The sequence below is a fragment of the Balaenoptera ricei genome, chromosome 2 (genome assembly GCF_028023285.1).
Source record: "Balaenoptera ricei isolate mBalRic1 chromosome 2, mBalRic1.hap2, whole genome shotgun sequence".
NCBI lineage: Eukaryota > Metazoa > Chordata > Mammalia > Artiodactyla > Balaenopteridae > Balaenoptera > Balaenoptera ricei.
Genome location: NC_082640.1, coordinates 148,494,027 through 149,014,507, shown reverse-complemented (window position 1 = coordinate 149,014,507; position 520,481 = coordinate 148,494,027). Strand labels below are relative to the sequence as shown.

General features: G+C 38.9%; 4 protein-coding genes and 2 long non-coding RNA genes across 15 annotated transcripts; 1 reads left to right on the top strand and 5 right to left on the bottom strand.

Annotated features, from left to right (window-relative positions):
• Window positions 1-33,774: 33,774 nt before the first annotated feature.
• LOC132359776 (uncharacterized) lies at window positions 33,775-60,914 on the bottom strand. 2 transcript variants are annotated; one of them, XR_009500933.1, is made up of 7 exons: window positions 60,899-60,914; window positions 55,851-56,722; window positions 55,605-55,752; window positions 53,509-53,597; window positions 43,841-46,764; window positions 42,572-42,688; window positions 33,775-33,850 (listed from the first exon to the last, which is right to left on the bottom strand). It is a non-coding gene; the product is annotated as an uncharacterized LOC132359776 (long non-coding RNA). The 2 variants fall into 2 exon arrangements; XR_009500932.1 differs by having other exon boundaries at window positions 55,605-56,722.
• A 192-nt stretch (window positions 60,915-61,106) lies between these two features.
• SYT16 (synaptotagmin 16) lies at window positions 61,107-321,881 on the bottom strand. 9 transcript variants are annotated; one of them, XM_059914363.1, is made up of 9 exons: window positions 321,668-321,881; window positions 321,454-321,517; window positions 211,997-212,176; window positions 97,517-97,729; window positions 91,835-92,091; window positions 86,076-86,516; window positions 82,584-82,773; window positions 75,449-75,538; window positions 61,107-62,048 (listed from the first exon to the last, which is right to left on the bottom strand). In XM_059914363.1, exons 1-9 carry the CDS (start codon window positions 321,668-321,670, stop codon window positions 61,735-61,737), a joined length of 1,752 nt encoding a protein of 583 aa, XP_059770346.1. In that variant the 5' UTR covers window positions 321,671-321,881; the 3' UTR covers window positions 61,107-61,734. The 9 variants fall into 9 exon arrangements, 8 of the variants coding, with proteins under 8 accessions (XP_059770346.1, XP_059770349.1, XP_059770350.1 ...); XM_059914366.1 differs by lacking the exon at window positions 75,449-75,538; XM_059914367.1 differs by lacking the exon at window positions 97,517-97,729 and having other exon boundaries at window positions 321,668-321,877.
• An 8,310-nt stretch (window positions 321,882-330,191) lies between these two features.
• On the bottom strand, window positions 330,192-331,037 carry LOC132360659 (von Hippel-Lindau disease tumor suppressor-like). The gene has a single exon (XM_059915740.1). It carries the CDS (start codon window positions 330,968-330,970, stop codon window positions 330,356-330,358), a length of 615 nt encoding a protein of 204 aa, XP_059771723.1. The 5' UTR covers window positions 330,971-331,037; the 3' UTR covers window positions 330,192-330,355.
• Window positions 331,038-335,453: 4,416 nt separating this feature from the next.
• On the bottom strand, window positions 335,454-359,576 carry SNAPC1 (small nuclear RNA activating complex polypeptide 1). The gene is made up of 10 exons (XM_059915739.1): window positions 359,368-359,576; window positions 357,046-357,205; window positions 356,742-356,882; window positions 356,214-356,318; window positions 351,462-351,620; window positions 349,856-349,924; window positions 349,084-349,146; window positions 346,286-346,436; window positions 338,824-338,922; window positions 335,454-335,880 (listed from the first exon to the last, which is right to left on the bottom strand). Exons 1-10 carry the CDS (start codon window positions 359,493-359,495, stop codon window positions 335,828-335,830), a joined length of 1,128 nt encoding a protein of 375 aa, XP_059771722.1. The 5' UTR covers window positions 359,496-359,576; the 3' UTR covers window positions 335,454-335,827.
• Window positions 359,577-371,642: 12,066 nt separating this feature from the next.
• Window positions 371,643-406,445, top strand: LOC132359774 (uncharacterized). Its single transcript, XR_009500930.1, has 3 exons — window positions 371,643-371,854; window positions 390,359-390,413; window positions 406,254-406,445. It is a non-coding gene; the product is annotated as an uncharacterized LOC132359774 (long non-coding RNA).
• HIF1A (hypoxia inducible factor 1 subunit alpha) lies at window positions 374,836-416,441 on the bottom strand. The gene is made up of 15 exons (XM_059914359.1): window positions 416,090-416,441; window positions 396,430-396,620; window positions 395,776-395,921; window positions 395,605-395,689; window positions 391,762-391,874; window positions 390,615-390,817; window positions 386,086-386,192; window positions 384,795-384,942; window positions 382,802-383,022; window positions 381,896-382,182; window positions 380,306-380,428; window positions 379,769-380,193; window positions 377,332-377,440; window positions 376,649-376,775; window positions 374,836-376,160 (listed from the first exon to the last, which is right to left on the bottom strand). The coding sequence occupies exons 1-15, from the start codon at window positions 416,122-416,124 to the stop codon at window positions 376,009-376,011; spliced, it is 2,472 nt and encodes an 823-aa protein (XP_059770342.1). The 5' UTR covers window positions 416,125-416,441; the 3' UTR covers window positions 374,836-376,008.
• Window positions 416,442-520,481: the final 104,040 nt, after the last annotated feature.

Below are 520,481 nucleotides of genomic sequence, written 5' to 3'. Positions count from 1 at the left end.
TGGAAAAGAATCTTAAAAATTATATATATATACATATATATATATATATATATATCTGAATTGCTTTGCTGTATACCTAAAAATAACACAACATTATAAATCAACTATATTTCAATGAAAGTTTTTTTAAAAAGTGAATTGAAGAGCTTTTCATTTTTTTCTACATTGTATAACAGTTGATATGTGTCTTCAAAGCTTGGAATAATTCAAGTTGGTAAGAACATCTAAACCCACAGCTTTTTTGCTGTTGTCACTTGTTTGATAATTTAAAAAATTTTTTTCTTAGATATTTATATCTTCAACTTATCAATTCCATGTTATTCAGTTTTGGTTATTTGCAATTTTTCAGAAAATTATCCATTTTAATTAGAAAGTTGTACATACCTCATAATTTTTAAAGTTGCCCATTTATAGTGTTATAGCACTCTTTTTACTTCTGACATTTTGTCTATTTTTCTTAATCCAACTGGCAGTGATGTCTCTATTTTCTGGTTTTGTTTTTCTGAGAACTAACTCTTGAATTTACTTATTCATAACTTTATATATGTTATATATATTGCCCTCTTTATTTTAAAATAATCTGTACTTTTTCCTCTAATACAATCATTTGCTTTTATTATGTCAAGTTCATATTGGTTAATTCAGCCATAAAGTACCATGCTTTCAGATTTTATGTTGTCTTCCTTATTTTATAATGTGTACTGCCTAAGTGGAGTGTGTTTCCTTTGCTTTTACCTTCTTCAGGGTAATATTCCGAAGTCACCATAATCCCGATACCAAAACAGAAGAAAAAAGAACCATTTCACTATAAACAGAGAAACAAAATTCCTAAACAAGACCTCAACAAATCAAATTCAAAAGAGAGTTAAAAGAATAGGACTTTACAACTGATTAGCATTTATCTTACAAATGTTAAGAATTGTTCAGCATTAGGAAATCTATTAAATAGAAAGGTGAAACCAATCAAAGCATCTTGTCAACAGATACCAGAAATAATTTCAATAAAATTTTACACACTTCCTAATGAAAAGCAAACTGAAGAAAACTAACTTAATTTAACAAGAAAACTAAAGGAAATTGTAGACTTAGTTGTGTAATATTAAAAGTGTCTCTACAAGGAACAAGACAAGGAAGCCCATTAGAACTATTATTAGTCAACACTACATAGCAGGTCCAAGAAAAAAATCTGTAATTAAAACTTAAAATGACCAGAAAAAACGTGCTGAAACTACCATATTCAAAGATAGTCTTTTACCTAGGTAAGTGAGGTAAATAAAGTAGAAAACTATTAGAGTCAGTAAAGTGGCCAGATAAGATCAACAACAACAAAAAAATCAACAGATTTCCTATAACCCAACAATGATAGCTGAGCAAATTTAACTTTCAAAAAAGATCCAATTCTCTATAGCAACAAAGCCCATGAACTAATTAGGAATAAAACTAACATGGATGTGCAAAACCTTGGGTAATGAACTGTAAAACCCCACTGGATAACACAACATTGTAAATCAACTATACTTCAGTTAAAAAAAAAAAACCCACTGGAGGATATAAAAGAAAACTTGAATAAACAGAAAGACATAGTGTATCTGTCGGTTCACAATTGGCCCCCATACATGGAGGGCAAGGGGAGACCCTTCTGGATTGGCAGGTGGCTGGTTTAAGAAGCAGGGGAAATTACTTACATGTGAGGCTTGTCCTGGGTGGCCACAGATGAGTAGATCTCCACACCCACCTGCCAGAATCTTGAGTTTATACAGAGGCCTTAACTGGGTTCAGTCACATATTCAGACCAGATGGTCTCCACAACACTTTACTGTCTCAAGGCTGTGTCCTTGGAACAGCTCCTAGTGTGGGAATGGTGGGCAGAATGTACCTTCCAAGGACTGGGGAGAGGGTAAGGAGCGTATGATTGCCCAAGTGCAGCTCACTAGTCAAGTGACGCTCACGTCTTCTAGATCAGCGGTCCCCAAACTTTTTGGCACCAGGGACCGGTTTCGTGGAAGACAATTTTTCCACGGACGAGGGGGAGGGGTGGGGATGGTTCAGGCGGTAACTCGAGCGATGGGGAGTGGCAGATGAAGCTTTGCTCAGTTGCCCACCGCTCACCTCCTGCTGTGCGGCCAGGTTCCTAACAGGCCGAGGAATGGTACCTCGGGACTCCTGCTCTAGATGACCTCCCCCAACAGTGTCCCTGTATGGACAGATTTACTGTTGTAAAAATATAACTTCGCTCCAATTAGTCTACATTGATCACTGAACTTGCCAGCTGATTCCCAACTTTATGAACAAGAACGCTTAGAACTTTTTTTAATGTGAAAAACAACCGTAAGTGGTGACTTACCCTACAGGATATCAAAATTTTCATCAAAGCTATCATAAAATGGTGGAGCGATGGCACAAGAAAGGGAAAGAATATCAGTGGAACAGAGTAGAGATTTCAAGAACAGACCCTCATATACATGGGAATTTAATTCAAGGTAAAAGTTGTATTTCAAATGATAGGACAGAATGCCTTGGTGGACTTCTGGTGAAGATTACAGAGTAAGCAGATGAAGGAAAACTCGCCACTACTACACACCTGACTCTCAACAATTAGAATCGCCAGATTTTTTTTTTTTTTCGTTTTCTGCATAGCTTAGCTTAAAAGCAGAAGAGGAAATCTTCCAGTGCCAGAAATAAAGAAACTACTTTATTGAGTAGGAGGTGAAGCTATATGGCCCAGAGAAATAATTGGATTTGATACATGCTTAGGGATTTATACTTTAATATCTATACCTGCATTATGTTAAGAACCAGGAAAGGGTGGTCCTGTCAGGAAAATATTGCCTGACAACACAAGATTGCAGCCACAAAGCCTCATGGTTACTGGTGGAAACAGAGGGGCCACAGAAGCCCTTCCATCTGTAGCTTCTCATCACTGGCAAGGAAGACATATCAGAAACTAGGCCTGTGGACACTATACTCCTGGCAGTAAAATCACTGATGCCATTTTTGATAGGATTCAATAACTCTTACCAGAGTACAGGTCTGCAAGCTTCTTGGTTTTCCAGTTTGATGAATAGGTCTCATTCTGATATTAGTGATGATATCCATAATGATAAGAAGTCGTAGTAGGAATTCTCTGTTCCCTAGTCCCTCAGGTTCCCATAGAAGTAGTCAAGCCCTATCACTCCATCATTATCACCACCCTACAGCACTCTGATTCTGCCATTGCAGTGAATCAGACAGTTATCTATGAGATCAATTGAAACCTCAGTATTGAGTGCCCACGTGACACTAACCCTCACTGCATGAATGGGCTGAAAACCTTGTAGGCACTCTTCAGATTCCTTTGTTTCATTTCTTCCAATGGTGCTACCTGCCTTCCTGAGCTTATCCATGCCATATGGTCTCTCTATTTCTGGACTCAGATGAAATGACATGTCACAGGTATGGTAACTTAGATTCCCAAGTATTTACCTACAGGATAGTGAAGCACAGATGAGCCTTGGCCAATGGGAAACAGGGAATGGAAGGGAGCTGAGCAGATAAATTTTCTCTCCCTTCTCCCCTCCATGGACTATCCAAAGTGCAGCTCCTCTTTTCTGACCTTTCAGGCAATACCTGCATACAAGTAAATGCTGCTGTTCCATGCCAAGTCTCCTCTTACTCTTTGTGAAGCTATTAACCACTGCTTCATTTTGCCTCTTTCCTTGCTTCACTTCAGTTTTTTCCTTAATCTCACTATCCTTGGCTTGTGTTTCCCAAATACATGTCATTTTTCACATGACATGTGCCTCCCCTTAGCTTTTATACTCCATTGTCTTGAATGAGTCTTATTTCTGTTACCGATCCACAGTGATCCATGAAAATTATGTTTCTAAAACAATTTTTAAAGAATAATATAGAGCTTGAGTCTTTAACAGTATATACTTTCTCTTTAAGAATGATTTTTCTATCTTATCCAGTTTCATAGCCATATTTCTGACATTCATTTATCCTTACTTTTGTATTTAATGGATTTCAATGTTCACTGACAGTTTTTATACCACTTTCTCCATTCTTGATTTCTTAAGTGTGTATCAGCATTTCTTCAAGTAATTTTTTGTTAAGAATATGTTGAATTGATTGCAAAAATGCCCTCAATTTTTCACGCCCTCCCTGTGTCCAAGTCTCCTGCAATTTTACAGGTCTTCCCATTAAGAGGTAGAGTCTATCTTCCTACTCTTGTGGCCTTGTGACTTGCTCTGACCAAATCTATATGGTGCAAGTGATGTTGTGTCAGTCTGAGCCTAGGCCTCAGAAGATCTTGTGTACTTCCACCATTGGAACCCTAAAACCACCAGCTGAATAAGCCAGGGTAGCCTGCTGAATGATGAAATATATGTGGCTCCCTCACCACAATTGTCTTACCTGATAGCCAGACAATTGTCAGCCAGCTAGCCATCCTAGCCCTCAGCCAATGCATTAGCTGACTGCAGATGCATGAGCAAGCCTAACCAATCAGCTAAGACAAGCCCAGCTCCACAGAACTGCCCAGCTAAGTGGTAGAGTTATAAGGAAAAATTAACATTTGAGGATTTAGGGAACTAAATTTTAGGATGATTTATTGAACAGCAATCCCTAACTGATACAAAAGATAATTGGGTGGCATTTTCTAAGACTATGCACACCTAAGAATAATATATTTATGCCTCTTTATTACTTGACCATCAACCTCACATTTCAAATTGATTTAAAAATTCTTCTTGCTCTATTATTTTCTGGCACTATATTTTGCTATTTGTAGTCCTTCGTATGTGCTTGTACTTAATTTCTGATTCCTTTTATATTTTTATTTGTCTCTGTAATTGAAACATATTTCCATGATCTGGCATTTTGTCAACCTTTCCTCAAACATAGTGAGCCCTTTTAATCTGTATGATAAGTATCTTCTTCAGTGATATCTTTTAATGTCACTTCTGTATCAATTGTTTATTCCCCATAAATATCTGTGTTTTAAAGTTTTTCCCTCTGTTGTATGTCCTCTATAAATGCACTTTTTCATAATATTACAACTGTTTAACTGTTGCCTCTGCATTATGGGAGAAATCATTAAATTTGCCTTCATATTACTATTCCCATTATTAATTTTATATTGACATTCTGCTATGTTTTCAATATTGATTTTAATATACTTCGTGTTTTTAATTACTATGTAATCTTTTCTAACCCCACTCAACTCCATCTTTACTTTTAACTATAGTTCATCTGATCATCTTTTCTTTGCAACTTGTTCTCTTTTTATAGCTTTCTCTCCCTGTTTTATAGATGCCACATCGTTACATATGTTACTGTGGACACTAATTTTTTCTAAATGTTTTTCTTATTCCAGGGATTACTCATTTAAAGAGATTTCTATTTCTCTGAGTTATAAAACTTATGTAATATTTCTTTTATTCTGAAATAGTTTTACATGTTGAGCAACACGCCAGCTGTTGTTGAAGTCTGTTCTTGTTTTTCAGTTTACTCCTCATGGAATAAGGAAAAAACAGCCTAGACTCAATGTTTGCCAACACACAGAGATTGTGGCTTAGTTTTAGTACAGTGCATTGCAATTGGACGGCATAGTGATATACACAGCATCTAGCTCAATCTCCAGGGCTTGGAGATAGTCCTCTATTATGGCTTTGCTGGATTTCAGTGAAATAGTTAATCACCCCCTATTCCTGCCATTTGACTCTCTGATATTGTGAACATTGGAGAATTAGGGCTATTCTTGTTTTTGCCCACACCAACAGCCTTTTAATATTTTGGAACTATATCTCCAATAATACAAAGCAAAACTCTTTGCTACCTCTCCACCCAAATGCCCTTTTTTTTTGTCCCGTGGTTTTGTGGAAGTTTCAGTGCCCAAATTAATGTATAAAAACAAGTACTAATGAGGCAGGTGGAAATAGGAGGGGAGAGGAACAGTACTCAGATAGGAGAATAAAGTTCCAGTCAGAAGGCAACAGTGAGAGAGGGATGATGATGGTTTCATGGAGTTTCAGGTGGCAAAATAGATGTCAACAATCATTTCAGCTCCATTTGTCTTAGACAATAGAAAATATGACCAGAAGCTGGAAGCAGATAAGCTGCAGTTTAGTTTTAAAGGTATTCTGAGTTCTTGGTCTTGGTGTATGTGGCAAGGTTGAGGGGATTATAGGGAGAGGGTGCCTTTAGAGTGGACATTGTAGTGGAAAGTAGGAACTAAGTCAAAGAATTCTGGACATGTACACTTCAACCCTGAAGTTTTTATCCCCACACTGTTTCCTCGAAATTCAGTTTTATTATTCATATAGGCTTGTGTAAATCTGTTAAGAAATTGTTGAGATGACCCATTATCCAAAATCTCCTTAAGTTGACAATTGCTTGATGTACCCAAAGGGAAAATACAGATATATTCAACCTCAGCTGGTATCAGGTAGAAGAGGATGAAATGAGATTTAGCGTTTTAAACACACTTAAATACCATTAATTTATGTTGAAGTTACTGACACTACTCATATTTTATGAATAATATTAATCACTGCTAGTAGAACATTCCTGTTTCACCTGGGCTTACAAATATCAGCAGAAACCCAAGTCTGTCACAAATCAGTGTAATAAGATAATAGTTCTGAAATATTACCAGATGTAGTTTTCATCTTCAGAAATTCTTGCACCACACACTGGAGCTGAGGCATCCAGTGCTTCAGAAGAAAGATAGACACATCCAAGAACAACAAAGGAATTATCCAACATTGACTTTCAGAGCAAACTTTTTAAAAGAGTGCAAGTACAAACAATAATCTTTAGTTGCCAAAATGAGGCATTGGAGAGAGGAGTTCTCTGAATCCAAGTGTCTCTTTAAATACCCAGAATTAGTCCTGGCTGATGCTTTTCACCTCTGGCCTCAACTAGTTGGGTTTCCATCCCATGAGACAAAAGGAATCCTTACCAATATATTGGTTTTCTAAATATGCTAAACTCTAGCCTCAATAGCCAAGTGTACAATGTCACAGTCTACCTGTAAGGGCAGTGAGCTGAGCCCTGGGTTTGAAATTAAGAACCCCAAATTGTATATTTACTTACGACTGACTTTCAATGTAAGGTTGAGCAACCAATAATTTGCTGCTTCCAAGGAAGCACCTAAAACTTTTAATGGCTTGCACCTAAAACTCCATCTTTTATTTCTGAAGCCTTTCTAGGCTCTGGATAAATCATAGTCTTTTTTCCTTTTTTTTTTAACATCTTTATTGGAGTATAATTGCTTTACAATTGTGTGTTAGTTTCTACTGTATAATGAAGTGAATCAGCTATACATATACATATATCCCCATATCTCTTCCCTCTTGCATCTCCCTCCCACCCCTCTAGGTGGTCACAAAGCACCGAGCTTATCTCCCTGTGCTATGCGGCTGCTTCCCACTAACTACCTATTTTACATTTAGTAGTGTATATATGTCCAAAAAGCATAGTCTTAATCCTTATCTTTCCATCTATTAATATGATCTTTTGCAATGTATTTAAAAAGTAATATATAATACACTTACCTCCTTTACTCATTTAATTTTGGCGTGCTTTTATTTGCCTGTTTGAAGATATTCTGTTTGACCACAGTGCCACCAGCTGTTCTCCATGATGATGGCTACAGAGATTAGGAATTAGATCTGTTTACCTTGCCCTGAAAGCACCTTCCCTAGCAGCACATCCATTTGTCATCGTGTTCTACTTTAGCATCCACATTTATTTAGCACATCTTTTACTTGGTAGTTTCATTTGTTTGTTAGGTTTTCATTTGCAATATTGATTCTCCTGGATTGTAAACATCTAGTGAATAGGAATTGTGTGTTTTGCTCCAGGGACCTACTTTCACTATCAGAGCAAAAGACACTCTGTCTCCTGGGGACCTCAAAGTATAGAGAAGGAGACAGGCAAAAATCACTGATTACACAAATCATGCTTAATATAGAAGATAAACCCTTAAATTCTCTAGCACTTGTTAATAATAATGTTAACTGCATAGTAAAATAAGGCTAGAGAAAAAACTCTTCTACTAGTCCAAACTGTAACCTCTCAATAATGTACTTTTAAACAAACAGCTTTGAAGTTCCAATTCTCTGCCAATTTACCTAGCTGTGCTTATCTCCTCTCAAGATGAACTATGGGAGTGGGAATTAAAAATTGGACACATCATTGGTCACCATACCACGTTGCTGTGAATCAGACCAATAGCCATCTGGCTCGTGAGTGCGTTTGCATACACCGCCAAGCTTGGGGAAGGGCTGTTACTCAGGCTTCTGACCACAAGTATTGAGTCAGATTCTCTGGCTGATTAGAGTCCTTTGTTGGGAGAAGACTTTGTGCTTGGGAAGCCTGTAGTTGTGGTTTTGTGGTTGTGGACATCACTTAGCTCAGAAGAACATGGCTTGGAAAATACCCAATGGGGAATGTTGTAGTCATGCTTTACTCTTTGTCCCTGGCATCAGTTGCCCTCATTTCATCTGTGGTGTGTATGAGTATATATACCTTAGGTTTCTCCAGCATGTGTTTGGCAGGAAAGAAGGCCTCCTCTTATTTTGAAGCCCCCCATGCAGAGATAATTAATACATACACATTGGAGTAAAACAAAACATATTTTATAGAGAAAAATACCTCATGCTTCGAGAACTTTCCTGAGAAGTGTCAGAATTATTTTTGGGGAACCATGTTATCCCAGGCCCTTTTGGAGGGGAACCCAGGATAACTGGAAAACTAAAGATTTATTATTATTTCTGAATTAGTAACAGAAATTTACTTAATTGCGTTAATGGATTGGCATTTTTCTTGCATTGTTATTTATTTTACATGGCTAAAACTTTTTGAGTATAGAGCTTAAGTTGGGCATGGTAATAAATGTTGCACATGCATTAACTCATGTGATTTACATAATAAACCTCAGAGGTAACTGAAATCATTTCTCCTACTTTAGAGATAAGAAAACCAAAGTTTAAAGAAGCTTACAGAGGAACTCCAGAAAGTCCTACAGTTTTAGGTAGTGGAACTAAGACTTGAAATTGGGTCTGTCTGGCTCTGAAAATTATTTTCCTAAAAACTACCATATCTACCATACAACTACTGTCTCTCACATTGAAGTCTCTGGAGTGAGACCACAGGGATTCCAACTTTGGCTCCACCACTGATCAGCTAGATAGCACTGGATAAGATTCTTCAACCCTCTGTGCCTCCGTTTCCTCATCTATAAAATTGGGAAATAATAAAATGTAACCTATATGGTTGGTAAGAAGTATAAATATGTACAAAGCACTTAGTTCAGTGTCTGGAATCAGTAAATGCTCAACAAATGGTTGCTATCTTAATTTTTATTCATTCAGCACAGCACTTGTTGAATGAAAGCAAATTGAGCACTTCAGGGAAGATAAATATGTGATGTCTGTATTCAGGGACCATATAGTCTAGGGGAAAAGAGAGAGATGTAATTAAAAATTCAGTACAAGGCAGACAATGATTTGAAGTTGAAAGAGAGGGAGAGAATCTCGAAAAAAGAGAGTACATGCAGTTGGAGTAATCCAAGATACTTTAACGAAAGAAAAAACATTGGGTCAAAAATGTGTGGAACAGCTTCAATTGCTGGGTATAGTTCAAGATACTGAAATCAAAGGAGAAAAATCTCACAGTCTAGTGGTGTTTTATATCCACCAATCAGATTATAAGATCATGAAGAGCTTCTTTGTTTCCCCCTAAAACATACGTGGAGGGTTTTCTTAGTGTTAATACTCAGAATACCAAAACAAATTAATCTGGTCACAGATGTGGCAGCACCCTGCACCCTTGCCTCCCACTCCATCCCAAGTCTCCAGCACCTCATTAGTCAATTGCATCTATGGGTATTTGAAACTAAAGAGAAGTTTGTAAGGATAAAGGCCCATATAGAAGATCAAAGGGATCCATATATTTGATATGGATTCTTAAGAGGTATGCCAGCAAAACGATTTGTCATACAAATATTTGTCATAAAATATTTTTGAGTCATTATCAGTAGTTCTGGAAGATTTAGCAACTGTCTTTATTACTGCTTCTCCCATTCAGCCCTCTCTTAACTCCAGATTTATGTTTTCAGCTGGTTCACAGTTCGCTTTGATATTTCACTCTAAGCTAAAGTGTTAAAATCTGAGTTGGTGATTTCTCTCCCTCAACTAGTTCCTGCTCCTCCTTTCTATGCCCATTAATGGTCCACAATTGTCCTCGTTCTTTAGAGTCTAAACAACACTGCTAATAGAAATATAAGTGAGCCATACATGTAACAAAGTTTTCTAGTAGCCATTTTTTTAATTTTTAAAGAAATATGTTAAATTACTTTTTAAATATCATGTATAACCCAATACATTAAAAATATTATCATTTAACAGGTAAGCAATATAAAAATTAATGATATTTGCATTCTTTGATGAAAATGTCTTAGAAATCCAGTATATTTTACACTTACAGTACACCTCAATTTAGACCAGCCACGGTTCAAGTGCTTAATAGCTACATGTGGCCCGTGGCTACTGTATTGGATAATGCAGGTCTAGACCTTAGAGTTACCTTTCACTCTTTCTCTCTCACACTCCATATCCAAACATTTGCCATGTCTCTGCAATGTCTCTTATAACTATCTTGCCATTTCCATTCACCACATTATTTCCTTGTCTACTAAGCACCTTAAATACCACACAGGTCCCAGATCCATTGTGTTTTCTTGTTCTAATCCATCAGATACACTACTGTGAGGCTAACCTTCCCAGTGTGCTACCAAGAAACCATCAATGGCTCCCAATTACCTACCAAATGGCATTCAAATACCTCACCCTGGTGTTCAACACCCTTTACAAGATGTCCCTTAATCATTTCATAGCCTCCTTTTTCATGGATCCCCTCCAAAACTCTGTCCTTCAGAATCCAGACTACAGGTTGTTCCTCACTTACTCCTACATTCCCAACTCTCCCTTTGCTCACTGACCCCCCTTTCTGCCTATGAAAATATTACCCTTTCTTCAAAGTCGTTGTGGAACGCTACTTCTTCATTAACTCTTGACTGTTCTTCCTAACTAGATAGAATCTCTTCATCCTTTCATAGCACAGTCCTGTATTTCTCACGCAATTTAAGCAAATCTATTTTTTTAAATTATATATATATATATATTTTTTATACAGCAGGTTCTTATTAGTTATCTACTTTATACATATTAGTGTATATATGTCAATCCCAATCTCCCAGTTCATCCCACCACCACCATCCCCGCCCCCTGCTTTCCCCCCTTGGTGTCCATACATTTGTTCCCTACATCTGTTTCTCTATTTCTCCCTTGCAAACTGGTTCATCTGTATCATTTTTCTACATTCCACATATATGCGTTAATATATGATATTTTTCTCTTTCTTACTTACTTCACTCTGTATGACAGTCTCTAGGTCCATCCATGACTAAACAAATGACCCAATTTCATTCCTTTTTATGGCTGAGTAATATTCCATTATATATATGTGCCACATCTTCTTTATCCATTCGTCTGTTGATGGGCATTTAGGTTGCTTCCATAACCTGGCTATTGTAAATAGTGCTGCAATGAACATTGGGGTGCATGTGTCTTTTTGAATTATGGTTTTCTCTGGGTATATGCCCACTAGTGGGATTGCTGGGCCTAATGGTAATTCTATTTTTAGTTTTTTAAGGAATCTCCATACTGTTCTCCATAGTGGCTGTATCAATTTACATTCCTACCAACAGTGCAAGAGGGTTCCCTTTTCTCCACACCCTCTCCAGCATTTGTTGTTTGTGGATTTTCTGATGACGCCCATTCTAACTGGTGTGAGGTGATACCTCATTGTGGTTTTGATTTGCATTTCTCTAACAATTAGTGATGTTGAGCATCTTTTCATGTGTTTGTTAGCAGTCTGTATATCTTCTTTGGAGAAATATCTATTTAGGTGTTCTGCCCATTTTTGGATTGGGTTGTTTGATTTTTTAATATTGAGCTGCATGAGCAGTTTATATATTTTGGAGATTAATCCTTTCTCCATTGACTCATTTGAAAATATCTTCTCCCATTCTGAGGGCTGGCTTTTCATCTTGTTTATGGTTTCCTTTGCTGTGCAAAAGCTTTTAAGTTTCATTAGGTCCCATTTCTTTATTTTTGTTTTTATTTCCATTACTATAGGAGGTGGGTCTCTTGCTGTGATTTATGTCCAAGAGTGTTCTTCCTATATTTTTCTCTAAGAGTTTTATAGTGTCCAGTCTTACCTTTAGGTCTTTAATCTATTTTGAGTTTATTTTTGTGTATGGTGTTAGGGAGTGTTCTAATTTCATTCTTTTACATGTAACTGTCCAGTTTTCCCAGCACCACTTATTGAAGAGACTGTCTTTTCTCCATTGTATATCCTTGCCTCCTTTGTCATAGATTAGTTGATCATAGGTGCGTGGGTTTATCTCTGGGCTTTCTATCCTGTTCCATTGATCTATATTTCTGTTTTTGTGCCAGGACCATATTGTCTTGATTACTGTAGCTTTGTAGTATAGTCTGAAGTCAGGAAGTCTGATTCCTCCAGCTCTGTTTTTTTCCCTCCAGATTGCTTTGGCTATTCGGGGTCTTTTGTGTCTCCATACAAATTTTAAGATTTTTTGTTCTAGTTCTGTAAAAATGCCATTGGTAATTTGACAGTGATTGCATTGAATCTGTAGATTGCTTTGGGTAGTATAGTTATTTTCACAATATTGATTCTTCCAATCTTAGAACATGGTATATCTCTCCATCTGTTCGCGTCCTCTTTGATTTCTTTCATTGTGTCTTATAGTTTTCTGAGTACAGGTATTTTACCTCCTTAGGTAGGTTTATTCTTAGGTATTTTATTCTTTTTGTTGCAATGGTGCATGGGATTGTTTCCTTAATTTCTCTTTCTGATATTTCGTTGTTAGTGTATAGGAATGCAAGAGATTTCTGTGCATTAATTCTGTATCCTGCAACTTTACCAGATTCATTGATTAGCTCTAGTAGTTTCCTGGTGGCATCTTTAGGATTATCTATATATAGAATCATGTCATCTGGAAACAGTGACAGTTTTATTTCTTCTTTTCCAGTTTGTATTCCTTTTATTTCTTTTTCTTCTCTGATTGCCATGGCTAGGATTTCCAAAACTATGTTGAATAATAGTGGCAAGAATGGACATCCTTGTCTTGTTCCTGATCTTAGAGGAATTGCTTTCAGTTTTTCACCATGGAAAATGATGTTTGTTGTGGGTTTGTCATATATGGCCTTTATTATGTTGAGGTAGTTTCCCTCTGTGCCCACTTTCTGGAGAGTTTTTATCATAAACAGGTGTTGAATTTTGTCAAAAGCTTTTTCTGCATCTATTGAGATGATCATATGGTTTTTATTCTTCAGTTTGTTAATATGGTGTATCACATTGACTGACTTGTGCATGTTGAAGAATCCTTGCATCCCTGTGATAAATCCCACTTGAACATGGTGCATGATCCTTTACATGTGTTGTTGGATTCTGTTTGCTTGTATTTTGTTGAGAATTTTTGCATCTATATTCATCAGTGATATTGGTCTGTAATTTTCTTTTTCTGTAGTATCTTTGTCTGCTTTTGGTATCAGGGTGATGGTGGCCTCATAAAATGAGCTTGGGAGTGTTCCTTCCTCTGCAATTTTTTGGAAGAGTTTGAGAAGTATGGGTGTTAGCTCTTCTCTAAATGTTTGATAGAATTCAACTGTGAAGCTGTCTGGTCCTGGACTTCTGTTTGTTGGAAGATTTTTAGTCACACTTTCAATTTCATTACTTGTGATTGGTCTGTTCATATTTTCTATTTCTTCCTGGTTTAATCTTGGAAGGTTATACCCTTCTAAGAATTTGTCCATTTCTTCCAGGTTGTCCATTTTATTGACATAGAGTTGCTTGTAGTAGTCTCTTAAGACGCTTTGTATTTCTGCAGTGTCCCTTATAACTTCTCCTTTTTCATTTCCAATTTTATTGATTTGAGTCCTCTCCCTCTTTTTCTTAATGAGTCTGGCTAAAGGTTTATCAATTTTGTTTATCTTCTCAAAGAATGAGCTTTTAGTTTTATTGATCTTTGCTATTATTTTGTTTGTTTCTATTTCATTTATTTCTGCTCTGATATTTATGATTTCTTTCCTTCTACTAACTTTGGGTTTTGTTTGTTCTTCTTTCTCTACTTCCTTTAGGTGTAAGGTTAGATTGTTTATTTGAGATTTTTCTTGTTTCTTGAGGTAGGCTTGCATAGCTATAAACTTCCCTCTTAGAACTGCTTTTGCTGCATCACATAGGTTTTGGATCCTTGTGTTTTCGTTGTCATTTGTCTCTAGGTATTTTTTTATTTCCTCTTTGATGTCTTCAGTGATCTCTTGGTTATTTAGTAATGTATTGTTTAACCTCCATGTGTTTGTGCTTTTTATGTATTTTCCCCTGTAACTGATTTCTCATCTCATAGCATTGTGGTCAGAAAAGATGCTTGATATGGTTTCAATTTTCTTAAATTTACTGAGGCTTGATTTGTGACCCAAGATGTGATCTATCCTGGAGAATGTTCCATCTGCACTTGAGAAGAAAATGTAATCTGCTGGTTTTGGATGGAGTGTCCTATAAATATCAATTAAATCTATTTGGTCTATTATGTCATTTAAAGTGTGTTTTTCTTTATTAATTTTCTGCCTGGATGATCTGTCCATTGGTATAAGTGTGGTGTTGAAGTCCCCCAATATTACTGTGTCACTGTCGATTTCCTCTTTTATACTGTTAGCATTTGCCTTATGTATTGTGGTGTTACTACATTGGGTGCATATATATTTATAATTGTTATATCTTCTTCTTGGATTGATCCCTTGATCATTATGTAGTGTCCTTCTTGTCTCTTGTAACATTATTTTAAATTCTATTTTATCTGATATGAGTATTGCTACTCCAGCTTTCTTTTGATTTCCATTTGCATGGAATATCTTTTTCTATCCCCTCACTTTCAGTCTGTATGTGTCCCTAGGTCTGAAGTGGGTCTCTTGTGGACAGCATATATATGGGTCTTGTTTTTGTATCCATTTAGCAAGTCTGTGTCTTTTGGTTGGAGCATTTAATCCATTCACATTTAAGGTAATTATCGATATGTATGTTCTTATTACCATTTTCTTAATTGTTTTCAGGTTTGTTTTTATAGGTCCTTTTCTTCTCTTGTGTTTCCCACTTAAAGAAGTTCCTTTAGCATTTGTTGTAGAGCTGGTTTGGTCGTGCTGAATTCTCTTAGCTTTTGCTTGTCTGTAAAGCTTTTGATTTCTCTGTCTAATCTGAACGAGATCCTTGCCGGGTAGGGTAATCTTGGTTGTAGGTTCTTCCCTTTCATCACTTTAAATATATCATGCCACTCCCTTCTGGCTTGTAGAGTTCCTGCTGAGAAATCAGCTGTTAACCTTATGGGAGTTCCCTTGTATGTTATTTGTCATTTTTCCCTTGTTGCTTTTAATAATTTTTCTTTGCCTTTAATTTTTGTCAGTTTGATTACTATGTGTCTTGGTGTGTTTCTCCTTGGGTTTATCCTGCCTGTGACTCTCTGAACTTCCTGGACTTTGGTGGTTATTTCCTTTCCCACGTTAGAGAAGTTTTCAACTATAATCTCTTCAAATATTTTCTCGGGTCCTTTCTCTCTTCTCCTTCTGGGACCCCTATAATGCAAATGTTGGTATGTTTAATGTTGTCCCAGAGGTCTCTTAGGCTGTCTTCATTTCTTTTCATTCTTTTTTCTTTATTCTCTTCCACAGCAGTGAATTCCACCATTGTTTCTTCCAGGTCACTTATCAGTTCTTCTGCCTCAGTTATCCTGCTATTGATTCCATCTAGCATATTTTTCATTCAGTTATTGTATTGTTCATTTCTGTTTGTTTGTTCTTTAATTCTTCTAGGTCTTTGTTAAACATTTCTTGCATCTTCTCGATCTTTGCCTCCATTTTTTTCCCAAGGTCCTGGATCATCTTCACTATCATTATTCTGAATTCTTTTTCTGGAAGGTTGTCTATCTCCACTTCATTTAGTTGTTTTTCTGGGGTTTTATCTTGTTCCTTCATCTGGTACATAGGCCTCTGCCTTTTCATTTTTTCTATCTTTCTGTGAATGTGGTTTTTGTTCCACAGGCTGCAGGATTGTCATTCTTGCTTCTGCTCTCTGCCCTCCACAAATCTATTTCAATTTAGAATCTTATTATATTTTTCTCTGTGTCTGGTATTTTTGCCTTAAGAATCTTTGCCATAGACATCTTTGCCACAAGCACTTTTATCACAAATATTTTCTCTGCACGACTGATTGGTTCTAAGGTCATTTTGTCATAAAAGATAAAAAATAAAATAAAAGAGCAACATTAAAAATGATTTAATGAAAAATGAGAAGTGAATAACAAAATTAAAAATACCTTACTGAGAAATACAAAATATTGGAATATGTTTAAAATGTCTGTAAACTCATGGCAATACCATATAAATAACTGATTCTATTTTGTGGGTTTTACCCAAACACTTGTCTTCCACGTCTTTCTTTCATAGTATTTTATACTTTTATTTATTCATTTTTAATATTTTTGTATTTATGTATTTATTTATTTACTTGGATTATTGATTTGTCTCCTTGTTGGTATCACATTTTTTCTTTTTTGCTAAAATTTCTTCCTTCATTAAGAGAGGTATCAATTTCCAAATACTATTATGCATATTTGTAAACTAAATTTTGGACTGCATTGTGAAAGTCTTCTACACTCTTGTTTGTTCTTAATATATTGTAACATGTCCATTGACAGAAATTCCATAGTTCAATGGGAACTATATGTTCAACTCTGAGCCTTCGAGGCCCCCAGCATCAGCCTCTTTCTCCTCCAATGTAGTGTGTTTCAAAATAAGAAACCAACTCCTGGGCAAATCATCGTCATCTATCATGATTTTGTTTATGTCAAAACAAACTTCTAACCAATTATTTTGTCTTGTATGGCAAAATTGCCTTATGGACAGTTACTTATGCAGAGAAAATTTATGTTGCAAAAATGCTGCAGCAAAGATGTCTATGGCAAAGAAACTTACAGTGAAAGTAACTAGAACCAGTTTTTCTTATCCTTCCTACAGTGTAGCCTGTGGACCAGGATAGTATCTTTAAATTCCCACCATCCCAGGCAGCACTCAACTGGTTCCATGAACCTATAAATAGACAGCTAAAAGAAGTAAATCTCTGAGATCCATGGTGGGAGTAAGCAAAAGTGTAGGAAACAAAGTATTTTATTGAACTATAGTTGATTTACACTATTATATTAGTTTCAGGTGTACACCATAGTGATTCAATACTGATTTTTATAGATTATATTCCATTTAAACTTATTATAAATTATTGGTGATATGCCCTGTGCTGTACATTACATCTTTGTAGTAGTTTATTTATTTTATACATAGTAGCTTGTACCTCTTAATACCATACCCCTATCTTGCCTCATACTTCCTCCCACTCTCTGTTGGTAACTAATAGTTTGATCTCTATACCTGTGAGTCTCTTTCTACTTTGTTATATTCATTCATTTGTTTTATTTTTTAAATTCCACATATAAGTGATTACATACAATATTTATCTTTCTTGTCTGACTTATTTCCCTAAGACTGATATCCTCTAGGTCCATCTATATTGTTGCAAATGGCAAAATTTTGTTCTTTTTTATGGCTGAGTAGTATTCTATTGTATGTGTGTATATACATATATATATACATATATATATGTATATATACGTATATATATGTGTGTGTGTGTGTATACAAGAGGTGGTATATATATATATATGTGTGTGTATATATATATATATATATATATATATATGTGTGTGTGTGTATATATATATATATATATTTATTCACCACTTCTTTATCCATTCATGTGTTGATGGACACTAAGGTTGCATCCATATCTTAGCTGTTGTAAATAATGCTGCTATGAATATTGGGGTGCATGTATTTTTTTTGAATTTGTGTTTTTGTTTTCTTCAGACATATGCCCAAGAGTGGAATTGCTGGATCATATGGTAGTTCTATTTTTAGTTTTCTATAGAAAACAGTATGGAAACTCCATACTGTTTTCTATAGTGGCTGCATCAATTTACATTCCCACAACAGTCTACAAGGGTTCCCCTTTCTCCATATACTCACCAACATTGGTTATTTGTGGCCTTTTTGATGATAGCCATTCTGACGAGTGTGAGGTGATATCTCGTTGTGGTTTTGATTTGCATTTCTCTACTAATGAGCACCTTTTCATTTGCCTGTTGGCTATCTGTATATTTTCCTTGGAAAAAAATGTCTATTCTGGTCTTCTGCCCATTTTTAAATCAGGTTGTTTGTTTTTTGATATTGAGTTGTATGAGCTGTTTATATAGTGTGGATATTAACCCCTTATCAGTCATTTCACTCGCAAGTATTTTCTCCCATTCAGTAGGTTGTCTTTACATTATTTTGTCAATGGTTTCCTTTGCTGTGAAAAAGCTTTTAAGTTTTATTAGGTCCCATTTGTTTAATTTTACTTTTGTTTCCTTTGCCTTAGGAGACAGATCCTAAAAAAACTATTGCTACAATTTATGTCAGAGTGTTTTGCCTAAGTTTTCTTCTAGGAGTTTTATGGTTTCCAGTCTTACATTTAGGTCCTTAGCCCATTTTGAGTTTATTTTTGTATACAGTGTGAGAAAATTTTCTAATTTCATTCTTTTACATGTAGCTGTTCAGTTTACCCAGCAACACTTATTGAAGAGACTGTCTTTTCCCCATTGATTATTCTTGTCTCCTTTATCATAGATTGATTGACCATAAGTGCATGGGTTTATTTCTAGGCTCTCTATTCTGCTCCATTGATCTATGTGCCTGTTTCTGTGCCAGTACCATATAATTTTGATGACTGTAGCCTTTGTATATAGTCTGAAGTGAAGGACCATGATACCTCCAGCTCTGTTCTTCTTTCTCAAGATTGCTTTGGCTATTCAGGGTCTTCTGTGATTCCATACAAATTTTATGATTATTTCTTCTAGATCTGTGAAAAATGTCATGGATGTTTTGATAGGAATCGCATAAAATTTGCAGATTGCTTTAAGTAGTATAGGCTTTTTTTTTTCATGTAATAAAATGTGATATATTTATTTCTCAAACAGTTAGACAGTGATAAGGGACAAGGACGACAGAGTTCATTTGTAACTGCCGCTTTGTTTACAGTGGGTGAAAAAAAAAAATTGCTTCCCAAAGCAAGCTCAGTACTTTTTAAAACACGTACATTTAAATCTGTTTTTTAAGCAATATATTACTTGAAAGCATCATCAATCTAAAGCAGATATTGGATCTATATGAGAATCACTGAGAAAGAGGCTTGCTTTAAAATATTAAATATTACTATTGGAACTTTGCTGAATCTCATGGACAATTATAAATGTGCCATTAAATTGAAAAGGAAAGTAAACGTATATCTTACAACAGTAAGATATAAAGTAGAGCCCCAATGTTAGTTTTTATTAAGGTTAAAACATTTTTCCCACGAAATAGAAGATTGTTAAGAAGATTTTTAGGTAAGAAGTATAGACACTTTAACACTATTAATTCTTCCAATCCATGAACATGGGATATCTTTCCATTTATTTGTATCCTATTCAGTTTCCTTCATGAATGTCTTACAGGTTTCAGGGCACAAGTCTTTCACCCACTTGGTTAAATTTATTCCTAGGTATTTTATTCTATTCGATGCAATTGTAAATGGGATTGTTTCCTTGAATTCTCTTTCTGATAGTTCATTATTAGTGTACAGAAAAGCATCAGATTTCTGTGTATTAATCTTGTATCCTGCAACTTTATTGAATTATTTGTTAGTTCTAATCGTTTTTTGGTGGAGAATTTAGGGTTTTCTATATTTAGTATCAGGTCATCTGCAAATAGTGACAGTTTTAATACTTCCCTTCCAATTTGGATGCCTTTCTTTTTTTTTTTTTCTTGTCTGATTACTGTGGCTAGGACTTCCAATAGTATGTTAAGCAGAACTGTCAAGAATGAGCATTCTTATCTTGTTCCTGATTTTAGAGGAAGAGTTTTCAGCTTTTCATTGTTGAGTATGATGTTAGCAGGTTTGTTATAAATGACCTTTATTATTTTGAGATATGTTCCTTCTATACCAAGTTTGATGAGAGTTTTTACCATGAATGGATCTTGAATTTTGTCAAATGGTTTTCTGCATCTATTGAAATGATCATGTGATTTTTCTCCTTCCTTTTGTTAATGTGGTATATCACATTGAATGATTTGTGGATATTGAACCATTCTTGTATCCGTGGAATAAATCCCACTTGGTAATGGTGTATGACCCTCTTAACGTATTGTTGGATTCGGTTTGCTAGTATTTTATTTTGGATTTTTGCATCTATGTTCATCAGAGATACTGGCTTATAATTTTCTTTTTTTATGAAATCTTTGTCTGGTATGGGAATCAGGGTAATGGTGCCCTTGTAGGATGAATCTGCTAGTGTTCCCTTCTCTTCAATTTTGGAAGGACAGTTTGAGAAGGATAGATATTAGCTCTTCTTTATATGTTTGGAAGAATTTTCCTGTTAATCCATCTGGTCGTGGATTTTTCTTTGCTGGAAGTTGTTTTTGTTTTTGTTTTTGTTTTGCTTTTTACAAATTCAATTTCACTACTAGTGATTGGTCTGTTCAGTTTGTCTAGTTCTTCCTGCTTGAGTCTTGGAAGATTGCATCTTTCTAGAAATTTATCCATTTCTTCTAGGTTGTCCAATCTGTTGGCATAAAACTGTAACATTCTCTTATGATTTTTTAAATCTTTGTGATATTGATTGTTATTTCTCCTCTTTCATTTCTTATTTTGTTCATTGGATCCTCTCTCTTTTTTTCTTGTTGAGCCTGGTTAAAATTTTTGTTTATCTTTTGAAAAAAACAGCTCTTTGTTTTATTGATCTTTTTACTGTTATTTCTTTGGTCTCTATTTTATTTATTTTCTCTCTGATCTTTATTATTTCCTTCCTTCTGCTGACTTTGGGCTTTGTTTGTTCTTCTTTTTCTGATATCTTTAGATGGTAGGTTAGGTTGTTTATTTGAGATTTTTCTTGTTTCTTGAGGTAGAACTGTATTGCTATAAACTTCCTTCTTTGAACTGCTTTTGTTGCATCCCATAGATTTTGGAAAATTGTGTTTTTATTTTCATTTGTCTCATGGTATTTTCTGATTTCCTCTTTTATTTCTTCACTGACTCATTGGTTTTTTAATAGTATGTTGTTTAGTCTCCATGTGTTTGTGTTTTTCCCATTGTTCTTCCTGCAATTGATTACTAGTTTCATATTGTTGCATTTGGAAAAAATGGCTGGTATAATTTCTATCCTCTTAAATTTGTTGAGACTTGTTTTGGGGCCTAGCATGTAATCTATTCTGGAGAACATTCCATGTGCACTTGAAAAGAATGTGTGTCTGCTGTATTTGGATGGAATATCCTGTCGATATCTATTAAGTTCAACTGGTCTAATGTGTTACTTAAGACCGCTGTTTCCATACTGATTTTCTGTCTGGATGATCTGTCCATTGATGTAAGTGGGGTGTTAATATCTCTCATAATTATATTAAATGTCAATTTCTCCCTTTATGTCCATTAAAGTTTGCTTTATATATTTAGATACTCCTATATTAGGTACATATGTGTTAACAAGTGTTATATCCTTTTCTTGTATTTATCCCTTTATCACTATATAATGCCCTTCTCTGTCTGTTGTTATAGACTTTGTTTTAAAGACTATTTTATCTGAATGAGTATTGCTACCTCTCAGCTTTCTTGTCATTTCCACTTGCATAAAATATCTTTTTCCATCTCCTCACTTTCAGTGTGTATGTTTTTAGATTGAAGTGTCTTGTAAGCACCATATAGCTAGGTCTCTTTTTTAATCCAATCACCCTGTATCTTTTGACTAGAGCATTTCATTCATTGATATTTAAAGTGATTATTGATAGCTATGTATTGATACTTAGTGCCATTTTGTTACTTGTTTTCTGGTTGTTTTTGTAGTTCTTCTCTGTTTTTTTCTTCTTCTTTCAGTTTCTTCCCTTGTTGTTTGATGATTTTCTTTAGTGGTATGCTCGTGTTCCTTTTTCTCTAGTTTTTGTGTATCTATTGTAGGTTTTTGATTTGTGATTACCATGGGGCCCATATATGTTGACCTATAAATATATATTCTTGTTTTGAACTAAAAATCATTTAAGTTCAAACACATTCTAAAAGATCTACATTTGTTTACTCCCTTATCCCATGTTTTGTGTTTTTGATGTCATGTTTTACCTCTTCATGTTTATCCCTTCACTGTTTATTATAGTTATAGTTGATTTTACAATTTTTTTGTCTTTTAATCTTTGTACTAGCTTATTTAAGTGGTTGAGCCACAGTCTTTACTATATATTTGCCTTTACTAGTGGGATTTTTCCTTTCCTATGGATTCTTACTTCTTCTTGTAGCCTTTTCTTTTCTACTTAGAGAAGATCATTTAACATTTCTTTGAGGGTAGGTTTAGCATTGATGGACTTGTTTATTTTTTTGCTTGTCTAAGAAGTACTTTATCTCTCCTTCAATTCTAAATGAAGAGCTTGGCCAAGATGGCTGAGTAGGAAGACCCTGAGCTTAACTCCTCTCACGGGCAAACCAAAATTACAACTATTTACAGAGCAACTATTGATCAAAAAGACCAGAATGTAGCAGAAAAGACCTTCTACAATTAAAGACATAAAGAAGGAACCACAGTGAGACAGATAGGAGGGACAGAGTTGTGGTATAGTCAAGACCCATATCCCCAGGTGCATGATCAACAAACAGAAAAATAATAACAACTGCAGAGGTTTTCCACAAGGAGCAATGGGTCTGAGCCATACTCTGGACTCCCTGGTTTGGGGGTCCTATACCAAGAAGACGAGCCCCAGAACATTTGGCTTTGAGGGCCAGTGAGGCTTACTTTCAGGAGACCCAGAGGGCTGTGGGAAATAGAGATTCCATTCTTAAAGGGAGCACTCAAAATCTCACAGACTCTGGGACCAAGGGCAGAGGTAGTAATTTGAAAGGAATCTAGGTCAAACCTACCTGCTAATCTTGGAGAGTATCCTGGAGATGCAAGAAGCAACTGGAGCTCACCCTGGGGACATAAGACACTGATAGCAATCATTTTGCGGAGCTCATTCTACCACATGAACACCAGTTCTGGCAAATGCCATTTTGTAATATTCCCTCTAGCTCATTAGCACAGGGACCTGGCATCACCAACCAGCTTGTCAGCACCAGTACTGATGCCTCAGGCCAAGCAACTAGCCAGGCAGAGTCGCAGCCCCACCCACCAGCAGGTAGGCTGCCTTAAGACCTCCTGATCTCACAGCCACCCCAGGACATAGCCCTGTCCACCAGAGGGCCCACGATCTGGCCCCACACACCAGTACACAGGCACTAGCCCCAGGACTCCCAGGACCCTGCAGCCAGAGCCTCCAGTACACAACTCTGCCCTCCAGCGGGCAGGTACCAGCCTCAGGAGCCCCCTGAGGTCCTGAGGGGGACCCACCAGCCAACCCATACACCAACTCTGGGACTTCCAGGTCCCTGCAGCCAGAGACCCTGGGACCTGGCTCCACCCACCAGTGAGCCAGCAGTATTTCCAGGAAAAAGACTATAACAAGAGACAAAGAAGGATATTACCTAATGATCAAGGGATTGATCCAAGAAGAAGATATGCATGGGTCAGGGCATGGACTGTGGCAGACCCAGCCCCAGTCAGAGTTCCAGACCACTTTGAAGGTACCAGCAACGAAAGCAACTTTCTAAGAATAACTTTTCATTTTTCAGGCAACAAGAAATACCCAAAAGGCAAAATATGCAATGTGATAAGTTTTTCCAGTAAATTTTAACTGGGAAGTCAAGATTTAAAGTCAACACTTAGCCTACAAACTTTCTTTTGAGGATGTGTGTTATAAGTGGAGTTGTCTTGATAAGTACTGGATATTAGAGAAAGGGCTGGAACCATTACTGAAGTGTTGTCATGCTATAATTCAGATATAAAATGTAAGCTTCTTCACCATGTCTGAGAGCATTTTTCCAATACTGTAATTTTGATTATGGCTGAGGATATCACCTACATTCTCACAGGTAATGTCAAACTCTTATGGACCATTACTGAGTCTTTGTTCCAGAGTAATAGGACTCAAGTTTATAAAGCAGTGGGCCAGTAGTATGCAAAGAAATCTATGAGTTTCTTTAGATGAAACCCAACCCGTGAAAATAAACTAATTGTGAAGTATAGAAGTGAGAGTAGCAATCAGTTCAGCCATCTGTCTCATACCCGCAAAGCAAATTCAAAGAAGGAAAAACAACAACTCTAAGTCTTGGACCCATGCCCAGGGCCCTTTTCCTCTAAATATGGAAGTAGGTATTTAAGTCCCTGGTGCATTTGTACCCGTGGTCCAGGTTGTTTCTGTGGTTCTGCCTCCCACATGTGCCTGCTTCTTATGCCCAGGCAGAAAGCTCTCTCTGTGCTGACTGCATCGATTGAATTCCATTCACTTATGCAGGGATCCAGGAAAGTGGAAGTAATGCAAACCAGAGACAATGAACTACTTAGTGTTGGAGACTTTTCCCAGTTCCTAATGGCCTATCAACTATAGCAGAGTGAAGAGTTTTTAGAGTTGGCTTATTTTGAAAGCTAAATAGAGACAACAGTCGCTGGTTTATTTAGGTCTCCTGATTATTTAATATCAACAGTGAAAGTTTCCTTGGAGAGTTTGACATGAGGAGGAGTTAAGCCTACATGTGTTTTTAAAAAAATAGGGCAATCAGGATAAGGTTCCATTGTAAGGAGACATTTCCCTATTCACAGTAATCACAAGCAGTAAGGCCTAGCCCTGGCTGGTACCAGTTTCCATGGTGACACCTCAAGATTGACACTTGAGCCACTGCTGCCTCTGATGGCAAGATGATCTGCCTTAAGGGGTCCGCCGTTCTCATTTTGGGCTGAAGCTGGCTAGTGACCCATGGAAATGGCTCTCTGAAACACCTTGGTAAAGGCTTTCCCAGAAGAAAGACTGGACTTCCTGCCAATGAGGTCAAGTGAGGGTGAAGTCGTTTTAATTTGATAATTAAAAAATGGTGACCTAGTTTGCATCACAGATTGATTTTAAAAAAATGAGTATGAGACATACTGATAAAACTTCTGTGTTTGGCTCCCTCATAAACTATAGAAATGCTGTGATCATAATCAGTCAAAGTGAAGCTATATTCTACTTGTACATATGAACTAATAATTTATTTGATATATCTTCTTTTATCTTGAGAGGAGTAATGGTAATTCAACATAACTTGTGTTTACACAGCACTGTTTAAAAACATTTCTAATTATAAAATCCATGAGGCAACAGCAAAAATACCTTCCAGAGCAGTGAATGTTTGAGAGTGGCCCTCACACTGTGGAACATATTTAATTCAGCAGACTCATATCAAACAATTTTAAGGACACTGCTGCAGTATGAAGGAATGACTGTGATGATTTAACCAAGGCTTTATAAAGATCTGTCCTGGTAGAACTTGTTATGACTATTAATTTCACTGATAGCAATCAGGTCACAAATAGAGGGCCTGGCCAGTGCTGGGGTGGAATGAGGTGGGGAAGTAATGTCGGGGAAATGGGAACAAGGAAAAAATGATCATCAAATCCTTGTGTGTGTGTGTGTGTGTGTGTGTGTGTGTGTGTGGTGGGTCTTTTTTCAAGGTTAAAACTTGGTTGTCTTTACTACTATCAACTCAACAACACTACTGTATTTATGTTTCACAACGTGGCTTCAAATTCTTATGTAGATTCCAGTCTTCTGGAGAGAAGTACCCTAGCGTATCCACCCTTCCTTTACTTCTAATAATAATAGATTTTAAAAAGCTTATCCCGGGGTTTCCCTGGTGGCGCAGTGGTTGAGAATCTGTCTGCCAATGCAGGGGACACGGGTTCGAGCCCTGGTCTGGGAGGATCCCACATGCCGCGGAGCAACTGGGCCCGTGAGCCACAACTGCTGAGCCTGCGCGTCTGGAGCCTGTGCTCCGCAACAAAAGAGGCCGCGACAGTGAGAGGCCCGCGCACCGCTATGAAGAGTGGCCCCCGCTTGCCGCAACTGGAGAAAAGCCCTCGCACAGAAACGAAGACCCAACACAGCCAAATTAATTATTTTTAAAAAAGCCTATCCCCCTGTAACCTGTGATTTCTTGGTGTCTGTGTGCATGCGTGTGTGTGTGTGTGTGTGTGTGTGTGTGTGTGTGTGTGTGGGTTCCTTAAACCTTCGAATAGGAAAGAAAATCATAAACACCTGCTTTTGGGCTCAAAAATAGAGCACAAATGGAAAAAATGCATTTATTTACAAAAAGAAAAACTAAGAGTCACTTGGACAACAAGATTTATTACCACAAAATACATACTAGGCAGTGTCCAAGGCACTTATATAACATATAAGGTTGTTTTTTGTTTTTTGTTTTACTTCCAGAGGCCAATTGGCTCTTTATTTTACCATCTTAGGTGTGTTCATCCCTATGTGTTTAAGTTTCCACTAACACATACATGAAAGTCTCTGTAATTTATATGGGTTACTTGTCCCTGGATCGCTCAAGTAACTGTAAAATTAATCAAGATTTTGTCTTGCTGGATACACACAGAAAAATGTTGTTTATTTGGAAATACCTTATACTTGGGTATTGATGTCCCTCATAAGTCAATGGATTATAGGGGGTTTCATAATCACTGGCTTGCAAAATTGATAATAAACACCATTTCCTACTAGAAAGAGAAGGAATCTATCTTCCTGGTGTGAGCCACCTGCCCTTTGCCTAACAAATCTATGAAGGACCATTGAGTACATCTGCTGTTCTATGGGTAGAAAAATTATCTTTGACTCTGAGATTTATGATCTTATATTTGAACAAGACCTAAATTGAGTGAGTTCTGTCAAGTGTTCTCATGACTCATGCTACCTCAAAAACATTTCAGGGTCAATTTTAGTGAAAAAAAAATTCACCTAGAGATTGGAAATGTCTTCTAAATACTTCAGCAAAATTTGTGTTGAAAATAAACTATTGAAAGAAATAAAACCGTACGCCTTTAAAATGAGACCTCTGGAAGTGAGGGACATAAAGCAAATGCCAAAGTTCAGGATCCCCCCGCCCCTACTTAATAAAGGCACCTATATTTCACCAGAAATAAAATTTTATTAGTAACATGTCAAATGTGTTTTAAAATACAGTGACCTTTCTTCTTCCTCTCAGCTTAAAAAACAATCCAATAAAAACTCTAAATCATGACCCAAATATTTTTAAATGTGAAAAAGACACATTTTAGATTACGTAACAGATATACATTTTCCCAAATAAACGTTGTAGAACACCATCTGCTTGGTATTTGGGTGCGTTCCCACAAAACTAAATTCCTGCTTTTCTCCTTTCCTTAATGGTTTGTGACAAATTTATGGCACTATATTTCACAATAGCTATACCAATAACTTATGACCAAAGGAGAGCCTGACAAAAATCACTTGGCATGCTCAAATTAGACAATTTATGTGACTTCCTCATTTACACCAATCCTCCACCCCTCATTCAGACACCGACAACTAAAGAGAAACAGAAAGTCCAGAGCAAGGGAAGGATCTCTCATGGAATAAAGCTCAAGAAAGAGTTCAGGCAAGAAGACGAAATTCTAAGTACCATTTTTCAGCTCAAGTTTACCAAATTCTTCAGCCCATGCAGACACCCATAGGTCTGAATTTAATATAGAAGGTTTTTATAAGACTCTCTCAGATTTAGTCAAGCAAGAAATTGCCAAATTCATGTTAACTGTGAACAAAATTTCATCTTTAATGTTACCAAATGAAGCTCCCTTATCTGGGTATAATCAAGGGGGAAAAAAATCAGGAGAAGAAATTTACCATGTGTCACTCCCTGACTGATTAAGAATGGTACATGACTACATCCTTGATCCCTTTCTGCACTTGATGTAGATAAAATTTATAAATCATTTTCTAGATATTTTACTTTATAAAATATTGTAATATTTGTGACCAATTTGGAAAACCAGCTTATGATACTTACTTTTTGCTTTTCATTTCTTTAAAGAAAAAAATTGCTATGGAAAACAGACATGAATGCATATGCTTTGAACCAGTAGAAGATCAGCACCCATATCACCTAGGAAACTTGAGAAATGCAGACTCTCAGACCCCACCCCAGAACTACTAAAAAGGGTTTGTATTCTAACTTGATATCCAGTGACTTATATGCAAAAGAAGGTTTAAGAAGTGCTAATGTAGAGGAATGTTCTTTATCCACCCAACTATAGAATAATCCTTGTGGAAAGTTAGAAACTTTAATAGGGAAATATCATCCAAAGGGTTCAACCATGAATGTAACAACAACTTTCAGAAATGATCCATTTAATAAGAAAATAAAAATTCTGAGACATGTCACATTGCTGATGTATAGTAATGAAGTTTGAGAATGGGAAAAAAGAACATAAATTTAAGTTTCAAATATGATATAAATACTCATGAACTGCTTGAATTAATTACACATGATCTTCCATTGTTTCCAACCTAAGGTATTTTCTTTAGCAAAACGTAGAACTGATAACCTTTCACTGAACTCTAGAAACATAAAGATTACCTTAGTAGACAATTATTTAATGACTATGTAGAGTAGTTTTTAAAAGAATTGTATCAAGAAACTGTGATGAATTCTAGTTTGATACACTCTGGAAACCTTTCCCAAGGGAGTTCAACCAGTACTGCAAATTGTTGCTTTTTTCCAGGTACAATATTTTTGAGCAAATCAGTATCAATGACGGAAGAAAGGACAGGCAATAAAGAATTAGAACCATAACCTCCACTTTCAGCAAAGTGCAAAGACAGGGGCTGTGATTCAGAGAGGAAGCCAGTGGGAGAGAAGGAGCACAGCTCCAGTAGCTGACGTTAAGAAATATAGAGGCTCATTTTAGCAATTCAGCGACACAAGGCAAATTAAAGAAAGCTGCCCTTCTAACCTTGAGCACACTATATACAACTCTCAGGCTGTGATCTCCTGATCTTGCTTCTCCTTCAAGGATCTCCTTGACATTAATATTAACCTGATTTGCCCTGTAAAAGAACCTCATACCTAGAGAGGTCGGGGAGGAGAAATTGTTCTGTACTTGCACTTGTCTCCCTACCTCCTCTTATGCCCCAGGTGAAGCTAAGGCCAGTGACACTTCCCTTCTGCAGCGCTGGTTTTCCATCATGCTTCCAAGTATAAAATACACTGCAAAGCAGAATGTACTCTCCTTCTGCTCTAAAATCTAGGTCAGTAGACATTCCCTTCCCCTGTGCATCTTCTTAGCTGCAAACACCTTTGGAGATACACATCTGATAACCATCACACAGTTTGGAAAAGAGAAATTCAGGTGCTACTCCCAGTAAAGAATTCTTACATTTTAAAACAAAACCAAACATCTCCGAGTTCCTCCCTCATCAATGAACTGCTTGGACAAAAGAACTGTGCATCATTCACCTATGTATCCCCAACCCTGGCACAGTGCCCAGCTCATAGCAGTTGCTCAATAAACATTGGGGATATTAAATCTTGGGATGTACACTGAAATCTGATCATGTGTTTGAGCTTAATCACATGTACACAGGCTCACCATTTAGTTTTTCTTCCAACTTAATTTCTATTTTTTCTTTTCTCCTCTACCCAAGAAGTTCCATTTCAGGGATATTTCACAGTAGTACCACATTTCAAATAATACATATGCTGAAGAGAATCTAGTCTTATGCATCATTGGTGAATGTAAGAAAACATCAATACATTGTGGAAATTTGGATTTGGGATCTACAGCAGACACAGGAAAGAACAATTGAGTACAGCAAGCAAACACCCACCCCCGACAGGAAACAACTTTTGCTTTCACTTACTAATTCTTTTCCTTATTTCCCTATCCCCTCCTTTTTTCTTCCTTTTACCTTCATTTTCCCTCTCTGTTTCATTTTCTTATTCTTTATCAGGTCTTTAGGCTGTCTGGGCACCCAGAAGATTGATCAACATTACCAAAGGCACTCAGATTTCCTATTCTATCTTTCTTACATTAAGCATGGCTCTTGTCACCAAAGAAAGGATGTCCAGGTTCTAAAAAAGGTGTCACTGTTCTCTTACCTTTGCATCTCCCATAATAGATCATGCAGGATGGAGTCAGCAGAGCAGGTCTGAATAGGGTCTCCCTATATATCAGGTTGCCATGGTAAAATGACAGTAATCTTATTGGTTAACTCAGACAAGTTAACACAGTTTAAATACAAATTAGTATTTTTTTAATAAGTCAAGATGACATTAGTCAACTCCTTGTCTATGAATTGTTTATTGGAAAAGAAATTAAATGTTCTAAAAGATATTTTTTAAATAACCTGTTTTGAAATCAACACATATTTCTTAAAAAAAAAAAAAGCATATTCACAAATACCACTGGTTTCTAAGACAGTTCCTTCTCTACATATGAATGTAAGATTCAGAGAGTTCAGTTAATGATGTCACCAAATAAAACAGACTTTATGTCTGTTATGGGTTCATTGTCCAAGAGTTCCTGCTTTAACATTTCTAACATACAGTAAATATTACAATTTTACACTTTCTTGGAAACTTTTTCTCTCCCTCTCTTTTCTATCCCAAAGTATACACATTTCTGTCCTCAAACAATTTCAATATGTGGTATATTTGTAAGTCATACCTATTAGCACTGGCATGTTTTTCTTATAGACACTGTCCTAAACCAAGCCAAATGTTCCTTTTGGTAAAAAGTTTTAAACTATTAGAGAGCTAGTTCTATCTTTCAAAGTACATAATAATTATCCTATCAAATTTGGAGTATATTCAATTAATATTCCCATTGTTTAAGAAATCTACATTTTAATAAACACATTCTGAGAAATAAGGTGTGGTATAAGCAGTGAAATAAAGTTTTTGAACTTAGGTGACAAATTTTGCCCTTAAATTAATTTTTAAATATTTATATTTGTACAGCAAAGCTATCTCACCTTTCACACTAAATTGCCTTAAAAGTTAGCCTCCACTTCACTGGTGGCGCAGTGGTTAAGAATCCGCCTGCCAATACAGGCGACACGGGTTCGAGCCCTGGTGCAGGAAGATCCCACATGCCGCGGAGCAACTAAGCCCGTGCGCCACAACTACTGAGCCTGCGCTCTACAGCCCGTGAGCCACAACTACTGAGCCCATGTGCCACAGCTACTGAAGCCTGCATATCTAGAGCCCGTGCTCCGCAACAAGAGAAGCCACCGCAATGAGAAGCCTGCGCACCGCAACGAAGAATAGTCCCTGCGCCCCGCAACTAGCGAAAGCCCGCATGCACCAACACAGACTCAATGCAGCCAAAAATAAAAATAAATAAATAAATTTATAAAAAAAAATTACCCTCAATTATAATTTTCCAATTTGTTTAAAGCATTTTTTCCTATTCTGATTGAGCAATTAAATAGAAACCCAATATTTTATCAATTATATATCTATGTGGTCTTTAACAATGCATGCTAATTAGGGCACCAATATTCTTTATACCGAAAGCATCCATGTTGATCACCCCGATGATTCATTAGAGGGAGCAAGTAGTGAATCAAAACTAAAAACAAAATTCTCTTTAAGAGATAAAGGCCTTCTTGTTTACAAGATGGCATTCAATGAGGGAAGATACAATGTTGACAAGTCACCATATTTAGATTTGCAAAAACATATGATCACTGAAGGCCCAAGCGGTGCCCTTGACTATCATTATTATGTATGTATAAAGTGCTCGGAAAGCACACTAGTAAGCAAATCGTTCCAAATCTCTTTAACACTGTTCTTCTATGTCCTGTACAATCCTTATTTTAGATTCTTATCTTCATTATCATAGTCTCTCTAACACTCACCTTTGGGTCTTTGGTATTTTCTTGAATATAGCTTTGGCACCTAGTTTTCCAATCTGTTTTATCAGTTAATGACAATTCTTTAAATGATGTGTGCCATGGAACGTAAGTCTGGACATTGAAATCAGACATCTCACTCAAACCTCAAAGAACATCACGAACCATTTCAAACAATTTCAGGAATCTATGAAACTTGTTAAATAATTATCTTTCAAATTGCAAAATATAGGAACTTATCTAAACTTCACCACCAAAGGCATTCTGAAACATTTTGTCAAATAGTGAATGGTCGACTATTATACAAAAATCAGTGCAAAGTTTCATCCAGACAGCCTTAAATGAACTCTTAGATGAAGAAAAAACATCATGTAGAATTTTTGTTGTTCTCACCAGTTTTTGCAGATAAGATTTTTTAAATTACCTGCCTATTAAAATCAAATATTACCTGCCTACCCTTTTCCTGAGCTTCACAGCCTATAAAAATGACATCATAAATAAATTTAAACTCAACTAAAAGCCCACCACAAATTTTAACTGACCCCTAGAACTTAGATAAAAGCCCATCTGCAAGGCTATTTTATTAAATTTCACTTTGAAAGAGAAAACTCTATGAAGCCAAAAAAATAAATAAATAATAATGTAAAATGGATCGATGTGGAGTGTTCTGGTTGTTACATTCAGCAGTTAAATTGCAGTAGGTTTGCTACATCTTGAATTGCCACTAATGGTAAAAGGAGAATGGTGTCAATTATTTGGCACAATGCTTGACAAGCCAAAGCATTTCAGAAAGGATCTACCCTTCCTCTCATCATTTACAGAAAATTAAATTCGTTCCACCCTTAATCCTCAGGGACAAGACATTATTTGTTTAATCTGAATCTGTTACTTTTTGTTACTTTCCACTAAAAGTGGTAGAATTTGGAAATAGGGGGCTTGAAATGTTTAAATCTGTGTAAGAACTTAATACAGGTTCCTTCCTACACACATTATCTTAAAAAAAAAAAACTTTGCTTCTAAAGCACTTATTCTCCGCTTTATAATATGTGGACATATTTTCAATTTGGCTGGATGATAGTAAGGACTGCTGAATAATAACCAGGGTTCTCTCCAATCAGTTCAGCATGCATCTCATCTTTGATCTCAAGGGCACTGATAATTAGTGCCTTATGTTAACATCTTCACTATAAACAGTTCAGGCATTTAGAAACAAGGTATCAATGGACTTTAACAGTTACTTTAATTCATTTTATAAATAAGCAACTGAGAATTTTGCTCCAAGTGGCTGCTAGTGTAGCCCATTCCATAAATGGCATTCTCCGAAGCATAAGGCACAATATGATACGAATGCAGCTCTTCATAATAGAGAGACTGAGAACAGCATTCCTGTACCATAAACTTCAGCCGTTTTCTTGTATCAGAATAAGTAGTCTTATAACAGGGAGCTTCTTTAAAGTATTCATAGCTCTCTTTCTCCGTCTCTAGATGGATCTTCCTCAGCAAATTGTTAATTAACACAGACCTTCTTAAGTAGGTTTCTGGGTCTTCAAGAAATCTGAGCTTCTCTAGAGAAAGTTTGAGAATGCAAGTCCTGTCCTCAGGCAGTATCAGGTGCTGGAAAGCAAATACATCATTCAATCTACATTTTAGAAAAATGAGAACAAGAGCCTTTGCTATCGACAAGACTCTTAAAATTTTTTTAAAAAATAATAAATAAACCCTTACTTTTGGAAAATACCCATGGTAATCTTGATGTAAATCTTCTTCTTCTGCATATTTTCTCTTAAAGTAGGCTACTTTCGACGTTGTTAACGTATGTGTTAATACTTTTGTTGGATAAGCTATAGAAAATAAAATAATTGGAGAAAAGTCAGATATTACTGTAGCAAAAGAGTATTTTATAGCATAAGTTCTACTTGTGAAAAGAAACTGGTGACTCCAGAAATTAATATTCTCTCTTCATTTACTAAGCAACGCAGTGAAGCAGTCAGGGGCAATTGTCCTGTGGCTGAGAAGCCTGTTTGCAGGCACATGCCACTATTCAGACCCAAATTAGATGTTCTAGGTTGGAGAATTATATTTATTTCCTTATGCAGCCCCTCCGAAATAAAGTACATACTTACCAATCCTCTATTTAATTTCATGCCATTTAATGGCAAAACATACCCACATTTGAAGTTGATGCACAAAATGCAATGGAAAGAGATGTTATCATTCATCATTCTTTTAGTAAAACTGCCTCATTTACAGAAGGAATTTAATGTTGCTAGGTTAACCAAATTTGTGTAAAATGGTTGGTGACCCCATTACACTTTAAAGAAATAACTGCATGTCTATAGACAAACCCTATGTTATGGTCATGGTATAACCATCCTCATAACACCTGGCTTAACAGAGGCAAATCATAAGTAAATAAAAAGTTTAAATAGCACACTGACTTGAAAACTTGACCTTGGTAAAATTTCTGAAATTGAAAATTTTGTTCTCTCCTTTAACATACTATTGTTGAGAATTCTGACTTGTTTAAGAAAGGACAGTGTTCTGAAGGCAGATTTTCAGAAAGAGATGGTTTGGTTTAAAGGGAGTTTTTAGTATGTACGCTAGGTGGTGCTGATATCACGGAAAAGAGGCAAGTACAGCCTTGAAAGCTGAAGGTACATAAGGCGCTTCCTAGTGAAAGCCTTGAATGAATTTAGAATACTACAAATTGAGTCCCGTTCAGTACTCATTCAACCTCAGTGGACCAGATCAGAGAAAAAGTTTATACTTAAGCATCAACAATTTTACCCTTAAACACACCCTTGAATATTTTTAGGTGTTGACACCATTTGATTAACAAAATGAGTAGTTTATTAATGTGTTGGTTAAATAAATTCATGGTCAAGACATTTGATGTTTTCCTCTAATATCTTAAATGTTTTAAATATTAAATATTAAAAATGTGCTCTTTAAGAACATGCCTCTTCTAAGTTTTTCCTCCATTTGGTGGCATCTGTATAACATTTCTTGCAGCTTTTTGTAGCTGGGTGGTTTTCCTTAACAAGTAGGAAAAGCTACAAAAAAATCACACCTAAAGCTTTCCAATTTTTCACTGGCACCACTGTGGATTATAAACCCAAGAGAGCCTTAAATTAGAGTTGGCATGTTTTGTAAGGGAAATAAGAATTTTAAACCACTGGTGTGTCTGACCTAAAAAGAGACGAATGTGTAATAATCATTCACAATTGGAACAAAGTCAGTATACAATTTCTGAATTCAGTAAGCATGTCTCAATAAATATGGAGTTTTCACAGATTTCAGAAGTTAGAAAAAAGGAAAACAAAATTGTTTATAATGAAAACAAAGGAAGCATCACTGAACCCAGTTTTCTCAGGGGTTGTTTTTTAGTAGACATTTTCTTAGGTGTATTTTTAAAGGATTGAATCAAATAGGTGAAGCTTTGGGTTGTTCTGTGATGACAATTAATTACTGTTACTGATTTCTTTTTAAACTGCTTAACTAGTTGATGCCACCATGGTTCTCAAAAGTTAATGAACATTAGAATCATCTCTCCTACAAACACAAATTGCTACTTGTCCCACCCCCAGAGTTTTTAATTCAGTAGATCTGGGCTAGGAGCAGATAATTTCTATTTCTCACAAATTTCCAGGTGATGCTGATGAGGCAGGTCTGGGGACCGCATTTTGAGAGTCTCTATGTCATAGCATTAGGCAAATGTAGTAGAAGCACTACAACAGCAATTTGAAAAACAGAACATTCAGCCAATCAACTGATTGCTTAATCATGAGAATGCCAAGCAATCGGCTTGATGGATTTTTGTCATTGTTGCTATTGTTATTGTGACATTGGCTACATTGGCTTAGATGTTTTAGCTTTATGAGCAAAGCCAGACTCCACTTTAACTAATAGTGAAGAAAGAATCAAGTCACTTTTCAACATAAATTCCTGGGTTCACATTAAGAAGTATCAATGACTGACGGCTATTAGCATTATAGCTGGACAGGTCACTGATTTTTTTTTTTAACAAGGCTCAGTGAATTACTGTAGTGCAGGAAAGTATGAGGAAAGATTTGGAAATATATATGTGTATATATATTCATATATACATTTGGAGGTGTATATATATATTCATTTTATTTTATAAAGTAATGCAATGTCTACAGCATTTATGACCAATTAAAAACCTTTTAATGAATGACACAAGGGAGGGCAGGTGGCAGCTTGTAGAACCAAATATCAAATAAATCAAGTGATGATCTAGTAAAATATTTTTTATTTAACATCAAGACCAAAAAATTATACCAATGGCTCCGAGGTTCATAAAGATTCTGTCTGCTGTATTCAGGCAGTTATCCTAAGATAGAGAATGTATTAGACCCTGGAAACAGTAATTTCTCAGGGGTCTAGATTTGTGTCTCAGCTCCATGGGCAACACGCTTAGCCGCTTAGTTTATTGCTCTTAAAAAACACCCCCATGGGTTGTTGAAATGCTGAAAAGTTTTCACAGCTGCTATCTGTTTGACAATTACTTGCTTGCATGCTGTTTAGCTATTCACAATGTTTTCAGCATCAAATTTTGGAGGATGCTTTTAGCCACTTTGAGGCTAAAATAAGTTCCTACATCTATTTTCCTGGCTGGATGAGAACTCAAAAAATTCAGAGCTGGAAACTATTTATTGATCACGTGGTTCAGCCTACAAGATTTACAGATGAGGAAACTGGGGCCCAGAAGTGTTCAATGATTTCCAATTTGGTGTGTGGCTAAGAGTTTGGGTTTTGAAGTCAGATGCAAGTGGTCCAGCTCTACCACTTAGTTGTGTGACTTTGAGAAAATTACATAAACTCTTTACATATTTCATTTGTAAAGTGGGGATAGAAATAATACTGTCTCAAAGGATCACTGAAATAATTCGCGGAAAGTGACTGGCATTATGCCCAGCATATAGTAAGCACTCAATCAAATCCTAGCTCTTATTAGTGCCAATAAGCACAGATCTATCCTAGAAGCAAATCCCAGCCTGGCCTCCTAGCTCTGGCCCTAAGATTCTTTCCACCACTCTGCCTCCCACAGATATTCGATTATAATTAGAGAGTTAAAAGACTGCAAAAGAATATTTCAAATGGTCAAGTTGAAAATAGCACAAGTACTATAAAAGCTCCAAAAAAATGTTTCTGGATATATTGTCATTGGTCATACATTTTGAGTGAAGGAAATGTCACTGTTTTTAAAATATCCAGATAGTCATTTAGAGAATTAATTAAAGTTAGTCTGAAGTTCCAAATGTTTGCCTGTATGATCCAATAAACATATGTAAATCTATTTATATAATTCTCCCATAATGAAAAAGCCCAACTCAAACCCAGCCTGTTATTCAAATAAAGCTGATGAAACAGACAAGAAAAAGTAAAATGATCTTATGTCTTCATAGTCCGTGTCCTGAGCGCTGAGAACAGTATATAAATTATAAAACTGAATGAGGTTGAGCCTAAATTTATCTCTAAAAGTAAAATAGCTAATGCTGGCTTGAATAGTCAAATTGTTTTTAATGCTCTAAACTCTGGGCACATAAAATATCTGTGCCAGCCTCAATGCTTCAATGTATTTCCTAGTCTAAAACTTCAATAAACAGCAAGTTAAGAGTCACAGAACACAATGACCATCCCTGTCATTAGAGTTCTGACAGTACAATTTATACATATTTCTTTAAATAAACGTTTAAAATGTAATTACAAATGATTGCTCAAAGGCTCTTCCTTATTCTTCTGCTTCTGCCTCCAGACAACTGAAATCCTATTATTGTACAAAAGTGATTTCATCTGGTGCACGGCCCACAGGCAGCACATTAAAGAAAGATCATCAGCAAATTAATTTACAAACACTTTGAGAGTACAGACGATCATAAAAGAACAACTCCTGTCATAGTAAACCATTCTTTTTCCAAGACTGTGAAAAGCCTGAGAGATGGTAAGGAAGCAATGAGTTTAATGTATCTTAATTTTGGTAAGGTTTTCATTTTCTGCCTCACAACGCTTTAATCAACACTCTGCAAAAACAGAGTTCAGACCATCCTATTGGCCGTGTGCATCTGTAGCCCAAGACAAAGGAAGAGATTGATCAATGGGGAAAATAAGGTGCTTCTAGTCTCAGATCAACAACTGACCCGTGATGTGGACAAACCACGTGTCTCAGCTTCCAGTCTCTCAGTGATTTCTCTTTGTATAGTGTTAGCCTGGCATGAGCCTTTAAAAGCACATATCCCTACCTATCTAAATAATGCTTTGCTGGTGGCAAAGCTACCGAAATCTTTCCTTAAGGGCCACGGGCACTTTTGTTCAAAGAGCTACTCTACCTAACACTTCAGCACGATCTCCTGGGGCTATCCTACAGCACTGGTTCCAATCCCAGTGCCTCATTTTATTTTCTTAGTGACTTTGGACAAAGCATTTAATCTCAAAGAGCCTGAGTTTCCTCATCGATTAAGTGAGGCCAAATATCAAACTCATTGAGTTATGTGTGGATTAAATGAGATGATTAAAAAGCACTGACTTCATGCCTGTCATATACCCACATATTTTCTGCTCACTAAATATTAGGTATTATTATTGTAGTGGCCTCATTTTTGAGGTCATATATATATATATATGTATATAAATATGCTACTCAGCAGCACTATGTTGTATGGAGGACATCTGTCCTCTCTTGTTAAGCAGAGGGTGCATGAAATATCCGTGAGTGTATTCAGGAAGGCAGGCAGGTGCAACATTCAAAGCTGTAATGCTGCACCTTCTAGAGACCTTTAGCTTTGCTGATGTTTAGCAATATGCCATCAGTCTTCTCCCTCATAACCTCTTGCCTGGCACCCTTCTGGATAATATGCTCTAGAGGAGCAGAACTCAGTGCCAGTTTTTAGCTCTGAATCAATGGAGCAATCTGTCCCTTCAGATTTACCATCCACCCTAAGCACATGATTGACTCTACTGGCAGTTTAGAATTACCGACAAGTTGCAGCTCCTGGAAAACTTTCTTAGGAACTTCCAGGGGTACTGACAGCCAGAGAGTTAGAAATGTTTTTCAAGAAACCAGAAGCATTGAGGATAGCCCCAAGCACAGATGTGGAATATTAAATAAAAGACCACCAGTTCCACACGCCTACCTTGTTCCATTGGTGATGGTCTCTGAACCAAAGACAACATCATTAAATGGGATATGACCAGCCATGTTATCATGAAGTTACCTTAGATGCTGCACTGAAGCCTACCTAACTTCTGCCATGAGCTGGCCCTATTAATGAGAGAGACCAAGTGCAACAGGTTCCTTGGGGAAACTTTGTGATTTACCACCCCTCAGAAGTGCATCCCTTGTTTTGGAGGATGAGGCTCCCTTTCACTCTCCCTTTTACCTTGGAAAGTGGGAATGAATCAGAAAGAAAACTGGCAAAGCAATAACACTGACAGATGGAGGTTCCAAGAAATATCTTATGTCTAGGGAGATGCTCTAACTTCCTTAGGTACCCCAGTCTGTTGCTCAGAGAGAAGGGTTTTTAACCCCTGACATGTGCACAGCAGTGGTGTTTTGAAAAGTACCTCATCTGTATCACCCTCATTGTCTTCCACTTTGATACCAACATCAAGTTTGGGTATATCACTAAAAACACTTAGCCAGATATCCCGGAAGTGTTAAGGAAAAACATAAAACGGAACTAACCATTAACTTTACTCACTAATAATACACAGTCATCCCTCAGTATCAGGGCATTGGTTCCAGGGCCCCCACGGATACCCAAATCTGCAGATGCTCAAGTCTCTTATGTAAACTGGTGTAGTACAGTCGACTCTCCATATCCGTGGGTTCCACATCCGTGAAAATCGAGGACCGACTGTATGAGAATTTGCTCTGGAGTTGGTTAATTCTCTGCCCTCACTCATATGGTGCCTGCTTTGTGTCACCACCTGGAGTTGCTCTAGTGATGAAATGTTCTTCATTCACAGGGCACCTTTATTCTAAAGAGTGATAGGTGCTTCATTAAATTATTATATTGTGTTCCACTCAAGCATGCCACTTAGTAGATGGTCTTATCCCCCATATTAGACATGGAGAAACTGAGCCATAAAGCAATAAAACAGGTAGCACATGGAGACAGAACTGAGACTCCAGGCTCCTGAGTCCTGGTTCCCTTTGCAATATCCCCAATTTTTCTTGACGTATTACCACACACCCCCTTTTAATAAGCATTTTAAAAATAACACAAACTCTGATACACCCCTGCAGAGGGGTTTTCCCAGCTTCAAACCTCACCCCTTCTGATCATCACTGATATTTAGAAGACTCTTGTATCTCTACCTACCAAGAAGATTTTTTTGTTGCATTTTACTTTCTATAATTTATGAGAAAAGGTTTAAATTTTTTCTAAATATACTTATATTACAATATGAACATAACACTAGCAAACCCTTAGTACTTTTTAATACCCTCCTACCACCCCACTGAGAATTATTGCAGCAAACTAGATGACTCTGTTTTTAGCCTGTTAGATTTAATCAGGAAAAATTAAAAAATAATTGGTTAGGTTAAAAAGGGGAAACATTAAAGCAATGTACCAAGACTATTTAGACAGACCTTATTAAAAATAAGGTGAAGGGTGGGGAGGGTCGACAAGGATTACTTCCTCCCAACATCTAAAGGTGTACTTCTTCCTCGGTTTTAGTACTGCACAGTTAGGGTCAATTTGCCCCCCTGCTTCTGAAATCATTATTTTATTTCAGCTTTTTCTGGGTTTCTGAAACATATTGCTTTTACAGACACAACAATCTGAACTGGTTGTGCCTTGGCTTTAGAGCTATGGTTAGGATGTTGGTGTTTTGACAGCTAAAGCCAGCTGGCATGAGTTCTCAGTGGACAGCCCAGATGTAGAGGTAAGGGCCCCAGCATCTTAATCAAACCTTTCAACATTTCTCCATGTTTCAAAGCATCTTCTAAATCCCATGAAAGTAACGTGACATAAAACTGAACGTGGAATGTTCATAAACACCTAAAAGCTTCCAGATATAGTATTTGATGAAAAACTGAAATTAGACTTGATTTCAGTTTTAACTTGCTTAAACTCAGCCTTACCTAAGTCTTACAGCCCTAAGTACACCCCTTTTTATAATCCATGGTATGTACAAGTACAGCTGGCGTTCCCATTGACAAGAGTGACTAGATCCTTCATTACAGATTGGTGGAATATTTTTCATGCTCTAACTTAGGATCTACCAATGTCTCTAGAATTGAATGTTTACACTATAGTGATTTATTTGATTTAGTTTTATTTATTTAAACTAAGGACCATGATAATATTTTCTGATGAATGACTTCAAACAGATATGGACATTAAAATTGCACAGTAAAAATTCTGCACATTATACATTCATGATAGAATCAAAATTAAAATTTAAGAGCCCATTTCACTTGACCTTTTGATTGTGACAGTGATCTCAATGAAAGGGCAGACTCATTCACATATATTAAAGGGCACTGAATGATTTTAAACTTCTATGCATATTACATAGAGATAGGATGTGTATAAATTACTAATGTACAAGACTAATGCATATACATGAGCAAATACTTGTGGTTGCTTTACTCAAACTTTCCTCAGATTGATAGCATGACTAGAAATTTATACGCATCTCATGACAGATGACAGTAAATCTTACTGGTCTCTTTGGATTTGTATCTCACCATAAAATGTAGTAATTATAATGGAGGAAGGGAAAAGGGTGGGTGGTGCTAAAGGCTAATGAAACCAACATTTTTGATAGCTCAAACAATCATCTTTAATGCTTAAATTTATTAAACTACAGATATTTTACTAAGTGACTACATAGACCCGTACTTTTAAAATCTCATGATATCCCTAAAAACTATACAACCAGAACAGAGTAAATTTTCAAATAGGTTTCTGAATAAAATTGTTCAATTATTTATTTTTACAAAGGGAAGTAAGGAAAGGGAAGAAATGTGGCATGGTATACTTTCATGAATTTGATTGTAATTCGCTAGGTTGGCTACCCCTAGGAACTGCATACAGATAGCTCAGTACATGTGAAAGTTACACAATGCTGGAGGGCTGAACCCTCATTAAAATTTTTATACATAAAAAATAAGACTGTATTATATTCTGAAAATGAAGTTTAAAATGCTTAACATTCATGGGTTTCTATCACCGTGACCTTAATGCAAATTAAATTTTAAAAATCACCACAATCTCTTTTTGCAGAGAGAGCTCTCTTCATTGCCTTCATTTCGGACATGCACCAATGTGCTCACAGGGTTTCTGCTTCGTATGTTCCCCAAGCCAAGCTACCTAATTTGACCTCACCCTATTCACATGGGTCTTAGAGAGGAAAATCTGCCAGCCCACAAATGTCCTTTCTACAGAGAACCTCTATTGACTTCTACCCAGCAACCATCTATATAAACAACCCCTTATATTGATCTTGTAAGTTATGGTAATGCTACATTAGCATTTATTTCTCTGGATACATATTTAAACAGTAATTTCTTTTAAGCTAGTGATTACCTGGTAATGCTGAATCAATCTGAAAAGTGTATCTCTAGGACAGCTTCAGAAAATCTGGTGAGAGTTCCCCTCTGCACAGCGAGCATTTCTCAAAGCCTCGGGCTCATGAATGGCTACCTGAGATTTTGAAACAAGGAGCAAGACACAAATAACATTGGAAGAGTCAGAACTGCACTGACTTGAACTGGTTACCAAGTCAGGAGAAGGCATGCAGTAGGAGGACACTAAGATGTTTGAGGTGGAGTTGATCTGAACCAGAGAGATAAACCTTCAAACATACACAATTACTTCAGTGTTCTCCAGATTTAATTGTGAACATGAGGAATCTTAACTATCCTAAGAAATGTGGAAATAAGTGAACCACAGATCTCACCAACTATTTACTAGGAGATTATTTGGGGGACATTATCAGTAGGTTGATTTTTTTTAAAAAATCAGAGTCAGATATACTTGTTTTTAAATGCCAGATTTTGTATAATTTCAAGAAATATTCTCTCTAACGTAACAATTCAGCAGTTAACTCAAAACAGACTAACTCAATCGTTCACTGGAAGACACACTATTTCTCACAAGATTTGAAATAGCCAAATAGTACTTTTTCTTTGAAGACAGTTTTTCTTTAAAGGGCCATATTTAACTGCACCTTTTTTTTTTTTTTAACATGGATGTATGCTTACAGATCTCATCATCTTCTATATTTAGAGAGATGAGCTTTCCAAAGGAAGATAGGCAGCCAATGAGGAGGATCCCATCAAAAGAGAGGTGAGTTACTATGGTTACTTTTCAGGAGATTGAGTAACAGTGAACTGGCTGCTCCCGGCCAAATGGACCCTTTCCAGAGCAGGACCTAAAAAGAATGTTGCTCTCCGTACGTGTTGATTCAATTAGTCGAGACTACACTATCCTTTTCGCCTTAACCATAGGTTTTCTATGGGAGCTCACTGCTTCCAGCCCTCCTAGCTGCACGCAGTCAGCGAAGTCAAAGGGACAACAGGGAGGACTGAAAACTTCCGAGCACAAACCTAACAGCGACGGGCAGGAGAATCTGCAAGAACAACCCCAAGATTAAAAAAAATCAAATCATGTTATTTGGGACCACCAGCTAGCCACTTTTCAATGGCTGGGGGCGGGGTAGAATCCCAGAATACGTCCCTATCCACACCCTCAATGAAAGAGTCTTTTCTGAGTCTCAGAGGAGGGCACCTGGCTGGATGAGTCCAGACGTACCTTGCGATTTGGGTCCACTCACCAGGAGACAGGTGCACGCACCTGTTTCATAAAGGCGCCGGATCCGGTGCTCCCTCCCGTTTTGCGGCGCTGTCACTCTTCAGACGGGCGCTGACGGCGACAGCGACGGCGGCGGCGGCGCGACAGTGGCAGCACGGCAACTGCAGCTCGGCGGGCTGCCCTGGCTCCTGCAGGTCCGTCCCTCCAGTCTCTGAAGCTCCTCTCGCTCAGGGTTCGCAACGCGAGGCGGGCGCGCAGCTGTTCTCGGCTCGCATTGGACCAGAGGGAGCAGATGTTACCGGTTGCTAGGAGCGTTGCTAGGAGGCGATGACTCCCCTCCACAGCTAGAGAGCAACTTTCCTGCGGTTCGGGTGCGCTGGCGGCGGCTGCTGGGAGGAAGGTTTGAGAGCAGGAACCAGGAGTGAGGCGAACAAATAACCCCAAACAGGGGGTCCTGTGCTCGCCTGAGTTGGCTCCTGGAGAGCGGCCTGGGGAGCTCCGGTTGGCTGATCGCGCGGGGCTTCAGGCCCTGCTCCGCCGGCTTGGGCAGGTGATGGGGGCCGCGCCTCCCACGGCAAGGTCACTCGCTGTAGACCCTAGCTGGGTGTCCCGTGGAAGGATCGGGTTTGGGGACGCGAGTGGGTTGGCACTTCCAGCGGCTGCGAAGCAGGACTCGGTCAGTGCCTTGAGACCAGCTGGGATGGCCTTGGGGCAGGTCCTCAGCAAGGGGAGAGAGAGAGGGGTGTGTGACATGAGGTGAGGCACGTGGGATGAGGAGTAGGGGATCTTCCACCCTCTGGGACTCTTCTCCCCAGTGTTCCTGTTTGTGTATGCAGGTTCGAACAGTTGATAGATTTTGAAGAGGGAAAAAATAACTAACACATGAAAATCAGTCCAGAGTCTAATTCCTTTTGGCACTGTTCGTGGCTGCCTGCTGGTGGCAAAGGTTTCAGAAAAAAATGATCCTGTGGTCTAAAATACTTTATGCAGTTAGAAAGACTTCATTTTGATTCAGTGGCTAATTAAAACCTCAGGCTAATAGGCAAACTTCTTTAAAATAAAAATATGCAAAAGAGAATGTACTTTTCACAAGGGAGACTGGAGAAGGTATGCATGTTTCAGTCATTTACACTTTAGTATAAATTCACCCAAAGGCTTGTATTGTCTCTGTAGTGGATCACTCAGGCTATGTTTTTATTTTTTATCATTGCTTCTTCTTGCTGTTGTTCAATGGAGTGATTGTTCTTGGGTGAAGGGGGATGTTGAGAATGTCAAAGTGGGCAAATTTGTGTAGCCAGTGAACGATATTAAAGAAGGGAAGATGACAAAAGTAGCAGAGAAATTTTGCCCAGTGTTATTCTCAGAAAGGGAATCTCAATGAAGAAAGAGATACACAACTTCCCTATAGCGTCAGGCCAGGGCCTGGAAGGAAGAGGGCAGCGCTGGGAATCAACTAAAAAGAAAAGCTGCAGTCTTTGGAGCCAGGGCAGAGCTGCTGTACAGTGTCATGCTGACTCCTGTAATAGCAGACATTCTGCAAGGTTGAAGGGGCTACGGAAAGTGGCCCTACAAATCGCAGGGGCCCCTGCCCCCTCAGGCACCCAGTACCAACTCAACACCTATGACAAAACGTAGAGTTAAGAGTTTGTTAGCCCTAAGATTTAAAAGCTGATAACTTTGTGTTTATTATTAACCTTTTGTTAATAATAAACTCAGTTTTAGACATCCATTCACAATGTATATCAAATCATTATGTTGTACGCTTTAAATACCCTACAGTTTTGTCTGTTATACCTCAGTAAAGCTGGAGAAAAAAGCTGGTAACCTAACATCTAGCTGTCTGGAAGAAGTAATAAGTGGGTTGAAGATCTGATGATCACATTTCAGCTATCAGGTATGAAAGGGGGCTTTGAGACCAGCACACCTCAAATCTGGGCAATAGCCTCAGCCAGAATTGCACCACTGCTACTTCTTTCTTTTTCACTGTCAAGGAAGAAAGGAGCTGGTATCTCGGTCAGCCTTGCCTTCTTGGCTAGCCCATCTCAGGAGGCGCTCTCCTTTGCTGTTCACAATCCTTTTTTCAGTTTCCTTGAATACGGAAGGTTCTCATTTGTCTCAGGTATTTTGCACATGCTGTTTCTCCTTCCTTAATGTGCCTCCCTTTCACCTGGCTTACTCCTACTCAGCCTTCAAGTCTCAGCTGAACTACCACTTCCTCATGGTGGCTTTCCCTCGGAGCCTCCCACCAACTAGATTAGCCCCCTGATTACATTCCCAAATCATCCTACTGATCCCACTTCACAACAGTCATCACGCCAGGTTTTCAGCTTGTTCCACCTTAACACTGTACCCCCAGCTCCTAGCACACAGTGCCTGGTACATCAAAGGGAATCACAAGCACCTGTAAGTGGATGCAGCCACCCTGCCTGGTTCAAGACTTCTGTTTTCACCTTAGCTATGTAGCTATCAGTGAGCTTACATAAGCCATGAGGGCGGCCACTAGTTGCTGTACTTTTTAAGTGAAGGAGAGGAAAAAAGCCTTTCACACAGAAAACTGTTTCCTGCCCTTAGTGAGACATTGCATTGATATAGTAACTTCTTTTCCTTCTCAAACCATTTTATAAAGGTCACTATCTGTACACCGGAAACTAACATAACATTGTAAATCAACTATACTCCAATATAAAATAAAAATTAAAAAAAAGGAACACTCTGGCTGAGTTTGGTTGGAAAAAAACACAAAACATTAACTGATTTCTACAAAAAAAAAAAAAAAAAATAGTCACTATCTGGATTTTAATAGCGTTGGAAAATAACCTAAAAGTCCTTTATCTATTTTCCTAATTCTCTTCTTTCTGTGTCCTCCAGAGTAGGTGTGAGTCCTCTGAGCTGAACTGTTTCATCTTTCCTTAAAATTCTCCTCTACCTCAAGTAAAACGTAGCCTCCATCATCACATGCTGCATCTCTGTGGAGCGAAAAAAAAAAAAAAATCTGTTTAGAAGCAGCTAGCTAACTTGACCAAAACGAACAGCACTTTTAGTATACCTTATTAGAATAGACCAGGAAATTGCCTTCTCTGCTGTCAATATAACTCACCAAATAATTGCCAAATTCCCTCTTCATCTTGAGGGACCACCTCAAGAAAAATAACAGATTTTTGAAGACATGAAGGAAAAGGTCAAGGTAATCTCAAGATCGCAGAATTGCTTGGTGGCAAAGCCAGAAATAGAACAAGGATATAAGAGTTTAATCTTTACTGGACCCACTGTGTCTGCAGATATAATTTTATAAATTCTTCAATTCTTCTGGTGATTAGAGCAAACCCTTCACTAAACAATTTTGGATTTAAAAATTAAATATTAAAATACCGTACTAACCACCTTAGAATTCATCTAAATTCTAATCTTTTCACCATTGAATCTTGTTCCTCCTTGAGACAACCACAGAAGTAATGCTAATCCTGTCTCCTACTCCTTATCTGTTTGCTGAAAAGGATGAGATGTTGTATTATGTAGTAGAATGCACATTAAAATTCATCAGAGCTCTGAATTGTCACCCAAGTCCTCTTGAGCCATGTCTCTGAATCTCCCTAGAGAAACCCTAGAGAAACTGTAAAGAGACTATGAGGTTTACAAGACATATAATGTGATTTGATTCATCAATAAAGTGTTATTCAAGATGATTACAATTTTTTAATTGCTACAAAAGACTTTAAGAATCACAGTCATAGATGGCTGTCTCAATTATTTTAACATTTAAGGATGTTTAAGTCTCTGCTGAAGGAATGTCAGAAGACAGCAATCAAATTTGTCAAGTTTTTTGTTCTGCAGATGATTTACTTTAAAAATCTGTTCCCTTGGCAATTTTCTGCTTTTGCTCACAATTTTATATATTTTCTCTGGTTTTTAAAAAAATATCACATATGTATCAATATGTAGTGCACAGACACATGTAGAAATGCTCAACTGTACTCAGTCTGAGTGCTCAAACTCTGCCCTGTGGCTTTAGAAATGTGACCTCAAATGATCTTTATTTGCAACACCCCACCACCACTCTAAACAGTGTTAAGATGCTTTAAGATGACTAGGGTGAACAAGTAGGATTCTTAATCAGCGTGTAATGTTCTAGTGTCACCACAGGTTAGGAAGAACTTCAGCAACATAAGAAATGAGCTTGCAATTAGCAAGCTTTCCTTAAATAATCACCACTACCACAACATTTGAGATAATTTTTTTAAAGAGAAAAAAAATGTGTGCCAAATTCTGCCTAGAAGATTCTCACTAAACTGATTCATTTTTCCATATGCACAAATAAACAACAATTTCCAGCCTTCTTAAACGTAAGTGGAACCAAGTGACTAGTTCTGGCCAATGGACACACAGAAGGAGAAGTTGCCACCTCTTAGCCTGGCTCCTTAAAGAGATTCGATTCTCATGCCTTTCTTCCCCCTCTATTTGTATGACCAACTAAATATTCCTTTAGAGGCCCTAAGGATTCTGAGATGGGCTTCAATTCCTGAGATGCTAAGAAAGCAAGTTGCATGGGGAAGAACATCTTAGTGAAAATAGACCTTTCTTATACTAACTCACTGAGATTTAGGCTTGTTATATATAACATGTAGCATTCATTCCCTCAACTAATACAGTATGCAAAATGGTAAAAATAAATTTTCCCTGAAACATCTATAGTTTTTTTTTTTTCTCCATTTTCTTGTTTTTGTTTTGGCGATATTAGTTGTGTTTTTACTGCTGTGGAGGTGGCTGTTCATAATAGTTCTGCTCCCTCTACTACTAGCTTGCTGCATCGGAGCCTTGTAAACTTATCGGAACTGTCTATACGTAGCCGGGAGAGACCTCTGGATGAGAGCCTCTTGGATGAGTAATTACCCACACATTTGTACAGGAATGCCTACGTTTTGCCTTCTCAGAATCCTCCTCAGATGAAATTAAGTTATTTCAGGTGATCTTTACATTTATAGAGCTCCTTACTTACCCAATATTCTTTTTTTTTTTTATACAGCAGGTTCTTATTAGTCATCCATTTTATACACATCAGTGTATACATGTCAATCCCAATCGCCCAATTCATCACACCACCATCCCCACCCCACCCCCCACGGCTTTCCCCCTTTGGTGTCCATGCGTTTGTTCTCTACATCTGTGTCTCAACTTCTGCCCTGCAAACCAGTTCATCTGTACCATTTTTCTAGGTTCCACATACATGCGTTAATATACGATATTTGTTTTTCTCTTTCTGACTTACTTCACTCTGTATGACAGTCTCTAGGTCCATTCACGTCTCAACAAATGACCCAATTTTACTCAATATTCTTAATTTAAATTCAACACTTTAAGCTAGCTTTTGAGCTGATATACATTGATTTGTACCTGTGTTCCACATAAAAGCCTACAGCACCCTAAAACCAAAATAAATTATATGGGTCATAAATGTAATACTTATAGTTCTAATATATCTATGTCTGCAGTTGGTATGGTTTGAGAGTTAATGGTTTTTGTATATAATGAAATAAGTAATATCACTCAGGCCCATAAAATTTGCATGTTGATGCTGCAAAACTGTATCTTTTTTGACATACAAAAATTTCACATGTATACATATAAGCCATCTGCTTAGACTTTATTGATAAAACCAGTAGCAACAGTTTTACAAAATTGGAATGATTTTCAGTTTTGAACTAACGTGAGTTCAGTTGCAGCAGACATTTTGTACAAACTGGGGCTAATGCTTCTTCTATGTTTCTGTTTTAAACAAAAAGCAATTAGAACTTATCCTCATGCATTTAAATATCTAATACAGAAATAGTTTTTAGGCTGCATAAAATATGCCTCCAACATCATTGTGAGACTGAACAGCTGCTTTAAGGATTATTTGTACAAGAAAAACAGTATAATTCTTCCAATCACAAACTTATTCTTTATCACAGGTAAACAATTTTGTATTTTCTAACGTATTTTCAAAGGGTGTTTCTAACACAAGAGTATTAACATTGAATTGAGTATCGACATTGAATATTTCACTAGCTTGCCCAGTTAAAACACAAGACATAACAGTGCAAGAGTAATACGTTAAAACCATTGTTGTTGAAATCTTGAACATTACAAAAATAGAAAGGTATTCTAGTTTTTAAGTTGACCAGTTTAAAAAATTCCAAACTGTTTTCTATACACTATTCACTGATAGAATTTAGTAATTTTAGAAATGGGGTGGGTCATTACATTCTATAGCTGTTTGTTCTGGTAACAGCTAGAGATACATTCATGCTCCTTAAATAGGAGACACCATAAGTCAATAAGTCATACTGTGAGAAACACGAGGACACCTATTTGGAATGCTCTGAAGATTTTCAGAAGTTTCTAAAAGAGAGTTAAACCCTTTGGAAGAAAAAAGTACTTTTCGTTTTTCTCTTAAACCTCTGGGCCACCCAGAGATTGACTCTCTGCTAGAAAATTTGAGAAAATCTGACAGCAGCTGAGTCTGAAAAGGCCCATGAAGCAATGGGAGAGGTTTGGACAGCTCCTACCTTACAACCAGCAAGTCTGGCCCCTGCACGATGAATTTGCCCAGGAACGCCTGCTTGTGACAGAAATCTAAAGGAAGACCAGCTTTTATATTAAACCATGTCATACTAAACTATCCCTGTAAGTGAAATCCATAAAACTAATGACCAGCCTTCACAATCACCAAAAAGTCAGGGCAGTCTAGGACATATAAATAACTCATTAAAGTAAACAAGGGAAAGAAAAGGTGCAGGTTTACAATATTAATACATCTCCAGCATCCAGCTGTGGATAGAACAGAAATACAAAGCGCACTCCCTGCTAAGGACACTCCCTGCTCCATGCAGGGGAGCACAGTCTCCCCAAAATAGTTAAATATGTTCAAAATGAATGAATCATTCACATTTATATTTTTTTCATGCAAGTTCCTCAAGGACACCCATCAAAAGTTGAGATATAAAGGAAAACCAATAAAATATTTTAAAACAACAGAGTTGCACACAGTATGCATATGGTAAAACATAAATGTGTGAATGTGAACAACTGTTTCAGATGCCATATGAAGACCAAAAAAAAAAAAAAAAAAAATCAAGAGTCAGATTTATCTTGCACTGTGAATATAAAATATTGCTATGAAATCTTGGATGTACCTTAAAAATATTTCTTTTAATCTTTACTTTTTTCTGGGAGATAATAAATGCTATTTAGGAAGAAAATGATTATGTGGGTGAGGACAGTCACTTGAGAGCGGAGAGGTGGAGGAGACTGAGTCTTCAAAAGAAAAATAATAATGTAGATTGAAGGACCTTTTTTTGGTGGGGGAAGCATCTTTCCAAATACTGTATTTAAAATCCCATTTTGTAAAAAAAATGCTATTCAATTTAATACTTTCCTTGTGCTTGAAGTTAAAATGTTCTTAAAAAAAGGTCTGTGTTCAACTCCAAGATTGGCAAGCCTACTGAAAAGACGGATTTGTAATTTGTTCTGTGGTCAGGGTGTCTGAGCAAAAGAATTAGAAGATAATACTTTATTTTCATCTTCTCAGAGGGGGAATGGCTAAAAGACCATTCCAACTTTAACTTTTAGTCAAATTACTGACATTCTATGAATATATAGCTCAATGACTGGCAGAGATCTAAAAGTGTCAATTACTAGGATATAAGTAAGAATTGATTTACCTTAAAATAAAAATAATGAAACATCTCACAGTCTTCAGAAACTCTTAATTCTGCAAAGTATTTTTTCATCTGTTACTTAGGCCTATGGCCCTGGTACACAGCGGGGACCCAGAGTGTTTGTTATATTAATGAAGGGATGAATGAAACTTTTTCTTACAACAACCTGGCAAAAATAAGTAAAATGAGTATTACCCTTCCCATGTGACAGATGCAAAAACGAAGGCTTAGAGAACTTGTGACCTGACATTCATTTTAGAGCTCATTAGGGGAAGATTTGGTACCAGAGGCCTCATTAATTTTCATCTAATCCAGTATCCTTTCTACAACCACACCTTCATCCCTGAAATAATCAGTAATGCCCAGTTCCACAAGTTGCTGCAGCTACAAAGCAAAGGGTAATCAGTACACATATAAATAATGTCAAAATGTTCACCAGATATTGATCATCAGTCAAGCCTCCCCCTTCGCCCAGTGTGATTATCGGTGTTATCGCTCCATCACCCACCACTTGCTCAGTCAGCCTACGCATTATCAGGGCTCATCCTTCCATTCAGAATTCAGAGCTCCTGTATGATCCAGATGCTTACAAACCACCTTTAGCTAATTTGTACAATTGACTATGACAGGGCAAAATCACAAAGCTTCCTTTCTCTTGGCAGCAGTGGTAAATGTAAAGTCATATAAACTAGTAACAGAAGGTGGTTTTCTGTCATGAATCAGTAATAATGTAATTAGCACTTTTTATCAATGTATATTTAAATCACTGCTCAACAACAAAAACGCCACAGAGTATCTAAATTTGGGGATCACATCCCCCGAGTGTTCGAAACTTTCCCTGCCTAGATTCTAAAGGACGGGGGAAAGGGCTTAGATATGTTAACATAAATGATAAAATTACGTGATTATTTTCATGAATCTTCTCCTCAAATGAAAAATAAGCTCAGTATCATGTAGGTAAAATTGATTCCAGATTGGAGGTTGCTACATTTTATTTGATGAATCATATGAATTAATCCATCTATTTTTCTTGAGATCAGGCACATTAACAAAATGTAACATAGTAATTAAAACTGCAAATAAAATTAAACAGATAATAAACAAACCGGTACATCCAGACAATGGTATACTATTACTCAGAGTTAAAAAGCAATGACCTATCAAGACTTGAAAAGACACAGAGGAACCTATAATGCATATTACTAATGAAAGAAACCAGTCTGAAAAGATCACACACTGTATGATTCCAACCATATGACATTCTGGAAAAGGCAAAACTATGGAGACAGTAAAAAGATCACCAGTTGCCAAGAGTTAGCAGAGAGGGACGAATAAGCAAAACACAAAAGATTTTTAGGGTAGTGAAACACCTAGGAATAAACCCTAATGTAAACTACGGACTTTGGATGGCAAGAATGTGTCACGGCAGGTTCATCAATAGTACCGAATATACCTACCCTGGTGCGGGATGTTGATAGTGGGGCGGGATCATGGGGGTGGGGGGGGGGGAGGTGTAAGTGTGGCGGAAGGGAGTTACTTGCACTTTCTGCTCAATTCAGCTGTGAACTTAAAATCGCTAAAAAAATTGTTTATAAATTTTTTTAAAAAGTAAATTGATCACAAGGACCATGTTTTTTTCCCCAAAAATAGAGGTCAAATCTTATTCCAACAGATATTTTTACAGAAATTTCTCAGTCACAATAAAGTATGCAAATACTAACTTCTTATTCACAAACTTAAAATAACAGAATCTTCAATAAAATTAAATTAAAAATTCTGGAAAAGACTGTGTTTCATAACACTAAAGTTTAATTTGTAGCTGCATTAGTATGGTGGCATAACAAAAGACTGCATTATATTTGGGGATAGTTGTAAATTAATAAACATTATCATGGTCCACAAGGAAATGTGGCAAAACTAGTAAGCCTTGCTGAAGGTGCCAACTCTAAAGAACTTGAAAGACTCTTGAGAGACACACAGCCCTAGAAAGTGAATATATTATATGGAATAACTTACATGGAAATGTTCTTTTAGTGTACATGTTCCTCACCAATCAGAGTTTTCATTGGCAGCCTTCTGATATCTTCTCCCAAACAACAAGGTCTCTGGCAAATTAGAGATGTGAACTTTTTGTTATGGATTTTATTACAGACCATCAATTGGGCAACACTAAAAAATTGTCTTCAGTAAGAATTTTTAGGCCACCAAACATTCTTTTTTTTTTTTTTTTAACATCTTTATTGGGGTATAATTGCTTTACAATGGTGTGTTAGTTCCTGCTTTATAACAAAGTGAATCAGCTATACATATAAATATATCCTCATATCTCCTCCCTCTTGTGTCTCCCTCCCACCCTCCCTATCCCACCCCTCTAGGTGGTCACAAAGCACTGAGCTGATCTCCCTGTGCTATGCAGCTGCTTCCCACTAGCTCTCTATTTTACATTTGGTAGTATATATAAGTCCATGCCACTCTCTCACTTCATCCCAGCTTACCCTTCCCCCTTCCCATGTCCTCAAGTCCATTCTCTACGTCTGCGTCTTTATTCCTGTCCTGCCCCTAGGTTCTTCAGAACCTTTTTTTTTTTTTTTTTAGATTCCATATATATGTGTTAGCATATTTGTTTTTCTCTTTCTGACTTACTTCACTCTGTATGACAGACTCTAGGTCCATCCACCTCACTACAAATAACTCAATTTCTTTCCATTTTATGGCTGAGTAATATTCCATTGTATATATGTGCCATATCTTCTTTATCCATTCATCTGTCGATGGACACTTAGGTTGCTTCCATGTCCTGGCTATTGTAAATAGAGCTGCAGTGAACATTGGGGCACATGACACTTTTTGAATTATGGTTTTCTCAGGGTATATGCCCAGTAGTGGGATTGCTGGGTTGTATGGTAGTCCTATTTTTAGTTTTTTAAGGAACCTCCATACTGTTCTCCATAGTGGCTGTTATCAATTTACATTCCCACCAACAGTGCAAGAGGGTTCCCTTTTCTCCACACCCTCTCCAGCGTTTATTGTTTGTAGATTTTTTGATGATGTAGGCCACCAAACATTCTGACTTAACTTACGTGGATTGAGACATGTTTAGTATATATTTGAGATAAATTTTTATGACATTAAGAATTACAAGCAATAAATCCACTGGAAAAATTCCTAGTTTTGCCTTCTGTTATAAAATTGAAAGCATTAAGAGTTAGATTCACACTGATTTTAAATTCTTTGAGACTAGAAAATAATTATTGGTCCATCTGCCAAGATAGGGACACCCCCAATGTTGACATTTACCCATTTCATAGGATGCCCCAAATGTGCTTAGTGTATAAAGTCTAAGACAAATTTTAATCAAAAGAAGCAGAGGACCAAGCAGGTATCTTTGTTCACAGCGTCACCCCTTTATCTGGCAGCCTCTGTCCAGTTCACTTTTTCAAAAAGTACAAGGTAGCCGTGCCTTTCGACTATTAAATCACTGAGCTCATAAGAACTGTGTCACATTTGTTTGTATAGACCTAGCGTTCCAGGGTCAACTTACTGCCTTGCAAAGAGCATTCAATATTCAATTCTAAAAACAAATATATTAAATAAATAAATATTTAGAAACAAAAATGATTGTTCGGCTCAAGCTGTTTTCCTCACCTGCTATTCTCCAGCCCCTAGCCCAGAGCCTGGGATATAACATATTTAATATCTTTTGAATGAATAAATTTTATATAAACTAAAACAATAAAGCAGAGCAAGTAGATACTTTAAGGGGAAAATGAAGTAAACAAAACTACTGCATAAGTATGGTGATACCAATGGGAAGAAAGCCTTCTCACCATCTTTAAAGTGCAGTTGCTAACACCGTCGTTTGAAGGCATAAAACCCCCACGGAGACACCGGAAGGCAGCCTTAGTGAGCTATGGAGAGCAGGTAGCACTGTTTTATTCTATGAGTGTCCCTAGGCCTCCATGCCTGCCTCTGAATTTGTTCTGTTAAGGCTCAAGCTGTTTTACAGGTCTCACACTGGCTATAAATATAGCTGATTATTGTCCGTGTGTCTATGATACTGCTTTGTGACCTGAGGGAAACAAAAACAAAGTACCATAGGAAAGGAAACTCACCTGGAGCCTGCAGGCATCCCCAAAGTCACCTAAACAAAGTCTGAGCAGGCACTCCCTGGAAAAAGCCTTCTGTGATGCAGAGAAAAATCAATGTGGAAAAATGTCCAAAGGGGAAGAGGGCAGGCCTGGAGTACTGTTATTGTTGATCCTGTTTGGAGGTTACATATAAAAATATTAGGCTCAGAAGGAACTTTAGAAAGGCTGTCTTCCTGGGTGCCCTGCTGTTCCCCTTTACTCAGAACTCACAGCTCATGCAGATGTTTCTGTTTTAAAAGACTTCCAAAGGTGATGATTCTGTGATCTCCCTTGGTGATTCCCCTGCAATGTGACCAAGGCCTACTCCAAGTCCCGGGCTTCCTAGAGGATTTTTCCAATACATTGAATCAATACATTTCACCTGTTTCCAATAACTCAAAACAAGAAACTTGACTTTTCATGGTACATGATTAAACTAATTGAACAATTGTATGTTGGTAAGCATTGCTGTTTTTATTGTGACATTGCTTCAAAGTGTAGTCACCGCACTCCAAACAGATTTTAAGTCCTGTGCTATCCCAAAGAGACAAGTCAATCCAAAGAATACATCGTGAATTAGCGCAAGACCCTCTTCATATCATTCTCCTTATATCTCAGTTAAACTCTCTTGACTTGCTTTAGGTGGAAGCTCTGACCCTGTCCACATGTTAAGAAGAGAGGGTGTGAGTCATCCTCTCGGTAAGAGCTCTTTACATTCTGGATAACTGTTCCTAGAAATCACTCCTCAGCTTTCTCAATACCTATCCAACCCCTTTAACTTCCCTACGTACTAAATTATTCCCAACTAAAATCCCTAAGCGATCCTTCTCCAATTTCTTCATGTTTCTCCTTAACTGAGAATCGTAGGACTTGAGTCAACACTTTGGCAATTTGGCAACTTTGGGAATGTGGCCTCACACTTCCCCATCCCAGAACCCTGCTCAGTTTAAAACCACCAGTATGCGTGACTGGTTCATGGCACCTGGTTATGCCCAACATGAGGAGGTTTGCTGCTGACCACTTCTTCAGATCAAATGTCCACAAAGGCTCTTCTAAGTTCTCAGGAAACTCTCTTTACTTAAGGTTTGAACACCAGAGGACACCTGAACACACATTTGAACACAAATGAACACATTTTCTATTACATCAACAAGTCACTCTCAAAAACCATTCTAAAAAAGAGTATCAACCCTGATAGAATTCCTTTGAATTATGACTTCTGAAGGGAAACAGATAAATAATTGGTCCTATTACTTCCCAGTTGAACAGTCGGGTAAGTTTGAATAGCTGCATTATTAGATCTTTAAAATTTTTTACCTATAAGAATATAACATGGATATATAGCATAAGCCCAAAAAAAGAATGTTGCCCGTTTTGAAAAGAGTGTCAGTATAGTGCCACATTATTTATTTTACTTTTCAGATCGAAGTTGAATTAGGTACTCAAGTTGCCATCTTTACCAACTCTTTTGATGGGAACAAGGTGCTCTGTCCACATATGAACAGTAGAGAAGTTCTGGGTGTGAGGAGACGCCTTGAGTGTGATTTACCAAGATGTGCACAAAAGCACCAGGGTGGATAAAAGATTTGGTCATTATACCTCACTGGGGGTTTATTAAGACTCAGTTTCCTCCATACACCAGGCTTATCCCGGTTGAGGTTGCCCCAAATTCAGACTAGCTTCATGTAGTGTCAGTGGTATAGCGGTGAGCATAGCTGCCTTCCAGACTAGCTTCACGTGCCTACCCTTTTTAAAGTATCTGAAAATTGTTATTAGTTTTTCTCTAGCATTACTATTACTTTCACTAGAAAGAGAAACAAATCTTAAATGCATTTTTTTTAAGCATGATTGTGAGAGGGCAACACTGAATGGTTACCATATGCCCATCTCTATGCTGTTATTTCATTATTGAAAAAAAAAAACAAGACCTTATGAGGTAGGAATTATTTCCATTTTCCAGTTGAATAAACTGGGTCACAGGCTGGCTAAGTAATTTTCTTAAGGCCACACAGTAGGCAGGGTTCATCCAAACCCAGGCTAAGACCACAGCCTGTGCCAACTTCTCTGAGTTGCGTTAGATCAATTTCATTCTCCTCATCTTAAAGTATTTTCCGGAATTCCACAAGTTGTGAAAAATGATACTTAATCTAAAATGGCTTTTGGTTTACATTCGTTTACTCTTCTTGCGTATATGCAACAGATGCTGGCAGTATCTAGCATATTTATTTATTCTTTAATTCTTCCATACTCATGCTATATAATTTGTTTGTTTTATAGTTTTGCCTAACTTTTCTCTTGGGAACACACCAATGATTTTTAATACAGTAAAAAATACTTCTGCCATTTCAGGATTATCTATCATTTGCTTTCATTGTGGATCAAATAGAATGGAATGCTCTTTAGTCACAGTTTACTCAAAGGTAAGAGGAGGGACCACATGTAAATTCTAGTCCTGTTTCTTCACCATTAAAGGATATGCCTGCATTTGGTTTTATGTCATCTACGAATAATCCTTTCCTACTCACTTTTTTGATCTTTATGTACTAAGAAGATGTATGTATCCACGGCAAAAGGATAGCCAGGCTTTTGAGAAACCCCCAGTTCCATGGTCCACACTGAACCATGAATTTAATCAATTCAATGGCTATCAGAGAAGCATTTTCACTTAATCTGATGGGAGTTCCAACTTAAACAATGCATTACTTGAAAAGAAAAGAGTTTTGGTTGTCAGCTAAGACCATGTGGTACAGCCAGAATGTAAAACACAGTGACTGACCGAGACTTGTTAACAATTTATAAAATATTGCGGGTGCTACATGTTGCAAAGGCAGAGGCTGTGTTTCAGGCTCGCTGTAGCACCTAGCACTATGGAGAATACCAACGTTTGAGGTCAATACGTCACTGTCATGGAAGGAGTTGCAGAGTGAACGGTGCCTAAAGTGAGCGACAATGCAGTACAATGCTCTCTTTTTCTCCTCCCATCATGGCGGGGATTCTTTCTCAAACTTTGCACAGGTGGAATGCCAGGTCTATTACTTCCAAAGGCATTACAAGCTCTTTTTCTGTTAAGAAAGGCAAGACCTCCCCCCTCACAGTTATGCAACAGGAGCAAAAGGAGGTTCCAAAACAACTGTACATCACACTGGGAGCCAGTGAAGGAGAGAAGTGAGAGCAGGTGCTCGGCTGCCTGGTGAATGGCCCATTTAAAAATTCAACAATAGTCAGAGGGGCGCAGAGAACGCAAGAGTCACCACCGTGTTTGGGGAAATGGGCACTTCACGATTCAGTGTAAACTCATTCCCTGAAAGAAGGCACGCTGTAAACCAGCTTTCCATAAACCTAGTGCATCATTTACCCTCCACAATAGTAGTTTAAAAGCATTCTCTTCAGGAAAAATCTCATGGAGAGAACTACTCAAGCAACAAATATTAGTGCTTCTTCAATTTCGTATGTCACTATGAGATATTAATTATTAGCTAGATAAATTAGGCAAAAGCAGCTTTAACACGGCAGAACCAACTAATTATCTTTCATAACTCCTTTGAAAAGCAAATGCAGATATAAAAGCTCAAGTGAAAAACATGTTAAGTGCACTGTGTCTAGACTTTGCCAAGAAAATAAGGAAATTTAAGTGCACAAAATGAAAAGATTTTACTAAACCAGAATCTCAAGTCTATGTAAAAAAATTCACCTCATATTTTGATGTATCTTGTCATTAGCATTTTATATTTATACAATCAGCTTTAGGGTGGATGTTGCTAGATATTCAAGATGTACATGCATCCTACATGGTAAATAGCACCAACATAGTAAAATTATACAAATGAAAAATGCTTTTCAGGCATTCTTCCCTTAAAATTTCTGTAAACTGTATCATAAGCAGACTATTAGAAAGCAGATCAAACACACAAGGATATTTTCACTACACCAGCAGAAAACCTTAGAAATGGTGAGTCAAGGCAGCAGTAAATGAAGTATAGATGATTATTGGGCACTATGAGACAAGGGATGCAGCAAAACATAGAGCAGGAAAATATGAGGAGAAAAAATCCAGGCCTGTCTGTACAATAGATGCAGATTTTTTCAAATGTAAATTTTAAAGTGAATGCTGCTTTTATGTCACTGCATAAAGGAAAGCATAACAAGGCTGCTCTGCTTCCCTTTAAGCACAAGCGCATAAAGAGAGTAAGGGATGTGAAAAGCCAATTCTTTGTGCTGCTACTTAATCAATTGCACTCAGTTCTACTCGATGACACAGCCGCACTGCAAAGACCACTCAGCAGTTAATGGATATGATGTTGGAAAAGCACTTTGAGGTCTTCCAAACCAAGGCAGGGGAAAACCCCAAAGGAGCATGGTTTTACTACTTATTCCCAATAACTGAGCAGCATTATATCTGAAACTCCCATGACCTGAAAAGAAATTAAGATATTCATTTATTTTTCTAATTCTGATTCTTCCATATATAATCACTTCTTTCAAAAGCTTCAAATCAGAGTTGAGTTATCCTGTGTCTTTGTCTGGGCTTGTCAGGATAACCGTTACATGCTGTAAGGAATAAATATGTGCTTCAAGTGTTACAGCCTACGTTTACAATCTGTCAAAATGTAGAGCTGAGGAGGAGTTATGTGTTTTTAACTGTATACATCCATCCCTAGCTATCACTCTTCCCACAGACAGCAAAAAGTCAACAATGAAACATAAAAGCTAAAAATAAGTGACAGCAATTGCTCAGAAGAGCTGCACATGGGGCTCAGGGTTACATGTACACACATTCCTTCCCTTTTCTTATTACTGCCAATTTAAAGTAATTGAAATTAAGGGCTCAGATCTAAGAAAATAAACATGCACTGCACAAAAATGTAGAAGTCAGAAGTAAAATTTCATGCTCATAACCATACATGATCAGTGTTCAAATTGGCATGTGCCCAAAATGCAAGTAGTGACTAATATATGTTGCTGCAAATACCACTAAAAAATGACAATTATAGGCACTTCAAATGCTCAAAGAAGAATTAGTGTCATTGCTTACAAACTGAAAATATTCTTCATTCACAGGTGTTATAACATGTTCATTTCTAAGAGTCAATCAAATCAACATTTATTAAAGATCCATTGTATACAATTTACTATGCCCTGATGATGGAAAATATGGCATTAAAAAAGTATGGTTTACATGCAAATACAGAATCAAAATATATGTATGAGTGAGTATATTGTACTGAATATAGAAAAAGCATAATCTAGAAGGAGAACACTAGATTCAGAAAAATCAGTACCTCCATGACTTAATAGGTTGTTCGGTTTTCTTCTCATTCTGTAAGAATTTATTAGGTGAGAAAAACAGCATAAAAACCTTGAAAGTTTTAATTTTGAAGTCTTACATACTCAAAAGGAGACAAGTTGTCTTACAACAGTAGTTTTTGAATTCTTTTTTAGTTTCAAAATGGGTCACCTAACCAAATCTCATAGGAAACCACAATATAATTGAGATAAACAAAGAGGTATTTAATTCATACAAATTTGCTTTATAAGTGTAAGTTTTTACCATTTATTTGTTAGGCAAATAAATGAAGGGTTTTTTTTATAAAGAGAAAAACATGAAATAGGGGATTATGGATGACAGTTACATTCTTCTATGAGCCTCGGCGTCAGATTCATTTCTGTATTTTGGAGTATTTTGCCCCATACTAAGAAAATTCTGATTCCTACACACAAGTGGTTACAAACAGTAACTTTTCACATCTCCCTTGCAATCTAAGGGAGCAGAGACAGCCAGAGAAGCTTCATTCCATAGCCTGAACCAAAATTTAATAACCTATTAACAGAAATTAACTCAACATCATTCATCTCAACTACAATAACATTTCCAATAAAGTATACTCGACAGTGCATATGGGCTTTTTAAAAAAAATTACAGTATTTAAATCCAAATCAAACCTTTGAGAAACCCAAAGATCCTTCCACCCCCAGAATGTCCTAGGGTCTAGTAGAATCCAATCCCTACTTAAAGCCTGTCTTTAAAAAAAGCCTGCCAGCAAGCACTGAGTTGGTATCAGTACTCAAAACACGGGTCACCAGGGTAGGTATAGCCCACAAACACCTCTTGGCAAACCTAGGATTCGAGTAAAGTGTGCCACCTGCAGACCTGCTGCCCTTTGGTCTCCTTCATTTCCTCCCAATGGTCTTGTTCCTCCTCTCCACTACTGTTTTGACCCAGAGCAATCCAACCAATCATCTCTTTACGCTTCATGGTACGCCTGTTATACACAGAAATCATCAATGTAACGTCAGAGAGCTGAAAGAGGGCCACCTGGAAAACAAAGGTCTCCTTATAGACAGGATTGGGCTGACCACGTCGGATGGATGTCTTGCAGCGGGACATCTCTTGACCCACAGAACTGAGAAGAAAGAGCTTTCCATATGTATCTGAGGAGACAATGGAAATGAGAAAACATCAGTGCCTTCCGTTTTGCTAGTTTAATTGCAATATCTACAGGGGCTGTACATTTTTCCTTTTTAACATACTGAACAGCATCTTTAGGCCCGGAACTTGCTGTAGGACTAACACATCTTACATGAGCTCTTCAGGAAAGGGATTATTACCTTTATGCTTAATGTTTCACGCGGCCCACCACGGGGCACCTTGCTGATGTTCATTAGAAGCCCTGTATGTGCAAGGGTATGTACATGCACAGGCACGTGTGCAATGGTATTTGTGGACATGCACAGTTCTTCATCCACATTTATGTAACTATAAATATACATTTTGCTCTATGTGTCTTTCTTTTCATTGTCAAAAGGCTGTTTATGCCTAAAGAGTCTCTTCTCTTCTCATTCTCTACATATTCTTTGGACCATGTTATCCACTCAGTGACAACAACCAGATCTGTATCTCTGGCCTAGACTTCCCTCCCAAGCTCAAGATCCAACTGAATATCATACTTCTTCTTGTGGAAATCCCATCTCACACTCATCATGTCTCCAAGTCTTCAAAACTTGCTGTTTTAGTATTCTCCAGCCCTGTGAATGGCAGTATCATCTGCTCAAGTACACAAGTCAGAACTCAGGATGGCATTTTTGACTAGACTGGCTTCCTTACCCCTAGTCCAGTCAATCAACCACCAAGTTCTGTTGATTCTACCTCCTCAATAGCTCCCAAACCCACCCACTTCCTTGCATCCCAATGCCACTGAACTCTCAGTGTACACCATCAGCTCAGGTCACCAGCATTTCCCACTTGCATTACTGCATGTTTCTTCACTGATCTCCAGTCACTGGATTGTCAGAGGGGTCTTTGTAAAATGCAGATCTGGTTGTGTCATTCTCCCTAATAAACAAAGACTAAACCTTCAATACATCCCACTAGTCTCAGGATAAAAGCTAAATTTCTCGGTATAGACCACATACCCTGACACTTTTATCTTCCAGTTTCATTAGGCATCACCGTTGCCTTCATACACTGCATCCCCACTACACTGAATACCTTATCCCTCCAACCCACTCTGCTGTCTTTCCCTTTCACTTCTGCATAAGCTATACATGCCCTGATATCCCCAATGATATCTACCTTCACATGACTTCTATTCATTAGTTTAGTCTGGATGTCACTTTATCCTGGAATCTTTGCTGACCACTTGCCCCCATGCTGACCATCTGTGGGTTGAAATCTAGTTTTAGCCTGTCTCAGCACTTATCACCCAGTATTTCCATTGCCTGCTTACTTGTCTGCAAAACTGTCAGTTCCCAGATGGGAGAAAGAGAGACTGCCCTGTTTACCACTGTACCCCTGTGCCTGGGGTAATGCCTAACATGTGGTAGACACTCAATAAATACTAAATATTTTGTAATGAATGTCTATGACCAGCCAGGAGGCTCAACTTTCTTTTTTCTTTTGGACTTAAGTTTTCAAACTTGCAAAATGGAGCTAAACCCCTCATTTTATAACCCCTGCACTAGAATGCCATGAGATGGTGACTAGCATCATAGGTTTAGTCATTTATAGAAAGTAAGTACTAACATAGTCTATTACTTTTACTAAAATTCCTGAATGGATAATTACAAAGAAAATTATATCCTAAGAAAATTCTATTTTTATTAAAATCAATTAATTTATCAATTTCTTGACTTACTCTTAACTACAGTTTTTACCACTAATTTATGTGTCCTATCCTTTAAAAAAAAAATCTACAAGTTCCGGTGTTTCCCAAATTGTATCATTCTGTACATTCTGTTCAATGCAGGCTAAATGCTGATTAGTGTTTACTGCTCACTTTCCCACCTAACAACCAGTCAAACTTTTTAAAGTGTAAACCCAGAGCTCTGTAATTTACTGTTCTCTACAAGAGCATTGTAAGATAGGAAACAAATTACAACCTGCAGTTTTCTTTCTTTGTTGATCTTTTTCTATTCTGGTTTGATATGTTATTTTATGCAGTTATCTGCTGAGAAACACAAGGTGTGAAATTACACTTCAGGTGTGAAAAACACTTCTCTGTCTCAAAAACAGGGCTCTCCACTCTTCAAACTGCTCTACGGAAAAAGCTGTCAGAAAACCAACAATGGGGGAGTGAACTTGTGTTTCCGCAGCTGTACAGCTACACAATTCCTGTAGGAAAAGTTCAATCCAGTCACCAAACTGGTCTGGCAATTCTGCTACCAGTTATGGCAGTGAAAATTGAATCAATCTTGCAGACAAAGACCTGCTCATTTCACAAAGAGAGCAATTTCCAGCTTTATCCTGTCAGAAGATCATTTTCTAATTATGAGAAAGGCTACTTACTCCCAAACCACCATAAATGAAGCTGAATTGTACGTGTATGACAATAGGGGGAAATAATAATTTTATAAACAATCCAGTCTGAGGACACCTGACCAGAAGAAGAGAAATGTTGCTCATCATTCCAGGTCAAAAGGGAACCTTTTATTGGCTGTAATAATGTGCTTACTTCTTAGTGACCCAGGGCTGTGCCCAGAAAATTCTACTTGTGAGGAATAGTGGGGAGTAAGGCTGGGGTCTTTTGGGGTTCAATGACTTAATCTGATGAGCACCAGTCAGAATGGAAGAAAAAGAGTCAAGTAAATGTGCAACTTAAGTAAGCTCTGTTTTAATTTTTGGAATTGATAATACTTGCTGCAGAGCACCACCAAGCAGTATTTTTTTTTTATTCAAACAGAAAGTCACAAAAATTATAATCATCCTCATCAGTTCACTCAGTCCCATGTATTTAATTTATTTTTCATCTTGATTTTTTGTTAGCACTTTTATGAATTCATCAGTTTTCCATTAGAGTTCTGAAAATGCTTATTCATTCAGTTCAGCAGTAGAGTCAGTTACCAGAAACCTGTACTTGTCAGAGTCTTTTCCATGAATTCCTTGAAGATGAAACCCTTTTATAGGAACAGTTTTGCAAAAGCATCAGAGTACACCCAGACCTGTCCGTAAATGACAAAAGACTTAAAAATGACCACGGGTAAAGATTTGATGAAAGTTCATAATAATGCAATTGACAAGGAAATTTAGTTATTTCTGAGGTATACATTTTAAAGTATTAACTAGACTTATAACATTATACCAGAACATATAAGATTTTCAGAAATTTCATGTAATGTCTGAAACATTTATATTAACATATTTCCATACAAATAACCCAAAGAAAGTTTAGTATTGGTTGTGTTTTTTGTTTGTTTGTTTGTTTGTTTATACTGCAGGTTATTAGTCATCAATTTTATACACATCAGTGTATATATGTCAATCCCAATCGCCCAATTCAGCACACCACCATCCCCACCCCACCGTGGTTTTCCCCCCTTGGTGTCCATATGTTTGTTCTCTACATCTGTGTCTCAACTTCTGCCTGGCAAACCGGTTCATCTGTACCGTTTTTCTAGGTTCCACATATATGCGTTAATAAAATAAAACGATATTTGTTTTTCTCTTTCTAACTTACTTCACTCTGTATGACAGTCTCTACATCCATCCATGTCTCATCAAATGACTCAATTTCGTTCCGTTTTATGGCTGAGTAATATTCTATTGTATATATGTACCACAACTACTTTATCCATTCATCTGTCAATGGGCATTTAGGTTGCTTCCATGACCTGGCTATTGTAAATAGTGCTGCAATGAACATTGGGGTGCATGTGTCTTTTTGAAATATGGTTTTCTCTGGGTATATGCCCAGTAGTGGGATTGCTGGGTCATATGGTAACTCTATTGTTAGTTTTTTAAGGAACCTCCATACTGTTCTCCATAGTGGCTGTATCAATTTACATTCCCACCAACAGTACAAGAGGGTTCCCTTTTCTCCAAACCCTCTCCAGCATTTGTTGTTTATAGATTTTCTGATGAAGCCCATTCTAACTGGTGTCAGGTGATACCTCATTGTAGTTTTGATTTGCATTTCTCTAGTAATTAGTGATGTTGAGCAGCTTTTCATGTGCTTCTTGGCCATCTGTATGTCTTCTTTGGAGAAATGTCTATTTAGGTCTTCTGCCCATTTTTGGATTGGGTTGTTTGCTTTTTTAATATTGAGCTGCATGAGCTGTTTATATATTTTGGAGATTAATCCTATGTCCATTGATTCATTTGCAAATATTTTCTCTCATTCTGAGGGTTGTCTTTTCGTCTTGTTTATGGTTTCCTTCACTGTGCAAAAGCTTTTAAGTTTCATTAAATCCCATTTGTTTATTTTTGTTTTTATTTCCATTACTCTAGGAGGTGGATCAAAATAGATACTGCTCTGATTTATGTCAAAGAGTGTTCTTCCTATGTTTTCCTCTAAGAGTTTTACAGTGTCCAGTCTTACATTTAGGTCTCGAATCCAGTTTGAGTTTATTTTTGTGTATGGTGTTAGGGAGTGTTCTAATTTCATTCTTTTACATGTAGCTGTCCAGTTTTCCCAGCACCACTTATTGAAGAGATTGTCTTTTCTCCATTGTATATCTTTGCCTCCTTTGTCATAGATTAGTGGACCATAGGTGTGTGGGTTTATCTCTGGGCTTTCTATCTTGATCCATTGATCTATGTTTCTGTTTTTGTGCCAGTACCATACTGTCTTGATTACTGTAGCTTTGTAGTATAGTCTGAAGTCAGGGAGTCTGATTCCTCCAGCTCTGTTTTTTTCCCTCAAGACTGCTTTGGCTATTCGGGGTCTTTTGTGTCTCCATACAAATTTTAAGACTTTTTGTTCTAGTTCTGTAAAAAATGCCATTGGGAATTTGATAGGGATTGCATTGAATCTGTAGATTGCTTTGGGTAGTATAGTCATTTTCACAATACTGATTCTTCCAATCTAAGAACATGATATATCTCTCCATCTGTTGGTATCATCTTTAATTTCTTTCATCAGTGTCTTATAGTTTTCTGCATACAGGTCTTTTGTCTCTCTAGGTAGGTTTATTCCTAGGTATTTTATTCTTTTTGTTGCAATGGTAAATGGGAGTGTTTCCTTAATTTCTCTTTCAGATTTTTCATCATTACTGGATAGGAATGCAGGAGATTTCTGTGTATTAATTTTGTATCCTGCAACTTTACCAAATTCATTGATTAGCTCTAGTAGTTTTCTGGTGGCATTTTTAGGATTCTCTATGTATAGTATCATGTCGTCTGCAAACAGTGACAGTTTTACTTTTTCTTTTCCAATTTGTATTCCTTTTATTTCTTTTTCTTCTCTGATTGCCGTAGCTAGGACTTCCAAAACTATGTTGAATAATAGTGGTGAGAGTGGACATCCTTGTCTCGTTCCTGACCTTAGAGGAAATGCTTTCAGTTTTTCATCATTGAGAATGATGTTTGTGGTGGGTTTATCGTATATGGCCTTTATTATGTTGAGGTAGGTTCCCTCTATGCCCACTTTCTGGAGAGTTTTTACCAAGAATGGGTGTTGAATTTTGTCAAAAGCTTTTTCTGTATCCATTGAGATAATCATATGGCTTTTACTCTTCTATTTGTTAATATGCTGTATCACATTGATTGATTTGCATATATTGAAGAATCCTTGCATCCCTGGGATAAATCCCATTTGATCGTGGTGTATGATCCTTTTAATGTGTTGTTGGATTCTGTTTGCTAGTATTTTGTTGAGGATTTTTGCATCTATATTCATCAGTGATATGGGTCTGTAATTTTCTTTTTTTGTAGTATCTTTGTCTGGTTTTGGTATCAGGGTGATGGTGGCCTCATAGAATGAGTTTGGGAGTGGTCCTTCCCCTGCAATTTTTTGGAAGAGTTTGAGAAGGATGGGTGTTACCTCTTCTCTAAATGTTTGACATAATTCACCTGTGAAGCCATCTGGTCCTGGACTTCTGTTTGTTGGAAGATTTTTAATCACAGTTTCAATTTCATTACTTGTGTTTAGTCTGTTCATATTTTCTGTTTCTTCCTGGTTCAGTCTTGGAAGGTTATACCTTTCTAAGAATTTGTCCATTTCTTCCAGGTTGTCCATTTTATTGACATAGAGTTGCTTGTAATAGTCTCTTAGGATGCTTTGTATTACTGTGGTGTCTGTTGTAACTTCTCCTTTTTCATTTCTAATTTTATTGATTTGAGTCCTCTCCCTCTTTTTCTTGATCAGTCTCGCTAATAGTTTATCAATTTTGTTTACCTTCTCAAAGAACCAGTGTTTTGTTTTATTGATCTTTGCTATTGTTTTCTTTGTTTCTATTTCATTTATTTCTGCTCTGATCTTTATGGTTTCTTTCCTTCTGCTAATTTGGGGTTTTGTTTGTTCTTCTTTCTCTAGTTCCTTTAGGTGTAAGGTTAGATTGTTTATTTGAGATTTTTCTTGTTTCTTGAGGTAGGCTTGTATAGCTATAAACTTTCCTCTTAGAACTGCTTTTGCTGCATCCCATAGGTTTTGGAGCATTGTGCTTTCATTGTCATTTGTCTCTAGGTATTTTTTGCTTTCCTCTTTGATTTCTTCACTGATCTCTTAGTTATTTAGTAACGTATTGTGTAGCCTCCATGTGTTTGTGTTTTTTACGTTTTTTTCCCTGTAATTCATTTCTAATCTCATAGCGTTGTGGTCAGAAAAGATGCTTGATTTGATTCCAATTTTCTTAAATTTACTGAGGCTTGATTTGTGACCCAAGATGTCATCTATCCTGGAGAATGTTCCATGCACACTTGAGAAGAAAGTGTAATCTGCTGTTTTTGGATGGAATGTCCTATAAATATCAATTAAATCTATCTGGTCTATTGTGTCATTTAAAGCTTCTGTTTCCTTATTTATTTTCATTTTGGATGATCTGTCCATTGGTGTAAATGAGGTGTTAAAGTCCCCCACTATTACTGTGTTACAGTCGATTTCCTCTTTTATAGCTGTTAGCAGTTGCCTTATATGTTGAGGTGCTCCTATGTTGGGTGCATATATATTTATAATTGTTATATCTTCTTCTTGGATTGATCCCTTGATCATTATGTAGTGTCCTTCCTTGTCTCTTGTAACATTCTTTATTTTAAAGTCGATTTTATCTGATATGAGTATATCTACTCCAGCTTTCTTTTGATTTCCATTTGCATGGAATATCTTTTTCCATCCCCTCACTTTGTCTGTATGTGTCCCTAGGTCTGAAGTGGGTCTCTTGTAGACAGCATATATATGGGTCTTGTTTTTGTATCCATTCAGCAAGCCTGTGTCTTTTGGTTGGAGCATTTAATCCACTCACGTTTAAGGTAATTATCGATATGTATGTTCCTATGACCATTTTCTTAATTGTTTTGGGTTTGTTTTTGTAGGTCCTTTTCTTCTCTTGTGTTTCCCACTTAGAGAAGTTCCCTTAGCATTTGTTGTAGAGCTGGTTTGGTGGTGCTGAATTCTCTTAGCTTTTGTTTGTCTGTAAAGCTTTTGATTTCTCCGTCGAATCTGAATGAGATCCTTGCCGGGTAGAGTAATCTTGGTTGTAGGTTCTTCCCTTTCATCACTTTAAGTATATCATGCCACTCCCTTCTGGCTTGTAGAGTTTCTGCTGAGAAATCAGCTGTTAACCTTATGGGAGTTCCCTTGTATGTTATTTGTCGTTTTTCCCTTGCTGCTTTCAGTAATTTTTCTTTTTCCTTAGTTTTTGCCAATTTGATTACTATGTGTCTCGGCGTGTTTCTCCTTGGGTTTACCCTGTATGGGACTCTCTGTGCTTCCTGGACTTGGGTGGCTATTTCCTTTCCCATGTTAGGGAAGTTTTTGACTATAATCTCTTCAAATATTTTGTCTGGTCCTTTCTCTCTCTCTTCTCCTTCTGGGACCCCTATAATGCAAATGTTGTTGCGTTTAATGTTGTCCCAGAGGTCTCTTAGGCTGTCTTCATTTCTTTTCATTCTTTTTTCTTTAGTCTGTTCTGCAGCAGTGAATTCCACCATTCTGTCTTCCAGGTCACTTATCTGTTCTTCTGCCTCAATTATTCTGCTACTGATTCCTTCTAGTGTAGTTTTCGTTTCAGTTATTGTATTGTTCATTTCTGTTTGTTTGTTCTTTAATTCTTCTAGGTCTTTGTTAAACATTTCTTGCATCTTCTCGATCTTTGCCTCTATTCTTTTTCTGAGGTCCTGGATCATCTTCACTATCATTATTCTGTATTGTTTTTCTGGAAGGTTGCCTATCTCCACTTCATTTAGTTGTTTTTCTGGGGTTTTAGTTTGTTCCTTCATCTGGTACATAGCCCTCTGCCTTTTCATCTTGTCTATCTTTCTGTGAATGTGGTTTTTGTTCCACAGGCTGCAGGACTGTAGTTCTTCTTGCTTCTGCTGTCTGCCCTCTGGTGGATGACGCTATCTAAGAGACTTGATGGGAGGGACTGGTGGTGGGTAGAGCTGACTGTTGCTCTGGTGGGCAGAGCTCAGTAAAACTTTAATCCAATTGACTGTTGATGGGTGGGGCTGGGTTCCCTCCCTGTTGGTTGTTTTGCCTGAGGCAACCCAACACTGGAGCCTACCTGGGCTCTTTGGTGGGCCTAATGACAGACTCTAGGAGGGCTCACACCAAGGAGTACTTCCCAGAACTTCTGCTGCCAGTGTCCTTGTCCCCACAGTGAGCCACAGCCACCCCCCCCCGCCCCCGCCGCCGGCCTGTGCAGGAGACCCTCCAACACTAGCAGGTAAGTCTGGTTCAGTCTCCCCTGGGGTCAGTGCTCCTTCCCCTGGGTCCTGATGCACACACTACTTTGTGTGTGCCCTCGAAGAGTGGAGTCTCTGTTTCTCCCAGTCCTGTCAAAGTTCTGCAATCAATTCCCACTAGGCTTCAAAGTCTGATTCTCTAGGAATTCCTCCTCCCGTTGCCGGACCCCAGGTTGGGAAGCCTGACGTGGGGTTCAGAACCCTCACTCCAGTGGATGGACTTCTATGGTATAAATGTTCTCCGGTCTGTGAGTCACCCACACACCAGTTATGGGATTTGATTTTACTGTGATTGCGCCCCTCCTACCATCTCATTGTGGCTTCTCCATTGTCTTTGGATGTGGGGTATCTTTCTTGGTGAGTTCCAGTGTCTTCCTGTCGATGATTGTCCAGCAGCTAGTTGTGATTCTGGTGTTCTTGCAAGAGGGAGTGAGAGCACGTCCTTCTACTCTACTATCTTGCTTCCTCCTCCCACTGAGCAGTATTTTATCTTCTGCTGATGATTCAGACGCCTCTTGGTGTCAAAACCATCATCAACAGGCTGAATGGGTCACAATCCCTAGATAGTTCTGGATGCTGTTCTTCTGACCCAGCCTGCCAACTGCTCTATGGGTCACTTGTCTCTTTCTCCATAAAGGAAGATAGCACATGCACCAAAAAAATTATGACAGTAAAATATCTCCAATATATCATGGCACAAAAGTATGTCATTTGGGACTCAGAAGTCATTTTTCCAAAGAAACAATATAATACCTAATTATTTAACTAACCACAATAGTTAGTTAAATAGCTCATACAAGATAGCTGCCAGTGGGCAGCATGATGGTCTACCAATTGTAATAGACTCAGCCTTGGGGAGGGGTGGGAGTGAGGCACCACGATTCTCTGGGTAAGGGAAAGAATTTGGTCATTTAACCTCCCCTTAGCTTCTAATGTATTCATAATTATAAAATATTTTCAATATACATGAGAGAATAATAGTACACATATCCAAGTATGCTGACTTGTGATATTTAGCATTTGTCGTATTTACTATGGACCTTTTTGCTTTTTGTTTGATTTTTAGGAAATAAAGTGTTATAATTGAAGATCCTTGAGTATCCCTCCTAGATCCTGTTTGGTTTCCTCTATCACTAAAGGTAATTCCTCTCCTGGATTTGTAGCTCATCATCTTCATGTATATTTTTAGCCTTTCACTATATAAATAGCTGTAAATAAAGATATCCAAAATATACTTAACAGTATTCTGCACATTTAAAAAGTATTTAACATTTTACTGTATGTCCTCCCAAAACTTGCCGTTTTTGCATTCAGCATTAAATTTTTTATATTACCTATATTATATACACCTGTGATTCAAGTGCTATAGAGTGTTCCAGTATATTAATAAACCACAATTTATTTATTCATAATCTTAATTAATGGACATTTTAATTGCTTATAATAACCAAGAAGTGAAAAGATTTCAGTGAACATTTTTCTATATTTTACATTGTACCAATATTTGAGAATTTCTCTAATACATACCTAGGAGTAGATTATTGGCTCTTTACAAATTCTAGAGACAAAATCTTGTTATTTTTATTGCTAATATCTTCTCCCTGCCTGTAACTTATCCTTTTCCTCTGTGTAGTAACTTTTGTAGTATAAATGCTTTAAATTTTTGTGGAGTCAGATTTATCAATGTTTTCTTTTTCAGTTGACATATTTTAAAAAATTGTTTAAGAAATCCTACCCAAACCCAACAGTCTTCCACATTTCTCCTATGAGTCTTAAGAGTTTGTTTTCCACATCTGATCTTTAATCCACCTTAAACTGATCTTTGTGTGTGGTATAAAGTAGGGATCTAATTATTTTTTCCTATATGGGAAGCATTATTCATTTAATAGCCCATTATCTCCCAGCTGATTTGTAATATAATGTCGATCAGATATCGTGTCCAGCTTTAGTGTCCTTCCCCTAACTTGATAATACTTATTATCATTTTAGAGTATATTTTGATCTGTTCAGAATCCTTCTATCATCTTTTTAAAAGCTATTTTAGTTATTTTAAGCTCTTGCTTCGTTTAATTGGCTCTTGCATATGAATTTGAGAATCAGTTTGTCAAGCTTTTTTTTTAAAAAGAAAAATACGCCAAAAAAAAAAATCTGTGAGGATTTTGATTGGGATCGTACTGGGTATATAGATTAACCTGGGGAAAGCTGTTATTTTCACAATATTGATTATTCTAAACAATGAACATGGTTTATCTAACTATTTAGTTTTCTTTTGTGTCTTTCAAACAGTGTTGTGATTTTTAAAATAATTTTCTTACTCATCTTTTATTAATGTTATCCTTTGGTACCATAGGTACTGTTACTTTTGTAAATATCCATGTGTTAAAACTCCACTTTCTAACTGTCATTGATGTATTAGAAAACAAGTTTGTATTTTTAAAAAAATGTTATTAGTTTAAATTTGTAGGTTTTCTTGTATTTTTAATGTAGACAATCATATTTTCTACAAATAATGGCAGTTTTGTTTCCTCCTCTCAAGCTTTAAATTTTTATTTCTTTTTCTTATTCTACTGAATTGCCTTGAGTTTCCAGTCTAATGTTGAGTGAGAGTGATGCCAGTGGGAAGCCTTACTTCGTTCTTGACTTTGAGGGGATTTCAGGATTAAGAATGATGGCTAGTGTCTATTTTCTTAAAACACCCACTATCAAGGTTAAGCAAGTTCCCTTCCATACCACAAACTAGTTGTTGATATTTAATACCATTTCTACCTTTCTTAGCTCTTTCCCTTACCAAACATAAAATTACATTCCCCTGAATCTCTTGCAGTAAGATCCCAGTTAAAATCCACCAATGAAAGCGACTTGTATGAGACTGGTAAGTAGAAGGAAAGGGGTGCCACAGCCCTCTAGTCCCAGTTGCAGGCATGTGTACAGGCATTAGCAAGCAGATGGCAAATTAGGGTTCTCACCCATGGTGTTCAAACATCCTTATGAGAATCATCCCTTTCATATGTACACAGCTCAGATCATACTGGCATCTTTCCTGTGATGCCTATACTTCTGGATTTCCTGGCCTTTATCACAAGCCTTCCCATGCTTAAAACCCATAAGAAACAACTTCTGACTCAAAATACCTATTTTGTATTTTCCTGACAAAATCTGACTGATATAGTAACTGGTAATCTGAACTGGAATGCTACCAAAATAAAAACACAAGAATGACCACTGGCCTAGAAGTTGGGTGCCAGGTGATGAAGAAACTAATATCAGAGGCTAGAACAATGGAGATCCATAATCAATATTATGTGATAGTAAAGCCACCATCTGCTATAACTTGGAAGGAAGAGCATATGCCTAATGTTTATAGAACTAAGGAAACAGACTGAAAAACAGAATGTTAGAAGTGTGTATTCGTACTACTGGCTTTATTTGGGGGGTGAGGATGAAAAGTAAGCTTGGGAAAGAACTGACCAATGTGCAAGGAAAAAGAGAATCCTGAAATTCAGACCTTTCTGTGGTTGGAAAAGTTCCTTGCTTCCAGACCTCCAAACAGTAAGAGACGGATTTTAAAAGGCTTCAAACAACAAAGGCCCAGTAAACCTTCTTAGGGGAATAATGTGATAGTGACTCAGGTCAAGTATCAAATTAAGGATGTAGGCTTCACACCAGATTTTAGTTGACTGAGCCATGTGACTGAGGTCTGAATAACAGAATATGAGAAGTGGTAAATATCACCTTCAATCACAGCTATAGGCAACCACTCCCCCGTCTCTTCCCCTTCCATGACAACAAAGCAGGTCACATTTTGAATATAATATTATCACCTCATTAAATGGAAAGAACCTGTATGCCTTAGTCACAGCTTAGAGGAGAGTCACCTGCTTTACTTTGGACTGTGATGCAAGGGAGAAAGAAACCTTTGCTGTTAAGCCACGAACTTTGCAGAATTTGTCATTGCATCATAGCCTAGCCTATACGCATACACCTTCTATTATTCTTCTGCTTTGAGTTATTTTTATCAATAATGGATAGTGCATTTTATCAAGAGCTTCTTTTGCAACTATTGACATGATCAGGTTTTCTCATAAATCAATTGGTATATGAACTGCACTAGATTTTCCTAATATTAAGTCATTCTTGCATTCCTGAACTAAGCCCAATTTGTTGGTAATTAGTATTTCTTTTTCTTATACATTGTGAGGCTATGTGGGCCCAATATAAACTGCAGTATATGTGAGAGTATGTGAGGAGGGGGACAGGGAGAGATTGGGAGGAAGAGAAATATTAATCTAATGTTATATCTACCTTTTACATAGCAGTCTTAGTCCCTTTACATTTATTATGATCACTGATATATTTTGATTTATTTTTATTGTTTTGGTTTGTGCTATCTACTCTGCATTTTCTAGGCTTTTAAATATCTCTTTCTGCTTTCTATTGGATTAACTGAATTTTCTTTATTCTAATTTAGCCTCTCTACTGGTTTGAAAGTTGGAAGTGTTAACATGTACACTTGACTTAATGTCTAAAATGAATCAATACCTCTACCCTCTTTTTAAGCAACATAAGTACCTTAGAATTCTCTGATTTCCATCTCCCCTTCGCATCCTTCATGTTATTCCTGCCTGGAATTTCATTTCTACGTTTTTGTTGTAGTCCCAACATTAGGCATGTTTCCTTCTATTGCTGTTTCTGCTTTACACAATTTATACATGCTTACCTTTACCTACATGTTGATCTGTTTTGTTCTTGTTGTTCATTTTCCTTTCTTGCACTTCACTACTTCCTTCTAAGTTCGATTTCCTTCTCCCTGAAATAACATCAGTTAGTAGCTCTTCCACTGATAAACCCTTTCAAACTTTGTGAAAAAGATCTTTATTCTTCCTTCACTCGAAAAGAATAGTAAGTTGAGAGTATTTTTTTCTCTTTGATGATATTCTCCCCTTGTCCTCAGCCTTCTATTGTTGCTGTGAATAAGCCTGTCCTCAGCCTTCTATCGTTGCTGTGAATAAGCCTGTCCTCCGTCTGACTGTCATTCTTCTGCAGAAAGCTGTGTGTTTTTTTAAAAGCAGCATTATTGAGATATAACTCACATACCATGGTAACTGTATTTTCTCCCCTGTTGCTTTTCAGATTTTCTAACTTTGATATTGTTGTGAGAATTAATGAGATGATGTAAGTATAGGAATATCCCATATGCAATCAATAAGTTATTGCCACATACAAATCTTCATATGAATTGGCCTTAATTCTAAGCACATAATGGCTATTAGTAAGTACTCGCTATACTTAGCTTTAAAAGAAGGTGGTATGTCCTATATCTGTTCATTTCCATGTAGTCCTTTTTTCCCTGCCTTTCATCTGTAGAGTGTAACCCCCTGCATCCCACTTGTTCTTCACACTAAACCCGAGCCAGCTTGATTTGCTTTTTTGTTTTTCCTTCCTCTAGTCTCTGCTATTGTGAGTACCTAACAAGGTTAATATGCTGCTGCTGTAAGTATTATCATTTGGGATGTAATTATCACACGTGGCTAATCATGCACATGCTGAGAGGCTGGGGAACTTGTTGTTTTTAACTTAACTGGAGGGGACATCTTAATGATAGTTTTTGACAAGGACCATTATATGGGTGTATATATACACAGTGCAGTAATGCATTGTAGAAGGACGGAGAAAGAGAATCTGCCAACAGAACAGATAACATTTTTTTTTAAAAAACGTAGACTTGTATCAGTAATATTAACTAGTTAACCTTATTTAATAGGGAAAGAAATTAAATTCAGAGAGGTTAAATCAAATGTCGAGGCCACACAGTAACTGGGTGGCAAGCCCAGGAAAAGAACAGAACAGAGCTGCTAAATTGTTAGTGAATTGCTTTCCCATGAAGCCAAATTCAAAAGATAATCAAATGTTTCTAATTCTCAATAGTAACTTTTTCAAAAGCTTCTGTAAATATGTATCAGCAATGGAATATTACTCAGCCATAAAAAGGAACTAAACTGAGTTATTTGTAGTGAGGTGGATGGCCCTAGAGACTGTCATACAGAGTGAAGTAACTCAGAAAGAGAAAAACAAATACCGTATGCTAACACATATATATATGGAATCTAAAAAAGAAAAAAAAGAAAAAGAAAATGGTCAGAAGAACCTAGGGGTAAGACGGGAATAAAGATGCAGACCTACTAGAGAATGGACTTGAGGATACGGGGAGGGGGAAGAGTAAGCTGGGACAAAGTGAGAGAGTGGCATGGACATATATATACTACCAAATGTAAAATAGATAGCTAGTGGGAAGCAGCTGCATAGCACAGGGAGATCAGCTCGATGCTTTGTGACCACATAGAGGGGTGGGATAGGGAGGGTGGGATAGGGAGGGTGGGAGGTAGGGAGATGCAAGAGGGAAGAGATATGGGGACATATGTATATGTATAACTGATGCACTTTGTTATAAAGCAGAAACTGATACACCATTATAAAGCAATTATACTCTAATAAAGATGTTAAAAAATTAAAAAAATAAAAAAAATAAAAAAGAAATCATAAAGATCAGATCACAAATAAATGAAAAAAAAAAAAAAAAAGTCTACCAGGATTTCAGATGTCTAGCAGGCACAATAAGAGGCTTTTTCACCTGGGTCATCTGCCATGTACAGATGTGGAGACTATCCCTTGCCATTGGATTTGTAGACTAGCCTGTACCATCTTAACAGCAATAATGACAACACTGACCACATGTACTAAGTGAGATTTTACCTTGAAAGTGCCTGGAATGGCTCTTGGCACACTGTTACCTGACTTGAGCTAAGATTAGTTCATTTTGTTAACTTGCTTATATATTGTTTCTGAATAGGTTCTATGGAATAGTTTCAGTAATTTTCAAATAGCCTATTTTATCTTCCCTAGCCCTCCTAGGATTTGAAATATATATATACATATTTAAATTTTTATAATACGGGCATTTTCACCAGAATGAAAGGAATGAAGGAAGGAAGAAAGGGAGGGAGGGAGGGAGGTATAAAAACCTACCTACGTTTCTATCTATCTATCTGTCTGATGAATAGAGAAAAGGTTAAAGTTAGAAATAAAGAAATGCCCAACCACATACCTTGTCTTGGGATGGATGTGGTTTATGGAGGATGCTACAGAAGATGCCCGCAGGTTCATTTGCTTGGTACCCTGTCTATTCCATCCAAATCTGAGTCAAGGGAATAAGGTCGGAACTTGAGATGTCATAATTTAAAAAAAAAAATGTAATGCCCACCACAGTAGCCCCTATCAATGGCTAGACTCTTGTTTTATTTTTATCTACCTGGCCCAGCTGAACTATTCCAGACCAGACCAGATTTTCATGCACAATATTTTATAACAGATTTTCAAATATGCTGAAAATTCAAAATAATTATACAGTGGATACCCATATACCCATCATCTAGATCCTTCAATTGTTATATTTTTCTCCATTTATGCTATGGACTGAATGTATGTATCCTCCCAAAATTCATATGTTGAAGCCCTAATCCCCGATGTGATGCTATTTGAATGTGGGATCTTTGGGAGATAATTAGATCATGAGGGTGGAGCCCTCATGAATGGGATTAGTGCCCTTATAAGAAGAGACATGAGAGATATGTTTTCTGTCTCTGCCATGTGAAGATACAGCAAGAAGATGTCTGTCTACAAACCAGGAAGAGGGTTCTCATCAGGAACCAAATCAGCTGATAACCTTAATCTTGAACTTCCCAGCCTCCAGAACAGTGAGAAGTAAATTTCTGTTGTCTAAGCCACCCAGCCTATGGTATTTCTGTCATGGTAGCCTGAGCTAACAGCATTTGCTTTTTCACATGTCTATGCATCTATCTATCCATCAATCCATCACAGCTGTAGCCATCATTGTTCTTTACCCCTAAACATTTCAGCATGTGTTTCATTAACTAGAGTTCAATAATTTATGGCTCTTTTCTATTATAAGGTAAAATTTACATGCAGTGATATGCACAAAGCCTAGTACAATTCAGTAAGTTTTAACAAATGCAAACATCCATTTAACCCACACCCCTATCAAAATATAGAATATGTCCATCACCCCAGAATATTCCCTCATGTTCATGCCCAGTCCATCTTGATACCAATACCAATCCTGAAGCAACCACTCCTCTTCTGCTTTTCTTCACTATATGTAAATAAGTTTTGCCTGTTTTAGAACTTCATATAAATGGAATCGTACAGTAGGTACTCAGTGTGATTTTGAGATTCCTCCATGTTGTTGAATGCCTCCGTTAATTTCGTTCCTTCTATATTGCTGAATAGTATTCCACTGTGGAAATATATCTTAATTTGTTTATTCATTCATGAGGACATAAGGGCTCTTTGCAATTTTTCCATATTATGAGTAAAGCTGCTACAAACATTCTTGTTCCTGTTTTTTTTTTTTTTAAACTTATGGGTAAATGCCTAAGAATGGAACTGCTGGATTTTCAGTGCATGTTTACCTATATAAGAAACTACCAAGCCTCTTCCCAAAGCTGTTATTCCATTTTACACAACCCCTAAGAATGTATTCTCCACAACCTCACCAATACTTGAGGGAATCTGTCTTTTTAGTTTTAACCATTCTGGGGTGGAGGGCGGGGGGGCGGGGCAAGGTGTGGTAGAGACTCATCTCTAGTAATGCTCCCACCAGCTCCTGCCCATCGGAGCAAAACCTGCCTTTCACTGAGACTTCTCCCGCAAAGATTTGCCTCAGAAATCTCGGGAGGGGAGCTTACATCTCATTGGTTTATTTCTTCTAAGACCCTAAAAGAGAAGAGGAACTCCATCTATTATTTGTCCACCTCTCCTCTATCTTGCTTAGAAAGAAAAGTTTAAAATACCAGAATAGTCATCTAGCTGGATCAAGTTGGCAAGTTCACAGTTATCTTTTGGTTCATGATATATTTTGATGCAAAAGATTCTCGCTTCTAAATCCCAGCCTTTGTCTCTTTCCATCAAGATTGAGCACCTTCAATATTCTAGAGAGGAGAAGTCTCCACTCCACAGGCTCAACCTCTTTTCCTTTGGGCTTCCCTAAGAACCATTCTTCACATTATCATAGCCAGCCTGCAAGGCAAGATTGATGTCCCCTTTCTGCAGAGGAGGTCACCGCCTCTGAGCTGAGGGTCTCAAGCACAGGATTTGTGACCCTCACACATGTTTCTACCGGTGACTTTCCCCTGGCAGGCAGCTCCCTTGGGGTGCACTCTGACACAGGGCTCTGAGGCTCCGCCTGCCCTCCTTCCACCTTCACCAGGGAGATGAGTGCACTTCACCGTCTCCCTCCTCCACTCCCCACTCCAGGCCTATTCATCTTCCAGCTTGCATCCTCTCCCCTTCACACCCTCTTTCTTCCAATGCTGCTCAGTTACCTCATAAAACTATTGTTCCCTCATCCTTTCTCTCTCTCATTCTCTTCCATATGGGAACTAAAATTGTATCCTAAGCCTTCCTGATGACTGCCAAAGTCCTGCTAGTGGTGTAAGGAAGTGAGACATAATGAAGGACCAATGTCGTCAACATCTCAAGCCCTTGAAAGTACCAAGAGGTCCCTTTCAGAATCTCCACAAAAGAACCTTCTACTTTCTCAACCCCTCCTAATTAAACTGGCTTTTCCTCAAGTACCAGCATTCTATGTAAACAAAAAACTTTTGTCTTCACTATTGGGTTTCTGCTTTAATTAACAGCATCACAGCAACACTGTCTTCTATTACTTTGGTCGCAAAGATACAGCATGTCAGTTACATTTGTCAGTTAAACTGTAGCACTATTCTATGAAAAATCATGTAAATGCCAAACTGACTTAAACTTCTGGAATGAAATCAGTTTCAAAATGAGGACTTGCCTTTTTTCCTACTCAGTTTTAAATATGTTATAAGCGTTTCCTCTTTGGCATATTTTCTTTTATATAGAAATGCATGAAGTTTCACGAGCACCATTCTCAACATCACAGCTTTATATGTAGTATCCCTACCTAGAAAGTATATATTATTATGATCCCATTTTACAGATGAGGAAACTGAGAGTCGAAAAAGTTTAGTAACTCACACTTAGTAAGTGACAAAGACCTTAGATTGGCACACTCCAGTTGATGCTTTCTTAGCCACTATGCTGTCCTTCTCCCCTGTATTGCCTGGGACGACCCAGCATGCAAATTAAAGCCTCCCAGCATGGACTGGAATAGGCCATGATTGTGTGATCCACCTCCGCATCATTCTCTGCAGCTGCACCATGTTCTTCCCTGAAAAATTTTCAGATCTCACCAAATCTCAGGAAGACAGGGAAAGAGATCAGAAAAGGCTCTGCAGGGAAAGCAGTAAATCCAGAGCTTTAGTAAATCCAGAGTTTTTTGGTTTTTTTTTTTAAAGCTGTATCTGGAAAAAAGAGTCTAGCCATACAATTAATAATCAACACCTATTATGGATTTTAAATAGCTCTTACCTGGTTCTGAGCGTCAATACAGAATATGGCCTATGCCTCTGGTCTCTTCTGTTCTCCAGAGTGCTGGGCTTTCCTTACTAACTTGCTCTAATGCCTTTAACACAGACTGACTAACAAGATACTATTGAACAGAGACATTGTGGGCGGCAGCACAGTTAAAGACTAAAAGGAGTGAGAGCCCAGATTTGGTTGTAGGAGCTGACCTTTTTCTACCAGCTCAGCTGGCTCTTCATCTGATGCTGACATGTGAGGCTGGAGTCCATTGCCTCTTGCAGCCTATCATGTTGTTACTGACTTCGTCCTTATTTCAGTAAGTTTTGGCTGCCTGTGGTGGACACCCTCACTTACACTCCACTCTACCCACCTCTATTTTACCTTCTTGGACTCAAAAGGCTGGAATTTCAACAGCATTTTCCAGACTCTCTTGCAGCTAGAATTCTAGATATAAATTAGATTCCTCAAATTAGATATGGTTGCATGAGAGCCAGAAGGCAGAAGTGAGGCAGAAACCATCTTCCCACCCTTTCTTAAGCTGTTTCTGCTGATAAGCAAGATCATTAAAGATGAGCTGATTTTTTAGCAGCATTATTCCAAGGTTCAATCTCCAGCTTCCTGGGTATTGAGAGGCAATTTGGCAGCAGCAGCTGCAGCATCTTTATTCTGGCTTCCTGAGCCCTGGACAGCAGCTGTGGGAGTATGTCTTGCGCTGCTCTTTCCAGGGGTGACCTCAGAAGCTGCCCTGGTGAGTCAGGCCTGGATTGCCCCACATCTTCCTGCTCCACCTCCTCCACCATCAACCACATAACCACTCACATTTCTTGAACGCTCACTATGTGTCAGGCACTGAATGTTCTACATAAATCATTTTATTTAAACCCCAAAACCACCCATGAGAAAGGTACTATTAATATTCCTTTGTTCCAGATGAGTCTGCTGAGGTTCAGAAAAGAGAGGTAAATTGTATAGGATCAGAGCAAAGCTAGCAGGTAAATGAGTAGAGCTGGAATTAGATCCCAGAACTGCCTGGATCCAAAGACTGAGCTCTGTCTCTTTAAACGTATTTGAGGACCTGGGACCTATTAGCAGATTTCAATTGTTCATACATGTTATGTTGCTGAAAAGACATCATTCTTTTTCCCCTTTGACGATCTACACGTAGAAGCCAGCCTATTTTGTATCAAGATGCATCCAGATATCGAAGAAGGCTTCAATCTAATTAAACAGAAAGGCATTTGAAAAAGCCAGAGGTATCACTTGGTAAAAACGTGTCTAAGTCACAACAAGATCATTTTTATTGTAAAAGTTAGAGAATTGAGATGAAAGCAGACACAGCCTTCTTCCTGCCTCTGGGAGGACCAGAGCTGGGGCTACAGGCATGAACTTACCAGGCACTCTGTTAACCGCGAGGTTTCGGAAATGGCTGCCTTTGATCATCTCCACGGACAATCGCCCCGTTGTGGCATTGTATGACAGCCCCACCAACAGCTCTGGCGCCCCTCCATGCGACAGCGACTGCGTGGATGAAGCACTGTCACTGTGAGAAACTGCAGATGGGCTGAGCGGAGACTCTCCACTCTGGAGGAGAAGAACAACAAAGGATCCATTGGCCCCACTGCACTCCTCTCCCTTACAGAAAGCCGATATTATGTTTGGTGAAACTGTGGCCCAGTCTCCACTGCTGCCAAAGATTACTAATGGCACACTCGGTATGAATGATAATAGGGCCTGGGGAGCACAGTTTTGGATGGGATCCCCTGCATTATTAGCAGACATATTTGTTTCAAGAGCTGTCTCCATTCACTCTTTCCTCTCTAAAGACAAAACGGACAAAGATGTTATTACTAGTGTAAATCAAACCCTGGAAGATACATGGAGAGCTAACAGGACACTTAATATAGACCCAAATTTCTATGAGTCTATATTAGACCCATATGGAACCCGTCCACTCCAGGCATGACTTCTGCTTCTATTCTCTGCAGCCTCTTGAGGAATGTAGCAATACGGGAGGCATTTTGTCTTCACCAGAAAAGAAATGACCACTGGCCGTCTACCACCCCATAGAACATTTGGCCCCTGGTTCTGCTTTTTCAGGTTGTCAGGACTATGGCAGATGCTACATTTTTTCTTCCTAAGGAGATGAATTATATTGAACGTGAACACTTTTACAACTGTTTAGTGAGGAAGCTGACACATGGCCTGTGCATCTTAGAGACCTTGCAGGTACCAGGGGAGCCCAGGGGGGCCCACACTTTGTGTCATGTATTCATGCATGCGCTTCTCTAAAGCACCCACCTCTATGCACCAGACACATTGGGAGGAGGAAAGCAAAGTAGATCAGGACGTTGACTCTCGCTCAAGGAGCATGAGTGGGAGTGGACCCTGAGGGGCAGGCCAGCCAGCCTCCCAGACCCACAACTGCTCCAACCTTTCTTCTCAACATCTGCAATCATTTCCTAAAAGTTCTTATCAGGAACCCCAATAAATAAATGCATTGAAAGAAATTAAATATTCTTCACATCTTAGCAAACTACCCTGTTTACCAAGCCATGGACATCCCTGTAGAGCCCATGGAGGCTTTCATGGAACACAATTTGTAAACTACAGGGCGAGGTGGTTTTGATAGATGCCTTATAGCCCCTGCTGTCTGGATGGTGATAACCCAACAATGAAATATTTGCCCAGTTTGGGGTGAGGGCCACCCCCTCCCCTGGGCTTGTGCAGAAGTGTCCACTGTGGCACCTGTCACTGCACAGCTTGCCTCTCGCATCAAATTCTCAACCTTAGGGACTTCCCTGGTGGCGCAGTGCTTGAGGGCCCTCCTGCCAATGCAGGGGACATGGGTTTGAGCCCTGGTCCGGGAGGATCCCACATGCCACGGAGCAACTGGGCCCGTGAGCCACAACTGCTGAGCCTGCGCTCTGGGCCCGCGAGCCGCAGCTGCTGAGCCCACGTGCCACGACTGCTGAGGTCCACGCGCCTGGAGCCCGTGCTCCGCAATGGGAGAGGCCTGTGCACCGCAGCGAAGGGTAGCCCCCACTCGCCGCAACTGGAGAAGGCCCGCACGCAGCAACAAAGACCCAATGCAGCCAAAAATAAATAAATAAATAAATAATTGAGGGAAATCTATAAAATACTTTAAAAATAGCAAAATGACAAACAAATCCAAAAAAAAAAAAATTCTCAACCGTATAGATCCCTCAGTCCACAGGGCATAGCCCAGTGTGTAGCTCATAATCATGCTCAACAAATAACTGGTGAATGGGAGAATTTTTACCTTCAAGGTTCTTTCACACTGGCTCATTTCCCCCACTCAACTCTGTGCCCCCAGCACAGGGCCCAGGGCCCGGCACAGAGAAACAAGGGTGTAATAATACCTATCCCTATGCTTTATGGTGCAGGATTCCTCTGACCTCCTGTGGCTTCTGTTTCCCAGGATTTCAGAAACACTCTACTCAGAGCTTAAGAAAAAAGGGGGATTTGAACAGAGATGAGACATGATCTGGCTTATGTTTTAAAAGGCTCCTTCTGGCCCCCGTGTTGGGAATAGTCTATAGAGGGCAAAGGTGGAAGCAGGGAGATGACTAGGAGGCCATTTCAGTAATCCAGTCGAGAGTCAGGCTCTGGTTAGATTTTCAAGATAGAGCCAGTAGGATTTCAGGTGGAAAGGAGAGAAGTCACAAGTGACTTTTAAGATTTTTGACCTGAGCAATTAAAGGCATGAGATTGCCTTTAACCGAGATGGGAAGACTGCAGGTAAAATAGATTTAGTGAGGCAAAAATCAGGATTTCGAGTCTGGAGATATGAGTTTTGAGACATCTATTAAAAATGTAAGTGGCTGGATGTCCCATGAGCGCACTCTGGACTTTCTGGCTCCTTTCCCCTTCCTCAGACAAGTCACGCTCCTTCCCACCGCCTGATGTCTGCGTATGCCAGTCCCTCTGTCTGGAGTCCTTGTCCTCCACATGGCACCCAGTCTGGCTCCCTCGATTCCTTGAGTCCTCTTGTATCACCACCTGAAAGATACTTTCTCTGACCCTCTAAAGCAGCAGCAGCCTCTGCCTCTCTCTCTTTGCCTACCCCAGTTTGTCTTTTGCCGCCCTCCTCCACCAGATTGTACGCTCCGTGAGGGCATCACCTGTTTTGTTCTTTCCTGCACCCCCTCTACCTATACGGCACCTGACATATAATTGGTACTCAGCAAACATTTTGGGATGGATGACTGATTTGTCCAACAGCCCAAGATAGTTACCCGATCTTTTATGTGCTTTTTAAAAGGAGATCCTCACACTGGATGACATATAACCCACGGGAAGAGAGGGTTACCCATCTTGTAGACATAAAAGCTGTGCTGTATTATTTTGAAACCTGAGGGACACAGAGGACGGGGCGTGTGGGAGAAGCCCAGTCCTATAAATGGAAGGTCTTAGAAGTGGCTGGAGTTCAGGGCTTCCTATGCTGCCTAGGCAGGCATACCTGTTAAGGACCTCACCTTGAAAGTCCCATCATCTCAGATACATCATGATGCATGCTGGGGTCAGGGCAGGGGGATGGATGGTAGGACCACTTATCAACTAACGAGAAGGCCAAAAAACCTCTCCCAGTTTCCCCGTTCCCTCCTTCACAATGCTGCTGTCATTTCCCAAAATGGAACACAGGGAACACATCCATCAGGTTATAGCGACTAAGGGCACACACAAAAAAAAGAAAACCCATTGTACCGTGAAGTGCAAATCATGTCTCAGAAGGATGAGGAGAGCCAAATGGAAAATTAAATTAAGGTGTTTGAATTCACGGGCTGAATGTACTAAATCAAGGGCTGACAATTCCAGATCCTCAAACGTAGTGCATCATTAGCAGCACCATTTAACATACTCACACTGATATTACTTCTTGGCTCCAGAACCAGAGTCACTTTCATTTCCCCTTCTTGGTGCAGGTGGCTGAGATAGAAGAGCCTCTCGCCCATCATTCTCTCCCAGGTCATCTTGCGGGTGGCGTACAGGCGGAAGCGGACAGCACAAGCAGGCACATCTCTGGGCTCCAGCTTGGCGAAGGTGACTTTCTCCTTGAAGACGGGGTTGGGCCCTCTCTGTATGTTCGTCCTGCCCCTCTGTTTCTTACTGGGCAGCAGCACGACATGCACTTGCCAGGAGCTGATGCCACTTCGGTCCTTATCCGGGAGGCCCTGTGCTCTTACGATGGTCACTGTGAGCTTCTGGCTGGCAGCTCTATATTCAAAGATGACATCCAGGCCACCACATTTTGAGACGGGCTCCGGGACCCCAGATGGCACTTGAAAATTGGTTCCGTCCTGCTCCTGTTGCAGACAGAGGGAAAGATTAGGAATGGAACAATGCCTAATACATCTTGGAAAGATGGTGCCCCTCTGCGCTCCTTCAGAACCTCATTCTTTTGGACTGTTACCATATATCCCTAAACATTAGAAAGATCTATTTCCTGGTCTCTCTCTCCACTGGACTGTGAATTCTTTGAGGGTACAGCACTGGGCACATGGTAAGCATTCATGAATGCTTTTGGAATGAATGAACAAAGCTTTTATATTTTGCAAAGTGCTTTCCTCTACACTGCCTCTCAAAAAAGCACAACTGACCACTATCATTGAAACCAACTGAGATACTAAGTCTAAAACTAGTCAATTATGCAACTGCCAAAAGGTAACTTCCTCAAGTCCCCAGGAGAAATGGTTCAGCCTGGGCCTGTGCTCTCTGAGCCAGGACCTCCTGCAGATAAGGATCCTAATGGGGGTCACAGACAGGTGATCCTTCAGTAGATTTTCAATCTACGTGGCAGAAAATGTTCAGGGCAGAGCTTCTCAAACATTCGAGTGGACTTGAATCATCTGGGAATTCTGATTCAGTAGGACTGGGGTCAGGCCTGAGATTCTGCATTTCTCAGGCCACAAGGATGTCTCAGCTGGACTCAAATCATTCTTGGAGTAGCAAGTGTTTAGGAAGGTATCCTAAGCCCTGGAGACAGAACACCTGGGTTGAAATCATAACTCTACCATTGACTAGCTTTTTGGCCATGGCCAAACAGGCCAGTCTCTCTGCTCCAGCTGAAAAATGAGCATCAAGGTACCTGCTTGATAGAGTGTTGTTGTGAGGTTTTAATAGATGTGGGAAAATACCCGGCTTAGACCAGCCTCCGTAGATGTCTATTCCCATCACTGGACTTGTGCTACTTATTTTCAAACACAGCCCCTCATTATGAAATACACTTTTAGACAGAAGTTCACCTCAGCCAGTCAGATCCAATGACCTCCCTGAGAAAACTGAGCTGAACTACATTTACTTTACTATAATGAACCACCCTCTAACAAACTATTACTAATATCAACATAATTTGATTTTTTCCTCTGAAGGCATGCCTCTTACTCATAACTAAACTTTGGTTTGATTCTTACTGTAAATCAGAAGCAGTTCTTCTTTATGTAATTGAACACCAACTTTGCTAATTCAAAGAACTCTTTATTTTTATAAATATAATGATACACTTCAAAAATGCATGTTCATCAATGAAACTTTCCCACAGATCTAGGTGAAAGTGCGAGGTTCTGGAATGAGACATGCTTAGGAATCCCAGGTCTATCACTTACAACCTTTAGGACATCGGGCAAATTATTTAATCCTTCTCACTTTCTGTTTTCCTCAACAGCAAAAGGGGGATGATAGCTACTTTATAAGGTTGTTGTGAAAATTAAAGGACTTGACACATAGTAGACATCTAATAATTGCCCTCTCTCTTAAGATTCACATTAGTCTACCAAGAAAATTTAGGCTTCTTGCAAAATAAGGGAAGCTTTTTACATCCTTTCCTCTGAGCATGCATTCATGTGTGAGTGTTTCTATTCAGAGGTACCTAGTTTCAAGTGATAAAAATGGTTGCTATAGAGACTTCTGAATACAACTGACTAGTGTAGATATAATATTAGAAGCAAGTCTCCAAGGAGTTAGGCCAACTCAAAAATCAAGTCACAGTCTTCCGTTAAAACTCCCATCTATTTTAGCCTACCTTCGGTCATCTCTATATTGCTTGCTGGACCATAAGTAATAAAAGCTAACGTCCACTAAGCCCTCCCTTATGCCAGGTACCACACTAAACCCTTTATGGACAGTAAATGCCCACTCTTATGCACTTCAGAACTTCTTGGTCTCCCCTCCTGTTTCATTTTCCCCTACAGGCTGTCTGGGCTCTAAGTGGCTTCTGCCTGGCACAATCCAACAAAGTCTTGCCTCCCTCCCATGCAAGGTAACTCTCAGCTCCCACCACAGGCCTCTCCTTTGATGTCAAGGCTTGGAAATTTACAGAATCCTGCTTGGCACTCATGTATATGAAGTCCAGAGTCGGGGGGCAGGGTGGGTGGTGTTAATGCCCCATGCAATAAATTTTTCTCCCCTTGGACAGATGTCCTGAGACTAGTTTATACAGCTTCTTAGGGTATGGTTCCACAAGAGCAAGCCATGAGTCAAAATTAGTGGTAGCCAACTCCATTACACATTCTCATACTGGCTCTCCCTTCCCTGCCTCACTCTCCTCGTCCCTCACTCTTGTCGCCTGGAATTGCATGTCCTAACAAAGTAGGCTCTGCTTTTGGGAAATCCAGCTAAGAAACATTATCTTTTTAGACATTCATATTAACCTAATGAGGTAGGTATTTCAATATCTTCCTTTTATGGGAGAGGAAACTAAGGCTTAGAATGGCTAAATAACTTAACTCCTTGCCCCCAATATCATATGCCCAGCCAGAATTACCCAGGATTTGCCAGTATTAATGCCCAAAGTCCCAAGCCTTACGGGGAACCATGATGTCTACCTTCTTCCCCCACAAATCTTTCACCCTAGCTATTTATAAGTATAGTAAGTGTGTGAGATGAAGAGGGAATAAGATGGGAGATGGGAGTTGGAAACACACACTACTTTGAATTTCATATCCTTTTAGGCCCCTGCTCTTGATATTAACTAACAGTCCCTAGTTTTGTCATCAACTTCAAAGCCAAGGTTAAAATATCCTAGTTAATGAGCATCTTCCCACTTATCTATCAGGCTCTCTGTTCAGATAAATGCTCACTCCACCTGCAGGTTTGTGGTGAAGTCCTGCGGAAAGGGTCTGAAATAACTGTCCTACGAAACTTGAATCAGACACAGCTCCAGGCAATGGCCAGGCTCTGGATGGGGACAATCCAAGTTGTGGTCCATGAAAACTGGGCTTTGTGGTCCCTTCCTGGGCTGATCTGAGACCAAGATTTGTGAAAGCTGATATTTTTATAGCAATTAATTATTTCAACACACTCTACCTATCATCAGGCAACTAAAGGCGCTCCTCCTGTGGGTACTGTTAATACCACTAATCCATCTGACCTTCCTGCAAGGCAAAAATCTCTTCATTTTTATCCCCATTTGGCAGATTTTAATTAACTTCTCAAGGCCAATCAGTTAATCAGTGGAAAGCGGAGATGAAAAGTGGGACAGCTGCCTCTCTGTGCACTCAAAATCACCAGCCACCCTCCCATCGTCTTCCCTGCCAAGCCTTAGGTCTGCAGGAAAAAGTCGACAGCCTTTTCCAGCAGAGAAGAGCAGTGCTTGCAAACCCATCAGCCTAACAGGTAGTCACACTGCATGACCAGTTCCCTTCTGAGGCAAAATAAATGATTCCTTTAGCTCTCGTATCCTGGGTTTTTCTTTAAGATGGGAATACTTGTGCCACATTGTCAAAACCCATGAAGATATAAAGATTTTCTATCAAACTGAAAGGCTTTCTGTTTTAGCAAGATAGTGTTGATGTCATCTGTGTGGCCCAAAGTAAACAGACCCACAGTGTGTTCCCGATGCCAGATACACAGGGGAAGACAGGCTTCTTAATATAGCTAAGAGGCAAATAAATCAATTCTTAAAAGGCGAGCTAAGCCTGCAAAGCAGGCATTTACGGGAACTGCCTCCGAGCTGCATCTGAGGTTCTACTGTAGGAGCACCAAATTACAGTTTTTGTCTCAAAATAGATAGGAGGTTGAATGGAGCACACAGAGATGTCTGGGTATTTTTGGAGTCTGAGAACATTTAGTGCCCTCAACACCAAATCTTCTACTAAAGCTCCACGAGGCAGGCAAATGGGAGGTTACCTGGAGAAAGCAATTCCAAGGCTAATGGCACAGTTATCAAGGGGAGAGACTGTCAATAGGCAGGTAAACAGTTCTGTTTTGCTTTTGTGGCGAGAGAGCCAAAAAGAATAGTATTTTTAAACATTAAATGTTAGTGTGTGGGATGTGATATGACTCTTGGCAGTAAACTGGTAGGGAGGCACAATTTTTTTTACAAAACGTATAAGGTTGATAGCTTTGAGGGTCTCTGTATGAAGGTTTGCTTTTAACCGGCCACAAACCACGTATCTGTGTCGCCATCTCTGGTCCTCAGCAGTAACACGACACCCAGGCGCACATGCACCTGTGCCATCTCCTTAGGCTCTCTCTACATGCCCCAGTGCCTCAGCAGTCAGGCTGTGAAACATAACTATCTGTGATTATTTTTCTTCTCCCTGATTTGGAGAAGCATTTGAGCATTTGGTGTTTATGACAGTCCAGGTCCTAATAAGAGATTCATCCTGTTTATTTTCTCAGTCAGACTGATGCTAACAAAATCCATCCACCCTTCTCCTTCCTCTATTCGTACAAATTAAAGTTTCATATAGTTACATGACTTATTTCATCAAAATTAATTTCAAGGTAGGTATTAGACACCATTATTTAATATCTCTTCATGTCATAGAATCATAATCAGAGGGGTCTAGCTAATAAAAAATAACCATAAGTGCCTGTAAGATAAAACAATGTTTGTAAATTCTTATCACGGTGCCTGACACATAGTAATTGCTCAAAAATGGTAGTTTCTATCATCATCACCTCCAGTCATACTTCTGGATGTTTAGGCATATTCGGGAGTAAGTTTCAACTGAAAAAGACATTTAGACGACGCATCTTTATCAGAGATTTATCCAAAAAGCAAAGTCAATGGCCAGAGGGTCATGATAGACTAATGCCATCACCTAGATCTTCAAATCAGTTCGGAGCTAACAAATATGCTCATATTGCAAGATCTTCCTCATAATATCTTATATAATTTCATTTGCAGGGGCATTGTATTTTAGTTTCATTTTCAAATAATTCTCACATTCAAAGAATCATAACTCAAGATGTGGTGTAAATAAAAATAAACTCCATTTAATTGAAACCATGAAGGAAATAATCCAGTCTCCCTAAAGAACTAAAAACCCGTTATATAAAAAAAGAAGCCTGATTGTTGCTGGGTTCATTCTGCCACCATGCTTCTTTTTATTTTTCCATTTTGATAGATTCCACTTATATATGATTCTTTCATTGGCACACATAAGGGCTGGACCTTGGTCATCTACACAAAAACTATATTTCCATTAAAGGCTCTTAAGGTGTTTGTTCTTCAAAGCAATGCTTCCTTCTTGGAGAAATTTTTTCTTGAGGGATGGAGGAGGCGAGAAAGAAGGGGAAGGAAGGAACAGGGAGAAGGGAGAGGGGAGGGGAAGGAGAACGACCAACCAGAGAGCACACAATACTCAAGCAAGAAAAAAATGGAAAACAAACAACTTGCCTCTGGACACCAGACGGAGGAGCTGCCAGCGGCATAGGAATCTTCAAATCTCCGGTTATTAAAAGCTGTCTCCATCTCCAAGCTGCCCTGTGTGCAATGTCGGCCGAGGCTATGGACCGCGATGGTCTCTTGGTGAGATGTGCCATGGTGCCTGGTGTCCCCCACCTCACAAGGGGACTGTGAGAGGGCAGAGATGGGGTCATCTTCACCATAAGGCAGATTCTCAGAATAAGTCAGTTGGCTGGCTCCATCCAAACCTAAATTTGAAAAAAGGAAACTCTTTCAAATATATTATCATGTTTCACCTTTTTATCTAGAGAAAATGAGTGGTAGCAACTACACCAATCAAGTCGGCAAAAACAAACTCACTAAACAACATCTGCAGAAACATACTTTCATCTATATGGTAGATAAATTTGGTCCATAAAATCGAAACCCATTAGTCCATTATGTAGGGTACAAGAAGGTTTAATGCTTTACAATAATATGAGTATAAAGGATGAGTATTATGTGGATAAAATAAACACATTAGCATTTGGTTGGAGCTAATGACCACAAGACCTTTGGGATGAATCTAGAAAGCAAGAATAGTAATCAGCTATAGAGATCATATGTTTTCCTGGCTTTACCATTCTTCCGTCTGTCTTCCACATTCACCATATCACCCTCTGCTCAAAAGGCTTCAGTGGTTCTCTCAAGCAAAAAGTTCTCTACTTAATCCATGGAAAGAACACTGGACTTGGATTCATATGATCTGAGTTTAAATCCTAGCTCTGCATTAAGAACTTGAACAACATTGGAACTGCCTTAACCTTTGTTTTCTTATCTATAAAATGATGATAAAAGCCATCAGAGAGTCATTGTGGACACATGAAATAATATCTGCCTGGCAACCACCAGCCCTCCCATAAATATTAGCCTTGCTTACCTGCCTGGCCTCAACCAACCCAGCAAATCCCATTTGCTACCACCTCCCAACTCACAGACACCTGTGGTCTCACAGGTCCATGAAAATGTTAGTTGTGTATTTTGGTTCACAGCGGTCCTCAAGCCCTCCCTCCTGCCCTTTCCTTCCTATCCATCCAAAGCCCCGACAACTCCTGAATCTTCCCTGACTCCTTCAGGCTCAGTGTCTTTCTCAGGCTTCGTGTCATCCTATTCTCTCTCTGTTCATCCCCTTCCTCTTCCTCAGTGTCCAGGTTACCCTCAGATAATAAGGAAACACTGACAGGGTCTCCCTAAGCAACAGCTTTCACCTTAACTTGCTTCCACATCCAGAAAGTAGCCAAGGATGTCTTATCTCTTGGGCCTCTACTCTTCTCCAGTGGGCCCCATCCCAGGATGACAGAAAATTAGAGATATAGACAGGATTAGTGAGGATGACAAAGTATATACGGTAAATTCAGCTCTTATTGACACACTGTATGATAGCAATTGCTCCCATAGTTGGTCTTAAAATCTGAGCTAAAACATAACGTCCTTGAAGGCGCTAAGCCACATCTATATACTGCATAGTCTTTATCCACCAGTGGGTTTTACTAAATCTCAAATAACTTTAAAGGCTAGGCAGATAAAAAATATTTGAAACAGCCAGGTGTGCAGCAATATGGAGTGGTGGTGACAGTGGTTTAGCAGACAATATATGGCCCACCTACAATTAACATCCAAATTTAAAAATACGCTATCACCCTATGCAGACCATATAAAAACATCTTTGGGAAGACTTGGTTTTCAGGGCACAACTTCAGACTCCTGATTTGGGATTTTGCCCAACCATGGCAAGCCACTGAGATGTTCCCCATCTGCCCTGTTATTCTTAATAATTCACTTCAGGCCTCTTGGAAGCTCTGTCATAGGGCACCTAACATCTTTACATTCACATTTTCCGTTATTTGGCAAACACCCTTAAAAAAGGCCACAGAAAATGACAGACCAAGGGATATTCCATATGCAAAAACCCCATAACACAAAGCAGAATTTTCTTCTCAGGCTCTAATTAGCCCATCCATTCCTCACATACACGAACACTAAAATGTCCTATTAAACAGTGGGTCATCCATCAACGTGTGTAGCACCCAGCAGGATCTCAGCACAAAATCTAACTTTACCAAGAAATTACCCCCATAAAATTGTCTCATGACTTCAACTCCTACGGTGGTAATACTTAGATCAGTAATAATGGAATTTTCAAAAGCTACATTAAAGCCTTGAAAAGCTATTCATAACTGAAAAACATAAGAACTATATTAATGTAACAAACCATTTTCCTTGACAGACAAGCAAGGAATGAATTAGAAAGGCAAATCTAGGGGACAAGTCAAGTTGCAAGGAGGGGGAAGGGGAAAGGTGATTCACTGTTACATAAGGCAGTCTTCCTGTGCTTTAAGTTAAAGAAGGTTATGTCACCTTAAACACATACGGAAAAGTAATTGCCTGTTGTCGAGAAATGTATCCTGGCTTCTGAGAAATTATAGGGCATAATTATGTCACATCAACCATATTTATTTTAGCAGAGGAACTTTTTTAGTTCATATCCCATTTTGATGGAGTGTAAACCTATTATCCAATTACTTTCTTTCTACTCCCAGACCCCTCCCTCCGTCACCCATATATCAATACTTTAGCTAACCATCTGTGATGGTCAGTTTTATGTGTCAACTTGGCTATAGGCCTCAATTATTCAATCAAATAGTAATTTAGGAGTTACTGTGAAGGCATGTTGTAGGTGTAATTAAAGCCCTTAAGCAACTGACTTTCAGTAGAGGGGATTATACTACATAATCAGTCCATTGAAAGGCCTTAAGAGGAGAACTGAGGCATCCCTGGAGGAGAAGCAATTTCATCTATGGACTGAAGCTTCAGCTCCTTCCTGAGAGTTTCAGCCTATCCTTCCCAGCAGCCTGTCCTGTGGATTTCAGAGCTGTGTATTCCAGTGGCCTACACAGCCCCTACAATTGCATAAGTCACTTCTTTGCAATAAATCTCTTGAAATATATATATATATGTCTCACCCTGAAATCCCCTTCATATCTGATTGATACAATCTTGCTTGATACACCATAAAATCTTGCTTGATACACCATCCTAAACAAAAGTGAGCACAGACTCTGGGGATAATTGACCTGTTTTAAATGACACCAGGAAGGTAATGACTAGCTTGTATGAAACACCCTAAGAACTAAATATTTCACAAGCAAAAATAAGGCTTTGCTCAAAACAAACAAACAAAAAGCCCAATATGTGGGCTATTATTCTGCAGCCCACCTTTCGTGCATAAAGACCTCATGCACAACTTCTGATTCAGATCACTTGGCTCAAACCCTCTTTGACATGATCAGGAATACAGGGACAATTAATGCACAACAACACTAAATCAGATATGTGAGACAGGAGAGAAGTTGCCTGGAATATGAAGATTTTTTACATGGGTTTGGACCTTGAATTTCACTGGTCCAACATTTTGAATGCATTTTTTAAGTGAAAGAATTGTCTACAATTAAATTTGATCTTAGAAAATTGTATTTAAGGTAGAGGGAAAAATAGCTAAATAGATAGAGAATAGGCACCAGAAAACAAATCCTCTCTGGGGTTCATGCTTAATCTTTTCCTTATTCTTTACTGCTGATGCAAATTCATTGATCTAAAGATGAACAAAAAAAAAAAAAGGACACTGAAAAAAAAAATCATGCAATAAAAATTACATTAACATTTCCATGGCATTTGATAACCTAAAATTTAGCACACAGTTAATCATTCCTATGAAAATCCTGATGATTTTCTTCAAAATCTACAGGTAATTCATTTAATGTAGTGGACTTTTTCCTCCGTCCGATAGAGAAAAATTTAGCCTTTCTATCACCATCTGTCAAAAAATTCAGAACCAGTAATGACAAAAGTTGTTGCTAATTCCAGGAAGGGTGAGGGCTAGAGTGTTTGTCAGAACTCTCAGAACAGCAGCCATTTGTATAAATCAAAATCTAGACACTTGGGCTTCTGGGAAATGGGGCCATTAGCTTTAGAATTAAACAAGCTACTCGTAGGGGATCAACTGCTATTAACTTTCATTAGCTAACATTTGCCCTCTCAGTGGAGAGAGAGGAATGCTGTGGTGTAACAGCAGAGAAAGAGAACACAGGAGAGGGGGTGAGGAGATGACAGAGGGCCATTAGCTACTGCTGCTATGCTTTGGTTACATCGGGAGTTTATCTCCTGGCTTACCTGGGGCTAAAAAGAAGAGCAATAAAATGTTACGTCGCCCATGCCAATAAGTAAAATTACATGATGGTCAGCAAATTATTATATTCCTGCTGAAAAATAGGGTCCTTTTTGTTAATTTTCCTTTTTTTCCCCTTTGTTCTTTTTCTGCCTGCCTCATCCACATCACCAAATCAGAAATTTCTTCTCTGTTATCTTCTCTCAATTCTGAGCTCTCCTTTTTGTCTTTCTACTACTAAGTGTTGATAAACAAGGAAGATCAACTATGCCCCCATTGGTTGGACGGACCACAGGCCCAATGGAAAGAAGGAGAAGATTAGAGAACCCAGGTCATTTAGACCAGGTCACTACAGTGGACAGTATGACATTTTCTCTGGCTTTTTACTAAATACACTTCACAGACCCTTCCCTGTTCCAATGTCCTGTGCCTATTCAGGGTTCTGGACATAAAGGAGTTGGAGAGATGCCTGACCTTCGCTGGGGAAAGCACTAAGAAATATCATACTGTTCTTTTCCTAGGTTCTTCTGTGTGCACGGTGGGGAGGGAGAAGGACCCTTGACAAGGCCTACCCGCAGTCACAGGCTGTGCTCGCCCTACCTCTGAGTGGCCTCCTCTCCCTTTGTGAAAGGTAAACTTACGATGAAGATGGAGGCTGGCGTAAAACCTGCTCTGACCCATGAATTCTCACACGGGCTGGGGTCCAGAAACTACAGGGAATGAGGGAGGGTGTGCCGGGCATGTGTTGTGTTTTTTTTTTTTTTAATATTTATTTATTATTTTTAACATCTTTATTGGAGTATAATTGCTTTACAATGGTGTGTTAGTTTCTGCTTTCTAACAAAGTGAATCAGTTATACATATACATATGTTCCCATATCTCTTCCCTCTTGCGTCTCCCTCCCTCCCACCCTCCCTATCCCACCCCATGTGTTGTTTGAAAAAGGTTATTTAATATTATTATAACACATATTTTTATTTGGAAGATAAAACACACCTACTGTTTTAATATTACAAACTATTGAAAGTAAGGCTTCAAAAATCTGAGGTTACATAGATATATGGAAAATAGACTCTACGTTTCCAAATGGGAGGAAAGGCACAGATGTGCAATGTCAGCAGTCAGCTATGTAAGATTTCTGTCCTTGTCAGAAGGGAACAAGATTTTATAAAGCTTGGTGAATACCGTTATAGTCATTAGTGTTCAAAATGTACAAAGCGGTAACCTACGAGAAAGGAAGGGATCCCACAAGTGGGGGTCAAGACTTTGGCACTTCTGATCCTTTCTCTCTGCATGAGGCTGCTTGTGAGGTTTGAAGCAGCCCTTCTGCCCTGTCCCAGCCTCCGGGTCCTGCCCTATTTTTCTTTTTCCTCTCTGGACTCTTAGATGCAAGTGCAGTGACTCAAAAACATTCTTACCATTAGACATCCCTGGTCTAGATAAAGGAAAGGTTTGATGCAAAGAATACCTGCGCAGGCAGACACTTCTGTGCTGGCCTCTTCGTGGGTGGGAAGCCAGCGGCTGGGTTTTGGTTTACGCTCCAGTCCTGTCTGCTTTCCTCTCTGAGATGCTCCTGAGCGATAACTCTGGGACCGGGACACAGAAATCTCAAACTGTTTGATAACCTCCTCATCGCTGTCAGAAGATGTGGGCAGCTCCTCATCATCTCCAAAGTTGTTTACTGGAAGCAAACAAGAGCAATGAGTCTCCTACGGGGCCCATGAGAAAACAGAGATAGATAATCCAGAGAAATAGAAGAACATGGCCAATCGGTCTGGATCAAAGCAGACTGAACCTGGGTAGAGAGAATTCAAAGCACTTTTGAAACACAAATGTGAGTCCACTGGAATGAAACAGGAAAAGCAAGCTCAGGAGGGTATTAGAAGTACACGGCTAGAACCAAGAGAAACCACTGGGACACCCCTAACTAACATAATGAGCCCTCTTGTTGAGCTGGGCATCCTGCTGATTTGTTATGTTGCTGGCATGTGCTCATGACTGTGAACAGGACAGCAATCTGCACATGCGCCTTATGTGTAGTTCTAGTCAGTGATGACGGAAAATAACTCTCTTCGCCTCATCTCAGTTATTTAAAACATACAGAGCCAAGCCCCACTTCAGAGAAGAGATATTAGCAACTGAGATCTTCCCAAAACTTCCAGTTTTGACAAGTGACACCACATTGTATGGGTTTAAAAAATTAATACATAACTAGTTTATACTAGAAATGCCTTTCTCAGCACCAATGACTCAATCCAAACACCCTTTAAATTATTCGTACCACTTTTCCCACCCCAGCACACTGCTCCGTCCTCTTTGTTTCTCCAGCAGGCCGTGATCATGATCATTTGTGCCCTTGCCTGTGTTGTTCTTTCCACCTGAAACCCTGCCTCCCGCAGGTGTTTACCTGGCTGGCCCCTCTCACCACTGAGGTCTCAGCTTGACTGTCACTTCATCCTAAACACTTCTCTGATCATCCTCCTACCTTAAGCAGCTCTGTTCCCAGTACTTACCACCTTTCTTTCTTTCTTTCTTCTCCCCCACAACTTCCATGAAAATAAAGACATCACCTGTTTTGTTAACTGATGTCTCTGTAGTATGTAAAACAATGCCTGCTGCACAGTAAGTACTTAATAAACACTTGTTAAATGTTGAATAGATTGGTGAATAGCCAGTATTTTCTCCCAAAACCCTGAGCGCTGCCCACCCCCAACCCCAGCAACACTCACACATGGTTTCCTGTGCCTGGAATATGCTTTTCCAGCCCTGTCTAGACTAGTCAAGAATCTAGCTCACCATTCAGGTCTCAGCATAGACATCATTTCTTCCAGAGAGTCCTTCCTTGACCCCTTAAATCAAGCTTAGGGATTTAAGGCTCCTTCCACATGCTGTAAAATCACTCTCTGTCCTGCCCTGTCAGTGTTCCCTCCAGCTCTGTGGCAGAATTACCTATTTAACTGCCGACCATTCCACCTAACCTGTACACAATCCTGAAGGTAAGGGGCACATCAGACTGCCCACCTTTGCATCCCTCCAGGCACTATCTCTGTGCCAGGTGCGTGGCAGGCTACTCTGTAAACATTTGCTGAATGCGATTTGGAAACGATAAATAATGGGGAATTATTTTTTAAAGATTCCCTCTTTCCATCCAAAAGTCACACAGTGGTTCCTGGGAAGGATATGGTTGTTGATTCACAGATGGGTCCTGAAGATCACTTCTGAATCAGAGGCTAAGAAGAAATTAAAAAGCAATATTTTAAGTGAGAGAAAATACTTTAAACACCAGCCTGGCCAAAACATTTATTCTCTGGCTTAAGAGTTTATTTTCCTGAGGCTCTTCGGAAATTAGTAATTATAATGGACTGAATGCTTTTCACGTGCCAGGGGCTGTCCTAAGCGCCTTATACATATCTCACACAAAACCCCTATTACTGTTCCCATTTTCCAAGTACGAAAATTGAGGCAGAGAAAAGTCTACAACTGGCTGAAGATCGTACTGCCAGGAAGGGGAAGAATCAAGATTTGAATCAAGTCAGCCTGTCTCTAGAGACCACGTTTCTAATCACTCTGCTAGAGAATGGGAGCGAGATGGCAGAAAGAACTCTTATTCTCTGTGCTCACATTAGCTAGCTGAGTCTATGTGGCCAAGTCTCTTAACCTCTCTGACCCTGTTTCTTCATTTGTGGAAGAAATATCTTCACTTTTAATGTCTGGAATAATTTCCCAGGTCTTTTCTAGATCTAAATTCTCCGACTCCAAACTTTCTACCTGACAGGCACCAACATTCAATCTGTTTCTCTCTTTTATGGAGCAGCTGATCCATGAACATAAGAGCATAATATTGTTTCCAGCTCACTCAGTTCTACTGTTGGCTGTGACCAGCCCCACGGTAGGACCTGAAAAGCTAAGTGTTAGAAAAGATTCCATTGCCGTCTCAACAGAACACCATTACAATGGACAGTCTCCTCGCGTCTCAGCGTGCTGGCCATAGGCTCTGGCATGGGATGGACCATCACGTATGGAAGATACCCAGAGACGAACAGGACCAAAACTAAACTCTCTCCACCTTTAGAGTATAGGACCAGCTAAGCACCTGGGAGGTAGTCAGGGAGATACATGCATTGGTGAAGTGGCTGGATTAGACATCCATTGGCACTTTTTCCAACTCTGATATTCCATTCCATTTGTATTACTAGGCCCGTTTTAAAAAATGTAGATAGTCAAAAGTCATCAATTTTAAATTAAGTGAGTTAGTCCATGGGTATTTCCTCATGTATAAAATCAGGAACTAGAATTCATTAATTTACCAGTATGTGGTCCTTGATTTTTTTTCAGGGAGTCACTGATCATCCACAGAGCACAGATTCTCCTCACTCGATATAAGAATCATAACAGTAATTATAATGCTTCCCATTTACTAAACATATACTATATGCCAGGCACCTTCTGGGGACTTTGCATATATTATCCCATTTAATCATCACAGCAACACCATGAAGTAGGGATGATTATTATTATTCCCATTTTAGAGACAGGAAACGGAGGCATAGAGAGGATAGTGACTTGCCCTAGGCAACAAAGTTAGCAAAGTAACAAAGCTGGGACTTGAACACAGAACCTCTGTTCTTAGTCACCGCACGTATCATCAAACATCATTGTATCAGGACACTAGAGCCATATCTAGCTTACTTTTCAGAGTGAGGTGAGAGAGGGTTCTGCCATTTCCACCCTGAAATCTGCCAGGAGGTTGCTTCCTTTATGAGAAGAGAAGAGCAGTGGGAAGAAGAGTCAGTCCATATGAGAGTGAACACGCTCAGGCTGCAGTATAACTGGCCCATTGCTCCTTGTGGGATTATAAATGCAACTGCACATGCTATGCTAAGCCTCAGTCCCCAAGGATCTCAGGGAATTCTCTGTTTAAAAAGGAAACCTACCATGTACAATGCTTGGTGTCAGTCTATTTATCTCTTGTAAAAATAAAATACAGTGTGTGTGTGTGAAAAAAAAAAAAAAAACAATAAAAAGGAAACCTACCATCTCTCCTAAAAACCACTGAGCAGCAACAGAAATCAATAGTGGTGCTATTATAACAATAAAAGCAATCCCATATAAAGCATTTATCATGTTCCAGGCACTGTTCTAGAATCTTACATATGATAACTTATTTACTCCTTACAATAACCCAGTGAAGTCAATACTTTATTATCCCCATTCTGTGGATGGGGAAACCGAGGCACCATGAAGTTAGTAATTTGCCACAGTCATAACAGTTAATAAATAGTGGAACCAAGATTCAAACCCAGGTGGTCTTGCTCCAAAGTCAATATTATTAATAACTACATTATGCTCCCTCTACCATCTGCTTCTTCAAGGAAAAAATCCAGGTTAAAATCTATACAACTGTGTTTGGTCACTAAGACGATAAAATCACATAAGTTGGGCTAGAAAGGATTTTCATGAGCATCTATCTGTTCCCTCATTTTCACGAAAAGAAACCAAAGCCCAAAGAGGCAAACTGATTTGCCCATGGTTATACCAAGCCAGGACCAAACGGAGGTCTCCAGGTTTCCAGGCCAATGGTTTCACCACATTATTTTCCAAGCTCTCTCACTGGTCGGTTATTTTCTCAAATTTAAATTTTGACTCTTACCTTTTTGAAAGATCCCAGCTGCTACTTGCCTTGTAAGAGTCTGTGTCAACAACTAAATAGCTGATCTGGATTTCATTCAACGTAAATCTTTGAAAATCACAAAGTCTCATCTAAGTTGTAGCACTTATTTCAGACATAAGATAGTTACTTTACATATGATAGTTACTTTCTGAAACACTGTATAAATACCAAGTTCAAACCCCTTTCAAGATATGCACTTGGGAAAGAGCATGATGGAAATTTGTAATAAAATCTTCACCTCTTTATCTAATTAGCTTGCTAAAACAACAGAGAAAAAGTTGCACAAATGCCATGGATGTGAATACATCTTGAAGTTGAGATTGTCCATTTCACTCAGTCACAGAATGCAGGAGATCTTAGACACACCCTCAGTATCTACCACCAAAGAGAAGTCAGACTCTTCCGCAATCTTTCTGATGCATGGCCACGCAGCTCCATCCCTCTGTTCACACACTACTGAGTTGCCACTGTGGGCTTCTTGCACTGGCAGGAAGTTCATGACTTTGACAGAAAAGGAGAGTTATCTGTAGACCCAACAATATCGAGTCTCTACAGCAGTGCCATCGGAATATGCCTCCCTCTGATTTTTAGTGAATTTTTTTTTTTCTGGTAAAGAGGGGCAGAGGAAATGCCATCTTCATCTTCCACAATTAAGAGACAGGAAGGCGGGGCCCCAGTGCCACAGAAACTGCCTGTCAGTCTAACATCAGTGAAGGCTAGGGTGGTTAAGAGTGCAGAATCTGGGGCTTCCCTGGTGGCGCAGTGGTTGAGAATCTGCCTGCCAAGGCAGGGGACACAGGTTCGAGCCCTGGTCTGGGAAGATCCCACACGCCGCGGAGCGACTAGGCCCATGAGCCACAACTACTGAGCCTGCGCGTCTGGAGCCTGTGCTCCACAACAAGAGAGGCCATGATAGTGAGAGGCCCACGCACCGCGATGAACAGTGGCCCGCACTTGCCGCAACTAGAGAAAGCCCTCGCACAGAAACGAAGACCCAACACAGCCATAAATAAATAAATTAATAAAAAAAAAAAAAAAGAGTGCAGAATCTGGAGTCAAGCTACCTCAGTTTGAATCTGGGATCTTCCATTTGCTGGTCTGAGATCTAAGCAAGTTCCTTAATCTTTCTGAACTTCAGGGTCCTTATTTTGATATTCCTTATTTCTTAAAGTTGTTGAGAGGACTAAATGGGATAAACCACGTAAAGGTACTTAGCATATGCCTGACATATGATATGCTAAAAATGTTAACGATTATTATTACTCCTCATCATGGCAGCGCCCTATGTGGAAACCCTTCTAGGAAGCCTCGCATTTACATGCAAAGGGAAGAATGCCTGTTCTTGCAGGGTCTGACTTGAAAACTCATCATTAGAGCTGCTGTAGGGAAAGGATGAAAGAAACAAGGGCTGGAATAGGAGAAAATTAAGCTGAAAATGTGGGTTGTATCACCTTCCTTCCCTCACTATACTTTTTTCCAAGCCTAGAGGTGGAGCGCTCTGTAAGAGTTGGCAATGCTGTCTGGATGTGGGCAGCGCTCAACACCTGCTCATTTTGTTGCTTCTTTTAAGGCAACAAAACCACCAACTGGTGATGCAAAGAGAGGATTTCTTAAGCCTGACTGCTGCTATTTTACAGACAGAGAAAGACTTTATACATGATCAGTGAAGATCCAAGCTTATTAATTCCTTCCCACCCACACAGGAGCAATTAGGTGGAGGGAAGTACTGCTCATATCTTATAGATGGGTTGTAGAGACAGGCGGGGGTGGGTTGTGCTCGGTGGTACGGTACCTGGGTGCCACTTTTAGCTACAATCGCAGGAATCCCTAATATACCAGATTTCTCAAATACCCACGGCAAATGTCTGCCTAGGGTGGTTGGATAAGGATAGAAATAAGAACGAGAAGTTGGTTAGGGTGGGATAGGGAGGGTGGGAGGGAGACACAAGAGGGAGGAGATATGGGGATATATGTATATATATAGCTGATTCACTTTGTTATACAGCAGGAACTAACACACCATTGTAAAGCAATTACACTCCAATAAAGACGTTAAAAAAAAAAAAAGTTGGTTAAAGTGAAAAAGCAGAAGGGAGGGTCAAAGGTTGACAACTGCCCCTGTCAGATCCTAAAAAAAAATGGTCACATTTTTAGATGCATAATCCAGCCATTCTTGGACTCAGGCAGGATAGGAAAAGATTTTTATAAATCATCAGCCTTGATTTTTTTCAGACTATGCTTTGTGGAGGTCTGGGTTTCCACAAAGGAGCTTCAATGCCACCCACAGTAAAAGTGGAGATGTGGGTAGTTGCACTGAGCAGGTTGAGCTATACACCCTGTACAATCAGGGCTGTTTTGCTTTAAGACAGTTTATATTTTTATAAGATTCTGTTGGGAAGAAAATAAGAGTCCTGACTTTTTTTTTAAGTTTGAAAAACATTGATATAACCCAACTCCCTCATTCTACAGAATAGAAACTAAGGCTGAGACTACTTAAGGCACATACCTATGTGTCAAGTAGCTAGTTAGTGGCAGAGGAAGGATTACAATCTGGTTCTCCGATGCACACTTGTTTTGTCACCTTACACTTTGTATGAGATGTTTTGACAACTCTATTTCATATATGAACAAAGAGACAGCACTTGTAATAGTTAAATATGAGCTAGTCAAATAGAAAATATTTTACTAGAATTCATAACATAAAGATCACTACACTAGGGAAAAGTAAGTTACAATATTGAGGATTCCAATTATGATAACAGCAGAGTAAGAGATTTGAACTAACCTAATAACAATTATGAATTCATGAAAAAAATTTAAACCAACTATTTGAAGGCATAGAGAGTGAGCAGGAGCAGGCAGAAACTGGAGGGGATCTAATTTTTTTAAAGAAGGAAATTTCACTGGATGAGGTCCATGGTTATACTACTTTTCTGCTGAAAGTATTCCTAAGTCTATGAGGCACAGGGCATCAAGGACTCAGGCAGAAATCACAAGCCTTATTGACTCGAGGTGTCAGAGGACAGAATTCAAGGCAATCAGAGCAGCTGGAAATGGAGAAGGAAACCCCAGAAAAGAGGAAACCACAGAGAGGGAGCCCCAAAATCTGCATATGAACTTAGCTCAAACACTTGGCTAAAACCTGAACTATGAAAGCATGGGGGAAGAGTCCAAGAAACCTAGAAAAAGTAGCAGCTAGAGGGCTAAAAATTTGATTAGACATTTTGGTTTAAGCCTACCTCAGTAGAGACTGAGTTAGGAGATTGAATCTGGCCAAGGTAGAGGGGCTTGGAAGACACCCCAGGTTTTCCATTAAAACTTTAGAAGGGCCAACATTAGAAATAAGACTAAGAGTAAAACTGAAATAAGCCCAGCATAACAAACTATAAAACCAATATAGTCAAAGGAATCAACTAGTAATTTCACTGTGGGCTAAAACAAAAAGCAATATTCTTTATAGGAAGATGAAAGAATCCATTACTTTTGCAACATTTCATCCATAATGTCCAGTGCACAATCAAAAGTCACTAGACATTCAAAGAAACAAGAAAAATGTGAATCATCAAGGAAAAGAAGCATTCAATTGAAACTAGCCCCACGATGACTCAGATGTTGGATGCAGAAGACAACATCTTTAAAGTACCTATTATAAATAAGTTCAAATAATCAAAGGAAAAGGTGATCATAATGAATATAAATAAGGATAATTTCAGTAGAGAAATGAAAATAATATTTAAAAAACTAAATAAACTTAGAATTGACAATAAAATCTTCGAAGTTAAAAAATTCAGCAAATTGGTTTTTTAGCAGATTGGAGACGGCCATGAACTTCGAAGGAGCTCAGTAAAAAGTAATCAATCTGAAGAACATAAAACCTTTGGAAAGAAAATAAACAAAACCTCAGTGAACAAGGATAACACATCAAGTTGTCTGAAATATGTGTAACTGGAGTCCAAGGAGGAAAGAACAAAACAAAAGGACTCTCCCCCATGCTTTCATAGTTCAGGTTTTAGCCAAGTGTTTGAGCTAAGTTCATGTGGAAGAAAAATATTTGAAAAATAATGGCTGAGACTCTCCCAAATTTGGTGAAAAATCAACGTACAGATTCAAACATTTTAGTAATCTAGTTCAAAAGTTCCACAACTAGGCACATCACCGTCAGCTAGCTGGAAATCAAAGACTAAACAAAATACCTGAAAGTAAGAAGGGAAGGAAAAATGCATTGCATACAGGAAAATAATAATACAAAGAAAACTGTCTTCTCTCAGAGACATTGGAAGCCAGAACACAATAGAATGACATGTTTAAGTACTGAAAGAAAAAAAAAAAAACTGTCAACGCTGAATTCTATATCCAGAGAAATCATCCTTCAGAAAGGAATGTAAAATAACCACAATTTTATATAAATGAAAAGAGAATTCATCAGACCTGCATTTCAAGAAATGTTAAAGGAAGTTCTTCAAATGAAAGGGAACTGGCAACAAACTGAATCTCAGATCTGAGGGAAGGAATGAAAAGCAATAATAGCAAAGGTAAATATGTGAGTACAAAAAATATTTGATGTTTTCTTCTTTTACTTCTTCTGAAAGATAACTGAAGAAAGTATATATATACTATTGCATGGGGGCAGGTGATTGATAAAATGTGGAAAAGTAAAACATGAGTATGAATAACACAAAGGAGAGGGGAAGTAAGTGATTTATACTGTTGCAAAGTGGTGTAAATGCTGTGACATAAAGCAAAGAGTAGATGTGAAGTGGTACGATACTAACTCAAAGTGGACTATGATAAACTAAGCATGTATACGTAATTCCTAGAAGAGCCATGAAAAAAGAAAATACAAATACGTAGAGCTAAAAATTTAATAGAGGAATTTAAATTGAATAGTAAAATAATAGGTGATTAACACAAAAGTAAAGCAGTAAGAGCAACAAAAGATGAAAATCAGAGGCAACAAATATCAATAGAAAACAGATAGCAAAATGACATACTTAAACCCAATAATTTCCAGACATTAAATGCAAATGAAATATCACATTTGAAAATAAAGATTGTCAAACTGAATAAACAAGCAAGACCCAATTATGTGATAACCATAAGAGACACACTTTAAATATAAATACACAGACAGGTTAGAAGTAAAAGGATTAAAAAGATAAGTTAGGCAAACTATAAGCATAAAGAAGCTGATGCAGTTGTATTAATACCAAAGTAGACTTCAAGACAAGAGTTTTACCAGAGATGAAGGATATTTTATAATGATAAAGTGATCAACTCATCAAGACATAAAAATTATAAGTGTGTATGAACCTATTAGCAGGGCTTCAAAATACGTGATGGAAAAACTAATGGAACTTAAAGGAGAAACAGACAAATTCAAAGTAAAGCTGAAGATTTTAACACCCTCTTCTCTGCAGTTAGTTGGTAGAGCAACTAAGAAAAAATCAGTAAGTATATAGATTTGTATTATAACTCAACATATAGTTCACTGTGATAATGTGGACTTGAAAAGAAAGAGCATTCTGCAGTTTGGGGGTACAGAGTTCTATGAATGTCAAATAATACCAATATCTACATAACTCTTACAGAAAGTAGAGGAAGAGAGAACATTTCTCAACCCATTTTATGAGGCCAGCATAATCCTAATAAAAAAACCTGACAATGACATCACAAAAATAGAAAATTATATATCATAGTTACAAAAAATCCTTAGCAAAACATTAACAAATGAAATCCAGTAATGTATTAAAAGGATCATACATTATGGCCACATAAGGTTTATCCTAGAAATGCAAAGTCGGTTTAAAATACTAAAATCAATTGATATAATTCATCAAATTAACACAATAAAAAAAATCGTCTCAACAGGCACATAAAAAGTTAACAATATCCAACATCAATTTCTGATTAAAATAAAACAAAAAAATCTCAGCTTACTAGGGATATTCAACAATCTGAAAAAAGGGGGAAGCTACTAAAACTCTATAGCTAACATCAATGATGAGACTACTTAATGAATTTAGCAAAGTCATTATATAAAAATCAATTACACTTCTATATTCTAATGACAAATTGAAAAGTTTTTAAATTTTAATTCTGTTCTCAAAAGATGAAAATACATTAATACTTAAGAGTTAGTTTAATAAGAGGCATTCAAAGCTACCACACTAAAAACAGTATTTCTGAGAAAAAATAGAGAAGTCTCAGTATTGTTAAGATATTAATTTCCCCATATTAGTCCATTGTTTTAATGCAATCTAAATCAATATCCAAGCAGATATTTTGTAAAATTTGACAATCAGACTCCAAACTGTGTAAGGAAATAAAGGACTTATAGTATTCAAAATAGGGACTTCCCTGGTGGCGCAGTGGTTGGGAATCTGTCAATGCAGGGGACATGGGTTCAAGCCCTGTTCCGGGAGGATCCCGCGTGCTGCGGAGCAGCTAAGCCTGCACGCCAAAACTGCTGGGCCTGCGCTCCGGAGCCCGCGAGCCACAACTACTGAAGCCTGTGTGCCACAACTACTGAAGCCCATGCACCTGGAGCCCATGCTCTGCAACAAGAGAAGCCACCACAATGAGGAGCCTGCGCACCGTGGCGAGCCTGCGCACCGTGGCCCCCACTCACCGCAACTAGAAGGAGCCCACGTGCAGCAATGAAGACCCAATGCAGCCAAAAATAAATAAATGAATAAATAAATTTATTTTTAAAAAAGAATATTCAAAATAATTTTTAAAAAGAACAAAGTGGGAGTACCAACTTACCTGCTCTCAAGACTTATGATACAGATACGCTAATCAGGACAATTTGCTATTGGCAAAAAGGTAAACTAATAAATCAGTAGAATAGAAGTGAGTCCAGAAATAGCACCACATAAATATGGTCCATTTTTTATACACAGGTGGCAAAGCAATTCAACGGGGAAATTAAGGTCTTTTCAAAAAAGAATGCTTGAGCAAAATTGATATTAATATGGAACATCAACCCTTACCTCATGCTATGTGTGTGGGTGTAAAAATTAATCATAGATCAAATTGTAAAACTTTATAAAACTCCTGGGGAAAAGACATAGAAATTTTTGCAAACTTAAGATATATAAGAGCATGAACCATAAAAGAAAAAAAGCTGCTGAATTAGACATCAAAATTTTAAACTTTTCCTCGTTGAAGATATTAAGAAATGAAAAGGCAAGACATAGACTGAGGGCAACTTTTTACACACGTCAGATAAAAGACTTGTATCCAGGCACCAGGAACTCTTTTCTGAAGTGCCTGGTGCCAGGCCTCTGCACTCAGTACCCTTGAGCAAGTAACACTAGGCTAAGCACAAAGGAAAAGAAAAAGGCCTCAGCAGGTGATGAGAAAGGCATGAGAACAGGCTGGAAGGAGAATGAGGCACCGAGAGGCCCAAGCTGAAAGAAATAAAGACTTCCAGTACATCACCCTGACACTAAAGAGCGAAGGAAAAGGGACGTCTGAGAACTGCAATGCGTTCCACTTGAACAAAGGGAAGTTGGGTTGTGATAATATAATTCTGGATTCCACAGAATGTTGTGGCTCACAGAGGCAAAAGATAAAAGACAGAGAAACAATATAATGCCATGTGGCTGACAGGGTCTTGGTGCTCCGGCCGGGTATCAGGCCTGTGCCTCTGAGGTGGGAGAGCCAAGTTCAGGACACTGGTCCACCAGAGACGTCCCGGCTCCACATAATATCAAACGGCAAAAGCTCTCCCAGATATCTCCATCTCAATGCTAAGACCCAGCTCCCCTCAAAAACCAGCAAGCTACAGTGCTGGACACCCTATGCCAAACAACTAGCAAGACAGGAACACAACCCAATGCATTAGCAGAGAGGCTGCCTAAAATCATAATAAGGACACAGAGCCCCAAGACACACCACCGGACATGATCCTGCCCACCAGAAAGACAAGATCCAGCCTCAACCACCAGAACACAGGCACTAGTTCCCTCCACCAGGAAGCCTACACAACCCACTGGACCAACCTTAGCCACTGGGGGCAGACACCAAAAACAACAGGAACTACGAACCAGCAGCCTGTGAAAAGGAGACCCAAAACACAGTAAGTTAAGCAAAATGAGAAGATAAAGAAACACACAGCAGATGAAAGAGCAAGGTAAAAACCCACCAGACCAAACAAATGAAGAGGAAATAGGTAGTCTACCTGAAAAAGAATTCAGAGTAATGATAGGAAAGATGATCCAAAATCTTGGAAATAGAATGGAGGAAATACAAGAAACGTTTAACAAGGACCTAGAAGAACTAAAGAGCAAACAAACACTGATGAACAACACAATAAGTGAAATAAAAAATTCTCTACAAGGAATCAATAGCAGAATAACTGAGGCAGAAGAACGGATAAGTGACCTGGAAGATAAAATAGTGGAAATAACTACCGCAGAGTAGAAGAAAGAAAAAAGAATGAAAAGAATTGAGGACAGTCTTAAAGACCTCTGTGACAACATTAAATGCAACAACATTCGAATTACAGGGGTCTCAGAAGAAGAAGAGAAAAAGAAACGGACAGAAAATATTTGAAGAGAGTATAGTTGAAAACTTCCTTGTATGGGAAAGGAAATAATCAAGTCCAGGAAGCACAGAGAGTCCCATACAGGATAAATCCAAGGAGACACATGCCAGGACACATATTAATCAAACTATCAAAAATTAAATACAAAGAAAAAATATTAAAAGCAGCAAGGGAAAAACAACAAATAACATACAAGGGAATCCCCATAAGGTTAAGAGCAGATCTTTCAGCAGAAACTCTGCGAGCCAGAAGGGAGTGGCAAGACATATTTAAAGTGATGAAAGGGAAAAATCTACAACCAAGATTACCCTACCCAGCAAGGATCTCACTCAGATTCGACGGAGAAATTAAAACCTTTACAGACAAGCAAAAGTTAAGAGAATTCAGCACCACCAAACCAGCTTTAGAACAAATGTTAAAGGAACTTCTCTAGGCAGGAAACAGAAGAGAAGGAAAAGACCTACAATAACAAACCCAAAACAATTAAGAAAATGGTAATAGGAACATACATATTGATAATTACCTTAAATGTAAATGGATTAAATGCTCCAACCAAAAGACACAGACTGGCTGAATGGATACAAAAACAAGACCTGTATATATGCTGACTACAAGAGACCCACTTCAGACCTAGGGACACATACAGGCTGAAAGTGAGGGGATGGAAAAAGATATTCCATGCAAATGGAAATCAAAAGAAAGCTGGAGTAGCAATTCTCATATCAGACAAAGTAGACTTTAAAATAAAGACTATTGAGGAGTAGGGGCAAGATGGCGGAAGAGTAAGACGCAGAGATCACCTTCCTTCCCACAGATACAGTAGAAATACATCTACACGTGGAACTGCTCCTACAGAACACCCACTGAACTCTGGCAGAAGACGTCAGACCTCCCAAAAGCTGTGTGGATGAAAGGCTCTTGGTGCTCCAGCCAGGCATCAGGGCTGTGCCTCTGAGGTGGGAGAGCCAACTTCAGGACACTGGTCCACAAGAGACGTACCAGCTCCACGTAATACCAAACGGCAAAAATCTCTCAGAGATCTCCATCTCAACATCAAGACCCAGCTTCACTCAACGACCAGCAAGCTACAGTGCTGGACACCCTATGCCAAACAACTAGCAAGACAGGAACACAGCCCCATCCATTAGCAGAGAGGCTGCCTAAAATCATAATAAGGCCACAGACACCCCAAAAAACACCAACAGACGTGGACATGCCCACCAGAAAGACAAGATCCAGCCTCATCCACCAGAACATAGACACTAGTCCCCCTCACCAGGAAGCCTACACAACCCACTGAACCAACCTTAGCCACTGGGGACAGATACCAAAAACAACAGGAACTACGAACCTGCAGCCTGTGAAAAGGAGACCCCAAACACAGTAAGATAAGCAAAATGAGATGACAGAAAAACACACAGCAGATGAAGAAGCAGGGTCAAAACACACCAGACCTAACAAATGAAGAGGAAATAGGTAGTCTACCTGAAAAAGAATTCAGAATAATGATAGTAAGGATGATCCAAAATCTTGGAAATAGAATAGACAAAATGCAAGAAACATTTAACAAGGACGTAGAAGAACTAAAGAGGAACCAAGCAACGATGAAAAACACAATAAATGAAATTAAAAATACTCTAGACGGGATCAATAGCAGAATAACTGAGGCAGAAGAAAGGATAAGTGACCTGGAAGATAAAATGGTGGAAATAACTACTGCAGAGCAGGATAAAGAAAAAAGAATGAAAAGAACTGCAGACAGTCTCAGAGACCTCTGGGACAACATTAAACGCACCAACATTCGAATTATAGGGGTCCCAGAAGAAGAAGAGAAAAAGAAAGGGACTGAGAAAATATTTGAAGAGATTAGAGTTGAAAACTTCCCTAATATGGGAAAGGAAATAGTTAATCAAGTCCTGGAAGCACAGAGAGTCCCATACAGGATAAATCCAAGGAGAAACACGCCAAGACACATATTAATCAAACTGTCAAAAATTAAATATAAAGAAAACATATTAAAAGCAGCAAGGGAAAAACAACAAATAACTCACAAGGGAATCCCCATAAGGTTAACATCTGATCTTTCAGCAGAAACTCTGCAAGCCAGAAGGGAGTGGCAGGATATACTTAAAGTGATGAAGGAGAAAAACGTACAACCAAGATTACTCTCCCCAGCAAGGATCTCATTCAGATGTGAGGGAGAAATTAAAACCTTTACAGACAAGCAAAAGCTGAGAGAGTTCAGCACCACCAAACCAGCTTTACAACAAATGCTAAAGGAACTTCTCTAGGCAAGAAACACAAGAGAAGGAAAACACCTACAATAATAAACCCAAAACATTTAAGAAAATGGGAATAGGAACATACATATCGATAATTACCTTGAATGTAAATGGATTAAATGCTCCCACCAAAAGACACAGACTGGCTGAATGGATACAAAAACAAGACCCATATATATGCTGTCTACAAGAGACCCACTTCAGACCTAGAGACACATACAGACTGAAAGTGAGGGGATGGAAAAAGATATTCCATGCAAATGGAAATCAAAAGAAAGCTGGAGTAGCAATTCTCATATCAGACAAAATAGACTTTAAAATAAAGAAGATTATAAGAGACAAAGAAGGACACTATATAATGATCAAGGGATCGATCCAAGAGGAAGGTATAACAATTGTAAATATTTATGCACCCAACATAGGAGCACCTCAATACATAAGGCAAATACTAACAGCCATAAAAGGGGAAATCGACAGCAACACAATCATAGTAGGGGACTTTAACAACCCACTTTCACCAATGGACAGATCATCCAAAATGAAAATAAATAAGGAAACACAAGCTTTAAATGATACATTAAACAAGATGGACTTAATTGATATTTATAGGACATTCCACCCAAAAACAACAGAATACACATTTTCCTCAAGTGCGCATGGAACATTCTCCAGGATAGATCATATCTTGGGTCACAAATCAAGCCTTGGTAAACTTAAGAAAATTGAAATCGTATCAAGTATCTTTTCCGACCACAACGCTATGAGACTAGATATCAATTACAGGAAAAGATGTGTAAAAAATACAAACACATGGAGGCTACACAATACACTACTTAATAACGAAGTGATCACTGAAGAAATCAAAGGGGAAATCAAAAAATACCTAGAAACAAATGACAATGGAGATACGACGACCCAAAACCTATGGGACGCAGCAAAAGCAGTGTTAAGAGGGAAGTTTATAGCAATACAAGCCTACCTCAACAAACAGGAAACATCTCGAATAAACAACCTAACCTTGCACCTAAAGCAATTAGAGAAAGAAGAACAAAAAAACCCCAAAGCTAGCAGAAGGAAAGAAATCATAAAGATCAGCTCAGAAATAAATGAAAAAGAAATGAAGGAAACAATAGCAAAAATCAATAAAACTAAAAGCTGGTTCTTTGAGAAGATAAACAAAATTGATAAACCATTAGCCAGACTCATCAAGAGAAAAAGGGAGAAGACTCAAATCAATAGAATTAGAAATGAAAAAGGAGAAGTAACCACTGACACTGCAGAAATACAAAAGATCATGAGAGATTACTACAAGCAACTCTACGCCAATAAAATGGACAACCTGGAAGAAATGGACAGATTCTTAGAAATGCACAAACTGCCGAGACTGAACCAGGAAGAAATAGAAAATATGAACAGACCAATCACAAGCACTGAAATTGAAACTGTGATTAAAAACCTTCCAACAAACAAAAGCCCAGGACCAGATGGCTTCACAGGTGAATTCTATCAAACATGTAGAGAAGAGCTAACACCTATCCTTCTCAAACTCTTCCAAAATATTGCAGAGGGAGGAACACTCCCAAACTCATTCTACGAGGCCACCATCACTCTGATACCAAAACCAGACAAAGATGTCACAAAGAAAGAAAACTACATGCCAATATCACTGATGAACATAGATGCAAAAATCCTCAACAAAATACTTGCAAACAGAATCCAACAGCACATTAAAAGGATCATACACCATGATCAAGTGGGGTTTATCCCAGGAATGCAAGGATTCTTCAATATACGTAAATCAATCAATGTGATACACCATATTAACAAATTGAAGGAGAAAAACCATATGATCATCTCAATAGATGCAGAGAAAGCTTTCGACAAAATTCAACACCCATTTATGATAAAAGCCCTGCAGAAAGTAGGCTTAGAGGGAACTTTCCTCAACATAATAAAGGCCATATATGACAAACCCACAGCCAACATTGTCCTCAATGGTGAAAAACTGAAACCATTTCCTCTAAGATCAGGAACAAGACAAAGTTGCCCACTCTCACCACTATTATTCAACATAGTTTTGGAAGTGTTAGCCACAGCAATCAGAGAAGACAAAGAAATAAAAGGAATCCAAATCGGAAAAGAAGAAGTAAAGCTGTCACTGTTTGCAGATGACATGATACTATACATAGAGAATCCTAAAGATGCTACCAGAAAACTACTAGAGCTAATCAATGAATTTGGTAAAGTAGCAGGATACAAAATTAATGCACAGAAATCTCTTGCATTTCTATACACTAATGACGAAAAATCTGAAAGTGAAATTAAGAAAACACTCCCGTTTTCCATTGCAACAAAAAGAATAAAATATCTAGGAATAAACCTACCTAAGGAGACAAAAGACCTGTATGCAGAAAATTATAGGACACTGATGAAAGAAATTAAAGATGATACAAATAGATGGAGAGATATACCATGTTCTTGGATTGGAAGAATCAATATTGTGAAAATGACTCTACTACCCAAAGCAATCTACAGATTCAATGCAATCCCTATCAAACTACCACTGGCATTTTTCACAGAACTAGAACAAAAAATTTCACAATTTGTATGGAAACACAAAAGACCCCGAATAGCCAAAGCAATCTTGAGAACGAAAAATGGAGCTGGGGGAATCAGGCTTCCTGACTTCAGACTATATTACAAAGCTACAGTAATCAAGACAGTTTGGTACTGGCACAAAAACAGAAATATAGATCAATGGAACAGGATAGAAAGCCCAGAGATAAACCCACGCACATATGGTCACCTTATCTTTGACAAAGGAGGCAAGCATATACAGTGGAGAAAAGACAGCCTCTTCAATAAGTGGTGCTGGGAAAATTGGACAGCTACATGTAAAAGAATGAAATTAGAACACTCCCTGACACCATGCACAAAAATAAACTCAAAATGGATTAAAGACCTAAGTGTAAGGGCAGACACTATCAAACTCTTAGAGGAAAACATAGGCAGAACACTCTATGACATAAATCACAGCAAGATTCTTTTTGACCCAGCTCCCAGAGAAATGGAAATAAGAACACAAATAAACAAATGGGACCTAATGAAACTTAAAAGCTTTTGCACAGCAAAGGAAACCATAAACAAGACCAAAAGACAACCCTCAGAATGGGAGAAAATATTTGCAAATGAAGCAACTGACAAAGGATTAATCTCCAAGATTTACAAGCAGCTCATGCAGCTCAATAACAAAAAAACGAACAACCCAATCCAAAAATGGGCAGAAGACCTAAATAGACATTTCTCCAAAGAAGATATACAGATGGCCTACAGACACATGAAAGAATGCTCAACATCATTAATCATTAGAGAAATGCAAATCAAAACTACAATGAGATATCATCTCACACCGGTCAGAATGGCCATCATCAAAAAATCTAGAAACAATAAATGCTGGAGAGGGTGTGGAGGAAAGGGAACACTCTTTCACTGTTGGTGGGAATGTAAATTGATACAGCCACTATGGAGAACAGTATGGAGGTTCCTTAAAAAACTACAAATAGAACTACCATATGACCCAGCAATCCCACTACTGGGCATATACCCTGAGAAAACCATAGTTCAAAAAGAGTCATGTACCAAAATGTTCATTGCAGCTCTATTTACAATAGCCAGGACATGGAAGCAACCTAAATGTCCATCGACAGATGAATGGATAAAGAAGATGTGGCACGTATATACAATGGAATATTGCTCAGCCATAAAAAGAAATGAAATGGAGGTATTTGTAATGAGGTGGATGGAGTTAGAGTCTGTCATACAGAGTGAAGTAAGTCAGAAAGAGAAAAACAAATACAGTATGCTAACACATATATACGGAATCTAAGGGAAAAAAAAAAAAAAAAAAGGCCATGAAGAACCTAGTGGCAAGACGGGAATAAAGACACAGACCTACTAGAGAATGGACTTGAGGATATGGGGAGGGGGTGGGGTGAGATGTGACAGGGTGAGAGAGTGTCATGGACATATATACACTACCAAATGTAAAATAGATAGCTAGTGGGAAGCAGCCGCATAGCACAGGGAGATCAGCTTGGTGCTTTGTGACCACCTAGAGGGGTGGGATGGGGAGAGTGGGAGGGAGGGAAATGCAAGAGGGAAGAGATATGGGAACATATTGTATATGTATAACTGATTAACTTTGTTATAAAGCAGAAGCTAACACACCATTGTAAGGCAATTATACTTCAATAAAGATGTTTAAAAAAAAAAAAAGACTATTACAGGAGACAAAGAAGGACACTACATAACGATCAAGGGATCAATCCAAGAAGAAGATATAACAATTGTAAATATTTATGCACCCAACACAGGAGCACCTCAATTCTAAGGCAAATGCTAACAGCCATAAAAGGGGAAATCGACAGTAACACAATCATAGTAGGGGACTTTAACACCCCACTTTCACCAATGGACAGATCACCCAAAATGAAAATAAATAAGGAAACACAAGCTTTAAATGATACATTAAATAAGATGGACTTAACTGATATTTATAGGACATTCCATCCCAAAACAACAGAATACACTTTCTTCTCAAGTGCTCATGGAACATCCTCCAGGATAGATCATATCTTGGGCTGGTAAATTTAAGAAAATTGAAGTCATATCAAGTATCTTTTCCAACCACAATCCTATGAGACTAGATATCAATTACAGGAAAAAATCTGTAAAAAATACAAACACATGGAGGCTAAATAATATACCACTTAATAACCAAGAGATCACTGAAGAAATCAAAAAATACCTAGAAACAAATGACAATGAAAACATGACGACCCAAAGCCTATGGGATGCAGCAAAAGCAGTTCTAGGAGGGAAGTTTATACCAATACAATCCTACCTCAAGAAACAAGAAACATCTCAAATAAACAACCTAACCTCACATGTAAAGCAATTAGAGAAAGAAGAACCAAAACCTCCAAAGTTAGCAGAAGGAAAGAAATCATAGAGATCAAATCAGAAATAAATGAAAAAGAAATGAAGGAAAAAATAGCAAAGATCAATAAAACTAAAAGCTAGTTCTTTGAGAAGATAAACAAAATTGATAAACCATTAGCGAGACTCATCAAGAAAAAAAGGGAGAAGACTCAAATCAATAGAATTAGAAATGAAAAAAGAGAAGTAACAACTGACACTGCAGAAATACAAAGGATCATGAGCGATTACTACAAGCAACTCTATGCCAATAAAATGGACAACCTGGAAGAAATGGGCAAATTCTTAGAAAAGCACAACCTTCCAAGGCTGAACCTGGAAGAAATAGAAAATATAAACAGACCAATCACAAGCCCTGAAATTGAGACTGTGATTAAAAATCTTCCAACAAACAAAAGCCCAGGACCAGATGTATTCACAGGCGAATTCTATCAAACATTTAGAGAAGAGCTAACACCTATCCTTCTCAAACTCTTCCAAAATATAGCAGAGGGAGGAACACTCCCAGACTCATTCTACGAGGCCACCATCACCCTGATACCAAAACCAGACAAAGATGTCACAAAGAAAGAAAACTACAGGCCAATATCACTGATGAACATAGATGCAAAAATCCTCAACAAAATACTAGCAAACAGAATCCAACAGCACATTAAAAGAATCATACACCATGATCAAGTGGGGTTTATCCCAGGAATGCAAGGATTCTACAATATACACAAATCAATCAATGTGATAAACCATAGTAACAAACTGAAGGAGAAAAACCATATGATCATCTCAATAGATGCAGAGAAAGCTTTCAACAAAATTCGACACCCATTTATGATAAAAAAAAACCTTCCAGAAAGTAGGCACAGAGGGAACTTTCCTCAACATAATAAAGGCCATATATGACAAACCCACAGCCAACATCATTCTCAATGGTGAAAAACTGAAACCATTTCCTCTAAGATCAGGACAAGACAAGGTTGCCCACTCTCACCACTATTATTCAACATAGTTTTGGAAGTGTTAGCCACAGCAATCAGAGAAGAAAAAGAAATAAAAGGAAGCCAAATCGAAAAGAAGAAGTAAAGCTGTCACTGTTTGCAGATGACATGATACTATACATAGAGGATCCTAAAGATGCTACCAGAAAACCACTAGAGCTAATCAATGAATTTGGTAAAGTAGCAGGATACAAAATTCATGCACAGAAATCTCTTGCATTCCTATACATTAATGATGAAAAATCTGAAAGAGAAATTAAGGAAACACTCCCATTTACCATTGCAACAGAAAGAATAAAATACCTAGGAATAAACCCACCTACAGAGACAAAAGACCTGTATGAAGAAAACAATAAGACACTGATGCAAGAAATTAAAGACGATACAAACATATGGAGAGATACACCATGTTCTTGGATTGGAAGAATAAACATTGTGAAAATGACTATACTACCCAAAGCAATCTACAGATTCAATGTAATCCCTATCAAACTACAAATGGCATTTTTCACAGAAATAGAGCAAAATTTACAAGCAGCTCATGCAGCTCAATATCAAAAAAACAAACAACCCAATCCAAAAATGGGCAGAAGACCTAAATAGACATTTCTCCAAAGAAGATATACAGATTGCCAACAAACACATGAAAGGATGCTCAACATCACTAATCATTAGAGAAATGCAAATCAAAACTACAATGAGATATCACCTCACACCAGTGAGAATGGCCACCATCAAAAAATCTACAAACAATAAATTCTGGAGAGGGTGTGGAGAAAATGGAGCCCTCTTGCACTGTTGGTGGGAATGTAAATTGATACAGCCACTATGGAGAACAGTATGGAGGTTCCTTATAAAACTAAAAATAGAACTACCATATGACCCACCAATCCCACTATTGGGCATATACCCTGAGAAAACCATAATTCAAAAAGAGTCATGTACCACAATGTTCATTGCAGCTCTATTTACAATAGCCAGGACATGGAAGCAACCTAAGTGTCCATCGACAGATGAATGGATAAAGATGTGGCACATATATACCATGGAATATTACTCAGCCATAAAAAGAAATGAAATGGAGTTATTTGTAGTGAGTTGGATGGACCTAGAGTCTGTCATACAGAGTGAAGTAAGTGAGAAAGAGAAAAATAAATACTGTATGCTAACACATACATATGGAATCTAAAAAAAAAAAAAAAAAGGTTCTGAAGAAGCTAGGGGCAGGTTAGGAATAAAGACACGGATGTAGAGAATGGACTTGAGGACACGGGGAGGGGGAAGGGTAAACCGGGACGAAGTGAGAGAGTGGCATGGACATATATACACTACCAAATGTAAAATAGATAGCTAGAGGGAAACAGCTGCATAGCACAGGGAGATCAGCTCGATGCTTTGTGACTATCTAGAGGGGTGGGATAGGGAGGGTGGGAGGGAGACGCAAGAGGGAGGAGATATGGGGATATATGTATACGTATAGCTGATTCATTTTGTTATAAAGCAGAAACTAACACACCATTGTAAAGCAATTATACTCCAATAAAGATGTTAAAAAAAAAAAAAAGACTTGTATCCAGAAAAGAGAAAGACTTTTACAACTTGATAATAATACAACTCAATACAAAGAACCCAATAAAAAATTTCAAGCACATGCTTCACAAACTAATATGTACAAACAAATGGCTTATAAGCAAATGTAAAGATGCTCAACATCAGTAATCATCACAGGAATACAAATTAAAACCAAAATGTTATACCAATAAAATTTTTGACAACTGACTGCAAGGAAGTAAAGCATCTGGAGCTCTTGTACACTCCTGGTAGGAATGCAATGGTAAAACTGCTTTGGTGGTTTCTTAAAAATTTAAGCAGACATTTGACCATATAACGCAGCCACTCCACTGCTAGATATTTTTCCCAAGAGGGTGAAAAAAACCACATGTCCACCCAAAGACTTTTACACAAATGTTCCTAGTGGCTTATATTTCAATAGCCAAAATCTGAAACCAAGCCAAAAGTGTGGCAAGAGGTAAATGGATAAACAAATAATGGTATATCAATATGATGGAATACTAGTCAGCAGTCAAGAGGACTGAACTATTTATACCTCCAACAACATGGACGCATCTCAAAAGCATTAAGCTGAGTAGGGGGAAAAAGCAGTCAAAAAAGAGTACACATTATATAATTCCATTTATATAATATTCTAGAGAACTTAAAATAATATATTGCGACAGAAAATAGATCAGTGGTTGCCTGCAGGGGCGAGGGGAGGTTAGAGAGAAGGATGGATTACAAAGGGTCGTGAGGAAATTTTTAGAATGATGTAGATGTTTTCTTGCTTGTGATGATGGTTTCACAAGTATAATATGTCAAAGTCGCCAAATTGTACACTGCATATGTGTGCGGTTTATTGTATGCCAACTGTACCACAATAAAGCTTTTAAAAAGTGGATTGAAGTAAAGCTGGTTCCCATGGCAGCCTTCTGTCTCTCCCTCACTGCAACGCACTGAAGTTCTGTCCTCCCCTTATTGATTCAAATATTCCCAGCCTTGAGCCATTTCTGTGCAGTTGAGAAGACTGAAAACCAAGGAAGTCTAGAACTTGTCCTCCTGCTCTAGCCAGAGGAAAGAAGTCCGAGGACCAGAGTGCCCACCAAATGGAGTGTCTCTCTGAGCCCCACTGTGTGCACCTGGGAAGTTTCTCCTGGCTTTCTGATTTATATTCTGAGTTCCTAGATAAACCTTGAAATGTCACCCACAATTTAGCTCTGGTCTGACACCTCTGTGCCTCTAGTTACTATACCCTATTCCCAACAGCCAACAGCCACAAACTGAAGTTAAACCTCAGTAGCCCTGAAGACAGACAGTACTGACACAGACCGGACTTCCCTGCTGCCACACTCAGCCCACCATTTTTATCTCCATGAGCCAAGTGTTTGCTAAATCAGCCCCAAATTTTCCTGGCATCTCTGGACAGAAATTTGTATAGCTAATCATCACCTAAGTGAACAGTCCTATAACAAGGGCTACTTTAGCCACTTTGAAGCTTATTTCTCTTCCCTACCAGGCCAAACTCATCCAGGATATGAAAAGAGACATCATGAAAGCATTGAGGGGTACGGTGATTAGGTCTGACTACGGAGATCACGAAAAAGCCTTCACTACACGTAGCATTCTGAGCAAGACCTGTATCTGTACTCATTAGGCCTTCATGTCTCACTATTTGGACTCTCTCAAATACAAATGTTTTCTGAACACTTGGCTTTGACAATTACTCTAAGCTGTTTGATCACTCCAACAAGGCTCACCTGAACAAGAGCAGTACTAAACCATTTACTTATCTGACTATTTTAAGCTCTGCTAATTTGTATGCCTCCTACAAGGGCATCTCCTTTTTTTTTTTTTAATATCTTTTTTGGAGTATAATTGCTTTACAATGGTGTGTTAGTTTCTGCTTTATAACAAAGTGAATCAGCTATACGTATACATATATCCCCATATCCCCTCCCTCTTGCATCTCCCTCCCACCCTCCCTATCCCACCCCTCTAGGTGGTCACAAAGCATCGAGCTGATCTCCCTGTGCTATGCGGCTGCTTCCCACTAGCTATCTGTTTTACATTTGGTAGTGTATATATGTCCATGCCACTCTCTCACTTCGTTCCAGCTTACCCTTCCCACTCCCCGTGTCTTCAAGTCCATTCTTTACACCTGCATCTTTATTCCTGTCCTGCCCCTAGGTTCTTCAGAGCCTTTTTTTTTTTTTTTAGATTCCATATATATGTGTTAGCATGCAATATTTGTTTTTCTCTTTCTGACTTACTTCACTCTGTATGACAGTCTCTAGGTCCGTCTACCTTATTACAAATAACTCAGTTTCATTTCTTTTTATGGCTGAGTAATATTCCATTGTATATATGTGCCACATCTTCTTTATCCATTCATCTGTCAATGGACACTTAGGCTGCTTCCATGTCCTGGCTATTGTAAGTAGAGCTGCAATGAACATTGTGGTACATGTCTCTTTTTGAATTATGGTTTTCTCAAGGTATATGTCCAGTAGTGGGATTGCTGGGTCATATGGTAGTTGTATTTTTAGTTTTTTAAGGAACCTCCATACTGTTCTCCATAGTGGCTGTATCAATTTACATTCCCACCAACAGTGCAAGAGGGTTCCTCCAAGGGCATCTCTTGATAGGACTCAAGTGTTGTGTTGTTTTCCTACAACAGTGGCATTTACATACAAATTAATGACCAAGACCGTAATTTACTCTGCTGAGAATGAGGTGACCTGATAATTAAATTTCTGCACATGTACAGAAAACATAAAACGAGAATGCTTGTTCTCTCCTTCTTTTCTCCAACCTCCAATAGTTCTCTATCACCCCAATGAATCCTTACAAGCAAATGTGAATCAACATTTTAATTTACAAATGTTCTGATTAGGAAGACAAAAAAGAAAATCCCATTGCCATGGATACTAAAATGAAGGGACTGGGATATGTAACCAAGGCTGAGAAAGACAGTGAACAGATCTTGTGATTTGCAGGTGTTGTGAGTTTCTGGATTTCTAGTTGTTCAGTTCATTCCCTCATCTTCCAACTCCATGCTGCAAATCATCCTCAGGGCAATTTCCAAAGTTGTTTTATCTTGAGATAAAACTCAACTGTAGCCCAGTCAAGCTACAGAGATAATTTCCATACAACAGTTTCAAAGTTTCTTCAGCACCAAATTCACAGTAAATATATCCAAATATATCATGACAACTGAAAAGAAATAGACTGAAAATATTCACTTAGCTAAGTAACAGCTTTTTCAGAAAAAAAATAATAAAAGCATAAAATCCATATTCAAAAAAAACTCACACAATTTGTACATCAGCTATTCAGTGGTGGTATGCATATATCAGAAAAGTAGCTCCCAATAATGTCCCTAAAAATCAGGTAATAAATAACTTTTCTCCATTTGCAGAAAAATTAACGGGAAATTTTCTAAATGTTCCATTTTTCCCATATAGTTTCTATGCTTTGGATGCCTGTTATCACATATATGCTGCAAGCACAAGCAGGCAATAACACAAATGAATATTAACAAAGAAATATGGGCATTGCTAATCATGCTTCTTTCCTCAGCTTGTTTTGTCATGGACATGCATACTCATGGCTATGACTATTATATGGCTTATACAATCTAGCTATATTTTTCACTGGTAAAATGATTCCTGATTCATGATGAAAATAAATACATTAAAATTTCATGGGGTGCCACAAAAAACACCTCAATTTTAGGCATTGAACCAACTGAACAAGCCTGGCACTACTGATTTAGAAATGTTGCCCTGGGTATAATAATGTCCCTTGTTCCATCCATATTCTTAACTGCCATGAAGTTTACCTTCTATTATTTTTCTTACTTACATTTTCTAAATGGGTTTATGCAGCTGTGACTTCTCTAACATCTTCAAAGAATGTGCAGTCTTAACTCATTCTTCTCTAGTCTGTCCCCTTAGTCTAACATACTATTAGAAATAAAACAAATGCTTTAATAATTAATTTAAAATTAGTATAATAGTGTATTAGTCAGAGTTCTCTAGAGTAACAGAACCAATAGGAGAAAAAAAAAAAAAAATATATATATATATATATATATATATATATATATATATATATAATTGGCTCCCATGAGATTATAGAAGCTGAGAAGTCCAAAAATCTCCAGTTGGCAAGCTGGAGACCCAGGAGAGCCAGTGTGTTGTTCCAGCATGACTGCAGGCCTGAGAGCCAATGGTGTAAGTTCCAGCCCAAGGGCAGGAGAAGATCAATGTTCCAGCTCAAGGAGTCAAGCAGGCAGAGTTCTCTCTTGCTCAGCTTTTTTGTTCCATTCAGGTCTTCAGTTGATTGGGTGAGGCCCACCCACATTAGGGAGGGCAATCTGCTTTACTCTGTTGAACAACTCGAATGTTAACCTCATCCACAAACATCCACCCAGACACACCCAGAATATCTGACCAACTTTATCTTGGCACTTCCGTGGCCCAGTCAAGTTGACACATAAAATTAACTATCACAAATACCATATAAAAGCCAAATGCAAAGGAGGAAGAATATCAATAGGAAGCAAATCAAGGGCTACCCTGGTGGCACAGTGGTTAAGAATCCGCCTGCCAATGCAGGGAACATGGGTTCGAGCCCTGGTCCACAAAGATCCCACATGCCGCGGAGCAGCTAAGCCTGTGCACCACAACTACTGAGCCTGTGCTCTAGAGCCCATGAGCCACAACTAGTGAGCCCATGAGCCACAACTACTGAAGCCCACACACCTAGAGCCCGTGCTCCACAACAAGAGAAGCCACCGCAATGAGAAGCCCACGCACTGCAATGAAGAGTAGTCCCCGCTCGCTGCAACTGGAGAAAGCTCGCACACAGCAACGAAGACCCAACGCAGCCAAAAATAAATTAATTAATTAAATAAATTTTTTAAAAAAGAAGTAAATCACATACAGGTTTTAATCCCAGCTCTGACACTTCCCAATTGAGTAAACTTGGGTCATCAATAAACTTCAGTTTATTCATCTATAAAAATTAGACCAGGGCTTTCCTGGTGGCACAGTGGTTGGTAATCTGCCTGCCAATTCAGGGGACATGGGTTCGATCCCCGGTCCGGGAAGATCCCATATGCCGCAGAGCAACTAAGCCCGTGTGCCACAACTGCTGAGCCTGTGCTCAGAGCCCGCGAGCCACAACTACTGAGCCCATGAGCCAGAACTACTGAAGCCCGCACGCCTAGAGCCCGCACTCTGCAACAAGACAAGCCACCGCAATGAGAAGCCCACACACAGCAACGAAGACCCAATGCAGCCAAAACTAAAATAAATTAAAAAAAAAAAAATTAGACCAGCTTTTGGTTCCTGCTATACCGAAGCCTGAGACCATATAGAACCCCTCCTACTACAAACTAACAGAAATGCTGATAAAATTAGAAAGACGTCTGGTATTAGCCCAGAGTGGTAGTTAACTTGTTTGCAGGTCCCATAGGCTAATATCTCAGATACGAATAGCCTTGGGTTCATACAAGGCTGGATTCAGTACCCTAGCATAATACTGCTACTCTTTTTGAAATCCTGTCCTTTCTTTGAAAAGGGGACTAGTAAAATTCCATCTAGTAGTTTGTACTTAGAGAAGTGGGAAGGAAGCTTGCTATTTGTTTGGGGCTGTGAATGGAAAAAAATTATCCTGTGAGAAATAAAAACATCAAGTCTTCACAGAAATATAATATCAACACAGGGCAGACATCTGAAGGCAAGAAATTAATAAGAAAAATGATCAAGCACCTATGAAATCCAGGAGACCTAACAGAAGTAAGTACAAAATTGTTCTATAGGAACACTTCTATAATCCAAGGTATACAGGATTATACCCATCACCATGTACAAAAACACCCCTTCTGAAGATGAGCTCACCCACAAACACCCAGAAGATAATACACAAGAGGGATTAAACTAGCACAAGGTGGGATGCAAAACAATCTAAGAATACACAGTAATTTTAAGCACATGTGGAAGAGTTATAAAAATCAGCCATGTATCAGGTCACAAAGGAAGCTTCAAAAATACAGTTAGACCACATTTTAATTTCAGTACAGTTAGAAATAAAACAAGACTTTTAACAAATTATAAAAATGCTTTTGGAAACCAGAAACCACAGTTTTAAATAATTGATGGGTCAGAAAAAGAAACCCTAATTGGATTAATAAAATATTAATAACTGAAAAATAATGAACACATTACATATCATACACTTGTGGGATATAGTTAAAGTGGTACTTAAAGAAAATTTATGGATTAATTTAGAGTATGTATTAGGAATCAAGACAAAGATGAAAAAATTAATATGATAGATGGTCAATTCAAGATGTTATCGATCAACTGTTTAACAAAGCAAAATACAAGGAAGAAATGGAAAAGATAAAAGCAAATATTAATAAAAAATATCAATATAAAGAAAATATTAAAAAGAGAAGATAAAAACTATCTTTTAAAGATAAACCATTGACAAGGTTTATTCATACAAATATAACTACAGACAGAGTGGACATTTAAAAATCACAAGAGAAAAAAAAGGTTTAAACAATTTTTTAAAAAGAGAAAATAGAAAACATATAGGCCAGTAACCAGTAAAAAAATAAAACGTAGAAAAAAATTCAAAAGGGACATGTCACATCCAGATGGTTTTATATGAGTTTTTCTAACCTTCAAAGAACAGGTAACTTGCTCTTTTATATAAGCTGTTCTAGAAGGAAAAACTTCCCATATCATTTTATGAACTCAAAGAAGGTAATTTATATAGTAGATCAATCTCTGATGATCCTAGCTACAAATATCCTAAACAGCAGCAAACAGAATTTAAATGTATTAAAAACAAATACATCAAAAATAAAAATTCACAGCATACATGCAAAGATGTTTAAATACTAGGAAAGTATCTTAAGTGTAAATAACCACATTAATAGGTTACAGATGAAAAACATATAATCATCTCAATAGACATATAAAATCATTAAATAAACTTCAGCACCCATTTATGATAAAATACTCTTAGAAAACTAGGAATAGAAGGAAATTTTCTCAACCTGAAAAAGATAATCTACCATTCATCACACTCGAAGGTAAACTTTAACATTCCTTAGAGACTCTACAAGACTTGGAAAGCAAGAAATAAAATTCCAAAAGATCAAACTATGTTAAAAAAAAATCCAAGGTCAATTTTAAATTATTAAGAGTTCATTAAGGGGATTTCTGCCTCTGATCAAGGTGACAAAACAAATACTAAATCTGCTCTCACACATGAAACAACTAAAAACCTGGACATAAACAATGGCTCTGAAGATATTAAACATTAGGCAACAAAAAACAGCAATTCCTAAGAGATGAGAAACAAGCAAGTCAGTCCTATGACTGTCTAAGCTGACTACCTGGAGAAAGTTTTGAAGCCATTGTACAGGGAAGGGGAACCCAGGCAAGGTTGGTGTTCTCCCTGATTTGAGGTGATAAAGCTAGGAGGCCAGGGAGGGCAAGGCTGTGAGAGCTCACAAAACAGTATTAAAGAGGAGAGCTAAAAACAGAGAGAACTCTATAAATCTGCTGTATTTGAGTTTTCAGCTGAATACTGATAAGTGCATGCACATGAGGAAACTACCTGCAGCCATGGAAAGAACCACTGAAAATGATGAAGTAACAGTCCCTTGAACTCACACAGAGCCAAGAACATTGTCTGGTCCAACTAGCTAGAGTAGAAAACCTCATAACTGATGTGGCATTGAGTAAACTACTATGAAGGGTTTTGCCTCAGTGGGGAAGAAAAATTAAACCTCGATAAAACATTATTTTGGTCCTACCTAAAAAGGTTTGAAACCAAGACCAGAAAGGATCAAACTGTTTCCGAATTATTTAACCACAACTCAGAGCAGAGCTCAAAAATATTTCTATATCCAACATGCAACAAGGTAAAATTCATGATGTATGACATCCAATCAAAAATTTCTAGGCATGCAGAGAAGCAGGAAAATATCACGCATAACGAGGGAAAACGTCCATCAATTGAAATGGAGTAAGAAATGACACAGATAATAGAGTTTGTAGACAAGAACATTAAAAAAGTAAATATCACTGTATCCTATATATTCAAGAAGCTTGAAGAAACGCAGTAAGTAGAGAAAGAGTCAAATAAAATTTTTAGAGCTGAAAACTACACTAAGATGAAAAAAATAACACTGATTGGGATTAATCACACAACTGGATAATGCAGAAGAGTAGAGAGCTTGAAAACAGCAGTAGAAGCCAATTCAAAATGAAACACAGAGAAATATAATCACTGTAAAAACACGAACAAAGCACCAGTGACCAGTGGGACCATTTGAGGCAGCATAAAATACATGTAATTGAAGACCCTGACGGAGGGAGGGGAGCAGAAAAAATATGTGAAGAAATCATGGCCAAACTTTTCCATATTTGATGCAAGTTACAAACCCACCAATTCAAGAAGCTCAAAACATCCTAAGTCCAAGAAATATGGTGAAACTACACCAAGGCACATCATAATCAAATTGCTGAAAACCAGTTAGAGATGGTCAGGAACAAAACAACAGAGTGAACCCTAATGTAAACTATGAACTAGTTAACAATAATGTATCAATATTGCTTCATCAATTAGAACAAATATACCACACCAATCGAAGATGAATAATAGAAAAAAGAGGGCAGGGGGAGATTATATGTGAACTCTCCATACTTTTTGCCCAATTTTTCTGTAAACCTAAAACTTCTCTGGCAAAGTAGTCTACTAAATTTTTTTTAAGTAGAGGGAAAAAAGACACTATGAACAGAGGAATGTAGACAAGGATGGCAGGCGATTTCTCATTGTGAAATCTCACAGTGAAAAAATATTTTTAAAGTGCTGAAAGAAAAAAAAGCTGATATTATTCTATACCTAGAGAAAATATCTTTCAAAATCAAAAGCAAAATAAAGACTTTCAGAAAGAATTCATGACTGACAAAACAAAAAATGTTAAAAGTCCTTCAAACAGAAGAAAAATGATACCAGATATAAATGCATCTACACAAAGAAATGAAAAACCCCTGAAATCACTATGTGGGTAAATACATAAAGACTTAGGTTCTTATTAAATTTTTTTAAAAATGTCCCAGGTTTTACACATGTGTTGCAGTACACAGATGTTAATTTTGACCTTCCAGAATCTTTCTCTCTCTTTTGGTAATGACATCTGATTTTCTTTTAGGAAATCATGCCTCTCCAAATCTCAATCCATGAGGTTTGGGTGAAGCTAACTGACCCCACATTCCTTCATTTTAGGGTAGGCAAAAAACTCAGATATGGGCAACAACAGTCAGCCTCAGAACTTTGCTGGAAATATTGAAAAAGCACCCCTACGCCTGCAGCTGGGGCTGATAAGGCAAGTAGGATATAAGCCTGTATCTGCCGTCACCTGGGGGACAGCCTGCCTGAGAAAGAAATCAACACAGAAAAAAGCAGAACCAAGAATTATGGATTCCTGATACTAAGACCCACTGCAAAGTGGAGCCAATCATTCCTGTATCAAAGCACAACCCACTGGGCTTTTCACTTCTGTGAGCTAAAAAACTCTAGTGTGTGTGTGTACATGTACACACACACTTAAGCCCCTTTTGATTGAATTTCTGTCACTTGCACCCAGAAGGATACTGACTGGTGTAGTAAAGTGCAAAGAGTATTAGAGGTGAGAGTAAAAAGACCTCCATTCTAGATCTGTCTCTGTCAACACATTATTATAAAATCTTGGGCAAGAAACTTTATTTCGTTCTCTTCTCTAAATTCCTACAATAAATGCTGTCTGCAAAATTCATTAAGAAAATAACTATGTACTGCTTTGTGATATGTCTTCTAGCTTGACTAGCTATTTAAATCTTTATTAACACTTTATTTCACTTATGTCTTATTTCCCCAACTGAATTATATCCTTGATTCGTCCCACATAGCTGGTGTATCCCCTGAACCTAAACACATACACAGCACAACTAATATGAGAAAGCTGATCTTTTACGGTCCTCTCAGTTTAAAACAAATTTATGATTATATAAGAATACTGTGGCCCCAAATACCATGTCTGCTCTCTGATTCCACAGCATTTCATTCATATTGACGAAGCTGCCCCATGTCTTGACCCTGAAATACCATTATTCCCTGGAAGCAGAGTCTGCCCTAGGCCTTTACAGTCCCAAGACGGAGCACAGTACCCTTGACACTGTCAGCATACTGAAAGCGTTGGCTGAATTGAACTCAATTCTATCCAAATTTCCCTTTATGTTCAGAAATATTGTCCTTCACAGATGAAGAGAAGTAAAAGGCAAAGAATTTAGAATCAAAAGACCCAAGTTTTAGCCTTGATTCTGCCCACCTGTTAGCTGTGTGACTTGCCATTTGTTAGTTGACTTTTCTGAGCCTTCAATTCTTCATATACATATGAAAATAATGATCCCTGCCTTCCCTTTTAAAGTTGTTGTGAGGGACAAAAGCAATCATTTGTAGGCAAAGGACTCTAGGCAACATTTACTGAACATTACAATGTACTCATTATATTATATATAATATCCCATTTAAAACTTATCCTCAGAGGTAGCTATCATATCCTCACGCGACAGGTGAAGTTACTGAGGCCCACAAAAAATTAAGTTACATGTAGGCTCTGTCTGACTCCAAAGTCCATATTCCTTCCATCACACTATTCTACTTGGTAAACACAAATAACAGGTGTTTCATTCCCCAGGTGTCAGGGAACCATGAAAGACAACAGGCTGGGCCTCAAATGACAAAGGACAGCAAGATCAAAGTGGGACCCAAAGAGTTTCTGCTCATCCACAGTAGCTGGTATTGCACACGTGCCACACTACAACTTTTCCCTCCTATACCCAAAGCAGAGGATACTAACTGCTCATGGCACTCTTTCCCGATAAGGCTCAGAATCTGTAAATGCACTTTAAACAGCAAAATCCACTTATCAGAACGGCCTACAGGATGGAGCTGATGGCCAAACTTGTGCCCAGTAAACACCTTGTAATAAGACACACTAATAATTAAAACATGCAAATGTTTACTCTAACAGAGATAAGTAAAGGCTCTAAATAACCTCATCTCAGTTCAAGTCATCCCTGACCTTTTGAAAAAATTCCAGTTTTCAATGTCTTGGATTTTGGAATTCCGGATAAGGGTTTGTACCTTTGTATCATGAATAACATTGCAAATATCAATTTAAAAGTTAATTTTATGTGTCTGATTTCTAGAAGAGACATCCCAAACCATATGTTGGTGTTTAATCAAGGTATGCAAACCTTTTCCCCACAAGATTTATTAAGAAATATTTTTTAAGATGTAGGAATCTTGAATATTCTAAAAATTTTCGTTTGAAGATATTAAAGAAGTCCATTTGCAGAATAAAACTTAATTCTAGGGGTTGGAGATAGCACAGAGTAGGTGAAGAAATTATAAAAATACAAGGTAAACACGAGAAAACTAAAAGGACCTTGTAAACAGGGCTCCTGCCATAATTAAGTTGAAGGGGTAAAAAGCCCACGCTCCTGGAAGTCACTTAATTTGGGGACCAGGCTTCTCAGGGCACCTGAGACCGCTCTTGCAGCTCAGAGGCAAAGGCGTCTAAATGCAATGACGTGTCCCTCGATGCTGCACTCGGAGGATGCTGCTTTTGAGTGCTACTTACGGATCCGCTCATGAAATATGACACTGAGGACGTTCCTCCCCTGATCTTCCACAGCAAGGCAGCCTCAGGTTTCCCTCTGTCCTCCCTGCTCATCTCTTGGCACCAGTGCTCCTTAGGGTTCTACCCCGAGCACTTTGCTCGGTCCATATGCTGGACCTGCTAAAATCTCAAACTACCCACAGCTTCAACTGCCAAGTCCAGAAGGGCGACCAGCAAAGCAGCTCCTCCATCCTCTCCTGATCTCTTCACTCATGCATTCAACACCTGCCTCTAGCCCGGATCTCCCTACAGCCCCACCATGCCCATCCTGCAGCCATCTACTCCCAACCTACGTGCTGCCACCTTTTTCCTTTATTCCCATCCTCATGTCTCTGTGCCCAGAATGACCTCTGCTCCCCTGACTCCCATTCTCATACTTTTTAATTGAAGTACAGTTGATTTACAATGTTGTATTAGTTTCAGGTGTACAGCAAAGTGATTCAGTATATATATGTGTATATATATATATATAAATATATAAAACTATATATATATAGTTATAATTACAGTTATCTTTTTTGTATTCTTTTCTCTTATAGGTTATTACAAAATATTGAGTAGAATTCCCTGTGCTATACAGTAGGTCCTTGTTGGTTATCTACTTTATATATAATAGTGTGTATATGTTAATCCCAAACTCCTAATTTTCACCTCATTCTTCAGCTTTTTTCATCTTCAACTTTTTCAGGATCTGTTCCCCCCTCCCCCTCCCAAAACACAAACCTGAGCTTGGGTTCCTTTCCCGTATTCTTGCTCCCCCTTCTGTCAGTGCTTACCCCTGTGGGAGCACTTACCAAAGCAATTTAAAACTCTCCGTTTACTTGTATGCACCCCCTCTAAACAGGCAGCTCCTTGAAAGTGGGAGCAGAGTCCCTCTGTCTGCATCCTCAGAGCCAAGCCAGAGAAGTGACCAGCCCACAGCAGCTGCTCGATACATATTTATTAAACGAAAGCAGTAATTAATTAGCCACATCCAACTATAGTGGAAAGAGATGGACCCCTCAAAGCATCAGACACAGAAAAGCACCTATCACCATAATCAGGCACAGAGTGGGTGTTTAACACAAATGTGTTAAATGGATCAGTTAGATATTTCATTAGCATCTATACAACCCATCATCTTGTATTTCTGATACACACAGATTAAATGGGCTTTTGTGGTCTGGACGTCAGCCCCAACTCTTAATAGGAAAAAGCCTTTCACGTTCCAAATAGCTTACGAAGAAACCCTTGGAAGAGAACCTGTTGGTAAGCAGGGGCTGAGTGTACAACAGTGAAACACTGTTTATCAAACTTAGCTTCTATTAATCTACTTTAATTTCTTTTTGCTAAACCCGTAAGTGGATATCTACTTGTCTCTTTAATAAAATTACAAATATTTTCCCTCATTATTTTCTTCCTGTGTTCTATCCTTCTTTTCTTTACCTTCATTTTTTTCTCTTAACTAAATGGATTCAATGTTTTAAGAGCTATTATAATACAATAAAGAGATGAACAGAATCATTGACCAAATAATTAGGACAAGGTAAAAATCAAAGCAGTATATAGCATAAATAGAAACAATTCATATTTTTAAAATAAGATCCTAAACAATTGGGCTCTGTGCCCTTGGAACTACTTCATGCTGAGTTCTAGAACATACACTAAAAGTGATAATGATGCAAGTTGGATTTAAGGGGGCTACCATTTCCAGCAACATGTTAAATAACCTGCATGTGAGAATCTGACCCTCACAGCACCCTAGGGGCAGCATTTGACTCTCCATACTCAAAAATTACCCACCTAATGCACCAGGAATACAGACAGGCATATGCAAACACTTAAGGTCACTTCAGAGACACTGCATCTGTCATAGCCAAAAAAGCCAAAAGACAAACTAAGAAAACTGTGGTCTGCAGGTATAATGTTCAGTCAAGTCCATCCTCAACAGTAAAGCTTTTGTCACTTTCTGGAAGATGACTATGTAGGACAGTTTTTATTTCGTGGGGGGAGGGTTTTGAGGGTTTTCTTAAACAGCTTTGTAGAGATATAATTCACATGACATATAATTCACCGATTTTAAGGGTGCGATTCAATGGTTTACAGAGCTATGCAGCCATCACCACAATTTTAGAACATCTTCCCCCAATTTCTCCACATCCTCACTAACACGTGTTATTACCTGTCTTTTTTTATTATAGCCATCCTAGTGGATGTGAGGTGCTACCTTATTATGGTTTTAATTTGCATTTCCCTGATGGCTAATGATGTTGAGCATCTTATCATGTGTTTATTGGCCATTTGTATATCTTCTTTGGAGAAATGTCTATTCAAGTCCTTTGCCCATTTTCTAATTGCCTTTTTATTATTGAGTTGGAAGAGTTCTTTATATATTCTGGATACAAGTCCCTTAGTACATACATTATTTGCAAGTACTGTTTCCTATTCTTTAGGTTGTCTCTTCACTTTGTTGATGGTACCACTTGCAGCACAAAAGTCTTTTAATTTTTACAAGGTCTAATTTCTGTAGGTTTTTGTGGGTTTTTTGGTCACCTGTTAATAAGGTTTTGGCCAAACCAAGGTCATAAAAATGTACCCCTGGGTTTGTTTCTAAAAGTTTTATAGCTTTGGCTCTCACAGTTAACACCTAGGGCCCATTTTGAGTTAATCTTTGTGTATGCTGTAAGGAGGTTTTGTTTTTTAATTGGATGTTAGCTATAATTCATAAATCAATATATCTCTACATCTTTCATTTTCCTGCAGGGTACTAACCTTCTCCTCTCCGCCTTGCTCATGCTCTCATACCCTCTCCCTTTCTTCATACTGGCTTGTGAACTTCTTCTTGTCAAATGATTCAGTTTATCTATGATTGTTAAGTTTCTTCCAGAATATGTGTCCCCGTTTTGAAAATAAAAACTACTAGTTTCTATGCTTTATGCCTTGAGGTAGGAGAAAAGAGATATCCCGGGTTTGATAACCAGAGTTTATACTTAGTGCATTGATTTGTCGTAAGGTGCAACATTTAATTTCCACATTTGAGCTGCAGGGGGAAAAAATTAAGCTTATTTCATTACTAACAAAATCTAAAGATACATTTTTATCCTTTATTTTAAATGTCTATAGCACTCACTTTCAATTGTCCTATGCTTTTTGAGATGTACTTCTGCCTTAATATTTTAAAATCAAATTAAAAATTTAGCTTCCTCTGTGTTTTTTCTGAGATATTATATTTTCTGAAATATTTACAGAGGAATATATTTTCCTTAAGTTTATTATGTTAACATCAGAGATACTTTAAATTTCACGAAATATCTTTTAAAGGTTGCTGATATTGTAATTTATTATCTGATAATTAGCTGTACATTCAATAGTTTGTATATTTCTAAAACCACAGAATTAAAAATAAACCAAATCTGACGGGTACACTAAAAATAATTAAGGGTAAAAATTTCTTTCATACATTGTAATGACACTTTCATTAGGTAAATGGGCTGGAAAAAAATTCTGTTTACCAAAATACTCTATTCCTGAAAATAACCACTAACCACTCCTACTTTAACCCCTCCTCAATTAGTTTTTTAAAATTTTGTTACATTTACCTTAATGACTTTTTTACTAAGTTTAGAAGCTACCCAATCTACCAATGTTATGTTTAATCAGATTTTTGAGACTTTTGTTCTCAAAACTAACCAGGCATTTAGAGCTAAAAGATCATTGTCATTATTCAGTATCATTACCCTATGTGGATCCATTTTTATAAACTCAAATAAATAATATATTTATAAACTCACATAAGAATGCGTTGTATATTAGGTAAACAAAAGCATCCTAAGCTAATGGATACTACAAAATAATAGAATTGAAATTGTCACTATTTGGAGAAATTTTTAAGTAAATGATCCTTCCTTCTAAATGTCATAAAGTAACAGACTTTAAGGCTGATATGCTATTTTAATTCTTATCGTACAGGGAAAGAAATTAAAACCCAGAAATATTAAGTGGTTTTTCCATAGTGAAGAAAATGATAAAAATTATCTTAATAGAATCTTGCATTTCCATGAAATTTTAAATTTTATTAAGATATTCAGTTGCTGACAATAATGTCAACATTCACCTTCTCTATTTTTAGGCTTCTACCATCTTTCTTTTATAACTTGACTTTCCTTCCACTTTCCATGCTTACCTTTCCTTCAGCTTACTGGGTCATCTATCTCATCATTCCCGTTTTGTTCATCTAAGCCAGTGAATTCCCTCCTAATCTCTCTAGCCACTGTCAAGGTAATTCACCTGCTATTCTGCACTCCATTAAATGCCTTTCCAATTTTATAGTTTGAAAACTGTGCTGCTGCATTTTTTAGGATTTTAGTATCTTCAGCTTCTTGCTTTTAGGGTTCAGATTATAAAGTCCATCTTTCCTGGTCAGGCCCTTTCTCATGTCCCAACAGCCTTTCAGTACCAGATAAAGCTAAAGCCTTCCTCTTTGGCCAAATTCTGACACACAGAGACACCACCCACCCTTATCTTCAGTACAGGGCCTGTTTCCATGGTGTCAAGGGTCACTGAGTTAGCGTCACCACTTGATCCAGATTTCCTAATTTACCCAGGGAGGTGAGTTAGATATCAAGTCACTGCATGAGTCATGATGCATGTCCCCCATCACCACCTATTCATGTGATTTAGAGCAAGTCCACCATATCCCCCAGGTCTCCGTTTCCTGGACTGTAACATAAGGGGACTCTTCTGATTTCTAAGTTACTTTTAGCCCTAAAACACCATCATTTATCTCACTTCCAGGCTCACATTTGCCTTTCTTGTTTCCCCGATTAGTAGAACTGAAAAGATGTCCCACAGTTCAACTAGCTGCTCATGAAGATTAGTAACTATCTGCTTTTCAAATAAGGTTGAACTATTTTTTTCCACCTTTGAAATATACTGTGAGCATCATCTCCATTTCTGAACAGCTTCACGGTGTTTTTCTAACTATAGTGTTTGTGCTAAATGGGAATAGACCTGCAAATTAATGCAGTTTAGCTCACTAGAAACCCAGATTGTAAGTCTTCTCTGAACTCAACCAAACAGGAGTCAGTTTTGAGGACGTGGTTATGTTTAATATCGACAGGTTTGTAGTTATTTGCACATTGTGACCTTTTATCTTTTAACATGTTGCATATATTTTCAAAGAAACTTTAAAGCCAACATTCAAAATATTAAACTAAGTAGATTTTAATAGTTCAAGAAAATCTATTCTGTGCAGCTTGTGTGCTTTTCAGTATCTCATATAATCCTCACAACAATGCTATGAGACAGATACTACTATTTCTCCCCATTTTATAGATAAGGAAACTGAGGCACAGAGGATGTAAGTTAACATGCCCAAAGTCACCTAGGCTTTAATCGCAGAGAGTTTGGTTCCAAAGTACATGTTCTTCAACTTGAAATTAAATGATGCATTTGTTTATTAATAAACATCTCTGATGTTTATTAATAAACAGTTGCAACAGATAAGTCATGACCTTGATTTTCTTTCTTTGCAGCTTTTCATTTTATGAATACAAAAGGCCACTGTCTGGAAATCCATTTTATTTCATCTATGGTTGGCCTCAGCTAATGATAACACACTCTTTTCGCTAACTGAGAGAAAGGTTAAAACCACCTTTGAATCTGATTAACAAATAGCAAATGAAAACCTCTATAACTATGCTGCAAACTGATGAAAGTTACATTCCACTCCTGGCAAGGGAGTGAAACAGGTAGTTCAACTCTGTGTGAAAGAGAAAGTCAGTAATAAACAAAATTTACAGCACAAAACTAGATGGGATTTGAACTGGTGTGGGGATGGCCTCCACGGATCTTGTATTTTCCAACCAATTAAGGTAAATCAAGGCCACACTTGTCTCAGTACAACTGGTCATTCAGACATTTCAAAATGATTTCTACACAAGGGATTCATTCACTTTTTGGTTGAATTTTCAATATTCCATTCAGCAAGTTCTGTTTATAACACTTTTAAGACTAACTCTTCTCCCCCTAGCAGCACAATAAAACCGGACAAAAGTACCATTCTACTGAAAAGGAACTGATGAAAAAAAGGAGTCAGAGAAAGACTTGCAAAAACGGCTTTCATCTAAGCAGAAAGACACATTTCAATTTGGTTTTGTATTGAATCTTTTCAATAATGGTCAGACTTCCCTGCTATCCAAACCTCCCTCACAGAGCTAAGCATCCCCTAGTTTTTCGGCACTATCTGTTGATGCCCAGCCGAGGAAGAGGGTGGGAGGAACGGGTGGTGGAGGGTGGTCACCTACCAGCTGCTGTTAAAATCTGTCAACTGGCAAATGAAGCCTCCTGATTTGTGAGCAATTTCCAAAACAAACAAAAAAAAAAATCAGAACTACCATCTGGGAAGTGGGAAGAAGATACCACTTGGCAAAAATGTTTCAGAAAACATAGGAAAACACAGAAACACACACAAATACTCCAATGTGTACACACACATACACGCACAGAAAGGCAATGCCCTCAAACTGATAAAACCGGCAAACTCTCCCTACTACTGAGACTTTCTTTTCCCAATTACCTAACATTAAAAGGGAGCTGGGAGACCTCCTCCAGAGAGTCCGCAGGTGACAGAAAAACTGGATTCTGTTGGTAGTCCCACTGCTGACTCACTACCTGACTTCAAGCAAACCACCTGTTAGGAATTTAGGGCATAGTTTATCAATTTGCAAAGCAGGTGTGAGCATTCTCACCTTCCACGAATCATGAAGTGTATTTAAATGAGGATTTCAAAGAACTATGCTATTCTGGGAATAGAATTTCCAAAAGGAAGTGTAACGTATCATTTTTAGAGTCCCACGTGATCTCCATACCAGCAGCAAGAAGTTTCACACTCAAGATCAAACCACCGGTGGCCATCGCTTCTTATCTGCACAGGTGCAGCAGAAAAGCCTGATGTCTGTTCCCAGTGTGAAGTGTGGCCGCAGCCAACCTGGGGGAAGGTGATAAATGCTCTTTATATCTCCTTTTACCTCACATTCACCCCAGACGTTTCTCCAAAAGGGCTGCTTCATTCCTAACTGTGATGTTTAGGCTGGACCTTCGGGAACCACTCGGATGAAAGGTAATTGTGCAAAGCATCACACACTGCATTAAACGCTGGCCCCTGAATGAATTTTCCTCTGGGGAATAGACATAGCTACTTTTGCTTTAAAGAAATAGCTCCCAGAATACTGAAATGTTCTATATTTGTTTTTTATTATACTTAATAAATTCCACTATGCTTCTCCTACTTCTTTTTCTTGATTACACTTCATGGTACTGTCTATATTCTTAGTACTTTCAAGTTTGCATTTATAAATTAATCTTCAAGTTCCCTTTTTATATTGTCTTCTAAGCCCATTCCAAAATTGTTGTGTACGTACTTTACTAAAATATATATCAACCCTGGTTATAATAATAACATAAGACTTTAGCCTTTCAGATGTTTACACTTTGGTGACTTTTCCCATTCAACCAAAAAACCTGTTCTCCTTAATCAATCCTTTCATATAATTCTTAATTCTATTTTGACAACTATAATTAACATGAAAATTCATATAAAATAAAATATTCTGCAACTTACCTAAAAGTTTAAGCAAACAGAGGGAGGCTATGGCTTAATTATTTTTAAAGGCAGAATAACATTGTGGTCAAGAGCCAGACTACCTGTGTTCAAATCCTGCTCTGCCACATACTAGTATGTCCTCTGTGCCTCAGTTTCCTCTTTTGTAAAATGGAGTCAATATAGTACTTATATGCCTGTACATATAAAGCACTTAGAATTGTGCATATAAAGCAGTTAGAACTGCTTGGCACATAGTCAGCTTTCAAGAAATGACACCAGTTATAATAACCATCACCATCACTACCACTACACTTTTCAATATAACCCTGTAAGCACAACCCACTTATTTGAGGCTCAGATCGAACAGTTGCAAGAGAACCAACTGAAGGCAGTGGCCGAACATAAGTGGCTATTCAGGGAACTGTGTGGTGACACAGCCCAGTTGAGCAAATTCTGTCAGCCAAAGCCCAGCCAGGCCAGGAACAGCACAGTCATGGCCACTGAATACAGAATTGCTCAGGTGGAACATCAAAACCTTCAGGGACACAGAGGATAAGGATAACAACTCTTTTGGGTGTATAAAACTCAGAGGCTTCTCTTTCCTAAGGAATCATATCCCACGTTTGACACAACCCCCAGCAGTCCAAAGCTCTGCAATAAAAATCAGCAACTTTTCAGAGATGCACTGACTGCACAAAGTACAAAATTCCCTCTGAAATAAAAAGGCTCTCCTCAAGCAGTTTGGGGAAGACAACAGAAGGAACAGAAGACTCATATTAAACATGGCTGTTTTGAGACTTCTGAGTTGTGTTTTCAATCAGGTACCCAAGCCTGATTTAGTGGGAAGGTTAAGGAGAGTGAGACTCCTAACATAACATCAAACATGCAATGTCAGGACACTGAGGGAACCAAAGGATAGTGATCAGTGAAATGTCACCTCTGGGTATTACTGCCATGCACATAAGGCTGGATAGAAATACAACAGCTGGCAAACTCATACTTCAATCTAAAATGCAGAATAACGTAATGACAGGAGGATGATATTAAACATTTTTAACAGCCAATGAGACATCGGCACCAACCAATCAGAACAGCCTCTGGATGTAAAAGCTCTTATATCCATTCCTGCCACACCCTTAGAGAAACCCAGGTCTAGGGCCACCAACCCATAAACAAGGTATCTCTCCAGTTCAGACCACAGCCCCCCTTTCTTGGGCTCTGCCTTTGAGGTGCTAGAGCCATTTCTCTTTCCTGGTCCCATATACCATTAAGTCTACATTCATTCTGGAAAGTACTGCTATCAGAGACGCAAAATGGCCAAGGCTGAACTGGGATATGAAACCAGATCCTGAATCTTATGGATAAAGTCACAGATGTTAGGGAAGGAAACAGAAAAGGTAAAACCCTCAACATGCTCTCAGGGAACTTCTCTTCATTTTTGCCACAGATTTTTTGATAAAACAACTTACAGGTTAATTTCAGGAAAAGATGAGTTTAAGGCAAAGAGCATTAAGTAGACAGAGAAAATTACTTTTGAAAATGATAAAACAGAAACTTCACGATGAAGACATCACTATCATGAACAATTCTGTGAAGAACACAGCATCCAAATGTGTAAAAAATATTTTAACATATACGTAAAGAAATATTTTTCAATCTCTGACAGATCAAGTAAACAAAAAGTAGTTGAAAATATGAATATAATTAATACATTACAAGCATTGCCCCCTTAAAAGCAGAGAAGACATCTTATTTTCATCTGTCAATAAAGCGCTTATAATAGATCATATACTTGGTCCTGAAGGAAAACCTAATACATTATTAGAAGGAAAACATATTATTCATTTATTCAACAAGTTTTATCTGAGCACCTACTTACATGCCAGGCTGTATACTGGTTCTAGTACTACAGTAGTAAACAAGACTGATAGGATGCATGCCTCCATAAAGCTTATAAACTAGTGAAAGAAAGAAAAAAGAATAGGTTAATACAGTTTGGAATATACTTTATTATGGGAAAAACATGAGTCAGGGGAGACTCCTCCTCTCCCACTACGTAAGGTTAAAGAAGAGGGGAAGTCCTCTAATTAAACAAAAGGACAGGGACAAAGAGAAGACAATTTGGAAGTTTCTAACAAAACTAAACATACTATTACCATGTGATCCAGTAATCATGCTCCTTGGTATTTACCAAAAGTTTTTGAAAACTGAGGCTCACACAAAAACCTGCACTGATTATTTATAGCAGCTTTATTCATAATTGCAACAACTTGGAAGCAAACATATGTCCTTTGGTAAGTGAATGGATAAATAATTTGTGTTATATCCAGACAATGGACTATTATACAGCACTAAAAATGAGCTATCAAGCCATGAAAAGACCTGGGGAAAACTTAAATGCGTAGCATTAGCGAAAGAAGCCAATATGAAAAAGCTACATGATGTATGATTCCAAGTTTATGGCAGTCTACAAAGGCAAAACGATGGGGAAAGTAAAATGACCAGTTGTTGCCAGGGTTTATAGGAGGAGAGAGGGATGAATAGGCAGAGCACAGAGGATTTTTAGGGCAGTGAAACTACTCTATAAGCTACTATAATGACAGATACACATGGTTATGTACATGTTTGTCAAAACCCATGGACTGTATTAACACCAAAAGTGAACCCTAATGTAAACCACGACTTTGGGTGATAATAACGTGTCAGTGCAGGTTCATCAATTACAACAAATGTACCACTCTGGGCGGGGGGCGGGGGAATGTTGACAGTGGAGCAGGCCATTCATGGCGGGGAGAGCAAGGGGTATAAGGGAACTCTGTACTTGGTGCTCAACTTTACTGTGAACTTAAAACTGGTCTAAAAAATAAAGTCTAATAAATAACAAGCCACCTCATTTTATGTAAGTTTTACTCTAAGGATAATACATATGCATCACTTTTCTTAAATCAAAGAGTAGTAATGAATAATAATGAAAAATAGCAGTCCTTGGTCCCACCTCTCTATTCTTCTCCTCAGAGACAAATACTTTAAACTCTTTGAATTCATTCTTCTGGAATTTACTTCCATTTTTTAAAGTATATTTACACTGTTATTTTTGACTTATCAAGTTTAGACTGTCTACAGAATTACTGTCATAGTAGATGAAGATTTGGCTATTTTACACTACTCCCATCCTCTTCTTCTTTTGTCCAAATATTATATACAATATTTTTTGTTAAATCTTAAGTCGGTGTTTATATTATTATGACCATAAAATTATTGTTCATATTTGAGCTACTTCAGTGATATTTATTAAAGGGCATCAGGAAATAATGGGAAAATATTCCACAGTCATAAACGGAAAGGCATGTTATAAAGATATCATTTCTTCCTCTGCTTTTTATACAGAACTAACACAATAAGATTTTTATTAGAATTTGATAAAATTTTTCCCATATGAACTTTAGAATCAAACAGACAAGATTAACACGTTTGAAAATTCATACCAACATTTGGTTGAAAACAGGATAGTTGAAACATGCTTTATGAAGTAGCAAAACAACACAATTAAAAATCTAAGGATGGAGTAATATTCTGATAAAGAATAGCCATCCGACAAAACCATTTATAAAAGCTGAACAAAAATAAATTTAAAACAACTGTTTGAACAAATGTTGAATCTTTTCAGGAACAACCAACACAGGCAGTGCTCTTAGGGTCTATGATCTTGAGAAATAGGAAGCACTGAAGGTGAACTACACACTCACCTCCACTACCTCCCTGAGGGCAGTTTTCAAAATCCCAGGATGGGGAACTAGAAAAAGATCAGAGTTTAGAGCAGCCAAAAGCAGCTGAGGCTCTGAGGTAAAATCCCAGGGATGAAGTAGCCTCAGAAAAATCTGAGTAAAAATTCCCCTCAAGTTGTTGGCCAATTCCTAAGCTGTACATGAACTTTAAAAAGCTAACAGCTAAAAAGGTAAACATAGATTTTATCAATTTCATGTTTTGAGAGAGACAGAGGTTGGAGGTCAAATTCCATGAAGGTAGAAGAAACTTGATAAACACTCTTTCAGGGGAGACCTCAGAGGCACTACATGTTCAGAATAAGAGACATCTCAGGGAGTAAAGTTAAGAATAAAATAAGCCTGCCTCCAAAAGCCCAAAAATAAATCCTTAAAAGTATCCCAGTGATCCTGGTACTGCTACTCCAGCTGCCTGCCAGCAGAAAAATTAGGCTCTTTTGGAAGAAAACAAAATCATCCAGATCTTCTACAATTTTTGATCCATAATGTCTGGAATTCAGTTGATGAGCCCAATAGCAGATTAGACAAAGCAAAGTGGAAGAAGAGTGATCTGAAAATACCCATGTTGAAGCACATGGAAAAATAGATTACAAATATGAAAAAAGAGCCCAAATAACTTATGAAATACATAAGTGTGTGTGTGTATAACTGAAATTTTAGAAGAAAAAGAAAGTGGCAGAAGCAGTATCTGAAGAAATAATGGCCAAAATCCTCCCAAATGGATGGAAGACATCAAACCACATATTCAAGAAACCCTATGAAAATAAATAAAAAGCAAACTACCACTAAACACATCATGGTAAACTGCAAATAAATAAGACAAACTCATAAAAGCAGTCAGAGCAAAGCACATTAGCTTCAAAGGAGCAACAATAAGATTGAAGTCTAAATACTCAACAGAAAAAAATAAAAGATGAAACTTGAAGAGAATGGAATAATATATTTAAAATACTGAAATAAAAATAACTACCAATTTAGAATTTTATATCCAGTAAAAATCAACTTCAAAAATAAAGAAAAATACATTTCAAACATGTAAATACTGAGAAATTCATAAGAAGCAAACTGGCACTACAAGAATACTAAATGGAATTCTTAAAACTAAAGGGAAATTATCCAATGTAGAATTATGGAAATGTACAAGGGATGAAAAACAAAGGAATGCATCAATATAATTTGAACTTTTAAACAATGACTATAGTATGCTTCCCACAATAGATTACCTCCCACCCCTACAAAAAAATTTTGCAATATTACAACTTTTCTTGAACCCATTAGAGAGAGCTTATCTTTCAGGGCAACTAAGTAACTGACAAATCTAAGGAAAGACAGGAGCCTCCAAAAAGATACAAGATACTAAAACCTGCTTACCTGAGACAGACACTGGACCCAAGTCAAGGCATTATGAATAATTTAGCTAAAACTTTTAACAAATTGCTGAAATCCAAGTATGAGCTAGCATGAACGTAAAACCTCTAGGAGCTGCGGACACAGTAGAAATTTATATGCCCTCGCAGACTCTCCTCAACCATCTTCATTGGGTACTAATAAGAAAAACTGGAGTGAAAGACAAGAGAAAGTCTCCCTCTTGGTTCAGTCTTGTTGAAAGGAAACAGCAGCCACTGTGGAAAATGGTCCACACAGATTCTTCTCCCCTTTCTCTCCTAGGGCATAGGAGACATAACCCACTAAAGACAGAAAATTCTGTTGGCTTTAGGGCACAGGTGAACACCTCTGGAGCTAGAGAAAAGGAATGGAAAAAACTCTCTAATTCTACCAGCAAAGAGTGGCAGAAACACATCCTGGATCCAGATCATTAGCTGTCCTGTACCTCTGGCCAAGAGATAGGATTACCAAGAATGCCACAGCCACAAGACTCAGGGACATACCACTCCCCAGAGACCAATCTATATCAGATAACAGAGAACACCATCCCACTCTGCCCACCAGGCTAGCAAGTATCATAACAAGAAACAGCAGAGAGAGAGAGAAGATGGCGGAAGAGTAAGATGCGGAGATCACCTTCCTTCCCACAGATACAGTAGAAATACATCTACACATGGAACTACTCCTACAGAACACCCACTGAATGCTGGCAGAAAACGTCAGACCTCCCAAAAGGCAAGAGACTCCCCACGTACTTGGGTAGGGCAAAAGAAAAAAGAAATAACAGAGACAAAAGAATAGGGACGGGACCTGCACCAGTGGGAGGGAGCTGTGAAGGAGGAAAGGTTTCCACACACTAGGAAGCCCCTTCGCAGGCGGAGACTGCGGGTGGTGGAGGGGGGAAGCGTCGGAGCCACGGAGGAGAGCGCAGCCACAGGGGTGCGGAGGGCAAAGCGGAGAGACTCCCACACAGAGGCTCGGTGCTGAGTAGCACTCACCAGCCCGAGAGGCTTGTCTGCTCACCAGCCGGGGCGGGCGGGGCTGGGAGCTCAGGCTCGGGCTTCGGTGGATCGCAGGGAGAGGACTGGGGTTGGCACAGCCTGAAGGGGTTAGTGCACCACAGCTAGCCGGGAGGGAGTCCGGGAAAAAGTCTGCAGCTGCCGAAGAGGCAAGAGACTTTTTCTTCCCTCTTTGTTTCCTGGTGCGTGAGGAGAGGGGATTCAGAGCGCCGCCTAAGCGAGCTCCAGAGACGGGCGCGAGCCGTGGCTATCAGCGCGGACCCCAGAGACGGGCATGAGACGCTAAGGCTGCTGCTGCCGCCACCAAGAAGCCTGTGTGCGAGCACAGGTCACTCTCCACACCGCCCCTCCTGGGAGCCGGTGCAGCCCGCCACTGCCAGGGTCCCGTGACCCGGGGACAACTTCCCCGGGAGAACGCACGGCGCGCCTCGGGCTGGTGCAACGTCACGCCGGCCTCTGCCGCCGCAGGCTCGCCCCGCATCCGTACCCCTCCCTCACCCCGTCCTGAGTGAGCCAGAGCCCCTGAAGCAGCTGCTCCTTTAACCCCGTTCTGTCTGGGCGGGAACAGACGCCCTCAGGCGACCTACACGCAGAGGTGGGTCCAAATCCAAAGCTGAACCCTGGGAGCTGTGCGAACAAAGAAGAGAAAGGGCAATCTCTCCCAGCAGCCTCAGAAGCAGCGGATTAAAACTCCACAAACAACTTGATGTACCTGCATCTGTTGAATAACTGAATAGACAACGAATCATACCAAATTCAGGAGGTGGACTTTGGGAGCAGGATATATTAATTTTTCCCCTTTTCCTTTTTTTGTGAGTGTATATGTATATGCTTCTGGGTGAGATTTTGTCTGTATAGCTTTGCTTTATAATAGCTTTATTTTACTTCACTATATTATATCCTCTTTCTTTCTTTCTTTCTATTTTTTTCTCCCTTTTACTCTGAGCCGTCTGGATGAAAGGCTCTTGGTGCTCCAGCCAGGCATCAGGGCCATGCCTCTGAGGTGGGAGAGCCAACTTCAGGACACTGGTCCACAAGAGACCTCCCAGCTCCACGTAATACCAAACGGCAAAAATCTCTCAGAGATCTCCATCTCAACATCAAGACCCAGCTTCACTCAACGACCAGCAAGCTACAGTGCTGGACACCCTATGCCAAACAACTAGCAAGACAAGAACACAGCCCCATCCATTAGCAGAGAGGCTGCCTAAAATCATAATAAGGCCACAGACACCCCAAAATACACCACCAGACGTGGACGTGCCCACCAGAAAGACAAGATCCAGCCTCATCCACCAGAACACAGGCACTAGTTCCCTCCACCAGGAAGCCTACACAACCCACTGAACCAACCTTAGCCACTGGGGACAGATACCAAAAACAACGGGAACTACGAACATGCAGCCTGTGAAAAGGAGACCCCAAACACAGTAAGATAAGCAAAATGAGACGACAGAAAAACACACAGCAGATGAAGGAGCAGGGTCAAAACACACCAGACCTAACAAATGAAGAGGAAATAGGTAGTCTACCTGAAAAAGAATTCAGAATAATGATAGTAAGAATGATCCAAAATCTTGGAAATAGAATAGACAAAATGCAAGAAACATTTAACAAAGACGTAGAAGAACTAAAGAGGAACCAAGCAACGATGAAAAACACAATAAATGAAATTAAAAATACTCTAGATGGGATCAATAGCAGAATAACTGAGGCAGAAGAACGGATAAGTGACCTGGAAGATAAAATGGTGGAAATAACTACTACAGAGCAGGATAAAGAAAAAAGAATGAAAAGAACTGCAGACAGTCTCAGAGACCTCTGGGACAACATTAAACGCACCAACATTCGAATTATAGGGGTCCCAGAAGAAGAAGAGAAAAAGAAAGGGACTGAGAAAATATTTGAAGAGATTATAGTTGAAAACTTCCCTAATATGGGAAAGGAAATAGTTAATCAAGTCCTGGAAGCACAGAGAGTCCCACACAGGATAAATCCAAGGAGAAACACGCCAAGACACATATTAATCAAACTGTCAAAAATTAAATATAAAGAAAACATATTAAAAGCAGCAAGGGAAAAACAACAAATAACACACAAGGGAATCCCCATAAGGTTAACATCTGATCTTTCAGCAGAAACTCTGCAAGCCAGAAGGGAGTGGCAGGATATACTTAAAGTCATGAAGGAGAAAAACCTACAACCAAGATTACTCTACCCAGCAAGGATCTCATTCAGATTTGATGGAGAAATTTAAACCTTTACAGACAAGCAAAAGCTGAGACAGTTCAGCACCACCAAACCAGCTTTACAACAAATGCTAAAGGAACTTCTCTAGGCAAGAAACACAAGAGAAGGAAAACACCTACAATAACAAACCCAAAACATTTAAGAAAATGGGAATAGGAACATACATACCGATAATTACCTTGAATGTAAATGGATTAAATGCTCCCACCAAAAGACACAGACTGGCTGAATGGATACAAAAACAAGACCCATATATATGCTGTCTACAAGAGACCCACTTCAGACCTAGAGACACATACAGACTGAAAGTGAGGGGATGGAAAAAGATATTCCATGCAAATGGAAATCAAAAGAAAGCTGGAGTAGCAATTCTTATATCAGACAAAATAGACTTTAAAATAAAGACTATTACAACAGACAAAGAAGGACACTATATAATGATCAAGGGACCGATCCAAGAGGAAGGTATAACAATTGTAAATATTTATGCACCCAACATAGGAGCACCTCAATACATAAGGCAAATACTAACAGCCATAAAAGGGGAAATCGACAGCAACACAATCATAGTAGGGGACTTTAACACCCCACTTTCACCAATGGACAGATCATCCAAAATGAAAATAAATAAGGAAACACAAGCTTTAAACGATACATTAAACAAGATGGACTTAATTGATATTTATAGGACATTCCACCCAAAAACAACAGAATACACATTTTTCTCAAGTGCTCATGGAACATTCTCCAGGATAGATCATATCTTGGGTCACAAATCAAGCCTTGGTAAATTTAAGAAAATTGATATCGTATCAAGTATCTTTTCCGACCACAACGCTATGAGACTAGATATCAATTACAGGAAAAGATCTGTAAAAAATACAAACACATGGAGGCTACACAATACACTACTTAATAACGAAGTGATCACTAAAGAAATCAAAGGGGAAATCAAAAAATACCTAGAAACAAATGACAATGGAGATACGACGACCCAAAACCTATGGGACGCAGCAAAAGCAGTGCTAAGAGGGAAGTTTATAGCAATACAAGCCTACCTCAACAAACAGGAAACATCTCGAATAAACAACCTAACCTTGCACCTGAAGCAATTAGAGAAAGAAGAACAAAAAAACCCCAAAGCTAGCAGAAGGAAAGAAATCATAAAGATCAGATCAGAAATAAATGAAAAAGAAATGAAGGAAACAATAGCAAAAATCAATGAAACTAAAAGCTGGTTCTTTGAGAAGATAAACACAATTGATAAACCATTAGCCAGACTCATCAAGAGAAAAAGGGAGAAGACTCAAATCAATAGAATTAGAAATGAAAAAGGAGAAGTAACCACTGACACTGCAGAAATACAAAAGATCATGAGAGATTACTACAAGCAACTCTATGCCAATAAAATGGACAACCTGGAAGAAATGGACAGATTCTTAGAAAGGTATAACCTTCCAAGACTGAACCAGGAAGAAACAGAAAATATGAACAGACTAAACACAAGTAATGAAATTGAAACTCTGATTAAAAACCTTCCAACAAACAAAAGCCCAGGACCAGATGGCTTCACAGGTGAATTCTATCAAACATTTAGAGAAGAGCTAACACCTATCCTTCTCAAACTCTTCCAAAATATTGCAGAGGGAGGAACACTCCCAAACTCATTCTACGAGGCCACCATCACCCTGATACCCAAACCAGACAAAGATGTCACAAAGAAAGAAAACTACAGGCCAATATCATTGATGAACATAGATGCAAAAATCCTCAACAAAATACTAGCAAACAGAATCCAACAGCACATTAAAAGGATCATACACCATGATCAAGTGGGGTTTATCCCAGGAATGCAAGGATTCTTCAATATATGCAAATCAATCAACGTGATACACCATATTAACAAATTGAAGGAGAAAAACCATATGATCATCTCAATAGATGCAGAGAAAGCTTTCGACAAAATTCAACACCCATTTATGATAAAAGCCCTGCAGAAAGTAGGCATAGAGGGAACTTTCCTCAACATAATAAAGGCCATATATGACAAACCCACAGCCAACATTGTCCTCAATGGTGAAAAACTGAAACCATTTCCACTAAGATCAGGAACAAGACAAGGTTGCCCACTCTCACCACTATTATTCAACATAGTTTTGGAAGTGTTAGCCACAGCAATCAGAGAAGACAAAGAAATAAAAGGAATCCAAATCGGAAAAGAAGAAGTAAAGCTGTCACTGTTTGCAGATGACATGATACTATACATAGAGAATCCTAAAGATGCTACCAGAAAACTCCTAGAGCTAATCAATGAATTTGGTAAAGTAGCAGGATACAAAATTAATGCACAGAAATCTCTTGCATTTCTATACACTAATGACGAAAAATCTGAAAGTGAAATTAAGAAAACACTCCCGTTTTCCATTGCAACAAAAAGAATAAAATATCTAGGAATAAACCTACCTAAGGAGACAAAAGACCTGTATGCAGAAAATTATAGGACACTGATGAAAGAAATTAAAGATGATACAAATAGATGGAGAGATATACCATGTTCTTGGATTGGAAGAATCAATATTGTGAAAATGACTCTACTACCCAAAGCAATCTACAGATTCAATGCAATCCCTATCAAACTACCACTGGCATTTTTCACAGAACTAGAACAAAAAATTTCACAATTTGTATGGAAACACAAAAGACCCCAAATAGCCAAAGCAATCTTGAGAACGAAAAATGGAGCTGGGGGAATCAGGCTCCCTGACTTCAGACTATATTACAAAGCTACAGTAATCAAGACAGTTTGGTACTGGCACAAAAACAGAAATATAGATCAATGGAACAGGATAGAAAGCCCAGAGATAAACCCACACACATATGGTCACCTTATCTTTGATAAAGGAGGCAAGCATATACAGTGGAGAAAAGACAGCCTCTTCAATAAGTGGTGCTGGGAAAATTGGACAGATACATGTAAAAGTATGAAATTAGAACACTCCCTGACACCATGCACAAAAATAAACTCAAAATGCATTAAAGACCTAAGTGTAAGGCCAGACACTATCAAACTCTTAGAGGAAAACATAGGCAGAACACTCTATGACATACATCACAGCAAGATTCTTTTTGACCCAGCTCCTAGAGAAATGGAAATAAGAACACAAATAAACAAATGGGACCTAATGAAACTTAAAAACTTTTGCACAGCAAAGGAAACCATAAACAAGACCAAAAGACAACCCTCAGAATGGGAGAAAATATTTGTAAATGAAGCAACTGACAAAGGATTAATCTCCAAGATTTACAAGCACCTCATGCAGCTCAATAACAAAAAAACAAACAACCCAATCCAAAAATGGGCAGAAGACCTAAATAGACATTTCTCCAAAGAAGGTATACAGATTGCCAACAGACACATGAAAGAATGCTCAACATCATTAATCATTAGAGAAATGCAAATCAAAACTACAATGAGATATCATCTCACACCGGTCAGAATGGCCATCATCAAAAAATCTAGAATCAATAAATGCTGGAGAGGGTGTGGAGGAAAGGGAACACTCTTGCACTGTTGGTGGGAATGTAAATTGATACAGCCACTATGGAGAACAGTATGGAGGTTCCTTAAAAAACTACAAAAAGAACTACCATACGACCCAGCAATCCCACTACTGGGCATATACCCTGAGAAAACTATAATTCAAAAAGAGTCATGTACCAAAATGTTCATTGCAGCTCTATTTACAATATCCAGGACATGGAAGCAACCTAAGTGTCCATCATCGGATGAATGGATAAAGAAGATGTGGCACATATATACAATGGAATATTACTCAGCCATAAAAAGAAATGAAATGGAGGTATTTGTAATGAGGTGGATGGAGTTAGAGTCTGTCATACAGAGTGAAGTAAGTCAGAAAGAGAAAAACAAATACAGTATGCTAACACATATATATGGAATCTAAGGGGAAAAAAAAAAAAGGCCATGAAGAACCTAGTGGCAAGATGGGAATAAAGACACAGACCTACTAGAGAATGGACTTGAGGATATGGGGAGGGGGAGGGGTGAGATGTGACAGTGTGAGAGAGCGTCATGGAGATATATACACTACCAAATGTAGAATGGATAGCTAGTGGGAAGCAGCCGCATAGCACAGGGAGATCAGCTCGGTGCTTTGTGGCCACCTGGAGGGGTGGGATGGGGAGGGTGGGAGGGAAGGAGATGCAGGAGGGAGGAGATATGGGAACATATGTATATGTGTAACTGATTCACTTTGTTATAAAGCAGAAACTAACACACCATTGTAAAGCAATTATACTTCAATAAAGATGTTTAAAAAAAAAAAAAAAAAAAGAAACAGCAATGTCCTGCTGGGGGTGTGTCAAGAACGTGGAGACAGACCTTCTGTGATGTGTAGGCCAAAGGGAACACTTAAACCTAAGGGTGGAGCAAACATTAAGAAAAAACTCTCTGGTAAACCTGCCCCTACCCTAAACACCAAGGTAACACTAGAAGAATTTGAAGTCTATGGTGCACAGAAGGTAACAATAACAATAACTAAACCTAAACCCAGCTCAAATCTTGGCTATTTTGACTCAACTCCGCATATTAAAGGTGTAGTAAAAGATAAGGTATGCGTATTTCCAATCATAAATGCTATTCACCTCAGTTCTCAATCTACATACCTTATGCAAGATGTCTAGATTTCAGAAACAAATTATGAGACACACAAAAAAGCAAGGAAAAACAAGACACCATTGAGACGAAGCAATCCAGAGAACCAGACTCAGATGTGACACAGATGCTAGAACTATGAGAGAGGAGAATTAAAACAACAATGAGGAATATGTTAAAGACTAACAGAAAAGGTAAATAACATGCACTATCAGATGAAGCATTTCAGAGATGGAAACTGTTAAAAAAAAAAAAAAAAAAAAAGATCCAGATGGAAATGTTAGAAAAGAAAAGCACTGTAAGAGATGCAGAATCCCTTTAATGGAATCACATTAGACTTAACATAGAAAGGGAAAAAAATTATAAACTTAAAAATAAGTCAATTTATTGTCAAATTATCCCAACTGAAACACAAATATGAAAAAGAACAGAACATCCAAGAACTGTGGTCAATATCTAAAGGTATAACATATGAGATATTGGAATCCTACTAGGAGAAGAGAGAGAACAGAGGAAAAGAATGTTTAAAGAGATAACAGCCAAGAATCCCCCCCAAATTAATAAACATCAAACCATTGATTTAAGAAGATTAAAGAAAAAATCCAGATAAGTTAAACACACACACACACCATATTCAAACTGCTGAAAAACAATGTTTAAAAAAAAACCTTGAAGCATTCAGGGGAAAGAAAGGACACATTACATATGAGGGAACAGAGGTAAGAATTACGGCAGATTCTTTATCATTTATTTGCAGCACACCTATACTACAAGACCTAGTTCTTCAGAGTGAAGAACCATAATACAGACAGAAACTTGAAACTACATAACAAAATGAAGAGTGCTAGAAATGACATAAATGAAGGTAAATTTTTAAATTATTTTCTCCTTATTTCTAATTTTTCTGAAAGATAATTGTCTAAAGCAAAAATAATAGCAATATACTGGGAATTTAGAGCATAAGTTAAAGTATATGTATGGCAACAAAGGATCGAGGTAAGAATTAGGAATATACTGTTGTAAGGTCCTCACACTACCCAGGAAGTGGTAAAATATTTAAATTATACCTTAATAAAAAACAAAAATTAATTACAACTCCCTGGGGATTTAAGATATTTGTGTAAATGAAAGATATGACCACAGAAATACAAAAGTATAGAGGTAGGTATATAAAATTAGAATGTTATAAAGTTTTTGCATTGCTCAGGAAGTATCTGATAAAAATACTAATTTAGAGTAGACTTTAAAAAGTCAATAATGAATATTATAATTTCTAGAGTAACCACCTAAAGAATAAAAGAATACATAACTAAAAATTTGAGAAAAAAATCAAATAATACAAATATTTGATTAATCCAAAAGGCAAGAAAGAAAATAATGGAACAAAGAGCAGACAGGATGAGTATAGAAAATAAACAGTAAGATACCTTAAACCCAATTATGTCAGTAACTATATTAAATGTAAATTGATGGAATAATCCACTTAAAATATAAATACTGTTACACTAGATAAAAGTAAAAAAAAAAAAATCCAACTACAGTTGACCCTTGAACAACACGGGTTTGAACTGCATGAGTTCCCTTATACATGGATATTTTTCAAAAGTAAATACTACAGTGCTACACAATCCAAGGAAATCTTCTGGATGTGGAACTGCAGATATGGCTGAGTATAAAATATATGCAGATACTAGACTACCCGGAGGGTTGGTGCCCCTAACACCCTGTTGTTCAAGGGTCAACTGTGTAACTATTTATAAGAGACCACTTTAAATTTGATACAACTGGAAAGGAAAAAGATCTAACATGCAAACAGTAACCAAAAGTAATATGGTACAGTTATATAATATCAGAATAAACTTTAAGGCAGGAAGTATTATTCAAAATAAGAAAGGATGCTTCATAATGATAAAATGGTCAGTTTAATAGGAAGACATAACAACCCTAAATAATATAACTTCAAGTTATATAAAGAAAAAGAGAACAATTTGTCATATTTCAAGGTTTTAACACTCCTCTCTCCAAAACTGATGTAAAAAGAAAAGAAATCAGATTACATAAAAATTGAATATGATTAGCCAAATTACCATAATATAGAGAATGTATATAACACACACCTTCATGATACGCATTCTTTTCAAGTTTACGTGGGATATTTATCAAAAATGATCTATATGCTGTGCCATAATGAAAGCATCATGAATTTCAAAATTCAAAGAACTGAAATCATGGTATATTCTCTGACTACAGGGCAGTTAAACTAGAAATCAATAAAAGAAAGATAACCAGAAAAACACCTGGAAAAAATTAGAAAATATGTTGAGCTCACTTACAATGAAAATATAACATATTAAACTTGTGGGTGGCAGCTAAAGCAGTGTTTTTAAGGAAACATAACTTTACATGTATACTTTAGAAAAAAGTTATGTATTAGAAAAGACCCAACAGAAGAAGAAAATCTGAAAGGTCCATTATGTATTAAATAAATTTAATCAATTATTTGATTTGTTTTCACCAAGAAAACGCCAATCCCAAATGGCTTCACTAGTGAAATCTGCCAACTTTAAAAGAAGAAAAAACATCAAACTTACATAGTAAGAGAGCAGAAAAAGAAGTAAACATTGTTCATACATTGTGATGGGGCAACCATAGCCTTAGTACTAAAACCTGAAAAGGACATTACAAGAAAAGACAATGACAGGCCAATATCATTCATGAACAAGATATAAGAAACCATAACCAAGATATTTGAAATTCAAATCCCTTGATATATAAGAAGAATAACATGTCATAACCAGGTGGGATTTACTCTGAAAATGCAAAGTTGGTTTAACATTCGAAAATCAACCAATATAATCTACCCAGTAACAGAATAAAGAAGGGAAAAAATCTTATGGTTACTCCAATAGATGCAGAATAAGCATATAATAAAATGTATCTCCTCATTCTATTCCTAAACAAACTAGGAATAGAAAGAAATGTCCTTAATCTATGGTGATAGAAGTGAGAACAGTGGTTATCTTACAGAGCAGGCATGAGGGGGTGGCCTGAGGTTTCTAACTTGATGTGGGTGGTAATTACAAGAGTAGAAAGATAAACATTCTTCAAGCCGCACAGTTAAGACTCTGCACTTCACTGGATATAAGTAATACTTCAAGAAAAGAGTAAATAAAAAGAAAAAAAAAACCCTAAGTACTAGAACAAGAACTGACCAACAGCTAATTTACTAGAGAAGGCATCCTGGAGGCAGGTAACAGAACGCGATAAATGATAAATGAAGCTTTACAGCTTTACAAAAATCAATGGGGAAGGAAGAAATTGTTCAAAAAAATGGTACTTTGAAAAATATGACCCATCAGAAAAACTCCAATTTAGAATTTCACCTTACAGCATATCCAGAATGAACTCCTAAGGGGTGAAAATGTTCATCGTAAAACCACCCCCTTCCCACCCCTGCTGTCCCCATGGGCAAAAAAGCTAAAAGAAAATGTAGCTGAATGTTCAACTGACAGAAATTCGCATGGTTAATGTTCATGAAGAATTTACTACAGGCCAGGCACTACCATAAACACTTTGCATATAGCACACACTAAACATTCACAATTAAGAGATAACGTAGATGGGAAAACTGAGGCCCAGGGACTCCAAGTAACTTGCCCGAGGCTCACACAGGAAATAAAGGGTTAGACCAGAGCTCAAATCTAGGTTTCTCTTGCTCATTCCACGGCATCTTGCGGCTTCATACTGATAACTCAGAAAATGGGACTTTATATAAAATTGATTTGAGGTTTTATTCTCGTCTCCTGGAGTGATTCTGAACCAAAAACAACAACAACGGATCAATCACCTCCCCCAAAAGGACCAACTGACACTAGATCAAAGTGTATTTGGAAAAATATTTGCAAAACATGACAAAAGCTTACTAGCTATACAAGAAGAGTTCTTAAGTAGGGATGGATTAGGAAGAAAATCCCCAACAATGAATAAAACCACGAGAAGGGCACCTACACTGAATGTCAATACACACGTTTTTAAAAATCACAAATAGTTCACACTCCAACAAAGAATAAAATGTCGCCTCTCACGAGTGTGAACCCTCACAACTTTTCTTTTTCTCAAACCGCCTGCACCCTCAGAACTCAGGACTCAAGTTTCCAACGAAGACCCACGGTGGTCGCATGCGTGTGAATTTCCTTGCTGGCGGTCACCGCCAAGGGGCGCAAGCGGCGCGCACCAGCGCTAGGGAGCTCGGGCTCCCAGATCAGCGCGCTGGCCATGCTCACCGCTAAGCCTGTCAGGACCAAATTCCCAGCTCACTCAGTGATGTCCAGTTTGATCCTGCGAGGTTCCTGGTACCCAATGGGAATTTTAGCTAAGTTTCACTTGAACAAAGACGCGACCAGGGTGGACAGAGCCCACCGAAGGTGAGGGCCGGGTCCGCAGTTTCTGCTGAGAATCAGGAATGCTGGTTGGTAAAAATAATTGTGGAGGAGGAAGTGAAAACTTGGAGGCTTTTTGGGAGATGAAGGGAAATCTTCATTAGCTCCTGCCCACCTCTTCCCTAGGAAAATATGGAAAATTTGAAGTTGAACCCTCCAAATTCAATTCAACATTTCCTTGGCAAATTTATAGGTAAACTTAGTAACTTTCCAAAGATCCGTAAAAGAATAAAGTTTTTTTGTTTTTTTCTTTGTTGTTTGTTTGTTTGTTTGTTTTAAGAGAGAGGTGCTAGGTTTGTAGCTACTCTCCTCAAAAAGAAATAAGGTGATAGGGATATAAAGAAAAAAATTATATAAACCTGTGGCAAACTTGAGTGAGATCATATGTTAATTCACTTTTACCTACCTACTATAGAGGGAGGAAAAAACTTCTTTAAAATGAAATTAGTGACAGTCTTAAAGGTTTTAAAATCTCTAAAGTTCTTTACAACCCACTAAAATAAAGAATCACAAAATAAACTTTCAGAATTCAACAAAACCCCAAGATTGTCAGGCCAATTTCTTCATGAATTGTTAAATATGATTTATGAAATAACCCAGATAAAAATCAACTGCCTTTCCTAATCCAAGTGTATCTCTAACTAATAAGCTTGGGGGAGGGGGGCGGGAAGTGAAAGGATTTCTTTATTGAAAAAAGAATTCCCTTCACTAATTCCCACTGTGGCCCATTTCCGAGGTTTCAAACACTGCAATAATAGTCTCTGGTGGGATTATGATCAGGTCACCATTTAGACTAGGGTGTTGGATCAGCATTTTTAAAGGATACAGAGGGCAACTCATCTTTATCAGGGGTCCTGGGAAAGAAGGTTGGTGGCCCATCCACTGGGCACTCTCCTCCCAGAAGGGAACTGGAGAATTTTCCCACAACTTCAGCTCTACCCCAGCTACTGCCTAATCACACAGCAAAAACAATTCCCTGTGTTTGCAAAGGTATCACATGAAGAAACACCTGGAAGCCTGGAGCATCTCCTCCAAATCTAGGCCAATCTTCAATTTGCAAAAGACCATAAAGACCAAAAAAAGAGTAGGAATATCTAAGAAAAAAATAATACATCTGTTACATGCTTAACATGTTTTGTGTAGGTTCTCACATTTAACTAGATATTGTTATCCACATGCTATAGATGAGGAAAGAGAGGCCTCTTTAGGTTATGTAATTTGCCCATGCTTACATGAGAAAGTAGCAGTGTTGACATATGAACCCAGGTGGCTCTAAAGACCAGAGTCTTCACACACTTGGTTCACCATGATAATTCAGAACATGGAACTAATTCGTTCCACAAGGAAAAAAAGGCATAAAATATCTTCATTTGTGTACTTTCTTCTTCATTTGTGTGTTCTCTCCAAGTTCTTTTAAGAAATAAGCACATTCTAATTCTGCTTCATCATCTGTTGAACTCTAAGCCTCGAAAGTCTTTTGTATTACTACAGTGTTATTTCTTCTATTAAAGTTTTAGCCTTCTTGTTTCTAATATATTGTGAAAAGTGAAGAAAAGCTACAGTTCTTACATTTCAATAGCTTATCGTTCCTCTTATTACAAATCTAAAAGCATCTCATGGCAAATTCAGCCACTTAATTTGTGAACACTGTCAGAATAAACTATTTGAAAACAGGATATACCAAATACAAAAAAAAAAAGTATTCATTAATTTATTCAACAAATATTTATTTCTTACCACCATAAGGCAAGCACTTCTAGATGCGGGGGATACAGCCATGAAAGAAGTGGATGGAAATGTCTCCTGCCCTCACGGAGACAGACAGACAAATAAGTAAAACAGGTCAAATAGTGAAAAGTTCTCTAGGGTAAAAAATGGCATAGAAATGGATGGGTACAGCTTAAATTTGTGTGATCGGGGAGGCCTCTGATAAGGGCCATTTGAGTATAGACGTGAGGGAGCAACGCTGGAGATGTCTGGAGGATGGGCATTCCAGGCAGAGGAAACAGTTCAAGCAAAAGCCCCGAAGCAGCAGCACAGCTGGTGTTTTAGAAGAGCTAAGGGGGCCAGAGTTGCTAAAGCGAACAGGGGGAAAAGAGTGGAATGAGGTCAGAGCAACGGCATGGAGCTAGATTACTAAAGACCTTATAGCCACTGAAAGGGCTCTGGCTTTTACTCTAAATGCGATGGAAGCTACTGACAACAAAGGAATGACGCGCTCTATCTTGAGTTTTAAAAGGAACACAGTGCTGTGTTGAAAACAGACCACATGAGAGGAAAAGTGGATACAGAGAAATCAGGGGGTAAATTCAATAACACAGGGGCAAGATGATGGTTGCTTAAAGCACGATGGTAGCAGTGATGGTAGGAAGAAACAGCCTAATTCTAGATATATTTTTATAGTAGAGCCAACAGGATTTGCTGATGGATTATATGCAGGGAAAAAAAGAGAGAGGTGTGAATGACGACTCCAAGATTTTTGGCTGAGAAACTGGAAGGATGAAATTGCTATTTAGAGCTAGGCAAGACTGTGGGAAGTGCAAGGTTTTGAGCAGAGATCAGAAATTCCGATTTGGACAGACTAGACATGAGGTTTCCATTAAACATCCAAGTAGAGTAGCAAGCAAGCACTTGGACACATCAAGAGTAGCCTGTAGACTCATTAGCATATGAATATTATCTAAAACCTTGAGATGTGATGAGATAAGGGAGAGAGGCAAGTCCAACCCTGGATCCTAACATTTGGAGCTCAGGGAGATGCTGAAGATCAAGTAAAGGAAACCAAGAGAAACTGGCCAATCAAGTAGGAGGAAGCATTTATATTCCTACACCAACAATTTGATCTTTCAAAAATTATTAATAAAACAAGTATTTGATAAATATTAGTTTTCCACAAATTTCCTTCTTAAAAATCCCCACATTTCAAAACTTCCTGAATAACAAGGCAGGTCGAAAGAGTAAGCCACCAAGAATTCTTCTGACATGTCCCCTAGGGTCTTCGATTTTGCCTGACAGAGCTGTGCCAGAACCTGAGCAAAGTTTAACGTTCCCACCAACTTAATTTATGAAATATTTATTATGAATCTAGCATATGCTAGTCACAGTGCTACAGACAGTGGTGAAGGGATACAGGGATGATTAACATGTGGTACCTGTCCTAAGGAGTTGATAGTCTAGCAGGGGAGATCAAACACGTACATCACAAATAATGATACAAAGTTAATGTAGATAAAATCATAACAGTTTCAAAAACATATTTGGGGGGGCTTCCCTGGTGGTGCAGTGGTTAAGAATCTGCCTGCCAATGCAGGGGACACGGGTTCGAGCCCTGGTCCGGGAAGATCCCACATGCCGCGGAGCAACTAAGCCCATGCGCCACAACTACACAGCCTGTGCTCTAGAGCCCACGAGCCACAACTACTGAAGCCTGCATGCCTAGAGCCCGTGCTCCGCAACAAGAGAAGCCACTGCAATGAGAAGCCCGCTCACCGCAACAAAGAGTAGTCCCCGTTCACCGCAACTAGAGAAAGCTCATGCGCAGCAACAAAGACCCAATGCAAAAAAAAAAAAAAAAAAAAAAAACATATTTCGGGGTCAAATTCTTATAGTTTAACAAGCATTCCATTATAATCAATGCTGTAACTCTAAACCAAAAATACACTTGAAATATTTCAAAGACTCCGTTGATCACCAGCAAAATAAATATTCTTCTGCACTAACACTGAATGGTAGTACCTCTCTAGTACCTAGAACATCTTGCCCATCTTAGCTAAGCATCTTCTGACAAGGAGACACCTCTTATGAAAATGACTTGGAGCTGTGCCACTGAGAACTGAAATATCATGACTTCATTGCTAAAGCTGGAGTGCCAAAGAAGAGTTATTGCTCCCTTGATCTTTTGTCCCTGGTGCATATTCAGGAGATGATGCCAGGGCATATCAATTGGCTCTACATTGTAATGGTTTTACCCCTGCCAAGTTGTCTGAGATGGTCCCAACCACAGCTGCTTTGCATGGTGATGTCACAGTAGCCTCACCTGTGCACCCGGAGCTCCCTACATCAATTGCAGAGGCAGGACTCATGTGTCTTGCCTTATATGTCAGAGAAAGAACAAACAACTACAAGTGAAGGCTGACACAGTAACATTCACAGCTCATTTTCACTTTAAGTCCTCATTAATGCTGGATGGAGAAGGTCAAAGCAAGTCTTAACATACTTTTTGCCTGTGTCTTCCAACACAGTGTCAAAAGTGTTAAGAAACCTGGAGAGTGTCATTGACTAGATTCTTCCAACAGTCTGTAATCTACAGTTACTTGTAGGATATTTACAGGCTGTTTATTTTCTTGAAGGTAATGAGATATGATGGTGCCAGCTGAGATAAGGTTTATATTCATTCATTAAGTCAGTCATTTTTTTCATTCATGAAACTGATGCTGTACTAAATCCTAGGACTGTAAAGATAAAAGCACAAACCCCTGCCATCAAGGAGTCTACAGACTTGGGTGGGTACAATTTTTTTTAAGTTATATACAATACAAAACCTATATTACTGAGAAATGTAATATGCTATTGGAACACAGAAGAGGAAGCAGCTAACTGCCGGAAGAAGGCCAGGGGCATGGGGGTGGGGGTAGGAAGGGGCAGTGTGGGGAATATGACAGAATACTATGAACTGCTATGAACTGAATCCTTGTGTCTCCCCAAAATTCCTATGGTGAAATCCCAACCCCTCAATGTGATGGTATTAGGTGGTAGGGCCTTTGGGTGGTGATTAGTTCATGGGGTAGAGAGCTCAGAATGGGATTCCTGCCTTTATAAGAGAGACCCCCAAAAGCTCTCTTCCCCTTTTCCAACATGTGAGGACAAAACAAGAAGACAGCTGTCTATGAACCAGGAAATGAGTTCACGGAGATAGAGAATCTGCTGGTGCTGGAAACTTGGATTCCCCAGTATCTAGAACTGTGAGAAATCAGTAATTTTTTTTGTTGTTTTTTTTTTTAATAAACAATAATCTTATGAGATTTATTACAAAACAATGTGTGGGTTTTTTTGGGTTTTTGGGGGGGTTGCTTTTTAATTTTTGAATTTTCTTTTCTTTTCTTATACAGCAGGTTCTTATTAGTCATCAATTTTATACACATCTGTGTATACATGTCAATACCAATCGCCCAATTCATCACACCACCCCCACCCCCACCACGGCTTTCCCCCCTTGGTGTCCATACGTTTGTTCTCTACATCTGTGTCTCAATTTCTGCCCTGCAAACCGGTTCATCTGTACAATTTTTCTAGGTTCCACATATATGCGTTAATATACAGTATTTGTTTTTCTCTTTCTGACTTACTCCGCTCTGTATGACAGTCTCTAGATCCATCCATGTCTCAACAAATGACCTAATTTCATTCCTTTTTATGGCTGAGTAATATTCCATTGTATATAGGTACCACAACTTTATCCATTCATCTGTTGATGGGCATTAGGTTGCTTCCATGACATGGCTATTGTAAATAGAGCTGCAATGAACATTGGGGTGCTTGTGTCTTTTTGAATTATGGTTTTCTCTGGGTATATGCCCACTAGTGGGATTGCTGGATCATATGGTAATTCTATTTTTAGTTTTTTAAGGAACCTCCATACTGTTCTCCATAGTGGCTGTATCAATTTACATTCCCACCAACAGTGCAAGAGGGTTCCCTTTTCTCCACACCCTCTCCAGCATTTGCTGTTTATAGATTTTCTGATGAAGCCCATTCTAACTGGTGTGAGGTGATACCTCATGGTAGTTTTGATTTGCATTTCTCTAATAATTAGTGATGTTGAGCAGCTTTTCATGTGCTTCTTGGCCATCTGTATGTCTTCTTTGGAGAAATGTCTATTTAGGTCTTCTGCCCATTTTTGGATTGGGTTGTTTTTTTAATATTGAGCTGCATGAGCTGTTTATATATTTTGGAGATTAATCCTTTGTCCACTGATTCATTTGCAAATATTTTCTCCCATTCTGAGGGTTGTCTTTTCGTCTTGTTTATGGTTTCCTTTGCTGTGCAAAAGCTTTTAAGTTTCATTAGGTCCCATTTGTTTATTTTGGTTTTTATTTCCATTACTCTAGGAGGTGGATCAAAAAAGATCTTGCTGTGATTTATGTCAAAGAGCGTTCTTCCTATGTTTTCCTCTAAGAGTTTTACAGTGTCCAGTCATTTAGGTCTCTAATCCAGTTTGAGTTTATTTTTGTGTATGGTGTTAGGGAGTGTTCTAATTTCATTCTTTTACATGTAGCTGTCCACTTTTCCCAGCACCACTTACTGAAGAGACTGTCTTTTCTCCACTGTATATCCTTGACTCCTTTTGTCACAGATTAGTTGACCATAGGTGTGTGGGTTTACCTCTGGGCTTTCTATCTTGTTCCATTGATCTATATTTCTGTTTTTGTGCCAGTACCATATTGTCTTGATTACTGTAGCTTTGTAGTATAGTCTGAAGTCAGGGAGTCTGATTCCTCCAGCTCCGTTTTTTTCCCTCAAGACTGCTTTGGCTATTCGGGGTCTTTTGTGTCTCCATACAAATTTTAAGACTTTTTGTTCTAGTTCTGTAAAAAATGCCAGTGGTAATTTGATAGGGATTGCATTGAATCTGTAGGTTGCTTTGGGTAGTATAGTCATTTTCACAATATTGATTCTTCCAATCCAAGAACATGGTATATCTCTCCATCTGTTGGTATCATCTTTAATTTCTTTCATCAGTGTCTTATACTTTTCTGCATACAGGTCTTTTGTCTCCCTAGGTAGGTTTATTCCTAGGTATTTTATTCTTTTTGTTGCAATGGTAAATGGGAGTGTTTCCATAATTTCTCTTTCAGATTTTTCATCATTAGTGTATAGGAATGCAAGAGATTTCTGTGCATTAATTTTGTATCCTGCAACTTTACTAAATTCCTTAATTAGCTCTAGTAGTTTTCTGGTGGCATTTTTAGGATTCTCTATGTATAGTATCATGTCATCTGCAAACAGTGACAGTTTTACTTCTTCTTTTCCAATTTGTATTCCTTTTATTTCTTTTCCTTCTCTGATTGCCATGGCTAGGACTTCCAAAACTATGTTGAATAACAGCGGTGAGAGTGGACATCCTTGTCTCGTTCCTGATCTTAGAGGAAATGCTTTCAGGTTTTCACCATTGAGAATGATGTTTGCTGTGGGTTTGTCGTATATGGCCTTTATTATGTTGAGGTAGGTTCCCTCTATGCCCACTTTCTGGAGAGTTTTTATCATAAATGGGTGTTGAATTTTGTCAAAAGCTTTTTCTGCATCTATTGAGATGATCATATGGTTTTTATTCTTCAACTTGTTAATATGGTGTATCACACTGATTGATTTGTGTATATTGAAGAATCCTTGCATCCCTGGGATAAATCCCATTGATCATGGTGTATGATCCTTTTAATGTGTTGTTGGATTCTGTTTGCTAGTATTTTGCTGAGGATTTTTGCATCTATATTCATCAGTGATATTGGTCTATAATTTTCTTTTTTTGTAGTATCTTTGTCTGCTTTTGGTATCAGGGTGATGGTGGCCTCATAGATTGAGTTTGGCAGTGTTCCTTCCTCCACAATTTTTTGGAAGAGTTTGAGAAGGATGGGTTTTAGCTCTTCTCCTAAATGTTTGATAGAATTCACCTGTGAAGCCATCTGGTCCTGGACTTTTGTTTGTTGGAAGATTTTTAATCACAGTTTCAATTTCATTACTTGTGATTGGTCTGTTCATATTTTCTGTTTCTTCCTGTTTCAGTCTTGGAAGCTTATACCTTTCTAAGAATTTGTCCATTTCTTCCAGGTTGTCCATTTTATCGGCATATAGTTGCTTGTAGTAGTCTCTTAGGATGCTTTGTATTTCTGTGGTGTCTCTTGTAACTTCTCTGTTTTCATTTCTAATTTTATTGATTTCAGTCCTCTCCCTCTTTTCTTTATGAGTCTGGCTATTGGTTTATCAATATTGTTGATCTTCTCAAAGAACGAACTTTTAGTTTTATTGATCTTTGCTATTGTTTTCTTTGTTTCTATTTCATTTATTTCTGCTCTGATCTTTATGATTTCTTTCCTTCTGCTAATTTGGGGTTTTGTTTGTTCTTCTTTCTCTAGTTCCTTTAGGTGTAAGGTTAGATTGTTTACTTGAGATTTTTCTTGTTTCTTGAGGTAGGCTTGTATAGCTATAAACTTCCCTCTTAGAACTGCTTTTGCTGCATCCCATAGGTTTTGGATTGTCGTGTTTTCATTGTCATTTGTCGCTAGGTATTTTTTGCTTTCCTCTTTGATTTCTTCAGTGATGTCTTCGTTATTTAGTAACGTAGTGTTTAGCCTCCATGTGTTTGTGTTTTTTATGTTTTTTTCCCTGTAATTCATTTCTAATCTCATAGCATTGTGGTCAGAAAAGATGTTTGATGTGATTTCAATTTTCTTAAATTTACTGAGGCTTGATTTGTGACCCAAGATGTGATCTATCCCGGAGAATGCTCCGTGCGCACTTGAGAAGAAAGTGTAATCTGCTGTTTTTGGATGGAATGTCCGATAAATATCAATTAAATCTATCTGGTCTATTGTGTCATTTAAAGCTTGTGTTTCCTTATTTATTTTCATTTTGGATGATCTGTCCATTGGTGTAAATGAGGTGTTAAAGTCCCCCACTATTACTGTGTTACAGTCGATTTCCTCTTTTATAGCTGTTAGCAGTTGCCTTATGTATTGAGGTGCTCCTATGTTGGGTGCATATATATTTATAATTGTTATATCTTCTTCTTGGATTGATCCCTTGATCATTATGTAGTGTCCTTCCTTGTCTCTTGTAACATTCTTTATTTTAAAGTCTATTTTACCTGATATGAGTATAGCTACTCCAGCTTTCTTTTGATTTCCATTTGCATGGAATATCTTTTTCCATCCCCTCACTTTCAGTCTGTATGTGTCCCTAGGTCTGAAGTGGGTCTCTCGTAGACAGCATATATATGGGTCTTGTTTTTGTATCCATTCAGCAAGCCTATGTTTTTTGGTTGGAGCATTTAATCCATTCACGTTTAAGGTAATTATCGATATGTATGTTCCTATGACCATTTTCTTAATTGTTTTGGGTTTGTTTTTGTAGGTCATTTTCTTCTCTTGTGTTTCCCACTTAGAGAAGTTCCCTTAGCATTTGTTGTAGAGCTGGTTTGGTGGTGCTGAATTGTCTTAGCTTTTGCTTGTCTGTAAAGCTTTTGATTTCTCCATTGAATCTGAATGAGATCCTTGCCAAGTAGAGTAATCTTGGTCATATGTTCTTCCCTTTCATCACTTTAAGTATATCATGCCACTCCCTTCTGGCTTGTAGAGTTTCTGCTGAGAAATCAGCTGTTAACCTTATGGGAGTTCCCTTGTATGTTATTTGTTGTTTTTCCCTTGCTGCTTTCAATAATTTTTCTTTGCCTTTAATTTTTGCCAGTTTGATTACTATGTGTCTCAGTGTGTTTCTCCTTGGGTTTATCCTGTATGGGACTCGCTGCACTTCCTGGATTTGGGTGGCTATTGCCTTTCCCATGTCAGGGAAGTTTTCAACTATAATCTCTGCAAATATTTTCTTTGGTCCTTTCTCTCTCTCTTCTCCTTCTGGGACCCCTATAATGCGAATGTTGTTGCGTTTAATGTTGTCCCAGAGGTCTCTTAGGCTGTCTTCATTTCTTTTCATTCTTTTTTCTTTAGTCTGTTCCGCAGCAGTGAAGTCCACCATTCTGTCTTCCAGGTCACTTATCCGTTCTTCTGCCTCAGTTATTCTGCTATTGATTCCTTCTAGTGTAGTTTTCATTTCAGTTATTGTATTGTTCATCTCTGTTTGTTCTTTAATTCTTCTAGGGCTTTGTTAAACATTTCTTGCATCTTCTCAATCTTTGCCTCCATTCTTTTTCCGCGGTCCTGGATCATCTCCACTATCATTATTCTGAATTCCTTTTCTCGAAGGTTGCCTATCTCTACTCCATTTAGTTGTTTTTCTGGGGTTTTATCTTGTTCCTTCATCTGGTACATAGCCCTCTGCCTTTTCATCTTGTCTATCTTTCTGTGAATGTGGTTTTTGTTCCACAGGCTGCAGGATTGTAGTTCTTCTTGCTTCTGCTGTCTGCCCTCTGGTGGATGAGGCTATCTAAGAGACTTGATGGGAGGGACTGGTGGTGGGTAGAGCTGACTGTTGCTCTGGTGGGCAGAGCTCAGTAAAACTTTAATCCAATTGACTGTTGATGGGTGGGGCTGGGTTCCCTCCCTGTTGGTTGTTTTGCCTGAGGCAACCCAACACTGGAGCCTACCTGGGCTCTATGGTGGGGCTAATGGCAGACTCTGGGAGGGCTCACGCCAAGGAGTACTTCCCAGAACTTCTGCTGCCAGTGTCCTTGTCCTCACCATGAGCCACAGCCACCCCCTGCCTCTGCAGGAGGCCCTCCCACACTAGCAGGTAGGTCTGGTTCAGTCTCCCCTGGGGTCACTGCTCCTTCCCCTGGGTCCCAGTGCACACACTACTTTGTGTGTGCCCTCCAAGAGTGCAGTCTCTGTTTCCCCCAGTCCTGTCAAAGTCCTGCAATCAAATCCCGCTAGCCTTCAAAGTGTGATTCTCTAGGAATTCCTCCTCCCCTTTCCGGACCCCCAGGTTGGGAAGCCTGACGTGGGGCTCAGAACCTTAACTCCAGTGGGTGGACTTCTGTGGTATAAGTGTTTTCCAGTCTGTCAGTCACCCACCCAGCAGTTATGAGATTAGATTTTGCTGTGATTGTGCCCCTCCTACCATCTCATTGTGGCTTCTCCTTTGTCTTTGGATGTGGGGTGTTTTCTTGGTGAGTTCCAGTGTCTTCCTGTCGATGATTGTCCAGCAGCTAGTTGTGATTCTGGTGTTCTCACAAGCGGGAGCGAGAGCACGTCCTTCTACTCTGCCATCTTGGTTCAGGCTCCTCGACATCAGTGATGTTTAAGTCACTCAGTCTATAGTATTTTCGTTACAGCAGCCTCAGTGGACTAAGAGAGCTTCCTAGAGACAATGGTGCTTGAAATGACTCTTGAAAGATGAGCAGTTTTCACTAGGCAGGCACAAGAGCAGGGAGAGGAAACCAAATGTTTAGGTGTGAATGAGCTCGGTATTTCCAGACACTGGAAGACAGTGGCCCAAATCCTTGAACGCTATGAATCTTTCAAAGGAAAGAAGTCATCCTGGAAGCCTTTTTGTATGAGCAGGTATGAAATCTGATGCAGAGTTTAAAATGCATCCTCTGAGGGGACCCTAGAGAATGGATAAGAGATGGAAAGAATATAGAAATAGAGAAACAAGTTAAGACATTATTGAAATAGACCAGCAGAAGAGGATATATATATATATATATATATATATATATATATATATATATATATATATATGAGTTAAGGTAGAGGGGACAGAGAGAAGTTGTACTGATATAAGAGAAATTGCAGAGACAGAATCAATATAATTTGGTACATACTTAAAAAACAGAGGCAGGTTAGGATTGCTGTGAGGGATAAGGAACTGAGAAAGACTAATCTCTTACTTTGATGACTAGCTTTCCATAAATAAGAATAAAAGATGATTGTGTTTTTAAACATGTTGAATTTGAGATGTGTGATACCACCCAAGTGAAGGCAACTTGGATATATGAGCCCAGAGCTCAGGAGAGAGGTCCAAACTAGAGATGCAGATATTTAGCAGAAGTCACAGAAGAGTGTGTAAGAGGGAAACCAATGTTTAAGGAATTGGCAGAGGAAGGTGAATGAAAAAGACGTGGCAAGGAGAAAACCAGGAACAAGTGGAGTCCAGAACCCAGGTGAGGAATGAGTTTCAAGGGAGGAATATTCAACACTGTCACTCTCAAATAAGTAAAATGGGCGAGGGGGAACTAGTCATATAATTCAGTGCATGTTCATTAGAGTAGAAGGCTAGAGGCCAAACAATAGTGAGGAAAGAAGCAAGTAGGGGCTAGGGAAATGGAGACTGCAAATGCAGCCTATTTTCCCATTAACCCCTTAAACTAGACTTAGGAAGGTTTAAATCCACCGTCAGAAGCTGTAATGCCCAGTAATTTGTTGCTAGTAACTGCTATTGAACTGGACTTCTTGTAGCAGAGGTACAGAGGTGTGGGATGGAAGTGGGAGCACTTCAGTCCACTTTGGGACAGCGGCTACATGGAGAAGCACCTTGATGTGTTTTTTTTTAAATAAATTTATTTATATTATTTATTTATTTTTGGCTGCGTTGGGTCTCTGTTGTTGTGCACGGGCTTTCTCTAGTTGTGGTGAGCGGGGGCTACTCTTCCTTGCGGTGCACGGGCTTCTCATTGCAGTGGCTTCTCTTGTTGCGGAGCACAGGCTCTAGGCACATGGGCTTCAGTAGTTGTGGCTTGCGGGCTCTAGAGCGCAGGCTCTGTAGTTGTGGCGCACGGGCTTAGTTGCTCCGCGGCATGTGGGATCTTCCTGGACCAGGGCTTGAACCCGTGTTCCTTGCATTGGCAGGAGGTTTCTTAACCACTGCGCCACCAGGGAAGCCCCCCACCTTGATGTTTTGAGTCAGACGCATGTGGTTTGGAATCCCAGCTACTTTACCAGCTAGAGACATGGAAAGAGTTACTGAACCTCCCCAGAACATTTGTCTTTTCTTTAAAATTAGGAATAATAATCCACCCACCTACTCGTGGACACACCTCACAAAATTATGATTATTAAATAATATAATGTAATTAAAATATTTAACACAAAGGTAAGGTTACACTTTGTTGAATGCCTATGGGTGTTATATTTATTATTATTGATATTAACAATCAAGAAGTTCTTCACCTGGAGTGCTCTACAAAATCAGTAAGGACTCTTGGCAAGGTCTCTTGGGCACTTGCAGTGAGATAGCACATGGCAGTGGTGAGTTTTCCTGTGAAGTCTGCATTCCCTTGATACTCTACCATCTGCAAACTGATTCAGGTCTATAGATTTAGCTTCTAACCAAAATCTTTTTATGAACAATTCCTGCATGAATCATTCACAGAGCAGCCAAGAGAAAGGAGTAGTTGCCTTTTAAGACAGAAATACAATTTTCTCATTTAAAAAAATCTGTAAGAATAAATAACTCACATGAAGGTATTTAAGTAGATTCTACCTTTTGTGCAATTTCTCTACTTTATTTAAATAGCCAGTCTAGGATCCTATGGTGGGCAGACTCTAAGGTGGTCATCCTTACCCCCATCCCTCCCGCCTAGTGTCCATACCTTTGTGTGATCTCCTCCCCTTCAGTGTGGGTGGGACTTGTGATGTTCTTCTAACTAGCAGAGTATGACAGAAGTGATGGAATGTCATGCCCATGATTTCATTATGTAATATAAAATTCCTTTTGCCAGTGGTCTCTCCTCGCTAGCTTGATGTAGTAAGCAACCACATTGCCCATGTGACAAGGAACGGTGGGCAGCCTCTAGGGACTATAGGCAGCCTCCAGGAGTGAAGGGCAGCCTCCAATCAACAGCCAGCATGAAGCGGGGGCCCTTAGTCCTACTTCTACAAGGAAATCAATTCTGCCCATGACCTGAGAAGGCTTGGAATGTCCACATGAGAAGGCAGCCCAGCTGATCCTTTGACTGCAGCTTTGTGAGACCCTGAGCAGAGGACCCAGCTAACTCATTTCTGGATTCCTAACCCAAATAAACTGAATAATAAATACATATCATTTTAAGCCACTAAGTTTGTGGTAATTTATTATGTGGCAATAGATAACTAATTCAGACACCATTCAGTTAATTGTGCAGTTAAACCAATCTAAAAGGGTGAGTTAGAGAGATTTTCTAATAGCCAGGGGAGTAGCCATGATCTAAATCAAAATTATCAAATGAAATATTGCTTTTCCTGACTTGTAAGAGATGTGCATTCATAAGCACTGAGAAGCAGGTGTTCGTGGCACCAGTGATGACAATATGCCATATGTGGTGACACAAGGGGTCCAGGTCCATCCTTGGAACAGGCTTCTGATCAGTGCACAATGTAAAGGCAGTGGGGACACCCATGAAAGGCACTGGCTCCTCCAATAGAGCTTTTGTTTCTTTGCCACCGGATTATCTATTCTTTCAACTTCTGGAATCCTGATTTTTTTCTGGTAAGCCACCTGTTCTCTATGCTCACACCACGTTTCTTCTGGTAAAGGTCTCTCTCCACCAACCCCAGGAATGACATGTGACTTAGCCCTGGCTAATCAGAGCTCCACATTTCCCTGATCTCAGGGATTGCTAAGGTTTGCCACATGATTCAAGCCAAGCAGAGAGAATCAAGCCAATGAGTGCTAACCCCAGGATTTTTTTTTAAGTTGCCAGAAAGTGGCATTTCTTTCTCCACTAGATTATAACCTAAGAGGATATAAATCTGGAGCTTCTGGTGACCATCTCACTACACATGGAGCCAGAGAATGGAACCAGCTCAGATGGATGCAGAAATAAGAGATTGAGGGAGAGAGAGAAACCAAATTCCAAAGACAACATTTGAACTCCTGGATATACCTTCTCATTGAACAAGATTTACCCACCCCACCCCCCCATTTTTCAATTACTTGAGCTCAACCACTCTTCTTCTTTGCTTATAAGGAATTGAGAAATTCCCTATATAATTTGAGTTTAGTTCAGTCGTATAAATAGCATGGTTTCTGGTACATAAACAATATTGCCTCAATGCCATTTTACAGCTAAGAAGTCCAACCTTGCAAAGGGAAGTATCACGAGTAAAACTGATCTAGCACAGACTCAAATGAAAGTAACTGCTGTCATTATAGGTCTAAATGCAGGAGAACAATTTTCAAACTTTCCATACAAGCAGTGGCTGCTTTTTGCAGGATCAAAACAGGATAAAAACTAGGCAGTCCCAGAAAAACTTGAAGTTCTTATTTTGGTTTTGAAATAGACTTTGATATCACAGCTTAAGAAGATAATGCTTGAAGTTCCAACTTCATAATGGTTTCTTTTCCCCCAAAGGAACTGATTTTTGAAATGATATAAAAGTTCTTGAAGTCCTTCCGTGTCATGAACAAGAGAGTCTCCTGTGATAATCCTGTATCTGACATCCTTAAGCAAAAGATTTATGAAACATCAGAAAAATCTCAAGAACAACAGAAACTCCAGAGTAATAACTAGACAGTATTACCGATGACCAGATGCTGATAAGCTTCAGCAAAACCACATTTTACAATCAATCCACCAAACACAGTCCTCATCCTACCCCATGGCTTGTGCGTTTACTGTTCGCTCTACTAGGAATGCTCTTTCCTTCAGATCGCTACATAACTGTTGTCTTCCCAGACAGGTCATTCTATATAAAGTACAGGAAGGACAACCTTATATAAAATAGCACTCACCCAACTAATTTTTATCCCCTTATCCTGTTTTATTTTTCTACATGGCATCTATCACCTATGTTATATTAATTTGTTTACCTGGTGAACATCAGAATGGGTAAGACTTAGATGTCCATTGTGCCAGTTACCTATCATCTCCAGAAAGTCCCAGTTCACCTGCAAACTGTAGCTCTTGCACAATTAACAGAGACTATTTCAAAATCTACACAACTGCTTGAACAACGCTTTAATTACTACACTGGTCAAGGTCCAGTCAGGAAACAAAACCCACAATAGGTATTTCAACAGAGGGAATTTAATATAGAGAATTGGTGTCACAGGTATTGGGTATCAGAAATAGCCCAGAGATTGTAACCGCAGGAAGCAGCTACCACCCCTCTGGCTGGGGAAGCAAAGGGAAGAGGTCAAGGTTATTATAAACTAGGAGCTCAGAGGTGAGGTGCTATGGATATGCAGCTCAGACGTCTGAGGAGGGGAAACTGGCTGGTCAGTGCTGTCACCTCTGAGTGGAGTACAACGAGCCTGGATCTGGAATGCTCAAAGAAGCTGGGGACTAGAATCCACACTGCTGACAGCACTGTGAAGGGCAGTGCTGAGATGCCAACAACAGGAACAGTGAGCAAAGACAGGAAAAAGTAAGCCCTTTCTCCTTACCTCCCATCTTCCGCTATCCCTCTACGGCTCCTCTTGACATAGATCAGAGAATACCCTCAAGCAAAGGCAAACGGGAGTTTGCAAAATTCCAGCCCCAACCTCCAAAGCAGGATATGGAAGAATGGATTTGAGCTGAGAGACAACAGTTTAAAACCCAGCACATATCCTAATGCATTTCTCCAATTTTATTTTCATAAGAAAAATGCCAAACTTCAAATGAAATGGTACAATGCTTGACTTCTGACTGTATTATCACTAGCTCTTTCTTGTAAACCTTGTCCATTTTAATCCAGAGTACCATAGATGAACTTTGGGTGGTGCAGGAACCCATGAAATTTCATTGCTAAAAAAGTTTGATATGTTATGTATGTATCTTCCTGCATAAGTAGGTTCATAACTTTCATTAAAGTTTCAAAGAAGCCTGTAACACCCCTTAAAATTTGGTATCACTGTCTCATGTTCTCACTCATTATTTAAACTTGTTATGGAAAACACAGACAACTTGTAGATTCCTTTAATGCCTTACACACACTATTGGTTATGACTGTTCGTCAGTCATAACTGTTACACACACTATTGGTTATGACTGTTTGGGAAAAGGAACCAATTTGAACCACTGCAAGAAAAAGTGGGGATAGAGCAAGAGTATCAATTCGAGGGACCTCAATGAGGGAAGAAATTACCATGTTTACAAAAGGGCCTCAAAATGGGACTGTCTCTTTCATATATCCCATCTAAATACACTCTAGTATATGTGCTCAGAGATATACTTACATTGCAGAATTATCTGTTACGGTAGTGAAAATTGGGAAATAAATTAGATGCTCATATGAATGGATAAATTAGATCAACAGAAGAATGAATCAATTAAATGGAATGTTAATTAATACAGTGGATTACTATATAGCAGTTAATATAAACCATATGGACATGTATCCGAACAATGTAAAAGTGTAACATTGAGTGGAAGCAAAAACAAGTTGCAGAATAAAATACGTTCAATATTATATCATTTGTATAAAGCTTTAAAACATGCAAAATTATGTGGCACATAATTTACAAATACCTGCAGCAAAAGAATAAAAACACAATAGGAATCATAATGCCCAAATTTAGGTTTGTTTTACTCCTAGTAGGGAGAGAAGGGGAAGAAACAAAGAGGGGTCCTCAGGGGACTCCAATGACCTCCATCCTGGATGGCTTCTTTAAAATAAATCTGAATTAAATATGGCAAAATGTTAAGACTTGGCAAAGTTAAGTGGTGGGTGTTTGCTGTATGATGCTATATTTTTCTATGTTTTTGAAATGTCTCATAAATTTAAAAACTAGGAAATGTGAAGGGCACTAAAAGCTCCATTAGCAATGGCCTAGACCACCCCTTAGCATAATTATCAAGAGCTCAAAGGGAAGAGAAACTTATAATCACACCTCAGCAACTCTTTCCATTGCAAGGCTCCTTTTCAGAAACACTCTCCACAAGGGTGGACACTGGAAAAGAGTACCAGGGAGGGAGAAAGGGGACTTACCAAACAAAGGAAAAGATAAGAGGGGAAGAAGAGAAGAGGATAAATGCTCCATGTTATTTTAAAAGATAAGCAACACACGAACAATACAGGTAAGAATCTCCCTCAGCAAGAAGAAACAAGGTACATAAGTGAAAAAAGTTCTTATTAAGCTGTAGTTCCTACCTGGCTCTGGTTTCTTCCCTGTTGAGCTAGATAATTGCAAAAAATAATACACCTGCCTCAATTATGGTGTGTGCCTCAGGGCAAGGAAGACTCCTGAACTTTTACTATCAAGTAATTCCATTATTAAGGAAAATTTTCTGGTTCCTTGGGAATTGTGAACATGGAATTTAAGCTTATTTGTAGCATAATTTACCTCTAATCCATTCCTAATGGTGGTAAGAAGAGGAAAATAGAAAACGGGCTTTCTCATTTTAAACCTGTCCTTAAAAATGTCCTACCGTGTGTTATAATATCCAGAAATTAAGGCAAAAATTGAATCTCTGTTTGACCATTTATATAAGTTACGTGTTCTAACTTCTGTCCATATAAAATTGTGTTACATGTCTGAAATTTCCTTTTAAAATGACACAAAGTTGCAAAACAAGTAACAATGGCAATAACAACCTCCTTGCCTTAAATATCAAGGCTCTGAAAACTGGACATCAGCTCCTGGCATGTTCATTAATACCCACCTTTTCTAAAACATGCAAGTCAACATAGCAAGAAAATCAACTTCATAAAGCATTTAGAAAACAAATTCTGAAGCTTTTGCAGAATACTCAAACTTTTTCATGGACAATTCTGGATAACCAATGACATGGGGGCAAATGCTATCAAATGAAGTACTAACAAATGAAGATAAATTTAACTAGGGATGGGTTTACTTTCAAGAAATCACTTGGGCAATGAAAAAGCAAAGTTCCAGTATTGCAGTTAAAGGAAAGGCAGGATGCAGCACTTCACGTTCAGTAACACATCCTATAGAAAAGAAATGAAGCCTGTGTAATTTATAAATCAACTGCATGCTCTTGCCTGATACCATCTACTCTCAATTGCCACAAGCAATCCCCAAAACATCGACAGAACAAAATACCTTCAACCCATAAAAGCTTGAGACCAACCAGTAACTAAGAACTGGTTGGGACAAGATTTTCCCATGTTTCATTAGCCTTGTCGAATAATCTGATTGAAAAGTCAAATTATATCACCATGATTTCAAAGCCTGCTGTTCTACTTTCTAAATACACTCCATCTAGTCAAAGAGTGTTTCTAAAGTTCTACATGCCAATGTACTCAGAACACATTAATTCCATTAGCAGGCTATTTCAGGAAACAGTGAGCATATTTCTTGGAAACAAATATATGTGGTTGAAAAACAGCCTCAAAAAAGTATGAGGTGAAAAACTGAAAACAAAGATGATTTTAAAATGCAATAGAACTCCTTCCCATCACATATTAAAGGTGTCATAATTGCTCCTCGACTGAGAAGTTACTTGCTGTTTGGGATTTGGGTCTTTAAACCAAAAAGCCTATCTTGAGATGGCACTAAAAGGACTCTATCTGCCTCTTAATCATAGGCAACTGCTAAATGAAGTGTATCTATTTTCTCTGTTACATTACTATTGGCAACCAGGTCCCCAGTAAGTGCCCAGAAATGTTTCCATGGTTACAAAAAGCATTCAGCATCCCTCTTGTTTTGGGCCAATTTATCTTAAAATCTATTGTGGAGAAAAATATGGCACATTAAGGAGCATAAAATCAAGATACAACGTTATGAAAAGAATTCAAGGTTAAATGGGAAAAGCAGGCTTGACAAGGCTTTTTAAAAAGTGCATATAAATCACTGATTAAAATGCTGCCTTTTCTTAGTGTATCTCCAAATACATCTCTCTAATAGACTGCAAAGCAGCCCATGCACTGAGGCTGACGTGATCTCCAGTATAAAGGAAAAAATGAGCAAGTGAGGATAATTTAAGAGTAATAATCAGCAGGTAAAACCCCCCCAAAAAACCAGGGTTTTAATATTCTTGCAGCTGAGAGTCCAGTCCCATATTCTAGTTTCAGAGGGTCCTTAGGGCATTTAAATATTTTGACGAAAGAGAGGAATAAGAGCTTTTGTTCATTGTCTATAAGGCATCTGAAGTAAATCAGTGGACTCCATCTCATCAGGGAGAGAGAGAAAGAGGGAAGTTCTCTAGAGACAACTCAGTAAAGCTCCTCCATCTATAAAGTCATGAGTGATTTGGGCTAACGGGGCTGTCTCATTCTAGGTCTCTGCTGCACTCCCAACTCCCACTGCCACCAAAGAGCCAGGGCATTAAAAGCATTTTTGCATCTTCTGGAACATGTTAAACAAATGGTATAAGCATTTCAATAATCTGAAGGAGAGGTCCACGGTTTATGCTTGTGTAGATTTGTCCATTCCCCCCAATGCTTTGTACATGGTAGGCATTCAATAAATATTTGGTTAACTGAGGAAGGACATCATACAAGACATCTCTTTACAGAGGAATGTTTCTCCCCATACTACCTATACATACATGCCACCCTTTATCATTTTTCTATTCCTCTTATTTTCACTGTGAAATGGAGAGAAGTGGGAGGGATTTAAAGTCATAATGCTATTAAGGACTAATTTGAAGAATTTCACTTCCAAGGAAGACAGAACAGATATACTTTTTCCTATTCTTCCCCCCAAGTACAACTCAAAACTCTAGACATTGTATATAAAACAAAGATGAGAAGATTGAAAGATGCTGAGAAGAAGGCAGACCAGCTAGTGACCATGAGACTCAAGGAACAACATGGAGGTGAGTTTTCTGGGTTCTTTTGTCTCATATATCTCAGACTTGAAGCTGAGGAAGCTGGCAACCCAGAAACGCCAATGAGCACAGACCAAAAAACTCAAGAAATGCCTGTTCTCTCTGTGCAAAGGGCCAGGAAATGGACAGACGACCCAAACAGAAAAGTTTTAGACAATAAGTGTCTAAATCCAGCCAAATAGCACAGAAAAAACTGTGTCCCCCACCCTCACTCACGCCAGCAAAGGCCAGAGAGACAGCCTAGACTTCCATCCTCACCAAGCTTTAACGAGGGACCCCAATATCCCCACTAGGGGATGCCAGAGAAGGCTGAGCAGGAATCCAGAACTTTCATCCTTGATGGCCAGTAATGAGCATCCTGTACTCCCGCAGTATCAGTGAAGGGCACATGGGGAACCTGCACCCCACCTGAAGTAATGAGGCACCCCTGCCCCACTCTACTTGGGTGGTGTCAGAGGAAGTCTAGTGGAGACTCAGGATTTTCACCATCAGGGTGGCTACCTTCACCTCCATGTCAATGGAGACCACATGGAGAGATGGACCTGCCATCCAACCCAGCATTAGTGAGGAGCACTCCTTCAAGGGTTAAGGAGGCCAAGAGGGAAACCTGGACTTCTGCCTCCACCTAGCAATGATAAGGTGGCACCCCACTGCCCCGCCAGAGCCCCGTCAAAGACTCTCTTTAGTTGAGAGGCCTTTTAGGGGGACTTATGTCAAAATAAGGACAACTATTTCTCTTTATGTGTTCGTATCAGCTTACACACTGTTTCTTCTTACCAGCTACTACAATAGCTCCCTAACATATATCCTTTCCTCCAGCGTAGCCTGCAAACTGATGCCACAGTTATCCTTGTAAAATGGAGTTCTGTTGGTATCACACTTGATTAAGAGCTCTTTGAGATTCCCAGCTGCTTAGGAGACAAAACCTAATCCTTAACACAAAAAACAAAGACCTTCCCAATTGCAGCCTATGCTACTAGCCCCATCCCTGAAAATGTCAGTCTTGTCCACGTGTCTGTGTTCATGTCATTCCTTCAAATGGAATGCCTTTCTCTCTCCACTCACCTCTTAAATTATAATTCATTCTTAGGGCTTGTAGTCCTATATCATCTGCTCTGTGGAACCTTCTCTGATCACCACTGGCAAAACCACCTCAAAAGTTACCACGTAGATAACTGTTCTAATTTTCCACAAACTTTTAAAAATGGGACTACTTACATGTAACTATCTCTTAGGCATTAGAAAACTCCTTAAGACCAATATTTTATCTGTACATTTATCTCCAAGCCCAAACATGCCACCCAAATTAATGAGAATGTCCAATTTAATTTTAGAGTTTAGTGTTAAGTGTGCAAAGCTCTATGTTCTAGCTTCCACTTAGGATGTAGAAAAATTGGAAATAATGCTCTTGCTCTTTAAATAAAAATTAAATCTGCATAATATGTCAAATTACACATTTTAAATCTCATCAGAGAGCTGAGATCATAAAGCAACCAACTAATCCAAAAGTTACAAAAAGAAAACTTCTTTCCATGGGAGAAAGGACAGAAGTGTTTGCTTGCCAGGGGCAGATGCTGGATTCATACAAGCTGGCAAGAAAAATTAAGCTAATATTTTCAAAGAACTTCTAAAGACCAAGTATGTACTAGTACAAGAGTAGAGAACCCATGGGAGCCACAAACCCCATGGAAATTGAAACCCACTTAGAAGCCTGGCACCACAGAACTCACCTGGTACTCACAAGAAAGACAGAGTGGAGCGGGGCAGGGCAGGAGTGGAGAAAGGTTCTCTCATGGTACAGTCCTGGAGTAGGGGGAAGAGCAGCTGCTATAGACAAAATCAGAAGTCTCACCAGGATTCCTCTCTCATCTTTCCACTATGGGATAAAAGCCACAAGCCACTTGGGAAAGGGCAGCAAATCCTATCATCCTCAGACCATAGGTAGAGACACATTAAGGTGAGTGAACAGAACAGAATAAAAACTACCACCACTGGGGAAGAGGTAGAAAGAAGTCCTGGAGTCAGACCAGTGGAAATCCCCTAACTCTGAGGGAGGGGCAAGATTACCAAGAAGGCCCTAACCCAAGACACAGGAACATATCACCTGCCTAAGACAGAGGCTGCTCCAGAACAGCAGAAAACAGAAACTTCCAACACAACAACACCATATGAGCAAACACCAAGTAATGAATAACATCAGGCTCCTTCTGGGAAAGGGCCAACAGCCTGAAAACAGAGACCCTCTCTGAGGTACAGGCAACGAGAAGAGACTTGAAGCTGAAGATGGAGCAGATTTTGACAAAGCTCTGTAGCAAACAAGCCCCTACCCTAAACACAATGTAATAATAGAGGGTTTTGAAGGCTATACTACAAGGAGATAACAATAACAACAACAAAACTGAAACCCAGCTCATATTCTGACTAAACTGACTCAACCCCTTCACACTAAAGGCCCAGCACTAGAAAAGGCTCACCTACTTCCAGGCAGACATACTATTTACTTCCCCTACATCTGATGTTCAATTTTCAGTCTAAAATACAAGAAAAGCAAAAAAGCAGAAAGGAAAAATACACTGTCAAGACACAAAGCAATCAAGAAAGCCAAACTCAGATATGACTCAAGTGTTAGAACTATCACACAAGGAATTTAAAAGTACTATGATTACTATGCTAAAAACATATTAATAGTGGAAAAAGGGAGAAACATGCATGAATTGATGAAGAATTTCAGCAGAGAAACTGAAATAAATTTTTAACCAAATCAAAATGCTAGAAGTGAAAAACAAGGTAACAGAGATGAAGAATACTTTTGATGGACTAATCACCAGACTTCATACAACCAAAGAAAATATTAGTCAACTTGAAGACTATGTCATTAGATACTACTACCCAAACTGAAATACAAAGAGAAAAAAAAAGAATGAAGGAAAGAAAAAGAACATTCAAGAGCTGTGGGATGATATCAAATGGGCTAGTATTTGTATAATTGGAATACTAGAAGAAGGAGCAAGAGAGAATGGATTAGAAGAAATATTTGAAGAGATGATGGCAAAGAATTTTCCAAAAGTAATGAAACTCACTAAATCACAGACACAAGAAGGACAGAGAACACCAATAAAAATGAATACCAGAACACACACATACACATATGCAGTACAAATATAAACGTACACACACACACACACACACACACACACACACACACCTAGATATATGCTGCTGAAAACCAAAGATAAAGACAAAATCTTTAAGGCATCCAGTGAGAAAAAAAGACACATTATATGCAGAGGAACAAAAGTAAGAATGAAAACATGCTTCTCATAGGAAAACTATACAAACCACAAGACAGTGAAATGGAAACCTTAAAGTGCTAAAAGAAAAATAACTGTCAACTCAGAACTCTATACGTATCTAAAATATATTTCAAAACTAAATAAGAAATATTTTTCAGACAAACAATAACTAAGATAATTCATTAGCTGCATATATGAACAAGAAAAGTTAAAGAGTGCTTCAAATGACATAAATGATGTAAATATAGAATTCTTTTCTTATTTTAATCACTCTAGGAGATAACCAACCAACTAAAGCAAATATCAAATATCAGCGTATTGAGTATTTATTGAATATGTAAAAGTAAAATATGTAACAACAAAAAAATAAAGGATGGGAAGGAAGAATTGGGAGTACACTGTTGTAACATCATCTAACTATACCTGAAGCAGTACAATATTATTTCAAGATAGACATGATTAACTAAAGATATATGTTGTAAAATCTTAGGATGATCATTGAACTTTTTTTAAAAGAGATAAAAATAATGAGCCCATAGTGGAGATGAAATGGAATCACAAAAATATTCAATCCAAAAGAATGCAGAAAAAAATAGGATAAAAGAAACAAAGAATAGATGAAACAAATAGGAAAAAAATCTAACAAAATGACAGATTTTAATTCATTTATCAATAATTACATTAAATACAAACAGTTTAAACATACCAATTAAAAGTAAATGATTGTCAATTTGGATAAAAAAGCAGGACCCAATTATATGCCACGTACAAGAATTCCACTCTAAAGATAAAGATAGATTTAAAGTTAAAGAGTAGAAAAGAACATGTCATGCCAACACTAATCAAAAGAAAGTTGGAGTAGCCATATTAATATCAAAGTAGACTTTAGGTCAAGAAATACTACCAGGGATACAAAAAGGTACATTATATAATGACCAAGAGGTCAATTCATCAAGAAGAAATATATTTCTAAAATGTGTATGTATTTAACAACAGAGCTTCAAACTACATGCAGCAAAAACTGAAAGAACAGAAAAGAGAAAAATAGCCAAATCCACAAGTAGAGTAACCAACAGAACAAAATAAGTAGACAAAATCAGTATAAAAATAAGTATACAGAAAATCTTAAAAACAGCCTCAAACAACTTGAAGTAATTTATAGAACACTGTATCCAATAACAGCAAAATGCACAGTCTTTTTAAGTACACATGAAACATTCAACAAGTTAGAACATGTTCAGGATTATAAAACAAACTTTAATATTTTTAAACTAAAGTCATACAAAGTATGTCCTCAGACCACAACTGAATTAAACCAGAAATTGGTAACAGAAAGTTATCTAGAATATTCCCAACATTTGGAACCTAACCTACACACTTTTAAATAAACAATGCATCAAAAAGGAAGTCAAAGGGAAATTAGGAAATATTTTAATATAATGAAAATAAAAACAACATATTAATATTTTTGGATGTAGACAAAGCAGCACTTAGAAAACTGCATCCATTAAATGATTATATTAGAAAAAAGAACAAATTATACCCAAAGCAAGCAGAAGGAAGAAAATAATAAATAACAGAATTCAAGAAAATTAGGAACAGAAAAACAATAGGGAAAAATTTATGAAACCAAAAACTAGTTCTTCGAAAAATATATAGACATATAGATAGTCCTCTACTCAGACAGACCCCACACCCCTGCAAAAAATGAAGATAAAAATTACCAATATCAGGAAACAATGGAGACTACTATATATCCTACAAACACTAAAAGGATAACAAGAAAATACTATGTCCATAAATTTAACAACATAGATGAAATGAAAAACAACAATCCTTGAGAAACACAAACTGCCAAAAGTCACTCAAGAAAGACAGACATCTTGAATAATCCTATACACACTAAAGAAACTGAATTTTTATTTCAAAATCTTCCAACAACAACAAAAAAATTCCAAACTCAGCTGACTTCAATGGAAAATTCTAGCAAATATTTAAGAAATAAATACTGATTTAACACAAATTTGTCCAGACTATAAAAAAGGAGAAACATTTCACAACTCTTGTTATGAGTCCAGCATTACCCAGATACCAAAACTAGACAAAGACATTGCGAGAAAAGATAACTATAGACTAATATCCCTAATGTAAATTGATAAAAATTCCTCAACAAAATATTAGCAAATCAAATCCAGCAATATATGAAAAGAATAGTACATCATGACCAAGCAGATTTTACCCAGGTATGCAAGACAGGTTCAACGCTCAAAAATTAATCAGTATAATTCATTTCAACAGATTAAAGAAAAAAATCATATGATCAGCTCAACAGATGCAAAACTGCACTTGACAGAATTCAACATCCTTTTTGATTAAAAACTCTCAACAAATTGGAATAGAAAGAAACTTCTTCTATATAATAAAGAGCATCTACAGAAAGCTACATCTAACTACTAAGCAACAGTGAAAGACAAAGATTTTCCACTAAGCCCAGGATCAAGGCAAATATACCCACTTTCACCATTCTTATTCAACATGATAATATAGTGTAATCAGTCAAGAAAAAGAAATAATAGACATGGGTATTGAAACGGAATAAATAAAACTGTCATTTGTGTGATTATATTATTATCTATGTAGAAAATCCCAAAATAGCTATAAAAAAGCAATTAGAGGTGGGGCTTCCCTGGTGGCGCAGTGGTTGAGAGTCCGCCTGCCAATGCAGGGGACACGGGTTCAAGACCTAGTCCGGGAAGATCCCACATGCCATGGAACAACTAAGCCCGTGAGCCACAACTACTGAGACTGCACTCTAGAGCCCATGAGCCATAACTACCGAGCCCTTGAGCCACAACTACTGAAGCCCACTCCCTGAAACGGGAGAGGCCACCGCAATGAGAGGCCCGCACACCACAACGAAGAGTAGCCCCCACTCACTGCAACTACAGAAAGCCCACGCACAGCAACAAAGACCGAATGCAGCCAAAAATAAATAAATACATAAATAAATTTTTAAAAAAAAGCAATTAGAACTCATCACTGAGTTTAGGGAGGTTGCAAAATACAAGATTATATACAAACATCAATGGCATTTCTATATACTAGCAAGTAGCAATTGGAAATTTAAAGTTATAGATATACTATTTACAATTATATCCAAGAAAAGGGAAATACTTAGGTATAAATCTAACAAAATATGTATGAGACCAGTATGCTGGAAACTACAAAACAGGTGAAAAAAATTAAGAACTAAATAAATGAAGTGGTATACCATGTTCGTAGATTTAAAGACACACTATTTTTTTTTAACATCCTTATTGGAGTATAATTGCTTCAAAATGGTGTGTTAGTTTCTGCTTTATAACAAAGTGAATCAGTTATACATAAACATATGTCCCCATATCTCTTCCCTCTTGCGTAAAGACACACTATTATTAGCATGTCATTCTCTCCAAACTGATCTATGGATTCAACAAAATTCCAATGAAATTCTCAACAAAGTTTTTTGTAAAAATCAATAAGCCTAATCTAAAAACTATATGGAAACAACTAGAATGGTCAAAACAAGTTTTAAAATATAAAATTGAGGGCTCACCTGATTTCAAGACCATAATGCTATAGTAATCAAGACAGTGTGTTATTAGAGAAAGAATACAAATGCAGATTAATGGGAAAATATATAGAGTCCAGAAATAGACCCACACTTATATAGATAATAGATTTCTGACAAAGATATCAAAGCAAACAATGGAGAAAGAATAGTCATTTCAACAAATGGTATAGGAATTATTAGTCACCTACATGGTGGGGGGAGGGCTTAATCCACACCTTGCATCATATAAAAAATACCTCAAAATAGATCATAGCTCTAAATGCAAAATCCGTAACTTTAAGATTTCTAGAATAAAACACAGGAAAAAAAATCTTTCTGACCCTGGGTTATAGAAAGATTTCTTAGATATGATACCAAAAGCACAATTCATAAAAGAAATACTTGATAAGGTGGATTTCATTTAATTAAGAATCTCTGTTCTTTGAGGGACATTGTTAAGAGAATGAAAATTCAAGCCACAAAACTGGGAGAAAATATTTTTAAAGTACATTCCTCATATTCAGAATAAAAACATAGTCCCCAAATCTCAAAAATAAGAAAACAAACAATTCAGTGAAAGTGGGCAAAAGATTTGAAGACCCTACAAAGAAGTCATACAGATTACAACTACATGAAAATATGCTCAGTGTCACTAGTTATTAAGGATATGCAAATTAAAGCCAAATGGGATGTTAAAACCTATGAAGGGTCTACGATTTTATCCTACTTGCATCTAACAAGTTTGCCTGCTACTGTTTTATAGATGTTGGCAAAGATGCAAGATTTCTGGGTTAGAGACAAAGGACAGTTTATTACTCACAGTACTTCCAAGTACCATGGAGGTAATGCAGAGGCAGGCCCAGATACATTCCGTGCATGCAATGGGTTTATGTCACCAGGGAACACCAAGCTTGGAAAACCTCTGTCATTTGCAAGCAAATTTGCCTAAGCTTTGCCCTGAAGAGAGACATTAACTTTATTAGATTGGACAGCAAACAAATATCCCCTGTGCTCTGGAGGAACACACTATCTTCCAAGGCTGTCATACAAACACCCTTGAAAAGATCATCCAAAACAAAAGGCTGTTTGTGGCTCTGCCCTGCTCATAGGACATGCAAGACACCAATGGAGAATTATCTCCCTACATGAGTTATCACCACACACCTATGAGAGTGGCTAAAAAATAATAAGAATAATACCACAAAGTGTTGGTGAGGATATGAGTGACTGGAAATCTCATACATAACTTCTGAGAAAGCAAAATTGTACTCTGGAAAACAGTGGATTTTTTTTTTTATAAAGTTAAACATATACTTTCCATGTGACCCGGCAATCCCACTCATAGGTATTCACCTAATTGAAAACATATTCACACGAAAACCTATTTTGCAAATGTTTATAGTCGCTTTATTCATATTGCTAAAAACTGGAAACAACCGAAATATCCCTCAACTGCTGAATGGATCAACAAATTGGGGCCTTCCTGCAATGGAATACTATTTAGCAATAAAAAAAAAGCAAACCATTGGAACACATGACAACACAGATAAATCTCAAGGGTGTTACAATAAGTGCATTATGAAAATAGCCAGCCTCAAAAGGCTACAAACTGCATGATTCCATTTATATGACATGCTGGAAAAGGCGAACAAGAGAAAGAGAAAACATATCAGCAATTTCCAGGATCTGGAGGTAGGGAAAAGGACTGGCCCCAGAGGGACTTGAGTGATAGAACTATTTCATACCTGGATGGTCGTGGTGGTTAGAAGACCATGTGTGTCTGTCAAAACTCACAGAACTGTGCACTACAGAAGGATGAATTTTACTCTATGTAAATTATAACTTTAAAAAGGGTGGGGGTGGGAGAGTTATATGTGTAAACTCTAGAATCAGACTACCTGAGCTCTGCCTCTTTCTAAATGTCAGTCTTGGGTAGAGTCCCAAATTCTAATCATCAATTTTCTCAACTGTGAAGTGAGAATAATAGTAGTATTTACCTCGTAGAGCTGTTAGCTTTCCTTGTTGTTCCATCAGTAATTATTATTTGATGTCCTATTATATACCTAACACTGTGTTTGATAGTTAGGATACAGAAATGAATCTGTGACATGGCTGCTGGCTTCCAGAAGGCTACAATCTAGTGAATCAACATTTCCCGAATGAACAAATGAACACAATTGTTTAATTGCCATTAGATTATTACAACGATTACAAAAATTAACAGAAGCCAGTGTTAAGCATCTATTGAGCCAAAGTCATGTTAATAATTTTAAATATAGTTCAACTTTAGCAAGAATTTTCTAAAATAGGAATAGAAATTTCAAGTCAAATCTAAGAAATCCTATTAGTAGTCCAGACATTTCTAGGATTATCTCTATAGATAATTTTAAAAGGCTTGCAATTGCATTTACTTATAGTTTATCAGATTCAGAAAGAATATTAGGCTACCTTGGTTCACCAATTCATTCTAGCATTTAATAGTTTAATTTGAGTAAGAGTGTCAAGAAAGCATTATACATATATGTGGAATCTAGAAAAATGGTACAGATAAACCGGTTTGCAAGGCAGAAATAGAGACACAGATGTAGAGAGCGGACATGTGGACACCAAGGGGGGGAAGGGGGAGTGGGATGAATTGGGAGATTGGGATTGACATATAAACAGTAGCATATATAAAATGGATAACTAATGAGGACCTGCTGTATAGCACAGGGAACTCCACTTCGCTGTACAGTAGAAACTAACACAACATTGTAAAACAACTATATCCCAATAAAAAAAAAATTTTAAAAGAAAGCATTATAAAAAGAATATGAAATTATATTTCTTCATTTACTAAGACTGTATGTACCTGGATAAAACATTCCTCTAAAAAGATAAAGCTAAGAGGAGTCACTGAAAATGGATGAAGACACTAAGAAAGTATTCCGAAAAAGTCTGCTCCCTCCAACAAGAAGAGAATTAATGAGTTCACCTTTTACATTAAAAGATCTGAAAACCTGCATGAGCTATGTGTGCATTACAAACACACATCCTATATACACACCCAACACCTTTCTCTGCCTATCATGTATCTCTCTGTCTCTCAATAAAATGGAATGTCCTTACTTCAGGCTTAGAGTAACAGAAGCGTGAGAAATTTATGCCAGAACATACTACAGCTACTTTTATAGAGTTAATTACATTTTCACCATATTCATTACGCATTTATTGAAGGCCCATTATATGCTCAGTTCTGACAGGATGAAGCTCTATAGGCAGTTTGTTTTAAATGTGTCCTTTCCATTCAAGGCTAGAAGAAAAGCGAGCTATTCTTATTCCAAAGATTTCCTATCTACTGTCATCTCACATCACGTCTCAGTACAACACTGTGAGAAGTGTTCTTGGAGTGTTATCAACTAAAAATTTTGCAACAAGTATGGCTTTTTGCACAGGATTTCACACTGAATAATATAGTAACATCTAGAGATTCCTAACCTAGTTTAAAAAAAAGAGAATATTTTAAAAGATGTTTTAAGCAGTATGACATATGCACGAGGGTTTTCTCAAACAGAACCCACAGACTCGTTTTCACCGTTTCACTTGCTCAGAACTATTGTTTTGGAATATGGAGCCCACCAATGTGGATCTTCCAAAGTTTTATATATTGAAAATATTCCTAAGGATTACAACTCTCATTAAGAAGCCAGTATGTGGAAAGGTATAAGAGACAAAAATAAAATTCAAATGATAACTAAAACAAATAAAAATAAAATGAGTAGAAATGTCCTTTGGACAAACCCATAGAAAATGATTACTGGCTAGCTTACCTTGCATTTTTCCATTAACGTTTTCTAAAATACCAGAAAGGTAGCTGTCAAAGCCCTGTTGAAGGCCACTCCTTTGCTTTTCAAGGTGATGTTCTTCCTTGGCAATAGAAGAAAGCACATGTGGTGGCTTTTGGTTATCAAGGGTCTGATTGGGCCACTGGGTCACTATGGAACAGGAGTCCTTTGCATGCTGGCTAAGTCTGGGGCTTGAACTTTGGGCAGAGTCCTGCAAATCACTATTACAACAGGAGAAATGATCCACTTCAAGAAACAAGGAATTTATGTCCTCTTGACTCCAATTGCTTTGTTCTTCATCTTCAAAGTAAGTTTCCTGAATCTGAATATCATCTAAGTCCTGGTCTAGCTTGTCACTCAATTTAGAGTCTTGTTTGTTGAAGTTAACCAGCAAAGCAGATAACGTATCTCCTGCTTGCTGGAGAGCTTCATAAACCCGAGATATCCAGGAAGAGAGAGGCTGGAAGAGGTTCTGAGCATCCTGAGATGCCATGGTCAACAGCATGGCCAGCTATCTGATGTCTACAAGTCCACTTGTTCCGTTCCTTCAATACTCTGGACTTAATGTGAACTATAGAACAAGCATGATGAGAAATTAAATTGGAGGTCTCTCAATGGCTGTGAATATTTCACTCTCAAAACTTCTCAGCTGAAACAGAGGAAAGAAATACTTACACCTGTTAAAGTTACAACCTCAGGCCCATCACCAGATTCCTACAATCAATGTCAAACAGTATTTGGGGACAAAAAGGGGTCATCATTGAAATCCTTAAGGCAGCTAAATAAAAGCGACTGTAAAAGTCTAAAGGTATCAATAAATTATTTCAATGCCTGTTCACCTCTGCAGACATGTGCAGAACTTCCATTAGCACTAATAGGCTCTATTCCTGTGGACTGAGAGAAGTCTATCCCCATAGACCGTACTTAACAGTGTGAAAAGGGATAAATGAATCTTCATTAAGAGGCAGTCGGACATGACATTTCAAAATCCAAGAAAGGTTGGATGCTTCATCTATGAATCTGCAGATCACAGAGAGCAGGCTAATAAGCATCTCTGCTTCATGACACGAAGATTTATCCTTTCAAAGGAAATGTGTGCCTGGAATTAAAAAGCTTTTAACAAATCTTAGAGCATGATTTTATATTTTTATGCAATTTCTAGAAATTACACCTATTCTTGGGAAACAACCAACCTCTGAAAGACTGAGGGTGGCAAGTGGATTACACAGCTTATTGGAGACATGTCCAGAGCATTTTGTTGCTTTTGTCTGTGTTCCAACTGCCCAAAGACAGCCCTCTACAGCCTGCGAGACTCCTGGGAGACACTCCTTCCCACGAGATTCATAACCTGAAGGAGACAGCTACAGGACGTCGACAGAGCAACAGGGCACGATGAACACTCTAGGGCTAAAGATCTATACTTTCACAGATATGCATGTATGCACACAGATATACAAACATGTACACATATACCTGTGTATACATAATCATATGTTATGTGCATTATGTGTGTACATACTTATCTTATTGCCTTTACACTGCTCATCCACAGCTCAGGATGAATGTTATACATGACAGCAGAGCCTAAATTCCCGCTTGCACTTAATCACCCCATCTCTTTTATAGTAATAGCTTCCTTCTGACCAAATCAGCAATCCTGTAAATTTCAGCCATCTTGACCTCAGGCTACTACATGTGACATGATTGCCTACATCCTCCTAAAAACTTCTCTTTAGATTCTGTGCTAGCCATACATTGATTCATTCAATAAACAAATACTGATTAAGTGCCTATTAAGTGCTGGGCACAATGCCAGGTGTAAGGTAACCCTGAGGTTTCTATCCCCATGGAGCCCACATTCCAGTTAAAGGGAAACTGAGCTCTCTGCACTTTCCTGACGCTGAATAATTCATGTGTCTGTCTTTCAGGCTCTTCCTTGTCTAAACACCAACTACATATATGCAATCACTCAATTGTCCTACAGTTTCTCCTCTTCCCCCTTTATACTCATCAGCTGGGAGAGTTGACCCATCCATAAGTCTCAATTAACACTTTTTAAAAACTCTAAAATATACATCTCCAACCCTTAACTCAACCCCTCTTTCCAGACTTGTGTCTGGTTAACTAAGCCAGTGGTTCTCAAACTCTGCTGTGTCAGAATCACCTGATGAGCTAATAAAAAACACAGAGGCCCAGGCTAGTTGAAGGAAAAGGCTCTGGACCTTTGCATTTTTGTCAGGTTCCCCAGGTAATTCTGACAACCACCAACGTTTGAGAAAGGCTGATCTAAGGGAATAGCTACACTGGGACAACTCACCAAAATCTCAACTTCAGCTCATCAAAACCTAGCACACCACTTTTGCTACAACAAATGTTCAACACTCTAGACTCACGTTTTAGTGGTTGTGAATTTCTCCATTCAACCCTCCCCCTTTCCATTCCTTCCATCCCAAGTTCTGCTAATTTGAGGTCTATGAAGATTCACTTCCATTACGTTTTGTATAGTTATCGCCTTTCCCCACACTCGAATTTCCTCAGAAATTACATACCTAATTGGTTTCAGTCTCTAATCTTCCCTGGCCTCAATCCATCCTCTAGGTTTGCTCACCAAACCTGATATTGCATCGGGTTTATTGCCTGTCTCCTCCCCTAGAATGGAAATTCCATGAAGGCAGGGATAGTGTGTTTTGTTCTCTAGTTTATTCCCAGTGCCAGCAAGTATGCCGAGCACATAGTAAATTCTCAATAAATGAATTAACAAATCCTACTTAAAATTGTGCAAAAACAGTGTCTAGCATATAGTATGTACTCAAATGTGTTAAACTGATTAATAAAACCTACTCAGAACTGTTGAAAACATCTTAATGTTACCATACAAATCCCCTGCTTGGTTACACTGAAGAGTTCTTTCAGCATTTGTTCCACCCCATTTCACCACCCACAGGGTTTTTTTGTTTGTTTGCTTTTCCTCCACAAATATTTTGCTTAAATTAATATGCTTTGGGGCATCCCAGACCTAGAAAGTTCCCTGAAAAAACACTGTATCACTGTGCCTTAGGTACAAGAAACTTTTTAAGATAGAAATGACATATTTTCCTTAATAATCCAATAATCTTTTTTATTGTTCTTTTATACAGAGAAAACTTTTTTTCATACACGACCCAAAATCTTTGAATCTACGCCAGCATTTTCTTATCCAATCTTGGAACTAGTAACAACCCATGCTTTCGGTCTTATGTCTCCATATCTTCTGAAATCTCTGTCCATCAAACCCTCATGGCAATATTTTTCAAAATAAATCTTATATCACTCCCCTAGTTGAAAAACAAACAAACCACAAAAAAAAAAAAACCCTACTGTGGCTTCCTATTTCTTCTACTGCAAAATTTGAGCAATAGCAAACGTTAATTCATATTTGTTCACACAGAATTTTTTAAAAATTAATTTGAATGCCTCCAATTCACTACAGTCCTCACCTCTTCCTGCTGTTTATACCCACTTGCTTCACTCATTTCTGTGTAGCCTGCCTGACTCCTGGAGGCATTTAGTTTTCAAGTTCTACCCTGTAGGATAAAGTTTACATTCTTTACCATGGCAAACAAGAGGAGAGATGCTCAAAAAAATTAACAATCAGCATTGTCTTACTGCCCTTACTGCTGGCGGGGGGGGGGGGGGGGGGGGGGGGGTCCCTAAAGGCCTCCAGCTGGGTGTCAACTCTTTAATTGCTGAAGTACTAGCTATGAGGAGGTCTGGGAGGTGAAACAGGACAGTGGGAGGGGTCTCAGATCAATGGCTATTTATCAACCAGCTTGGAAGTATTTCAATATTTGCACAACCTTTTGTCCTAACTGAATGTCCAGCTGTGTGTGAGCTGTGCCCACTAATACGGCCCCACAGTGGGAACTCAGCCGTTCCTCACCACTCCTCACTCTGAAGTTCTATTTACCCATAACACTAACACACTAAGCATTTTCCAAAGTGACTGTGCTCTTTCCTGACCTCTGTTTGCTCTGCCCAAGGTGCCTTCTCTTCCTACCCTGCCTGGTAAATACTTACTTATTCTTTAAAATGAAACTATTATGTCAACTCTTTATCTATAATCAAAGGTGTGGCCTCAGAGTGCTTTGAATGTGCCTTTATGATATAAGGTTTTACTTGTTGTGATAATTATCGGTCAATCTTTCTCTTCCAATGGACTCTGAGACCATAAGTGCTGGGACTGTGTTTATACTTTATAGCTCCAGAACCCACACAGGGTAGGGACACTGTAAAAGTTTGTTGAATGAATGAATGAAAATTACTAATGAAAAATTTTAAAGCTAAGTAGCCCTAATTCCTTTGTTTTTCTTCATCTGTAAAGTAGATGACCTCTAACAGTTCCTTTCCACGTTAAAACCCAAGAATTTACCAGTGTGGGGCAAAAAGCATTTTAATACTGAGGCTGGATGTAGTATTCAGCAGTAAGTCACCTTTTCAGGGACTGGTTCTTTACTTTTGCCAATAACCATTGTCAGATGATCTCAGAGTGATTGGAAAGAGACCAAATCTCAGTCTATATATGAAAGGTTGTCCAGTTGTTATATTCCAAAATAGTAAGACAAAAGGGCACCTACAACTAGAATCTGAAAAATTACCAAGTTAGCAACACTAGAGAACTTTCATTTTATATTAAAGCAGTCTGAAGCCGAAAGGGCTAAGAGCTGGCAGAGTAACCATGGAGATACCTTTGCTGCATAGGTAAATTTCAACTTAATTGCTGGAACATGCCAAGTGTAATACCAGTTATATACCTGGTATCCTTGTTTTCTAAGTGGTAAGAAAGCCCCCAAAACTAAGTTGATTCTGGTGCTCTAATAAAATTTTTTTAATAAAAAATAAAATAAAACCACATAAGAAAGAAAGAAGATGGTCTAGGTCCCTGGATTAGAAGAGAAAATACATATACAGTCTGTGGTAGCTGAGAGGGCTCATTATTTGAATTAAAATAGTTGATGAATTTTCATTAGTATGAGAAGTATAAAACAAAACAACAAAAAACGTGTATATGTGTGTTTAACATACAAGCTCCTACCACAAAGATGACCAGGGCCTCTCAAAATACTCAGAATAAACTAGCAATCTGATAAAGAATTAGTTAACAACTGATAAATAAAGATGAAAGGAGAGCCACCGATAAATTCCTAGGGGCTGTATTTCTTTAAATTTCGTTTTAATTAGAATTACATTTTAATTATAAAAGTGTTCAATTAAGGTCATTTCAAACACAGGAAATGACTAAACAGTAAACATTAAAGAGATTTGCTTATGCATGGGGAAAAACTATCAAATTCCTGAGCCACATGCTTTCTCACATATTTTGATCATCCTGACCAAGGGTAATTGTGAACAGAAAAGAAGTGTGCCATCCCCAGAACAATAGTGCTCATGGTCTTTTAAAGGTTGTTAGGTAGTCTTTCTGAACTCACTTCCTATCTGATGACAGATGCTTGGCTGGAAGAAGAGAGTGATGACCTAAGAAGGAAACCAGCTTCTAGGAGCTAGGCCTTAAAAATCTATGTTATTTTGGTGAAATCTCAAGTGGAAGCCTGTAAGCATGTGTGGTTTTGAAAGGATTATCAGCTCCTGGAGAGAGTCAGATACATTCTGAGAGAAAAGAAAATCTCTCCAATGATATGGCCCCCAGGTAACCAAACCCCAAATCAAAATCTTATACAAGTTCATCTACTGAAGTGTGTTAATGTTTAGCATTTTTCAAAGAAGAAATCACTTTGGAAAACCTACTCTTCTCATTCTCTACCAAGAACTGTAGGGCAATCATAAGTAAAAGTCAAGAATACTGGGCTTATGTAAAGTGCCTTCTCGCAGCCATTAGTTAACTTCCTTGTGTCATCTATTAGATGTGGGTTATTTATTAGGGTTCCCTGGAGTAGTGATGAAGCTAATTAAGCCTATAATTTTTATGACAATTATCACGCCTTTAGGAGAAAGGCATTTTGCATTACCTAGCATGAACAAGAAGGCTTAGAAAGATGAATAATACATGGAGTCAAAATAAGAACTATAAAATGGGCTGCAAGCCATCTTTAACATGATTCCAAAGAGTCTACAGGTGTTTTCTGTTAAGAGCAAATTTGTTATGTGCGTAGGAAAATGTGCCATTGAGATGAAATATCTTTTGTAGCATTTGTCCAAAATGTGTTCTAAATGCTGGAATCTTAACAAATATAAAAATGGACTACTGAAGACTCTTGATGTTAGCAATATGGATATAATACAGCCATATTGTCAATGCTGAGGAATGGGCAATCCAATAGACCCTTCACCACTGGGCCTCAGGGGGGCAATTAGCATAAAGCAAAATATGAAACTGCCCTCTAATTGAAATATACTTTGGTCAGTAGACACTGAGAAAAATGAGTCAGTGTGAAAAAAATTAGCAATGGCTTTGGAATCACACAAAACAAGGCTTAGTGTTGGATCTTCCCTCAATTATGGCACAGCACGGGGCCAATCAGGTTACCTGGGTGCACCTAAATGTCTTGATCTGTAACATGGAGAACACTACCCCCCGCCTTGCAATTCACTATGGAAATTAGATCGCAGAATGTTTCTAAAGCACTTGGAACAGAGCCCAGTACATAACAGGCGCTCAATATCATTTATTCATTACTAAACTCAAATTTGTCACATTTTAAAAGGTAAAAGTATATTAAACTTACAATCTTTTCCCTGATGTGGTAAGACCTCAGAAAAAAGATACTATAATTATAACTAACATTTGCCAAACACTTCACAGCATGCAATGCTTTTTGACAACTTATATGAATTAAAAACTCATTGTGAAGAATATTAGCCTTCCTATTTCACAGTTGAAAAAACTGAGGCTCAGAAAGAGTAAGTGACTTGCCCCAGTGGTCATACCTATAATAAAGAGTGGGGCTGATATTCCAAATCTCCTTTGTTGAATTCCAAATTCTTGCTTTAACTGCTATTCCACATCCTCACAAAATGCCAACAAGACAGTGAAGACACTAGAAATAAAACATGTGGCACCCCTATGATCATAGAAGCACTATTTACAATAGCCAAGACATGGAAACAACCTAAATGTCCACAGAAACAACCTAAATGTCCATCGACAGATGAATGCATAAAGAAGATGTGGTACATATATACAATGAATACTACTCAGCCATAAAAAAAAAAAAAAAAAGAAATAATGCCATTTGCAGCAACATGGATGGAGCTAGACATTATCATACTAAGTAAGTCAGAAGAGAAAGACAAATACCATATGATATCACTCATATGTGGAATCTAAAATATGACACAAATGAACTTACCTATGAAACAGAAACAGACTCGCAGACATAGAGACAGACTTGTGGTTGCCAAGGGGATGGAGGCTGGGGGAGGGAAGGATTGGAGTTTGGGGTTAGTAGATGCAAACTATTATATATAGAATGGATAAACAACAAGATCCTACTGTATAGCACAGGGAGATCCTATATAGCACAGGATATATTCAATATCCTGTAATAAACCATAATGGCAGCCGCAAAGCACAGGGAGATCAGCTCGGTGCTTTGTGTCCACCTAGAGGAGTCAGATAGGGAGGGTGGGAGGGAGACGCAAGAGGGAGGGGATATGGGGATATGTGTATATGTATAGCTGATTCACTTTATTATACAGCAGAAACTAACACACCATTGTAAAGCAATTATACTCCAATAAAGATGTTAAAAAAAAAGAATATGAAAAAGAATGTATGCATATGTATGACTGACTGAATCACTTTGCTATACACCAGAAACTAACACAACATTGTAAATCAACTATACTTCAATAAAATAAAATTTTTTAAATGTAACGTATTTTCCTAATAAGTAGTCAACATGGTGTTCAAATCCAGGTTTGCAGGACTCCAGGGTCTATTCTCATCCTGTTTCCACTCCACCTTGGCTACCTATTCCACTAATGAAACTCTTCTAAAAATAAAAACTTCCGCAATATTCCAAAATAAGCATGAGAAAGTAAAAAAAAATTACACTTTTCCAAAGTAAGTGTAATAAAGTAAAAAAAATTCTAAACTACTATCTAAGTCAAGGAAGACTTCTTTTAACCTTTTTTTTTTTTTTTTTTATGGCTGTGTTGGGTCTTCGTTGCTGCTCATGGGCTTTCTTTAGTTGCAGTGAATGGGGGCTACTCTTTGTTGCGGTGCAGGGGCTTCTCATTGCGGTGGCTTCTCCTGTTGGAGAGCACGGGCTCTAGGCACACGGGCTTCAGTAGTTGTGGCTTGTGGGCTCTAGAGCGCAGGCTCAGTAGTTGTGGCACACACACTTAGTTGCTCTGCGGCATGTGGAATCTTCCCAGACCAGGGCTCGAACCCGTGTCCCCTGCATTGGCAGGCGGATTCTTAACCACTGCGCCACCAGGGAAGTCACCAGAAGGCATTTTAAAATCTATTTTTCAAACTCCATGCAACAGAAAGCTTTGTATATGAGCATGATGATCTCAAAAAGACTTGGGTTGACCCAACAAGAATTTTTAATTGCTCAAGGTTTTTGCCACTGTAACAATAACATCTTTTAAATATTCTCCAGGGGCTTCCCTGGTGGCACAGTGGTTGAAAATCCGCCTGCCAATGCAGGGCACACGGGTTCAAGCCCTGGTCTGGGGAGATCCCACATGCCGCGGAGCAATTAAGCCCATGCGCCACAACTACTGAGCCTGTGCTCTAGAGCCCGCGAGCCACAATTATTGAGCTCAGGTGCTGCAACTACTGAAGCTCGCACACCTAGAGCCTGTGCTCTGCAACAAGAGAAGCCACCGCAATGACAAGCCCACGCACCGCAACGAAGAGCAGCCCCCGCTCCCCGCAACTAGAGAAAGCCTGCGCGCAGCAACGAAGACCCAACACAGCCAAAAATAAATAAATAAAATAAATAAATTTTTTAAAAAGAGAAATGCCTTTATTAAAACAATAATAATTAAATATTCTCCAAATTTCATAAGCCCATTGAGTACTTTGGAGTATCTATTATATCCAAGGCAGAGATGTAAATATGCTTCACAAATACTCAGTGGTTATATAAACACATAAGTTCTTCAGCATTTCCAGAGGGACTATGTAATGTGGCTTTAATAATACAATTTTCTTAGTAGATTGTCACTGCTCTTGCCCAGAAACCCATTTTCAGACACACATATAATATTTTTATTGAAAATTTAAGAATGAATTATATTTGATTAATATTTACCTTTTTAAAGACCCAACCATAATGAGGAAGAATCTCATTTTGCATTATCCTAGCTAATGTGATCACAATTAACTCCCGACAAGAGTGTACCTGTGTTCCAAAGCCACTGGCACAGATCAACTGGCCCCAAATAAAGGAGATTCTGAAATCTCAAATAACATACACAGTACAAAGGAATGTAATTAGAAGGTAACATAACGAAATTGAGGAAGGCAAAATGCAGGCACAACTAACAGGAATTACTCTCAGACTATGAGATTTATCAGATTGTTGATTTTTGTCCCAAGAGATAGAAACATCATTTGTATCTCTTGAAAATGCACTAGGCTCAAAGATAAGGGAAAATTATGGAACTGAGGTAATTGCAGCCCTCTAGAGATAAATTAAGCAATACTGTAAATATCAGCAATCATTTAGTGTTTGTTAAATTTTTTCATTAATTATAGAAGTAATATCAGCTTTACGAAAATTTGTTTTAAAAAAGAGGGGAAGATAATGTATAAACCCTCCACCTTAACCCAACTCTCATTATTTTTGCATATTTCTTCTGTAATTTTTCTTTGTAATTTACATAGAATGGTAATCATAGTACATAGGAACCTAACAGTTCTCTTTTCTCCTATTTTTCATCTAGACTTCATCATCAAGGCCTACCCATTCTTTCATCTCTTGAATCTACCTGCCTTCTCCCACCTGCACAGGTAATACCCAAATCCAAGTCACCATTATTTCCCAGCTGAACCACTTCAACAGCCTCTTAAGTGACTCCTTGCATTCTCTCCTACCTGCCCCCCCACAAATCCCCCACAGGACTTAGAATGCTATGCATGGTTTGACTTCTTGTCTGTAACCACTCTCTATTTGCTATTTTTTAGCTTCTCACCACCTCCTTTCAGCATCTTACTTCACCAGGCTCCTCCCACTGGCTGAGAAAGCTCTCCTCCCTCTAGGCTTCCCTCCCCTCTCCCCTAAAGCCCATTCATCTCCTTTCAGGACTTAGCTTACATTTTGCTTTTCAGAATGCTTTGCTTGACAACCAACCCCCATAATCCAGACTCAATTTTATGTCTGGATTCTCTTCTAGTACTTCTTCCTTCTTCTTATTAACACATTGTAATTGTAGCTTATTAATAAATTATGTAATTATTTCTTTTAACAGCTGCCTTCCTCATTAAACTAGAAGCTACATGAAATCAGGTTGTGTGTTCATTTCTTCTTTACCCTGTTGTCAGCATACAGTCAATTGACTATCATAGAATAGGTAGTTTCGAATCAATAGTTTCGAATATCTAAATACACATACAAGACAGTATTATATCCTACTTCTTTCATTTAACATTTTAAGGCATTTTGCATATTTTTACAGGGTTTGTGTTTACCATTTTTAATGATTTAACATTTTAAAAACTAAATTTTCCATTAAAACCTGAATACCTTTTCCCAAATTCAAACCTATGAAAGCACTTATTTTTATAACAATATGCAATCTTTTACATCTCAAGAAAAAACTACCCAGTATTCTCCATCAGAATGAGAATACAGTTAAATTATATGAATTCAGACATCATAAATTTGACATTTATAAAAGCTTTGACAGTAGCTAGGGTAAAGCTTACTTCTGTATTTTCTATTAAAGTAAAAGTTAAAAGTAAACTGGCTAAACAAAATCACCATCATCGTCACCCTCATCATCAAAATATTTCAGGGGACTATTTAACCTTACAGCTCTTCTTATTTTTTTCATTAAGGGGTTAGGAGAAGGGCCGAACGGTTTTCTTTTCTAATCACGTCCCAGGTAATCCTCATGCCGCTGGCCCACTGACACACATCGAACAGCAAGGTTTTACTGAGGTATGATTTACAGGTCATAAAATTCACCTTTTCTGAACATACCCATTCTAATCATAAACAGTTCAAAATTTTTAGTAAATTTATCAAACTGTGCAACCATCATTATAACCCAGTGTCAGAACATTTTCATTACCCCAGTAAGATCTCTAATGACCATACACAGTTAATCCCCATTCCCACCTCCAGCCCCAGGCAACCACAAATCCACTTTCTGTCTTTATCATTTGTCTTTCCTGGGCATTCCATATAACTGGAATCATACAATGAAGAAAAAGATTATGAGAGACAGTGGAAATAACACTAAAATAGTTATGAGACACCATCAGCCAGTTCCACTTCTGCAACTATCTATGATCTTGGGAAAGATGTTTAATTCCCTAGACTCCCATTTCCTCACGTGCAAAATGATAGCATTGCACTTGGAAAGTTGTCAGTATTCCTTGCAGATAACATTCTAAATCAGCATCCTGGGGAGCTCCCCTTTGCCACCCTCCTTTCGACTTTGTACTACTGTTGACATCCAACACACATGAAATTCATTTTGCTTCAAACATAACTATGACACAGACATCACAAATTCAAGACTCTAGCAACCACATCAAGCATATACTACAGAAGGCACTCAAGAAGTATTTACTGAATTAAACTGAACTGAATTTGGTTGGCCTCCACTAATTAAGTTTGCTTAATCCTATAAAATCCAGGAATGGTTTTTATAAGTTTCAAACTATTTGCAAAATGTTCGATGAATAAGCTTTTTCCTGGAGACGATGTTCCTATCTTTTTCAGAATCTCAAAAGGCCCCCTTTATCCCCACTGTCATTTCTATAAATAGCACAGATTGGTGAGATCAGTCTGTCTCTGAAAGATACCCTGCCACCAACAATTAGGAGGGTCGAAAGGATGGTGGCAAAGGGGAGCTCCCCAGGATGCTGATTTAGAATGTTATCTGCAAGTTTTCATCTGGTTCCCACTATGTTTGTGATGAGGGAAATAGGAATCTTTCATCTAATGAGATTTTCATTTATAGCCAGAAAACCATTCCAGCACAAATGATTAATCCATTGCACATGTTTCTGCTAGGTCCTGGGACATGGCCTCACGTTCTTATTTATATTGGCCCCCTTCTGTCTATGAATGAACACATCAATATTCTCAAGTTGGAACTCTCAACCTAGATCAATGTTAACAAATGTTCAATATTTTTCCTTATGTTTTCCTTTCATTTGTTTATACAAGCTACAAACTAAGCAGGCAGTAATATTGTTCATTACTAAAACGACAACTGCTACACATTTTATCTCTTTCCTCAGTGGTTATCAAAACAAGGTCTCCTGGGGTCCTTGATGACTGGGCTCTTAGAATAGTAATGCTGATAACATGAGAATGTCAATACTTCTGTGTCTGGCAAACATTAATAATCAGATCCCCCTGGGATCCCATCAAAAGCAGCAGCCTTAATGGCATCTTTGTGGCTGCAAACATAAGCAGGTTAGGTGGGTGGTGCATGAGGTCTCAGGTCTGCCCAAAGTGGCCCCAATCAAAGAACACTTGCAAACATTCCTTTTACATTTCCCTTACCACTGGCAGGGAACTTCACGTAAGAAATGGGAATACTGTTTTCTAAGCATAATAATGGATTCAAACATTCTTAACTAATTCTACATACATATGTGACCTATTTTATAACATTATATATAGTTATACAGACTGTATCTATTCAGTTAAACCAAAATACTAGCTATATTTCTATGTTAAGCCCAAAATGCCTGTCTTTTCCTTTTTTCTTCTCTTTCTTTTTTAATCCTTCCAATTTCTCACTAAAAGATGTGAAAGTTTGCTTGCTGAGGAATAACAAATACCTCTGCGGTCTTGTGTTAGCACGGCTCAGTTCAACTAGGATTTACTACCATCACCCATAATGAATGGGATACTACTTTCTATTAGCAAAATACTAACATTTCATTCCAAAAAGCATACTAGTATAAATATGAGTCCTGCAATAGAGCAGCTAATGGAAAGGAAAATCCTCCAACTGATATAGAAAATGACGTTTCACACTGGTGTCCCATTTCTAAATAATCCCAAACAAAATACACATTTGGGGTTAGTTTCAGATTTGGGGGCGGGGGGATTCTAAATGGAACTCTTGCCCTAAAATGTTTTAAAACTAATACCAGTTAGGTCTTTGACTATAAAGCCTACCCATGGGAAAAACAAAAATTTGAAAGGACTCTGACATCTTTCCAACATAGAATGATGAGCTACGAAGTACATCTTTAATAAGCATTACTTGTTAAGGGGCAGAAGAATGATGGAGAGATTTGGGAAGATCAAAGACCAACTTAACAACAACAACAACAAAAGAAGCTTTCTGCTTAAGAGTCCCAGTAAGACACTGAGAGCTTCATGATACTTTCCATAATGTGCCTTATAATCCCATGATTTGTATTTTGCTTCAAGATAATTTAAAAAGAAACATTCAAAGAGTTAATGCCCTAACGGTAAGGTTTTCTCCATCACCCTCTCTCTCATCAAGTGGCCCACACCTTTATGGAATGACAACTATAAATTACCACTCTGTGGGCAATGCTCACTAGAGAAAAGCAAATAAGAAAAGCATTTTTAAGCAGATGGCAATTTCATTCTATAAAACTGACATTAATTTTTCCTAAGTATTAAGAACTGTTTTGAGAATCCAGAGTATAGAAACTAAGAAAATAAGATTCAAAATGTTTTTGGAATTCCTAAATTCACACATTTCAAATAGTACCTGTCACCTTATCATTAAACCTCAATCATAAAGCCTCGATAATATAAGCTTGCAATTATTATGAGAGATTTTGTGAATAAGGTATTTGCTCCTTTGAGTTTTAGAGGAATACAGACATTTTAATGGAACTGTATAACCACAGACACGCCCTTTCTTTTACCTTAATCTGTCAGACTAAGAAAAATGAGATTTTTAAACCTGTTACTCCAATAACTAGTTTAGAACTGATTACTCAAATAGCTAGCTAAGCACGTACTTGTAGACACCCACTTCAATGCAGAAACAGTGACCTGTGTTACTATTGTACACAAACAACAATCCTTTTCCTTGCTGCCCACTCATCAGCTCTTTTTTTTTTTTTAATTTAAGGCATGTGCCTCTTTAAAGTATAATGAACCTTGCTGACAACAGAAGCACAAAAACCCAGTATCCTCTGATAAATCTAACTCATAGCACTATGTATCTCTGGAAGATAGCACAGGGAGATCAACTGTTGTTATGATACCATTCTCTAGCACGTGCAGACCAACGTACGAGGTTTGAACTTACAAGTAATTTCCTCATCCATAAGTGAAAATGACATGTTCATCTCCAATACATCAAAATCCCTCAAAGCTACCCATAAAGTTGATGAGATAGTTTCACCAGCTCCAGCAAACGGACGTGTGATTAACACCCCCTCAGATCATCCTGGGGACCCATGCTGAAGGAGTGAAGAAAGAATTTCAATCCACCAAGCAATCAACACTTAGTGGGTGCTTCTACATAGACTATCAAGGTTTACTGAGGTCTACCCAGAACTCAGTCATAAGATTCCATACTATGGCGATTCCAAATACAAAAGGCTCAGAGTTTCTGCCAAAAATTGACTCCACACTATATATGTTTATATATATATATATATATATATATATATATATATATATATATATATATATATATATATACATACATAAATACACACACACACACACCCATATGTTATAGAGTCATTGGGAAGGTGAAAAATCATTAAGGGAATTCTCTGCAGCAATTTGTACTGTAGAGAGAGCTTCGGATTTGTTTTTATTAATATCCTAGCATCACAGAAGAAGCTCAAATGCTACAAGAAGAATCCGTTTCTAAGGTAACTCACTAGGCACCCTCATGTAAATAGCTCAGAAAATAGAGCTGCTCATATTCCGACTGTAAATGTGCCCAGATCCATCGAAGGACTTTTAGTATCTCCCCAACCTTCAATTTAATGTCTCCCATCTCCAGCAATCAGCTAGCTGTGTAACATGTTCATTTTCTGGGTCGAATTCTTGAGCAGTGGAAGATAACCCATCATCTAAGTTGCAAGAAAACAAACAGTAAAGGATGGTAAACTTAAAGGGACAGATCCATTCCCTCTTGAGCAAGGAAATGGAGACAATAGGGTATAATTTAGAAACAAATTGTCCTTGTTAATAATTGTTGAAGCTGGGTGATGGGCACATGGGGTTTCATTATACCATTCTCTCTCTATTTTCCTGTAAGTTTGAAATTTTCCATAATAAAAAGGTGATCTTTTTAAAATGAAGATCTCTTCCCAGCCTCCCTACCATAATACACGGAAGGAAACAAGAATTCAAACAAAGATGTTAAGTAAGCTCCTGTGATGGTTAATTTTATGTGTCAACTTGGCTGGGCCACAGTGCCCAAACATTACTCTGGATATCTCTGTGAGGGTGTTTCTTTATGGATGAGCTTAACAATTAAAACAGTGGACTTTGTGTAAAGCAGATTTCCTTCCATAATGTGGGTGGGCCAAATCCAATCAGTTGAAGATCTTAACAGAGAGTGACCTGCCCTGAGCAAGAAGGAAACCTGCCAGTAGATGACCTTCAGACTTCAACTGCAACATTAGCTTTTTCCTGGGTCTCCAGCCTATCAGCCCACCCTGCAGATTTGGGACTTGCCAGCCTCCATAATATAATAAGCTAATTCCTAAAAGACATAAAAAAACAGAACCAGTACAATGTATTTGTGTGTGTATCTCTCTCTACCCAGCAATGAGCAAGATGTGCTCAACCCTGTCTAAGGTCAATCTCTCCATCCTATCAGTTAGTCTTCATTTTAGGCCCTTATAGCATTTATAACAATCTATAATTTTTTTGCCACTTTACTTTCAGTTTTGTTGGTTTTTCTGTCATATCCAAAAGTGGAATTTCTGAGACAGTAGGGACTACACCTCTCTTTTTCATCATTTTATTTCCAGGACTTAGCACACTGGGTAGCATAACATAGATTCCTAATAAATAGTACTGAATGGATGAATGAATATTCTCAAACCAGTCATTTTCAACTGTGTTCTTTGGAATTTGTACCCATCAAACAGGGTTCAATCAGTCATACTTTGACAGGTTCACTGAGAGTATTCTCAATTATCTGTGTCTTAATCAAGTCACCGAAACAAGTAACTAGACACCACAATGAGATATACCAAGGCTTATCCTGATGTTCAAACTCCTACAGCTCCTTACAGCTTTTCATCTCATGTATTAGGTTGAACCATATGAAACTTCCAACCTACAGAAACAGTAATTTCAAAGAGTTCAACCTAATATAACACATACTTAGAGAAATACATAATGCAAATGAAAGCATTAAAATCAGAAGAGATCGGGCTTCCCTGGTGGCGCAGTGGTTGAGAGTCTGCCTGCCAATGCAGGGGACACGGGTTCGAGCCCTGGTCCAGGAGGATCCCACATGCCGCGGAGCAACTGGGCCCGTGAGCCACAACTACTGAGCCTGCGCGTCTGGAGCCCGTGCTCCGCAACAAGAGAGACCGCTATGGTGAGAGGCCCGCGCACCGCGATAAAGAGTGGCCCCCGCTCGCCGCAACTGGGGAGGGCCCTCACACAGAGGCGAAGACCCAACACAGCCAAAAATAAAAATAAATAAATAAATAAATAAATAATAAAATTTTAAAAAAAAATCAGAAGAGAAGATACTTTCAATTTAAACTGTTAACAAGTAGATTTACACTCTAGGTATCACCCTCCAAGTTGGGTCTTGTTTTGCTTAAGCCTCATTGGGGAAGGGTGACAAGAAGTAAAGAGGGGCTATTCCATTTATTCCACTATTTCAGGACAAAAAAAGTACAATGAGGGGGGATGGTGGGAGGGGTTAAAGATTTCAACTTTCTAAAGATAGTTAATTCATAACTCTAAAACAAATTATTTTACAATCTAAAAGTTTACAAATCGTATCAAAAGCATTTCAGTGGCATTTACAGGTTTTAATCATCCTATCAGAAAAAAAAAGGGGCTAGGGGAATAGCCTTTTTTTAATTCTAAAATATTTGATTCATTTAAAATTCATCTGAGCAGTCCAAGTGCAAAACCACCACACAGACCTGCAGGTGAAGAAAATTAGACTCTAGGTTCAGAAAATACAACATTAAAGACAGCAACCAAAACCTCCCAGAAAAAATGAATTGTATTGCTTTTATATTATCCTTTAAGACACCTTTTTCAGCCTATATTTAATTCATCAATCATACTAAACATGAAGTATAAAGAAGGTGACACTGGTTATTTACAACTGTAGGATGGGTACATGGCTAAATGTCCTTCTCAATCTTAAGGAGCCAAAAATAATAATAATAGTAATAATAATAATAAAAGCAACCATATCTGCTATCCAGTACTATATATATATATTTACATCTGTTTCAGATCCTGATTCATACCATTTTGTAAAATTTGTCATTGCTCTTTCTTATTTGGGCATAAAAGGAAAATGGAATATAGTCACAATCATTCAGAAAACCCTGGAAGTTACAAAGATGGGGCAGCCAAATTCTTCCATTTTGGTCCAATTCACTAAAAATTTGTGAAACTCAGAATCTTGAATATAAATTAGAGATGGTTGTAATTTGACAACTTTGAATAATCTTATAAAGTAGACACATTTCCTAAATAACTTTTCCTTATTTAAATCCCTGTGCAAAAGTAATCTGCTAATAGTGCCATGGTGTATATGGGGTGGTAGGGAGGGAAAGCATCATAAAGGAAAAAGCTTGTCTGCTGACCAAGGTAGAACTGAAATGAACCAGTCAGGGAGGGAAATAGGTGGGGAACCACACTGGATGGATACTTTGTGGGCAGAAGCAAAGGTGGATTGGGCCAGCATTAACACTGTTCAAGCGTTACCCTCCCCGACCTGAAAGGGGAAGTTAGCGATGAACCCACCCCTTCCATCAGTGGCACTCCACCCTGGCCACACCTTTAAATCACCTGGTATTCTTTTAGAAACTATACAGTTTGCCTTACCACTGTCACTCCCTATTCTGACATAATTCGTTGCAGTGGGATTGAGCACTGGTACTTTTTAAAAGCTTCCCAAGATTGAGATCCAGTGTAGTTCAACGGGGCTCACGTTTGGAAAGCACTCTGACTGCTGATTACAGTCTATACCATAAATATCTGACAAGCTTTTGTCATCTCTCTTTGAAAGAATCATTCTAACCCCAGACGGGGAGTGTGAAATACCCCTATTCAAGGAAAATGGAGAAAGAAGAATCTTGTATCCAATTCTTCATCAACTCTCCTAATTCGGAGTGACTGAACATCACTCCCAGGTGATGTTTCCACCTCCTCTCCCTCTATAATGGGCTGAATGGTGGTCCCCAAAAAGGTATGTCCATGTCCTAATCCCCAGAACCTGTGAATGGTGGAAGGGTATCTGCAGATGTGATTAAGGATCTTGAGAAGATCTTCCTGGATTATCAGGGTGAGACCTAAATCCAATGACAAGTGGCAGAGAGAGGACAGACACAGACAGGAGGGCAGCAATGTGAAGATGGAGGCAGAGATTGAAGTGATTCAGCCACAAGCCCAAGAATGCCGAGGGTGGTCGGCAGCCACCTGAAGCTGGGAGAGCGTGTGGACCCGCTGACATCTTGATTTCAGACTTCTGGTCTCCAGAACTATGTGGAAAATCAATTTATGTTCCTTTAAGACACGAAGTTTGTGGTAATTTGTATGGCAGCCACAGGAAACCGAACCATCCCCTAACCCTCCTTTCCCCTGATTTTCTCCCATCCCAGAAGTTCAAAAGCATGAAATAGTGACTTGAGTGGGGAAGATCAGGTGGGCAGAAAAGTAGTGCAGTTAAGACCTTGGCCTCTGACATTAGGCAGTTTTGGGATATGAGTCTCAGCTTTGCAGCTTAATAGTTTGGAAAAAAAATTCATCTCTCGAAGACTCAGTTGCCTCATCTATCACATGGAGATGATAATAGTATCTGCCTACTGAATTGTGTAGTAGGAAGGTTGTACTTGAACATATTCTGACCTAAATGCAGAACTGAAATAAAAAAGTATCTGACAACAGCAGCCATCATGGCCCAAGCAGAAGGAATTGGGCAGGTCAGAGCCCCAGCTGGACCAGAAGCTAAACATTCAGTTGTAGGTGAAGAGGTGGGAGTGGTCTTGAGGAGGAACCAGTCAGTTGGGCCTTTTAACCAACTGGTGGGGAGAAATGGTCACATGCGGACCACCTCACTCCCGAGCTCCAGCTGACACAGCTGACTGCTGAGCCCTGGCTGAGCACCAGCTCTTCCTAAATGTACAAAAGCTGTCGCCATGCTGTCTCACTGTGCTCTTGTCTCTCTCTGCCAACACACCCCCTCCCATGCTCTGTGTTGAGAAACTAAACTTCAGCTTGCCCCCTCAAAGTCATCTGGTCAGTTTCACTTGGGATAAGTAATCAGTTTGGGGGATTTGCACTCCCACCCCACACTCCTGCTCATCAGAGAGCAATGGGCATGGCTGTAAGCATACTTACCGTGGTGTGCCGTTCCTCCCTCCTGGCTCCCTGACCTCCAGAGGAGTCAGTCTCTGCCTCTACAGCCTTCCTCGGGAAGGGTCCAGACCTGCAGTACCTCTGGTGATCCTTCCAGGCAAGACAAGTACATAATCTGAAGACCCAGTGCAAAATGAAAATGGAAGGACCCTTGCTCAAAAACCATTAAGAATTTCAAGAAGGCAACAGCAGAGCACTAACCCAAGAGCAGGCCTCGGGTGGCGTAAACCTCTGTTACAGGCCCACCCTACCCCAAGGTGTGACAACTCGCTGGCAGGAGTGTTCCCTGGCAGCGCTCTTATTCCTCTGCTGTCTTCTCCCCACAGGGTCACGCAGAAACTTCTAAACCCCTGTGTGACATGAGCTGCTCACCTGAAGAACTGCTCAGGGAGTCTTTTCCAGATCTCTCTCCTCCCATTGCCACTAGCGTGTCCTACCCCTGCAGCCACAGTAGGGCCACACGAGACACGTATGAGGCCGTCTCCTGCCACCCTCTGGAAGGGGATGCACGTGGCGCTCTGCTTTCCACCTCTTCCTCAGGCCATGTTGGGCTCAGATCTTCTTACCACGACCACTGCGACCCCACCCCACATCTGCCACCCTTCTCAGGGTCCAGGCAACTCTCTAGGCCTCCAAATCTCTTTCCCTGTGGTCCTTCCAAGCCATGGACTGCCCTTTCCAGTGGTGGAAAGCCTTTCTTCTTCCCCTCCCTGCCTGGGAGGAAACACCCTCCTGTCACATCTTCCATCCTTTCTACCCTGTGCCTTTGAAAATGAAGCTCTTTGCTCCAACTTCTAAATGTTGCCTTTGATACATAAAGAAAGCTTTTGAGGGGGAAAAAAAAACAAAAAACAAAATTCTTCTCCCTCTTTCAAAGCTAAGCTTCTTTAAAAACTATGATTTCACCATGGGATTTTTATTCTTAATCAATTTTTTATCTCAATGCTGAACAATGGCTTCTTTGTGGCAAGTCATATCCACCCTTCCCCCAAAGCAATCACTACCAACAAACAACACAAGTACCTTGCATTAAGAGGTCAAATAATCCATGTAACAGACTTAGCAGCTGTATGGCCACAGTAAATCCTAAATAAATGATAGCCACTAATTATCATTATCTAATTATTATTATTGCCTTTGTTATTAGGAAGAAACTGTTTCAGTTTCTTTCTCCCCTTAACCTACATCCAGATAAAATGATATGTGTAAATTCTTTGAACTTTGAAAAAATAGCCGAAAAGGCAAGGTATTTTTGTGAGGTAAATTATTTGGCACAGTGGGTTCAGAAAATAAATTGTCACGCCTGCCTCTCTGATATTACCACACAAAAGAAAAGAATTATTCTATTCCTCAGAACCTCACATGTATATTAGATTATAATGATTAGGTTGCTGATATTCAGCCATTTTTTGATCTATTCAAATGGCAATTTCATATGGCTCAGTCTCAGAGTAGGATGGTCTAGTTGCTTTTAATCATTTTCATTAGGCCTCTTTCATTCATAGACTGAGACCCAGAGAAGAAATTGCTACGGTAACCCTAAGGATCAAACAGGATTGCACAATAGCAATTGGGAGAAGAACCTAGTTCAGACTTATCAATTTGCAAGTGAGGACTTAAGACCCAGAGAGGTGAGGTGAGCTTCCCAAAATATCACAGCCAATTAGTGGCAAAACTAAGCTCTGGTTGTCTTCACTGTGCTTCTTTCCACCACACCAGGCTGCCTTCCTCCCTTCTCTACATTTGTCAAAATATGTTAAGAACATCCCAACTTCACTGAGAAGTCAGGGCTCTGAGGATGATAATTAAGGCAAACATCAAAAGTTAGATAAAATCTGGGCTAAAAGCACATTTTTCAAAGACTCTTGATCAATGATAATTAAACTTCTAAAGGAGAAATGTCAAAATGAAGGTGTTTGCTTCTTAGACGTTATAATTTGTAGATTCTCCTGATTAAACTATTTTTAAACCTCCTTCATATGATCCCACTCTAAGTTTGAGACATGGATTTCAGTGTTTCTTGAGCTAACAGCTTCTGGCCCATGTTTTATTGTTATCGTTTCAACATTATCTTCAAACCTCAACTTATTTGCAAGTATAATTCATAATTGTCTCTAAATTACTCAGATAACATGTCAAACAAGACAAAAAGAAAAATACCTTAAATAGCTCTAACCTTAGTTCTTTGTACCCATTATAGTTTGAAAAGGAGAAAACCACCAACTTAAATCTCCCAATTTAAGTAATGAATACAATGTGTTCATGTGTGATGTCATTCCTAAAGCCACTATTGTGACTGGAATTTTGTTAATACTACACAGCTATGGTTAAAGTTCTATTAGGACTTTTATCATAGGCACCATGCTGGTACCTTTACAAAATTAATTCATTTAATCTAGATCAACCCTGTAAGGGATGTATTGATAACCCCAATGTACAGATAAGGAAACACATTTAGAACGGTTCCATAATTTGCCTTGGTCACACAACAAGTGACAGTCAGCTGCGGAAAGGAGAAAAGTAGAATCACTATGAACCCTACCTTCGTATCACCCCATGACCAAACAGAAGTCTATCATCCTGCTCACCTATGTCCCAGCTGAGACAGTAGTGGCTAAACCATTAGTAAGTCCCAGATTTCACATAACAAATTCCATTTTATTTTCAGAAGATGAGCCATATGTCCCAAGTGGAGTTCAAAAAATAAGGCCACTGCAACGGTAGCAATGCCAAATCAACTGCCGGAACTGCAATTTACACCCCTCCCATTATTCTCTCCTATGGTGATTTTAAAATACATCACACAGTCTTTGATCTGTTCCCTTAAAAAGTGGAACTTAATCCCCCTTCCCTTGAACATAGGCTGTACTTAGTAAATGACTAGAATGTGGTGGAAAGTGACACTGTATGTAGACTAGGTCATTTTTTAAAAAAACTGTGGCTTCCTCTTGCTCTCCTCTCTTAGATCATTCATTCTGGGGGAAGCCAGCTGCCATGTGATAAATACATTCAAGCAGCTCTGCAGAGGGTTCACACAGGAACTAAAGCCTTCTGCCATCCTGGAAGTGAGTCAATCAGCCCCAGTCAAGCCTTCAGATGACTGCAGCTGACATTGCAGCCTCATGAAAAACCCTAATCTGTAACCACCCAACTAAGCTAGTCCCATATTCATGAACTTCAGAAACTGTGAGATAATAAATATTTGGTGTGGGGTAATTTGTTAAAGCAATAGATAATTAATACACATTTATTCCAAAATTGTGCCTTTCCTTATATCCAAGCAAAAAAGTTAAAAGATGGCTACATAAGGTGCCATATCAATAAGGCAAATATTCTCCTTGGTCCAGGCTGGCTCACCCAGAATATGCTCAGGAGGTGGGATGACTAAGGGGTATTTTCCTCAAGGCCTTGCCCCGGCTCAGAAAAGTAATGTTAAGACTGTCCCTCCACCAGTTCCGTCATGCCCCACACATGGGGAATGGGAAAGGAGGGTAAGACTCAGACTGATTAAAAAAAAAAAAAAGCAAAGTTGTTACCTGTAAGATAAGAGCTCTGTCTTTAAATGTCCAGCTTCTGTGTGATGATAATCATTACTCTGTGATAACATCCTGTATCACAAAGTTCTACCCTTTAGCAATTGAAAATAGAATACGTCCTTTAAGAGCAGGAAGCCAATTATTTCTTTTAGTATGTTATTTTCCCCCATCAAACTGAAAGAAGTTAGTAACTGATGTAGTAGATTCAGTGAACTTAAAGAGTAAAAACCTCCTGTTGGAAAAGTGACTGTTGCCATATGAGGTGGGGAGTGGCCCTGAGCACTGAAAATCTCAAAAACAGCTAACTGAAGTGAAACACTGCAACATAATGTCAACACTCTTCCAACATAATGAGACCAAAACACATCAAGGCTCTTGTCAATAAAAATCCAGTTTTTTCCTTCAAGCATTAGTCAGAGGGAAACTCAACACAGACATCTAAAAAGCTAAGAAGATGGGAAGTGGTGGTCAGCCTTTTCCCATCTGCTCTCTGGACCCTGAAGAGAGCATTACTTTCCTAAAGCTAATGTATTCTTCAGTAATGCCCATTCATCATGTCCACCACAGCAGCTGCTAAACAGCTCATGTGTGATTTCTTAATGGGGTCCATCCTGAAAGAACAGTGACATTCTTTCCCTGACCCAAACCACAGCAAGATGCCAAGCTCAGGAGACTGTGAAGCATGATGCTTACCCAGTCCTTCATGGATCCCAGTCTTGTCTTTAGAGTGCTTTCTCTTCCCTTGTTGGTCCAGGCATGGAAGGCCTCCTGGGGTTTCGAAACACAGCTTCTTATTGATGAAGAGGAAGAGGACAACCAGAAGAACAAGAAAGACCCCAACTGCAGACAAGAAGCTGATGGCTTCAGGAGGGACTGGCAAGAGAACACAAAGGAAAAAATATCACCAAGTGAACCAACTTTTAGTTCTAACGACTGATCAAAGTTATTTGGAACCTTTACATTTATTAACTAGAGTGGCAGATACTCTACAAGTCCTGACCTGCTGGATCCCCAGAACTGTGTACAGGGGAAAGGAAAAGGACTATTGCCAGGTACATCCTGCTAGGCTGGTTCCTAGATGACAGACCTCCATACCTTTGCACACATGGCTTCTTCTACCTGGAATATAACTCCTCTGGCCCCTATCCTCGGCCTAATATTCAACTTCAAGCATGCAAGCTAATAGAGAGATATCAGTCAAATGGGTTGAGCTGGAAATGGTTAACCACTGTTATAAAAGCAAGTGTTACTCAGAGAGTGTCATGGACATATATACACTACCAAATGTAAAATAGATAGCTAGTGGGAAGCAGCCGCATAGCACAGGGAGATCAGCTCGGTGCTTTGTGACCACCTAGAGGGGTGGGATGGGGAGGGTGGGAGGGAGGGAGATGCAAGAGGGAAGAGATATGGGAACATATTGTATATGTATAACTGATTCACTTTGTTATAAAGCAGAAGCTAACACACCATTGTAAGGCAATTATACTTCAATAAAGATGTTTAAAAAAAAAAAGAATATAAAAAAAATAAATAAATAAATAAAAGCAAGTGTTTTAAAAATACAACTGCCTAAAGCTTAAAAAATAATCACCCGAGACAAAGTTTCAGACATACATCTATCAATATGAGCAATTGGAGGAAAGTCATTTCCTGGATACAGTTTTGCAAATTCATCTAAGCAATACATGACGATGATGATTATCCGTGGTGACAAGAAAATTCCTAATTTGTGCCATCCATATAATAAATTAGAATTATATTTTGACTGCTAATTTTTTGGAATTTTGGAAGATGAATTTCCATCTTCCTCCGTTCTCCCCTCATCAAAAAAAATCCTGAGTTTTAAAGGGCCCTGGTTAAGTGTTACCCAGTATGCTTTACAGAGTCCCAGCCATTGCGTTCAGCTATGAGGTACATATAACACATAGGCCAGAGCTCGTTCCGGGCTGAGGGAAGATTCCTCCAAGGAAATGACATTTGAGTTTAGACAATATTCCATAAACAAATCAAAAAATCAAGTTGTGTAAAGGAATCAATCACAAAGCAAGTGTCAGTAAGAGTTATTCAAGGCAGTTGGGTATATGCAAAAGCTTATGAAAATGAGTCTCCTAAGAGGAGCTTTAATCCTTGGGCAGGTTTAATATGTGAATTAATAATATGAAGGGATAATATTCACCTCATCCTACCATCCAGATAAACAGAGAAAGGATGAATCAAACCAGTCCCAACCCTATGAAAAGATAAAGAAAATAAATGGCATTGCCTCACTGAATTAAATCTGGTGGCAAGCCAGGGAAAGAACAAACAAACAAAAAATAGCAGGCAAGATAATAGCTTTGTAATCTGCAAAATGATAATAAGCGCCTGCTTATCAAAGTCAACATATATCGTGAAAAAAAAGTATGCAGATTGATTATTTCCTCGGCCACCAGAGGCAGCACAGGTAGCAGTGTTTACTGGTATGGATTCAACAGTCACACAGCCTGGGAGGAAATCACATTCTACCACTTACTATCTTTGTGGCCTTGGGCAAATTATTTAACCTCTCTGTGTTTCAGTTTCCTAAGCAATAAAAGGATATAATCAATATAACTACATTAAAGACGAAATGAGCTAACACAGGGAAAATAAGCTGTGTGGTACCTAGCACATACAGCCTTCTAAAACAGGAATAACCATCTTCCTCAATATCACCATTATCATCTTTACAGAGCTTTTAAAATACCCCGGAGTAGTCAAATATGAGATGGATGTGCTGCTTTGTACAAAGGCTGTGCTCCAGCACCCACTGCCTCCCTTTCATCAAAACAATTATCTCAGAGGGATGGGGAAGGGGTAAAGTAGGAGTTTGAGATTAGCAGATACAAACTACTGCAAATAAAATTGATAAACAACAAGGTCCTACTGTATAGCACAGAGAACTATATTCAATAGACTGTAATAAACCATAATGGAAGAAAATATGAAAAAGAATATGTATATATATATATATATATATATATATATATATATATATATATATATGTATAACTGGACCACTTTGCTGTACACCAGAAACTAACACAACATTGTAAATCAACTATACTTCAATTAAAAAAAAAAATTATCTCAGGAATTCCCTGGTGGTCCAGTGGTTAGGACTCCACCCTACCACTGCAGCGGGCACGGGTTCAATCTCTGATCGGGGAACTAAGATCCCGCAAGCTGTGCAGGGCGGCCAAAAAAAAATTCTCTCTACCTCCCCCCAATTCTTGTATTTTCAGCTACTTCCCTTAGTAGATACAACATCATGCTCACCTGCATGAAAAATGCACTAAGTATCTCCCATCCTTTAAAAGACCCTCCTCACCACCATATGTTCTCTTCATCCATAGTCTTCTCTTTCCCCCTTCACTACCAACCATCTTCAGAGTACCCTATACTTACCTCCACTTTCTTATTTCCAAAGCCTCTAGCTTTGAAATTCCTTTACAGATTCCCACTGATCTCCAGGTGCCCAGCCTTACCCCCTCAAATCCTTTCTCCACAAAGTAGCCAGAGCAATCCTTCTGAAATTAAGTCTGATTTGTTCAACTGCCCTCCTAAAGCCCTCTGCAGCGGGTTGAATTATGGCCCCCAAAAGAGATATCCACCCTGAATCTCAGAATGTGACCTCATTTAAAGGTCTTTGCAATGTAATTAGGATAGGATCTTCAGATGAAATTTTCCAGGATTAGGGTGGGCCCTAAATTCAATGAAAAGTATCCCTAAAAGACACTGAAAAGGAGAAGACACAGAGAGAAGAAAACCATGTGAAGACGGGAGCACAGACTGGAGTTGTGAAGCCACCAACTGAGGAATGCCAAGGGCTTCCAGCAGCCACCAGGAGCCAGGAGAAGGCCCTGGAAGAGATTCTCCCTCAGAGAATCCAGAGGAACCAACCCTGCCAACACCTTGATTATGGACTTCTGGTCTCCAAAACTGTGAGAGAATAAATTTGTTGTCTTAAGCTGTCAAGTGTGTGGTAATTTGTCATGGTAACCCTAGGAAACTAATTTACCCTCCAATGGCTTCCCATTACCCATAGGGCAAAACTTGAATTCCTTAACTTGGTTTACAAGGCCTTTTATGACCTAGCTGCTGATTCCAGCCTTTATCACTCATCACTCCCCAGCATCAAACTCTTTGTTGCCAGTATATTCATCTATTTCTGGTTCCCCAAACACAGCTTACCTCCAGACCTTTGGAGAAGCTATTTCAAACCCATGGGACAACTGCTCACCCTCTACTGTCTAACTCTGATACTGTACTTGCTCTGAAAGCCTTTCTTGTTCCTCTTGACCAGGATGGATGCTTCTACTATGTGTTCCCATCCACTGAGACCTCAATAGCTTTTTCAAGAGTTTTCAAGTGTTAAATTTTCAACTTCATATGAACATGGACTTTGCCTCAGTCACCCACTGTACTCTCAGCAGCTAGCATAGGATAGGCACTCAATACATATTTGATGCTTGAATAAATGTTGGACTCTTCTATGCTACAACATGTTGATAAATGAAAACTTCTGGAAAGAAAATATATACCTCAAGCGGGTCAGTAACACTAACAACACAGGATATGATTTACGTAAGATCCGGGCTTAGGTAAAAAAAGGGTTCATCTATCGTCCATAAGCAGAAACATTTGCACCTAATAATGCCATTCATTAAGGAAACTAAATCTTGATTTTTGAATAAGCTATATTTTTCCATTATAAAGCAACATGAGGCTTATTACATAAAATCTGCAAAATATAGAAAAAGATGAAGACAACCACCTAAGACTTTGGGTACTTTCTTCCAGTCATTTTGACTGTTGGGCAAATACTAAATTGTCTGTATTGATTTTACCTTTATTGACTTATAAAATATTTTTATTAAATAAAACATTTCTATTATTTTTACAGACTTAAAGAAAAAATAAATAATTCATGCATGTAGTAAAATATTTTGAAAATACTGGAAAATGTTTTTTAAAAAAAAGATCATGTTGAATCTCACCACCTATCACTGTTTTCTCTCACAATTTTTTTCTTAACTATTTTTACCATAATTGAGATACTATCTTACATGCTGATATTAATGCATTTAATATAAAAACATTCACAGATTCCAGATTGAAGACAATATAAAGAGATTCAATATAATCTCCAAAGACGCAAGAAAGAATGGGGGGAAGCCCTTGTGTTGTTCAAAATAACTCTGCTTTCTGTAGATGAAAATATTTTTGTTAGTAATAATTCTTGTAGCAGTGACTAAACTATGGGTGGGTATAAAATTCCTAGGTAGGTACCAATATTTTTTTCTCCTCAAAATTGCCTAGACATCACTCCATTACCTTTTAATCTTTAATGTTTCATGAATGAGTGTGATGCTGAAGTTTACTTTTTGTTATTGTATGGGCAACAGAATTTTTTGGTCTAGAATTTTTCCTTTTAACACAAAAAAATTGACAGAATGCGCCATTTTTGGGGATCTTCTGTTGATTTTTTTCCTGGAACCTAGTTTTTTCACCAACATATCCATGGCTTTTTTAAAGCTTGGAACAATTTTCTTCGATTATGTCTTCAGTAATTTCTTCTGTGCCAACTGTTCTTGTTTCTATCTTAAACTGGGGTACTATTTCTTCAGTTACCAATTTTTAGGTTTTTTTCTTCTGCATTCTAGCAGATCTTCTTAAATATGGCCTACACTTTTCACTCAACTAAAGAGGTGAAAGTGTGTTGTTAACTACTACACCCATTGTCACAACTGTAAACTGAATATCTGAGTCAGAGGCAGACAGTGGGGGAAGATAATGTCTTTTGAGTTGGATGGTGGAGAACACTAGGAATAAGTACAAATGTATCTAAAGCTGAGAGAAGACTTAGTTCAGCAAGTGTGGTTATTTCATCAGCGTTCATGTTCCTCTCAGAATGTATCAATTCTAATTTCATCTTTTTCTATGTATTTATGGGTACTTAGCTGGAAGTCTGAAGAGGTGCATGAGAGGCTGCTAGCCAAATGCTACGTTAAACTATAGGTTAGCGTATGTACTTTCTACATGAGTCGAGTATCATAGAAATGACTTAGAAGTTGGCAGTAACCCCAGATTTGTAAGAATTGCTTAACCAGGGTTGCACACAAACTGTCCTCTTTAAAAATGGTTTAAAATTACAAACATGACCTAGCAATTCCACGTCTAAGTATATATCCAAGAGAACTGAAAATACACATTCACACAAAAACCTGTGCATGAATGTTCAGAACATTATTCATAATAGCCAAAAAGTAGAAATAGCCCAAATGTCCATCAACTGATAAATAGATAAACAGAATGTGGTATATCCATACAATGGAATATTACTACACAGAATGAAAAATGAAGTACTGACACATGCTATAATACGGATGAAACTTAAAAACATCATGCTAAGTGAAAAAAGTCAGACACAAAAGGCCACGTATTGTGTGATCCCACTTATATGAAATGTCCAATAGGCAAATCCACAGAGACAGAAGGTATATTAATTGTTCCCAGAAGCTGGGGGGTGGGCGGGGGGATGAGGAGTGACTGCAAATGGGTATGGGTGTTTTTTGGGTTTTTTTGAGGTAATAAAATTATTCTGGAATGAGATGGTGATGATGCTTGTGCAATTTTGTGAATATAATAAAAACCAGTGATTTGTACACTTTAAGAGGTGTGAATTTTATGGAATATAAATTTCATCTCAAAAAGATGCTTAAATTCCAAACAGCTTTTAGTAAAGACTGGAAAGAAATATGAGAAAAATTATAATAGTTTTCTTAGATTTGGTTTGGAAGTGATTTTCTTCATGTTTAAATATTCTGTAATTTTATTACTCAATATTTAGAATTAAAAATAAAGTTTAAATATTGTAGATTATGAGACTTGTCATCAGCACAGCTCTAGCATCTATGTGTAACACTGAACACAGCAAGCCAACAGTACTATCAGTCAAAGCCAAAGAGGGTTTGATGCTGCTACATTTGAGTCTAAATAAAATTAGAGACTTTGGCAGGGAAGCTTAAAGTCATCTTGCATCCCATATATACAAATGCTATGGTGAAGAACAAGCATTACTTGTATCATCTGCTATAGATGACAAGGGCACATATGTCAAGAAACTTCACTGCCATCTGCAGAGTAACTCATCTAATTATTCCAGTAATTACTAAATTGGAAATCAGATGGCTGTGAAGTTTGGTCATATAGTTCATATTGAAGTTTTCAAACTTCTTCAAAGTTAAATATACCTCTCACGTTCCACTGGATAGCGCCATCTGTTGGTTCGCAAGCAATGGCTCAAGAGCATGCAATGAGACATAAACAGAGAGGCCTCTGCATGTCACAGTCATTAGATGTTTGTAAATTTCATTCCACGGTTGTTGAAGAGGTTTAAAAAAAGGCTAGCCAATTGTAGCCATCTGACTCACGAGTACTAGAAATAAGATAAGAGGAAGCTGAAACTATACTTAACAAAATGATAAGGAGGGGAAATCAGAATTAACTGAGCAATGACAATAGAAATCATTAAAGAGTAAAGTTATAATTTCTCAGGAACTTTCTTGACACCACTCTGAGGATTGTGAGGAATCTCATTAAAAACATGAGGAAAGCCTGAAGTAAATCTAAAACTCTACTCACCTATATACCTCTACCATCCTTGAGTAGCCATCAACCTGAGAGTCCTGTTTTCCATGACATAGTTTCAATTTCATTCGTCCCTTTAAAAAGCAGCATGACTTTGTAATTGTTTCTATGAGGTTCTCAAGCGTGGTCATGCAGCACAAGTCCCTAAGCTTGTTCACCTTAAAATTCCAGGATTGATCTAAGGCTCAAGCACAGTGGCTACAGACAGCAGTACTGTATTACAAACCTCAAAGCTGCTAACAGACTAGATCTTAATTGTTCCCACCACACAAAAACAAATTATGTGACATGAATCATGTGACAAAAAATCAATTATGTGGATTTCCCTGGTGGAGCAGTGGTTAAGAATCCACCTGCCAGTGCAGGGGACATGGGTTCGATCCCTGGTCCGGGAAGATCCCACATGCCACGGAGCAACTAAGGCCATGCGCCACAACTACTGAGCCTGCGATCTAGAACCCACAAGCCACAACTACTGAGCCCACATGCCACAACTACTGAAGCCCACGCACCTAGAGCCCATGCTCCGCAAGAGAAACCACCGCAATGAGAAGCCCGCGCACCACAACGAAGAGTAAGTAGCCCCTGTTCGCCGCAACTAGAGAAAAGGCCGCGCGCAGCAACGGAGACCCAACGCAGCCAAAAATAAATAAATAAACAAATTTATTTTTTTAAAAAATCAATTATGTGACAAGACGAAGGTGTTAGCTAATGCTACGATGGTAATCACACTACAATATATAAATTATCAAATCAACACATTGTACACCTTAAATTAGCACAACATAATATGTCAATTGTATCTCAGTAAAAATACATTTTAAAAAAGAATTTAGGATTGCCTGGGCATTTCTACATCCTCCTCCAGGGATCCATCAACTTGAGGACCCAAGGAGCCTCCCAGGAAGGTCAGAGCAGAATTGACCTGAGTGCAGCATGGGCATCTACCACTCAGGTTGACCCAAGCCCAGACTCCTTTGGTCCCAGGGCAAGGAGGTGATGTAAAAGCTATAGCATTAGATATCAGCAGCTTTTGCAAAACAAGGAGATGTTTTCAAAGGCAAAGGTGGCACAATAAGAGTTGAGGCCCTTGACCTACAGTTTATGTTCAGACTTTCTTTGCAAAAAGAACAGAAGGTAAGAACTGAGAAACTTTTAAGAGTTGAACACCAATGTGCCAACTCCATATAGAGCATAGAGCTACTTCAGTGCACAAATTCAAAATAACTGTACAAACAATTAGACTCATTTATACCATTAGCTGTGTTTTTACAACCAACTACAAAATTACATGTCATTTTAAAAATTAGTACAGAACAAAGTAAACTGAGGACTTTAATTTCCCTTTTTTCCTACAGTGATGCTTCTGGAACCAAAAAATAAATAAAAGAACAAAGTCTTAAACACTTAGCAGCATATTATTTTGCCAGTGTACTAAATTTAGGGCTAGTTAGGCATTATAACCTCAACAGCCAACATGGATAGTCAACCATTTCTCTAAATATTTCTAGGACTTCAAAATATAAAATATTATATATATATACATATATATATATATATATATATATACATATATATATATGTGAAAATGGGTAGTGCTACTTAAATTTTCTTCCTGGTAATTCTTTGGAAGGAAAAAGTAGACTTTTCAAAAAATAGGAAAAAAATTGGCTTAATGAAACCTAAATGAGATTTTAACATGTTCCAAAATAAAACATAGCAACATATGGAGTCACTAGCAACCAATCATTCTGCAAACACTTGAGAACACAGCATTTCGGGGTATACATGGGATGCTATCTTTAATACAGTAATATATGTGTGTTGAAGTATGTCCATCTTCTCCTGAGAATTAAGTAACCTAACTTGTCTGCTTTACATGTTTAAAGTGTATATCCCCCCTTAGCACGAACACGAACACACACATGCATGCACACACTCACACATTTCTAGAAGCCAAGAATTGTCAGCAAGCTTGCTCTCCTTTTCCTTCATACTCAGATGGTGAGCTCAGAAGCAGCATTTAATGATGAAAATGCCTGAAATGCACCAGTAGGTCAATGGAGGGAATCTCTGAGTCTTTGTTCACTTGTCTGAGTTTCCTGAACACTTCAGCTCTTCTCCACCATTCCCAACCTCTCCATTTTCCTACATCTTCCCAGATGGGGAAGAGGATAGAAAAAGAAGCAAAAGGAATGACGTGGCATTGATGGTTTATAAGGCAACAGTCAACATTTTTGGATTGTTGGATTTTTAATGGCATGTTTCTGTTGCTGAATTTAAATGAGCGATATATGGGTCTTGTATAATTTCTATGTCATTTGCCAAAAAATTAATCAGTTAGCATGAATATCATTCATTATAACTTGAACATCACTGAACTTAACTGTATGATCAAATTATGAACATATGCCCAATAAAAGCATGCCATGCAGAAACATCAGGGAGCATACACTTATAAGATTTCGGTGGAATGGTTGTTGAATCAATGTGGCAATTTACCTTTCAAGTAAAAAGAATATTTTTATGAGAGAAACTGAGAGACAAGTCTGCTTCAGACAGACAAAATGTCTCAGTAGAAAGATATCCAAATTTCTTCAACTCTCCAAAACAAATGCACTTGGAGAGCATCTGGAGTGAAATATAATTTTGATTTGTTTATAACTTATTTATTTTTCAACTCACAGAACTGCCCACACAGTGACAATGAAATTTTCACAGAACTGTTCTTCACTAATCCAAAATCCTCAAAAAAAGTTTTTTCCTGCAGTCTAAAACAATTAAATATCTTTAAAAGATTATTATAAAGACTCTTCGAATTTACATTTTGACCCTAAAATGTAGTATGTAGATCTTTGTGCTCAAGGACTAAGCAGCATATGGGACACCTAGAAACAGGAAGATTTAAGGAACATTTAAATCTCCAATTTCTTAGACACTATAAGTATTTTCTTGTGTTCAGAAAGTTATGCATCCACAGAGATACAAGTTCACCCTGTTACCAAGAATTTGTTGGGAACACTCAAAATCTACTGACATTTCAGTTAAGAGCATAATGTATAGATAGCCCTAACGGTAAAATCAATTATCTATCTTTGTGTCCCTTTCTAAAGTTCAGACCACAGGACAACCATTTAGGTAACAACAACTGAACAAAATTATCATTGTATTCAAATAAAATAGGCATCTTTTACTTATTCTAGTTCCTTAGTAGAAGTTAAGAAGCCGCCCTGGAATTAATTTCTGAATAAAATTCCCTTCCAAAACAGATGGGATTCTAATCGATTCTCAGATTTCTCTACTAGAAGTATTTACTGGTTCTTTTTAATTACAAAAAAAAAAAAAAAAAAAAAAAACCACCATAAATTGTCTGTTTTACTGTCTGTGCTAATTTCATTTCATTATACCTTTGGAGTAAGCTGTTATTTTCCCACTGGTTCCCATGGCATTCTTCATTATCAGCTGCTAATTGTCTAGCATTCACATAGGACTGGGAACCAAGTAGGCTGCTGCGTTGGCTGAAGTTCTAGGGGAAACTGAACAGCAGTAGGATTCTGCATTGTTATTATTGTGACACATTAGAAAGTTTCCGCCCACTTACATGCCCACATCACTCTGCTGTACAGCACCCATAACCAGAGGGGCTGTGCACTGGGGCTAGGAGGCCATCTGCGCTAGGCATCCGCTTGTTGATTAGCACCACACATTAAGGGAAGATTACACAGGGCCAAACTGTTGCAGCCATGACAGCCAGTGGTCTGGTTCCATACGGCAGGCGTGAATATTGATCTTAAAACACAGCTATGACAGGTCCATCTAAAAGGTTTTTTTTTTTTTATCTCCCAGCCTTTAGCACAAGTACCTGACTCGGCCCAATAACTCCCTCAAACTTCTCCCCATTTATCTGTCCAGAATCAAGGCCAATTTAGAGATTTAAACATTTTTGAAAGCTGCAAAGAGATTGGAGACTTTTAAGTTGGTTTTGAGATGTACTGCTCCTTGAAATCGTTCCTAATGGAGACCTGGATATCTGGAGCTAATTACATTTGACCTTATAAATTCAAACTGTGCCAAACAAAAGCTATTTAGAAGAGCCAAAACAACATGCAACATTTCAGGCATTTAGGTCAAGAGGGAGTTGTGAAAGTCTCTTAATTAGCAAAGCAAACAAGAACTATTAGAGTGGGACTTTGAGGCACAGAACGTGGTGTTTTCATTCACATGCTTTGCGGGCACCCTGTTGCAAAGCCTGGTGAAACAAAGCTCTGATTTCACAGCATGCTATGTGCTGATCACTTTTACCAGAAATCTGTGCTCTTGAGACACCTGTGCCTCCTTCAGGTGGATCATTTCAGGGTTCAGAGCTACTCTCACCAGATGAGCGTCACAGGGAACTAAATTTCCTTCCTGGGTTCAACAGGATCGCCTGAATGCTGTAAAACACGTCAGAGGTCGGATGATGGCTTCAAGCTGAGCCTCACTTACTGGTGCATCCTGGTGAGGCCACCACAGTCCTAATACTATTTCAGGGCTTTTAAGTTTAAGTAATATGATATTCAAAGTTTACTTAGAGATGCTGAGACTCTTGAGGACTAGTTCAGTCTAATTAAACCAGCCAGAAGCTGAAAGGCAGAGAGGCAGAGGAGATGCAAAAAGAGCACTTGACCTTGAGTTAGAAAGTTCAGGTCCAGCACCGTACTACTTAACTCTACAACCCAGGGGGATGTGAGGTCCTGAGGGCAGGGCTGTATCTTGACTGCATGACGTCTATGTGCTTTTACAACAATAATATATGTGATAAATCAGGACACCAACTTTTATATTGTAATGGTTATTCCTGGTCCAGGAACTAGAAACAATCTTGTATCCAGAGAATTACAACCAACCTCATACCTGGGGATGGCTCCATTTAAGATGAAATTACAGTTCCCAAGGTTGCCTGGTAAGCAATGAATAAAAGCAAGAAAAATTGGGTCTTCTTGAGGCCCCTTTCCACCCATCTACAGGGTACATGATTCAACAATCTTCTTTCAAGGACTCTCTCATTCAGACCCCAGAATAACCATTTAAAATCAGAACACGTGGGACTTCCCTGGTGGTGCAGTGGTTGGGAACCCGCCTGCCAATGCAGGGGACACAGGTTCGAGCCCTGGTCTGGGAGGATCCCACACACCGCAGAGCAACTAAGGCCGTGGGCCACAGCTGCTGAGTCTGCGCTCTGGAGCCCGTGAGCCACGGCTGTTGAGCCCACAAGCCACAACTACTGAGGCCCACGCGCCTGGAGCCCATGCTCCACAACAAGAGAAGCCACCGCAATGAGAAGCCCGCGCACTGCAATGAAGAGTGGCCCCCACTTGCCGCAACTAGAGAAAGCCCACGTGCAGCAATGGAGACCCAACACAGCCAAAAATAAATACATAAATTTATTTTAAAAATAAGTAAATAAAAATAAAATGAAATCAGAACACCTAACCCTCTGTACACAGCCAGAACCCATATCACACACCATTCTTCTTCAACTTTTCTTTCTATATGCCTAAAACATCGCCAGAATCTTATTTAGGGTTCTCTTCCTATACTCCAACCACCCTCTCAAAGCTCCTCTTCTCTGCTCACCTCTCAGAGTTTTTATATTCTTAAAGATTGTGTGTTTGTGTCCCATTCCCACTTTAAAAAGAATTCCTTCAGATTTTTTATGTATTCTCATGGCTTCAGCCATCACTGAGCGCTACCAAGTATGTGTGTCTACAAGCCGAAACTCTCATCGGAAACGTGTCTCTACCAGGACGTCCTGCAGGCATTCCCAAGATTATCAAGCCTAGGACTCAAACTCATTATCCTCTTCCAAAGTCCTCTGAAACCTCCAAATCTCCGCCATTCCATCCCTAATGCAGTGCTTTAGTCAGACCCTACCATTCTGAGACCAGGTTGCTACACAAGCCTCGAAACTGATGTTGTCTTCCATCTCCTTTCCCTATTACTTCTATTTTAGATTTTTTTTAAAGTCTAGTTCAAGTTTTCAACTGTTTAATTTCTTTAAAATATGATCTGGGTCTCTGGTGGAGAGGAATTACCTGGGCTAAGCTACTTTAATGAACTTAGAGGATAGCGAGGTTCAGATAGAGATCATTTTAGGAACATGGTTGAACGTTGACTATCCCCACACACACACTTATGTTGGATACTGCCAGATCCCCCACGACTCCAAGCCATCCCACCCACCCCTAATTAGATTAGCCATATAACCATAGACCCAAAGTCATGCATAAGCTTCTAGGATTCTCCACTGCCTAAAGATGAAAGCTCAAACTAGTACCGTAACATTTGAGACCCTTTCCAAACCAGCCCAAACCACCTTTTCACCTCTGATCACCAAGCATACCTCCCAGGTCCTCTGTGCTTAGCTTTACCAGATACTTACTGTTTCCGAAACATGCCATGGACTTTCAAACCTCTGTGTACTTCCTCATAGGAATCCCTCTCGCTGGGGTGACCTTTTCCAACAGGCGAAGTCCTCCTCATCCTCTAAGAACCCATGGAAAGCCAACTCCTGTACAAAGCTTATCCCTGTCCCACCAAGCGGCGTATATGACCATGCCATTTGCACAGTGCTTGTATCTTTACACTTAACTTGGGACATTGCATTACTGTTAGTTTAATCCGGCGGTAATCCCCACTAGACTGTAAATTTACTGAAACCAGAGATGGTGTGTTCTTACTCATCTTTATAGTCCTGATGCCTTGCTCATAATAGATCCATAATGCATGTTAGTTTAATAAAATTAAAATCATAGCCTCCAAGATGATATTTTATTTTAAATGAGTTTACTGATGGAGTTACTGCATATAAACCATCACTGAATTAGAGTATGGAATGACAGAAGTCTCAGGAAGGCTCCTTACAAAAACGAATCCCATGTACGATGTGCCCTTGTTGTCTTCAACAAGCATATGGTTCTGCTGTTCCTGCCTTACGGTTTAGGTCCATTAAGGTTTCAGGGCCTTCAGTCAACTATCAAAAGTGTGGGCTGGGAAAACTATTATCTTAAAACTGTTAATTTAGAAGGAACCCTGGAGGACATTGATTCAACCTTCTTTACAAAAATAAAGACTGAAAGCCAAAGAGGCCAAGAGACCTACCCCAAATACCCACCATTATGGTGGCAGAGCTGAGACCAGGGCCCAGGTTTCTCCATGCATTCTGACAACGCTGCTTTCACCACTCTCTGCTGCTTCTCCCTGAAATCCTCTCACAGAAGCACAGCATCTTTGGAATAGAGTTCTTCTCTTCACCAAGAACTTCCGACATCTCACTAAATGAAGCAATCTAGTATATCCTATCCTGATTGACAGCCATCAGCAACTACGTGAACACTTCTAGAGGCCGGGGAGCTCACCATTCTGCCAAGCAACCCATTCCTTCCTGGTCCCTATCTTCTGGGTATACATTCTTCTTCACAGAGGAAGCCAGTCTCAACCCTGCCAATAGCTGAAGACAACAATTATGGCTCCCCGAGTTTTTCTCTCACCTAAAGAACTGTAGTTTCTTCAACTATCCCCAACACAGGGTTGTGACTCCACAATTTTACTGGTTGCCCTTCTCTGTCCCATAGAATATAACCTAGCCCTAAGCAGCTTTTGTCTTTGAAAAGAGAATAGAAATAAAGCCTTTGGAAAAAAATGTCTTTCAATGCCTTTGTAATTTTTCATGCAAAATTGCCATTTCTATCAGCTCTATAGGATGTCCAAACAGTAATATGCAAGACCCATCAACAGAAAACATTATCGGAGAATGTTCTGTTTCTAAACCAGTTCACATTTGGTACAGACCTAAGGAGCAGAAACTACACGCACTATGCAAGTACCTAAGAAAAATTTTAGGGCCACAACATCCTAGAACGTGAGCAAATCAAACTAAAACTTTTCAGAATGAATTTAAACATCTCAAAACATTCTCTCCTATTTTTTCTCCTTTCAACTCCCATCCCAAGTTTTGAAAGCATTCATTAAAATATCAATTCAAAACCAAAAATATTCTGTACGTATCTTTGATAAGATCACAACCACCTAAACTCCTGCAGAGATTGTTTCAGAGTCCCACCGTAAGTAGAAAAACAGAAGAAATTTCTCTCTCAGCTTATCTAACATCTCTTCCAGCTAAACTTTCATTATTGAAACCTGGTGGAGTCCCATTTTGATAACATCATTGATATCTCCACTGCAGAGAAAAAAGACTGAATAGAGCCTGTTTTTCCACATGGAAAACCAACTGAGATTATTCCTTCAATAATTCAACTGTTTATTGAGCACCCACTCATGACTGGACTTGATTCCTAACTCTACGAAGTTTAATAAAGATTTTCAAGGAAGGCTTCATAGATGAAAATTTATTCCACACAAAACAAGACTTGAAGAAGGGGATTTAAGGATCAGTTGTTGTAAAATAAGGAAAATGTTTAAAAAGGTTGATTGACTTAGCAAGAAGCATTCCAACAATTTTTTTTTAATTTTTAAAATTTAATTTTATTTTTTTATACAGCAGGTTCTTATTAGTTATCTATTTTATACATATTAGTGTATACATGTCAATCCCAATCTCCCAATTCATCCCACCACCACCAGCACCACCCCCACTTTCCCCCCTTAGTGTCCATACATTTGTTCTCTACATCTGTGTCTCTATTTCTGCCTTGCAAACCGGTTCATCTGTACCATTTTTCTAGATTCCACATATATGCGTTAATATATGATATTTTTCTCTTTCTGACTTACTTCACTCTGTATGACAGTCTCTAGGTCCATCCACATCTCTACAAATGACCCAATTTCGTTCCTTTTTATGGCTGAGTAATATTCCATTGTATATACGTACCGCTTCTTTTTTTTTTTAACATCTTTATTGGAGTATAATTGCTTTACAATGGTGTGTTAGTTTCTGCTTTATAACAAAGTGAATCAGCTATACATATACATATATCCCCATATCTCTTCCCTCTTGCATCTCCCTCCCTCCCACCCTCCCTATCCCACCCCTCTACGTGGTCACAAAGCACCGAGCTGATCTCCCTGAGCTATGTGGCTGCTTCCCACTAGCTATGGGTTTTACATTTGGTAGTGTATATATGTCCATGCCACTCTCTCACTTTGTCCCAACTTACCCATCCCCCTCCCCATGTCCTCAAGTCCATTCTCTAGTAGGTCTACGTCTTTATTCCCATCCTGCCCCTAGGTTCTTCATGGCCATTTTTTTTTTTTTTTAGATTCCATATATATGTGTTAGCATACGGTATTTGTTTTTCTCTTTCTGACTTACTTCACTCTGTATGACAGACTCTAGGTCCATCCACCTCACTACAAATAACTCAATTTCATTTCTTTTTATGGCTGAGTAATATTCCATTGTATATATGTGCCACATCTTCTTTATCCATTTGCCTGTCGATGGGCACTTAGGTTGCTTCCATGACCTGGCTATTGTAAACAGAGCTGCAATGAACATTGGGGTGCATGTGTCTTTTTGAATTATGGTTTTCTCTGGGTATATGCCCACTAGTGGGATTGCTGGGTCATATGGTAATTCTATTTTTAGTTTTTTAAGGAACCTCCATACTGTTCTCCATAGTGGCTGTGTCAATTTACATTCCCACCAACAGTGCAAGAGGGTTCCCTTTTCTCCACACCCTCTCCAGCATTTGTCCAACAACTTAATTTTAAAATGTCCCATAATCCACGTTTGTAAGCAATGCCTTATCTTATTAATAGGTCTAAAATAAAAACAAGACCAATATCAGAAACTTGTAATTTATATAATATACCTTGTCAAACTGCAGGAAGGTAGTCTAATCTGCCAATTTTATGAACGTCTTTAAATACCGATAAACAAATAAGCTTGACTGATAAGTAATATTTTTGTATATATGGCTGAAGAAGCCTTGCCTGGCAAAGGCAAAGAACCTCTTCTGCCTTTGGGTGAATTTCATCTGGCTCCAGATATTTTCTGAAATGCTTGTTGACTTGTCTTTAGATACCATCTTTAAGATAAATCATTGTTGATTGTCCACAAACTGGAAATTAAGGGCCTGTCCCAGAGTTCATTGAGGCAGAAAGATGAGAACTTGCTGTTACTGTGGGGAAAGAGGCACATTTGCAGCCTGGGTAATGGGATCCATCCATCTAGGGAAAGTACAGTTTTAATCACTCTGGTATCCTGCCTCACCACGGCTTTTTTGAGGCTAGTCTCCAATAGACACTGTCAGCAGGGGTTCAGGCGACTGTGAGGAAAGCAGTTCTAGCCTGAAGTCCAGAGTGGAACAAGAATTTCGAAGTGAGGACATGAGGACCTGGGGCCTCAGCCTGAGCCAGCTGATGGAAACAGAGAACACGAGAAATAAAGAGGATGCCCCTCAGAGGCTGAGAAATAGAGGTTAAAAAAAAAAAAAAAAAATCAGTGCCAACCCCGTAAGGAGGACAATAATGAAAACTATGTAGCTGTTAACTTACTGCACCTCTTTATTCTACATATTCTGTTCATTTTCAAAGATGCCCTCCCATCATGATAAAAATTATCATGCATATAAACAGATGACAGCAGAAAAAATTGGTAAGAAACTAGCATTGCTGGAGAAGTTAAAAGAAAAAAAAAAAAAAGGAGAAAGACTGCTAATCCTAAAATTGGGAATTGAAAATCCCCCAAAGATGACATCAGCCTAAATCGTCCTAGAAAAGAATGATAGAAAGCTAGCCCAGGGAACTTTCTGTTTGGGGATGGCCCGTTTAACCACGGGGATAGAGAACAGCGGGCCTGGGGCAGGGGCTCAGGGATATGCTGCTGCTCTCCCTCTTCCCCCTCGGGTGCTGTTAGGGGCTCAGCTGCATCCCTCCACAAATTCATACGTTGAGTCCTGACCCCTGGTACCTCAGAATGTGACCGTATTTGGAGGTTAGGTCTTTAAAGAGGTGATTAGTCTTTTGGGTGGGCCCTAATCAGATAGGACTGTTGCCTTTATAAGCAGAGAAATGTAGACACAGGCAAGGGTGGGCACAAAGAAAAGACCACGTGAAGGCAAAGGGGGAATACGGCCAACCGGAAGCCAAGAAGAGAGGCCTCAGAATGAAATCAACCCTGCCGACACCTTGGTGTTGGACATCCAGCCTCCAGAACTATGAGAAAATACACTTCTGTTGTTTAAGCCACCCAGTTTGTGGTATTTGTTATGGCAGCCCGAACGGATTAATACAGGTGCCTTCCCTTGAACTACAAGTGTACACCAGAGAATGATTAGCTGTCTCACTGAATAAGTACGTATGTTTCCTGCCCCTAAAAGAGACCAAAAATCACTTCTTAGGGGGGATTATGTACCTCGTGAGGACAAAGGAGAAAATGATTAAGGTCCCTCTAGACTTCTGCAGCTAATTTTCCAAGCACCGCAACCCCTCAGTTCATGTCCTTTTTGTACCCATTCTGAATGACAAAAAGTCTCTGTAGATTCTTGGTTTCTATGCTCTCAGTCCCCTAAATTCATCCTCCTTAGCACTCCACCAAATTCATCTTCACCGAGTACTGTTTTACTCTCCCTCAACTGGTGGTAATGGTTTCTCATTAGCTATAAGATACAGCCCAAATTCCTTTATTTGCCTCATAAGGCTATAAAGGGTCTAACCCCTAGCAATCTCCCCAAGGAGGGTAATAAAACCAATTAAGCAAGGTTGTTTGGGGGGAACTAAGCGCAGAATTGGCACATGCTAAGAGCATGATGAATGCTAGTTTCTCCTCCACATCACATTTCATTGGAAAAGTGCTTGGCCTGTAAATTTAGGACCTTCTTCTGGATGAGTCACCTATGGACTCTAAATCAACAGACTTAGAAAGATGTTTCTGATAATAATTGTGTTTAGTTTGTTTTTGATCTTTCTTTGCATTGTGGCAGGCACACAGGAGGTGCTTTCTAAATACAAATTCTTTTGAATGACTTTTTAAAACCACTCAACAAGGACATAGGAAAATCAATGTCATCAGGATTTTTAGTATTACACTTTTCATGATCATCAGGGTTTTAATAAACTGAGCAAAGGGCACAAATACTCTGGTCCTTTGACCAGGGCTTGGAAATATTCTAGCTGAGAGAGTCTTTACTTAACTATATTGACTTAATGGAATTTGAGTTGTATGGGAACATTTTAATTATCAGAATCTTCTTTAGAAAAAGCCTTTGAGATCTGAGGTAAGTTTACATATTATTATATGAATCACAATTTGCTTTAAGAGCTTATCTAAATCCCATCTGTTTGATTGGAAAAGGGAACTCAGAATGAATCCATCTAATTTTCAGTTTTCTTCCTTGGAGAGAATCGTGATTGAAAGTTAGAGGAGGGTTATGTGCTGCCTTTTTTTGATGGTTTCTAGAGGAAGTTTTAGGGTTTCCATAGCAATGCATAAGAAGTCACTATTTTCTGCTACAATTTCCCAGCAAAGAGAAGAGCACTGGTAACTATGGTTTAGTATAAATGAAAAAGTCGAGAGTAGATCATTCTAAATTTGTTCTGGCTGTTGGGGGATGGGTGGGACGGGGCATTGTACTATCAACAGAAAGTGCCCGACTCCCAGATCCACAAGGTAAATGATGCATTTACTGAACTTCCAGTGGCAACGTCAAAGATATCCTAGGCATTTTGACCAGGCGTGAGACAGGTAGGGGTCCCCACATGTTGCCCCTGAAATTCACAAGACAGTTTGCATTTAAGGAAACACTGATGTTGCTACACCTCCATCTTCTCCCTTTCCTTTCTCTCTTTCCCTATCATTTTTCTCTTTTCTTTTCCCACACTCCTTTGGCCCTCCCCTCTGCTCCTTGCCCCACCCCCTCTCCTTCTCTGGTCCAGTCTGCTCTTCCAGCTGTGTTCTCAGCTGTTCTGGAGGCAGAGGAGAGTGGTACAGGATGCTGGTTGAGGCACGCCCTCCCTCCGGGAGGGAGTCACATTCCTGGGCACTGTCATTGGCATCTTTTCATCACCCTGGGGCTGCTGGGCCTGGCATGTTCCCTTCCTTGTAACAATTCAGCCTGTTTTCAGGTTTTTTAAAAATAGTATCCCTTTACCTCATGTCACAAGGTGTACCTGCGCATCCTTGTTTTGTTAAATCCGAACAAACCGTTCTCATTGGTGAATTTAGAGGAACTAAAAAAGCCTCCCCAGCAGCTGTCCAGTGTAACCAAGGACTTGTCTTATAGACAACAAAGCCACAGAAAGGATTGTGCCAGGAACGCTGTTATCATGCACCTCAGCGGTGGTCAGGAAGGGACTTCCCAGTGGGTAGTGAGGTCTCTGTGATTCCATTTGCAAGAGCTTCAAAGCTTACATTTGCTTTAAACTGATTTTACTTTGAAATGGTACTCCATCGTGATTTTCAAAGTTGGTTATTATTCATAATCTCTGGAGCAAGCACACTGTTAATAGCAACCATACCTAGCAATTTAAAATGTTAAAATGTTTTCAGAGCTAAGTGATTTAGTAAGCTCTAGAAAACTCAAGGTGATCGTTTGCTTTAGCAGAAGACTAACTTCCTTACCTTGCCCATCATGAAGGCAAGTCCCTTGAAAGTAAGATACTCTACATAAGAGCTTAAGATTTAACGTAGCTTTTAAATTTTATTTAACAGTTGTCAGCTACCACCTACGTGTCACCTCTCTCTGCTCTTTTGGTTAAAATCACTGAAGCATTTGCTAACAAACTCTCTGACGACCTCGAGCCAGTCAAGGTAATTGTCTTGGTACACATGGACTTCAGATGGGCAGGAAGCCCTCCCCACTCCTTTCCCTGCAGTCCTGGGAGGATATTGAGATGGTTTCCAGTGAGAGCAGAATTGTTGACATTGTTGTTTCTAAGGCAGACATGAGGGTCCATATGAGGTAACAGATTCCCCAGATATGATGTGTTTTTGGCATTTGTTGGGTCAGAGAACTGGAGGAAAGAAGAAGAATGGGAACTTCTCCCTGCTGTGGCAGTGTGAAGTCCCAGAGAGTAACATGATTGTTTAGAATCCATTCACTCATCCATGCATCCATCCAACATATATTAAAGGATACCCACTTGCACAGGAAGTAGGGAGGGAAGTATTGCACACAAGTGTCCTGCCTTCAAGGAGTTGGTGGTCCAGTGAGGAGTACCCACTCTTTCACCTGATGCCTCTTCTGAACTCTCCCTGCCCACATACATACACACACACACAGTGTTTCAGAGAGGAAACTTTAAGGGAAGAGATCACACACATCTAGGCTATAAGTTTAAATTCTCAATTAATTGTCTAAGGACAAAGAAACTTATATGAAATGAGATGCTGAAATAGGGCAGAGACTCTCACAGGCTCTCTCTTCACATGTTTTCCCCCTTACCCCCTTCCCTGGAGTTTAGGGAATGTTTCTGTTGCCAAACTCCATGACAGATGTTGTATGAGACTGAGGGTGGGGCGGGGTACAGGAATATTAGACGTTTACCTTCAAGGTCTTCACAATGCAGAAAAACTAGCTATAAAAAGCTGCCTAGGGGACTTCCCTGGCGGTCCAGTGGTTAAGACTCTGTACTTCCAATGCAGGGGGCGCGGGATCAATCCCTGGTCAAGGAACTAAGATCCCACATGCCGCGCAGCCAAAAAAATAATAAATAAATAAATAAATAATTTTTAAAAACCTTTTTTAAATTTTTTAAAAAAAGATTTTTTTAAAAAGCTGCCTAGTTTGACGGGTATTAAATGTTTAATACCAGGTAAGTGGTGTGGAAATGCTGTAGAGTTCACCTTCCAAGCGGGTTGGAAGGGAGTCATGTAAGAGGGAACTTGGAGTAGCATTTGACTAGGAGGCAGTCTTGGGGAGGGGACTGGATTACAGGACCAGAGGCCTAGAAATGGACAAGGACCACTCTGTCTTGGGGCAATGAATTGAGGATGCTAATTTTGTTGATCCAGAAGGTTTCCCTTGGGGGCACAGTGGGATAAGCTCACTGATATAGATCAGGACACATAGGCTTAGAGAGATGGAGTGACCTGCCTGTTGGTCACAAAGCCCTGGTCAGCTGGAGAACCAGGACTAGGCCAGCACCAACAATGAGGGTTAGCGTTTTTCTGTAGCAGATGGCAGAATCCAACTCTGGCTAAAACAGTAAACCCAGAATTTGATGAAAAGATATGCAGATTTCACAGATTAGAGAGAAAAAAAGAACAAGCAAGACTAGAAAAGAGCCCGAATGAGGGCAGTTTGGTCATCTGGATGGGGGGAATGAATGGGAGTACTATCAGCATGAATCAGATTTGATTATTGCAGGGTGGTGAGTCTCAGCTGAAGGGACATGCAGACCCCCTGACTGGAGGGGCGGGACCGCCTGATTGACAGTACCACCCCAACTGCCCACCGTGGGGAGTGGTGGCTGCCCCAGGCAAAATTAGGAGGGAAGAAGAAATGGATGCTGAAGACCCCGAATAGCCAAAGCAATCTTGAGAACGAAAAATGGAGCTGGAGGAATCAGGCTCCCTGACTTCAGACTATACTACAAAGCTACAGTAATCAAGACAGTATGGTACTGGCACAAAAACAGAAACATAGATCAATGGAACAGGATAGAAAGCCCAGAGATAAACCCACACACATATGGTCACCTTATCTTTGATAAAGGAGGCAAGCATATACAGTGGAGAAAAGACAGCCTCTTCAATAAGTGGTGCTGGGAAAATTGGACAGGTACATGTAAAAGTATGAAATTAGAACACTCCCTGACACCATGCACAAAAATAAACTCAAAATGGATTAAAGACCTAAATGTAAGTCCAGACACTATCAAACTCTTAGAGGAAAACATAGGCAGAACACTCTATGACATAAATCACAGCAAGATACTTTTTGACCCAGCTCCTAGAGAAATGGAAATAAAAACAAAAATAAACAAATGGGACCTAATGAAACTTAAAAGCTTTTGCACAGCAAAGGAAACCATAAACAAGACCAAAAGACAACCCTCAGAATGGGAGAAAATATTTGCAAATGAAGCAACTGACAAAGGATTAATCTCCAAGATTTACAAGCAGCTCATGCAGCTCAATAACAAAAAAATGAACAACCCAATCCAAAAATGGGCAGAAGACCTAAATAGACATTTCTCCAAAGAAGATATACAGATTGCCAACAGACACATGAAAGAATGCTCAACATCATTAATCATTAGAGAAATGCAAATCAAAACTACAATGAGATATCATCTCACACGGGTCAGAATGGCCATCATCAAAAAATCTAGAAACAATAAATGCTGGAGAGGGTGTGGAGGAAAGGGAACACTCTTGCACTGTTGGTGGGAATGTAAATTGATACAGCCAGTATGGAGAACAGTATGGAGGGTCCTTAAAAAACTAAAAATAAAACTACCATACGACCCAGCAATCCCACTACTGGGCATATACCCTGAGAAAACCATAATTCAAAAAGAGTCATGTACCACAATATTCATTGCAGCTCTATTTACAATAGCCAGGACATGGAAGCAACCTAAGTGTACATCATCGGATGAATGGATAAAGAAGATGTGGCACATATATACAATGGAGAGTTACTCAGCCATAAAAAGAAACGAAATTGAGTTATTTGTAGTGAGGTGGATGGAGTTAGAGTCTGTCATACAGAGTGAAGTAAGTCAGAAAGAGAAAAGCAAGTACCGTATGCTAACACATATATATGGAATCTAAGGGAAAAAAAAAAAAAAAAGGTCATGAAGAACCTTGTGGCAAGACGGGAATAAAGACACAGACCTACTAGAGAATGGACTTGAGGATATAGGGAGGGGGAAGGGTAAGATGTGACAAAGTGAGAGAGTGGCATGGACATATATGCACTACCAAATGTAAAATAGATAGCTAGTGGGAAGCAACCGCATAGCACAGGGAGATCAGCTCTGTGCTTTATGAACACTTAGAGGGGTGGGATAGGGAGGGTGGGAGGGAGGGAGATGCAAGAGGGAAGGGATATGGGAACATATGTATATGTATAACTGATTCACTTTATTATAAAGCAGAAACTAACACACCATTGTAAAGCAATTATACTCCAATAAAGATGTTAAAAAAAAAAAAAAAAAGAGGGCTTCCCTGGTGGCGCAGTGGTTGAGAGTCTGCCTGCCAATGCAGGGGACACGGGTTCGAGCCCTGGTCTGGGAAGATCCCACATGCCGCGGAGCGACTGGGCCCGTGAGCCACAATTACTGAGCCTGCGCGTCTGGAGCCTGCGCTCCGCAACAGGAGAGGCCGCAATAGTGAGAGGCCCGCGCACTGCGATGAAGAGTGGTCCCCGCTCCCCGCAATTGGGGAAGGCCCTCGCACAGAAACGAAGACCCAACACAGCCATAAATAAATAAATACTAAAAAAAAAAAAAAAGAAAAAAAGAAATGGACGCTGGGCGAGCAAAAATATTCTTTCTCTAAACAGTATCGAGTCCATTACAACAAAACTGCAGTAATTTCCTCAGGTCACAAAGTTTTAAACTCTTGGAGGTATATGAGAAGTCCATGCTGTTTTTTGCCCACGTCAATACAAACGAATTAAACAGAGCAGAGTCAGCTTCAAACCACTGAGTTTTAGATCTGAAAGGAACCTCAGAGGTCAACTAGAACAATTCTATCACTTTACAAGTAAGGAACCCAAGGACTTGTGCAAGGTTCTACAAGCTAGTTACTGGCAGAACCAGGAGAACTGAGCTGGCCTCAGTCCCAGGCCAGGCTCTGTCCACTGTGCTGCATCACGTGTCATCACAATAAACTCTCCACACAGGAAAAGAACTTGGTCATCTCCTTGGCATTACATGTGATGCAGTTTAATGGCTCCTGAAGCACATTTTACCCAGCAGTGTAGTCTCAAACCATACCTTGTCTTCATGAAGTTTCCTTTGCATGACCATGCCTCAATTCTGGAGCTAACATGGCAGCTTTAGGATGTCAACATTCACAAAGCACTCTATGCTTTCAGTCATTAGAGAGTTTTCCTCAAGCTGATTTACCAGTTAAAAAAAAAAAAGAAAGAAAACTTAGATGACTAACATTTAATAAGCACTTGCTGATTCGCTGCAGACTTTCTTTAAGCCATTTACATCCAGGTGCATGAGAATGTAATTCCAGAATTGTTAAAAAAAAAATAGAAACTCAAAAATAATCTAAATGTCAAAGGGTTGAATCAAACCATACTATAGCTATATGATTAAAAAGATTATACAATCATTAAAGTTACAGGCATGGAAATATCTCATGATACATAGTTGAATGAAAAATTTAGGCAACAAAATTCCATATTTTTACAGAAACAATAGCAATGCACTTATATGAATGTCTGTATAGATACGCATGTATATATGTATACACAAACACATATATAAAAATATACGTATACGTATGCATGTGCGTGTGTCTGCACATACGTACACATATAAAATTTGTACCAAAATGTTGATTGGGGGTATAGGGCAATGAAATACAGGTGATCTTTTTATTTTTCTCCTTAATTTATATTTTTATATCAAAATTTATTTTTTCCTTAACTAGAAAATAAATTTATTTTATAAATTTTATTTTGTAGAATTGCTTCAGTTAATCCTAGATGTGCCGGATAACCTAAGCCTCACTGTCCACAGAAGCCCACCCGTACTGAAGAGGCACAAGGCCCCCGGGGTCTGAGGAACTACGCGGTCGCTGCACACAACCCACTGCATTAGCTGGGGAAGGACAACACCCCCAGTGCACGCTCTCCTCAGAGCACAGGCAAGGAAGGGAACGGCGGGACCGCCCACTCTGAAAAGGCTAATTTTGTTTTTCCCAGCACCTCTTTTGTTTCAGAGTCCACAGATGGACCAGAACAGCTCCTGCACCGTTGGACTTTCAAGAGAAAATAACATAACTGCACTCTATATTCCTACGTGGAGGGATGGTGGTGGAGGGGTAGGAAAACAGGATGAAAAAGACAGGTGTGGTGGTTCCAACTGTCAGTGGTTTTCTTTTGTCATTTTAGAGACACTGAGTGATAGCTCTTGCTCCAGATTCAGGTACCTCCTCTCCAAAGCCAGAATCTTGGTGAAAGCAGACAATGAGAAAAGGGCTTTGCGGCTGTCCCCTCACCTTCCCCCAGCTCTCCTCTCTGACAGGCAGCACAGTGATTTAACTGTCAAACACTAGGCAGCACATCTTTCATGAGGCTCCACAGACCACTCCATAAGCCGACAAAGGAATAGAACAAACAAACAAGTGCCTGAAAGCTTTTGTGTTGCTATGGCAACTAGCCTGGCTTTTCCAAACTCACAAGGGAAAAACTCTTCCACCAAAAAAAAGAGACTATCTAACAAACCTGACATTTTATTAATGCTTCTGTACGTGCCAGATCAATATTTCTAAAACAGCCACAACCAAGGCTAACTACCAACCATATCAAAGCCGACCTGGGCTAGAAAGTCTAGCACTAGGCTTTTTTGCTGGTGACACTGAGTGAGCGGAGGTGTCAGGCTGGTCCACTCAGCAGACATTTATGGGACTCACACCCCACAACCTAAGGAGGCTTCTATATTACATAACATGCAGCAGCTACTTACATGAGTCATGAGTAGCTCAACTTCATGAGTAAATAAGGTCTGGAGTAAAGATGGGGGTAAGGCAGAGATCAGGGGGCTAAGAGGGTCTGTGTGACCCTATAGCAAGTTTCCTTTACAGATTCCTGACAGAGATCAGAAGCCTATAAAAACTGGAGGGGGCTATGATTCCGTGCTTGGTTTCTGGTATTTGGTGTGGTGGGAAGAGGAGGCCAACCCACAGATTTTTCTGAGTAGTAATGGTACCAATTCCCTGGAGGGACGAAAGGAGTATGTCTCCGTTATAACGGAGCTGGGTGTGCTAGTTGCTGACCATGGTGCTGTCTGTGTTCAACTGGTGAAAGCTGTGCCCACTTCCAATGTAAAATTACCCTCTTGACACCTTTGATGTCATGCTCTCTAGTCCTCCCATGTATTCAAAAGATGGCAAGAGCATGAAGGTCAGCTGCATGAAAGGACGCTGCTGGTGGCAGTGCAAATTGGCACAGTTTTCCTGGAGGGCGCTTTTGTGATATATACCAAACACCATAAAAATTCCAGAGACTTCAACCCAGCTAGTACACTTAAAGAATTTATTCTAAGGAAGTACCCAGAGACATGCACAAAGATACTGCAAAGGTATTAATTGCAGTGGTCTTCATAATACAGAAAAATTGGGAACAATATAAGAGTTTAATAACATGAGAAAGGAGTTCAAAATAAATTTTAGTACAGCCACCCAGAGGAATTCTGTGCAGCCATTAAAAGGGCTATAGAAAAACGTTCACATTATACTAAGTAAAAATTAATATATGTATATTTTTTAAAGGATCCTCTTTCACATACCATTTTGATAACTAATATTTTAACAATAAGTAACTAGGAAACTACACATCAAAATAATAGCAATGGTCATCTCTGAGTGGCTTCATTGTGAGTTTTTTTTTTCATTTATCAAATTGGCTACAAAAAATGCTATTATATAATTTTAAAACAATAGAAGCTAAAAAAAGAAAGGAAGAAGAAGAAGAAGAAAGGACAGAATATATTTTGACTCCATCCTGTTCCCAGAAAGGGATATATAAAGTATAATGTAACCAACTGATTTTTAATTTATCTCCTCAAACTAAAAATCATGAATTGGACCAAGGTACTGGAAAATGGGCTCTTTTCTTTATTCATTCAACAGTTATTAATTGGCCCCTATGTATAAAGTACTGAGGTGCTGAGTAGAAAAAGACAATGTAAGGGTTGGGGACCCATCAAAAGGTTTTAAGAACAAGGAAATAACATGAGGTCTGCATGTGGATTGGGATGGTGGCACACCAGAGGTAGAAAGGCCAGTGCATTACTTTTTTATTGCTGCTGCAACAAATTATCAGAAACTTAGTGACTTAAAACCACATAAATTTATTATCTTATAGTTCTGTAGGTTCAAAGTCCAAAATGGGTCTCAATGGACTGAGATCAAGGTGTCAGCAGAGCTGCATTCCTTTCTGGAGGCTTTAGCAAAGACTCCATTCCCTTGCCTTTTCCTTCTTCTAGAAGTAGCTCAAATTTCTGGGTCCATGGCCTTTTCTTCCATTTTCAAAGTCAGCAACAGCTGGTGGAATCCTTCTCCCATCACATCACCCTGACCTTCACTTCTGCTTCCTTCTTCCACTTGCACAGACTTTTGCAATTGTATTGGTCCCACCTGGATAATCCAGGATACTCTCCCTATTTTAAGGTCAGTTAATTAGCAACCTTAATCCATCTGCAACCTTAATTATCCTTTGTCATGTAAGCTAACACATTTACGGCTTCTGGGGATTAGGATATGAACATCTTTGGAGGCCATCATTCTGCCTACTAGAACCAGTTAGAAAATCATTACAGTGATGCAAAAGAGACTCTGAAGGATGGCAACAACCAGGGGAACGGGGTGAAGAAGGCAGCTCCATCAGACATTAGGTTGAGACCTCTAGAATTTGGTGGCTGGACAGATGTGGGGAATGAGTTGGAGCCTAGGTGCCAGGTGGTACCACTCACAGAGACAGGAAATATATGCAGGGGACCAGCTTGGGGAGAAAGAGAATGACATGGTATACATGGAGAACTTGAGATGCCCATGGCACATCTGGGTGTACGTGTCCTGTAGCACTTGGGGACATCTGGACTGGAGAAAAAGAAGAGTCAGACAGGCATAAAGCTCCTGGGGGAAGCAGAGGAGATGAGCGCACCAAGCTGTCTTGAATCACATGGAAAGAACAGAAAAGGCTTTTTTTTTTTTTTTTTTTTTTTACAGATATCCTCATTTTGTACTCCGCATCCACAGGTTGAGAAGGCCTAGGTAAGACGTGAGCAGTACATGGCGTAGGAAGGATTATTCTCAAGGTGGATTAACCAAGCTGGCCCCTTCCTCACTCAATTAAAGCCATAAGAAAAAAAGTGTTTTGTGTTTCCAGAAGTTCAAAAGTACTTCTCTAAGTTAACTGTACCCCACAACTGCCTTATATATAATTCAATCTGGTGAGCTGTGTTATATAGAGGCGACAGTGTACTTCTAATAGTCTAAACTACTTTTTCAGTTTAAAAAAAGCAACTGAACAACATTTTAAAACATATTTAAGCCATCAGAAGTTTTAAGTCCCTCTTAGAGCTAATTTGGGGAACTCCTTTGCTAGGGTACTTTTTAGAAGCACTCATGGAGACAAATAAGAAAACCCATTTGATCACCGAAAGTCACATTCAAGCTTCTCACAGCACGTATCCTCCAGAGACACAAATGCTCTAGCAATGAAATAGTAACACAAACCCAGGATCTTTTAGACGTGCCTTCAACTGTAAGTTCAGGGACCAAAGGAAAAAGGAAAAAAGTATTATTGGTTGTATCAATTTGGTTTTTGTCCAATTACTGCTGAAGCAAATATTCTCCCCTGAAGCATTTTAAGTTGAGAAAGAGGGATGAAGGTAGTAGTGAGATCCAGAAGGGTCCTAAAAGATAATCTAGTGAATGTAACCTCCTCTTCAATATGAGGCTGCTGTGTAACAAAGAGAGTTAGTGACATGCCCAAGGCCACGTTACCAATGGCAGCATCAATCCAGGATGCTGAACCCAAACTCCCAGGCTGCTATTCCTCACCAGACCCTTTCCAAATCTCTCTTCCTTACCTGCCCAGTACACATTCTCCCCTACATACAATGTACATCCTTTATCTGCCCCTGTCCGTCTCTCTGTGTGAAATTATACATGCCTAGAATTTTCTTTCTTCATTTCATGCCTACCACCCAAACCTCCAGCGAGCCCAGCAGTGTTTTTCTAGTCTGCCAAACCTGAGAGGTTAGAGGGGAGGCTTGACGAGCAAACTTCACAGAATCTGCTCCATCAGTTCCTACAGAGATGCACAGAGCAGAACTGGAAGAAATGACTACATAAATAATAACCAGAAGTTTCCTTCCAGAAGTCCCCGGACTACTGTTCCTTTGGGCCTCAGAATGGATGGAAAAGCAGAACTCAGCCAACACTGAAGAGGCAAAGGAGCAAAAATTTGTTTAGCGTGAGGATTTTTCATTAGATGTTTAGCAATGTTCTTGCTCCAGGGTACAGATCAAATTTCTCACACTCACAGGTTGTCACTAATGACTGTGCACAGGAAGTGTCAGCCTTACGTCTATTAAATCACCTTTCCTTCTGCAAGAGCCAGTGCTTTGGGATGCACTTTTACCCTTATTTGTGTACTTATCCTCATTATCATGTTCCGGATAACACGCTGTGTACCATGCTCTAGCCCCCGAAGGAAGCAATACTCAGTTCTTAACCCAGGTTATTTAAAAAAATAACCAGATGCCTCCAGTGTGCCTTTGAAGAGAGAAGTAGCCAATATCTACAGACATCAGCCAATCTTGTAGCAAAGACACGAGCTTTGTGAATGAGAACAGAATGTAATTGCCACCACCTGCTCCTGACAATCCCCAGCAGACTGGTCTTCTCACCTAGATGTAAAGGAATCAGGGGTCCACAAACGTCAGACCATGCTGCCACGGGATTTCTGAGGACTACAGATCCTCCTATACATCCCCTCCTACCTAGGTATTTAGACAAACAGATGGGGAAGCTATACACAGTCTCGCTCAGCTCAAAGCTCTGTGCCAAGGTCAAAACTAGTTTAAAAATGGACACAAGCATAGGAGAGCAAACTTTGGTTATGTCCTTTCTTCCTGCCAATTGCTACTCAGAGAACAGCTTTCTATCACCTACCTCCCTTAGGGCCCTAAATGTCCGTTCCTATCTCTGGTGATGGGAGGAAAAAACAAAGCAGCTCCATCGAAGCTCTGGTCGACATACCTCCCCCCATTTCCAGGCACCTGTACCACCTCCAACATCTGTCCACCTCCAACTTTCAACTCCCTCCATTTCCAGTCATGGTCAGATGAACTCATAAGACACAGATCCATACGGGGTTTAAATTCCCAGCACTAAAAGATGCTCTAATTAATTTCAAATAAAACAAAGTTTTAATAGGTTAAATATCAAATTTGCACCTATTGTAGTTCCTACACTGTTTTCAAAAACTGTGCCCTTCCCTCAGAACACCAAAGTGAGCCCCAGAAATGTTCAAAACCAATGTACCTGGCTCTGTGGGACATTCACGACTGCAAAGCAAATTAAATCATGGTATTTCCTCGAGAAAGTCGATTCAATGATTGCTTTGTGGTTACCTAAATATTTCCTGAAAAAGCACCTCCACTTCTTTTTTTCTTTTTCTTTTTCTTTTTTTTAAACATCTTTATTGGAGTATAATTGCTTTACAATGGTGTGTTAGTTTCTGATTTATAACAAAGGGAATCAGTTATACATATACATATGTTCCCATATCTCTTCCCTCTTGCGTCTCCCTCCCTCCCACCCTCCCTATCCCTCCCCTCTAGGTGGTCACAAAGCACCGAGCTGATCTCCCTGTGCTATGCAGCTGCTTCCCACTAGCTATGTATTTTACATTTGGTAGTGTATATATGTCCATGACACTCTCTCACCCTGTCACATCTTACCCCTCCCCCTCCCCATATCCTCAAGTCCATTCTCTAATAGGTCTGTGTCTTTATTCCCGTCTTGCCACTAGGTTCTTCATGAACTTTTTTTTTTTCCTTAGATTCCATATATATGTGTTAGCATACTGTATTTGTTTTTCTCTTTCTGACTTACTTCACTCTGTATGACAGACTCTAACTCCATCCACCTCACTACAAATACATCCATTTCATTTCTTTTTATGGCTGAGTAATATTCCATTGTATATATGTGCCACATCTTCTTTATCCATTCATCTGTCGATGGACACTTAGGTTGCTTCCACGTCCTGGCTATTGTAAATAGAGCTGCAATGAATATTGTGGTACATGACTCTTTTTGAATTATGGTTTTCTCAGGGTATATGCCCAGTAGTGGGATTGCTGGGTCGTATGGTAGTTCTATTTTTAGTTTTTTAAGGAACCTCCATACTGTTCTCCATAGTGGCTGTATCAATTTACATTCCCACCAACAGTGCAAGAGTGTTCCCTTTTCTCCACACCCTCTCCAGCATTTACTGTTTCTACATTTTTTGATGATGGCCATTCTGACCAGTGTGAGATGATATCTCATTGTAGTTTTGATTTGCATTTCTCTAATGATTAATGATGTTGAGCATTCTTTCATGTGTCTGTTGGCAATCTGTATATCTTCTTTGGAGAAATGTCTATTTAGGTCTTCTGCCCATTTTTGGATTGGGTTGTTCATTTTTTTGTTATTGAGCTGCATGAGCTGCTTGTAAATCTTGGAGATTAATCCTTTGTCAGTTGCTTCATTTGCAAATATTTTCTCCCATTCTGAGGGTTGTCTTTTGGTCTTGTTTATGGTTTCCTTTGCTGTGCAAAAGCTTTTAAGTTTCATTAGGTCCCATTTGTTTATTTTTGTTTTTATTTCCATTTCTCTAGGAGCTGGGTCAAAAAGTATCTTGCTGTGATTTGTCATATAGTGTTCTGCCTATGTTTTCCTCTAAGAGTTTGATAGTGTCTGGCCTTACACTTAGGTCTTTAATCCATTCTGAGTTTATTTTTGTGTATGGTGTCAGGGAGTGTTCTAATTTCATACTTTTACATGTACCTGTCCAGTTTTCCCAGCACCACTTATTGAAGAGGCTGTCTTTTCTCCACTGTATATGCTTGCCTCCTTTATCAAAGATAAGGTGACCATATGTGTGTGGGTTTATCTCTGGGCTTTCTATCTTGTTCCATTGATCTATGTTTCTGTTTTTGTGCCAGTACCAAACTGTCTTGATTACTGTAGCTTTGTAGTATAGTCTGAAGTCAGGGAGTGTGATTCCTCCAGCTCTGTTTTTCTTTCTCAAGATTGCTTTGGCTATTCCGGGTCTTTTGTGTTTCCATACAAATTGTGAAATTTTTTGTTCTAGTTCTGTGAAAAATGCCAGTGGTAGTTTGATAGGGATTGCATTGAATCTGTAGATTGCTTTGGGTAGTAGAGTCATTTTCACAATGTTGATTCTTCCAATCCAAGAACATGGTATATCTCTCCATCTATTTGTATCATCTTTGATTTCTTTCATCAGTGTCTTATAATTTTCTGCAGACAGGTCTTTTGTCTCCTTAGGTAGGTTTATTCCTAGATATTTTATTCTTTTTGTTGCAATGGAAAACGGGAGTGTTTTCTTAATTTCACTTTCAGATTTTTCATCATTAGTGTATAGGGATGCAAGAGATTTCTGTGCATTAATTTTGTATCCTGCTACTTTACCAAATTTATTGATTAGCTCTAGTAGTTTTCTGGTAGCATCTTTAGGATTCTCTATGTATAGTATCATGTCATCTGCAAACAGTGACAGCTTTACTTCTTCTTTTCCGATTTGGATTCCTTTTATTTCTTTTTCTTCTCTGATTGCTGTGGCTAACACTTCCAAAACTATGTTGAATAATAGTGGTGAGAGTGAGCAACCTTGTCTTGTTCCTGATCTTAGTGGAAATGTTTCAGTTTTTCACCATTGAAGCACCTCCACTTCTGCTTCTTCTCCAAATTCTAGATTTTTAATTTTTCTCTAACTCTAAGTCATAATGACTTTTTACCCTCCTTAGAGTTAATAATATGCTCTCCAGTAGATTGCAGTTCCCATCCAAAAGGGGTAAAGGAAAGCTAGCTGCTTACTTAAGTGTGAGACTCATCTAAGGAATGTTTGTTAAACAGGAGGCAGAGGAACTGGTCTGACTCACCACAGTAGCTATTAGAACCTTCTGCCTTAATAACTTAATTTTTTTGGCAAATATATAACCACCTGTTCAGTGGCATTATTAGTTATCTATGGGCAGAATTATCTTCCTGATAAATTTGCTACAAATTATTTTTCATTTGCTATCAAACTGTAAGTAATTATTGCCTTTGGGGAACAGATGTAATTTGCTGCCCTGACTAAACTCAGACTCTGGTCACAAATATTTTGGTTCATCATAAAAGTTCTTTGTTTCTCTTATTTGTACCTACAATGAAAAGCAAGTACAAGATCACAGCTGGGATTCTGATGGAGCAAAATGCCTTGTCTGCCATGAATACTGTAACCTCGAATAAAAATACAGTATTTCCCAAGCATTAATCACTTATTTCTTCGCTGCATAGCACTATAGAGCTTCAGGCTGAGATGAAGCCACACTTCCTGGAATTTAAAATCGGGAGGGTCACAGAAGATCACAGGTAAAACTGTGAAGCCAGGGACAATAGCTAAGCTGTTACTCTTTGAAAACTAAAAATGTGAAGTTTCATGGCATGAAAGACCATTGCTGCTGAGTTGTAACAGATTTTAAAATACTCCTGCTTCATACAAGAGGAGTCACATAGTTACAGCTGAGAAATTGTTATAGAATGTCTAGTCTACTTCCCCTAGGTATAAAAGAAAGAGAACTGGTATTTTATTTTCGTGCATACTTATTTTAAAAAAGCATAGGAACTCAGAGTTATAGAAGACCTTCATATCTCTGGAACTAAGAACTCCCTTTGAAACTGATGAAAGCTTTGAATCCTCTCCCAGAAAAAAAAAAACAAATGTACAAACAAAGTCTTGTAAATACATTCATAGAATGTATTGATGTTCCCTTAAAATCCACCCCAAAAGCACTTTGAGATCCTCAAACTTCAGGTTAAGAATTTCTGCTTCAGGGGTGATATCTGGCCCATGCCTCAGTCCAATTCTCCCATCAAGCCAACACGAAAAACAATTCCTCTCTCACATTATAGCTCTTCAAAACAATAGAAAGTGCTCTCCTTCCAACTGACCCTGATTAGACATTATTTTTACACTCATTTTTTCTCCTGGTCACACTCATCTTTTCCCAAAGCATAGAAGCAGAGTGTTCTGGTAAATAGAATGGTATGTCTCAAACTAAATTGAGTTGCCCATCACTGTGGGAATGTACAGAGTCTGAACCCTCACTTCTTAGGGGTGTTGCTGAGAAGATCCAAGAATCAGGAAGGAAATGGGAATAAACAGCCTCTGAAGTCCACTCCAATATGAGACTCATAATTAAGTTATACTCTGATGCCTGTGTGTCTATGTCCTTCATAGGGGTGGTACTAAGAACTAAATAATGTGCTTCCCATGATACTCAACCAGGCCGAGCACATACTCTACTTTGGTTCTGTGCATTAATTTGGGCAGAATCAACCTCAACCTCATTTTACCTCCAAAATAAATTCCTTCTAGCAGCTAATGTCTCATTAATTTTTTGGAAGTCCCAACTTGACTCCTGTTAAGTTCTAAGTAGATTAAAACCCCTGTGTCTTTTACACATGTGCTGCTAAGTCACATCACTCACCATTGTTGGCAATTCATTTATTCAATTGGTTCATTTAGACAATATATTTTTATTGATAGCCTTCCATGTACCAAGCACATCCTAGAGATACAGCCATGATGGAGGCAGAAAAAGTCCCTGCTCTCACAGAGTTTCCACGGAGCCTTATACAATCTGAACTATGATTCTGGTTGTAGAATGTCTAAGTTGTCCTCTGATTTTCCATTCTTATGAACTATTCACAAGAACAGAGGAAAAATCACAAGTTCATGTGTAGGCCTCATAGAGCTTTCGGATAATTCTTCTGGGACTTCACCTTCAGGATGAGAAATTCTGACTCATTCACTTCAAGTGAAGAGAGAGAGACATAATAATTGCATCACAGGGCTTCCCTGGTGGTGCAGTGGTTAAGAATCCATCTGCCAATGCAGGGGACACAGGTTTGAGCCCTGGTCCGGGAAGATCCCTCATGCCGCGGAGCAACTAAGCCCGTGCGCCACAACTACTGAGCCTGCGCTCTAGAACCCACGAGCCACAACTACTGAGCCCACGTGCCGCATCTACTGAAGCCCGTGTGCTCTAGAGCCCGAGCTCTGCAACAAGAGAAGCCACCACAGTGAGAAGCCCACGCACCGCAACGAAGAGTAGCCCCCGCTCGCTGCAACTAGAGAAAGCCCACACACAGCAACGAAGACCCAACACAGCCAAAACTAATAAATAAATAAATACAAATAAATAAATTTATTTTAAAAAAATTGCATCACAGAACGTTAGAAGAAAATAAAGCAAAATCATGAAAGACAGCCACATTAAAGCCTAACCTTGAAATTTTCCTAAGAAGAGAATACATAATGTATGTGCACAGGAAAACTGTAATTACACACCTTAAAAATCCTAGAGAAGAATCCCTTCTTTTTCATCTATTAATTACAATGGGTCTACACAGTACTAAATAGTTTCTGAAGTAATTTCGGACAGTGTTTGTTTTCCACATTTTTAAATGCTGAGAATATAATTAGGTACTTAAATACAAATGCTAATACATCAGTTTGTGTCCACAGAGAACACTCTTTGCACAACACATGATTTGATACTAATCTATGCCAAGATTTTCTTCCACAATCACAAATTAGCGGAAACTGGCCACAGGAATTCCTCCCTTACTGCCAAAAAGCTTTCTTCTCAGGCTTAACACTTCCCAACCTAAACATGAAGACTCATCCCAGGTGTGAAAAGCTGAGAAGGAAAAAGGGGGAAGGAGGGGAAGGGAACGAGCAATTGAAGAATATCTTAGGCCAGACGCATTCCTAGGCTGCCAGGCCAGAGACTGCTAGCTGCCCCCAATATCTATTCTCTCCTTCTTCCTTAGGAGTAGAACCACCAATCATTAAGCAAACAATTGGCCACCCCAGAACAAAGATGGCATGTCTCAGCACCCTCAACAACCTGATGAGGCCATACGATGAAGGGCGGGCTGGCCAAGGAGATGCAGGTGCAAATGTTACAGGCAACTTTGAGATTGTATTGAGGATGGTGATGTAACAAGACAGAAGGAGCCAGAATCCTTAACGATGCAGAAGCCAGGACAATGACCCCTAACTAAACTACCTGTGCACTTGGCTCAGGCGAAGGAGAAATAAACTTCTAACTTGTTTAAGACACTGTAATTTGGGGGTTTCTTTCACTTGTAGCTGAATTTAGGAGACAGCAAACTTATTTAATCCATACACTACTTCTATTAGGTAGGTATTATCATCACCATTTTACACAATAAGAAACTGAAGGCTGTATCTGCTCGGCCCCTCATAAGCAAGAGAATCCCATACATGAAAAAGAAAGCATGGGGGCGTGAGATGCAAGCAGCACCTCTTGGTGCAAGACATAGACAAGGGCACTAACTAGATCGTCACAGAAGGTTTTACATAGAATTTTGAGGCTTAATACCCAAACCAAGGTTTAATTAAAGTACGTGATTTTATACTAAAAAGGAAATACGCCCCAGTTCTGAATGCATCACATACTAGTTCTGAATGCATCACATACTAGTCGTTGACACACCAAATTGCTGCTCCTGCTACAGCAACTAACACCTTTACTCTTAGGTTAAACTGCAACATAGTTTTCAAGTCTTGCTCTACAGTTTCACCCCACCCCCATGAGTCTCTCCATGGCCCTAGCACAGTGACAGGTATAACTAAGGTCATCAAAAAAGCCATTCAAAGGAACTGTCTAATATGCAAGAATCACCACTTCATCTTTTATGTCAAAATAAATCCATCCTGACCCAGCACGGACAGTGGTGTTTCATAGATAGCACTGTCTATGTATTAACTTTGCTTGAGTGAAATTTAACTTTTAAGAGAAACTATTCATTTCTCCAAACAAAAGGACTGACAGCAGTTCTGAAATATATTAATTGTAGTCTTAATGAAGAATGTAGTCTTATAATCATTTTTGTCAACATGGTTTGGAAGGAAGGTCAAATTTCTATTAGTAAGGTGTCAATTTTGAATCCTTATAAAGAAGTGATAGCATGACTTTCAAGAACTTTAGAAAACATACCAAATACTAGATAATTAAGTTGTGACAGTTAAATACTTAAGCTGAAAATTCTTTTCCATTTGTTTGGCACAGGCATTAACTGCACTGTGTCCCAATAACTGCATTAGTGGGTTCAGAGGCTGTAAATAATGTTTTCCTCCTGATCTTACTGGGATGCCTAGAGGGAGACAACCGCACAACAATTAACCCAAAGTGTTACCCTCACTCATTGGCCAAAACACAAAAGAAGATTGGCATCTAGTGGTGAGGTCAGGAAGTAAGAGATTTGGGGAAGAGAGATTTTGGGTCCCTGGAATGGTTGCTTGACTCTGTGTAATCAACCAGAGCAGTAGAAATCGATACAACTTACCATGTGGCACTTTTAAAAAGAAAAAGGTAAAGATCAATACAATTCAAGCCACGTGACAGTTTTTAAAAAGAAAAAGGTAAAGAGATAGCTGTTTGATTTTATCAATATACTGACTATGAATGAGGTTGGTACCATAGTTCCCATAATTTGTGGACCAACTACTTGGAATATTCCCTTGTTATCCTAATAACTTTCTACATAATTAAAAATTCACAAGGACCATTCTCTTCCAGCACGCCAGAATGACCAGAAAGAATGGTGTACAAATAACCAGTCCACCTTTTTCTAACATTAGTTTCATCACCACCAATAAGAATTTATAAAGCATTTCTTTACTTCTTTACACATGGTACCAGGAAAGGCCCTAAGTGTGCCCTTTCTTTTGAGACTGTGCATTGATGATTCAATATGTACTAGATACTCTCATTTTAGATATAAGAACCCTGGGATAGCTTTAAACCCAATGGGGCTTTTATTTTTTAGTTTAAAATTTTATTTTTAATTTTTAAAAATATTTTTATGTAATAAAAAGTAGAAGTCCTTGTCCAACCGTCCTTGTGGGGCATCTGTCTGTGTCTCTCACACAGGTCATTCAAGTTAATGGGGAAGAAAGAACAGGCGGCCCAAGTCTGAGGTTATAAATAATAGAAAATAAAAGATCTTCATCTCCAGCAGGGGGGATAGATGAGAGGATGGAAGGGCAAGATGGGGTGGGGATGGGCAGGGGCAGAGCAGGAACCCCCCACCCCTGCTGGACCCTGGCCCTGCCCACTTTGAGGCCCTTCCCATTCAAGGTGCTTGGCAGGAATTCCCCAACTCCCCCAGAGGGAAAGGGGAATGGGGGGCTGGGACTGGTCTGAGCTGCTGGGGGAAGAGACATAGATCACTCCTCCCTCCACTCATGTAGGTCTCAGGTCTCAGCCAGGACAATCTTCAGTTCCCTGGGGGATGGGAGGGGAGCTGCTGGGAGGGATGAGATTGAACTTGGCTAAGTCAGGAGACAGTCGGGGTCACTGAGAGGTGCGGAGGCTGTGGGGAGGGGGGTGCTGCTGGATCACAACTGAGCGACGATGGAGGGAAGCAAAGGGGTAAAGCAGCTAGTATTTTATTGAAGCTAAGACCTGAAACCAGGCCTGTCTCTTCCAAAGTCCTTTCTCATAACTACTCTACTATTACCAACTCTTTCATCTCACTACCAATAGGACATGTGCTTTGAGGTTGTCGCCCCACAGGTGAGATACTGTTATCTCTCCCCTGCTGAGTCCCCATGTAACTAATAACTTGCAGAGTAGCTGGTTTGAGTTAGACAATGTTAAAACAGAAGAGGCCAAGCAAAATGCTTCTTCTATGGCTCTGAGCCCCTTATTCTAATCAACAAAGCTGCCAGGGCTCAGAGAAGCAGCTCACAACCTAAGGTGACACTGCTCAATATGGAACACAGACAGCTAAGGAGAGAACTGAAAATGAATATACAAACAGGGCAGGCACGAAATTAAATATTGACACTGCCTACAGAGCAAAGGTTATGCATACAATCGACACAGAAGTTTCCTGTTAACAAGTATGGAGCTAGGAAAATGGTCCCCCTCACTTCTTATGATTAATTACAGATGGCTTCTCAGAGGAGAATTTCAGGTGCTGTCAGAAAGAGGACGTTGCTAGTGACCTTTGCAATAAAGAGCGATGATGTTAGGCCTGATCAAAGGGCAAAGTGACACCTTGTGCAGGAGAAGATGCTAAGAGAGCCCACTGCTACAGGAACATGAGTTATGCAATAAGAATAAAGCGAAACAGGAGCATCTGTTTGGTCCAACAACAAGTTTTCAAATGCTTACTGTGCCTGGCTCTGTGATGGATGCTGAGGGAACAAAGATGAATAAGTTCATGTGTATTCTCCAGAGGGAGACAAAAAACACAGATTTAGCTATCACGTGTTAACTACCAAGCTGGAAGTGAGCACAGAGGGCTGAAGGAACCCAGAGAAGGTGCTCCTAAGTCAGCCTGGAGGTCTGAGGAGAGTTTACTGGAAACAAGCCTGAGACTGGTTAGCTGTCTAACCTAGTCATTGATAGCAGAAAGTCTGCAGACTGTAGAGGTTCAAATCCTAGCTCTGTCAGTCCCTGCTCTGTAAATGAGGCAGATAACTTAGCTGGGGCTTCAATTTCTTCATCTGTAAAAATGGAAATAAGAATAGTACTATTTTGTGAGGATGTTCTTCTAAGTTTTTCTGGCACCTGCAGTAATCAGTCAATAAAAGTTCCTGGTTGTACTGCTAAATAGAACAATGAACATTCATTCAACAAATAAGTGAATGATTCAACAATTTGGGGGTGGTGGGGAATCAAGAGGAAGTCTGTCTTGAATGTCAAACGTCTACAATGCCTATGGGACACACAAGTAAAGGTTTCTAGTTGGCAATTATATATGCAAGTCGAGGGACAGATCTGGTGCTGGAGGTATAAATTTGAGAATCATCTGGTATTTGAAGTCATGAGAATGGATGAGATCATCTAAGGAGAGAGAGAGGACAGAGATGAAGGTTATGAACAAGTTCTGAATAGCTCAAACTTTTAGAATTCAGGAGGGGAAGGGGAGCCAGCAAAGGAAAGTAGGGAGATAGGAGGAAACTCCAATGTATGGGAACCAAATGAATAAAGGGAGGGATCAGCATCAGCAAAGGCACAGGGGTATGAAACAGCAATGTGTGTCTGCAAGGCGGGGGGAGAAATTACTGTAAGTTTAGTACTATCTGAGCATAAACTGAGAGTCAAGGGGAAGATAAAAACTGAGATAAAAGTAAAGCCAAACCCTGTACGTCTTTGGATGATTAAGAGGCTCGAAGGAGTTTTAATCAGGACAGAGTTCTAGCCAGGTGTGCATACTAGAAGACTTATTCTCATAGCTATGTGGATGATGTTTCTGGGAGGCAGAATAATGCCCCCCAAAGATGTCTATGTCCTCATCCCTGGAATCTGTGAATATGTTAGGTTTTGTGGCAAAGGGGCATCAAGGTTGCAGGTGGAATTAAGGTTGCTAATCAGATGACCTTAAAACAGAGATTATCCTGGATTATCTAGATGGGTTTAATGTAATCACATGGGTCCTTAAAAGTAGAAGAGGGAATCAGAAGAGAGAACCACAGAAATGGTAGCCTGAGAAGAACTCAACTGTCTGTTGTTGGCTTGACGATGGAGGAAGTGGACCATGAGCCAAGGAATGTGGGCTGCCTCTAAAGGCTGCAAAGGGCAAGGAAATTCTCCCCTAAAGCCTCCAGAAAGAAACTCAGTGAGATACATTTCAGACTTCTGAACCACAGTACTGAAGGATAATAAAAATCTGTGTACATTTAAGCCACCAAGTTTGTGGTAATTTTTTACAAAAGTGAGAAGAACTAATACAATGTCCTTGAGAAGTAAAAAGATTGGAATCAGATCAGACAAGAAATAAAAGGAATCCAAATTGGAAAGGAAGAAGTAAAACAGTCACTGTTTGCAGATGACATGATACTGTACATAGAAAATCCTAAAGACATCACCAGAAAACCAGTAGAGCTCATCAATGAATTCAAGATTCATTAAATTGCAGGATACATTAACATACAGAAATGTGCTGCATTTCTATACACTAACAATGAACTATCAGAAAGGGAAATTAAGGAAACAATCCCATTTACTACTGCCTCAAAAAGAATAAAATACCTAGGAATAAACCTACCTAAGAAGGTGAAAGACCTGTACTCAGAAAACTATAAGACACTGATGAAAGAAATTAAAGATGACACAAACAGTTGGGAAGATATACCATGTTCATGGATTGGAAGAATATAGTTAAAATGACCATATTACCCAAGGCAATCTACAGATTCAATGCAATCCCTAACAAAATACCAAAGGATTTTTTCACAGAACTAGAACAAATAATTTTAAAATTTGTATGGAAACACAAAAGACCCCGAATAGCCAAAACAATATTGAAAAAGAAGAACAGAGCTAGAGGAATCATGCTCCCTGACTTCAGACTATCCTACAAAGCTACAGTCATCAAAACAGTATGGTAGTGGCACAAAAAGAGACACATGGATAATGGAACAGAATAGAGAGCACAAAAATAAACCCACACACTTATGGTCAATTAGTCTATGACAAAGGAGGCAAGAATATACAATGGAGAAAAGACAGTCTCTTCAATAAGTGGTACTGGGAAAACTGGACAGCTATATCTGAAAGCATGAAATTAGAACATCTTCTAACACCATACACAAAAATAAATTCAAAATGGATTAATGACCTAATTGTAAGATTGGAAATCATAAAACTCCTAGAATAAAACACAGGCAGAACACTTTTTGACATAAATCACAGCAATATTTTCTGGATCTGTCTCCTAAAGCAAAAGAAATAAAAGCAAAAATAAACAAATGGGACCAATTAAACTTAAAAGCTTTTGCACACCAAAGGAAACCATCAACAAAGAAAAAAGACAACCTGCTGAATGGGAGAAAATATTTCAAATGACGTGACTGATAAGGGGTTAATTGCCAAAATATATAAACAGCTCAAATAACTCAACATCAAACAACCCAATTAAAAAATGGGCAGAAGACCTGAATAGACATTTTTGCAAAGAAGACACACAGATGGCCAATAGGCACATGAAAAGATGCTTAAAGTTGTTAATCATCAGAGAAATGCAAATTAAAACCACAATGAGATATCACCTCACACCTGTCAGAATGGCTATCATCAAAAAGAACACAAAGAACAAATGTTGGCGAGGATGTGGAGAAAAGGGAATCCTCGTACACTGTTGGTGGGAATGTAAATTGGTGCAGCCACTGTGGAAAACAGCATGGAGGTTTCTCAGAAAACTGAAAATAGAACTACCATATGACCCAGCAATTCTGCTCCTGGGTATATATCCGAAATAAATGAAATCCTTGCTAAGATATGAAAGCAACCTAAGTGTCCACCAACAGATGAATGGAAAAAGAAGATGTGGTGTATATATATACATAGTGGAATACTACTTATACATTAAAAAAGAAAAAAGAATGAAATTTTGCCATTTGCAACAACATGGATGGACTTGGAGGGTATTATGCTAAGTGAAACAAGTCAGACAAATACTGTATGATATCATTTACATGTGGAATCTAAAAATTACAACAAACAAGTGAATATAACAAAAAAGAAAGAGACTCACAGATATAGAGAACAAACTAGTGGTTACCAGTGGGGAAAGGGAAGCAGGGAGGAGCAAGATAGGGGTAGGATATTAAGAGGTACAAACTACTACATATAAAATCAATAAGCTACAAGGATATATTGTACAGCACCGAGAATAGAGTCAATATTTTATAACTTTAAATGGATTATAACCTTTAAAAATTGTGAATCACTACATTGTACACCTGTAACTTATTTTTAAAAGACTGGAATGAGAAAAAACAACAAGGAGGCTGTTGCATTAGTGCAGAGGAGAGATGATGAAGGTCTGTCTTAGGAAAATGGAAACAGGGTAGGAAAGAAAGTGGTGCTTCTCTGAGCATCCACTGTTTACCTGTTCTTGTGATTATCGACATATTTCTATTAAATGGACAGGGAGGTCTCTTCACGGAACAAGAAAACGTGTATTTCAGCAAAGTTAAGATATATCCCCCTTGAAGAAAAACCTGTGTAATAAGCTGAATTGGAAACTACTGCCAAGGGAAGGTTAAAATAGTGGTCACCCACTGTCATGCTGAATCTTTAAGACTGCACACCAGGATCTGCATTTTCTTCTATGCCTCCTCCCCAAATGTTGAGTTTGGTTTTTTATTATTTGTAAAAGTTAGGAAAATGTTTTTATAACTCTTGATCCTCTCCTTTACATTTCTCTGACACCTAGAAATGCCTTGCCTGCATGTTTGCAATACTAATAATTTTCTCTCTCAGGAGCTACCTTCTGCTTCTGTTTTTTTACACAAGAAATTCATATTCATATTAGAAAAATTAGAACACAGACAAGCAAAATTTTTAAAAAGGTAAATCATTCTAATCCTACCCCCTGAGATAATCATTTTTTGCATTTTCAGAGGTATCTCTGCGAATGTTTTATTAATATTTATACATATTCATGTATTTGGGAGAAAAAAAGGGACCAAACTCTTCTAAAATGTCATGCTTTTCTTGCCAGGCAATATATTATGAATCTTTCCATGAATATAAACAAACATTTAAAATACAATTCTTAAAGGCTACTAGATATTTCAATATAAGAATATAGCATAATTTATTTACTCCATCTCCTTATCACTGGACATTTGGTTTGGTTTTTCCTTTACCCCGCATCTTCTGTGTTCCCCCCTCTTCATCCTCTTTTCATCCAGATGTTCTTGGACATCACCACCAGTTACCTTTAGGTTAGCCCTGCTACAGTATATGGTTCCTACTCCCATGATTGTTCTGGATGGCTGCTGTATCTTCCCCATCTGACTGACTACTCAGATCTCCCAGACCTGTCTTACCAGCATGACACTGCCTAATACAGAGACAAAAGTGTGCTTAAGGCAGAACAACAAACTCTATCTTTGTCAATAATATTAATAGTGACTTATGATTTATATATCAGTCAGAAAATCCCTCAGTGCCAAAAGTTTGTTTACTAAAACTAAAAAGTTCCCTACTTTATTATTGCTTACGATGTATAGTTCTATATTTGTTTATAATTAGGAAAGACTTGCTATGTAGTAGTCCTGATTCTTCTTTGCAAGTGACAAAAAAGCCAACTCAAGTAGCTTTAAGCAAAAGAACAGGTTGTTACACATAAATTAAAATCTGACATGATCAGACAGTATCAGGAAGCAGTTCTTCCTGACCTCCTGGCTCTGCTGTCAGTTGTGCGGGCTTCACTTTCAGGTTGGGAGGGGTTCCCCTTAAGGTGGCTGCAGCACTTCCAGGTTTCTATCATTATAGCTCCAAGTCCAGTAGAAGATTGCATTCTTCCTCAATATCTCCAAAAAAACTCTTGGAACTGGCTCTGATTGGACCATTAGGGTCATGTTCTTGTCCCTGTGGCCCAGAGGATGGATACATTCATTGACTTAATTAGAGCTGGGTCACAGGCCTCCCATACAATGTGCTAAGCATAGTCAAAGACATCAGGTACAATTACCAGAAGAGGGAAATGAATGCTGTGTAATTGATACAGTAGACATCCATGCAAGGATGGAACACTCTAGGACAGTGACCTTCACTTTTAGGATCACAAACCCCTCTGAGAATCTAATATAAGGTCTGCATGGAGGAAAAGGAGCAAAAGCACACACAAACACACAACATTTGGCATACAAGGCAGTTGTGGACTGGAAATTTATTTCCTTCACACAAGCAGCCTTACGGAGAGTTATGTTTCTCGCTCATTTTTCATGCAAAAATTAATGGGTATTTCCTGAACAATGATGGAAATAAATCCAAATTTCCCCTCCCCACAGAAAATCTGCTCAAAGGTAAATTTCAACAAAAGCTTGAAGGTTTTTGACTTAAATACGAAGTTGAAAGCATGAGATGGTTCTGAAATAGAATGCAAGTCATCTTTAATATTTAAGCAACTTTTCATTTTGACAGCAACTCGCCCTGAGGGAAATGACTTGTAAAGACACATAGCAGTCAAGAATCAAAGCCCCCATCTTTCACCTTGACAGACAGACAGGCTCGTATCAAGGAACACAAGAATGCTCCAAGATTTGGGTTGAATTCAAGCTGTACCATTTCCTTTGTCCTCAAATCCATGAGATCATCTTTGGCAAAGACTGTATCATTGATGCACTGATGTCAGCAGGGAGAGGATTAATAATCCATGCTTTAATACAAAGGTCTTCCAAGTAGAAGCAACCTTCAAACAAATTCTGCAATGTTTCCAGAGAGAGGCCTGCAGATTTCTGCCCACAGAAAGATCAAATGACAAGGTATAGTCACACTAGACTCCAGCACACAGGAGAAATTTTTCCAGCCATGGAATTAATATAGATAACTGCTTCCTTTATAGTGGCAGTCTCATCAAAACCATCATCTATCATGGCAAGTTAGGAAATAAAACATATGCCTAATTCATATATATAAATATATATGTGTGTGTGTATATGTATACACACATATTCGAAAAGGAAGCCAATAAAGAACTAGCTTCTCCCTGCCAAATGGTTCCACGTGGGTTTTTTATTTCTCTCAAAATAGTTCAAATGTGTGCCTATGGTTCAATCAGGTGCTTAAAAAATTTGATGTTTAGAAGCTCAAAGAATTTCTGGTAATAGGGAATATCATAGTGTGATCTCATTCCATGGCTATGTATCTTATATATATAAACATATAGTACATACATATACACATATATATACGCATTAAAAAAAATCTGTCATCTTAGAATATAAGTTCCATGAGAAAAGGGTCTCTATTCTCTTCACTGCTGCATCTCTCTTGACTAAACATCTAAAGTCATGTTCATCCATCAGATTTATCATGAAAAAGGCTGACATTCTGTTCACCATCTGACTGTCCTTGACATCCTATTTATAAAATTTAGAACATGACAGGAAAAGAGGGGTATTATTTAACATCTCCCCAAAACCACAAATGTATGAAGAAAAACTAAGCAGGTGAAGGCACAGAAAGTGACAGAAGTAAAGAGGTTTTTCTTCTAGACTAAGTGATGAGGAGCTCCTAGCAAGGAGAAGAGTGGGAAGAAATGAGGTTGGGCCAGATCATCTATGACTCTCTGGGCCATGGTGAGAATTTGGATCTGATTTTAGACATGAATGAAAGCCAGTAGAGGGTTTTGAATGTAACAAGGCCTGATTTAGAGCTCAAGAGGCTCATTTTGCTGCAGTCTGGAGAACAGACAGGAGAAGGAACAAGGGAGAAAGAAGGGAGATGAGTTGGGAGCCTGCTTCAGCAGTTGGAGATGGACAGTGGTGGCCTGTACCTAAGCGAACCGCGGTGGAGGGTGATATATTTTTGAAGGTAGAGTCAAGCCAACAGGTGTGGCTGACAGATTGGACATAGGGTGTGAAGAGAATGGAACAGTCAAGGATAATTGCAAGGTTTTGGCCTCAGCAAACAGATGGCACCACTTCACACAACTGGGGGATGCTTTAGGAGGAATAGGTGGTGGGGAGGAATCAAAAGTCTGTCTTAGACATGTTCAGTCAGAGATAGATGCCTACCGGACACCCAAGTGAAGATGTCACTTGGACAAATGAGTTTGGATTTCAAGTCAAGACTGAAAATAAAAATGGAGAGTCCTAAGAGTATACTAAAATAGCATGTAGGGACTGAACAGGATTCCTTCATACAGAAAGCATGATTCAGGGCTTCCCTGGTGGCGCAGTGGTTGAGAATCTGCCTGCCAATGCAGGGGACACGGGTTCGAGCCCTGGTCTGGGAAGATCCCACATGCCGCGGAGCAACTAGGCCCGTGAGCCACAACTACTGAGCCTGCGCGTCTGGAGCCTGTGCTCCGCAACAAGAGAGGCCGCGATAGTGAGAGGCCCACGCACCGCGATGAAGAGTGGCCCCCGCTCGCTGCAACTAGAGAAAGCTCTTGCACAGAAACGAAGACCCAACACAGCCATGGATAAATAAATAAATAAATAAACCCAAAGTTTAAAAAAAAAAAAAAAAAAAAAAACTCCTGGCGAAAAAGTGGATACCTAGCAAACATTAAAAAAAAAAAAAAAAAAAAAGCATGATTCAGCAACAACATAACATGTGGAGCTCTTGCTTCACCAAAACAGCAAGAACAGACGTGTTTCATCTGTGCTTCATCTGGCTACAGAGGCCAAGATTTTCCTTCCAGTTGGAGGGTTGCCTGGCTAAGAAACTTTCCTTGGACCTAGGCTTCAGAAGTCCTGAGGCTTCTCCGACCCTGAAGTGATATAAAAAATTACTACAGAGAGATTAATGCTCTCTCAGACTGAACAAATTATAACTCCCTATATCATTTCAAAGATGTCAACAACTTTTAAAATTTCCATGAAGGACTCCCCAAATAAGAAAAACAGGTGAGGTTATCATGAAACATCCCAGTAATATCATCCATTTGCATGCTAAAGAGATGTGACCTAACTGACTTCTCCAAAACCTGCTTCAAAATATTAGATGTACCAGTAAATCTGGAGCTTCTCCAATTCTGTATGGCTCCTTTTCCTTGACACTGCAATAAAAAAGTCTGTAGCCAAGGCTGTTGTGTTGAGCAAAGCCAAGTTGTGGCCTCGTCCCCCGAAGAAGAGCCATTTGCCTGGTGTATTTTCAACACACACAGATGTAAGGTCTTTCCTTTAGCTTTACTGTCTCCAAGTTTTCATCAGCCAAAAAGAAAAAAAAAAATGCCATGCCACAGAAAGAAGGATGATCTTATTTTCTTCTCTATCATTTTCAGTTGAAGCTAAACCCACAGTCCAGTGGGTTTAAGTCCAGTGTCCATAATCATAACAGAAGGGTATATTTTCTTTAATTTCTATCAACAGGAAATTATTTAATTTCAAAACACAGAAATGGCAATAATTGTGTATTACCTAACAGTATACATCAGCACTCCATGACACCCTACTCTTAATGTATTATATAACTTTTTTGTTTTTAAGGGCAACCTTAAAAGGTTTAAGAAGAAATAATTTTAAAAAAAAATTTGGGGGCCAACCCACCAATCTCTTCAAGGCCATAGACTTAGTCTTTGCAATCTAAAGTGTAAAGTAAGTCCTCATGCTTTCATGGTTACAAACCGTATTCCCAGAACCCATCATTCATTCATTCCCTCATCCTTTCAACAAATATTTGGTGAGCATATACCATATGCTGAGCACTAAGGCTCTGGGGATACTGCAGCAAGCCAGGCAAAATCCCTACACTCATGAGATCACTGTCTAGTGGTAGAAACAGACAAACTAGTAAACAAATATTTATTATATTTTAAGATAGTGACAAGTACTAAGAAGAAAAATATAGTGAGGTAAGGAGATAGATTTGCGCCGTTTACAGGGTAGGGGTGGGGAGTGGGAGAATATTTTGAAAGGATGTCACATTTGAGCCAAGATCTGGATGGAATGAGGCAGGACCAAGACTCCAGATTCCCCAATAGAATTCATCACTCACTACTTCATGCTTCTACTGCACTTTATATCTCCAGTCATTTGACAAATATTTCTTGAGTGCCTATCACATCCCAGGCACTGTTCCCAGAGCTCTATTGTAGCTTCAGTTTATCCTATTTCTATCTGTCCCTCCCTACCAAGAAATTACAGTGATGAGGACTAGGTCTCTGTAACTCCTTTAGTGCTTTGTATTTCGGAGAATAGAGTATCTGACGGAGAGATGAAGAGATGGATAAACGGATGCATCACCCGAAACTCAAGTACTTCTCAGATTCTACACTGTTCTTTTCCTTGCTGCTCCTCCAAGTCAATGTTCATCTTTCCTCAGAAGAAAGCCAAGGTTACAGAGGCTCCTCCCAGAGAACCCAGCATAATAAATCAGGTTAGGCCTACTGGGAAATAAAGGATTCGAGTAAAAGGAAATCTTTGATTAAAAATGTAGTTCATTATTCAACACTCTTTGCTAGACAGCAAATATAAAGGCCATAAACCTTGTCTTAATTCAATAATTAACAGAGCTCCCCAAACACAGGGTAATACAAGCTGACTCTTTTGAAATCATACCCAACAAGTGACTCACCGGTCAAAATTACACGCAACATCACACCTGTGTGTGATGCTGTCAGTACGACAACAGTATTCAGATGTCAAAAACAAAATGAGTTTAGTAATCCTATCCAATCCTCCAATTTTAAAGAAGTCCACACACTTCTCTTTTTTTATGCTTAATTCTATGTTTCTCAGTGCTTAGAGAAACGTGTTCAAGTTAGAGGTAAGTCTGATAAATCCTCAGTTTCCCAGGATGTACCTAGAGAAGTAATACCAAATATTAACTGCTTGCTCAAAATTAGTTATAAAATACCATTAAAGCCTGAAGACATGCCACTCCCATCACTATACTGAAAATATACATGACATTAATAAATTTGCACTTGAATTTTTGCCAGCATCCCTCATAAGCTATGTACCAAATGTCTTCCCAACAATTTCCTGCCTCTACAATCATTTGGTAAATTGCAGCAATAATACACTTGTTTCCCCCTAACTGCACTTTTTGGGCAATGCAGATAATATTCCTCATGTAAACCCCTGTTTCTGTTGTTTTAAAGATCAAACATCCTTTCACCTGAGAAGCACAGAATGGCTGGTTTCCCTGGCAACGTAACTTGCTTCCAGTTCAATGGAATATCGAGTTCTTTTTCATGGGTTCACTGCACTGAGTGGCCAATCCTAGCTTAGAGAGGCCCACTTCCTTTGCAAATCACTATTAAAAAAAAAAGTCTGTTGCTAAGGTGTTTTGCTATGGTTAAATGAACCTCTTAAATATTGATTTTAATGCTTTCAATGTTTTAAGCTGTTCTGCTTTCCTCTTTTTCTTAAACACATAGGACACATCTCCTCTGAGTCTCTTGTTCATTTGCTGTGGCTCTTTCATTTCAAGGTTGCAAATCCACTGGCATCTCCTTCTGTAGATGTTTCAAGTGAAAACAGCAATCATTTGACTGAATGAGGATGGGCTTGAGAGAGCACCTGATTTTCCAACTCTGGTGTGAACAACCTAGAATTATAACAATGTGAATGCCCCTCTAAATTGTCCAAATCTTGACTTCTAGACCTAATGTACTTAAAGGTACATTTATGGGGCTTGAGTCTGGATTAAAGGTAATGGCCTTGAACCATTCTGGCAAATGTCTGGTTCTGAGAGCAGCTCTTCAAACCTGGTTAGGTTCTAGTGTGTGGCCAGTCCTTCAAAATCCAACCTCTGCATCCATTTCAGGGGCATCTAGTTACCCAGTTGGAATTCCTGTGAAATGTCTGTCCAACAGGACAAAGGAAATCTGTCTAAGGGAATATCTTACAAATTTTATTCAGAAAAGTTCAGATAGGTCAATTAAAAGTGCTGCCCGCATAGTTAGTAAACAGGCAAGAAACTAATCAATAACAAAATTCCAGTGAAACAGCATGTTGTTGCCAAAGGACAAGCAGCAGCTCAGGGTAACATATGACAATGAAATACAGAAAACAGACACAGGAAAACAGCTTCTGAAAAGTGGTGGAAAGCTACCTAATACTCCACATGGGGGTTTACTACCTCATCTCACCAAAGCTAACTTCAAGTTTCAGAACATACTTAAAGACAGTGGACATTTTATAGAAAGTGTTAAGATAATATGGTATCATACTGGAAAAAAATAATATAGAATTGGAGTGCCTGTATTTATATGGATATACAGGATAACAAGGAGGAACAGAAATAGATATCATGGGCTTCCCTGGTGGCGCAGTGGTTGAGAATCTGCCTGCCAATGCCGGGGACACGGGTTCGAGCCCTGGTCTGGGAAGATCCCACATGCCGCGGAGCAACTGGGCCCGTGAGCCACAACTACTGAGCCTGCACGTCTGGAGCCTGTGCTCCACAGCAAGAGAGGCCGCGATAGTGAGAGGCCCGCGCACCACGATGAAGAGTGGCCCCCGCTCGCCACAACTAGAGAAAGCCCTCGCACAGAAACGAAGACCCAACACAGCTATAAATTAATTAGTTAATTAATTAATTTTTAAAAAAAAGAAATAGATATCCTAACGGAAATACAGTTGTCATATTTGGGGCAGAAATTTCCTGTTCTTTAAGGCTGAACTTTAAATGAAAACAAACAGAACCTGAAGACTAATTGTATAAAAATCACTGTGTCAGAAAGAAACAAAACCAGTGTTCAGCATGGAGTGTGGAAATGGACAAGGCACATCAGAGAATGGTGCAGAGGCAGCTTAGAAGTAAAAGAGACCTAAGTACGGACAAGGCCAAGGACATGGCTAAATCCTGCCTTAGCCATTCTTGATTAAAGGCTCCACAAATATTCAGTAAAAAAAAAAAAAAAAAAAAAAATTGATAGTTAACTCCAGACGTTACAACTTTATATTATACAGTTTGCTTTCATTTTTACAGTAGAGTAGTATAGCAGTTGAATGGTGGCGCCCCAAAAGATATGTCCATATCCTAACCCCCAAGACCTGTGAATATGACCTTACTTAAAAAAAAAAAAAGTCTTTGCAGATATAATTAAAGTGAGGATCTCAAAATAAGATCATCCTGGATTCTCCAGGTGAGCCCTAAATCTAATGACAAGTGTCCTTCCAAGGGACCCAGAGGAGAGACACAAGAAGAAAGGAAGGCCACGTAAAGATAGAGATTGAAGTCATACAGCCACAAGCCAAAGAACACCGGGAGCCATCCAAAGCTGGAAGGGGCTAGGAAAGATTCTCCCCTAGAACTTTCAGAGGGATCACAGCCCTGTCAACACCTCAGTTTTGGACTTCTGGCCTCCATAACTGTGAGAGAATAAATTTCTGTTGTTGTAAGCCACTAAGGCTGTGGTATTATGGTGGTCACAGGAAACTAAACAAATAATCCATATACACCATGAAAAAATGCAGTATTCTCTCTTGCGGGATTTTAAAGTTAGCAATATGAAGTAATAATTGCGTACAGTCCAGATTACCTTGAAAATTCCTTGTATTACTCTGAACGTACTCTCAAAAATATCCACTATGGCTCATTTTGATTTCAGTGTTTGAAATGGATTGCTACGTCTTAGCTGAACACCAAGCTGGCTTGAATTTCAGGAACACTTACATTTAAAAACTCCTGTATCTCTAAGCACTAGGTTTTCAATCAGGGAGAGAGGCTCACAGCCCAGAAGGCACTATGGAGCTCAGGCTACCTACCAAGAGAGCATCACCCATCCCTGCTCAGTTTAGAGTAAATGTTCATTGAAATTTGGAAGCCAAACTGTCTGCCTATTAAAATTGTTCTCTTTCTGTATTTTATTCCAAATTGCAACTTATATTCGAACTCCAAGAAGTCTGATGTGCACTTGACTGGGCCCACTGTGATCTAACACGGTGTTTTTTTAATCTTATAGCAGGGGTCCCGAACCCCCGGGCAGCGGGCCGGTACTGTTAGGAACCGGGCCGCACAGCAGGAGGTGAACGGCCAGCGAGCCAGCAAAGCTTCATCTGCAGCTCCCCGTCACTAGCATTACCACCTGAACCGTCTCCACCCCGGTCCGTGGAAAGACTGTCTTCCACAAAACGGGTCCCTGGTGCCAAAAAGGTTGGGGACCGCTGTCTTACAGGACCTAAAAATTACCTGAAGTGCTTTTATTTTTAAAAACCATAGGCCTCTTCCTCAGAAGACCCTAATGCAATAGGTCTGGGCCATGCTGAGAATCGCACTTCTAACAAGTGGCAGGATCCGGCGAGTCACTGGTTTAGCCCATGTCATATGCTTGCCTCTCCTTGGCTTGGTTTTGTTGTCTTTAAACGTTTCAAATTAAAGGATTTGATTTACGACTTCACTAAGCAGCTAAACCTGGGACACCCAAATCAAATCTGCCATCGGTATGCTGGGGGAGAAACTGGGAAGGAAGGAAAGGCATGTAAGGAGTAGCCTTTCAAGACCAAAAGCTGGTCTTGTCCTACAGGGGTGTCCCACCACCTTTCTCACGTGGGGATTGTGAAACAAGGGAACCCGCATTACGTGGTCAACAAGGTTTTAAAGTTGCAACGTATTTGAAAAAAGAGGCTACAAAATCAAACCTGTATGGTTACCCACACAGCTCCACCTAAGACTACAGGAGTCTCTCATATTCTGTGTCCTTTGGATGCGGCCCTAAAAGCCCTAACGTGGCCTGAATCTCTTTGTAGGAACATAGTCGTATGCTCACGTGATTAAAGTGGTATTTCTAAGAGTGAAAAAAGCGTTATGGAGAAAGGATATTATGTAGCTGGCCAACCTTCAAGATGGCACCCAACGACCTCTGCCTCCTGGTATTCAGGCCCTTCTGCAGTCTCTCCCACACCGGGCAGGGTCATCTGTGCGACCGACAGAATATGGGAAAAGGGAGGAGCCAGGTCACGAGCAGCCCTAAGGAGAGGGGAGGAGCTGCGAGTGAGCCTTCGTGGAAGCGCATCTTCTAGCCCCTGAGAGGCCCCCGCCGACTTTCTAACTGCAGCCCCAGGAGACAGCCCGAGCAAGCACCACACAGCCAAGTCACTCCCGGGTTCCCGACATCACCAGCTATGAAATAATGTTTGTTGTTTTAAGCTGCCAACTTGTGGGGTAATTTGCTACATGCCAAAAGATAACTAATGCAGATGTCATTTATAAACAAACTTTCATTGGTAATAATCACTCATGAGAACGTGATCTCTAGTTAATGTACAGATCTCACTCAGGAAACACAAACCAGAAAAAGCCAGCACTCAAGACTCTTCATGATAGTTTGACCTAAACGTGAAGCAATTATTAACAAACACAGACCTCGTAACGTGTTTTACTGAAAATACTCAGTATTGTCAGCTATAACCAAGAATAAAATGGTCAGTACTTAAAAGCCATTCAAGTTCCCACGAGCCAAGTGGCCATTGAGGGAACTGAGCCACTGTGTTCATCTCTCCTCACCCTTAACACAGTTCCGTTAGTTTTAAGAGCAAAGGGGTAGTCGGGCCCACCTTTGCTTCAAACAGGCTTTTAGAGCAGAAATTCTATGTACTGATGCCTACCGCAACTTCTTGCACAGGGTGTAGATGATAGGCAATTAAAATACTAATTCACTTCTAAAATGATTTCTAACTTTTAGAATGTGAGCTCTGTAAGACCAGGTGATGTGTGTCTCATTTATCACTGTGTCCTCAGAGGCTCACAGAGCTCCTGGTACATAATAGGTGGTGAGTATAAGTGATGGATGGATGCATGGATGGATGGATGGATGGACAGACAGATGAACAATATATTCTGAGCTACTTAATGTAACTGCTTATTTGTATAAGTTTGAAAGTTTGACATGGGAGCCAGTAGTGAGGGGAAACTAAAACAATTATGCTCTCCTGCTTAAGACTATAGGAGAGGATTTACAAATAGTCACTGCAGATTATGAAAATAAGAGAAGGAAAACATTATGCTTGAGAAAGCTGAAGAGTAGGAGAAAAAATCTTAGATGTTAACTCAGTGAAAAATCCCTTTTAACCAATATGCTACAAGCAGTACACAGTCTTCACAAGAAGGATTAGGTAAGAAAATTTATTTTGGGGCCCACTGCTTGCTGTTCTAGATCCTTTCTACCTTTACCCTTAGCCATAACCCCTTCCTCCTCTACCCTGAGGAATTAGCTGTCTAAAATTATCTCTCAAAACATATTTTTAATAAAACATTTTACCACTTTGTTAGGGTAGCACTAGATGAGGTAATAAACTCCAATTCTCAGTGGCTTAACACAGTAGAATTTTAATAGCAGCAGGAGGTATGGGTAGAGGGGAGATGTTCCACGTAGTTATTCAGGGGCCTAGACTGATGAAGACCCTGCTGTCATCAACTCTTGACCTCCAAGGAGACCCGGGGCATGGACAATCTGCTAGCAGGTATAAGAAGAGGGCAAGTAAATAATTACACAGAAGGTTGTCACAGGCTAGCAGCTAACATCACTTCCATTCACATTCTGCTGGCCAGAACTCAATCATATGGCCCCAGATAGATGCAAAAAGGGCTGGGAAATGTAGTTCCTGCCTAGACGGCCACTTTCCAGCAACAACACTACACTACAAAGTGAAAGCATGAATCTTCGCAAGATGGTTAACATCCATACTCACAAAACTCATTGACACAAATGTGTTAATACTTGATAACAAACTGAAAGCTTCCCAAAGAAGATTTGTTAGCAGAAATCAAGATGGATGATTTGGATGGGATTTCAGGCATATGAGAAGAGTATTGGGTTTCTCTCATTTGTAATGGCCCTAGGGTATAAATTGGTGCTGGTAGATTGTTGAAGAAACAAGGAAGAAATGTAAGGGAGAGGTTTTCAAAGTGGGTGATAAGTAAATGCATGATACTCTTATTTTGACCCCAACTATAATAGAAGCTATTAGATGGCCTTACAAACCTTAGGCTACCTAAGAAAATCTGTTCATGATTATTCCTTCATCTTCTCTAAGTGAGTTTTAATGATCTCCCTCTTTCAATAATTGCTATGTTTCTAACCTCCCAGTGGTCCCGCAAATTCAATTATGATTAGGAGCTACTAATTATAGTAATGAGATATAGGAAAGAAAAGACAAAGGGAAAATTTTATAAATATAATACATGTGACAAAAGTGGGCCAAGCTTCAGTCGACCGGCCTTCAGAGGCCCAGGGAGAAGAGGGCAGTATGCCAGTGAGCATTCCACCCGCTCATGACCCGACACTCAAAGTCACACAGATCTCCTTTCTCTGGTAGCTTCTCTTTATCTCAGACCATTACACTGTGGCTCATGCTGTCCAGCTGGTGACACAGCAGATGGAAAGAGTATGTTTTAGTGACAGAGACGTACTCCAAACGTGCACCTCTGAAAAGAGGCAAGGCAGAGGTTTATATTCTTCATCCAGAGATAAAAAGTAGCTCTACATACTAAACTTTCAAGACTCAAACCAGAAAAAGCCAGCACTCAAGACTCTTTGTAATAGTTTGACCTAAACATGAAGCAATTATTAACAAACAGAGACCTTATAACATCATGGAAACTCAAAAACTGACTCTACGTTGTCTCCAGGGCACAGGGAATCCCAGATTTGCATTTCCCATCATACTGAGCTGCTCCCAAGGGAGCTCTAGAAAGAAGCTGCACCCTGCCCTTTGTGACTTGCTGTGGTGTGGGGCAGCTGAGCACACATCTAAGGAAAGGAGTCCACAGGGAAGTGAAGGAAACAAGGCAAATGCTGCCCTCCTCAGAGCTGATAGTCCTAAATCAGGACCCAAACGTGGCATAAATGGGAGCATCCATGGTACAAAACTCCCTGGGAAACGCTGACAGAAGCCAGGGATGGGCGGTTCCAGTGGGACCAGACAACTATCAGTTAATGCCAACTAATGAACGGGGGTTGAGCTAAACATCCAGTTTGGGCAGCATACAGGATCAAAATTGGGTTCCAGTCTCCTGTGATTGGGAGTTTGCAGGAATAGACTGAAAATCAGAGTCAATTTTTCTCAGGAGTTATTGGCAAAACTTCCCTCCTTGCCGGGCTGGCACCCTTGAAGGACATGAAGGAACCCACCAAGACTTCAGGAGGTTGCTGATCTACAGACAAACAAAAAAAAAACAAATTCTAATGCCTTTAGCACCCCAGCAATGGTTACCTTTATACCAGCCTCCTACCCTCTGGCTAGCAGCTGGCAAGAGTCAGTTTTACTTGCTAAAGCTTATGAATTCATCGAAACAACTACAGCAAAGACCTGGCCAAGGCAAAGACCAGCAAAGTGTTTCTAAAATTATCTATAATTTCTTTCCTATCATCTTAATCTACTCATTCAATAGTTTCCATCCAACTAAAAATGTATGAATATTTAGTAAATATTTACTTATCACCTACTCTGAGTCAGGCATGTTCTGAGCACTAAGGATATGTTAGTCACCAAACAGGCAGAGTCACTGCTCTCGTAGGATTTATGAGATAGCAAGAAGAAATCCGAATCCACCTCTGCTTCATTCATAACCTAATGAAAACGGCACAACTCCTCTCTTTCCTTCACACAACTTACTACCTCATGAAGGGAGATAAACATATACAGAACATTTTATGAGGGCCCACTATGGGACAGAGCACGTGGCACAAAGACGAATAAGGTGTGATCCAGTCTAGTGGGGAAGACCACATATTCACAAAAGGTTACAGTATAGACAGGTGTTAAGGGTTTAATTGTGGTCCCACTCCCAAAAAGACATGCTGGCATCCTAAACTCCAGTTCCTCAAAATGTGACTTTATTTGGAATTAGGGTTATTGCAAACGTAAATAGTTAAGATGTGGTCATACTGGAGTAGAGTAGACTCTTAATTCAATATGATTGGTGTCCTTATAGGAAAACAGCCACATGAAGACAGAGACAGGGAGAACGCCCTGTGACTACAAAGGCAGAGATTGGAGTTATGCAACCACAAGCCAAGGAACGCCAAAAACTGCCAGCAAACCACCAGAAGCTAGGTTTCAGAGAGAAAGCATGGATCCGTGACACCTTATTTCAGACTTGTAGCCTCCAGAACCATGAGACAATATATTTCTGTTGTTCTAAGCCATCCAGTGTGTGGTTCTTTGTTACGGCAGCCCTAGGAAACTAATCCACCAGGTAAGTGTTATAGCTAAGAACAGACTATGACAGAAACAGAGGAGGAAGTAACTTGACTGTACCTGTGATGGGTGAGGAAGGCTTCCCACAGGAGATGCTATTTGCACAGTGCCTTAGAATAGAAACAGGACTGGCCAGACAGGTGGGAGAAGTCAAGACACCAAGGCCCTCTCCTAAGCCATATATAGAGGATGCACGGAGGTAGAGGACTACAGGCAAGAGTGTCAATGGTAGACGATGCCACTGGAAAGTAAAGTTAGACCCAAATTATGTTGGCACCGTAGGTAATAGGAAAACTTTAATTATAAGCAGATGAACAATAGGATCAAGTTTAATTTTTGGTGAGATATCTTTGCAACAGGGTGCTGAATATACTTGAGGAATGAGGACCAGGTAACACGTTACTCAAACAGATCATGAAGGAGTCAACTTAAGCAGGTGTGATATTGTGATATTATAAGAAACACATATTTGGTCTTTGTTCCAGTTCCTGGCACAGAGCTTCTAAAGCCCTTGGAAATTTCCTGAGTGCCTGGAATGAGGAGAATGTCTTTTGTTATTCATAATAAGCCCCTTTCAACCATACCTGAGTTTATGCTAATGAGGGGACTCGGAGAATAGGGGCTGGTATCAAGGCAGGGGGAATAGAGGGGGGAAAAGCAGAATTATTAAGACGTAGAACAGATGTCTGATGGGTGTGGAGGGTGTAGGAGGCACGAAAAAAAAAAAAGCAAGACTAGTTAAGGGCACAGACTCTCCTGCTACAATGCAGAGTTAAAATTCTGTCCCAGCTATTTGACCTTGGACAAGTTCTTTAACTTCCCTTGCACTGTCCTTACCTGTAAAATGAAGACACTAGCAGCATAAGGTGATGGGAAGGATGTAATGGCTTTTTACACAGACAGTGCTTAGGAAAGGCCGAGGACATATTAAGTGCTTTGTCCACATTTGCCATAGCAGCAGCGACATGTACTGGGGAGTTCTTGGGCCAGGAAAATGAGGATTATAAGAACATCTCCAAAAACAAAAAGTTTTGTGAGAGCACAAAAAAGGAAGAGATTTGGGCTTCCCTGGTGGCGCAGTGGTTGAGAATCTGCCTGCCAATGCAGGGAACACGGGTTCGAGCCCTGGTCTGGGAAGATCCCACATGCCGCGGAGCGGCTGGGCCCGTGAGCCACAACTACTGAGCCTGCGCGTCTGGAGCCTGTGCTCCGCAACGAGAGAGGCCGCGATAGTGAGAGGCCCGCGCACCGCGATGAAGAGTGGCCCCCGCTCGCCGCAACTAGAGAAAGCCCTCGCACAGAGACGAAGACCCAACACAGCCAAAAATAAAAATAAATAAATAAATAAATAAATAATAAAAATAAAGGAATTCCTTTTTAAAAAAAAAAAAAAAAAAAAAAGGAAGAGATTAGTTCCTGGTGAAGAGAAGCTGATATTAGAGTAGATGGAGCAAAGACACCCAGCTGGGAAACAGAAAGTTAGATGGGGGTAAACTGAAGGTGCGGGAAGGCGGCAGGTTCCCAGGCAACGGCTCTCACAGGCACGTCCAGAGACAGAGGAGAGCAAGATCACAAACGCCTTTCAAGACCACGTCTCGGAACTTACGCCAAGGTCAACAGAGTTTCGGGAAGCTGAACCTTCCAACTAAGGTGCTCCAGGGCTGCCTGGCACTCACTCCACCTTCTTTTTTTTTTTTTTTTTTTTAATATTTATTTATTTATGTGTTTGTTTGGCCGCGCCGGGTCTTAGTTGCGGCACACGGGATCTTCGGTTCGGCATGCGGGCTCTCAATTGCAGCATGCGGGGTCTAGCTCCCTGACCAGGGATCGAACTTGGGTCCCCAGCACTGGGAGCGCAGAGTCTTAACCACTGGACCACCAGGGAAGTCCCCCGCTCCACCTTCTTATGGTAACCTTCCTCCTATTTCCTTGGGGAATTACCACTTCTCCATTGGATTACTCTTTGCGATTAAATCAAGAGGCTTTGCCTTCCTCTGACCAGGAGGTGGGTACCAAGTCCAGGCCGGGCCAGAAAGACCCTGCCTCTCTGGGATGGAACTGGGAGGGGAGTGAAGAGAAGACCGAATAAGGCTGGGGTTCACAGACTCCAGCGGTGTCGCTGTGGAGCGATTCCTGCCTCGAGACCTTCAGAGCTACCTGGTTCCTGCCCTTTCTGAGCTGCTGCTTCTACCCTGTGAGCTCTCGACATTGTTTCTGTTAATTCCCTTTTGACTTCAATTAACCAGAGCCAGTGTCTATGGCTAACCATCAAAGATCCCCAATACCCTAATGCAACTTCAACAAACGGGCCTTCCTGATCATTTGCTTTCAGAACAGAGGTATCAAAAAGAAAATAGCAGAAAGTTGGAGGATGCCGCCCAACTGCCTGGCAACCAAAAATCACTACCTTTGTCTGCCAAAGGTAGGATGTTGGAACCGGCTTTCTTCTTTCCCTTAGAGAAACAGAGTGTGTGATATGTGACATCAGAAGTTATAATATGACCCAGATTTCCTACCTACATCAATCAGTTCATTAATCTCTTTTTTAGTTTTGTGGACACCAAGAAAGGGGTGCTGTTTCCAAAAACAAGTTCTCCCTTCTGAACACAGTTCCACCCTAGGAGACCCACTGATTGATTTCCCTCATCAGCACCTCACTGATGTTAAGAATAAAGGAATCTTCTCAGATCAGATCAGCCCATCTCTTTGCTCTGAGCCCAATTGTTCCCCAGGGCTTTGTTCAGCGAGGATTAGATTTCTAACCAACAGGCCCTCCTGTTGGAGGCCTAAGGCAGAGACCATTCTAAAATCACATCTATTTCCACCAGAATCAGTGTTCTGATTCTTTCAAGTTCTCTTTCTATGGGCATGGTTGCAATATTCTTGTTACTACATCTGAGATTTGACATTCTTTCCCTTACTGATGCTTTGTACCTTTCAAATTTATTCACTCAACCAGTCCATACTGAGTCCTTTCCATGTGTTAGAACCAAATGTAGGCAGATTGTTCCATCCCTGGAGGGAAGTGAATGTTATTCATTTTGTATCCCATGCCTAGCTGAGCACCTGGCACATGAAAAAAGGCCCAGAAAGGTTTCCTTGTCAAAGGAGAAGTTTGCTTCACTAACAGCTTTGTGCAAAGTAGATTTCAGTGTCCTATCATAGGATCCCATCTGACCCTCAGCTATTAGGGTATGTGGAGAGGGTGGGACTCCAGAGTCATTACTGCCTGACCCAAATCCTAGCTCCTTCCCTTCTGACTATGTGACCTCAGGCTAACAAATGCACTCTTGAAAGCCTTAGTTGCCTTTGTAGAATGGGATTAGTAATACACACCTCACAAAATCATTAAAAGCACTAAAGGAAAAAATGCATGAAAATCATTTCAAAGATTACCTGGCACATCGTATTTAATAAATGTGACTATATCTGGTACAAATTTTATAATCACCAATTCTGGTGTGTAAGAAATATAACTTAATTTCCTATAACTCATTTTAATTTCTGATATGGGGCCCCTATTCTGCCCTATATGAAAAATAAAACTCAGTTAAATAGAAAATGTTCTCTTGGTTCCTCTCCTCTCTGAAGTTATCCCTTAGTTCCAGCCAGCGCCAGCTTAGTGGTTGTGAGAATGGGGGCTTACAGCCTCCTTCTCAGGATAGAACTCATCTCATCCAGTCCTCGACACAGGCAATGAGCAGTGCTATCTAGAATAGCTCTCTGGAGCTAATGATCCACTGAGATGTTGGCACACCATGGGCAGAGTCTACCCATGTCCTGTCTTACCAAAGCACATCCCCCTGTGCTGTCTGCAAGACGCTTTCAGGCCTCTGGCATACACTCTCACTTGGTGTCTGTGCCATAGGAACTTTCGGATGCCCTGCAGTACTGCTGAGCGTCTGCAGAGATCTCCAAGGCCTTCCCCAGCCTAGGCACGCCTAGCAACTGGTCCTACTGTACAATAGTACCATGAGGACAACCGGAATTCCTCCATGAGATCAGCCACCTCCCTGAATCTCCCCTATGATGTCAGGCAAGAATTAACTCAGTTTGAGGTGGGGAGCGAGAAGAACAGGGCACAAACACAGAGTGGTAAGGGGCGGACAGGAGAGAGGAAGAGAGGTGGGAGGGAGTGAGGGGGAGAAGGGAGGGAAGGGAGAGGGGAAAGAAGGAGGAAGAGAGGGGAGGGAAGGAGGGGGAAGGGAGAGGAGAGACAGGAAAGGAAGAGAAAAGACAGGGTCCAGGGGGAGAGAGCACAGAGAGGAGATAAAGAGAGAAAGGCAGGAGAGGAAAAGAGGTCTTCCTTGCTTCTTCTCTACCGCTCCCCTCTCTCTTTTCCTGGTCAAAAGGTCTTTTTCTACTCAAGGAGAAACACTGGGAGGGGATGAGAGAGGGAGAATGTCAGGGAGAAACTCAATTAGGATGGTTCTGACTCATCACACTGACTTCCTCAATCCTTGTTTCACGCTTCTATTTTACATTTAGAAGCTAAGAATTGCTACATTTTCTGCAATTTACTTCTGACAGTTTCTCTGGGGTAAATGGTGGCTGGGAATGTTTAGGGCAAGGAAGAAAAAAAGAAGCTTAATCCAATCATTAACGTGTGACATCATTAAAACGAATGCACCATAAAAATGGGACTTGAGTGTAGATATTGAAACCCTCTCCGATTTGGGTATCTCCTGGAAGAGCCCCCAGGGCAGCAGGTGCAGCCCCATGAGAGGTCGAGTCCCATGACTGTTAAGAAAGCCTGCCAGGCTCTAGGAGGAGAGAAGACCCCAGAGCTCCAGGGCACAGGGAATTCAGGATGAGAAGCCTAGCTCTGGCCCAGTCTCTTATCCAAGTGTGCCCATGGGTTTCAAATGGCTTTTATTTTCCCATTCTCTTCCAGACGGCTCACACCTGCCTCCCTTATCTTGTCAATACTGACATCTCTTTAGTAGCTTCTTGACTTGGGGAGCCAATCAGCCGACTGACTCTTGTGCTGTGTGCTAGCTCCCTCAATCACATATTCCAGGACTGTTGGCTGCTCTCTATTTTTCATCTACAGATGGCTTCATAAAAGCCATTCTCCTTATTCTGAGAAAAGTCCAAGTGGTAGCTGGATATTCATTTAAGATGCAAATCAGGTTATGCAGGTGGCATAAAATAACAGCAGGCTTTAAGAATCACGGATGAGGGGTGGAACTGACACAAACAGCGTGATGAAAGCACAACTTCTCCCGCCTGCTCTCCTAAGGATCAACGCCTTCGCAATGGGGCTGATTGCTCTTACATGTAGACAGTATAAATAAGATTCTAAACAGAATGCTCTCCCTGAATTTCTCTTCATGTTCATCCACATCTTAGACCAGAGGCCAGCAAACTCTTCCCCGTAAAGGGTCAAATACTAAGTATTTTTGGCTTTGCAGGCAATCCGGTCTCTGTTGGAACTACTCGATTCTGCAAATGCAGTGTGACAATACGTAATTGAATGAGCATGGCTGTGTGCCAATAAAACTTTATTTATAGACACCGAAATTTGAATTTCTGGAATGCTCACATATCGTGAAATATTATTTTTCTCTTGATTTTTTTTCTAACTGTTTGAAACCGTAAAAACTATTCTTATGCTCTCCAGTCATACAAAGCAGGCAGCGGACTGGGTTTGGCCCACAGGGTGTACTTTGTTACCCTCTGACTTAGATCATCATAATCTAATAGGATAAATCTCAATTCTAACAAACAATTCTGGTCCCAAGTAATACAGGAAACTTTACTAATCCATCTCTTTTTTGAGTATATGATACAGGAGGAGGGGGCTAGAGTTTACATATTTCTTTAGAAATAATGCAAAATTATAAGATTCCCATAAACTTCATAAAACAAACTACTTTCAAAGTCTATACTGGAAACTCATTCTTATTTATTCTTTGAAAGTGTGACAGTGTCCGTTATTGGCAGTATTTTATTGGCCTATGTTGAATAGGCATGTATTCAGTCAAAGAAATTGTATTTCTTTGTGTTTAGTCTATAGTCCAGAATTTTCATTTGTCCATTCTAGCCTTACCACTACCACCTATTTTCAGTTTGAATTAGTGAGTTGTCCATATCCAGGAATTTTGTTCCAGAACAACTGTTACAGCACATGTTGCTCATGGTTGACAATGTACTTGACCCCTCACTGGACACCTCCATGCTATGATTTCAGAGGCATTGCTCAAGAACCTATACTCTTCCCAATAGCCTTCCCACAAATATAAAATTTTTCAAAAAAGCACTTCCCTGCTCCACACTCAGATTTTCTCCATGAATGATGAGTTTTGATTTGAGGAATTGGGAAAGACAAAAAGAATAAAATTTGAAGGGTGCTATATTTGTACTGGGGGAGGCAGGGGGTAGGAATACAGAGATAAAGCAGGAAATTACAGAACATCCCTTAAGTTTGGGGAGCCCAGGACAAGGAGGCTTGTGCCTCATTTCCTGAAGTATAGCCCAGGGAGCCTATTGGCTTTGCAAGAAGTCCTCTTGTCCAGTTTGGTCTCCAAAAGTGCTGGGGCAAGAATCCTGAGCTCAGCCTCACAAAGCATATGGCCAGACAACATCTCAAAATTTCTCACTGGTGTCTGTCAATCCCACCCCCACCAGGCCCAAAAATGGCTCATAAGAGGTCAGCCCAGACCTCAGAGATGTGTGAAGACAGAGGCCAAAGAACAAAGTACAGCAAAGACAAGGTAGTCCCATGCAGATGGAGGATAATTATGGACAACATGGCCCTGCCCCCACTGATGGTTAGCTCACCCTCTGAGGAAAAGAAAGCTGGTGGGAAGGGGAGTTTTCCAAATAACTATTTACCTAAAATCCAGAAGAGAATAAATTCACCTTAAATTGACATGATTAGATATTTTCTGCAATTAGGAGAAATACCGGCTCAAAAATCTAAATTAAAAGTAGAAATAATACAGCAGTAGGTAACGGTAGTAGTAGTAGTACAGTGGTAATAATAACAGTGATAACAGTAATATACAGTAGTAGCAGTTATAGTCATGGTAACAGCAGTAGTAACATAGTGGTAGCAGCAGTAATAACAGTAGTAGGCAGTGGTGGTGGTACTAAACAGTGGCTAACATTTGAGTGCTTTCTATTTGCCAAGACTTGTTTTAAGTATTTTACTTAAAAGTGCTCATTTAATCCTTGCAACAATCCTACGAGATAGGTATTTATCCCCATTTTACAGATGAAAAAAACTGAGACACAAGAAAAAGATAAAAACTTGAACAAAGAAAGACTCGATGAATATTTGTTCAGTGGATGAATGGGTTCACTTAGGAACTCTATTATAAACAGGAAGTGGTTCCCACATAAAATCAGAAGGATGTGGGTATCCCAAAATCACGGACAAAGTTCTGGATTTAGAAACCAAAGTTAGGGGAGGAACCTTTAAAAAAAATCAATCAGGGCTTCCCTGGTGGCACAGTGGTTAAGAATCCGCCTGCCAATGCAGGGGACACGGGTTCTATCCCTGGTCCAGGAAGATCCCACATGCCATGGCGCAACTAAGCCCGTGTGCCACAACTACTGAGCCCGCGCGCCACAACTACTGAAGCCTGCATGCCTAGAGCCCGTGCTCCGTGACAAGAGAAGGCACCACATTGAGAAGCCCACGCACCACAACAAAGAGAAGCCCCCACTCGCCGCAACTAGAGAAAGCCCGCGTGCAGCCATGGAGACCCAACACAGCCAATAAATAAATAAATAAATAAATAAATAAATAAATAAATAAATAAATTTGTTTATTTATTTAAAACAAAATCAATCAGTAAGAGAACAGAGATAATGACAGGTAACCAATACAGGCTAACTTGTTATCAACTCACCTTTTCTCTCTTATAATTTCCTCTATCCCTTCACACCAGTTCCCAACGGATTCCTTTATTCTTCCTCCGAAATAATGTTATTAGTGGTATCAACTTCCAAAATGAAGTTTCTAGAGCGAGTTTTTCCTGCTATTCTGCAAGCAGCGGGCAAGGCTGAGGAGGGAAGGAATTGGCAGGAAGAACATATCTTTAAGCCCAGATGGGCCAATGACTGAAAGATGACTGGAGCCCACAGCTACTCCTGATGCAGACACGGCCCCCGCTCTCAGCCCTGGCCTCATCTTTTTAGTGATTTAATACCCTGTCATGTGATTGCTTTCTCTCCATGCAAAAGTCCTTAGTGATATATTTATACTTTAAACTTAAAGTGATTTTAAGTCTTTTAAAAATGGTGGTTTCCTACTCAGCCACAGGGAAGGTTTGTGGTCCCAATTAGGAAACGAACTGAAGGGATTCTTGGGCGTGTGTGCAACCTGGCCTCCCTTTCCGAGAGCAGACAACACGGACCCTGGCTGATCATGCCACCTAGCGGCACACTCGTTCTCCCGCGAGCCTCCTTCAAGCTGAAATGAGGGTGCCCAGCCATCAGTTAAATTATCCCACCTCACAGCCTATGAATTTCAATAAATCTACCATCTGTTCACCTTCTGTGTGGGAGTTCAATCATCTTCTTGGCAGGGGGATTATTCTACAGCAAGTACCTCGGTCTTTATCACCCCTCATTGAGCTGCAGCAGCATCTCTGTAAATCCGACAGGTTTTCAACCACTGTTTTGTAGATAGGACGGTCTCTAGGGTCAGAGCACAGAAGAATATCTTAACTGGGAGGGGGACCCACGACGTAATGAAGTGAGCGGGTTTTCCTTTGAGCCGTGGAGCAGGACCACAGAGCCTTCATTTTGGGCTCGTTGAAGGGTCAGGACTAGAAAGAGGGAAAAGCCACACTGGAGAGGGGAGCCTCAAGCCGAGAGGTGCTGTCAGGAGATGCGGGGGCCACCTCCAGCTCTGCCACCAGCCCGCTGCGTGACTGCGCGCGGTCAACGCTACTCTCTGGGCCTCAGTCTCCTCTTCTGTAAAATGAGGAGGAATGGGTGACCCCTGAAGTGTCCTTTAGCCTGAAACTGTAAGGTCCTTGCGAGTGGAGAACTGCAGCGTGCCGAGCAGCCCCTCCTGCAGGCACCACCCACTTGCTGAGCTCCACTGAGTCGCGAAGTAAAATCATAGCTAGAGAAAGAAAACGTCGCGACTACCAAGGTGATCTGAATGCCTTTTTTTTTTTTTTTTAGATACAACTGACATACAGCTTCCTATTAGTATCAGGTGAATGCTTTTTAAATTTGGATTATTATTAATGATATTTTCTTGCACAAAATAGGCATATCTCATTTCACTGTGCTTTGCTTTACTGCACTTCGCAAAAGCTGCAGTTTTTACAGATTGAAGGTTTGTGGAAACTCTTGTGTCAGGCAAGACTGTCAGCACGGTTTGTCCAAAAGCATTTGTTCACTTCGTGTCTCTGTGTCACATTTTGGCGATTCTCGCAATATTTCAAACGTTTTCATTAGTATTATATTTGTTATGGTGATTGGTGATCAGTGATCTTTGATGTTACTATTGTAAAAAGATTATGACTCACTTAAGTCTCAAATAATGATTAGCCTTTTTAGTAATAAAGTAATTTTTAATTAAGGTATATACATTGTGTTTTTAGACATAATGCTGTTGTACACTTAATAGATTACAGTAGAGTGTAAGCAAACTTTTATATGCACGGGGAAATGAAAAACTTCTTGTGGCTCACCTTATCACAATATTGGCTTTATTGCGGTGGTCTAGAACCGAGCCCGCAATATCTCCGAGGTATGCCTGTATATGAAAGAGGAAACAAAGGCTTAGGGAGGCTAATTTGTTCAAGATTACCCCTAGAAAATGGGATGCTGGGATTTAACTCATGCCGTTTGGTTCCAAAGTGCAAGCTCTTAAGTACAGTGCTAAATTGGAAGGCTTCATGGAAAAGCAGAATTTTAGGACAAGGTGTAGATCCAAAGAAAGGACGGAAGCGTTTCAGAGGAGAGCGTATATGTATATCTCATAAATGTCCAGCATTACCTTTATACTGGTCCAGTTCTGATGACTTGCCATCTAATCACATATCCAAACAAGCTGACTGTAGCCCTAAGGTCCTCAAGCCCTGTTCATTTCATAAGAACACTAAATTCCTAGCACCCTTTCAGTTAGAGTGAGAACAAGGGATTGGATTCCGGCCAATGCAATGTGGGCAGAAATCCTGTACACTATCTGAGAGTGGCCATAAAACCCTGTGCGTTTCACACTCTTTCCCTCCCATTCAGGCAGCTGGAAGTGAAGGACTCCAATATAGCAGCACCACATGATGAGAAAGCCTCCATTCCTGCATCGTCACTTTGAGGGAAGCCTTATGAAGGTTGCCCCACCTGCACTGGGCTGTGGTAAAGTGAGAAACAAATCTTTATTTTGTATCCTATTGATATTTGGGAGTCACTTGTTACAGCTTTCTAAATTTTGATTATTATTAATGATAGTTTCTTGTAGAAAAGTAGTCAGCAGACCACTAGTCGGTAGACTGGCCAATAGTAATGGCACTTTATTTTTTGCCTGCCCAGGATGCAATACCGTTTCTTCTTTCTTCTGAATCCAGTCCCAATTCCCCTCCTCTAGTACCTAGATTTTTCCTGAACTTCAGTCCACAGGGTTCAGAAAGGGACATCAGCACCTCTCCCCAGCTCTAAGGCCTGGCAGCATATTCCAGTCCCCACGTCAGCCAAATAAGAGGCAATCTTGGGACTGTTTGTGAAATTTACTGTGAAAGAGAAACTTTTTCTATCCGGAAGGCTAAGCTGGATAATATAAGCCTGGAGGTGCTGGGAGGTCCCTGTAGAAGAGAGCTTGCCCTAGAACAAAGTTAGCATGTGGGGCAACACACTATGAGAGGGGAAGAGAGTAAGGAGAAAGGGGAGTAGAGAGGGGGAAGAGGCAAAGGGGGGTGGGGGGCAAAAGGGAACAGAGCAGGGAGAAGAAAGGAAGGGGTGTGAGGTATGAAGGACAGGGGGATGGCGAGTAGGAGCAGAGGGGGAGGGCTTGGGAGGTACACAGACTGGGATCAGAGGGAGAAATTGGCGGGCAGAGGGGGGAGGGGAGCAGGGGGGAGATTTGGGGGGAGGGTGGGGAAGAAAAAAGTCCAAGGGAAAGACAGAGGAGGAAGAGAGAAAGGGAGAAAGAGGAGAGGATTAATGGTTGGGGGATGGGAGCTAAGGAGAAGGAGCAGAAATGCAGAAGGAAAGAGAAAGGGGGAGAGGGAGGGAGGAATGGAAAGAGGGAAGGAAGAGAGATCCTTATTGGGGTCCAGGCTGGGCCCTGGGTCCAGCCATACCTAGTCAGCCTCATCCCTGGACTTCTCTGTTTATGAGTCAAATTTTCTTTTGCATTTTATCCATTTTAATTGGAGTCCTGCCACATTCTAGAGGGATTATTTTTTATGTTCTCCAGAACAACCTTAAAAATAGATGAAGGCAACCTGTAAGTATCAAAACATGGACACATCGTTATGTAAGAGAATAGACAAAAACTATCTTCTACCAAAATAAGAATTTTCAATATTCAATGTATCTCTATCAATTTATCCTTTTAGTCTTTCCCAGATGAGTTCTTCAGTCCTCTCCTAGCCTCACATTCTATTACATTATCTGATTGGATTCTTTTCTCTCTCTCTCCCTTCTTGTTCCCTATTCTAATAAGTTGTTCTGTGTTTACCACCTTTTCCTGCTGCAACTTGCATTGTTTCCATCTTTTACATAATCATTTAGAATTCTGTAAGGGTCCCGGGTGTCAGCCTCTTCAATCCCACGTTTACTCTCAGCACTGTAATGGTTGCTACTAAGGCCCATGAACTTGATCCCACAGGCTGCCGGCTCTAGGTGCTGCAGCTCAAATCACCCAACATGAGTCAACAGTGAGCCAAGATTCATTATTCTGAATGTCCCTAACGTCACAATCTCAAGAGCAGAAATTTGAAATGCTCAAATTCACCAGGGCAAAAAAAAAAAAAAACGGTGAAAATGTGCTTGCCACAAAGAACAAATGCAAGAGAGACAGACACAGAGACAGAGAAAGAGATTCTGTGTGTGTCCACAGGGGCACATAGCCTAGAAGGAAAGGGTAGAAGATAAATTCCAAGGGTCTAGTTCGCAAATGCTCATCAGGGAATAAAACACTCTGGCATTCTCTAGAGACTGAAAAAGAAAGACATGATGTGTGGAATTTTAAAAGGCAAAAGAAGGAACGCATGTTAGCCAAAGCCAAGGGAGCCATTTTACAAACTGGGGGCAAACATCACCTGCTCTCTCGGTGACAGCACCTGAAGGACAGTGGCCAGCAGGGAGCCCTGCACACCAGGGACTTACTTATTTTCCCAGCATATTTCATAGTCATTCAAGAAAGTTCAAGCAAAATGATATATGTGACATTTGGGCACGGGTCTTTTTCAAAGAGAAAAATCAACCCAGCCAAGCTAACTGTCCTCATGCATCAGCCACCCTCCACCCCCCCACCGCCAGGCTTCCGCCATTCACGCACAGAACCGCAGCCAGGAGACTGTCCAGTACAATCCCAGAGGATACTCTTAGGACTAGTTTACTAACATACGCAATTCCTGTCAACAGTGGCCTCAGTTTTTCAGGTAGCAATGAATTTCAAGGCTCTGTAAAATGCTGGATCCAGATAAAAGGACACTGTAGACAAAGCGCTCAGTGTTTTTCTAAAAAGAAATGTAAATTGTATTTCCTACAATTAAGTTTTGTTTGTTTGTTTTTGGTTTTGCAGGGTGGGGAAGAAGTTATCATGATGAAAACACTCTTGATTCAATTTAAAACCACCCCACTCCTTCCTTTATCTGGACCTCCACGCTCAGGAGCTCCAGGGACAAAGGGAGCCCCTCCACTTTGGACAGGGCAGTGAACCTGACTCCTCATCCCTCTTACTAACCTGCGAAATGAGATGAGCAACTTGAAAGGAAACCCAAAGCACCTTCTCTCTCATTCCCCGGTGCCTGCTCGGCATCACAGCTCCAAGACCTGCCCTCACCCCCCCTTCTATCCAGGGCAGCAACCCAACCCAAACTGCTCACAGCCGCGGCCCCCGACCCCAACTACCCTCCACACTTCCACCAAGGTACCCACCCAGTCCTGTAACAACTGAAACTAAAGGTGGGAGGAGGAGAGGGAAGCTTGCCCGGGCTCCTCCTAGCCCAAGGTAGAGCAATAGCCTACCTCTTCCCCATCTTTCTCCACTTGTCAAAGGTTACAGTCATTCCCCAATGGCTATCCTGAGTTATATGACCCTGGGGGCTGCAAACCCCTGTTTCTCTGCAGGGACTACCAGAACCTCTCCCTGGACCTCCTAGTGTGAATATGATTCTACGCCTTGTACCAACACCAGCAAAAACTCAAATGTGAAAGTAGATTATAAGATGTGGCATTATAGAGAGAGCTATCAGCTTTATCCCCATCGTTGTAGCTTTTTAGGAAAAAATAGGCAGAAATAAGATCTGTCTTTCTATTAAGACAACATAAAACATGGATTCCATTTTTTTATTTCCAAATATCTTGCTTTGCCAAGCCTCGAATGACCATTTATAAAGATTAACCTGGCTATATGTGCAAGGATTCATCCATCCACAGATGTGAATGCCAGGTTGAATCTACCTTCAGTGACCCCTGAAAGACCAGAAAAGAACTTTTGGCCACTTCCTTGCAACCTCAATCATAACAGTGACATTAGTAATGGTCATCACTATCTGCCACACATGTTACATAAATAAATTTAATTATCACAAAAATGCTCTGTGGGAGGTACTCTTGTCTCCCCCCATTTTATAGATAAAGAAACTGAGGCAAAGATTAAGTTACTCACCGAAAGTCACACAACCAGCTGAGTCAAGATTTGAATTCAGATCTCTGGTTCAAGAGCCCAAGATCTAAAGCATTCTACTCCACTACCTCCCTGTGCCCATTTAAAATAAGGTACTTTGTTACACAATATTAGACAGATAACTCATTGCTAGCGCTACTGCCTGAAACAACAGGACCTAAGAAGAAAAGAAAGCTGGGTGTGACTCAACCAAAGAAATCAGTAGATATTATTTTGCTCAAATCTTTCATGGGAGAAATCATTCCATTATGTTTATGGCCTTATGTCAAAAGAGGACAGTTTGACTTTATTTCCTGGAGTCCTCTGGTTTTTAGTGGGTCCCATGTGAGAAATCTACTGGAGCCTTTTCAATGTTGCACAAAGCTGCCAATCACATTTATTGACTTTCTGTCCCTACCAGCAGTGGGAAGAGTGGCATCATCCCTCAATCCACATAACAGATCTTGACAATGAATGAGCAAATCTTTTTGCACTCCAGAAAAGCAAATATTTTCTGGGGAAAAAAAGAACCAACTTCTTAGGCATAATGAACCCACATATTAATGTCATTCTGCTACTCTTGCTAATTCTGGAAACAGGAAAGTAGTCACGCCATGTCGCTCTCAAATTTTAAAACCATGCACATCATCAAAAACAAATGACTTTTCAACTTTGTCCTTTGATTGATTGTGCTTTTCTGCAAGCAGCTACTTAGACACCAACTGATGGAGAAGAGAAGCTGTTTAATATCACTTTAAACTTATGTTTTGGTTTTTGTTGCAGGTATCTAGTTATCATCGAAGCAACAGAGCCCTTTAGTAATTACAAAATGCACTTCATTAACTAGTTGAAAATCTATGTCTAACTAAGTAAGGAAAGCAATAATAAATTGACTTTGGATCGCTAAGAATCCTTAATATTAATGTAGGGAGGTGGTAAAGGTCTCTTTTAATGTTTTTACAAGACTGTTGTTGACAAACGAATATGACTTGATAAGTGCAGTCCTGCACTGTTTTGTTTACCCCATGTAAATTTTATTTCTGTATTTCAGAGGACAGAATATGACACAATGTCTGCTATGTGAAGGTGATTTAACTAGACTTGTATTTTTAAAAGGACCACTTTGGCTGCCATGTAGAGAACCAATTGGAGGGACGCAATACCAGAGTTCAGAACAGTTTAGAACAAAAACAGTTCAGAAGCTGTTGCAGTAATTCAACATGGTAGCATCCGGAAGGATGAAGATGGAACTAAAGGGAAGTAGACAGATTTGGAAAAGGTACTTAGGCAGTGGTACGGTCAGGTATTAGAGATGGGTCGGATGTGGAGATGAGAAGAGGAACTAGTTAAGGTTTCTGATTCAATGGGTGGCAGTGATGTGTACTGATAAAGAGGGAACACTAGTTGAGTGAAGAGTTTGTGATATGATAAACATATTTTGGACCTGTTGAATTTGAGGTACCTGCAAGACATCCAAGTAGACATGAGACAAAATTGATTGGATATGCACGGTAATCTCTAAGCCCAGGCAACAATCTACTATCTATCAGACACCGGACTAGATGCTGGGGATGGAGCAGTGAAAAAGTTAGACATCACCCCTGCCCTGTGGAACTTGGAGTCTTGGTGGAGAGAAGGGCTGTAAACAAGCAATCACTTAAGTGAATAAATGGAAGCCATGAAAGGAAGTAGTTCAACACAGGCAAGGGCCAATCATATCAAATGATGCTAAGAGATGGAAAAGGACACTGACAGAGCTCTCTATTGGATTTCATAACATGAAGGTCACAGTAATCTTGACAAGAGCTATTTCAGTAGAATTCCAAAGACGGAAGCCAGAATCAAGTGAGTTGAAAAGAAACCTGCAAAGTAAGGAAACAGAGACAGTGACTATAGAACATTTGTTCAAAAAGTTTCTCTGAGAAGGGGAGTAGCAAAATGGAGTAGTGACTAGAAAGGGACATTGGTTAAGGAAGAGTTATTTAAGATGGATGATTGTAAAGCCATGCGTGTATGTTAGGCAACAGTCCAGCAGAAAAGGAGAAAGTGATACACTGCATGAGCCAAGTCAAGAAAACCAGAAAAAATATTAAAAGCACAAGAGTTATTCTTCGGGGAGGTTGTGATAGAAGGGTGCACTGGTGGGTGGGGGGACTTCCAAGGTACAAATAATGTTCTGTTTCCTGATTTAGGTACTAGTTAAATAAGTGTGTACATTTTGTGAAAATGTTTCAAGAGGTAAGCTTATGTGTGCTCTTTCCTGTGTGTATACTGTATGTCAGTAAAAGGTTTTTGTAAGTGGAAGTATTGGAAAGGAGAAAACAAAAACCATCGTTTTTTTGCAAGTGATATGATTGTCTGTATAGAAAACCCTGACAAATTTATAAACTATTATAAATAAAAAGTAATTTTAGCAAAGCAGCTGCATATGAGAATATACAAGTCAACTGTACCACAACAAAAAAATAGAAGAAATAATTTTTTAAGTACAACATTTACAATAGAAACAAAAACTATAAAATACCTACTAAGAAATTGACAAGATATACATTCAACCTGGATACGGAAACTTGTGACATTTTACTGAAAGATATTCAGGAAAAAACAAACAGAGCACTACATTTGTTGATGAATAGGAAGATTTGATTTTGTAATGATGTCAGTTCTCCCCCAAACTGATCTAGACACTCGATGAAGCTCCAGTCAAAACCCCAACAGGATTTTGTGGAACTTTATAAACTGATTCTAAAATGCAGATGAAATAGTAAAGGGCCAAAAAGAGCCAATACACTTCCAGCAAAGAAAGGAAGGGAGGACTTGCCCCACCATGTGTTGGGACTTATTATAAAGCTAGGTAACTACCTGTAAAGTAACTAGGACAGTGTGAGAGCAGCACAGAGCTGATCTGAACAGATCACCCCACGTATGGAACTCTGTTATATAACTGAGGGGCCCATATAATTTATCATCCAAACTGGAACACTGTACGGGGAACGACTGATTCATAATTATGTCAGGCCAACAAACATAAACCATTACTGAAATGGACAAGTGAGGGTGCAGACTCAGTACATCTATGACACAGTTGGAAGAGAACAAGTAGAAACAGCCTTTCATGGGAACAAAGACACTTCATCTGCACATACAAGTGGGAAATGGAGAATGGATCAAGATATAAGAGGGTTGTTAGATTTGACGATAGGTATTTGGCCTGCCTTTTACTTTTATTTCCTCAATAAATTCTGAGGCAAGGTCATCAGTTGAAGGTAAATGGGAAAGGAGCCTCAGAGTTGGGAGTGAGAGAAGACAGTCTAAGTGTTCCAGAGAGTAGAACGAATATACTAAGTAGGTGGAATAGGATTGCCAAGCAGTGTCAAGGGTTAATTTTAGATTTATGTCACATGTTTATAAATAAAAGAGCACAACAGTGCATTTTCCTCCTGCAACGTGTAGCTGCTTAACTAACAAAAATGACAAATTGTGTAATGTAAACTAGGTAAAAGAAAAAAATATATATATAAAAAGGGGGATGGTAGACAATGGAAATGCAGTCGGGCAATGGATTAGAAGTGTGCCGGGTGATAGGACTAAAGAAGGTGAGCTGGGAGGATGGGATGGGTGTTAGAGAGCAGGTTCCTTAAAACCAAGGTGTTTTAAGTGATACTGCCATTTCTTGGTGATAATAATGGTCAAGGAACCATGGGAATGGGGGATCTGGAAATACTATTATTTGAGTCACAAAATCATGGATCATAAAATGTTAGTACTGAGGTCCAGAGAGGTGAAGTGACCTGCCAAAGGCGGTAAGGGAGAACACATACTGAACTCTCATTTTTTACCATGAGCCCAGTGGCAAAGGTATGACAAGCGTCCCTGGCACATTAATCAAAGGGAATCTTTACTTCTTGGCAGTTGCAATCTCTCTACCACTCATTTTATTAACTTGGAGGTCAAGTAGGAGAGGCAAGAAAAGGCACACTTTTATTTTTATTTTTACATCATTATGGGAGCCAACTAGGAAAATGATTAATAATAAAGTTACTAAGTATTTGCTATGTGTGAACACTGGTAGCTATTCTGGTGGTGGTCTGAGGTGGGGCGTGGCTGACCTCCTCCTTACAGGCCTTCCTTATCGGTCCTATGGGCCTGTTGGGAAAAATGGACTCACACAAAGAAACCGAAGTAATAGCAGGAGATGGTCGGGGAGAGGGGCCCAAGTCTGCAGGGATGGTCTGGGGGTTGCGAGCCAGCACTCTCATCATCCTAAGTAAGCATTATAAAGTAAGTGTGCTTGCTAGATACACACAGCTTCTAGAGAAATCCTCTACAGCTCCTGGACTGCAGTCCAAGCCCCTCCCATTCAGCAGCTCTGCATCTCCCAAGGCAGGCTGGCTAAAATCTCTCTAATGTCCTCTTGGGCTGTTCCTAGCCCACATCATTAGAAGAGGGAGAGTTTCAGTTCATTTTTGGATTCTGCACTAATAATGACGGGAGTAAGTGGGGCAGGGGGCCAAAACAAAAAAGAACCAAAAATCCATATTACTTCAAAACCCAGGTTTCACTGTGAATCTGGTTGAAATGCTTTCCTTTTCTTCTTTCTCAAATCCGCAATCCTTAGGCTTTGGCAAGCCAGTGTAAAAGATGCGAGCGAGTCTGTCTCCAGTGTGACCGTGAAGCACTGAGATTGATTTCATGGCCAGGTGCTCCTGAGAATCAGACCCATTATGCTTTAGTCACATGCCTGCATTCGGGAATCATGCAAATTAGAGTTGCCCACGGAGCTTCCTTTCCTGCACGTGATAGCTCTCTTTAAGATGAGATTTCTGGATAAACTCTGGTGTTTCCACAGATGGCCATTTACATAACTGAGCAAAGAAGAGCCAAGTAATAACTGCCTTCGGCTTGTGGCTTTCTAGGAGAAATGGTCAACACTTCTTTTATTATTATACTGAGGATATTTTAAAGATTATATAATTTCCTTCATTTTCAGTGTAACAATAATCACTGACTTCCTTCTTTTGAAGACAAAAAGAGGAAAATGGGAACTAAATCTCGTTCCCTTTTAAAATTATTTGCTGCTACAACAATAATGCTCTTAATCAAGCTATTCAATTTTCCTTGATCCCCCAGAGAAGGGTGCATAGAATTAAGAGGTGTTCACACCCACCAGGGCCTTTCTCAGGCCTGATATATTTATGATGTGTGCCTATGTGCCTAGAAGGTTCTACTCTTACCACTCTTCCAGGTCAGAAACACCTGGGGATCAGGGCTCTTCTAATCAGTTTCCTACAGCCTAGTCACCTTCTAGATATTTCCACTATGTTTCTACCCAACTAAAAGCCTCAATTCTCCTTCTGAGTGCTCCTTTGAGAGTAACTCTTCCCACTTAAACTATGAAGACCAAGGAATTCATCCTTGAACAAATCATGTGACCATGAGTCCACAGAGCTTCCTAGGGAAGACACAGGGCAAGCAAGCAAATCTGAGGAAGCCCAAGAACTCCATGCCCAGGGGACATGTCCCTGGCCTGGTTCTGGGCATCCAACGATCTTCAGCAGGGGCTGAGCAAGGAGAAACGGGACTGAGTTTTAAGTTGTAAATACTTGGGAAAATTTTATACCGGCCCGGGCTGTATCAAAGACTCAATGAATCAGAATTTGGGGGAGTTAAGTCTCAGGAACATACATTTTGTAAAGCTTCAAAAGAGATTCATGTACACAGGTAAGGTTGCCAATCTTTGCCCTGCCTTCTTAGTACCAGAAAGTGGGGCCCTCAGACTTCACAAAAGATCAGTGTTCCTGCCTCCCTCCTTGACTTCAGACCTAAACGTGGGAGTGTCTGCGTGACAACCTTCCCTCCTTGAGGTGCAGGTGAGGATGCCGACAAGATATCAAACATCACATGCCGTTCAGATGAAGGACAGTCCTACGCCCCACTCACATGGGGCTCCATTTGCTTTCTGGTTGAGAAAAATACCCAAAGGCTAGCTCCTGAAGAAAATCTATTGTTTTTACCCCCAGTTAATAAACTTTTGATTGGCACTGTTTTGAGACAATGCATTAGGAATGGCAGAGAAGTTTGCTGAATGGAAGAAAGCCGGGGGGGGTCTAATGACCCGCCACCCTGCAAAGCCAAGATGAAAAGAAGGCTCACTTCAGCTCTGTTTGAATAGGAGATAGGTGAGCTCTGAAAGTAAATTACCTGGTTCCTCCAGCTGTAGCAAAGGCACAAGATATATCTGTTCCTAAGCAACAGACAGAAGCCTTTATTTCCCATCATTGCTCAGGCTGGAAAAATTCCCATTCCCTGTTTCCCTTACATCACATCCCCTACTTCCTACTTACCTGCAGAACAGAAGCTTGAAATGGTGCCCTGCCCCTTCCCTGATGCTATCTCGTATACAGGCAAAATTCTCAGAAAGACCCAGCCCTGTTCTTTTTGGGCATGAGGAAAGGAACACAATCTAGAACGCCATCTGTCATCCTGAAATAGCCAACAGTGGCACTATTTTTACCCAGCAATTATCAAACAAATGGAGTCATTTGAAAGAGTCACAGCTGTTCCCCTGTGTTATCTCAGTACAAATATGACACAGTGCATGCTGATTTTGTTTCTGCTTTGTGTCTCATGTACACCAAGCAAGTGATAATTTCTCAACCTCCCAGCAGAACACAAGTCAAAGTGTGTACTCCAAAACTGAGTCATCCGGGCAAATTAAAAATCCCTCGTTATCTTGATTATGTGGGTCAGGGTTTCACTAAATGTGATTCTCATTTAGAAAATGAATGCAACGAACTCCCTATTTCAGAGTGAGTGCTAGGAAGTTTTTTAATCTCACAGAAACATCAAGTTTTCTCCCGGTTAAATGTGACCTAAAAGAATGTACTTTTGAAACGTGTGTCAGTCCTTTTAACAAAAAAGCAAAATCCTGCAAAATCAATTCTATTTCCCTATGATCAACCATCATCATAAAGTCAAAAAGGTGTCCTACTGAAATAAATATCTCTAGTAAACTGAACACACACACTCGTTCACACACGCATGTGTGCACACACGCACTCACACACCCAGGCAACTCTATCCAACATTTGTCGTGCTTTTTGTCCACCTGCATCCCAACCCTCTGCCTATGGATGGAGAATTCCCAGCCTAAGGAGCAGTGCTCACCTCCCACAATAACAGTGAACATGCCAAAGACTTGCTTTCCCAGCTTCCTTGCAACTGGGACAAAGACACATGATGTGGGCAGCACCACTCAGACGAACCCACCCAAGAGTACAGAGCTCACTCAGAGCTGCCTCTGGGCACAGAGGTGCTACAAGGAACATAGAGTCACTGCAGCAGCAGGGCTGGTGTGGGCATGCAGTGTTTGGTACCAATGGCATCGGGGTGCAAGTTGCATCCTCCAATGCTGTGCAGTAAGAGGAGTGTCCACCAGACCAGCCCTGAGGGCTGACTCAGGTTCCGTCCCTGACTCCCCAGCCCACCCAGAGACCCTGTGAATCAGGCAACACACTTTCAAACAATTCATTTGCTGCTTAAATCAACCAGCACTGTTTGTTACCACCAAGAACCTTAAGTCTAAAAGTATTTTTTCAATGGTTTTAACCATGTGAATACCAATAATATGCTTGGAGTTGTTACCCTTCAAAATTGTCCAGCTCTTTCCCAATTCCTGAGTCTCTTTATTTTCTGTACACCTAATTCACAGACATTCCTCTAACTCCTGAGAATCCCGATTCCTCACTTTCAGCTAGGAATGTAACTGAAAGCAGGAAGACATAAGTCACAGGAAGAAGATACACTTTAATGCATAAAGTGATGATGCACTGGCAGACCTCATCATTTTTGAGCAGCGCCTCTTAAACTTGACTGTGCTTATGAACCTCTTGGGGACTGCGTTAAAATGCAGACACATTCAGTAGGCCTGAGATTCCACAGCCCTCCCAAGCTCTCAGTGAAGCCCATCCACAGCTGCTAGTCTACAACTGCACTGGGTATAGCAAGGCTATCAGAGATCCAGGCACTCTTCCTAAGTCCCCAAAATGAAACCGTCCCAGGCCCCCCAAAAAATTCAATGTGTTCTCTCTTCATTTTCTAGAGCTCATCTCCTTTACCTCTCTTTTTAATTTTATATCTAGAATAATTAGACTTAAAGTGGCAATACACTCCATCATTTGGCACGCAATTCACACCAAATGAAAACTTCCCATGTGCAAAGTGTTGTAATAAATGAAACACATTAGATCTTGCCTCACTGGTTCTCAAAATGTTGAATTCTATACAACTAGCCTATTTAATACAAAAGCCACTTAGGTTTTCTGTTTGGATCCTCCAGATTAAATGGTATTAGGGACCTCTACTGTTTTATAGTTTCTAAGATTCTCACTTGGGTGGCCTTTAATTTTTTTCAAATGTAAATTAAAAGTATAAACGCTTATCTTTGAAGCACAGTAACCCTGTAGTAACAGAGGTGTAGGGACACAAAGAAGAAATATTCTCTGTACCTCACCCTGATGTAAAAATATATTTTGTATGTATTGTCTCACTTTCCCTCATGCACTTGATGGAGTTTTAAACAGCAATGTCTTTAAAAGCGGAAGGCCTGTTTCTTTTCAATATCAACCAAACTGTCTTGCAAAGTGTTGTGCATTTAGAGTTCATATCCACCATCCTCTATAGAGCTCAGATATCACTTCAGCAGCTTTTACCCCGAAAATTGGTCGTCATATTTTTCTCATCATAAATCAATATCATTTCTGAAGGCAGGCCATATTCTACTTTCTTGTAACACTGATAACTCCCCATTAAACATGTCCAAAATTTCACAATACATAAGAAAATTAAGAGGGGCCACAACCTTTTTTCGCACATTGAGAAACAATGTAGGTCAGCCAATAATTTCCTAGAGAACCACAGGGTAGCTAGGAACATCATCTTTTAACTCTCCTAATATGAAATTCTATCTTTTTTATATTATGATGGACAGCTGGGATTAAGACTCAAAAATAGGAAAAAAAATAGGAAAAATTAGGGACATTTTATCACTTCTATTATGAATATTAATCCTTCCTGTGTTACAAGGGGATTCTCTGCTCCCTTTACCCTCTTTGTAGAAGGCAGGCGTGCCAACCTTGGACCTGGCTGCAGACCTAGAAGTAGCCTCACCTCCCTGTGGACTCAGCTCCAGCCCAGCTCATCCGTAATCCTACCACTAGCCCCACGTGCCCACAATCCTAGGAACGGGTCTACTGACTGGACCCACTGCAGATGTGGAAGCAACCCCATGACCCAGCTCTAACCTCACTCAACCATGGTCTCAGAAGCAGTCCTGGACACCTGGGCACCCAGAAGGAGCCATGCTTGCCTGTGCCCCAGGGTGCTGGCCCACCAAGCCAGCCTCTTGACTGAGATTCAGCCCCACTCAATTGTGGTCCCAGAGGCAGCTCCCTCAGCCTGGGGACCCAGCAGGATATAGTTACCAGCTGAAACCAATCTGTAAAAACTGGAAGAGGTGACTGCTCCTTCAAATGCACAGACACCAAGGCAGCGCTACAAGGATCATGAAAAATCAGGCAAACATGATACCACTAAAGGAAACTAGTAAAGCTCTAGTAATTGACCCTAAAGAAATGGAGATCCATAAACTGCTTGATAAAGAATTCAAAATAATCATCTTAAAGCTCAATGAACTACAACAGAACACAGATAACTAAATGAAATCAGGAAAACAATATATGGATAAATGAGAAGTTCAACAAAGTAAAAGAAACTATAGAAGTTTAGAAGACAAACTGAAGGACATCCTGTGTTCATGGATTGGAAGAATTAATATTGTTTAAATGTCCATCTTTCCCAAAGCAATCTACAGATTCAAGGCAATCTCTATAAATATACCAATGGCATTTTTTACAGAAATAGAAAAAGCAATCCTAAAACTCATTTGGACCACAAAAGACCCTGAATAGCCAAAACAGTCTTGAGTAAGAAGAACAAACCTGGAGATATCACACTCTCTGATTTCAAAATATATTACAAAGCTACAGTAATCAAAACAGTATGGTACTGGCATAAAAACAAACACATAGGCCAATGGAACAGAATAGAGAGCCAGAAATGAACCCATGCGTATAATACTGTCAACTGATCTTCAACAAGGGAGCCAAGAATACACAATGGGGAAAAGACAGTCTCTTCAATAAATGGTACAGGGAAAACTGGATATCCACAAGCAAAAGAATGAAATTGGACCCTTATTTCACACCATATACAAAAAACAAACCAAAATGATTAAAGACTTAAACACAAAGCTTGAAACAATAAAACTCTTGGGAGAAAATATAGGGAAGAAGCTTCTAGACATTGGACTGGGCAAAGATTTCTTGGATATGGCACCAAAAGCACAAGCAACAAACTAAAACACTTTTGAACAGCCAAGGAAGCAATTAACAAAATGAAAAGGCAACCTAAGAAAAAGGAGAAAATACTGTAACCCACATATCAGATTAATATCCAAATATATAAGGAACTCATACAGCTCAACAGCAAAAAGCAAATAACCTGATTAAATATAGGCTAAGGGCCTAGATAGACATTATTCCAAAGAAGACATACAAATGGCCCAAAGGTATATGAAAAGGTGCTCAACACCACTAATCATCAGGAGAATACAAATCACCTCACACCTGCTAGGATGGCTAGGATCATTAAAAAAGGACAAGTATTGGTGAGGATGTGGAGAAAAGGGAACGCTTGTATACTGTTGGTGGAATGTAAACTGGTGCAGCCACTATTGAACACAATATGGAGGTTCCTCAAAAACTTAAAATTACAATTATCATTTTATCTACCAACCCCACTTCTGGGTATATATCCAAAGGAATTGAACTCTAGATCTCAAAGAGGTATCTGCATTCCCATGTTCACTGCAGCATTATTCACAATAAACAAGATACGGCAATAGACAAGATATGATGGAACAATGTCCATCAATGGATGAACGGATAAAGAAAATGTGGCATATACATATATACAATTGATTATTATTCAGACTTAAAAAAGAAAGAAATCCTGCCATTTGCAACTACATAGATGGACCTGGAGAACATTATGCTAAGTGAAATAAGCCAGTCACAAAACAACAGATACTACACGATCTCACTTACATGTGGAATCTAAAATAGTCAAACACAGAGAATGGATGGTGGTTGCCAAGGGCTGGGGGAGAGGGAAATGGGGAGATGTCGGTCACAGGGTACAAAGTTTTAGTTACGCAAAATAAATAAGTTCTGGAGATTTACTGTGCAACATAGGGCATATGATTAATAATACGGTACTGTGTACTTACAATTTTGCTAAGAGGGTAAAACTTATGTTAAGTGTTCTTACCACATAAGGAAAAATATCTACAGCTTTTTGTATGCAAAAAAAGAAAAAGAAAAAAAAGAAACAAATAACCCAAAATGCCCTCATATATAGTAAAGAAATTGAATTTGTAGTTTAAAAAAAAAAAAACCTCCAGGACTGGATAGCTTCACCAGGAAATTGTACTAAACATTAAAAGAAGAATATCAGTTTTGCACAAACACTTGAAGAAAATGGAAGATAAAGAAACATCTCCCAACCTATTTTATGAGGCCAGAATTATCTTGATAAAAAGACTGGGCAAAAACATTAAGACAACTTAGACCAGTATTTTTCATGAAGAACACAGACATAAAATTTCTCAAATTTTTACCCAAAGAAATCCAACAATACATTAAAAAAGGATAATACATAAGTCCAAGTGGTCTTTATCCCAGGAATGCAAGAATGGGTCAACATTCAAAATCAATGCAATTCAACATACTAACAGACTAAGGAAGAAAAATCATATGATCTCCTCAATAGATGCAGAAAAAGCAGTTGACAAACTTCCAAACCCATTCCTTTTTTTTTTTTTTAACATCTTTATTGGAGTATAATTGCTTTACAATGGTGTGTTAGTTTCTGCTGTATAACAAAGTGAATCAGCTATACATATACATACATCCCCATATCTCCTCCCTCTTGCGTCTCCCTCCCACCCTCCCTATCCCACCCCTCTAGGTGGACACAAAGCACAGAGCCGATCTCCCTTCCACATCCATTCTTGATCAAAGTGCTCAGCAAACTAAGAATAGAAGGCAATTGCCTCAACCTGACAAAGGGCAACTACAAAAAAATCTACAGGTAACACCAGACTTAATGATAAAAGACTAGATGTTTTCCCCCTAAGACTGGGAGCAATGCCTTTCTCTTCAACAGTATCATCTTTAGTTACATTGTTGCCTAAGTATTTCACATTTTTTATGCCCGTGTACATAGTATTGTTTCTTAATTGTAAATAGCACTGTGTTTTAAGTTAATTGCTAGAATAAAGAAAAAGACTGTGAAGTGGTTTTTTTTTTTGTATATTTTACCTTGCAACCTGTGAAACTGCTAGCCTCACTTAATAGTTCTAGTAACTTTAATGTAGATTACAATTGACAGCTCAGGGCATATAGATCTTCTAGGCATTGAGTACAGGGGTAACCCTCAAATGAAGATGAACTAGCAAAATTCTCACCAACCACATGAGGAAATGAATCACCATGAGAATAAAAACTGCAAATAAAGAGAGTTTTACTTCTTCCTTTTCAATCTGTATGTCTTGTCTTTTTCTCCCCATACTGCAATATACAATATAAAAAGAAAATCCAGGAGAACTTATTCATAGAAATTGACACACTGATTCTAAAATTTATATGGAAATACAAATGACTTCAATTACCCCAAACCTAAAGCGCTGAAAAAAAAAAAAAAAGGAGAACAAAGTGGAAGGACTTACACTACCTTATCACAACACTTATTTTTCTTTTTTGTATAATACATAATATACAGCATACTGTATATAATATACAATAAGTATCTGGTGTAAAGACAGACATATAGACCAATGAAAGAGAACAGACACTCCAGAAATAATCCCACACATATATGGTCAATTCATTTCCAATAAAAGTGTCAAAGCAATTCAATGGGGAAAGGATAATCTTTTTCAACAAATGGTGCTAAAACAATTAGATGTCCATGTGCAAAAAAAAAGAATGAACCTTGACCCTTTGTTAACAACTTGAACAAAAATATAAAATGGATCATTAGACCTAAATGTAATATCTAAAACTATAAAACATCTAGAAAAAAAAACATTGGAAAAATTACTTGAGGCTTTGGTTTAGGCAAAGATTTCTTAAGTAGAATACAGTAAGCACAAAACATAAAATTTGTTTAAAGGAAAATTAGATTTTATCAAAATTTAAAACTTGCTCTTCAAAATACACTGTTAAGAAAATGAAAAGGCAAGCGACAGACTACAAGAAAATATTTGTAAAACATATCTGACAATGAACTTGTGTTGATTCCATCTACCCGAAATTTTAGAAAAGGCAAAACTATAGAGATGGAAAACAAATCACAGTTGCCAGGGTCCCCAGAGGGGCACAAGCAAAATCTGGGGGTGAGGAAAATGTTCTATATTACGAATGTGATGGCGGTTACAAAATTGTCCACAGTTTTCAAAACTTACAGAGTGCTGCACCTAAAACTGGTGAGTTTTATTTCATGTAAATTGTATGTCAATAAAGCTATAAGAATATAGCAATAACGTATGATCGAATATCATTAAACAGAAAGTAAAAAGCACCTGTGATTCAGCCATCCAGACACCTCCATGGTTAAGACTTCTGTGTACTAAAATGTTTATATTTTTACCATAAAAATGATCGTTGTAAATTTTGCAACTTAACTTTGTCAATTGTTTTGTAACCCACCTCTTTTTTTTCACTCAACATATCCTGTGTCCACAAAGAAACAGGACAATCACATGACTTCCAGTGGCTTCAAAATTATCCATTGTATTCGTGCAAAATAACTCATTTGGTTTCTTTCCCAGTGTTTATTATTGTGAGCAGTGTTGTCAAGAATCCTGCTCTCTGATCACCATCTCCCTTATTTCTAGTTCACTCCTCTTAGAACTCCCAATCTCACCATCTGATTCTTCCACAACTGGCATTCCCTCAATCCCACTACCTTCTCAGAATCTCTCACCCTCTTCAAGATTTGCTGCCTTCTTTCCCCAGCTCCCAACACCATGGTCGGTCACCACACATCTCACTGGACACTACCTACACTCACTGCATCTTCCCACTGCATCAGACCCACTTAGCAAAACCACCCTCCATAAAATCCAACTCTGCCCCACAGATGAACGAGGCAGGAGGAAACCAGTGGGCGAGCTGAGTGGCCTCACACTGTACTCTGGGCCCCTCAGTGCTGTGCAGCCAGCAGGCTGTATCCCTGGTCCCTTCTCTCCCAGCCCAGTGCCTCTCAAACTATCTGTTGTGAAGGACCAGATGTTCTTATTTCCAATCCATTATAGACCAACATTCTTGTAAAATACGATAAAAGCGTTACAGCGATGCCAACTGCTATAGCTGTTTCTAAATGCTGACTCTCACTTTCTGTGCTGGTGTCTTCACAGGTGCACCTGTGCCCTGCAATCCCAGATGACCCTCCCACACCTTGTGGTCTCCTCAAACCACCAGCACGCCCACCCCTTCTTCTCTCTCAGTGATGACCTTGTTTCCTCCTTCTCAGGGAGGGAATGAAGACGATCAGAAGGGGCCAGGCTTCCCATACACTCTCTCTCTCCCTTTACGACAGATGAACTGTTTACAGATGAGCGATCCACGTTCCCATCTGAGGCCAAATCCTCCATTTATGCACTGGGCCGCACCCTTCTCATCCGCTCAAGAACACTCTTCTTTCTCTCGCATCCAAGATTCTTCCCTTTCCACTGGATCACTCTCATCCATCTAAACGCTGTTGTTTCTCCCATCTTAAAAAAAAATTAGCCTCCCTTTATCCCACTTCCCTGCTGCCTCTGGATTCCACTTTCCTTCAGTGCTGTTATACTTTCTCCAGTCTCTCTTCCCCTCTCCTCAACCTACGCCGATCAGGCTTGCCCCACCGCTCCATTCAACTGCTTTCTCAAGGTCAAAGACATCCACTAGGTAAAATCCAACAGTCAACTGTCAGCCTTTGAAGCAAACACGTGCGATGGTCCACATCTTGTTCCCAGGGCCCACCTGTGATCTCAGCCGCAGCTGTAGCAGAAAGTCCCATGCTCACTCACAGCCTTCCTCATCAAGTACCCACCTCACCTCTCTGCTTTTCTGCCTCAAGGCCTTCTCCCACAGCAGCCTGCAAAGCGTGGAAGCAGAGGGGAGTCAACACTCCCAGGAAAACCCTCAACCAATGGGGGACTGGATAAATGTCCCAGCTTCCCATCATTTGTACAGACAAGTCTGGGGGCACTCTGGCTCCTTCTCAGATGTCTCAGTGGAGCTGACCCGATAATCTAGAGCAGCAACCTCAATCACACACCCTTTAATGGCTTTCTTCCACAATCTCACCTCTCATTCCTGTTCCTTGGATCACCTCCAAACAAATACCTGTACCAAAGACCTTGTTCACAGACCCTGCTTTTAAAGGAACTGACACTAAGGCAAACCTTATCTAACTTACCAACCACATTTGACATGGTTGATCATTCTCTCTCCCTTGAACAGATTCTCACTTGGCTTCTAGGACATGAGCTCTCCTGTTTTTCCTCCCACCTCGCTGCTTGCTCCCTGTAAGACTCTGGTAGCCCTCCCTGACCCCCTGAGTCCTTCTCCACTTCTCTCCCATGCCTATGCTTACTCCTTGGGGGATGTGAGCCAGTATCATGGCTTTAAGTATCACCCAAATGCTGAAGACTCTCAAATTTCTATATTGAGACCAGATCCTTCCCTCGAACTGCAAACTCAGGCATCCAACTACCTACTCAATATCTTTACTAGGATGTTTAAAAGACGTCTCAGACTTGATGCTCCCAACACTAGACTCCTGATGCCCACTCCAGTGCCAACCCTCACCTGCCCAAACCTATTCCTTCCACTGCCTTCTCTCAAAGTTCATGGCAACTCCTTCCTTCCGGTGCTCAGGCCAAAATCCTTCCAATGACCCTTGATATCTCTCTCTCATACTCCATGCAATGAGTGAATTCTGTCAGTTCTATCCTCAGAAGAGTACCTATGTCATACTGGCGATGAGTGAGTGTGTGTGCGTCTCTCCAAATTCTGACTAGCTCTCACCGCTTCCACTGCTACTCTGCTGAATCAAGCTACCATCATTTGTGGCCAACATTCTACTTAACTGGGGTCACCCTTTACCCACCTTTCATCAATTCTCAAAAAAGCAGCCAGAATAATACTGTTAAAATGTATGTTAGATCACATTGCGGGTGTCATCAAAATCCTTCGCAGCTTCAAATCCCACACAAAGCAAAATGCAGTCTTCACACCAGGTCTCAGGACTACCCCACCTGACCCTGCAGCACCTCCCTCACCTCACCTCTTCCTGCTCCCCTTCTCTCACCCTGTTCCAGGTACACTGGCCTCCCTGCCATTCTCACCTACACCAGGCACATTCCTGGCTCTTCCTTTTCAAATCCTTTGAGGACTTTAGGGATAACATTTGAGTGGGAAGATATAAAATTCATGTGTTGATTTGATGTGTTAGTTATGAGCGTTTTTTTTGCCAGCTGTGTCCTTTTTAGACTTCTTCAAACCACTCACATTTATTGCAAAAGGACTGGATCCCCTTTCATGGGATCTGCTGGATTCTGTTCCAAACACACTAAGAAGTATAAAAATCTTGCCTGGATATTATAATTGATAAATAAATAACAACATAATTACCACTCTACTCTCATGGTAAACTATTTTAACAGAGATAGCCTGTAAAGGGCCCAGTACCCCGAGGGTCCAAAATGATTTCAGTTCTTCTGCCTTTAAAACTGTGTTTGTTTGGGACAAGTGAAGAACAATGAAAAGTCACTCTACACTTTAAGTCGTCAGTAAGTCAACAGGCAATAAAACTCTGTTTATGGTGTCAACATGACTCAAAAAAAAAAAAATTTTAGTTAACTTTCTTTCAAGTAAAAAAAGATGTCTTGCATTTTTACATAATCCTTCAGAGCAACTGTCATTTTCACAACAGCCAGTTCAGCCCCTTAACCCTGCCAGAGAGCCAAAAAGAAAACATAATGTCGGCCGCGAGAGTAATGAAAAGAACATTCAGTTTCACTAATTATCACCAACACATACGAGGGTGAACAGAAGAAGGAGAGGCATGTCTCATTCCAACCAAAGCAATCAATTTTTGTCAAATGCATCTGATGTAGAGAACACCAAAGGGATAAACAGACGAGAATCCCTTTCTTCAAAATGTTTACAATCTAGTTACTGGGTAGATGTAATAAAATCAGGAAAAAAAAATGTTTTTCTTTTTAAAGCTAATCAGTTAAAATTAAAGAATTTTGGACTTCCCTGGTGGCGCAGTGGTTAAGTATACGCCTGCCAATGCAGGGGACATGGGTTCGAGCCCTGGTCCGGGAAGATCCCAAATGCCACGGAGCAACTAAGCCCGTGCGCCACAACTACTGAGCCTGCGCTCTAGAGCCCGCGAGCCACAACTACTGAGCCCACGTGCCACAACTACTGAAGCCTGCGCGCCTAGAGCCCGTGCTCCGAAACAAGAGAAGCCACCGCAATGAGAAGCCCGCTCACCGCAACGAAGACTAGCCCCTGATCACCGCAGCTAGAGAAAGCCCGCACGAAGCAACGAAGACCCAACTCAGCCAAAAATAAATTTATTAATTTTTTTAAAATTAAAGAATTTCAAATTAATAAGACTCAGATATTCCAAAAGACTTCTAAATAAAAACTGCTAATCTGGGAACGCCCCACTACTTCTAATTACATGTTATTGAATCCAAAGGCAATGACACAAGATGAAGTCATTCCTTTTTCCTAAAACCAAACAGGGTTAGCTGGGGAGCTGCCAAGCATTCTCTGTTACAGGAAACAAAAGCCTGGGACGTAGCTATAAGTGTGTCCCAACACAATGACTACTAAGAGTGGATGCTCTGAGATGTTTTTTAACCTGAATTACATGTGGGTCTCTCCAAAAGGATCCCAGAGGGAGGCCACATCACCATCTCGAGATAAGCCTAGGGGACCTTTGGTTACTTCCTACACTGGCTATCATTTAGCCCAGGGAGATCCCAGGGGATTTCTATCCCATTTCAGTGGATTCTCAAGCCAGTTTGGTCCCTAGTCCCCAAAACTGGTTCCTAACAACAGAGAACCACTGGCCTAACCTAATCCCACTGCCTCCCTCTCGCCTGGGTGACAGCCCATTAATTATCCCTTGTTTGTCACATCTTCAATCTCTCCCCCTCCATTGGCTTCCCCCCACTCCGCCAAGCCTTTCAGTATACTCAAGTCTCCTGTCAAATCCTCTAATGGAATTCAAAGCTGCCCTCTCATCTCCTTACCTTCTCCTACAAACTCCTCAACAGAACAGCCCATATTCACTAGCCCTACCTCTTCACCTCCCTTTACACCGTAATTCCTCCAATCCAGCTGCTTCAGCTGCCTTCACCCCACGTGGCTAAACTACCTCGCAAGTCGCCAGCCACCTTGTCATGGCTGTTTGAAGACTGTGCTCACTCCTTATCCTGTTGGATCTCTTGGCTTTATGACATGAGACGTGTCCTCCTTTGCCTCTGTGACCACACTCTCCCTGGGCTTTGCTCCTAACTCTGGCTCCCCTTTCCCGCTCTCACTTGGGATGCTCTAGTTATCCACCCTCATCAACAGCTGTACCCCTCCAGCTTCGGCCGTCCCGCTTTTTCTCACTCCACTCACTCTCCCTGAGCGATCTATTATTCACTGTTGTGGCTTCTCTTAAGCCTATTCACCAATGTCTCCCAAATCTAAAACCACCAACTCTCTCTCGAGCTCTAGACTCCTATTTCCAATAGCCTGTCTTGCTTCTCTATCCAGAAGTCCCACATGCATCTTTTTTTTTAATTTTTATTTTATACTGAAGTATAGTTGATTAACAATATTGTATTAGTTTCAGGTGTACAGCAAAGTGATTCAGTTATACATATACATGTATCTATTCTCTTTCAAATTCTTTTCCCAGTTAGGTTACTACAGAATACTGCTTTGATTACTGTAATTTTGCAGCAAGTTATAATATAAAATCAGGAAGTCTGAATGCTCCAGGTTTGTTCTTCCTTTTCAAGATTGTTTTGGCTATCTGGGGTCCCTTGAGATTCCACATGAATTTTAGGGTACGTCTTTTTACTTATGCAAAAAAACATCATTGAGATTTTTTAAAATCTGTAGTATTGACATCTTAACAATATTAAGGCTTCTAATGCATGAACCTCTCCATGAATATCTTCTTTAATATTTTTCAGTAATGTATTGTAGTTTTACCTCTTTGATTAAGTTAATTCTCAGGTATTTTATTCTTTTGATTCTATTATAATAAAATTGTTTTCTTAATTTTCCTCTTGGATTGTTCATTGTTAGTTTACAGAAACGTAACTGATTTTTGTGTTGCCTTTGTATCCTGCTACTTTGCTGAAAATGTTTATACATCAATTTTTTTGTGGAATCTTTAGGGGGTCTCTCTACATATAAGATTATATAATTTGTGAACAGAAAGAATTTTACTTCTAAACTTTTAAAATTTCCAAAACTATGACCTAGACTTTTTTTCTTTTTTTTTTTATTATTTTTCTTTTTTTCTTTTTGGCTGCATTGGGTCTTCATTGCTGCGTGCGGGCTTTCTCTAGTTGCGGCGAGCAGGGGCTACTCTTCGTTGCAGTGCATGGGCTGCTCATTGCAGTGGCTTCTCTTGTTGCAGAGCATGGGGTCTAGGCGCGTGGGTTTCAGTAGTTGTGGCACGTGGACTCAGTAGTTGCGGCTTGCAGACTCTACAGTGCAGGCTCAGTAGTTGTGGTGCATGGGCTTAGTTGCTTCACCACATGTGGGATCTTCCCAGACCAGGGATCCAACCCGTGTTCCCTGCATTGGCAGGTGGATTCTTAACCACCGCCCCACCAGGGAAGTCCCCTAGATTTTTTTCTCTTTTTCAATTCTCATGTACTCCATTGCATTGCAGAAGTCCCACATGCATCTTAAATGTGTCCCCAAACAACTCATCGTCTTGGCCTCCAAATGTGCTTTTTCTCTTACCTTCTGTTTTAAACAGTGGGAGTTTCATTGAACCAGCTGCCTAATCTTGAAAACTCTATAATCTTTTATTTCTCCTTTACTCTCTATATCTAAGATCTCTAAGCCATGGATTCTATCTCCAAACTGTCTCTTACATCTGTATGTTCCGCACACACTGCATGAGCTCAGCCCCTGAACACCTCCTGCTTGGCTTCATCCAACAACTGCTAACTCATCTCTCCCTCCCCCGCCTCCCTCCCCTTCCTCTCTCTCCCTTGTCTACATTTCACAGGGCTCCCTCCCAGGTTAATTACAGTTTCTCTGAACAGGAGAGAAGAAGGCAGAAGTACAGTTAGCCCTGAGGCACTGGCTCGTTTCCCTAAGTAAGCGCATAGGAATCTAATGCAACAGCCAGAGGACTGTGACTTGCTGGCCTAAAAGGTAAATTAAATCTTTCCTAGTACAGTAAATGAGGTGCTCTGGGATGAGGCTCCAATCCAGCTCACCTGTACGCACTCCCCCAAATAATTCCCACATGCGCATCCCCCATCACCCCTGCACCCCCAGTGCTCCAGACCTGTGCTCTTGCAGCCCCGCCGTCTTGGACGTATTGTGCCTCACCTCCTTCCCACCATGCAGATGCTTTCTCATATTTCCAGGCCCAGCTCAAATGTCATCTCCTGTCGATAACTCTTCCTGCCCCATCAAGTGGAGTCATTATCATCATTATCTTCCAGCACCTCCACACAACTCTGAATGTGCCCCTCTCCTAGCACTTAGTACCCATTTCCATTATGTAATAACCATGAGGTCACCTCCATATTGAGAGAACTCAGTAAGTGCTTGGCCTACAGTAGAAATTCAATAAACAAACACCTTTTCAGCGGTGAGTGCTGACTCAAGTGAAACACAGCCAAACACAGGATGATTTACTGAGGTGTTCATTTGTGCTTTCTTCCGGCTGCTATTGCTGTCAGCATTTTTCCTTTCCCTCCCAAGAAGGTAGACAACTGTAGGTTTGGAGTTCTGGTCTCCCTGGCCAGAGTCACCGGAGAATGTCATGGTTTTTTATAGTGCAGGGTCGTAAATAGAAGTTGCAAGGTATCCTAGGAAGTTCCCACCCAGTGGTTTGTGGAAGGAAGCCAATGCCAAAGGGGATAGGACACAGATATTCCTCAAGACCAGGAAAGGAATGAGTCTGAGGGACTGTACTCTGTCAGTAACCGAGACCCTATTTCCACTGTGCTTGTATGGGTGGGTGAGTGGGGAAGCTACCCCAGAAAGCCTACAGTGGATGGACACTATTCACTGTCTCCCAGAGTGGTCAGTGGTGCGAAAGCTGGGAGGGTCAGCTGACTCGGCCTAACTGCTGTTCCAGTCTTCAGCTGCAGCATGTCAAACTGTGCAACTATCTTTATGGAGCCAACTGTGGACAGCAGACTGAGCCCCACCCAAAATTTGTGGCCCTGCTAGTCTGGGATTCTTATATGCTCCCTTGGAGTGGGCAAAGTTACTTCAGTAATGATTGAGATTGAATTTTCCCTCCAATGGGCCACTGATTCAATGTAATTTAGAGAAATAAAGCAATGTGACCTAAAGTAATATTGCGATCTAAAATTAATACCTACTACACAATGCTCATTCAAATCCGCAGGAAAATCACAGGATCCCTCAGAGCATCCTTGAAACAGCTTTGGGACAGAACATTGGCCCATTCTTACTTTGAACACACATTATCTAATATGCCAAGATGCTATTACACAGAAATGAAATTGCTGGCACATATACATCTGTTTAAAACTATTAGAAAGTCTTCTTTTGGTATGTGCTATGACATATCTCTTCAAATCATATCGGTTCGCAAAGCCAAAGGCAGAAACAATCCAGGATGACCAATTCCAGTTTTGCAAGATACTAGGATCTAGGAAGGAAGCAGACATCTAGCGAAGTGCAGTTCTCGAAAATGGCCACAAGATGGCAGAGTAGCCCTGTACACCAGAAGCCTATTGTCAGCATTTCACAGTGCTGGAACCTAGGGTTTGTTAGACAATCCAGGAGACAATTAACATAGGATATTTGGAAAGCCTGTTCCTAGGGGACTTTTCTGCTTAGGAATTTATCCTCATATTATTAATATCCCCGTTTTATAGAGGCAGGCCCTCCACGAGCCTTTGTGAGGCCTGAGCGCGTTCAGATATTGAGTCCCCAGCACAAGGATCGACCTCCCACGCCAGTGGAGGATCAATACCTGTGACCAAGGTATTGATCACTAGCACACTAGCACACCCGCTCATTTGAAGCCCCCTTAATCTCAAGGCCCTGATCAAACCTCCCAAGAGGAAGAAAGGAAAGACGAGCTCAGTGTAAAACATTTCAGCAAAGGCAGGCTCAGTTGCCTTGTGATGGGACCCTAGCCTTTCGATGACATGAGCCCATGGTCTTCAAATCACTTCCCTCACTCCCATCAATGTGGGTCAGCACACCTTCTGCAGGGGACATGGGAAAATCCATAGACGGCAACTGGAAAATTGCTCTGAACTCATGAGAGAATATAAGCACTTAACTGGATATTAATTTGAGGCAACAAGAAAATTTATTCAAAGAAATTTAGAAGATCCTAAAGAAAGAAATAAGGACAGACATAAATAAATGGAGATGTGTGTTACCTGTGACTGAGCAGCTAACAAGCTGGTTTCCCCAGCACCCTCACATAATTCTGTAAGCTGCCCTACACTCTAGAGTTAAATCCCTTATCTTACAAAAAGTAGGTCTCACTAAGCTGGGGCATATGATAAGCTGAGACAGGGAGGACACATGTCTCACTAAGCTGGGGCATATGATAAGTGAGCCAGGTAGAGAATATTTTTGTTAGGTTATCTACCATCTGCAATTTATTTTTGTAGAAGTTTTGTTAGATTTTGTTATCAATGCACTGCTGGTGAGAGTGCAAATTGGTGCAATCTCCCCAAAGGGAAATTTGGCAACATCAAAATATCAAATGAGTATATTATCCCTTGCAAGCTCCTTCACCTCAGAGACCTTTGTCTGTTTTGTTCACTGATATATCCCAAGCAACTAGCACAGTGTCTGGCACATAGTAGGCACTGAATAAATGTTTGTTGAATGAAAAAAAAATGAGTATACTCTTTGACTCAGCAGTTCCACATCTAGAAGTAAATAAAAAGAGTATAAAAAGATAAATTCAACTATATTCATGGCAGTATTTTTCTAATCTTTCACTTCTCCATGAAAAGGTGATTGACAAAATAAATCATAAAATAATCACCATCCATGAGACAACATTCACAATATACTACTTAGTGAAAAGGCACGTTAGTACAGTACACATTACTGTACTATGTTTTCTGCTACTCAAAGTGCCAGTCTATTAACTGATTTTTAGCATCCATAAATATAAATCAACACACTGCCTCCTTCATTGAAAATATTTCGTCATAGCAAATAATACAATAATTTCTCTTACTCTCAGTATCTTCATATGCTTAATGCAGATAAAAATCAGGATTTATAAAATGTATGTTTCTTTAAGGCCTTAATGAAACTAGAACAAGTTCTTTGAAAACAGAAAGATATTACCAGACACATGTCCAGTTTTGTAGAGATACTAGGCTATGTGCCATCATACGTTAATACAGGAAACACCATACACCTTTTTCAAATAATGGGTAATTGAAATACAGCAATGTGCTTAATAAATAATTCCAAAAGAGAAAAAAAAGCAGAGCACCAGTAGTATTTATATACCAATATAACTGGATATATGGATGGTGATCTACATCAAATGTTAATTCAGGCCATGTGGTATATACAGAGCTGATATGGATGTGCCCTTCCCACCACAGACACATGGGAGCTCCAGATTAAATATAACCAATGAACTAAATCTAATTACATACATGAGCTCCAAAAGACAAATATACCCCAGATTTCAAAATCAAAGAAAAGCAAAGCCAAAGCCTCAGAAATCCACTGGGGTTTTAGTCTCAGATTTAGGTGTGATGGGCCTACACGAGGATGAATAACAGGCACTAAAGCTCCATCCAGAACTCCCTGCCAAAATGAAGCCCAGACCACCATGAAGAACACTCTTGCAAGCAAAAATTAAGACTATTCAGAGCCTGCTCACTAGCCCAAGAAAGAGCAAAGACATTGCTGAGTATCCCAGACCTTGAGTTAAAAAAAAAAAAATCACCTGTAAAAAATGGAAATTCTAAACTCACACAAGATGAAGGGGTCTAAGTTTTTTCTCCATGCATAGTTTAAGAATGCAAATGAATAGTTAATATATAAAGTGATATAAAGTGATCCAAGACCACTAAAATCCCTAGGGATCCAGCAAAGACAACATCAAAATCTTTACCCTTAGCAACTCTTCCACAGCTCAGGGCTTACAGAAAACTCTAACAATAAACTACCAAAATTAAATATCACAGACCACATAAGGAAACAAATCACCATAAGAGTGAGTAGCAGACCCCAAAGTTGACACACCAAGAAGTAAAAACAATAGACTAGAAAAGAATCATGTTTTTAAATAATTTAGAAACCATAATGAAGAAATAAGATACTATAGGAAAAGAACAGATTTTTTTAAGTAATCAAACAATTTTTTAAATAAAAACTTATCACTGGAATGAAAAATGATCAGTAGGTTAAATAGCAGACTAGATCTAAGTTAAAAGAGAACTGCTGAAGTGGAAAACAAATCTGAAGAAATTATGAGATGGGGGAAGGGAGGAAAGAAAAGAGAAAGAATGAGTATCACTGAACGAGTGGTTAATAAATATAAAACACAGAAAGAGAAGCTGCAACATATGTCAGTCTAATAACGTTTAAGAAGGAAAGAACTGGGGGCAGGGGAAATAGGGGGAGAGGTAATGCTCAAAGAGATAATGACTAAGAACTTTCCAGAATTAGGGAGCTGAGAGTTAATATTGAAAATGTCTTGAACAAGATAAATAAAAACAAATCACCAAAAAAAAAAAAATACTTCAGTATAAATCTAACAAAATATTACAAGATCTATATGAGGAAAACTATAAAACTCTGATAAAGGAAATCAAAGAAGAACTAAATAAATGCAGAGATACACTATGTTCATGGATAGGAAGACTCAATATTTTCAAGATGTCAGGTCTTCCCAAATTGATCTATACATGCAAAGCAATCCCAATAAAAATCCCAGCAAGTTATATTGTGGATATCAACAAACTGATTCTAAAGTTTGTACATTGAGGCAAAAGACCCAAAACAGCCAACACAATATTGAAGGAGAAGAACAAAGTTGGAAGACTGAAGTTACCTGAATACAAGATTAACTAGGAGTTACAGTGATCAAGACAGTGTAGTATTGGAGAAAGAATAAACAGATTAATGGAACAAAATAGCCCAGAAATAGAATCCCATAAATACAGTCAACTGATCTTTGACAAAGGCTCAAAGGCAATACAATGGAGCGAAAACAGTCTCTTCAACAAATGGTACAGAACAACTGGACATCACTTGCAAAAAAATTAATCTAGACACAGACCTTACACTCTCCACAAAAATTAATTCAAAATGGATTAAAGACCTAAACGTAAAACACAAAAGTATCAAGCTCCTAGAAGGTAACATAGGAGAAAACCTAAATGACTTTGGGTATGGTGATGCCTTTTTAGATACAACACAAAAGGCAGGATCCATGAAGAATTGATAAACTGGACTTCATTAAAATTAATAACTTCTGCTCTGTGAAAGACAATGTCAAGAGAATTAGAAGACAAGCCATAGACTAGGAGAAAATATTTGCAAAAGATACAGCTGATAAAGGACAGTTATCCAAAATATACAAAGAACTATATAACTCAACAATAAGGACACAAACCACTCAATTAAAACAATGGATCAAGACCTTAACAAACACCTCACCAAAAACTATATTCAGATGTCAAATAAGCATATTAAAAGATGCTCCACATCTCATCAGGAATGTGAATTAAAACAATGAGATACCACTACACTTCTAGTATCTAATGGCCAAGCAGAAAGGCTCTGGGTTCAATGAACCAGTCATCTCTGGTGGTAAGGATGAAGTTCTGTACTGAAAACAGGGTCTTTGGAAGAGCCCAAATAATGAAGGGAAAGACCACTGGACATCTTCACCTCCCAAACTCACAAGATGATAAAAGCTGGGCCTACATGCATGCATGGACAGAGTAAGAGACAGAAAACATTGTTCAAGGGTCACTGAAACACGAAAACATTGTTCATGTTATAAAAGTAGTTTTGACCTTGCTGACCCTCTAAAAGTCTTGGGGGCCTTGACCACCCTGGGTTCCCAGGTCCACACTGTGAGAACTGTGTAAAGGATGGGATCCAGGAAAGAGGAGGCTCACAGTAAAAAACAGACTGAATTTAGCAAACATTTGAATGGTTACTCTATGCAGGCCACCATGCTTATTCAATAGAATGACAAAGCTGAGAAAATATACCTAAAAGTAGATCTTTTCCTCAAGGGGCATATAGAATAGACAGAGGTTAAAATAGAAAAATATAACTGAAGAGGTACAGGTGAAATGAATGACGGATTCTGTTTGGGAGAGTTGATAAAGACGTCAGAGACAAAATAGCATGTGATTTGGACCACAATGGGGGAGAGGCACCTTTTTAAGAAATTAATTTCAGACTCTCCCTTTCTATTCATTTTATAAACAGTGATTTCATCAGATAAAAACAGAAATGCTTGTCTCAGGGAGCTAACTCAATTTCTAAAGACTAGGATAGTCTTATCTCAATTACAAGGAGCTAATGACTCTGGTTACAGCTCTTTTACTATAGAATAGCTTTCAGGTGATAAGTAGCAACCAAAAATGAAAGTGCTCCGAGTTTCAAGAGAGGGACATGAAATCAAAATCAATACTTTCCATTAGGCAAACCTTTTCCGAATAGTTTCATTTTCTAAGCTCTAACTAACTAAGGGTCAATAATTTTAAAGGAAGAATTCAAACAGTAGTTGATCATTGCACAGAACAATACTATCAGGCAGTAAGGAAATGTCTAGTTTCCAGGTATCTGTCACCCTCTTACTAAGTCCAAAAAAAAAATGATTTGAAATGGATAAAACCACTTGTAAGAGTAGACAGTACAAGCATATAGAGGCTTAAACTTTAAATAGTCTCCTATCCCCATGTGATGCCGCACATGCTAGCAAGGAGCCTTCATAAAATCCATTTGCCCCTGAGAGAACAGCTTCTCTTTGACACAATTCTCATCCCCCTTATTGTTCTTACTGTGTCGTTCACCAACTCTCAACTCAAATTTCACAGCTTCGTCCTGACCTCCTTTACTTTTAAACTTTTCCAAAAAGAATGTGAGTGTTTTCATTTTTATAATTTTGTAACAGCTTTCATAAAATGAATTCACAAGGCATGCAGTCTTCTGCTTCTTCAAGCTCCCTGCAGCAGGATCTCATTCAGTCATGACTTTCCCAGTAACAGTTCAAAGGCCAAACATTACCTTCCCTGCCCCCCTTCCACCACCATCCTTCCTACAGCACATCAGCTCTCTGGTAGGAGGGAGGAGATCAATTTCTTTTCTGAGAAAGGCAATTATCATTTCAGACTTTACCATCCCTATGTTATCTAAAGTTTAAAAGAGAAATGTGATACTCCAAACAAAAATACAATTGAAGATGTAGATACAAAAGTATCATGGGAGTATGGCAGACAGAACCTAAGATGGTCTCCAAATGTCCCCATCTCCTAGTAGTCATGCCCTTGTTTAATCCCTTCATTTTGAGTTCAGCCAGAATCTATAAGTTGCTTCTAACCAATGGAACATGACAAAGATTTTAATACCTGTCTTGGCAGAAGACTCTGTCCCTTCTTCGCTTTGATGAAGTAAGTGGCCATACTGGGGAGGCTCACATCTAAGGATGACCTCCAGCCAAGAGCCAGCAAGAGATTGAGGCCCTCAGTCCATCAGCCCACAAGTCCAAGTCTTTTCAGGGCCTGAGTCTTGCCAACACTATGTGAGCTTGGAAGGTGATCCTTCCCCAGTCAAGCCTCAGGCCTTCAGATGAGAACCCAGCCCTGGCTGACAGCTTAATTGCAGCCTTGCAGACTCCTGATTTCCAGAAGCCCTGCCCAGACTCCTAACCTAGAGAGCTGACAAATGTGTGTTGTTTTAATCCACTAAGTTTGTTGTAATTTGTTATTCAGCAATAGATAACAAATACAGGGAGAACACAAAGAAAAATAATACGTATAGCTATAATTATGACGGTAATTATCACCCCTAAAATCTAACAATTGATTTTATGCAAATAGACCCATTAGGGAAAACATTGCAATGTACCTCTAAAAAGTCTAAGGAAAGGATGGTAGGGGCTGAGGGGTGAAGGGTTGTCTTCCACCTCCTCCCTGTAGAGAAGCAGGGGCATGCTGGTTGAAGGCAGCCTAGCTTCTGGGGACTCTACAAACCTGAGATTGACAAAGTCAGTGTGTCTCAGCCAAAACTCAAAGGAATAGTGAAACCAAAGGAAAACAAACAAACAAACAACAAAAAAAAAAACGATCGGCAGGTACAGAGATTACAGAATGAGCTGGGAAGCAAGAGAAACAGGGACTAACAAGATGGGCAGTGAGAGGGCCTCCCAGGGCAGGAGTGAAACAGAGAAAGGCTACTCTCAGAACCTGGATGGCCAAGGTCAGGACCAGCAGAGACAGCAGGCAGATGAGGTCATTATATATGGACATTACTAGAAGATGAAGCCTTTTTAGAGCTCAGTAATGGGACCACCAGCAATATCCTCAGGCTTATCATCATCATTGGACAAGCTTTTATAAGACTTCAGAGCCAGCTGTGAGGACACACCCTAAAGCAACCTCCACCCAGTGCTACAGCTGCCCATCAGTCATGGCCACACAAGAGGCAGGCCACAAACCCAGAGAGATCCCCGAGAGCCAATCAGCAGAGAGGATCCCAGAATGCTCCTGGATCTTCAGTAAAAGAGGTAGTTGTTGGAGCCCCTCTAAGAGCCCAGCACTGAAACCTCCCAGGTTGTTAAAGGCTGTAGGTACACATATGCACCACAAGCCCACGTACTCACATGCTGCACCACACTTGCACAAAACAATGAGCACTGGAAAAGAACACATCACAATTAATACTGCTACGTAAAATCTGAGTTCTGCACCTTCCGGTGATTTCTCCTGGAGTCTCTTCCCTGCAGTCTTACATTTCTAAACAGATCATTTGGTCTTCATTTTATATTCTTCACAAGGAAAAATGGAATCAATGACTAGGGACCCCATTTCTGAAGGTCGGACCTTTCTTGTAACATAAGGCACATACTATGGGAAGGATGTTGTAGGGAGTGAGGAGACAGACAATTATTTAATGGCTACTGTGTGCATGATCTCAGTTAATTCTTGCAACTCCTCAGGGTGGAAAAAGGCAAAGCCTCCAGGAAGTTAAACAACTTCCCTGAGGTTACCCAGCCAGTAAGCGGCAAGGCCAGAGTTCAAAACGTGGGCATCTCTGAAACTAGGCCTGTGCTTTCTTCGACCATCCCACAGAGAATTCATCAATCTTGTGAAATTTCTATTGAGCTAACTCAATTAAAAATCTAATTTTGATTGGTAACAGATTATGATTAAAGTAGTATATAAATATACTAGTATATAAGCCAGGGAAATTTTCACATAGGGTGGATAAAAACATTATATGTCTCTTAACCTTTGCTCCATTGTAAGTCAAACTATGAAATGTGACTTAGTGCATTCCTAAAATTAGAACTCTCAAAAATATTATACTCTGGTAATAAGAAAATCTAATGTAAAGGGATAGTATCTATGCATAAATTTAAACTGCCTAAAATCAGTTGTGCATAGTCCCTTAATGCAAGGTTGATAACTGCACATAAGAATTTTGTTTGCAATATGTGCTTCAGATGCCTCCCTAATTTATTAGAAAGAGCTGTCAATCATTTTACCATCATTTTAACATACAGATAATCATTGTCAAATGGCATAATGGTCATGTTTTAAATCAATCCATAATGCTAAATAATAGTAATTAATTACTAAATGATATCCTAGTGACCTAAGAGAATAAATGTCATACACATCTACCCACACTCAGGAGGTTTACTCCTCCCAAGAGATCTGGCCCATTTCTGTTACAAAACATTAGAAAGTCAGCTCAGTAAAAAAAAAAAAGCTCCACTGGACTTACCAAATCAAAGATGCCACGCTGAAATTAAAACTTAGGGAATTCTACTCAAATAGTATGAAATTAGTCATTCTAACTTTCAGAAAGTTTCATTAGGATAACATCAAATGAATAAATTGGTCCAGAATACTGTCTCCTTACCCATCTTTATGTTTTCTTCAGGAATTTAATTCTTGGTTTAAAAACAGAAGGAGGAGTTTGGAAAACAAAACAAAAACAAGCAGCTTCTCAGACTCTTTCTTCTACACCATTTATAATTACCCAGGCTTCGCCAGCTTTTCAAACTTAGAACAAGTGCACAACCCATATTCCTCAAATCAGTGCATTTCTCAGAACTCTGGTTACTATCTTGCAACACTAACAAGTTCTAAATGCTATCATCTTGTATTACAGAATTGTTACTTTTCTTAAGTGCAATAGCAGCATGAGGGTTATGGGAGAAAAAAAATGTACACAGAAGCGCACTGAACATCAGTGGTTAAAATAACATTATGTCTTGGAATTGCTTTCAAAATAGCACCTAAAAACGGGGGAGGGGGAGAGCGGGTATGTAAATGCAAAATGCTGATGATTTTTAAAGCTGGGTTACCTGAGTACATGGGGTTCATTATACTAGTCTCTCTTCTTTCAGATGTACATGAAATTTTCCATAATAAAAAGTTTTGTGACCATCATCATCTCAAACCAGAATTAGGAGTCCAGAATTGAGTCTTTCAATATTATTTCTTTCAAAAAGTAAACTAAATAGTATTAGACCACAATGCCTAGAATTACAGATCAGCATCCCAGTGCTGTCATTTTTGGGTTTTTTTTTTTAATTGACGTATAGTTGATTTACAATGTTTTGTTAATTTCTGCTATACAGCAAAGTGATTCAGTTATACATATGTATCAGAAAGGGAATGTAAAAAAAAACAATACCTTTTAAAAATCTCACTAAAAAAAAAGAAAAATACTTAGGAATAAACCTGACCAAGGAGGCAAAGACTTATATGCTGAGAACCATAAAACATTAATAAAGCAAACTGAAGATGATTCAAAGAAATGGAAAGATATCCCATGCTCTTGGATTGGAAGAATTAATATTGTTAAAATGGCCATACTACCCAAAGCAATCTACAGATTTAATGTGATCCCTATCAAATTACCCATGACATTTTTCATAGAACTAGAATAAATAATCCTAAAATTTACATGGAACCATATGCTTTGTTTTGTTTTTCAAATTTATGGAAGAGTTGCAAGAATAGTATAAAGAACTCCTAGATTCACCAAATGTTAAGATTTGGCATATTTTATCTCCTTCTTTCTTGTATAACACACATATACATAAATATGCACACATATACACAAACATTTTTCTCCTAAACCATTTGAGATTTAGTTGCAGACATCATGTCCCCTTACCCCTAAGGACTCCAGTTTCACCTAAGGAAGACAGTCCCTTCCAAACTGCAGTAAAAACATCCTATTTAGGGAATCTAACACTGATACAAGGCTATTATCCAACATACAATCCATATTCAAATTTCCCCAATTATTACAATTTGTCCTTTGTAGCATTTTTTTTTCCTGATTTGGGTCAGATCCAAAACCATCTATTGCATTTACTTATCTCTTTAGTCTCCTTCAATCTGGAACAGTGCCTCAGGCATCTTTCATGACACTGACTTCTGTGGAACGTCTCCAAATGTGGGCTTGTCTGATATTTCCTCCTGATTAGAACCAGGTTATGTGTTTTTGGCATAAGTGTCGCTGTATCCTTCTCAGGGCTTCAGATCAGGAAGCCACAGGATACCAGTTTGCCCCATTACTAGTGATGATAACTTTGATGGTTTGGTTAAGGTAGTGAACCCCACGTTTCTGCACTGTAACATTATCCTTTTCCCCTTTGCAATTAATAAGAAATCTGTGGGGAAATTCCCCAAAACTGTAAATATTCTGGCCTTCAAGTTTCCACACAATACTTTAGCATCCATGGATGATTACTGTATGAATCAAGTGTTACTATGATGGTTGCAAAGTAGTCATTTTCTAACTCTTTTTGTCTATATTTTTTAGTTGGCATCATTTCCAATCATAATAAATATTAAAAACTTACAAACAAGTTTACCCAAGAATTTGAGTACTTTTTCACTCAAAGTCGAGCAATTTTCTTTTAAATCCTCAACATCCTAAGTCCTGAACATCTCAAGTGTAACTGTTCAGCAGAGATCCCTAACCTTTACCTGCTTAGAGCCTAAATTTGATTTTTCCCTCCCCTGCTTTCTCTTCCTTCTGTCCTCCAGGACTAAGCAGAGTGGAAACTGCTGCTGGGATAAGTAGGATTGGGAAGCAGGAAATTCCAGGTTGTCGACCAGTAAGCGGAGAGAGGAATGGCCTGTGGGGTAGCAACTTGTGGATGGACCCGGCCAAAATGACACACTACCAACCAGTAAACCAGGAGCAACCAGATGGGGACTAGATATTTCCCTGATGAAGCCAAATATTGATCCACAACAGCCCCAAAGACCCATCCACCCAAGAATGCCCCGAGAGTTCCAGGGCGGCGTAATACAATTACGTATTTCCAACATTGCCCAAACATGCCTGGCAGTTCCTGAGAAATTATGCTTATAAACAGACTACAGTGACTTTAACAATAAAGACTCATCAGGGGAAGTATTAGTAATGGAACGAACGACATAAATGGAAGAAAAAGAGAAAAATACTTCACTATGATCTGGAAACACAAAACTATCTGCAACACTGTAACCGAAAGTGGGGTCCGGCAGCTTGCCACTCAAAAGCCAATAAGGAGGCAAGGTTGGTGGAAAGGAAAGTTTGCTTTATTTTGGATGCCGACAAACTGGTGGGGGGGGGGGGGGTGGGGAGGGGCGGGGGGAGGCAGACTTCTGTCCAAAGCCCGCCCCCCACCCGACAATCAGTGGGCAAGAGCTTTTATAGGTGAAGGGAGGGGGCTACAGGCAGAAACAGCACAGTCAGCTCTGCCAGTCATCTTGAAATTGGTCGTGTGGTGGTCTGACCAGCATCATCTTGATTGTTTTAAATACGATTAATCTTCAGTTCCAGGGTCAGTTTGTTCCCACTTCCTTGAGGCCAGTTCTTGGAATTGTGGCAGCTGATGTCACGGCTACAGCCTGGTCATCATGTAGTTAACTTCTTCCACCTGGTGTAGGTTTTAGTATCCACAAGACAGCTCACAGGATAGGGCTCAGAATATTATCTATAGCCCTTGAGGAGGAACTAAAGGTACTTAACTAGGCTTAATGACTAAACTATTATTATTTGCTCTTGTTGGACTGTTTTCCTTTGTTTCTGCATTTTCTCACTTCTCTGATTAAACTTATTCTACGGCTAAAGTTTTCCCACAGACAAAAGGCAGGTGGAGGACATGGGGGGCAAGGACCATAGGGGGTCCTGCTCCATTTCAATACTTATTACTGAGAAACTTAAGAAACATAGGCCAAATACCTATGTACCACCACTTTATATAATAACCAGGCTGCTCATATTAACAGGGTTTTGGGATTTTTTTCTCTACTAGTCTCACCTTTTTTCTATTACAATTCCTCCCAACTGTTTCAACCTTTTAAAGATCTTATAAACCTGAGTTATACAAATAAAAACATGCATAGCCCAAGGGGAATTTAGTTTGAAGTTCTCAAAGATCCTTATCATTTCACCATAACTCTCTGAAAACCAAGGTGAGGCTCTCAGATTCTCCATTCTTCCTCTGGAATCTGCCCTCAGACAGCACACTGTCCGAACACAAGGACATTTTCGTTCTATTTGTTACATTCTTTTTGGTGAACATTATAAGTTGCCAGGCAAATATTTTTTAAATATCTCTATTTTATACACATTTACATACCACATTCGTAAAGGAGGTCCTTCTGGATTCCTTCCAGAAATGACTGGAGAGGATTCAGGTTTTGCTCAGCTTTGGAACTAATTTTTCTCTCAAGGGGAAATTTCTTGGGGGACAAAAATAGAGAAAGCAGTCATCTATAGCCCTAAGGCGACAGTGCCCAGGTTTGATTTATGTTCATGGGGCCATGTACCCACCACACAGTGACAGGACTGAAGAAGGGACTGTCATTCTGTGCTCCTACCTGCCTCTCACCTGTCATTCCCACACTTACAGATGAGAGAAGGACAGGGAGCACGGCTGCTTCACCTGGAACTTGATAGAAACATAAAATTCTCGGACTACAACCCAGACTTTCTGAATCACAGACTCTGGGAGGGCCAGCAATCTGGTTTAACAAGCCCTCCAGGTGATTCTGATACAGATTAAAATCTGAGATGTATTACTTAAAAAAATAATGATGTCAAAGTATTTTTGAAAGCTCTTGGAGTAATTCTAATAAGCAACCAAGCTGAGATCACCTTTATGCTAACTGTAAGAGAATTGTAGGACTGTAAGCTGTAGATACGGTCAAGATTTGGAGAGAATTTTTCAAGACACTGGCTGAGAATACTTCCCTTCTTTTCATTTCCCTAGTAGGGACACATAGTAAGTCTCTCACTCTACTTCTGAATGAGAACAAAGACAAACTAATTATCCTCTACCTCTGGAAACCTTTCATAGTTTCAGCTCCATGCCAGCTGAGAATGAACCTAATTAAGACTGCACCTAAAAAAAGGCTCAAGAGCTAAGCTGGTTGAATATCATTACCATTTTTTCCATAAACAAAACAAATGGGCTAAAGTTTGATTCTTCAGTGGAGTTGAATATAGCTTGTAAGGAAGTCAAAGAAATATTTCTCTAAATAAATTGGGCAGAGCACAGGCAATTTTTTTTCTAGGATACCAAATGTATCACCTTTACCCTAAATATAAGAAAATGAATAATGGTACACTGTCCCACAGCATTTGTGGGATGCAAAAAATTGCCTATAGATACTTCAGGCCCCTTTGCCTTTGTTTTTAAGAAATACAAGAATAAGGCCAAATCTAATTATCTTCCTCTTTTTTGAGTATTACTTTGTTAATAAAAGGCTAAATCCATAATTTCTTTTGCTAGACCAAAAAAAAAAAAAAATAGTGAGCTAAACTACACTTTTTATAAATGAGCAGAGAAAAAGAGAGGCTTGGCCCAGATGAGCCAATTTTATTATAAACACCTGATCTAGATTTTTTCATTTAAAAACGGGGAGAGCATGTTGGTATCTCCACACATATAAACTGATAGCAAAGAAACAGGGCAACCACCCTGTACTAAGAGCCTACCATGTGCTCATCACCGTGCAGGACATGTGACAGATTTGTCCTGACTTTAAAGATAAAGAAACTGAGGTCATTTGGAACCTTCCATGGTCCCATGGAAGTGAATTTCAGAGGTTTCAAATACAGGTCTGTTTGGCTACAGAAACCCACGTTCTCTGCACTATAGCAAAGCTGTGTTCTTGGCTGGGATAATAGTTTGTTTAAAAGAAAAATAATAATAAACTATTGCAGAAATGCTGACCTCCATCTTCCCATCTTTGTCCCTTCTCACCTTTCAAAGATGCCTACCAAAGGGCCTCTCCAGCCAGTACACCATTCATTCATTCATTCATTCATTTAAGCCCCTAACATGTGCCAGGTCTGTACTAAGGGCTCAGACACAACACCTCCTGCGTGCTAGGTACGCGGCAGGTGTGACCAGTGGTTTTACTCGGACCTCCCTTTGAGGTTCCACCAACACGCACCCAGCTTCCGACACAGCTAACTTAACCAGCTTTCATAGATGTGATTCCATTTCCAAAAGCACTGAGCAATGAAGCAGTGGTGCCAAGATGCCAAAAGCAGGCCAACCCAGCGCCTTCCGACACTTCCGCTCAGTAGTTTTAACCTGACACGTCCACGCGCTCACCTCGTTCACTGTCCATGGTGACCAGGTACGGTCTCTGGCCGCTGGGGCCACTGGGCAGCCGATCGGTCAGGCCACCCTTATGCCCAGAAGGCGAGCACGCAAACCCAGCCCAGAACTCGGGGCGAACCTTGAATTCAGCGCCAAGAGCTCGCGGCGCCTGGGTGGCAGGGCTCCCCAAAGGTCGGCTCTAGCCCGGGGACACCCCCCAAAGGGCTGCGTTGGCAAGGCCCGCTGCCCCGCGGCATCGAGCGTCCCCTCCACCTGGGCGTCCGCCGCACGCCCTTCTGCCACATCCCTGCGGGACGGGCTGCCAGGGCCGCCTGCGCCTCTCCAGTCCTGCCCGGCCGCAGAGGGTGACGGGCTGAGGGGCGAGTGGGCACCCGGCCGCGGCTCCCGCGAGCCCTGCACAAAGGCAGGCGTCGGAAACAGGAGGACTTCCCACCCCCGGGCCCCGCGGCCTCCCACCCGCGGCCTCCGCCGCCCGAGCGCACTTACTGTCGGTCGCCATGGTCCGGCCCGGGGCTGCGGGGCGGCCGCCGGCGCCTTGGGTACCGGCGCCGAGCCGGGCCGGCGCGCTCCTCGCCAGGCCCCGCGCGCTCGGGGGCCGCGCCGCGCACAGCCCCTCCCGCCGCGCGCCCCCGCCGCGCCGCCCCGCGCCCCGAGAGCCCAGGCCCGCGGGCAGAGCCGGCCGAGCCCCGGAGCCCGGCGGCTGACTCACCCCTCCCCGCCTCGAAGCGTGTGTCCTCCTTCCCCGACCCTCCCCCTAACACAGTGAACGCAGCCACTTGGAAGAACGCTCCTGGCCGCGCTCCTTTCCCACCACGTTCCCCGCTACGTTCTCGTTTCCGTCTCACCTTTTCCAATGTCCACCTCATCCTTGCCTCGACCTTCCTGCTTGCGGCTTGGCACCTCCAACCACTGCAAGGAGCAAAGCAGGAAAAGAGAGTTGAGAGTGAGAGGCGACGCTCAGCCAGGTGCAGGACGCTAATCTCCTGGCCCGAGAACTCCTGGGAAACCCGCCCAACACCACCCTGGTAGGTTGCAAGGGTCCCGTGCTTCTCGTGTTACCATCTGTTTTGTCTCCAGTGTGAAATCAGCGTCTGGCACATAGTAGGCTCTCAGTAAATATCTGTTGGGTGGGTGGGTGAACGGAGGCCTGCGTGAATAAATGGAGGATTGAATAAATGGCCAGCTAACTGGATGCCACCTGGATGAGCAACTGATTAGCAGATGACCAGCGGCCCAACCCAGCCCTACCAGCTGACTGTGAGTGGATCCTTGAGTACCCTGAATCAGACTGAATGAGGGAGCCAATGAATGGGTTTTGTGCCTCCCAGGCCCTTCGTGATTCAGGAGGGCTCCAAGCTGAAGCCATCTGTGAGAGATGTATGAATGTTCCTGAAGTCCAGAAACCAATTTCTTATGGGCTCTTGGTATATCAGGGGGAGTGAGACCCCCTGATGAGACCCCCCCATGTCCCTGATGTAAACAATCAAATGACTCAAACATGTGTCCTGAAGCATATGGGGGCTATTTACTTCTTACAGATACATCTGTTTGATGCATTGGGGGAAGCACCTTCCACCCAATCAGTGGGGATCCCAGTAGGGATCATCCCAACCCTGGGCTAGACACTGAGAAGACACGGAAGTAAGGCAGGGGCAGAAGCAGCTCCCATTTGGCTGGGCAGACACAGAAAGCAACCAGGGAACAAGCCAGGACTCCTTTCTGATCCGTCCACAGAGCACAGATGAGGGAGACATGGATATTCTGATTGGGCCCCATATCCAGAGCCAGTACATCTGAAGTGGGACTGAGGGCGTCATTTTTTTGTTGTTTGTTTTTGATCTTTTTGTGTTTAACACAGGTGATTCTGAAGCACACTAATAATTAACCTCAGAGATCTGACTCATTTGGCTTTCACACCAACCCTCTGTGGTAGGCCCCAAAGCAGAAAGACTTGAAATGGGTTAGATGGAGAACAGGGGGGGGAAAGAGGATTAAATATGACCCTGGAGTTTTGACCTTGTTGGAGGCTCACAAACCAGGAGGTTAATCTGATTTGAGGGGGAAGATGGTGATTTGGGTTTGAAGTCATTTGAAGGGTCAGTAGAACATTGGTGAGGTTCTTTATTCATTAATTGAGCCTACCTGTGTAAGTCAGAAAGAGGAAAAATCATAACTCAACGTATAAGTTCAATAATTGTTTTCTGAATGACCAGTTCGAAAGCAAGTTTATTTGCCTGGAGCCAGATGTCAGATGAGGAGGGTTAAGGAATAAGTAGACCTCAAAGAGGTAGAGGCCCTGGTATAGATAATTCTCTCCAAAAGTTTGGCAGTACAGGGAATGAGGAATGGAGAGCTTCAGAGGAGAACAGGCTTGAGGTGAGATTGGTTTTTTGTTTTGTTTTTTAAGATAGACGATTGTTCAGAAGGAAAGATACTTCTGCCCTTATATTCAAATATGTAAAAGAAAAAAATTCGCTTTTCTACAACTAAGTTAACTTTCTGGCCCAAGTCCGAATTCCACCTATTGTTAGGAACCTTGATTTGAGTCAGTTCTCGATAAACTCCATCAATTCAGAGGCAATTCAGAGATTTCCCTCCCCACTTTTTCTTGCAGTTGTGGAAACGTTTGGAGGAAAGGGTTATAAAGCATCAGGAATGTGAAGAGGTATTTGGCCCTCGGGCACCGTCTCCTCCCTGTGAGGGACCACTTGTCTGAATTTCAGAGCTCATCAGACCTCCTCCGTCAGGAATGGCCCCCTGTTGTCTGTCCACGAGTGCGGCATCCATTGCTCTGTCCTCTTACCCACACCCAAAGCCTCTCCGGGTCTGATTTTTTCTCCTTGACCTTCCCATTGCTTTTGAGGGGAAGGAGGATGACGTGCCCATGCCATTCTGGGGAAACAGGGAAACCTGGGAAGGAGTCTCAGGCCTTTTCTAACAAGCCACACACACAATCACTTTTTTCTTATCATTCTTTTACTGTAGTGATGAAGAGGAACTCTGCATGGTTTGCCAACAAACAAGACGTGTTTAATATGGTGTTAGACGAAGGTCCCCCTAAGTCTCAATTGCCCCAATCTATCTGTAAGTTCTACCATCCCCCACCGGTCATTAGCAATAAGACTTTTCTCTAAGAAAGTAAAAGGAATGAGTACTGGATGTTTTCAACTACATACAATGCATAAGGGTGGCTTAAACAGTAAAAACGTTGTATTGTCTCCTATAATGAGGAATCCAAAGGTGGGTGGTCCCGTGGTTAGTTTGGCATCTCAACAGCGTCAGTGGAAAGTCAGACTCCTTCCCTCTTCCTCCTCGGCCATCCTGAGTCTGTTGGCAGCAGTCCCCCCTCATGATCACAGTAAGATGAAACCTCATGTCCTCACAGGACAACTTTCCAGAAGGAGGGGGAGGGCATTCCTTCTCATCTCTCTCTGCAGTCAGGGAAGGCGATCTTTGTAAAAAGCTCCCTCCATCAACTCTAGCTGCAGTGGAGGCTGGGAAAGCAAATGTCTGTTATTTTTAGTTTCTCTGACATGAGGTAGGTTCTGTCAACAAGGAAGAAGGGAGTAGGGAAGGGCTGTTAAGAATCTCTCCTCAGTTCTCTCCTTGATGACCCTTCCTCTCTGCGTGGCCGAGGAAATCTGTCTCCTAATAAGAGGCTGGAAAAATGACTGTTAAAACATCCTGTTTTCTTGCAAATCTGTGTCTTCTATGTGGACCTTAGCTTTTGAAATTCAAAAGCCAAGGTTTTGGCCCATTTGAGTTCTCTACACAAACTAAGGCCACAGATGCCAAGGTCTACGAGCCACAACTACTGAGCCCACATGCCACAACTACTGAAACCCGCGCACCTAGAGCCCGTGCTCCACAACAAGAGAGGCCACCGCAATGAGAAGCCCGCGCACCGCAACAAAGAGTGTCCCCTGCTCGCCGCAACTAGAGAAAGCCCGTGTGCAGCAACAAAGACCCAACACAGCCAAAATTAAATACATTTTTAAAAAAAGAGACATGGTAAATAAAGTTACATATTAGGAGTGAAAACTACCTAAGTCCATATCAAGCTAGGATTCCAACACACTTCCAAGGGGAGAAGAAGGAGCCACTGGAGAGAAAGGATCTGAAATATAGAGAAAGGCGGGAATAGGTTTTGGATGAAAGTGTGGCTGGCATCACCAGTGTACAGAGTTCCACCTTGGAGAGAAAGACTCATCTTTAGTCTCAGAAACTTAAGTTGAGGAAAACAGGCTGATGAAGGTCCTCTCTGTGGTTGGAAGAGGGAGGTTGAGGGAGTGCAGGCGTGCTCTGTGGCCCCAGAGTTCTCTGTAACATAGGACGCATGCTGAGTTGCCAAGAAGGAAGGGAGCAGAGAGAAGGTTGAGGGCTTAGGACAGTGGGAACGGTTTAAACTGCCTCTGTTAGGAAGGTGAAAGGGAATCCAAGGGATGAATAGAAGAAAAGGACTTCCGGTCCACAACGAGGACCCACCTGGAATTAGACCTCGGGAGCCCAGGAAGCAAGGCAGCCACGTGGAAGCTTTCTCCAGCATCACTGGGGAAAGCAGCGGATGGAAGGAGATGGGGCTTGAAGTTAGGCTAAAAGACAGAGGAATTCGAGGTCACCGTGTCCCCATAGCTACTAGCCACAGGGCTCAGCGGGTTGGAAGGATAAGTGAAGCCACAGCAGGAGTGAGGAGGGACTGGGAGAATGCAGAGGCCCAGGGCCTGGAGCCCCTGAAGACCTAAGTAGGAGGACAGGCTCGAGTGGCCTGGGAGAACGTTTGCTCTTGGGGCTGTGTATCCATAAGGGGAGTCGGGACAGGGAAAAGACTGGACCAACCATGTGTCCATAAGATGCTTTAGCTAAGGTGATTGCTGAAGTATGATTGCGGCAGGGCTTTTCTGACTTTGCCATAATTGTGACTCAAATGTCACCATCCATGTTGCTTGAGTTCATTTCCAGAATAAGAAAGGACAAATACCTCTTATACACGCGGCGTACACGCGGCGTGGAAATCACCATATAGGCCCTCTGAACCTTGACCTGTGACCACATCCTGTTGACTTTATCAGCACTCTGGCTATAAACAAGCCTGAGAGCAGGGAGCGGGGAGGGGCTGCAGCCACTTTCTGTGGGTCTGCGTCACGGCAGAGACTATTTTTGGTTGCAAAAGCTATTGCTTTGTCTCTTTGTTAAAGTAGGTGAAAATAGAAAAATTACTTTAACTATGATTTGTGCATGTAGCCTGCGAGCTTCTGAGCAATTTATCTGACAAGAGGAGAGAGGAGTTTTTGTTTGTTTTATGTAAGACTTGCCTTTGATTTTCATTTGGACTCTCTATCTGTCCTAAGCATCTGAACTCAAATACTTCAGAACATTCAGATATAATATGGATGATGGTAATAGACAGAGGGTAAGATTAAGAACCCCTGGTGGTTCCAAGATCAAGGCAATGGCACATTCAGTGTCTGATGAGAACTTGCTTCCTGGTTCACAGAGGGCCATCTTCTCACATGTGTCCTCACAGAGAGGAAAGGGAATAAGAACTCACTGGGGCCTCTTTTATAAGGGCACTCATCTCATTCATGAGAGCTCCACTCTCATGACCTAATCACCTCCCAAAGGCCCCACCCACCTCCAAATACCATCACGTTGGGGATTAAGTTTTAACATGAATTTTGTGGGGACAGAAACATTCAACATTCAGTCTATAGCACCCTCAATAAAGGCAGTGACTTTCTAATTGCCAAGCTCAAAAGGATAATTTTTGGTCTTTATCGTTATCATACTGCTGCATATGACGACTAACTTACCACTCCCTCCTTGAAATTCTATTCCCTCAACTTGTGTGACACTTTGTTTTCTTACACTTCCTCCTGCATTTCATATCGTTATCAATAGTTCTTCTCCAAGGTCCTCTTCCCCTCAAATTTTCCTTATATTGGTGCTCCACCCTCAGTTCATTGCTCTATCCTCCACACTCCCTTGGTATCCCATCATCTCTCATGGTCTCAACAACCAATTCTTTGTAATATGTGTGCAATCTCCCCTGACATTCAGACTCATATGTGGTGGTTAAAGTGTAGGTTCTGGAGCCAGACCACATGGGTTCCAACAATGGCTTTATCACTCAGCAGCTCTGTGATCTTGGGCAAGTTACTTAACATCTTTGTGCCTTTGTTTCCTCTTCTCTGAAGTGATGATAAATTAATAACTCCTGGGACTCCCACTTCTGGCAGTATGACAGATCAGATACTTTCAAAGGCTATTCTAACTCTTCCCGAATAAATTACTATAAAAATAATTATTCATGCATTCCTGTGCTCACTAAAAAGTAAGGAAAATTTCCAAGGGGAAGATGAAAACAATGGGCTAAAATTAGAGCAGTGGCAGTAAGTCGTAAGCAAGTGGGATGGAGACCAGTGAAGCAGAGGTGAACTGCTAACTCTTGCAATCAAGAACCCAAACTTTGAGCCCAAACTTGAGACTCCAAGGATTTTAGAGGTACCAGAATATTACTATTCCTGGCTCACAGTAGTGTTCCTGATGTTTTTTAAAACTATAAAACCTAAATCATTTATTGATCATTCACTTTTCTCAAAAACACAAACATGAGAATAAAGATAAACATATCCAAGACTCACCAGCCCTTGCAGAATAGGAAGAAGCCCTGGACAGACAGCATGCAGATGTTTTTCCTTATACCTAATGTCTGCACTTCCTCACACATTCTAGAGTCCCATGTTTTGTCACCTCTTGCAGAAGAAAGGAAACTGAAGCTACAAGAATCATGTATAAGAGGGTCACAACAACTTTAAAGCTTTTGATGCTAATGGCTGGTACATTCTAGTTTGCAACTCTGATAAACGATATTAAATAAGAACTGTCAAATACCTACTCCCAGCTAACCTTTACTGTCATTCTTTGAAACTGCATCTCTGGTACTATTTATGTTCCTTCATTGTAGCTGTTGTTTCTCCCAAAGCACAAACCCTAAAAGCCAGCAAAAAACAGCAAACGTCAAGTCCTCTTTAAAGGGAAGCATCCCAAATTAGGCCCACCAGCTTCCACGTGTTAGGTTCAAGAAAAATATGAGCTCCAAATGAAAATTACCAAATACAGCAAGGATAGAACCACCATGAGAGAGAGTTAGCAGAAACAACAAATAATAGACTGATTTGTTGAATTTCAGATATTGAAATTATCAAGTACAGAATGTAAAATAATTATGTTTGAAGTATCTCATGAAATAAAAGACTAACTTAAAAAACTGATCAAAGAATGAGAAAATATCACAACTATCTAGGCAGATATAAATAAAACTCTCAGAAATGAAAAAACAAAGTGAAAATTTAAAACTCAGTGGATGGAGCCATGGCCTGGCTAGGACTTAGCTCCCCTTGGCACCAAGAATTCCAGCCTAAAGAGGCCTGCCTGGAAGGCCACGCCTCACTGGTTTTATTTCATGTAGTCACCCAGACTGTACAAATCGCTAGAGATACTCTCCTCATTTGATCAAAACTTGATGTCAGAAAGTGTGTAAATCCACCAAAGGACAAAGAGATATCTGACTATACAGCCCTGAAGAGACAGGCTACATTTTTCATTTTCTTCGCTGAAGCATTAAGTCCCAATTATGTGGAGTGCAGTTTTGTGAATGAATTATACTTGTAAATATAAGGGATTTTCAGAAAGAAAGCTAATGGAGTTATTTACTGGTATAGTATGTATATGGGTAATTTTGTTGGTAATTCACTTTTTTTTTCCTTTACTTAGCGCCATTTAATGTATCCAAAAAAGCTTTTTTTTTAAAACTCAAAATAGATAAGATCACAGTCTCTTAAAAGCAATACATTTAATACATTCATAAGATTTCAAATGAGTACATACATGCTATAGGTTTTCAATCTTCCTTGAACAACACAAAAAACACAGTATTCAAATTGCAAGTTTTGACAGGAACATGAAATCTCATTTTGACACAAAGACAGGTTTAAAAAATAATAAAACCAACACTGAACTAATCGAGCACCAGCAGGCTTCCTTAAATCTTCCATCCTATCCCACTTTTGAAATCATATGGCTGCCTTCTATACCATCATTTCTTCTCCCCTACCCAACAATTTGACAAAAAAATTAGATAAAAAATTATAGATGTGTCACTGAATAAGTACCACAACAGGCTAAAGAAAAAAAAAAGCCCACTTATTTGTTGAATGTTGAAAGAGGAGAATAAGATTAGGTGGGAAAACTGTAAGGCGTTTGATTCATTTACTTCACTCTGATATCAGAGCACAGGAATTGTGCTCAAAGGACCTAATAAAGATGCCAAGAAATATCCCAACATTATTTATAAAAGGAAGGCTGCACTCATGTCTATGAAGAGCTTATAATACCATGGAAAAATATTTAAGTTACAAAGTTAAATGAGAAAGTAGAATACAAAACTGTATACTCAGTATGATCTCAACTACGTAAAACCAAGCCAAAAAGAGGCTACAAGTTCAAAATGTTAAGTTAGTGGTTGTATTTAAGTAGTGTATCTAATTGGATCTTTTCTCTTTATTTTTCTGTCTCTTCCAACACTTTCTCTACTGCGGAGTTTTGTTTTTTGTTTTTTGTTTTTTTTAACGATTAGCTACCAAAAAAGGATGCCTGATAGAAGTATTGAATTTGAGTTAATGAATTTAAGTCCAGCCTATAGGAAAGGATCTGTACATGTATAAAATTAGAAAACATTCCAGGCTACCCTCTGAATCCAAGGTGTGTTAGCAGTAACTTCCAAGAGGCTGGAGGGCTTTGTCCTCTCCTCCAGCCAGGTGCAAAGTGTCACCAGATCCTGCCTGATGAAAAACTGCTGAATCGAACGAAAATGTCATGGATTTACAAAAAGGAACAGAAGTACCCACATTTGGCAAAAACCTATTTATAGTACAGGAGTAGCTCTTTAATAATATGACAAGGGGACGGCTATTTTCTCCTATCTTCTGTGCAGATAGCAAGTTTCAAAAAAGCTATCATCAATAAGAACTGTAGAAAGCTAATCCTGGCTTAGAAACAGAAATAAAACAGCCCTGCGACAACAGCGGACAGAGAAAAGCCACGATTTAGCAAATTATAAAAACTGCTTTCTATAACATTGATGCCCTTGAAAACATTCGTTTACTGTATATACTTTAAGGTCCCCACTACCACCCGCTCTCAAAAAAAAGGGTGAAAACCTCTAACACTTTCTACCAAAGTAGTCACTGGTTTGTTCATTCAGCAAACACTGAGGGAAGGCTCATAACGTGCGAGGCACTGGAGTCTCAAAGAGCCGACGGCTATGCCCCTGCCCCAAGGACACCTTGGTCTCTCAGAGTGGGACACGGGCACATCACCAAACATGATACAGGAATGAAAAGCAGACGCCACTGCTTTCCTACAACTCAAGAATAAGCTACAATTCTCACTGAATTACTTACACAAAAGTCCTTACACAGAAACTTTCCTGACTCACTAGGAGACAAAAATGCAACTCCTTTCCCTTGAAAAATACTTCTAGAAGGGACAGGCATTAAATTACATTTTGTGATATTTGCCCTTAAACATCACAGTGCCCAGTAGTGAGGTCAGTTAACTTTCTTTTAAGCAATGGAGCATTTTTACTCAAAGAATGAGACACTTTGAAGCCGAGAAAAAGTGACCAGCCCTAGATCTAGATCGAGACTTGTCAGGACTGTCAAAAGCCGAGACCCAGGAGTGTACATTTCAATTAAAATCTTCAGTCTCCTCTGCCATCCACTGATTTTCAATATGCTCCTGGGGCAACCGCTCCAGGTCCTTCCACACATTTGGGTGGTCTTCCAAATCTTCGTAGAGGGATCTCACGATGTCCAGTCTCCTGTAATCCTCAGGCTTGACTAGGCTTCGCACAAGCTGGAGGCACTGCTCTTTCAGGGTGTGCACTGGCAGTGTGATGTTTGCAAAAATAGGCTGTCCATCAACATTGAGAGACGGCACAAACAGCTCGGTTTGGTTAACTAGAAGCCCAGCAGATGTCCCAGCATCTCGGAAGAGCCAAAGATGACCCCGGCAGCTATGGATGCGGCGGCCCGTGCCGGCGGGCAGCCTCGGGTAGGGCTGCAGCTCGCCGTCGAAGTTGAGCCACACGGGCAGCACCACGCGCGGGCTGCGGTTGCAGAAGATGACCTGGGACGGCTCGCGCGTGTTCACTGAGCGCAGCATCCGCCGCGGCCGCCCTGCCTCCATCTCCTGCTGGGAGCCGGGCTCCTCCTGGTGGGACTCTTCCGGGCCGGACGCCTCCGCGTCCGCCTCCTCCGCGCCGGCCTCGGCCTCTTCCGCGTTCCCCGCCTTCCGGGGCATTACCTCCCGGAGCCTAAAACTCGGTAATTCAATATTTTGTCGGGTGTCAATGGTAACACTAAAGAAAACAAGCTATGTCTTTTGACTGGTTGATTAATCTTTATACACAGAATGACTTTCTAGACATATGGCCTCTAAAGGACAAGGTATTTCATTTTCAAATGTAATACCATTAGTTTCTGCTGAGAAAATTTTATAGGCAACTAGTTGAAGTTTACAGAGAGAATACCTTCAGTTAACCAAGTATAATAATATAGACAATGTATCAGTTACGCTGCAAGAGACTAGGAAACTATGAGATAATCAACTATTTAAAACATTTAACAAAGGCAGAAGAGTTAACAAATTTGAGACTATAGCAAAATTCATTTCAGTTAAATCATTTACACTATATGAAGTTCAGCAAATTGTGTGGGTTAACTGAAAATAGTTAACTTAAGCTAACATAGCCCAATTCATTAAGTACTATGGTGATAAGGTACCTGAAATCAACCTGTAGATAATTATACGAAAGCTTTTTTGTTGTCATTTATCTTAAATAAGACTTTTTAAAGCCTCATATTGAAGTGCTTGTAAGAAAAGCACTTTTTTATGTGCAGGGAGAAGCTGGGAAACATGAGTAAGGGTAGGCACATGACGACTACGGAGCAGTGGACGTCCACAGCTATCAGAGCTGCTGTGCCCACTACAAGACCAAAGTGCCATTTTACCAGCCATGTCTCCGATGAGGTGGTCGCCTTCCTGTCCTCTGTATCCTTAAAATAAGCCTCCAGCATTTAAGATAACGTGAATGTGCCTTTGTTCCTTGCAGCTAAATAGGAGCCTGTCCAGACTGTTCTTAAAAAATCCAGACCCACCGTATACAGCATATTAAACCAAATAATTCAAGCATAAGAAACACCACATAAAAGGGGGTTATACAGCCTGAGACTTTGGCATTTACTTTAATTCAGGAAATTTTTTTTAATGTGCAATGAAAATTACTACATAGTTGTTCAAAAGATAAATGAAAATGTGAGAAGTTAAGCACCCACAGAGTCTAATCAATGCCATTTTAAAAAGTAAGCATTCTTCAAACTGTAATTTAATTCAAGAATCAAGTGTAGGTTGGGAAGGCATTAATAACTCTTTATTTTCCTAGGTTCTTTATCTCAAAGCAAGAGTAATTTTCAGCCCATAGAGTTCATTTTTAAAGATACCTCAATTATATTTTTTTCCATATATACATGTGTGAATCTTCTTGTCATAACTGAAATAGGTTATTAGAAGAGGCTATATAGTGTACCTAATTCAACTTGATAAAAAACAGACGCTGTCAATTGAACCATGAGAGCTTTGTCTCCCATCAGTCTGAGGATCTGTATAAACACAAGCTTTCAATTATTACTCAAGAAAATCACCTCAAAAGCACATTAACCACTAATAATCACTTTCGTTTCCTTGACATCCAAGTACTTTTTAAAAGCTTACACTTTCCAGCTGTAATTATTTTGAAGTTTAGCATTCATATCTTTGCATTTTTAAAGCAATATGCAGTTCTTAATATTTTTGAAAAGTCAGTAAATGGTTCTGTATTATCTTGAATTTACAGCTGACAAAAGGATTTAGACAAAAAGAGATGAATTTCTCAAGGATACACAATGAATCAGTGACAGAACTAGGATAGAAATTTTTTACTAAAGCTTCTAGGTCAGAAAGCTACAAGTATTCAAACCATTTGGATAAAGTTTTTTAATGCATTTCCGTATCATATCACTGTTCTGGAAATCCCTGTAGAAGACAAAAGTCTTTGCCTAAAAGTTGGTTCAGTACCTCCTCTGGCAGTACAAAATAATTTGCAGATGGTACAACTGTATCTGTTTCAGGGAACAAGCACTTTAACAGGCTGTTAAGGAGACTGGGAATGTTTCCTCACATTTAATACATCCACTCACAGTTAGGAAACCTTTGAGGCATTAAGAGAAAGGGGTTATAAACCCAGATGGGATCTTAGATGAGCTTACAACCACGTAAACTCTTAACAGTACCAGAAAACAAAGACAACTCGCTATGGTTTCTTATAGAGAAGTGCACATTTCCAGGGTAGTTTTCTTCTGAAGAAATAAACTATAAAAAATTATTTTAGTTTCCAAGTGAAAAATATTCCCCTAATAAGCATCCATACAAGCTCCATTTTCTTTATGGTTACACTTCTTTTATTTATTGTTTGTTTTTTTTTTTAGATACCCCAAGTAAACCTGGTATCTAACACTAAAACTACTATAATGACAGTTTTCTACTCTGAACAATACTTTCATACATTAAGATTTCTGAAAGTAAAGTGGTATGGTTTTAAAATGTAGCTTGTGTTTATGAACACTGCCACAACCCCTCTTCTCCCACAAAACGTTAATTTCGTAAATATTTAATATTAAAATCATGTATTTACAACTTGGTGCCATTTTATTATAATCAAGTTGACAATACAAATAGCTTACTTTAATAGGTAACCAGTATTTGGCCACCATATTTTAATTCTGAAAACCCACTGTTAAACACAAATATTTTCTATTTTAACTCTGCCCGGTAAGCTTCAATTTCACATCTAAAGCAAATCTATCAAGTGCTTCACACCCTATCTTCAAAATGTATTCATGAAAAACTTGCTATCAGCTACAGCACTACATTGTCAGATGTAACCATATAGCAAGTCACCTCAGCTTAATTCAATTTTGTTACTTTTTGTCTATCTTTCTACATTTTTTGCTCTTAAGATTCTGGCTGTATTCAACTGTCAACAATTACAAAGACTGATAACCAGTGTAATGGAGGGTCCCTTGCAAATACTGTTAGTAGGAATGTAAATTGGCAGGCTTTTTGGAGTTCAATTTGGCAGTAATTAACAAAATTTTATATATACACAGCGTTTAACAAATTTATGTGTAGATTAGGTTTATTCAACAGAAATACCAACCTGAGTGAGACAAGATATACACACAAAGATCAATGTAGCATTGTTTGAAATAGTGAAAAATGAAACGAAACTGTGCAGAAGTTAACAAAGCAGGCCTGAGACTGCTGTCCTAAAAAGGCTTTCTTTGCAAGGTTGGTCTGAGAACTTGCAAGAGTCTGAGAACTTGGCAAGTAAACAGTTCTCCACACTGATATAAAGCCTTCCCTAAAGACCCACACCTGGGTAAATGAAGGCATCATGGAACTGATGTACTACATAACCCAGACTGCCCCGCACCTGAGGCTCAACTGGTTTCAAATAAACTTTCCTTACTGTTTAAGCCATTTTGAAGTGGGGTTTTACTTCTTGCAGCCAGTCTGGATTTCCATCTCTGTTGGCTTACAAAAAACGACTCTGTAATTATAGGCCAGAGCCCTGTATCTGTACCCCAGATGCATTACTAACTCTGTGAATGTGGACAAGGCACTTACCATCCGGAGGTACAGTTTCTTCACTGTACAAGTGAAATGATACCTTTTAAAAGTACTGTTGTGAAAAAATAAGAGGGCAACTCACTGTGTTAGTTGTACAATGTCTGTAAACTTTAATGTTTATACAAATCCTAGCAAATAAGCTGGTATGCAAGTGGCCAATAATGGATCCCAACGTTAGAATATTTAAACCCCAATGTTAGAATATTTAAACCCCAGAAGATCTGCCCAATATCCACATCATGAAAACTGCCCTATCTGTTACCAGAAACATCTGAAGTCAAGGAAAACAAGGGAAACAGTCAAGGGAAACAATTTGGTTTTACGGCTAATGTGACAGCACAGATTCTAAAAAGTGAAAGTTTTGTCTGGGCTAGTGTTAGTATTTTGATTTTAAAAGATTACACACGTTTTCACTCACGGGGTATTTGTAGAATTCCTGAATATACCACACTGGAAAACAACATGGAGTTTAATCAATTTTAAGACAGGCTGAGCCAGCCACATGATGTGAGATGGTCTGCTATCGGCAGCAATTCAAACACCATGGCTAAAGCAATCTCCGTTTAAATCTCTCAAATGAGAAATTAACAGAGAGGCACAGTCATGAAGCTATAGAATTTTTTTCTTTAAGTACCAACTTTCTGTACCAGACACATTCTGAAATTTATATTACTACTCTTAAAGGTTTTATTAGAAATAATCAGTATTTAAATGTTGTACCTAAACAATGTATTGAGTAATCATATTGTATGTATAAATGGACAAATACATACATATATCTATACCTACACAAACATACATGTATACATACAGACATGTTAGGCCAAAGAGAGCTTTAAAACAAGCACAAAAGAATACTTAATTGATTACAGAAGTAGAAACTGAGCTTCCTAAGTTATCAATCACATAAGTTACTGACCATATAAGTTTCAAATATTAAAAAAATAAAGCAAACAAGGCAAAAACTTTATTGCACTTAACAACGTAATATATAAAATAGTTAATATACATCATAAACAAACATTACCAAACTAGATATAATTAGCCATTTACATATAATAAACATTAATATTTCAAGAAAAAAGATTTTAAATAGAATAGTTAACACTTCCAGAACTGTACTAAGATAGTATAATAGCACAAAAAAGTTGTAGGAAATAACAATAATCTGCAAATAACAGAATTATTTCTATTACATTCTAAATCCAAATTTTATCATTTATGCATATTTCACAAAAGATGTTAAAATTAAATTTTAGAATAATACTCTAATTTTTTTGTACTTTTATTCTAGAACTATATGAAATTATTGACATTTCAAAGAAATACCTACAGCTTCCCAGAAGAATTATTTTTAATATTGGCAGTCTTCCTGTTCAATACACAAAATATGAATCTTTTCTTCTGTCAGAAAGCTCAAAATTAAGTACTCTACACCAGGCTCTTTGTTCTGTGTTTTCTTCTCCTCTTGGGTGCAGTGAACTCTAAAGACAAAAAATTAAGAAGCCTGTCAGGTCTAAAGAATATAATACTTAATTGATAACACACAATTAAACTATATAGGTTGGCATAATAGTAAGAATGCCTTCACAGCAAAGATACAAGAAATCTTAAACCTGACATATACATGATTTTTATCCTTCAAAATGATAATGCAGTTGTAAACTTACTACTGGAGATCCTAATCATCCTAAATGCTACTTGATAATAAGCTACTCTGAGGTTGTTTCATATGGGTATGCCCTCCCTATAGTTAGCATGGGCCCAGTATGCCAGATCTGAAAGGTATCTGGGCCAGTGCTAAGAGAAAGTGACTAAGATTTCAATTGCTTTCCAATTAAACCTGAAAATGTAACCCAAAACAGCAGTACCATACATCTTTTTGGCTACCATGGCAGATGCCATGACCAACGCTCAGGTAAGTGTCCATCTAGAAACAGCTGTGAACCTGAAAGTTACTGATCATTAAAAACAAAGCAAATAACAGAAGACACAAAAACATGAAAATTATGGAAGACGTAAAAGAAAGGAATATTCCCCACCAATGAAAACTGAAAGGAGAGTGACAGGAAAAGGAATGAGAAAAGACAAAGAAAAAATTAAGAGGAAAAAGAAAATAGATTCCTGGAAAGAAGCGGCAGCAGGCCAAGAGAATGATGTCCAGAGTAAAGCAAGTCAGAGGCCTGGAGGAGACTTCTTTTAAGAAGATGACACTGATAAAGTGCCTAATGTGCTCGAGTGTTTCAAGGGGAGATTTATACACTGAGGAAGAGTTTGGGGGTAAATTAGTGATAAATACATAAAGAAACAAATTAATAAGGCAAAAAAATTAGTAACTCTTTAAGGCAAACAATAAGTGTTTCGATTAAGGGAGAATCATAGTATATATCACATGGCCCTGCTGCTAATAATGTTTTGTAAAATGCTGAATACTGATATAACTAAAATAATAACCATATTGAGAGGGTGGGTGATAAGAAGTATCATGTGTTTGGATTGGGAGGTTAAGAATACATAAAATTAGGGCTTCCCTGGTGGCGCAGTGGTTGAGAGTCTGCCTGCCAATGCAGGGGACACGGGTTCGAGCCCTGGTCTGGGAAGATCCCACATGCCACGGAGCAACTAGGCCCGTGAGCCACAATTACTGAGCCTGCGCATCTGGAGCTTGTGCTCCACGGCAGGAGAGGCCACGATAGTGAGAGGCCGGCGCACCGCGATGAAGAGTGGTCCCCACTTGCCATAACTAGAGAAAGCCCTCGCACAGAAACGAAGACCCAACACAGCCATAAATAAAAAACAAACAAAAAAAAAAACAAAAACAAAACAACAACAACAAAAAAGAATACATAAAATTATTATATTGTAACATCTTTGTACGGTGACAGACATAACTAGACCTGTCATGGTGATCTTTTTGTAATGTATAGAAATATCATATCACTAAGTTGTGCACCTGGAACTAACATAGTGATGTAGGTGAACTATACTTCAAATAAGAAAAAAAAAGAATATATTAAGGAGAACTAAATCCTTGCCTCCCTCGATAGATAATTCATAGAACTGAAACATGAATAAGTGACAATATAAACATGTTATTTAGAAACATGGAGATCAATACCAAAATAATTATGAAAGAGTTGTCTCTAGGGAATAAAAAATGGGAGTCAGAGTCAGAAGTCTGTGGTTTCTTATAATGAGTATTATAAAACTGTTAATTGTTAAATTATGTGCTTATGTAATTATGATTTAATAAAAACCAAATTTTTAAAACTCACAAGCTGATAGATTTTAGAATGGGACTGGTCAGGCAGCCATAAGGGTATACATGTGTTTGATTGTTTACTCACAATAAAAGCTACCAGACAAAACTAGAAAGCAACTACAGTCTGAAACTCACAAGATTATAAAGGACCATTTTATGCCGACATAAGCAAATCACAGAAGCAACTCAGATTTCTGAAGGAACAAATACTCTCTTTTAATTGTCTTTGTCTTCTATATGTTTCCATAGCACCCTGTTTCTCTTTACTATAAGGTACTGTGTTGTTTTTCTGCACACTAAACTATAAGGTCCTCTGGGGCACAGACTGATCTGATTCATTAAACAGTAGTTACTTAGGTCCACTATGAGCCACTCACTGTGCTCAGATCTACACTCACTGTGATCAAAATAAAATGGTTCTTAAACTCTTCTACGATATATCTTTATATTCCCATACCTACCTAAGCACTTGAAACAAAATAGGCACTCAATAAATGCTTGCTGAATGAATATAGCGCCAAAATGAAAAAAAAGTCATTAGGCAGATTCTTAATATACATTATGTTCATTATCATTGATGGATTACCAATTATCGAGCCTAGTCTGCTATGTATAACTTATTCTGTACATTACTGTAATTATTACTAGAGATAATAATTATTTAAACTATTGTTTAACAAATACTGCAAATTAAGATCACAGCAATGCAAAAAGATATAGCTATTTTAATTCATGTTGTGCAATTTACCACTTAGTTACAATCATCTCATAGGTGAAAATTTTACATTTACTAGAATTTGAAATTAAGTATTTTTTAACAATAAAATCTTTAAAAAGTTATATCCAGAAATCCACATTTTGTGGCCTTTGCCCTTTGTTAGAAATACACTTCAGACACCATCACGATTATGGATATTCACTTACTAATAACGATGTTTTCCCTGTCCTTCACCTCTCACCTGGACTGACCCCTGCCTCCCCATATCCATTCATTTACTGTATTATCACTTACTTTTAAGTGTCATGATTAACGGTCTGATTAACGCTAAAATTCTCCAATGTACCAAAGTTAAAGCATCACAGGAACACACAGCCAACCGTCACGCTCTTCAAGGGTTCTAAACCTTGATGCTCTGCAAGTAGTTTGATAAAATTTCATCTGTACCTGTTTCACTAAAACTTTCATTCTCCTCTTCCTCTTCTGTAATTACAGGCATACTCAGACTTAAAGATTTATCTTCCTTATGTACATTTTGCATGTCACCTGGAAATAGTTGAAAAAATGATTTTATATGAAAACAAAGAATGCTAATCTTTGAGAAAAAATTTTATACAAATAATGACATTATTATAATAACAAAAATTAGATATTTAAACTAAAAGCTAAAATTGTAATGGTAAACAGAAATATGCATATAAAACTACCTATCTTTTTAAAAAGTGTTAATAAATTTATAATATATTTATACCTATGTTTTGAAAACAGTCTCTAATCCTTCCATTAAAGTAAAGAAAATAGAGGAAAAGGGAAGAAACAAAATTAGCCAAACATAGATATATTATTCAATCTTTATCACACACAGCATAGGTTATATCTGCAGACATCAGGGAATAATCATGTGTATTACTTCAATTTTATTAATTAATCACCAATGTTATTCTAAAGTTAATAGCCTTGGTTTTTTTTTTTTAAAGACTGATATGGACTTAATGACAAATATTCCATATTGGTTGCTGAACACCAGAATGCTGTCCAAGGAACCATCATTAAATAAAACAACCTGAAAATAAGGCAATTCTCACATATACAAGCACACACACACACACACACACACACACACACACACACACACACATACACACAAAACCTGTTACTTTTAGGATCATTAAATTATTCACTATTTTAACAAACAGCTGTAAAATCACATTACAGTGAAGGAAAATGTGCACAAACTTCAGAAACACAGTTCAGATTGTCTATGAACACAGGTTCTTAATTTGTACTTTTTCACATATGTACAGCCTCTTGATCTTGAAGAGGCCACGTAATAGCCTTGTTTTTGAATGCAGACACACTTTCTTGTATCACCACATATGCTCTACAAGATATATTTCTCTTAGTCATAATTTGCCAGTAACTTTCCATTTTCCAAAACATTGGAGGTTTTCTACATCAACTTTCTGTTGCTTGAAGAAATATCCTAATCAAATTATCAAACACCGTTGTCCTATCAGGTCTCACTGAGCACATAACTTCCTTGTCCCAGTAGCAACCGCCCCCCACAGCCACTCTCTGTTCCTTATGCTTCTCCACAACACTTACACCACCTCATATCTTAATATATAATACATAGTAAATGTAAACTTCACAAGGATAGACTCTGGTTTGTTTAGGTTGATGTATCCCCAGTACTTAGAAAAGTGCCTGCCATATACTAGAGCCTCAATAAACTATAAATCATCAAATATGGATTCAACTATCTTATAACACAGTATTTCACAGAGTATATATGTTAATAAGTACCTGCCAGCACAGGAGACAAGAAATTAAATGAAGATGAGTTTAAGCTTTCTGCTCTGAACACATGTATTCTGGGATCTTAATGGGATGCAGATTTTATGGAATGAATAGATTGCTCTAGATGCAGTTGAGTAAACTGTAGCAATAAGCTCCCATTTTAATCACAATTCAAACTTAATAAAATAATACCAATTTCCCATTAAGTTATTAAAATAGAATTTTACCTTTACTTGCAAGTCCTAAGTATTAGATACAATAATTTTTTTACATGATTTTTAAGATGATAGATAATCTTTTAGGAAATCTATTTCCATATCTAATCACATTTTTGGCAGTGGAGGGGGGTGGATTTTGAACCTATAAAATTTTTCAGTTGTTCACAAGATTATAATCAGTACAATCTACCTCAAATTACTAATATTGTTCTGTATAATCTTGTACCATGGCCATCCATATCAACTATTAATGATTTTTTAAAATCCACATTTACAACCTAACAGAATCTATCCAACAATGTCAAGGGAAGGATTTCTGAGTTAAAAACTGTCGCTGTGAAAAAAAAACCTTCATCTAGTCACATGATGATTAATTACATTTTGAGATCTATTTCTACATTAAATGAGTAAGCTTAAAAAAGAAAATCAATGTTCTCTAAAAGCTCTGAAAAACAAAATACAATGCTTCACCCACTTATCATGCAGCCAGGAACCAAGAAGTAAACACAGAACTTCAGGATGTTTATCTCAAAGTCCACATATTACATAAAAGCTCATGAACTTCAGTCACAGATATGTTCCTCAGGCCTTTATCCAGAACCTAATTACATTTATTTATCTATGAATGATGGCAAACCCGTTTCTTAAAACCAGTACAGTTAAGAAGCAGCAAAAATAAATTACATTTATTTATGTAGGAATAATGGCAAACCCATTTCTTAAAACCAGTACAGTTAAGAAGCAGCAAAAAGGGAAAAAAATTGCTACAAGCCTGCACACTGAGAACAGAATGAAGACACCTACCACAACAAATGTGACAGAAAAACATAAGAACTGATGAAGTCCTGCAGCACAAAGCCGTAAGTATAAAGGTCAACTGCCCCACACACTTAAGCTATTTGAGAGGATCAATATATTACAAAACCCAGTAAAATAACATGCTAATGATGATAACCTTGAATCATAAAGAGCAAACTAAATTATGTTCAGGATACATTGTTCTAGAAAATAGGAGAGCATAAAATACATGTAAAAAATAATAAACGCACATTGTAGAAAACAAGAAACATACAGAGAAGAATGTAGTATGTTTTAGAAAGATGTCAACCAGAATAATTAACCGTTTAAAAAGTAAATTTTGACATTTAAATAATTAACCTCAGTTATCCACGCAGCTAATTCCTCAGAGGCTGTCAGGTCGATAGTTTTACTCTGCTCGAAGCTAATCATGTGGAATGCAATGATAAGTAATAGACAATTGCTCAATCTCAATACAACAATTATAGGACATGCAGCTAGAACACAACAATTACTTAAGTGCGTGTCTAACTGGAGCTCCAGATCCACATTTCCAATTACCTGAGAGACAGCAAATATGGCAGTTAAAGATTCAGACTTGGATTCAAACAGACTGCCATTCAAGTCTCAGCTCTATTTTAGTTAGGTGACCTTGGACGTGTGAAAACAGTTTGGCAGATAATAAGCATTACATAAATAATAGTTGTTATCATCTTCACCATCATGTATCACCGTTACTATTACTGATGTTCTTCCAGAAGCATGCATGTTATGTTCTAGGAATGGTGAACAGGTATAGGTGAAGCTTAAATAATACAAACTTGGGTAAATCCTATCAATATACTTGAGCACCTATTTATGTGCTAGACACCTGTTACAGAAATTGAGCCTAAAAAGGCAGATTGGGGCAAATTCTTCCCCCAAATGAAATTTTCATTCTGTGATCCTTATTCTGTTAAAGTCACAACATCCCCCAGTTGCTTAGGCATTAAGCATCCTTGTCTCATCCCTCTCCACCAGCCTAAATATTTGGTTACCTGTAGATATCCATTGGCTTTCCTGTTAATCTGCTTGTCTAATTCCTACAGCCACCTGGCCAGATCCCCATTACTCCTTAACAGCCTTTTATTTAGTGTTCCTATTTTCAGTTTGTTCCCACCTACCTTCCATACTACTCCCAGATTGATTTTCTTCAAAGAAAACTGGTCATACCATTTGCTTGCTCAGAAGTCTCACATGACTCCCCTCTGCCTACCGAATGAAGTCCAAACTTCTTGGTTCCACATTTAAGGCCTGGTCACAATATAATCCTCAACATATCTTTCCACGTTGACAGTAACTCTTCAACACATCCTTTACGCTCTAGGCAAAACGGGCCCCTCACACGCTATACTTCCAACTACCTTGCCTCTTTTCATGCCAATCCCTCTACTTGCCTTAGTCTAAGGAATTATTGTTACATTTGTTTGTTTTTTAATCTTTGGATTTTTCCTGATTATAAAACATATGGTTATCACATAAAAGTCAAACACAGAAATTTATGGACTTAGAAATTTCCCATCCCTGAGAATTAATCATTGTTATATGCTTCTAGATTTCTTCAATGATATATATTGTACTTCTGTCTACATTTTTTTAATTGAAGTATAGTTGATTTACAGTGTTATGGTGTACAGCAAAGTGATTCAGTTTATTTATATATATATATATACACACACACACACACACACACACACACTCACACATATATACATACACACATATATACATATACATATATATACACACATATTGTTCTTTTTCAGATTCTTTTCCGTTACAGTTTACTACAAGATACTGAATATATTTCCCTGTGCTATACAGCAGGACCTTGTGGTTTATCTATTTTATATTATAGTAGTTTTGCATCTACATATATATTTATTAACAAATGAATCATACTCTTCTTTAAAAAAACATTTTCACTAAGCAATGTATCAACATATTTTGGACATATTTTCATATCAGTATATATAGAACTTTCTCCAGCTTTTTAATAACTGTAAAATATTCCTTTATATGGATTTTTCAACGTTAAACATTTTTTCAATGTTAAACATTTGAGTTGTTAACAGTCTTTGTCAATAATCCTGCAATGAATGTCCTGTATGTTTTTGTCACTTGTAAAGGATAAATTCCTAGAAACTGAATTGCTAAGTTAGAAGGCATGTACATTTAAAACTGATTAAAATCAACTGACAGATGATTTCAAATTGCTCTCTAAAAAGGATGTGCTAATTCACTCTCCCACTTAAATTCAGATTTTACCTCCTCACACTTTCACTATCAATGGGTATTCCAGTTATCTTTAATCTTTGCCAATATAACAAATTACATGAAAATCATGTTTTAATTTACATTTCTTTCATTATTAATGAAATTAAATATCTCTTCATATGCATGGTAACCACATTTTGTTCATGAATTGCCTGTTCATGTCCTAAGCCCATTTTTCTAAAGGGTGGTGGTCCTTTTCTTGCTAATTTATAACAGCTCTCCTAAAATTAAAAAGTTTAGCATTATCTTATGTGCTGCAAATGGTTTTACAAGATCTTTTGCATTTTATGGAATATAAGACACCTATTTTTGAAAAAACTATGAAATCAAAAATACTTTTCTACTTTGAGGAAATGAACTTTTAATTAAAGAGAAACTTTTTAGTAAGCACTTGAATCTTTATTAAGGTGCAGAAAAACAAATTACCTCTGCTTCAGAGGAGCTACAAAGCTGGTTAGCTGGAATAGTTGAGTTACAATTAAGGATCTAATTCAGATCATATTTTAGTGTACTTTCTTTCTCATGGGTTAAACCCTCCCTAATACACCTAGGTAAATTCAATAACAAACCTCAGCCATCCTTAAAAGTTAATTTCAGAGTTTATGAAAATGTTTTCGGTAACTACATTAAGTAAAAAATTATGGCTAGTGAAAGAAGTGATATTTCATAAGTTACATGTCTCAAACATTTCAGATGAAAAGGAACTTTCATTTAAGTTCTTTCCTAGCTTGCATTTGGCTCCTCCTTTCCAACCGCATAAAAAAAACTGTTTTCTGGACATTTAAGAAAGCAGCTTGACCAACTTACCTCTCAGCTGCACTTGTAAGAAATAAGGTTGATAATTAATAAGAAATGCTTGTGCAGGTTTCTAAACCTAAGTATCTTTGATACCTTAGAAAAAACATTCTAATCTACCAGAAGTTACTTTTTTAAGTATAATCAAACTAATCAATCTTTTCCTCATGTCCTCTGTTTTGGTTTGGTTTTGGATGAATTAATATATAACTACCATTTTTAATGCAGTACAGAGCTAGGAGTTTGGATAAATGCATAGTTGTGCAAGCACCACTGTAATCAAAATATTGAATATAGAACAATTCCATCACACCAAAAATTTCCCTTGTGCCCTTTTGCAGTCAACACCTCCCTCCACCCCCAGTTCCTAGCAACCAATGATCTTTTTTATGTCTCTGTAGATTCACCTTTTCCAGAATGTCTTATAAATGGAATCATATCGTATATAGCCTTTTTTGTGTCTCACTTCTGTCACTTAGCACAGTGCACCGAGATTCATCCATGTCGTTACATGTATGTATCAGTAGTGCCTTATTCCTGAGTAGTATCGCACTGATGGTTACACCACGGTTTGTTATACAATGACCAGCTGAAGATATTTAGGCTGATTGCAATTTTTCACAATTATGAATAAAACTGCTATAAACTTTTGCATAGAAATTTTTGTGTGAATATAAGTTTTCATCTCTCTTGGGTAAATACCAAGGAGTAGGACTGCTGTGTTATTTGGTAAGTATATGTTTAACTTTATTAGAAACTGCCAGTTTTCCAGAGTGACTATACCTTTCTGTATTCCCACCAGAAATGTATGAAGGTTCCACTTGGACCTAAAACATTTACTATCTGGCCCTTTACAGAAAGTTTGCTGACTCCCTACATCTGGAGGATATTTTTTAAAATCAAGAATGGATGCTGGATTTTATCAAATGTGTTCTTGGGTAACTATTAAAATGAATTCACATTTTCCCCTTTAACCTATTTATATGGCAAATTATATTGATAGATTCCTAACTGCACCATCCCTGCATCTCAGAATGAATGTACGCAGTCAAGTTGTTTTGTATCTGAGATTCTTTTGATACATAAAACTTAGAATTTTTTCATTAATACTTATAAGTGAGATTAGTCTAACAGTTCTCTTCACAATATCTGCTAGCTCTGTAAAGAAAACTAAAAACATTCTCCTTCTGAAGTATTTCTTGATTATCCTTAACAAATGTGGTATCTCCTCCTCTGAATTCTCAATGCACTTCAAGCGTTAAGTTACGGAACTGATCATATCTGGACTGTATTAAAGGTACTTAACTTTAATTCTCCCTCCGCTGCCTCAATATAGGAAAAAAATATGTTACAAGGCTATAACATATCTTCATATACTGCTACAGTGGCTCTGTGTTTCTTATATTAGGCACTAAATATTCACTATGTTTCTAATGCTCCTTTTTTTCCCCCTGAGCCTGCTAATCAGATTCCAACTTTATGTATGGTGAACATATACTATTTGTGCAATGCTTAAAAATTAAACTTTTTGAGTATATAGCCATTTTTTAAAAAAACCAAATACCAAAGGTAATTTTATAAATAAACTATTTCAAGAGAAAAGCAGGTACAGCTTAGCTAGTGAAGCAAATGGAAAATACGGTTTATAGAATGTATTACTTATCATGCCTTATTCTACACATAAGTTTGATTCACACACAAAAATTACTAATAAAGTATGCTCTGGATAATTCTGGATTGATTCTATAACTATCTAACTATATCACTTTGAACAACTTATTTAATCTGTATGGGCCTAAATTTTATCATCTATGAAATGATGAATTTGATGACTCCTAGAGTCCCTTTCAGTAGTAAGATTCCAAGAATCTAAGATAATTTATTTTTAATATTAAATCTCACAAGGTTTTTAATAAAGACAACATGGTGAGAGGAGGTTGTAAATAAGACCTGTTTTCCCTTTTTAAGTCTCAAAAAGTTACCTCTGTTTCTGGAAGACATCTTCCTTCCTGCTGGTTTCAATGTCTCTTTGTTTCTTCTTTTCCTAGTTGCTTTGGTTTGTCCTTGACTAGATGCAGAATCAGAGTCAGACGAATCAAGTTTGATCTGACGATGCCTTCTTGACTTGGATGCCTAAATAGATGCAAATCCAATTAATTACAATGAATCGCAAAATGAACCCAACTGACAGGTGATTTAGGGAACAACAAAACAGACAATCAAAGATGAGGAAAGATTCACAGAAATACTTGTCATAAAGTACCATGATACTCGCTTGGTTAATACCTGTTACCTGTATATACTCTTTTAGCTTTACAACAGGAAGAGTTCCCTGCAGTTGTCATCCTCATCTGCTCAAACAGGGTTAAAATATCCTCGTTGGGTTAAACTGTTGCAGTTGCATGGCTGGGAAATGGAGGTGTAAAGGACAAGTACCGCCATTTTACCGCCTGATAACCTATTCTCCTTTTCTTCTAACATTTTATTTTCCTTAGTTAGCACCATGTATTTCAAGTGGAACTACTTTATGCCTGGCTCTACGTATGGCCATGTGGCCCCGATCTAGTCAAAATGAGTTTCACATTCCCAGGGCCACCATGATTTGTTCAGGGGTGGGTGTGTGATCTGTGTCATAGCTGATATAACTCAATTTTAGAATTTTGTTTAACTATTAGAAAGGAAAATTCTCTCTTTCCACTGAACCTAAAGCTGGGAATATGCAAGGCTGGAGCTGTCACAAATTGCACTTGAAGGCGATGAAAGCAACATAAGAGGTGAGAAACAGAGGGACAGTCCAAGGACTTTTTAGTTACATCAGTCAATAAATTCCCTTATTTGCTTAAGCAGAGCCCTGACTACAGGAGTTTTCAGTGAATGTCATATATGTGGTGCAGGTATTAACAACAGTTTAAAAGCTACCATGCACTGTATGTTAATTATACCTCAATAATTAAAAAAACTACAACTATGCAATAACACCCTCTTATAACAATTTATGGGGATTATAATTTAATTGTTTAATAATTTTTTAAAGTATTTCATAATGTCTTAAGAAATACATTAAACAACAATTAGCCTATATAATATGGAAATAGTTCTGGTTTAAAAGAATTTGGAATAATTAATTTATTGTCCTTGATGCTTTCATTCAACAATATTTTGTACTCAGTTTACTGTAGTACCGCAAATATATAACACTTAACTAATCTATAGTCACTTCTAATTTTTTCATTTATTCCTTTTTATTTCTACAACCAGAGAATGATAGTAGTTTCCCACAGAATAAAGTCATTTTTAGATTCATAAAAAAAAAAACAGAAAAAAATATGAGTTTATTGGTGCTCCTTCCTGAAACCCCACTAAAATGAAAGGAAAGGAATAAAAATGAATAAACTCACAAAATGGAGATAATAGGGAACAATGAAGCTGTAAACAAAACAACAAAATTTTGAAGTGTAAAAGTGATGGCTGACTTAGAATGAAGAAAGCTGAAACCTAATTGCCTGTATTGAGGAAGTTACTACAAGGAAAGCTGGTCCAAATGGATCAGGAATTTGGGGTCATCAGAAGTGGGACTAAAAAAATGGGTAGATATATGAAAAATCTACATAGGGAATATTATCCCATTTAGCAGCCTCAAAGTTGAACAACTGACCTCTTCCTGTAGAAAACAGGAGGTTTGCTCTCTGGAGAGGCTAAATCAGAGAAGCTGAAGGCTTGAGGAAACCAGTATAGCTAAGGAAGGGGATAAAGCCTCTTACTAGAAATAGGCGGGTTGAGTGAAGCCTCCAGAAGGAACGATGAGCCTGCTGGCAGAGTCTCTGTAGGCGCCCAAAACATTGGCAGCTGGGCTTATTTACCACTTTCCTCCCCCAGGCAAGGGAATGGAAGCCTGCTCTCTGGTAAAAATGACTACATCCAAGAAAAGCATGGAGGCTAAAAAGCTGTTATCTCCACATGACCACTCTTAATGATCTGAGGATCTTCAAACGTTTGAAAAAAGCCAACAAAATGAATGACAGAGAACGGAATAAACAAAAATAAAAACTCTGGGGAAAAAGGAGGAAACTTCAAAAAACTAATTAACATCCTCAAGCAGATAAGCATATTGCATCCAGAAAAACAAAAAGATAAGGAATACATTTTTTAAGTAAGAAAAGATTCAGAGAACAAGAAAAAAAATCTTAGTAATCAAAAAATGTCAGCAGAAATAATAAAAATTCAATATAATGGTTCAGAAGATAAAGTTTAAGAAATCTCTCTGAAAATAGATAAAAACAGAAAAGAAAAATACGAAAATAAGAAGAGCAAAAATGCAGCAAAGAATTCGATCAAAGAAACAATACAAAAATCCCCCAGAACTGAAGGCTATCGGATCAAAAGGATGTCCATCCACCATGCGAGCCAAGGACAATGATGGAAAAGAGACCTACACCAAGGTACATTATCATGAAACTCCAGAGCTCCAGGGATAAAGAGAAAATCCTAAAACCTTCCATGATCAGGAATACTAGAAGCTGGAAGACAGTAAAGAACAATGGCATCAAAATTCCAGGTAAATACCAGAAGAAATAAAAGAGAAAAAGGCGAAGATGGTTGCCTCTTGAGATCAGAAGTACAGGGGCAGGAAGTGGTAGAGCAGGAGACTGCTGGGTTATATAAACTTTACAGTATTGTCAGTTAAAACTATGCACAAGTGTTACTTTGATGAAAAAATTAAAATGTGACTAAAAAAGCATCACATAAATTTCTAAATTACCTTATTTAAGAAATAACTTACCTGAACAAAAACTGAAAAGGCCTTTGATTTTATTTTCGCTAATGATTCTGCCCTTTCACTTCTCTGGAAGTAAAAATAAACAGGAAAGGGAAAAAGTTAAAACACACAAACATGGAGCGAAATTATGAATTCCCAAGTATTTTTTTTATCAGAAATAAGATTTGAGACAGAAGGTAGGGTAAAAGGAACTAACATTTATTGGACATATATTAAGTAAAGGCATATAAACATGCACTACTTTCTAACAGGTGCCATGAAAACATCCCCATGGCTGTGGATTGTTTTCATTCAGGATTTAAGGAGGATATGAATGAAATTCCTGGTGACCAGGCCATTCCCTCATCTTCCTATGCCCAAAGATGGCTCCTTGCCTTATCCACTAAGATGGATGAAAACTCTGGAGACAGAAAGCAGTAAATAGTAGCTTGTGCTCCACACTGGCTGAAAGGCTGAAAAGACAGAGTATTACAAAAGCCTTACTCTGCCCCTGTCAGGACTGAGGACACCTTCCACCACCATCCTTCCCTCTCCCTGCTGAAAACTGTGAACATCCCACTCCCAATCTATAACTGATGTGGTCTTTCACAAGGTTTCCAGCAGAGAACAGGCTAGCCCTTCACAGAACCCATGTTACAGAATTTTCTGAGATATGTATTAGAATACTGACAATGGGACATTACGGTTAATATACAGAATCACAGCCACACATAAAATGAAAAGAAGCTCACCAAACTATTGCCCCATAAGCAATCATATAGTGAATTTTTCTGACCTCTGATTGTTGTGAGTTTCCTTCACTCCTTTCTTCTCCATCTTTAGCTGTTGATTTTAAGGATAGATTCTGAAAGATCAAAAAAGTTATATTTACACATTTACAATTCAAACCAACTAAAAATTAACTGAAAGTCAATTTCAGAACAATGCAAATCATTTACTTTAATTACTAAAAAACTAAAAGAATATTTCACAGTATCAAAACATGGTTCACCACCTGACATTAAGATCATGGTTAGGTTAAAGAAGAGTTACAAAATTCATCAAGAAAATACCTAAATCCTCCTAACTAATGAAAGATGACATGCACTTTATGTGGTAGTGAGAAAACTGGTTTATTCTCCTTTCCTTCAGGTTTTCAAAGGTCTTAGTAATGCTCATTAAAGAGAGTTGTTAAAAGACAGTGCTACAATAGACGTTTACGTTAAGTGCCTAGGTCATTTGTGCAACCCATTTGTAGCACTTAAAGTATTCAAACATTCTAAAATGTGCTCTCATTAAAATAAATGTCTGCAGAGGAAGCAAATTATTTCCTTCTTCCCAAGGCTGTTATCTCATCACTTTCCTTGTTTATCTTTTCTAAAATTGAGTTTTGAGCCATCTCCCTTTATATAATCCAAAAAGTAGCAACAAATCTCTCTGAAAAATGCTATATAAGATAATAATGCCTATCTAGCATTTGTGAAAACACTAACACATTATCAAACATATAGTAAGTAATCAGAAATTACTTATTTTTTCCTAGAAGTATTTAGTAAAATTAGATGGAGTAGTGGTTTCAAAAGTAAATTTAGCAAGGCTGGTCTTCAGGTTTCCGGAGTAAAAAAGTTTCTCTAGCTGAAAAGGCTAATATGGAATATGGGCAGTTCTAGCATCAGTATTTGAATCAGAAAACTAAATGGAAGACTTGTGTTGATGCGATTTGTAAATGGATAAAGGAAGGCAGGTAGAGCACGTGAGAAACAGAAAGCACATGCTCTGTCACAATGGGAGAAGCCATCACTCAAGTCTAGCTGTCCACTGCCATGCAGCAAAGTAGGACCAGTGCTACCAAACCTCTCACTTTTAACAGAAGTTGGATGTCTGGAATTTTAAGTTAAGTCCATAAATATTTAAATGTTGGTAATTGATTCAAATTTTTTAAATATTAGGAACAATGCTATGCAAAGAAAAAAAAAAGTATGTGCAGGATTTGGCCCAAAGACCGCCAATGTGTAACCTCTGGAGAATGCTAAATTATAAAGATTGTAATAAATCCATGGTACACCAAGACTATTTATTCCTCTATAATTATGTATACTACATAGCGTACGTGTGTGTGTGTGTAGAATGGATATTATTTAGCTATATATTATATAATTACAAGTATTAATTATAATTATTTAATAATATGCTATATAATTACATATAAAATCCATTTGTAAGATTAAATAAGATCACATGGCTAATAACTGACAAAGCTGATACTAAAAAAGTAAAGCACTCCAGATCTTAGCTTCACAGGAGGTAGCCACTAAGCAAGGCTGCCTCTCAACATCCTCACCCATGTCTAGCCAGTCACATATGATGCAAATGCAGAGGTGACATATCAAACAGTTACAAACCTTTCTGTCTTTGTGCCATTGCTGATGCTCCAAAACTATGTTCTTGATATTGTCAAAAAAATCATCCTTTATCAAGCTGAGGGCTTTGTCTGGATTGGATCTATCAGCTGAAATTATATGTTTCATTCTCTGATAATGGTCATGAACATTCAGCATTTCCTAAAAGTGAAACGATGAGTCCTTTAATTCAATTTTCAAGGAGAAACTTAAAGGCAAAATCAGAACAAAATAAAATCACCTTCCAAAGTGACAGAGTTGAGAAGGAATAACATACTACAGTACATTGAAAATGATATAATTATGCAAACTAGTACAACATTATTAATGAAGAGTCTGCTTTCCAGAAGTATGGAATCATTGAGTTCAACTTAACAAACGTTACGTAATACACACTGTATGCAGAAACGATGGGGAGAGATTAGTTAACATAAGATTGCATTCCTGGATGCAACAAAAATTATTTATAGTATAGCATACCTTTAAGTATTACTCCTGATAACTAATATCACATTTTGATTTCATATTGTCACATGAAGGATATTTACACAGTTCTTTATGCTCGGCCGGAAATTCCTATCTAACGACTCTCTCCCAATCCTCCACAGAGATGGGCTGACATTCACAAATCTCAAAGCTCTGTGCCTGTCCCCATAAGCTTCCTCATTACCTCAGTGATAAGATTCAAGATTAAATGAAATAGTTATTTATGACACCATTTAAGGCATCATTTATTAGACCTTACTCCCCCAGAAAACCCCAGACAAATGGGCAGGTATACAGGGTAAAGAGAACGGGAGCATAAATACGGCAGGCGGACTTAAGAATCACATAAAACCAGCACTGGAACTTGGCTCAGAGACCAGCAGAGAACTATTCATCACAGATGGTCACTACAACCTCTGAGTCATCCCCAAGATAGGCTACTCAATGCATTTCTAGGAGATTTTGACGGACTCGATCGATATCTGTTCAAGGAATTCAAAACTGCTCAGGAGTGGTGAGTGCTCACATACGCAGGATCTTCAAGAGGGAAGAGCGTCCAGACATGGGAAGCCCCTAACTTTTTACACGGTACAATGTGCTATATTCCCATTATTTTACATGCACTACAATACAGGGCAAAGACCACTAGCTGGACCTGGTTTTGAGCCTGAATTCCGTCACTTGCTAGATTGTGACCCTGAGCAAATCCCTCCGTCTAAGAATCACGTTCCACATTTGTACAAAATGAAGTAAAGACGCCTAATGCACTACAAAACTATTAAGTGAGCTTATACAAGTGGAAGTATTCTATATGATGTAAAGCACTATACAAAATTAAAGGATTAAGAAATAAAAGACAGTGTATGGTCTTTGGAGCTTTACACACTTGGACATTCAAATCCAGTGTCTGTGTCTTACTTTATGCAAATTATTCAACTTCTTGATCCTCAGCTTCCTTGTTTTTATTTTTATTTATTTATTTATTCTTTTGGCCATGCCACGCAGCATGTGGGATCCTAGTTCCCCGACCAGGGATCGAACTCACACCCCATGCAGTGGAAGTGCAGAGTCTTAACCACTGGACTGCCAGGGAAGTCCCTCAGTTTCCTTGTTTTTAAAACTGGGAAAATACTATCTCCTCTGCAGGGTTATTATGATGATTGGTGAGATAACATACAAAAAACATTCAGCATAGTTCCTGGCACATGGTGAATACTCAACATGTAATGCCATTATTATAATTGTAAATATAAATGAAGAAACAGATTCAAAAGTGAAATGATTTGCTAAAGGTCATATTTAAGTAGCAGAGTTGGAATTAGAAGGCAGATGCCTCAAAAAAATTGTAATTATGTATGGTGACGGATGTTAACTAGATTTACTGTGGTCATCATTTGGCAATATATACAAATATCAAATCATTATGTTATACACCTGAAACTAATATAATGTTATATCAATTATACCTCAATTTTTTAAAAAAATCAGATAATTTGATTCAACATCCTATTCTCTTGTTTTATTATACCTCCTTAACCACAAAAGAGAACTAATGAGTGGCAGAATCATGACCAGAATTCAAGTATGCTGACATGAAGACTTAACAGCATTTGTAAGCAGTAGAAGGAAAATAGAAAAGTATTAAATTTAGGGATTATCAGTGAAAATGGGTCATGGGCTATGCTAGGACAGGACAAATAAAGCCAACACAGGTATTGAAGGAAAAGGCTACCAAAGATAAAGATGCCAGATAAAGTCAGGATGACTTCACACAGACTACTCCATTCCTAGAAGTTTCTAGGAATAGGCATTTCATAGCCTGGCCCTTCTGACCCTCCTCTCAAATCACCCTAAAAGAATATGGCTTTGTGCATCACCCCAGCTCTGTTCTCTAAAATATCCCATACCAGCTTGCTGACATATACAATTTATTTAACAGAGGAATCTTTAATTCAACACATTGTAGTAAAAGAGCTTAAAATGAAAAAAAAAAAGTTTAGCAATGTATGTTGAAAAAAATGAACATTCTACCACTAAATTAGTCAACAATCAAAAATTACAACCAACTGGGTTCAAATCATCTTTCTTTCATTTGGAGAATACTGATAAGAACAACATCTTACTGTTATAGAACATTCTCTGCCTCTCTCTTTATAATTCACATCAGTACTTCTTGGCAAATCCTTTCTGGTATCCCAACATCTTTCACTCTCCGTGACGGCTATTCCAAACTTTCTCAATTCTTGGTTCTGGCAGGAGGCCTCTTAAAGTTCAGGCTATCGGGTCTGTTTGCCTTCTGCTTCTCTTCTTCACAACCAATTATAGGAATCCATTTTCACCTCCTTCCCTAAGGTTTCAAAGGAAGAAGTGCCTTCTCCTGCTCAAGGCTAATCTCTCCACCAGGGCTTGGTCACAGACCCACCACCTCACAGCAGGGACTGTGCTGCTTCTCTTCTACACAAACCCTCCTTCTAACTGGCTCCTTACCCCAAACCTAAATATACACTCTAAGCCTCTCCAATCTCTAAAACTTCTAAATGATTCCCCTTTGCCAAAAAGACAAAATACAAATTCCCTCTATTACACAAAGTTCTTTTCTCACATTTATTTTTCTACATAATCTTCTCCCACCTCTTTCTTGCTCAATTGCTAGAGGGCAAAGATCCTAATTCTTGTTATACTTCACGAGATGTCTGCAAATGATATATTTCCAACCCCAGTCCCAGCTCAGACAAGGCCTTTGCTATCCAACAAATAGGCACTGCAGCCATACAGAACCTTAGCTCCATCACTTCCTAACTTAAAGTCTCTGTGCCTCAGTTTCCTCAACTTTAAATCAGAGATAAAAACACCTACTTTAAAAAAAATTAACAAAAAATTTTAAATTGTTTAAAACACCTAATTTGCAGGGATGTTGTTAAGGAGTAAAATAATATACACAAAACATCTTGTAGAGCTCCTGCACTATACCAAGTCTTTAGATATTTAGCAAACAATTTCCCTCTAACTGAGTAATTCTTAACATTTTGGGGGACATGAATACCTTTGTGAATCTGAGGATAGAGTACCTCACCCTAACCAAGCGTCCATATGTATAATAATTTTCAATACAATTTAGGGGGGAAAGGGATCCATGAAACTTTCAAGGCCATCCATGGACCCCAGATTAGCAATTCTTGCTCAAAAATAAAGTCAGTATACAGAGCAGACCCAGAGCACTTTCAAAAATCAATTTGCTATCTGAATTAGAAAATCATAGATGCAACCTAACAGCTAAAGTTATTAGAACATGGCAGCACCCAGAACACAGAGAAACATTTGAGCAAATCAAAGATCTGGTCCCTCTTTCATTCCTGATATAGGAAAAGACTGAACAAGGTTCAGGGGAAAAGCAGTAACATTTACTTAGAAGAGTCTACTATGTGCTATAGACCACACTCAGCACTCTTCAGGTACAGGTTGGTCTCGATTCTTACAACTGGATGAAATAAGGGTTGCAATCCTAATATTAAAGAGGGGGAAACTAAGGCTCAAAGAAATGAAAAACACATGACTAAGGCCCCCACCTGCTCGTGCTCACTCTGCACACTCTCTGTGTACGTATGAATCCGTTCTTTTGAAGAGAGAATGGATCACTGATTAGAAGGCTGCAGCCCTTTAGTGAGGTTTTGTTTTAACCTCAGGGCAACATTTCCACTCAAGTAAAACTCTGTATCACTACTTATCAATGCAAAAGAAGATTTTTCTCAACATTGCACAACTCAAATAAAATACCAAAATATATCAGATGGAAAAGCTGTTTTAAGACCGTACCCCTTATCCATTATTCTTGACTTCAAATTTTCGTTTCATCAAAATAGCTTCACTGTTTTCAGTGGTGGTGTTTTACACAAGCATTGTAAAAAGGAACTTAGGAAATGAACACATATTGTTAAAAAAATAATGTCACTAAATTCTTGTTTTATGACCTATCTAAAGTCAAATACAAATGGTGGTTTCAGTATTTGAATCTAAATATCCTTAGTCCAAGACAAGTCTTCTACATCTTTCTGTTTCTCACTGTGTTTCAAGATTTATTCCAGAAATTTTGATATATTTAGGATGTAATTAGGATATATTTAGGACACTTTAGAGACGGTAATAGCATTCTAGGATTGGTTAAAAGCATTAGAAAAATTTTCAGTATCCATTAGATGAAGGTATAACCTCAATATGTAGTTAATAAAACAATTTTTTAAAAAAAATTCAAGAACATAAGAACAAATTTACCTCTAATACATCAGAAGTGATAAGTTTCATTACATGATCATTTGGGTCCTTAAAGTCTTCAGTAACTTCAGCTCGTTGATTTTTTTTCTTCATTCTGTATGACAGCTAAATAATAATGAATGTCTTTAAAATAGATGTCTTTTAAAAGATATATTTTAAGTACTGAAATAAGTAAGCCAGCAGCAAAAACTGTCTATCAGTAAACATGGATGAAAAAAAAAAGCAGCTCTAAGTATATATTTATTAAATAATCCATATTTCAAAGACTGTTAGACTTTTGAAATAATGCAACTTGTGGGATTTTAGTTCACCGACCAGGGATTGAACTCGAGCCCTCGGCAGTGAGAGTGCGGGGTCCTAACCAATGGACTGCCAGGAATCCCCAACACTGTTTCCTATTTTAAGAAGCCCTTCTTCGAGTATTGGAAACTATATAATAGTCTTTCTACTTTCTGGAGACTTAGGTACTTTACGGACAATAAAGCATAATTTCTCATTCTGAGAAACAATCTATTTTAGATAACATACCAATGTAGGCATTGCTGTAAAGTGAAATGCTCTGTCTAGTCGTAGCTTCCTAAAAATATAAGCTGCATCAAAATGTTGTGCATTTATCAAATCTTGCTGAAATTTTAAAATTTCATCCCAATCCTTCACGGCAACTCTAATCTGCAAACAAGAGGAATAAAAAAGTTGTTAGTAAATGTAAATCTTTTTTCACAAATGTATTATAATTTTGAAGCACTGGCATTTCTATTTAAATCAGTTGGTTGTGAAAATATTGTACCTGTTTCATATTTCTGCTGGAAGAAAACAACTCACCGAATATTACCTTTTGTTTTGGTTGACACAGCTGGGTGTTATATAATCCATATAGCAGATACAAAGCACAAACTCTGATTTGGAAGGTGTATGGAGGTAAAAAGTATCGCCAAGCCAAAGCCAAAGCTTCCTTTGTAAACGTGTTCTTTTCTAAATTTCTCATTCTACCACTAGAAAACAAAGAGAAAATATATTATGGCTGTGAAAAAAAATAACAGAAGAGATATATACTTGTTTAAATAGCAGCTGCTAGAAAGTGGATGGGCATTCCACATCTGATCCTTTCATGATTTAAGCACGAAGACCTAATTTTCTGCTGTGCTTCTTACACTGAGACACTAGGTAAACATGATGCATCTTCCTAAAGCATCAAATTTATTGCTGAATTGGGAGCAAAAGGAGTGGGGTTATAAATTATCACCGGTTAATAATTTAAAATATTTAATATATAAAATAACCATGGTAGGGGGCTTCCCTGGTGGCGTAGTGGTTAAGAATCCGCCTGACAATGCAGGGGACACGGGTTCGATCCCTGGTCTGGGAAGATCCCACATGCCGTGGAGCAACTAAGCCCGTGCACCACAACTACTGAGCCTGCGCTCTAGAGCCCACGAGCCACAACTACTGAGCCCACGTGCCACAACTACTGAAGCCCCCGCGCCTATAGCCCATGCTCCGCAACAAGAGAAGCCAACGCAATGAGAAGACCGCGCACCACAACAAAGATTAGCCCCCGCTCACCGCAACTAAAGCCCGCACATAGTAATGAAGACCCAACGCAGCCAAAAATAAATAAATAAATAAATTAAAAAAAAAAAAAAAAAAAGAAAGAAAGAATTGGGGTAACCCCAGAAAATTTTTTCTAAACTACCACTTTTCCCAAGAGAGATTCAGTGAAAGATCATGGGTTTCAGAAACAGTAAGACATACTGGTTTCAATATCTACTCTACCACCTAGTTGCGTGATCATGGAGAAATTACTTAACCTCCTTAAACCTCAATTTCCTCATCTATAAAACAAGGATAATTACTGATCTCAGAGTTGTTCTACGGATTAAATACAGCTATAAATGCATTACATTTACTACCATTAAAAAAAATTAGTTCCTCTCCTTTCATTAACTGTACAACAAACGGTTCTCCATTCTCCATCCCCTACAATGTACAAACTACACAGGTAGTTATTTTACATCAACTAAGAGAAAAGAGAAAACGTTTACATTTTATTCAGCAAAACATAGAGTTTTAATCACAAGGACTCATTCATTCAGTCAATTATTTAGCCTTTTCAATATTGTAAGCATTACGCTAATGGAATACCAGATTCATCCAGTCACTGTTCTCACAGAGCTCAATCCAGTGGAAGGTAAATTTAAAAATAATAACAGTGAATATTTATTGAGCACTTAGAGTGCACTTACCATATAATCACAGTTAGTAGACTCTGATCAAATTCAGGCAGTTGGACTCCATAATCTATGCTCTTAACCAATACACTATACTGCCTTCTGAACTACACACGTGTAATAAAATGTGGTTAAGTCAAGAGATAAAATAAGCACAAAGTGCTACAGAAGAAAGAGAGCATGAACACCTTATTTAGTCTAGAAGGGCAAAGGAAGCCTTCCCTGAGGAACTGTCATGTGAGCTTAAACCTGAGTGAAGAATAAGGTAGTTCGGCAAAGGGAGCTGCGGGTAGAGGTCTAGGCTGAGGAAACGCCTGTAGAGGGCCGCGTGCAGACGCTGCAGCAAGAAAGCGAGTGCGTGGAGTGACTGGTAGATGAAGGTGCAGCGATGGGCAGAGGCCAGTCACGAAAGGCCTTGCCAGCCATGTTAGGGAATTTGAGCTGCACCCCAAAGGCAATGGAAACCACTGAAGGGTGGGAAGCAAGGATGTGGCGTGAGCAAATTTGCACTTTAGAACTTCGGCGGTTGTGTGAAAAATGAATTCAATCATGCAGGGTTTTGTCTTTGCTTGTGTGTTTGTTTTTAAACATGGAGTTCTAAGAAAACGAGACTAGAGGAGGGCAAAGGATGGTGACCTAGGTCCGGGTGAAGCAGTGGAGGTAGAAGAGTTTAGAAGGGCGGCCAAGTAGAGCTATACGTATTAGGGAGGAGGCCGCAAATGGAAGGAACCCAAGCCAACGAAATCGCCCAGAGGAAGCGCGCGCGGCCAAGTACAGGTGAGAGCTGAGGGGAGATGGAGGCAGTGTTCAGAGACCGCCACTTTTCTCAGCCCTTCCCAGGTGCGGCGAAACGAAGGGGAAGGAAGAAACTCGTCACGCCGCCTCTGAGCGGGGAGGCAGGCGGGTAGCGGACAAGAAACACCCACCAGAAGATGGTCCCGAACTTCATACTCCTCCAGAGGTCGGTGAAGTCCTCGAAGCGCACGCTGTCCATCTCCTGGAAGCGGCTGAGCAGCGCCTCACAGTCTGCCTGCAAACCTGCAGGAGCCCCCATTGCTGCAAAGCTGGCACGCCACGCGCGGTCCAGCAGCCGATGGTAGCCGAGGAAACCAGGCTCTGAGCCCCGCCCCTTACGACAGGACGCACACACCCTCCGTGATATCCGACCCCGTGACGTTACATCCGGTCCCGGCAGCTCCACCTCCAGCCGGGTCCGCCCACGACAGCGCGATGTTTACTGCGCCTGCGTCGTCGCATTTGCTTTTAGCAGCTCAACTGTCTTAGAGGAGTAAGGTAGACGTGTTTAATTTCAGTAAAGAAGTTTACATCTCAAGTGGCCTGTGAGCCCAAGAAGGATTTTAGGTCAACATGAGGCTAGCTTATACAAATCGATATTACCCTTACTGTCCCTCTCCTTTAAAGTGATCCTAGAGTGACAGAAGTCAAGTTTTACAGCTAAGGAGGAAAAATTCCTAACCTCAAACCACCCTCACGGGGAAAGAGGATCTAAAGAGGGTTTACTGAGAAGCAGACTGGACTAATTCTCTTACAGTCTGTACCCACATAATACGGTGCTTAATGTGTGGCTCTCTCGTTGTAGCGCTAACAGTCTTCTGCAGCCTCTCTTGAGAAGCTCTTGTAAACATCTCCCCAGCACCACCACAATCTAGCACAGTACTTAGCAGAAAGTACTGTATCGGCTTTATATATACTTAATTGATTATTTGGTTGAATTGGTCTTGTGTGTACACACCATCTCCTAGCTTCTCTCAGGAGCTAGCTATCAAGTAGTATTTTGTACCTTTCACTATTTCTCTGATTGCATGTCATGCTATTCTTATTCTTTAGGAGAGATATCCAAAATGCACAAGGGCTTTCTGTCTGTAGATGAGGTTCAACTCACTTAACTTTCCTGATATTGATCTTTAAAAAAAATTTTTTTTATGTAATATGCATTACAGGAAAACTTACGTAACATGTCTGAGTAAAAAGCATAGCAGGAATACGAACACGTATGTACCTTCTACCTGTATAGGAACCAGAACATGACCAACACCCATCACATCAATCTCTGAATTCCTCCTCTAACCTATTCTCCTGCCTCTGCCATTAGTTTGGTAATGACCACCTTACTTTGTTTCTCATTCTCTTGTAAATATTTTATCACACGTGTACAGATCTCTAAACAATATATTGTTTAGTTGTGGTTGATTTTGAACTTTATTAAAATGGTATTGCAATTTCTAACATATAGTCTTTGAATTGCTTTTTAACTTTAATAATGTTTCTAAGATTCATTTATGTTATTTCTCGTAGCTTTAATTCATTTATTTTCACGGCTGCCTAATATTCCATTGTGTGAATAAACAGTTTATCCATTATTTCCTCAATGCAAATTTAGGTGGGTTCCAGATATTGCTGTTATAAACAATGTTACTATGAACACTTTTGTACCTGTCTCCTCTGATGTGTAGGATTGCCAGATAAAATAAATGACACCAAATTAAATTGAACTTCAGACTGTTTCTGGGGTTACTATTTACTTCCAAAGGTCAATTTAGATTTTGATACACTAATACCATACCCTAATTACTACAGCTTTTTTTTTTCTTTTCCAAAATCTTATCTAGGAAGGAAAATCCTTTCATCTTATTCTTCTTCAGGAGTATCTTTTCTTTCTTGTCTGCTTTACTTTTCTTTTTTGTCTGCTTTTCTTTTCTTTTAACATCTTTATTGGAGTATAATTGCTTTAGAATGTTGTGTTAGTTTCTGCTGTATAATAAAGTGAATCAGCTATATGTATACGTATATTCCCATATCTCCTCCCTCTTGCGTCTTCCTCCCATCCTCCCTATCCCCCTCTAGGTGGTCAAAAAGCACCGAGCTGATCTCCTTGTGCTATGCAGCTGCTTCCTGCTAGCTACCTATTTTACAATTGGTAGTGTATATATGTCCCTGCCACTTCCTCACTTCGTCCCAGCTTACCCTACCCCTCCCCATGTCCTCAAGTCAATTCTCTACGTCTGCGTCTTTATTCCTGTCCTGCCCCTAGGTTCTTCAGAACTTTTTTTTTTTTTTAGATTCCATATATATGTGTTAGCATACAGTACTTGCTTTTCACTTTCTGACTTACTTCACTCTGTAAGACAGACTCTAGGTCCACCCACCTCACTACAAATAACTCAGTTTCGTTTCTTTTTATGGCTGCGTAATATTCCATTGTATACATGTGCCACATCTTCTTTATCCATGCATCTGTCGACGGACACTTAGGTTGCTTCCATGTCCTGGCTATTGTAAATAGAGCTGCAATGAACATTGTGGTACTTGACTCTTTCTGAATTATGGTATTCTCAGGGTATATGCCCAGTAGTAGGATTGCTGGGTCGTATGGTAGTTGTATTTTTAGTTTTTTAAGGAACCTCCATACTGTTCTCCATAGTGGCTGTATCAATTTACATTCCCACCAACAGTGCAAGAGGATTCCCTTTTCTCCACACCCTCTCCAGCATTTATTGTTTGTAGATTTTTTGATGATGGCCATTCTGACTGGTGTGAGGTGATACCTCATTGTAGTTTTGATTTGCATTTCTCTAATGATTAGTGATGTTGAGCATCCTTTCATGTGTTTGTTGGTAATCTGTATATCTTCTTTGGAGAAATGTCTGTTTAGGTCTTCTGCCCATTTTTGGATTGGGGTGTTTGTTTTTTTGATATTGAGCTACATGAGCTGCTTGTAAATTTTGGAGATTAATCCTTTGTCCCTTGCTTCGTTTGCAAATATTTTCTCCCATTCTGATGGTTGTCTTTTCGTCTTGTTTATGGTTTCCTTTGCTGTGCAAAAGCTTTTAAGTTTCATTAGGTCCCATTTGTTTATTTTTATTTCCATTTCTCTAGAAGGTGGGTCAAAAAGGATCTTGCCGTGATTTATGTCCTAGAGTGTTCTGCCTATGTTTTCGTCTAAGGGTTTTATAGTGTCTGGCCTTACATTTAGGTCTTTAATCCATTTTGAGTTTATTTTTGTGTATGGTGTTAGGGAGTGTTCTAATGTCATTCTTTTACATGTAGCTGTCCAGTTTTCCCAGCACCACTTATTGACGAGGTTGTCTTTTCTCCATTTTATATTCTTGCCTCCTTTATCAAAAATAAGGTGAGCATATGTGCGTGGGTTTATCTCTGGGCTTTCTATCCTGTTCCATTCATCTATATTTCTGTTTTTGTGCCAGTACCATACTGTCTTGATTACTGTAGCTTTGTAGTAGGGTCTGAAGTCCCGGAGCCTGATTCCTCCAACTCCGTTTTTCTTTCTCAAGATGGCTTTGGCTGTTCGGGGTCTTTTGTGTCTGCATACAATTTGTGAAATTTTTTGTTCTAGTTCTGTGAAAAATGCCAGTGGTAGTTTGATAGGGATTTCATTGAATCTGTAGATTGCTTTGGGTAGTATAGTCATTTTCAAAATGTTGATTCTTCCAATCCAAGAACATGGTATATCTCTCCATCTGTTTGTATCACCTTTAATTTCTTTCATCAGTGTCTTATAGTTTTCTGCATACAGGTCTTTTGTCTCCTTAGGTAGGTTTATTCCTAGGTATTTTATTCTTTTTGTTGCAGTGGTAAATGGGAGTGTTTCCTTAATTTCTCTTTCAGGTTTTTCATCATTAGTGTATAGGAATGCAAGAGATTTCTGTGCATTAATTTTGTATCCTGCTACTTTACCAAATTCATTGATTAGCTCTAGAATTTTTCTGGTAGCATCTTTAGGATTCTCTATGTATAGTATCATGTCATCTGCAAACAGTGACAGCTTTACTTCTTCTTTTCCGATTTGGATTCCTTTTATTTCTTTTTCTTCTCTGATTGCTGTGGCTAAAACTTCCAAAACTATGTTGAATAATAGTGGTGAGAGTGGGCAGCCTTGTCTTTTTCCTGATCTTAGAGGAAATGGTTTCAGTTTTTCACCATTGAGAACGATGTTGGCTGTGGGTTTATCATATATGGCCTTTATTATGTTGAGGTAAGTTCCCTCTATGCCTACGTTCTGGAAGGTTTTTTATCATAAATGGGTGTTGAATTTTGCCAAAAGCTTTTTCTGCATCTATTGAGATGATCATATGGTTTTTCTCCTTCAATTTGTTAATATGGTTTATCACATTAATTGATTTGTGTATATTGAAGAATCCTTACATTCCTGGCATAAACCCCACCTGATCATGGTGTATGATCCTTTTAATGTGCTGTTGGATTTTGTTTGCTAGTATTTTGTTGAGGATTTTTGCATCTATGTTCAGCAGTGGTATTGGCCTGTAGTTTCCTTTCTTTGTGACATCTTTGTCTGGTTTTGGTATCAGGGTGATGGTAGCCTCGTAGAATGAGTTTGGGAGTGTTCCTCCCTCTGCTATATTTCTTCCAGAGTATCTTGACTGTTCTTGGACCTTTGCTTTTTCATATAAATTTTAAATTGAACTTGTCAAATTTCTCTAATAGTACCATTGGGATTTTGATTGAATTGCATTAAATCCATGTCACTTTGAGAAGGATAACATTTTTAGCATATTGAGTCTCCCTATCCTATAAGTATTTAAGTAATCTTTAGCATCATCAGTAAAGTTTTATAATTTTTCATGCATGTGGATCAATTCCCTGAGCCTATGCACATAGTCACAGTGTGATGATAGTGGTTTTAGCAGGGCTCTCTTTGACTGTCTCTTTCCCTGGTCTTTCCGTTAAGCTGTCTGCCTCTTTCGGTATCACACCCAGCTAGCAGACTCCACTAAATGCCAGCCGATTGTCCTACTGCTTTTGACAATGTCCTGGAGCATGAACTGCTTCATAGTCCAATTATATTTAGGCTCCTTTGCAGAGATAGCCATTGAATGCAGTCTTGAGGTTTGTTCTGATCCCAGAGGGCTCTTCTTAGTTGTCTCTTTCTCGGGCTCTCTCTGGTAAACTAGCTGGTCTGCAGTTTAGTTTCTTGCTGCATGGAGCTACCAGCCTCCTCTTAATTACTTGCCACCAAAATATGCATTGTTTTCAAGAGCACCTTGAAGTTTGAATTTTCTCACACTCTTCCAAATAAAATCAGTTCCTCTAGGGAGAACTTCAGAGTTCTCTGTTCTAGTGGACTTTTCTCTCCCCTTGGGCAAAATCTCTGAGCCAATGCTCAAGCTGGGAATGGGGACTGTGTGCCATGTCTTTCAGAGTGATACCCCTGCTTTATAAGCAGGGTTCTGGAAGGGGGCATTAGCTTCTGCCTCTCAAGCTGCCTCTCCTGGCATGGAACCCCCATGTGAGCTGTGTGAGCTGGGGCGAGGGTGACTGGGGTCCCAGTACTCATAGCCTCCTGAATCTGGGATAGGGCCTCTGTCCTATGAGTTGTGTCTGAAAGGAAGAAAGGAGTTCCTAATCTCTCCATTCTGTAGGACATACTTATCTGGAATTTAACGTTTGCAACATGAAGCTAAGGAGGATGAGAAATGCTGACAGCTTGGTTCTCCCAGGGAGATCCATAGCATTTTTACTGAGATCTGGGGGAAGAGGGAGCCCCACCTTCTTGGCCATGCCCGCCCAGAGTGGAGCTTTTGTCATACTGAGCAGGGTGGGGGAGGCAGCAGGTCATGGCTCAGGTGCCACTGACTCTTGCTGTTCCTACCAAGATTTAGTAGGTTTTCTTGAATAAATGTTTCTTCATCTGCTGTATGCCCTTCAAACAATTTCAAGAAACTTTAAATTGTTGTTGTCTAAAATTTTCACCAGTTACAGTTGTTTCACGGGGTAGTAAGTCCATAGGGCTCCTCATACTGCCATTTTCCTGGGGATGCATTTAAAGGCAACTCAGGTTTTCAACCATCTAATGTAGAACAACTCACCTCAAGAAGATAATTAAAATTTTAGTGTGATAAATATGAAAGGGGTGAGCACAGCACAACATGGGAACACCTAGGAGAAACTCCTAACCAGTCCCTGAGAGGATAAGCTTTCTAAAGTAGAGCTGAATTGTGAAAAATCAGGGAAAGAATTAAGAAGATGAAGATGAAAATAGGAAGAGTGCTGCTGATGCAGAAAAGAAGCAAGTGCAAATGCGCAAAGAGGAAGAGAGAATGTTAGGAAGTTTTATCACTGCAGCACTGGATGCAAAAGAAATAAGTTGTAATATTTGGAAAAATAGGCAGGAGATCCCAAGGTCTGGAATGCTTTGTGCTGGGAGATTCCCCCCCGCCCCGAAATTCTTAGTGTTCTTGTACATTCTGAGCCTTCGGAGTGAAGATGCTTGAATATAAGTCCTAAAGACAGAAAACTCTGAAGAGGTTTAGAGACTTATCTCCCCTGGAGGCATTTGCTTGCATTCCAAGGCTGTAAAGGAAAGACAGAGACCCTCCTTTCTTCCCTCCCCACAGAAAAATTTGTTTACATTCCTTAGATGGGCAGATGTGCCAGCTGCTGTATATAAGCTCCAAGTCTCATAATTTGAGGGTTCCTCTCTTGTGGTACAAACCCTGCTGCACATACAGGTGAATATCTGGCCCTCACTGTGTAGCCTGTGGGGAATTGGGGCACCAGGGAACCAGAATTAACATGCTCTATGAATAATAAATGGTCTGTTCTCTGGTCTAGAGGTCTGGTGTTTCTGTGTGTGTGTGTGTGTGTGTGTGTGTGTGTGTATATATATATATATATATATATATATATATATCTATATATCTCAGATCCTCACAGTTTTGGACTTAACACCAAATATAAAAGCATTTGAACTATCAGCTAAAGACTATCAATAGCTCTGAATATTTTTTTTTTTAAATTTTTTATAGCTACTTTATTTATTTATTTTATTATTTATTTTTGGCTGTGTTGGGTCTTCGGTTCGTGCGAGGGCTTTCTCTAGTTGCGGCAAGCGGGGGCCACTCTTCATCGCGGTGCGGGGACCGCTCTTCATCGCGGTGCGCGGGCCTCTCACCGTCGCGGCCCCTCCCGCTGCGGGGCACAGGCTCCAGACGCGCAGGCTCAGTAGTTGTGGCCCACGGGCCCAGCTGCTCCGTGGCACGTGGGATCTTCCCAGACCAGGGCTCGAACCCGTGTCCCCTGCATTAGCAGGCAGATTCTCAACCACTGCGCCACCAGGGAAGCCCCTGAATATTTTTAAAAATGTTTTTTCTGTTAACAGAAGTAATCATATTTCCTATACAATATTATAAAGATACAGAAATGTATTATTAGTAAAAGTCTTCTGATACTCCACTCCTCAAGGACAATTACTATTTTACATTCGCAATTTTTAAGTACGGAAATAACATAACCCTAGTTTTGTTTTAGGAAGATTGGTTTAGCAACAGTGCAGTGCAGCAGGGATGGGGCAGATAACAGGGGAGGTATAGGAAACGCAGGCAAGAAAGGATGAGGCTGTATTAGTGGACATGTAGAGAATGGTGTAAATTAAATACCTAGGAAAAAAAAAAAAAGACTGTGTGTCACTGACTTTGACGATTTGATAACACTAAAGCATTACTGTTAAAGTTTTAGGTGTAATAATAGTGTTGCGGGTATGTCAAAAAAAGAATATAATTTTTAGAGATACATACTGAATTATTTACAAATGAAATTATATGATGTCTAGAATTTGCTTCAAAATAATGGGTGGGGAAGGGAGGGATGCGTAAAGGTACTGATGAAAAAAGCCACGAGTTGAGATTTTTGAAGCTGGTACTGTGGCTGATGCTGGATAAGGCACCCAGATGTCTCAGGAATGACTTACTCTTCTGGCTGCTGGGAGTGCGGCAGCAGGTGGTCCTCAGCTGTCAGTCCTCCTTGGGGATTGTCTCAGCGGAAGAAAAGCGCCCTCATCAAAGGTCATTTCTTCTGAGGGCAGCCCACATTCAATGACTGATCACTGTAGGGGCCTCAGCCCTCTTTGTAACTTGGTACCCCTCTCAAGGCTATCCCACAGCTCCCATGTGGCTGCTGAAAGCCTCTGTTGGGACTGCATCTCAACTCAGTTTCTCCCTCTGCCCACTTCTCTTTTTTCCTGTCCGCGTGTTTTTCCTTAAAACACTCCCTGATAAATGTCCTGCAATCTCCATCTTGGAGTCTACTTCCCCAAGAACCCAAACTGCAGAGACACTTTTTTTTTTTTTAAGTATTTGTTTATTTATTTATTTATGGCTGTGTTGGGTCTTCGTTTCTGTGCGAGGGCTTTCTCTAGTTATGGCAAGCTGGGGCCACTCTTCATCGCGGTGCGCGGGCCTCTCACTATCGCGGCCTCTCTTGTTGCGGAGCACAGGCTCCAGACGCGCAGGCTCAGTAATTGTGGCTCACGGGCCCGGCTGCTCCGCGGCATGTGGGATCCTCCCAGACCAGGGCTCGAACCCGTGTCCCCTGCATTGGCAGGCAGATTCCCAACCACTGCGCCACCAGGGAAGCCCTGCAGAGACACTTTGACATCATTATACTATTCTCTTTACTTTTGTACATGTTCAAAAGTTTCCATAATGAACATTTAAGAAAAGGGCAGCATCAGACTGGATGTGGTGGATAAGGGTAAAAGTGACAAGTTTTGTCTAGGGCTCTGATTTTGGAGACTGGGTGGTGCCATTCACTGAGCAGGTGATGCAGGAGGAAGAGCCATTTGGAGGGCATATGAAGAGTTAGTTTTTGTTTTTTTTAGGATTTTACTTTTTTTCATCATTTTATTTTTTAACATCTTTATTGGAGTATAATTGCTTTACAGTTGTCTGTTAGTTTCTGCTTTATAACAAAGTGAATCAGCTATACATATACATACATCCGCACATCTCCTCCCTCTTGCGTCTCCTTCCCACCCTCCCTATCCCACCCCTCTAGGTGGTCACAAAGCAACGAGCTGATCTCCCTGTGCTATGCGGCTGCTTCCCACCAGCTATCTATTTTACATTTGGTAGTGTATATATATCAACGCCACTCTCTCACTTTGTCCCAGCTTACCCTTCCCCCTCCCCGTGTCAAGTCCATTCTCTACGTCTGCGTCTTTATTCCTGTCCTGCCCCTAGGTTCTTAAGAACCATTTTTTTTTTTTTTAGATTCCATATATATGTGTTAGCATACGTATTTGTTTTTCTCTTTCTGACTTACTTCACTCTGTATGACAGACTCTAGGTCCATCCACCTCACTACAAATAACTCAATTTCGTTTCTTTTTATGGCTGAGTAATATGAGGAGTTAGTTTTTGAGAGGCCAAACTTGACGTGCCTGTGGGGAGCAGTCTGGCCTGGCCATGGATTATCAAGCTAGAGATAACTCTAGGTAATGATGATGATAATGAGTTATTACCTTGGTAATAACTCTAGGTAAGGTAATGATGACTTACAACATCTTTAATGACCAATACAAACTTCACTTGTGTTTGCCCAATTATAGCTGAACGTGTTAGAACCTCGTAGAATGGGAATTAACCCATTGATAGCAGGCACCACATTCTAGAATATTTCTTTCACCTACAGGTCTCAGAATAACCCTGTCTTAGTCTGTTCAAGCTGATAAAACAAAACACCATAAACTGGGTAGTTTATTCTTCATGGTTCTAGAGTCTGGAAGTCCAAGACCAGAATACTATCACGGTTAGTGCTAGCTGGTGAGAGCCCTATTCCTGGTTGCAGATTCCTAACTTCTCATTGTATACTCACTTGGCCACAGGGGCGATGGAGCTCTCTGGAGCCTCTTCAACAAGGGCACAAATCCCATTCATGAAGGCTCCACCCTCATGACCTAATTACCTCCCAAAGTCCCCACTTCCGAATACTGTATCATCTTGGAGGTAAGATTTCTACATATGAATTCTGAGGGACCACAAACATTCAAAACATCACAAACATCTTAGACTCAGTCAATCCTCAGTAATTGTTCTTTGAATAAATGGATTTAATTGGAAGAGCTAGAAAATGGTCCTGTTTTCCCCATTCCATTCCTCTGATCATTTCTTCTCTGGTCTCTGTCACACAAGATCCTCTCCTACCTTCAATCATGTGAGTTGTCCTTGTGCAAGCAGAGTGCAAGGTTTTAGGAACAATCAAAGATGAATCAGATGGGAACCTCGCTCTGAAGGAACTAAGAGTTTGGTAGGGGAGATAAGACATGCATAAATGACCACAGAAGGTTGAAAAAAAGAAAGAGAAGTAAGAATGCAGAAGGACTAAAGGTGAAGTTCACAGGGATGGCAAATACTTGCAGTTGAATTTGCCTACAAAGAGGAAAAGCACCTACCCAGGCTGCGCTGGCTCCTCTCTAATTTGCGATGTTAGTAGCTTACTTCAGTTAGGTTTTTGCTTTAAATACTCTACCAGTAGGCTGGAGAATTAGGCAACGGCTTATAATGGCTTACCCCAAAGCTTGTCCAGTACTCCTATTAGAGTATGTCATAAGCAGTCGTGTGTGGAACCATTAAAAAAAAAAAAAAAAAAGCCGTTTTAGGGCTTCCCTGGTGGCGCAGTGGTTGAGAATCTGCCTGCCTATGCAGGGGACACGGGTTCGAGCCCTGGTCTGGGAAGATCCCACATGCCGAGGAGCAACTGGGCCCGTGAGCCACAATTACTGAGCCTGCGCGTCTGGAGCCTGTGCTCCGCAACAAGAGAGGCCGCGATAGTGAGAGGCCCGCGCACCGCGATGAAGAGTGGCCCCCGCTTGCCGCAACTAGAGAAAGCCCTCGCACAGAAACGAAGACCCAACACAGCCATGAATAAATAAATTAATTAATTAAAAAAAAAAAACCGTTTTAAAGAGTCAGTAATATTATCCAGAAATATATGGAAAGGATCTCTACATAAAAGTGTTTCTTAATGTTTTAATATTTCAGAGATCTCTAAAAAATATTTGACTTAACAGCGTCCTAGCCTACTTGTCAGGCTATATATATGATGTTTCTCAATTTTAAAAAATGCTTTTGTGATAAACATTAAAGAACCCCACTCCTCCAATCCCCCGGCCTGCTCTCCTCCGTGAAGAATCACCAGTTTACAATGATTTATTAAGCATCCATAAGATCAAAAGAGTTGTAGTATTCTCCCTAAATGACACCTCTCTAATTAAGCACAAACACGGTGACTGAGGCTACAGTTCAGTTTTTGTCAGGAAAAAAATATTCAGAACACCTCGGCTACTTGTTTTAAATGTTAAAATTAAAAGAGAATTTTTAATGTCCTACTTTTTAGGAAATTCTATTTGAGAAAACATGAACAATGAATTTTCCTGAAAAAAACAATTTAAAATAAAATATAAAATGTAGTCAGCTGTGTATATACAAAAGCGAGGTTATTTATTCTAAACAATACCTGGCTCCGTACTTTACAACAAACTGCGAAATCGTAACCGAATTACAGGAGATTAAATTTAATGCCCCAAGCTTTTCTGTTTTCCACAAACTCACCTCCCTTCTTTCCAAAAAGATTATCCTCTCCCAAAGGATTCTCAGGGTGCAGACACACAATAAATTAAAAAAACACGACAAGCAAAACAAAACAAAACAAAACAGACCAACAACAATAAAAACCCACCCGGGGCAGCTAAAGTTTCCATTTAATTACTTAAGCATATCTCAAAGTGCTTTATTTAAAATAAACGAAGACTTTGAGTGCCTTAGGGGTAATATGTTGAAATGAACATACAATTTCTCTGTTTTTGATAAGATTAATAGATAGGACTAATCTTTCTAAACTGTTGCATAGCTACGCAATCTGTTAGGCGACCCCTCGGCATTTCTCTGTTCTACAGAGCACAGCTTAACACTCCAAAGCATCTGCTTGGGAGTTCGGAAGACAGCTCTACCTACAGCAACACTTCACTTCTCCTTCCCTCAAATCTCACCCCGCCCCCCAAACTCCAACATCCAAAACGGCCAAGTTTCAGGAAGGGCTGGCAGCCGAAGCGAGCAACTCACAGAAGACAAAGGGCAGCGCGGGGCCCACGGGCCCCCGCCGGCCCTTCCATCCGCTCGCGCGCGCGCGCGCATCCTAAGGCCGGGCGGGGCGGTGCCTCCACATGCGCTCCCACACGTAGGCGGGAGCCCGGCGCAGCAGCCACACGCGCCGCTCCTGCCGCCTCGCGCGGGGCCCCAGTCCCGGGCCGCGGGCGGGGCCGGGGCTGCGGTGCTGAGCCCCAGCACGTACTGGGGCGTGGCCTGCAGCGCGACGGGCGGGTTTTGGAGAGGTTTCTCCGGGCGGCTCACATTTCACATCGTCATCATGTAGGCACCAGGGCGCCAGGGACAGAAGTGGAGCCGGTCCCTTCCGCATCCTTGCTGTTCTCCCCGCTGAGGGTCTGGTCACTGCCGCTCTCAGGCACCTGTCTTCCCTCTCCGTGCCGGAATGGAGCCAAGACAAGGGAATATAAGAAATTAAATAGTACAAGGAGATCGGGTGTCTGAGCAGCGTCTTGGATAATACCGTCCACTACAGGTAAGAATAAAAATTATGTCCAAACCTCTGAAAGATGTGAACACAACAAAGCTCCGGAAGGTGTTCATAGGAGGGTAGAGGTAAGGTGTAGTTTTTGTCTTACAGGGAGACTATTTCATTTCACATCCTACAGATTGAACTAATTCTCTGTAAAATGATCTGGGACAACAGGCTCAGCGCTATTTAAAAGGAGGAAATATGAGCAAAGTGGTTAGTGGCAGACTTAAAAAACACCCCAGTAAAAATTTTTTTTACATTTTTGTTGGTTCCACATAGCAACGTGTTAGCAAAGGTTTTATGTAACCAAACACCGTTTAAAAAAAAAAAAGATTTTGTATTATTTGCAACTTGTTTTTCACGTTGCTACATTGGAAATTTGAACTTTTGGAATGTTGAGGTTTCTGCAAAGCCAGTAACTTTATCATTTTTGCATTTTAGAGGTTGTAGGGGGAAATCAAACTTTAGAATGGTAGTTGTGAGGTTAATACAAAAAGAAAATAAACGTGTCTAGCATGCTATTAAACAGCGCTGACAGAACCATACCATATATTCATCTGGCCTTTTATAGTTTATCAACGTGCATTTCATATACCACCTCATTTACCTGAGTTAATGTCTCCATAACCAGACACCGAAATCTCTAGCTCAAACTCAAAACCCACTAAATAGCACCAGAACACCACTTTTATTCATTTCCATTTGCCTTGCCATTCCTCTCATACAACATCCCCTCAGTGTCCTCTATGATTTCATTACCGTCAAGGGACACCCACCCTCAGTTCCCTACACCCCCGTTGCTTTCTATTTGCCATTTAAACAGTTAATGGGAAAAGGGGTAAGGTTCTGCTGGACTGGCTAGCACCTCACCAGCTCAGACACTCTGAATCATAGGCCATCTCTCCAAGATTGTTTTCTCATCTACAAAATGAGATACAGGTACTATTTCATAGTGGTTTTTTTTTTTTTTAAGATTGTGAGATAACATGCAAAATGCTTAGCACAAAGTCTAGCATATAGCACTTAAAGACATTAGATTCATTTTAACTCCTGATCTAAAAAAAGTACCTAGCAGAGGTAGGCTCCCTGGGGAACTCTTTTTCAGTTCCAGAGTTAATAGTGAGGCTTAGAATAAATGAACAAAATACACTAAACTCCTTTGCCATACTTTTTTCAGATGTGAAAATAATACTGTGGTCATTCACTCACAGCACGACCAGAGGAAGAAGTATAGGCATTCATCAGGAAGGGAGACAATACAGGACTGTAGCTGCTGGTGTAGAGCTATACTTGGCTAAACGCATTATAAAGACATTTGTTACGGTCTCAAAGAGGCTGGCATAATGCTGGGAGGAAGGGCTGGTTCTGCTATTTAAAACAGCTTCAAGCACTCCAGGGGGCTTATTTTCTGAATGACCAAGGGGCGGATACTTGTTTTCTCCCAGCTTTACCATCGTTTAAAGTGGCTTTCTCATCTAAATCATTGCTCCACAAGTCATCTTCCTACTCTTGGTCATTACAGATCTGACCATTAACTAATATTTGAAAACGATAAACTTCTAGATTTCAGCTTAAGTTAATTTGCTAACAAAATGAGCAGAATTTTAAATTTCAACCCGGGAATATTGAGCAACTACTTTATTCTAAAATACCACCTCTAGTACTATCTGTAATTAAATGCAGAAGCACTTTGGATCATAGTATTTGCAGTGAAATATGCATGTGCCCCTAAAAACTTAGATTGAGTCTTAATATTGTAAACTTTTGTTCCCATATTTTCATGTAATTGTAATCAGATTTTCTTCATTCTAAGATAAAAACAGCCTCCTAAGATCTGTGGCTTAATTTTGTCCAGGATATTTTGTTCCTGTAACCTCAGGATACAGGGCCTAAGGCTCTGGCACTGCCTATGTAATTTGTCCATAAAAATAATTTGCTGTTACTTCTAGGAGCAGGGATTCACTGTTTCTTATTATATCTTTTTGTGCTGTCTGATTTTTTAAATTTTAAGTGGGAATGTATTACTTTTACAATCATAAAAGAAATAATGCTATTTCATTTTAAAAATATAGGAAAAAAAAAGCTATTTAAAAAATTTAAAATATACAGTATCATTAAGACAAAAACAAAGCAACGTTTTTTTAGTTTCATATTAGAGTCAGAAGACCTAAGTTTAAATCTTTGGTCTGCCATTTATTACCTTTAAGGCTTGGACAAATCCTTTATCGTTTGAGGTCTAAATTTCTTCATCTGTGAGGGACAATAGATTGGAAATCTTTAGAGCAGGGGTCCCCAACCCCCGGGCCACAAACCGGTACCAGTCCGTGGCCTGTTAGGAACCGGGCCCACAACAGGAGGTGAGCGGCAGGTGAGCGAGCAAAGCTTCATCTGTATTTACAGCTGCTCCCCATCGCTCGCATTACCACCTGAGCTCCTCCTCCTGTCAGCATTATGGTGAGTTGCATAATTATTTCATTATATATTAAATTTAATAATAATAGAAATAAAGGGCACAATAAATGTAATGTGCTTGAATCATCCGAAACCATCCCCCACCCCCCATCCGTGGAATAACTGTCTTCCACGAAACCGTTCCCTGGTGCCAAAAAGGTTGGGGACCGCTGCTTTAGAGGAACTTTCTAGCCCTTACAACATTATGTAACTATAATGTTCAGGATTTGCTTCATTCATCCCATTCATATTAGAACATTAAAATTTTCTTTTACTTTAATAAATTAAAGGTTCATAAATGACAAGTTTCTTTTCTAAAAGCATACTTTTTACAGTGGAACGTTATGGTTTGTTATTATTTAACATTACATTTAGGGACACAGTATAACTTAAGGTGATGGCAATAAGATAAATGTAGAAATAAACAAGAGTAATGTAATATTCATAAAATACTTAAACTGTTGGTAAACAATATTATGAGTTGGAGGTGTTAAAGCAAATACTTTTTTAACATAAAAGCTGATCAAAGGGGGCCTGGTCCACAGAAGATGTTTATTTGATGTAACAAAACAATACAGTTAGTGTTAGATCCAACCACAAAGAGCAAAAGGAATGAAAAATTTGTACAATGCACATAGAAAAACAAGATGTTTACTGTGACAACTATATATTTCTAAAATAATGCTTTTCTAAAATTACTCAATTATTGAAATCTATATGAAAACAGAATGATGTTAATAGCGACAAAGTGCATAAAACCAAACATCAAATTTTGAGCAAATTAACGTACTAGGCAATTTTGCTAACAAAGCATGATTTTTTTCTTGTTCACAATCTGCTCAAAATACCTTTATACCAACAGGGTGGGCAGAACATTTAGGTTTAATATCAATTACACAATATTAGCATAAACTTCCACAACTACAGATAGGGTATTGTTTTCTTTTGAGCTGGCAAAGTGACTACAGAAACATCAGATCATTTCTCTGAATTGAGAATTTTATCCAAATAAATGCCACATACCTTCCAGATATATGCATATCTTTCTATATCATGTAAATGGCTTTACCCATTTAAATAATAAACCATACAAGCATTTAAGAATCATTATTATATGATTAACAATGTCATGTTCCAGGTTTAATAATTTCATAGGCCAAAAAAAAGTTCTTCTTAAAAACTAGTTTTATAAATGCAGAATATATTGCATGAGTAACTGCTGGTATTTTTTTAAGAAAATATATTGTGCAATTGTGGCTACCATGTACTGCTGGCAAATCATTACTGTTTATGTAAAATGTGAAAAAACTGAGTAAAAATTTTTCAAACTCATCATGATGAAAGGTTACTTGCCTTCTTAAAAAAAAATTACATTGGCATCTTATTAAAAATAATTCGATAAGGGACAAACTCCCTAGCCCAAAATAAATAAATAAAAAGGTGCATTTTAAAAATGATGCTACTGCAATGCAATGGTTTAAATACCAAAGAACTGTGAAAATGTGCTGTGTGTGATCTGGCATTAAGGAACATACTAAAAAAGAGCATTAATGTAAATTAAGTAGAAAGGGGATGAAAATTGAACTAACCAAGTTTGTGCAGTATTTGTAGCCAGGCTTCTAAAATTAGATATAGAAAATATAAATAGACTGCTTTAGGTAATGAGCCACCAGTGTCCAAAAAAAGGAATGAGATTATGAAAAAGCTCAGTTAACTTGATCCAAAGCTCTGAGTAATTCTTCACCCTGCAGTAGGTTTCTGCTGCCTTGTACAGGAGCATTAACTTCACAATCATAACTGGTCAGCTGTGGTAATCCACTCTCATCCATTGATTGCCCCAGCAGTCTACACGCTAAATCTGAAAAACAGAGAGACACTTAAGTATTTATTCATCTAATCCATGAATATTATTAAACAGCCACTATGCACTAGGTATTGGGGAAAATAAGGCAAATAAGCGCTAGAAGGGTTTTAGTCTATTAGGCAAAACCACAATCGTGTAAACAAGAAAGTGCAAAAAAGTGTTACTGGTGCTATGTCACAAATGTTTAAAGGATACTTTGAAGGCACAAAGGCGTGATAAACCAATTTAGAAAAAGGCATTAAAATGTGCAAGTTTCAGCTTCTATTCAATATTGATAGCACATAGACACAGATCAAAGATAATTACTAAAAATTCATAGTTCCATCTTGAAATAGCTATTACTGATCAAATAAAATGCAACCTTACTTTTTAATCCTGCTAAGGAGTGAAAATCAGTCTCACTTGGAGTACAGCTCCTAAATAAAAGTTTCATATATTTTAATTCTCTTTGTGATGTTCAAGGGCAGAAAGAATAAACTAACCAGAGGGTATTAAAATAATTGTCTTTTGCTCCATTCCATTCTGTTCACTAGATTTGCATCCTTTTACGCGTTTCCAAGAAAGTGATGTAGTAGTTGCACGATCATCTGGTTGCTGTAATAATGTTCCCTAAAAACAGTAAAGTTATTTCAATTTTACTATGTTGAATTTTTTTTAAGTCAAAAACTTTGAAATCAGTGTAAGTTTGCTAACAATATGTGGGCAAGATTCTTAAATACTGCCCTAAGTTATTTTAAATTCTTTTTCTTCATACTACTATGGTGAATTCATTTGCTGCTCATTATGACAGCTACGTGTGTAAATGCTTTCCAGTTAATTTGGTCTGAAAATATCAGTATGGATTATACCAGCACTGACTGTTCTGTGGGTAAGAAGGGAAAGTAACCTAAAGGGAAGAGAAAGAGACTTGGTGGTGATACTGGGTGTGGAATGAGGGGAGAACTATACTTACTCAAAATACATCTCTAGTGTTTGGAATTTTTACACCAAGACTGGATTCATTAAATGTATTTTTAAGAAAGAGTGTGTACAAGTGAAAAAAAACAATGTATAACTTCTGAAAATGTAACATTAGTATTTGGGAGATACAAGGAGTTACCTATATATCTAACTTAGAAATAGCATATTAAGTAGAATAGAAAAGCAAACATACTGTCACACTTACAATTCCTACTGCTTGAAAAAGTGAACCATCATGTTCTATTTTCCGCTTTCTCTGAGCATTCTGCAAAGCTAGTATCTTTGGACTTAGTTCTTCCTCAGGAACAGTAGTTCTGAAAAATATTTTTTATTTAAAAATATGGTTGTTTTATTTATTTAAAAAATATCCAGTTAGCTTTTTAAAAATGAAATATATAATGCCTATTTTCCAACATTAAGGAATATAATGTTATACATAAGAGAACCGTCCTGATTACTAAAGTTTATTACCTTGAAAGCCGAAGTTCATTTTTTAAAACAAAATTTCCTAAAATATGCATTTCCCTATTTAGAAAATAGAACTGAACAGAACTAAATTGACGTCAAAGAGTTAAATATTGGCCTTTCATCCCACCTAATACACAGATATTCTTGGGACTACTGTAATAAAAGATTAATTTCACATTTGTCTTACGCTTTCAGTTTATAAAACATTGCATGTTCATTAGTTCACTGTAGCTTCACTCCAATCCCCAAGATAATACAGGTAATATAATACACATTCTATAAATGAGAAACCTGAGGCCTGTTAGGTAACTTGCTCTGTTGCTAATTAGTTGCAGATATGGAAGTACACTGCAGGTCTCCTGATACCCAGTCTCCTTCCCAGTGATCCTCCCACTAAGCCATTTTGCCCTCAGTATTGATCTGGTTATCAAACTTGAACTATCTGCATCTAAAATTAATACTAAATAGTGAAGAACTGTTTTATGTGTCAAGTACATCGATTTTGTTATATCTGTTTCGCCTTTTCAAGAACCGCCCACCCACCCCCAACATAATCACAATAGCTCCTTGCTGTCCCATCTAGTTGAGAGTGGCATATGGGTAAGGGATGTACTACTCTAACGGCTCTCCTACATGCAGTCTTGTTTTGTATTTTTAAAAAATTCTATGAAACCGTCAATATATAGACAGGCAGATTTTAAAATTTTTATATAAATGTTATCTTTATTAAGCGTAACTCAGTCTATCATGTAAATATCATCTTAGTAGTAGTATTTTAATGGTTTATTTTTAATCTTTGCTCTAAAAGCTGCAAATTGTCTGGTTTACCATAGCACTTTGATTTTGCAAATTACCTAGAGAGGTAGTAAAGAAAAAGCCTCCATATAGTTCTGAAAGGTTAAGTTCATAAAATGTTTAGTGCATACTATATTGGAACTAATGTAAAAAAAAATTGCTAAAGTGACTAGATGTTTGTTGGACTTTGGTTTTGACAAGTACATAGTTATTCAGAAAACCAAATATCCCATGGTTCTCTGTAGCTGTAACTGAAAATTACACATCACTGCCAATTCTTTTGCTATGTTCATTCTTCTCTCCATCCAATAACCATTTATTGAAGCAAGTGCTACATGTTAGGTACTGAGTTAAGCATTAGTAACACAGAAATGTCCGAGGCACTGTCACTGCTCAGAGGAGCTCTAAAGTCGGTTGGTGATAATAGTAAAACAGTAATGTTAAATACTTGTTAATCTAAAGCCCTAAGATCTTTTCCTAGCTCTGGGAAAAGGCCTCTCCTAGCATTCTAGGTCAAAGCGGTGATGCAGGGCAGGAGAAAAAAGCCATAAGCTCTGGCTATGGCAGTGCTTTTTCCTATTGCTATTGCTATCTGACTCAGTCTAGGCACTGTAGAGGAATCATTCCTCTCCTCCAAACACTGCTCCACTGACTTGTCTCCTCTGACTACAGCCTCAAATTTTAAATGTGTCAAATCCTATTACAAATTATACACAAAAATTATAACTTAAAATTTGGATAGTGTCCATATGTTTGCTCAAACTAGCTCCATAGAAGCAATGCCATGACACATGCTTAGATTCCTGTTATAGCTTTTAAAAACCTATTTAACCTATGATATAGCTAGTGTTCTATAAATAAAAAGGAAAAATAAAAGCAACTATAACTATACATAAATTTATTTTAAATGCTTATAAATATCTATATTGAATACTGAGGACTGAAGACCATCAAGTTCAATTTGGATTGGAGAACTGGAAATACCCTTAAGTTGGAAAGGCTTTTTTTCAGGTAAGCTTAAAAAGAGCTCCAAGCTATGGAGGCAAGTAAGGATAGTTAATGAGTCTGATTTAAGCAATTACAAGAAACTGGGCCAATTTTTGTACATTTACAGAACTTACTGGCTGGATTTTATTTTTAGAGGTATTAGAAGACCCTTCTACTCCTACATTTAGATAAGTGATATGACTATAAAGTAATACACAAGCTAATTTAGAAATGGTTTTTTGAGTGCTTGTTTTAAGTTCAGAATTTGTACGTCAATTTTATGTTCCTTAAAGCATATATATCAGAAGGTCTGCTACATTTAGAAATAATTTACCATCATACATATTTCCTCAAAAATAACAAACTATAACTTTAATGTTACATATAAATACCTTTGACTCAAAGCGACAGATAACACATTAGGGCTTCTTGGATGAGATTTTTCTGTCTGTTCTATGACTCCTTTTCCTGCTCTGTTTGGTGAGGCTGTCCGACTTCCAGTGTCACTATATGGTGATGTTGTGGCACAAGTAGTTTCTTTAGGTACGTGGGGAGGAGATGGAAATGCAATCAATATTTTAATGTCTTCCATACCATCTTTTGTCACTGTTTTTAATTCATCAGTGGTGGCTGTGGTAGTGTTGGTGGTTATAGGAGGTTCCTGCATTTGAGTCGGCTGGAATACTGTAATTGTGCTCGCACTTTGAGGAGTAGTAGAACTGCTTTCCAATGGTGACAACTGGTCGAAGGAACGTAACTGGAAGTCATCATCCATTGGGATATAAGGAGCTAACATCTCCAAGTCTAAATCAGTGTCCTTTAAAACAACAAATACATGAGTTTTTATAATGGCCACACCATATAAAAGAAAAACAAGTTAAACCCAAAGCCAGTTTTGAATAATATATATAATAAACAAGTTCATATACCTGAGTGGAAAATGGATTCTTTGCTTCCGTGTCTTCAGCAAAAAGTTTCTCTACCAATTCCAACTTGAATTCATTGACCATATCACTATCCACATCAAAACAATATTCACTGGGACTGTTAGGCTGTAAAAAGAATTAATATATTTACTTTTCCCTGAAGAAGCTTACATAAATGTTTTGCTAGTTGTTAGAATGTGCAAACCTAACTTCAGAGAATACACAACAAAGTCTGTCTCTTCTATCAAATTTTATCTAACTAGTGAGAAATGAGATTTTTGAGCTTACACTTACAATTCTGTCAATACATCCATTTCTAACTGTATGTAATATAACAGCATTTATAAGATTAAAAGATGCATTTATCCGCTTATTCTAAAGAATAAAACTCACCTAATAATTCAACTCCCATATGGTACCTAACTGGCCAATAACCAGATGATATACTCACTGGAATCTAGCTGTGTACTGAGAGGCCATACTGCTGTGGTGATCTACCTAAAAATCTCACAGCTACTCTGGGGGGCAGGCGAGGATAGGGCTGGAGACTTAAGTTCTTTACTTGTATTCACCTTAATGAATGCAGTACTAGTTTAGTTTTCAGCAAGAATTCTAACCAAAAAACTATAGCTATGTATTCTAAGCATAAACTTTTGCTTCCCTCATCTTAACATTTTTGTTAGATGTTTACTTTTTATGGATTAAAAACAAAATGACTCGAACCATTTTTGTGCTAGGCAAACTGAGCAACCAGAGAATAGGATATATTCTCTAGAAGCCTATGAGATGTCAAATCTCCTACTTTTAGCTTGCCAGTTTGAGTCAGTAAATATTTAATGTAAAATAATATACCACTTTTTTAGGCTTATTTGAGCCTCATTTATCAAGTCGTAATATTCAAATCTGAGCTGCCATACTCATGAGCATGTTTTTAGACATAGGAAGCTCTGAAATCAAATCATTCTACATTGAGAAATAGAGCCCTATATGATACCTTCAGTCTTGGCCCAGCCTAGCCCTTAAAGACTATTTTTATTCTGTTTATAGGAAAACTAATATCAAGACAGAACTTGAATTAAAAAGTTACTAAGTATTTTTTCTGGGTAAGACTTGGTATTTTCATGTTACTCTTATCCAGAATGTCAAAATAGTGATGGAAATTGTACTAAATTGGGCAAAGAGCTTAGAGTCCTTTCCCTTTTAAGCCTTGCTAATAATAAGCCCTTTGCCACTGGATAATTCTCCAACTCAAAGGGTAATATGAATGGGCTTAGATCAATCATAGGCACACAGTATTGTTCTCTGTGGATGTCTAAGTTCAAGACTTTTTTTGTCCTACTGATATAAATACACAGAGGAGCAACATATGTTTTACCTTTTGCCTTATGTTAAGGCAGCTCATTCCCATGTTCCTGACTGTCTCTGAGCCTAAAACATGGACTGAGGTCTAAGTCAGGCATAGCTTTTGTAGTAATTTTAAAAGTGCTAAAATTCATAGAATCAAAACTATGACATGTGGTTCAAATTTACATATATATCCCTAAACATTAAAATCTGTAAGTTATCCTTTTCTTGTTATATCATGACACCTACCTCAGGTGAACTTTGTCTGGTGCTTCCATCAGAAGGACTAGCTGGCTGATCTTGAATCTGGGGCATGGTGAAAGAAAGTTCCAGTGACTCTGGATTTGGTTCTAACTTTAATGCAACTTCCTGATTGAGTGCAGGGTCAGCACTACTTCTAAGTGGCTTTGGAGTTTCAGAGGCAGGTAATGGAGACATTGCCAAATTTATATTCTGTAATTTCTCATTGGATGAGGGGAGCATTACATCATTATACAATGGAACTTCCTCAAGTTGTTGGTCATCAGTTTCTGTGTCTGTAGGGGAAAAAATTAGTCAATTTAAAGACTATCTAGATTTCAACATATACAGAAATGTATGCCCCCTTTTACAAAAGGTTTATCTAGTTCACTCAAGTAACAAAAATGTTACCAAATTTTACTTAATCCGAAAGTCTGCAGATATTATGGTATAACCATAAGTCTGAGTTATCTTTCCAATCCACTACTGACAACTTCTATAATCTATATAGCATAAAAACCCCTTCAATTCCAACATTTTCATACCTTTTATTCATTAAAATTTAACCTAGTTTGAAATTACAGTTTTCTTTTTCAATGTTTGATATTCTGGTATGACTACTTATTTATCCTTTAATGCAACTTATGCCTACTGCAGTATAACTGCTAACTTGAGAAAAAATATGACAGTAGGTTGTAGAAATAGCAGAGCTTATTAAAAGTGAACAATTAAAAGTGGGAAGAAGAAATACCTTAAAAACACTTTGAAGCACAATTTCCAACAATGTGCAAAAGCAGGAATGCTGAGAAATTACAGGGGCAAAGACCACAATGTCCAAATGATTACCAACAAAAAATGTTAAAGTTTAGGCAATTAACATAGTTTAGGCAATTAACAAAATAACTAAAGACCCACCATTGCTGCCAAAATCTAAAGATATGATTGTGTCTCCAGCAGCTGGGGCCAGCAAAGTTAAAGCATCAGGTTCCTTCTTAAGTTTATCAAAGAGACTACTTGTATCTTCTGATTCAACTTTGGTGAATAGCTGAGTCATTTTCATGTCTGAAGATTCAACTGGTTTGAGGACACATTCTGTTTGTTGAAGGGAGAAAATCAAGTCGTGCTGAATAATACCACTGTCAAAAAAGAGAGATTAGTAATTCTTAAATGAGCACTTGACACAATGTGGGGGGGAGAAGGACTCTGAAATGGCCTTGTCTCTCAAAAAAATTCAAAATTCTGTTTTATGGAAAGGAACATTTTAAGATGCCCTAAAACATCTCTCATGCCTACCTGGTCATATTCAGGGTTTAAAATACCAATATGAAATAAAGACCTATTAAACTTCACAATACAAGATAATTCAAGTATTTGACTAATTTCAATTCAGAAACTTCAGCTATTCCTTTGAGAAGACTGGTGGTGACAAAGAAATGTAACAGTCAAGTACATGTAGGACAATAAACAGATCTTTTGTGCCCACATGTAAGGATATTGGCACAGAACTCTTTGACATTCATATATGAAACATGACCTAAGGATGGCCCTAGAATATAAAGATATATAAATGACGAAGGTCCTTCTAAGAGGGGCACTGTTTGTTCCTTGGTGGTAAGAAAATGATCTGGTGATACCACCTACAGGATAGAGTTGAAGAGAGATGATGAACAACAGCTCCATCTTCATGTTTGGCTTAATTTTATTGCTCCTTTAATCAACAAACATTAAGTGTTTACTATGTGAAATGAACTGAGGATACAAAGTTTAAAATGTCTAACCCTTGCCCTCAGGAAGTTTAAAACCCATTGTGAAAGTATGTGTGCAAACAACTGAAATACAAAGTGACAGTTGCTAAAATGGAGAAGGTTTGTGTCACAGAGGCCAGTAAGCTGAAACCTGGACTCAAGTAGGATTTGTTAGGCAGACTGGGATAGGGGAAAAGAAGGACATTCCAAGTGGGTGATTCTTATATAATGGAAAGGTCACAAAAGAACTCTTTTGCCTAATTTTAAAACATTAAAGGATGGTGTCAGAAGTGGCAAAAATAAAAACCAAATGATGAAAGTCTTCCTAAGAGAGGTGGCCACAGATTTTAGAAAGAAGGCTAAATCTACAAAAGCATGGGAGTACAGAAAATAATAACAAATGATGCTACGTAAGTAGGCAAGGGTTTATCTTGGGGGTGATAAAGGGATCTTTAAAACAACTCTAAGGAAAGTGAGATGATCAGATATCCATGCAAGAAAACTCAGCCTGGTGGTAATGTAGAAGATGGACTAGAAGTGGGCATTTGCTTACTGAAATAGATCAAATGAAAGATTAGTTTATGATATCCATAATATTCACAAGCCAATCAACTAAGAGAAGAGTTCATGAATACACACGAGCCATGTGTCACACATACAGCCTTTTACAGTAATTTCACATAGAATTTCACTTAATCCTCATTTTAACCTTTTGAGGCAAGTATTCCTAAATGGATGAAATTCAGAGAAATGAGGAGACTTCCCCAAGTCATGGAGCTAATGAGGGACAGAGGTATGATACAAACCTAACTATCCAGGGCCAGAATTCTTCTTATAAAAATAACATAGCTGCCTTGAGATAGTTTATGCTGATAGCTGTATGACTAGAACAAACTAATCCATAGGAGATCTGGTATTTTTTTCAAGGTCTTTTAAAAAATGGGAATAAAAAGGATGGGGGTGAATAGCTACTGATGGTAATTAGTGGAATCACTAAAATAGCTGGCCAAGAAACTCAGGTCAGAGTACTGAAAACCATAATTAGGTAGAAACGTGAAAATAAAATAAAATTCAGTGAACATTTATAATCTTTCTATAAAAGAAAAGAGAGTATTCAAAGACTTACTACTTGCTCCCCCCAAATATTTATTTTCCAAGCTTACCTCACAACATAATTTACACATACAATGCACTGTGGTTGAGAGTTCTTAGTGTTATATATGACAGTTGCTTGAGTTTCAACCCAGACATAGCCACCTCTTTTGGCAAGCATCCTGTACTGTCCTGTGGTGACTTGTCCTTTAGTAAACACTAGGAGTGAAAAGGAAAAGAGTCATGTAGAGAAAATAACTTTGAATTTTTAATCGAATGAATAGATACTGAATGTTGATCATTGTTTTAGAAAAAAGGAGAAATGTTTATTTTAATAGAATCAGTTTTAACTGTTTAAATTGAGAGACAGAGAAAACACCCCAGGATAGCTGAAAATGTACCTATTTCATTCTTCTAATCCCCCAAATAAACTCCTTTCCTGCCAACCTTCACTTTAAATAAGATGAAAGCCAGGAATGAGGGACAGCAGTGATTAAAATTCCTTTAACTACTTACATGTTGAAAGTATCAGAAAACAGAATGAGTAACCCTGACTCCACAGAGAACATTCAACAAAGTGGCACGGCTATCATTTCCTTAAATTCCTGCTGTAGTTTCCAGAGAACCAAAGATGCTTCAAATAGATGTGCTAGCATATTTGAATCTCAGTTGATATCGTGCTGAAGTCTTCTGGCAATTTAGGCAATCTTAATTATTGATTTGGGAGAAAGTACTAGATAAATAGTAATGATGATATCATCATGAGTATTGGGACCCTGACTGTGGACTTACCCATTTTGCAGTTCAAGGCTAATCATGCTAACTCAGTGACATTCAGGCATTGCCCAATCACACTGGGAAGTCATGTTTAGGTACAGATTAAACAGGCAAGTGAGAAATTCCAAAGTTTTACTTATCATGGGATCCTCAAATAACACTCATATGAGTAAAACTGAGCATTATGTCTTACGTCAAGTGTACCTGTTTCCACTAACTAGTGCATGGTGTTGATCATATTCGCATTCATTGATTCACTGAACAGTTATTTTCTCAGTGCATTCTTTGTGCTAACTGTTCTGAATACTTAGGTAAGAATTCTGAAAATGATGCTATATTCTATGATACATATTTTTTAGTTTTTGTAAAATGCCAGGGTAGTTTTATATATCATTAAATGATTCTGCTTTAACTGGTATTGGTTATAATAAATACAAAACAAAGATTTAATGACCCAGATCACTTATGAAGAGGTTTATTAAAATGTGTGGTCTAGGAAGACTGGTTAATTTTAACCAAAAAGTTAGATATATAACCAAACAGTAGAAATTGCAAGAGTTAAATAATTAGAATATCTATACTTACTATCATGATGAGTTTTGGTCAGATGATCAGAGTCCAAAGCATGATAATATTCATAAATTGAGCGGCCCAAAAGTTCTTCTGGCTCGTATCCCATCAACTCTGTAATTCTGTTAAATAAAAAATGTAAGTAAGAATAAAAATGACAGAAACTAACTAATGAAGAACATTTTGCTTCTCCAGAGTAACTGATATGCCTTAATCTTATGGACAATTGAATTTTCAAAAACAAAGAGCATTCTTCTTTGTTTAGATAAACTTATATCTCACCTTTAGTAACTCTACAGTTACTAAATGCAGCACCATGCATTTCTTTAAGCCCTAAGGGTTCATCCTGCTATTTAACCCTTTTATCTCCTTGTTACCTATTTTTATCATATTTTATTGTACACACTTTTGGTAATAAGACAGTTAATGTAATAGATAGATATGAAGGACTGCTAAATTAAATGATAAAAGCTTTAAAAGTAGTTAATGACATTTAATTTAAATTATAGACTAAACCCATAACATTATTCTACCATAAAACCAGATTCTTTTTGTGTGTGTGTATACAAAATCAGATTCTTTTTATAACAGTTCCTCTAGGCAAGGCTTCACACTTTGGGGGTTCAATACCTACTACAAAATTTTAATATAGGAACTAAATAAATTCATATTATGTTGGTTTGGGGAGATACTCTTGTACTTAGTTTTTGAAATTACATAAAATTATAGGAATTCATTTCAGATGAAGCAGTGATATCAAACTGAAAATGAATTGGAAAATAATCCATTTACCCATTCTGGTTCCCTGGCAGTTCCTTTAGAACAGAGACTAGATCTTATGACTTTCTCTAACCACAGTCTGAAATGGAGCCCATTTCATGAGAAAGAGAAAGCTGTCTTCTTAGCACCATGCTAAACAGAAATATTCTCTCCTTTTCTGGGAGCAAAACATGAGTTAAGTTCTTTGATTTCTCAGACTTTAGAATTCAAAGGACTTTCTAACTGAGGCACAAGCAAAAGTTATATAATGCACTGTATCCAAAAAACCAGCTAACTCCAGAAAACACACAGGGGAGATAGCCTTCTCCTAAAAAATGTATAAAAGTAATACTCTTTGTGTTGTCACACCTTAAGGCAAGATCTGCCATAGTTTATTCCAAAATAAATAAACAGATAAATAGCTGATTTGTATAAAAACAAAAACTAAACGAAACTAAGCCAAAATCCAGAATTCTTTACTAAGGGATATCTCTAAACACATCTACACTAGGTGGCAGCATTACAAAGGAAACTACTGTTAAAAAAAAAAAATCCTATTTATTTAAATTATGCTTTAAAAATGATTTTAATTGGTCTCATATAGGTTATATGTTTGAATAAAACTCTCATGGAATTAAATTTTTTTCATTATTTAAAACTTTATATTCCCATATGTGCCTGGCGTTGTTCTAGATGTGAAAATGCAAAGGCGAAACTCAAAGCATGGTGAATTTTCTGGTGCACTTACCACAATACTTATGAAATTATGTGGCAAGTGCAGTGATAGGAATCTTGCAGGAATCAGAGGAACCAGCCCTATCCATGATAAGGAATGGTGGGGGTGAGGGACAGCTTCTTATAGGAGACTTATGAGTTGAGTATAAAAGAGAGTCAAAGAGAGAGCAAAACCATTTCGGGAAGAAGGTACACTACAAGCAAAGCCAGAGATGAGAAAATGGTCGACACTGTACAGGCAATAAAGACTCTGATGTGGTTCGCAGGGGCAAGTGGGGAGGTGAGGCTGGAGAGGTAGGCAGGAGGATCAGATTAACAGGAGCTTTTGTGTATCACGTTAAGGAGCTCTGATTTAATCAGATGTCAATCAGTGCTTCTCAATCTGAGCTGAGGTACGTCTATCACTAAAATATAAACATCAAAATATAAACAGCATTATTTTCCTAGAAGGTCAATTGTATTCATATTTGAGGGAGAAAGGTCAAGATAATTTAACGTTAGAGAATTACATAGCTTTTTGTACCAAAAAGGGGAGGAGTGATCCAGAAAGTTTAATCAAGAAGTGTTTTTAATGGACTAGGAAACCTGTAATCTAAAGCAACTATGCAGTAGAGGATTCATTCGTTCTAAATATCATGGGGCGGGAATTAAACTTCATTTCTACTTTAGTGCCAGTTGTCGTGCCACAAACATAGTAGATGCTCAAATGTTTGAATGATTATAAGTGGAAATTAGTATAATAAATAATAGCCATTTGTGGGACATTTTGGATATAAGAAGTTTGATATGCTAGATTTTCTCAAAATTGAGTAAAATTTTTTCTCTATCTTGGTTCTTAGGGGTTATAGCTGTGAGAAGTTCCTAGAAAGAGCTCTAACCATAAAACAACAATCTCCTGGTCAGACTCAAAACCTTACTTGGTTGGTCTCTAAGCAGGCTGCCTTTACCCCTCTGTCACGACCATTTTGCTAATTTTCTAATATAACCAGAAGGGGAATGTCACGCCCTTTCTTGTTTTCTCATTGTAGCTCCATCACTTTTCTTTCTCCCCAGCCCACCCCTATACTTCATACTGAGTTCAAAAAATAAAAAATAATTCCTAAAAAAACGATGGGCCATCTCTGTCCTATCATACATTGACATAAATACAGGCAGTAAACACCATAAAATACTTCTTAGCTCCTTTGTCTTCATTTTTCTTAAAGCTAACCCCAGTGGTGAAGCGGTCACTATGCGTACTAGGCACTCAACAAACTCCTACAACAGCCTTTTGAAGCATGACCCTTATTTAACAGATAAGGAACACGAGATTTAGAACAGTTAAGTTCTAACACCCAGGCCACACTATAAGTACCAGGACTGCAAGCCAGGACTGAATCAAGAATTATGTGATTCCAAAGCCAGTGCTCTGCCACATTTTCTTGTCCAGTAGGGCTGGGGCTTCTTATCCACTTCATGTTAGAGCTACGGGCTTCAAATCGGTTTTCTCACATAATGTTCAAGTTGAAGATAATACAGATACATGTATTATACTCTAAACAAACTGATGCTCAAAGAAAAGTAGTAATGTGTCTAAGGTCATCTGGATATAGGCAACAAAGTCCGGATTTAGTAGTCTGGGTACAGAACCTATGCCTTCAGCCACTGTGTTACACAGTCTTATAGTAAAAAGTGGGACAACCAAGCAAATAATTACAAAAGCTGAAAAAAGGCTATGACAGAATATGTACAAGGAACGGTAGTATTTTAAAGAAACAAGGAAAGCTCTACAAGTAGATGCAGTAGGTGGCTCTTGGAAGCTAAGTACATGTTTGGAGTTGAGGAAACCATCATTGCACTATGACAATGAAAACAGCATGTGGAGTTCTCTGGCTGTAGGGTGTTGGGGGCCACATCAGAAGGGGTCTTCCCCTCCTCCTGATTAATTTGGAGAAGTCAGCAGAGGCCAGATCATGAATATTTTTGCTTGCCATGCTAAGAAGTTTAGATTTATTGCATAGGTCTGTTTTTCTTTCAGCTTTTCAAAATGTATGTCTTCTTTTGATAAATAAAAATCTCCTGCTCTTATAATATTTTTTGTAAACAAAAGTTTTTTTGTGTGTGAAGATGAAGGGAAGCAACTGAGGCATTTTCACATGACATGATATGATTTTCACATTAGGAAGTCCACTTCTTGGAAACCTGAATGAGATTAAAAGGGCACAAATCTGTTGGCAGAGATGCAGTTAGGAGACTGTGGCAACAGTTCAAGCCAAAGGTAATAATAAGCTGAAGAACTCAATGGCAGGAAAGCAAGAGTGGAAGGAGGGAATGGATCAGGAGATATATGTAGATAGATGTAAATAGATGTAAATCTATTAAGATTTAGGAACCAACTGAGTGTAGATAATGAAAGCAAAAGAAAAGTTAAGGACGACTTCCCAATGTTTGCTGGAGTCATGTGTCTACAGTGGTATATTAATCGTGATAGGCACTAAAAGAGGAAAAGCTGTTTTTGAAGTTGTTGTTTAGGGGTAGGAGTGTTTCAGTCAAGTACAGAAATATTTAGTTTATAATACAGAAGAATATCCAGATAAAAATATCAAATTGGCAATTAAATGGAAATAGTTATGAATAGAAATTTGAGAAACAGCAATAGAAACCATGGGCAAGGATGAAGCTGCTCAGGAAAAATATGTAGGATGAGGAGATGACCAAAGACTTTCCTTTCTAATCCACAAACAGAAGTAATCCTTCCTCAAATTATGCACTGTATGTCTCTGAAATATATTTGTTTTTTCTTTAAATAAATTAGAACCCCTAAAGGAAAAAGACCTCATCTTAATAATCTCTGGATAGCACCTGCTAGAGTAAGTATGTATGGTACATAGTAAATGTGCAATAAATGTGGCTGAATTAATCTATAAAGTTAATTTTACTAAATTCTAGGATGTATGGTTGTATTCAACTTAAGTGGAAGAAAGCATACATAGTCTTTATTACAGTTAATAGTTAAAAAAAGTTCTGTGGACTAATTAAAAATTTCAAGTTATATTTTATATTTCATTTACCTTTCATCACAATAAGAAAACTTCATATCCAGACTGTGACGACTGAGAAAAGTCTTGCTGTCTAAAGGAATTTCAATATTTGATGGATGAGGAATGGGTTCACAAATCAGCACCAAGCACGTCATAGGTGGTTTCTTATACCCACACTGAGATTGGTTACTGTTGGTATCATATACATGAATATGGCCTGTGCAGTGAAGTACCTATGTATGAAGAAAAACAAAGCAGTTTTTTAAAAAATTTATGCTAGTAAAAAACAAAATGCAGAGACAGTTGAGTCTGACATGGCAAGTAAGCTTTGATAAAATTTACTGTCATTAGTAGATTACTACAATACATTTTTGAAAATCAATAAATGTTTTCCCTACAACACCACCCATGACCTACTCCTCAGGCACCATAAGATTACTCTTTAAAAAAATTTGCCTTCATACAAATCTGAGCTGATTTTTCACTTATCTGGTCACTGTTTGATGGTTATTTCTTGATCTGATGACTGTGTTTCAACACTGAGCAAAGAAATGATACAACAATGAATAGAAAATTAATCTCTATCAAGATTCAAACACTGGGTGGTTGGCAAAGCCAGTAGTGTCACAATGCACATAACTTAAGTTCATGCCTCAAACTGGTGAATTACTGCACTGTTTGTATGTTAAATCTATAAATGCCAAGAAACAGTAAGTTTTTCCCTCATAGTTCTAATACTGTCTTAATTTTATTTATTTATTTATTTATTTTTGGCCACACTGGGTCTTCATTGCTGCGCATGGGCTTTCTCTAGTTGTGGCGAGTGGGGGCTACTCTTTGTTGCGGTGCGCAGGCTTCTCATTGCGGTGGCTTCTCTTGTTGCAGAGCTCGGGCTCTAGGCATGCGGGCTTCAGTAGTTGTGGCACATGGGCTCAGCAGTTGCGGCTCACAGGCTCTAGAGCGCAGGCTCAGTAGTTGTGGCACACGGGCTTAGTTGCTCTGCGGCATGTGGGATCTTCCCAGACCAGGGCTCGAACCTGTGTCCCCTGCATTGGCAGGCGGATTCTTAACCACTGCGCCATCAGGGAAGTCCTCTAATGCTGTCTTAATACTAGAAATGTCAAGATGTATTAATTTATCTATAAATCAAGTGCATTCACAGATCATTTTTACTTACTTTCCATGTTGCAGACTTTATGTTCATAGTTCTCCCCCGGCTAGTTAGGGTACACTTCATTCTGAGAAAAAAGCTCCGCTGTGTATTTTGCTCTTTACCCTTTTTCACAAGGCCTAATGAAAACATGAAATAAAGTTAAAAAACATAATTAAACACACAAATTTATTACAGTAAGAGTAGCACAGTCCCCAGCACCTAGGTGCTATTCAATGGAAAGTGTCAACATGAGCACAACTGCTTTGCGCATTCTAACACACCCAAGGGGTTTAACACACTTCTAGTAAGTAATGGGTTCACAGTAGTAGTGATTCCCTGAGTTGGTGGGATGAGAATCCATATTTGGGATAGCACCTAATCATTTCACATTCAAGCCAGTAAGGTTGGTCAAATTACAAAGAAATATAAACTTGGTATGCATTTGCCCTATAACTGTGTTATCAGTGTACAAAGCACACCCAAAAAAAGAACTTCAGCAATCTCCTCCAAACTTTTACTAGATGTGCTAGCTCAATTTATAATAAATATTCTGTATATTTATAGAACTTTTAAAACAGAAAATTTCTTTTCAATAGCAAGTAACATTTTTATATATCTGATTTTTCTTAAATCTTCCTGTAAAGCAAGCAGGAAATTATCTCTACTTTGTTACTAGGAAAAAAAAAAGAAAACCATGTTGAATGACTTTTCAAAGCAAAGTTAGATTTAAATAAACTCAAGTCTATTTACTCCCATTCCAAGCCTCAGATAACTAAAAAAATGAGATTAGACTCAGGTGACTAAACAAACAGCAACTTGATTTCTCCTCTTCGTTGATCAGTCTGATTCACAACAAATACAAAAATATTCATTATTCAGGATCTGGACTAGATACTTCAGGCAATATAAAGATGAACAAGACACAATGCCTGTCCTGAAGAAGTTAAAAATTGAGTATACGTAGTGAGGCCAATGACAACAATACGATGTAGAGTAAGCGCCCAAGGCTTACAAGAACTCTTTAAAGGAGTACAGAGAGAGATTAGAAGATAACTTCTAGTCAAGGGGAAATATAGTCAAGGGGAAACCAAAAAGTCCTTCTTAGAAAAATAGACATTAGAATTTCAGTAAGTAGAGATGAATAAGAAGAGTATTCCAGGCAGAAGGAAGAGAACGAAAAACAGAGAGGTGAGAAAAAACAGCACATATTTGGGGAACAGTGCATAGTCCAGTTTGACTATAATATAAAGTACATGCAGAGGAGTAATGAGACAAACTCAGAAGGGATGGTTAGGGCTATAACTAGAGGGCCATGGATGCCACAATGAGGAGTTCAGCCTTAAATATACAAAATGCAGCTTCTAAAAAATTTGAGTTGGGAAGCACAATAGGAACTTAAGGAACATTAATCTAGCAGTAATATATATGATGTGTTAGAATTAGAATACAATGATGGTAACGAGGGGCTGAGCAGCAGGCAGTAGAAGTGAAAAGAAGGGTGACAAAAGACAAATGAAGAGGTAGAATCTATAAAAACTCAAAGATTAATGGAAATAAGGGAGAAGAGAACTTTAAAAAAAGACCTGGAGATTTTAACGCTAGTGTATTGAAAGAAAAGTAACATGTGGAAAAGAAACAAGATAATACGTTTAAATTTAGGCTGCTTAGCTAGAAATACTGGACTATTGAGAAAGAAGAGTTCTAGTTCATACTCACAATTATGGAATATAGGCAAGTTGGGGCAGTCTTGGTGCTGATACAAGTTATTTGGGTTTACTTAAATAGGACTGAATTTGCCCTCCCTAGAAGCATTTGAAAGTGGATTTTAAAAAGACACCACAAGAACCATAATGGTCTTGGTGATGGTATTAGGGATGTGTGTGTGGGGGGTGGGCGTTGTGGTAGCAGCAGAGATCCACATGTAAATTCTCTGGGGTATTTTCAGTCCTTCAAAATCTAAACTTGAATTGGACTGACCTTTGGGAACCCAAAGCCTTTGAACTGGGACATAAAGATATTAATAAATTTAAAAACTATGGTAAGTGAAAAGTACTAGCATTTTCCTAATGAAAAAAAGTTTTTAAACAACTAAGTTTTTAGCCCTATAAAAATAAATATTTTATAATAATTTAATGAACTCTAAATCTTATTTTTGGAATTTAAATGAAATAGGACTATGCTGTATAAACAATACCTCAGGCTCTTAGTGTATCATCAAAATGTGATGCATTGCAGCAGCCCCACTTTGCTAAAAGTGAAAATCTGCATTTTTCTTTCCCAACAAAATATCAAAAATTCATTAGCATTAGGAATGATTTTTTTAAATGTTCATAATTAAATCACAAATTTATTATAATAAGAGAGCACATGTGCTTTGAATGTTCATGTGCTTTAAAAAAACATTTGGTTAAAAACATACATTTAAGCTATAATAAGTAGACTATATCTGATTTAGAATAATGCATTAGCATCATTACCAAATCAAAACAAGACTTCCATATATCCATGCACTTATAGTCTAGCCCAAGGGAAGCACTGAGCTTCCAATACAAACCTCAAAGTGTAAACACTATATTAAACTCATCAACAGCCCATTTAGGTCCTTGCTTAGAGTATATTTACTCCTCCTTTACACAGAATTCTAAAAAGTATTCATTTGCTTTCCAAGTTCACAGTAAGAACATGGCATGAAATTAAATAACAGAAGAGGGCTCCAAGGTGAGAAATGGCAGTAGAGTGTAGTGAGAGTTGGTGAACATGAAAAGAGCTCTAAAGTACTAAGGAGTGTGGACTTGAGCCAGTCTACCTTAGTTTAACCCTTACTCTGCTGTTTATTAACCAAGTAATCTTCAGCCAGTTATTCAATAACTCTGTAACTCAGTTTCCTCAGTAAAATAGAAATAGTTAACCTCACAGGGTTTTTAAAGGAGTTAAAGCACATAAAATTGAGAAAACAGTGTCCTGGCACAGAGTAATCTCTCAATAAAGGTTAACTATTAGTATAAATGAGGTGAGATTAAACAGAAAACCATAAAAAATGATTAACAAAGAAATATAAATGAGGTTGTTTAATGCAGAAGCAAACAAACTTACACTTAAATGGGAGAGCTGCAAAGAACAACCACAGAGCAAAATGACAAATTTTCAGTGTGGTAACTTTTGAGTCATGAAAGAAAGATCAAATTATGATCCATATACTCTGTTTAAGAAGGCACAGGTGTGAAAAGCCTTTAATTCAGTTTTTGTAATTCACAAGGTACTTTTCTCCCAAATCTTGGAACATTTTATTATTTTTAACAAGTCATTCCTGAGCTTAAAGGTCTGAGCAGGTCTTTTTTGTTACTGCTAATATGGAGGCATCCATAACGTTAATACTTTCTAACTGAACTGCATAGTCTCAAATTATTGTGAACAACCTGAGGGGTCAGACAGCAGTTATGCTCTTTAAAATTGGGGAAACTTTTTCTTTTTCTTGGGCATTTAGAAGCTTGAACCCAAACTGGCACCTCAACTTTAATAACTGTCTAAAATCCTATTATTTGTATTATGACTTCCCCTTGCCTTAAAGTTACATTCATAATTAACTTCCTTGGTCCTGATTTTTATTTATTTTCCCATTTTATCAATTCTTATATTTGTATAATTATTTACAGATTAGGTGGGCTTTTTTAAAAACTTAGGTATTTTTATGAAAGTCCTAAAAAATAGAATAACATAGACTTAACAAAGAATAGAGTAACATTTTATTAAGCATGAAATGAGGTTTGGCCTTAGGTTACAACAGCAAAATTGTTAAATTAGTGACAGTATCCAATTAGGTAAAAACCACCTGTCACAATAAATCAAACAATAAATTTTTCTTCTCACCATTTCTGTGTGTAAGCATTTCTCTCATTTCCTCATGGTCACACGGATGAGTAAAATCAAACACACTGTGTCCGGTTAGTTCAAACTGTAAAAACATTAAAAAAAAAATTAGACCTATAACATAAAATCATAAACTCATACAGAAGCGCTCTTAATATGTGGGTATTTTACCTGAGTTAATCCCATGTATTTGTTCACATTATCAGAAATGTAAATCATGTCACCATCATCTGTGAGAACCATAACAAAACCGTCCAAGGCTTTCAAATAAAAGCAATTCATCTGTGCCTTCATTTCATCTTCAATATCCAAATCACCTAAAAAAAGCACAAGAAGAAAAAAATAATTAGTTAAAAAGTTATACTTAAATGATAGTAATATTCAGATGTTTTTATAAAGTTTTCCCCAGATACTTTATTTAATACATGCAGCATATATTTTTTCTATATATTTAAATTTTTTCTCCTGTCATTCTTTTAACAGGAAAACAGTCAAGGCCAGAGGACAGGAAGACTAAAATTAGATCTGCCAGGGGCTTTTAATGATTATTTAAACTAATGAAGCAAGGCAAACCACTGAAAAGAGAAGGGTCATGTCATTAAAAGTAAGATAGACACAGGTAGGTAGGTAGGTAAGTGCAGCAAGAGAAAAAGAGGGGGAGGGAGGCCAATATCTTAAAATTCCTGAATGAAGCTTTAAAAGCAGGTAATAAAAAGGATATCATGTTACAAAAGAAGTGAGAGTATGACCACCTTCTAAAAGTAATTTCCAATTACTTCTGATTTCTAATTTTTAGACCTATCATGTCCTTGTAAAACAACTCACCAGCATCCAGAAGTTTCCTCACACGCAAATAGCTGATCGTAAGCCTCATAACAGAAGCCTTATCAAGATGTGAGCTCACGTTATGGGGAAGTGGCAACTGATGAGCAAGCTCATAAAAAACTTCAGACTCTTTACTTCGTCGAGATCTGGCTGCATCTCTAGACTTCTCTTTTCGACGTTCAGAACTTATCCTATTTAACAAAAGGGGAAGAGGAGGAGAAGAGAAAAAAGACAGAATACGTTAGTTTGCATTTGCTTGAATAAAACTCATTTTACATTTTTCTGCTTACCATGAAAGGATAAGAAGATGCCATGTAGTTAAATTATATAGAGATTTATCCTACTACATAAATGTATTTTTTTAAAGACAGCTATACAAATTCTTGGATTACTGAAGACAAAAGGAACTCTCACAAGAAGTCCAAGGTGAAGCTTCACACCTGTCCAAAGCAAGTGTTTCCAAAGCACGTCAAATTGGAGAGGATGTTTTTGATTTGGCCAAAATCTGAAAAGTAGCCTGTATATCTAAGGCTGCACTTTCATAGCCATTCAAAAGTAGGCTCAACTTAGAGACTTTTTACCCTCTATGCTACCACATGAGCAATACTGACTATAAGCTACAGGAATTTATATCAGCATCTATAATCAGCTACTGTTTTCAGCTTGCTTACTCCTTTAGCAACCCCTTATCTATTCAGTATTACTGGCACAAAAGGTACCAAATAAATGCAGGCGTATGGAAGAAAAAAAAGATGTGGCATAATATTAAGAATTTAAGAGAACAGTTTAATAAAAACTAATAAGGGTGTCAATATAATCATACATCTTTAGGGAACTCTTCCAAGAATAAAATCAGTCAGAAAGATTTTCATAAGTCATCCAAGCAGAGCCATCTTCCTTTGCCTCACTGTGTAGCACTACCTATTCCTCCTGACTCAGCTGAAGGTAAACAAGGCTAACCTGGTTCTATTCTTAGCTTCTTCTTTAATAGCTATTGTTTATTAAAACCTACTATGTGTCAAACACTATCCTGTACTAGTTCTCTCATAACAACCTGTAAACAGGTTAAATATTATCCCTATTTTACGGATGAGGAAACTGGGATTCAGTAGGTTAAAAATAGCCATGCTGTAGCAGACAGGATTTCAACACAGGTATTTTTTTTTTTTTTACTTAAGTCTCTGCTCTTCCACAAGGCTTTATCTTCTTACTGGAGAATGCTGCTTCTACCTCAAATACTCAGCTGCTCTCCTATGACCCTCAACCTAATCCAATTAAATCAATTATTTATTAAATGTTGAAAATAGCCATTACCATTTATTGAGCACTTAGCACTGTGCTAAGAACCTTGCCAGCATTATTTCACTTAATCTTCCTTATATTCTGTGAATTAAGTACACGATTGTCTCCACCTTAAATCTCTCCTCCCTCCAATGATCTACAAAGTTATGAGGTTCAATCATAGAAGTAACATTCTCAAAAACAAGCAAGGCTCTTCATTCTCAGAGTATGCTCCTGTTATGCTGTATAATTACAAAGTGAAATTCCAGCAGCGGTGTTGTGACAATAGTGATGATATAGTTTTAGCACTTGCTCAAGTTTGTGTGCTCATCTGACTTTTATACTTTAATAAGGAATGTGAACATTTGCTATTATTAGTCAACTTTGATACAAAAATTTCAATTCAAGCAACTAGATCAATTTAACTTGAGTATCTTGAGATTTAAGGTGAGCTATTAAAAATTATTACTACTTATAACTACTGATCTATGTGAATCAGGATTTTGTCAATGCTGTAGAATTTTTTAAAAACACAAAAATATATTCGATGCTATAAGTGTAACATGAAAATGCAAGTGTCCTCAGTCTACAACTTCATTTTTTATTTGCACTAGAACTTCATTGTTCTCATTGATTTTAAGTAAATGTATTAAATTTGAACTTTAAAATGTACAATAAGAAAAGTTTAAAAAACCTAATTATACATATACTGAAGTTCTTGGGGGTGGGGGAGACATCTAGTGTGTCCCCATTGGCCCTAGCATCTCAGATACTGTTTCTCTCACTTCTTTTCCCTTTTGAATTGGCAGGTAAAAGGCAGCAGTGGAGTGGGAAACAGATATCTATCTGGTTCAAGTAAAATCACCAAAAAAACAGTGATGATCAATGATCTCATGATAAACCTGAATATTGGTTCAAATGCCACAATTAGTCCAGGTGATCAGAATTTAATCAGCAACTTTCATCAGATTTACTAAGCCCTCTTTCTTTTAATTACTCAACCAAATCTAAGCTACCAACAAATTACTACCCAACTGAAACACCTGGTAAAAACTTAAATCCTTATATTACATGCTATATGCTTTTAAAGGGCATCTGATAAAGCTAACCATGCTGATGGATTATCTCTATATCTTTAGGAATAGTTGTATTGTTCAGAACTTTGAAGATAATGAATGTCCAAGATATGGCAACCAAGTTTTATAAGACAAATCCATTAGAAATGTGAGCTTGAATAGAACATTTAAAGGATAATATATTTAAGCTAGTGAAGACTGTGAGAATAAGAATTTGAGCATGAGCCAGGATTTTGGAAAAAAAGGAAGCCTCAATAAAACAAGTAATATGATATCTCAAGAGTTGACAAACCTAAATTAGATGAAGAAGGTGATGAAAATCAGTATGTCTTCTATTCATAATCAATCTAGACATAAAGCAATCAGGAGACCTGTAATAAAGATTTAATGAAGAAATTTATCTGATGTTCTTCACATGTGACTACAGGAGCTCTTAAAACATTTCTCAGCTAAAAGCTAAAACTTCCAAAATTCTTAATAATTTTAGCATCTGAACTGCCCAGCTTCTTGTCTACTCACAGGAAGGCTCTTTTTATCAGTTCATACCCCACAGAATTACAGTACTATTGACCACGAATTATTTCTGGTAGAGCATGGAATCTAGGTCCCACAAAGATGAATCCAGTACTATTTATTTACTTACTATTTAGATGGCACAATAAAAGTTTTGTAGACCAGAACAGGCAGATTTTTAGCATGCAAATAAGGGCACTGTTATTCTTTAAATTATCAATTCCATCTATGTTGTTTTTGTTAAGTACAGATCAAGTAAAGATAGTCACACTAGAAATCAGTCAAGAGTACAGTAAAAATTGTCTTTTGAATAGTTTGCTTACCCATTTCCATGACCATTTTAGAATCAATGTTTGAGTAAACCAGCAGTATAGCTTAATCTTTGTGGTACTATAGTTTTCACATACTTACTATTTCATTATTATTTAGCATACAGTACTGGACAAGAAGCTAGTAGTTATATCTTCATATGATTTTGTATAGGAAATACATTTAGAGCTGCTGTCTTATTAAGCTTCTTGTGTACAGAGTTCATGAATAAGCAATAGCCATTTTACAGAGAAAGCCTATTATTCTTCAGATTAATAAGAACACAAAATAATTGCATATATGTTAATTCATCTAACTGTGTTGTCTACTAATTGCACAAGAAAAGCCTGTTGGCATTCCTAATTGTAAATATTGGTGACTTTTAGAACTGAAGTTAGATCATAATCATTCGAAATGTTAACAGATGATCAGACATTTCTAATAAAGTTAAGGTATAATTTTAAAACAATCTCTCAGCTCTATTATTTGCGGCTTTAAAAATTCTTTCTGGCCTTGAAGGTACAAGTTGTTGTTGTTTTGCACTTCTTGTGTATTTCTATTAAGACATTCTGAAGTGAAATTCCATTATCTAAAGGATGTGGCATTTAAGTTATCCTTTCCAAAAAGATCTGTTTCCATTTTTGTCTCTGCCAACCCATGAATGTGTATTTATTTGCCCATGTGTTCTGTGGTAATATATATTATGGGTCATTTTTATTGTTTCAATTTTTGCCAAGCTGAGAGATGAAATTTGTATATCTCATTGTTTTAACTGCCCTGTACTTCCTAATGTCTCAGGTCAGAGGAAATTCCAAGGAAATTTTCATTCTTTAGTTGGCATTTTGGCCTGCAGCTTTATATCTAAACATCTATACATGGTGCGTACTATGTACACAGTGGTATTCTAAACGTTTTTCACCTATTAACTTATTTAAATCATTATATCATCACCATGTTACAGATAATGGAACCTGGATAAATAGTTTACCCAGGTTTACACAGTTAATAAATGGTAAGCCTATATTCAAACTTAAGCAGTCTGGCTCTAGAAACCATGCTATTAACACTAGACTATGCTGCCTCTCAGAAACTCATTTTAATAACCAAGATAAGTATTTATAAGTCCAGGCCATTATTATAAAGTTCAAAATTGGTCTACTTTACATCTCCAAAGACATAAAAGAGAGGTATAGGGGTTGGCTTTGGAATTTAGGACCTGACCCCCTAAGCTATTCAGAGGAACTCATGGCCAGGCTCTTTCCTGGAGTCTGCTTATAAATCCAAAATTCTAACTGAAAGGCATCTAACAATGGCAATACTTTCTGCCCCACTGACTACCTGTTCAAGGCAAAGCACCCTTTAATGGGTACTGCCAGCCACTAAGGGGAGAGAATCAGTAATCCAATCAACTCATATACTCCCACAAGACTTTATTTTTAATTTGTGCAGAGAAGCATCTCTGTACTTAATTTGAACATCTTAAGCTCACTATTGTTGGTGTTTTTTTATTTGCTTAACATCCAGATCCCCAAAGTAAAACCAATCTGCATACTTACTTCAGGAGCTCTGGTCAGGCATAAACCAATTGCCAAGATACCTATTTACACAAAGTACCATGAGAGAAAAGATGAAGAGAATATTCCCCCTTCTAACATTTATTGAGCACTTACTATGTGCTAGGCACTGTGTATTGCTTTCACATAAATATAATGCTTTCATGTATTAGCTCATTTAATTATCATAACTCTTTAGAGAACCAAAACACTAGATGGGAAGTGGCCTTCCTGAACCTCAGAATAACCATCTTCATTCAAGAACTATTCATTCAATAAATATTTATTGAGCATTTATCAAGTACCATGCACTGTGTAAGTACTAGGAATATAGTGATAAGCAGAACAGCCCTCATGGAGCATAGCCAGCTTCCCACTTAGTCTACTGAAATAGTTACCTAATGCGATATTCCCAAATGCTGATCTAGCTGCATTGTAATTACTTGGGGACAGTCAATATTTCAGACTTCTGGGCCTTACCTTTGTAAATCTGATTCAGTAGATCTGAAGTAGGGCCCCCAAATCTGGGTTTTTTAAAACTCCCAAAATGTATATGATACACAGATTTAGGAACCACTGACTGAACTAATCTGCACTGTCATTTTCATTCAATTTCGCCCTCAAATTACTACCACAATGATACTTCCAAACTAAGAACTCCGATATTATGTCCTGCTTAAAATCCCATCAAAGGTACACAGGACAAAGTCTAATTATTTTCAGATGAAACCCTCCTTTAGCTATTTTCCTGCCCATCTCTTTACCCTCATCATTTCCCACATTTCTTCGGCCACATTGTAGTTACTCAAAAGCATAGTATTTTATTCATTTATGGCTCACTCACTCCACTCTCTCTGCTGGGGTATCCTTCTCAATATGTAACTTGGTAAATTTATGTGAGAAACTTTCAAGATTCAATTCCATCATCACTTTGTCTCTGTTTTGTCTTCCAAAAACTGCTCCTCTCCCCTAGATCTGACCACTCTGGTTATTTTGCTATATTTATGTTCCTCTACAGTCCTTAAAGCTTCCTGGAGGCAGGAGACTGCCTCGTTCATTTTTGTGTTCTTAGTAGGCATGTGCATAAGTGGCTTTAAGTATTTGGCCCAAATCTGCTATTTGACTTTAACTTCGGTCCATGGAAGGTTAACTGCCCCTTCAACATTCTTTTTTGGTATCGCTGAATTTGTGATTCACCAGCATTCCTGTGATCCTATAGATTACAATCATAGTTAAACAGCGTTAACGATGTCAGTACTATGAACAAGGCATACTATTTGGATTTACTGCGATTATCTGGATATGCACTTTCAAATATAAGTAACCATACTCGATGTTAGAATGGAAAAAAAAAAAAAAGCTAAAAATAAAAAAAATTCACCAAGCGGTGTAACAGTGAATAGCACCGATACCATCACCAAGGAGAGTAAGTGATCTTGACAGAGAAGAGATTTAGAGCATAGGGAGAGAGCTGAGAAACTAGAATACCTATCTGCTAAAAAGAAGCTTGAAGTTTAAGATTACTTCCCTTATCACTGCAATCTGTGTCAGGAAAATGCATGAGTTATAGTTAATTAAATTAAATCAATTAATTTATCAATTAAATCAATTAACCAATTAAATCAATACCTTTATCACATTTATGCCTTCCTAGCCCAGCTGGAAACATGACAGTTGATTCCTTTTGTTTTCTATAATCTTTTCCCAGAAAGTGTTGTAATTATTATCATAAGACACAAAAGTTTTCAGTAAGTTGATTTCTAATCTTATTGGCTTTTTTTCCAAGGGGGGGGGGTTAGCCTTAGACAAGTATTTTGTATTTATTATTAGGAGTATTCTCATCATAAATAGGATTTGTTGTTATATTTTCCATCTGGTAATTGCTGCAAAACCAGAATACTTCCGATAATGTTTAATTTTTAAAAATCCCTCTTAATGGACAAATCAACAAAAATTTGACATTTCAAATTAAATTTTCAGGACAGTTAGCTAGCTATTATTTATAATTAACTTCTCCAGAAAAATGTCTCTGAACTCTAATCAATAAATTTAAAAATGAACCTTTAGGATACTCATGTTAGAGAATGTATTCATTTATTCCACAAATGTTTCTTGGTCATCTCCTATGAGACAGATGCTGTTCTCAGCATGGGACATATACAATAAACAAAACAGACCAAGTTCCTACCCACATGGAGCTTATATTCTGGGACAAATATGTCTTTGTTTCTTGTCTTTATTCAATAGTCGTTACCAGGGTCAATCCCTAACTGACAGAACATTAGCCATAGAAATAATCTTCCCACAAAACTAAGTAACATAAAATTTTAGGAGACAAGGCAAAGTCTACAAAAATTAATCTGTGCTTATATAAGATGTTACAATACAGTAGTATGCAAAAACAGCAGGCTCTACAACAAAATTTGAGTATTAATCCATTTCTGTGTCTATGTAATGCATATTTATGTATATAAATAAATGTATAACTTATAAATGCACAGATAAAACCAGAAAGATACAATGTATAAAGTGTTAGCAAAGTTTACACATGTTAACAATAGCAGTTTCAAGATGGCAGGATCACAGATTATTTTGTTCTTTAAGAAAATCCACCAATGAACTAACACTGATACAATCAGTGCACCTGCACTTGTCAGAAAAATCTGAAAGAAGTAGTCATCTTTTAAACTTGTTTTCCAAAAAGACTAACTGAAAACAGGTTAAATTTTTTCTTCATTTTGGAATAAAGCAAGAGCAATCATATTTCTTCCAGGGAATGGAAAGTAAAACAGAGTAAGCAATATAATTCAGTATTTTCAGTTTCTCATTCTAATCTAATTTTCAGATTTTGAAATTCATCATTTCATAATTAATTTGAAATTCCAAAAGACAGGTGAAATGGTTTATAACAAAAAATATTAAGAATACATATACTTGTATTATTTTTGAAAGCAGCTTAAAAATTTCTTGGTTTAGATGATAATTATCTTACTAACTTACTAACTTAAGATCTCTTAAATGTCCACAATTAGAGAAAGATGGATTATTCACTTTCCAATAACCTCACAAAAATGCTTAGTTTTAACACTCGATTTTCTAATGTTGCAGTAAAATAAATAGGGGGAAAAAAGAATCACTTTTAAATTAGAGGGTACATTCTGAAAATGAAATCTGTATCACATCTGAGATAGCATTAGTATGTAAATGTTCTATCTATGCACTAATTAAATTAATTAGCTAATAGATTTACATCTGTTTAATGATTGTGTATTGAAGTTCTGTTTGGAAAAAGAATATGCTTTTGTTTTTAGATTATCCTTAACTAGTGATTTAAAAATCAACTCTCTCAGTTCAGAATCGGTATTAAGCCTCTCAAAAAATCTTTGATCCCCCTACAATATATAAAGTACTAGATAAATTTTAAAAATGTGAAGCTATTACTCTAAGATGGAGGTTCTCAAACTTTAGCTTCCCTCACAATCAGAGTTTCCAATTTGAAGGGCTGGATGGGGCCTGAGAATCTGCAATGCTAATAAATTAGCAGATAATACCAAAGATGCTGGTCTGGAGAATACCTTGAGCCCCTCTGCTCTAAGAAACTACTTCATTATGTGTCCTTCAAAAATGCCCAGAGAAGTAAAAGATTGTTCATCAACACTCAAAAATTGTCTACTAAATACCTTCTCTTTAAAAATCTGCCCAAATGCTTTACAAACAGAGACAATATATCCAGACTCTAAGACATTAACATAGACACATACTTAGAACTCAGTAACTATAAAATACCATATGGACTTACACAAAATTAATCAATGGTTGACCTGTGGTCTGCATCACAATCACCAATAGAACTTTTCCCCCCAGATGTTTGTACCTAGATCCCAATCCTGGAAATTCAACTTGTAGGCTTGGCATGTCAGTTTAAAATACAGTCTTCTGTGTACAACATGATTAATGAATTGGCACTGCTGTATGTTATATATGAAAGTTTGTAAGAGAGTAAATCCTAAGAGTTCTCATCACAAGAAAAAACTTTTTTTCTTTTTAAAAAATTTTGTATGTGTGTGAAATGATGGATGTTCGATAAACTTATTGTGGTAATCATTACATGATGTATATAAGTCAAATCATTATGCTGTCCACCTTAAACTTATACAGTGCTTTACATGAATTATATCTCAAGAAAACTGGAAGAAAAAAATAGACGAAGTCCAATTAAAAAATAATAATAAAAAAGAATCTCTCAGATGATTCTGATGAGCAATCCTAGCTGTTCAAGGTTTGTGTTTCATCTATAGGTGCCTGTAAAGTTTACAGATTCCTGAGTCCCATCCTAAATTTACCAAATCAGAACCTCTGTGGATGGGTACCTGGGAATCCTTATATTAATTAAACACCCAGGTGATTCTTAAGCCACAGAAGTTTGAGAACCATCAGCAGATCTTATAGCAGAAGTTTAACAGGTTAGCCAGCAAATTTGAAAACTGAGAAAAATTTATTTGTAGCTGCAGCTACCTACACATACCCTGATAACTGTGTTTGTCAGGCAGAACACTGAACTGAGTGGATTGGGCAACACTATGAACGAAGTACAATTGCTGGGAATAAGAAGCTAGAGGTACCACTCAGTAACAAGCCAGTAATAAAGTATGTGCTTAGTAAAAACCAGTAATTTTCCTCAAAAAGATCAGAGCATAATTAGGCTTTAAAGATGACCAAATAATGGTGCGACGTTTTTTTCAATTCTCTGAAATAATTTTTTATAAATCACCTTTTAAACTCTTTATGAATGCCACAAACATCAAAGGATTGAGACTCACTGTCCGTGAGTAACAGCTGTGTGTTAATGGCTTTCCCGAAATCACGTCACCTACTCTACTACTCTTCTCCCTTAGCATTACCTCCCCCTCAGCTTGTAAATGCCTGTTTCCCTTATCATATGCTTTCCGATAGTAGTAGAACTGAGACTGGAAATCAAGGTCAGTGACATTAAAATTTGTGCATGTGTATATTCAGAAAAATGTATGCTTAATTATTTGCTTCAATATAACAAGATACGTAAGTTATAATAATCAAGTTCTTTCTTATATAGTAGGAAAAAAATCACATGGAATGAAGGTATACACACAGAAATCACACCCTGAAGATTTTTCCTGTTTAGTTCTAAGCCCTGACCATGATGAAGTTTCTGGAAACGATGACAAAAGAGAAGCTCTTCTGAAGCAAATGTCTTGATTTTCCACCTACACCAATCCATCCTATCCAATGTTACCAAATAAAATTTCAACTAACCCTCTGATCCCGTTTCTTGTCTATAAAAAGAGGATAAGTAATACTATTATTAAGTGGCAGCTCTCAGATTCCACCTAGAAATGATGCCACTGTATTTAATACGGCCGATGCCTTTCCACATATCAGATGCTTAACATAAGTTTTAAATTTAAATTAAAAGATTAAAGAAATTTAAGGATGTTTTTACTTAGGAATAGAAGGAAGAGACATGATAACTACCTTCAGATATTTGAAACGGATGTCACACAGAAGGCAGATTTCGTAATTTATGCAATTCCAGAGAGTAATAAGTGGGAGTTACAACATGGCAGGGTTTGCTCAATAGAGTTAAAGCAGTGCTGAAGGTAAGCTATAAGAATTTTTAAATCTATTCTCATTTTGGTGGCAATGTAAGAAAAAGAAAAGGAAAAAAGCATGTTATGGATCATCTAGAAGATCTCTATATAGATCTCTATCATTGTTAGAAACGTTCTGTGTTTGAAGTTGCATTTGTTTATGATCAAATTGGTACCAAATGATCACTAAAAGGAACAGGGTTACATTTTAAAACGTGGTACACACAGATTGAGGTCACTGGGCACATCTCAAAGGTTCACAAGGATTACTTTGCTCCAGAAGAGATCTAAACATTAGTCAGGGTTGAGAAATACTGGGATAAAGAACTTTCTAACATTTAAAGCTGCAAAAATGAATAGACTGTTTTGTGAGAATGCTTTTTGTGTGTGTCTAAGAAAATTCTCACAGCAGACTGGCAAATTTGTAAACACAATTATAGAAGATACTCCTGTGATGGTTGATATTAAAATAAATAATAAAACAAATAAATAAAAAAACTTCAATCCTGAAGTCAATTATTTTGCAAGAACCTCAAACTTAAAATCACACTGTACTAAATAATAAAAGATGGAACACATAATGGATGAATCAATTAACACCAAAAACTGAATGTTCAACTATGGCCTGAGCCATCAACAATTCACTGCTCTGCTTGACAAATTAGATGCACAAGTATCTGCTGAATAAATGAATGTGCAATAATATGTTACAGGCCATGGTGGTTAGGTGCTAGAGTAGTGGTCTAGGGTTGAAAAAATTTTTTGAATCATTGAGATAAATCAACTTCATATTATCCAAGAAAATATCCCTTCCTCCACTCACAATGAAGGTTCTATTGATTTGACACATAACTCATTTAAACATTTTAGCTATGTTACCTGCAAAGGTAGGCAATTTCCAACTCTCCTCTGCAAACAGACTAAATAGACATTTAATGAAGTTTTGACATCAAAAGAGCATGGAAAAGTAGGCTTTCTTAATTTCCCATCCTGTAACAGCCAAACAAATATCCTTGAGAATATTCTTCTTCCTTTACTATTATCACTGTAGAAAATGATTATTTTAGAATAACCTGTCTACACAAAAAAACAAGTATCTTCACTTAATTTTCAAAGGCCAGACATTCATGGAAAAATAGCAATGTAGAGGAAAAGCAGCACCAACTATTCTACTACTGTTATAAGTTCACTGATGGTTTGGCTCAAAAGGACATCAGCCTTTGTCAGATTGTCCTAAAGAAGGTTTGAAGGATTCGAAATAATACCATGAGACTTCAAGGGAGTGAAACTCTTCTGAAAACAACTTAATAAATATAATAATAATATGGATATAATTGTTTTCTAGTTTATTAAGCCCTTACTTTGTGCCAAGAACTGTTATGAGTGTTCCACATGGGTTAATATCTCTTTTGTCCTCACAACAATACTATAAGGCAATTACTCTTACCCTAATTTATGGATAAACAAAGTGAGACTTAGAGAGGTAAAGCAACTTGTGCAAGATTACACAGCTTAAGTGGAAAAGTAAGCAGCCAGCCTCTAGAGCCAAACCTCTTAGCCATTAGTCATTCATTACTACATCTTTCTTAAAGAAATGAAAGCCTTAGTCCAGAGAAGAGATTTTAAGCTTTCCCAAAGGCACAGCAAGAACAGTTGTAGACCAACTAGGCTTGATAGAGAACTCTGCAGAATATGAATTCTGGTGATTTGCAACAAAAACCTATAGCCCAGCATTGATCAAGAGTCCTGTATAAGGAGATAAATAATAATCTACATCAAGACAATCAAATAATCTACAAAAAGACATTTGACTCATGTAATAAGGGAACCCCGCTGACATTTAAAAATGAATAGTCCAAGCAGGGAAACTGGCATTCATCCAAGAGACTGATTGATATGTGGATACTAGAAGACAGAGGGAGTTTCTTTTCTTTTTTTTTTTTATCATCACAAACTGTATGGATGCAGACATGGGAATGCTTAGTGGCCATAATTCATACCATATTAATAGCTTGTCAATGGCAGAATGAGGCCAACATGCAAATCAAGCAAAATATAAACCAAGTAATATTCAAGAGAAAGCCTGAGATTACACTTTAAGGACATCACTTAAGACTCTGGGTCTAACTGTCCCTTAAACCAAAGCTAGATTGTGTGAGCTAGTAATAGCCTCCCAGCCCACACCCCCCAAGCTAGTTTGAGCTGTGTTTCATCACTTGCAATAAAAAGAATCCTAATATACTTACAAACTGCCAGTGTTTCATATTAAAAACAAACTTTAATGATGATAAAGTACAAGAAAAGGGCACTCTCAAATACTGCTAGAGAATATAAACTGGTCTAAACTTTCTGGAAGTTTAGAGTAGATTTAAGAAATGTTTGCTAAAGATGAAACAGGGGTAAAGATATTTTCCACATTTGCCTAGCTGATTTTCCCCAGCCATACACGCCTCTTAGTAAACTTTTTACTCGGTGTTCTAAATACATAGAATTGGCAGGCACTAACCTTTAACATACCTTAAAATAGGGTATTGAGATCTTTTCAAGGCCACTACATGTTACCTAGCTATATTTATTAACAAAAGTGTTTTCTGACCTGGTTTTAACAGATACTATAAATGTTTTTAAGTGATGAAAAATTAAAATTTGAGATTCAAGAAACTTCTAAAGTAGCACAAGAGATGCCCCAGCATAAGAAAAATTCCTAACAAAAGTGCAACATAGAAGAGCAATAATGACTTCCAAAAAATCCTTTTAAAAATCTTAAAACCTTCCTCTGCTTTCTTTGTTCATTCAGTTATCCTTTCATTGTTCATTTATTCATTCAAATACTTAAGAGGTCACTGTATGCCAGTAATCTCTTTTACATCACAAGTTTCAAATTCAGTCTATTTGTGATCTTGCTCATTGAAACACGTTTCAATTTTATAACTGAAAAAAGGGGAAGGGGTCACTTTAAATAAATTTGCTTAGCATCTGAATTCACGAGAAAAGATCTATATGTAAGAACAGAAATATATTCCAACTCAAAGACTTAAACGTTCTGCCTTTAAACCTTCTGTTTATTTTTACCATACTATTATTCAGTTGGAAAAAGAAATTCTCATAAACTATTAGGAAAAGTGGAGAAGCACAGGGAACTGTCACTAATGAGTGAAAACTGCAATATTAGCTAGTAGACACTTTAAATATTTTGTGACTTTCAAAACAACTGGTAGAACTACAAGAACTACAGTAAGTTATGTTCCATCACTAATTTTTGTCCCATTTACAAAACCATAAATTTTGAAAATCATACTTAGAAATAATCTTTATGTTTAATATTATAAACAAGTGAAAATTTTAAATGAAGACACTCATAAATAACAGGTGAGATCACCAGAACAACTAAAAGATAACATCTTGGGAACAGTTTTTTTAATAAAAATAAGTCATTTCAATTATAGTTTTAAGTTCTTTAAAACAAAGTTACTAATGAAATGGGACTTTATCAACAATAGAACAGGTAGAGACCATTTTAAACAGTAAGTATTTTTCTGAAGAAGTACTGGCACATCAAATCTTTCTAAGTCACTAGAAAAACTTAATTCTCATTTTAGAGTTGCTTAACCTCACTTCTGATAAAGCTTCCAGTGGCAACTGTTCTCTGCTGTTAGTTTTAAGTTGGTTAATTATTCACAAACAAACCCTTAAAAACACAACCACTTCAACAAATCTATTATGATGCCTACTACCATAAGAACAGAAAATAACAAGTGTTGGGAAGGATGTGGAGAAATAGGAACCCGTGTGCACCGTTGGTGGAAATGTAAAATGGTGCAGCCACTATGGAAAACAGTATGGGCAGTTCCTTAAAAAATTAAGTTACCATATGATTCAGCAATCCATTTCTGGGTATACATCCAAAATAACTGAAAGCAAGATCTCAACGAGATATTTGCATACCCATGTTCCTAGAATCACTATTCACCATAGTCAACAAGTGGAAGCAACTGACAAAAGAAATGTTCACATGTTGAGGTGTGGGGAAATCATTCTGGCTTATACGTAAGTTAACTTGAATTTTATGCTAACTAGAACAGACTGTGGCCTACCAAATATACACTGTACATCTGCTTTAATTATTACAGAAAAGGGCACACTGACCAGAAGTAAAGAATGTCCATGTTAAAAATAAAGATTAAATGCCTCCCTTTCTGGGAGGCCAAAGCTGGTACTCCTTCGATGATAAGACTCCCATCCCAGGTGCCAAGGCCATACTCGCTGTGTACTTGCTGATCTGCTTTTTTTTGAAACCTTGAAGGAATGTATCTCTGACTTGTTTTTGATGTTTTTTGTTCTGACAAGACAAAAAACTATGCTAAAACCATGCTTCTCCAGAGCAGGTTCTCAGAGTAATCTGGGAGGCTGTCTTCTGGGCTATAGTCCTCAGTTTGGTTCAAAGAAAACCCTTTCCTATTTCTATTATAGATTGTCTATTGATTATTTTTGTCAACACAACCTAAGTGTCCATCGAAAGATGAATGGATAGATAAAATCTAGTATACATTATTCAGCCTTAAAACAGAAGAAAATTTTCACATATGCTACAACATGGGTGAATCTTGAGGACATTATACTAAGTGAAATAAACCAGTCACAAAAAGACAAAAATTGTACGATTCTACTTACATGAGGTATTTAGTAGTCAAACTCATAGAAACAAAGTAGAATGATGGTTGCCTGGGGATAGGGAGAGCGGTAAATTGGAGGTAGTTGTTTAATAGTTACAGAGTTTCAAATTTACAAGGTGAAAAAGCTCTGGAGATTGGTTACACAACAATGTGAATATACTTAACACTATTGAACTGTACAGTTATTAATAGTTAAGATGGGAAATTTTATGTTGTTTTTTAAAACCACAACTTAAAAAAGCCCCACAATCACTTCAAAAGCTATGGAGGAAAAAAAAGTCATGAGGTAATCATTAAAGTTTGTTTTTATAGATTTAGATTTTATACATTATATTTTCCTAAAAGGGTCATGTCTGGCAAACAGATATGGGTTTATTACTTTTTACTGCAGAAAATACAAGTTTTAATATAAAAATCAATGCACATACAAAATAGTTAATTTTTGATGCACCAAGAGACATGGATACAATTATCTTTAAAATTCCAAGGCCTGTAGTAGACTTAAAAATTATCACTATACTTTCACCGAAAATACTGAGCAACAAGAAAATTGGCTTATCTTAGTTTCAAATTCTTTTTCTAACCCTCTAGTTAAGCAGAAAACATATACAACACATACATCATACATACATACATACATCCATCACAAACAGCAGAAGGCCAGGTAAAATCCACCAACTGGATAATTAGTCCCAATGTTTAAAAAAAAAAAAAAAAGAGAGGAAGAAACAAGAAAAAAAGAGAGCATTCTTCTTATGAATTAAAATCAGTATCTTAATAGAAACCTAATCCAACAACATATTTAAGTCAGATTATTTTCTCCTACTTGAAAAACAGACCTATGTTAACAATCTCAGGCAAGAAAAGAATATAGTATTTTAAATATGTAAATTTTTAAAAATTATATTTTAAGAGGACATGTCTATAAATAAGCACAGTAATCTAACCCAAATATTTAACATCCATGCATGGTAAGTTTTTTATTTCACCACCAAACACAATAAACTATTATGAGTTCTTCTGAAAAAAATCAGTCAAGAGACTAATCCCCCTCAGCCTCCTATACACCATTCTTAACATAAAACAATAGAATGTAACCACAAAATCTTTACCTTGAGCCCAAACACCATTAGAGCTGCAAAGACAACGGAAGTCAATAGGTAGAAAGATTGAATGTTATCTAAACTGCACAAAATGCTTTGCAGTGGACCGCAGGAATGAACTACCACACATAATCTAAAACAACATGATAATTCAGTAAACACATACACATGGAAGAGTGCACTAATATAAATTTTATACAAATCGAGCTACAAAAATCAAACAGTACAGGCTTGAAGCCTTGCCTTGAGATAAAAGCCTAAAGATCTTACCTCTGGAGAAATTCATAAGTAAAGGACAGTTTTTCTACTATGTAGGCTCATATGTTTTACCACAAGTATTTTATCAAGTCATCATATTTAGCAAAGATTAATATTTATAAAATTGTCTACTCCAAACTGTGGCATCAAGACAAAAAAAAAAATGTTTTAAGTTACTGCCATTCCTAAGACTGCAGTGCCTTGCACATACCCTGCTAAAATGAACTGTCTGACTAGTATATGTGTTTATGACTCTAGACTCTGAAGTCCAGAGTAAATTTTTAGTAGCCTGTTTGGGGAGGAAACAAGGGGGTAAGGAAATGTGAAAAAGGGGGCCTAAGGTAGACAGTAAATCAGATGCTCAAGATTAATTGATGCTAGATGCCAACATAATCCAGGGATGTACTGTTTTAACTGAAAAGAATCCCCTTTAAAGTTGTGGATCCAATGATAGTCTTTTCATTTTTAGGAGATATAGAAAAGAAAGTGGGGAGAAGGGGAACTAACACAAAGAAATATTTGGAAGGACTTGCAAAAAAGAGTTTTTAAGTGTTGTGGAAGTTTGAACTAAAACTTTAACAGGTAACACCTATTTTCAAGTATATAATGTCACCAAGACTCCTAAACCAAGCACTACGCATTATCACATTTAATCTTCATAATAACCACTAAGATGGTTGCTATTATTATCATCATTTCAAAAAGAGGAAACAGGTACAAGCATTCAGTAACTTGCCCAAGCTCACAAGGCTAACAAGTGAAAAGGCTAGACTCAGAGGTGTCAGGTTCAAATCCTATGCTCTTAACCACCAGGCAACCTCTTCAAGAGTTTCAAGAGGAAATCAAAGTAAAATTGTAACAAGAAAAAAGTTTACTAGTAAATGAGAGCTTCTTGATTTTTAATGACCAAAGTTAAAGAAGGAAATTAAGGAAAGTCCATTCTCTGAGATTTTACTTTAATGATCCAATAACTATGTTTTGGAAAACACTGAAGGAGTCTGGCCTGAAACCTGAAAGCGAACAATGAGCCTCTTGACATTCCACTGAAATCTAAAAATCAACATTAATGTGCTATTAATTAAGTCCAATCCCTACTACTAAGGAATCAACACGAAATTCCCTATGTTAAATCTATTGTAACTATACCCAACCTCTGTTCTGATTTTTTCCAGTCCTTCAGCTTTTGAATTTCCTAACCCTCCTTTAAAAAAGACAAATTTGTCTCCCCACCTGCACTCAACAGGCTCACTTAAAATGGAAAAATTCTAAGGAGAAAAATCTCTGCCCCTCAATCTTTCAGTTATCTTTTCAAAAAGTTTTAAAATTATTAGTTAGAAAAGGATAAAAAAACAGACATCTTTAACAAACAAAATCTAAAAGTTGTTGAGTAGCTACCATTTATTGTTTAACTTAATTTTTCAGTTATAAGAACCTCTGTATTAAGAAACATTAAATCTGATCCAAGTTTGCTACATTTTCAAATGAGAATATTTTGAAAATAACAAATGTGACTGAGGAAAATCTAAGAACTAGTTTAGACTTGGGAGTGAAGCACAGTAGCTAATTAATTCATTTATATTAAAGCTGCTTATGCGCCTCTCAACTGATGAACTGCAAAGGAGAAATAAGTAGAACATTGCATACAAAAAGGGAGTGACTGGTGCATAACTTCATGCACAATATTAAATATGATTCAGCATATAAGGACAGAATATTGGCAATACATGGAGATGATGTGCCTTAGGTTTACAATATAGCAGCCTCATGATTTCATCAAAAACCTTGTAATCACTTCTGCAAAATTAATTGCAATTAATTCCTAGCAACCCTTGGAATGGAAATCTAGACCTGTTTACTCACTTTTTGAATTTTATACGTGCTTTCTCTGGTGTATACAAACTGCAAACTTATCATTCCATTAGATAAAGACCAAAAAGGAATCCACAAAATAGCAAGAACACAAACAAGTTTATCTTCTGCTGATACTGATTAGGGCAGTTAATCTCTCCCAGACGAGTGGGAGGACTTAACAGTAAAGCCAGCCTACTAACCAGAACTCTTACCATAAATCTTCAATTCCTTAAAATAATTTCCTCAAAGGTTAAAATACCAGAGTGGACCAAAAGGTGGGAGTGGAGGTGGGTCACTTAATACCACTGGTTGGACTCACAATTCTTAATCCTATAATGTACCACTTAAGACTCAAAATTCAAGGTGTTTTTAAACTTGCATTAAGTTCTAACAGGATGATTATTTACTTCGGGTATATTTTAATATACTTCAATTTCAGGAAAATGAGGCAGGTCTGTCCAAAAACTTTGCAACATTTTACTGCTGCCTTTCATTTGCTCTGATCATATACTTTTCTTTCAATCTCATTAAAAGTGTTTGCCTGAATTTAGCCAGCCGCTACGTTTTCACTAAAATATTTCCAAGAATGAATGAAGCATATAATTCGCTTATAAAGTCTGGGCTCTCTTGACAGGTGATAGAAAGTATCCAATTCTGATGTTCTCATTAAAATGTTGCCATTCCCCTAAATTCCCGTTACTCCGACTCTCGCTCTAGGCAAGTTTTTCAAGGCGATTAAAACCAAACCAAACCAAACCAAACCTGCACGTGCAAACTAAAAAGTTAGCATCCCAGGCCATCGCGGCAAATCCCTAATGCACAAAGGCAAAGACACACGCCTGGCCGGACAACCGCGGGGCAAGATCGCATCCAACCACGCGAGCCCCTGGGTCGGAAACCCAGGGCCCCGAGCCCACAGGGAAGCCAGGACCTGCGTGCAGGGGCCGCCCCGGGGCCGAGTTTTCAATGGAACCTGAGAGGATGGGGGCGGGAAAGAGCGGAAGCTCGGGTGCAAGCGGCGGCGACCAAGCTGCGGCTCATTTCTCTTCCCGGGGTTTTCAGGCTCGGGGGAAGTCCACCCGGAGTGGGGCACGGGGTAGGCTGGGGGTTTGAGGCGGGTAAGGAGGGCGGTGCGAGGCCCGGGCGGCCGGGAGGGGGGGGCGAGCAGGGCCCAGCCCCCGGCCCCCGGCCCCTGAAAGCACTTTCGACGCGTCTCCCACCCCCCACGACAAGATGGCGACGTGGACAGTGGGGGAGCCCGGCCGGCGAGGCTGGGGGAGAGAGAGGGGAGGGGAGAGAGGCAGAAACAAAAAGGCGGCCCCCCGGAACGCGGAGGCCGGCCCGCGAGCCCCCGGCGGCGGGCGGGCAGGCGGGAGGGCCGGCGGAGAACGCGGCCGGCTGGGGGAGTGGGCTTACTTTTTCTTGTCGTTCGCGCCGCCGGCGCCCTCCATGGCGAATCGGTCCCCGCGATGCCTTCACTGCCCGCAGCCCCCAGGCTCGCTCCGGCCTAAGCGCTGGCTCCCTCCACACGCGGGGAGGGGAGGAAAGGCAAGTCCAGAGGTGGGGGGTGCGAGGCGGGAAACCCCTCGTGAGACCAGAGGCGGGAGAGCAGACGGCTATCGCAGGGGTCCAGGTCCGGCTCCGAAGAGCCTCCCCTGGGGCAGCTTGTCAGGGCCCGGCCCAACGCACTGGCGAAAGCGGCAGCGAGGGCGATCCTCGCGTCCCCTCAGAAGAGGCGGCTCTTGTGCACTGAGGAGCTGAGGCAGCGGCAGGGGGCGGGCAAAGGCGGAGGCGCGCGGGAGGGGCGCGCGATCGCGCGGGGGTTGGGGGGGGGGGGAGTGTCGGGGGCGCGCCCGCCCGCGGAGCACAGGGCGCGCACACGCAAGCCCGCCTCACCTGAGGGGGAGGCGGGTTCCCTGAGAGCCAATGGCGAGCGACGCAGGCGGCCAGTCCCCACCCCAGCCCACGTCTGTCTCAGCCAATCAGGAGGCGGTCAGCTGAGGCACAGCTGGGACGCGCTGCCGAGCTCACGTGCTCGTCTGTGTGCCGCTGCGGAGGAGAGAGAAAGGAGATGGGGTGCGGCCAGCCTGGGTCTGGGGACTCTGCGCCTTCTCCTAGGGAAAGCACTGGCTGGCTTTGGGAGGCGCTGCTGAGAAGGGATTTCGGTTTTTGGGTCCCAAGCCTGCATCACACTTCCTGCTCTCGGGGCAGCAAGTCTCCCGCTGTCTTTTTCTCCGGCAGCTGTGCTGTGCAGGGTTGCCGCGCGCTCTGCCAAGTCTCAGTTTAAAAAAGCAGACTTTTCGCTTCGTGGCAGCAAACCCTTGGTCCCTTTGCTCAGCTGTGTTACGGTGGGGTCTTTCTTGCCAGGTTACCCAACCATGGACCATGTCACCGACCGCAGCCTTTGCCATAGAACACTAGGCTACTGTCTTTGTCCCCTAAGTTTCTCAGTGATGAAGTTTGATTGCTGAGTAAATACGAATAAAAATATAAAATAAACTCCTCTTGCTGTAAACCTCTCAAGGGAAGTAGTTAAGGTAGCAGGAACTCTTAAAATCTGAAATGATTTTAAGCATTACAAATAGATATAAGTGACTTTAATAAAAGAGCGTAAACCCGAATTTCAGAAAAAAAGAGTAGGAAAAATGGTTTTAGGTTGACATTTATTTTCTTGTTACTTTTCAAAGAGTGGAAAATAATCTTAGATGGATTTAGAAAAGGGGGAAGACGACCCTTAGTTCGAGACTTACCACCTTGAATTGAGTTCACTGTGTAGACAGGAAAGAGGAAGGAGACTCCAAAACCCGCACCGAGACCTGAGCAGGGGACCTCAACTCGATATGGTGGCAGCCACTATTGCCTGTTTGCTAGCATGACTTTGCAAGCTCCTGGATAAGACTTAATCACTTTTTGGCTTTTGAAGCGTACGTTTCAAGCCTGTCAGTCTTTTAAATGAAAAAGAAACGTGTTTTGAGCCAAACAAAGAAGCACTGCACACATATCTCTAGTTAGCACTAGATTATTTTACTTCTCACCTTTGCCTTAGTAGTTATATTGTTACAATCTAGCTTTGGGTTATAAATTAATGTGGATATCTGTAGTAGATTTCAATTATATTGTCATGTAAAAACAATGGTCGACGTAGCATAAGCATTAAACTCTGATAAGACAAAAATCAATTCACATAACACCTCTTCTTAACTGGTCAGCAGATCCAGAGATATGGTTAAAGATTGATCTTAATGCTACTTTTTTTCCCCAGATCTACAACACTGAATGATAAGTCTTCTTGAAAAGTAACATGGGAAACGCCTGAAAAGAGGAAAGGACCAAAAATAATTATTCATGTTTTTCTTTTTTTAATTGTGGAAAGAATAATTCTGTAAATTACAAACCTTTTACTTTAAAATTCTGAAAACTCAGTGTTAAGAACGCTGATGCCAGAGTCAAGAGTGAGCTTGAGTACAGGCTCTGACACTTTCTAACAAGTCATTTAACCTCTCTGTGCCTCAGTTTACTAATTTATGTCTATGCCATAGAATCCGGGCATGATTAAATGAGATAATACATGTAAAGTACTTAGAACAATACCTGGCACATAGTAAACTATCAATAAATGTTAGCCATTAGTATTGTTGGTGGTCTTGTTTTCATTATTCTTATCATTATTATTACCCCCAAACTTGTGCCTCTGCTAGTGATAATTACTTGGGCTTCTACCGCAGTTCAGCCAGTTTTAACTTCCTAAGAATGCCAATTATATTAATATAAATTCACATATATTCTCTGTTTTCAACTGTGGAAGTGCCCATAGTGTTCCCACCCTTGTATATGAGCATGATTGCAGAGATCTTCAATCATTTCCTCTCTCATTATGCTGGTGAGAAATTCTCTCTGGCCAGTGATTATAGCTAACGCGTATAGTGTTTATTACAACAACAACAAAAAGTGAGCCTTTTGTAATACCAAATCTAAGTCATTTTTAAAAGTTTAAAGCAGAATGATAATCCAATCAGCAAAAGATATTTTTGAATAGTCATTACATTTGCCTCAAAGTTCAATTTTCCTTTCAGAAAAATGTATAAAATATGGTATTTTATGTGTGTATGTATACATATATATGTGTATACTCACACATATGAACATGGAAAGCGGTAATATTCAACTTGTTTTCACATAATTACAAAGTAGCTAAATAGTGTTCCCCAATTCAATCAATCCTGTTAAATAACAGAATTCTAAAAAGCAAAACTTTCTATGGGGTAAAATTTTAAATTATCCTCTTTATAAACACCCATTAATAAATGCATTTAAGTTATTATAATGTGAATAAACCTTAACGAACAATCTTACTTAATTACTTTCTAATCTTTGTAAGTGTCCAAATTTCATTCCAAGCCACTTTGCAGAACTCTCTAAGTAGACTGAAAGATTACTTGCGAATGACTCAATTGACCCTTAACCCATATTTATAGTAGTAAGTTAGTTAGGCAGTGACTCAGGAAGAGGCAGGGTAAAACTTGAAATCTAGATTAGTACTAAATAACATAGAGCGTTGAGTCTTTTAAAGAGTGAAACACATCAGATTCAGGTAATTTAGAATGTATCAAACTATATAAGAAGACCTAGTGGTCAATAAGTGATTCTTGACTCATTATTATCCTTCGTGCTCCTCCTCTCCTCCACCTTGATCTATTCTATTACAAGAACAACGAAAAAGCATATCATTTGGAAGGAAGTGCTTAGCAGATAATAGACATTAAAAGTCTTTTTTTTTTTCTTTCAAGGATCAAAACAGAAAATAAATATGTATATTTGTCTGAATTTCTGGAGAATAAGAATGGACTGAAATTTTGACACTAGCACTTTTCAGTTATGATAGACATTTTAAGCATAAATTTACAAAGGAATGCCACAGGATTTTCAGTTTCTGGTCCAACATTTAAAGAGCTTGGAAGCACCCATCCTTGCAATAAGAAAAAACAGCTTAACAAACTGAAAACCAACAACTCTTCTTAGATCCACCAGGGAAATGAGGTCACAGGGCAAACTGCTGCCCTGAAACCTGGAGAGACGGATAGAGAGATATAGAGAATCATAGCTTACCAGAGGATCACAGTTTACCAGGAACGGAAGCCAGAAGCTGAAGTCAACATCACAGTTGGAGCCAATATCAGTAGGAACACTTTAAACTGCAAGTGAGGAACTGCTGGAGGCTCTGTGTGGACCAGCTTGAGAGTTAAAAACTACAAAGGGGTTTCAGCCTTAGAGGGGCCCCACAGCTTTCTTGAGTTTCAACTCCAGGAGCCTAACAGATAATCACTGTGAAGATCTGAGGAAAATCTCTTGCTTTTTGCACAGCTAGAGAAGAAATTACCTTTTTGAAATACTTTCAGAGCACTCTGTTCTTAATAAGATCTGTCCTCAAGGGAAGCTATTTTACCAGAGCCTAACCTACCTTAGGGAAGGGGAACACTAAACTCCAGCCCCTTCTAGCCTTCAACATGAGAGAAGGGAAATACTCAACTCAGGCTCACTAAAAGGCTGAGCACTAATCATAGGATTATAGAATGCTTTCCCTCCGCCCACACCTTACCATACCATACCACCACATCAGTAGGGCTCCTGGGTAATAACAGGGGATTAGAGCTAAAAGAACTGCAAACCTCAGACCCTATTTAAAGAATCACTATGGATATCCGAAAACAACAAGAGAAACAAAAACAAGGACACTAGAGAAAATTTTAGCTTCAGACACCACAACTACAGCGAAAAGTAGCATAGCCTATCTCCTCGCCAGACAAACATAAAGCTTCATCATAAAAGCCTATCTACCTAAGTTCCTTTTACCTAATATACCATGTCTGGTTTTCAACAACAAAATTATAAGACATGCTAAGAGACAAAAAACATAATCTGAAGAGATAAACCAACCATTAGAACCAGACTCAGATATAGCAGAGACTTTGTAATTATCAGACCAGGAATTTAAAATAACTGTGATTAATATGCTATGGGTGCTAGTGGAAAAAGAACAACATGAAAGAACAGATGAGTAAAGTAAACAGAGATATGTAAACTCTAAGGAAGAATCAAAAGAAAATACTAGAAACTGAAAACAATGTAACAGAAATAAAGGATGCTTTTGATGGGCTCATCAATAGACTGGACATAGCTGAGGAAAGAATGAATGAGCTTGAAGATATGTCAATACAAATTTCTAAAACTGAAATGCAAAGAAAACAAATTAATGAAAAAGATGGAACAAAATAAGATCTGTGGGACAATTACAAAAGATGTAATCTAACTGTAATGGGAATACTGGAGAGGGAAGAGAGAGAGAGGAGCAAAGAAATATTTGAAGAAATAATGGCTGAAAGTTCCCCAAAATTAATGACAGACACTAAACCACAGATCCAGGAAGCTTAGAGAATACCAAGTAGGAAAAATATCAAAAAGTCTGTTCAAACTGCAGAAAATCAAAGAGAAAATCTTGAAAGAAGTCATGGGGCAGAGGGCTGTAGTGGAAATACCTTACCTATAGAGGAGGAAGGATAAGAATTACATTGGATTTCTCTTCAGAGACCATGTAAGCAAGAAAAGATGGGTGAAATATTTAAACTGTTGAAAGAAAAAACCCACCAACCTAGAATTCTGTACCCAGTGAAATTATCCTTCAAAAATGAAAGAGAAGGGCTTCCCTGGTGGTGCAGCGGTTGAGAGTCTGCCTGCCAATGCAGGGGACATGGGTTCGAGCCCTGGTCTGGGAAGATCCCACATGCTGCGGAGCAACAAAGCCCGTGAGCCACAACTACTGAGCCTGCACGTCTGGAGCCTGTGCTCCGCAACAAGAGAGGCCGTGACAGTGAGAGGCCTGTGCACCGCGATGAGGAGTGGCCCCCGCTTGCCACAACTAGAGAAAGCCCTCGCACAGAAACGAAGACCCAACACAGCCAAAAATTAATTAATTAATTAATTAATTTAAAAAAAAATGAAAGAAATAAAATTGAGAAAATTTGTTGCCAGTAAATCTGCCTTACGAGAAATGTTAAAAGAAGTTTTTCAGAGAGAAAGAAAGTAATATAGGTTAGAAACTCAAATTTGCATAAAAACCAGAAGAGTGTTATGGAACGAATAAATGAAGGTAAAATAAATTTTTAAAAAATTTTCTTATTTTTGGTTGATCCAGCAAATAATGGTTTGTTCAGAAAGATAATAGTAAAAGTATAGCTGATGATTATACTTTATAGATAAGTGAAATGAATGACAGCACTATTAAAAGGAATGGGGGGAAGAATTGGGAAAACCCTATTAAAAGACATTTGCACTACTGGTGAAACAGTATAATGTTATTTGAAAGTGGGACTTGGATTAGTCATAAAAGTATATTGCAAACTCTAGAGCAACAACTAAAATTTTTAAAAGTATAATTGATATGCCAAGAGAGGAGAGAAAATGTAATCACATAGAACGAATCATATGGAAAGCCTCTTTTTAAAACCAAAGAAGGCAGAAAGAGAGTAGAAGACAAAAAAGAAACAAAGAACAAAGGCAATAAATAGAATTCCACAGAATCAACAACAACACAAACAGAAAAAGTCCTAGAATGAATAAGTAATGATAGCAAGATTGTGGGATATAAGGTTAATATACAAAAATCAATTGCTTTCCTAAATAAAGAAATGAGCAATTGGAATTTGAATTAAAAACACACAACACTATGAACTATAGTTAATAATACTGTATTGTATACTTGAATGTTGCTATGAGAGTAGAGCTTTAATGTTCTCACCATAAGAATAACAACAACAAAATGGTAATTATGGGACATAAAGTATGTGTTAACCAACCTTACTGTTGTAAGAATTTTGCAGTATATACATGTATCAAATCATTACATTGTACACCTTAAACTTACATAATATTATAAGTCAATTATATCTGAATAAAACGGGGCAGGGGGGCTGTGCGGACACAAGACTGTTTACATTAGCTCCAAAAAAAAAAAAAAAAAAAGAAAGAAAGAAAGAAAAAGAAAAAAAAGAAATACTTAGGTACAAATCTAACTTAATATGTACAAGACCTATGTGAGGAAAACTATAAAACTCTAACGAAAGAGATCAAAGGTCTAAATAAATAGAGATTTCACGTTCATGGATAGGAAAACTCAATACTGTTAAGATGTCAGTTCTTCCTGCAATTGATCTATAGACCCAGTGCAATCCAAACCCCCAGCAAGTTACTTTGCAACATCAACAGACTGATTCTAAAGTTTATACGGGAAGGCAAAAGATCAGAACAGCAAACACAATATTGAAGAAGAACAAAGTAGGAGGACTGACACTACCAAAATTCAAGATTTACCACAGAGCTACAGTAATCCAGACAGAGTGGTATTGTCAAAAGAGAAGACAAATAGAACAATGAAATAGAATAGAGACCTCAGAAATAAACCCACACAAAAATAACCAAATGATCTTTCACAAAGGAGCAAAGGCAATCCAATGGAGAAAGAATAGCCATTTCAACAAATGGTGCTGGAATAACTGGACATCCACATTCAAAAAAATGAATCTAGACTCCAACCTTATTACACCTTTCATAAAAATTAACTCAAGATGGATCCTAGAGAGACTTCCCTGGTGGTCCAGTGGTAAAGAATCCGCCTTACAATGCAGGGGATGCAGGTTTGAGCCCTGGTCGGGAAACTAAGATCCCACATGCTGCAGGGCAACTACGCCCACGCGCCACAACTACTGAGCTCATGCGCCTCAATGAGAAAGCCCAACTGCCGCAAACTACAGAGCCCACATGCTCTGGAGCCCATGTGCCACAACTAGAGAGAGAGAAACCCTCACACCACAACTAGAGAGAAGCTGGCACGCCTCAACAAAAGAACCCGCGTGCCACCATGAAGATCCCACATGCTGCAACTAAGACCTGCCGCAGCCAAATAAATAAATAAATATTAAAAAAAATAGATGGATCCTAGACCTGGATGTAATATGAAAACTATAAAATTTCTTGATGATAACATAGGAGAAAATCTAGGTGACCTTTGCTTCAGTACCAAAAGTGTGATCCATGAAAGAAAAATAGCTAAATTGGACTCGATTAAGTTAAAAACTTCTACTCTGCAAAAGACACTGCTAGGAGAATGAAAAGTCAAGCCACATACCAGGAGAAAATATCTGCAAAACACTTATCTCATAGAGGACTTCTATCCAAAATATACAAAGAACTCTTAAAAATCAACAATAAGAAAATAGATAACTCAATTAAAAACTGCATAAAAGTTCTGAACAGATACTTCACTGAAGAATATATACAAATGGCAAACAAGCCTATAAAAAGATGCTCAACATCATATATCATTAGGGAATTTCACATTAAATAGCAATGACATACCACTGCACACTTAAAATGGCTAAGATCCAGAATACTGACAACACCAAATGCTGTTGAGTGCATGGAGCACTAGGAACGCTCATTCATTGCAGGTAGGAATGCACAATGGTAGAGCCATGCTGGAATACAGTTTGTTTATTACAAAGCACACATAGTCTTACCATACAATCCAGCAATCATGCTCCTAGATATTTACCCAAATGAGTTGAAAACTTACGTTCACACTAAAACCTGCACATGAATATTTATAGCAACTTTATTCAAAATTGCCAAGAATTGGAAGCAACTAAAACTTGCCAATAAGTGAATGGATAAACAAACTAGGCCACATCCAGACAATGGAATATTATTCAGTGCTAAAAAGAAATGAGCTATCAAACCACCAAAAGACATTAAATGCATGTTTAAGGAAGACCTTAAATGCATATCGCTAAGTGAAAGAAGCCAATCTGGAACAGCTTCATTCTGTATGATTCTAGCTATTGATATATGACATTCTGGAAAAGGAAAAACTATGGAGACAGAAAAAAATATCAGTGGCTTCCAGGGATTAGGGGGAGGAGAGGAGGGATGCATAGGTGCAGCACAGAGGATTTTTAGGGCAGTGAAACTATTTTGTATGATACTCTAATGGTGGTTACATGACATTATGCATTAGGCAAAACCCATAGAAATCTACAGCGCAAAGTGTGAACCCTAATGTAAACTGTGGACTTTAGTTAATAATGTATCAATATTGGTTCATCAGTTATAACAAATGTACCACACCAATACAAGATGTCAATAATAGAGGAAAGTGGGTTTGTAGGTGGAGGAAGAGGGAGTATATGGGAACTTTCTGTCTAATTTTTCTGTAAACCTAAAACTACTGTAAGAAATAGTCTATTAATTATAAGAGAAAAAGGGAATACTCTTCCAAAGTCAAGTTTTCATATATTCCTGAACAAAGCAAAAGGCTTTAATTTGTAGCAATGAACCTTGATGAAGCATCCCTTTGAATAGAAAGGAAAGTGATATTTGGATATTTTTCCAACATCAAAGTTAGTTGAAAGATTCTGAAAAGCCACAGCTTCATAAGGTTTTTCATTTCTAGAAAGGAAAGACATAAGAGAAAAAAGAACAGTCTTGTCTTTGAAAATTAATGGTACTACTACCTCCTGATCCAAATAACTACTTAAAGGATTTCAACTTTTTTTCATCTGTATATAAGTTGGTACCTTAATAAACTGAAGAAAGATGTTTATTAAGAATCTGTCTTGCCCACTTCCTAGCCCCCATCCCAGACCACACCAATATGTTAGCATAGTTAAAATATATCATTGTTTCATTCATTGATTCAATATATATTGTAGCCATTCTATTATGGGCCAGACATATACTTTTTGCTTAATATGCAGGTTTGTGTGCCATTATAGAGTGTAGAGAGGTTTTGATGGACAGGAACTTTCATCTTGGCAGCCCCAGAATGTAGGGTGTTAACCAGTAGACAAGAACAATCATCTCTTGAACAGCAGCCATATTCTAAGCAGTGTGCTAAGGATTTTTAGGTGTGCTCTTTCATTTAAGCACTAGGACAGCCCTATGAGATAGAAATTGTGGTGGTCCTATTATGGCTCAGTAAGCTTATGGTCAAAGAGCTAAAAATACAAAGTCACAAAGCTAAGAATCAGTGGAACCATGCCACTCCTTTATGCTATTCAAACTGTGATACCCGTGTGGCAAAGAATGCTCAAAGCTGTGGAAGTCAGGGGTGGGGAGGACAAAAACATAGTGTCAATTTTAGAATGAGGAAAAGTTGAGTAATATGACTACGTGTGTGTTTGTGGATATGTTATGCATTTGGCTAGAAAAAAAATCAAATACAGCAAATGAGCAAATATAAAAAAAGTTCTTCTGACTTCTCTTCCCTCTTCTTTCTCTGTAGAGGGAACTGCTGTTACCAATTATTTTTTTCTACCCAGAGATATTCAATTCATATACCAAAAATTCTGTTTTGTGTCCTTTCCTTTTTGTACAAATGATAGACTAGTATAGACTTTGTCCACCCGTCCAATTTACTTCATGTGACAAAATTGTTTGTAGGTTATTTTTTATCCGTTTGTATAGATCTAATAATTTCAATATTTATAATAAACAGATGTACAACGAAGCAGAATGCAAAATCACAAGAATTTTAAAGTAAAGCTAATGTAACGTTAATATCTATGAAAAAGATCTTTTACGTTTGATTACAGATAAAATTGGGTTTCTCTAGGTTAGCAGAAACATTCCCAACAGCTAGAAAGACAAACTTTTATATTATAGTTTGCTTTGGGAAAACCCTACCATGTCAATTTCTGTTTGTGAAACATCAACCTTAAATGAATTACAAATAGAGAAAATTGCTTTCTACCTATACTCACTATTCTAACCAGTTAAAAAATTATTCTTTCTTTCCTTTGTCCTTACTATCTCTACAGCAACTACTCTGATTTTGCATATCATACATTCTATTTTTCAGCTTCAAGGATATGAAACCTCTTCGTTGTAAATAACTAACAATTTCAAAATCTGGTTCAAACCAGCTTAGCTCCATCTGATTTTTATGAAAATGAAGGGTGAAAAGTACACTATGAATCTAAGCATTCTAAAGTAGGAGTTTTAAGAATTCGCTTACTAGATTTTGAGCATTTATAGTTGTGATATGAATTAATATTATATAATTATTCCTTATTTGGGGCCAAAATTCAGATTTGCTCACACATGTCTAGAGGAGAAAATCTTCAAGTTCTATATACAGTCTGCTGAAGTTCTGCCAAAACCCTGCTAAACGATAGCTCCTGCTAGACTGTAACGTTCCAGAATTTCTGTGCAACTCCATCCAACTCTGTTTCAATGCTACAAGGAAAACTTTTTTTTTTATATATAGTAATTCAGGCAGTCAGATGACTGAAGGTAGGTGAGAGAATCCCAAAATAAGTCTTATGACAGAAGTGCTTACTTTTATAAACTATGCAATATAGTCATCTTCTCCAAAACAACTGTGGTTTCTATCAGGAGGAAAACACTACCAGAACATTAAAGATGCCAGTTAACACGCCATTTAAAAGGTATTTTTCTTCTAGATAATAATTTCCACTACAAGTTGTATCTTTTTTTATACAGGGATTTTAAAAAATAGGCATATTTATTTATTTATTTATTTATTTTGGAATAGGCATTTTTTTTAAACATCTTTATTGGAGTATAATTGCTCTACAATGGTGGGTTAGTTTCTGCTGTATAACAAAGTGAATCAGCTATACATATACATATATCCCCATATCTCCTCCCTCTTGCATCTCCCTCCCACCCTCCCTATCCCACCCCTCTAGGTGGTCACAAAGCACCGAGCTGATCTCCCTGAGCTATGCGGCTGCTTCCCACTAGCTACCTATTTTACATTTGGTAACGTATGTTTGTCCACGCCACTCTCTCATTTCGTCCCAGCTTACCCTTCCTCCTCCCCGTGTCCTCAAGTCCATTCTCTACGTCTGCGTCTTTATTCCTGTCCTGCCCCTAGGTTCTTCAGAACCTTTTTTTTTAGATAGAATAGGCATTTTTAATTGAAAAACTGTGACAGAAAAATTAAAGCAGAAAGAAAAGAAGGATCTTACATTGACTAATATTTATTCTAGCTTGGTTTTCTTTCCATGTGCACTAAGACACTGGCAACTCATATTTTCCAAACTTTGGGTGGATGATGTTTTCCCTTTGATTTTTTGTGGGTAATGCAGAAACATTAGCTGTTTGGCTCTCATATTGGAAAACTTATAAAGGTTCTTTGGTTAAGTGTGTCAGAACTTGCCTATGAAGAAGCAGAGGCAGTCGCAAGAAATTGGTTTTTATATAATGCATGGACTTGCAAAGACAGGTTAGCTACTCTCCTGTGTGAGTGTGAATTACAAGGCAATACCAAGGAAGACAAAGCTTCACAGCATTGTCTTATTATCAGGGCTCAGGATACTGAACATGTACTATGTGCCAAGGTTTGGGGTGGATCTTGAGAATTACAGACCTTGTCTCTCATTATTTCAACCAACACCTTCTAGCCCCTACCCTCACTTCCATTCTCGTTTCCTGTCCACTCTTCCAGGATTGTGAGGGACAACAGGAAAACAATCCAATTAGTTGTTAAAAGTTTTTGTATTTGGACAGATAAGCATCTGGATCCATGACCTGACTGTTCCCTCCACACTCCCCACGTGACCAAGCAGCAGAACATCTATGATACTTGCTTCATGGATGTTCTCCAAACCCTTTCCCAATCCTGTTAGTAACATCTGTGGCAACTAGCTTCAGGGACAAGAGTTTATCTCAAGGTCTTGTTGACCTGGTACTTCCTTGATACTTTCTGTTGGAGCAAAGACAATCCCAGAGCTTGGCTATCCTAGGACCTGCAGGAGGACATAGCTGAGAAGATTATGTGGTGGGAAAACAGGAGTCCATACTGAAAACTATTATATTGGTGTCGTGGTGGATACACAAGTAGATCCATATTTCAAAACACATCAAACTCACATAAAATGGATTTATATTACTGTTTGTAAATTATATCTCAGTAAAGTTGATTAAAGTTTATACTGTCATAACGAGGCTCACCACCTGTCCACTGATCCACTCTTCTAACTTCTGACCCTTTACTTGGTAGCATTCTCACCAGGCTATATTTCACCCATCAAATAGTTGATCACCAGAATGTTGTCTACACCCTAGCCTTTGGTTGTTCATCTCAGCTCTGTCTATGGCCCATTGGCTCCTGGGTCCCAGCTCCATTTCTCAGAGCTTTACACACCCTGCTTTCACTATTCCAACCCGAAGAATATATATAGCAGCTAATGGTCAGCTGGCACAAAGGAGAAGAATCCAGAGGATAAAATAGCTGAATGAATTCTGTCTGCTCCAAAATGTGGAGGGAAAATAAAATGGCCAGACACAGATGTTAAAAGCTGGCTCTTTTCTCCTTCTGCTCAACCAAATGCTGCTGCATGTTTAGGAGATGAATGCCAAGGGTATAAGCAAAATATGTGTTTCATTCAATACAAGGTAGATGTGAAACATAAAGGTGGTTCTCATATTGCATGTGGGCTTCCATAGATATATTCTTTTTTTTTTTTAACATCTTTATTGGAGTATAATTGCTTTACAGTGTTGTGTTAGTTTCTGCTGTATGACAAAGTAAATCAGCTATATACATCCGTATATCCCCATATCCCCTCCCTCTTGAGCCTCCCTCCCACCCTCACTATCCCACCCCTCTAGGTCATCGAAAAGCACCGAGCTGATCTCCCTGTGCTATGCTGCTGCTTCCCACTAGCTATCTACTTTACATTTGGTAGTGTATATAAGTCCATGCTACTCTCACTTTGCCCCAGCTTCCCCCCACCCCGTGTCCTCAAGTCCATTCTCTATGTCTACGTCTTTATTCCTGTCCTGCCACTAGGTTCATCAGTACCATTTTTCTTTTTTTTTTAGATTCCATATGTATGTGTTAGCATATGGTATTTGTTTTTCTCTTTCTGACTTACTTCACTCTGTATGACAGACTCTAGGTCCATCCACCTCACTACAACAAATAATTCAATTTCGCTTCTTTTTTATGGCTGAGTAACATTCCATTGTATATATGTGCCACATCTTCTTTATCCATTCACCTGTCGATGGACATTTAGGTGGGTTCCAAGTCCTGGCTATTGTAAATAGTGCTGCAATGAGCATTGTGGTACATGTCTCTTTTTGAACTACGGTTTTCTTGGGGTATATGCTCAGTAGTGGGATTGCTGGGTAATATGGTAGTTCTATTTTTAGTTTTTTAAGGAACCTCCATACTGTTCTCCATAGTGGCTGTATCAATTTACATTCCCACCAACAGTGTAGGAGGGTTCCCTTTTCTCCACACCCTTTCCAGCATTTATTATTTCTAGCTTTTTTCATAATGGCCATTCTGACTGGCAAGAAGTGATACCTCATTGTAGTTTTGATTTGCATTTCTCTAGTAATTAGTGATGTTGAGCATCTTTTCATGTGCCTCTTGGCTATCTGTATGTCTTCCTTGGTGAAATGTCTATTTAGGTCTTCTGCCCATGTTTTAATTGGGCTGTTTGTGTTTTTGATATTGAGCTCCATGAGCTCTTTGTATATTTTGGAGATTAATCCTTTGTCAGTTGCTTCATTTGCAAATATTTTCTCCCATTCTGAGTGTTGTCTTTTCGTCTTGTTTATGGTTTCCTTTGCTGTGCAAAAGCTTTTAAGTTTCATTAGGTCCCATTTGTTTATTTTTGTTTTTATTTCCATTTCTCTAGGAGGTGGGTCAAAAAGGATCTTGCTGTGATTTATGTCATAGAGTGTTCTGCCTATGTTTTGCTCTAAGAGTTTTATACTGTCTGGCCTTACATTTAGGTCTTTAATCCATTTTGAGTTTATTTTTGTGTATGGTGTTAGGGAGTGTTCTAATTTCATTCTTTTACATGTAGCTGTCCAGTGTTCCCAGCACCACTTATTGAAGAGGTTGTCTTTTCTCCATTTTATATTCTTGCCTCCTTTATCAAAAATAAGGTGACCATATGTGTGTGGGTTTATCTCTGGGCTTTCTATCCTGTTCCATTGATCTGTATTTCTGTTTTTGTGTCAGTACCATACTGTCTTGATTACTGTAGCTTTGTAGTATAGTCTGAAGTCCAGGAGCCTGATTCCTCCAGCTCCATTTTCCTTTCTCAAGATTGCTTTGTCTATTTGGAGTCTTTTGTGTTTCCATAGAAATTGTGAAATTTTTTGTTCTAGTTCTGTGAAAAATGCCATTGGTAGTTTGATAGGGATTTCATTGAATCTGTAGATTGCTTTGGGTAGTATAGTCATTTTCACAATGTTGATTCTTCCCATCCAAGAACATGGTATATCTCTCCATCTGTTTGTATCATCTTTAATTTCTTTCATCAGTGTCTTATAGTTTTCTGCATACAGGTCTTTTGTCTCCTTAGGTAGGTTTATTCCTAGGTATTTTATTCTTTTTGTTGCAATGGCAAATGGGAGTGTTTCCTTAATTTCTCTTTCAGATTTTTCATCATTAGCTTATAGGAATGCAAGAGATTTCTGTGCATTAATTTTGTATCCTGCTACTTTACCAAAATCATTGATTAGCTCTAGTAGTTTTCTGGTAGCGTTTTTAGGATTCTCTATGTATAGTATCATGTCATCTGCAAACAGTGACAGCTTTACTTCTTCTTTTCCAATTTGGATTCCTTTTATTTCTTTTTCTTCTCTGATTGCTGTGACTAAAACTTCCAAAACTATGCCAAATAATAGTGGTAAGAGTGGACAACCTTGTCTTTTTCCTGATCTTAGAGGAAATGGTTTCAGTTTTTCACCATTGAGAACAATGTTTGCTGTGGGTTTGTCATATATGGCCTTTATTATGTTGAGGTAAGTTCCCTCTATGCCTACTTTCTGGAGGGTTTTTAACATAAATGGGCATAGACATATTCTTAACAGTCTTAAGGACTTGGAAACTACCTCTAGGAAGATTGAAACTTGAGTATTAATCCAATATGGAGAAGCAGTGCTTCAACGGAGTCTTCCAGCTAAAGGAATACACTGCCAAAAAGAGTATTAGCTGTGTCTCCTACAAGCTTGAGAGAACAGGTTACTTTTAACACATGTATCGTTTTTATGCCTAGTATTTCAGTGGAATATAATCTCTGGAAGTGGTTTACTGTCTTGTTAAATGCTAAATCTTCAGTGCCTTGACTAGTGCCCAGAACAGAAAAGGAAGTCAATAAATACCAATTTGTTGGCCTCCTAAAAACTGGGCTCCATGAGCACTAGTCTGTAAAAGCTCTGGGAATAAGGAGTGGTGTGAATAAATATCATATATCTTACTTGGAGGTCTGGGCAATAAGCATGGTGGACAACTGTTCATTGAATAATTTCTGAAAAGGAAGACATAATGTCTGGAGAGCACTCTTCTTTGATGTGATGAAATCAGTACTACATGCATCAGTATCTTGGGTGCCTGACATTTTACCTCATCTGCTATCTAGATAATCTGCCCTTCTTTGGACTCAATTTCCTCATCTGAAAAATGAGGGATTTGAGCTATAGAATCTCCAAAGTCCCTCCTTCCAGCTCTAACATTTTATGACAAAGCTCATCTAAAATAATTTATCTCACAGCTTCAAAGGAATAAAACTGAGAAACACAGAGTGAATGTCATAACTTAGTAGGTGGACAATTAAAGTCAGAGACCAAAATTTTAATTAATAAGAATAAGAATACTTCATCTTTCACTAGTACATTTAATATTTTCAAAGCACTTTCACATCCATCATCCTATTTGATAGTCAAAGCCACCTTATGAAACTAATTTAATTCACTAAGAAATAGGTTCACGGCATGAGATCACAAAGAAAACGAGTGACAGAGATAAGATTATAATCCAGATATCCTGAATCCTAGTTTTAGTTTTTTCCACATATATATGTAAAACGTTGTCCAGAAAAATCTTTTACATTTCCTTTGAGAAGGTAATAGGGCATCCTAGCTGGGCCAAAACTGAAATTCGAATATAGCTATGGGCAGAGATAGGCAACTTCCTTTCTACCTGCATCTATTTGTGTCTATTTTTTTTAATTTGATTTAAACAGATGCTGATAAACGTTTTGGAAAAATAATTTGGATGAGTGTTAATATTGGATTTCAGGCATATATACGCACCTATAGATTATGAAGCAATGGGAGCAAATTACAATAAAGGGACACCTGGAACTCAAATACAATTTACCCTATAGGGAGAAAGGTCTGGTGTGGGTTGGATTTAGCAATATAAGCTAAGGGATTGAAGAGAGCTTTTCTAGATTTTTAGAAAACACATTAGAGTTTAAGAATGTTGCTTTGAGACCCTCAAATAGCATAATACAGAGGAGAGAAAATTGTTTTCCTTCTCACTTTGCAGCTCACTGCTGCTGTACTATCACACTCAGCAAGGGTTGAGGGCACTGGTAGCTGGAGTGTTGGCAAGGATCTGGTATAGAACATCAATGTGGCAGATTTAAGCAACAGCATTTAAGCAGATCTCCAGCTGGTATTTAACCACAGTAGAGCTCCAGCATGGCAGAGGACAGCCATAGTATGGAAAGTGAACGACCTGAACTAATTAGTTAATGCATGTGAGATATTCCTCTGGGATTCTCAGAAATACTTTGGAGAATTGGAGTTCCTACCTAAACAAGTGGAGAATTTTACTAACAAAATGTCATGCGGGATTATAAAACAATGGATTTTTTTCCCCTGGATTTTGGCCCTTGAGTTGTGCTGCTCTAGCTTGCTTTCTGGTAAGAAATTTGACTTCTTAAACTATCTGAAAAACACTAAGCTTATTCTCATTGAGTAATCCATCTATTTCAATCAACTCCTGCATACCTTGGAATCATTTCCTCATTCAACCAACTAAAAGTTCTTCCGGTTTTGGGAATTCCCTGGAGGTCCAGTGGTTAGGGCTCTGTACTTTCACTGCAGTGGAACACAGGTTCCATCCCTGGTCGGAGAACTAAGATCACGCAAGCCACATGGTGCAGCAAAAGATTTTAAAAAATAAAATATTTCCAGTTTTTCAGTAAAGGTTGCTAAATTTGCATATTTATCACAATTTCACTTGAAGTTTAAATGAGACTTCATAAAGTTACTGAAAAGTTCAAACCATAGTACATATACTGTTTTTTGTGTTTGCTGATCTTCTTTGCTAAATTTGTCTCCTTTGCTTTCTGAAAAATGAATTATATAAGAAAAGGTGTACAAATCTTGTTAGTTTATTTCAGAAAGCCATCTAGAAGGCTCACATACTGTTCCTTATCAACATTACATTTTCTGAAAAGGTAATCATATTTGCTATGATATTATGGGTGGTTCGAATTATAATAGTGAGAAGAAGACCTTCACTAACATTTGTTCCAACTAGTTGATGTCAATGCACAATGCAGTTTATTGCGAGAACTTCAGGACGTACTTCCTTTAGGTGGGCTCTAAACCTTTGTGTCTTCCAACCCTGCAATTTGCTCCATCAGAAGCACTGGGCACCGAATTCTCCTATGGTATTGGTGTTTCATCAAACCAAAATCTTAGAGCAGCAAAAATACATACCCTAGTATAGTCAGTTTCTAAAAAATTTACAAACATCACTTCTTACAATTTAAGATAATCATAGATACAACAAATAGAAGGGTCTTATTTTCAGTAACTGTGTTTCATCAACCTAAATAAAAATTTTTATTGTTTTTAATGTACCAATTAATTGCTTTTCAATGTTAACAGACAATTCATAGATACATCTTTGAATTGAATCATTACTCAATGGCAGTTCTTTTTAAATACTGTATTTTGCTGCATCACAATTGAAATTGCAGACTCTACATTCATATACTCTCAACAAGTGTGTGAGAACTACCAGATTTTTCAGTGATTTCTGCAACTTTATAAGACCCAATGATTCCATTGTTATTTGTGTGTTCTTTTTTTTCTTTACATTTTAGAATTGAGTTTTGAGAGGTAGCACAGAAAAACTTATATTTTCAATGTATCATGTTCAACCAGAAGTTCACATATTAATTTTTTATTGAGGTGGAATTGGTATATAGCATTATATAAGTTTCAGTTATACAACATTATGATGCCACATCTGTGCTCATTACAAAATGATCATTACCAAATGTGTGTTCTTCTTAACTAGAAATTATCTGTTACTTAACTCAAAATTCTCTTTCAAAATTTTGAAATATTCTAAACTCTTACCTGCTTTATTAAGATGTTTTCTTTTCAAGTGATCCAAAAGTCTTATTGGTTTCATAGCCTCAGTTGCAAAAGAACTATCACAATAGTTCTGTCTTGAGTTGAATTGGCTTTCAATAGAACCATAGGCTGATATTCAGTAAGATATTGCTGACCATCTTTTCTTTTTAGCACTTGACATAATTAATGATGGGTTGAAGGACTTTTGTAGAATTAAATAATAAAATGTAAATTATTTTTATTTAATTCTCAAAGTCCACGTCACACACATAAACACTGAGGATCAAACATAGACAACATCCACAAGGTAGTCAATGCAACCCATAGGAACATGCAGTCCAGTCTTGCTATATGACTTTAAGATAGAGAATCCATCAAGAGAAAACCTGCCAATCACAGCCATTGTTCACCATAGTTTTGTAGCACTCACCTTATATACCTTTTGTGTATTTCCATCAAGTCAATGTCAATGCTGTTCCTGTGATGCTCACAAAAATTCAATAGAGAAATGAAACATTAAAGAATAATGATTTTGGTCGGGTAGAGTTGAGCTTTGGAGAACTACCAACCATTGCAATTGTCTAAGAGGTTTTTTCCATCCAATAATCAATTTTTGCCCTTGTTCAAACTGCATGTACTAGAGGTATTTGTGGTGGGAAATGAGATCATTTGTAGTTCATGGGAAGTCTCAAAAGGAAAATCATAATGTATACCTCTGGTGTTCTGGCACAAGGCCATGCCTTCTGCTGCAAAGAACTATAAACCATTCAAAAACTACTTGGTGGGCTATTGGGTCACAAAAGAGACAGAGCTTATGACCATGAGACATCAAGTAGCCATTCAGCTAGTGCTGCCCATTATGACTTACCTAGGGACCCACTTTACAGCAAAGGAGTGTAGCAGTGGAACATGGCCATGGGGTCCATTGGTCCTTTCTTGCTGTATCCCACAGAGGCCATCAGCCAGACAGAGCGGTAAAACAGCCTCTTAAAGATACATCTGAGGCTCCATCTTGGAAATGTTACCCTGTGAGGTTGCCACCATCTCCCAGGATGTTGTGTACATCCTAAATAACAAAGATGATATGGTACTCCTGTATTCCTAATAGGTAAGCTGCAAGTTTGGAAACCAAGGAATGGAATGGAACTGTCCCTTTATATCATCATCTCAGAGACCCATTTGAGAAATCTGTACGTCTCATCCCTGCTTTGGGCACCATGGGCCTGGAGGCCCTGTTATTAGAGGACATAATGAGTCCCACTGCATTTTAAGCTTCAGCATTCACTTGGTCACTTTGGGCTCCATGTGCCAAAAGACTAGCAGGCAAGAAAAGGAATCACCATCCAGGCAAGAAAAGGAATCACCATCCTGGCAAGAGTAATTGCCCCTAATCATCAGGAGGAGGCAGGGTTACTGCTCCACAGTAGGGGCAGGAAAGACGATGTTTGGCACGCAGGTGATCCACTGGAGCCTCTCTTGGTTTTCTCGTGCCCTCTTGTTAAGGGTAAATGGATACCATCAGCAGCCACCACCTGAGGAGAGCAATGGTGAGTACAGGCTCGGATTTCTCAGGCTGCCTGGATCACAGAGGTGCTAAATGAGGGTGGATCGTGGAGGAGGATAATGAGTATCAGTTATGGCCCTAAGATCAAATGCAGCTTCGCGAGCTGTACTTCAACCCACTAACCTCTCTAAGTTGCTCAGAAAACATGAGGTTTTCCAACCAAACTCCTGAAGAAGCTACTCCGAGATGGAACAAACTTGTAAGAAACAAACGGACTGCTCTGTGTGATGGTGGGCTCTAATGGATTCCATGGGCTCCACCCAGATCCCCTCTTCAGGGCTGGCTCATCCAACCCACACTGCTGCGAATATCAACTGACAGCTTGCAGCTGTGTCTCTCCCAGGGCATTGCCCTCAGCCACAGAGAACAGCCTTGCCACGTGCTGTATCCTTTCCTATGGAGAGGTCTGTAGCCAAAGCTTGGTTGATGTATGGGCACAAAGGCACATCCCAACTGCCTTAATTTGAGACAACTCTGAAAGGCCATCTCAGCTCCAGGGCTCACTACTGGATTAACTAAAGTCTCAGTTGCACATGCATTGTGGACTGGCTTCTTCCTCTCCCCAGTTCTATTTTCCTCTCTTCTTTGTAGGTGTATTTCCTTAAGAGGTCTCCCCAATAAGCCTCCTGCATGCAACTTTTGGTTTCAAAGTATGTTTCCAGGAAACCCAATCTCATACAACTATCTGGGCATGCAATCAAAAGTTGCCCAACATATTAATCCTAGCAGTTATACCCAGCTGCAACCAGGTGGTCAAAATTGTTGGGTTCAGAGAAACTAGAGGTGGTTGAACAAGAACTCACTCAACTTCCTGCATCCCCTTGACACAATTACCTGCATCTATTCCCATCCTTATCTCTTTGTCTTTGGGAAGAGCTCTCTCTCCTGCTGTGAGCAGCTAATTTCTGCTCTTGTGTTTGGATTTCATCACTTGTCCTTTCTTCAGGGATCTGGAACACCTTTTATCTCCTCTCTCACTTGTATTGGGTTGGCCAAAAACTTCGTTCAGGTTTTTCCATAGGATGTTACAGAAAAACCCGAATGAACTTCTTGGCCGACCCAGTATCTTCACCCTCCACCCTGATTCTTTCTCCTCAGAGTACTGACTCTTTCCCCTCATGGTACAAACAAGGTCAAATGCCTCCCATCTCAAAAAAAGACTCTTGGGCTTCCCTGGTGGCACAGTGGTTGAGAGTCTGCCTGCCAGTGCAGGGGACACGGGTTCGAGCCCTGGTCTGGGAAGATCCCACATGCCGCGGAGCAACTGGGCCCATGAGCCACAACTACTGAGCCTGCGCGTCTGGAGCCTGTGCTCCGCAACAAGAGAGGCCGCGATAGTGAGAGGCCCGCGCACCGCGATGAGGAGTGGCCCCCGCTCGCGGCAACTAGAGAAAGCCCTCGCACAGAAACGAGGACCCAACACAGCCAAAAATAAATAAATAAATAAATAAAATTGAAAAAAAAAAAAAAAAAAAGATTCTTGCCATTGTCCCCTCTACCTGGCACCTGACACTGCTTTCCCTTCACAGCCAAATTTTCTAAAGAAAGTAGTTTACAGTCATTGTCTCCCCTTTTTACTTCCTGATCACTGCTTATTCCCATTGTCTTCTACTCTCATCACTCTAAGAAACTGCCTTTCCCTAGGTTTCAAATTGCTTAGTTCAATAAATGATTTAGAATTCTTATCTCACTTTACTGATCTGCAGAATTTGACTGTTAGTTACTTCCTCCTTGAAACACTTCCCTTGATTTCTAGAATACCACCCTTTGCTGGTTTGCCATCTGCCTCTTGTGTTGCAGCTTCTTTATTTAATTAATTAATTTCATTTTTATTCTGGTCTATTCTATTTTTCTTTGTTTCCTTCAGCCTCTTCTCATTTTTTCTCAATGCTTTTTAATGAAAAATTTCAAATTGGAAAAAGTTGGAAGAATTGTTCAGTGAACACCCATATACGAATCCTTTTCTCACTTACCTTCTCACACTCACAGCCATTCCTATCTCATATGTCCACTTTAGACCATTTCTGAGTTCATACCTGTCTGGTCCAAATAGACATTTCTACCTCGATGGCCCAGAGGCATCTCAACCCCAACATGGTGAAATTCAACTCGTCATTCTAGATTCACCCTTTATTTTTCCTTTTTCCTTATCAATCAAGCCAAGTCCTGTTAATTCTATTGCTTTAATATCTCTTCACTCTGTCCAAGTTCCAGCTCTAACCATTTCTTGTCTCAACTGCTCTTTCTGCAGCCAGCCTTGCTCTCTCCAATTCACTCCCCACATAGCTGTCAGTGCATTCTAAATGCAAGTGTGATCATCTCATTTCTTGTTTAACATCTTGCAGAAATTTCAGTTTAAGCTCTTAACGCTTTAGCAAGTCTTTCGTTATCCTTGTTAGCCTCATCTTTCACTATCTTTCCTCTCAAACTTTACGAACTGGGCTATATAAAGCTACCTGAAGTTCTGGAGTGTGCCTCTGTGTTCATATCATGTTAACTTTTCTCACACTTTCCCTTACTTTTTCACCTACTTGTTTTCCTTCCAACTTCCAACAATTTTCCAAGTTGTCCTTCAAAATTCAGTTTAGATAATACCTTCTTTGGAAAAACTTCCCCAGCCTTCCCTTCCTACCATTCTATCATCCCCTTATGGGGCACCCCTTACAGGGCACCTTCCCAGAGCACCTCGTGCTTATTAGTTAATTCGATGATTCTTTCAATAAAGATTCGAAGGCCTACAATGTAGTGTTCACTGTGTTAGGCAATAGGAGTAAAACAGTGAATAAAATAGAGCTCATGTGCTCAAAGAATTTAGCGCAGTTTGAGAAATTAGATCAGTAAAGGGACAATCATGATAAAGTGTGATTAGCTAATGAAAGAAGTATGCACAAGGCACTCTGCGGATACTTAGAAGGGACACAAGTTGGACTTGGAGAATGAGGGCTGGCTGCTTAGAGGAAGATTCATCTCAGATATGAAGGAAGAATACGAATGAGGGAAAGAGAATGGGTGAAGGAGGGAGTGGCTGAGGAAGATGAAGGAGAGAGGGAACGTGATTTCAGGGTGCTGGTTAGTGAGAGCCTGGATCATTCACTGTAGGGAATGTCCCCAGGGCTTGGCCCAGTGCCTGACAGAGAGTAGGCAACTCAATGAACATTTATTGCTTGAATGAATGCATGCAGGCGTGAATGAATGAATGAATGAACACATGGGGCTGAAAACAGAAGGGGCCAGATTAGAAGGACCTCATATGAAAAGGAATTTAGATTTTATTCTGAGGACACCCCTTTGGGACTCCACAGAAGAAAGAGTTTAAGCAAGAGGTTGACATAATCAGATTTATATTGTAAAGATTAGTCTGGGTGAAATGAAATGGAAGGAGAGCAAAAGGCAAGTCTAGCAGCATGAGGTCAGTTAGGAGGCTGGTGTGGTCACTGATGTTAGATGGTGGTGACCTGAAAGAAGGATGTGCAGTTGGGATGGAGAAGAATGACTCTTTTGAGAGATGAAGCGGACAGAGATCAACGGACTTGGCGATTGATTGTCAGAATGAGGATGAGAAAGCAATCGAGGATGATATCCAAATTGTTGGCTTGGGCAATAATTGGCAGCCATGAAGGCAGGAAAACAGAGGAGGATGAAGAGGTTCTGGGGATAGGGTTGGGCTGAGAGGGAAATGAAAACTTTCATTTTGAAGGTTGGAGTGAGTTGGAGGCATGCGTTGGTCCTGGGCCTGTTTGCCCATAGATCATTTTCCTTGCTCTTTCTTTCCCTGCTCTGTGGTGTGTCACCAAGAGCTGACTTGCTGGCAACAATCCCTGGGCTCTCATGTTAGCTGGTTTCTGGTTTGGTTTGGGCATGGGAGGCACTGGCAAGGGATTAGAGAACAAGAGGAGGGGAAAAGCCAGGATAGATATTGTTTCTCTTCCTTTCCAACCACTGGCGTGTCTCTAGCCATGGCTGCGTCTGCTCTGCGGCCCCAGATCTCTCCAGACAGTCTTGTTCCACTTTCCTCCAATAACCCCACACTTTGTGCTCTAGTGACACATTGCCTCCTTTGTCCCTCCAATCTAGGGTGGCGGTGGCTTCCTGTTATTGCCAGACTCAGGGTTCCCTCAGAGTCTCCTGTTTGACCTCTCAGCTTTTCACTTCCATGTAGCATTAAACTCTCCATTTTAAGTACTCAGAATGGGTTCTGTTTTTCTGAGGAAGATCCAAGTGGAGATATGCAAAAAACAGCTGAGTCCGTAGAAGAAAGATATGGGCCCAGAGTCACCAAAACCCAGAAAACTGGAGTTTTTATCATAGCGCTTACTTCCCTGGAGGGCAATTGTCTCCTTAACTGCCTGTGTCTTCCATCAGCCTGAGAGACCCTTAAGTGTAGAAAGCCCAGCTTTTTTTCTCCATATTCCCAGGGCCAACTCAATACCTGGTAAAGAATAGGCACTCAGTAATGTAGGTTTATTGAATGAAGAAATGAATGCATAACGCCTACACACTATTGTTGAGTGATATTAACTGGTGCATCCATTTTTACAGTAAAACTGAACCAATCAACCTGAGGAGTGCCCCAATCTGAATTAATAAGAAATCTGAATCATTGAATATTGTTAGCATAGGCAGTTTTATTGCCCTCAGGATTGTCATGATACAAATGAATGTACAGCAATAAGTTGCCCCAGTTGTTAAAGTCATTTATTGAGTAGATAAGAATAGTTAGAAATCATTGCAGTTGTGCATACAACTGTGTGTATAAAGCATATTGCTAAATAAACTGAAGATAGCAGGTTTGTTTAAATGCATTAAACATTTCTCTGAATCCTCAAACCTTGGATACACAATTGGTTTCCCAGAAAATGATCTGCAGAGGTAACCTCAGCCAGGGTTCATATTACCAACTCTGAGCCGTGGCTGAATATATCGGAAGTTACAAACAGGGCATTACAAAGTGTAAATGTTGATATGGCATTAGTGGTTTTGACAGTAAGAGCAAAGAAATGCTATTAAGGTAGGACATGTCATCATTCAGTAAAATAAGAGCCAGTTACATTGATTTAAATCACATATTGTTCAATTTACCGGTTCTACGACTATATCTTCTTACACACACAAGCACACACATACAGACACACACACACAAAGGGGAAATCAGTTGTTTGAGTCCTTTGAGAGTTTTTGTTTCATTATTTTAGAACATGAGAATAAGGGTATCAGAGCAGCCACTTGAATGGCAAGACTAGTCAAATCAAGGAACACTAACGCTCAGAGTTTAGTAAAATTTTCAAGTAAAGAAAGGGAATTTTGGCAGCAGGACATAATTCAAAAAGACAGATTGTTTTCATAGTAGGAAGGTTCCCATTTAAAGTTATTGATGCCTATATATGATAATTTCTTTTAAGAGCAAGGATTCTCTTATTCAGAGGAGAGTCAAGTCTGTCTTTGAGAGCTATGGTTCGTGGGCTTTGCTTCTGTCACCAGGGGGAGGGACCACGCTGGGCTCCAGGGGCTTTGCATGCTGCGCGATCTGTGGTTGGGAGGAAAGGAATGAGGCCAGTGACAGCTTCAGTTTGTCCCCTGTCTTCTGGTGGCGGAGAACCCATCAGAAATATTTACTCCTGCTTTCTACATCAAAAACAGAAGCAGCAGTGAGAAGCTAGAGAAAGTGAGTCCTTGATCTCATACTTTGAGTATGAAACTTGATTTTAGAATCATTTTAATTTTGCAGAAAAACAACAACATGGGTTTATCACAAAAATAAAAAATAAAAATAAGAAAAAAATAAGAAATTAAGTCACGCCTAATTCACTACGTAGGGGCTATCTCTCCTTACAATTCGGAATAAATTCTTCTAAAACTATTGCCATGCAAATTGCTACAGACTGTTTGTTTCCTTCAGAATTCATTTGTTGAAACCTAATCCCCAGTGCGATGGTATTTGGAAGTGGGGCCTTTGGGTCATGAAGGTGGAGTCCTTAAGGATAGTTATGCTGTTATAAAAGAGACTCCAGATTGCTCCTTTGCTCTTTCTCCCTTGTAAGGGCACAGCAGGAAGACAGCCATCTATGAACCAGGAGGCCATCTCTCACCAGGCACCAAATCTGCCGGCACCTTGATCTTGGATTTCCCAGCTTTCAGATTTGTGAGAAATAAATGTTGTTTATAAGCCACCCAGTCTGTGGTATTCTGTTAAAGCAGCCTGAACAGAGTAAGACATGATTATGTATATTTAAAAGTGTCTTCATATTATACATACTGCTCTGCAGTACACTTTTTCCTTGCAAATATATGTGAACAATCTTCCATGCCAGTATCTGGTTGCACTTTTGATGGTTGTATGGTATTCCATTTCATAAATTCACCATAATTTACTTAACCAATAGCCCCCCGAGAGATAGTTGGCTAACCTCCAATTTTTCACTATTGCATACCTAAGATGAGCCATCAGCAACAGATTTTTTATTTTTATAAATTTATTTATTTATATATTTATTTATTTTTGGCTGTGTTGGTTCTTCGTTTTTGTGCGAGGGCTTTCTCCAGTTGCGGCGAGCGGGGGCCACTCTTCATCGCAGTGCGTGGGCCTCTCACTGTCACGGCCTCTCTTGTTGCAGAGCACAGGCTCCAGACGCACAGGCTCAGTAATTGTGGCTCACGGGCCCAGTTGCTCTGCGGCATGTGGGATCTTCCCAGACCAGGGCTCGAACCCGTGTCCCCTGCATTGGCAGGCAGACTCTCAACCAGGGAAGCCCTCAGCAACAGATTTTTAAGGTGAATCTTCAAGCACCTGTAATAAGATATTTTGGGGTTGATTGTGAGAAAGATGGAGTAGGAAGAAAAAGGGGCTCATGGGAGGGGGCAGGGAGGTGTTTATGAATTGATATTGTTCTTGATATGTAAAAGACATCAGTTAACAGGAGTGGGGTAGAGGAGGATAGTGTGGGGGGGGAGAAAGTAAAAGAGAGTGAAATGACAGGTATGGAGAGAGAGAGAGAGAAACACAGAGTCAGAAAACAGATTGAGAGATAGATGGACAAAGGGAAAGAAAGAATGCCACTAGAACAAGTAGAAAGGATCAAATAATTATCAAGGCTGCTAAAAAAAGTTTTGTGATGATTGCAAAAAGGACAGTGGCATTTACACCATTCAAGTAATCATATATTATTATTACTTTTTTAACATCTTTATTGGAGTATAATTGCTCTACAATGGTGTGTTAGTTTCTGCTTTATAACAAAGTGAATCAGCTATACATATACATATATCCTCATATCTCCTCCCTCTTGCGTCTCCCTCCCTCCCACCCTCCCTATCCCACCCCTCTACGTGGTCACAAAGCACTGAGCTGATCTCCCTGTGCTATGCAGCTGCTTCCCACTAGCTATCTATTTTACGTTTGGTAGTGTATATATGTCCATGCCACTCTCTCACTTCGTCCCAGCTTACCCTTCCCTCCCATCCCGTGTCCTCAAGTCCATTCTCTACGTCTGCGTCTTTATTTCTGTCCTGCCCCTAGGTTCTTCAGAACAATTTTTTTTTTTTTTAGATTCCATATATATGTGTTAGCATACAGTATTTGTTTTTCTCTTTCTGACTTACTTCACTCTGTATGACAGACTCTAGGTCCATCCACCTCACTACAAATAACTCAATTTCCTTTCTTTTTATGGCTGAGTAATATTCCATTGTATATATGTGCCACATCTTCTTTATCCATTCATCTGTCGATGGACACTTAGGTTGCTTCCATGTCCTGGCTATTGTAAATAGAGCTGCAATGAACATTGTGGTGCATGACTCTTTTTGAATTATGGTTTTCTCAGGGTATATGCCCAATAGTGGGATTGCTGGGTCGTATGGTAGTTCTAATTTTAGTTTTTTAAGGAACCTCCACACTGTTCTCCATAGTGGCTCTATCAATTTACATTCCCACCAACAGTGCAACAGGGTTCTCTTTTCTCCACACCCTCTCCAGTATTTATTGTTTGTAGATTTTTTGATGATGGCCATTCTGATAGGTGTGAGGTGACACCTCATTGTAGTTTTGATTTGCATTTCTCTAAAATCATGTATTATTGAATGAATGAAAAGGGGGCCAAATTGCTAAAAAATTGTGGGGAACTTTATTTGGTTATCAGAGTAGATATGCAGTAACCTTTTAAAAACTAAACATAGTAGGAGATGCAAACTATTATACATAGAATGGATAACCAACAAGTTTCTACTGTATAGCACAAGAAACTATTTTCAATATCCTATGATAAACCATAATGGAAAAGAATACAAAAAAGAATGTATATATATGTATAACAATCACTTTGCTGTGCAACAGAAATTAACACAACATTGTAAATCAACTATACTTCATTAAAAAATTTTAAAAACTCTGAAACAAAGATAAATAATAATTAAAAATTCTCATTCTATTTGACTTAATTCACTAACCCACATGCAGATAACAAGTTGAAGATCGTCATTAAAAAAAAAAAAGCTTTCTTTGACTCTTGTTTGTTTCAACTCTGATACTTTTAATTATGTTTTCTCTTATGGTGATTAACTGGTGTTAAAATATTTTGCATCACTGCTTTGCCTCACAGCCCCAGAAAGAATGAAAGAGGAAGGTTAGCTTCCCTTTTCTCCTACTGTGGTGCCTACTTCCTGTTTTAGAAAAAATAAAATAAGATGTGAACACTTTCTCTTGAAAATCATTCTACAGTATGTTTTAGGGTAGAGTGGGGTGTGTATCTGTGGATGCTGGAGGATGGCGTCTATTGTGAAACTTTCTACATACGCTTGTAGGGAAAATTGAAAAAGCACCTGTATGAACATCACTTGTATACTTATTACAGTGCATTCAACGTTTTAAAAAATCAACTTATATAAAGAGAACAATGCTGACATCTCATGGGAAGCTGTGAGACACAAATGAAATTATTTACGTGAAAGTGTTTGGCAGACTCTAAAAGTCTGTACAAGATATTCTAAATCATTGGAGCTTTTTTATATTCTGCCATCTGCAGAATCTTCTCAAAGACAGAAATTTCTGCTCCTTTCCCACACCCAGGGGTTGGAATGAGGGACTAGATCCACAAATAGCCTTTCTCTTCATTCTCCCCCAGTATGATCATCTGCATGGACAGAAAAATTGAGAAAATGCCTTTTCCTTTGTCACATCTGTAAGAAGTGGTCAGGTTTACATTCTTTTAACTGGAAAAAAAAAATCTACTCATGACTGGCTCATATTAATTACATCGTGTGTGGAACTCTGTCGTGTGTCACTGACACACCCCAAGCAAAGGGAAAGGGTGGTCATTATTTCCCAGTGCTCGTAAGGGCACTTTAATTAAAACACTGATGCTACTTGCCCCACAAGTATAGCATGACTCAGCAAGGTTAGTCACACCATCCCACCTCTGGAGTATCGGAACATGTCTAGTCCGATGTCATGACCTTGGAGCACAGGGGGCACCAAACCAGACTGATTTAGCAGAACTGTTCACTCAAGTCAGTCCTGTTACTGAGCGACCACGGAGTAGGGCAGAGCAAGGGCAGCGCAGACCACTGTGGATACTCAGCACAACATTTCTCTATCACGTTACTTTGTGTCTAGCTAAGTGTGTGCCAACCATCTCTACAGAGGGGGTGGAGGCAAACCTCCTCAAAGGTTCTGATTTGTAGCTTCCATTTGGAGAGAACTTTTGTTCTGTTCATACTTGTGGCTTTTCTTTGTTCCATTAGGGGTTGACGCATTGCACACATGAATGAGCCCAAAGTATTTTAAGTGAAAAAAAGCTCCAAATCTCACCCTCAACCAGCTACATCCCACCTCATCATTTTTTCATAGTACCCACATGTAATTTAGTTCTTTCTGAGCATCCGCGTTTTCTGGAAGCATAAGCACTGCATGTATAATTTGCTTGCTGTGTCATTCTGAAATCTTTAATGCATGTGGTTCAGACATCCTGTTTGCTTTTTTGTTTGATTAATGCAATGCCAACTTAGTTACTGCAAAAAATCTACTTCTTTATTCTCCTGGAAAAAAAAGTTAAATACAATACACATTTAAGGAGTTCTGGTGTTCCAGTCTAACACAGAGGCTGCTGCTGAAATACTTTAACACAATGTCAGGGAATTCCACAATTCTGTTTACTTTTTGGTTTTATTTTTATATTTTTTAAAAAATATGGTGTATTGTTTAACTGCTACAGCACAAGTCAGAAAGACATTTTTAATGTCAATGATGCAGTTTCTTCACTCTGGAGTTTTAAAATTGGCCAGTTCTAAAAGTGAAGAAAACTAACATATGTGGTCAACTGTACTTTTTGTGGCTCAGCTGTGTGTCTCAGAGATGTTAGGGAGTCCAATTAAAAACAAACAAGCATATCTGCAACTGATCCAGCAATTCTGGTGTATAATTTTGTTTGCTGGTTTTGTGTAAGAGCTTCAAAATCAGCATGATATCAACTCACGCAGCATCTAGTTTTGGATTTAGGAAGGATGCCACTTGGTAAATTTTTTTTTTTGCTTTTGCTTCTTGGAATTTTTGAATTCTGCTCACAAATGACAAATATCTGCTCCCTTGAGCTTCAGGTATCCATCAGACTCTACATTTATATTTCTGTCCTTTTTTTTTCAGTTACCTTGATGGATGTTTTGGAATGTCCTCTGCAAAAATTCACACTACCATGTAGCAGAGAGATTTGCTTCTTTCTCCTAGCAGCTCATCCTGTGACATGTTTAGGCCTCAGAGTATAGCCACTATGGTAGATAATATCTGAAACTCCATTTCTGACCCCTTGGAAAATGTAGTCCTTGAGAAGCTGAGTTGAAACTCACACAGGCTTTCAAATGCTAGATGGTTTCAAATTCAACATCATTTCCTTTGAAGTTGTTAGGAAATAATTTGAGTAACAAGTCTAATCATCCTGATAACCCATCAGGCAGATAAATTACTTCCTGTAAGTTATGACATTTTATCTCCACCCACGGCAGTTTGCTATATTATCCAGTTGACTTCTAAGTAAATTGTGTCTCTGAAAATAGTTATAAGGAATCCAATGTAAAATATACTCGCAAATATTGACCTAAGTACAAAGGTATATAGTATTTAAAAATAAGTAAACACAGTCTTTTCACTCTCTAAATGTGTCAATTACTGAAATGTTCTACAGCATCTTGATCCTAAAAGGAGCCCCAGAAAGTAATCTAATCCATTCCCAGACATCTGGACAGACTAACTAGCATTATCTTAGTCTTCCACAAACGTGGCCAAAGCTCCTTGTAGCCCTTAACAGTTTTGCTTTATATGTGGCTTGTTTTTTTTCCGCTCTCAGTTGAATATACCTGCTTCAGAGTATTGAGTCAATGTCTGGTCCCATCTAAAGGAGTAGAAAAGAGAAAAATTTGCCAGGAAAAACTTAATGGGAGCAATCACTATATTTTAATTTGGAAGTCATTCTCAGACCACACAGTATACAAGCAGACAATGACACGCACATTATTATGAAATGATATGTGTGGCCCTAAAAATACTTTCTAATGGTTCCAGCCTGGCTGTTGCTCCCTTTCCACCTGCTCAGAATGGAGCTTTTACAACTCCCTTCTGACAGCTATGCATTGATTCCACTTGAGGAGTAAACTGACCTTCGATCCATGTCACAATGACCCAGCTGGTGTGTGTGTTTTAGAAATGGAAATATATAGCAAAAATTTGTTCCTTCTCTGGTCCAATGAGTTGGGCAGTATTATGGCTACAACACAACTGTGTGTGCTTCTTATCTGTATAGTTTTTTTTTTTTTTTTTGTCTGCTTGAGTTCTTTCATGGCTTTTCAGTGTTCAAATGTAATTTAGTACTTCCCAACAATTATACTTTTTAAAAAAGCATATCTTTTGTACTTGTTATTTTCTGTAATTTCATTGCTTGGTCGTTCAGAAACTCTTTTAGCCAGATATCTTATTTAGGACATACAATTTATTCACTCTGGTAATATTTGTTGTTGTTATCATAAAAAGCACTGCATTTTTACCCTAAGGGGAATATATCTAATCTGTTTCTCTCATTTCAGGGTTAAAAAACTGAGCCCAGAGAAACCAAGTGAGCTCCTCAAGGTCCATAGACACTGGGGTAGTTGACTGAGCTGAGACTAGCACCTAGAGCCTTCTGGTTTCTAGCCCAGGGCTTTTTTCAGGGTTGGGGGGAGGAATTTTTTTTATTACTATATGTGTTTTGTCATATGGATTTCAAAAATCCTACAGATAATTTAAATGAGTGACTAGTTTCTCCTCTGATTATTTAGATTATATCAATAGTTCTTTAATGATTTAAAATGTGGTGCAGGTGGGGCTTTTTTCTCTGTGAAAGTGGGTACATCATTTCCCAACTCTTGTCGTCCAGAGTCACTAAAAAAATGGAGCAAAATATTTACACTTAGATGGATATGCTGTTGTACCATTTAACTCACCGGTGATCAGCCTGGACCTCTACGTGGAACAGTTCAGTTCACGTTTTATTTTCTCCTTCCAGAGAGTGCCAAGAATACAAAGCAACCCCCACCCATCTCCTTGCTTAAATCTCACTAGAAAGAATTTCAGAAAAAAACATTCAAATCTACAGTACTGAGGCATTCAAACTGCATCATTAAGTAGGTAGAACACAGCCTTCTAAACCATAGTTCCCCCAAAGTATCTTTTTGTTTGTGAAAGTACTTCGTTTAAGAAAAACTTCCATCTAAATTAGTATCGGGACTTCCCTGGTGACACAGTGGTTAAGAATCCGCCTGCCGATGCAGGGCACAGGGGTTCGAGCCCTGGTCTGGGAAGATCCTACATGTCGCAGAACAACTAAGCCCTTGCGCCACAATTACCGAGCCTGCACTCTGGAGCCCACGAGCCACAACTACTGAACCTGCATGCCACAACTACTGAGCCTGCATGCCACAACTACTGAAGCCTGCATGCCTAGAGCCCGCCCACCACAACGAACAGTAGCCCCCGCTCGCCGCAACTAGAGAAAGCCCATGTGCAGTAACAAAGACTCAACACAGCCAAAAATAAATAAATAAAAAATAAATAAATAAAATTTAAAAAATTAGTATCAATCTAAAAATAAACTAGCACATAAATCCAGAAACAACTAGGGAGAACAGTCAATAAAATCATCTAGGTAATGTAAATGGGAAATCACTTTCAGAACTCTCTGCCCAATTTTTGCACTAGCCATGATACCTTGATATTTCTTCCAAAGAGAATATTTGAATTAAAGTTCTCATAAAGTGCAATTTTAACTCGGGGGTGGGTGGGAGTATCACTGACTGGAGCATCTGGATTAATTTATACCTAGATTCACTACATCGTAATCGTCTTAGCAGAAGCAGAGTTCAGCGGATTTGGATCCATCTTTAGGGAGTTCAGGTGCAGGTGGGATAGACTAGAACCGTGTTTCCCAAACTTCAGTCCTTTGCCAGTCACGTTTACGATTTTTGTCATTTCTGACTACGTACCCCTTGTCCATATCTTATGTCATATATTTTCTTGAAGTTGAGTTAATTGAAAACTTAAATATGTTTATTTAAAAAGACAATTTTATCACTCTTATAAATGGGAAACCAGGGCACTTGCCATAATAGATAATAAATGTAAAAGTAAATAAAATACAAACCAACACTATTATTATATTTTAGTTAAATATTGTCACAGCAGAAGGCTGTGATCCCTTAATCTGTCACCTTTTTGTTAAAAGTTAGAGCAACAAATTTTGCATGAGAGGAGTGTTAAGTACGAACTTGCATCAAACTGAGACCTTTTCCTTGCAGTAATCAGAAAGATTGAAGGAAACTTGAGAAAGGGAAAAACCTGCTTCTGCAACATCATCTCCCCCAGGATTAACCCACGCCATGATTCTGGGGGCCTCTGAGCTGTTCTGCCAATGCACAGAGTTCACATCTGCCTCAGCACCTTCACACTTGCTAGTCCCTTCCGCTGGGTGGATTTCCCCCCAGAACCTTACAGAGCTCTCTCTCTCTCTCTCACTGGCTTCTACTCAAATCCGCTTTATCAGAGAGGTCTCCCTTGACTGACTCCAGTCAGTAAAATACAGGCATATCTCATTTTATTGCACTTTGCTTTATTGGGCATCACAGATATTGCCTTTTTTATTTTCTTTTCTGAAAGTTAATTAATTAATTTTAGTTTTTGCTACATTGGGTCTTCGTTGCTGCGTGTGGGCTTTCTCTGGTTGCAGTGAGCGGGGGCTACTCTTCATTGTGGTGTGCGGGCTTCCCATTGTGGTGGCTTCTCTTGCTGCGGAACATGGACTCTAGGTGTGCGGGCTTCAGTAGTTGCAGCGTGTGAGCTCAGTAGTTGTGGCTCGTGGGCTCTAGAGTGCAGGCTCAGTAGGTGTGATGCATGGGCTTAGTTGCTCCACGGCCTGTGGGATTTTCCCGGACCAGGGCTCAAACCCATGTCCCCTGCACTGGCAGGTGGGTTCTTAACCACTGCGTCACGAGGGAAGTCCCTTGCCTTTTTTATTTTCTTACGAACTGAAGGTTTGTGGCAGCCCTGCATCAAGAAGTCTCTCGGCACCATTTTTCTAACAGCATTTGCTCAGTGTCTCTGTGTCACATTTTGTTAATTCTCAAAATATTCCAAACTTTTTCATTATTATTATATTTGTTATGGTGATCTGTGACCAATAATCTTTGATGTCACTACTGTAATTGTTTTGGGGCACCATAAACTGTGCCCATACAAGATGGTGAACTTAATTGTTGAAATGACAACAAAGGATTTAGAATATTACATAAGCTTAGTTGATAAAGCAGAGGCAGGGTTTGAGAGGATTGACTCCAGTTTTAATAGAAGTTCTACTGTGGGTAAAATGCTCTCAAATAGCACTGCACGCTACAGAGCAATCATTTGTGAAAGGAAGAGTCAATTGATGGGGCAAACTCATTGCTGTCTTATTTTAAGAAGTTGTCACGGCCACTCCACCCTTCGGCAACCACCACCCTGATCAGTCAGTAGCCGTCAACATGGAGGCAAGATCCTCCACCAGCAAAAAGATTAGGACTTGCAGAAGGCTCAGATGATGGTTAGTATTTTTTTTAGCAACAAAGTATTTTTTAGTTAAGGCATATACATTTTTTAAAGATATAATGTTATTGCAAACTTAATAGACTACAATACAGTATAAACATAACTTTTATATACACTGGGAAACCAAAAAATTCTTGTGACTTGCTTAATTAAGATATTCACTTTATTGCAGTGGGCTGGAACTGAACCTGCAATATCTCCGAGGCATGCTTGTAGCTCCCCTTCCATCCATCCATTCATTCCGTCAATCAGTCATTCAGTTGCTCTGTGTTAACGTTCACTGCAGTCTAACTATCTTGATCCTTCCTTTTCTGACTCTATTCCTCTCTGAATGGCTGGGTTCTCTTTGATATACAACCAACCCCGAAAATGTAATTTATTCTCATGTTATTAGCTAAATAATATTGTTTGGCATGCGTGGTAGGATTGATTTTTGTAAAAAAAGAGATGTGCATATGTAAAAAACACAGAATCTGCAGAACATATTAACCACTTAACATGCAGGTTATGGAAGTCATGGTGATTTTCACTTCCTTTGTTATACTTTAATTTGCTGACTGATTTTATTTCCAGTAAATCCAGTCAGTGATTACAAAACTCTGTTTTTGTAATCACACAAAACAATAGTGCTAGTTCCATGTGGAAAAATGAGTGCTGTTTAACATAAACCCTCAGCACGTTAAAGTAGGGAGCCAGTAACAATGAGGGTGCCGAATCAAGCCTTGTTTAGGTGAATAAATTTAGTGAGAGAAATTCTAGTCTACAGAGTTACAGTTTTAATCCTTAACTCCAGGAAGTCATTTCATAAATGGTCTCCTTTGGTCATATAAAGTGACTGTGGGTCACATGGATGATGTTAGAAAAACAAATCAGGGCTTCTGTCCCACTAATGGTGGATGAGATACCTTTCTCTCCCAGGAAGAAAGACCATATTCTATAATGCCAATAAACTTATCAAGCCCTCAGGAATTAATGCTTTCCCCACCTCCCAATTCTGCTTAGAGTGTTATCGGGCAGGCTAACGCTCCAAACAAAATTAAGATCTATTAAATTAATAATTCCATTTTCCCATTAAGAATTTATTTTGCACTTATTAAATTGAACTATAGCCTTGTGTTTATTTTTAAAGCAAGAAAATATTAGTGAAGCAAATTTGTCTTCCTCATTTATTGTATTTTGGAGCAAGGTTTATTTATACTCAGTGAAATGATTGCTTTTCTGGTAATTTCTCCTTTTCCCAGCAAAGAAACCTTAATCTTCTTTCTGAAAATGATTCTATTTGCTGAAATGCAGCAAATCCTACGTTGAAAATTGTTCCAGATCTCAAGTTACGTAACCTGAACAGATGGCAGTCGCATGGCTTTGACATGTCAGGCTGGAATCCTAGGACGTGCTGAAGAACCAGCTCTGGAGCCTTCCCGTGGACAAGCAGGAAGATCCCGTGAGCAAACAGACACGCGTGACCGTGGGATCAGGTTAAGAACTGCGCTCTGGCTCAGCTTCCCATGTTCATGACTCAGAAGCAAATTCCTCAAGATCCTGAAAGAGGTACCAATAGTCCTAGAGAAACTAGTGGTAAATTTGGTTGAATCATAAAAATAAACAAATCTTTCCTGTGGGAGAAAACAGTCTCTCAGGGAATGCTATACCAGAAGAGTGATTTAGTTTATGGTAAGAGTTGCAGTGTCATAGGCAGTTGGTCATTGAATGGATGCATTCTAATTGTGCCTTGGGCCTTGGAGCACAAAGGGACAAAACAGATAAAAATGCCTGACTTCACAGAGCTTGTAATCTAGTGGGGGAGAAGGACAATCAGTCAATCCATAAACAAATGGACAAACAAACATACACATATGAGGGTGATAAGGGCCAGGGAGGAAGAAAAATCATGCAGAGAAGAGGGATAAGAAGAGATGTGTATGGAGCTTTAGACAGGATGGCACAGAAGTCCTCTTTTAAAAAAGATGACATTGGAGTAAAGAACTGAAGAAAATAAAAATGCATATCATGTGTACATTGGGGCAAGAGCATTCTAGAGAGAGGAAACAGCTAGTGCAAATGCCCAGAGTCAGGGGAATAGCTGACTGACTAAAGAACTACAAAAAATCCAGGGTGGCTGAAGCAGAGTACACCAGGGGAGGGGTGTGTGAGATGAGGTTTGAGAGAGAATGTGAGGTCAGATTATACAGAGTTGTGTAGATCATACTTTGGAATTTGTCTTTTATTCTGAGTGAGGTGGAAATCATTAGGAGGGTTTGGAGCTGAGAAAGGACGTGATTTGAATTATTATTTATCAGGATCCTTTGTGTAGGAAATCAACTGTAGGGCAGTAAGTGCAGAGGCAAGGGGTGGGGGCAAAAGGGAAGAATTTAGGAGGTTATTGAGAGAGAATGAAGTAAGAAATAATGATGATATGAACCAGGATGGCAGCAGCGGAAGTGATAAGAAGTGGGCAAATTCTGGCTGTATTTTTAAGGTAAAACTAACAGTTCTGATTTAAGGATTAGGGGTATTGTGTAAGAAAAAGAGAAGAGTCTAGGATCATTCCAAGATTTGGGGGGCTGTGTAATCGGAAGGATGGAGTAGAGCCGAGAAGCTTAGTGAAAAGGAGAAGAATGTGGGCAGAGCAGATTTGGGGGATATCAGGAGTTCAGTTCAAGACACCTATTAGACGTCCAAATGGAGATGTTGAGTAAGCAGTGAGATATACAAGTGGGGTGTGCCAAGGAGAGATTTGGGCGAAAGATATATAAATTTGGGAGTCATAAAGATGTACATAGTATTTAAAGCTATGTGGTTTGATGAGTTTACCTTGAGAGTGAGAGTGAGTATAGAACCAGGTGAATATGGAGAGTAATCTTTTGTACGGAATGCTGCTGATTAGTAACATGAGGCAAGTCGGCAATGGATTTAGCCATTTACAAGTCGTCATTAATCTTCATAAGAGGAGCTCTAGAGAGTCTAGGGCAAAAGCCTTGTTGCAGCGGGTCCAAGAGAGGATGGAGACATTGAAGAAAGACAAGTCTTTCAAAAACATTTGCTTTGCTTTAAAGAGGAGAGGAATGAAGTGGTAGCTGGATAGGGAGGTGGGATCAAGAGAGGATTAGAAAAACTGTTTTATTAAAGCATATTGTACATGATAAAATACATATTGCCTAAGTGTATAGATCTATCATTATCACAGCCGACCACACTGAGCAGCCCATTACTATTTGCCAGTCCCCTGGAAGCCTCGTGCCTTCCCTCCCAGTCACTGCCCCCACCCCATTCAAGAGTCACAACTATCCTGACTTCTAAAACCACAGACTTGTTTTGCCTGCTTTTTTACTTCCCATAAATTGAACAACACCATTCACACTCTTTTGTATTTGGCTGTAATTATGGCTTAATCATTCTTATTGCTGTATAATTATTCATTGTGTGATCTATTCTACTACTGCTGGGCAATTGGGTATTTTCCAATTTTACAAATGGTGCCGTTATGTACATTCTAGCATATGTCGTTTGGTGAATACGTGTGTACACATTCTATTGGTTATATTTCTACGAGTGGAATTGCTAGGGTATAAAGTATACATATGTTCAGCTTTAATTTTCCATAATGGTTGGACCAATTTACACTCTCACCAGCACTGTAAGAGAAACTTTATTGGTCATAGGAGTGATTTTATCTCCATCTCACTCCTTTGTCTTATATCTCAATTTGTTGAGAATTAAGGTAGTAAAGAGGGGTGGTATTTACTGGGCCCCCTCAGAACCTTAAGGATAAGACTCTACTGCCCACAGTGTTGTTGGGAGAACTGATCAATGGTGAAGTGCCTGGCACCGTGCCTCGCACAGGATGTATATCCAATATGTGTTAGTTGTTGCTCTTATCTTGTCCTCCTCTCAGACCTACTCCAGGCAAAGTTAGGGTAAAACAGTGATAACTGCACATGACTTCTTGACAACTCACACTTATCCATCTGATCTTGCTTTACTGGGCTGGGAAAGGGTGAAGACTAAGGATTCTTCACGGACCGTATTGTAGGGCCAAGAACAATACAGAGGCTCAAACACTCCGTTCCATAACTTCTGCTGCATCCTTCCATCAGACTAGGCATTTCACCAGGTTGTTGGAGGGGCTGAGGAACAGTAACGCCCTGGCTGTGTTAGGTTTCATTGTAAAATAAATCATCTAATAAACCATCTCTAGGAAAAGGATACTCCAGTCAGGCACTGAACTTCTAATGGTAGCAATTCTGAGGACAGCCAGTTACACAACTAGATGTAGTACCTTGCCCTTTGCAGCTATCTGAAAATGATTATTGTTTATTTAGCTAATAAATTAAATATACTTCTGCATTTAAAAAATCCCTTTCCATTATCTACATCCATCTGTAAGAAGTAGTTGTGACTAATATCATTACATCCAAGGAGATAAATTGATTTTTTTTTTTTACTGGATTGTGTCTGATTACGCCTTTTATCCTCAACATTGAAATATTATTTATGGAGTTGGTGAGAAGCAATATTTTTCAGTAATGTGGTCTTTTAGGTAAAACCAAAGTCTGCCCTTCTAAAAAAAATGCTGCATATTTTAGAGCAGTTTTATATTTACATAAAAAACACAAAGATAGTACAGAGATTTCTCATATACTCCATACCCAGTTTCTCATACTATTATCATCTTATTTACTATGGTACATTTGTTATAATTAATGGATCAATATAGATATATTATTATTAACTAAAGTCCTTAATTTACTCAGATTTCCTTGGTATTTACCTAAAGTCTTTTTTCTATTCTATTTTCTATAGAATAATGTCTTTATTCTATTCTCATCCAGGGTACCACATTACATTTACTTGTTGGGTCTTGTCAGGTTTCTTTCGGTTGTGACAATTTCTCAGAGTTAACTCGTTCTTGAAGAGTACTGGTCCAGTATTTTGTAGAATGTGCCTTAATTTGGATTCATCTGATGTTTTTCTAATGATTAGACTGGGTTATTGATTTTTGAGGAAGACTGCAAAGATAATGAATCATTTTCATCACATTGTAGCAAGGGTCCATTCTATCGACATGACCTATTACTGTTGATCTTGACCTTGATCACTTTGTTTCTTTGATTAGTTTGTAAGCCCCTTCCATACTGTACTCTTTGTAAGGAAGTCATTATGTACAGCCAACGCTAAAGGGGTGGGGAGATAGGTTCCACCTCCTTGAGGGTGTGGTATCTACGTAAATTATTTGCAATTCATCTGCATGGAAGATTTGTTGCTTTGCCCTCATTTATTTATTTATTCAATTATTTATTTATATTAGTGTGGACTCATAGGTGTTTTTACTTTAGGTTGTAGTCCAAGACTATGTTTTTATTTTATTGCTCAAATCATTCCAGGTTTGGCCATTGGGAGCTCTTTCAGTTGGCTCTTGTATCCCTTTGACATCTCCCTATCATTGTGTGTGTGTATGTGTGTGTGTGTGTGTGTTGGTGTGTGTGTTAATACTTCCTAACTTTCTGGAACTACAAGTTGCTCCAGGACCATCTTGTGTATTTCCTAGTCCTAGAATCAGCCATTTCTCCAAGGAGCTCTGGTTCCTTTTCTTGGTGCATGGTATTAGAAACCAAGATCTGGGCACTAGGAGTGCTCCTTGCTACTGGGATGTCATTACTTCTAGGCTCTCTCAGCTGAAAACAAGGATATATACTTGTGTATACTAACCCCTGTATATACACGTACTTATAAATATTTCTGTGTGTAATCATATGGATCTATGTTAAAGTAAACATGAGTTCATACTGATAGTGCCAAATCTAATCCATTACCACGTTGGCCATTCTAGCCTACTCATTGCTTATCTGTGAATTCCCACTCTAACAGTGAGAAATCTGGCTTTCCCGCTATCCACCATCCATTTACTTAACTGTCCATTTCCAGTGTACATGTATAACAGTATCAGGATTATTAACCTGAAACCCCATGGGAAACAACTTTATCCAACTAGAGTACAGTTTGATATACATTTTCTTTTGCCTTTAGTCTCCAGACTCCACCCATTTCCAAAAATACTTAAGTGAGCACTTATCTCCCTATCTCCTTCAGTGAAGTTGTTTCATTTTTTTTTTTAAAAACACCTTTATTGGAGTATAATTGCTTTACAATGGTGTGTTAGTTTCTGTTTTTTAACAAAGTGAATCAGTTATACATGTACATATATCCCCATATCTCCTCTCTCTTGTGTCTCCCTCGCTCCCACCCTCCCTATCCCACCCCTCTAGGTGGTCACAAAGCACCGAGCTGATCTCCCTGTGCTATGCGGCTGCTTCCCACTAGCTATCTGTTTGACATTTGGTAGTATATATAAGTCCATGCCACTCTCTCACTTCGTCCCAGCTTACCCTTCCCCCACCCCATGTCCTCAAGTCCATTCTCTACATCTGCATCTTTATTCCTTTCCTGCCCCTAGGTTCTTCATAACCATTTTTTTTTAGATTCCATAGATATGTGTTAGCATATGGTATTTGTTTTTCTCTTTCTGACTTACTTCGCTCTGTATGACAGACTCTAAGTCCATCCACCTCACTACAAATAACTCAATTTCATTTCTTTTTATTGCTGAGTAATATTCCATTGTATATATGTGCCACATCGTCTTTATCCATTCATCTGTCAATGGACACTTAGGTTGTTTCCATGTCCTGGCTATTGTAAATAGAGCTGCAATGAACATTGTGGTACATGACTCTTTTTGAATTACGGTTTTCTCAGGGTATATGCCCAGTAGTGGGATTGCTGGGTCATATGGTAGTTCTATTTTTAGTTTTTTAAGGAACCTCTGTTCCTTAAAACATACTGTTCTCCATAGTGGCTGTATCAATTTACATTCCCAGCAACAGTGCAGGAGGGTTCCCTTCTCTCCACATCCTCTCCAGCATTTATTGTTTGTAGATTTTTTGATGATGGCCATTTTGACTGGTGTGAGGTGATACCTCATTGTAGTTTTGATTTGCATTTCTCTAATGATTAGTGATGTTGAGCATTCTTTCATGTGTTTGTTGGCTATCTGTATATCTTTTTTGGAGAAATGTTTATATAGGTCTTCTGCCCATTTTTTAATTGGGTTGTTTGTTTTTTTGATATTGAGCTGCATGAGCTGCTTGTAAATTTTGGAGATTAATCCTTTGTCAGTTGCTTCATTTGTGTTTCATATATTTTTAATCTAGTTAGATTGTTCTGTCACTTCCTGAATGCCTTCCCAGGATCCCTCAACTTCCTAAATCAGTTTTTAAGTTTGCATACATTAAGGTTCAGGCTTTGTGCTGTGAAGATCTTTGGATTTTGACATATGCATAGTGTCACGTATATATAATTACAGTATCATACAGAATAGTTTCACCACCTCAAGAAATCTCCTGTGCTTAATCTACTTAACTCTTCCTCCCTTCTCCCTGAGCCCTTGGAAATCACTGATCTTTTTTTCTATCTCTATAGTTTTGCCTTTTCCAGAATGTCAGAAAATTGGAATCACATAGGGTATAGCCTTTTCAGACTGGCTCTTTTCACTTAGCACTATACATTTAAAATTTATCCGTGCATTCGTGACTTGATAGCTCATTTCATGCTATCTCTGAATAATATTGCATTGCATGGACATACCACAGTTTGTTTATCCATTCACCTATTGGAAGGCATTTTTTTGCTTCCAGTTTTTGGTAATTATAAATAAAGTCAGTATAAATATTCTCGCGCATGTTTTTCCTTGGACATAAATTCTCAGATCAGTTGAGTGAATACCTAGGAGTGCAATTGTTGAGTTATATGGTAAGTTTATGTTTAGCTTAGCTGCCCTATTTAACTAACATGTGCCACTCCTCAAAATCAAGTGGTGACTACCCCTAAAATCATCCATAGCCATCACCATCAGCTATCTATTCCTTCCATACCCGTTCCAATTTTCAGCACATGAATATGGTTACTGAGCGTCCCTCCTATGTCAAAATAATCATTTTTTATATTTTTCACAGTCCTTTTATGTACATGATTACAGTATCAGTATAGCAGCCAACCTGTTCAAGGGAGAATGCTGACTCTGCCCCTAACCTACAACCTGACTCTGGGAAAGTATCTAAATCCTTTCACCTGTAATAAGGGATACTAGTAGTGCTTATCTAAACCTACCTCAACATGCTGTGAGAATTTAATGAGTGCTTAGAGCAGTGTCCTTCTTTGACCAAGTTATGCTGCTGTTTGAAAGCTCAGCCAAGATTAGATGCAAATCTGTTGATTCCTATTTCCATGCTTCTTCCACTAGAGATGAGTTAACACCCCAACTTTATTTTCCTGCTACCTAGCCAATATGTGGACCTCATTGACACCAAAGCCATTGATCTAACCTAGTCAATTTAGGAAAGCCCTTGGAAAATTTTGTGTATATGCATGGTAGGCAAGGGATCTGTTTTTAGTTAAATGGGATGATCCAATAGCCATCAGCAGAAATAGTCATTTCTCATCTTTAAATGAAAGAAAAAGAACATTTTAAGGTATAAGCTCTCAGATCAATGAATGTACTAAGCACTGAAGTAGTTTAATGATCCATGAATTAAACTGTATGAACATGAATTAGTGCATTAAAACGTTATGAACAAACCAAAAAAAAAAAAAAAAGTCTTAAAAAAAAACCCTCTATGGACATAAAACAGATCTGTTCAGAAACAAGTTTGGGCAGTTCACATCTGATACATAGTGTTTTAAGAGTAAGGTTTAATTATTTCAAGAGGTTTTAGAGCTCTGTATCCCAGCCAGAGAATGCTTATCTGCTTTATGCTAGTTTTTACCTGCAGAGTTTTTGTCTCTGTGACATCATTTATTTGCTCCTGTATTTTAAAATGCATTGCACAATGGTGAGAACTGAGCTAAGAAGGTTACTCATACCCTGGCAATCCCTGAGCGTGATGGGAGTTACTGAGAAAATTTGAAGAAGAATGTTATTTCAAGATACAGCAGGGTCTCTTCTATATGGCCAGGTTGACTTTCTATGATTATCTGTTTGTTTATGTAAACAATGAATGTACCAAATTCCTCTAGGACTGACAGGCAGAGATTAATATTGTGTTAGCAAAATAAGCAAACACAAAAAAATCCACAAGTGCTTTCACACACACACACACACACACACACACAAACATACCTTTGCTGCAATCTGTTTGGCTTGGAGTAGATGTATGTGTGGGACGTGACTAGAACTATCAAAGAGTATCATCAAATTTCCAAATCACTTGCAATGATTGATATCAGTTAAAAATGCTTTAATTATCCAGTTGACCAGTGTCACACTCTAGTTTGGAAACCATTTATAAATAAAATCACATTCTACACACAACAGAAAAATTTAAATATGCAGGTATTTTTATAATGATATAAATATTTCAACTAAATGTTAATTACATCATAGTGTCATTAACAAGGGAGAATAATGATCAAATCATCCAGTGTTCTGTTTATAATTATAATGTGAAGGATAGCTTTCTGTTGGGTGGGCCAAACATTTGTCCCTGGAATATTGGTGTCCGAACTTAGAAGTGTTTACTGACCTGTATACTCCTATCGGGAAAAGCAGGAAGTGTAGAATTTTTTGTTCATTAGTTCCCTTAGTTTATTCATTCTACAAATCTTCAGCACTCACTATATACCTGGCATTGGACTTGACACTGGGGAACAGAAAATCCAATGGTGTTTGGGGAATTGAAACCGTTATAGAGCCAAGTGCTTTGACTGACTAAATGTTTTAATTCACAGTTGAAGACTCAGGCAAATTAAAACAACCAAAAAGTTTTGACTAGTTTTACCGTGCACACCTAATGTGCCCATACCAATCTTTCACTAAATCTTTCTTGGTATCCTTGCCTGCTTTCTAACCATGGCCTATTGGCTATAACTCCAACAGATATATTGGCTATAACTGGCAAATTTAATGGCTTATAAGTGTCAATAATCTTCATTTATTCACTTCAACTACTCAAAGTACAATGAGAATCAAATATAGGTGTCATTTCATACCAAAAAAATGAGGTATAAGGTTTAAAAATTTTACTTAAAAACATCAAAATGGACCCAGAAATGACCACAGCAGAGGTGGGTGATCATTCCTTAGAACCTCTTTCTACTGTCCATTTGCTGGCAGTGTTTTCCTATAGTTTATTCCTTCATTTTGGATCACAGATGACTATTTGGTAAGTGTGTTTAATTCCCCTGCAATTAGATTTGCAGAACATATTATTTCATTTTAATGAAAAAGTTTTTGAACTGCAGCCAAATTGCTATAGGACAAGCAGATTTTGTTTTCTTACAATTTCATTAGTAAAAAATGAGGATACCAATATTGAAATGTCACAAATAGGGAGTTTTAAGTCAAACATCTGTGTTCCCTTAAAGAAGAATATCCTTTCTGAAGCTTGGGAGCTTCATTAGTGAACAAATTAGAAATAAACCTGCAATAAAATAAAAAGAATTCAACCAAAGTAATGGGAATTTTCTTTCATTACAAATGTTCCATTAGTTTGGTTGAATTCTTTTTGTTTTATTGCAGGTTTATTTCATTATTATAAAAATAGAAAAAACACATAAAACTATAGAAGAATAAGAAAAAAAAATAATCAACTTTGGCTCCGCTGTGTAAATGACTCTGATGTGCTTCACTGAACACAAGATGTAACCTGAGCCCCCAAGAAGCTGGTTCTTCTCCCTGGCTTGACACAGCATCTGTTTCTCACAAATGACTGAAAAAATACCCAGCCCCTCTGGATTGCTGGAGTTCGTTTCCATTCATTGCACTACCATAACACAGAGTGTAATCATATATTCCGTATGTAAGAGGTGAAGGCTCTAGTGTTGAATGTTGAGTGTACTTCAAATTCTATGTATGAATGAATGTTTGGATCTCCCCAAAATTCATAGGATTAGATTAGGATTGAACTCCTAATCTCCAATATGATGATATTTGGAGGTGGGGCCTTGAGGAGGTAGTTAAGTCATGAGGTTAGAGCCCTTGTGAGTGGGATTAGTGCCATTATAACAATAGACATGAGAAGGATGATCTCTGTCTCTGCCATGCAAGGAAGGGGCAAGAAGGTAGATCAGGAAGTGGAACCTCACCAAACACGCTGGCATGCTGATCACAAACTTCACAGCATCCAAAACTAACAGAACTACATTGCTGTTGTTTAAGTGACTCAGTCTATGGTATTTTGTTATAGGAGTCCCTGCAGACTAAGACATCTTCATACCAAAAAGAAAAATCACTTAGTTCATGGCCCACGGTTGTACGAACAATAAGGAACATCATGTCTAGTGCTGCAAAAAAGTAAATGAAAGAAAATAACAATCTCTTATTTAGATACAGTAGTAAAAAGCACATATCCAGTGCAAAGGAAGCAGCATCTATTCCTCTTAGCTCTGGGGATGGCTATCTTTAATAACTTCAGAGAGACCCTTATGAACTGGAATGTGAGTGCACGACTGTTGTGTTCCGTACTGACTATACATTCCTGGTACAGAGCGCTCGGTGGACACTCATAAATAGTCGAGTAAATGAAAGGAGAACAACCAGAACGTGGTAGAGTTCTAAAACAGGCTGTGTGGCCAAAGAAGATGAACACATTTAGCCGAGGAGAGTTTCAGGGGACACAAAAGTTCTCTTCGAAGTGTTTGAAAGAAATCTTCATGTAGAAGAAGTCTTAGGCTCAATTTGGGGAACAAAATAAGTGACTACATACAGAGGAATTTACAAGTACAGCTGCCCCAAATTGAAGAGTAGCCACTGTCATAGCTCTTCATTAGTCTTGCCCATGCTAATTCTTAATTAGTCCCCACCTCTTCCCGTCACTGGAGTTATTCATTCATTCATCTGTCCCTTCAAAAACATGTATTGAGCATCTTCAATATGCCAGACAGTCGATTAGGTGCTGGGGAAACAACAGTGAGTCCAACAATCACAGCCTCTTCGCGCATGCAGTTTATGAGCTAGTGAAGGAAACAGTCAACAATGAAATCAGGCATTGCAAAGTAAATTGCTCAAACAGAAGCTGCATGATTGTTTGTTAAAGGAAACAGAAAGGGAAATTCTGAATCACATGTAAGGGCTGGACAAATGATCTTACTAGTCCTCAGAAGCCTGGAGATTGCTGGGATTCTACATTTTCTGTCTGTATTCCCATCTTTTAGGGACCCCGTGATGACACCTGGCAGTCTTTATGTTCACCTTCATCCTCCTCCCGTCCACTCTTGACCATGCTCATTCTAGTTCCCACACCCATACCACAAGGTCATCCTTATGGTTGCTGACATCTCCTAACTGGGCCCACTTCTCCAGTCCAGCAGTGTGCAAAAGACAGAGGGCAGCATTCCCGGAGATCCTAACGCAGCTTGTCTGCTGATCATAGGTTGAGAAATAGAATTCTTCTGTGTAGTGTGTTGAATGGTGGCTCCCCCAAAGATATGTCTATGTCCAAATCCCTGGAACCTGTGAATGTTATCTTATTTGGAAAAAAGAGTTTTTGCAGACATAACTGAGTTAAGGATCTTAAGGTGAGATCAGCCTGAATTCCCCAGGTGGGGCCTAAATGCAATGACAGGCGTCCTTAGAAGAGACAGAAGAGGAAAAGACAGAGAGGGGAGAAGGTGATGTGAAGATGGAAGCAGAGATTGAAGTCATATAGCCACAAGCCAAGGAAGCCAAGGGTTACCAACAGCCACAGGAGGCTGCAAGAGGCCAAGAAGGATTCTCCCAGACAGCCTCCAGAGGGAGTGCAGCCCTGCTGACACCTTGATTTCGGACTTCCAGCCTCCAGAACTTTGAGAAAATAATTTACTATTTGTGGTATTTGTTACAGCAGCCTTAGGAATCTAATACTTTGTGCCTCCCACCATCCAAAACAACCAATTCTCCACAATGCTGTCAGGGGGATCTTGCTAAATGCAAATGTGACCATCTCACACCCCTGCTTTAAATAACCCTTTGCTGTCTCTGTGCAGCCTGGAAGCAGCACTTCCTTCCCTTGTCATGACTCTAGGAAAGACAGTGTTCTCCTGAGTGACACAGTCCCCTGGGGGCACACAGGTGATGGTCAACTCACAACATGATGAAATTAGTGCCACTTTCCATCCCCTCAAGGATTCAGATCAGAATGGAACTGAGTGAGATGAAACTTTTATAGGGATAGACACTCTGATTTATTTATTAAACATAATAAAAACAGAAAAGAAACAATTTGCAAACTGCCTCATGCCATTAGATTACTTGACATGCATCCCTGCTGATCATACTTTGCCGACTGCCTGGTGTCTCTCTGCCGTCGTCCTCAGCTTCTCCCCTGAGCAGGTTAGGTTCAGCAGTGCCAACGTGCTTCTAGTGCTGGAGACACACCTTGCTTGTTCAGGCCTCTTAGCCTTTGCACAACCTCTTCGCTTTGCTTGGAATGCCCTTCCATACTTAGCTACCTCCTAACTCCTATTCATCTTTTTTTTTTTTCTATTCATCTTTTAAAGCCAGATTCATACATTTAATCCACGAAGGCTCTTTGCCCTTATAAGTTTTGATCATTCCCTCTCTTATGCAATGATCTCACTTTTTATAAAATACAAAGTCTTAGTTTACTTATTATACTATACTATAATTGTTTATGTGTCCATTTCCTTGAAGGTCAAGCCATTTAAAACTCATCTTAGTATTCTGAGTGTCTAACGCACAGAAGAAACTCAAAACCAGTCTATTGAATTATTTTGGTTCAGAATTTACACTCTGGAATTGGTGACCATGTTTGAGGCTTGTGATATTTCTTTTGTGATGAAAATAGAACAAATATCAATATTTAATGGAATTTTTCATTATTTTCAGGGGGCAGTTGTGAGAGGTTGGTAAAGATAGTGAACAAAATGCATTTATTCCTTAGGCAGCCACACTGGATATCATAGAATGAATTTGAGAACTGAAAACATGGTGATCTACTTTACGAAGACCTGGTGATAAAATTGAGATAGTTTTATACTCCACAAAAAGAAACAGAAGGAGTTTTGAGAGCGGGACAGCATTTTCTCTTATGTGTCTCGTGTTTCACATGCAGATTTGCCCTGGACCCTGGTCCTTGTAAACTGTCATCTGCTGTGTCCCCCCACGTAGCTTTCTCCACCCTACCAGTACAGTCCTGTTTTCCCCAGAGACACAGAAGGGCATTGTGGCTCAGGGTTCCCTTGGGAATGGATGTTTGGAATAAAAATAACACAACAATACCATTTCCACGAGTTCTCTAAATGGCTTAAAAGGATATCGCTTGGTAAAAGCCCTGTTTCTATCCCTGTTCTGAAGCTAGGATTCTGCCTGAGCTATTTTCAGCCTTGTTTCCAGTTGCCGCTGGTCAGTGGCAGGATTTCACACTCGACTGCCACTTCTCATTACTGCCCACAGCTCCCTTTCTTGGGAAGGCTTCTCCTCCCAGGCAGACACACGCACACGGGAGGCAGACTGCAGATGGGTGGGGCGCTGCCTCTGTCTTGCTGGGACAAGAAGGTTGCTCTGGGAGGTCTGGTGTATTTGCATTTTGGCTAGGTAGGACCTGCATCTCACCTTCCAGATAGACTGTGCTTTCTCCCGCAAAGCTGTGAAAGCAGGAAGTTTAACTACTTTCTTAGGAAGTTGCAATCAGAAGTTCATCCAGATAAATGTAGCTGAAGCAGACATCTCTACCCTGGGACGGTGAGCTATGCGGACAACAGGGATAGGTTTCCTTGCACTCTGGCTTCAGCTGGAGCTTGGCCAACAGGGAGCCCCAGCAGGATCTGGAGGCAGAAAAGTGAGGTCAGCATCCATTTGCCCTGATTCCCTTTCTGAGAGGTTGCCTCAGGCTAGCTATGTTCCTTGACCAAGTCACTGTTCCTCTCAAGGTGTTTCTCTGCATGACTCTCTCCTTCTGAGTTTCAGTAACTATTGCTTTCCTTTGTGCTTTCAGGCACAGGCACGGTAAATGCTGTGCAGTTACTAACCTTGGGTTTCTGCACTATCCCCTGTGGCTCTACTAATCCCCTGTATCTTTGTAAATCTTCAAGTTGAGTGTGCCATCTGTTTGCTACTGGGACTCTTACTGATACACTCACCTAGACTGGACTTATACTAAAAGGTCTAATGAATGGGGATTTTTGTGGTCTCGAGGGATTATTTGGTTTCGAGGAACAGAGACTCACTCAGACTTTAAATGAAAAGAGGCCTGATTGAAAGGATACAGGAGAACTGAAAAACAAAGGATGTATGACAAGGTCAAATCATCCCCTTTGAGAACTACAAAGACTCTATTTCTTGACTTTTGTAGTTTCTCGTCTCTGTCATCTGTTCCATTTTCTCTATAGAGCAACCTTTTCTGTTTTTTCCTGATTCTTCCTTCATATCCCATCCCAAAACTTCATCTTGTGTGTGATTTTGTCTTGCCAAGATACTGACTTTATTTTTCACCTCCGACCTGGCAGTTGCCCTTAGTAATTAAGTAGAAATTATTGGATCATAAAGAAAATTAATAAACAACAAATAATATTGTAGTTATCAGTAAGGAGAGGAAAGCAAACTCAAATACCTTTTGGAAGAGGTAGAGTGCAAAACGAATCTTTGCAAATGATGGAAAGTTGGGTTGGTTGAGGTACGCACCTACCTATTTCTATAGAATCATAAATGGTGACGTTTGTCTACTATGTACCCGTATTTCTCAGAAACGAGAGTCAAGTCCTCCAGGCAGTTAAAGAGAACATCGTTGTTCTCAGGCATGATATTTTAAGGACAACATGAAATGGGAGGCCAGAGTTTTCTGTACACAGTGGTCTAGGAACGCTGCCTCCCTCAAGTTGGTCTGAATGTTTCTGGGAGCTCAGAATATGTTTGTTTGAATCTTAGAATGGTGGTAAAGAACCCACAGCAACTTCATAATGGTTGAGTTTATTAGACTTCAACAGAGACTTCGAGTTGACAGGATGCTTTACTTTTCCATCTGGTGTGCCCAGGTCCTAGGAGTGAATTGGAGAAAAGAGTAGAGAACTAAAACTCGGTTGGTTTCAGCCAAGGTGACATTTATTGCTAAAAAGATCATTTACTTTAACACCATTATTTTACATGAGGAAATTAAGGCCAGGAAATGTAATTGACCTAGTCACACAGAGAGTTGATGTATCCTGTCCCAGCTACTCTTTAGTTAATTACCTGTAGTACCCAGGATGTCTTCAAATCTAGGATGGCCAGGATAGAGGCAGACTTCAGTGTTCATGGAAAACCCTTGAGAGACTGACTTCCACAGTAGGTTGATAAGACATGAGGTTACCATATAACTTATTGTTCTAATTGGGGCCATTTTTAGAGTGAAAACAAGTGCTGTTAATAATTGGGCCAGAACATCAGGCAAAATCTGAGACTGTCTCTCTATGTAAGAGGCCATTCCAGAGAAGTGGTAAAGAGGAAACTTTATGCTAATCCATGAAACCAGTGAAGCCTGAAGAATAGGTGCCAATGTAATTAGGTCCTTGTCAGTGAAGTTTGTCAAGGTTCTAAGCCTCCACTTCCTGAAATCAAGAAGATGGACTCATCTTAAACACAGAGCTTTGGGTTGAGGTTCTTTATATAATTGGGGGTTTACTGTTTCCTTTGAAGGGAAAGGAGAACCATTTATCTGTCAAATTATAGGCCACTAGTTTGAACAAAGATTTTATGGTATCAATTCCACCACTGATTTTGCTCTGTTCTCTTTTACTTCGTTTAAAAAAATAAAAATAAAAAATAAGTAGGAGTAATGTAAGTCCTTTTATAGTGCAGATCAATTCTCTCATTTATCTCACTCCGTAAACAGTGGACCAAGCTACATAATGTTTCCAGGTCACTGGCCATTAACGCTTCTTCCATGTCTGTATCATGGCACCACTGTTAAAGTCTAGTGTTAATTGAACTCCAGCCCTAAATTGTAGAAAATAGGGCTGTATACCAAGTCCTTTGTCTCTCCTTTCCAATGTATATTCAAATAACGTGTTACTGTTATGCAAAAGAATAGGATCCTATGCCTTCCAGACAGAGCAAAAAGGAAGACAAGTTTCTGCTCAGGACTTGGTTTTATTTTTTTCAAAATACAAGCAAATGAACCTATTAACTAATAATTTCCAGAAAGAGCAAGATGGCTGAAAAATACCAAAAGTATAATTTCTCAATGGATAGACAACCTTCCTCAATTAATTGAAACAACCCCATCAGATAGATTATTTATTCATTCATTTGTTCTTTCTTTCCATCAATAACCCTTGAGTTCCTTTGGTCTGGCCCTAAGCTGAATACTAGGTGGTAGTTTATTTCATCATGTTAATTTTTGGTATATTTTTCTTCTAATCTATCCTGCCTAACCTATCAATGAAAAATATTATGGAAAATTACATATTTTTTAGCAGACTTAATAAAGTTTTTTCATGATCAAGGCAGTCAACTGTTAACATCTATTTTTAATATTTTTTTCACTTCAAAATCATATTTTCCATGTTGGCACAGAACTCTGCTGTGTCAGCCAAATATCTGTCTATATGCATGGATAGATTCAAAGGTTTGCTTTTGGAAAAATATTAGCCTAACTGCCGGGAACCATCATAGCTTTGGCCAACATTGAAGAGGAATGACTTTCTCTCTGGCCATCTCTGAATGACAACTTTTCTTCCCTCATTCCAGCTTTCTCAAGTGCCTGGCTAAATCTCCCTGCAGTCAAAAATAGTGTCTCATGCTTTCCAATGTCAGAAAATGCCCTTTGACATTTTCCAAGGTTTCCCTTCAGACATCTGATATTTGAAAGAGATAGTCCAGAGATGCTACCTGGTTCTTCTTCCAGCTTGCCTAAGTTCTGTTGCGCTAAAGCAGCTTCACAGCCAAAGGATCTACACATCATTGCATGCCCTTTGGGAAACTCTCAGAATTATATACATTGGAAGACATTCCAGGACCTTATTTTTAAGGACCTTATTTAATAAAACATGCTGTACACAGATGAAATTTAATGTTTAAACACAAAATTATATTTATATATAATTCTATACCCCTTTATATGTAATAAAAGGAATCTTATTTCTGTCATTTACCTTTCAACTTAGGAAAAAGGCATTACTCCCTGCTAATCCTCCCAAATTTAATATGAGTTCAGGCTGTTTCATATTTGACACCACTGGGAAAATATCAAAAGGAAGAAATTGTGGCAAAGCCATGGATTTAGGATTTTTTTGTTTGTTTGTTTGTGATACTACAAAATTGTAGTGTTTCTTGAGTTATTCTCTCCACTCCTCCTAATTTGGGGAAAAGGGGGGGTGTTGCTGGACTACTCTTTGTGTCTTAACTCCCACAAAATCCAAGTAGAGGATTCTACAAAGCTTCTGCTATCAACTCTACTGTAACTAGTGGATCAGTTAAAGTTCAAAGACAAGAACACAATCAAGGTATGGAGTTTCTTGAAGGTCATGCTTTCTATTTCTTTTCAGGAGAAAATGTTGTACTAAGAAATTAAATTGTCAGTTTATTTTGAACCTAATTAATAGATAGTAAATAATTCTATTTGGTACATGTTCATCACTTAAAAACTAAACATAGAATCTAAACAATCCAATACTTAAGTTGAGAGGGATCATGGGAATGGAAGAAAGGAAAAGGACCATTTTGAAAAAGAGCTCATGTAAGTAAGTTGATATTAATACCGGTTAGACAGTTGAATTTTGCAAATTATTTATCTTCTTTTCTAAGTTAAAACAGTATTAAGTTTATACCCATGGCAATGTCCCCAGAATTTGCATCCAGATGTTCTTTCTTGAATGGAAGAGAAAGAGACGAAAGGGATGCTTAAGGAATTAATTATCCAGAACTGTGGAAGTTTCACAATATGTTACATTTGTAAGCATGTATAAACTTCTGTTTTGGGTAGAACTACAGAATTAGATCATCAAAAAATAATTTCTTATACAATTTCACACGATCTTTCCATAAAATGTTTTCACTGAGTTACAATTTAATTTTATACCTTCAAGGCTTTATATAGAATCAATACACGAAAGTTCTCTCGAACACTTTCATAATTTCATAAAATGTCATAAAAACATTGTTTTATTTTACAAAATTTTTGTTTACTTCCTTTTATTAGACAAAGTTACAATATAGCCAAATATGTTTCTCTTTTTGTCAAAGCTGCTAAAAATCTCCAAATTAGATTTATTGCCCAGCTGTAGCAATTCATTTAGTTCAAGTGCCTGGTGACTTTCATTTCTCTTATTTTAAAAGTTGGGCATATATATTAGGTATGATAATTTGTATTTACCATATTAAAATGAAAAAGGTACAAATATGAAATAGATTAGGCATTTACATTCATAAATTCTATTTGATGGCTTTTTAAAAATTCTCATTATCCAAGAGTCACACGGTTTTTGTTTTGTTTTTGAGAACATTTATAAGGCTGAAATATAATAATCTAACTGATATTATAAGTGGGAATCATTATAAATAGCAAGTTTGTTAAAAAATATACACACATGTTTTCTCTGACACAACAGTTATTAGAGGTGATAATAAAATTAACTTCCAGTGTTTTGCCAAATTGGCCAATGGCTGGGAATAAATACTGGTTGCTTTGTTAATGTGTTTATTTTCACATTTTGCTAATGTGTTTATTTCATATTTTACCAATATGGTCTTCCTGGTTATTGGACTTAAAAATAATTATGGAATAGATTTTGCTCAACACTTCCAAGTTCACCTTGGTAAATAAATACATTCTTTCTTTAACCATGTCTTGATGGAAAAAAGGAGTATATTTACACGAAGTAAGTAGCATATTATTCTGGGGAGAGATGAGCCTTGACTGAAAAGATGGAATTTTACTTTTACATGACAGCAGCTGTTCTGCAATATGTGTAGCAATATTGACTAATTTTGATTCTTGGAATAAGTATCTCACATTTCCTCCTTACTTCCAACAAAAGTCATGCTTAGGTAGGGACTACAGTTCCTAAGGATATTCACTTCATCAATATTAGATGTAATAACTATAACTAAATATATGTTTGATTTTATGGCTTACAATATTAATAAATAGGCAGGCAGCCAAAAATTTTGTCAACTTCTGTATCATTTAGGATCAAATTTGTCCACCTAGACAACAATAATAAAAGAAAACACAGACACACACAAATATAAAAATAAGTAGAAGGATAATTCTCTCTTAGCCTGAAAGAAGATCTGAGGTAGGCTACCTATGGTTCACGTAGTGGCTCCACAATATCTTGCTGTTCTCTCATCCTTATGATGTCATTTTATGGCCCATAATAGCTGCCTGCACTCCAGCCTTTGTGTCTACATTCCAGTCAGAAGAAAGGAGGAACAAGAGAAAGGCCTGCCTCCCTCCATTTTAAGGAAACTCCTCAGAAGTACCACATAACAGTTTCACTTATACATATTGGTCACAATTTAGTCATATGATCACATCTCATTGCAAGGAAGCCTTTATCTTTGGTAAGTTAATTGGACACATTGCTACCCCAAATAAATGCAGGGGCCTGCTACTAAGGAGGAGGGAGAGAATGGATATTGTACCAGGCACTGCTTTGTTCACTGGATGAAGTGTATCATGCAATGGTTCAGGGCATAGGTTTGGAGTCAGGCTGCCTGGTTTCAGATTCTGGCTCCACCCATACTAGTTTTATAACCTTAAGCAAGTAACTTCACCTTTCAGTGCCTTGGTTTGTCAAGTGGAGTTGACAATGGAACCTAACCCATAGGGTTAGTGAAAAGAATATAAATCACTTAATACAGTGCCTAACAGAAAGAAAATGATCAGTGATAGCTATTAATGTGCTTTTTATGTATATTATCTCATTGAATCTTCAGAACTCTGAAGTACAAATTCTTATCCTCATTTTACAGATGAAGAATCCGAAAGCTGTAAAGGTTCAATAATCTCTACATGGCATTCAGTTAGCAAATGGCAGAAACTAGACCAGAGCCCAAGTCCCTTGACTTCAAATCTTTAATCTTTCTATAATGCAGACTGCTTCATTCCCAGATGTTGGAAATATGGTATCGTAGCCTGGGTTTTCCAGAAAGCAAGTCCCAAGGCAAAATCTGGGCACCACTTGGTATCAAATGCAACTGATTCCTTAATCCCCAAGGACTGTCATATGAAAGTTCAAATGAACTGCTCCATCTCAGAACAGCCAGTGCTGGAGGAGGAAGAGAAAAAACTATTCACCAGCTCCTGTCTCTCATTTCTGAAAATATTCCTCCACATGTAGGTAGCAAGTGGGTCTCACGGTATCACGTTTCAGCGCAATATGAAGGCCCCAGGGCAGAAGGTCAGATGCATGTATTACGGGTATGAGGCAAGACATCATGGGGTTGTTCCCGTGCAAAACTGATTGAAACCCACCCAGAGTTGGTACCACAGAATTGGCTGAAGCAGAACCAGTGTCCACAGACTGTGGAGACAGGTGAGGTCAAAAGGATATGGGGAGTTCATTAGAAGAGTTCAACAAATCTGACAACTGATACTCCCTTAATAAATCTTTTATAGCTCTTAGCTTGCAGCTAGGTCAAACAGGATATTGCTTGGAGTAACTGTTTAGTTTGTGCTTATCCTTACAGGTTTAATAGCAGTTAAATATAAATAGCAGTAAATGCACTGTTGACTAAGGCACCATGTAGGTGGGGTTGCCAGGTAAAATAGAAGATGCCCAGTTAAATTTGAACTTCAGACAAACAATGTGTATGTTTGTTTCCAATATTTCATGGGCATCTAGTTAAATTTGGCTTTCAGGTAAACAATGAATAACTTTTTGCTGCAAATATGTCCCAAATATTACATAGGACATACTTATATTTAAAAAGCTGTTTGTTGTTTATCTGACAGTCAACCCTAATGTTAGCTCACGTGATCATTCCGGATCCTAACTAAGCACCCAGAACTGGCTCCACATAAAAGTAACCAGATACATGTGATTGAAGAGAGTAACAGACCTTTTCTACTTAAAAAATCTTAGTGAGTTTGCAACATAGGAACTGAAATTTCTACCATTCGAATAGTAATTTCTATGACGTTTTGTCTGCAGAGATTTTAATTGAAATGTAAATAAAGTAACCCAGAAGGGTTCCTCCCATCTACTACCTACTACCAGGTTAGAATGGCTTAGTTGTCATCCTGTGGCTAACACAAGTAATGTCTTTCTCATAGAACACCGAAGGATTAGGAAAAACCCTGGAAAGTTAGATTTCAATTGGAGAGAATACTGGAGAAAATGATAATCTCTTCTATCATACAACTCCATAATCGGTGGTATTTTATTTGCACATTGCAGAATCCTAGAAGTTATGCAAATATAAATAGTCCCATTTTACAGATAGAAAATTTGAGACTGAAACATTAAGTGACTTGGCCAAGGTAGCATAGAGACTGCACATACATTTTGTGACTCGAGATTTCCTGCAATTTCTACATTAGGAGAGCTCATATTTATTCAAGTGACAGAGCCTCTAAACGTTATGATATTCTTTGGGTAACATCTACTTAATTCACAAGACTATATTATATGTACACAATATTAAAATCAGAATCATGAGCAAATATGTGCACATTTATAAACTGTCTGCAAAAATAAAAATGAGCCATCTACAAATCTTTCCAAGAATATTACTCTAGCAACTAATAAGCAATTTACAACCACCTTTTGAGAGAGGTACCGGTATTACCCTCACTTTGCACGTGAGAAAATGGAATAGAAAAGTTAAGTAACGGGCCTACAGTCACACAGTGACCCGACCCACTCTCCTTAGAAGCTGGACCACCTGTCACTACTGCAGTAGGGCTCATGGAGGAAAGGGTGTCTCATCCACTTTCCCTCCTCCCCCCAACGACTCATGGAAATATGTCTACCAACCACATAGAGTATTCTTCTTGAAAGGATTTCTGAGTAATATTGTTTTCTTTGTCCTGTTATATTTCTTGTGATGTTTTAATGTGCCTCATTGGTTAGCAGCTTCCCAAGGGTGGTTCTTTTATCCAGCTTAATGGGAGCAAGTGTCCTAGCTCTAACGCAGATGAGTGCCTCCCTCCTGGATTATTGTAGTTCCTCCTATGGTGGAAACTACACAGAGAGACAGCAAACCAAAATTTTGCAGCTGACCACCCCAAAATATGGTTTTATTGCTATTATTGGGACTCTTTTGTACCCACGGGTGGGTGTGGTTTGAGCCAACAAAGACGGATGATGGTATAAACAGAGTAATCCTCCTTGCTCCCCTGAATACCCTGATCATATGATTTGACAGGGTTCAAGTGGCAGACAGGTGGCATTCAAACCAGATGAACAGAGTTCAGTGAAGGGAATATATACAAGGGTGAGGGCAGGGTTGAGGGAAACCAACAGGGGATAGTGAAACCCTCCTGTGCTAGAAACACCAGGGTGCTGCTACAATCTCTATGTCCTCTAAGAGGAGGGGGACGTTACAGGAGCCTGGAGAGGTCCACCCAACAGGGCCTGTGGCGTTTGATTGAGGAATGCGGTCACTGTCAAACCATGACCTGGCAGGGTAGAAATAATCTCTGTCTCTTTCTCCTTCCTTCTGAGCTTTTGCTGGGGATGCTCATCAGCCAAACCAAGCAGAAATCAGACAGCCAAGGAGCCAAATAGATGCAGCCCACAGAGGTCAGCCTCTTGGAGGCACAAAGCAGGGTAGAGGAGGGTAGAGAATATATCTAAATCAGGGAAATGGAGACGATCCAGTACAATTGTACTGCAATCTATGATAACCATATCTTTGAAATGACTCAATTTGCTCACGTTATGTTAAACACAGTGAGTACACGGCGTCTAACAATTGTGGGGAGTTACTTATAACCGGATCTTAAGGGTACAGCATGATTAAAGTTATCCCTCTTGTCTATACATATTGCAGATGCAGTCCATAAAATTTCTGAATTCATCTTTGAAGAAGAACTGTACTTTTTACACAAGGTTCTTAAAGGAATCACTACCATATCAAAAACATTATAGTATGTTCACTAAAGGCTATAATTAATTTTGTACAACCTATAGACTTTGAAATGCCTTGTTGAGAGGCCAAAATTTCTGATGTTTTCTGGAAGGAAATTTACCTGACAGGCAAGACAGGGATGTTATTGTGGGTTAATAGCTGTCCATGTGATTCACCAGTGTAAGCAAATTCCTCACCATTGGACTCTCAGACGGTATATCAAATAATTAGAAATTCCTTTTTATGGCTTAGTGGTTTATTGTTGCTTTTTTTTTTTGTAAAATGCAAATGCCCTGAGAATTAGAACATCATTCTTTCATTTAATTCTTCTGTCATTGAACACTTACTTATTGTTGCTGTTAGTAGTTAGACATTAGAGTAAAAGCATGAACAAGACAGTCCTTATTCTCAAGGTGCTCAGAATCTAGTGGAGATTAGGCAAAGTCATCAATGACTCCAGAACTGGTTGACAGATGCGATGGTAGAAGTATCACAAGATACTATGGGGGAATATCTAACTTTCGTGGAGGATGGAAGAGGGAAGAAGGGTGGTGAAGATAAAGAAAGACTCTTCACAGCTGAAGTAAGACATGAACTGAAGATAAATGAGAGTGCATCAGGTGGATAAAGTAGAGGTGAGGGTAGAAATTAGATTTTGCAGGAAAAAAATGGGCCCTTCATCAGATCGTACCCAGAGGATATGAAACTAGAGAGTACTCTGAGGTCAAATGATGAAAGACCTCTAATGCCATTCTAAGGAGTCAAGGAGGGATTAAGTGGAGGAGTGTCTCTTTAATATTTGAACCACAGAAAAATCATCCTTGAGACAGTGCAGAGGGTTGAGTGGAGGAGGCAAGACTAGAGAAAGAGTCAGTTAAGAGGGCCTTGCAATGGATTTAGAGAGAGATGAGAACATGTGAGCTAATGAGGTGGCAGTGAGAGTGGAGAGGACGGAGGGATTCTAAAAGCATTTAGGAGGTTATTGGACATGACTTTGTAACTCATTTGCTGTGGTGAAGACTAAGAGAGAGTATGAATAATTGAGGAAGAAAGAATCATGATTAGAATCATACCCATGTTATTGTCTTGGGTGACTGGGAAGAGGCTGTAGCATCAGCTGAGATGAGAAATACAGGAGGAAGAGATTGTCTGCAAAGGAAATTGGTTGAATTTGGTTTTAAACGTCTTGAGATCGAGCCTGGGACTGGGGTCTGAGGGACTTGTCAGAGTATGGGTGTTAATAAAAGAAGTGGGTCCAGAAGGACTCTCCTCAAAAGACTAAGTGGGGTAAGCACAGAAGAAGTTTAAAGATTAATCGTTGAGGAAGCACCTCTATTTGAGGAACGTGTGAAGAAAGAGGAGTACATAGATGAGAACCAGAGTTGACTGGGGTCATGGAGAGAAGAGTTTTTAAGGGAAAAGTGGTCTACAATATCAAATGCTACAGAGAGAGGGTGTATTAATTAGGATCCATTTGGCTGCAAGTAACGGCATAAAAGTGAGTTATGTTATTACAAATGATTTATCCAGAAGTCTGAGGTGGGCGGTCTCTGGTTTTGTGACCACTTTCCATCCTTCTGCTCTGCCACTGTCAGTGTGTCAAAAATATCTCCCTAAGGGTCATAGGCTGGACACTCCAAGCAACTGAGAGCATCCCAAGCAGAAAGCAAGGGGAGTGGGGACAGTAAAGCATTCTCTTTGTGCACCTCATTCTCTTCCAGGAGGAAAGTCTTTCCCAGGGGACACATCAGACTTCTTATGTCTCATTGACCAAGGCTCATTCCCACTCCTAGATTAATCATTGACAAAGTAGAAGGAATTGCTGTGACTGGTTAGATCAATCATGACTCATCCCCGAGGGCTGGGCCAATAAAATCGTTCTGTTAGCGAGAAGGGTGGGAAAATGACAGTTTTCATCGTCTCTCTCCTACAGGAGTTTAGGAAGAAAAGTACTGAGGAGAATCCACTGGATTCAGCAATTAGGAGCTTATTGGTGGGCTCAGAAAGAGAAGTTTCTGTGAGGGGCTGGGTTAGGGATTGGCACCAGAGCCAGATTACAATGGGTTGAGCAGCATATGGAAGTAGGCTGTGGACTACTCTTCAACTAAATGTAAATAAGTTTATCAATCATTTCTGAAAACATATCTTTATGAATGGAGAGATGGCACAAAGTATCTAAGGGTTCAAGGAAGGAGAAACCAAGAAAGAAGAAGTTGGAACATGGAAGATAAGTTTTGCCCAATTCGTCATTTGAACAAGGACCTCTCTTTGGCAAGGAACATGGTTTTCTCCAAATTTCTCCAAATTTAAATTTCTCCTCATTGCTAAGCTCAGCCACAGACTGTAATTTTTGGAAATCTGAGTCAGCAACGAGAAAGAGAGGTTGTTCTTAGCTCTGAATAGAGCCACACTATTCCCCAGCTGTGTACTATTGGGGGGAAAATGTGATTAAAATGTTGCTACAAAGCACTTAAATTAGCTAGGAGAAGATTCAATTTTGAACTCTTTCCAGGATTTTTAATAGAGAGATTATATATTTCATTAAAAATATAAGGATAAGGCAGAGGGTGGAGTGATACATCTTATTGAATAAAAGCATAGATTGTCTACTAACGCAAGGCACTGCATTTTTTTTCCCTCTGGCACTTAAGAATAGTTTGTGTGTGTCTGTATCAGCCTCAAAATGAATCTTTTCCTCTGTCTGCCCATCACTGAGTAGAGTAGTAGGTAGTCTCTTCTTCATATCAATCAACCTGAGAACATATACATAATCAGCTAATTTTTTTTGGTTGGTGAATCCCTTTTTTTGGTCTCTTTTGTTTGTTTTTTATGGCTTCATTTTTATAGCAGTTTTAGGTTCACAGCAATATTGAGCAGAAGATGCGGAGATTTCCCATACATATACTCCCTGCCCCTGTACGCACACAGTCTTCCCTATTATCAACATCCCCTACAAGAGTGGTACATTTGTTATAATTGATGAGCCTACATTGACAGATTATCACTCAGAGTCCATATTTTACACTAGGGTTCATTCTTGGTGTTGTACATTCCTTGGATTTGGGCAAGCGTATAAAGACATGTATCCATCGTTATAGTATCATACAGAATATTTCTGCCCTGAAAATCCTCTGTGCTCCCCATATTCATCCTGCCCTTCTGGCTCCACTGATTTTTTTTACTGTCTCCAGACTTTTGCCTTTCCTAGAATGCCATGTAGTTGAAATCATACAATCATATGCAGCCTTTTTAGATTGGCTTCTTTCACTTAGTAATATGCATTATAGGTTCCTCCATATCTCTTCATGGCTTGATAGCTCAATTCTTTCTAGTGCTGAGTAATATCCCAGTATCTGGATATACCACAGTTTATCTATCCATTCACCTACTGAAGGACATCTTGGTTGCTTCCATGTTTTGCAATTATGAATAAAGCAGCAGACATAAAACAAACATAAGGAGCCAATCTTCTCGGTTGATGAGTTGTCTCATGCAGCTCTGGTCACTAGAGTCTTAGCTTTTCAGCTTAAGAAAGTATAAAGCAGTAGGAGAAAAGTTGTGTCTTGTAGATAAATTTACTGGTCAAAGTACACAAAAGATAACAGATGACCTCTTTTCCCGGTTGCATGGCACTATGTCTAAACATGTGTTTTAGTGAAAGAATCTTAAGTACAGAGATGTTAAATACAGACTAATTCAGTCTGATTCTATCTGGCTGGCGCTTTTTTGAGCTGCATTAACCAATTTGGAACAGAATTCACTCTGGGCTTTAACAGTTTAGAAGCATAAAGTATCAGAGATGAAGGAATCTAAGCAATCATCTGATTAATATGAGAAAACAGATACCTAGTAATCTTCGTCAGATACAGCCCCAAACTAGAATCTGGGTCTCCTGACTTCAATTCAGCTTTTACTCTATTTTACCTGGTGTCCTCACTTTCCCAATATCTTATCTAATTAAGACAAAATCCTAAGAAAATCTTAGAATCTAAATTGTTGTCAAGCTCACTTTAATTCTCAGGTGATTCAAGTAGCTTAAAACCCACGTTACTCTGCAGCTCTTGTTCTAGGCAATGACAAGCAGCCAGCTCAGAAAAGCTTGATTCACGTAGAATTGCTAAAGGAAGGTTAAGTTACTATTTACTTACTTACTTATCCAGTCCCTTGAATTTCTTTTTTTAAACTGAAAGTTAAAGAGGACTTCATCTAGTTCTTATAATTATTCTTTCTTGCAATAACAGGCCAGAAGCTAGGCACTGTAGCAGTCAGGGTTTTGGCTGCAAGTAACAGATATCAAACTCTGGCTAATTTGAGCGGAAAGTAGAATATAGTAAAAAGATATTGGAAAGCTCCTAAACTCTCCAGAAGGAGTAGGAATCAAGTTTAGAGGATACACATCAAAAGAAAAGCTGAAAATCATGCCATGGAACTAGTTCTATGAGCACACCCTGCTGCTGCTGCTGGGTGGGAGACATTGTTGATGGCTTTCCCTGAATCACCAGAATTGAAACCTTGGGTGTTGCTGCTTTCCCTGATGACTCCGGAAATTGGATGTAGCTGCCGTTCCAGCTACCACCCGTCACCATGAGGTATTTGGTTCAGTCCCTTCTCGTATCTCTAGTCTCCAATTTAAAGTCTGGGGCACCTGCATCTGATTGGCAGAAACTTGATCATGTGCCAATGTCCTAGCAGCAAAGGAGGCAGGAAAAGCTAGTGTCTGGCGTATTCAGTTTCTACAGTGAGAGGTTAACTCTTCCTCGTAAGGTGAGTGGTTCAGATGCTGGGCAGCCAAAAAGATGGACAAATGTTGACTATAGGGACCTATCACAGTAGTTTCATTAAAGTTTTTTAAAAATTTAATTTAAAAATTAAAAAATATTTTTAAAAATTAAAAATTTAAACATAATGTTGACATACAACATATCAGTTTCAAGTGTATCATTTTAACTCTTATTTATTGTTTTGAGTAGGCAATATATTTAATAGGTTGCAAAATTCAAAAGAGAAGAAAAGAAATATAGTAAAAAACAAGTCTTCCTCTCACCTGACTCTCAGACATCCACTTCACCTGCCTTGCATGTTTTACTGTCACCAAAATTCACTTCCCCTCCCTGGAGAATTATATCTCCCCACTGCTGCCCCATCCTTTGAAGTCAGGCTTGGCAATGTGATTTGCATAGGTCAATGAAATGTAAGCCTAAGTGGCCAGAGCACTTCTGGGCTGAAGCTTAAAAGCCAGTTTAGGTTTTTTCCTCATTTTCTTCCCTTCTACCATGTTGACTGTCAATATTCAAGGTGGCGCCAGCCTGGGTTCCAGAGTGTGCTAGATATTTTATACTTGCCTCTACAGATTCCACCCTATCCATGATAGTCTGTGCCCTGGGAGGCTGCCTTTTAGGGACTATAGCAGCAGACGCCCTGTCCTCTGTCTTCTGGTTGGGTTTGACTAATGAGGGGTACTGGCCAGACATCAGAGGGCAGAAGGAGAGTGGTGATGGGATATTTATTCTCTCACTCCCTCCCTTCCAGGTCTGCACGGGCTGGTTGCATTCCTCTACTAAATATCTCCAGCTTCTCTTGGGTAGCACCTACTCTCCTGAGGTTTTGGGAGCTGCTGTCATTGGCCCTAGGGTTGGTACCTTCTTTTGTTGATTTCCCTCAACCTTATCCCTCACCTTTTGTAACTAGTCTGTTTATTAAGCTGTCCTTAATTAATTATTTGAGTATGTCATCTGTTTCCTACAGAACTCTGACTGATACACAGAGTGAAGGACAGCTATCATGAACAGAAGACCCTTCCACCAACCAGCGTTGGTCATGTAGCATGAACACTGAGATTTCTGAGTTGTTTGTTTGTTACCACAGCACAACCTTGTCTACCCTGACTAATACCCCATGTTTCTAGTTTCATATAATGCAGTTATATTTTAACCAGAAATTGATGTCACAATCACTGTGGAGCGTAATAAAAATAGACGTGCTCAGGTTCTATTCCTAGAGAGTCTAATTCAGTAAGTCTTAGGTGGGGCCCAGGCTTTGTATTTTTAATCAGCTCTAAACCACTGGTTTTTTTTTTTTTTGCCTTTTTACTTAATATATCCTGGTTATCTTTTTTTAATGTTTTTTTTTAAAATTAATTAATTTATTTATTTATGGCTGTGTTGGGTCTTCGTTTCTGTGCGAGGGCTTTCTCTAGTTGCGGCAAGCGGGGGCCACTCTTCATCGCGGTGCGCGGGCCTCTCACTGTCGCGGCCTCTCTCGTTGCGGAGCACAGGCTCCAGACGCGCAGGCTCAGCAGTTGTGGCTCACGGGCCTAGTCGCTCTGCGGCATGTGGGATCTTCCCAGACCAGGGCTCGAACCCGTGTCCCCTGCATTGGCAGGCAGATTCTCAACCACTGCGCCACCAGGGAAGCCTAAACCACTGGTTTTGAGGATTTCCAATATTAAGAATATTTCTCACATTGGCCTATGGTTGTTTAGATATACATTATGACTTATGGCATATGGGGGTATATTAGTCAGGGTTCTCCAGAGAAACAGAATCAATAAAAATGTACATCTATATATATAGAGAGATTTATTTCAAGAAATTGGCTCATGCAATTATGGAGGCTGCTGGTCCAAAATCTGAAGTCCAAGTCTGAAAGCTGCCTGCTGGTGGAATTTCCTCTTGTTCAGAGGTCAGTCTATTGTTTTATTCAAGCCTTCAGCTGATTGGTTGAGGACCACTCACATTATGGAGGGAAATCTGCTTTACTCAAAGTCCATTGATTTGAATGTTAATCTCGTCTAAAAACACCCTCATGGAAACATCCAGAATAATGTTGGATATCTGGGCATTGTGGCCCAGCCAAGTTGCCACCTAAAATTAACCATCACAGGGAGTCATGTGACACATGCATAGGATTAAATGCAAATAATAGAAGGGACTGGTAACCTGATTCCATTGGCAGAAATGGTAAAAAAAATTGGATACATGTCGGTATCTGTATCTGTCAGTGTCAGTCAGATTAGACACTGGCTAAAGTCTAAGTAGAAATTCTACATTCACTACGTGTATATAATTTCCCTTAAATCTATACAGAGCAATTCTAACTGTGTAGCTAGATCTGTCTGTTTGGCATCAGACAGACTTAGTTTTGAGGCCTTGATTCCACTCTTTGTTTGCTGTGTGGATTTGGACCAGCTCCTTGAACTCTTTTGGCTTTGGTTTTTCTCATCTATAAAATATTTTCTTTAATGTGAAGATTAAATTAGAAAATGTATATAAAGCATTTAGTACAGTACCTGAAACATAGTTGATGCCCAATATGGGTATTATTAAATATATAGCTTTAAAAAAGATTGAGTGCAAAATTGCATTATAGTTCATAGTCATGTGAAAAGAGACAAACCACTGTGAAGTCATTCAGATATTTTTTTCTCTGAAAAATTGAGAAACGGTGGTAATGTAACTCATCATTTCCAGACTTTGATGTGCACACACCATGATAGGGCTCCTGGAAGTGAGGCAGAAAAAGGGGGCTTGGCTAGGTGGGTGGGAGAACAGCTCAGATGTCTTAGCCTTCACAAACCTTATGTCTGGGAACAGTTTCAGATTTGGGATAGTTACATGAATGTATTGGCAAAGAATCCTTCTCTCCTTTAACTAAGTACAAATGATTCATTCCTAACCTTAATGAGAAAAATGAGAAAGGAAATGTGAGCCCAGCGTTGGCAGGAAGAGTCTATGTACATTGTTTTCTGCCTTTCAGCAATCAAGACTGTGGTGTATTGTATAAATCCAGCCTCAGCTTCCCCTCGTCTGCAAGGCAGAGAAAAACCGATGCTCTTGAACCAGGGATACATTCAGTTCAACACAAACAAGAGCCAGGGAAGAGATTAACAGCAATCTTGTAATTTTGATAGGTAGAGGTAACCAGAGCTAGCCATGTGGTCCCCTGGATCATAATCTTGACTTTGCCTCATCATTTTCATTATTTGCAGCACATCTTATGGGCAGCTACTAACATTCTGAGATCATCAGTTTGTGATCATCACAATGTCCTTGTTATACTGGTTTAATCCCATGCTGCTTAAAAGACAGGGGATCCAAAACAGCAATCTTAAAACTTTTTGTGTAAAATTCCATAGCTTCCTACAGTACTCTGCTCCTGTTCCTAAGAAAGTTTTTGGATAGAACAGCCGATAAATATTTCCGCCTTTGTGTAATGCTCTTAGCTCTTTCTTTACTCATCACATGTTGCTTTGTTCTATTGATTACCTAGGTGCCAGGATATTGATATCAAGGTTCTGGTGAGAACTACTTTGGATCTTTTAAATGTCTGGTCACCTTCTAAATACTGATGAGGATTTTTCAGAAACACTCCTCTGTTTCATGTTTTCCTGTTCTTAAAAGTAGAAACACAAAAAATTGTGCCATGAACTAAGTGCAAGATAATGTCAGCGGGGGGGGGGGGGAGGCGTAAATATTTCACAACTATACACCATTCTATCATCTTTTAGAAGGTAACTGATTATGTTTTTGAGAGAAACCTCCCTCTAGAAGCAACAACACATCGTTTGCTCTTATTGTTTTCAGGGGTCTTTCTTCCTCTGTTCCTTCCTTTCCTCCACTACCCATTCCTTCAGTAAAGATAATGTGGTACAGGAAAAAGGAAGAGCTGGTGGATAGATCGGGAAGGAAATCAGTAGGACTCAATCCTCCTCAGTCACATGGTCTAACATTTGGACCCTGCAACTCCAATGGACTTTTGTGAGACACAATGAAATAGAACTACATCATCTCTAAGTTTTTCCAGCTCTGTAATTCCATGAACTCCAAGAAGTATTTAAACAAGGATGTTACCTTCTTCAAATGAGGAAATGCCAGAGTTACATAATATGCTGCTTCATCCAAGGTTATCCAAGGCTATCCCTTAGTGGGACATAATTGTATCCCTGTTTTTGAAGAACTGGGTATTAATGGACATTTGAAAAATAAAGACTATTCAAAATATTGATATACAACTTGTTACTGTCTTAAAGAGTTATCTTTTTGTTTTGCATTTTTTTTGTGATTTTCACCCCTTCATGTACTTTTAAAAATTGAATATAGTTCCCTGTGTGATACAGTAGGACCTTGTTTATTCATTTTATATATACTAGTTTACATCTGCTAACCACAAACTCCCACTCCATCCATCCCCCACCTCCCCTCCCTCTTGTGTTTTGCATTTTTTTTTATTGTGGAAAAAAACACACATTGAAAAATTTACCATCTTAACCATTTTTAAGTGTACAGTTCTGTGGTGTGAAGTATATCCACGTTGTTGTGAAACGTCTCCAGAACTTTTCCACCTTGCAAAACTGAAATTCTATATTCATTAAATGATAATTCCCCTTCTCCCCCCTCACCTCAGCCCCTGGTAGCCATCATTCTACTTTCTATTTCTATGAATTTCACTAATTTAGATACCTCATAGAAAGGAAATCACACTGTACTTGTCTTTTTTGTGACTGGCTTATTTCAATTAGCATGATGTCCTCAAGGCTCATTCAAGCTGTAATATGTGATGAGATTTCCTTCCTTTTAAAGGCTGAATAATATTCCATTACATTTATATATCACATTTTGTTTACCTATTCATCAGCTGATGGACATTTGGGTTGCTTCCACCTCTTGGCTATTGTAATATTGTTGTTTCCAAAATATTGAAATTTAATTTAAATTTCACTTTCTGATTCACTCTGGCGGATTTAATAAACACAATACCATCTGCAAGGCACATCTGACAATCAAAGAGAGTGTGTATCATGAGAAGAGAGCTGAAGGCAGAACCCTAGGGAACCCAACCCCTTTAAGATGCCAGCAGATGAAGAAGAATGAGTCTGAGAAGGACAGATCATTGAGAAAGAAGAAGCCCAGGGGAAGGGGGCATTTCCAAGGGGAAGCAGACAAATGTCAGAGATTGCAGGGAAGCCAAGTACGATAATGACAAAAGGGGGTCGGTAATAAGAAAGCTGTGAGGATTGTTTGCAATTTCAGAAGAGGTGAGAAGCTTGACAAAAGTGGGCAGGGGAGTGAGTGGGAAAGGAGAAGGTAGAGAAATCTGTTGAAGACCACTCAACATTTAGTCATGAACAAAGGGGAAGAGATTTAGAGTAGCTAAAGAAGATGTAGTGTTTTTTGTTTGTTTGTGTTGTTATTGTTGTTTCTTAAGCTACAAGAGACTTGAGAATGTTTACATGCTGGTTTCAGTATAACTGTTGTTACATGAAAAACTATCCCCGAACTGAACAGTTTAAAATAACTTTTTATTTGGCCCCATAATTTTGTGGGTCAAGAATTCAAGAAGGGTTTGGCTGGATGGTATGGCTTTGAGTTAGGCGGTGTCTGAGACTGGAGGGTCCACTTCCAAGATGGCCGTTTCACCCACACGTGTGGTGCCTGGTGCTCCTTGGAACCTTTCTCTCCTCCAGGGCCTCTCAATGTGGGTTGGGCTTCTCACAGAATAATCACACTCATTACATGATAACTCCCTTTCAAGAGCGATTATTCCAAGAGACGCAGATGGAAGCAGCAAGGTTTCTTTTGACCTAGACTTGAAAGTCAGAGGACATCATTTCCACTGCTTTCTATTGGTCATGCAAGTCATTAAGGCCCACTTATATTTAAGAGGAGTGAAGGAATAGACACTAACTCTCTGAGGGGATGGGATGAACCCAAAGAGAGGGAAGGACATGATGGTGGCCATCTTGGAAACAAGTAGAGAAAGAGGGTTTGACGTTATCCAGGGACCTGAGGTTGCAGAAGTGGATGAGACTTTTGAGATTGGATACCCGAAGATGGGTACATTGAAAAGTGTTTGTCAAGAGGAGGGAGCTCCTTTCATGACACTATAATCCTTTATAAAGCACACACTGGAAGGTAACCTAAGGATGTTTTTCAGTGTGTTGCAAAGTCTCAGAGTTCAACCTACTTTTTTCAAGCAGCTGGGCCTCCCTGAGAGGAAGGTCAGGCACTTAGTGAGCCCTTTGTTACGCCAAAGGGTACTACGGAGAGTCACAGAGTAAATACACTAAATGGTCTACTGCCATTCTTTGATCTTCTGAACATTCCCATCTTAAGTGCATGCTGAGGTAACCTCTGTGGTGAAAGGTCTTCCTTTGACCACACAGGAAGTAACGCTTCTAATAAAGCTAGTGTTCTTTCTCTTTGAGAGGAAGTGTAGTTACAGAGTTAAGATAACTACTCCATTTACTAGCAATGTGATCTTGGGGCAAATTGCTTGACTTCCCTGATCATCAGTTTTCCCATCTGTACAATAGGCACCAATAACCTCAACCTCAAAGCGTTGTTGTGGGAATAAAATAATCCACGTTAAGAGGCACTTAGTGAGCTCTCAGCAAAGGAGAGGTATTTTTTTTTTTAATTTTTATTTTTTTTATTAAACATCTTTATTGAAGTATAATTGCTTCACAATGGTGTGTTAGTTTCTGCTTTATAACAAAGTGAATCAGCTACAGATATACACACGTTCCCATATCTCCTCCCTCCCGCATCTCCCTCCCTCCCACCCTCCCCATCCCACCCCGCCAGGCGGTCACAAAGCACCGTGCTGATCTCCCTGTGCTATGCGGCTGCTTCCCACTAGCTATCTATTTTACATTTGGTAGTGTATATATGTCCATGACACTCTCTCATCCTGTCACATCTCACCCCTCCCCCTCCCCATATCCTCAAGTCCATTCTTTAGTAGGTCTGTGTCTTTATTCCCATCTTGCCACTAGGTTCTTCATGGCCTTTTTTTTTTTTTTTTTCCTTAGATTCCATATATATGTGTTAGCATACTGTATTTGTTTTTCTCTTTCTGACTTAGTTCACTCTGTATGACAGACTCTAACTCCATCCACCTCATTACAAATACCTCCATTTCATTTCTTTCTATGGCTGAGTAATATTCCATTGTATATATGTGCCACATCTTCTTTATCCATTCATCTGATGATGGACACTTTGGTTGCTTCCATGTCCTGGCTATTGTAAATAGAGCTGCAATGAACATTTTGGTACATGACTCTTTTTGAATTATGGTTTTCTCAGGGTATATGCCCAGTAGTGGGATTGCTGGGTCGTATGGTAGTTCTATTTGTAGTTTTTTAAGGAACCTCCATACTGTTCTCCATAGTGGCTGTATCAATTTACATTCCCACCAACAGTGCAAGAGTGTTCCCTTTCCTCCACACCCTCTCCAGCATTTATTGTTTCTAGATTTTTTGATGATGGCCATTCTGACCGGTGTGAGATGATATCTCATTGTAGTTTTGATTTGCATTTCTCTAATGATTAATGATGTTGAGCATTCTTTCATGTGTCTGTAGGCCATCTGTATATCTTCTTCGGAGAAATGTCTATTTAGGTCTTCTGCCCATTTTTGGATTGGGTTGTTCGTTTTTTTGTTATTGAGCTGCATGAGCTGCTTGTAAATCTTGGAGATTAATCCTTTGTCAGTTGCTTCATTTGCAAATATTTTCTCCCATTCTGAGGGTTGTCTTTTGGTCTTGTTTATGGTTTCCTTTGCTGTGCAAAAGCTTTTAAGTTTCATTAGGTCCCATTTGTTTATTTGTGTTCTTATTTCCATTTCTCTGGGAGCTGGGTCAAAAAGAATCTTGCTGTGATGTATGTCATAGAGTGTTCTGCCTATGTTTTGCTCTAAGAGTTTGATAGTGTCTGCCCTTACACTTAGGTCTTTAATCCATTTTGAGTTTATTTTTGTGCATGGTGTCAGGGAGTGTTCTAATTTCATACTTTTACATGTACCTGTCCAATTTTCCCAGCACCACTTATTGAAGAGGCTGTCTTTTCTCCACTGTATATGCTTGCCTCCTTTATCAAAGATAAGGTGACCATATGCGTGTGGGTTTATCTCTGGGCTTTCTATCCTGTTCCATTGATCTATATTTCTGTTTTTGTGCCAGTACCAAACTGTCTTGATTACTGAAGCTTTGTAATATAGTCTGAAGTCAGGGAGCCTGATTCCCCCAGCTCCATTTTTCGTTCTCAAGATTGCTTTGGCTATTCGGGGTCTTCTGTGTTTCCATACAAATTGTGAAATTTTTTGTTCTAGTTCTGTGAAAAATGCCAGCGGTAGTTTGATAGGGATTGCATTGAATCTGTAGATTGCTTTGGGTAGTAGAGTCATTTTCACAATGTTGATTCTTCCAATCCAGGAACATGGTATATCACATACCTATTTGAAGTAAAAAAGAATTAGAGGTCAAAATTTATATTTGATCCATCATTCTAAGAAATGTTTTCATTTGTCTTAGCTTGCGTTCCCCCCATTCACAGTGTTCCTCAGGCTTTTTAAAAAAATTTTTTAAATTAACCCCCAAAGGAATTCTTGAGACATTTTCTCCTAATCACCCACTTCCCCATGATTTTTTTTGTATTTTTTAATACATATATTTTTATTGAAGTATAGTTGATGTATACTATTATATAAATTACACTTGTACAATACAGTGATTCAAAATTTTTAAAGGTTATACTCCATTTATAGTTACTATAAAATATTTACTATATTCCCTGTGTTGTATGATATATCCTTGAAGCTTATTTTATTTTATTTTATTTTTTTAGGGGAAAATAGGATAGGCTCTCTTTTTTTTTTTATAACATCTTTATTGGAGTATAATTGCTTTACAATGTCGTGTTAGTTTCTGGTGCATAACAAAGTGAATCAGCTATATGTATACATATATCCCCATATCCCCTCCCTCTTGTGTCTCCCTCCCACCCTCCCTATCCCACCCCTCTAGGTGGTCACAAAGCACTGAGCTGATCTCCCTGTGCTATGCAGCTGCTTGAAGCTTATTTTAAACCTAATAGTTTGTACCACTTAATCCTCTACCTCTATATTGCCCCTCCCCCCTTCCCTCTCCCCACTGGTAACCACTAGTTTGCTCTCTACATCTGTGAGTCTGTTTCTCTTTTGTTATATTTACTAGTGTGTTGTATTTTTTAGATTCCACAAATAAGTGATATAATACAGTATTTGTCTTTCTCTGTCTGACTTATTCTAATTACCATAATGCCCCCCAAGTCCATCCATGATGCTGCAAATGGCAACATTTCATTCTTTTTTATAGCTGAGTAGTATTCCATTGTACATATATATACCATCAGTTGATGGATACTTTATCTGTTCATCAGTTGATGGATACTTAGGTTGCCCCCATATCTTGTCAATTGTAAATAAGGCTGCTATGACCATGGGGTACATGTATCTTTTTGAATTAGTGTTTTTGTTTTTTTCAGATATATACCCAGGAGTGGAATTACTGGGTCATATGGTAGTTCTATTTTTAGTTTTTTAGAGAAATGTCCATACTTTTTTTCACAGTGGCTGCACCAAATTACCTTCCCACCAACAGTGTACGAGGCTTCCCTTTTTTCCACGTCCTCACCAACATTTGGTTTTTGTGTTCGGACAATAGCCTTTCTGACAGGTGTGAGGTGATATCTCACTGTGGTTTTGACTTGCATTTCCCTGATGATTAGTGATGTTGAGCATCTTTTCATGTGCCTGTTGCCCATCTGCAGTTCCTCTTTGGAAAAATGTCTATTTGGTTCTTTGGTGCATTTTTAAATGTTTGTTCTTTGATGTTGAGTTTTATGAGCTGTTTATATATGTTGGCTATTAACCCCTTATCGGTCATATCACTTGCATATACTTTCTCCCATTCAGTATGTTGTCTTTTTGTTTTGTCAATGGTTTCCTTTACTTTGCAAAACCTTTTAAGTTTCATTAGGTCCCATTTGTTTATTTTTGCTTTTATTTCCTTTGTTTTAGGAGATAGATCCCAAAACATATTGCTACAATTTATGTCAGAGTGTTCTGCTATGTTTTCCTCTAGGAGTTTTATGGTATCCGATCTTATAGGTAGGTCTTTAATCCATTTTGAGTTTATTTTTGTATATGGTGTTAGAGAATGTTCTAATTCCATTCTTTTACGTTTAGCTGTCCAGTTTCCCAGCACCACTTATTGAAGAGACTGTCTTTTCTCCATTGTATATTCTTGCCTCCTTTGTTGTAGACTTTTTTTTTTAATTTTTATTTATTTATTTTTGGCTGTGTTGGGTCTTCGTTTTTGTGCGAGGGCTTTCTCTAGTTGTGGCAAGCGGGGGCCACTCTTCATCGCGGTGCGCGGGCCTCTCATTATCACGGCCCCTCTTGTTGCGGAGCACAGGCTCCAGACGCGCAGGCTCAGTAGTTGTGGCTCAAGGGCCTAGTTGCTCCGCGGCATGTGGGATCTTCCCAGACCAGGGCTCAAACCCGTGTCCCCTGCATTGGCAGGCAGATTCTCAACCACTGCGCCACCAGGGAAGCCCCTTTGTTGTAGATTAATTGACCTTAAGTACATGGTTTATTTCTGGGTTCCCCCAAGAATTTTTAATACCTGAGGTATATTGTAAATTTGTTAGTGTACTGTGTGTATATCTGTACATTCTTGGTATAATGTACACTTTATGTATAAAGCATAGATACACACACAGCACACTAACATCTTCACCCAGATAACCAAGTCTCACCCCTTTGGAACTCTATCACCCCTGTTGAACACATATGCCCCAGAACCAAACCAAGACAAGGCAAGTAGTTAATTTAGGAGATGAAGAAACCTCAGTGAAGTGGAACAGTGAGACAGGAAGGAAGGAAGCCAAAAGAGCATGAATTAGAGCAGGTTGCCACTGGCCTGTCATCTGACAGGGGTGCTCTGCGAACCAGGGTGCAACTCCCACCTCCAGGATATCTTGCCTGAGGGGCCAGGTATATACCCAGCCACTTTCATCAGTTGTTGGTTGAGGATTGTTCCCAGGAGGATGTTAATTCTCCAGCAATTTAACTTTGCCCCTTGCTCGGGCAGAATGGCTGTAGAGGACAGAGAAAGTCCCCAGGCGGAGTCGTGGGTGCTGGCAGCAGTCTGAGGTGCTCATTCAGGGCACATAAAATCGTTACATACTGGCGGGATCTAGGGTGGGCACTGACGTTTGCTGTGTTATTATTCTTGTAATAGACTTTATTTTTTAGAGCAGTTTTAGGTTCACGGTAAAACTGAGCAGAAAGGACAGAGAGTTCTCATATACTCCCTGCCCCCCACACATGCATAACCTCCTCTGTTATCAACATCCACCACCAGAGTGGTTCATTTGTTACAATCAATAAACCTACACTAACACATCATTACTGCCCAAAGTCCATAGTTTACATTATATAGTTACATATGTTACCTTACATAGTTTGCTCTTGGTGTTATACATTCTATGGGTTTTGACAAATATATAATGATATAGATCTACCATTATAGTATCATACAGAATAGTTTCACTTCCCTAAAAATCCTCTATGCTCTGCCAATTCATCCCTCCCTCCCTGCTGCATCATTTTTTGTTTCCTTCTAGTTCAAGTTACCATGTTTCACAATTTTTACATAGTTGTAATCACAATCAGGGTGGGGATATAATTTTGTACTGTGCTTTTTTCACCTGAAGTATTTTTTCAGGTTGATACAGTTTTCATAACTATAACTTTTAAAGACTGCATAATTTTGCTTCATATGCATATACTATAATTCCCATGACTATTCCCTTATTGTTAAGTATTTCATTTATTTCCATTTTTTCCTGCTGTTATAAATGAATAGATTGTTAGAAAGACAAAACTAGAAGGCATTCATTAAAACACAGCAAAGTGTTAACAGTGGTTGTCTGTATGTAGAATTCTAGGCAATTTTTTTTTGTTCTGCCTATTTTTCTATAATTATTTTTATAACAGGAAAAATAACAGTTTTATGTATTAACTTGGTTAGGTTAAACCTAGTTATTAAATCAAATGTTATTCTAGGTGTTGCTGTGAAAGTATTTTGTAGACATGCTTAACACCTAACCATCAGTTAACTTTATGTAAAGGAGATTATCCTCAATAATCTGGGTATATCTTATGCAATCAGATAATTTGAAAGACCTTAAGATCAAAACTGAGGTTTCTGTGAAGAAGAAGGAATTCTGTCTTGAACTGCAGCCTCGGTTCCTGCCTGAGTTTCCAGCCTGCCCTTCCTGATAGACTGCCCTTACTCACAGCCTGCCCTATGTATTTTAGACTTGCCTAGCCAGCTCCCACAGTTATAGCCGATTCTTTGCTATAAATGTATTCCCTCACCCTCAGGGGGAACCCTTAATGATCAAATAATCTCTCACTGGCCCCTCCCCCCCAAAAAAAAGACACTGCAAAGAACATCTTAAGGCATACAGATTTTTCCCCCTTATTTGTACTTTTTGTCTTCCCAGGATTGAGATTTCTGGCTGTGGCATGAACATATTTAACTAACACACACATTCTTTATTATGAATCCCAAATTATTGGTATAATGAACCCAGGAGCCAAATTAAAGAGTGAGCCAGATGGGCATGTAATGAGGTGTCAGTCTAAAATGGGTCCTGAAGCATCTCTAGAAATGTAATAAGATGGAAAAAATTGTGTTCACCAGAAGCCCTCTCAGGGAGATTACCGTGTGTGATGAGAAGGAACAATTTGGTAAATTGTTTGGGCTGCGGCAATGAGGCTTCCAAAGAGAATAATCAAAGAAAAGCTGATGGTCTCTAAACTGGCTTCTAAAAGTGGTGGTTCTGTTTAATTGTAAGAATTTTTTTGTGGGCTGCAGTATGTTAGTTTGGGACCAGAGTTGAACTGCAAGGTGAGGCAGAGCTCTTTCCAGTGGTCAGTGGGCCCCCATGAAGTCCTTGGCATCCCCTCTAGGATATTTGAACAAATATTTAAACAAATGTCTGTTGAATGAAGTGCCAAAATATTCGTCTGAGTCCACTTATCTAGGCCATCCCTTATGGACTTCAAGTTGGAACCTGAATTAAGTTGATTAACTACATGCAGTAAACTACATGTTTACTGCCCTGGAACGATAGGGGCAAATGTTGACATTTTTAGGGTTTAGAGAGAGTTGCATAGAGGAGGGACTATGGAGAGCCTGAATCCCAGAAGATTCTGTAAAGATGTGGGGTTTCAAGAGCTGTTTTCCATTTATTCAAGCAATGTATTTCAGGTACCAGGCATTATACTGAGAGCTATGGGTACAGAAGTCAGAGAGACAGTGATGGACCCTCTTCCCAATGGAGTCTGGGGGTAAATCAGGGAGGAATTGCATAGTGATTACACATAATTATTTAGTAGTAAGCATAGTGAAGGAAACACACATGATGCTATGAGGACATACAATGAATGAACAGATCTAGATGAGTCAGAATGGTGGAGGCCGCTTTGCAGAAGCAGGAGGTGTTTGCTGGGACTGACAGATGGAACTGACTTTTCCTAAGCTGTACCAGAGTCCCTGAATTAGAGGTGAGCGAGTGTGTGTGTGTGTGTGTGTGTGTGTGTGTGTGTGTGCTCGCGTGCGCATGCCTGCACAAGGGAAGAGCAGATAAGAGATAGGCTGAGGAACCCGGTACTTGTGGCTATTCATCCTGGTATTTAGAAAGACCATCACATCTTAGCAAGTAGCAGAAGGAAGACAGCAAATACAATAGGAGCGTGAGGAGTTTTCTGATACCTCAAATAGTTCTTGGTCCTTAGCAGGTGCTTACTGAAGGCTGAGGGAATGTACTATGTGACAGGCACTGTATTAGGTGCTTTACCTAAACTTCCTCAATCTTCCCAAGAGGATATCGCCATCCCAATAGAAAAAGGAGGGAACCTCAGTCTAGAGATCTTTAAGAACTTACTCAAAGTCATAGAACCTAATACAGAAGCTAGGTGTTTGCTGTAACTACAATGGATATAAGAAGAGAATCAATAATATTGGAAATGAGTAGATGTTGAAATGGATTCTTATACTGAATGTCACCCATTCCTGTAGTATGTTTTGGAATTAACATTTATCTGCAGCTTACTGAGGAGATTTCCATTGCTTTGATCCAAGAGCATTCAGAGCAGAACAAGCAATTAACAAAAATAAATGGTTGGATGAGACATTTTTAACTTTGCTTTCAGACTTTTGTTGACAAGGTACCTTCTGTTCCTCTATTATTTCTACTTTATTTTTTGCCTTAACCATAACTCTTATCTTTTAAATGGTTTTTGCCTTAATTTATTTTAAATGGAGTAAGCTCTATGAAAATCTCTCTAATCAAAGAGAGCCTCTGGTTTTTGTCTTGCTGGATCTACTAAGATCTGGCCAGGGTAGTTAGGGACAGTTGGTGTGATTTATGGTCTTTGACAAGTTGATGCATTGACATTTCTAGTAAGGCCACTGCTCTACATTTTTAGGGCTCTTTTTTGTCTGCTGTACACTATTATCCTGGGCTTCAAAGTTCATCCTCAACTTATTCTTCTGAATTAGGAATACCAGTAGGAGTTTTTGACTGCAAATAACACACTGACTCTGGTTAACTTAAGCAGAGAAGGAATTCACTAGAAGGATATCAGGGAGCTCAGAGAGTCAACTGCAAGCCCAGCTGACAAACAAGCAGAAACCAAAGTATATAAGAAGACCAGACTTTGGTTAGACAAAATCACTGTCTGGTTAGACATCTCTGTTGCTGGGCACCGGATACCACTCCTGGCACCATCACCACTTCTACAAGGATGGATTCCAAACTATCCTTCCATCTTTGAGTTACTTGCTCCAGATTCAACATTCCAGGTGGAATGCTGCTGTACCTGGTAGGCCAAGTTTAGGTTAGGTGTCAGGGCCCCAGATGCTGCAGCTCAGGGTGTAAGCAGGTGTGTTTTTGGATTTCCCCATAGCTTACTAGGCAAAGCCGGAAGTAGGGTGAGGCACACAACTGAAGGAGACACTCTCTCTCAGGGTCTTTAGTTTTCAAACAATTAACAATTTTCATCAAGAATAAACTTTAATCTTGGAGATCTTTGAATTCAGTAAAATATTTCAGGTATGAACTGAAATTTGCACATAAACAAAAATATTACACCATGTAGTTTGCAATCTGTTCCATTGTCTTAAATTTCAAACACAAATGAAAACTCCTCGTGATCAAATAGAATTGAAATCACACATTTTCTGTTTCTTTGTCTAGACAATCGCTGTGCTATCTTTGCTTATTTCAAATCTGTTTAAATTCAGGAGTGTGTTGTATCACAGGAGTCGGAGACACAAAACGTGCGGAAGGGAACTTGGATGATTTTAAGCTGTCACAAACATTCTTTCAAAAGGAACACCTGTGGCTGTGTCCACCTGTGTCAGGGGCCACAACAATAGAAACAATTGTTCAGAGCTTGTAGGGAGGAGTATTTTATTACCGACACTGTTTAGATTGTCAGCATGGGTGATAATAAGCAACAGACTGGCTTGTCAGTTTTATTATTGTTTTTATATTCTCTGAAGCAGCGTACCCCCTAATTGCCTGTACCCTCTCTCTCCCATCACCCTGCCATTGTACGCCACTGAGTGGACCACCACACAGGAAGCTGATAATAGATGCTGATTCTGGGGAGGAACAGTGGGTACAGCGGAAGGAAGGAGACCTGGTTTGTACCAGGTCCATATATTAACTACCCCAAAGACAAAGGTAAAACAAGATGGCTTCGTAGGGCTGTCTTAGCTCTCTAGGCCCTTCTTAAGCCGAAGCCCAGTGTGCATGAACCAGCCAGCAGGTTGTGAGTCCCGGGCTGTGTGGCACAGTTAGCTGCCCCCAGCGCGGCGCTAGCCAGCTGCCTCCGTCCGAAGTGAATGACTCTGGCCCTGCTGGCAACAGGGCAAGGGGATCCACAGTTCAGTTCACATGCATTGCTACTGTGAGAAAGACAAGAAAAAACACCCAGTCTGCCCAAGATGTGCCCTCATCTCTGAAAGATGGGACTCTACTGATTAAAATCAGATTCCTATCCTAGAAGCAGATCTTCCGCTAATTAGGCACATTAGCTTTGTGCAAGGTCGGGTGTAAAATAACTTTCATTTCGCTCATTTCAGAAGACGGGGCTGATGAGGGCAAGAGGATCTGGCCCACAAAGCAAGAGCTATTGTTCAGTTCTTCAGGAAGGCATTCCCAGTGCAAGATGGTGGGATTTGCACAGCTGGACTCACCCCCAAAGGTGATTTTATAGTGTTCTTTTCCTTTTTTTTATCTTTTCAACTTCATTAGAAAATACAAGAGTTGCCTAACCTTACCCCTAACCCCAGACGAACAGACATAACGAATTAGACTTGGCAATGACTGCTTCACCCCTGAAAGGTTGCTTTGCACTAAGCGCTTCTGACACTAATGTTCATGCTTAAGCAAACACATTACTTAGAGAGAAGAATTGGCTCTGTCAGCCTGCCTGGGCTGCTCTGCACCATGGGAGCTGCAGCTGCGCTGAATCTCATTCAAACAAGCTCGGAGACCCAGTCCCAGAAACACACGTGGAGACCCTCAGGTTTGCACACCCTGGCTTACACATCACACACAATCGGCATCAAACAGCTGACTTCAAGCAGTTCCTAAGGACAGAGAGACAACTTGACTGATTATTAATAAGCCTGGCATATTTGTGTCTCTGAATTCTCTGCCATTCTTTTTCTTTCTCTTTTCTTTTTTTCTTTACATGAAAATATTCACATTTGTGAAAAAAGGCCCTGTTGGAGAATCAAATGATTTCTAGAGAGAATTCTATTTGGGACCATCTCTTAATCTTTTCCACTGTAGTTGGTTCCTTGGAGCATCTGTGTTCACATTAGCATTTCTGTCTGGGGCTATGAATTATGCTGTCAGAAGGAGTTTCAAACTGGGTTTGTTACCTGGATACCCGCAAATATGCTTGGTCTGTTTGTCTAAATCTCAAAAACCTTCCTTGTCCTTAGGAAACCAGGCCATTCTACATGTTAGGAAGGGGCCAGTGAATCCAAGCTCCTGTTGGTGTTCCGGGCCGTTAGGGGAACGGTGCCTGGATAAATAACCGTAGAAGGGAGCCCAGTCCATTCTTGACTGGGGTGGCTGTATTCCATTCACAAAGAGGTAGACTTCTCTGCCTGGAGAGGCAGGGTTGAGAATGCCATTAGACATGCCTAAGGACAAGCTTAAGACTAAGTCATGTCTGCCTACAATCACAGCCATCGTTGTTAAAAAGTTCCTCCAAGTGGTGCACGTGACGCCAGAAAACGGTCCAGCTGTTGATGTACAGACGAGAAGCAGGGACCAAAGGAGACAAGGGCAAAGCAGGCACTGGAGGGATGACAGCATTTTATGGCTATAATCCTGGACCATCTGCACTCTGAGGGGGGCTACCAGGAGATTTGCTGAGAGATGATTCCATCCATTCTTCTCTCATCGGGTCAGACTCCAGCATGTGCTTCTGATAATGTCCCACATATGTCATGTTCACTCTCTTCATAGCCCACTTCCCCCCAACACGCAGCCCAACCCCAGGAAGCCGACTGGGAGTTAGGGCGATCACATCAAGCTCAGGACCATGGGAGGCACCACACTCCCAGCACCCTTGTAAAGAAGATGTCTCTGGGGGCTTCCTATCCACAGATGCACTCCCCAGATGGCTGTTGTCAATCTCCATCACCAGTCCCTTGGGGTTAAGCCCCCAGGGATTGGCTCGCACAAGAGGCAGGGGAAGAAAGGCAGCCCATGGTGACGAGGCCAGCTGCTTGAGTGTCATTTCCTTGCTGCTGGTGCTGGACAGATGTTCTACTGCTGTTGTCCCCACTCATTCATTTCCTTTCTCTCTCCCAGAAGCTTGATTTTTATCTAGTTCAAGGTGTCTCCAAGTATGACCCATGGTCCACTGACAGGAAGGTCATCCAGGGTGTGTATTTAAAATGCAGGTTCAGAATCTCTGCGTGCGGGGCCCACACATTTGTCCTTTTAGCAGGTACTTCAGATGATTCTCATGCACTTTAAAATTTGAGAACCACTGGAGTTCTTTGGCCACTGGCCCTATGTATTTCTATTTTGGTTTTTTAAAATTAATTATTTTTAACATCTTTATTGGAGTATAATTGCTTTACAATGGTGTGTTAGTTTCTGCTGTATAACAAAGTGAATCAGCTATACATATACATATATCCCCCTATCCCCTCCCTCTTGCGTCTCCCTCCCACCCTCCCTATCCCACCCCTCTAGGTGGACACAAAGCACCGAGCTGATCTCCCTGTGCTATGCGGCTGCTTCCCACCAGCTATCTCTTTTACATTTGGTAGTGTATATATGTCCATGCCACTCTCTCACTTCGTCCCAGCTTACCCTTCCCTCTCCCCGTGTCCTCAAGTCCATTCTCTACGTCTGCGTCTTTATTCCTGTCCTGCCCCTAGGTTCTTCAGAACCATTTTTTTTTTAGATTCCATATTAATTAATTTTTAATTTATTTTATTGAAGTGTAGTTGACTTACAATGTTGTGTTAATTTCTGCTGAACAGCAAAGTGATTCAGTTATACATATATATACATTCTTTTTCATATTCTTTTCCATTATGGTTTATCATAGGATATTGAATATAATTCCTGGTGCTATACAGGAGGATCTTGTTGTTTATCCATTCTATGTATAATAGTTTGCATCTGCTAACCTCAAACTCCCACTCCATCCTTCCCCCACCCCTCCCCCTTGACAACTACAAGTCTGTTCTCTATGTCTGTGAGTCTGTTTCTGTTTCGTGGATAAGTTCTTGTCATATTTTAGACTCCCTATGTAAATGATGTCATATGGTATTTGTCTTTCTCTTTCTGATTAACTTCACTTAGTATGATAATCTCTAGGTCTATCCATGTTGCTGCAAATGGCATTATTTCATTTTTTATGGCTGAGTAATATTCCATTATATACATGTCTATTTGGACTCCAGGAGAATAGAATAATCATTCATCAGTTTACACACCACTGTCATCATCTATTTACACTCTGTACTGAAGTGTAATTGACATACAAAAAACTGTTTATGTTTAAAGTATATATTTGATAATTTTTGACATATATATATATACACACACTTGTGAAACTATCACCACAATCAAGATAAACATTTCTCATCCTCATTCCCTTCACCAACATAGGTACTGACCTGAACTTCTCTATATACTTCCAATCCACCTCCACATGTTAGACATATATTCTTAAAAATATACTATGTGTTCCCATTTTGTGTGTGCGTGTGTGTGTTCTTACTTCACAAATGTGGTTCTGTGCTATGGAACTCATTCTGCTTCCTACCTATTTTCTTCATCGTTAGGCTTTGGTGACCCATTCTTATTACTCTGTGTAAATATCCTTTACTACCTCTCACTAGCCTGGTGGCCCATCCTGTTTATGTTTATGCTTAACTAAGTCACTGCTTTATTAATAAACACCAGGTTGCTTCCAAGTCCTTGCTAACACACACACAGGTGCATGCGCCATGATGAACACCCTTAATGTGTATCCTTATGACTTGCACATTGAAGTTGTACTGGGCACATATTCAGGGCTGAGACTGCATCTTTGAATCCTTTAGGGACTGACTGCTTTGCAGAATGGCTCCACCAGTTCACACTCCACTAGCAGTGCACCTTGGCTGTACTTGATAGTGTCTAACTTTCCGGGAAGTGACCTCTCATTGAGGTTTTAATTTGCATTTTTCTGATGGCTAGTGATGGTGGGAATCTCTTTCTAAACTTATTGGCCATTCAGAGGTTTCCCCTCCTATGAACTGCCTATTCATCTATTTTGCCAGTTTCTTCTGGTGTTTTCCCTGTCTTTTTCTTACTGTTCTGTAGGATTTCCTAGATATGGATCCTTTGGTTTAGGATGTTAAAAACAAGTCCACTATATACCTGTTGACTTTGGGGTGATTTTTGTTGGAATAAATCTTTAATTTTGTTCTGTAGACAAATCTATCCATTTTTCTCTGCTTATGGTTTGTACTTTTAAGGTTTTCTTTAAGTTAGAAGTCTCTACTTAAAAGTCACAGAGATATTCACCCATATTTTTCTTCTATATCTACAGTTTTCTGTTTAACATTGAGACCTATAATACATTTGGGGTTTCTTTTTAGATCGTCTGAGGTAGTGTTGAATGGACTCAACTTTCCCAACATTAAATAATCTGTTGCTTTCCCAGTGATTCGTGATGCCCCCTCTTATCATGCACCAAATTCCCATCAATAGCTAGGTCTATTTCTGGGTTCTCTATTCTGTTCCACTGATTAACTTGCCTTTTTTCCTTTTTAAAATCATGCCTTTGTGATATGCCTTAATATCTAGTAAGGCATCTTTTTGCTCATTTTTAAAAATTAGCTGTTTGTGAATGTTTATTATTCTACATACATTTTAAAACTGTTTTTTCGAAGTCCCCCCAGTTGTAGGGAGGACATTTTACTAAAATTACACTGGATTTGTAGTTTAATTTGTGAAGAAGTGATATTCCTAAAATATTAAATCATCCCATATAATTGAAGTATCACTCCATTTTTTCAGGTCTTTGTTTATGCCCATTCTTGGAATTTAAATTTTCTACAAAAAAGGTCTTGTGCAATTTTGTTAGATGATTTCCTAGTCAATTAAGAAATTAAAATTTTCCATTCCCAATTCCTCTGTTATTCTTATTTCTGACTATTTGATTGTACTTTTCCTTCACCTTAATCTTTTAACTTCTTTGGTTTTTACGGCTTCTTGGTTTCTCTCTGCATTCCTGGCTTCAGCTTTCAGTGCTCTGCCTCTTCAATTCTACTTCCTTATCCCATTCCATTCACGTGTAGCTACCTGGTCACCAGGTGTGACAATTTAGAAATTCTTTGTTCAGAGGGATTTAGAGGTATTACCTAAAGCCAAATGTGACACGTAGCCCAGGACGTCAATGAGGCTTATGTCTGAGGTAGACTGTAACTTATATGGGGGTAAAAAGAGGATCCCTGATCTGCTGACCCAGCTCTAGGTCATGAAATGGACATGAAATTGGATTTGTTCCACAGTGTCTCAGAAAAAAAAATTTGGCTCCTACAGTACAAAATTCAAATAATAGTCGCCTAAATAATGAAAGTGTTTATGATCTCGTATAACAAGAAATCTGGAGGTAGTTCCAGGCTTGGTACAGAAATTCAATGAGGTCATTCTGGCATTTCTTCAGGCCTTTCCTTCATGGTTGCAAGATAGTTGCTGTGGTTCCAAACATAACAGCCTCACCCTACCACATCTAAGAAGTGAGGGGTTGGGCGTAGAGGAGGCTAAAGAGAGCTCTCTCCTCATACTTTTCTTTCCTTCCATCAGGGACAAAAAATCTTTCCCAGAAGCCCCCAGACATCTCTTTCTAGCTCATTAGCCAGAACAACTTGGCAATCCATGCTGACAAAATGGAATGGGATTGCCATGTTTAGTTTAGATCAATTTATGATTTCATCCCCAGGCTGGGCATTTTCCAACCAAACAAAATTAATATTCTCATAGCAAAGAACACATGGGGAATGGCTATTGGGTAGAAAACTAACAAAGGTTTGTGGTGTGGATGGGAAAAGATTTGAGGCAAGATCATCCATGTTCTTCCATCTTAGGGCCCTGAAGTTGGAGTTTCTCATTTATGGGTTTAGCAGTTTTGATCAAGTACCTATTATGGTAGGCACTGGAAATACAATGATGAGCAACACTGGACAGGAATTGTAATGTTGCAATGTTGTGTGGGAGGAAATGTGAAATGAATGTTCCCACCAAAATGTAAAGTTATCAATTTAGTAAAGTGCTATGAAGGACAGGAACAGGAACTAAGGGCGTAGATAACGAGGGCACCTATTCTGAAGCAGCAATCATTCTTTCACATCCCATTGAGGAGACATAGACGCTAAGAAGGTTAGGGGCCTAGGAGAAGCCTCAGGTTGCTGTGAAAGGAGAGGAGTCTTGAGGCAAGTGGCTGGGGCTCTGAAGTTCAATGGTGGGCACCAGCCCATTGAGCTCAAATAGCCAGACAGGACCAAGGGCACATTAATGCTTACCAGCCTGCTAGCAGACTTGCCCAGCTACTCCACAGCAGAGATCAAAGGGATCCAGGGGACACTGGATGGGTTTAAGGACCTTGCCTCTCCTCTGCTGCTACAAGGTCCCTGACCCATAGACCTCTCCCCATGTACCCAGATACCATCTTGGAGGAAAGAAACAAAGGCCGAACATTTATTCCAAAAGAACTGAGATCTCTAAAGAAATATTCCAGGTATTAGGTCAATATAAAATGAATGGATTGGACAAAAATTAAAGATGTTTCTACGCTGCTCAGCAGAAGCTGTTTGTGAGGAAAACTAGAGCACATAATTAGAACATTAAACACATTTTCACTGCAACTGAGTTAGTGTGAGTATATTTGAATTCCTCAAGACAACCTTGTAAGGAAAGTACTATTATTGACTCCATTTTATAGACAAGGAAATTGAGGCTTAACTAAGATAAGTAACTTATCCAAGGGCTTGTTGTTAACAAGTGGCTGATCCAAAATTTGAACCCAATGTGACTTCAAACCTTCTTGCTTTTAACCACTTATAAGATACTATTTTATAAGGTGGTATGTGCAAAAAGAAGTACAGGTAAACTTTCAGGATTATGTGGAGGAGGAAAAGATGACTTCTAGAAATGGAGGACAAAAGAAAACTTATGGAAGTTTCCATCACTGTTGTCCATCTTTCCCTTTTTAAAATCCAATAGTAGTGAGTTGTCAGTGCTTGTTGGCTAACTTCAACATCTGAATCACCTGTCTGTTTCTACTGTCTCTTTTTCCTTGGGTTTTCAGTCATGTGATCCTGTCTTTTGGTAGCCCTAGTACATTTGAACTGAGTGCAGGACATTAGGTATAATAAGTCACAGAGACTTCAGACGATCTCTTCTTTCAGAGAGGGTTTACCATCTCCATGCTGTCCAGATGGAATGATAGCTGATCATATTATTCCAATTAGGGATTTGTTGAGTCAAGGTTCAATTATAGCTCTGGTAAGTCTCCGTCTTCCACTGGTTCATCTCTGACTTCCTGGACTTTCAACAAAAAGCCTATTGTGTTCTGCAAGGCCCCACACCCACTGTGGGTACTAAACTCTGATCTTAGTCTTACAGGACTGCTGAAAAACTTCACTCAGCTTTTCAGGGGCAGGTTTTCCACTTGCATTTTAAAACCCCTTCTCTGAACAGCCCCAGTATTTGGCAAAAGTTCTCAGAGGAAAACAGGCTGTATGCTTGAAGGCTTCCCAAGTCTTTCACCAAAACTCTGCTGGTTTCTCTCGCTCCTTTGCAGCCCTCTGCCAGACTTTGCACCACATCCTGCCCTGGGATTCTCAGCCTCCTGCAAAAGCCCTGAGTATAAAAATGGTTGCAGAAGCAGCTCTTTCCTCTCATTTTTCCCTTTCCAGTGCCTTAGCTTTTCCAGTATTCCTTGCTTCAGCAGCTCTTAGCTTCCTTCAAAGAGATAATTTCTATATTTCATTTATTTGCCTTTTCTAATTCTTCTATTGGGAGTGCTGTTCTGCTGACAACAATTCTATCCACCCAGAAGCGGAAGTAATTGAGATGGAAAAGGTGGATGGATTTGAATATGGGAAGTGACCTGCTCTAAAGAGCAGCAATGATCTTCCCGTCACCAAATCCACTGTTTTTGTTTTTTTCTTATCCTTAACCTCATTGATCTTTCTGTATTATTTGTCTCCTCCTCAGACTCTGCACTCTTCATCTTTTATTCTTCCATTGCTTCCCCTGTAGTTCCTCTTCTAACTCCTCCTTCACACTTTTCTTTGTGTAATAAAACGTTTGCAACCCATCACTCTTCTTCACCTACATACTCTTCCCTGTAAATCAGCATTCTCTGGACTTCAGCAGCCACCTCTGTGTTGATAACCCCTGATTCTATGCTAAGAGCCCTGCCTTGTCTCTGAAACTCCAGTCTTACCTTAATAGACACTCACCTATAACCACCTGGATGAGAGTAAGGATTTATGGTGGGGGTGGGGAAGAAGGGGAGCAATTTGCAATCTCTTCTTAAAAGGGAAGAAGAGGCACAAATAATCCTAAAAGTAGGGGTAATATCTGTCTGGGAAAGCAGAAACGCTGATGCTAAAAATGTGAGAGAAGTTTAGAGGAGAAATTGGCCTGCAGAGTATAACTTTTTTTTGGGGTATAAAGACAGTTTTTTTAAGAGCAGTTTCAGATTCACAGCAAAGTTGAGAAGAAGGTACAGAGATCTCCCATACACTTCCTGTCGCTGTCTATGCATAGCCTCTTCCATTATCAACATCCCCACCAGAGTGGTACATTGTTATAATTGGTGAACCTATACTGACACATCATAATCACCCAAAGTTTACATCAGAAATCATTCTTGGTGTACATTCTATGGGTTTGGACAAATGTATGATGACATGTATCTGCCATTATAGTATCATACACTGCTCTGGAAGTACTCTGTGCTTCTCCTATTCATCCCTCCCCACAGCACCCAGCAAACAGTGATATTTTTACTATGTCTATAGTTTTGCTTTTCCAGAATGCCATACAGCTGGGATCATACAATATGTAGCCTTTTCAAATTGGCTTCTTTCACTTAGTAATAACTACTTGAGATTCTTCCATGTCTTTTCACAGCTTGACAGCTCATTTCTTCTTAGCATTGAATAACATTTCATTGTCTAGATGTACCATTGTTTATTTACCCATTCACCTACTAAAGGACATCTTTGTGGCTTCCAAGTTTTGGCAATTATGAATAAAGCTGTTATAAACATTTGTGTGGATGTAAGTTTTCAACACCTTTGGGTAAATGCCAATGTGAGAAATTGCTGGATCATATGGTAAAAGTATGTTTAGTTTTGTAAGAAACTACCAAACTGATTGCCAAAGTGGCTGTACCATTTTGCATTCCCACCAGCAATGTATGAGAGTTCCCGTTGCTCCACATCCTTGCCAGCATTTGGTGTTGTCAGTGTTCTGAATTTTGGATATTCTAATAGGAGTGAAGTGATATCTCATTATTGTTTTAATTTGCATCTCTTTGATGACATATGATGTGGAGTACCTTTTCATATACTTATTTGCTATCTGTGTATCTTCCTTGGTGAGGAATCTGTTAAGGTCTTTAGTCCATTTTAAAAAATCAGATTGTTTCTTTATTCTTTGTATATTTTGAATAACAGTCCTTCATTAGATGTGTCTTTTGCAAATATTTTCTCCTCTCTGTGGCTTGTTTTCTCATTCTCTTGACATCATCTTTTGCAGAAGTTTTTAATTTTAGTGAAGTCTAAATTATCAATTATTCCTTTCATGGATTATGGCTTTGGCGTTATACCTAAAAAGTCATTGTCATACTCAAGGTCATCTAGGTTTTCCCCTATGTTATCTTCTAGTTTTGCATTTTACATTGAGGTCTATGATACGTTTTGAATTAATTTTTGTGAAGGGCATAAGATCTGTGTTCAGAATCTTTTTTTTTTTTTGTATGTGGGTGTCCAGTTGTTCCAGCACTATCACTGAAAAGAATATTTTTGCTCCATTGTATTGCCTTTGTCAAAGAGCAGTTGACTAGATTTATGTGGGTCTATGTCTAGGCTGTCTATTCTTTCCTCAGTGCCACACTGTTTTGACTACTATAGCTTTATAGTAAGTCTTGAAGTCAGGTAGTGCCAGTCCTCTAATTTTGTTCTTCTCCTTTAATATTGTGTTGGCTATTCTGAGTCTTTTGCCTTTCCATATAAACTTTTCCAGTTTGTCAATATCTACAAAATAACTTGCTGGGATTTTTATTGCAATTGTGTTGAATCTACAGATCAAGTGAGAAGACCTGACATCTTGACAATATTTGAGTCTTCCTATTTGTGAACATGGAATATCTCTCCATTTATTTAGTTCTTTGATTTCATTCATCAGAGTTTTGTAGCTTTCCTCATAAAGTTCTTGCACATATTAGATTTATACCTATATATTTAATTTTGGGAGGTGTTAATGTAAGTGGCATTCTGTTTTAAATATCAAATTCCACTTGTTCATTGCTGGTATAAAGGAAGGCAATTGACTTTTGTATATTAACCTTATATTCTGCAACCTTGCTATATAATCACTTACTAGTTCCAGGAGGTTTTTTGTCGTTGTTGTTGTGGTTGTTGATTCTTTCAGATTTTCTACATAGATGTTCATGTCATCTGTGAACAAAGACAATTTTATTTCTTCCTTCCCAGTCTGGATACCTTTTGTTCCCTTTCCTCATCTTACTGCATTAGTTAGGACTTCCAGTACGGTGCTGAAAAGGAGTGGTGAGAGGGGACATCCTTGACTTTTTCCTGATCTTGGTTGGAAAGTTTTTAGTTTTTCATCATAAGTGTGATGTTAATTGTAGGTTTTTGTAGATATTCTTTTTTTTAGAAATTCACGTTCTTTTATTTATTTATTTATTTATTTATTTATGACTGTATTGAGTCTTCGTTTCTGTGCGAGAGCTTTCTCCAGTTGCAGCAAGTGGGGACCACTCTTCATCGCGGTGCGCGGGCCTCTCACCATCGCGGCCTCTCTTGTTGCGGAGCACAGGCTCCAGACGCGCAGGCTCAGTAATTGTGGCTCACAGGCCCAGTTGCTCCGTGGCATGTGGGATCTTCCCAGACCAGGGCTCGAACCTGTGTCCCCTGCATTGGCAGGCAGATTCTCAACCACTGCGCCGCCAGGGAAGCCCTGTAGATATTCTTTATCAAGTTGGGGAAGTTCTCCTCTATTCCTGGTCCACTGGGGACTTTTACCATAACAAAGTGTAATATTTTAAAGCAAAAAGAGAGAGAAAATAAAGGGAAGAAAATTATGAAAATGTGATTTTTCCAGTGATTGTAAGAGACTGATATGGAATCATTGTAAGATTTATAAAGATTTTGAGGAGAGTTGTTACAAGGGAAAAGTTTTATGATGAATTATAACATGTGAATACCTTGAAAATACAGATATTATAAAGATAGTATTTCAAATTAGTAGAAGAAATAAAAATTATTTAATAAATAGTGTTGGAATAACTGGTTAGACATCTGGGAAAAAATGTATCCAAACCTAAAATGTCAGACCAGGATAAATTTCAGATAGATCAAATATTTAAAAGTAAAAAATAAACCATAAATTTGTAAAAAAGAAGCCATAAGGTATTTTTTTAACAATCTTAGACTGGGAAAGCCTGACAGAAAACACAGAACCCATAAAATAAAAGGATTTCTAAATGCCAATAGTTTAGTTAAAGGACAAGCAACAAACTGGGGAAAATAAGTGCAAATAAAATCACAGGTGAATCGCTAGCTGCTCTACTGTATAAAAAGCTCTTACAAATCAATAAAAAAAAAATAAAAATAAGAAGATCAGTAACATACTAGACAAAAAAGACTAATGGTATAAACAGTTTATAGGACAGAAATACAAATTGCCCTCCAATATATAAAAAGATTCTCAATCTCATTCATAATAAGAGAAATACAAATTAAAGCTATACTGAGACACCAGTGTTCAGTTATCATAGTAACAAAGGTTAAAGTTGGTAACACACTATATATAGCAAAGATGTGAGAAAACAGGCACTTTCAACACTACTGGGAGGGCTTTAAATTGGTACAGTCTCTAAAGGGGGAAATTTAGCAATTTTTGTCAAAATTACAAATGCTCATCTCCTTGTATCTCATATTTCCCCTTCTAGGACATTATTCTTGATATAAATTGTTGACGTGTAAAGTAATAGGGACTTCCCTGGTGGCACAGTGGTTGAGAGTCTGCCTCAATGCAGGGGACATGGGTGTGATCCCTGGTCTGGGAGGGTCCCACATGCCTCAGAGCAGCTAGGCCCACGGGCCACAGCTGTAGAGCCTGTGCTCTAGAGCCAGCGAGCCACACACACACACACACACACACACACACAAAGTAATAATAATATATTAACTGCAGCATTGTGTGTGATGGCAAAATCTGGAAAATAAATATCTTTCTATTTATGCAGTAGAGTGTAATGAAATGCAGCTATGACAAGGAATGAGGTAGCTTTTTATGTACAGAACCAAACATCCCCAGGATGTATTAAGTAAAATTGTCAAGGTGCAAAACAGTATGTGTAGGATGCTACCCTTTGTGTAAAAATTCTCACAGAATAATATATGTGTGTACTTATGTATTTGAATATGTTGAAAACAACTCCGGAAGTGTCTATAAGAAACTAGAACTTAGTTTTCCCTAGACAGGGAGCTGGGTAGCTGAAGACCACGGGTGGGAGGGAGATTTCTCACTATATATCCTTTTGTGCCTCTTGCATTTTAAATCATATGGCTATATTTTCCTAATAAAAATTAAAGTAGAGAACATCTTTAAAAAACTAAACTTTTTTTTTTTTTAACTAAACATATTTTTAAAACTTCATTGATGTCAGATAGAAGGTGGTTTGCTAGAGAACGGATTTTCACCAGATGGGAGGTAGGAGGGGACCTGGATGGCTTTTATAGAACACAGTTCAACAAACTAAGTGGTTACAGAGGGGAGAGAGGTGGGGGAAGGGCAGGATAGCAGAAGGGGATTAAACTGCTAAGTATAAAATAAGTTACAAGGATGTAATGTACAGCACAGGGAATATAGCCAATATTTTATAACAACTTTACATGGAATATAATCTGTAAAAATATCAAATCACTGTGTTGTACATCTGAAACTAATATTGTAACTCAATTATGCTCCAATAATAAAATAAAAGAAAGAACACAGTTTGAGAGTTTTCTCGCCAGAGAAAAGAAAACACAACATACACACAGCCCTCCTCACATTATCAGTGTTTCCTCCCATGCTTTGGCTACAAAAAGCTTTTCTCCTTTGCTGTGCTCACAGAGCCCCATACATTTCCTGCCTCTCCGCTGCTGGCTTTTGCTGGCGTCTGACCTAAATGACCTTCACAGAGTCAACCATGGTGAGAGTGGCACTCTTGAGAAATGCCTGAAACTTCTGTTTGAAAGCTCAAAGCTGGGTAAGCTGCTCCTATTGGCTGCGCATGTGTGCTTGTGTGCTCACTCTGGTGCGTCTGTGATGTCCTCTTTTTATGCTGAATTTTCTAAGGACTCAGTCAGGTAACGGCAGGGGCTCCTATACATTTAACTCCCTTCTCAAGGTGGTGCTCCAGAAACCTCCCATTTCCCTCCAAGTTCCTGGAGATGTAGAAAAGAAAGGCTCATCCTTTTATTGATTCTGCTTTTCCTGTCCTTGTTAGACCCTCACTCCATCCATCTTCCTCCAGCATGGTTTTAGGGGAATACGCCTTGGTTCTAGTCTCAGCTTGGCACTGCTAGCTATGTTAACCATAAACAAGTCAATTAATATTTCTAGCACTCACCTGTAAAATTAGGGCTTTGGAACAGACAGTCTATGTCTTTCCATTTTGAAACTCTATGACCCAGGAGGAAAACTCTCTCCTTTCCCATAGCTCCTAAGGACGGAAATAGACCTTGTTCTTTCTATTAAAAGTAGCATCCATTATTCAACCACCTTACGGAGTCTATGGAATAAGAACTTTCCATCTAGATAGTTAAAATGATAGATAGTTCTGAAAGACTTAACATACATGGATTTAGGGCTTAAGAAGACTACGAAAAGCAAGTAACAGAAGACCTCAGGTGTCTGTAAGAATTTAGAGTATGGTAAACAAGATATTTCAAATCAATAGGAAAAATATGGACTCTTTAGTCCGAGTGTTAATGAAACAACTCATTAGCAAGTTAGGAAAAAAATTTAGATCCCTGCCTCATGCTACAAATCAAATCAATTCCAGGTGACTTAAAAATATAAATGTAAAAAACAAAAGAGGACAGAAAAAACACAGGTTAAAAAAATATATATAATCTTGGAATGAGGGATACTCTTCTAACCATGAATCAAAAGTAAGAAACAACAAGAGAATTATAGGTATATTGGTTCCTTAAAACAAAACAAAACCTCTGTATGTCTTAATTACATATTCAAAGTTATGAAAAACTGTAAAAAGAATTCACAACATATATGGCAGGAAAGGGTTAATATTTTTGAGTTATGAAGAACTCAGAAATTAAGGAAAAGACAAAAAATGCATTAGGAAAACACAGCTGAAACATGGTCAGGCAAGTTACACAAAAAAGGAGAAATGCAAATAGCCAAAAAACTGTGAAAATTATTTTACCTCACTAGTAATAAATGAAATGCCAATTAAAATAAAAATGAAAATACCTTTTAACCTATAAACCTGGGAAAGTTTGAAAAGAACGATAATAACTAGCGTTGATGAGGGCGTGAGATAACCGCTGCTTTCATACACTTTAAAGGGAATATAAATTGGTTCAAAGTTTTCTGGAGGGCAATTTGGCAAATTGATATAGCATTTTAAAATGTGCATATTGACATTTATATGCTCACATCTAAGAATATATCCTAAGGAAATAACTGGATAAATGCACAAAAATGCCTGTATAAGAATGTTTTTTAGTGTGTCATTTAGAATAACCAAAGATTGGCAAACCTAAATATTTGTCCATAGGGGAACAGAAAGCTGTGTAATAATGTAAAAAAAATGGACAGAGATGTCCTCAACATATTAAGTGAGACAAAAGATTATGTAACGGAGTATATATATGATCATATATATATATATATATATATATATATATATATATATATAGTATTAAAAATAAAATCTGGAACACCAAATGTTAATAACTGTCATCATCTCTGGATATTTTGACTAATAGGTAATCTTTATTTTCTTGTTTATACTTATCTGATGACTCAAAAATAATGAGCATTTAAAAAATTTTATCATTAGGAGAAACAATAAAACCCTATCCTTCCTTCCAAAATTCACTTATGATCCTTAGAGATGAAAAGAAAACAATTTAGATGGGTGATGCATGTATTTCCGTGACATGGCTTTTGTTACCATGGCAAAGTGCATGTCCAAGACTAAACAATTGTGTGTCTGTCAAATGTCTCAGCGAGATTTGCTTCCTCTAGCAGATGGAAAGCTGAATTTTCCATGAATATCCTACAAAATTGCCACTTCACCAGGTGGGTTCCAGCAATAATATTTTGAACAAGATACGTCATGGAAATGGTCTTTGATTTCCATTTTCCTTAAGGAAAGACATCTAAGGCAGACACAATATACAGTTGTCCTTTCTGTCTGTCTCATTCACTCTCTTTATCTGCCCCACTCACGGCTCATTCCCTCCCCTTCTTCCTTTACCTTTCTCTCTCTTCTTTTTTCTTTTTCTCTTTTCCTCTTCCCCCTGCCTCTCCCACTTTTTCCTTTTCAGCCACTCTCTCACCAGACATTTCCTAAGAGCTTCCCAGATGCCAAGCACTGGGCGAGGCGCTGAAAGCAGCTTCAGAATCGTCATGGGGGCATGAGAACCAGTACTCTCTCCAGCTCCTTGTGGGTGATGGCAATTCCAACGCAAAATGGTGATACCAGGATTTCGCGATTTACTTCACTTCATGGTGAAATACTGGGATTGATACTGTTATTATAGTTTAAAATATTCAGAATTCATAAAATTTAAAACATCAGTGAAACAACATGTTCAGTACTTTTCAAAAGCACACATTTATAAGTCTCTTTCAAAACATTAAGGAAATGTGTAAGTTATTAAAGATATAAACATTAATATAGTGTTAAGTGATTACAAACTAGTAGAAAAATTAACAATAGAACATTAAAAATGAGCACTCATAAAGTGAAAATGTAATTAAAGTTGAAAGAAATTATAATTGAAATACCATATAATATTATTTGATTTTTTAAAAAGAGTACCATTTGGAAAAACAAAGTGCTTCAGTGGTGTCATTGTTGAAGTGTCAGTGTGTGTGGGGTCTGTGTGTGCACGTGCGTGTTGTGTGGGATGTATGCAGTATATGGTGAGTGTGTGTGTGTGTGTACACAAGGTATGCATACATGTGTAAAGTGTGTGTGGGGTCTGTGTGCATGTGTGGTGTATATGGTGAGTGTGTGTGGACAACCATGTGGGGTGTATGTGCATGAGTAAGGTGCGTGGTATGTATGCGGTGTGTGTGGTGTGTGGGCATCTGGGCTGGGAGATGGCAGAGACTGGCCAAGTTCTGTAGCTCAGCAGTTTGAATATAGATCTTTCTCCACCAGATTGCAGCTGTCTGGGACCAGAAGGCCATGTTCCGTGTTTTGTTTATCCATGCAGGGATAAAATTCCACAAGGCCAATGCTCCTTTGTGAGGCCGAAGAACTCCAAGTCACCAGTGGAGCTGCCAGGTCCGGGGAGAACTAGCCACTTACCTTACTAGGAAGAAACCTCACAGAGGCTCTGGGCAGCCCTGAGGAATGTCAGGGAACTAGGGCCGGAAGGTGCCTCAGAGGGTATCCAGTCCAGAGTTTGTCAACCTGAGGATTTCAAACTCTAGTGGGTAGTAACATCAACTTAGGGTATTGCAAAGACCTTTTTCTTGAAAAAGTAGAATAGAAAAGCTTACATTGTTCTATTGGGTTGGCCAAAAAGTTTGTTCGGCTCTTTCAATGTTACAGAAAAACCCAAATGAACTTTTTTGGCCAACCCAATAGTAAGGCTAAGTACAGATTCTTGGAACTTTTGTTTCAGTTGTGTGTGTGTGTCTGTGTGTGTGTGTGTGTGCTGGGTTATGATGTAAGATGATTTGTTATCATCAGCTGTAGTCACTTTATGTTTTTAGTTTATAGTGAGAAAACGGAAGGTACCCGAGGAAAGTGATGGGCCGTCTAAGGTCACAGCTACCTAGTGATGGGAGCAGAGTCTTTCTGTTGCATGGTGTGTGCTCGGGAGCCAACAGTGAGTCGCTAGACAGAACCAGGTAATGACTTCCCTCTTCCTTTAGTGGAATATACCACTTTTAGTCTTTTTCTGAAATATTATGCCTTCTCATAGTTTTCAAACTTCCTGCAATTTCCAAATGAGAGAATTCAACAGGTTGGTTGATGGTCAAGTTTCACTTCAACTTGGAAAATTCTAGAGTTCTATGCCATTAAGGAGGTCAGAGAGAGTTTGTAGGTGACTTAGCGGTGGTCTGTGGGAAAAACCGTGTCAATCTAGAAGCAGTGAATGTGGGTTCAAGTGTCCCCTCTGTGCCTATGGGATGTGAGTCAAGTCATTGGACATCTTCTCCACTGTTAAAATGCTTTTGTGGGAGTCAAGAGTGATCATTGTGTGAGATGCGTGGGAAAGCACAAGAGTGAGACAAGAGTTGTGAATGGTGAGCTTCCATAGTATCTGGTCTGGTCTTTGCATCCGGTCTTGGAGCCAGTTTGCAGGGTACCCTTCATGTACCTACACAAGGTGACTTAATATGCCTCTCTTATCCTAGTGAGAATTATGTAATTTATTATTACATATTTAAAGGATTTTTCAGGTTATGGAAATGCAATGATAGGATACTCCTGGAAACATTAAAATAAAAACAAAACGTGGAACTTGGTAAAACACTATGTCCTGACTTTGTCAGTCACCGTGTGTGCCCACATAATGACCCTTGTGGCTGGAACTACCCTGCCCAGCTCTCTAGTCTATATGCTGACCACTGTACCTTTCACTCACAGAGTCCAGCCGCGCTGGCCTTCTCTTAGGTCTTCATGCTTCCTCATCCCATGCGTCCTCTTTGCCTTAGTACACACTGTTCCCTCAGCCTGGGAAACTCTTCCCTTCATTTTCCTCTAAACACACTTGCTCAGCCTTCCGATCTCAGCTCAACTGTTACCTTTTGGAGGCCAAGTTAGGACCCTCATGGTAAGCTCCCCTGGCACCATGAACCTTGCCTTGGAAGAGTTTTGGTTGTACTTTTACATTCGTTTGTGGAAGTGTTTGATTAATGTTCATTTCCTCAACTTACAAGCTCCATGAGGGCAGGGAGGTTTTCTGTCTTTACCTCCCACTCTGTCCCCAGCACCAAGAAAAAGTGTTTTGTGCATAGTTCAGTGCTCAGAAATGGTGTGCTGAATAAATATTTGTGGGTCTATAGCCCACACTCAGGAAGCATGTATTTCATGCCCATTTCTAACCAAGTGCTATGCTCATGGTTAGGTAATAGGTGCTGAATGAATAAGGCAGCTCTTGAGTAACTTATTTTAATGTCTAAAACATGACCAGAGATGATTCTTCCAGAAAAAGTCAGCCTCAACCTAAACCTGTTCATTGCAGGAAGATTCTATATTCTCAATAGGCATACTTTGCATTTTCCTGAATAACCATGTTAGATGCCATAGTTTCTTCCTGCTGCCTTTGGGCCCCTCAGTAGCTGAGGGGAGAGGGAAGAGAGAGGCCCTTATTTACGACCTCCTATTCATTTCTCCTTCACTTCATACAGTGGAGATTCAAAACCTGTTGGCATTGGTCTGACAGGTACGTCCCTGTTACCTGGATTCATCGTGCATCGAGGAGGAAGTATTTGGGCGGCTGCCTGTGCAATATTTAACAAACAACATTTGTGTAGCATTTCACGAAGAGCCACTGCCAATGTTACTTAATGTAAATTCTACAATAATGTTAATGAGAAGATAGCATTTTCCAAATTTTATACACAATAAAACCCAAAGATATTAAGTGACTTGTTCAAGGTAACAGCAAGTATTTTGGAGAGCAGAACTCAAACCCAGCTCTTTTTTTTTTTTTTTTAAGAAATTCACGTTCTTTTATTTATTTATTTATGACTGTGTTGAGTCTTCGCCCCTGTGCAAAGGCTCTCCCCAGCCGTGGCAAGTGGGGACCACTCTTCATTGCGGTGCACGGGCCTCCCACCATCGCGGCCTCTCCTGTTGCGGAGCACAGGCTCCAGACGCGCAGGCTCAGTAATTGTGGCCCACGGGCCCAGTTGCTCCGTGGCATGTGAGATCTTCCCAGACCAGGGCTCGAACCCGTGTCCCCTGCACCGGCAGGCAGACTCCCAACCACTGCGCCACCAGGGAAGCCCCCCAGCTCTTTTAATTCCAGTGTTTTATATTAATATATAACATTGCTTTTGTACCCATGTTTCATAGGCTTGGTAATACTTCATAATTACCCTTTATATTTTATGGCATTTCTTATTTTTCCGAATATGCTACCTTAATTCACATGATACTCACAACAACTTCTTGAGGTAGATGCGGCAAGTATTCATCCTATTTTTACAGCAAATAAACAGACCCACGGTAGTTAAATGACACATCCAACTAGTAGAATGGCTTGGGCCAGATTTCATTCTCTGCTCTCTAGGTGACTACCTGTGATAGACAGAATGGCTCCCCAAAGATGTGTAAATCCTAATCCCTCACACCTGTGAGTATGTTACCTTACATAGCAAAACGTAATTTTTCAATTGCAGATGTGATTAACTAAAGCACCTTGAGATAGGGAGATTATCCTGAATGATCTGGCTGGGCCCAATATAATCACAAGGGTCCTTATAAGAGGAGGAGAAACAGAGTCAGAGAATGAGCTGCGATGGTAGAAGTAGGGGTCACAGAGAGAGAGATTTGAAGGTGCTATGCTGTCAGCTTTGAAGATAGAGGAAGGGGCCACAAGCCAAGGAATGCAGGTGGCCTCTAAAAGAAACAGATACATCCAGAAGAAACAGATTCTGCCTCAAAAGGAACACAGCCCTGCTGACATCTTGATTTGTGATTTCTGACCTCCACCACTGTAATAAAAAGGTGCTGTTTTAAGCTACTAAATTATGGCTTTTGTACAGCAGCAATAGGAAACTAACACACGCTTCTAAACAATGATTGGCCTTAGCAGGTAAGGAAGAGATCAGGCTATTTCTGGTGTATCCTAAACCCCAGGCCTGAAGGGAAGGGCTGCAGCAGGTAAGACAGACCTTGGTATGCAGAGAGACGTCAATAAGCTGCACACCTCTGCTGTCTCAGAGGAGATCATCTAATCGCCTCCAGGACACGGGGAACAAAACCCAGACTCCCTGACCCAGCCTACCTCTCTGACCTCGTCTTGGCCCATCTCACCCTCACTCACCGCACTGCAGAGACATGCACCTTCTTCCTGTTTCTAGAAGCCTCGGCACTTCCTGTTTGATCTGCTCAAAATACTCTCACCCCAGAATTTCACATGGCACCTTCTCATCACCTCCTCGGAGAGGGTGTAACTGACCACCTCTCCAAAATGGTACCCCCTCCCCCAGTCATTCTCTACTCCATCAACTACCTTTACTTTCTTTATAACACCCGTCACTACCCGAGACTATCTTCTTTATTGTTCACTCACATTGTGTGGGCCTCTCACTAACGTGGACACTCCAGGAGGACTCTCTGGCTCACAGCTCTGTCTCAAGTGCCCAAGTATATTAGCTGTTCAGTAAATGTTTGTCGACTGCTGAATGAATGGGCTAGGCGCAGCCTTACAACATGAGCATCTGGCTTCCCAGGCCTCTCCTCCAGCCCTGCAGGAGGAGCTTCTGCTTAGACATGAGCATTGCGAGCCCTCAGATTCTTTTCTCGCCAGGGTTCCTGGCTGCCTTTAGACACGGGCCTTGTTTCTTATTGAGAAAGAGAAAGCAGCTCCCAAGAGCCAGGACCCAGCCTGGCACTCACAGCGGGGTCATGGTGTTCTCCTACTAAACATAAATGTTTCCACAGGACATCAGACAAGGCCACTCTGTGACCACGAGGGAGCAAAACAAAAATAGGACTACTTCATAATCACGCCTGAACCCAGACAAAAATAAGAACATTGTCTAAACCACAAAAATGACCGAAGATGCCCCTTTCCTGGCTAGTATGAGTGACTGCTATTTCTTTACTATTTATAGCCTGAGGCTTGTCTCATTTCTCCTTGCCTTCTGGGTAAGAATGATTAAGATACCCCATCATAAAATTACCCCTGCTTCTTGATAACACCCATTCCAGAGCAAGTCTCCCTTCTTTGAACCCTCCCCCAAATCACCAAACCCGAGCCTGAATCCTTTTTTCCAATCAATATTTTTTATTGAAGTATAGTTGATTTACAATGTTGTGTTAATTACTGCTATACAGCAAAGTGATTCAGTTATACATATACATACACATTCTTTTTTAAAATATTCTTTTCCATTATGGTTTATCAGAGGATATTGAATATAGTTCCCTGTGCTGTACAGTAGGACCTTGTTGTTTAACCATTCTCTATATAAAAGCTTACATCTGCTAATCCCAAACTCCCACTCCATCTTTCCCCCAACCCCTCCCCCCTTGGCAACCAGCAGTCTGTTCTCTATGTCCGTGATTCTGTTTCTGTTTCATAGACGGGTTCATTTGCATCATATTTTAGATTCCACATATAAGTGATATATGGTATTTGTCTTTCTCTGTCTGACTTACTTCACTTAGTGTGATAATCTCTAGTTGCATCCATGTTGCTCCTGTAAGGTCTTTGTCATATCCTCTTACTGAGATGCCCCATGGCTCCCCTGGCATGTGCCCTCCCCCACTGCAACGAATCTGTGGACCGAACATTGTTCGACCCCAGTGATCCTGGTGGCCTCTGCCTGGAGGGCACTGACACTGAGGACTGGAAGGCAAGCCCAGCTGTTTTGCCATCTTGGAGCGAGAAGTACTAGTCGGGCCAGCTGGACAGCTAGAACATCCTGAACCAGTCTGCCAGTGAAATAATTACACTGGCTGCAGCGTGGGCGCCTCTTACCCAGCCTGCACAAGAGAAGGGCTGGTGAGGTCCCTGATGGAGCTGCTCCCTTCCCGGTGTAGGGAGTGAATGGGCCCAGCAGGTGCAGCTGTGGCCTGCCTGGCCTTCTTCAGGGATGCCTCTGCCCAAGGCACAGCTGCTCCCTGTTGATCTATCCAAGTCAATCTCCTCAATGGAGGTTCAGAAGTCTCTCACACCTTCACTCTTTTCCCTGCCCGTTCCCCAGGCTTCCACCTTGAACTCTCCTTCCTGCCTGAATTAATCTCCTTATTGATCTCCTTCACCTCTCTATTGATCAGCCTGCACCTCTGCCACGGGTATGTGCATCTGAGCCGCCAGGGGCTCTGACTTCTGGGCCTCCTTTCCTCTTTTAAAGCCCTGCTTGATGATTAACTCGCTTCTTCCCCAGTCTTCTCAGTTGAGCCCGGCTGGATACCCAAGTTTACAGCAGCTGCTCTCAACATTTACCAAGCGAGCTCAGGTTACAGTAGCTGGGTGGGCTGATTGATGGGTTTGGGATAATCATGTGGACAGTGGATATGTTTGATTTAGGTGGGGTGGTGGGAGTGAGATTCATAGCATTCATCTCCCCATCTAGAGCTTAAACGCCCAGGGTAGAGACCACACCTTCTGGCTTTCTTTTTGGACCATTTTCTCTCTAATACCTGAGTCCAAAACGGTAAGTGCCCAGCACCCCACAGTCTCTCAAGGCTCCAGGAGAAGGCCACTCAAGGAACCGATTCTCTGTGGGGTTGCAGATGATACCTACGTCTTAGACAGTCTCCCCCATCCCATCCCCAGCCCTGCAGATGCCAGGAAGGGGTCAGAGGGAGCTTTCATCAGGGATCCTAGAAGCTTATCGACCATCCAGACAGGCCTAAGTTGTTTGCTGTGACTCTGAGCTTCATCAGTTTCTACCCACAAAACATTGATCCAAAATATTTTTCTTTCTAGGACCGGACATTTTTCAGCCTGACTACTCCAGAGCCCAGCTGACTCCAGTTGGGGGTGAGTTACTCTCTGATGCCCTTCTCATCAACCACCTCTTATTAAACACCTGATGACACTTTACAGTGCAAGGTCAGAGATACATCCAAACACATTTTTTTTTAAAAGAGAGCGTTGGGGTAAAGGATACTCCGCTGCTTTAAACAGAGCCAAGTTAATTTAAAGGCAAGACATGGGGAAATGGCCAAAATATGATGTTAAGTGAAAAAAGTGAAGGTTGCAAAATAGTATATACACCATAAGCTCATATATAAAGTATATATTTAGTGTGTTTTTATGCATAGAAGGAGTTATATAAAGTCATATTTGATATTTTTGTAATCAGTAAAAAATAAATTAAAAAAAGGACTTGGGATAGCAACTCTTGCTTTCAGCCCATTTAATTATATTTTTAGTGTTTCCTACAAAAAAATACACAATTTTGCTTCACCATTAAAAGAATTCTACTTAATTAAATTAGGCTTATCTATATCTTTAAGCTTTTATTATCTGTCATTTCTAGTTTATCATTTCCCTTCTTTTAACATGTCAAAGCACTTCAGATTTCTCACAAGCTTCATACTGACACTGGCCTGGGAGAAGCAGGGACCATTCTACAACCCCTCAGAAAAACATTTTCTTGGGGAAATGGTTGAGGGGCAGTTATTTGCTGTATTCATTCAACATACATTATTGCGTGCTGCTTGGTACCAGGCTGTGCGCTTGATGCCAGGGCCGAATAGTTGACAAAAGGGATTAAAATTTCAAGGAAACTCTCTAGGCTATTGGGTTGCCCTAGGCCCACAGGCTTGCCCCAACAGTGGATAAGAATGTGGGTTGGAGAGTCAGGCTGCTTGAGTTTAGATCCCAGCACCACCACCTAATAGCCCCAGGGCCACATGCCAGTTCGGGACTGGGTCAGATGCTAGTAACAATGACCAAAAACAACACAGGCTTAAATAAGATAAAAGTTTGTTTTGCCTTCCTTTAAACAAACAAGTCTGGATGGAGACAGTCTGAGGCTGGGACAGCAAGTCATGGTCATCAGGGACTTGGGCTCCTTCTGTCCTCCTGCCCTGCCATCTTTAGCTTGAGGCTTCCTTTCTCAAGATCACAAGTTAGTGTTGGAGCCTTAGCCATCAAATCTGTACTCTAGGCAGGAAGCAGGGGAAAAGAGCAAGAAAAAGCCGATGTAAGCAGCCTTTACCCTTTTTAAGAAGCCTTTTTGGAGGTCTAACCCAATGACCTCTGCTTCCATTTAATGGGCCAGAGCTGCCTGCAAAGGAGTCTGGAAAAAGTAGACTTGGAGGG

Bases quoted from the DNA above. Each gene is read 5' to 3' on its own strand.
- SYT16 (XM_059914361.1), bottom strand. From the start codon at position 188,557: ATGCTGTTGACCATGGCATCTCAGGATGCTCAGAACCTCTTCCAGCCT. The intron at 75,539-82,583 runs GTAAGTTCATGC...ATGTTATTTCAG, and splicing joins CGCGGTTAACAGAGTGCCTG to GGAGAAGGAAATCGAACTTA. The intron at 62,049-75,448 runs GTAAGCATGTAT...TTGTCTCCTCAG, and splicing joins AGATCAACATGTAGGTAAAG to ATACATATGGAAAGCTCTTT.
- LOC132360659 (XM_059915740.1), bottom strand. From the start codon at position 330,970: ATGCCCCGGAAGGCGGGGAACGCGGAAGAGGCCGAGGCCGGCGCGGAG.
- SNAPC1 (XM_059915739.1), bottom strand. From the start codon at position 359,495: ATGGGGGCTCCTGCAGGTTTGCAGGCAGACTGTGAGGCGCTGCTCAGC. The intron at 356,319-356,741 runs GTATGTTATCTA...ATTATTATTTAG, and splicing joins TTACAGCAATGCCTACATTG to CTGTCATACAGAATGAAGAA. The intron at 351,621-356,213 runs GTAAATTTGTTC...TTTCACTTTTAG, and splicing joins TCACTTCTGATGTATTAGAG to GAAATGCTGAATGTTCATGA.
- HIF1A (XM_059914359.1), bottom strand. From the start codon at position 416,124: ATGGAGGGCGCCGGCGGCGCGAACGACAAGAAAAA. The intron at 395,690-395,775 runs GTAAAATACCCA...ATGTTTTTACAG, and splicing joins AATACATGGGATTAACTCAG to TTTGAACTAACCGGACACAG. The intron at 376,161-376,648 runs GTTAGTTTATTC...TCTGTTTTTCAG, and splicing joins AATTATTTTAATACCCTCTG to ATTTAGCGTGTAGACTGCTG.